General features: G+C 46.5%; 2 protein-coding genes and 2 long non-coding RNA genes across 9 annotated transcripts in view; 2 read left to right on the top strand and 2 right to left on the bottom strand.

Moving 5' to 3' along the window:
• Nucleotides 1-88,346, top strand: part of LOC119172490 (cytoplasmic aconitate hydratase) — a 609,523-nt gene extending 521,177 nt beyond the window's left edge. For both annotated transcript variants that reach the window (XM_037423609.2, XM_037423610.2), the window contains 3 exons: nt 38,606-38,731; nt 71,202-71,387; nt 88,195-88,346. In XM_037423609.2, the coding sequence (XP_037279506.2) occupies nt 38,606-38,731; nt 71,202-71,387; nt 88,195-88,305 (423 nt within the window). In that variant the 3' untranslated portion in view covers nt 88,306-88,346. The remainder of the gene's footprint in view (nt 1-38,605; nt 38,732-71,201; nt 71,388-88,194) is intronic.
• A 30,712-nt stretch (nt 88,347-119,058) lies between these two features.
• LOC119172492 (uncharacterized) lies at nt 119,059-128,048 on the bottom strand. Its single transcript, XR_012895060.1, has 2 exons — nt 126,860-128,048; nt 119,059-119,157 (listed from the first exon to the last, which is right to left on the bottom strand). It is a non-coding gene; the product is annotated as an uncharacterized LOC119172492 (long non-coding RNA).
• A 114,892-nt stretch (nt 128,049-242,940) lies between these two features.
• Nucleotides 242,941-493,420, bottom strand: LOC119172496 (transmembrane protein 50A). 5 transcript variants are annotated; one of them, XM_037423622.2, is made up of 7 exons: nt 493,222-493,418; nt 461,839-461,951; nt 461,702-461,769; nt 375,186-375,278; nt 330,444-330,503; nt 283,588-283,648; nt 242,941-243,431 (listed from the first exon to the last, which is right to left on the bottom strand). In XM_037423622.2, exons 1-7 carry the CDS (start codon nt 493,318-493,320, stop codon nt 243,386-243,388), a joined length of 540 nt encoding a protein of 179 aa, XP_037279519.1. In that variant the 5' UTR covers nt 493,321-493,418; the 3' UTR covers nt 242,941-243,385. The 5 variants fall into 5 exon arrangements, with proteins under 5 accessions (XP_037279519.1, XP_037279522.1, XP_075750094.1 ...); XM_037423623.2 differs by lacking the exon at nt 242,941-243,431 and adding an exon at nt 281,952-282,153 and having other exon boundaries at nt 493,222-493,420; XM_037423625.2 differs by lacking the exon at nt 330,444-330,503 and having other exon boundaries at nt 493,222-493,413.
• LOC142814739 (uncharacterized) lies at nt 476,059-485,989 on the top strand. Its single transcript, XR_012895059.1, has 3 exons — nt 476,059-476,429; nt 476,526-476,694; nt 485,761-485,989. It is a non-coding gene; the product is annotated as an uncharacterized LOC142814739 (long non-coding RNA).
• Nucleotides 493,421-576,716: the final 83,296 nt, after the last annotated feature.

Below are 576,716 nucleotides of genomic sequence, written 5' to 3'. Positions count from 1 at the left end.
CGGTGGTAAGTCTTCGATACCCCGGAGTGCGCACATTGCGGATCAGAATGAAAGAATTCGCATATGTCAGAGTGCAGGCTGCGAATTATGACTAGTAGCCACTGGCGGCCGTCACTGCTGTAATTGCGCCTGTGGAGGAGGTCGTCACGAACGGCGATGGTGGGCTTGACAACGCAACGCGCGATTGGATGGAGTGGATGGATCAGTCAGCAAGTCTATCAGTGAGGCAATCCATTGATCCTTGCGCTGTTCAGTAGCAATGGTATGAATGCTAATCGAAGAAATGGCAAGGTGAGACGCTGAGTTGTTGGCATTGTCGTCAGGCAAGAGAGAGCGCGACAGGGCGTCTGCGTCAGCATGTTGCCTTCCATTGCGGTACAGCACGCGGATGTCGTAGTCTTGCAGGCGAAGTGCCCACCGGGCGAGATGGCCTGAGGGATCTTTCAATGACGACAACCAGCATAGTGCGTGATGGTCGGTGACGACATCAAATGGGCGACCATATAAATAAGGTCGGAACTTTGCAAGGGCCCAGACGATTGCCAAACATTCTTTCTCGGTGACTGTGTAATTTGTCTCGGCTTTAGTAAGCGTACGGCTTGCATACGCCACGACATATTTCGGAAACCCTAGTTTGCGCTGCGCAAAAACAGCGCCAAGGCCGACACCACTGGCATTCATGTGTACCTCTGTAGGGGCCGTAGTGTCGGAGTATGGGATGCGACGTCAACAAATAACGAAGTGTTGTGAAAGCGTCGTTGCACTGTGATGACCACGAATGGAGAGGCCCGTTACTTCCAAGGAGCTTTGTCAGCGGCGATATTATAGTCGCGAAGTTTCAAATGAAACGCCGAAAGTAAGAACACAGTCCTACGAAATTGCGCAGTTCCTTGACGGCTGTCGGCTTGGGGAACTCTGTTACGGCTCGAAGCTTGGCTAAATCAGGGAGAATTCCATCCTTGGACACGACGTAGCCTTTATACTTTTATACTTATACCTACAGCGCCCTCTGGGGGCATTGTTGTAGGGGGGTTTACAAATTCAAAGTACATTTAAATCAGTGGGGTAAAGTTTAATTGCACAGCACTCAAAAAATAAAAACAAATCAAAAATACCTAAATCACAGCATACAATATCATTGTGTGACCACATACTCCTTTAAAAGGGAAGGAAAGGCTGTGCAAGGGGCGGTCACAATGTTTTTTGGAAGACTGTTTCATTCGTGAATAGTTTTAGAAAAAAAAAGTATTTGCATACGTTGATGTTCGGCACATATATTCACACACTTACAAAGGATTATCCCGTCGTGATGAGATGTATGTTGGTGGTCTGATGTATTTGTTTTTATTGATCGCAGTTTTGTCAGTTATTAGGTTGTAGAAAAGACATAGCCTGATATATTTATGCCTTGAGGCGAGTAACGGCCAACCAAGTGAACTAGCAATTTCGCTAGACCTTCTGGTGAAGATGCCTAGACCTTTGTTGAAAATGCATGAGAAGTCCGGAGCGAAAACGACGACGTCATCGAGGTAGCACAGGCACGTGTGCCATTTCAGGTCACGCAGAACAGTATCCATCATGCGCTCAAAGGTGGCGGGCGCATTACACAGCACAAACGGCATGACGTTGAATTTGTACAAGCCGTCGGGGGTAACAAAAGCGGTCTTGGTCGAGCGTCCTCAGCCATAGGTACTTGCCAGTACCCTGAGCGCAAATCGAGGGATGAAAAGAATTCTGCTCCTTGTAGGCTGTCAATCGTATCATCTACCCGCAGTAGTAGGTACATGTCCTTACGAGTGATCTTGTTGAGGCGTCGGTAGTCCACACAGAACCGCACAGAACCATCCTTCTTCGTGACGAGAACGACAGGAGATGCCCAGGGGCTGCTAGAGGGTCGAATAACATCACGGCGAAACATGTCGTCGACTTGCTCGTTGATTACAGGCGTTCTGTGGGAGATACGCGATATGGACGTTGCTGCAACGGTGGCTGCGCGCCTGTGTCGATGCGATGCGTATTGGTGGATGTGCGGCCAAGAGAAGGTTGAGCGACATCGAAAGAGCGGAATTCTTCCAACAGGCCTGAAAGCTGGGAACGCTGGCCTGGCGTAAGATTGTCCGGAATGGAGAGACCGAATACATCATTGGATGATGAAGCAGATGTCGAAACAGCACTAAGCGTACAGGAACTTGAGCAGTGCATGTCATCGGGTTGATCCATAACTTGCGCGTCTTCGATGGGTTCCACGCTGCCGAGACATTCCCCTCGCACCAACCTATTGCTGTACGCGGATGAGTTCACAACAAAAATAGTGGTTCTGCCGTGAGTGAGTTGCACGGTCGCAAAAGGAACCAGCAAGCCTTTTCTTATGAAAACATGATGAGATTGATTTGTGGGGTTTAACGTCCCAAAACCAGTATTTGATTATGAGAGACGCCGTAGTGGAGGGCTCCGGAAATTTTGACCACCTGGGGTTCTTTAACGTGCACCCAAATCTGAGCACATGGGCCTACAACATTTCCGCCTCCATCGGAAATGCAGCCGCCGCACCCGGGATTCGATCCCGCAACCTGCGGGTCAGCAGCCGAATACCTTAGCCACTAGACCACCGCGGCGGGGCAACTTGATGAGATGGCGAGAGGAGTGCAGCAATGTCAGAAAGCCTTGCGCAGTAGAGCGACACCACCGCGGACGAGTTTGCAGGCACTTGAGTGTCGTCTCTGACTAGTAACTTGCTTGCAGCAGATGGACTGTCGGCCGGCGTCAAAGAGAATTGTGTTAGTTCTATTTCTGCTGGTAGGCAAGTAATGACGGCGTCATGGTGGGAGAGAAAATCCCATCCTAGAATGACGTCATGAAAGCATGAAGGAATTGTAATGAATTCGATTGCTTACATCACGTCCTGAATCATAAGGCGGACTGTGCACATCGCTGTAGGGTGAATGCTTTTGGCACTGGCTGTACGGAGGGAGAGCCCAGAAAGGGGCGTGGTCACTTTGTGCAGTAATCAGCTAAGTTTTGCGTCCATGACAGATACGGCGACTACAAGGGCAGATGCACGAATGCCATCCACAAGCACGTCTATCACGTTCGACGAGCTTTCCTGAGGGCTTCCGCAGTTCGACAGTGTCGAAGCCCTTGCCTCGTGGACTGCGACGACTAGTTTTCCTGGTCGCCCTCGAGTGGACGTGGCCGCATCGGCAACAGTGAGCGACGTCGTGGAGATGGTGAGTGGTGGGTAGACGGAACGGGGTGGGACGACGGTGACATAGGCGGCGGTTGGTCATAAGAGCGGCTTGATTGACTAGGAAAGTTGGAGGCGACCTGCGGTTGCGGCGGTTGGTCATAAGAGCGGCTTGATTGACTAGGAAAGTTGGAGGCGACCTGCGGTTGCTGCACACGATTGCAATAGCGTGCTACATGACTGACGCACCCAGAAGCAAAGCAGATGGGCGATTGTCAGCAGTGTGCCATCGGTTCGTGGGTCCCATTCATGTTGCAGAACACGATGGGCGAGCCAGCTGCTGATGTGAGTGCATGGTAGGCAGCACTCGGGGCACGTGGGTGACGCCGGCGTATGTAGGCGAGACAGTTTCTCTGAACGCCTGGGGCCTCGCGACGGTTTCGGTATAACTTAGGGGAACAGTGACAGAAATCCGTGGGGCCGGCCTGGCGACAACTTGGGCGTAGCTGAGTGGTGCAGATACAGGAGGCGGCTGGTGGTATTCAGGAACGACCTCCACGATTTCCTGCTCAATGGCTAGGTAGAGCAGAGGAAGAAGTGTACTTGATGGCTGTTGAGCATGTTGTGGGGAAGCAAAAGCCAGTAAAGAGACCTGGCTGGTGTGGTGTTTGCTAAAGACGTAAGAAGCACCAGCAGCACCACCGTACAAAAAGACGTTTATTGTGCGCAACACATCGAATATATACATAAAGGACAGACGCGCCCCCTGAGGGTGAAAGAACACAAAGTAAAAACCGAAACTGAATATAACATACTCCCTCCCTTATATGTAGTGATTAGTTGTTAGCAAGTGTTAGTAAGAAACCCCGATGTATGCACTGTACATTTTACACGCTGTATACACATACATATTTACACCACATACACACTGTGCTATCATCATCATCATCAGCCTGACTACATCCACTGCAGGACAAAGGCCTCTCCCATGTTCCGCCAGTTAACCCGGTCCTATGCTTGCTGCTGCCAATTTATACCCGCAAACTTCTTAATCTCATCTGCCCACCTAACCTTCTGTCTCCCCCTAAGCCGTGCTATACACTGTGCTATACACACAGGCAACTAGTGGGTCTGATAGTCCTTGAGCCAGACCGGTGGCCGGCGCTCTCGGGACGGCCGATGGGGTTGCTGCACGGCCGGAGATGGTAATGAGCTTGTAGAGCTCTGTAGTACGCCAGGAGACCGCGATTGCGGCCCAGGAGAAGGCGGCTGCAGCATGGCAGGCTCCGGTACAGGCAGCTGCGGATCAGGAGCAGGCGACTGCGGTACGGCAGACTGCAGTACGCCAGGAGGCGGCGGCTACGACCCGGCAGAAGGCGGCGGCGGCAGGGCAGGCTGCGGCACTTGAACCGGAAGCTGTGGCGCAGGTAGCTCCGAACGTTGGTATGGTGGACTCGTGCCCCTCTCAGGAACCCGGGAAAGCTTGGAGGCGTTCTATGTGCGGCCGTCTGCAAATCGGAAAATAGGCAGGTCCCCTCCTCCCCAACATCTCAGTTGGCGACAAAAAGGAGCGATCCCCCTTGAAGTGAACGAACGGCTTCTTGATATGAACGAAATCACCCACAGCTATCTTTGGCTGCTTAGCAGCTCTCCTGCGGTCCGTGTACTCCTTACTGCTTTGCTGTTGATGCCGGACCCTTTGGCGCAGTCGCGCCAGTTTCTTTGCTGAGTCTATTGCAAACGCTAGTGCCGAAAACCCCACAACATCCAATCTGGTTCGGGGCATTCGCCCATGCAGCAGAACTGCTGGGGCAACTCCAGTGGTAGCCTGTGGAGTACAGCGGTAAATAGAGAAGTAGTCCGTAACTGCTTGTCGGATAGGTCTCTTTTCGAGAAGTGAAACCTGGATGAAGTTCTTCAGAGTTCGATTGAACCTCTCGACTTGCCCATTCGCCTGGGGGTAATATACAGACGAATGAGACAGCTTGATGGCTCGGTTTTGAAGAACGGTTACAAATTCACGTGAAGTGAACTGCGGCCCATTGTCGCAAACAATCTCTTACGGGTATCCTTCACGGGCAAAAACACTGGTTAAGAAGTCTTTCACGGTGCTTGTGGCCACTTCGCTGCAGAAATATATCTCTGGCCATTTGGAATGGTAATCGACCAGTGTTATAGCAAATTGGCTATTGTGAGGTGCATGTTCCAATGGGCCAACAATGTCTAGACCCAGTTTCTGCCATGGCCTTTCAGGCCAGTCAATAGGCTGCAACGGCGCTGGCGATGTTTTGACAGACTTATCTGCCTCCAGGCAGATGTGACAGTTTTTCACGGCAGATTCAGCTTGCTTGTCCATCCGTGGCCACCAGAATAGCTCACGAAGTCGCGCCTTTGTGCGCGTGATGCCCGGATGTGCCTCGTGGGCAACGGCGATGAGCTGAGCCGTGAGTGAGGACGGAACAACGAGGCGTTCTGCGTGCAGTAGAAAGTCATCAACAACAGAAAGTTCTTCGCGCACAGAGTAGAAAGGTTTTGCCTCCTCTGGTATGGACTTTTGTGGTGGCCAAGAACCGAGCACGAACGACTTGACCGTTTGCAGACAACCATCGTTGAGGACGGTTTGCTTGGATTCTTCCTTCGTCACGCAAGCCGACTCGACCAACGACACAATTTTTTCATCCTTGGCCAGCTGTGCCTGCGGGGCAGGAGCTGGCAGCTGAGAAAGAGCATCTGCCACCGTGTTGGTGGACCCCTTGCGGTACTCGACAGTGAAATTGTAGCATAGGAGTCGCGCATTCCAGCGTTCAATTCGAAGTGGCCTTTTGCCACGTCCTTGCGAAGACAGCAACGATACCAACGCCTGATGGTCCGTTTGAATCTTGAAATGGCGATTCCAAAGGTAAGTGTGCCATCGTTCGCACACCCAAATGCATGCCAACACTTCGCGTTCGCCGACCGAGTACTTTCTTTCCGCTGGTGACAAGGTACGAGACGTGAAAACCACTGTGCGGAGCTCATGGCCATTTTGCCGCTGCAGAACGGCTCCCAGCCCACAGTCAGAAGCGTCGGTCGACGCAATGACTGGAAGTGATGGATCGAACATGTGGAGAACTGTACTTGAAGAAAGCATTTCCTTGAACCTTCGGAAATTGCTGTCTGCTTCGGCTGACCAGATGAATGGCTCATTCTTGCGAAGCAGAACGCGCATAGGCTCGACCACCTGGGCCAAGTGGGGAACAAACTTGGAATAGTATTCTACAAGACCCAGGAATGAACGGAGGGCAGCAACATCTGTTGGCATTGGAGTGTTAAATACCGAGTCTACTTTCTCTGGAAGCGGCGAGATACCTTGTGCAGTGACCTTATGCCCTAGGAAAGAAAGTTATAGAACGTCGAAGAGGCATTTGTCGTTCAATTTCAGGCCTGCGTACTTGACTTTCTGCAAGACCTTTGTTAGGTGCAAAAGATGTTCTTCTGCACTTTTCCCAAAGACTATCACGTCATCAATGTAGAACAACACACCGGGGCAGCCATTCAGAATTGTGGCCATCTTTTTCTGAAATGCCGCTGGGGCAGAAGCTAACCCAAAGCAAACTCTCTTGAACCGAAAGAGTCCTTCATGCGTGATGAAGGCTGTCAGGGTGCAAAAGAACCTGATGGTAGGCAGAAGCCAAGTCAAGTTTTGAGAAGTGTGTCGCGCCTACCAAGGCATGAAGAAGTTCCTCTGTATGAGGCAACGGGAAGCTGTCTGGTACAATAGCCTTGTTAGGCTCCCGGAGGTCAACACAAATTCTGATGGTGCCGTCTTTCTTGTCAACGACGACAATGGGCGAAACCCATTCAGAAGCATTGATGCGTTCGATGATGTCAAGGCGCAGCAACCTGTGAAGTTCATTTGACACTGGTTTCCGAAGTGAATATGGAAGACGGCGCAGCTACGAAGATAACGGCTGCACGCCTTGCTGAATCTTGACATGATGCGTGAACCGCTTAGCAAGACCCAACTCGGGAATGAAAAGTGAACCGAAGTCGTGTTCCAAGGCTGGCGGAAGGTTTGCTTGCCTGGATTGCTCTATTGACTGCATTGGAATGTGACAAAGTGTCGGGTCTTTAACACGCGGCGGCGGGGCAACGGACGTGTGTAGGCACGCAAGAGTGGAGCCCTGTATACGAAGATTTAGGGCCTTAATGCAGTCAAGGCCAATCAGACAAGTTCCTTGGCCAACGATGTAGAAAAGAAGTGGTGCAGAGCGCCCTTTAAACTGAACGTCTGCCTGGAAACAGCCTAGCACGGAAATCGGGCGCTTCGAATAGTCAAACAAAGTGACATGCGGAGCTGGGAGGAGTAAACCGCTTTGAAAATATTGGTGAAATTTTTGCTCTGATAGAATTGAAACAGACGACCCTGAGTCAACAAGGAATGACAACTTGACATCCGCTACGCGTACTTGTATGTAAATTGCGCTGCGAGCGGGATGTTGCACAGTCAAAACTTGCTCAGAACTTCCCCCTGACAAAGCATCGTCATCGATGCCAACATCACGAATCCTGCCTTGCATTTGATGCTTGCGGTTACATACTTTCTGAAAGTGTCCCTTGATACCGCAAAACAAACACTTCTTTCCCTGCGCAGGGCACTGTGACGCTGATGCGCGGTGATTCCACGAGCCTCATCGGAAACAGTGTGGTGAAACGGACCGGCTATCTCTGTCTCGCCGAGGGGGGCGGGGCCCCTGCGGCGCACGCGAACCGCTAGCGCTTGGAGAGTTTTGCTGAAAATGCGCTTTTGGCTGGAAATTGAATTTTCGCGAAGAATGCGAATACTGGGAACGACGCCGTACAGAAACAGGCTCGACCGAAGCAGAAAATTCCTTCAGCTCTTCAGCTGCTTGCTCAAACTGAAGAGCGATCCGCACTGCGCTCTCGAACGAAAGGGAGGAACCCTCGAGCAGCAACCGTTCATGTACGGGGTTGGAAACAACGCCGGCAACAAATCAGTCCCGCAGAGCATCATCTTGTGAAGCGAACGAACAATGCGAAACGAGCTCCTGTAAAGCAGCAACAAAGTCATGAACGCACTCGCCTGCGTGTTGGCTGCGGCGGTGGAAACGATGACGCTCGACGACGATGTTACACGACTTGGAAAACTGCTGCCGTAAGGCGATGAGTGCAGCCTCGTACTCGCCAGTAGCGGCCGCGGGAGGCTTCTCTTGTACTTCCGGTGCTGCGGCGCTTGCTGGTGCTGCGGCATTTAACCCTGCAGGTAAAGTCCGGTAAACACGCTGCCCTTCCGCCCCCAAACAATGCAGAAGAATGGCCTTGCGTCGCGCTGGTGGGGACTCAGCTGCTCCGGACGCTAGAAGGTAGACTGTTAAAGTCTGCGCCCACTCCTCCCATGGAAGTGACGGCTGGCCGGGCGTCGGGAGGAACGGCGGCAGCGGAGCAAGGCCAGAGAAACTCATGGCGGGGCGGACCCGGACGACACTCCATGCTGAAGGTAGCTTGACGTGTTTATCCCATCCTTGTCGCCAATGTGGTGTTTGCGAAAGACGTAAGAAGCACCGGCAGCACCACCGTACAAAAAGACGTTTATTGTACGCAACACATCGAATATATACATAAAGGACGGACGCGCCCCCTGGGGGTGAAAGAACACAAAGTAGAAACCGAAACTGAATATAACAGCGGGCAACTTCCTCACGCACAAACGACTTGATTTCGGCGAGCAAGGTTGCGTGGTCAGGAACTGCTGACAAGGCCGTGAGAGCAGCATCACGTGGTGGCGGTCGACGGGTCATCAAGCGCTGCCGCCGCAGCTCGTCGTAACTTCGGCATAACGTAATGACTTCTGCCACAGTGCGGGAGTTCTTTGCCAGGAGCATGGTGAAGACATCGTCGGCGATGCCTTTTAGAACATGCGTGATTTTGTCAGTCTCTGACATGTTCAGGTCGACTTGCACAAGTCAAGGATGTTCTCGATATAACTTGTGAAGGACTCGCCAATCTGCTGGGCTTGTTCACGTAAACGCTGTTCGGCTTGCAGCTTACGAACGGCCGGACGGCCGATTACGTCGATGACAGCGGTTTTAAAAGCGGACCAAGTCGGGAAATCAGATGCGTGATTGTTGTTCTATATGCCGGCCACACCCGCGAGGTAGAAAAACAGGTTGCCGAGTTTACCTGCCTCGTCCCAATGGTTGGGGATGGTCACGCATTCGTACATGGCCAGCCAGTCCTCGACGTCGGTGCCATCCGCGCCGGTGAAGACAGGATTGTCGCGGATGCGGGGGACACCGTGACATGGCGTCGGCATAGAAGGAAGCGTTTGCTGGGCGGCGTCTTGGTGCATGGTTAAAGGCACGATACGGAATCGAAGCTCCAAGGGTATCGAATGCGGACCGAAGGTGTTTGAAGGGCACAGCGCTCTCAGCACTCTCCACCAAATTGTTAAGAGGTTTATTGGCGAACACTCCGCGATGATTCACGACAGCATCAGTCAATGCGGGGACCGACTCTCTGCACGAGTTGCTCTTTTGCTTATGAAAAGGGCGACCCACTAGAAGGCGCTAGAGAGGACGACCCACTGTTCAAAGGCTTTATCACATAATATATATATCCGAATGTCTATTGTAAGCGGATCCGTTGTAACGAGCTTATACTGTATTACCGTATTTTTCGGTGTATAAGACGCGGTTTTTTTCCAAAATTTTCGGAGGTGCGTCTTATACAACGGTGCGTCTTATACGCACTTTTTTTGGTAGTTTTTTGGGAGAAACTCGTGTTGATGCTCATCAGTCTTTTTTTTTTTTTTAAACCACTAGAGCAGTCCAATGCGAATTATGCATCATAATTATAATAACGAACACTCAACGTGCCGGTACTACAGTTTTAAAACAAAACCAAAGTACATAAAACGGAAAAATTTAAAAAAGTATGTCGTCGTGCAAGTTCTCAGCTCACTGAAGCTGCGCAAGTTTCGGAGGCTGTACCATAGAGAGCTGTACTCAGTGAGTGAAATCGGCGTAAGATGGCGATAGGTGCGCGACGGGTTCGGCGGTTTGGTTCGGATTCGGCCGCTACTGCGGCTACCACCGCTACGCTGTCGTTCAGCGAGTTGGACTAGTCGCCATTTGCAACTTCATTCGTTCGGTTGGTCCGCGCCTTTGTTACCTTCACCTGCAGTATGCCGGCTAAACGGAAAAGTTACACGGCGAAGTTTAAGCTTGCTGCTGTGAAGTATGCAGAGGACTACGGAAACCGGGCAGCGGGCCGTCATTTCGACGTCACGGAGAAGATGGTCCGCACAAGGCGACAGTCGACTGATAAGCTTCAGGCCATGAAGAGTGACAAGAAAGCTGACCGCGGCAAGAAAGCACGATGGCCAGACCTTGAGGGACGTCTGCACTCATAGATACTGGAGCAGCGTACCCAAGGTAGGGTGATGTCAACGGTGCAGCTGCGTCTCAAAGCGCAGGCGCTAGCTAAGGAGGTGGGCGCCGTTGATTTTGTTGGCGGGCCGTCCTGGTGCTCCAGATTTATGCGCCGCAAAGCGCTGGCGATGAGGGCCCGCACAAGCATGTGCCAGAATCTGCCAGCAGATTTCAAGGACAAGCTTGAAAGATTCCAGGCTTTCGTTAAGAAAGCCATTGAAGACGATGGCATCGGCAACAGCCATATAATAAACATGGACGAGGTGCCACTTACGTTTGACATTCCAATGGAAAGGAGTGTGGCACCGAAAGGTGACAAGTCTGTCATCATCAAAACTACCGGCCACGAAAAAGCGCACTTCACGGTTGTGCTGGCATGTTGCGCCGACGGGCAAACACTTCCGCCAATGATTATATTCAAACGGAAGATGATGCCGAAAGAGTCTTTCCCGCCTGGTGTCGTCATAGAAACGAACGTGAAAGGCTGGATGAACGAAGAGATGATGGGCAAGTGGCTTGAAAAATGCTTTTCTAAGCGACTGGACGGTTTCTTTCATGCGAAGAAGGGCCTCCTGGTATTGGATAGCATGCGGGCGCATATAACGGAGCTCACTTTGAAGCGCATCAAGGCAAAAAACTGCACCGCTGCGGTTATCCCAGGCGGGATGACAAAACTGCTTCAGCCGTTGGACATCTCGGTGAACCGCAGTTTCAAGGCTATTCTGCGGCGCCTGTGGGAGTCATGGATGTCCGACGGCGAGCATAGCTATACCGCAACTGGACGCATGAGGCGTGCGAGGTCGCAAAGTGGGTGCGCGAAGCCTGGTGTGCGGTGTCACAGGCCACCGTAACTGCGGGGTTCCGCAAGGCAGGCCTGCTAGCATCCTCAGCCCCTGGCCTCGACGACGACGACAGCAGCAGCAGCAGCGATTCCGAAGAGGAAACAGAGGAAGTCCCAGCGTCACTGCCGCCAGAGCTCGCTGAACTATTCCAAAGCGCGTCGGAGGACGAGGACTTTGAGGGCTTTGAGGAATAAAATGTTTTCCTGCAGTCGTGCGGAACGTTTCAGTGGGTGCGCATTATTTTTTCTCACAAATTCGGTGTAGTATAAGTTTTCTTACGGACTGGCGCTCAGAAACGTAAGTACGGCATTTTACAATGCTCGCTCAACTGCACGTTATGAAGTTTCTTTGCGGAAAGTGAGTGAATGTAGGTGCGTCTTATACACCGGTGCGTCTTATATATTAATTTTTGCATGAAAACTTGCGAAAACTGGGGGGTGCGTCTTATACAAAGGTGCGCCTTATACACCGGAAAATACGGTACCCGTTTACATCGAAATATTCTACAGTCGATCTGGGATATATTGAACTCGAAGGGGATTGCAAAATAGTTCGATATATCGATAATTCGAAATACAAAATATGTCTATTTAAGAGTTGCTTTGTACCACTGCGAGTTTTGGAGTGGTTTCCACAGTCTGTGCCAGGCAGGAAATTGCCGATTCGCGCATAAATATAAAAAAAATGAGAACAACCGCACTTTATTTGTCATGAAAAAAGTCCATGAACTTATATTGCCTCTTATTTTTAGCCATGAAATTCATGAGGCCATCCTCAATATAGTTCAGCCTCTCCACATAATCCATTCCTGCGCCTCCGATAGTGCCACAACAGTGGTGAATGAGGCTGAATGCCGACGAAAGTTCTGCAGCAGTGCACAGTTGCTTCGACGCGCCGTCAGCATCATCATCGCTGCTCAGGTCTGCCCCATCGACCCTGGCGACGTCGGCCACAATTTCCGCATCGGTCCGGTCTGAAACGGCTTGCACGCCGTCATCAGCGTTGATGAAATTGGTTGCTGTGGCCCCATCAGCGATGGCACCCGGAAACGTCGAGAGCTGGCGGAAGTCGTTGTTGAGGCATTCTAGGTCGTTGTCTGCTGTCATATCACTCCCAAGGTCGTCGTGTGACTCTAGTTGGCTAGCTTTACAAAAGCACTTTACAACTGTGATTTTCTTCACATTGTTCCATGTCCCAGTCATCGTTTGAGTCGCTCTGAGAACGATTTTGAGTTCGACCTGCAACCAAAGGTTGATCAGGAGCCGTTGCACTAGACGTCGCCTGCATCCTACCTTAACTGCTTTGATAATGCCTTGGTCAAGAGGCTGTAACCTTGCCTTGGTGTTGGGTGGCAAAAACTTCATCAATATTCTTTTCAAGTGGCTAACGACAAGGTGCGCTGTACAATTGTCTACGAGAAGACAAATGTTGTGATCCGCCTTCTCCAATTCAGCATCCCAAGCGCGGATCCACTCGGAGAAAAAGTCTCGCGTCATCCATGCTTTTTTATTGAATGTGTATCGGACAGGGAGACTCTTCGCATTCTTGAAGCAGCGCGGCGACTTGACTTGCTCTTGCTAATAACAAATGACCACAGCTTACAAGACCATCCAAGTTCGCCGCAAGCAGAATTGAAACGCGCACTTTGCTCATCTTATCCCCATGACAGAAAAACCACTTCGTCTAATGTCTTGTTCAGCAACATCTGCCAGAACAGTGCCGTTTCTTTGGCATTGAATATATCCAACAATGAAAAGCTGTCGTAAATTTCAGGCCAGTCTTCCGACAGCCACTTCGCTGTATCCTGGCTGTTTGTTGCTCCACTTTTGCCAGACAAGGTTTTTCCAGCGATGCTGTAGCGATTTTCAAAGCATTGCTGCCAGCTGGTGCCACCAATGAAATCATTCATTTTCAAGACCACAGCAAACCACATCGCTTTCTTCGTTAACATCGGTCTGTCAATAGGGATGTTTTTAGCCCGAGTTACTAAAAACCAGACGCACAGTTCCTTCTCAACTTTGTTGTACGCAGCAGTACGCATGCGACAAGCTTGAGAACGGCACGACTGGGCAGCCTTCACCTTTGCATCGACTTTGTTCTTCAAAACGGTGCTTAACGTGCTCCGAGGAATGCCGACTGCTCCTGTGACCGATGACTTCTTTTCCCTGGGCTCCACATGCCAAATGATGTCGGTTTTAGTATCCAAATCCAACCTGTTCCGTTTTTTTGCGTCTATGGCGACCAGCATCAACAGATACCGTGCACACCGTGATCACAAGTTAGAAAAGTGGAAGCGGCTAAAGCTACACACAAACTAGGCAACAAGGGCAACTGGAAATGATGGCTGAATCTGTCAAAACCGGTCAAAACATGCTCTCAGTGATGGGGATGGCACTTTAGCTTTCGCAGTAGGCAGCCGCAACATTGGTAAATACATAAAACAAGGAAAACACCTCCAAAGGTATACGATTCGCAGAGACATTGCCTTTGAGATCGAAAGTAGCGACTGGGTGCCAATTAAAATAGGTCTCAAAGGCTGTGCTTTTGGTGATAGTGTGTTCGAGTGTGTGGACGTGGACATATTTTCGACGTGGGCGCACAAGAAAGATCTTTAATTTTTTCAGGGCGTGGCCAAATCGTGATCTTTATCACGGCTCCAGTGCGGCAAAGCATTCGATATATCGAATGTACCAGTGTACGATAGTTTGATATACGTGCACACGCTCCCTATATTTTTACATAGGATTTTCAAGGAAATTTTTCGTGTGTTCGATATAGCGAATAATTTGATACATTCGAGTTCGATATGCCCAGAATCGACTGTATATATCGAATAACTTCTGCAAACGGTATAGGTACAGTCAGAATAGTGTATTCACTTGCGTAATGAACGCACTCACATAATACACGCACCCCTGACTTCAGTCGTCAAAATTTTGATTTGTTCTTTCCCCATGTAATAAACATACCCCCACATTGATCGCTGCAGTCCCTCTAACCGACAACTGACTCTGCCTTACTTGTTAGATTCTTCCGTTTATTATTGTGCCAACTCTCCTCGGCCACTTCGGCTCGCCCCCCTTCACCTGCTGTTGCGTGCCATATTGTTTTTTTTTTCTATCTGTGTGCAGCACATCTCGTCTTTTTTTAATTATCTATGCGCCACTGCGGGGTTCACGAACGGTGCAAGTATACAGAGATTGCAGCTGACAAGCACACAGCGGGCGAAAGTCATAAAACTGCCTGCGGCAGCCGACGGTCACTTTCTGCAAATACCAACCACATGGATGCAATTTTCGGGCTATGACGACAGGATTTGCTAGGGTCATTCATCACCTTCGCGTCGCACGTTTCTGGAAAACCAGAAAAAAATCTCTTGTCACCTAGAAAACATTTTGACTATTTCCGCAACTTGGTAGCAGCCCAGACTCTCGCTACCTACTTCCTTTGCCACAGTAACTTCGCAAGTGGGCAGCGAGACGATGACCGTATTTTGTCGTTAATGTTATTATCGACTGTTTGTTTTGATGCTGCGATGGCAGCTTGCTGCAATTTTGGTTACGTAATAACTATAATGTTAACGGCATCGTCGTGCCAGGTTGCCGCGAAGTTGGCCAAGTGCTTCGTAGCACACGCTTCTTGGCGCCCTTTGAGATCACAGCAGATACTAATGTTGCGGTATACAATTTCAAGATAAGATAGCCGCAAAACATTTTTATGACATGCACAGGCGGCATAGAGACAGCTTGCAAAAGATAGCTCAATCAACTACTGAAGATGAGTGAAGTGTCTTAAAGAAGCTGTTTCCAACCAGTGTACGCATATGTGGATTGCGGAAGGCTAAGCGATTAACTTTTTTTGCATTACCGCATTTTTTGCTCATCTCAAAAAAGTTTAATAAAATTTACCCAGCATAATAACCGCACTTTCAACTCTACCCCATTTTTTCGTGAAGAAAAGTGCATTTATTATGTGAGAAAATACGGTATGTCAAGAAAATTATGGTTGCATCGAACAAGTGTAGCAGCGACTCCTGATATATCCAACATAAAATGGGGCAAAAGTGCCCCGGAGATTGGCTTTCCCTCATAGTAGTGGGGAAACTGGCGCTTTTCTCCACCGCTCACTCTAAAAGTGGTTTAACCCAGTGGCACATGGCTCATTCTCCCTACCATGACTGCACTGCATCAGTCGAGCCGCCGTCACCCTCCTGCAAAAAATTATTCTGAACCACTCGCAGCACTTTCTGAGACAGCCAATAAGGGCCTCTTGTACCCTTGTCATGCGAGCGCCCAGGTCATGAGGGTTACTGTATTTATTCTAATGTAGGCTAATAGTTTTATTTTTTTCAAATTTCTTTGCATCAAACTTCAGGATCAGCCTAGATTCGAAGATTTAAAAAAAACGGCTCATTTTTAATGGGAAAAGTATTGCGCAGCTAGTGCCACCTACACAATATAATAGCCGTTAATTGGGCTATTATATTGCCAAGCCAACGCCATGCTTAAGTACACATGTGAGGCCGCCATTTTTATCTTTGTGGCGAGTGTTGAACTGAGCTGTTGGTCATTTCGAGTTGCGCTTCAAGTGGTTAATATGTGGTGTAGCTTAATAGGGCCATACAGGCGGTGTCAATATAGTGCCGGTTATAAAAAGAAAGTTGTCCCAGCCGCAGAGTCGTCATTCAACGTTCAAACTAGGTGCGACATTAGAGTGGACAAAAAAAAATCTGTCGCTGGAGAGGCTGCAGCATGGGACAACAAGCCGGGAACTTTAATTGTGTGCTCGTTCAAGTAGTGCAGCATATTCACTGTGCTTGATGGCTCAGAGGATTGCACACTGATTGAAAACAGCTATAAAGAAGTCAGCGACGAGGGACTCGGAAAGTGCGCGGCATCGGCAAGTGAGGTATCTTTAGGACGCAAACAACTAGAAGCAGCGCAAAAAAAACACACACAACAGGAATAGCGGCTGTATGTTTTTCGAGTTATTTGCATCATGAACCAACTGCTTTGTTTTATTTTCATGTTCAATGAATGCTTTATCTTTGTTAACACTGTTTCGTATGGCCTACATTCGAAGTAATTTTTTTTCTTTTTCGAACTTCGGACTTTTGAGGGTCAGCTTAGAATCGGTGTGATAAGTTAAGGAGAAGCACGAGGCGCATGCAGATTGTGGAAGCTCGGCGACATTGCACGAGGAGAAAAAATTCACCCAAGGGCACCGCACCAGCCATGTGTACACAGGAATATTGGTCAGAAAAAGGGGCGTGGCAGGCGCCCCGAGTCGTGATGTAAAATCCCAGAGGATGAGCTTGCACTGTGCGTTGGGGCTTTGAGCTGCGAAGACGTGGGAAACTAGTATCGCTACAGCGAAGAAAGCAGCATATCTGCCCGGTTCTAAAGAATGTCAGCGTGAGAGGCCTGGAAAGTGGCCGTTGATCTCAGAGGTCCCGAGGGAGGCTGCCCGGACTTGGCGCACCCTTGCCCAGCAGTTCAGAGTCCCTCTTTGCCCCGGCACAATCTGCACCAATCAGCAGGGAAGTCCATGATGAGCTAAGCCTAGCCCTGTAAAGACCGACGAAAACCGGAACACTGGTGATGAGGACGAGCATGTTCGTTCTGCAGGATCAACTGACAGCGACTGTAAGAAGTGGATCAGCCCGGCAAGGACAGAGGACTCAACTAAGCGTTGACACAGCAAAGAGCAACAAGTCGCAACGCAACGAACAGCAAGGACATTCCATTGTTTAGACGCCACATTGGCTTAGGCTAGGGCTAGTAACTGATTAAAAATGAGCTACAGTCAGTTTGGGTTTGCTCATGTACACAGGTTCTCAGTGAGTTATTGAGTGTTATTGATTTATTGAGTGCTCTAACGCAAATTGTGTGTGTTGATTTTGTCCGTTCTGGGTATAAATTGGGTTTGTCTTGCCACACCCGTCTCCCATTTCTCTCAAATTTATCCTTCGCAAGCGCTCCCGAGATAAACTCTTGACGATCTGGGTCGACCCAGATACGAGTAAATACAATATATCTCTGCATTTCTTGCTGATTGTGCTTCGCACCATGTGCCTGTGCCGTGATGGCTAGCTGAAGCGGCAGAAATCACCTTTTGCGGTGAAGCTTCAAATTATAAATCGAGTTGAGCATGATGAGAACAGTCAGACGTCGCGGCATTGTACAAGATTCTGGGGAGCACTCTCAGCATGATCTTGGAAAATGAGGCGGAGATTAGGGATAAAGCAAAATACTCGTGGCTTCTGACGCTTACGCATGGCCATGTATGAAGACGTCGAGGCAGCCCTGTACTAATGGTTCAGTCGCACAACCTTCCCCGTGTCTATGATCAAACAAAAAGCAAAGGACACTCTTGGCGGGGAGGATTTTTAAGGTGGTTTTGGTTGACTTCAGCTGTTCAAAGAAAGGCACAAGATTGCGGGCAAAGCAGATATTGGCGAAAGCCAAGCTGTGGACTTCAACAGTGTCATCGAATGGATGCAAGAAAACTGGCTCGACATTACAGCTAGATATGAACCCCGGGATATCTGCAGCGCCGACGAAACTGCTCTGTTTCAGCAAATGCTTCCCAATAGGAAGCATTCGCGTGTCGGGGTGACTAATCTCCCAGCAACAAAGTGAACAAGGCCTTTGTATGAGGGCTGTTGGCAGCCAATTTAGACGGATCGAAAAAGCTTCGGTTCCTAGTTATAGGCAAAAGCAAGACACCGCAGTGCCTTCGGAATGCACTGTCATTTCCAGTGACATGCTGGTCAAACACAATGGTGTGGATGGCTGAGGAGCTTTTGAGCAAGTGGCTTTTATAGTGGAACGATGATCTGACAAGTGAAGGTCACAAAAATCTGCTTGCTTGTAGATGATTGTTCGTTGCACCGCTGTAGTGCGAGTTTCAGCAACATTTAGCTGCGCTTTTTGTGTCCAATTATCACTTCAGTTCAGTAACCCCTAGATCAAAGCGTAATATGCTCGCTGAAAGCTGGCTCAGAGAAGCGCCTGGTAGACAGACTGCTGCTAAACCTTCGTGTCGGCAGGGAACTCAAGATTGACTTGCTCGTTGCCTTTTCTATGCTAATTGGATCCTGGACAGGCATTACAAACCAAACCATTCGAAAATGCTTCAGATATGCCGGCTTCCATGTGCCTGGTGATCACTCTTAAAAATTCTGACGAGTGCAACGAGGCCATTGCCGGCGTTGCCAAAGTTCAGAGCAAGCGGTCGAAATTTCCGGAAGTTGTTGACGAATCAACAGTTGACAAGTTTGTGAGTGCAGGCGATGATGTCGTGAGCATGGGTGAACTCGAAAACGAAGACTACATTGCCACCATCCTACTGAGCACTAGTAAGAGCGAGCACAATGACCAAAGCAAGGAATATCCTTTGCCCACATCCTCAGAGGTGATTGGTCTGTCACAACTAGTCTTGCACTTCTCCACAAATGTGGAAGGTTGTGGCCTTACCTACTCTGACTCTTTGAATCACGTTTAGAAATGCGTGCTGTCGCAGGCAGCAAGGTTGCTCAAACAGGAAAAAATAGAAGACTTTTTAAAGTGAAACTAAGCTAGCTTTTTAATAATGTGCTTTTATGAAAGGTATGTGAATTTAGGACACCCACGTCTTTAGCAGGCTCATATCAAATTACGCCCTGTACTGAAGTGACAGGTGTTTTTTGCGAGTTCGATGTATCCGGGTTTGACTGTATCATCGTTATCAGAACTGTATAATCGATGACTGTATCATCGTATACAAATGGGCAATAGCTCTATCGCCATCATCATCGCCTGTAGCTTTGTTTTTCGCATTGGGCTTCACCCCGTTGTCGTTGTTGGTTTCGTCGGGCAGATTTACCTGCGTGCTTGTTGATTTGATGATCGATATGTGGGGTTTAATATTCCAAAACCACCATAGTATTATGAGAGACGCCATCGTGGAGGGCTCCGGAAGTTTCGACTACTTGGGGTTCTTTAACGTGCACCCAAATCTGAGCACACGGGCCTACAGCGTTCTCGTCTCCATCGGAAATGCAGCCGCCGCACCCGGGATTCGATCCCGCGACCTGCGGGTCAGCAGCCGAGTACTTTAGCCACTAGACCACTGCAGCGGGGCACCTGCATGCTTTTTACACAGCTGTTTTCTAGCATTATCATAATTTATTAATTCTTAAGGGCCCTGAACAGGGCATTACATAAGGGGGGGGGTTACAGAGTTCGTGGAATGTATGATTGGACAAACTCTACATACAACACCCTTCAGCAATGCAGCAAATACAGAGCACATCAGTACTAAGATCGCTGAAAAAAAGGCGTAGACGCAATAATGGGAAGGAGCTAGAATTTAAAGCATAGGGCTATCACACAGCTATTTCAACATAAAGATATTACATAGAGCAATTACAAAAAATTTAAACAGCCACTTACAAACCATTGTAGCAGTTATAAAAATGCATAAAATTCAAAGCAAATATAAAAGTGCATAGCTGAAGTTATCTAAGAAAAAATTGTGCCAATAGATTGAATGAATGAATGAATAGACTTTATTTAAAGTCTGGCAGTTTTACCGGGTGAGGTGGGGGAAGAGGGGATTAACTCCCGTCCCTTCCCACTCTCCGTTGACTATGACGACGGTGCCTCAGGTGACCGCTCGAAGTCCTTGCACCCGGGCAGCATCTTCAGCTTGCCGGACAGTCCAAAGCTGGTTGGCCAGCTGGTCGCTTGTGAGTGCCGCCTCCCAGCGGCAGCGCACAGCTGATTCCGCCGATCGGCAACAGTGACTGCAGCCGCGGTAAAGGCCGGCCCCTGCCCTCGCGCGGTGGTGGTAGCAGCAATTGGCCTCAGATTTCGTCCCTGCCTAACATGCGTCGCGAAGGGAGCGGCAGCAGTGTCGTTAACTTTTGCAGCACACTCCCAAAGCATGTGCTGCAGTGTGACTCTTTCCCCGCACGCTTTACATGCGTTCGTCTAGTATAAGTGAGGATAAAAACGTAGGATCACCAGGCTGAGGTGCATATTTGTTTGTAATAACCTCAGAGTTACGGCCTGTTTTTTGTCTAATTTGTTGTGTGGTGGTGGGTATTTGCGTCTGTAATGTTGTGCAATGTCGTTGAATGTGGTCAGGCAATCACCCCATGACCATTCCAGTTGTTGTTGTTATGTGGATAGTGCCATCACCCCGCTCTCGGTGGTGAAGGCGGCCACCAAATCGGCCGTGGCTCGGTGAGTGAGATCTCGAGCCGCGATGTGGGCCGCCTGGTTACCTGCAGGATGCTGGTGTGAGCCGGGGTCCAAAGAAGGAAGACATTCTCATTTTCAGTTTTGAGATACGAGGACGCCGCCGCCAAAACCATCGCTCCTCAAAGCTCGCCGCCGTCCTTGTTGCCATTACTCGATTGTAGTGTCCGGGCCGCCAGACACGAGATGCGACCCCGCGCTAAGCCACGGACGGCAGCTTGCGAGTCGCTGATCACGACCGCAGCCTCCGGTGCTGCGACCAGAGCAAGAGCAATCACTGCCTCTTCGGCCGCCTCTGTGTGTTCCGTACGCATCATGGCGCTCACGAGGCATTTGCCTGTGAGATTCACAACGGCAATAACGTGAGCACGCTTTCCCTCTGGGTATCGCGCGGCGTCCACGTACACCGCTTCGTCGCTGTTGCCATACACTTTTTGGAGGTCACTCGCTCTTTTGTTGCGGCACCCGACGTGGTGTGTCGGGTCCATGTTCCAGGGGAGCGGTGGGACGATGAGACGGTCGCGGACTGCAATAGGAACCATAGTCTTCTCCCCGCATTACGTGTGGTATGTTATAGAGATTCGAGGATGCGCCTGCCTGTCTGGGACTTTGACAATCGCTCGTGTTGTGCAATGCTGTGCGCCTCAATCAGTTTCTCCAGGGTGTTGTGCAGACCCAGCTCGAAGAACATGTCGGTGCTCGTGTTGACAGGTATGCCAACCGCCCTCTTGAACGCCTTGCGAATCATGCAGTTGACCTTGTTCTGTTCAGACGCCAGCCATTTTAGTTAAGGGGCGACGAACGTTATGCGTCTGATTACGTACGCCTGTACGAGGCGGATCGCACAGCTTTCTGCATACTGCTATGTCTGTTCATTATGCGGCGTAAGAGTTGCATCGTGTCATCTACCGAACGTTTAAGTCTTCGAACTGTCTCACTGTTGTGGCCGTTGGCCTGAAGATGTAGTCCCAATATCGTTATGTTCTCTACGCTCGGTATGGGAACGCCGTCTGCCGTTATTACTCTGATTTCCGCTCTCCCTCCACCGGGAAGGAGGGTTTTGCGGCCCCTTCTCGTGGGTCTTTATATTGCTCGGACTTAGCCGCCGAACATTTGGGGCCCGTACCTCTCAAGAATTCCTGCATCGCGCCCACGCCCATCTGCAGCGTTCGCTCCACGTGGCCGTTACATCCTCCTCCGGCGACCCGGAGGGTGCTTTCGTCTGCGCAAAGGCTGTGATGCAGACCCTCTATTGCCGCTAGTTTTTCGGGTAGGCCAAGGAGGACGGTGTTAAATAACATGGGCGACACGACAGAGCTCTGTGGCCTACCCGTAGGACCCGTTTTGAATTCTGGTGATTCCGTGTTGCCGACGACGACGCTCGAACGCCTGCCTGTGAGGAAGTGGCATATATAGTTATAATTTTTTTTTTTTTTGCCTAATCTCAGCGATCGGACACGTTCAAGAATCGCCGCATGCTCAACGCTGTCAAAAGCTTTTTTCAGATCAAGGCTGAAAATTGCCTTGGTGGAACTAGAAGTGCTCCCTACAATCTCATGTTGCAACTGCCGCATCACATCCTGTGCGGAGAGGAGAGGTTGTGGCGAAATCCGACCATCGTGGGGGGGGAGATGTCAGCGTCTTCGAGGTAATCAGTAACGTGAGTCAGGACAGCATGTTCCATGACTTTGCCTACGCAGGACGTGAGCGAAATCGGCCTTAGGTTATCGATTGTCACCTGCTTGCTCCGTTTAGGAATCATGACCACGCGGGCCGTTTTCCACGCATCGGGGAGGGAGCCCTCTCGCCAGCATTCGTTAACGTATTCTGTCAGTCACGTAATTGACTCATCGTCCAGGTTGCGTAGTCTTGTTGGTTACTTCGGGCCCGGAGCAGACCTGGTGTTGTGGTTGCTTAAGACTGCCCTAATTTCGGCTTCACTAAACTCCGCGTCTAGCTTTTCATTGTTTTCTCCCTCATACATTTCGTGCTGTGTTGTTTCTCCTGCTCTAAAATAGTGCTCACGAACAGCCTCAAGAAGTTCATCTGGCGTGCCACCAAAGTCATGTACGAGCCTGCTAATCTTTTGTTCCTGAGCGCTCTTGGTCTCCTCCGGATCCACAAGGTGCCGGAAGAGGCGTCAAGCGCTTGCACCAGGCATCTGTCTCTCGAGGCCATTGCACGTCTCTTCCCATTGTGTGCGGCATACCTGAAAAGCGTGTTCTTCTCTCTCCCTGTCCAGTTTGGCTATGCGCCTACGTAACGTCCTATTATGTCTTTGACGTTTCCATCTCTTTAGCAAACACTGCTTGGCCTCCCACATATGCAGGAGCTGGCTATCTATCACGTGAAGGCTTGCCTCAGAACGGATCTCGTGCGCTGCTGCCTCCATGTCTGCCCTGAGCGTCTCGGTCCATTCTTCAGTGTTCGTTATTGGTTGGTCACCTCGCTCACGTTTCTTACGTGTCTTACGGAATGCATCCCATTCCACGAGACGGAGCCTGCGTCCTCTGGCCTTCTCTTCGCTCTCGAAGTTACACCCGCTAGCACACAATCCCGTGTCTAATTTAATCTCTATTAAGGAATGATCACTTCCGAGATCCTTCGGCATGTTGTGAAACTGCGCGTTGGTTATGTTCGCCAAGAACGCAAGGTCTGCTAATGTGTCAGCGCAGGCGCTGTTGCCCCTGCGCGTGGGATTGGCAGGGTTCGCGATGAGCTCTAGTCGCTGGTCTGCCAAGTCCCCCACAGGAGCCTGCTTTTGGGTATTTCTCGTGGATATTCCCAGGCCGCGTAAGGCGCGTTGAAGTCTCCCGCAACGAGTAGTGGCCGATTGCCGGCGACTGCGCGTACCTTGCGGAACAGCTCCCCAAATCTGTGCTGCAGTGAGGGCTTGCTGTATACATTCAATACAAATAGTCCTTGACCCTGCTCGGAATCATCTCTACGAGCACGTGCGGTATCTGCACCCCTTCAAGCTCACGCTCTGCCACTGTGAGATTGCGACGAACGAGCACCGCAGCGCCCCGCAGCGTCACCCCAACACCAGTCGAGGCAACTCGGCGTCTTCGTTTTCTTTGCTCTTCGTTAGAAGCGGCCGCATCTATGGCTTTGTAGCCAGCTAGTTTGACCTGGTCATTTGTCTCCTGTAACAGTATAACGTCCGGCTTCCTCTCACAGTTGCAAACAAACTGCTGGAGATTGCCCCTCTTTCTTATCTAATCCTGGCAGTTCCACTGCCATGTCGGGTACTGTTGTGGGTGTTGTCTAGTGTGTGTGTAGTTTGTCATGCTTAGCCATCGTGATGCGTAAATGTTAATGCAGCCCATCTCCCGATATACTCGGTTGTTGGTGCTGCGTTTCTGTGTCTGTCAGCGTTGATTGTTGGTGCTGCTGTTCAGTCTCGCGTATGGTTTACCGGTTGTGCCCGCATTGGCCTGCCCGCAAGAGCTGGGGGCCTAGCTTCGATTTGGTCTATTCGCACCGTAAGCCTCGCAATCGCCCGACTCATTTGTTCCGCGAGCTTAGCTACCGAGTTGTCGACCATTGTGAACATTTTGTTAATTTGTTCCATCTGGCTCATGAAGCGTTCATCTAAGCTTGTCTCAATATTCTCTATGCGCTCTTTTAGCTTTTCAGGAGGTGCTACAGGATTCGATCGTGGGTCTTTCGAGGTCTAACACTACTCTCTTGGAAGATACCTGGTGGTCTCCGCATTCATTCGCTGTCTGCACCGAGCTTTCGTCAAAAGTGTCTACCTCGACCGGCACGGGATGAGGTGGAAGAGGTTGTTTCTATAATATCACCTGGTGTTTTTGCTGCTGAGCCACCCCGCCTTTCGACTTGGCTATTTCGTCGCTAAGAAGCGCATTCTTACGTCTTAACTCATTAATTGTATATTCTAGAGGCCTTAAGCGCTGCCGTATGGCTCGTTCGAGCTCGCCACCACTCATGTGACTGGCACTGGGACCGCCCCCTCCACTGACCGGGACACCATCACGGCGCCCGGCAACGCTACCAGTGCCGGGGGAGACAGCAACGTCCGCCCAGCTTACCTTCTGTATGTTTCTATTGTTGCGTTGTTGCTGCTTTTGCCACTGCCAGTGACTTTCAGTACCACATTGGCTGCTGTCGCCATAGTCCACGAAGCTGGCGATGCCTGGGCCGGCTGCACTCTGCGTTTTCGACTCGCTTCTCGGCTTCGATGTACAGGAACCAGTTAGAAATCGAGAACGTGAGCCGGGGCTAGATCTCGAGTGAGACTTTCCTGCACCACAGCTCGTCCCACGGCTCGCCGAGCATCCTTCCCTGCTCAAGTCTTGGTTTTGCCAGGCGTGGCAGTAGCTTGCGTTATCGCTGCTGTCATAGAGGTTGCCGTAGGCTTCGAATGCGGCGGCGTCTTCATCACATGTTCTTCGTTCCCATTGTCGCCGTTTAACCAGATAAGGGATCTTGTACAGTCGACTCTCGATAATTCGGAGTCGCTTAATCGGAATTAACGGTTAATTGGAAGTGGAGTTGGGGTCCCGTCAGTTTTGCATACAGTTCAACAGGAAGAAATTCTCGGTAATTGGAAGCTGGAGGTCTGAAATTTTGGTCAATTCGAATTTATTTTCAATCGAATTCCCAGAGGAAATCGTAATGTTTGTTAAATTTCCTATTTTCGAAGTGCTAAACAACAATGCGTGTGCGACCGGCACCCAAGGGCATTGCAGTTGGCCACAGCGCTGCAGCTCAAAACGTCAGCTGTTGGCATCGCAGTTGCATGCAGCGCCTCAGATCACGATGTGGCTGCTCCGGCGGTTCCGGTTCTGGGCCTCATTGTTGATCTCGTTACGGTCGTGTGCGGACTCAGCGTTTCCACATGCGACGAAGCTCCACATGCATTTACTATGGCACCAAGTGGTGCAGATGATGATGCGTCTTGTACAGTGGGGGAAAAAAACACAAGTGAGCTTAAAGTTGATGGTCTCCTGCCAGCTCTCGGCGACGTCCCTTTCGAGGAGTACATTGCCACTGACAGTTCGGTAGAAACGTGTGGTGCACTGTCGGACGCTGAGATCGTGGAGATGGTTCGGCCCAGCAAGCCTGGTCACGAAACTGAGGTTGACGACGACGACGCCGCAAGTGAGCCACTACCGGGGGCTGCTGATGTAGCCGCAGGCATTGCCCTCGCGCAGCGGTTTTTCACTGCTGAGAGCAACGCCGAGGAAGAATTCGGGCACATATACAGCCTGCAGGACTTGCTTTCTGCTGCAAGATTCAGCGAACGGAAGCAAACGGCAATTGCAGATTTTTTCTCATAAACTGCTTTTAAACAAATCTATTTTTCGTTCATTGTGGTTAATTGGAATTCCGCTTAATTCGAAGTTTTTCGCGGTCCCCGTGAACTTCGTATTAACGAGAGTCGACTGTATTTGGCTTTGCATTGGCGGTCTTCCGTGAGGTGACCCTTGCCACGTAATTGACACTGCGGATCGCATCCATGTTCCTCTGATGGGATGCTGTTGTTGTTTGAATTGGGGCACACGTCGGCTCTATGTCCCAGCCTGCCGCACTCATAACAAGCGTCGATATGCTATCTGTATAGGCTGAACCTGAAGAGCATAGCTCCGTAGTACTCTTATCTTGGCACGTAGAAACCGTCGAAGAGGACTATCACGTTTTCCATGTTTTCCATGCGTTTGGCGTGCAGCATGCCGGGATTGCGCTGCGTGACCAAGCTCTTGACGATGTCCTCGGGGCTCTCCTCATTGGAAATGCCTCTGATGAGCCCTTTAGAAGTGTTTTCAGGGGCGGCTCTGTAGGCGCTCGTCTCGAACTCTCGCTCTCCAATGCGGAGTTCGCTGATGCTTCGTACTTCTTGGCTCGGTCTTCTGACGGTGTGCTGAGCACCACAATGTTCTGTTTGTAGTTGAGGCAGATGCTATCCTCTTCGACTGCTTCGCGGCCTATTTCCCCTGCATGCGCAGGCAGCAGTAGATTCGGTCCTATAGATTGTCTAAATTTTTTGGAGTTCGTCTTAAGGATTCAGTGACTTCAGGAAGGCAATTCCAGTCTTCGATGGCTGCCAGCAGAAATGATTTATTGAATGAAAGGGTCAAAATGTGAAGACGTTAAACGTTGTTGTAGTTGAACAGGGGGCCAGAAGTTTGAGTAAGTGGAAGTAACAGTGTTCTATGCTAGTGGGAGAAGCTGCAGTCGAATCTCGATAATTCAACCTGGAAGGGGCCCGAAAATTTGTTCAATATAAAAGAAGTTCGAATAAATGAACGCTATAAAAACGGAGGGCTCTCCATGCAGTGTTGCATGTGAATTGAGCTAACAAATGAGGGGGAAATTTAAAAAGAGTTACATTTATTCACAAATCACAGGATATTCATTATTAATTGAAGTAATTGGTGATAGGCGCATGTACACGTTTGCCTTGCAGCGAGTCAATCAGTTTCACACGCAGCTTGCAAAGCATTTCTACTACTACTTCAGCATTCTTCTGGCAAGAGAAGTTGCGCGCGTAAATGTCCAGCGCCGACACTTTCTAAAGAGGACGACAACAACGACTGCTGCGTAGGAGAGCCTCCCGCTCTCCACTTTGCAGCCGCAGCATGGCCAGCACGTGACGAGAAAGGAGGAGTATCTCCACGCGGAGAGAAGACCGGTATTTCAGGGAAAACTAACATTCCACGGCAGCTTTTTTTTTTGCTCTCTTCGCGCGCGTCGTTAAAAGGAGACGGGTCACGTGGCAGGGAAGGAAAAGGGGGAAGCGTGGCACCAGCGCGTGAGAGACCCCCCCCCTTCCTCAAGATGCAGAGCTGTGCTCCTGCAAGGGGCAAAGGCTGAAGAAGATAGTGCCTTTTTCCTTTCCTTCAACTACACAATCATTCAATCCAGCGACGGCTTTCTTTTTTTTCTCTCTCTCTCTCTGTCTCTCTTCGTGTGCGGCATTGGAAGGAGGAGGGTCTTTTTGTGGCAGGGACGGAAAAAGAAACGTGACACGAGAGCGTCGCAGATCAGAATTTGAGAGAGCAAACATCCCGCCGCAGCCTTTTCTTTCTTTTTCATTTCCTTCGCGGGCAGCGTTGAGGTGTCGCAGATGCCGCGGCGGGATTCGGCATGGTGCTGAGAGCATTTTCGGAGTGCGGTATGTTTGAATTAACCGTCGGAAGTGCATGGGCATTCGAATGACTGGGCATTTTCGCCCATTGGAATACACCTAGCTTTGACGGGACCTCATCGTCAGTTCGAACTAACTGGAAGTTTGAATTAAGTGTGTTCTAAATAATGAGATTCGACTGTATGATATAATTATAGAATAGGACAAGTGGGGAGATTCTACGTCTTGTTACTAAAGGGGGAAGTTTAAGAGGTGATTTAATTAGCGTTACGCTAGCATGCTAATCACAATTCAATGAAATAAATCGGGCAGCATGACTTTTACCGTCTCGAGAGAGGTGATCAAGTATTCTTGGTAGGGGCTCCAAATGGGGAAGCATCTTCTAATTTACTTCTAACAAAGGTTTCATAAGCCATTTTCCTGATTTCCGGAAGGGACAGGCATAGGGTTCTTTTCAAGGAAACTAAGGACCTGGACAAATCGGTTACAATATTTGAGATATGCTCAGACCATGACAGTTTGCTGGTAATGAGGATGCCAAGGTATCGGTAAGAGGTTGTAAGAGATAGAATTGAAGAATGAGGTGTGTATTGATGTATCAAGTTACTCTTTTTGCGTGAATCAATCATGCATTCTCACTTCGAGACATTAGTTTTCATGAGCCAACGTGAGCATCATGATTCTATTAGGTTTAAATCTTGTAATAAAGACTGGTCATTACGGATGTATCAAGTTACTCTTTTTGCGTGAAACAACCATGCATTTGCACTTTGAGACATTAGTTTTCATGAGCCAACCTGAGCACCATGATTCTATTAGGTTTAAGGGGAGAGGCTACCTTCGAAGGGCAACTTTTTTGTTTGTTGAGATATCTTAATGAAATTTTCAGGGTACACTAATAGCAAAGCCATTTGAATAACCACAAAGTTTCATGCAGTTATGTTCACTGGTTCCCAAGTTACAGCCATTTATCAGGGTAGTCCACATGGGTCCCTTAGTCAGGGTCTGGAGAATTTGAAAAATGTGCTAGCACTGTGAAATTCACTATGATGATTCCTGGATAGGTGCTTTAGGGCAAGACAGAGCCCTTTTTTAAAATTTCTTCGCCAAAAAATGTTAGCAGAGCACTGAATTTAGTGTTCACAATTTGACTCTCATCAATGAAGTTTTAGTTAATTATTACAAATTACAGACACAATAAATTGAAAAAGCGGGCTTGTCTTGCCCTGGGCAATTTATTAAGGTGCATAATAAAAATAAACCTGATAGAAATCAGACCAGCAGTTCCAGAGAGATCACCTGACTAAGCAGCCTCACTGGCCGAAAAAGTCATTCTGAGAAAATTGACTTCGAAAGTTTCAAACATTTATTATGGTCTAAAATGACCCTGCAGAGTAGCTAGATGTGTCCTTAGGCTCTCTTTTTCTTTGCCGCTTTTCCTGCTTCTCATTCATCCGTTTCTGAGCCTTTCTCAGACGCAGAGAGTCTTTCTCCGCAGCTCGTTGAATGGTTAGGTGGCCAGGTGTGAGTCCCACTGATGACGACAACTCTTGGGTGGCCCTGTAGCAGCCGGCATTATACCGCAAAACTGCGTCATGCAGTGCTGTCTCGACAGCAATCAATGATGCATGTTGCTCCTTGGGCATCAAGGACCATAGGACAGAATGGAATGACTCCGATGCATTTTGCATCTTTGCTCCCAGGCAGCGTTGCAGTAGAGAAGCCTGCGAAAGGCGCTGGTAGACTGGCAGCAGCGCTTTCGCAACGTAGCCCGGAAGATTGTATTTGTGCTTTGGAGGTGGCACGCCATTCCCCTTGCAGGCATTATGACGGCACCACGAGTCTGCACCTTCCGGGCACAAGTCATGGTGAGGATCCTCGTCAGTTGAGGTGTCGTGATAATATGACGCCATCACTGCACGCTGCATTGCAGCCACATTGTTTGAATTGTTCCTCAGTGCCCAGCCATAATAGTCTGTGAGTTTATCAATAAGGGCTTTTGTCAATCTGCCCTTCCCTCCCAGAGCCTGTTCGCTTTTCTGCACAAGATTACGTAGGGCTGTGCCCATCCTCTTCCGGACATGGTTCAAGCATTCTTCTTTCACAATAGGGACTAGCCCATAAACATTGTCTTGTTGAAGGGCAGAGAATGTAGCGCTGTCCCCATCAGATACAATGGTTGTATACCGGAGGTTATGCTTGGACAGTGAACGTGAGAACAGAGTTACAGCTGCTTCAACCTCCATCCTCCCAGACTTGGCATCAGTGTTTTTTTGGCACACATGGTGCTTCAACCAGCTTGCATAGCCCTCGTCTTCAGGCTTCGGTCCTACCTGGCAGCCGAGACACTGATTCGATAAAACTACAGCATCCAAGATGAGGCCTGTGTGATACTCGATGATTGCACCAACTCCAATGTGAGATGTATGTCCGCGCTTATGCCACGTGCCATCATAGTTCACTGTAATGTCCTTGCAGAAAGATGGGTTCATCTCCTTGTACACCTTTTTCACAGCAGAAGCCGATTCTTCATAGAATTTATCCAGGGTCTGTTGCTGTGGTTCTCTGAATTGCTTCAGGTGCCTCTAGAAAGTTCTGTGGTGCAGGCCACGGTGGGAAACATTCATAGTTGCCCAAAAGTCGTTGAGGGCTGTCTGTCCCTTCCCTATTTGTTTCATGGCCGTAATGGCTCTTATATTCACGTCGAAGGCCCTTGACTCGTTCTGACGAGCAGAGCTCCACGAACTTAAAACTATTCCACAATGTGGACATACCAGCTCAAGCTTCGTGGCAAGTCCAAGCTGGGTGCCTCCTTGAACTTTCATCCCGGTCGCGAGGCAGCGCGGGCACGGGGTCTTGGACAGCATGTCGCTAAGGGCATCCCCTTGCACGAGGAAATATCTCTCGCCTTCGGTCGTAGCGGTGGCAGCTTCGGGTTCAGGCATCATCGCTTGAAACTTCCTCTCGGTCGCTGGCAACGCGCCAAGCTTTCGTTGCACAGCAGCACGTTCTCTCTCCGCCGTCCCCAACTCCTCGCACGTCCGAAAACGTGTTTGGAAGTGCACAGTCGACGATGCGGTCTCACTGTTCGGGGCCGGAATCAATGCGGTTGGCGAGCGCGACACACCAGGCGCACTTGAGCACGAAACACCAGCCTCACTCGTCACGACGGATCCTTGTGCCGATGGTGTAGAAGTCTTGTCGCTAGAAGCGTCGACGCAATCGTCTTGAAAAGATGAAGCGGAAGCATCGGTGCAACTGTCGCCGCGTGTGGGCGTGCAGGTGAGCTTCGCCATGCGTACGAGCTTCAGCTGACGCTTTCTTGAACCGAACGCGTGCCGAGTCTTGAACTTCGAAATGCCCATCGTGACCGTCAGCGCAACAATCCGCGTCCCGTGAACACGGCGGAAGATCGTCTCGTGAGGATGGTAGTGATCGTCTCGTAAAGACTGTAGAAGATCGTCTCGTGAAGACGGTGAAAGATAGAGGAGCACGTGTGACGACCGATCGGAATGATGGCAAACGGGGCACACAAAGGACACCGGCATTGCAAGCGCCGGTGCAGACGACGAGCCGGCGCATGCCGGAGAAGCAGCTACGTCATCGCGTGCAGCAGCCAATAGGAGCCGCGCGTTCCCCCATTCCCTCGAGAGGTGCGCTTTGTCCTATCGCGGCTTCGCATCCAGGCAGCGGGACATTCGAAAGCTTCCGCAAGCCCCCCAATCGTGAGCGACTCCCGCCTCGGAGCGCCACCGCCACTGCCGCGGGTGGCGAAAAAAAAAAAAGCGCAAGAATTCACGAGCAAAACAACATCAAGATGGCGGCGATCGGCCGAGCGGTTGGGAAATGGCGAGCGCGCGAAGTTGGGGTATTTTAGGCGCTCGCTCGCCGCTTGCCAGCTGCCGCGGCATGTTATAAAATTTATTTGACGTACTTTCGCGATGAATTAGACATTGATATTTACAGTAGAGGCAGTTTATGAGTCATACTGCCCGAGTACGTGGTTTTCAAAAAATCGACTTTTTCGCGATTTTTCGGTTTTCAAAGGGCGCGTCCCCCCTTAAATCATGTTGTAATAAAGACTGGTCATTACTCTTCGAGATTTGACAGTAGACAACAGAATCGTCCTCAAAAAGGCAAATAGATGACATTATTCCAAATGGCAAGTCGTTAATAAAAGATGAAAATAATAAAGAGAAACGAGCCAAGGACTGAACCTTGAGCAATGCCCGAGATAACTTGAGCGGGTGTTGAAAGCTTGTCGCTAATGGCTGTGAACTGGAAACATGCTGTTAGAAAACGTTTTATCCATGATAAAATAAACTGATCAAGATTTAGACAACTGAGTTTAGCCATGAAACGCCGATGAGCCACACGATCAAGTGCCTTTGAAATATCAATGTAAATGACGTCAGTCTGAAAAGAGGAATTCAAGTTCAAGTGAAGGTCTGTGGTAAATTCGAACAGTTATGTTTGACATCATAGCCCAGGACAAAAGCCATCTTGCTTGTGGAAAAAGAAAGCATTGCAATCGAGGTGACTGGTGATATGGGAATTGATTATGTGCTCCATAAGTTTGGATGAAACGCAGGTCAGTGTTATAGGCCAGTAATTTGTCAGGTCAGAGCGATTACCTTTCTTGAAAACCGGGGTTACAGTCGCAGTTTTTCTATCCTCAGGAATTTCACCTTCTGAAAGGGACTTCGAAAATATCATCTGCAAGATTCGACTCGACATGTCTCTGTTACTTTTACGAAATTTCGTAGGAATATTGTCAGGACCTGGAGCACTAGACGTTTTTAGTTTCCTGATTAAACACAAGATCCTCTCAGCCACGATAACAACTGGTGGCATTACACTGAAGTTTCAAAAAACACCGGTACATTATCAACAGGTTCGGAAGTGAAAACAGATGAAAAGTAAGAATTCTTGACATTTTGCTCATTGATCAAGTGGAATGTCAGAGCTATCTGGATATACAGGCGTAATGTTGTGGGACCGGCTTATTGGTTTTAATATGTTAACTTTCTGGAATTAGTACTAATGATTTTTTAGATCCTCATGTTGAAATTTGCATTTTGAGCACGTCAAATGACTGACATATTCCCACAAACAATCAGAATATTTCTTCTTTTTAGAAGTAGATGATTTCTCACGAGTTGCACCACATTTTACAAAATGAGTACATGAAATCGAGTTTGTTCAACCGTGAAAGGTTGACCAAGAGCATCTTTGTAGTATATCTTAGAGCACACAAAATGGTAATTTATAGCAGCTGCCCTCAGTCTTTTAGCGCATTCCCAAGACAAGAAGAACTGAATATAAGCTGCTTAGTGGTGAAACATTCAGTGATGAAAGGTGGGCCAATGTTATGAATGCACACTTCGTAGATGTGGGCTCCTACTTTTCAACAGATGTAAATAAAGATATTGCTCCAACCACTGATAAGTCTAATATAGATGGCTTGCTCCTTACATCATGGACGAAACGGGGATTCTACGATGGTGGCTTTAGTGACAAGCAAGTTGTGTCTGTGTGGAAATGACGGGACAGGAATGTCTCTGTGCATAAATAATGAAACTCCATGTGATGTTTTGATAACATCAATCTGCCCCTAGATGGTGCTCCAACATTGTGCTTTCAGTGACATCAGTGCAAGCCATCTTTACCTCATTCTATTTTTCTCGTATCCACAAATTGAGGTAACATAGAAAGCTTAATCGGTAAGCTTGAAAATGATGTTGCGTAAGGAATTGACAAATTAGGTTCTGTAGAGTTGAAATGGTTTTGATGTATTGGCTTATACCGTATTTACTCGCATAATAGGCACACCCCAGTTTGGTTGTAAGAAATCAGATTTTTTTTTATTTCGCACATAATAGGCACACCCTCAACTTGGTCATGATCAGCGATTTCGTGCCGTTTTGCATGGCCTTTTCACGTTAACTAAAGCGAGGAAAAAGAAAACAAAGGCTTGTTGGCTTCACGGGCTTGCCGAGTGAGGAAGAAGGGCACTTTCTTGGGTGTCCGAGTAACTTCTGCAATGGTTGGCCATTGTGTCTTGCAATGGTGGCCATTTTGTTTTTATAGGTTTTGATTTTTACTTTTGTAAAAAATGCAGTGATGGAAGTGCTGTTCCGATTGCTTCAAAAGAGAATTGCTGCTCCAAACAGCAAATTTGTGAGTAATTGCTCAAACCGGCTCCGAAATGGCATCGAGAAATTGAGAATGACAAACTTTTACTCTTTGACTGGCTCATATAAGTCATAAAAAAAAACTGAAAATAATTTCTGTACTATCATCCCAGTGTGCAGCATTATCAGCTCTGATCTCATTTGTGCAAAAACTGGCATATTTAAGAGACTTTAAAGGTAAATATTAAGTTGATGTTGATTGCTGAAATAGCGGTCCGGAAACCCCATAGCGCTAGTTTTGCACCAAGGAAAAGATTATTTTGAAATAAAATCACATTTTGATGGTCCACATTGCATTAGCGCACGTAAAATCACTTGCACTTGAAAGTAGCCTTTAGATGTCACTATTTAATGGTCCACATTGCATTAGCACACGTAAAATCACTTGGACTTAAAAGTAGTCTTTTAGATATCACTGTTATCATGCCAAACGTTGCCTTTACTACATGGCCACCAACACTAGTAGCAGCAAAGCAAAAGTAGCCGGAGCCACAGTAAGAACTGCGGCCATTGAACTATATTCGGAATTCTTGGAGGCCATAATTCTGATTGCTAGATTCAACTGGGCTCCACTAGATGGCACTACCTCTCCAGCCTAACCAGCCAAAAACTGAACTGCTGGGAAATGCAGTGAAAGTAACTTTCATGCTTTACCAGCACATGCATCCTGTATACATGCTTCACAATGCAACATGCAATATTTCCGTAATAATGCGTCGTACAAGCTTATATTGTCATCGGGCATCAGAAGATAGGAATATCATAATGACTTCATAGCTTAAAGTCAGTCACCCAGAACAAAAGGGACACACTATACTGCACCCTTAAGGCCACGCAGTGGTTTCAAAGTAATTTCAAAAGGATTTCATTCACTAAGGGTTTAAAGTATGCACTAGGAATAGAATATTGCTATCACATTCAGCTCTCAAGGGGAAAGCTTAAGGGTCCCCCAATTTTTTTAATCACTCGTGTCATTTCTCATAGTAATGTTAGGGGTTCTTTTTGCTATAAATCAAACAGAAACAAACAAGCAGCATTTTATTACATCTCTTGATGCTCTGAAGGTTCTTTATTATTGCAGCTAGTTACTAGTGATTAATTGTAGGCGCAGCAGAGACTCACGGCATTGGCATCATTTCGCGAATATCCCACTCATGGCACACATTGTATCATACATTTAGCCTAAAAATAGTTTTTGGGTAATTAAGGCACTGCTGTTGATATTATTGCTTTTTTTAGGCATTCTGACACATTGAGCTTTCAGAAACTTTGACATAAATGGTATCCACCCTTAGTGTCCTTTTAAGCGTATGGCATCATTTGACCGGTTTTTTCTTCAGCTAGACATGCATGCTAGTGTGGTGAAACGTGAAAATGAGCAGGATTGCTTTTATGTCACACTGATTACAGTTACTGCTTGTTTGGCAACAGTTAGGTTACACGGTGGTTACTTCTAAAATGTGGCGCTAGCTCTTCCGGTCTCAATTGATTTCTGCCACAATCGCAGGTACAGTTAAACCTCGTTATAACAAGACGGGCTATAACGAAATAATGGATATAACGAGCAAATCCTAATTTCCCTTGAAAGTCCCCATACAAACCAAATTATTCGAAACCTCGTTGAACGAGGCAAAATTTGCCTGTTATGGGATATAACGAACAAATTTTGTTAGGAAGTAAAATTTTGAGCCAATCTCACGACAGTGCACAACGTGAGTTTGAGATGGCGCGCAACGCGAGAACTGTATTTAGCAGTTCAAAACTCCCGCCACGCACCCTCCAGCAACGCGCGCAAAGCAGACGGCACGCGTTGTTTCCGGAGGAGAGGTCGCTGCACGTGCGCCGTTTGGCTACCACCGACAGCGGAGCGCTCCGCAGCTCCGCGAACGTCTTGCCCTTTTCTTTTCTTCTGCGTCTTCTTTATATTCTCCCTCTCCCCTTTCTCATGGCGCTGAGGCGCGCTTCCTAATCTTACATACCGTTGTCCCTTGAGTAACCGGTTCCTACACGGCAGCGCAAAAGAGCGCCCCCTTCTGCCCCTTCCTCTTCACAGTCACTTTCTCTGCAAGTGTTGTCGCTCGCCTACGTGAGCCGCGTTGCTTTTGCATGCGTGTTTCTTCTCTTTTTCGACCGGTTCCACCTTATCTTTTATCGTGCTGCGCTCATGATTCCAGCAACATAAATGCGCCAGGCGGGAAGCGAAAGCGCATAACGCTAGATCAGAAGGCGGCTATGATAAGAGCCGTTGAATCGGGGACCAAGAAAGGCAATGGGGCAAGAGACTTTGGCGTATCGACGAGCACACTGTCAACCATCTTGAGCAAGCAGGAGTCCATCATCGACGCTGTTGCACGTGGCGTGCAAAAGGAAGCCCTAAGAGGATGAGGGCACCTGCCTTTGAAGCAGTCGAAAGGGCAGTTTTTAAATGGTTCTTGGACACGCGGGCCGTGAATCTGCCGGTGAGCGGTGCCTTGCTGCAAAGAAAAGCGAGAGACTTTGCCTGCATCATGGGCTATGACAACTTCGTAGCAAGTTTGGGTTAGCTCCAATGCTTCAAGGTGCGCCACGACATTGTCGGTAGAGCGGTCTGTGGCGAATCGCAATCTGTCGACGAAGCAGAGACTACCAAGTGGGCGAAAGAAAACATTGTGCGACTGCTAGAAAAATACAGCGCGGTGGATATTTTTAACGCGGACGAAACCACTGTCTTTTTCAAGATGTTGCCGCACAAGACGTTAGCCCTCAAAGGCGAGCCGTGCCATGGCGGCAAACAAAGTAAGCTGCGGATCACTGCGCTACTTTGTGCAAACATGACCGGCTCTGAAAAGCTGCCAATTTTCGTAATTGGCAAAAGGGCATCCCCTCGCTGCTTTAAGGGGAAGAGGCAGCTCCGAGTCAAGACCAGGGAGATTTTTTCAAAATGGCTTTGCGAATGGGACGAGAAGCTGGCAAAGGCGAACCGCAAGGTGTGCCTTGTTTTAGATAACTGCACCGCCCACCATACCGCTGCCGTGCTTCAAAACATCGAGCTGCTGTTCCTTCCTGCCAACTGCACAGCAAAAATACAGCCGCTTGACCAAGGCGTGATTATGTCGCTGAAGGCAGGTTACCGCAAGCGTGTGATAGACAAGCTCCTGCTCAACATGAGGATGAAGTGAGACACCGATGTTGACTTGTACGCTGCGCTCGAAATGCTTCAGGCGGCGTGGATGAGTGTGACGGCGACCACGATCGCAAACTGCTTTCGACACGCCTCATTTGCCACCGCACCAGACGTCAGCGATGAGCCATCAGACGAGCCCACTGTGCCAGATGGTTTTGCCACATCAGACGAAGTCGCTGCATCATGGACGGCACTTCGTGACGCCGGTGTTGTGCCTGACAGCGAGTCAATTTGCGACTATGTGAGTGCGGACTCGGAAGTGGTGGGAAGTGGTGGCAACGGAGCAGCTCCTGAATGACAATATTGTGCGCCCTGTCAGTGATCGTAACCAAACCAGTGACGATGACTCTGTCGACGAACAGGAGACAAACTTGCCGACGGCGTCGGAGGCATTAGACGCGGTGGACGTACTGCGCCGCTACTTCCGCGCTCACGAGGGCGGCGAGGATGGCTTGAACATTGCGGCCGCAGCTGAGCGAGCCATCGTTTGCATCAGGAAGATGCATCAACGTCCAATTACGGACTTCTTTGCAGCTAAGTCTGCCTGTGTATTTTGAGGTGCATTAGAACAGGTGCATGACTTTTTCCTTTTTATTTGGGAATGCGGTTATTTTGTTGCATACCACCATGCAGCGGGATGCTATTTCGCCCGCTATTTTCTTTGGGTAAGTACAGTCCACAATGTTTGTAGTAAATGCCCGCTACGGCTATAACGAAATATTGGTTATAACGAGCAAATAGCGGTGGCCCTCCAATTTCGTTATAACGAAGTTTAACTGTATTTTAATTTGTACCTTATTTTGCCGCACATTTTTGGCTACATGCCAATATTTGCTACATTACATTTACATTGATTGGTGTGTGTTAAATATATTTCATAAGAAATACAAGAGATGGTTCGACAATGCTCTGAACTCCAATTAATGTATTGCAAATCTAATATTTGCTTCTAAAACACCTTTAGTTGCTCTAAATAAGCATTTTTTTCTGCTCCAATAGCACTTATGGCTGCTTGAAAGCAGCACTTTTTTTGCTCCAAAGTGTCCTCAAAAAAGTAAAAAGTCACTTCCATCACTGAAAATTAAATCATTCTTTTAAATCTAATGAAAAAGTGCACATGGGTTTCCAGCTTGTGTAATGACATTGTTTAATAGTCTTCTCTGAAACTGCCAAAGCAGTGGTTCTGATTTCAATAGTTTCACTCAGCTGTTAATCTGCAGGAGAGATCTGCAGGAGACAAAATAAGCAGGAGAGATGAATACACTATACGTAACTGTCCAGCAATTCATATGTAATGCCTGAAAGATACATGTCGAAGACACTTGAAATGGTTTTCCAACCCAGCCTGAACACAAGGAGGGTCAGCCCTCGTGATTTACACTGCTACTTGTGAGGATATGCTTTGTAACAAGTGGCTTGTATTGTCTGTGCAGATGGACATTTTTGATGCGGCTGAGCGTTACAAGAAGGAAGGGGCCCCTCCACTCATGGTGCTGGCAGGCAAGGAATATGGCTCGGGCTCTTCCCGGGATTGGGCAGCCAAGGGGCCCTTCCTGCTGGTGAGACTTGGGAGGGTCTGGCTAGAACTGGTCTCTTGGCCAAGCAACTATACTTCACTAATGTATCCATTCCGCAATGTCGAGTTGAACGTATTTCAAGCGTGTGCACTAAGAGTTATGTCGGCAAAGGTCAAAGCCAGGTCTCCAGGCACATCTGGTTTACCCTAAGTTGGAATAAGACGAAGCACACCACCTTCTATGTTGGCAGGAGTTCTTCTTTGTAGGGGCTTCCTAATGCCAGTTTGCTGATAACCTTGCGGAACACACCACACGAACTGCATTGCAAACTCTGTAGGCGAGTGAGAGTTTCGCAACTCGGGGATTGGGTAACCATCAAAATCAGCCTCATTAGTTCTTTATTTGTAGGTCAGGGAGTGTGGCATAACACCGCGGCAGACTGGCCAAGAGGCCCGGTCGCCGGAGGGCGCTCAGTGAGGTGACACGGAGACCCATTTTTGGCGATACTGTCGGGAGACTGATTTCCTTTCTTTACTGCAGGAAGTTTTATGGAGGGCGAGAAGGGCTATCAGCCAGCGAGACACTGCTTACGTGACCATCATAGTCATGCCAGGTTGACTGCGGAAAACAGGCTAGCAGAGGCCTAGCTACACACAGTTGCATGTACAGGAGTCCTTACCACACCGGTGTTTCTACATGCCATCACAGGTCGTGCGACACAACTTCATCTACCGCTGGGAAAAATTGCCTCCTCATACATCCGTAAACAAGCCCTTAGGGAACGATGCACAACAACATGTGAGAGATAATGAAGCCTGCAATCAATATGGAAATTCAGTCTTGGGAACACATAAATGCAAACTTAGGTTACAGAAAAGAAAATTCAGTTCATCCACACCTACACCAAAAAAAAATCTACTATTTAAAGAGTGTTTCTGCTACACAACAATAGTCGTCATCATCTACTTCGAGTACTTTCACCATGGTTCTGGTAGTTCGCGTTCACAAATGGCACGCGTGTTGTCAGTGTGACTTAGCATCCTCAATAGAAAAGGGGCGAGCGCGGGGCTTTCAAGGAAGGAAGCGTGACAATGACGATTATTGTTGTGTAGCAGAAACACTTCCCGAATACTCTTTTTTTTAGAGTGTAACACTTGCTGTCCAGCTTGCACTGTTCGCAGCAAGCCCACATGCACACACACCAATTGTTAAAGGAGCCCTGCAACACTTCTTGAGCATGGTCAGAAAATGCTGCTGATTGGTAATTGGGGCTCCCAAGAACACGCGAGCCAAGTATTATAGCACAGCGTGCGGCCTCGAATTCACAATAAATGATCAAAGTCAGCTAAAAATTGCTTTCTCTTCTCTCGACAAATAATGGAAAATGTTTTAAACTAAATCGTAGAAGGCCATCTATCAGCCATTGGCTGATTTTAACATGGCACGCTCAATCGTTACAGAGATCACTGCGGGAGGCCGTGACTTGTCCACACATGCACGTGCGATCACACTGAAAAAGTGGCATATTCAAAGAAAAAAATTGAAAACTGCTCAAGGTCACGAGGCACACTTGATGTGTTTTCTTTGGCCCTGCCATTCCTTTCTGCTTAGCTTTCAGCGCTTTTGTCGGGACGAGAGAAGAGACAATGAGTTTGCAGCGAGCTGGGAATCCTTGTAACTCCGCTCGTATGGGACGGATTTTAAAATTTTTTGCGACATTGAATCAGTGAGGCAATAAGCTCTTTTAGTGAATTCATTTCATGGTTACTTGAAAAAGTGTTAGGGCCCCTTTAAGTTACCTGAGGCTACACTGCAGACCTCTACAGCATTACAGTACCAGAAGACACATGGACCTCTTCAGTCTGGGACATTACTTAAAATGACACAGAATTTTTCACCTACTGTTTATTTTTTTTGTGTGCCAAATGGTAGGCCAAGTCCCATAGAGCATACCTGCCACACTCCCAGTTGTACGGGTCATAGAAAAATTTCCCGAAAATCGAGTTTTGCCCCGCTTGTCCAGTGTGCAGTCTTGCCGCTTGAGCAAAGTTGTCTGGCCACATAGTAAAAAGGATTCTTCTTTTCTTTTTAAACGATGATAGCAAGGTTCAACTCAATTCAATGCACGTTTTCGAGATGCGAAAATAGCGCCAGAACATGTGGGCTGCCGAGTAGAAGCAGGGAAATTGCTCATGGCTGTACAGTTTTTAAAGGTCACGCACATTAACGATAAAAAAAAAAACTCCATTAGTAGAGGGAGGGCAGTGACCAAGTGGTACGGTTGATGCTTTTGCTGGCTGTTGAATATGCCAGCATTCTAGGAAGTGATGGTGGCCCCGCTGCGGTGGTCTAGTGGCTAAGGTACTAGGCTGCTGACCCGCAGATCGCGGGTTCGAATTCTGGCTGGGACGGCTGCATTTCGCATGGAGGCAGAAATGTTGTAGGCCCATGTGCTGAGATTTGGGTGCACATGAAAGAACCCCAGGTAATCAAAATTTCCGGAGTCCTCCACTGCGGCGTCTCTCATAATCATATGGTGGTTTTGGGACGCTAAACCCCGCAAATCAATCAAGGAAGGGATGGTGGTCAGACTGCTCGCAATGCTCTGCCACTGCACTCAGTTCGTTTGGTGTTCAATCGATGGAGGTCGTTCCTGTGCTGCCGCATCTTTTCGGCGATATTTTTATATTTTTGGTTTCCCGATGTATAAAATGGGCAGCCGGCCATTCTCCCAGCCGTCAAACGCCCCATCCCACCACGGCACTGGTTTTCGTGCTAGACAGACAACTGCTGAATGTTTACGTTTCATATTACAGGCCAGAGGAGATTGCGGTGTACAAGAAAGACTTCGCCTCGTCCTCATTTCGCACTGGTGTTTTCCAAGAATGCCAACTAGGAGGTAGTTCGCATTTATCACGCAGGCTGCATCTTTTAAATTGCTGGTGCAACAGCGCACGCGAGAGAGAAAAAAAAGGGAGAGTAATTAGGGAGCTAGCACCTATGACAGGAGTACTCGCTTGACATGATGTGGCTAGGCGAGCGCGCGTTTGCAAACGAACACACGCACGGAGGTATGCGCGGCCCTCTTTGTGGCTGTGTATCTTAAGGACACACCCACGCCCTTAGGCATGCAAAGGAGGGAGGGTGTGGCTGTTAACCTTTGGTGTGGGGGGGAAAGCGCACAGTCAACCCTTTACCTTGACATAATAGGGAGGGGCGCGGCGACTCAGGCGGACAGGGAGAAAGGGGGCGACACAGCGACGCACCTTCACTCTCCCCCTCCTGCACACTGAAGGGGAACTGCGCATACTTATGCCCATACCTCTTCACACACTTTCTGTACCTTTTCTCTATGCATTCTCTTTCCCCTCTTACTCAAGGAACTAAGCTGAACCATGCTTTCGCAAGGGTTCATCGAAGCTAAAGGCAGGGCTTTTTTAATCTGCTCGCCACGAATAACCAGCGCTTTTCCTTTTTGCAAGTCGGAACTTTTTTTACTTTTTTTATAATCCGACTGTTTTCTTCTCTCACTCTTTCTCTTGACCCCATCTTCCTTATCAAGCACTCCTCCCCCTTATCGCTTACCTTTTCCTTCCTACATTTTGGGTTTTTTTCTGTGTTGTTTTTTTACTCATCCGCAAGGGTTGCCAAAAGGAGTGCCTGTTTTCTTTTTTTACGCGTTCAAGCTATGAGCGGAGAATGCCAAGCTGGGGGAAAGCGAGTGGTCTGCAGAACTGTACTTCATTTCTTTTGTTTCTCTCGTGTCTTTACACCTGTGAGCTTACAAAGAAGCTTGGAATCGGTGCAGTATGTTCTGAAAATCTCTTATGGTGCTCGCCCTCTTTCGCTAAAATGTGGTGGGCTGAACAAGTTTTAAAAGGAAGGCTGTGGAGTTTTCCAGGGGACAAGAGGACTAGCAACACTAAACTCGGTAGTTCTCACCGGCCACTCGACGTAGAGGCCTTGGCTGTGGTCTTGTTGTGCAGGCCTACCGTCAGTCATGGCTATAAATAAGGAGCACGAGCTCAAGAAGTATCTGCAAGTATTCCTGAAACAGTATAGAACGGATTTCGGTTGCATTGTAGAATCACGAATGGGGAAGGCACCACGCACGCTGCATCGTTTGTGGTTGTGACTTCGGGGTTTCACATGAAGGCAGGTCGGACATTGTCGCTTACATCCGGTCGCAAAAGCACGTCAGCACTCTTCACAGCCAAGAAAAGCAACAGCAGCTGGGACACTTTCTCAAAAAGAAGGTGGTGACAGTGACGTTCGTGCTGAGTGCTTGTTCACGTGATTTTTACTAGAGCACAACATTCCGCTGACTGCTGCCGACCTTGTGGGTTTCTTGTTCCGCAAGGTGTTTCTTACATCAGACATTGCAAAAAGGTATGCCTGTGCTCGAGCGAAGACAACTGCAATCATTGCAGAAAATGGCTAACCATTTTCAAGAAGGGATTTCGAGTGCACTTAAGCAAACTGTTTTCGCTATTGCAACGGACGGCAGTAATGACAGCGAGTCCCAACCCTGTCCAATTCGAGTGACGTACTATGCGCAAGATACGCGACTTGTTGAGAGCAGGCTGCTTTGCTTAAGTACCCTACAAGGACAAGCAACTGCGCATAATATTGGAAAGCTAATTATCGATGCGCTGGCGTATTTTGATATTTCAGTTTCTAACAGTGTAGCCTCTTGCTCGGATAATGCCAACTTCATGCTGGGCTAGAAAAATTGAGTGGCTGCAGTGTTAACAGAACCTAACTAGAATATAAAATGTCACAGATTTGCCACAAAAGCAAAGCAATGAACGCGATAGCAACAAGTTGGAAAGTCACATGCAGAATGGCCAGCAGATCGAAACGTTCCCCGCTTTTCTCATGCACAAGTGACAGGCGACACGTACTCACAGGTACAGATGACCGCAAATAAGCGTCTCAGTTGTTACTTCACTGTGTCTGAAAAGCGCCCCCTTTTCGCAAATGGAGACCATGCAACGATTGCAGTGACCTTCGGGCACCCGGTAGCTATAACAGAATCGTTCCAGTGAAAGCTGAAGGCCAGCCAAGATGTACAATCCTCCTCATCAGGAGATAAGGGCGCACAAATGAGCGTCGATTCCCTCCTCTCCGCGCGGCAAAGTACACGTGGGAGATGAGAGCGCACACAGCCATGTTGTGGCGACGGGCCCTCATTGCATCATCTTTCTGGTCATGCAGAAAACACTATAGTTCCCCCTCAAGATGCCCGTCAACAGTGGTAAGTAGTAGATATAAATAGCTTGTCGTTTGAATGTTGAAGAAGGTGCTTCTCCGTGGCTCAGTAGTTAACACCTCGCATTCACAACTTGGAGCTCCCACGTTGAATTCCACGCGCCGGAGTCTTTTTCTCGATTATTATATATATATACGTATACATATACGGTGAGTGACGGCGACCCCAGCGGCAAATTCCAGTAGAGAGTGCGTCCATATAATTGATATCGCAATAATAAGATCGTATGTCCGTACCATCTTTTCAATCTTGCTGCTAAGAAGGCAGCATTGGGCCTACCTTCAAAGGCAGATGAAATTTCTGGAGAAGCACGTGCACCCAGCCACCCTTTCTACGGCCGGGCAACAGCCTAGTCACGAGGACATGTCTGTCTATTTAGGTACGCATCAATAAAGCCTCTTGCGAAGGGATGGAACGCCCCCGCGGCCAGCGCTCGCGGTTCCTCTTTTCCCGGCGCACAGAACGGGTTTCATTCTCTCAGCGAAGGAACAAACCTTTGTCAGGGAGAGGGAAACTGGGTCAGTGAACAAAACTAGCGAGCGGACGGCCGCACGCTCTCTGACACCGGCCTTAAAAGAAGGTGGTCGAACCCGCAACCCCCTGCGAGCCGAGGACGTCAACGGCCAATGAGTAAGCATGTACTCTTGTTTCTATACTATCTCCTCGCAACATTTGAGCGCTATTGCTAACGCCTAGCAATATAGTGTCGTTTTGTTGATCTAGCCTGTTACTTTATTCGCCCGAACCCGTGTAGCTGCAATAAAACTAGCTAAGGATAGAGGGCGTTAACGTACACGGTATGACTGTGTGCAACTGAAACATTAGCTAGGCTTCTGCGTCAGTCATACACAGGATGAACCCCCTACATCTAGCGCCCTATGTAACGAATTCAGCAACGCGGCTAGTTTTCCAGATGCGAACAACTACTGACGCTCCCCCACACGTAGAATAACAGGAATGTCGGAATTCCAAGATTTGTCAATGTTGTCTGATGTCGCGTCCCAGATTGGCGATCCTTTGGCTAATGGGGAGGCACTCTTAAGACTTTCCGACAGCGTAGATTTTGTTCGTTTGACGCGGGATAATTAGGACGGTGCAGAGACCACGTTAGAAGAGATTAGGCCTACGTTGAAAAGCGTCAAGCATGGCGCTCCGGCATCTCACAAGGCGAACAAGAAGGCACCGCCACAACTTGCCCCGACAGGCGCCCCAACTATAGGCGAGTCTATGGACAACAGTTTGCCCTCGAGCAAGGTACTCTTACGGAATGCGCCGTCAGTTTATGCAAAGCCTCGCGAGTGCCCTGTAGAACACAGCATAGACCTCCATGCAGACTGTGCGACCTTATGTCAAGGTAGACGTACCTACCTACACGGGTTACCACGACTGCAAGAGCGCCGAGTATTTTGACCAGTTGCTCTATGATCAGCTGCTGACGGGGCTTTCTGACGCCGAACTTCTCGAGCACGTGGTCCCGGTGTTGCTCACGGAGCAAGCGGCCTGATGGTTCCGACTTATCGGACATCGCGCCTGCACGATAGAAGAGTTCAGCGACAGCTTCCGTGGTGACTACCTGACAGATAATTATGAGTGGCATTTGTGGAGGGAATCTGAGCTACCCACCCAGCATCCGAACGAATCCTTGTTGGAGTATGTACGGTCAATGGACAAACTGTATCGTCTCGCTAACCCTCACGCCACCAACACGAAAAAAGTTGAGCGCGTTACGCGTCATGCACACCCGACTTTTGCGGCGCACTTTGTGGGGTCTCGAATTGGTGAGCGAGCGCCACGCTACGCTCTTGGAGGGAACGGACACAGAAGACGCGGTCGTTACAAACCAACAAACACATACAAACATTTATTTAACTAATTTCAGAAGGACGATATCGTCCGCCGAATTGATACATCAATTGTAATTAACATGCTATCATACCAAAAAACATAACACAGTAACACACCAAACACACAATAACATACCCAAGGCGGCGTCGCCAACGCTTGACTTACCACGTGGGCCGCCCCCCCCCCCCCCGGCGCGCAGGCCCGCGGTGCCCCGCGCCGAGGACCCACGCTAGAGACAACCGTTCGCGGCAACCGCCACGCCCAGAAGAGACTCGCTCAACTCTCGCCCGCCACCAAGGCTCGCTTCCGCCAGGAGTCACTGCCGGCACTACCCCATGATGATGATGACGATAGTGGTGCTCAACGCGAATACAATGCCACCTATCGCCTGGCGGTCGTCACCCGAAATGCGGCTTTGGGTCGAGACACGTGCGCCACAAGGCGCAAACAACTTTACAGTGGTATTAGCACCCGCACATTCCCCCAACCTTAAATCAAACCATATCTCAAAAACAAAAAGATAAACTACACAAGCTTTAACAAAAAAATGACACCACATGTCCATAATGTCCTTGCACCATGACACCGCCGCTGGTCGACACTGCTGCACTGTCCGGCTCGACTTCATCTTAGTACCGGCCCCGCAACATCAACATTGCCGTCGGCGCGATGAACCGTCACTAGCATCGACACGTCTTCTAGTTCCGACCAGCACTCACGAGGGCGCCGGACTGCAGGCAGTTGCGCAGGTCTCGGGCGTCTTCATCACCCGACGTCACGACCGCATTCCTGGCCAGCGGCGCTGACGATGTACACAAGACAGCCGGCCATGGATCACATCACTCCCGCTGCGTATATGTAAACACTCGAAACAAGGGAGCAGGGCCTACGAAAGGGAGCTTTGGGCTTTTTTCCCATTTGGTACGATGGTCAGTACGGATAGCCCCGACCTCCAGCTCCCATGTAACCAAATTGGCCGACATGGTCGAAACCACCACCACTGCGCATCACACTTGTTTGGTCCAGCTGGAAAATTCAATTGTCCGGATTCTTACGACCCTCGAAACCCAATCTAAGCAACTGGAATCTTTCACCTATATGCTTAACTCTCTGCAAGAGTCGCTTCCCCCGGCAAAAAAGAAGGAACGCGCACGTGTAGGCGCTTCCTCTACTTCGAAGACCTAGATGGCGCGTGAAAAGGACCACGATATTTTGCAGTGGAACTGCCGCAACTTTCGTCATAATAGGACCCCTCTCCACCAATATCTTCTCACCCGCTAAACATTACCCCATTTTCTCCTTATACAGGAGACTCGGGCGGCCCTTGCCGTCCCGGGCTACCGTGCATATCACGCTACGACGGGAAAGCCACTTGCATCCATTTATGTACGCAATGACGTTCTCGTTGAACCACTAGGCGTACCCTCCCCCCTCCTGAAGCATTTAGTTGGTGTGGTCTATTACCAACCATCCGCCTGTATTTCTCTCGCTCTGATGTCCTTTTACAACCCCCCTGTCACGTCCTCTTTGTTTGGTGTTCTTGGCAAATTCCTGCACTCCCTTCCATCGACCACCGATATCCTCCTTGGGGGTGACATTAATGCTCCTCATGGGCTCTGGAGTTACCCCCAAACACTCAAACCATGTCGCTTTCTACACTGCCTGGCCCAAAAACGCCATCTCACCCTTCTTAATACTCCTGACAGCCCTACTCAAGCAGGCACTGTTTCACAGCGTTCCACTACACCCGATCTCACGTTTTCTCGGAGTTCCCTTCCTTTTTACTGGCAAGTTTCCACTGAAAATTTTTTCAGTGATCACCTTCTCATACACATCACCACCCCTTTTTCCCACAATAGGCGGAAACAACGAGTCGCTCACACTGACTGGGAAGCATTCTGTAATGGCCTTTTGTCTGACTCATTTAAAACTTACGACTGGACGTCGCGGATCTCCGCAGCAATGACATCCTGTAGTCGCCGCGCTCGTTTTCAACTCCCCATTCCTGACCCTGATCCTCACTTCCTCCGCTTATGGCGATGTCATCAACGTTTGAAACGCGCTCTCCGCTCCCAGCCACACAACATCCAACTTTCCTTCCGAATTGATGCTCTGCGGGCTGAAATTATCGCTTACGGCACTTCTCTCGAGCACTCTCGTTGGAACACGCTGTGTGATGGCCTTGACTCCGCACTGCACTCGCGCTTCACATGGTCTCTTTTTAGGTCTCTCTTAGGTACCAAGCCTGCCGTCGCTCCCACCCTAGCTAAAGTTCCCGCTCAAGGAACTCCATCTGATGTGTTTGAAAATTTAAAAATCTCTGTATCTCCCACCCCCCCCCCTCACACCTTCCTACCCAGATTACTGTGGCGAAGCTAACCCAGACCTGGACTGCCCAATCACCCTCAGGGAGGTGGAAGCTGCCTTAACCACTCAATCTACCCGCTCGGCACCCGGTGAGGATGAGATAACATATACCACATTACGTAATCTCCCCGACAATGCGAAGGAATTTCTCTTACACACTTTCAACGAAGCATGGAACAGCAGCTGTCTTTCAAGCCCTTGGACATCATCTCTAATTTGCATGATTCCGAAGCCGGGCAAACCTCCATCTCACTCTGACCTTCGCCCTATCTCTTTGACGTCATGCGTTGGCAAAACTCGAGAGCGAATGGCCTTGACTCGACTGTCTGATTTTATTGAGGCGAAAGAGTTTTTCTCTCCTGCTCTTATTGGCTTCTGATGCCACGTTTGTGCGCAGGACTTGTTCCTTGTTCTTCAGCATACTTTTCTTTCACCTTCTCGTAGTCAGATCCAGGCGCTTGTAACCGTCAATGTAGGAAAGGCATTCGATGGCGTGAGTCATGACCACATACTCGCTCAGCTCTCATCCCTGTCATGTGGCTCCCGCATGTATTCTTACATCTGATCATTTCTTTCCAACCGAGTTGCTCGCTTTAGAGTTGATACTCATTTGTCTAACTTATACTCCCTCACCCGCGGCACTCCTCAAGGTGCCGCGGGTGAGGGAGTATGAGTTAGTATATGAGTAGTTAGTAGTATCTCCTACTCTATTTAATATGGCTATGGCTTCCCCTTGCTTCCCAACTGTCCCAAATACCTGACCTCCACCATATTTTTTATGCAGACGACATCACTCTCTGGTGTACGTCTGGATGTCCCGGCCACGTGCAGGATACTTTGCAACGTGGCCTGGACCTTATCGCTTCCTTTCTCGCTACTGCTGGCCTGTCCCCTGCACCGGAGAAATGTGAACTACTTTTGCTAAGCCGGTCTGCGTACCATTGCTCCCACAATACCCTCATCTCCCTACATCTTTCTAGCTCTCTCATCTCCACTGTTCAGCAATGCAAAGTTCTTGGCTTCTTTTTGCACGCGACAAAGAACACGCAGGCCCTACATCACGCTGTGAGGACTTGCCACTCGGTGACCCACCTCCTGCGACGCGTTGTCACTCGGCAGTCGGGGCTCCACAAGGCTCATGCGCGTCGGGTTGCACATGCGCTTGCCCTTAACAAGTTCTTGTACTTTGTACCATATGTTCATTTCACCCATACGCAACTCAACACACTCAAAAGAGCTCTATTAGGCCTCTGCAAGGCAGCTCTAAACCTCCCTGTCACTACCTCTACCACTAAGCTCTTTGCCACAGGCCTCTTCCATCCATTACGTTCTCTTATTTCTCTGCACCATGACTCTCAGATTGCCCGTCTTTCTCTCACTCATCAATGTGAGTGATACCGGCTTGGGCTATTAGCCCAAGCCGGTATCCCTCACATTCCCGTTTCCGTTCCCACCTTGCCTTCTGCCGCTAGCACCGCTGCTTCTAACCTTCGCATCCTTCCCCTCCCATCCAATATGTCTCCTGTCCATCACGCCGGCCGGCGTCATGCGGCAGCACAGCATCATTTTCCTTCTCTATCTACACAGGGAGTTGCCTACACGGATGCCTCATACATGGCTCCTCGGAGCTCGTGTGGCTACGTTATCTACCATCCACACCTTTCGGCACCTGACAGGCACACCAGCGGGCCATACACACACCCGCCAAATGCACTTTCGCTCGAGGTCCCTTCCATGGTCCTTGCCATGCAGTCATTTTCCTCCTTCCCTTCTCTCCCCGAGTACACGATTTACTCCGACTCTCACGCCGCCATCCGTCACATACGGAACAACACGTTGCCCCCTGCTCTTCAAGAGGAGGTCGAGCGAGCGGCCTCTGCTCTTCAACCCTCCACTGTCTTCCTCCGCTGGGTTCCTGGGCATTCGGGTATTAACGGCAAATGAGCTAGCTCACCAGCTTGCCCGTGATATATTGCACCGGGCACCGTTCATTCCCTGGCCCAGACCTTCGGAAGACAGTGAGAGCTCCGCGAATAACGATGGGCAGATCTCCTTGCGTCACACTATCAAGGAGGTATATCTCCAGCTCCGGCTCGACAAGTGTCTTTACCCTCCCCCTCATCCATCACTCACTGCGCTCGAGGCTCGAACTCTACAACACATCCAAATGAACTGCCTGATAACCCCCTCTCGCCTTTTCCTTTATAAATATAGGTCTAACCCCTGCTGTCCTAATTGTTCCTCCCCATACGCTGACCTGTCACGCTGCCTGTTTTACTGCCCAACTGCTCAGCAATCCAGCTATTACCCTCCCCCATCCCTTTCCATCACCTCCTGGCTCGACTGGATCGGTGCCGAAGAGGAAGAAGAACAGCGTCGACTGATCGCACAGGCGGTCGAAATGCTCGGCCTGTAAATTTGGCTGAATAAAAGTCTATTACTACTACTACGGCTAGCTAATACATCGGCGGCGGCCGAGAGGCCCATCAAAAATAAAACAAAAATCACTTTTCCTAACTTCTGCATCGCAAGATAAAAAAAAAAGTGAGGGAAGCAGAGCGCAACACCTCAACGCCACGATCCACCTAGTTGTGCCACATGCGACAGGTGGCTGCGCAGAGCCTTGCGCCTAATGAGTCGCTCGGCAACCACCAGCATCCACCCAGCACCCAGCCTAGGCGCAGAAGAGGCAGCCGCGAGGAGACATCCACTCTGTGAGATGGCCCTACCGCTCGCCGCACACAGCAGCTTACCGAGCGATCGGTGTCCACCGCCCCTGGCGGTGTCACGACGACCCGGCGTCGAGCCACAATACAAGTCAGCAACGACGCCCGGCTCCCTGAGTCCAAAGAGATAAAAGAAGCTATGTACAGAAAATCGGACCACCAACGAGGCTTCCGTACTCACTCGCTTCGGGCCTGGCCTACAAACCACGTGCTCTAGACCTTGCTCACCCCAGGATGCAGACCGCATGGCTCCCGTCTCAATTCAACAACGGTTTTGAAAACTAAGACCAAGAAAAAACAACACTTGTGATGGTGAAAAGGATGAAAAGTCAACCTGACGACAAATTCAAATGCGTCACAAATACCAATCTTCTCACTCTCAATAAAGCACACCACCGACGGTAGCAAAGAAGTCCCCCTAGGCCTACTCTACCCCGGCTCTAACAAAAGCTTGTACTGAACCGCAAAAACTGTCGTCCGATACTCCAAGAGACCCACGTTGGGCGCCAGTGTTGGGTCTCGAATTGGTGAGCGAGCGCCATGCTACGCTTTTGGAGGGAACGGACACAGAAGACGCGGTCGGTACAAACCAACAAACACATACACACATTTATTTGACTAATTTCAGAATGACGATATTGTCTGCCAAATCAATACATCAATTGTAATTAACACGCTACCATACCAAAAAAACATAACACAGTAACACACCAAACACACAACATACCCAAGGCATCATCGCCGACGCTTGACTAAACACGTGGGCCCCCCCCCGGCACGCAGGCCCGTGGGTACGTGGCGCGGTGCCTCGCGCCAAGGACCCACGCTAGAGACAACCGTTCGCGGCAACCGCCACATGAGAAGAGACTCGCTCAACTCTCCCCTGCCACCTAGGCTCGCTTTCGCCAGGAGTCACTGCCGGCACTACCCCATGATGATGATGACGATAGGGGTACTCAACGCGAATACAACACCACGTATCGCCTGGCGGTCGTCACCCGAAATGCGGCTTTGGGTCGAGACATGTGCGCCACACAGTGCAAACAACTTTACAGAGAGTGTCAGCACCCACACAATTGCAGCGGATGTAAGTTTGCAGACCTAGAAGAGCTTGTTACTGAGGCGAAGCGCATACAAGAGGACATCCTCGCTGCGCGATCGTATTGCCCACCTCTGCCCGCAGCACAGTCCATCAAGCCTGGCTGTGGGTCGAATGATGGCGAGGTAGCCTCGGAAGCGTTTAGGGGTAACACGTCAGCACCGTTCGCTGATGAGCACGCACCATGGGGAGCTGTCAGACCGCGCTTTGGACCCCTACGCGCACGGGCACTGTACGGCCCACGCTGCCCCTGCACATGATATGCCAAGAAAGGAGCACGCGGTCGACACAAGGCTTAATGAGCGGCGCAAGCCAGAGCGAGGACGACCTGATCGAGGCGACTTACGGTCGAGCCAACGTGATTTTCGCGGTCCTTGCTATCGGTGCGGCGTGCCGTGGCACATCGCCCGCGAATGCAACCGCACACCGAGTCAGGAGCAAACGCGCGGTTCGAGAAACAGACGGCAATGCCGGTGATCCACAATGGACCGCTGCGGCGATCAGCTATTCCACCGGTGCATTCAGATCACTTGCACCATCAGTCAGTCGCGCAGGTGAGGTTGTAAACTCGCCCACACCACTAATCGAGTCAAGATAGCTAGAAAGAAGTTCGTAGCTCTTTTGGATACTGGGGCAAGCGCTTCTTTGTTCGACAACGAAGTGTTGCACCATCTCTGGGAGAACAATATCCGCTTGAGACAAAGAAACACCATCTTCCGCCTGGCTACGAGCACAGCACAATCGAGCGGCGCGGCTAGGCTAGTGATACGCTGAGATAGACGCGCAAGGTGACGTTTCGTGCATCTTCCTGGGTTGTCAATGTCTCTAATACTGGGTCGAGACTTTCTCGATTTATTTAATTATTCATGTGTGGGGTTTAACGTCCCAAAACCACCATATGATTATGAGAGATGCCGTAGTGAAGGGCCCCGAAAATTTCGACCACATGGGGTTCTTTGACGTGCACCCAAATCTGAGCACACGAGCCTACAACATTTGTGCCTCCATCGGAAATACAGCCGCCGCAGCCAGGATTTGGTCCTGCGACCTACAGGTCAGCAGCCGAGTACCTTAGCCACTAGACCACCGCGGCGGGGCGGTCGAGGCTTTCTTGCCAAGTCAGGTATTGTCATTGACATTGCGAACGGCAGTTACCGAGAGCGCGAAGGAGACGCGCTAAAGCTTTTTTCGAAGGTTCCCGCATTGACATAAGCATGCCAATCGCAGGGAGAGGCACGAGTACACGGGGAGAAAAGCTCGCCGAGAAAGCGAGTAACCATCCCGCCAGAACAATGTGCTGTGCTGCAGGGAAGGGCAATGCTCCCACTTTTGGTAGAGGTACAGAGCCTACTAGAAGGGGAACGAGCACAGCTGTCGTCGTTGTTGTACCTGTATGATGCGATGTTTACTGACTGTCCCGGCCGCTCTACGCTGGTCAAACTTGGAATTGACACTGGTGATGCAAGACCTTGAAAATACAATCCCCGACTGATCAGCTTCGCTAAGCGGAAAACACTTGATGCCGCCTTGGATGAACTCATCGACACAGTCGTAGTTAAGAGGTCAAACAGCGCATGGGGTTTCCCGGTAGTGCTAGTTCCAAAAAAAGATGACACGTATTGCCGTTGTGTAGACTACCGCAGGCTAAATGAGGTTACGAAGAAGGTCGCTTACCCTTTTCCCTCCATTTCATTGTTGGTGTCCAACCTAGGCGAAACGAAGTACTTCACTACGCTCGATGCTAGCTGTGGATATTTTCAGGTTGAGATGGACGAGCGGGATAAAGAGAAGTCAGCTTTCACGGGCCACAGAGGACTTTTTCAATTTAGGAGAATGTCTTTCGGCTTGGTGGGAGCTCCCGCTACGTATCAGAGGCTAATGGACCGTGTTTTGGGAGACGCAAAGTGTCAGTACGCACTCGCCTATAAAGACGACATAGTGGTTTACTCGAAAACGTTCGAAAAGCACTTGCGTTACTTGAGAGACGTTCTAGAAAGGCTGAGGTCTGTGGGCATCACTCTGAACCGAAAGAAAGCTCAGATAGCGGCGACCTGAATAACATTATAGGGATTTACGCTTGACGAGTGTCACATTTTGCCGGATAAGGGTAAGCTTGAAGCGATAGTCAGCTATTCATCGCCGAATAATATCGGTGAGCTGAGGAGCATTTTGAGGATGGTGAGCTTTTATTGTCAATTCATTCCAAACTGCGCGGCAGTGCAGGCGCCTTTGATCAAGCTCTTGAGTTATGGCAAGCATTAGGCTTGGAGCCAAGAGCAGGAGGCCGCACTGCGTCGCCTCATAAAGTTGCTGGCCATTACGGCTCAGCTGCAGCTACGCTATTTGAACAAGGAGTTTGTGATTCACACTGATGCAAGCAACCTGGGCTTAGGAGCAGTTCTGCTTCAGGAGCATGGAGGTTCCTTCTGACCAATTGCGTTCGTGAGCCGTACGTTGACGCCAGCGGAGAGGAACTACTCGGTAAGCGAGAAAAAGTGTCTTGCGATAGTTTTCGCTCTCCGCAAGTTTGACTTTTACATCGACGTAGTTGCGTTTGTGATTGAGACTTACCACATGGCGCTCACGGTGTTGAGGCGCTTGAACGAATCAAGTGGCCACCTGGCGCGTTGGGCATTGCTGCTGCAGTGTTACGACTTCACCGTTCGCTACCGTAAGGGTACGAACAATGCCGCGGCCGATGCACTTTCGCATGCTCTAGTCCGACACGAGGCAAGTCACGCGACAACCCAGGAACGAACTGAGAGCGAGCCACTCACGCTGACGAAAAGAGCGGAGCAAACGTTAGTTCAAGGTAAGAGCGTAAACCACGTAAAGGCTATCGTTAGGGCAGAGATTGTTTGCAGCTGAACGGAACTGTTATAAGCTCAGCAGAAAGATCCATTCTGTCGAAAGGTCTTCGACGGGCTGCGGGAGCCAGATAGTAGTGAGACCACCGCACACAAGGAAGCAGCTGGTATTGCTGTCGATGCAGAGCGCTCGGCAACAGCTGGTAGTGCTGTGAGCATGCTGGATTCATATCTGCTGTATTCTGACAACGTCCTGCTGAGGTACATATCACCTCTCACCTGAGGATGGCACAAATGAGTCATTCAAAGTCGTAATACCGCGCACGTTGAGAGGAGCACTTCTTCGCTACTTTCATGACTCATGCATTGCTGGGCATGCGAGCAGCCCTAAGACTTACGCTAAGTTGTGTCGCCTTGCTACCTGGCCAGGCATGAAGCGGGATGTAATTCACTACCCTCGTTCATGCCGTGTGTGCCAAAGCGTCAAGCCACGAGGCGGGCGTCCGCCCGGCATCATGCAACCGATTAACAGTCAGACTCCCTGGCGAATAGCGGCCTGTGACGTAATGGGCCTGTACCACACAACTCTTAGCAGAAACAAATTCTTGCTGGGATCCCGAATCACTTCCCTAAATGGGTGGAACTTTTCCCCCTTAGGAAGAGGAAGTTGATGGCTCAAGTGATCTTAGCGAAATTGATGGAGGTTTTCACCAGGTTAGTGTTCTTTGAGTAGTTAAATACAGACAATGCGTCTTATTTCACGGCGCCGCATTGGGCATCAAGCACAAGAAAGCAACCACCTACCATGCTCAGTCAAACCCCACAGAGCGAGTCAATCGCAACATCAAGCACAAGCTTGTTTCATTCTTTAAGAAACATAAGGACTGGGATACCTACCTTCCAGAGATTGGTTTTGCATTGCGATCGACCGTGAACCGATAGACTGAGTATACTCCTTCGTCTCTGAACCTGGGGAGAGAACTGCCGAATCCGATGGAGACTGTACTTGCAGATCACAGGGGAGTGCCAGTGGCGACATCAGCACATGCTGAATACGCAACGCAGCTGCGGGAGAAGCTAGCGGAAGCTTTACATAAAGCTCAGTATAATCTTAGCACTGCTAGGGCACAGCAGAAGGCGCAGTACGACCACACGCATTGGAACGTATACTGCCAAGTGGGCAATCTGGTGCTGCGGCCCCATCATGTTCTGAGGAATGCTAGCAAACAGTTTGCTGCCTCCCCAGCACCGAAATGGTCTGGGCCATAACGAGTGCGACGGAAAATTTCCTCGCTCGTTTATCGGCTTGCGAACATGAAAGGCAAACCGAGCAACGGACCAGTGCAGGTATGTGACTTGGAACACTACGTGGCACAGGAGGGGCATGAGGACTATGGCCAGTCCCCCTCCAAGCCGCCCACGGTGGGTGAGATCGCTCGACACCGAGTGAGGAACCGAGAGCGCCTTTATTTCCTGCGTAACAGGCGAAGACAACTCTCCACGGCAGGCCGTGTTCGATATGTTCGACGCGAGCGGCAAGGGTTCGCGCGCTACACATGTGCGATTGTTAACCTGTTCTTTTTTCTGTGTGGACTTTCACCGAGCAGATGGAGAGTCGAAAGGGAAAGAGGTGCCGCCGGAACAGCTCGGAGAGGAAACCACTCCTCTCATGGGATCACCGCTAAGACCATGCATGTCGTCATCATGGCCCCACCCAACCAAGCAACGCCACTTCCAACCTACCCCATCGCCCTCATCACTGGGCCTGTACGCAAGAGGCACCAGGTTGACCAACCGCCAGCCCAGCCGGGAGAGCCAGCCGCCTCGAAGCCGCTATGACAAGCACAAGCCTACCTAGTGGACCCACAGTTTTCCGGCACCCTTGGCCTCTGCTATCTCAAGGCCATGGCGTAGCACACCCAAGATGAGACTCCCAAGCCCGCCAGACCAGTGAAGCTGTGACTTGATGCGGCAGCCCAGACCATGCTGTAGAGGGCGGCCTGAGCCAGTGCTGAACGGTACTGTCATCTACTGGTAACTCTCAGTCGTCATCAACGACCTAAGTGGCAGGGGTCAACGGGGCATGGTGTGGACAGGAGTGATACCGGCACCGAATCCAGGGCGGCAGTAATGGCGGCGAAAGCGACAGCAGTGGCAGTAACGGTGGAGGAGGTGACAGCGGTGGTGGTGACTGGCCATTATGCAAGTGAGCACGGCAACAGTGGTGGTGGCTACTTTGGATACAGCGGCGACAAGTAGGGGCACTGGCAGCACCCATAGCAGAGGGCCAACCGAAGGAGTGCATGGATTTGGACCCTCCGTCCTAGCCTTCCTCGATGATGAATAACAAAATATTCTCATGTTGCAGTTTCTGTCATTTGGGGGTCTTCTTAAGGTAGGGAGGATGTAGGGAAGCATGTGCGCCCAGCAACCATTTCTATTTTACAGCCGCGCGATAGCGTAGTCACGAGGACATGTCTGAACCTTTAAGTAAGAGTCAATAAAGCCTCTTGCAAAGGGATGAAACACCCCCTGCCGCCAGCGCTTGCGATTCCCCCTTTTCTGGCGCACAGAACGTGTTTCACTCCCTCAGCAAAGGAACAAACCTTCGTCAGGGAGAGGGAAACCGGGCCTGTGAACGAAACTAGCGAGCGGACGGCCGCATGCTCTCTGACACCGGTCTTGGGAGAAGGAGGTCGAACTCGCAGCTCGCACCTGCTTGGTATCTCCAGAGATATTATCGCAAAGTTTGTAATATCTCCTGTAATGAAGCAGCAAAGGAAATTGCTAAGTGTTAATTACAAAAGCAACGCAAATCAAAATATTGATAAAAATTTGGTCATTGGCTAAGTAACCAATTCTTTGATTTCAAACTTCAAGCCGCAGGAGCAGCACGAGTTTTACACTTCTGTGCAAAATTAATTGCAGCTTGCCAGTACATTCATCTCAAGTTTCCTCTAGAAGATGCGGCTCTGATAAACGTTGAAGTTGTTAGTCTTAAGATCATATATTGCATGTCTTTCAGAAATGTTCAATTTTTTGTAAAGAAGTTTCTAGCCATGCTGCTGCAACGGGTGCAGGAAAGTTGTACCGAAACTCTTGACGCTCTAGAAATGAAGTTCGCAAAGCTTCAGGCTTGGCGTCTAGTAGACGCCCAGTAGACAACTATCATCATCATCAGCCTTACTACTTCCACTGCAGGACAGGGGCCTCTCCCATGTTCCGCCAGTCAACTCGGTCCTGTGCTTGCTGCTGCCATTTTATACCCACAAACTTCTTAATCTCATCTGCCCATCTAACTTTCTGTCTCCCCCTAACTCGTTTACCTTCTCTGGGAATTCAGTTAGTTACCCTTAATTACCGGTGGTTATCCTTTCTGTTTGCTACATGCCCGGCTTATGTCCATTTCCTCTTCTTGATTTCAACTATGATACAACTATATAGAAAACTGAAAGGCCGAGACAAGTTCTTTAAGTTCAGCCGAATCGCAGAAGTGATGCTGGCTATACTGTCGATACTACACAGCAACGCAGAGTGCGAGCAGCAGTTCAGTGTCGTGAAAAGCACAAGGACACAATTTGGCTCGTCCATGTCTGATAAGACACTCGTAAATGTCCTTCTCGGATAATGTCAGAACAATGGGTTTTGTTATGGTCAAACATATACTGATGATATTTTTCAAAAAGGCAAAATCGACTGCAACAAAAGCCTTGCAGAAGTGAGGCCTTGATTTTCATGTTATTGTGATCATTTTGAAATCTCGTCATAAAATTCTTGTTTGCTTGAAAAACAAAAACAGTGTCACTTTAGGGCGAAGCGATTAATGCAATAGCAACAAATTAGATTGCTATACGAGGTAACATTAGCAGCCGACTTTTATATATTCACAAAGGGTTGGCTTAAGCGATTACGTTTGCACCGGTGAGCGAAGCTGTTTTTGTGCTGTCTGTTTCAACGCAAATTAAAGGAGCACTCACTAAAATTTTACATCCCGTTTTTTCTGCTGCAATAATTCAGTAGCTTATAGTAAACCGTGGTCGCAATCATTTTCAACGAAGACGCCCAGGGCACCGTCATAATTCTTTCTAGGCTGTTCTTGACTTGTGCCACCCCCGAAAATATACTGCCGAGGCTTTGACTTCAGCTTTTGTACCCACGATCAGCTGACACCAAAGGAGGCAATCCTTCCCTCTGTTGAAAAGAGCCCGTATGGAATCTTGCTAATAGTCGTGACATCCCCTCCCTCCTCCAAAACTTGTATGCCGACACAAGGAAACCAGTCGTTGCACTATGGTGTTGTACTTCTGTGCAAGTACATAAAAAAAGTGTGATCTGTTTACTCTAGGAGAGAGTGCTCGCAACAAATTCGGCTCCAACATTCGTGATGCAGGTGGTTGTTTGATGTCGTGACGTGAGGTGGGACATTTCCTCTGCAGATGCGCTACACGCAATCGAAAAACTGATCCTAATTGTGTTTTAGGTTATATCAACTGATAATATTTCAATGTTTGTGTACACACAAATCTATCCCACAACTTTTCTTGCCTTCAAAATTTTGTCACGACTGCTTTAAATGAAGAGCCCAGCACTTAAAAGGGTAGCCATTACGAATGTCTGTCAAGATAGCGCATTCAGCAGCACTTGCGACCATCCCCGTCACAACAGCACAGCGCCCCTCATGGTATCATGACCGACAAAAATAACTCGTAAGCAAGCGACAAAAGGCCTCACATGTGGAGATATATTATCGCATGTGCCCCTCCCATGACGGTGACGGCCGGGTCGCGTGTTTGACAACCGTATGCTGCAGAACGCGAAAGAGAAAGGGGAGACGCCCATGACGTCTGCTACGGCGCTCATTTGCAGCGGCTACCACGAACGTCATTTCTGCATTCAGTTAAAATTTTTGCTGTTTTTTGTGGTTGCCGCGCCAGCAGCCAAGGCCGCTGAAGACTCACCGGTAGCGCCTGTACAGAGAGCAGCTGTGTGTGTGGTGTATTTTGTGAATAAGATTGCTTTTGAGTTGTTTTGAAACTACTGAAACCTTGAGTAAGCAGTCTCGGGCAAACTGCGTCGGGGTGGTACTGAGAGCAGCTGTGTGACTTGTTTTGTGAATCGGATTGCTTTTAGGTTGTTTCCAAACTACTGATACCGTAAGTAAACAGTCTCGGGCAAATTGTGTAGACAGACTGCATGTATATAAGACGTACTTTACGGCCGTACGTCACCATTCATGTATTGACCGATTTCGAGGCTACCGACGGTATTGCCTACACGATCGATGCACATCGTTAGTAATTGCGAATTTAAACTATCAAGTGGTCATAATGCGCCCCAATCGGTTTTTTTTACTTGAAGCGAGAGAGGTGCAAAAACGTGAAACAGTTGTTTAATTACTGCCCTGTTTTAAAATAAGATTGCCTAGTTACTTGACATTGCAGTGTGGGTTCATGATACCTGCCGCAGATTGGCGGACTTTGTGCAGCAGTCATTCTCTAAAATACTGCACGTGTATAACTTGCAGATCACCGTGGGTAATATTTTTAAGCAAAATCAGGGAGATATGGGGTAGTTGCAGTGCTAAACAAAAACATGATATGACAACATGTGCTTGGCTCCCACTGTGATCACTGTGATCGTACTGAGCAGCTTACTACAATGATGAATAAAAAGAAAACGTACATCGCAGGCAGATGGTGCAAAAAAAAAAACTGAATGACGGCTAAGGGTGGCTTTAGTTTCCAATAAATTTCTGCAAGTGTATGTTTATGCCAGATGTTTTATTTGTATTACTTCCAAGACCTGAGGGCACCGCAGCAGGGAGTAGACAATCCAATGCACATAAATAAAGTGAGCATTAGTAATTTCTAACTTTACAGTGTTACCTATATGGTTGCGTGGTTCAGAGAGGATCAGGTGTTTTATTATAAGTAAGCAAGAACTAATGGATAGAGAAAGTAAACATCCTGTGAATAATGTCATCAGGTTCCTCCCGTCTCAGCACTTTTTTTTATTTTTCATTGCAACCAACTCACTTTATTATTTCTATGCTTCTACATTGAGCCTTCGCTGGGAGTCACTCTTGCTGCCTTCATGTGGATGGCTTCAGACAGGCAACGTGCATATTCACAATAGACTCGCAGCAGTTTTTCTTAACTCTGGGACCTGCTAATGTGATATTTTTGCAATATAGCTCTTCCATAACTGTTTTAATAAACTTGTCATATATTGACTTGAACATGCTGCGCTCAAGTGTAAACAGTGTTTTCAGAAACAGAATGAAGAAAGTTCAGCTTCATTTGCGAAGTGAACTGGGCCGGTTGGTATGTACATTACAAATGTTGGATTTAGACAAGTTGTACCGATCTGTTTAAAACTCTCAAGTACAAGTACACTGCAGAAACTGCTCAAAACATGAACAGTGAAGTACGGCTGTTACATGCGGCCGTTAGAATGGGGATTGAATCTAAAACTATGTGTTGTTAAAACTTAGGCATGAGCTAAACAAGCGTGGCGAAAAACGAGCTCCCCACGCTATGGAACCCCGCGGCTATTGCCGCACGTCTCGCTCCAACGCGTAAATCTTGTCCGTCTACTACTCGTCGTAATGCCATGAGTGTGCAGATGCCGCCTGTCCACGCAGTCAGCCCCGACACTGTTTACTTACGGCTTCAGTAGTTCGGAAACAACCCCAAAGGCAGTCAGATCACTGGCATATTGACACAACGCAGCACCGTGATCACCTGCTCCTCACCCGCGATCGCGGCAGTGACGGCGGCGAGGACAGACGAGAGTGTCAGGCATTGTGCTGAAATGACGTTTGCAGTGGTGGTAGCCAATGAGCGCCGTAGCAGACGACATGGGCGTCTCCCCTCTCTCTCGCTCGTTCTCCAGCATACGGTTGTCAAACACGCGGCCTGGTCGTTTCATTTCTGCTTCAGCCGCATTTGTCCCGAGCACTAGTGCGCTTTTACTAGCACGTGAAATAGACGATGCGTAAGCGATGTTATCGGTTTGAACTCTGTACAGATCAGCGGGGACCATGAAGTTCCGCTGAGAGTGTTGGTATCATTTCTATCGCAATAACCCCCCCCCCCCCTCCTGCGTTCAACATGCCTTTCAGTGATATATGCTTAGTGATATATATCACTAAGCGTGACCTAATGCTGTGCTTGCAAACATGAAGGGTAGTCTTAAGCAACTACTTGTTATAATCTGTGGATTATTCGGGTTGTAGATGACAGCTACATGTTCGAAATCAGTTCGAAATGAAGATGTGTGAAACAATAAGAGACCAATTATTCCTCCTGAATACTGTAAGCTCTCTCTCCCTCGAACACCAACATCAGCTGCAATTTCACGGAACGACAGCCATATAGTCTATTTAGGCGAAAGCATCAGATGCCTTATCAAAAGGGAAAATTGATCACCAATGCCATTAACATGAGGAATGCAAGAAATCATCTTTACATGAAGACATCACCATATGACATCAGAGATCAGAAAATTTTGTGACATATTGGTAGGCCACATAACTTGACACCATCATATTACATCTTCGCATGGTTGAGATGGGCCGATCACAAGGGCAGTGCTGGAAGTAGGAAACATTCCAGCTGGAAGTAGCTGGAAGTAGGAAACATTCATTGAACTCAACAAGAAGAAAAAAATAGGTTTTTCTTCAATGAGAAATAAAAAAAGACAATCTCAACAGTATTATATTGCCGCAGAGATCGCTTCTACTAATCTTTTTACGAAGAGAACCAACGAGACGCTGTGTGGGCGTCTACATGGCCTCACGCGTGCTCGTCCATCTTGGCGCAGGGCAGCGCATGCCTCTCATGCACGGGCACAAGCCTAGAGACTGACCTGGTTTTTGTTCAGAAAGGGACACGTGTGCAGAATGCTTTATCGGACTCTTTGTCGTATCACAGCTATTTTTCTGTGTTCGTTCTTAATAAATCATTGTGTGTGTGTTCCTCCTCTTGTATTACGTGACAATATACTGAGGCATGGAAATAATAAGATTGCAATAGCTTGCAAGAGAAAATGAAACGTGAATGCTGTAAAAGAATGCCAGGCCTGCGCGGAAGGCGCAGCACAGTCATAGCGAAAGCTAAAAGAGCGGCCTCTCAGAGTCTTTTTTAAACACTCATTCGGTAACTGCTGCAAAAACACTTGCTTGATACCCACTCCGGCATTAATAATAAAGCTTTTTGGGTAGTTGGCTGGCATTGCTATGCTATTTTTGTCATTCTTCGGAGAAGCGTAGTGTCTGATAAACACTTGCAAAACATTTTGTGCCAATTGTTCATGTAGTGGCTGACGACGAAGAGGAATTATGCCTGTAGTGGGTATGGGCCATATATAATCGGTGAACAAAAACAAGCTTTTGTAATGGGTTGCAGCATTGGACGACCTATTCGTTACGCTATATGCATTGTGTGATGACTGGTTGTTCTTTGGTTTTAAGGGGGGAGGCTACCCTGGAGACCGAACTTTTTTATTTTTTAAGATATCTGGATGAAACTTTCAGGGGTTGTTCACTACAATAAAACTAGCACAACTGCTAAGTTTCACGAAGCTGTGTTTCTTAGTTCCAGAGTTATCGAGGTTTAATTGGGTGCTTCACATGGGTGCCTGAGGAAGAGTCGTGAGAAATCCCAGGACATAGTAGAAAGCTGAAATTCATTGTGGTCATTCCTTGATAGCTATCCCAGGGCGCTACAAAGCCGTTTTTTTTTTTAATTTCCCCCCCCCCCCCCAAAAAAAATTTTCACGCAACTTTGAATTTGATGTAACCAGTAATGACCAGATTCATCAAAAATTAATTGTTTATTATAAATTAACAGCACCAATTTTCAAAAAAAGGAGCTTGTTACGCCCTTGCAAGGTCATTCAGGAACAGAATAAAAAAAACGACACACAAATCTGATGAACGGTTTTCGAGTTTTTGCTTTCCTCAGCACCACAACTAGCAAAAAAATCCGTTCTGAGAAAACAGGCCGAGAAAGTTCAAAACACGTGTTTTCTTCAAAAAGCTCCAGCACAGTAGCTAGAAGTGTCCTGGCGCACTCTTTTCTTCTTTTGCCTGGCCTCCATCTTCTCTTGGTGTCTTTTAGAATTCTTTTTTAGGCGTAAAGCGTCTTTTTCAAGAGCTCGCAGGATGGCCAGATGACCTGGTTGAAGTCCAATGGAGTCCGATATCACTTGGGTTGCTTTGCAGCAGCCGGCATTGTAGCGCAGCACTGCTTCATGCAGTGCTGTTTCTACCGCGATCAAGAATGAGTGTTTTTCCTTCGGCATCAGAGACCACAGAATGAAGTGGAATGATTCCGATGCATTTTGCGTCTTCGCTCCCAGGCAGCGCTGAAGAAGCGACTTTTGTGACAGTCTTTTGTAGATGGGCAGCATAGCTGCAGCGACATAGTCCGGTAGGCTGTGTTTATGTTTTGGCTGTGGCTCACACTTTGCCTCTGCAGCTCTATGGCGGCACCACGATTGAGCCCCCTCTGGGCAAAGTTCATGGTCAGGGTCCTGGTCAGACGATGTGACGTGGTTGTATGTTGCCATCACTGCACGCTGCATGGCTGTTAGGTCAGTTGAATTGTTTCTCAGGGCCCAACCATAATATCCTGTCAGCTTTTCAATGAGGGCTTTAGTCAGCTTCCCCTTCCCACTCAGTGGCTTATCACTTTTCTGCACAATGTTTCGAAGAGCACTTCCAATCCTTTTCTGAACATGGTTCAGACATTCTTCTTTTACAATTGGCACTAGCCCGTACACATTCTCTTCTGTGAGGGCAGCGAAGGTACGGCTGTCTCCGTCGGACACAAGAGTGGTGTACCGCAGGCCATGCTTGGATACAGACCGCCCAAAGAGAGTCAAGCCTGCCTCCACTTCCATGCTTCCCGATTTTGCGTCTGTGTTTTTCTGGCAAATGTGGTGCTTCTGCCAGCTTTCGTATGCTGCATCTCCAGGTTTGGGCCCTGTTTTGCATCCAAGGCAGTGGTTTGAAAGAACTACAGCATCCAAGATGAGACCTGTAAAGAAGTCAATTACCGATCCCACTCCAATGTGTGATGTGTGACCCCGCTTATGCCATGTCCCATCGTACACTACGGTGATGTTCTTGCAGAAGCTGGGGTCCATTTCTTTATATGTTTTGATCACTGCTGTAGCAGAATCAGCATAAAACTTCTCCAAAGCGGTGGCCTCTGGCTTCCTGAACGTCTCTTTCAAGTGCTTTTGAAACTTCTTGTGGTGAAGACCTCTGTAAGAGACGTTCATGGCAGCCCATTCATGGCAGCCCAAAAGTTCATGGCAGCCCATTTCGGGATTTGCGCCTGTTTTGGACGCCGCGGCGGCCTCGAAAATAGTATTTTTTTTTGCACTTTGCGGTTGAATTAGGTGCTGATAATTACAGAATAGGTAGTTTATGAGACATACAACCCAAAAATGTGGTTTTTCAAAAACCGACTTTTTCGCGATTTTTCGGTTTTCAAGGGCCGCGTCCCCCCTTAAAACACATTATAAGTCATATTAACGCAATGTAAGTACTCGGTAACATAGACAAGGCGGGGATAAGGCGAAAACGACTTTAATAAACAGGAACTACGGCATCAATGCAGTCATGGAGCACCCGTGCGCCTAGGAATAACTACGAAACGGTGTCACGGCTCGACCAACATTTAGCACAGGGCTGTCAGATTACTTGCTTTCTCACATCCGACCCTCCTTTTTTTGTAAAATGCTCGACTGGCTTTTTACATTGCATCCCACCGCATTTTTTTTTTGGTCTCATAGTTTTGCAGTCACCAAAACATCTAAATGGTCCGTGAATCCTGAAACAATGTGGTTTTCGTTCTTGAGGCTTTTCATCTTAGTCTAAAGGTTGGCCTGTTGACGTGCCTTGATGTTATCCCGACGTTTCTGGTGACACTCTATCTGACGTTGCTTGACGTTCTCGGTGCTTGAATCCCACTTCTTGCGCCTCTTCTGCTGCCGCTTCTCACACAACTTCAGCGGTGCCTTCCTCAAAGTATAGTCACCTCTGACCTTGATCTGTTCTTTGTACAGAGTCCAGTGGCACTTGCGCGTTTCTGGAGCTCCTTTTGCACGGCACATTTCGCATTTCTTAAGGTGCTTCACCCCTTCTAGCTTCATCTCCGGTTTTCAGATAACCTCCTCCTCCTTTTCGACGTTAGGCTGTGCTGCTGTACTAGTTGACGGGTCAGTCAATTCAGGCTTACAGCAGACGGCGTAGCTGCCACGGTAGAAGGCAGCTGCCTCCTGTGATGTCTTTTCCTCTTTATTGTAGTGCACAGCAGCTAGGCCTCCTTGACTCGGCTTGGGTCAATTATTCTGGGTTGGCTTAGCAGCTGGCTTGGTGGCTTGTTTCTTGGCCTTGCGCTCACCACCTGCTGGTCCCTTATCTCTGAGAGCCTCAATGTTGCAGCTGAGATGCTGTCGGGGGCTCATCCAGAAAACTGACACGTTTTAGTACGGTTGAGTGCATGCTTCTATTGGCTTCTTTCTATGTCTCTGTTTTCAATTCCTTGGCTTGCAGTGACTGGCTTGCTGTCTGGTACAGTCCTCGTCCTAGCTGTGCTGTCTTGGTGACCGGGCCTTGAGCATGAAACGCTTAACATTGGCGCTCCATGAAATTGCGCTTCTTTTTGTCGCATCTACACGGTTGATGTGCATAAGGCAATGCATCTAGCAAAAGGGTCGGTGGAATGCTCAGCCCCTTTGCAGAGCCTTAAATTATCATTTGTGGCGAACAGGTCAATAGGCAGATGCGAGGCGTCGCTAACTGCAATCCAACATAGCATCCCTCATGCAAAGTGCTGCGTTCTTCGGTTCATGTGGCTTCTGCTCAGGTAACTCTTCATTCTGATCGACAGGTAAGCATGAGGTTTGGGTGTTGTCCGACGGTGGCGAAAACGGCGAACAGGCTATAGAAGACGTTGCTTGTGTAGAAAAAAGTGTGAAGCTAGTGAACTTGTCCCCAAACTGGTCCTCGAATGCAGCTTTGAAATTCTTCCACGTGTCCAACTGGTTTTCTTCTACGCTTTTCCAATCTGCAGCAAAGCCATAAAGCTTACCAAGTGCTACGGCGAAGAGAGTAGATGCTGTCCATGACGCCAAGCCCTTAGTATGGTCGAGTTCTTCAAGCCACTGGTGAGCTGACATGCTACCGTTACCACTAAAGGTTGGCAGCAAGGCCGAAAAGTCGGGCAGCGTAGTGACTTGAACTGGAAACGTCAGCTGTTGTGACAATGTCAAAAACTGCTATATTAGGTCCCTAAGCATTTTCGTACTTAAAATCCAACTGCTCAGCTATTGAGTCGGGCCCACCAGATGGTTGACGGTTTCGGGCGATGTCATGAAGCAACCGTTCAATCATGTCTTCCTTCGAGCCAGTCGTCTCCCTCCAGGTTACGGCGCGAAAGTTCATGGCGTATAAAGTACGCTGTGAACTTATGGAGGTCTTCCACAGTGGCCTCATTCCAGATTATTAGCGGCATTGTGGTCAATGTACGGGCGGGCAAGATCAAAGAAGGTTTACGACAGGCGAAGGCAGGGAGGCGGGAAGCTAGCACAAAACACCAACTCGCATGAAATGGACATGTGGCTTCGGTTTCCTCGTCATGGTTCGTCGACGACTGCGCCAAACGTGAGGACTCGGCAACGTAGACAAGGCGGCGATAAGGCGAAAACGACTTTAATAAGCAGGAGCTACGGCATCGATGCAGTCATGGAGCACATGCACGCTTAAGAACAACTACGAAACAGTCTTCTGGCTAGATCAACGTGTAGCACAGGGCTGCCAGATTACTTGCTGTTTCACAGCAACCGCTTTCCCGACATCAAGGATGCCTAAGGTAAGTTTGCCAACATGTCCCAAGCACCAGCGTGGCTTAGTGGTGAAATACTGGGCTGGCACCCAGCAGATCCAACCTGGGTTCGAGCCTGACTGTGTCATTCGTACTAACTAATTTCATGCGATGTGGTTACGGACAGTGACGGCGGAAGCGGACAACTACGGCGCCGCGCGTGACCCAAGTTTCGATCTCATAACAGCTTTCCCTGTAAAACTTGAATTCAAATATCAAACCAGTAGCATGTCCTGGCTTGCGAACACGTTTAGGGGGAATTCATAGTAATAAGGGCTGCAGCGCGAGCACGAATGTGCTAGAAGAAACAGACAAAGTCGAGGTACGGAAGGCAAAAGAGGACAACACGAGCGCTGTGTTGTCCTCTTTTGCCTTCCGTACCTCGACTTTGTCTGTTTCTTCTAGCACATTCGTGCTCGCGCTGCAGCCCTTATTACTATGAATTCAAACCAACTAGCCCAAATCGCCATTCTTCTTCAACGTTTAGGGGGCATGAAAAAAAACGCGGGCATGCTGTATCTACCTCCTTTCCTCTGTTGCATTTATTTTTAAGCAGTTCTAGCCTGCATGATTGATAAAATGACAGAGTTTTACATGTTACAAATACCATATAAAATCTTTTTGTTGCCACCACGGTCAGAGCACGGTGAAAACAGCGCGCCACTATGTTCATGTTACTTTTCGTTCCCCCTGTATCCGTGAAAGCCAGCGAGAAGCACGAATGCAAATTAGCTCTCGTAAAAACACGAATTTGCGAGCTTCCTAGTACTCGTGGCCATTCAGTGCCAGCTTCTCATAGTCTACTCAGGCAGCGCCACCATGCAACAGCACCAAGAAGAGTTGGAGCGCGTTTGACGGCCTGAAAAGAGCGTTCGCCCGGGCACTGAAAAAAAAAATAAATAGAGGAAGCACTAACCCCACGTATCAATCAATCAATCACCATAACAATACCATTACGTCGTGGACACACAGCTAGGATGAACTACAGTGTCTGCTATGGTGAGGTCGGCTTTTGGGCTGGAGATCGGCCATTCTCAGAACGAGACAACTGCGAGGAGGGCAAAGAAGCCCGCGTCCTGGAAGCACTCGTATCGAGACCGCGTGGCAGAGCCTCCACTTGGGGAAGCCCCGGCCATGACCCTCCACTGGTGTACCCATACCATTGGGGCCATCGCAGTTGATAGCTCGAAGCCTCACTGTTATACGCTGTGGCTCGCTGGGCAGCTTGTGAAAGCGAAGGTTGTTTGCATGTTGATAAGTTGTGCTGCATGGTCGGACGATGCACATGGTTGGCATAGTGAGCACTGAGCAACCCAGAACACGCAGTAGAACACAACCTGACTTTAAGGCCAACTAGCGATTTTTCGAGGCTAATGGATCTCAATAAAATTCACTGGGTATGTTCATTTGCGTGTTTGAACCATTCATGCTGAATTTGCAAGCTTGATAGTTTCACAGATTTTTTGGCAAACTAATTTTATAGCTTGCCTTGAAACGCTCACCTCGCTTGCCAGAATTAATGGCAACATTGTGCATGTGACGTTAAGTTTTGCCTGGCGGAAGTGACTGAACTGGTGTGCGACTGCAGCGTCTACTTGTCTACTATGGATTGTGTGTGTTTGGCAGGAGCTTCCTTGGTTGAGCATGCGATTTCTTTTTTTGTGTTGGTGGATGTGCGACAAGTGGCAAGTGGCGTTGCGTTTTGCCATATACAATTCGCCATATATTCACTATAACAGCGTAAGCATTTTAGGTGATCTTGGTGGACAATGTGAACATGTAGTGTCATCAAGTGGGTATGATGCACAACCAGGCAGGTTTGGGCAAATTATTACATGACATGTAGAAGTGCACTCGAGTGTTTTTAGTATTACGGTTTTTTGGTAATTAAAAATTGTTTTCAAGTTTGTTGAGCATTTCAGCTATCGGGCGTGTGACAAGAGTGTCTCGGGAACATAAAAGCATCATTATCCTGACGTGGTCAAAAAATCAATGGTCTTGGCCTTTAAATTAGTGGTGCCACCATTCTTGTAGCTTGCGATTTCTTTGCTGCAAGCATTTCTTATGACTCCAGCAAGCATGATACAGACACCAAGATTCATTTATTCTGGTGAAATAAATTAACATCCCCTTTTTTATGTGAACTGTTTTCGGTTTTAGTTTCTGGGCGCAGAATTGGGCTGTGACGTTGTAGTGTAGCTTGGCTCGTAGCCACACAAGGCTGTGACACACATCGGGCGGATTATCATCTGCTCTCGCTGGCTTTCTCGTACACACGTGCCGCACAAGCACCTGCAAAATAAAAGTGTAGCAGCCGCAACGATTTGTCTGTACGTACGTGACAGAGGTCTCCTAAGGTCACTCCCCTCACTACAATAAGGTGTGTGCACGGGACGGGGACTAGGGGGCGGCCACTCCCATGGTCACCTACGAGGTGGGTTGTGCAAACACAACCCCACACATTGGCATAATAGGAAGGGGGCGCAAAATCAAATCCATACATTGACATAATAGGCTGAGGGTGCACTGCAATGAACCTTTGTTCCCCCTGGAGGGGAAACCTGCGCACGCCTACTCTCACTACAGATCTGGTGTGACGTCACTGTAACTTCCGTTGATCTTCCTAGAGAGCTACAAAAGTTTTGTATGCACTTGAGATGGGCTTCAATAGGGAGAATGAGCATTTAGATACACTTTGGAGGTTCATTAAAATATATACTTAACGTTTTCTGTGTCCGGCCATTCATGTAGATTGTCGCAGCATACAGAGGAATCCCACAAGATGCTTGTTTTAGCCTCAAATTTTGATGGCACCACCCCTGTCCAGTTTCCATGATTGTACACCTGTGGCTTTTTTTTTCTCTTCTTACTCTTCTTTGTGTATTCTCGTGGCCTTTAACAATTAAAAAAGAAACTTGGATGCTGTACTAGCTACACAGATCGAGCCAAGGCGGGAAGGCAAGTTGCCATGCAACTCTTATTCTGACCTTTCACTAACGTCACATGTTAGTGCCTATAGCTATGGTGCCGCATTGTCACTAGCAAGCCCAACAAAAAAGCGCAATTTCAAACGAGCGTCAATAATTACAGACAGGATATTGTGCTGAAACATATTGGAATCGGTATGTCTAACCCTTATTGAAGCAGGGAAAATCGCTACCCGGAAGTTCTATTTTTATTTCACGACCCCTTTAGGATGTGGCCTGTGTTGGAGACATTAACTAGGCACTGTTCTATTGTGGCAGTTGCTGCTTGTGTAACGCGATTCTGTAAAGGATTGCACAAAAACTGCATGTAACATAGCCATCTCACCAATGGCACCTGCAGAACATCCTTTATTGCCTCAGTCCTCCTAACTACCCCGTCAAAGTTTTATGTTGAAATCAAAGGCGAACAAGCTTTATTATAGCGCTCAAAAAAAAGCATTTATTTTCTTTCATATAAAGTGTACTAGCATTGTTGCGTGGAGGAATCCCAGAGTTATGTTGTGTGTCCAGGGCATCCGCATTGTGCTGGCCGAGAGCTACGAGCGCATCCATCGCAGCAACCTTGTGGGCATGGGCATTGTGCCTCTCCAGTACCTGCCGGGGCAGAACGCCCAGAGCCTGAACCTGACAGGCCGTGAACGATTTACTCTCCACTTGGGCAAGGATCTGGTGCCAGGCCAGAGAGTGACTTTGCAGGTCAGACCACCTGTAAAACTCCTTTTTTGAGTGTCGTGAAATTAATGCAGTCTGTAACTCGCTCAACAATGTGAGAAAATCAATTATATAGTCGATCCAGCATTCAAACTTCCTTGTAGTGAAAGTTGACCTTGCCATGCAATACTTTGGTATTGTCACCAATTGGTTGCATGGAGGGAGCCACGCCCTGCCGCGGTGGTCTAGTGGCTAAGGTACTCGTCTGCTGACCCGCAGGGCGCGGGTTCGAATCCCGGCTGCGGCGGCTGCATTTCCGATGGAGGCGGAAATGTTGTAGGCCCGTGTGCTCAGATTTGGGTGCACGTTAAAGAACCCCAGGTGGTCTAAATTTCCGGAGCCCTCCACTACGGCGTCTCTCATAATCATATAGTGGTTTTGGGACGTTAAACCCCACATATCAATCAATGGAGGGAGCCACAATGTATAGACATCTAATCTTTCTTTCAGTTTTCTTGTGACTTGGTTTCACTACCACTTGGTGCTGAGTGGGGCTGAATCTATTGAAACAATTGGCAGGCTGTGTCTGGCTCAAAGTTGCCAAAGTTCGCTAAGAAATGCTTCTCATTTGAAATTATTTTCTCTGAAAAGATACGTGTACTCATTGTTCAACCAGTTAACAGATGGGGCACTTACACGCTAAGTTATTGCCTTGCGAATAAAAAATGCGTCATATATTTCACATGCCTTCTTGTCCCTATATCTTGCCATTACTCGGCATTTCTTGTGTCTAATGCGTCTACCTTCTCTGATTGTTTTCGAAAGATGTGTCGTGGTATAACCAGATGCACATCAAATTTGTTACTCTGCAGTAGGGCAAGATGTGAGAGGAATAAAAGAGAAGAAAGAGAGGAGAGGTGAAGGGCACCGTGTCTGTACATGTGGCCATGTTCATAGCACGTTTATAGGCGGTCACTTAGTCCGATCAATTTTAGTAAACCTAGCAATGGTCCATGGCGCTTTGCTGGCCTGCGAAGCATAGAGTCATGAACTGAGAATCTTCACTTCAGAAAAAGGTCTATTATGTAGTTTTTGTAAATTCTATTGCGACTTTTCTACTTCGCTTTGGTGGTGAAGCACAGAGTGCCGAAAACTGTAGCAGACAACGTCAGGTATACGTATGAAAATTTTTGTAATTTTGTTGTGCCGAACCAGTTGAGGATTCTCTTCAAGCCATAATTTTTTATTGTAACTCGGAAAAGTTTAATGTTGTTGTTTCCTCATGTTATTTGTCGCTAAGATTTTCTGGTGAAGTTCTTTGATGAGTGTGTTGAAAGTGACAACGCGCAGGAGCTGCCCACACGCAGAGGAAGGGGGTCGTCTTTGTGAGAACCGGTTCTCCGAAAGCGCCGACGCCATTTTCTTGCTTTCCACTCGCGTCAACTCTCCCGCAGAAAGCAGCTTTCGTTACTCTGTCTCGGAGCAGAATGCCTGGTTGTTGTGTTCTGTAATGCACTGTCAAAGTTGATACCTGTGTCACAGGGGCATGCGAAAAGTATTTTATGTAAGCGGTCTTTTACGAAGTTGAAAGACTTCGAGGAAGCCTTGGGGCACAGACAGGCGGAACCAATGAGCTCCCTTTTGTGTTTTCTTTTGAAGACACTACCGAAAGCATGGCACTAGCAGTTAAAGAAAAGAAATAGAAATAAAATTATGCGTTTCGATGTACCAGTTTGACTTGTTGCATGACTCATTTCTTCAAATAAATGTAAGAATAGCAGGTAAAGAAACTGTGGGGCCAGGGTTTTGGTTACGGTTATGGTTTCGGAAAGGATTCTTTGGCCCAATAGAGGGCGTTCTTCGAATGTATATATTAGCCATGCTTGTGTACATAAAGAGAGTTTCCGCCCAGGTCTTGTGTGTGCCACTTTCTATGCCTTCTTCCAGTTAACTCTAGACCCCCCCCACCCCTGTATTCCTTGAACACTTTTAAGCATGGTTGCAGAAGCAGCTCATCTCGCCAATAACAAAAGAGCCTACCTAATACTTTGTCCCTGTCGTGAGATGGCACATTGTGATAGCTAATTGTACCATTCATTTGGTTCTCTCGCTGCTCTGGATGAGCGTCCAGAGGAAGTTTGGATTGATGCGAGCGGTCCAGTGCATGGGCGCTGCCATGTTGGAAGTCGCCGACTGGTTTCGAGGTTACTCTTTTGTCGTCATACAAGAGTTCGTCGAACCCTGTTTCCAGAAAATACCGCTTCTGGAAAGGAGATCGCTTTCTGCCGTGTGTCTACGCCTGAAACTCCTTTTCAGAGAAAGTCTTCTTGCTTTAAAGAATTTATAGTACCTGTTTGACATGGGCATAAAAGAGCTTTAAAATGTTTTCATTTCCTGAAGAACGAAGAGGACAGCTTCTGTGGACTGCAAAAATTAAGGGGAGATGCTATTTGGAAAAAAAGTTGTATTATTCTGTAGCCTAGGGCAATGAAATTTTACATGTATATATAAACTTTTATGCTGATTTCAAATACGTAATTAGTTTTGTAGTTAGTTTTATAGTTACCATTTTGTGTCATGACAATGTGTAAAGTACAGTTCATTTTGGAGAATCGTTATGCCACTAAACTCTTATGGTTCGGAGCTATTAATTGCACATATTGCTTATTCGCATTAACTGTAGAATGTAAATAGCTATCACGAAAGTGCATATAATTTCCTTTAAGGGACAAGAAAAATTGTAACATGACAATTAGAATGCTCAGCATATAGTAATGCTTACTTTAGGTTCGTAATATTTGTACAGGTGATATCAAGATGTGAAGGACATACTTGCAGCGTGCACCTGTCAAGAAATATGTGGGCCAAATTTAGTATCAAGTTATCTGAAGTACTATTAGTCTAAATTTATGAAGTTGTCCGGAAATGGGTTCTAAGAAAAAGGCATTTTAAAGGTGTAAGTGAATAATTTATGTAGCAAAGATATGTTTTCCCATAGGAAAGATAAGATGATTTCTTCCATCATGAGAGCTTGGCAATGATGGTTATTTGAGCATGTGGATTTAATGAACTCCTCATGTGAAATCCAATGGCAAGCAGTCAGGTGACAATTGCTAGTAAACTTTACAGAATAAGCTCTTTTTAGTTTTTGTAGTCACCTTGTACCCTTTCAAAGTGATTTTAAGCTACCTTGAGTTTAATTACTTTTTCAATTTTTAGTGATTCCATTCGCACCACAAATCTAGTGACATGGCATATCACTAGCCTAAACGCTGACAAAACTTCTAAAAACCGTTTCAGCGTCTCTTCAAGTCGATGATGATGATTGCTGAAATCGCCGTCCAGAAATCTTGAAGTGCTACAGTGAACCTCGTTAAACCGTACCCGCGTAAACGGTAGTTTCGTTTTAAAAGTAGTGAAGTGTAATGGATTTTTCTGCAACAAGAAGCACTCGGCCGGCTAGGCTTCTGGTGTTGTCCACGCGATGGCGCCTTGCACAAACCCGCAAGCACGGTGTGCGCTTGCTTTGTTTTCTTTGTTCCTTTGGCGCCGTGCATAGGTGTTCTCTGGTTGATCCGTGCCGTACAGCTCTCGTGTCGTTTTTCACGTGTTGTGTATGTGTGCTTGTGCTGCTTCGTACTTGCGTCATGCTGAAGCTGGGACAAAAGCATCGAGTGCTGAAAATAGAGGAGAAAGCGGACATAATTCGTGCTATTGAAAGTGGCACGAAAAAATCGGCGCTGGCACGCGAAAAGGACCTGTCGTTAACCACGGTGTGTGGAATTTGTAATTCCAGAGTGAAGTTGCTCGGCAGTGCTGCTGCAACTGCGGAAAGGTGCCGGCTTCGCGGTTCGGGGTTTTCAGATGTAGAGGAGGCGCTGGTGAAGTGACTAAAAGCGACACGGTCTAAAAAATCTGCCTATCAGCAGACCCCTGCTCGTGGAGAAGGCCCTGGTTTTCGCCTCGCCGCTCAGCCATGACAACTTCGTGTGCAGCAATAGCTGGATGGCCAGATTTAAGGCGAGGCACCGCATTACCACGAGGACTGTTTCGTGAGAAGGTGCTGCTGCTGACGTGGATGGTGCGGAGCAGTGGCAAAATGGTCAACTGAAGAACATCTTGGAAGACTACGCACCTGATGACATCTTTAATATGAATGAATTGGCACTATTCTTTAAGCTGCTACCAGACAAAACGCTCGCGTTCAAAGGCAGCAGTAATGATGGGCTTTGAACAACTTGCTGCTTACTTGGTTCAACAGGAGACATTCTAGATGTCACCACTTATTCAGCCTAACCAATCGAAAACGGAACTTTCCAACCACTCGTGCCATTGCACATAGTAACGCCAGGTGGTTCTTTTTTCATGAATCAAACACAGACAAATAAAGAGCCCGAAAAGTTTGATGCACAAGAAGTTTTTTATTGCAGCTAGTTAGATCACTATTGAATAATTATAGTCAGAGGCTCTCACGTAATCGGGATCATTTTTAAAATGTCCCACTCGCACATCCTGTCATACATTCAGCTTAATTTCTCGCTAAGTAGGGCACTGCCATAAGTAATCTTGCCGTTTGAGACGTTGTCGTACATTGAGCTATCACCGAGACACTCAGGCAAGACACTGAGAAGAACCAAACTATGCTGAAGCATCTACTAGAATCTATTCGTGGCATCCTCAACGAGCTACAGACGCCAGGCGCGATAACAGCAGTGCAGATCCTCAACATGCTGGAACTGCTACTGCTGGCCCTTCCATAAACAATACAGCGAATTCCTTCGATGAATGGGTGCGCACCTCTGCTATAATGCAGTGGAATGCAAGCGGCTTGCAAAGCCGATTGTCTGACTTTTGACAACGAATGTTTAAATACAAATTCCCGTGGTTGTTATATGTAAGCCAAATATGATGTCGTTTCGGATTTCCGGATACGTCACTTTGTGGTCACGCTATGATCGAAATGCGAGCGAAGTAATTATATGCGTACGTCAAGATTTAACGTACGTGAGGCATGCCATGGCTTTTCATGCTTCTAATGACTATATTTGCCTATCTATAAAGCACAAGTGACCTTTATTATCAATCGTAGGTGGATATATTCCTTCTGGAAGCCATGTGGACTGTTCCCATCTCTTGTCTGTGCTCCAAGCTCCAAGCTTGCCCTGGACCACATGTATTAGTTGGGGATTTTAGCGCACATCATCCCATGTGGAGTTCTCGGCAGGGACATTGTCGATTTGGCGCTCAATCAGAGCCTGATGTCCATTAACAATGGCTCACCTACTTACCTCTGTGGTGCATCATACAGCAGCTGTCTGGACATATGTTTTGTGAGCATAAGTCTCTTGCCTACCTCCTGTTGGTTCGTAGACATTGAAACACATGGAAGTGACCATCTCCCTACATATATAAAGCTAAAATGATTTCGTCGTTCTACTCCCCTGCCTGTGAAATACGTAGACTGGCCAGGATTCCAAGCTTCTGTAAACGCTCGGTGCGGGAACATTCAATCTATATCTGCAATAGAAAGCCTCATTGCATCAGCCTTATCAACGCATACGAAGCTTGTGAATGTATCCCTACCAAGATCACGACTTGACGCACAATATGAATACCTTCGTGCGATCCATCGCGGGGCAGAGAGGAAATACAGGAGGACGAAATCACCAGCTGACCTATCTACAGCACGCCAAGCACAACGACACGTATTGCGACACCTCGGTAAGCTCTTTAGGCAACAGTGGAGGGTATTTTGTGGCTCTCTCGATCCCAGAAAACCCCTATCTTGAATATGGTAAATTGTCTGGAGCCTTCAAACGCCCACGCAACAGTTGTTCCCTTTCCGAGCTTTGGCTCTAAAGCAAGGTCGACCTGAAGTTGAGGTTACAGAAGATTACTATCACTTACTCGTAGGTATGTCCTCCTCACCGATATCACCTTCGTGTTTAGCCTCAATGCCATCCAGCGACGATCGCCTCGACTTACCATTCACAATGCATGAACTCGACACTGCGATTTCTGCGTCCCGACGCTCGTCCGTACCAGAACCTGACGGAATTACTTATTCGTCTCTATATCACTTCAGCCAGGAAGCAAGGCAGGCTCTCTTGTCTTTCTACAACTCTACGTGGGAAACGGCGATAGTCCCAGAGAGTTGGAAGTGCAGCCGCATAGTGGCCTTACTAAAACCAGGCAAGTGTTCACACGAGTTGTCTTCTTATAGGCCTATTGCCCTAGCCAGTTGCATCGGTAAGGTAATAGAACGCATGGTGCTGGCAAGATTGGAATGGCTACTGGAGAATAATGTCGGCTTACCAGATTTTTGTCAATGGCTTCCGTAGGGGTTGATCATCTATAGACGGTGTTGTAGACCTAGTGTCTTCTGTTGAAAAGGAAAGACAACGTCAGAGATTGGTAGGGGCCATTTTCTTGGATATAAAGGGCACGTGCGATAGCATCCGTCATGAGGCCATTCTTGATGCACTTGAAGACATCAGCGTAGGTGCCCGAGTACACGCATGGATAGTGAGCTATCTCAGAGGACGTACTATTTTTATGTTGACATCTGACGGCGACACGACCAGGCACCTAGTAAGCCGTGGAGTTCCGCAAGGCACCGTCCCGAGCCCTATGCTTTATTATAGCACTCATTGCCCTTGAAGCTGAGCTTCCCAACATTGTCAGAATCAGTGTGTATGCGGACGACATATGCATATGGCCATCTGGAGCAATGCGACCATAACTGCGAGCAAGGCTACAACAAGGCACATCAGCAACATCTAAGTACTTGCGTCGTCAGGGCCTGGAACTTTGAATAGCGAAATGTGCTGCATTGGCATTAACAAAGAAATTAATGTCGCGGTATCCTATCTTTGCAGACGGAGCAGTGATTCCCGCGGTCAAGCACCACCGCTATTTAGGGGTCGTCATTGATCGCAACCTGTCCTGGCCGAAGCATGTGACTGCGCTGCGGAACAAACTAGTCAGTTTTCTGTATGTTCTTCGTGTTATAGCGGGACTGAGATGGTGCCCTTCAAAAAAAAGTCTTCTGCAGTTATACAAGGCATTGTTTGTGGGCTATATACAGTACAGCTCAGCTGTACTTTCCGGAATGCGTGCAACGTGCCTTCGTACTTTGGTGAGCCTTCTGGCACGAGCACTTCGAACATGCCTAGGCCTGCCACGGTGCACGTCAACCTCTGGCATTATAGAAGAGTCCCGCACCTACTCTACACAGGTGTACACGTGCTGTGAGCCTCTTCAAGTGCACCTTCGTCTGCTGACCCGACATGCACAGCACCCGATGTCTTTGCTGCCAGTGGACCTACCAGGCTGTACCTATTCACGATGCTTGGATACGCATGGACACATGATCCCTTCGGGTTTCTCACCCGCCATAATTCTCAGAGTGCCTCCATGGACATGAGCTAAACCACTGGTGTGCTTTCACATACGTCGAATTTTGTATAAGTCGCATGTTTCTTACATTGCCCTCAAGCAACTCACCTTGGCACATTTGGATGACCGATACAGCGACTCTGTGCACATCTACACCAATGGATCAGTAACTTCGTCCACCTCAGCTCCAGCCTTCGTGATTCCTCAAGTCGGTATTTCCCGACAGTACAAATTAGATCACAGGTCATCTTGGACAGCTGCAGAACTTGTTACTATGCAGGAAGCCATAAAATTTGTGAACGGCCAAGCACCGCGTAAATGGACGATTCTGTCCGATGCATAATCAGCGTTTCAAGCTATCCATTCTTGCTCAAGAAGAGGCCAATTTCACGAGTTAGCGTTAGGAATCGTCCAAGCATTTGACCTAACACACAGGAGTGGTCACTTGATTACACTCCAATGGATTCCGGGACAGTACGGCCTAATTGGCAACAAAATAGCCGATAGCGAAGCAAGAGCAGCAGTATACAACGCTCCTATCTACATCAAAGTACTGTATTCGCGAAGCGACGTTAACGCATTGTTGAGATCGCCCATGCGCGAATGCGCTGCCACTTACTGGTCGCTACCAGATCATCGGAACAAGCGTCTGCGGAAAATAGACCTCGGTATGACTTTTCATCTTCCATATAAAATCAGCCGAAGACATGCTAATATACTGCACCGGATTCACCTGGACGTCGCCTTCACTCGCCACTATACCCACCTAATCGGCCGTATGGACAGCCCGAATTGTGAGCGCTGCCAAGTGCACGAAACTTTAGCTCACACATTTTGTGATCATGCATTATACGTGGCGCAAAGAAAAATGCTAACTGCAACGTTGGCAAGCATCGGACAAACGTCATTGAGTGAAAGCCACATATTGTCAGCAATGAACGACCAAACGGTGTCAAAAACTGCTACAAAGGCTGTTTTAGACTTTATCAAAAGCACTGGACTAGATACTAGACTGTAGACTAGATACTAGACTTATCCCCTGTGTAGAGTAGCAGGCTAGAGTGAACTAGCTCAGGCTGACCTCTCTGCTTTTTTATGAATTCTCTCTCTCTCTCTCTTTCTTTCTGACATAAGTTGTTATCCACTTTTAGTGTCCCTTTAACTGGGACTAGTGGTAGCCGTCAAACTATTCTTCTATGTGCAATGTGAGAAGGCGTGGCTTGGCAGCCGTACAAAATGTACTCGTGGGCATATGCCAGCCTGCCCACACCACTGTTTCTATGACATAGACGTGCGATTTTATGTATCAGACTGAAGGCACTGTCATGCTTCTGAAAAACATGTGGCTTTCTGATAGCCGTTGCTGCAAGCAAACGTCGCCTCTTAAAGCACTGATCAACACCGAACATCCGGTGCTTGTACAGCTCCCCCCTCCCCCCCCTTTTTTTTACTTGATATTGGGGTGTACGAGTAGTGCACTTTCATCTCGAATTGAATTGCAATCGAACAGTGGCCGACTACATGAACTGGAATACAACACATTTTATTTAAATATAATAGAAAGAACAAAGAACTAAAATGTGGTCACCACCTCGAAGATATAAAGAGGTGAGTGACTGCTACCGTAAGGCTGCAATATAGTGAATATGCTCATCTTGGTGGTCTCTTTGTCCCGTGTCTTCCCTTGAAGCGGAATACCAACTAGCCTGTACCCCACGCTTCAGTAATGCTGTGCCTGATAGCCATGAGTGCTCTGGGCTTAAAACTTTGGGAGCCCATTCACAGCAGCGTTCTAATTGCTCGCTGGAACAATGGGTGTTCTTGAAAGAGTACATCGAAGTATGCACAGCATGACTCTAATTATTTCAAAGTTGGAATTGTGGCTATTCTAAAATTGAATCAATTTATTCAAATAGATATTTTTCCTATTTGAATTTGAAACTTGAATATTCACACGCCCCTACTTGATATCATGGGCCTTTTTCAGGGCAGAGCATGGTCTTCAGTGGATATCTCAAAAATCGAAACTGTGGTTTAGTAGCCTCTGAAGTCGTCAGAAAATCTCGAGAGCCAAGTGTTTGTCTTCATAATTTGCAAATGGCGCCACCCAGTGATGCCCAAAAAACATGGCGTGTGTGACCTCACCACCGCTGCGCATGCGTAGGCTAGTCTGCTTAAAAAGGCCCATTGAAGTAAGGCACAGGCTTAGAAATATTGTCATGGGGTCGTGAGGTGGCCAAAGACAGGAGACTATATGTTGAGAACTGTTTATTTGGGCGTACCTGTGCCCAGTAAACGGAAAGTCTGACTACAGTGGCAGACTCGCACTGATCGCAGCAAACGGAGTGTGGGCCGTCGATCAACTGACAAGCAGTGAAGTGCGTAGCATTATTGCTGACAGCCGCGTAGGCTCCAGAACAATCTTCAATGTCCGCGAAGTGGGCGTAATCTTAATAAAATGATCCACTCTAATCGTGAACCTTATAGAACAGTGAGGCGCAGTTTCGGCCGAGCATTCCAGACAGGCTTTGTGGACGAAAACCGAATGGAACATAAGCGTAGATAAGAAATGCGCTTAGCATTGCCCCCCTTTCATAAAGCATTGTCCCGGTGCTTTAAACTGAACACCGGGGCGAGTTGTCGGGCTTTTTTGGCGCGCTGAAGGTAGACAGTCACGTCGAGGTTTTCTTAATCAGCAACATTTGGTAGCATGGCGTCAAGTGTTGTAGCCAAGTTTCTTTCATAAACTAACTTGTATGGTGACATCCGCGCCGTCTCCTGCATTGCCGTGTTGTATGCAAAGGTCACGTACGAAAGGACGGCGTCCCACATCTTGTGTTCGACATTGACATACATGGCCAGCATGTCGGCGATCGTCTTGTTTAGCCCCTCGGTGAGGCCGTTGGTCTGTGGATGGTACACTGTCGTCCAGCGGAGGCTTGTGTGGCTGTATGCCAAGATCGCCTGAGTTAACTCAGCAGTGAAGGCGGTACCTCTGTCAGTGATGAGGACCTTTGGTGCTCCATGCCACAGGACGATGTCTTCAACGAAGAACTTCGCTGCCTCGGCGGCACTGCCTCTAGGTAGGGCCCTCACTTCGGCGTAGTGGGTGAGGTCGTCAGTGGCAATGACGATCTATTTATTCTCGCAAGTTGACGTATGAAACGGCCCCAGTAGGTCCATACCGATTTGCGGGAATGGTTGGTAAGGTGGTGCGATTGGCGGAAAGAAGCCTACTGGTTTTGTCAGCAGTGCTTTTCCCTGTTGACAGTCTCGGCATGTCTTGACGTAACAAGTGACATCGGTGGCAAGTCATGGCCAGTAGTTTTTCTGTATTCTTGTGAGGTATGGGGAATACTAAGGTGTCTAGCTGTCAGGTCATCGTGTAGGGCCTGGAGGACTTCTTGTCTTACTGCTGAAGGGACTACGAGAAGGTGTTTAGCTTGAAGGCATGAGAAGTTTTTCTTTTGGAGAACTCTGTTTTGCAAAAGCAATGACCCCAGTCCTCTCTTGGATACCTTCGGAACAGTGGCACTATTACTCTCGAGGAAGTCTACAGAACTCTTGATTTCCGAGTCACCTGGTTGACGCTCGGCGAAGTCATTGGCACTTATATTTCCCAATAAGCAGTTATGATTGAGGCCATCCGGCAGAGGTGGTTCGATGGAGGCACGAGACAGGAAGTTGGCGTCATAGTGTTTTCTCCCACACTTGCGAGTGACGATAACGTCGAATTCCTGAAGTCTCAGGCTCCACAGTGCTAAGGGACCCGAAGGTTCTTTCAAGTTAGCTAGCCAACACAAGACATGGTGGTCGCTCACAACTTTGAAGGGCCTGCCATAAAGGTACGGGCAGAACTTTAATGTAGCCCATATGATGGCAAGGCACTCCATTTCTGTTGTAGAATAGCTGGCCCCGCCTTTGAGAGTGACCGGCTAGCATAACTGACGACTCATTCTAGTCCACCAGATCTCTGCACAAGAGCAGCGCCGAGTCCTACACTGCTTGCGTCGGTGTGTATTTTTGTCTCTGTAGACTCGTCGAAATGTGCGAGTGATGGAGGCGTCTGCAGGCGTCATTTTTGTTCCTGAAATGCTTGCTTCTGTGGTTTTTCCCACATGAGCTTCAAGTCGATCCTGGTAAAATTAGGGAGCGGCCCGGCAATGCGGGCAAAGTTTTTGATGAACCGCTTGTAATATGTGCACAGGCCGAAAAATCGACGCACAGCTTTTTTGTCGGCGGGTGGCACGAAGTCGGCGACGGCGGCTGTTTTCCATGAATGAGGACGGACACTAGACTTGCTAATCACATATCCCAGGAATAAGAGCTCTTCGTACCCGAATCTACACTTTTCTGGCTTCAGAGTGAGTCTTGACGTCTTGATGGCTTGAAATACAGCTTCAAGGCCCCGAAGATGCTCGTCGAAGCTCAAGGAAAACATGACAGCATCGTCCAAGTAAACCAAGCAAGTCTGCCACTTCAATCCTGCTAGCGCTGTCTCCATAACGGGTTGAAAAGTTGCAGGTGCCGAGCAAAGACCGAAGGGCATGATCTTGAACTCGGAAGAGGCCATCTGGCGTTACAAGTGCAATCTTTTTATAGGTCTTTCTCATCGACTTCGATTTGCCTATAGCCAGTCTTGAGGCCCATCGACGAAAAGTACCTACTTAGCATTGTGGAGTTCGATCCAAGGTGTCGTCTATCCATAGGAGAGGATACACGTCCTTTTTCATCACTTTGTTTAGGCAATGATAGTCGACCCAGAAACGCAGGGTTCTGTCCTTCTTCACCAGCACCACGGGGGACGGCCGGGGTATGTCGTCGCATAGCATTTCGTTGACTTGTCTTTTTACGGCCTCGCGTTCTCGCGTCAAAACTCTGTAGGGCCTCTGTCGTAGTGGTCTGGCACTTCAATCTGTTATGATGCGATGTTTCGCGATTAAAGTATGTCGAATTTTCGATGACGACAAAAAGCAGTCCTTGTATTTCAAGAGCAGGGCCTTGAGCTGTTCTTGCTTATGCATCGGAAAGCTCGGATTGACGTCAAACTCGGGTTGGGAACGTCGACACATCGAGGCAGGTTCGGAAGCGTCAGAGAGGGCAAAAGAATTGCTGGCGCCGACAACTTCTTTTATGTAAAGGATCGCCGTACCAATGTTGAGGTGCCTGTATTCTTGGCTGAAGTTCGTCACCATCATCTTCGCTTTCCCATTACTCAGCTCGACGATGCCTCTTGCTACACAAATGTGACGGCTAAGGAACAAGTGCTTGTTGCTCTCGATGACGCCTTCAAAGTCTGTGAGTCCTTCGGTGCCGACTGAAATGATGATGCTTGAGCCAGGCAGAATGGTGACTTCGTCTTCCAGCACATTCAATGCGGGATTCCTTGGTGCTGTGGGGGTAGGCAGCGCGTTTTCGGACGTTAGTGTATTGACCCCGACCTCAGGTTGATGACAGCGCCGTATTGATTATGAAGTCCATCCCCAGTATCACATTCCTGGAGCAATGTTGTATTACAAAGCTCGCTGAATAAGTGCGGTTGTTGATGGTGACTTTTGCTGTGCAGACTCCAGCCAGCGTTATTAAATTACCTCTAGCTGTCTTCACTTTCTTCAGCTTGGTCGTGAAAGGCCCACTGACGATGGAATAGGCGGCGCCAGTGTCAACGAGAACAGTGACGTGGTGACTGTCGAATAGTACATCGTGGTCGCTGGTTTGTCGCTGTGCGTTGCAGTTTGGTCGCGCCGTCCGATTACAACTACAATGGTTTGTACTGCTGTTTCGACGTTGCATCATCAAGTCTTCTTCTCAGCGCGAAGTTTCTACGTCGGGACTACGCTGAGATGACGACAGGTTCTTGAAGTTTCGTCGCACCATTGGTGGCGGCAGAAGGATATTCTGTAGTTCGTCATAAAGCAACCGCACCTCCATCAGTTGCTGTCCTTAGTTTTTTGAGTATGGGCTTGGGGAACGGCCCCGAGTAGGGCCGGTGTACTGTCGGCATTGCAGTGACATGTAGCTGCCTGGCAATGGGTAACGGTAAGGTCGTCGGGGTGTCGACTGCGCTCCTTCGAAGTCGTCGGCGTTGTCACGCGGTCGTTCACCTCGTTGTGGACACGACGCATCGATGGCGAAATCATGCAGTCCTGTTTGGCGGTACTGGCAGCGGCGGTAGGTGTGCCCGGATTCTTCGCAGTGATCGCAGACCGGGCGGCTGTCAGATGCATGCCAGACATTTTTCCTCGGCGCGCTGCACTGTCCAGCAGGTCAACGGTAGAGCGTTGGTGGTGATGTGGCGTCTGGCGAAGGAAGTGCGACGGGACGTGGTCTTGGCATGACTGTAGAGGAGGAACGTAACGGCAGGCTGCAGCACCATAGCTCATAACTTGCAGCTGCGGCTGAGGAGGTTGAAGAACGCCCAGCTGTTGCTGTATCACCTGGCGTACGACATTCGTGATGAAGTCTACATGACGCTGCGCTGAAAGAAGCAATTTTCGCAGCTCTTCTTGCACGATCGCTCGGATCTTCTCACGCAAGTTGGCTTTTCCTAGTGCTTGGATGTCGGCGTAGCTTGTAGATGAAAAGCTACGGTTGTATTGTCGTGTCCGCATCTCGAGCGTCTTCTTGGTAGTAGATGCTTTCGAAATTAATTCGGTGACCATCTTTGACGGGTTCCTGATCAGCCCGGCGAACAGTTCTTGCTTGACTCCTCGCATGAGCAGGCCGACCTTCTTCTCGGTCATGTCAGGGTCAGCGTGGCGGAAGAGTTTAATGATATCTTCCGTGAATAGCGCCATGTTTTCATTTGGCATCTGCAGATGGGTTTGGAGGCGAGCTGCAGCCTTCTCGTTGCGGACCATACTCGCAAAAGTGGTGAGAAACCTGGTGTGAAAGACGTCCCATGTAGTGAGGCTTCGCTCTTGATTCTCAAACCAGGTCCGAGCGGCACTTCGAAGGCAAAATAGCCATGCCAGAGCTTGTCATCGTCAGTCCATTCATTGAAGATGGCGACACGGTCAAACCTTTCAAGCCAACATTCCGGGTCTTCCAGTGGTGAACCCCGGAAAGTTGGTGGCGTTTTGGATTGCCGGAGCAGGAGTAGTGCAAGTGGCACTACTCCTGCTCCGGCAATTGTCATCACAGTTGACGTCAACGTTTTGGTTGCCGGAGTGTTGTCGGTTAAAAGCCCATACTCTGGTGACAGGCCTTGTTGCATACGGCTAACTCCCTGCTCCTGGCTGGCGTCGGTGTGTTCCTCGCAATGTGGGCTTGGTGTATGGCTCGACGAGGGCGTCCGGTACATGAAAGAAGCGGAACCTCCACCAGATGTCACGGGTTCGTAAGGTGTCCGAAAACAGGACTCTATGTTGAGCTCAAACTGTTTATTTGGTAAAAAAGTCGGACTACAGTGGCAGATTTGCACTGATAGCAGCGAACGGAGCCTCGGCCGTCGATCTACTGACAAGCAGTGAAGCACGTTGGTATTTATACATGTGGTGTCGAACATTCCAGCGTTATCGCTGTCGGCCACTTAGGCTCCAGAATAATCTGTGATGTCTGCAAATAGGGCGTAGTCTTGACGAAACGATCTACTCTAATCGTGAACCTTCCAGAACAATGAGGCACAGTTTGCGTTGAGCATTCCAGACAGGCTTTGTGGCCGAAAACCGAAGGAAACGTAAGTGTAGATAAGAAATGCACGTGGCAATATTATCAGTGTTTCTCAACTACGAAGTGGCATATGAAGTGCATCGCGCACACAGGAGAGAGCATGCTCTGTGGAGGCACCACTGATCGAAACGCTAGAGGCGATGACCTTGAGAGAGTGCCCAATGCAAGGCCTTCGCACCATCTGGGGACTGATTACAAAAATGCTGTAGTTAGAATACACTACCGGGGTAATATGTGGGAGTTGTAGGCCACTGAATTTGATTACATATAATATATTATGATAACACGCTGAAGTTGCAAAGCTCTTAGACTGCCAATGGGTATATTATGCAGGAAGGAATGAACTGAGAAAAGACTGTTGTGTCACATTTTGTGAAGCCGGAAGTAAGGAATAGCAGAAGACTTCTCCTCTCAATTGTGGACACGCTACGGCGGCTCACACATGTGCATCGGGCGCCAGCGAGAGGAAGGCGAGCCGATTTCGGTCGCATCAGGCTGCACCTGTGCCGCTATGTGATAGACGAGCTGGAAAAGCGAAACCTTTGTGCTGATTCTGAGCAAACGTGCTGCAATACTCGCTTTTAGAGTGCCTGTGTACCATTCGCAGTCTCATTATAGCTAATACTTTGAATCTACAACAAACGCTGAATGCAAAAGAGCAACGCAGCAAGCTTGCCAGATAATTGTCTCAACAGGTTGTCTTTTTCCGCAGATAAGGTAAGTTTGGGGTACAAAACATAATGTAACAGTGAAATATAATTTAATTTGTCTTGCTATTTAGCCAGATGAAACACCTCCGAACCATTCTTCGCCATGTGTGTCACGATATACGTGCACAGGGGTATTGTTCACAGCAGCGTTCGGGTCGGCCGTCTGCGACCACATCTGAAAAAACTTGGCCAAAGATGATGTAACCGCTTGCAAAATGTTAACATGAAGCGATAATTTAAACAATAAATCACCTTCTGTGTCAGGCACGTTTAATTCTTGATTCTGCAAGCTCCGGTGAGAACAGTGGGCCACCAGCTGCTTTCCAATAGTTGTAACCGTCGTACATCAGATTTATTCACCGCCGCCTCTCGCATTAAGAATCTTTCACACTGCCTTTTCCATCTTGAATTATAAGTTTTCTTCGCTGAGGCACGCAAGCATAGCACCGAGAGAAAACAGCAGAGCTACGGCGCCAATCATTTTCAGAGAAGTGGTCATGAGCTTCGAAAACGACTGTTCTTGACCTCAAGCAATATAAAATAAACTCGCAACCGTGCAGACCAACTGTTACTGCAGGCTTCTGATACATTGCATTATCCGTGAAGTGCAACAGCTGCATAAAAATGCACATTCAGGACTACAGCCAGCTATCAACAACGCGGTCATAGGAGTGGTGATGCAGACGACATGAGATGCTGGTGTGTCCTCCTAGTGCCGCAATCCCACTGCGAAAGCACATGACTTCCACCACACTGTTTGCTCTGCAGCTCCCTATGCGAGGGCCTTCCTTCAACATTTCTTCATTCATGCCATATATGGTGTATATAAATGGCTTGCCGTTAGCATCCTTGACAGCGTACGCTTTGGCCGTGGTGTAGTGGTTAGCGCCGCATGCTTTGGTTAAATAGTGGCTGGTTCGGTGCCACGGGACAGATCCTTTCCCTCTCATTTTTTGTTTTGTGCAATTTGTTAAACTACATTTTACAACGTCATATTTGTGACGGAACTACGTCAGTGGTGGACCCCGGCAAAACACTTTGGTGTTAAATAAAAAATATTTTGTTTCCTGCAGCTGAGTGATGGCCGCTCTGTGGAGGCCCTGCTACGCTTTGACACGGAGGTGGAGCTGGCCTACTTCCATCACGGAGGCATCCTGCCCTATGTGCTACGCCAGATGCTTTGAGACATCTGAACAAAGAATAAAGCATATATTTTCATCCAGGAGGATTGTCATTTGGAGGCACTGACTTGAGCCAAGTTCTCGATTGCTTAAAATGAAGCTGAGTATGTGTTGAAAAGTGATTTTTACATTGTTTATGTAATTAATGAGACTACTCATTTTAATATTTCTGCTGCCACATCAAAAGCAACATTCATGGTAGCGAGCAAATGCCACATTTTTTTTAGTAGTCACTATATTTGGACAAACACCCTGTTTACATACAGTTGTCACAGGCATCAAAGCGCACGAAGCTGCAATAACTTGATAGGAAGAAAATAACGTGTAATAAATGTTAAAGGACCGCTGACTCTAATTTCGGAAGCTCAAGATGCTTGTGTTGTATAAAAGTCCTTCTTGTGGAGTGCACTCCTGACCGATTTTTAAGGACGAGCATTGACTATAAGATAATTTAATTTGGTTTTAAAAAAATGATGCGTGTGAGTACTCAGGGGCAGTTGATGTCTTCTGTGGTTTGACGTGGCAGAGGCCCCCACATGACGTTGTAGAGGTCAAGCAAGTATTGTTGATATCAGGGAACATTTACGAGTCACGCACAATACGCCGCACCCAGCAAGAAGTAGTATTGTTAACACCCCTCTCGATCAGTTGTCAGGCTGCTCCCAAGGTGGGTTTGCCTGCGTACGCCATGAATGCTTTTCTTTTAAAGATGATAGACTTGGGATACTTCAATGCAAAAGTTTTGGTCTTTCTGTCGCGCCACGACCCCTTCGTCAAAACTCCATCCCAGGAAACCACCAATATTTAGAGGATGTCCACAAATGGTCTGAATATCCAATGTTATTTTTGAATATTCAGTGTATATTGCGTGGACACTTCTTTTTAAATATTAAAAGTGGATATTAATAAAATATTCGTGAACATCGTTTTACTAACATATATGCCTAAGCGAGTTCAACTCGAAGGTCGCGGAAGCGAATCCCGGCCGCGGCGGCTGCATTTTTGATCGAGACGGAAATGCATTAGGCTTGTAGACTTCAATTTAGATGCATTTTAAAAGACCCCAGGTGCTCAAAATTTCCGGAGCCCTTCACTACAGCATTGTTTTGGGACGTTAAACCTCAACAATTATTAGCATCCAGACGCCAGATATATTTTATTATAATGATAACAGTAATGTGTAGCTTTTTCTGTTTATGTACATAGAGCAATCAGATGCTTTTTTAAATAGGTTACATTTTTGTGAAAACAACCTGATTTTTGCACAGACTAGTTTGCATGTGCATGCATGCTTTTGTATTCACCCACACTTCAGCCACTGCAATATTGTATGATTGCATGCAAGTTGTGTAATCAAATTTCAGATTATCAGCTTAATGAACATTGTGATTGTATGTATGCATCCCTAAAAACAATTTCAAAAAGAGACTGATTTCAACAACAATTTTTACGTGTTACACCACAACCAGAATATACTTTAAAACTTGATCGTTGTAGGAAGTCACTCGTAAAACGCAGCCTCCACCAGGTCGCTGATATCTCGAGTAGAAAGTCAGAAAAAACAATTCTGCTGCACTGAGCTGAACTCGCTTGGGCCACTCGCAGAACGTGATGGCTCGTTCGGGGCTCGATTAATACCAAAGTAAATCCCACGCCCTCTTTCAAATAAGTACGAAGGATTACTTCACATTATCGCACTCACAACTCTATGGCCTCGCGGACCGTGCCACCCGCACATTATCCATATTGTTAATTGCATCGTCTAAGCTTCTAGCCGCCTCTAGCCACATCCGCCTAATACGCTTCTTTGGGTGATGGCTAAATCATACAAATTGCTACACAGTTCAATTTAAAATAACTAACTTGCGAAAACGTAACTGTTTTTTCAACACGGAATACGCTGTGAAAGCACTGTTCAAAGTGTAAAGGTTTTCTTGTAAACCACGTGTAAACAGCTTTTTTTTTTTTTTTTTTGCGCTGCCACAACGACTCGCCGTTGGCTCGTTGCAAGCTGAACGCAGCCGAGACAAGCTCCAGTCAACATTGTCCGCTAGTGGGTTGCGCAACGTGAGGTACTACATTGTGCGTGGCGTGCTTAAATATCGTCATTAGGTTTACCCTGCTGCTGAAGCTGTAAAAGGTTGGTACTCTTCCCTTTCAACTTCGAGATTTTCACCCGGAAAAACGAATCCACCATAGGGCACGCAGTCTCGGGTTGTCACTGTAATGTGTTCGTGATTCATCCCAGCGCATGTCTACAAAGGGCCCTCCTGCTTTTATCGTTCCTTTATTTGATCATAATAACCTCATGGTCTCGCCCTTTGATCTAGGTGATTATGGGTGAAAAAAGCACGCTTGTGTCAACTAATCAAAAAAACAATTTGGTTGTATCGCAGGCTGGTTTTCCCTGCGCACTTTCCACTTGCGAGGGTTAGGCGTGACCTCTTCCATTGAAAGTATAAAAGAATGTGGTTTTAATCAGAGAATAATTACTATGCGCAAATATAGACTAATCAGTAAAGCATTGTATCACTGACTCGTAAAATTGTTTGACCACTATGTTTATTTGTAGACGTCATTTGCGGTCGTCGACTTCTTTGACGCGATGAAAGCTGAAGTTGTACAGGCTTCGTGGTTTAACAACAGTATAGGCTGCTGGCCTTGCGCCAAACGTAATAGAAATGTCCAGCTGGCGAAAGCTTTGACCAAGCCTTTGGCAGATATATATCCGGCCAAAGTGAAAGCAAGAGGCGGGAGCGGGCTTGTTGGTATTCTTGTCTAAAACAGCTGAAGCCCAAAAGAGTAACAATGGTTTAAGGAAACAACTAGGACAAGCGCTAACTTCCAACTAAAATTTGATTGCAAAGCAGCAAGAATATATGCCTGTCGCATTACAGCACAATGAAATCAATCAATGCACAAAGATATAGAAAAAAACTAAGCAGCAGTGAATTTACAAAGAAAAATCTTGTGCCGTTGAGTTCAAGTAACATAGTTCTTTTTTTGTTCGCAGGACGAATGGCTTGCTAATGCAGCCTCGACTTGCTATCGCCGCCGCCTCAATGATGAGTCCTAATTACACTATCGTTAGAGTAATTAGCCAGCACAGTTGTTTTATGAAACACAGGCTTGCACTTGCATTCTGTGCAATGAGTCGCCAGGAAACCATCAGATTCCTTTTTTACTTGCTGGTTATGTTCAGGTAATTGCACATTGAGGTATCTGCCTGACTGTCCTGCGTAGCTTAAGACTGCAGGTGCAGGGTACTTCATATACTGCCGCCTTCTTCACACATTGAACAAACTTATTCGGGTGCTTAATTTTACTCTCTTTAAAAGGGTCTTCTTACAGGATTAGTTCTTGCACATAACTGCGACAACCTATTTGGCACAGAAAATACCACCGAGATCCCCGCCCTCTGACCAATATTCTTTAAATTGTGTGATATTTCATGCAAGTATGAGATCACAGCCACCTTCTTACTCACGGCTGCCTGAGAAACAGTGCACCTGGCACTGACTTTCGAGTGTTTTCGCAGTTTTTCTGATACGAATACCAGCAAGTGGCTAGAATACCCAGCGGCCCTCATATGGGCTATCTGCCCTCTGAAACTTTCCTTAATTGAATGATGCATGACATCGTGAGTGCATTGTGCAAACAAGCACGGACAACGCTGTGCTTGACTAGCTTGCTATATGCCGAGGCGAAAGGCAACAAAGGTTTTTTAGAACGAGGCTCCTGGCTCCAACATATATGGCTACTTATATAGCCTCCCTATACAATGCTATCTGGCTTTCTGGCACCGTCCCTGCTTCCTGGAAAGAGGCTATTGTTATCCCTATATTGAAACAGGGCAAGGACCCTTCCTCAGTTTCAAGTTATAGGCCCATCGCACTAACAAGCTGCCTTTGTAAACTTTTTGAAAAAATTATAAACCGCCAACTTTTACATTTCCTTGAAACACACAATCTGCTCGACCAATTCCAGTGTAGGTTTCGAGAGGGTAGATTTACCACCGACCATCTGGTGCGTATCGAGGCACAAATCCGAGACGCTTTCGTCCACAAACAATATTTCCTCTCAGTGTTTCTCGATATCGAGAAGGCTTACGACACAACATGGCGTTTTGGCATATTAAGAGACTTGTCTCACCTTGGTGTGCGCGGTAGAATGCTTTCCATAATCGAGAGTTACTTGTACAATCGGAAATTTCGTGTCCGTGTGGGCAGTATTCTCTCCCAAACATTTGTGCAAGAAACGGGAGTACCGCAAGGTCGTGTACTTAGTTGTACGCTTTTTATTATCAAAATGAATTCCTTGCACCTGTCCATCCCCCCCAACATGTTCTATTCCACATATGTCCATGACGTCCAGCTTGGCTTTAAGTCATGCAACCTAGCAATGTGTGAGTGGCAGGTTCAGTTAGGTTTGAACAAAGTCTCTAAATGGGCAGAGGAAAACGAAATCCGGCTGAACCCAGAAAAAAGCATGTGTGTCTTGTTCTCTCGAAAGAGAGGCATGCACTCAGAACCTGACATTGAACTGAATGGTCAACGTCTGTCTGTCAATGCGGAGCATAAATTTTTAGGCTTAATCTTGGACAACAAGTTTACCTTCGTACCACACATCAAGTATTTAAAAACGAAATGTTTAAAAGCCATGAATGTTATAAAAGTGTTGTCATGTACTACTTGGGGTAGTGACAGGCAATGTCTCATGAACCTGTATAGAAGCCTCATTCACACCCGCTTAGATTATGGGGCCGTTGTTTATCAGTCTGCGACTCAAAGTGCTTTGAAGATGCTGGATACCGTGCACCATTTGGGCATTCGCCTTTCTACGGGTGCTTTTCGCACCAGCCCTGTAGAAAGCCTTTATGTTGAGTCAAATGAATGGTCGGTTCATCTAAAAAGAACTTACATGTCCTTTGTATGTTTTCTTAAGGTGAAAGCAGACAAGAAGCACCCCTCATACACTATAATGATTTGTCGAGCTCCATTCTGTTTCAAAACAGCCCTTCGATGAGGCAGCCTTTTTCAGTTCGCCTGAAGGGTCTAGCTGAGAAAACTGGAGTGTCACTTGAACACAGTTTAATGGCTCCTATAGTATACCCGCCACCGTGGCAGATTATAAACTGCGATGTGTCTTTCCTACAAGTTCCAAAACATGCACCTATTGCCCATATCCGAAACTACTTCCTGGAACTTCAACACAAATACACACGTCCTGAGTTCTTTACAGATGCCTCCAAGTCCAACTCCTCTGTGTCCTTCGCTGCTGTCGGCCCATCCTTTTCGGATGCTGGCCCTCTACATCCAGGCACAAGTATCTTCACAGCGGAAGCTTACGCGATGATTGTGGCGGCTAAACACATCAAACAATTACTAATACAAAAAGCAGTAATTTATACGGACTCCTTCAGCGTGGTAACGGCTTTGCCAACTCTTAAAAATGAAAAAAAACCTGTCCTCTCGTCTCTCTTTACTCCATTTTATGCACACTCTACACACTCAAACATGTTGTGGTGTGCTGGGTGCCAGGGCACCGTGAGATCCAGGGCAACGTGATGTCGGATCAGCTTGCTGCATCTGTCCACGAAAGCACTGCCACTACATCCATATCGATCCGAGCCCCTGATCTTAAGCCGTCTCTCAAACGAAATCTCAGGGACTACTGGCAGAACATGTGGGATAGACAAACACAAAACAAACTACACATTATTAAGCCATACCTTAGCCATTGGCCTCCAGTATCGAAATCATGTCATACAGAGGTAATACTAACAAGGCTCAGGATAGGACACATATACGCGACACACACATCTTTTGTCCGGTGGCGATCCACCATTGTGTGGCAGATGTGGTGAAGCACTAACAGTTCTTCACATTTTAATCCAGTGCAAACAGTTAGAAACTAGAAAAGTTAGAAACAGTTAGAAAGAAAACAACACTTTCCATTACCCTACCGACAACATATACCTTTACACCCTGCAATGTTCGTTGGTAGAGAACCACTTTTAGTCATGAATCATTGTTAGCGTTTTCAAAAGAAATTCGTAGTTTTCATATCATATACCCGGGCATTCCGTAGCACGACCTCTCCAGACAGGTTTTCGCTGCGATGGCCACACAACAAAGCACTTGCCTCATGGCCCTTGGACGCAAGGGTATGAACGAGTGAGGCACTTGTGCTAATGCCATACATGTTCACCATCGTTCTTTATTATCACCAACTTTTGTCATCTATTCACACCACACACACCTTTCACGGCATGGTCATGATTTTATTGCTTGTATGTTTTTACCCGCCTTACCGCGAAGAATTTTATGGCCCTTATACAACCGCTTATCACAATCATTGTCCATATCCCAATAAAATGAACTGGTGCTCTTTGGCCGTGAAATGGCCCTTGGGCCACATAACATCATCATGAAAACGGGAGCCTCAGGTCCAAGAACCTCAGGGATCCATTTTCAGGTATCTCGTGCATCAGAGTGGATGGCATTGGGCAATCTTTGAACAGCAATAAGGGACTGTTTTTCAGGCAGCCTTGAGTAAGAAGGTCGCTGTGATCCCATACATGCATGGAATTTCACACGACTAAACAAAATTGGTCAGAGGGCGGGGGTCTCGGTGGTACTTTCTGTGCAGAATAAGTTGTTGCAGTTATGTGCAAGGAGCAATGCTGTAAGAAGTACTTCTAACGAGTGTAAAATTAAGCACCAGAGTAAGTTTGTTCAATGTGTGAAGAAGGCAGTATATGAAGTACCCTGCACCTGCGGTCTCAGTTGCATCGGACAGTCAGGCTGATGCCTCAATGTGCGATTACCTGAACATAACCAGCAAGTAAAAAAGGGATCTGATGGTTTCCTGGCAACTCATTGCGCAGAATACAAGGGCAAGCCGTTGTTTGCTAAAGCAACTGTGCTGGCTAATCACTCTAACGATAGTGTAATTAAGGCTCATCGTTGAAGTGGCTGCGTTAGCAAATCGAAGCTGCATCAGCAAGCCATTTGTCCCACCAACAGAAAAAAGAAGCAAAACCGCAATTCGGCCTAGTTGGAATACATCCATCTTGAAATTTTTTTGCAAGCACACAGGAAAACAGAAAGACAAATGGGCACAATCTAACAACTGGTTTATTTTTTGAAAAACATTCCCTTTATATTCCTCGGATCTGCGCTCTCTGGTCACAAAAAAAATCAATAAATGCGCTGCACACATATTGCAAATAACGATAACAAGTTCAATGATTAACAGACATGAGCGAAATTTTTTTCTCTAGTAAGGCTACTGAAGGGTGGCTAACACACTTGTCTTTCAGCTTGTCTATTTAAAATAAGCCTCCATTATCCCTCTTGTCGTCTTGTTTCGATTCCTATATACCAACGTAGAGTCGTAAAAACAAGGAGAGCATGCTAAGTTATTGCAATCCATTGCCAAATGGGTGTTTGGGCGACCTTTTAGATTTGACATATGCTCCCTTAGCTTCATGTTGCACCTGCCAGTCTGCCCTATATATACACAAGCACACGACGAAGGTATGCAATACACCACATTGTGTGCACATTCAACAAACATGAGTTTATGTTGTATGCTGCATTCCTTATGTACGCTGGTCACTCTGTTACATTTCTGGGTGAACAACGCGCACACTCCTCCTATTTTGTTTTTGGCCGAAAACACCACCTCTACATCATACTTTCTGGCCACATTTTTTATGCTATGCGAAAGTGTGTTAGCCACCCTTCGGTAGCCTTACTAGAGAAATAAACTTGTTCATGTCTCTTAATCAAAGAACTTGTTATCGTTATTTGTGATACGTGCGCAGTGCGTTTGTTGTATTTTTTTTCGTGACTGAAGAGGGCAGATCTGAGGGGTATAAAGTAAATGTTCTTCGGAAAATCAACCAGTTGTTAGATTAAGCCCATTTGTTGTCCTTTCTGTGTCCCTGCGTGCTTGTGCAAAAATGTCAAGAAAAAAACTAGATCACTTGAACTCACCGATACATGACTTTTTTTGTAAATTCACTGCTGTTCTTTATCTATGTATTGATCGATTTTATCTTTGTGCATTGATTGATTTGATTGTGATGTATGTGTCAGGTATATATTCTTACTGCTTTGCAATGAAATTTTTGTTGGAAGTTAACGCTTCTCCTCATTGTTTCCTTAAACCATTGTTACCTTTTAGCACTTCAGGTTTTTAAGGCATGAAAGTGAGAGGCCTTTTCTGTAAGTTAAATTTTGTCTACATTGACGGTGCATAAACACATATGTGTTTGTCACACACGTGTGTTTGTGACCACTTTTGAGCAGTGATGTGTCTTTTTTTTTTCACTTTAATCTCTCCAGTATAATGTTTACTCGCATACACTGTTTGTAGTACACATGTCGAAACGGCAGAGCATCGCGCTCAGGGCTGCAGCTGAGCATATAGGCCACATCTAACAATGCCCGTAGTCCCAATGACGCGCATTCCTTGCATTTTCTTTGTTTGTCACTGGAGCTGCATCAAGTGTTTTGGACGTCAAAAGCGGTCAGAAGCGCTCTTGGTAGTACGTAGAACAAAAAAAAAAAGAATATTGTGCAAGATATGTCTGCGACAGGCTGTGGGAATGATAACACTGCTGACAGAAAAGTTTTTCCACATAGCTCAAACTATTCGGAAACTAACCCGGCCGATTCGCTGCTGTTTGATTTTCTGTGCTACTTCAGACAGCGCTTCTCACAGGCAAAGGAGTTGCATCCGCATCCCATAAAAGGCTCTTCAATGGGGGTTGCCCAAGCTTGCATGTGGTCTATATCAATTTTCATGTTGTCTCTATATGTGAACCAGGCAGTGCAGAGCCGGACACTCTGGCGTTCTAGACCAACATGTTGCCCTCTGTACGAGCTGCAGGCGGTGCTGCAGATGTGGCTGAAAGCTGAAGTGCAGTTTAAGCTGCTGTTACTCTCGGCCAGTTGTGCACTGCTCTTGCATATAGAAAGGCCAGCAGTTTCAGCCACTGAAATTCTACAAGGGTAGCTTCTGCTTGGTTATTCCTAATTAATCCTCAAACAGCATGAAGGACACGGACAAGAGAGGCACATCACTGTGTTTGTAGACTCTCTTGTCTCTGTCCTGCGTGCAGTGTCTGGATTAATTACGAAAGTTTACTCTATAACTTATTGTTAAGCACTGAAGTGGCCTTGATGCTCAAATTGCACATTAATAAGAAGAAAAGAAAGACAGGGAAGTTAGCCACTTCACTCTATAACTTATTGTCAAGCACTGAAGTGGCCTTGATGTTCAAATTGCACATTAATAGGAAGAAAAGGACAGGGAAGTTAGCCACTTCTCAGACAGGCTGGCTACCCTGTAATAATAAAAACTATGGAAAAAGAGACTAGTAATTCGTGCATAATCTTGCATTGGGAACGTATAATTTAATCAAACAGGCCTATATTCATGCACACAAAAGTGTGTACACATCAAACAATATGCGTGCTTTTCACCCTTTAAAATATGCATTTATATATATGTCTGGTAACTATTACAACCATAGAACCTAATTTCTTCATCATTATGTTCTGCTGGTGCAATTCATTGGTATCTAAACAGCATGTTTAGAATGTTTAGACTAAATACCTCATATGTGGTGACACTCATTATTGGAATTGTTGTCATTGCATTTGTAATGCTGTTGAGGTAATTTTTCAAAGTCCAGATTACACTCTGAAACATGCTTCATACACTGCTCGTTGAGGATCAAGTTTACGTTAGCTGTATCAACAGTGGTGTTTATACACATGCATATATTTACAGGCTACCAGTGCCCCGACTGACTGATCACTGCCATCACTATGACAGATCCTTCAAGACCTTTGCTGAATTTGACGCAATAAATTTGACTAAAGGCAACCACATCGAGTTAACAGTCTCATTATTTTGTAGCATATGGTGCAATTGCTTGTGCGTCTGGCCGCCTCAGTCGAACAGTAGCTAAGGTGCTCAACTCCAAACCCAAAGGTCACGAGTTTGATGCCGGCTGCAGCGGTCACATTTTGATGGAGGCTTAATTGTAGAGGTACCTGTACTGTGCAGTGTCAGTGCACGTTAAAGAATACCACATGGTTAAAATTTCCAGAGCCCTCCACTACATTGTTTCTCATACGAATTATACGATTGTAGTTGTGGCATGTAAAACCCCAGATAGTATGCATATATGCGTCGCTGCACCTAAAAATGTGTTATTTGATATATATTAATGTTATTGTAGAACTGCTGTGGACAATCTATGGATGTTGACTCTCGTCAAAATGGACATCCTCTAAATATTGTCACATCAGAAACAGCAGCAGTCGAATCCAGGGAACTCACTTTAATTGACCAGCACACTGGCAAACTGATCGGAAGAGAACCTCGTCTTCTTTTCTCGCTGCGCGTGTTCTTCGTGTTCTCTTCGTGCTGCATATTCAATGTGGCATTTGCCCCCCCCCCCTCCAGAGAGCAGCGTCCTGATGCTCTTCTACAAAAGACGGTGTAGTAGATGTATGGTGTAAATCAGTCCGAAAAGTAGGGCTTCATTCGCACAACGTGCACGATTTCTGGTTTTCGCTGGCGAGTTGTCGAGGAGCTGTCGGGAACGACCACGTAATTAACGTCACTCAGGCGTTGTAAAACTGTGTAGGGGCCAAAATACTTCTTCAGCAATTTTTCAGACAGTCCCCGGTGGCAGATAGGACTCCATACCCAGACTTTGTCGCCGGCCCGATAGACGACATGTTGGTGTCGCAGATTATAACGTTGGGCGTCATAATTTTGCTGCTGCGTGATTCGGACGCGCGCAAGCTGCCTCGCTTCTTCTGCTCGTTGGATAAAAGATGCAGCGTCCAAGTCGATGTCATTGCAGTCGTGCAGTAACATGGTGTCAAGCATCGTCGTCACTTCACGGCCATGAAGGAGACTGAACGGCGTTCTTCGTGTAGTTTCTTGCTGCGCTGTATTATAGGCGAACGTGATGTACGGTAGAATGTCGTCCCAGTTCTTGTGATCCACGTCAACGTACATACTCAACATGTCGGCAATAGTCTTGTTGAGGCGTTCTGTTCAACCGTTGGTTTGTGGATGATAGGAAGTGGTTTTCCGATGGGCTGTTCCACTGAGCTCAAGCACTGTCTTCAGGAGCGCGGCCGTGAAAGCGGCACCTCGATCCGTTATTATGATTGTTGGAGCACCGTGCCTCAGGACGATATTTTCTACGAAGAATGCGGTTTCAACGGCGGTGCCACTTGACAAAGCCTTTGTTTCGGCATAGCGCGTAAGATAATCAGTGGCAACTATTACCCACTTGTTGCCAGCATGGGAAGTCGGATATGGTCCAAGGAGATCCATTCCAATTTGGGCAAAAGGTACTGTGGGCACTTGAATTGGTTGTAATAGCCCAGCTGGTTTTAACGGTGGCGATTTTCGTCGTTGGCAATCGAGGCACGTGCGCACGTAATGCTTCACAATAGCTGGAAGTCTTGGCCAGTAGTAATTCTGTTGGATTCTGGCCAATGTGCGTGTGTATCCGAGATGACCAGACGTTGGCTCATCGTGGCAAGCACAAAGTATCTCCTCACGAAGTGACGTCGGAATGACAAGTAGGTGGGTGCTTCCTCTGGGAGAAAAGTTCTTCTTATAGAGAACACCACTATACGTAAGCAGAATGACGGCAGGCTCCTTGCAAATCTTCTTGGGACGGTTGTTGTCCGGCCATTCAAAAATTCAATAAGAGGAAGCAACTCACTGTCTTCTTTCTGCTTGCACGAAATCGTACCGGTGTCAACGACTCCTACAAACGCCATGCTGTCATCTGTGTCATCGTCGCGCTTTATCGGTGACCTTGATAAGCAATCGGCGTGGGCGTGCTGCCGTCCAGACTTATACACGACCGTCATATCAAACTCTTGGAGGCGTAAGCTCCACCGTGCGAGCCGACCAGACGGGTCTTTCAAGTTGGTCAGCCAGCAGAGGGAATGATGGTCGCTGACTACGTGGAAGGAACGACCATAGAGGTACGGACGAAACTTCATAACCGCCCATACGACAGCAAGACACTCTTTTTCCGTTGCGGAGTAGTTGGACTCGGCGCGGGAAAGCGTCCTACTAGCATATGCGATCACACGCTCGGCTGAGTCTTGCCACTGGACGAGTACAGCGCCTAAACCCACGTTGCTGGCATCTGTATGGACCATGGTAGGAGCATCCTCATCAAAGTGAGCAAGCACAGGCGGAGTCTGCAGGCGTTGTCGGAGATCGTCAAATGCCACCTGTTGATCGTCACCCCATGTGAACAAAACCTCCTCTCTTGTGAGTCGTGTTAACGGCGAGGCTATGTGGGAGAAATTGGCAATAAACCTTCGGTAATATGCGCATAGGCCAAGGAAACGCCTGACTGCTTTCTTGTCTTTTGGTACCGGAAATTTTCTGACGGCCGCAATCTTATCGGCATCAGGTCGAACACCTTCATGGCTCACCACATGGCCTAAAAATTGAAGCTCCTTGAAACCGAAATGACACTTCTCGGGTTTCAGTGTCAGGCCGGCAGACCTTATTGCCCTGAATACCGATAGCAGCCTGCTCAGGTGTTCTTCAAATGTTTTTGAAAAAACAATGACGTCGTCCAGATAGACCAGACATGTCTGCCCTTAAGGCCTGACAGAATGGCATCCGTCAGTCTCTGAAATGTTGCGGGGGCTGAGCACAATCCGAATGGCAAGACTTTAAATTCATAAAGCCCGTCAGGCGTTACAAAAGCCGTTTTTTCTCTATCTCGCTCGTCGACCTCGATTTGCCAATACCCACTTTTGAGGTCCATTGACGAAAAGTAGCGTGCATACCTCAGCCAGTCGAGTGAATCATCGATGCGCGGTAATGGGTATACGTGTTTCTTTGTCACACGGTTCAGCTTGCGGTAGTCGACACAAAATCGCAAGCTTCCGTCTTTCTTTTTAACCAGCACTGCCGGCGTTGCCCAAGGACTTCTTGACGGCTGAATGACGTCATCATCGAGCATTTTCTTCACTTGTTCCTGGATTGCTTCACGCTCTTTCGGTGCTACGTGGTATGGGTTCTCTCGTATTGGCCTTGCCGTCTACTCCGTTATTATCCGATGCTTCGTCAGTGGCGTTTGACTGACCCTCGAGGTCGATGAAAAACAGTCTTTGAACTGGTGAAGATCTACTAGACGCTGTCTCTGCGCTGGTGACAAATCCGAGCTTACGTCAATAAGTGGTGGGGCTGACGTGGCTTGCGGCTCGTCCTGTTGTACTACACAGCACTCGCGGATTTCGGTGATCTCGTCGAAGTAGGCAACTGTAGTGCCTTGTGTAATGTGTCGTCGCTCGTTGGCAAAATTCGTCAACAGAACCTCTGCTTCACCGCACACAACGTTGACGATACTTCTGGCAATTGCAAAACCGCGAGATAGTAGGAGCGTCAATACTTGTTCAGCGATTCCTTCTCCAGTATTCGGCTCGCTGCACGTGACTGAAACAAGGCGGCACGATAACGGAGGTACGGTCACATCGTCAATGACTCGTAGGGATTTTCGGTGTAGCGCTGCGCTTTCATCCGCTGAAAAGGTCAGTACACCGTCCGGAATATTGATGATGGCACCATATTCACGCAACAAATCCATCCCCAAGATTGCCTGTTTGCAACACTCAGAAAGGATAACAAAAGTTGCGACGAAGGATGCATCCCCTATCTTCATTCTTGCGGTGCACTTTCCGGTAGGTGTGAGTAGTTGCCCTCCAGCTCCTCTAATCTGCGGTACTGTCCATTCCATTCTAACCTTCCTGAGCGTGTCTGCCAGACTCTCCCTCATTATCGAGAAGTCCGCGCCAGTGTCAACCAATGCCATGACGTCATGTCCGTCAATCGTAATTGCAACTTCGGCAGTGACAACCCAATCTTCCGTCGATTCATTGAAAATGTGTCTCTCTTCGCTCGTCAGTAATGGGGGATTTTCAGCACTTCGACGATTCGCAACCTTCCCCGTGAGGTCGCTTCTTTTAGTTTCCCCGGCGTGGACTAGGAGATCTCCCTCTTGGCATGTCAGTGGTGCTCCGTCTAGAGGATGGAGAATAACGCCCAGGAGAGGGTGAGCGTGACCGAAACCCAGGAGTAACATCCCGCGGGGTCATGACACTCGTGTTGACATCAGGTGCTCCGTTGAAATGGCGCCGAGGAACCGTAGAAGGAAACCCTTGGTACCCTGCGGCGCGATACGGGCAATACCGAACGATGTGGCCTGCTTCCCCACAGTGAAAGCACAGGGGCCTATGATCAGGGGTACGCCAGATGTCAGTTTTGCGAAGTGGTGGCCGCCTCGGCATCGAAGTTTCTCTGTAGTACCAAGGCGCTGTCGGCGGATGTTGCTGGTGGTACTGATGTGGTGTCGGCACGTTCGCTGGCTGTCGGCGAACTACGTCTGCATAGCTTGCCCTGGGAGTGCTTGTGTTCGGCTCAGGAAGCGAGAGCGCTTGCCTGATCTCCTGGAGTACAACTTCCGTTACTGAGGCGATCGCGCAGTCATTCGGTTTGGCGACGAGTTTCTTGACCTCTTCTTGTACGATTTCTCGTATTAGTTGGCGCAAAGAACCTTCGTCGGGTGTTGTTGCTGTGGTAGAGGCTGCCACGCTGATCGGTGCACTGTGGGTTGGGCGGTCATACTGGCGATAACGTAGATGCAAAGCGCGTTCGATAGAAGTCGCCTCCTTGGAGAATTCATCCACACGTGTAGGCGGGTTTCGTACGAGGCCAGCGTACAGCTGCTCCTTAACGCCCCGCATGAGGTGGCTAACCTTTTTGGCTTCGGGCATATTAGGATCTGCTCGACGAAATAACCGCGCCATGTCCTCAACAAACATCGTAACGGATTCATTTGGTTTCTGAATCCGTGACTCGAGGAGACGCTGTGCGATTTCTCGTCTTTCAGTGCTCGCGAACGTGTCGAGAAACTTCTGTCGGAACTCGTCCCAAGATGACCACACGCGATTCGTGAACCACGTTCGGGCTCCGTCTTGAAGCGGAAAATAAACGTAGCCCAATTTCTGTGTGGTGTTCCAACCGTTAACATTCGCTGTGTGCTCGAATTCCTCGAGCCAGTGATGTGCATCCTCATATGCGTTTCCGTGGAAGTCAACCGGAAGTCGAGGGTTCAAAACAGTCACCCGTGTCGTGCATGGGCTGGACATGTTGTGGCCAGTGCTTCCAGGCGCCGTCATGCTTTCTGGCACAGTCACGCTTTCCGGCAATGGACCAAACTCCGGGCTGAGGCCTAACAGGCGACGGCTGCTGCGGTGAACGGGGGTGTCTATGCGCGGAAGTCTTTCTTGACCAGATGCGGGGCTGTTGTCAGGCGTCCCGAACATATACCCAGCATCTCCACTAGTGTCACAATGCAGAAAGAGCAGCAGTCGAATCCAGGGAACTCACTTTAATTGACCAGAACACTGGCAAACTGATCGGAAGAGAACCTCGTCTTCTTCTCTCGCTGCGCGTGTTCTTTGTTGTTCTCTTCGTGCTGCATATTCAATGTGGCAATATTATATTATTATTGACAAATATTATATCAATATTGTGTGTGGAACCGATGTGGACACTATATGAAGGTCCACTCTGTTAAAAATGGACATCCTCCAGATATTGTATAAATAATAAATTAACTTTTGTGGACATCCATTGAAGATAGAAATACCATATGGTTGATATTTATTTTATGTCTACTGGACATTACATGGTTGGCTGGGACGAGGCTCTGCAAAGCCCCGCTCTTTACGTCCAAACCTGGGCGATCCAGCACGCCCGTGAGGCGGCGTCGAAGCAAGCCCTTGACGTCCCTCATGAGAGGCCTAGGCCCAGCCAACTAAACCTGCTGGTTTTTTATAATAAAGTTTATTCCTCCTTCTCCTCCTCTGTCTGTGAACAGAAACGTCTAAAATCCAACCACATCCGCAATGCCCACCAATCTTGATCTGGTTTCTGCGTTCATACTTGTGCGATTGTCGATTAAAAAACAAATATAATGCATATCTGAGACACAATATCAACACATCAATATTCTCTGGTGTGTTTCTTTATACTCTAAAAGGCATACATAAGTAATTCGGAGGACCGTAGCATTTAGTACGCTGCAGTCTTGACAATGCGACGCTAAGCACGAAAAGGCAGCTGTTTCCTACGCTTTGCTACGACGATATGGTGCCGCCACCTATCTTGCATTCTACAATTGATGGCCTCCTATACTGCGCGTGCACGCCGCACGCTCGCTGTAGGCATTTTTCACGGAGAGGAGGATGTCCAGCTTTCTGGGCTGTTGCACCCGAGTACAAAAGCTGACGTCACAGCTTCGGTCCTGCATTTGGGGGGGAGGAGAGTGACCCATGTTCACAACAGCCCAGAGAGGCTTAGGGCAGCGCCCAGGAAGCCTTCGTTGACAAGGCGTATATCGGAGGTCATCTTTTCCTTTTCCAACATTACTGCCAGATGGCGCTCATGTCTCGGGCAGATCCTCCAGAACCCCGTTCACTGATTTTCCTGTGCAGATCAAATAAATATTTGATTCACTCCCTCCACATGGCAGACTATCATCTTTCGACGACATTTGCAGTCAAATATGCAGATAGGGGGCCAATTTTTCTCTAGAGGGACAGGCTTGAAGCACCCATATCATTTCATTCTTCAGTGCCCGCGGGTCTCCCTATTTGAAAACAGCGCGTTCAGGGTCACCGAAGTAGGATAGAGCTACCTAAAATGTGTACACTACAGGAAACTCTGCCACTAGTGTCTATGGGAGCTGCAATGCGAGGAGCTCAAGCGAGCATGGGAATGATTGATAGTACACGTATTTGTCTAATCTTCGTATTTCTGGCGTCATGTGTGTTTGTGCGGTTCGAAGCTGTTTTTTTATTAAACAAAAAAATGGCAGCATATCGACGGAGTGAATGATGGAGAGTGGGGCAAAGCATCCGTCCGTCCATGCGTGCGTCTGTGTGGCCGCCCGTGCGTCCATCCGCTCGTCCGTGCGTGCGTCTGTTTGTTCGTCCGCACACCCATCTGTGCGTCCGTCCCTGTATTCGTCCATGCGTCCATCCGTCTATGCAGCCATTCGTGCGTCCGTCTATGCATCTGTCTGTGTGTCCGTTCATTCACCCATTAAACACTCCAAGTACCACCATCTCGTATCTTTTCAGCATATATTCCTCATATAGAAACACCGCCATCCAGCGGACATTCCAAGGACTGAATGAGAGGAGGCACATGCACACTTTATTACGGCTTGCGCTTCGTGCCTACTTCCCACCTTTAACCACCTCGAGTTCATGGTATATACTAGTTCACTGTATTCATGTCACTGCGGCCCAACGCTCGCTAAACCTTTCAAAAACCAAGGAGGTTACGCCCAGCGAGTATAACGTAGCAACCCGTTTTTGTCAGATAGTGCTCAATGTACATGCCAATGGCTGCTAAGGGAGCATGAGAGACAGGACGAATCGGCTTTTAGTTAACGCGCACGCTGCGAATTTTTTGTTGTTCAACAACGCACAGAAGAAATCTTCTTTGAATCTTCTTCAAAATCTTCTTCAAAGAAATCTTCTTCAAAGAAAACGCTTCCAAGAAATAAATTGGCATGTAATGGTCAGGCGTACGTAATATGCATGGACTTACATGTGTGACCGTGAAATTAGCATGCGTGGCGTTAGTGCTGCTGTACATGATGGCGCGAAATAATGCCCGCCGAAGGTGCTTTTAGGTGCGAAGCACTCTAGGTGCCTGTGCGCTCGTCGCTTGGCGTACAATTAGAAAAGAGGTAGCAAGCGAGAATTAAAAAGAGATGGAAAAAGAAAAAAAATAGAAAGGGCAAGGGATATAGATAATTAGAGGAGCAATAAAGACAGAAAAAAATCTAAAAAAGAAAGAGAGGAGGCAAGAGATAGCTCAAGAGAAGCAAGGCAGACTTCCCCTCTTTCTTCGGGCTTCTTAGCACCACTAGTGCAAAGCTGCCTTAATTTATGTTTTTCACCCCGTACTGCCCCGTTTGAGCAAACATATAAGGGCGACCACATTCACAATTCAAGTCAGTAAATCCAGAATGTTTATTCAACCTCACGAAGAAAACATATATGTCCTCTGATCAAAGTAACAATAAGAACACTAAATTTTTTTAAATTATGTATGCAACACCAGCTTCTTCATTCAAGGGCTTCCATACAAGCTAGAGTGAGGTGTTCACCTTGGATATAGACGAGCGTGTAAGGCATGGCTGTGGCTGCCCTTTGATGCGAAAAAATGTTAGAGAAAGTCCAAAGGTATGTTCTTGCTCGAAACACTATGCATAATTTCAACATAACTCTACTATATACAGTTTACACATTATACTCTAAATGAAAACACGGGTGTTGAGAGCACTAAGAACAATGCCGGGGTGCCTGAGAATACATTGAATATAATTTTAATAACACCACATTAAAACTTATTTTGGTTTCGGTATCGAAAGGTAGGCGTTTTTGTGGCGTGTCAAGTCTTCCCGTGACGTCACGCGCAAACTGCAACTCGTGAGAGATGCACCTGCTGTCTTTTGCTGTCAGTCGCACGTGGTTCATGTTGAGTTAACAGTTGTCCAGCACCCGCAAAAAGTGATTTCTGCAATTCAGGTTGCATGCTGGACGCATATTTCGCAAACCTACTGAGCTGTTTTGAAACGGCATAACACTACGATGGTGGTGGAGCTGCTCTGCACATGCTGGGAGACATGGGCATAGCCAGGGGGTGGCATACCTAGACTCTCCATCATTCACTCCGTCGATATGCTGCCATTTTTTTGTTTAATAAAAAAAACAGCTTCGAACCGCACAAACACACATGACGCCAGAAATACGAAGATTAGACAAATACGTGTACTATCAATCATTCCCATGCTCGCTTGAGCCCCTCGCATTGCAGCTCCCATAGACACTAGTGGCAGAGTTTCCTGTAGTGTACACATTTTAGGTAGCTCTATCCTACTTCGATGACCCTGAACGCGCTGTTTTCAAATAGGGGGACCCGCGGGCACTGAAGAATGAAATGATATGGGTGCTTCAAGCCTGTCCCTATAGAGAAAAATTGGCCCCCTATCTGCATATTTGACTGCAAATGTCGTCGAAAGATGATAGTCTGCCATGTGGAGGGAGTGAATCAAATATTTATTTGATCTGCACAGGAAAATCAGTGAACGGGGTTCTGGAGGATCTGCCCGAGACATGAGCGCCATCTGGCAGTAATGTTGGAAAAGGAAAAGATGACCTCCGATATGTGCCTTGTCAACGAAGGCTTCCTGGGCGCTGCCCTAAGCCTCTCTGGGCTGTTGTGAACATGGGTCACTCTCCTCCCACCCAAATGCAGGACCGAAGCTGTGACGTCAGCTTTTGTACTCGGGTGCAACAGCCCAGAAAGCTGGACATCCTCCTCTCCGTGAAAAATGCCTACAGCGAGCGTGCGGCGTGCACGCGCAGTACAGGAGGCCATCAATTGTAGAATGCAAGATAGGTGGCGGCACCATATCGTCGTAGCAAAGCGTAGGAAACAGCTGCCTTTTCGTGCTTAGCGTCGCATTGTCAGCACTGCAGCGTACTAGATGCTATGGTCCTCCGAATTACTTATGTATGCCTTTTAGAGTATAAAGAAACACACCAGAGAATATTGATATGCATTATGCTCAGATATGCATTATATTTGTTTTTTAATCGACAATCGCACAAGTATGAACGCAGAAACCAGATCAAGATTGGTGGGCATTGCGGATGTGGTTGGATTTTAGACGTTTCTGTTCACAGACAGAGGAGGAGAAGGAGGAATAAACTTTATTATAAAAAACCAGCAGGTTTAGTTGGCTGGGCCTAGGCCTCTCATGAGGGACGTCAAGGGCTTGCTTCGACGCCGCCTCACGGGCGTGCTGGATCGTCCAGGTTTGGACGTAAAGAGCGGGGCTTTGCAGAGCCTCATCCCAGCCAACCATGTAAATGTCCAGTAGACATAAAATAAATATCAACCATATGGTATTTCTATCTTCAATGGATGTCCACAAAAGCTAATTTATTATTTATACAATATCTAGAGGATGTCCATTTTGGATAGAGTGGACCTTCATATAATGTCCACATCAGTTCCACACACAATATAGATATAATATTTGTCAATAATAATATAATATTGCCACATTGAGTATGCAGCACGAAGAGAACAACAAAGAACACGCGCAGCGAGAGAAGAAGACGAAGTTCTCTTCCGATCAGTTTGAGAAGGAGAAGAAGTGGTGATCCTGAGGTTCGGTCTGTCCAAGATTTCATTCCGGTGCTTCCTGACTGCTTCAAGGGCACTGTCGTGCTTCCTCCTGTGGGGGAGCGGCCAGATCGGGCGGTGCTGTTAAGCCTATTAACCTGATGTCTCTTTCCTCTCCCGGCCAGGCATATTCTGCCTGGTCGGCGTCCCTTCCTAACAGTGATTTGCCAATCGATCTATTTTTGCGCAGTGGTCTGAAGAGCGTTCCTGTGGCCCTGGTTCCAACCAACGGCGAGTCTATTCGCATGAAAAACCCGAAACTAATTCAGGAAGAACTCAGGAAGATTTCCGATCATTACCAAATGATTACTGAGGTGCGTCAATTTGGGCGTGGAGGCATCCTGAGCTGCTCGCCGGACCAGGCCTGCCTCACAGATCTTCTAAAATGCACAACGTTTGCCTCAAATCCGGTGAGATGTTTCGTACCTGCCCATTCGGCCTGTGTGAAGGGACTAGTTCGAGGAGTGGACTTGAGCCTTACACCACCCGAAATACTTGAAATGTTTGCGGCCGCAGGAGCAGTCTCTGTATTTCGATGCTCGCGTAACGTTGAGAACAAAAAGGTCCCCACAGAATCAGTGATTGTGACTTTCGTCGGCACGGCTCGACGAACCGAAATTAAGGCATGGCCACTAATTTATCGTGTTGATGCACTATCCCCTCGTCCACTGCAGTGCAAAAAATGCTGGAGGTATGGGCATACCATCAAGGGATGTAGATCGGATGTGAGGTGTCGCACATGTTCCGACCAACATAAACCCGACGAATGTTCAACCCAAGAGGTGAGATGCTGTCTATGCAGAGGAAATCACGCGGCTGACGATGAAAGTTGCCCCGTGAGGACATGTGAGTTGCAACTTCTAGAGATCATCGAACAACAACGATGCTCCCGGCGTGAGGCCCGATCTATTCTTTCTGAGCACTCACCTGGCTATGCCTCCGTTGCGAACCGGGCAAATCAGATGCTTGAGTCATCGTTGCCTGATTTAATAACATCAACGGTAGAAAAGGCCATGACGAAACTTATGGAATCTCTATTCGTGAGCCTAACGGAGTCATTGGCACAAATAGTGAGCACTCAGTTGAATCAAATATTGCAGGGAGGTAACCAACCTACCGTGCCCCCTTCACCAGTTAAGGTTACTGATATTCCATCGGAACAAGGCCCTTTGAAGTCAAAGCCAGACACGCCGAACACTGGCCGTAGAATAATTAAGCCTCTTGTACAAGACCTAGATTGGAGCTCGGACTCCGATTCTCATGTCTCACAACCGGAACAAATGGACTCTAACTCAAGAAATGTGAAACGACGTGCTTCTCCTGAGGCACAACGGTCCTCAATTAGTCCTAAATCAAGAAATAAGAGATATCAGAAGGAAAACCTATCAAAAAAAGATTTTTTAAAGGATAGCATCTTAGAGAAAGCAGTGAGTGCTGCTGGTATCTCTTCAAAATAGGGAATTTAAAAGTACTACAGTGGAATTGCCACTCCATTTTTTCAGCAGCCACAGACTTACTTCAACTTTGCGATAATTACTCCCCTGATATTGTTGCTTTACAAGAAACTTGGCTTGCAGAAAATAAGTATTTTAGGATTAAAAATTACCGCACATTTCGTCTAGACCGCCCAACTCGGGGTGGAGGCTTGGCAATATTTATCTCATCTAAAATCGCCCATAGAGCTAAAATTATTTATCAGTCATTGGCTTCAGAAAGCGAGATTTTAGCAATAAACATTACTATTCCTGGGTCCCTCCCATTCTCATTTATTAATGCTTATTTTCCTGCGGGTGTTCTAAATTCTTCCGTCCTAGATACTGCAGTTCAATATTGCCAAAAAGATATTGTATTAGTAGGTGACTTCAATTCTCATCATATATCTTGGGGTTTTAAAACTGATCTGAATGGCAAATGTTTATGGGATTGGGTGAACAATAATAACTTTATATGCATAAACACAAAAACTCCTACTTTTATGTGTAATCAGTCCTCCTCGGTACTCGATCTAACTTTTTCTAACGCTAACCTCTCCATCTTATCATGGTCTGCGATTAACTCGGGAACAAGTAGTGACCATATGCCAATATTGTTTGAGGTGGTATGTCCAACAACCTCCAAGAATAGATCTGCCGTAACACATGTAAACTTAAATGCTTTCGAGAAATCCTTACGAGGCGCTTTACCTAATAAAACGAATGATGCAAAACTAGACGCCATCAGAATTAGCGACATTTGAAAAGAGTCGTTAAATAAATCAATATTCACCATCGAAAGCGCTAAACCGTCTACCAACCCTTGGTGGAATGCGGACTGTTCGCGGGCTTATAGACTAAGAAAGGCTGCATGGAAAAAAATAATCTTCAACCAGTGTCCCAGGAACTGGAGTGATTATAAGTATGCAGCCGCTATTTTTAAGAGAACCATCGCTAATGCGAAGGACAAATTTAACAACGACCGATGTGAGTTCCTGTCAAAGCCGGTCAATAGAAAAGCACTTTTTCGCTTTCTGAGAACTAAGAAAGTTCTTCCGGTACAAAGAAATATAGAATCTGTAGTATCGTCACCAGTTGAACTGAAGGCCCTTCTAGAAGATATAGCTCAGGGCCTAGAAAGTCGCTTTACGACACTTCTCTCATACCAAGTCCAGTCCCCCCAAAGGGCTGAGGATTTTGAAGAGGTTACGCCTGCAGAATTAGCAAACGTAGTCAGAACACTACCCCATTCGGCTCCTGGTCCTGATGGCATGACGACATCAGTGATAAAATCTGTGCATAAAATATTCCCACTTGGCCTACTCGAAATTATTAATCACTCACTTAGCTCTTGGATGCCACCTGATTGGAGAATGACAAAAGTGATTCCATTATTAAAAAAGCAAGGCGCTGGGTTTACCTTGGATAATATCAGGCCCATTTCACTTACATCGAACCTAGTAAAACTAGTTGAAAGAATTTTATATAGACGTATAGATCGATGGATGTCAGAAAAACTGACACTGAGCCCATGTCAGATTGGATTCAGGCGTGGTTGCTCCATTTGGTGTGCGCACGTGGATCTCGAAAGCAGAATTCAACTTGCTCGATATCAGAAACAATACTCCGCTTTGGTAACCTTAGATATCACAAAAGCCTATGATAGCGTGGAGCATGTTAAACTGCTAGATTCACTTCGGAATTTAGGACTGCCTCAATACTTTGTGGCCTGGATCCATGCTTTCTTAGGTGATAGAGAATTTTACTGCTCGCAATCTGGTGTCAACTCTTCAGTATACAGGCAAACGAGAGGTATACCGCAAGGGTCAGTACTATCGCCCTTATTATTTAATGCTCTACTATGTTCCATTCCCATACAGCAAGACGTACAGGTCTATGTGTATGCCGATGATATTGCATTTTTTTGCTGCGTCGGCGGATATGCACACACTGTACCTGATTCTGCAGACATACTTGAATAGTCTGGAAACGTGGCTGGAGGATATCAACCTATGCCTCAATACAAACAAAAGTACAATCATAGTTTTCGCACAAAATGCCCCAGTGCGAATTTCACTAACGTACCGGCAGGACACCATACCTCAGGTCGAGTCAGTTAGGTATTTGGGGGTAACCTACACCGAAACACTAAACTGGAGTCCCCACATAGAAAACATGGCCGCTAAAGGAGCAAGTGCCGTAGGGATGCTGCGCAGGCTCAGTAATTATCGTGCCGGTTTGCGTAGAGACGTGCTCATTATGATATATTGCCTGTACATTCGACCGATACTAGAATTCGGCTGTGTTTTGTTTTCTGGCGCTCCGGCCTACAGAGTTCGACCACTGATTCTGCTAGAACGCGAATCTTTACGCTTATGCCTAGGGCTACCCAAATATGTTGCCAACAATATCATATACGAAGAATCCCGCCTGCCTTCTCTTATCAAAAGATTTCATATTCTAACAGTACGTACATTCCTTAAAATCTATGCATCACCTCAGCGGAGGGCACAGTATGTGTTCATTAGCCAGCAGACCTCATTCTTCAAACAACAATGGCCTAAATTAAGGTGTCCTCAAGTAATATTTACTCAGAAACTTTTGGAGCCCTTAAGAGTTAACCTTTGGGAAACACTTGTGCTCAACACTGTAGATGCAATTAGGATAGAATTTGACGATATATATCCCAAGAATGCAAAAACTTTACCATATCAGTATATAAATGGCATTTTGGAAGATTATTTGGCCAATCTAGAAACATCCATTGTGATAGCGACTGACGCTTCGGTTTATGGGGAGAAGGCTGGTGTAGGAATCGTATCATCCTCTCTAGATTGGGCTTTTGCAATTCGATTACCCGACTTTACACCTATTTACCAAGCTGAACTACTGGCAATAGTCCTTGCATTGCGTAAAGTGCCGCAAGATCTATCAGCGGTGATTGTTATAACAGACTGTCTCTCGGTCTGTACTGCCTTAAGCTCACCAACTTTTTCGCGTACCTTAGAAACTTTCTACTCGCTCATTCCTACACATGTGCGACTCGTCCGACTAGTTTGGGTACCAGGCCATAGAGGTTTAGCTCTGAATGAGCATGCAGATGCACTAGCTGTATCTTCCCTTGATTGTCCTGTTTTACCTATTTTGCCTACTTCGGAATATATCACAGCAGCACGCTTTGAAAAACGCACAACGGCCAATAACTTTGAAAAATACCCTTTGTTTGTATCAGACTTCACACAGCTAAAGTTCCCTTGGAAGAACAAGTGGTGTTCATCAAGGAAGGAAGAAATAGTAATTACAAGGCTGCGTTGTCGAGTCCCCTCATTGAACTTTTACCTTCACAGGTCGGGTCTGGCACACTCGCCTCTGTGCCTTTATTGTAATAAGAGGGAATCTTTGGAGCACTTCTTTTTGTCATGCCGAAAATTGAAAACTCAAAGGGAAATTCTACTAGAAGAACCCCTACGAAAGTTGGGCTTAAACTTGACACTTCCGGTGATTCTTTCATTTAGAGCAGTCGCATTTGGATTCAGCCACAGGAGCGTTTTTACCGCTGTTACAAATTTCTTACGAGAATCTAAAAGAATGGAATTCTAAAAATAGGTAACTTCAGTTGATTTATGTATATTTTTTTTTCTCTTTTTTAGTATGTTTATATGTTTTCTTTTCAAGGTTCTTTTTTTTGAAATGTAACACCTTTTTATTATTACCTATATTACCTAATTAATCCAACCCTCTCTTTCATGAAGTGAATTAATTTAAAAAGCAAGGCACCATCCCATTCATGACCTATCCCCCTAGGTGGGTTGCGCCAAGGTGTTGAGGAACCAACCAACCAACCAACCAGTTTGCCAGTGTTCTGGTACAATTAAAGTGAGTTCCCTGGATTCGACTGCTGCTCTTTCTGCATTGTGACACTGGTGGAGATGCTGGGTATATGTTCGGGACGCCTGACAACAGCCCCGCATCTGGTCAAGAAAGACTTCCGCGCATCGACACCCCCGTTCACCGCAGCAGCCGTCGCCTGTTAGGCCTCAGCCCGGAGTTTGGTCCATTGCCGGAAAGCGTGACTGTGCCAGAAAGCATGACGGCGCCTGGAAGCACTGGCCACAACATGTCCAGCCCAAGCACGACACGGGTGACTGTTTTGAACCCTCGACTTCCGGTTGACTTCCACGGAAACGCATATGAGGATGCACATGACTGGCTCGAGGAATTCGAGCACACAGCGAATGTTAACGGTTGGAACACCACACAGAAATTGGGCTACGTTTATTTTCCGCTTCAAGACGGAGCCCGAACGTGGTTCACGAATCGCGTGTCGTCGTCTTGGGACGAGTTCCGGCAGAAGTTTCTCGAAACGTTCGCGAGCACTGAAAGACGAGAAATCGCACAGCGTCTCCTGGAGTCACGGATTCAGAAACCAAATGAATCCGTTACCATGTTTGTTGAGGACATGGCGCGGCTATTTCGTCGAGCAGATCCTAATATGCCCGAAGCCAAAAAGGTTAGCCACCTCATGCGGGGCGTTAAGGAGCAGCTGTTCGCTGGCCTCGTACGAAACCCGCCTACACGTGTGGATGAATTCTCCAAGGAGGCGACTTCTATCGAACGCGCTTTGCATCTACGTTATCGCCAGTATGACCGCCCAACCCACAGTGCACCGATCAGCGTGGCAGCCTCTACCACAGCAACAACACCCGACGAAGGTTCTTTGCGCCAACTAATACGAGAAATCGTACAAGAAGAGGTCAAGAAACTCGTCGCCAAACCGAATGACTGCGCGATCGCCTCAGTAACGGAAGTTGTACTCCAGGAGATCAGGCAAGCGCTCTCGCTTCCTGAGCCGAACACGAGCACTCCCAAAACAAGCTATGCAGACGTAGTCCACTGACAGCCAGCGAACGTGCCGACACCACATCAGTACCACCAGCAACATCCGCCGACAGCGCCTTGGTACTACAGAGAAACTTCGATGCCGAGGCGGCCACCACTTCGCAAAACTGACATCTGGCGTACCCCTGATCATAGGCCCCTGTGCTATCACTGTGGGCAAGCAGGCCACATCGTTCGGTATTGCCCTTATCGCGCCGCAGGGTACCAAGGGTTTCCTTCTACGCTTCCTCGGCGCCATTTCAACGGAACACCTGACGTCAACACGAGTGTCATGACCCCGCGGGATGTTACTCCTGGGTTTCGGTCACGCTCACCCTCTCCTGGGCGTTATTCTCCATCCTCTAGACGGAGCACCACTGACATGCCAAGAGGGAGATCTCCTAGACCACGCCGGGGAAACTAAAAGCAGCGACCTCACGGGGAAGGTTGCGAATCGTCGAAGTGCTGAAAATCCCCCATTACTGACGAGCGAAGAGAGACACATTTTCAATGAATCGACGAAAGATGGGGTTGTCACTGCCGAAGTTGCAATTACGATTGACGGACATGACGTCATGGCATTGGTCGACACTGGCGCGGACTTCTCGATAATGAGGGAGAGTCTGGCAGACACGCTCAAGAAGGTTAGAATGGAATGGACAGGACCGCAGATTAGAGGAGCTGGAGGGCAACTACTCACACCTACCGGAAAGTGCACCGCAAGAATGAAGATAGGGGATGCATCCTTCGTCGCAACTTTTGTTATCCTTTCTGAGTGTTGCAAACAGGCAATCTTGGGGATGGATTTGTTGCGTGAATATGGTGCCATCATCAATATTCCGGACGGTGTACTGACCTTTTCAGCGGATCAAAGCGCAGCGCTACACCGAAAATCCCTACGAGTCATTGACGATGTGACCGTACCTCCGTTATCGTGCCGCCTTGTTTCAGTCACGTGCAGCGAGCCGAATACTGGAGAAGGAATCGCTGAACAAGTATTGACGCTCCTACTATCTCGCGGTTTTGCAATTGCCAGAAGTATCGTCAACGTTGTGTGCGGTGAAGCAGAGGTTCTGTTGACGAATTTTACCAACGAGCGACGACACATTACACAAGGCACTACAGTTGCCTACTTTGACGAGATCACCGAAATCCGCGAGTGCTGTGTAGTACAACAGGACGAGCCGCAAGCCACGTCAGACCCACCACTTATTGACGTAAGCTCGGATTTGTCACCAGCGCAGAGACAGCGTCTAGTAGATCTTCTTCACCAGTTCAAAGACTGTTTTTCATCGACCTCGAGGGTCAGTCAAACGCCACTGACGAAGCATCGGATAATAACGGAGTAGACTGCAAGGCCAATACGACAGAACCCATACCGCGTAGCACCGAAAGAGCGTGAAGCAATCCAGGAACAAGTGAAGAAAATGCTCGATGATGACGTCATTCAGCCGTCAAGAAGTCCTTGGGCATCGCCGGTAGTGCTGGTTAAAAAGAAAGACGGAAGCTTGCGATTTTGTGTCGACTACCGCAAGCTGAACCGTGTGACAAAGAAACACGTATACCCATTACCGCGCATCGATGATTCACTCGACTGGCTGAGGTATGCACGCTACTTTTCGTCAATGGACCTCAAAAGTGGGTATTGGCAAATCGAGGTCGACGAGCGAGATAGAGAAAAAACGGCTTTTGTAACGCCTGACGGGCTTTATGAATTTAAAGTCTTGCCATTCGGATTGTGCTCAGCCCCTGCAACATTTCAGAGACTGACGGATGCCATTCTGTCAGGCCTTAAGTGGCAGACATGTCTGGTCTATCTGGACGACGTCATTGTTTTTTCAAAAACATTTGAGGAACACCTGAGCAGGCTGCTATCGGTATTCAGGGCAATAAGGTCTGCCGGCCTGACACTGAAACCCGAGAAGTGTCATTTCGGTTTCAAGGAGCTTCAATTTTTAGGCCATGTGGTGAGCCATGAAGGTGTTCGACCTGATCCCGATAAGATTGCGGCCGTCAGAAAATTTCCGGTACCAAAAGACAAGAAAGCAGTCAGGCGTTTCCTTGGCCTATGGGCATACTACCGAAGGTTTATTGCCAATTTCTCCCACATAGCCTCGCCGTTAACACGACTCACAAGAGAGGAGGTTTTGTTCACATGGGGTGACGATCAACAGGTGGCATTTGACGATCTCCGACAACGCCTGCAGACTCCGCCTGTGCTTGCTCACTTTGATGAGGATGCTCCTACCATGGTCCATACAGATGCCAGCAACGTGGGTTTAGGTGCTGTACTCGTCCAGTGGCAAGACTCAGCCGAGCGTGTGATCGCATATGCTAGTAGGACGCTTTCCCGCGCTGAGTCCAACTACTCCGCAACGGAAAAAGAGTATCTTGTTGTCGTATGGGCGGTTATGAAGTTTCGTCCGTACCTCTATGGTCGTTCCTTCCACGTAGTCAGCGACCATCATTCCCTCTGCTGGCTGACCAACTTGAAAGACCCGTCGGGTCGGCTCGCTCAGTGGAGCTTACGCCTCCAAGAGTGATATGACGGTCGTGTATAAGTCTGGACGGCAGCACGCCGACGCGATTGCTTATCAAGGTCACCGATAAAGCGCGACGATGACACAGATGACAGCATGGCGTTTGTAGGAGTCGTTGACACCGGTACGATTTCGTGCAAGCAGAAAGAAGACAGTGAGTTTCTTCCTCCTGTTGAATTTTTGAATGGCCGGACAACAACCGTCCCTAGAAGATTTGCAAGGAGCCTGCCGTCATTCTGCTTACGTATAGTGGTGTTCTCTATAAGAACTTTTCTCCCAGAGGAAGCACCCACCTACTTCTCGTTCCGACGTCACTTCGTGAGGAGATACTTTGTGCTTGCCACGATGAGCCAACGTCTGGTCATCTCGGATACACACGCACATTGGCCAGAAGCCAACAGAATTACTACTGGCCAAGACTTACAGCTATTGTGAAGCTTTACGTGCGCACGTGCCTCGATTGCCAACGACGAAAATCGCCACCGTTAAAACCAGCTGGGCTATTACAACCAATTCAAGTGCCTACGGTACCTTTTGCCCAAATTGGAATGGATCTCCTTGGACCATATCCGACTTCCCATGCTGGACAAGTGGGTAATAGTCGCCACTGATTATATAACGTTGGGCGTCGTAATCTGCGACACCAACATGTCGTCTATCGGGCCGGCGAAAAAGTCAGGGTATGGAGTCCTATCCGCCGCCGGGGACTGTCTGAAAAATTGCTGAAGAAGTATTTTGGCCCCTACACAGTTTTACGCCTGAGCGACGTTAATTACGTGGTCGTTCCTGACAGCTCCTCGACAACTCGCCAGCGAAAACCAGAAATCGTGCACGTTGTGCGAATGAAGCCCTACTTTTCAGACTGATTTACACCATACATCTACTACACCGTCTTTTGTAGAAGAGCATCAGGACGCTGCTCTCTGGAGGGGGGGGGGGGGGGGCAAATGCCACATTGAATATGCAGCACGAAGAGAACAACGAAGAACACGCGCAGCGAGAGAAGAAGACGAGGTTCTCTTCCGATCAGTTTGCCAGTGTTCTGGTCAATTAAAGTGAGTTCCCTGGATTCGACTGCTGCTGTTTCTGCATTGTGACAATATTTAGAGGATGTCTATTTTGACGAGAGTCAACATCCATAGATTGTCCACAGCAGTTCTACAATAACATTAAAAATATGTCAAATAACACATTTTTAGGTGCAGCGACGCATATATGCATACTATCTGGGGTTTTACATGCCACAACTACAATCGTATAATTCGTATGAGAAACAATGTAGTGGAGGGCTCTGGAAATTTTAACCATGTGGTATTCTTTAACGTGCACTGACACTGCACAGTACAGGTACCTCTACAATTAAGCCTCCATCAAAATGTGACCGCCGCAGCCGGCATCAAACTCGTGACCTTTGGGTTTGGAGTTGAGCACATTAGCTACTGTTCCACTGAGGCGGCCAGACGCACAAGCAATTGCACCATATGCTACAAAATAATGAGACTGTTAACTCGATGTGGTTGCCTTTAGTCAAATTTATTGCGTCAAATTCAGCAAAGGTCTTGGGGGATCTGTCATAGTGATGGCAGTGATCAGTCAGTCAGGGCACTGGTAGCCTGTAAATATATGCATGTGTATAAACACCACTGTTGACACAGCTAACGTAAACTTGATCCTCAACGAGCAGTGTATGAAGCATGTTTCAGAGTGTAATCTGGACTTAGAAAAATTACCTCAACAGCATTACAAATGCAATGACAACAATTCCAATAATGAGTGTCACCACATATGAGGTATTTAGTCTAAACATTCTAAGCATGCTGTTTAGATACCAATGAATTGCACCAGCAGAACATAATGATGAAGAAATTAGGTTCTATGGTTGTAATAGTTACCAGACATATCTATAAATGCATATTCTAAAGGGTGAAAAGCACGCATATTGTTTGATGTGTACACATTTATGTGTGCATGAATATAGGCCTGTTTGATTACATTATACGTTCCCAATGCAAGATTATGCACGAATTACTAGTCTCTTTTTCCATAGTTTTTATTATTACAGGGTAGCCAGCCTGTCTGAGAAGTGGCTAACTTCCCTGTCCTTTTCTTCCTATTAATGTGCAATTTGAACATCAAGACCACTACAGTGCTTGACAATAAGTGATAGAGTGAAGTGGCTAACTTCCCTGTCCTTCTTTTCTTCCTATTAATGTGCAATTTGAACATCAAGGCCACTTCAGTGCTTAACAATAAGTTATAGAGTAAACTTTCGTAATTAATCCAGACACTGCACGCAGGACAGAGACAAGAGAGTCTACAAACACAGTGATGTGCCTCTCTTGTCCGTGTCCTTCATGCTGTTTGAGGATTAATTAGAAATAACCAAGCCCAAGCTACCCTTGTACAATTTCAGTGGCTGAAACTGCTGGCCTTTCTATATGCAAGAGCAGTGCACAACTGGCCGAGAGTAACAGCAGCTTAAATTGCACTTCAGCTTTCAGCCACATCTGCAGCACCGCCTGCAGCTCGTACAGAGGGCAACATGTTGGTCTAGAACGCCAGAGTGTCCGGCTCTGCACTGCCTGGTTCACATATACAGACAACACGAAAATTGATATAGACCACATGCAAGCTTGGGCAACCCCCAATGAAGAGCCTTTTATGGGATGCGGATGCAACTCTTTTGCCTGTGAGAAACGCTGTCTGAAGTAGCACAGAAAATCAAACAGCAGCGAATCGGCCGGGTTAGTTTCCGAATCGTTTGAGCTATGTGGAGAAACTTTTCTGTTAGCAGTGTTATCATTCCCACAGCCTGTCGCAGACATATCTTGCACAATATTTTTTTTTTTTGTTCTACGTACTACCAAGAGCGCTTCTGACCGCTTTTGACGTCCAAAACACTTGATGCAGCTCCAGTGACAAACAAAGAAAATGCAAGGAATGCGCGTCATTGGGACTACGGGCATTGTTAGATGTGGCCTATATGCTCAGCTGCAGCCCTGAGCGCGACGCTCTGCCGTTTCGACATGTGTACTACAAACAGTGTATGCGAGTAAACATAATATAGGAGAGATTAAGGTGAAAAAAAAAATGACACATCACTGCTCAAAAGTGGTCACAAACACACGTGTGTGACAAACACACATAGGTTTATGCACCGTCAATATAGACAAAATTTAACTTACAGAAAAGGCCTCTCACTTTCATGCCTTAAAGACCTGAAGTGCTAAAAGGTAACAATGGTTTAAGGAAACAATGAGGAGAAGCGTTAACTTCCAACAAAAATTTTATTGCAAAGCAGTAAGAATATATACCTGACACACACATCACAATCAAATCAATCAATGCACAAAGATAAAATTGATCAATACATAGATAAAGAACAGCAGTGAATTTACAAAAAAAGTCATGTATCGGTGAGTTCAAGTGATCTAGTTTTTTTCTTGACATTTTTGCACACGCACGTAGGGACACAGAAAGTACAACAAATGGGCTTAATCTAACAACTGGTTTATTTTCCGAAGAACATTTACTTTATACCCCTCAGATCTGCCCTCTCCAGTCACAAAAAAAAATACAACAAACGCACTGCGCACGTATCACAAATAACGATAACAAGTTCTTTGATTAAGAGACATGAACAAGTTTATTTCTCTAGTAAGGCTACCGAAGGGTGGCTAACACACTTTCGCATAGCATAAAAAATGTGGCCAGAAAGTATGATGTAGAAGGTGGTGTTTTCGGCCAAAAACAAAATAGGAGGAGTGTGCGCGTTGTTCACCCAGAAATGTAACAGAGTGACCAGCGTACATAAGGAATGCAGCATACAACATAAACTCATGTTTGTTGAATGTGCACACAATGTGGTGTATTGCATACCTTCGTCGTGTGCTTGTGTATATATAGGGCAGACTGGCAGGTGCAACATGAAGCTAAGGGAGCATATGTCAAATCTAAAAGGTCGCCCAAACACCCATTTGGCAATGGATTGCAATAACTTAGCATGCTCTCCTTGTTTTCACGACTCTACGTTGGTATATAGGAATCGAAACAAGACGACAAGAGGGATAATGGAGGCTTATTTTAAATAGACAAGCTGAAAGACAAGTGTGTTAGCCACCCTTCAGTAGCCTTACTAGAGAAAAATATTTCGCTCATGTCTGTTAATCATTGAAGTTGTTATCGTTATTTCCAATATGTGTGCAGCGCATTTATTGATTTTTTTTGTGACCAGAGAGCGCAGATCCGAGGAATATAAAGGGAATGTTTTTCAAAAAATAAACCAGTTGTTAGATTGTGCCCATTTGTCTTTCTGTTTTCCTGTGTGCTTGCAAAAAAATTTCAAGATGGATGTATTCCAACTAGGCCGAATTGCGGTTTTGCTTCTTTTTTCTGTTGGTGGGACAAATGGCTTGCTGATGCAGCTTCGATTTGCTAACGCAGCCACTTCAACGATGAGCCCTAATTACACTATCGTTAGAGTGATTAGCCAGCACAGTTGTTTTAGCAAACAACGGCTTGCCCTTGTATTCTGCGCAATGAGTTGCCAGGAAACCATCAGATCCCTTTTTTACTTGCTGGTTATGTTCAGGTAATCGCACATTGAGGCATCAGCCTGACTGTCCGATGCAACTGAGACCGCAGGTGCAGGGTACTTCATATACTGCCTTCTTCACACATTGAACAAACTTACTCTGGTGCTTAATTTTACACTCGTTAGAAGTACTTCTTACAGCATTGCTCCTTGCACATAACTGCAACAACTTATTCTGCACAGAAAATACCACCGAGACCCCCGCCCTCTGACCAATTTTGTTTAAGTCGTGTGAAATTCCATGCATGTATGGGATCACAGCGACCTTCTTACTCAAGGCTGCCTGAAAAACAGTCCCTTCAAGAGGCATTTATTGCTGTTCAAAGATTGCCCAATGCCATCCACTCTGATGCATGAGATACCTGAAAATGGATCCCTGAGGTTCTTGGACCTGAGGCTCCCGTTTTCATGATGATGTTTTGTGGCGCAAGGGCCATTTCACGGCCAAAGAGCACCAGTTCATTTTATTGAGATATGGACAATGATTGTGATAAGCGGTTGTATAAGGGCCATAAATTTCTTCGCGGTAAGGCGGGTAAAAACATACAAGCAATAAAGTCATGACCATGCCGTGAAAGGTGTGTGTGGTGTGAATAGATGACAAAAGTTGGTGATAATAAAGAACGATGGTGAACATGTATGGCATTAGCACAAGTGCTTCACTCGTTCATACCCTTGCGTCCAAGGGCCATGAGGCAAGTGCTTTGTTGTGTGGCCATCGCAGCGAAAACCTGTCTGGAGAGGTCGTGCTACGGAATGCCCGGGTATATGATATGAAAACTACGAATTTCTTTTGAAAACGCTAACAATGATTCATGACTAAAAGTGGTTCTCTACCAACGAACATTCCAGGGTGTAAAGGTATATGTTGTCGGTAAGGTAATGGAAAGTGTTGTTTTCTTTCTAACTGTTTCTAACTTTTCTAGTTTCTAACTAGTTTCTAACTGTTTGCACTGGAGTAAAATGTGAAGAACTGTTAGTGCTTCACCACATCTGTCACACAATGATGGATCGCCACCGGACAAAAGATATGTGTGTGTCGTGTATGTGTGTCCTATACTGAGCCTCGTTAGTATTACCTCTGTATGACGTGATTTCGATACTGGAGGCCAATGGCTAAGGTATGGCTTAATAATGTGTAGTTTGTTTTGTGTTTGTCTATCCCACATGCTCTGCCAGTAGTCCCTGAGATTTCGTTTGAGAGACGGCTTAAGATCAGGGGCCCGGATTGATATGGATGTAGTGGCAGTGCTTTCGTGGACAGATGCAGCAAGCTGATCCGACATCACGTTGCCCTGGAACTCACGGTGCCCTGGCACCCAGCACACCACAACATGTTGTTTGAGTGTGTAGAGTGTGCATAAAATGGAGTAAAGAGAGACGAGAGGACAGGTTTTTTTTTCATTTTTAAGAGTTTGCAAAGCCGTTACCACGCTGAAGGAGTCCGTATAAATTACTGCTTTTTGTATTAGTAATTGTTTGATGTGTTTAGCCGCCACAATCATCGCGTAAGCTTCTGCTGTGAAGATACTTGTGCCTGGATGTAGAGGGCCAGCATCCGAAAAGGATGGGCCGACAGCAGCGAAGGACACAGAGGAGTTGGACTTGGAGGCATCTGTAAAGAACTCAGGACGTGTGTATTTGTGTTGAAGTTCCAGGAAGTAGTTTCGGATATGGGCAATAGGCGCATGTTTTGGAACTTGTAGGAAAGACACATCGCAGTTTATAATCTGCGACGGTGGCGAGTATACTATAGGAGCCATTAAACTGTGTTCAAGTGACACTCCAGTTTTCTCAGCTAGACCCTTCAGGCGAACTGAGAAGGGCTGCCTCATCGAAGGCCTGTTTTGAAACAGAATGGAGCTCGACAAATCATTATAGTGTATGAGGGGTGCTTCTTGTCTGCTTTCACCTTAAGAAAATACACAAAGGACATGTAAGTTCTTTTTAGATGAAACGACCATTCATTTGACTCAACATAAAGGCTTTCTACAGGGCTGGTGCGAAAAGCACCCGTAGAAAGGCGAATGCCCAAATGGTGCACGGTATCCAGCATCTTCAAAGCACTTTGAGTCGCAGACTGATAAACAACGGCCCCATAATCTAAGCGGGTGCGAATGAGGCTTCTATACAGGTTCATGAGACATTCCCTGTCACTACCCCAAGTAGTACATGACAACACTTTTATAACATTCATGGCTTTTAAACATTTCGTTTTTAAATACTTGATGTGTGGTACGAAGGTAAACTTGTTGTCCAAGATTAAGCCTAAGAATTTATGCTCCGCATTGACAGACAGACGTTGACCGTTCAGTTTAATGTCAGGTTCTGAGTGCATGCCTCTCTTTCGAGAGAACAAGACACAAATGCTTTTTTCTGGGTTCAGCCGGATTTCGTTTTCCTCTGCCCATTTAGAAACTTTGTTCAAACCTAACTGAACCTGCCACTCACACATTGCTAGGTAGCATGACTTAAAGCCAAGCTGGACGTCATGGACATATGTGGAATAGAACATGTTGGGGGGGATGGACAGGTGCAAGGAATTCATTTTGATAATAAAAAGCGTACAACTAAGTACACGACCTTGCGGTACTCTTGTTTCTTGCACAAATGTTTGGGAGAGAATACTGCCCACACGGACACGAAATTTCCGATTGTACAAGTAACTCTCGATTATGGAAAGCATTCTACCGCGCACACCAAGGTGAGACAAGTCTCTTAATATGCCACAATGCCATGTTGTGTCGTAAGCCTTCTCGATATCGAGAAACACTGAGAGGAAATATTGTTTGTGGACGAAAGCGTCTCGGATTTGTGCCTCGATACGCACCAGATGGTCGGTGGTAAATCTACCCTCTCGAAACCTACACTGGAATTGGTCGAGCAGATTGTGTGTTTCAAGGAAATGTAAAAGTTGGCGGTTTATAATTTTTTCAAAAAGTTTACAAAGGCAGCTGGTTAGTGCGATGGGCCTATAACTTGAAACTGAGGAAGGGTCCTTGCCCTGTTTCAATATAGGGATAACAATAGCCTCTTTCCAGGAAGCAGGGACGGTGCCAGAAAGCCAGATAGCATTGTATAGGGAGGCTCTCGTTTTCAAGAAGCCATATATGTTGGAGGTACGAGCCTCGTTCTAAAAAACCTTTGTTGCCTTTCGCCTCGGCATATAGCAAGCTGGTCAAGCACAGCGTTGTCCGTGCTTGTTTGCACAATGCACTCACGATGTCATGCATCATTCAATTAAGGAAAGTTTCAGAGGGCAGATAGCCCATATGAGGGCCGCTGGGTATCCTAGCCACTTGCTGGTATTCGTATCAGAAAAACTGCGAAAAGACTCGAAAGTCAGTGCCAGGTGCACTGTTTCTCAGGCAGCCGTGAGTAAGAAGGTGGCTGTGATCTCATACTTGCATGAAATATCACACAATTTAAAGAATATTGGTCAGAGGGCGGGGATCTCGGTGGTATTTTCTGTGCCAAATAAGTTGTCGCAGTTATGTGCAAGAACTAATCCTGTAAGAAGACCCTTTTAAAGAGAGTAAAATTAAGCACCCGAATAAGTTTGTTCAATGTGTGAAGAAGGCGGCAGTATATGAAGTACCCTGCACCTGCAGTCTTAAGCTACGCCGGACAGTCAGGCAGATACCTCAATGTGCAATTACCTGAACATAACCAGCAAGTAAAAAAGGAATCTGATGGTTTCCTGGCGACTCATTGCACAGAATGCAAGTGCAAGCCTGTGTTTCATAAAACAACTGTGCTGGCTAATTACTCTAACGATAGTGTAATTAGGACTCATCATTGAGGCGGCGGCGATAGCAAGTCGAAGCTGCATTAGCAAGCCATTTGTCCTACGAACAAAAAAAGAACTATGTTACTTGAACTCAACGGCACAAGATTTTTCTTTGTAAATTCACTGCTGCTTAGTTTTTTTCTACATCTTTGTGCATTGATTGATTTCATTATGCTGTAATGCGACAGGCATATATTCTTGCTGCTTTGTAATCAAATTTTAGTTGGAAGTTAGCGCTTGTCCTAGTTGTTTCCTTAGACCATTGTTACTCTTTTGGGCTTCAGCTGTTTTAGACAAGAATACCAACAAGCCCGCTCCCGCCTCTTGCTTTCACTTTGGCCGGATATATATCTGCCAAAGGCTTGGTCAAAGCTTTCGCCAGCTGGACATTTCTATTAGGTTTGGCGCAAGGCCAGCAGCCTGTACTGTTGTTAAACCACGACGCCTGTACAACTTCAGCTTTCATCGCGTCAAAGAAGTCGACGACCGCAAATGACGTCTACGAATAAACATAGTGGTCAAACAATTTTACGAGTCACTGATACAATGCTTTACTGATTAGTCTATATTTGCGCATAGTAATTATTCTCTGATTAAAACCACATTCTTGTATACTTTCATGGAAGACGTCACGCCTAACCCTCGCAAGTGGAAAGTGCGCAGGGAAAACCGGCCTGCGATACAACCAAATTGTTTGTTTGATTAGTTGACACAAGCGTGCTTTTTTCACCCATAATCACCTAGATCAAAGGGCGAGACCATAAGGTTATTATGATCAAATAAAGGAACGATAAAAGCAGGAGGGCCCTTTGTAGACATGCGCTGGGATGAATCACGAACACATTACAGTGACAACCCGAGACTGCGTGCCCTATGGTGGATTCGTTTTTCCGGGTGAAAATCTCGAAGTTGAAAAGGGAAGAGTACCAACCTTTTACAGCATCAGCAGCAGGGTAAACCTAATGACGATATTTAAGCACGCCACGCACAATGTAGTACCTCACGTTGCGCAACCCACTAGCGGACAATGTTGACTGGAGCTTGTCTCGGCTGCGTTCAGCTTGCAACGAGCCAACGGCGAGTCGTTGTGGCAGCGCAAAAAAAAAAAAAAAAAAAGCTGTTTACACGTGGTTTACAAGAAAACCTTTACACTTTGAACAGTGCTTTCACAGCGTATTCCGTGTTGAAAAAACAGTTACGTTTTCGCAAGTTAGTTATTTTAAATTGAACTGTGTAGCAATTTGTATGATTTAGCCATCACCCAAAGAAGCGTATTAGGCGGATGTGGCTAGAGGCGGCTAGAAGCTTAGACGATGCAATTAACAATATGGATAATGTGCGGGTGGCACGGTCCGCGAGGCCATAGAGTTGTGAGTGCGATAATGTGAAGTAATCCTTCGTACTTATTTGAAAGAGGGCGTGGGATTTACTTTGGTATTAATCGAGCCCCGAACGAGCCATCACGTTCTGCGAGTGGCCCAAGCGAGTTCAGCTCAGTGCAGCAGAATTGTTTTTTCTGACTTTCTACTCGAGATATCAGCGACCTGGTGGAGGCTGCGTTTTACGAGTGACTTCCTACAACGATCAAGTTTTAAAGCATATTCTGGTTGTGGTGTAACACGTAAAAATTGTTGTTGAAATCAGTCTCTTTTTGAAATTGTTTTTAGGAATGCATACATACAATCACAATGTTCATTAAGCTGATAATCTGTAATTTGATTACACAACTTGCATGCAATCCTACAATGTTGCAGTAGCTGAAGTGTGGGTGAATACAAAAGCATGCATGCACATGCAAACTAGTCTGTGCAAAAATCAGGTTGTTTTCACAAAAATGTAACCACAGTCCCTTAATACCGTTCTGGTCACGAAACTTCTCCGTCACTCTATGGGAGAGCTTGATATGGTGCCAAGAGCGGCCGCTACGCGGCGCAAGCCGTCCAAGGGGGGCCATCGCCCTGCTGCGCCCGGCGTAACGCACTGGCCGCGGCGGCATCCCGAAGGCAGCATGTGTGGTGGCGGCTCGCGGTTTCTGCATCAGCGAAACGCGAACTTCATGTGCCAGTGCACCGTGCTCAAGGTGGACGGCATGAAAAGTCGAATGAACAATGCCTAAGACGTGCTGTGTGACGGGTTGCAGCTCCGGATACCGAAGCAACAAAGAAAAGGCGTCGCTCTTCTGTTTCCCAAGTAGCGCCGAACTGCGAGAGAAATGGAAGCGAGCTATACCGCGGTTGGAAGCTGGCGGTTTCAGCTTCGAAAGTACCTAGCAGCCGTCTTTGAAAATACCTAGCAGCCGTCTTCTTGCTCTCCTGAAGATTGAAGAACATGTAGAGACGTACACTGTGCAAAACATTGCATGCGGTGACGTGTACGCGAGGATTGTTGAGGGCATTTTGCTCGACAGCCGCACAGCGTCAGCAAGTGTAGGTTGTCTGTTGCACTTTTTAGGGACAGCAGCTGAAGTTGTACACTTTTTTTTTTGAGATGTAGATTACATTTTTTTCACTCGAGAAAAAAACAAACCCTCGCGGGCAACTGTGCGCAGTTCATGCCCTGCAAGTGGTGGGCGGAAGCCACAGTTTTAAGCATAATGGCTGTGTATGTGAGCACGCCTTCCCATTTGTATATAGTGTTGTATATCTTGTATACATTACACTGTAATATTTTCGTACTATTCATATTTTATGCATATAGTGTAAATAGTGTATATTCAAATACAGTTTATTTTAGGCAGTGAGCTAAGGCAGAGTGCAGCTGTTAATGAAACCAAATACACATTGTACAGTAGAGTCACAGATTGTGTAACATTGCTCAGAACAGCTGCAATAGTTTCTAGTGCTTTTCTTCTCCAAAGTGTTGTTCTCAGTGTATATTGTGTAAATAAATGTTTTCCAACTTTCTCCCCATTACATGCACCATATGTGAATCTCCCATTCATAAGTACACACCTGACTACTAGGCGGCATATCATTAGCACCAAATTTAAGATTTATTGCATGCCTTAAATCATACCCACCCTTCCCCCCTCCCACCCAAAAAATAAAAACAAATGTGTGATGAGGTACCTCGGTAGTGGCAGAGGCGGCCAAGCGGCTAGCACTGGCATCAAAAGGAACTTCCAGATTAGGCTGCTGTACTTCCGTTCCCGGAGAAATCATGGGTTGTCGGCTGGTAAATAATAATGCCCTAAACAGTAAAGACAAGGAAACGTCAAGCGGCGGGTGTCCCGTGTAAACTGCGTGGAAAGAAGTGATCGATCAAACATTGGGCACGTTTAGAGCTGTCGCGAGAGCCCTCGGCATCGAAAGTACCCGCGTCAAAAAAGCGATCGGCGCTCACAAACGTGTGTCCAAAACAACTGCGCATTTGGGTATAAACTCAATTGAAAGGTCTGGAATAAAACTTCTGGCTCAACCATTCAGTTCATTTGAATACTTGGGTAGTAGCGCGCGAGAGGCGAGCCGGATATGAACCAATGTGATTGCTCCTGTACTACCCAGTCGTGTTTCATTTCGTTCACCTTCCTCCCCCTATTAGCGGCCCTACCAGAATATAAAGCTCACCTACCGCATAAACATAATCGCCCTTTGGCCAGGCGCAAATACAAACATGTTGTCGAGCAGATCAAGCAGTAGCTGCTCGCATCAAGAGCATGGAGCATAAGCATCGTCTTTCAACACTTGCGAGCTATAGCTTGCAAGTACTGCTTCGAGGCGTCGTAAGTATGCATGTAATTGGGCTATGAGACAATTATTGACACAATGCGTTATCGCGCGGTGTGAGAACACTTTCAATGCGCTGCTGTTTATAAGGTGGGCCCGCACTTCCAAGTAAACTACGCGTGCGTTTCAAAGTAAACAGCTCTCATTCGTCGTCGACACTGGATCCCGTTTCAACTTATTTATCTGGTGGCATTGATGCGTTCAGAGACGTTTAAAAAAGGTAACAGGAAGAACAGCACGCACACAGTCGCGTGAAAACGTCGGCCGCAGTGCGCATACAAGCCCAGCAGTGGCGGCGGCTTGTGGCCCCCATACGACGGGTGGCGCCTCTAGCGACAGATTTTGTCCCTATATCAACCTTCGGGCGCAGTTTCGTGACCAGAAAAGCATTGAAGAACTCTGATGTAACCTATTTAAAAAAGCATCTGATTGCTCTATGTACATGAACAGAAAAAGCTACACATTACTGTTATCATTATAATAAAATATATCTGGCGTCTGGATGCTAATAATTGTTGAGGTTTAACGTCCCAAAACAATGCTGTAGTGAAGGGCTCCGGAAATTTTGAGCACCTGGGGTCTTTTAAAATGCATCTAAATTGAAGTCTACAAGCCTAATGCATTTCCGTCTCGATCAAAAATGCAGCCGCCGCGGCCGGGATTCGCTTCCGCGACCTTCGAGTTGAACTCGCTTAGGGATATATGTTAGTAAAACGATGTTCACGAATATTTTATTAATATCCACTTTTAATATTTAAAAAGAAGTGTCCACGCAATATACACTGAATATTCAAAAATAACATTGGATATTCAGACCATTTGTGGACATCCTCTATATATTGGTGGTTTCCTGGGATGGAGTTTTGACGAAGGGGTCGTGGCGCGACAGAAAGACCAAAACTTTTGCATTGAAGTATCCCAAGTCTATCATCTTTAAAAGAAAAGCATTCATGGCGTACGCAGGCAAACCCACCTTGGGAGCAGCCTGACAACGGATCGAGAGGGGTGTTAACAATACTACTTCTTGCTGGGTGCGGCGTATTGTGCGTGACTCGTAAATGTTCCCTGATATCAACAATACTTGCTTGACCTCTACAACGTCATGTGGGGGCCTCTGCCACGTCAAACCACAGAAGATATCAACTGCCCCTGAGTACTCACACGCATCATTTTTTTAAAACCAAATTAAATTATCTTATAGTCAATGCTCGTCCTTAAAAATCGGTCAGGAGTGCACTCCACAAGAAGGACTTTTATACAACACAAGCATCTTGAGCTTCCGAAATTAGAGTCAGCGGTCCTTTAACATTTATTACACGTTATTTTCTTCCTATCAAGTTATTGCAGCTTCGTGCGCTTTGATGCCTGTGACAACTGTATGTAAACAGGGTGTTTGTCCAAATATAGTGACTACTAAAAAAAATGTGGCATTTGCTCGCTACCACGAATGTTGCTTTTGATGTGGCAGCAGAAATATTAAAATGAGTAGTCCCATTAATTACATAAACAATGTAAAAATCACTTTTCAACACATACTCAGCTTCATTTTAAGCAATCGAGAACTTGGCTCAAGCCAGTGCCTCCAAATGACAATCCTCCTGGATGAAAATATATGCTTTATTCTTTGTTCAGATGTCTCAAAGCATCTGGCGTAGCACATAGGGCAGGATGCCTCCGTGATGGAAGTAGGCCAGCTCCACCTCCGTGTCAAAGCGTAGCAGGGCCTCCACAGAGTGGCCATCACTCAGCTGCGGGAAACAAAATATTTTTTTTAACACCAAAGTGCTTTGCCGGGGTCCACCACTGACGTATTTCCGTCACAAATATGACGTTGTAAAATATAGTTTAACAAATTGCACAACACAAAAAGTGAGAGGGAAAGGATCTGTCCCGTGGCATCGAACCAGCCACTATTTAACCAAAGCATGCGGCGCTAACCACTACACCACGGCCAAAGCGTACGCTGTCAAGGATGCTAACGGCAAGCCATTTATATACACCATATATGGCATGAATGAAGAAATGTTGAAGGAAGGCCCTCGCATAGGGAGCTGCAGAGCAAACAGTGTGGTGGAAGTAATGTGCTTTCGCAGTGGGATTGCGGCACTAGGAGGACACACCAGCGTCTCATGTCGTCTGCATCACCACTCGTATGACCGCATTGTTGATAGCTGGCTGTAGTTCTGAATGTACATTTTTATGCAGCTGTTGCACTTCACGGATAATGCAATGTATCAGAAGCCTACAGTAAGAGTTGGTCTGCATGGTTGCGAGTTTATTTTATATTGCTTGAGGTCAAGAGCAGTCGTTTTCGAAGCTCATGACCACTTCTCTGAAAATGATTGGCGTCGTAGCTCTGCTGTTTTCTCTCGGTGCTATGCTTGCGTGCCTCAGCGAAGAAAACTTATAATTCAAGATGAAAAAGGCAGTGTGTAAGACTCTTAAAGCGAGAGGTGGCGGTGAATAAATCTGATGTACGACGGTTACAACTATTGGAAAGCAGCTGGTGGCCCACTGTTCTCACCGGAGCTTGCAGAATCAAGAATTAAACGTGCCTGACACAGAAGGTGATTTATTGTTTAAATTATTGCTTCATGTTAACATTTTGCAAGCGGTTACATCATCTTTGGCCAAGTTTTTTCAGATGTGGTCGCAGACGGCCGACCCGAACGCTGCTGTGAACAATACCCCTGTGCACGTATATCGTGACACACATGGCGAAGAATGGTTCGGAGGTGTTTCATCTGGCTAAATAGCAAAACAAATTAAATTATATTTCACTGTTACATTATGTTTTGTACCCCAAACTTCCCTTATCTGCGGAAAAAGACAACCTGTTGAGACAATTATCTGGCAAGCTTGCTGCGTTGCTCTTTTGCATTCAGCGTTTGTTGTAGATTCAAAGTATTAGCTATAATGAGACACCCGTGGCAGAAGTTCCACCATGGCTCAAGGCACAGGCCAGTGACAACCGACCACTGACCCGCCTGCGACAATCCACCCGACAAGCGGCGCAGGAGGGCATCGTCACTACCACCGAGAACTCACTAGCGGTATACGTAGACGCAGCTACCGATAATTGCGTTCTGCACACCAGTCTCGTATGCCCCGCGCAACCTGAAATCCAACATATCTGCTCTTACGTAACAGAGGCACCGTTCCCATCCGTATTAGCGGAGCTCACTGCTATACGGGACGGGTTAACAGTTATGATATCCAAAATGGATTCTATGTCACACGATAAATTGCTTGTATATACGGACTCCACGCAGGCAGTTCGAGAGCTGCGAAAAGTGACCAGCTCCATCGATATAGCCTCCGATATACACCGACTGATCCACTCATGTGCCTGTCCTGTCCGCGTTCTGTGGACCCGCCGGTCTGCACCGGCTCAAGTGGAAGCAGATGCCGCTTGCCATCCAGCGACTGTTCAACACCCGCTGCCTCTACTTCGTTTGTCCCCGAAGGACAGCTTGCTTGTGCACAAAGAAACCCTCCGGCGCTCCACGCGTGCTCTCATTCCTCCGCGTGGATCTGACCTTCCCGGCGGCTTAACTCGCCGAGAGGAGGTTGCGCTCAGGAGGATTCGTGTGGGCGCCGCCTTGACTCCTGCAATCCGGGCTACATGGACATCTGGTGCACAGCCTCCCCCAACGACGTGCCCATTCTGCGTTGCCCCAGCCACAGAGGCAACGCTTGATCACCTATTGGGAACCTGCCCGGGCCTTCACCAGGCTCGCACTCGCCACCTACGCGGCCTTCACCACCACCCCGGCCGACCACCTGACTTGACGCGCTGGACGCACGGTCCACTGCATCGACAACTCCTGGCCTTCATACAGGAAACAAAACTTTTCCTTTTTATTTAACTGATGCCGTAGGGCATACTAGCGCCAATAAAAAAAAAAAAAAAAGCTATAATGAGACTGCGAATGGTACACAGGCAGTCTAAAAGCGAGTATTGCAGCACGTTTGCTCAGAATCAGCACAAAGGTTTCGCTTTTCCAGCTCGTCTATCACATAGCGGCACAGGTGCAGCCTGATGCGACCGAAATCGGCTCGCCTTCCTCTCGCTGGCGCCCGATGCACATGTGTGAGCCGCCGTAGCGTGTCCACAATTGAGAGAAGTCTTCTGCTATTCCTTACTTCCGGCTTCACAAAATGTGACACAACAGTCTTTTCTCAGTTCATTCTTTCCTGCATAATATACCCATTGGCAGTCTAAGAGCTTTGCAACTTCAGCGCGTTATCATAATATATTATATGTAATCAAATTCAGTGGCCTACAACTCCCGCATATTACCCCGGTAGTGTATTCTAACTACAGCATTTTTGTAATCAGTCCCCAGATGGTGCGAAGGCCTTGCATTGGGCACTCTCTCAAGGTCATCGCCTCTAGCGTTTCGATCAGTGGTGCCTCCACAGAGCATGCTCTCTCCTGTGTGCGCGATGCACTTCATATGCCACTTCGTAGTTGAGAAACACTGATAATATTGCCACGTGCATTTCATATCTACACTTACGTTTCCTTCGGTTTTCGGCCACAAAGCCTGTCTGGAATGCTCAACGCAAACTGTGCCTCATTGTTCTGGAAGGTTCACGATTAGAGTAGATCGTTTCGTCAAGACTACGCCCTATTTGCAGACATCACAGATTATTCTGGAGCCTAAGTGGCCGACAGCGATAACGCTGGAATGTTCGACACCACATGTATAATTACCAACGTGCTTCACTGCTTGTCAGTAGATCGACGGCCGAGGCTCCGTTCGCTGCTATCAGTGCAAATCTGCCACTGTAGTCCGACTTTTTTACCAAATAAACAGTTTGAGCTCAACATAGAGTCCTGTTTTCGGACACCTTACGAACCCGTGACATCTGGTGGAGGTTCCGCTTCTTTCATGTACCGGACGCCCTCGTCGAGCCATACACCAAGCCCACATTGCGAGGAACACACCGACGCCAGCCAGGAGCAGGGAGTTAGCCGTATGCAACAAGGCCTGTCACCAGAGTATGGGCTTTTAACCGACAACACTCCGGCAACCAAAACGTTGACGTCAACTGTGATGACAATTGCCGGAGCAGGAGTAGTGCCACTTGCACTACTCCTGCTCCGGCAATCCAAAACGCCACCAACTTTCCGTGGTTCACCACTGGAAGACCCGGAATGTTGGCTTGAAAGGTTTGACCGTGTCGCCATCTTCAATGAATGGACCGACGATGACAAGCTCTGGCATGGCTATTCTGCCTTCGAAGTGCCGCTTGGACCTGGTTTGAGAATCAAGAGCGAAGCCTCACTACATGGGACGTCTTTCACACCAGGTTTCTCACCACTTTTGCGAGTATGGTCCGCAACGAGAAGGCTGCAGCTCGCCTCCAAACCCATCTGCAGATGCCAAATGAAAACATGGCGCTATTCACGGAAGATATCATTAAACTCTTCCGCCACGCTGACCCTGACATGACCGAGAAGAAGGTCGGCCTGCTCATGCGAGGAGTCAAGCAAGAACTGTTCGCCGGGCTGATCAGGAACCCGTCAAAGATGGTCACCGAAATAATTTCGAAAGCATCTACTATCAAGAAGACGCTCGAGATGCGGACACGACAATACAACCGTAGCTTTTCATCTACAAGCTACGCCGACATCCAAGCACTAGGAAAAGCCAACCTGCGTGAGAAGATCCGAGCGATCGTGCAAGAAGAGCTGCGAAAATTGCTTCTTTCAGCGCAGCGTCATGTAGACTTCATCACGAATGTCGTACGCCAGGCGATACAGCAACAGCTGGGCGTTCTTCAACCTCCTCAGCCGCAGCTGCAAGTTATGAGCTATGGTGCTGCAGCCTGCCGTTACGCTCCTCCTCTACAGTCATGCCAAGACCACGTCCCATCGCACTTCCTTCGCCAGACGCCACATCACCACCAACGCTCTACCGTTGACCTGCTGGACAGTGCAGCGCGCTGAGGAAAAATGTCTGGCATGCATCTGACAGCCGCCCGGTCTGCGATCACTGCGAAGAATCCGGGCACACCTACCGCCGCTGCCAGTACCGCCAAACAGGACTGCATGATTTCACCATCGATGCGTCGTGTCCACAACGAGGTGAACGACCGCGTGACAACGCCGACGACTTCGAAGGAGCGCAGTCGACACCCCGACGACCTTACCGTTACCCATTGCCAGGCAGCTACATGTCACTGCAATGCCGACAGTACACCGGCCCTACTCGGGGCCGTTCCCCAAGCCCATACTCAAAAAACTAAGGACAGCAACTGATGGAGGTGCGGTTGCTTTATGACGAACCACAGAATATCCTTCTGCCGCCGCCAACGGTGCGACGAAACTTCAAGAACCTGTCGTCATCTCAGCGTAGTCCCGACGTAGAAACTTCGCGCTGAGAAGAAGACTTGATGATGCAACGTCGAAACAGCAGTACAAACCATTGTAGTTGTAATCGGACGGCACGACCAAACTGCAACGCACAACGACAAACCAGCGACCTCGATGTACTATTCGACAGTCACCACGTCACTGTTCTCGTCGACACTGGCGCCGCCTATTCCATCGTCAGTGGGCCTTTCACGACGAAGCTGAAGAAAGTGAAGACAGCTAGAGGTCATTTAGTAACGCTGGCTGGAGTCTGCACAGCAAAAGTCACCATCAACCACCGCACTTATTCAGCGAGCTTTGTAATACAACATTGCTCCAGGAATGTGATACTGGGGATGGACTTCATATTCAATACGGCGCTGTCATCAACCTGAGGTCGGGGTCAATACACTAACGTCCGAAAACACGCTGCCTACCCCCACAGCACCAAGGAATCCCGCATTGAATGTGCTGGAAGACGAAGTCACCATTCTGCCTGGCTCAAGCATCATCATTTCAGTCGGCACCGAAGGACTCAGAGACTTTGAAGAAGAACCACAGTGGTTGAGCATGACATCGAGTTGTCAAGTGATCAACCAATTCGAAGCAAGCCTTACCGCGTGTCCCCAACGCAAAGGGAATTATGAATGCAGAGGTCAGGCGCATGCGCGAGCGGGGAGTGGCTATTCCCTGCGAGAGTAACTACACCTCACCACTAATCCTCGTAGAGGCGCCGGGCAAAGACCCAAGGCCCTGCGTGGATTATCGGAGGTTAATTGCAATAACAGCAGACCAGACATACCCCATGCCGAATTTGGAAGAAAGGGTGAAGACTGTATCTAAACGATGTACATTTCTACCTTAGACCTTGTTAGAGGTTACTGAAGAGTCCCTTTAAACGAGCGCGCGAGCGGCTACACTGCTTTCATTTCCCCCACGGGATTTCATCCGGTAATGTTAAGCTTTGGCTTGAAGAACGCTCCATATTGTTTTTCTGCCCAAAGGCTAAAGTTTTACATTTTTTTCAAATCAAATCAAATCAAATCAAAGTTTATTTACATCCTGAAGATGTGGGCAAGCTTGGGCGAAAAGCGAAACAATTCGCTTGAGGAAAGCCCAAGCCCCCATATACGAGGCAAAGCAGTAGAGACGCACAAAGATGTGAAAACGCTATCAGAAAACAAAACTAGCGCGTTACATATATGAAAAAAAAATACTAACACAGATACTCTCACGGAATCATACCAGCGCGTTACAACAATGATACAGGGTATGTGTAAATGTTCATGCCGATAGTCAATCGATAGAGATAATGATTTGACCCAACAATTTATTGAAGAACAACAGGCAAACATAAAACAAACAAAAGCAATGTAAATATATCTCTCTTCATACAGTACAGCAAATATTTTTTTTTACGGTGATTGGTTACAGGAAGTATTTTTTAATATGACTTATACTGCGTTTCTCTACTTCTGTTTCGCTTCTGAGGAGAGTATTTAGCAAGTGAGGCAAACAATACTGTAACATTTGTCGTCCGTATTCAGTTCGGCAGAAGGGGATGTTCCAGAAGTCTTGTTTGCGGAGAGAATAGAAGGGAACATTTCCTCTTAGATTAGGAAGATTTAGAAGGTCATGCTGATTTTTATAAACAGCCTTTTTATATCTGATAGCTAGTTTCCAATCATAAAATTTTTCTATGGGTACAACGTTAAAACGATGAAACAAATCCTTTGTGTGCGCATGATATTCAACGTTAGCTATGGACCGAAGAGCCCTTTTTTGTAACATTAATATTCTATGGTTATTTCTCTGTGTGGAACTTCCCCACACCAAAAAACAATAATTTATGTGAGATAAAAAAAGCGTGTTGTACAGCATGAGTTTTATCGATACAGGAAGAATGTGTCGAAACTTTGCAATAGCACCCACACTTTTAGCCACGTGAGATTGAACGTGGTCGAAATGATCGTCCCAGGACATATTTTTTTGAAACAGCACACCTAAAATTTTTATTCAGTTCACTAATTCTATAGGCGCCGTGCCTAAAAATAAGGAACTATCAATGGTGACTGAAAGCTGACGCGGATGAAAAAGAACGGCCTTTGTTTTTTTATCATTGATCAACAGCGAGTTTTCTTTACTCCACTTTTGTATGTCTTCAAGGGCGTTATTTATTTCAGGTGCTAAAATTTGCAAATTTTTTCCAGTGAAAAATAGGCTAGTGTCATCAGCGTAAATTACATAAGTTGGTGTTTTGTTGATAGTGTTTATATCGTTTATGTAAAGGATGAACAATAAAGGACCCAATATGCTTCCTTGCGGAACGCCAGTGACTACCTGCTGTGACGATGAAACGGCCGTTCCTATGCTGACACATTGAAACCTATTCTTCAAGTAGGATTTTATCAAAAACAGTGGCACGCCGCGAATAACATATAGTTGCAGTTTTTCTAACAAGGTTGCATGCTGAATCCGGTCAAAGGCCTTAGAAAAATCTATGTAAATGCCTACACATATCTGTTTTAATTCAAAAGCCTTAAGAATGATTTCCTTCTGGGTTAGTAGTGCAGATTCAGTTGATTTGCCGTGGAGAAAGCCATGCTGAGACTCATTAATTAAATTGAAAGCGTGACTAAGTTTTGTTATTCGTTTATGAATAATCTTCTCAAGGCCCTTTGAAAATATAGGCAATACAGAAATCGGCCTGTAATTCGACAACTCATTCCTATCGCCCTTTTTGAGCAGGACACTAACTTTAGAGATCTGCATCATTTTCAGAAAACAGCCTGTTGCTATTGCAAGGTTGTATATGTGGGCAAGCAAAGGAGCAATGACGTCAAGCGCAAACTTTACCGGCTCGATCTGTATATCGTCAATATCCCTAGCTCTGCTGTTTTTTGAAAGACGCATAAATATCTCGCACCTCGTGTTCATCCGTTGGCTCTAAATAAATACTGTGCTTATTTTCCTTAATACCATAGGTTGCAGGAGGGATGCACTGTCCGATACTAACCGCATCCCGAAAGAACTTATTGAACGCTTCAGCAAGTTCTTTTCCGCATATGCGCTTACCGTTTATAACGAGATCATCGACAGTCGATGGCGGTTGCGTACGGTTTAACAGTTTATTTAGTTTTTTCCATACATCTCCTGTTTGATTACAGTATTCCCTGCGGAACTGGTCATGCAGATATTTGTTCTTTTCACTTCTAAGGAAAGAGGTTAGCTTATTTCTATATTGCCTAAAGATATCAAAGTCAGTATCCAGTCTACTCTTAAGAAACTTTTTGAACAATCTCGTTTTTTGTTTAATTCTTTTTATGCATTCACGGTTTATCCATGGTTTACGACCTTTACCCTTTTTTATATTCTGCGTTATTAGGATAAAATGCTCATGGTAGATACGTTTAAAAATGGAAATAAATGCCTCGTAAGCTGCATCTGCAGTTTCACTACGTCTGACGTCTTCCCAGTCTTCTTTTCGAAGCTTTGAAATGAAAGCATGCAATGTTTCAGCGGTGATTTTCTGAGTTATTTTTGCTTCTGCATCCTGCAGCTTATGTTTTACTGATGTTCTTGCGAGCATGTAAATGGGAAAGTGGTCGCTGATACCGGAGCACAAGGCTCCTGATATCACGTTTTCTGTGCTCATATTTGTGATAAACACGTCAAGCAATGATTCTGTGCAAGGAGTGACGCGCGTCGCAGTGTTTCCTAAAAACGTATAGCCATTTGACTCGACAGTGCTGAGAAGGGCCGCTCGATTATGGGAAGGTTGCAATAGGTCTATGTTAATGTCACCCCCAAGTATTAATTTATATCTATTGTCATTTACATAGCCTAGCGTCTTATCTAAATGACTGATGAAACAAGCCGAGTTTCCGTCTGGTGGTCTATATGCAACACAGAAAACTTAATTGTGGGATAATATACATAAACACTCAATATCACTCATAATGGTACAGATTTCCGCAATAATTTCAGATTTTTGTTCGTTTTTTACTAAGATAGCCACGCCACCACCCTGACGTGCAGCTCTATTTATAAAAAAACTGCAATACCCGTTACGTTCGTATATGTTGCTGTTTGTGTCATACCAGGTCTCGGTTAACATGATTATGTCAAACTGAAAATCCATAGCGTCTAAAAGGACCGATAATTCGTCCTCTTTATGCCTTGCCGAGCGAATGTTTAAATGAAAACATGTGAGCATGATACCTGCATGAGATTTGAATAACTGATTGACGTCATGGGGTGATTGAGCCATCTTGAAGACGAGATGAACACATAGAAATGGGTGGTGTGGATCACACTATCTTTTCAACATCCTGCGCAGTGCGATTGCGCACTACCGGAGCGGATTCTTCATTTCTGGCGAGAATCTTCCCGTTGCTCGTCCACACGAAACGCCAGTTCTGAGCCTTCTTTTTCGCAATTGCAATGCCAAGCAGGTGCTTCGTGGCTGGGCTTAGGTGTTCGTTTATGAACACAGGCGTCCCTTGCGAGTGACCGAAATCTTCACTTGTTATGCGCATTTACTTTGCCTTTTGAAGAACCATGTCCCGCTTAGAGCGGCTTTTAAATTGTGCAACAATGTTTGGAGTGTCCTTTACATTCTTCGAGACAACACGGTGGCAAACTTCGACGTCGCTTCCATCAATGGGGACATTCAAAAGTTCTCAAACACGATGAAGAGTCTCGAGAAGCTTTTCATCACTCGATTGACATTGGCTGTCAGACTTCGCGCTTCCCTACTTCGATGATGTAGCTGTGTTCTGCAATACCTGGGAAGAACACATCAAACATCTTCAGATCGTGGTAGAAAAATTGCAGAACGCAGGGCTCACAGTACGGGCGAAAAATTGCCCTTCTTGTCTCTGTGTCGTTGTTTTGTTCTCGCGCTATAACTATCGTCCAGCCGGGACCATGCTACCCAAGGTCGCCACAGTCACGGACGTGGCGACATGTCCCAACACCTCCTTCCTAACAGCATATACCCACTTTACGCGTCCATGTATCCATTCATTCGTCTGTCCTTGGATCCATCTGTGCGTCCATTTTATGAAAACTCCAAGTACAGCCATCTCGCATCTCCCGTACCCTGTGGCACATACACGCTTTACGCGACCGTCTCTATCCGTCCGTCCGTCTGCTAGTCTGTCTGTCCGCCCGTCCATGCATGCGTTCGTGCGTTTATCTAGTGAACACTCCATGTGCCGCCATCTTGCATACCCTGCGGCACATACTGGCTCTCCGAGTCCGTCTATCCGTCTGTCCATGCGTCAATCAAGTGAACACTCCAAGTACCGCCATCTCACATCTCGCATACCCTGTGGCACATACCAGCTTTACGCGTCCGTCTATCCATCTGTCCGTCTTCTAGTTTGTCTGTGCGTCCATCCATGCATCCGTCCTTGCGCCCATCTAGTGAACACCTCAAGTAATGCCATCTCGCCTCTTGCATCCCCTGTGGCACATACCCGTTTTCCCGCGTCCGTCCGTCTGCTAGTCTGTCTGTACGTCCATTCATGCTTCCGTCTCTGCGTGCACCTAGCAAACACTCCCAGTACCACCTTCTTGCAACTCACATATCCTTTGGCACATACCCGCTTTACGCGTCCATCTAACCATCCGTCCGTCTGCTAGTCTGTCTGTCCGTCCATCCAAGCATCCGTCCGTGCGTCCATGTAGTGAACACTCGAAATACCGCCATATCGTATCTCGCATCCCCTGTGGCACATAACCACTTTACACGTCTGTCTATCCGTCCGTCCATCGGCTAGTCTGTCTGTCCGTCCGTGTATGCGTACGTCCGTGCGTCCATCTAGTGAACACTCGAAGTACCACCATCTCTCATTCCCTGTGGCAAATACCCACTTTACGCGTCTGTCTATATGTTCGTCAGTCTGCTTGCCTGTCTGTCTATCCGTTTGTGCGTCCATCCGTGCGTCCATCTAGTGAATACTCCAAGTACCGCGATCTCACATCTCACTTACACTGTGGCACATATCCGCTTTACGCGGCCGTCTATCCGTCCGTCTGTCTGCTAGTCTGTCTGTGCGTCCGTCAATGCGTCCATCTAGTCGAAACTCCAAGTACCGCCAACTCGCATCTCGCCTCCTTTGTGGCACATACCCGCTTCACACGTTCGTCTATCCATCCGTCCGCCTGCTAGTCTGTCTGTCCATCCATCCATGCGTCCATCTAGTGATCACTCCAAGTACCGGCAACTCGAATCTCGCATACCCTGTGGCACATTCCTGCTTTACGCGTCCATCTATACGTCCGTCCATCTGCTAGTCTGTCTGTGCAACCGTCAATGCGTCCGTCCGTGCGTCCACCTAGTGAACACAAGAAGTACCGCCATATCGCATCCCCTGTGGCACATACCCGCTTTACGCGTCCATCTATTAATCCGTCCGCCTGCTATTCTGTCTGTCCCTTCGTCCATGTGTCTGTCCGTGCGTTTATCTACTCAACACTCCAAGTACCGATATCCCGCATCTCGCATCCCCTGTGGCATATACCCGCTTTACGTGTCCGTCTATCAATCCGTCCGTCTGCTAGTCTACCTGTCCCTCTGTCCATGCGTCCGTCCGTGCGTCCATCTAAAGAACACTCCAAGTATCGTCTTCTCGCTTGTGCTGTACCTGTGCAACATACCCGCATTACGCGTCCGTCTGCTAGTCTGTCCATCCGTCCGTCCATGCTTACGTCCGTGCTTCCATCTAGTGGGCACTACAAGTACCACCATCACGCATCTCACATACTCTGTGCCACATGCCCGCTTTACGTGTCCGTCTATCTGTCTGTATGTCTGCTAGTCTGCCTGTCCCTCCGTCAATGCATCTGTTCATGTGTCCATCTAGTGAATACTCCAAGTACCGCCAACTCGCATCTCGTATCCCCTGTGGCACATAATCCCTTTACGCGTCCGTCTATCTATCCGTCCGTCTGCTAGTCTGTCTGTCCATCCGTCCATGCGTCCATCTAGTGAACACTCCAATACCGCCAACTCGCATCTCATATCCCCTGTGGCACATACCTACTTTACGCGTCCATCTATCCATCCATCCGTCTCTTACTATATCTGTGTGCCCGCCCATGCGTCCGTCCGTGCGTCCATCTAGTGAACACTTGAGGTACCGCCATCTCGCATCCCCTCTGACAAATACCGTATCACTTTACGCGTCAGTGTATCCATCCATCCGTCCATCCTTGCATCCGTCCGTGCGTTCATATTGCAAACACTCCAAGTACCGCCATCTAACATCTCGCATTTTCTGTGGTACATATCCGCTTTAGGCGTGCATCCATCCGTCCATCCGTCTGCTAGTCTGTCTGTTCGTTCGTTCATGTGTCCGTCCGTGCGTCCATCTAAAGAACGCTCCAAGTAAGCCATCTCGCATACCCAGTTGTGCATACCAGCTTTACGCGTCTGCCTATACGTCCGTCCGTCTGCAAGTCTCTCTGTCCGTCCATCCGTGCATCCATCAGTGCCTCCATCTGGTGAACACTCCAAGTAACACCATCTCGCATCCCCTTAACACATACCCGCTTCACACGTCCGTCTATCCGTCCGTCAATCTGCTAGTCTGCCTGTTCGTTCGTCCGTGAGTTCTTCTAGTGAACACTCCAAGTACTGCCATCACGCATCTCACATACCCTGTAGCAAATGCCCGCTTTACGCATCCGTCTATCCATCTGTCTGTCTGCTAGTCTGTCTGTTCATCTGTCTATGCATCCATCCAATGAACACTGCAAGTAACGGTATCTCGATCCTCGCACACCCTTAGGCACATACCTGCTCTAAGCGTCCGTCTGTACCTCCGTCTGTCTGCGAGTCTGTCTGTGCGTCCGTGTATGCGTCCGTTCATGCGTCCATCTAGCGAACACTTGAAGTACCGCAATCTCGCATCCCCTGTGCCACATCCCTGATTTACCCGTCCGTCCTTGCAACCGTACGTACGTCTATTTTATGAACACACCAATTAGAGCTATCTGGAATCTCGCATACCCTGTGGCACATATCCGCTTTACGCGTCCGTCTATTCCTACTCCCGTCTGCTCGTCTGACCATCCGTCCGCCCATGCGTCGGTCCGTGCATTTACCTAGTGAATACTCCAAGTACTGCCATCTCGCATACCTGTGGCACATATCTGGTTTACACGTCCATCTAGCCGTCCGTCCCTCTGCTACTCTGCCTGTCCGTTCGTCCGTCCGTGCGTCCTTCTAGCGAAAGCTCCAAGTACTGCCATCTCGTATCCCCTCCGGCACATACCCGTTTACGCATCCGTCTATCCATCCGTATGTCTGCTAGTTTGTCTCCGCATGCGTCCAAAGTCCGTCGATGCGTTTATCTACTGAACACTCCAAGTACCACCATCTCGCACACCCTGTGGCCCATAAATGGTTTACACGTCCGTCTATCCACACGTTTGTCTGGTAGTGTGTCCGTCCATCCATGCAGCCATCCGTGCGTCAATCTAGCGAACGATCCAGGTACTGCCATCTCGCATCTCCTCTGGCACATACCCGCTTTATGCGTCCGTGTATCCATCCGTCCGTCCTTGCATCCGTTCGTGCGTCCATTTTAACAACACTCTGAGAACAGCAATCTGGAAGCTCGCATATCCTGTGGCACATACGCGTTTTACGCGTCCGTGAATCCGTCCTACCGTCTGCTTGTCTATCTTTCTGTCCGTCAATGCGTCCGTCCGTGCGTTTATCTACTGAACACTCAAAGTACCACCATCTCGTATCCCCTGTGGCACATACCTGCTTTACACGTCCGTCTTTCCATCCGTCCGTCTGCTAGTGCGTCTGTCCGTCCGCCAATGCGTCTATCTAGTGAACACTCCAAGTACCGCCATCTCGCACCTCGCATACCCTGTGGCTAATACCCCCTTTACGCGTCCGTCTATCCATCCGTCCGTCTGCTAGTTTGTCTGTGCGTCCATCCATGCCTCCGTCCTTGCGTCCATCTAGTGAACAGTTCAGGTAACGCCATCTCGCCTCTTGCATTCCCTGTGGCATATACCCGCTTTCCCGCGTCCGTCGATCCGTTCGTACGTCTGATAGCCTGTCTGTTCCTCCGTCCATGCTTCTGTCCGTGCGTCCGCCTAGCGAAAACTCAAAGTACCGCCTTTTCGCATCTCGCATACCCTTTGGCACATACCCGCTTTACGCGTCCATCTAACCGTCCGTCTGTCTGCTAATCTGTCTGTACGTCCATCCATGCGTCCATCCGTGCGTCCATGTAGTGAAAACTCGAAGTACCGCCATATCGCATCTCGAATACTCTGTGGTGCATAACCACTTTACACGTCTGTCTATCCGTCCGTCCATCGGCTAGTCTGTCTGTTCGTCCGTCTATTCGTCCGTCCGTGCGTACATCTAGAGAATACTCCTAGTACCACCATCTCGCATCTCATATAACCTGTGGCACATATCCGCTTTACGCGTCCATCTATCCATCGGTCTGTCTGCTAGTCTGTCTGTGCGTCTGTCCATGCATCCATCTAGTGAACACTCCAAGTATCATCAACTCGCATCTCACATCCCCAGTGGCACATACCGACTTTATGCGTCCGTCTATCCATCCGTCCGTCTGCTAGTCTGTCTGTCCATCCGTCCATGCGTCCATCTAGTGAACACTCGAAGTACCGCCAACTCGCATCTCATATCCCCTGCGGCACATACTCACTTTAGGCGTCCATCTATCCCTCCATTCACCTGCTAGTCTGTCTGTGCGCCCGCCCATGCGTCCGTCCGTGCGTTCATCTAGTGAACACTTTAAGTACCACCATCTCGCATCCCCTGTGACACATACCCGTTTTACGCGTCGGTGTATCTATCCATCCGTCCGTTCTTGCATCTGTTCATGCGTTTATTTTGTGAACACTCCGAGTGCGATGATGTTTATTCGAACAGAGGAGTCGCAACGTGGTTGCGACGGAAAAAATGGGCGAACGGGATTGAAGTAACTAGAAGGAACCACGAGATTGAAGTAACTAGAAGAATAAGAATGAGGTGGAGCACATTTGGCAAGCACTCTCAAACTATGACAGGTAGATTGCCACTATCCCTCAAGAGGAAGGTATATAACAGCTGTATCTTGCTGGTACTTAGCTACGGAGCAAAAACCTGGAGACTTACAAAGAGGGTTCAGCTTAAATTGAGTACGACGCAGCGAGCAATGGAAAGAAAAATGGTAGGTGTAACCTTAAGAGACAAGAAGAGAGCAGAGTGGATTAGAGGACAAACGGGGATTAAGGATATCATAGTTGAAATAAAGAAGAGGAAATGGACATGGGCCGGGCATGTAGCGCGTAGACAGGATAACCGCTGGTCATTAAGGGTAACTAACTTGATTCCCAGAGAAGGGAAGCGGGTTAGGGGGAGACAGAAGGTTAGATGGGCAGATGAGATTAAGAAGTTTGCGGGTATAAATTGGCAGCAGCAAGTACAGGACCGGGTTAATTGGCGGAACATGGGAGAGGCCTTTGTCCTGCAGTGGACGTAGTCAGGCTGATGATGATGATGATGACGTGTAGAGTCTCTGGGCGTGCTAACCTGCGCTGGGATGATGGTGAGCCTCCGTCTGGAACTACTTCATAGTTCACGTCGCTCATACGTCTGAGTACTTTGTAAGATCCAAAATACTTCCTCAAGAGTTTCTCCCTGAAACCTCGCCGCCTAATGGGTGTCCAAACCCAAACTTGGTCACCAGGTTCATAATTAACTTCTCGATGGTGGATGTTGTACCGCCGTGCATTTGCGCACTGTTGAGTTCGGATGTGCACACGGGCCAGTTGACGTGCTTCCTCAGCGTGCTGAATGTATTCATTGATGTCGGGGGCTAATTGTTGAGCTTGTCGATGTCCTCATATGGAATCATGGCATCCAGCATAGTTCTAACATCTTGACCATAAACGAGTCGGAATGGCGTGAAGCGTGTAGTTTCCTGCGTTGCAGTGTTATACGCAAATGTTACGTACGGCAGGATGTCGTCCCACGTTTTGTGCTGCACATCCACGTACATAGAGATCATGTCGGCTAGCATGTTGTTTAGCCTTTGTGTTAAACCATTACTTTGAGGGTGATACGCAGTGGTCTTTCGATGGGTTGTGTAACTCAACCTGAAGATATCATCTAAGAGTTTCGCTGTGAATGATGTCCCTCGATCAGTGATGACATATGACGGGGCGCCATGCCGTAGCGCAATTTGATGCATAAAAAACTGGCAACTTCAGATGCGGTCCCTCGTGGCAACGCCCTCGTCTCAGCGTAACGCGTCAAATAATCGGTTGTGACAATTATCCATTTGTTGCCAGAAGAAGGCAAAGGAAACGAGCCTAGGAGGTCCATCCTCACTTGTTCAAACGGTGTACGTGGTGGATCGATTGGTTGTAGATGACCTGCAGTCCTTAAATGTGGTGTCGTGCGACGCTGGCATTCACGGCATCCCTTCACGTAGCGTTTGACACAGGCAGACATTTTAGGCCAGTAGAAGAGTTGTCGCACCCGATCCATAGTTCTCGAGTAGCCCAGATGGCCAGATGTGGGCTCGTCGTGGCAAGCTAATAAGATGTCATCGCGGAGCGCTTAAGGCACGACGAGAAGATGAGATCTGTCACCAGTACCGGCGTTTCTTTTGTATAAGACGCCATTTTGTAGGCAAAATGATGGCAACGTTCGCGACATTGGACGAGGAATGGGCGCGGTGCCACCATCTAAATGATCTATAATCATTCTTAGATCGGCGTCATTTCGTTGATAAGACATCAGATCTGGTCCGCTGACAGTTGCCACGAAGGCTCCGTTCTCTTCTGCGCTAGTACTGGCGGATTGAAGGGGTGCTCGTGATAGCGTGTCGGCGTCTTCGTGCTTTTTGCCTGACTTGTACACGATGGTGACATCAAATTCCTGTAGGCGCAGACTCCTTCGTGCTAATCGTCCTGAAGGGTCTCGTAGATTGATCAACCAGCACAAAGCATGATGGTCGGTCACCACTTTAAATGGTCTTCCATAGAGATATGGCCTAAACTTTGTAATTGCCCAAATGACCGCGAGACATTCTTTTTCTGATGTGGAATAGTTAGATTCCGCGCGAGACAGTGTGCGACTTGCGTAGGCTATTACCCGTTCAATGCCATCTTGTCTTTGTACCAAAATAGCTCCAAGATCAATATTGCTCGCATCAGTGCGTACTTCAGTGTCAGCATCTTCATCGAAGTGGCCAAGCACGGGAGGGGAAGAGAGCCGGTGCTGTAGTTCTGCAAAGGCAGTCTGCTGGTCGTCAGCCCAGACGAATGGTGTGTCATCACGCGTGAGGCGTAATAGTGGCTCCGCAATGTTAGAGAAATTTTCAATAAAGCGCCAGTAATACGTGCACAGACCCAGAAACCGTCGAAGACGTTTCTTGTCAGTTGGAGGTGGAAAAGCGGTGACGGCAGCAGTTTTGTCAAGATCAGGCCAAACACCAACGGCGCTCACGACGCGACCAAGAAACTTTAATTCTTCGTAGCCGAAATGACATTTCTCAGGCTTGAGTGTGAGATTGGCTAATCTAATGGCTTCAAGCACATTCCGAAGGCGACGAAGATGCTCGTCAAAGGTTTCTGAAAACACATCGACATCATCGAGGTAGACGAGACAGCTTTTCCACTTGAGGTCTGCCAGGACGGTGTCCATCATTCATCATTTTCGCTGGTATAGCGCACCACGACAAGGACACACACAAAGGAGAGATTCACACACACACAGCGCTACATCAATTTTCAGAGATTCAGAGATTCACACACAGCGCTACACAGCGCTGTGTGTGAATCTCTCCTTTGTGTGTGTCCTTGTCGTGGTGCGCTATACCAGCGAAAATGATGAATCCCAACCAACTAGCCCGGCAACGTGCCTTAGCAAAGTCCATCATTCGCTGGAATGTGGCTGGAGCAAAACAGAGACCGAAAGGTAGCACTTTGAATTCATAAAGTCCATCCGGCGTTACAAAAACGGTCTTTTCCCGGTCACGTTCATCGACCTCTATTTGCCAATAACCGCTCTTCAAGTCGGCGGACGAAAAATATTTCGCGCGTCGCAGCTTGTCCAGAGAATCATCGACTCTGGGCAACGGGCACATGTCTTTCTTTGTAACATTGTTCAACTCTCTGTAGTCGACACAAAAGCGAAGCGTGCGATCTTTCTTTTTCACAAGAACGACTGCTGATGACCAAGGGCTGCTTGAAGGCTGTATCACGCCATCCTGAAGCATTTCCTTAACCTGCGTTTGAATCGCGTGCCGTTCGGTTGGCGAAACTCGATAAGGCTGCTGCCGTTTGGGATGCGCGTCGCCGTAGGTGATAATACGGTGTTTCGTTATCGGTGTTTGACGTATTTTCGAGGAACGTGCAAAGCATGTGTGGAACTCCAGCAACAGCTCGCTCAAACGCTGCTTGTTCGCTTCAGAAAGCGTTGAATTGATGTCGACGCTGCGGAAAGGCGTTTTCGCAGTGCCGATGGCCTCGCAAGCAAAACACTCGGTGACATTGGCGAATGGGTCGGCGTAGGCGATGACAGTTCCAAGAAAAAGGTGCCGGTGCTCGTAGCTGAAGTCTGTGACAAAAACGTTGTAGTGATCATCACGAAGGTCAACAAGGCTTTTCGCTACGCGGACACCCTGAGACAGCAAAAGCAAGTGATTGCTTTCTACGACTGCTTCACCGTGCATCACTCCGTCTCACGCCACCTGAACCACAACAGTTGCACGCGGTGGCAACGTGACAGCGTCGTCGACGACGCGAAGAGACACTCGGGAGTGGCTGGGGTCGGCGTAAGCTGTTGTGGCGTTTGTGGTCGCGAAAGTGACTAGACGTCGTCGATTGTCAATTATAGCACCATGCTCCCTGAGAAAATCCATGCCAATGATCAGGTCTCGAGAACACTGCCGAAAAACGTTCAAACTAGCAACAAATGTACAACCGCGGATTTGCAGTCTTGCCATGCACATACCGAGTGGCGCGACGATATGCCCGCCAGCTGTACGAATTGGCGTTCGGTTCCAAGGCGTCGTTAATTTTTTGAGAAGGGCGGCCAGCTTTTCGCTAATTATGGAATAGTCCGCACCAGTGTCCAATAAAGCGCTGACTTCGCGACCATCTAGCAGAACAGGAATATCTAAGGAAACTCTTCCGCAATCAGCTAGTGGTGTCGTTGTCGATGTATCGTCGGTATCTTCAGTACGCGTCGATAGGAAGCCTTGAGCATGACCAGTCTGAGCGGCCTTGCCCCTGAAGGTCGTTGAGGCTAGTTTTCCCGACGCGGGCTAGGTGACCGGCCCTTCGCCACGCCCGAATAGGTGCGATGATTTGGCGAGAACCACCGTGGTGATGGAGAGCGTGAGTAGTGCCGAGCTATCGATCCGCGCTGCTGAGCAACGTAGTCAGCGATTTCCGCAGGCCGCTGGCCGAACCTAGGGGGTGGGGAGCTGGCTGAAAAACCGCGAAGTCCCAGCTGTCGATAAGTGCACTGTCGGTAAATGTGCCCAGGTTCACCACAGTGATAGAAAAGGGGTCGTCGATCGGGTACCCGCCACACGTCAGATTTTCGCGGAATCGGTCAGCGGTCCCTGAGGTACGGGCCCGCTTGGACTGCCTGAAGAATGGCTTGGGCTGTGGTATAAGGCGGAGTGAAATGTGGTGCAGGTTGGCGCAGAGTTTTTTCTGCCGGAAGCATGGCAGGGGCCTCGGTGGGAAGCGGAGCCAAGGGTTGTGCTGGCTGGAGCAGAGTTTGCGCATACGACATGCGAGGGAAGTCATTTAGGGGCCGCGGCTCTGTCTGACAGGATGGTTCTCGTAGTGCCTGCTGAACTTCATCTCGGACGGTGCTGGACAAAGAACTGACTGTGGGCGCTGAGGGTACAGATAACTTCTGCAGTACTTCGCGAATTACAGAGCGTATGAGCTCTCGGAAGAAGTCGACGTGGGCCCCAAGACCACCCATGTAGTCCATAGCAGAAGCAAAGTTCACTTGTCGCTCGTACGTCTGGGTTCGTTGCCGAAGCGTGCTTTCAATCAGGACGGCTTCAGCAAAAAACTCTGACGTAGTCTTGGGGGGGAGGGGGGCTGCGTACAAGACCACCGAACAACTGCTCTTTCACTCCACGCATCAGGTATCGCACCTTCTTCTCTTCCGGCATGTGAGGGTCGGCTCGTCTAAAAGGCGCGTCATGTCCTTAACATACATTGCTGCGCCTTCATTTGGCATTTGCATACGGCACTGCAGTTCACGTTCAGCTCACTCTCGGCGATCGCTTGCATACGTTTCAAGAAGCCGGCGTTTGAAGTCCACGCATGACGTGAACACACCTGCCCGGTTTTCGTACCAAACACGTGCCCCGTAATTCAAACTGAAGTAGACATGTCGGAGCTTGTCTGTGTCATGCCACATGTTATGAGCGGTAACCAAGTCACAGTGGACTAGCCAATCTTCAACGTCCTCATGGAAAGCACCATGAAAGGGATTCGGCGTTTTTGGTTTGAACAGTGTATATTGCATGGCGTTGCGCCTTCCATACCGGCTGGGTTGGAGCCACTTGGGACGGTGCTGCCTGGAATAGTTGGAGTCGTCATCTCCTCTGAGAGAAGTCCGAACTCAGGGTCCAGTCCACGGATCCTGCGGCTAGCACGGTGAACAGGCGTAACCACCGGTATAGGGCTGGAGCTTTTCGTACTAGGAGGGGTTCGGTGCATAGGGTACCCAGCATCTCCACCAGTTGTCACGCGCTAAGAGCTCGAAGGAACGTATAAAGGGACGCGACTGTCAAAAATCTCAGAGACATAGAAGGACGTCTCCGCTGGCACTGGCTACTCGTCTTCGTCTTCCTCGTTCACCGGCACAGAACTGACCCACTGTTCACTGGCACAGAACACCAGGTGGCAAGATCGTTGGCACAGCTTTTCGTAGGTTTTCAGGACACCTACGTGAGCACTTTGGGGATCTGCATGAAAATTCATGCAGATCCCCACGTATGACTCCACGTACACAGCAAGGAGCCACTTCCAACCACCAGGAATGTAGTTGCGGCGGTACAGAATGTTGTCTCCCACGGAGAAGTGGGCTGCTTGCCGGCGTAGCGCTCTCGTGGAAGGGACAGCAGACGGATCGGTAAGGTAGTCGAGTAACAATGCAAAGTATGGGTCTTTGCTGCTTCGAAAGCATGTCTGTGGTGTCGATTGGAGGCAAGGCGGCAAAAAGGGTTGACAGAGAAGCCACATCTGGTGTTAATGGTGATCGCGAAAGTGCATCGGCATCCGCATGCTTGCGACCGGAACGACATACGACACGGATGTCGTATTCTTGCAATCGAAGTGCCCAACGCCCCAGGCGTCTGGACGGGTCTTTAAAAGTGGACAGCCAACATAGAGCGTGGTGGTCTGTGACCACGTCGAAAGGACAGCCATAAAGGTACGAGAAAAAGTTCGTCAACGCCCAGGTTATGGCCAAACACTCCTTCTCTGTCCCGGAGTAATTCAATTCAGCCTTCTGGAGAGCGCGACTTGCATAGGCGACTACGTATTCGGCTTGGGTGTCTTTCCTTTGTGCCAAAACTGCACCAAGACCGATGCCACTTGCATCGGTGTGAATTTCTGTGGCAGCAGCGTGGTCGTAGTGACGAAGAATAGGTGGTGAGGTCAGTAGGCAGCGGAGCAGGCCAAATGCGTAGTCACATGCAGGTGACCATGCAGATATATCTTTGCTGCTGGAAAGCAGACTCGTGAGAGGTGCGATGATGGACGCGAAGTTGCGCACGAAGCGACGAAAGTAGAAGCAGAGACCGATGAAACTTTTTAGGGCTTTCAGTGATGTGGGCAACGGGAAGTCGGCGACAGCTCGAAGCTTATCGGGATCCGGAAGAACACCGTCTCTTGTGATGACATGTCCCAAGATGGTTAGTTTTCGTGCTGCGAAGTGACACTTCTTGGTGTTAAGTTGTAGGCTTGCAGAAGTTAGACACGTCAGAATCTCGTGGAGGCGAACAAGATGTGCCGGGAAATCAGAAGAAAATACTGCGATGTCGTCCAGGTAACACAAGCAAGTTTTCCACTTGTGGGCACGCAAGATGGTGTCAATCATGCGTTAAAATGTGGCAGGCGCGTTGCAGAGCCCAAATGGCATGACTTTCCACTCATATAGGCCATCCGGCGTTAAAAAGGCTGTTTTAGGGCGATCACATTCAGCCATTAGCACCTGCCAATACCCAGAACGCAGATCTAAGGATGTAAAGCACTCGGCGCCTTGTAAAGAGTCAAGAGCATCGTCTATTCGTGGTAGCGGGTAGATATCTTTCTTTGTAATCTTGTTTAAGCGGCGATAGTTCACACAAAATCGTACGGTGCCATCTTTTTTTCTTTACCAGAACCACAGGTGATGACCAAGCGCTTTGAGCATGACTCCACGTTTAAGCATGTCATCTACTTGCTCCTTAATGACGCGGCGCTCTTCGGCAGAAACGCGGTAAGGACGCTGTCGCAGAGGCGAATGTGAGCCGGTGTCAGTAGTATGAGTGATAGTCGTGGTGTGGCCCAAAGCAGGTTCTTGAAAGTCGAAAGAAGAACGAAACTTGTTAAGGAAAGCAACAAGTCGGCGGCGATGCGAGAGGGGAAGGTCTGCGTCAATATCATTGTCGAAGGCTGACGAACTTGATGGCTCAGACGCATGAGTGATTGCAGCAATGTGACATGGTGTTTCGTCGGGAAGAATATTATCATCGATATGGTCGACAGGTTGCACATATCCTAATGGTTCACCACGAAGTAAGCCAATGGGGTAGTTGCATTGGTTGGTAACCAGCATTAGGTTTAAACCAGGCGCAATTGTAAGAACGGCAAATGGGAGAACGATGCCCTTACGTTCAGTAAAAACCGGAGATGGCGTAAACACCGCCATGCCGTCAGGTTGCGCCACACATAAAAGGCTGTTAGGGACCGAAGCTTCCGGAGGCAAGGTGATGTCGTCGTCAGCGATGAGTTTGCAGAGCAGAGGAGAGCGGTCGGGTAATGAAATTCACATGTTGGCACAAGGGACACTTCGGCACGAGAACAATCTATGATAGCTTCATGACGTGATAAGAAATCCCAACCCAGGATAAAGTCATGAGAGCAAGATGGTTGAACAAAAAGTGCCGCCATATCCACGAAGTGAGTGATGATGAGTGGGCGAAGCTCTGGAGGAAAACCTGGTAAACCATGGATCTTCCGTACATTTTGCCTATTCGATTTTATTACAATGCTCCCCCTAGCGTACGTCGCCGCACTAAATCGAACGATTGCCTTCCACCAATGACACGTGCCATATGTGACATCATTCCTATTTTATAACATCTCGCATCTTTCATCATCAACTACAAGTACCGCCGTCTAATTTATAACATCTTGCATCTTTTCATCGGATGGATGGATGGATGGATGGATGGATGGATGGATGGATGGATGGATGGATGTGGCTGTACCCTTTAGATCGGGCGGTGGCTAGCGCCACCAAGCCGTAATACTTAATGAACTTAAAACTATATTTATTTTTTTCCTTAAAAACTGAGTTTGAGGATTCGTACTTTGCAGTGAAGAGTTCAATTTTCACTCGTGCCTTGACTTTAGCCACCAATCAGATAACCTCCTTCTAGTTAAGTCTACTTGCTTAAAGTCTATCTTGCCCTCCCGGTCCCTAAACCCCAGTGCTTTGAAAAACTCTGCGCCATCATCCTGAACTATAGGGTGAGGCCCTTTACAGAACATTATCAAGTGTTCGGCAGTTTCTTCTTCCTCTCCACACGCACTGCATACTGTGTCTACCCCTTCGTATTTGGCCCGATATGTCTTGGTTCGCAGTACTCCCGTCCTAGCCTCAAACGGTAGAGAACTACCCCGAGTATTATCATAGATCCTTTCCTTGGCAATTTCCTCCTTAAATGTTCGATAGATCTCTAGTGCGGACTTCTTAATCATGCCCAATCTCCACATGTCAGTCTCCGTTTCCTTCACTTTCTTCTTCACCGATAGTTCTTTTTGGTTTGGCCACCTGCTGTTTTCTAAGTATTTACCAGTCAACTTCCTGGTTCGCTTCCTCCATTTTGTATCGACATTCTTCATGTACAAGTAGCTGAAAACCTTCCTAGCCCAACGCTCTTCCCCCATTTCTCTCAATCGCTTCTCAAATTTTATCTTTCTGCTAGCTTCCCTGCCCATATTCATAGGATGTCCATCCCATATCACCTTGTACTCCCTGATTTGGTGTATTCCCGTGAGCTCCTAAAGCAAGCCTACCTATTCCACGTTGCTTAATTTCTAATCTTGCTTGAACTTCTGGTCTCATGCACAAGACCGCATTGCCGAACGTCAGCCCAGGAACCATGACCCCTTTCCATATTCCTCTCACAACATCATACCTATTGTAATTCCACAGTGCCCTATTTTTCATGACTGCTGCATTCCTGTTACCTTTAGTCGTCACGTATGTTTCGTGTTCCCTCAGATACTCGGTCCCATTGCTTATCTATACGCCCAGATATTTGTATTTATCTGTTATCTTTAGCGTGACCTCCTGTATTCTAAGCTCACTACATTCGTTGTCATTGAAAATCATGACTGCTGATTTTTCCTTACTGAATCTAAAATCTAACCTATCTCCTTCATTACCGCAGATGTCCATCAATCTCTGCAAATATTCCTTGTTGTTGGCCATTAGCACTATATCATCTGCGTACATTAATGCTGGTAGTGCCTGGTCAATAAGTTTTCCTTGTTTGACTAAAGAGAGGTTGAAGCCCAGTTCACTTCCCTCCAATTTTGCCTCTAATCCTTGTAGGTACATCATGAATAATAAGGGTGACAGGGGGCACCCCTGCCTAAGCCCCCGTTTTACCTCTGCAGGCTTGGATACCTGTTTTTCCCACTTTATAACTACCTTGTTACCTTTATAGATACTCTTTAAAAGGTTAGTGACTATATGTTCCACGCCTAGTGTGTCCAGTATTCCCCACAATTCCTCTTGAACCACGCTATCGTACGCTCCCTTGATATCCAAAAATGCTAGCCACAGGGGCCTGTGTTCCTTTTCTGCTATTTCGATGCACTGCGTCAGTGAGAACAGATTGTCTTCCAACCTCCTGTGTTTCCGAAACCCATTCTGCAGTTCCCCCAGCACCCCCTCATCCTCTATCCACGCCTGCAGTCTTTCCTTTATAATCTGCATCGCCAGCCTGTAGACCACTGATGTCACTGTTATAGGACGGTAGTTGTTTATGTCAGCTTTGTCCCCTTTTCATTTATAGATCATGCTCATCCTGCTAAGTTCCCATCCATCGGGAACTTCACCATCTATTATTATTGTGCTCACTGCCTCTCTCAATGCCTGCTTAGACTTCGGACCTATTGTCTTTATCAGCCTAATTGGAATGCCATCTGGGCCTGTTGATGTACTACTAGGAACCCTTTTCTCACCCCTTTCCCACTCTTGTTGTGAAAATGGAGCCATTGCACCACTTGATTCGTCCTTGTCTATTGTGGTGCATAAAGTACTTTTTTGTTGAAATTTTTTGTCACCCTTGTTCTTATATATTCAATAGCTTCGTCCCCTTCTAGCCTAGCACCTCGGCTGTAGTTATAAAACTCTGCTCTAGGCTCGTCTCAGTTCTTAGGGAGTTTAGATGGTTCCAAAATTTCGCAGCTGCCTTTCTATCTTTTTTATGTACTTCTGCCAGCCACTGAGCTCCCTTCCTTCTAATCTTTTCATTGATCAGAAGGGATGCATCCCTTCTACAGCTTAGAAAGGTTGCCCATTTTCTTTCAACATCAGCTGTCGGTTGACCCCGCTGCTTAGCATGTCTGTGTTCCCTAGAGGCTTCCTGATGTTTTGCTATGGCTCTCTTAACTTCCTGATCCCATCATCAGCTACAAGTCCCGCCATCTAGTGAGCACTGAAAGAACTAAACGAGAGGTGGCTACATGCAGGAGACGGAGCCGCCATCTAGTGAACACTGCAAGAACTAAACGAGAAGAGGCGACATACAGGAGACGGTACCGCCATCTAGTGGACACTGCAAGAACTAAACGAGAGGTGGCTACATACAGGCTACAGGGGACGCACAGCCCACGCCCTAAGGAGCTTCGCCCCTAAAAACTGTACGACGTACAAAACGTCTTGCATGACGACGCGCGCCGTACACACAACCAAGGGATGAATGCGTTGCGCGCAAGCCGCGGACAGCACCATGCCACTGAGAGATGTGCTCACTTTCTTCAGTTTCCTACAAAATTTTGCGTTCGTCACAGAAACGGCGGCCCCGGTATATATTAACGCTAATGTGGCGACTCCCTCAACATCGACATCAACAACATTTTGCGGTGAATATGGAGGCATTGGCAATTGCGCACAAGTTGCAGTTCTTGCCTCCAGAACTGCACTGATTAGTTTCCCTCCTCAGGAGGAGATCGTCGACGACGCATAGGCGATGGCGATCGGTGACGAGGTGATGGGAAACGAGCAGTCGATGGGCGGCGATCCGAGTCGGAGTGCCTCTGTTCATATGCAGACGTGGTGGTCTGCTGCGGTGCGTAGATAGGAGTTCCGAAGTATGCGTGCGCAGGTGTGGGACGGTGGTGACAGAAGCGTGCAATGTGGCCAGCGATGCCACACGCGAAGCAGATAGGGCGATTGTCTCAGGTGTGCCACTCAATAGATGGACGGAAAAACTGAGGTGGGGGCCTGCAAACTAGAGGCGAGGCCGGAGGAGGTGGAGCCGATAAGGCGACTGGATGCGGCGGGGGCCGCACGACCACAGCTGCGTAGCAGAGAGGTGAAGGCGGTGCAGTTGGTGCGTAGCTGGCAGTTGAGAGATCAGATGGCACCGAAGTGCATGGGTAAGGGGCCGGAACTGTAGGGAGGGCATCGCAAATTTCAGTGCGTATGTCCTGCTGCAGTGTCGAAGGGAGACTTGTGGTGGGCGCGTCGCTATGGGGCAGCAAGGAGAGCTGTCGGGTGACTTCCTCCCTGATGAAGTCTTTAATCTGGTTCAACAGAGTTCCTTGGCGAACGTTGCCATTTGCGAGTGCGACGGCCGAGATCGAATCTGGTGATGGGACACTCTGTCGGGTGATGAAACGCTGACGACGAAATTCATCGAAGCTCTGGCACAGGCTTACGAGGACGGCCACCGTTGTCAGGCTTTTCGCCAGCAACATCTGAAATGCGTCAACCTCGATGCCCTTGAGAATCTGTCGAATTTTCTCTTCTTCAGGAATGGATGAGTTAACATGCCTGCAGAGGTCGAGCACATCCTCGATATAACTAGTAAACGTCTCGCCAGGCTGCTGGGCTCGGTGGCGCAGACGCTGGTCAGCGCGGAGCTTGCGGACCTGTGGTCGGCCGAACGCTTCGGTCACGAGGGTCTTAAAGGTGGACCAGTTGGGGATGGCGGTTTCGCGGTTGGTAAACCATAGCTTAGCGACATCAGCCAAGTAAAAGATAACATAGGCAAGCTTAGAGTCGTTGTCCCATTTGTTGCTGGCACTTACGCCTTCGTACAAGGAGAGGCAGTCTTCGATGTCTTGTTCACCACTGCCACTGAAGATTGGTGGGTCCCGCTGACGGGTAGCGCCGGGGCAGGTCGACGGGGCAGCCGATTGTGCTGGCTGTGCTGGGATGGGCTGGTTGGCGACGCCGTCAGTCATGTCGTACGGTGGTCTTTCGGCCAAATTGCGAGAGCAGAGCTCCAGGTCTGCTTAGGAATCTCCGCAGCCTCCACCAAATGCGATCATGTTTATTCGAACAGAGGAGTCGCAACGAGGTCGCGACGGAAAAGTAGGCGAACGGTAAGTCTGGCAAAGGCGGCACAGGTTCTCGCGCAATCAGAGCACGGGGTTTTTCGTTCTCTTTGGAAGGAGCATACGCATTAGTGCGTATGCTCCACTACACAAGTCCCGATTTCTGGCATCTCGCATGCTCTGTGGTACATATCCGCTTTACGCGTCCATCTATCCGTCGGTCCGTCTGCTAATATGTCTGTCCATCCGTTCATGCGTCCGTCAGTATGTCCATCTAGTGATTACTCCAAGTTCCGCCGTCTCGCATCTCACATAACCTGTGGCAGATATCCGCTTTACGCGTCCGTCTATCCGTTCGTCCATCTGCTAGTCTGTCTGTGCGTCCGTCCAGGCGTCCATCTTGTGTACACTCCAAGTACCACCAACACGCATCTCGCATCCCCTGTAGCACATACCCACTTTACGCGTCCATCTATCAATCCATCTATCAATCTACCATCCTCACTTCTCTCGCAGCAATGGGCATTGGTGGACGAATGTTTCATTGGATAAAAGATTATATAACTGGCAGGTGTTTCTTTGTGCAAACATGAGGGTACAACTACTGAACATTATACCTACTGCGGAGTACCTCAGAGAGGTGTTTTAAGCCCCTCATTGTTCAATGTTGCCCTCATTGGTCTGGTGAAGGTTCTGCCAAAGTCGGTGTGCCTATCCATATACGCCGATGATATTTGCCTCTGGAGTGCTGCAGTTACTCGCCCTCAGGTGCGTGCACAAATACAGCGGGCAGCAACCCTCACAAAAGCCTACCTTCAGAAACAAGGCCTAACTATATCAACTGTGAAGTGCGCGTTGACGGCGTTTACACGCAAACCAATGACGCCATCCCCTGTTTACATCAATGGACAGAGTGTCAAATATGCACGAACGCATCGTTCCCTGAGCATAATAATCGACAGAAGTCTTTCGTGGAGCCCGAATTGTGCGTACTTGAAGAAGACACTGCTATCTATTGTGCATATAATGAAATTCATGTGCGGAAAAGCATGAGAACTTCTGTGGCCTCCATGCTACAGCTGTACAGAACCCTATTTCTGGCTCATTGCGCCACAGCTTGCCGGTACTGACTAACACTTGCAAATCCAATACTCAGTCATTGGAGAGTTTTCAGGGTCAGGCACTGCGTATCTGCCTAGGACTGCCCCGATGCGCTTCTACTTATGCCACAATCATGCTTGCCAAAGACCATCCGGTCAGGACATATAGAGTTGTGGATTGCCTCAGAGCGCACATTCGACATGCTAGCCGTGTCTCCGACCACCACTTGGCCCTTCTACCCTCCAGAAGACCACGTGCTACGTTTTCAGACGTCATAGCCAAGCACATAAACAGCATTCCATCTGGATATACGCCAGCTGCGAGAATGGCATGTCCTTTGTGGTACCTCGACCAGCCGCAAGTACGTCTAGAAATTCCGGGAATCAAAAAGAAAAGCAATCACTCCAGAGTAGCATAATAATTATGTAATAATAGCAACACTGCTATTATTACATGAGTTGTACTTAGACCGAACGCAGATATACACTGATGGGTCCGTCTCGTCCAACAGCTCATCAGGTGCCGCTGTAATTCCGGCTGCAGGAATGACAATCAAGTTTAAGTTGTCGCATATGACTACATCTACTGCATCAGAGCTTGCTGCTATAAGGGCTGCTTTACAATTTCTCGTTCAAGAACGTCCAGGAAAATAGGTCATATTCTGTGATTCGAAGGCAGCGCTTCAGAGTTTGCAGTCTGCCATACGTAGGAGGAGTCATGACCAATTGGTACAAGAAATAAGACATTGCCATCTTGAAGCTCTAGCACGAGGGCATGATATCAATGGCTGCCTGGACATATCGGTATTACCGGAAATCAATTAGCCGATGATGCAGACCGCTCAGCCCATGAAGGAACCCGTGTAGTCCCGATTCCTCTATCAAGGAATGATGCAGTGTTACGCTTCATTTTACGCGAACCCCTTTGGGCCCAAATGCAAGACCACGGACAGCGTGCGAACGCTCCCGGGCCTGTAAACGTATCGAGGGTAGAGGCGCAGAAGTGTATGCCCAGACGCCGAGGAACCTGAGACGCTGCTGCCGCGAAGGTCGTCATGTGCTGTGCGCGAGAACGCGGTGAGCTCGTGGCTCATTCGCACCTGGCTCTTGAGTGTGGGAACGCCGGTGGTGTGATCCGTGGCGCGATCAGTCGCGTGATCGGTGGCGTGACCAGTGGCATGGTAGGTGGTGCGAACACAAGGTGTTCCATATTTGGTCATGTCTGGAGGCGCCTGACGTCACACAAGCGTCTGGAACCCTTTAAAAACGCGCAGGGAGAGACTGGGTGAAGCAGTCAGGATTGAGACTCTGCCGGAACTCTGCTCCTCGGCTTCTTACCTTTGTTTGTAAACTTGAATGTCCACTTTGGTCTAACTATGTAGTATTAAACTCTTTTGATTTGCTGTTCTGCGCCGTCTCGCCGGTACTTCCCTTCTCGTCGGTCCTGATGCAAGTTACGAGCACAACCTGCTGACGGCGGCGGTCAAGAGACGCCCGTAACAGCAGCAAGACAACTTTACCTGCTGGCTCGAGATCTCACACGCACGTTCTGGTCGTCTACCAGCTTCCAAAGGTGTCAATTTTATGAACTGGATCCTTCGCTCAAGCTAAAACTACCATCACAACTTTCCCGCTCCGATGCGACAGAGTTATGCCGCCTTTGGTTGGGTGTTGCATTTACAAAGGTGTAGTCCTTCCGCATTGGTATGGCAGACACTCCTACATGCGACCACTGTGGAGCTGAAGAGACCATCGAACACGTCCTGTGCAGCTGCGCTAGCTACGACACACAGCGATGCCAGCTCCGGATGGTTTTGAATCAACTTGACCCGGACCATTTTGTGTGCAGAAGATACTAGGACCTTGGGCATCTGCCTCAGTTGCGCAAAAAGCAACTAAAGCACTGCTAATTTACCTAAAGTCAACAAACCTGAGCGACCGCCTGTAGACTGTGTGTGCTCCCCGAGTGTGCTCGTGATTGTGTGTACCTTCTCATCTCTCTGCAACCTCTTTTCTCCCCTTTATCTCTTCCCCAGTGCAGGGTAGCAAACCGGATGTGCGTCTGGTTAACCTCCTTGCCTTTCCTTGCATCTTTATCTCTCTCTCTCTCTATCAATCCGTCCGTGTGCTAGTCTGTCTGTCTATTCATCCATGCGTCCATCCATGCGTCCACCTAGTGAACACTCCAAGTACCGCCATCTCGCATACCCTATCGCACATACGTGGTTTACACGTCCGTCTATCTTTCCGTCCGTCTGCTAGTCTGTCTGTCCATCCGTCAGTAAGCCCATCTAGTGAACACTCGAAGTAGCGCCATCTCGCAACCCCTGTGGCATATACCCGCTTTACGCGTCAGTCTGTCTGTCAGTCCGTCGCCTAGTCTGTCTGTCCTTCTGTCCATGCATCTATCCATGCTTCCATCTAGCGAAAACTCCAAGTACCGCCAACTCGCATCTCGCATACCCTGTGGCAATACTCGCTTTACGCTTCCGTCTATCCATCCGTCCGTCAGCGTGTTTGTCTGTGCCTCCATCCAAGCATGTGTTCGCTCGTCCATCCATTGAACACAAGTAACGCCATATCGCCTCTCACATCCCCTGTGGCATATACCTGCTTTACGCGTCTGTCTATCCATCCGTCCGTCTGCTAGTCTGTCGTTCCATCCTTCTTTGCGTCTGTCCATGCGTCCACCTAGCGAAAACTCCAAGTACCGCCTTCTCGCATACCCTGTGGCATATGCCCGCTTTATGCGTTCGTCGGCTAGTCTGTCTGTCTTTCCGTCCATGCGTCCGTGTTTTTGTCCATCTAGTGAACACTCCTAGCACCGGCATCTCGCATCTCGCATACCCTGTGGCACATACTCACTTTAAGCGTCCATCTATCCGCCCGTCCATCTGCTAGTCTGTCTGTGCGTCCATCCATGCGTCCGTCCGTGCGTCCATCTAGTGAACACTTGAAATACCGCTGTCGGAGCTAACACGGGAAAGATCCAGCCCTGACAGCGTTCGGTTTTCGAACTGATTTTTTTATTATCGCGCTGCACGCGCCGCGCGGCCCAAATGCCAATTTCTTCCTCCTTGACGCGCAGCGCATTGAGGCGCTACAGGGCTCCTCCCCCCCCCCCCCGTAGAGCGAGAGCAGTAGGAATCACCAGAGGAGTCGCCTAGTGGACATGCTTGGATGTTGGTATCCAGACTTTATATTGAAACCCCGCGGCCGCGAGAGCGGCGATATATGCAGGTTTCAGTCGATCAGCAGCCACGACGTCTTCACTGCCATTTATGTCCAGCATGAACGTCTTAGGTGTACGATGGAGCACGCGGAATGGTCCATCATAGGCTGGTGTTAGGGGTGGCCGTATTTGGTCACGCCGAACGAAGACGTCACTGCAGTCATGCAGATCCTGACTGATGAAGACAGACTGGGGGTGTCGGTCGGCAGGAATCACAGGAGCAAGGTCCCGAAACGTGGTGCGCAGCTCTCGAATGTACGTGGAGGCATCGTTAGTGGAAGGTGGCGATGATGGCTCGAAGAATTCTCCTGGAAGACACAAGGAAATGCCATAGACTAGTTTGGCTGATGAGCAGCCGAGATCCACTTTCAATGCTGATTGGATGCCCAGTAGTACGAAGGGGAGGTCGTCGAGCCAACGTTCTCTTGGCTAGTGAGCAGTGAGGGCAGCTTTCAGTTGTCGATGAAGCCGTTCGAAAATGTCATTGGCGGAAGGATGGTAGGCAGTTGTGTGGATGTGTCGAATGCCCAGGATATTGGCAAGTGCAATGAAAAGGGCCGATTGAAACTGACCACCGCGATCAGTGGTGACGACAAAAGGGCATCCAAAGCGCGACAACCAGCCGTTTGTGAAAGCCTTGGCAACTGTTGGTGCTGTAATGTCGGAAATGGGAAACGCTTCCGGCCATCTGGTGAAGCGATCCACACATGTCAGCAGGTAACAGGCTCCTTGCGATGACGGAAGAGGACCGAGGATGTCGAGATGGACGTGAGAAAACCTTGCGCCTGGAGGCCGAAACGGTGATGTTGCCGTGACAGTGTGACGGTGAACTTTAACGCGCTGGCACTCAAGGCAGGTTCGCGCCCAGCGTCGGACATCAGCATTGATGCTTGGCCAAAGGAAACGAGATGTGACTAGCTTCTGGGTCGCACGAATACCAGGATGGCTCATGTTGTGCAATTGATCAAAAATTGCACGACGAAAAGCTGAAGGCACGGAGGGCCGAGGGACACCAGTAGACGTTTCGCACGTTATTAATGAGGTAGAAAATGGAAGCGGGCACTCCGTGAACGACAGAGACGTGGATAAAGAGCGAAGACGATGCAGCTCAGGATCGTTGCTTTGGGCAGCTGCTAGCTCTTCCATGTCTAGTGGTGGCTGGGTCGACAAGGCATCGATGCGGGATAGTGCATCAGCAGCAGCATTTTCCGGCCCATGTACGTGTCTGAAATCCACAGTGAACTCGGAAATAAAGCGTAGTTGACGGATCTTCCGTGCAGTATAATCGCTGTGATTGCGATGGAAGGCAAACGTCAGGGGCTTGTGGTCTGTAACGACGTAAAAGTCCCGGCCCTCCAATAAATGACGAAAATGTTTGATGGCGAGGTATACCACGAGGAGTTCTCGGGCAAATGTACTGTATTTTGTCTCTGGTGGCTTCAGTTTTTGCGAGAAAAACCCAAGGGGCTGCCAACCGGATACGTGCTGCTCGAGAACAGCGCCAACTGCCACGCTTGATGCATCGGCGATGAGACGAATTGGGGCATCAGGCACGGGATGTATGAGCATGGTAACACACATCCCCGATCATTCCGCATGGATCCCGTCGGCTCTGCCACCAATCCTTCTGGTTCTGACGCCCAAGAAGACGCCAGACCTAGCGGTGCTGCAGTCGCTGCGATTCAACATGTCAACCTGCCACCATTTTGGCCCAACAGCCCCAGCACATAGTTTCTGCAGGTCGAGGCGCTACAGGGCTCCCCCCCCCCCCCCCCCCCGTAGAGAGAGAGCCGTAGGAATCACGTCCGGGTCACCATTAACTGTCGGAGCTAACACGGGAAGCGCTCGGTTTTCGAACTGATTTTTTTTATTATCGCGCTGCACGCCCCACGCGGCCCAAATGCCAACTTCTTCCTCCTTGACGCGCAGCGCATTGAGGCGCTACACCGCCATCTCGCATCCCCTGTGACACATACCCGCTTTACGCGTCAGTGTATCCATCCATCCGTCCGTCCTTGCATCCGTCCGTGCGTCCATATTGCGAACACTCCAAGCACCGCCATCTCACATCTCGCATACTCTGTGGTACATACGAGCTCAACGCGTTCATCTATCCGTCCGTCCGTCTGCTAATCTGTCTGTTGGTCCGTCCATGCGTCCGTCCGTGCGTCCAATTAAAGAAAACTCCAAGTAAGCACTCTCGCGTACCCTGTTGCACATACCCGCTTGACACGTCCGTCCATGCGTCTGCTAGTCTGTATGTACTTCCGTCCATGCGTCCATTCACGCGTCCGTCTAGCGAACACTCCAAGTACCGCCGACTCGCATCTCGTATCCCCTGTGGCACATACCTGCTTTACACGTCCGTCTATCCATCCATCCGTCTGCTAGTGTGTCTATTCGTCCGTCAATGCATCCATCTATTGAACACTCGAAGTACCACCGTGTCACATTCCCTGTGGCACATACCCGCTTTACGCGTTTGTCTTTACGTTTGTCCGTTTGCTTGCCTGTTTGTCCATCCGTGCGTGCCTCCGTCCATGCGTCCATCTAGTGAATACTCCAAGTGGCGCCATCTCGCATCTGACATACCCTGTGGCACATATCCGCTTTATGCGTCCGTCTATCCGTCCGTCTGTCTGCTAGTCTGTGCGTCCATCCATGCGTCCATCTAGGGAACACTCCAAGTACCGCCAACTCGCTTCCCCATTTGCACATACCTCGTTTACGCGTCCGTCTATCTGTCCGTCCGTCTGCTAGTCTGTCTGTCCGTCCGTCCGTGAGTCCATCTAGTGAATACTCGAAGTAGCGCCATCTCGCACCCCCTGTGGCACATACCCGCTTTACGCGTCAGTCTGTCTGTCAGTCCGTCGCCTAGTCTGTCTGTCCTTCTGTCCATGCATCCGTCCATGCTTCCGTCTAGCGAAAACTCCTCGTACCGTCAACTCGCATCTCGCATACCCTTTGGCACATACCCGCTTTACGCTTCCGTCTATCCAACCGTCCGTCTGCTAGTTTGTGTGTGCCTCCGTCCATGCAAGTGTCCGTGCGTCCATCCATTGAACACCTCAAGTAACGCCATATTGCCTTTCACATCCTCTGTGGCACATACCCGCTTTACGCGCATGTCTATCCATCCATACGTCTGCTAGTCTGTCGTTCCGTCCGTCCTTGCGTCTGTCCGCGCGTCCCCCTAGCGAAAACTCCAAGTACCGCATTCTCACATCTGGCATACCCTGTGGCATATTCCTGCTTTATGCGTCCGTCGGCGTCTGTCTGTCTTTCCGTCCATGCGTCCGTTCATGCGTCCAGTGAACACTCCATGTACCACCGACTCGGATCTCGCATCCCATGTGGCACATACCTGCTTTACGCGTCCATCTATCCGTCCGTCCATCTCTACTCTGCCTGGACGTTCCTTTATGCGTCCGTCTATCCGTCCATCCCTGCGCCCATCTAGTAAACACTTGAAGTACCGCCATCTCGCATCCCCTGTGGCACATGGCCGCTTTACGCGTCCATGTATCCATCCATCCCTCCGTCCTTTCCACTGTCTGTGCCTCCATCTAGTGGACATTCTGTAAAGGAAAACTGTCGATCGGTGAAGAAACCAGACGGAACGTCGTTTGCTGTTTCCAACTTCTTTTTTTGCAGTACTAGCTTGCACACGTTTATTCCTTTTCTTTTCCAACATACTATTGCCCCCCCCCCCCCCAGTAGCGTCGCTCAATTCCAGTCTGTACAATTTCTGTACTGCTTTTCTGAAAAACTTCCCGTCTTGAGTTTTCACTCGACAAGCTCGTATTATTCCATCTTGTCCAGGGTAAACGTCTGATTCGCCCAAGGAGCCAAGCTCCTCTGGAAATGCCAGGCTCTTCAATCATCACCACGTCATTTACTCAGAGGCAGTTGCTGGGATGAGCTCGGTATAGGTAAAGTGCCCGTAGTTCTAATAAATACTTTTTTCCATCACATCCACATATGATCCATCATCTTCTGTTGGTATCTCAACTTTTTGCTGTCTCTTCGACTAGCGTGAGCACTGATGGCGTCATAGCCAATGTTGCTCTGATCCGGAGGCGCCAACAATGAACGTCCAACAAGAAAATGCGCTGGACATATCTGAGAGGGCTATTTGGCGTCCGTATACGTGTAGGTCAGCGGTCTTGAATTAACAACCGCTTCTACCTCTAGTAGAATTGTTTCAGCTTGTTCGCTGCTGAGCTTGCTTTTTCCCATCACTTTACGCAGCGATGACTTGCCAGTCCGAACAATCCTCTCCCACCAACCACCCCACCAAGGTGCAAATGTCACAATAAACTTCCACTCTATGCAGTAGTTCAGCAGAAAAGATGCAAATGGAGAGCTGTTCATGACATTCCAGATGTTTCCGAGGTCCCGTGATGCTCTCTTCAAAGCGAGAGCGTTATCCGAGTACATTGCTGCGGGTACTCCTCTGCGAGCAAGAAACCTCCAGAACGCTAGCAAGAAGGCACTGGTCGAGATCGCACTCTTCAGTTCAAGGTGTACTGCTCTAGTCGTTGCACAGGTGAACAGAAAGATATAAGCTTTTGGTGTGTCACCATGTAGCTTATATTGCTTTATATATAATGGACCTGCAAAGTCCAATCCTACTACATCAAATGGCCGTGACGATAGAAGACAGTCTTGAGATATCGGCGCATATTGCACGATCCCAGGTTTCACATTTTATGTTCGGCAGAGAAAGCATTTACTGATGATTCGCTTGATTTCTTGTCGAGTGCAGATGATCCAATACCGCTGTCGTATTTGCATCAAAGTGCTTGCCACACCACCGTGCAAAGCTCTGTAGTGAGCCTCGATCACTACCAGAGAGTTGAAAGGATGTCTCTGTGGCAGTATGACAATATGTTTTTCGTCATATCTGGCGTCTATTCTCTCTAGTCGTCCGCCAAGCCGCAGCTCTCTGTTTTGGTCCAAGAAAGGGTGAAGATCGATCAGCCTAGACTATATGGGTAGTGGGTGTTCAAGCTGCAGTTGTTCGACGTCGTTCGCGAATACTTCCAGCTGAACATATCGGACCCAAAACATTTCAGACTTGCTTAGCTCCCGTGCCAAAATTGCTTCGCTGAGTGAAGTTTGAAGTCCACGGCATCGATCCACAAAGCGAAAGACCCAGGCGGTGACGCGCAAGAGCTTCTGCAGGTCACTATGCTTCCTTATATTGATCACCGGGTGTAAGTTCCTGGATGACGCTTGAAGAAATACATGTTGCGTCTCAATCTCTGCCTCTTCGTTTATCAGTTTGTAATGGTTAGGTTCTGAAGGTCAGCTTGATTTTGGCTGGGACAACCACTCAGGTCCATACCACCAATAGCGACATGCACGTAGAGTCCTTCTTGGTATGCCTCTACTCAGTACATCCGCCGGGTTATCTTCGCCCGGGCAGTAGCGCCATAACGCTGTTTCAGTAATTTGCGTTATTTCAAACACTCTGTGCTTTACAAATTGGCTCCACTTGCTATAGTTTACGCAAATCCAGCTCAGTGTGATCTGAGTCAGTCCACATGAAGCAATGGAAATGCTTAAAATCCCACGAGGAGCAAATGTATTTTAGCAATCTGGCTCCTAATACCACAGCCATAAGCTCCACCTTTGGAAGCGTTAATGTCTCAATACGTGCCACTCTTGGCTTTGCTACTATGAGAGAGGTAGCGGAATTTCCACCTTCATCAAATGCTCTCAAATAGGCACATGCTCCATAAGCCTTCTGGCTGGCGTCGACGAACATATGCAGTTTAGCCTCTTTAAATGCTCCATGCAGTCCGTCTCTCACGCAACGCGGAATCTTTATGTGGCCCAGCTGTATTACATCTGCACACCAGGCTGTCCACTGCGTCTTGATCTCTGCGGGCAATTCTTTATCTTAGGAATGACCTCAAACACAAAGGCGTTGAAACAAAAGCTTCGCAGTGATGGTAAATGGCGATAGAATGCCAAGTGGGTCATAAATTCAAGAAGCAACCTTCAGTAGGGTACGTTTCGTGTCGAGCTGGCCAGCCACTAAATACTGGGCCACAGACTTGGAAGAAAATTTGAAGTAATCATGTTCTATATCCCATTGCATTCCCAAGACTGCAGCTGCTTCTCCGGATGCTCCTTCTACTTGCTCCTCCTGGTTGTCAAAGATGTTCTGCAGCAGATGGTCATTCGTCTTCCACTTTCATAATATCATGCCAGCATCTTTCATAATTGCTTTCGACTGCTCATAGATACGCCGACCTTCATGGAATGTCTCCGCACCCACCAATAAATCTTCGACATAAAATGCCTTCTATTAAGTAGAAGCGAGCTCGTTGTCATCACATGCGTAATCAAAGTGGAAGTGAATAGTTGCCATGAGCGAGAAAGGGCTTGAAGTTGATCCAAACGGTACCCGTGTCATGCGCCATTCGACGAGATTACGGTGTTGGCTTACGGAAATAGATTCAAACAAGAAAAACCGGAATGCATCTCGGTCAGTCTCCTGTATCTCAATTTGTAAGAATGCCTTTTCGATGTCGGAATCGATGGCAACAGGGTACTACCGAAAGCGAAGAAGGACATGCAGCAATTCTGAATTGAGGTTCACTCCTTTATCCAAGCAGTCGTTAATTGATGTACACCTTGGGTGTGTGATGATGCGCCGAACACTACACGCAGTTTGGTAGTTAACGATTCCTCTCTTATTACTTCCCGATGTGGCATATAATATATAGGGTGAGCTCAATCCCGAGTAGTATCCTTCGGCACCACTTCCGCTTGACTCTACTCCACGCATTGCCGGATTACTGTGTCATATCGCTGCAACATTCTTTTCATCGTTGATAGCCTCCGTGTTAATCCTTGTAGAAGTGATAGCGCAATTTCCCGGTTGTTCCCTAGAAGCGGTTTCTTATCTTTTTTCGAAGTCAACGCCACAGTGTATCTGTCGCTGTTCTTGTTAATGGTTTCATGTAATCGTGCAAAGGACTCATGGGAGGAAGGATCCGTTGAATGTACGATGCCCATTGCTTCTAGTTGCCAAAATATTGCAAGATCTGCGAGGTTGATTCGTCATCAACAATTGCTTGCACTTTCAGAATGCAGACCATTAGGCTAGAGCTGCAGTCAAGAAATGCTTTTTGGTGACTGGGTCCTTGTAGCGTCCATCCAAAAGCTATATCGATTGCTACCAGTCCTGGAACTTCTGCACTTTTGACGATACGTCCTGACATGATTTGCCAGAGGTGGTCAGCACCAATCAACAAGCTGAGGCTATTTTCCGTTTCCGCATCAAACTTCTTTTCGTCCGCAATGACCTTGTCTTCAAGACGCAGGCGCTGAACGAAATGGTTGTCAGATTTCGGGGAAGCAATATCATGGCAGATAACTGGAACAACAATGGCGTGCAACGTGCAGGTGTCAGAACCGTGTTGGCTACGCAGAGGAACTTCTACCACTTGCCGTCTTTCCACCGTACTTGGTGATGAACAGCCAAACGTATTCAGCGCAATTTCTGTTTCTCCCAGCACCTGTAGGCGTAATGTCTTGGCGAGATCTTCCGTGACGAATTATCGCTATTTCCCTCCGTCGAGAATCTCTCGGACATGCCTTGTTTTGCCGTTTTTGATGACAAAGGCGCGAAACGTTTGTAGATATACATTGCTGTGATTTGTTGTGCCCCCGCTCAGTGAATCCTTGTCACACAACATAACTGATTGTGACGACACCATTCCTACTGTACTGCCGAAGGAGTCAACTGGACGAGAAGGTGTCGCTGTTTGGTTCGATGTATAGTGCGGGTCACACATACTTGATGCGTGCTTCCCGTGGACACTCGAGCAGGTGAGTTCGACGCCGCACGAACGTGCCTGATGTCCTCGGGACGTGCATCGATAGCAGCAGTTGTCTTTTGCAAGTATTCTTTTCTTTGAATCGATGGCAAGGTTCGCGTCACAAGCGCGGTTGCCATGTTTCTTCGACTTGCAGAAAAAACACTCACCCCTGCTGTTCGATGTGCTGTGTAGTACAGAAGCCGTGCTGGTGCTGCCGCTTCGAGTCCTCTGTGCACTGCTCATCCAGCAGTCAGTCATTAAAGGGCTTGCACTGCTCCCGACTTTCTAGCTCTATACGTGTATGGGTGAGCAGATCCTTTAACTCCGCATCAGATGTAGCAGCTGCCACGCTTGCCTTAAAGACATTGGCAGCAGACCCGTTTTCTCTTAGTGCCTGACTGCGCTTTGCACGTGTGTAGGCCAAAATGATGTCGTACGGTAAGGCTTTCTGTAAATTGTTAGTCAGCATAGCGGAAAAGCTAAGCGTAGGAACATTTAGTGCAGTTAGACAACGGATATTCAGCTGCACAGCATCCTAAAGTCGCCTAAAGCCACGGACATCGCTTCCTGACTTGATGTGAGGTAGATTGGGAAGCGCTGATAGGTGGTGTTGCTCGATCCGTTTTCTATCTCCGAAGCGTTCCTTCAATAACTCGACGGCGTCTGCATAACAGGCTTCGGAAGTCAGAAAACCACATATCGCAGCTGCGGCTTCACCCGCAAGATAATGACGTAGATAGAAGAACTTCGTCGTTGTTGACAAAGTGGTTCAGGTGGACAGTTTGCTCAAACTGCACCCAGAAAGCCGACCATTCATGTATATCACTTCTAAAGGTTGGCATGCCAAGGTTCGGCAGCCTTGGGCCAATTGCGCTTGGCACGTCAGAAGGTGATGGGTTTGCGTTTTGAGGAGCAGCCGCTGCTGTAGTGTCTCTATGTCGCAAATTGTCTATCTTGCAGATATTCTCAGCGAGCATGCTTATAGCTTAGTCATTATACTCTGCTGCCGCGACATACTCAGCTTCGAGCTCCTCGTCCACTACGTGCTCCTCGAGCGCATCATAGAACTTCGAGAGCTCGTTGTTGCTCGCTGACAAACGGTCATATATACCTGTGAGCTTGGGCTTGTCCATGGTAGGGTCACTTAGCAGTGACCTTGCTTCTTGCAGGAGCTTGGTGTTCTGGGCTCGTCGAGCGCAGCGCTTGGTCTTGAGGCGATCCATCGGATCCGGTGTTGGAGTCTGGTCCCATCTACGCCGATCAGGAACGATTTGTTGCAGTCCTCGCCGCCCGCAAAACGACGCGGTCGAGTAGAAGGTCCCCTCGAGTCGTGCGATGAAGGAGACGTGACCACAAGAGGGGTTTCGGCACCACGATGTAAAGGAAAACTGTCGATCGGTGAAGAAACCAGACCGAACGCCTTTTCCTGTTTCCAACTTTTTCTTTTGCAGTACTAGACTGCACACGTTTATTCCTTTTCTTTTCCAAGAACTCCAAGTACCGGCATTTCGCATCTCACATACCCTGTGGCACATTCCTGATTTACGACTCCATCTATCCGTCCGTCCATCTGCTAGTCTGTCTGTGCGACCACCAATGCGTCCGTCCATGCGTCCATCTAGTGAGCACTTGAAGTACCGCCATCTCGCATCTCCTGTGACACATACCCGCTTTACGCGTCAGTGTATCCATCCATTCGTCCGTCCTTGCATTTGTCCGTGCGCCCATCTAGTCCACACTCCAAGTACCGCCATCTCGCATCTCGCGTACCCTGTGGCACCTACCCGCTTCACGCGTCTCTGTATCCATCTCTCCGTCTGCTAGTTTGTCTGTGCGTCCGTCCATGCATCTATCTGTGCGTCCATCTAGGGAACACTCCAAATACCACCATCACGCATCTCGCATTTCCTTGGCACATACCCACTTTACGCGTCCGCCTATCCGTCCGTCCGTCTGCTAGTCAATCTGTCCGTTCATCCATGCGTCCATCTAATGAACACTCCAAGTACCGTCTTCTCGCATCTTGGATACCCTGTGGCACATACGCACTTTACGCGTCCGTCTATCCATCCGTCCGTCTGCGCGTCTGACTGTCCGTCCCTCTACTCGTCCATCTAGCAAACACAGCAAGTACCGCCATCTCGCATTTCGCATATCTGTAACACATACCTGCTTTTTGCGCCCGTCTATCCATCCGTCCCTGCGCCCATCTAGTAAACACTTGAAGCACCGCCATCTCGCATCCCCTGTGGCACATACCCGCTTTAGGAATCTATGTATCCATCCCTCCCTCCGACCTTGCAACCGTCTGTGCCTCTATCTAGTGAACACTACAAGTACCGCCATCTCGCATCTCGCATACCCTGTGGCACATACTCGATTTACGCGTCCATCTATCCGTCTGTGCGTCCGCTAGTCTGTCTGTGCATCCCTCCATGCGTCCGTCCATGCTTTCTTCTAGTGAACACTCCAAGTACCGCCAACTCGCATATCGCATCCCCTGTAGCACATACCCGCTTTACGCGTCAGTCTATCCATCCGTCCAGATCAACCTGTCCATCCATCCATGCGTCGATGTAGTGAACACTCCAAGTACTGGCATCTGGCATCTCGCACACCCTGTGGCACATGCCTAATTTACGCGTCCATCTATCCGTCCGTCCATCTGCTAGTCTGTCTGTTCGTCCGTCCGTACGTCCATCTAGTGAACACTTGAAGTACCGCCATCTCGCATCCCCTGTAACACATACCCACTTTACGCGTCAGTGTATCCATCCATCCGTCCGTCCTTGCATCCGACGGTGCTTCCATATTGCGAACACTCCAAGTACCGCCATCTCACATCTCGCATACTCTGTGGTACATACCCGCATTATGCATCTATCTATCCATCCGTACGTCTGCTAGCTTGTCTCTGCGTGTGTCCATACGTCCGTCAGTGCGTTAACTAGTGAACACTCCAAGCACCGCCATCTCGCATACCCTTTGGCCCATACATGGTTTACACGTCCGTCTATCCGTCCATCAATCTGGTTGTCTGTCCGTCCATCCATGCGTCCATCCATTCGTCCATCTAGTAAACACTTGAAGTACCGCCATTTCGCATCTCGCATACTCTGTGGCACATACCCGCTTTCGGCGACCATCTATCCGTCTGTCCGTCTGCTAGTCTGTCTGTCCGTCCGTGCGTTTATCTGGTGAGCACTCTATGTACCGCCATCTGGGATACCCTGCGGCCCGTACTTGCTTTACGAGTCCGTCTGTACGTCAGTCCGTCGGCTAGTCTGTCTGTCCATCTGTCCTTGCGTTCATCTAGTGAACCCTTCAAGTAACGCCATCTCGCTTCTCGCATCCCCTGTGGCACATACTCGCTTTCCCGCGTCCATCTACCCGTCCGTCCGTTCTAGTCTGTCTGTCCGTCCATCCATGCTTCCGTCCGTGCGTACGCCTAGGGAACACTCCAAGTACCGCTTTCTCGCATTTCACATACCCTTTGGCACATACCCGCTTTACGCGTCCATCTATCCGTCCGTCTGTCTGCTAGTCTGTCTGTTCGTCCATCCATGCGTCCGTCCGTGCGTACATTTAGTGAACACTCGAAGTACCACCATCTCACATCCCCTATGGCACATACGCGCTTCACGCATCTGTCTATCCGTTCGTCCATCTACTTGCCTGTCTGTCCATCCGTTCGTGCGTCCCTCCGTGCGTCCATTTAGGTAACAATCCAAGTAACGCCATCTCACATCTCGCATACTGCGTGGCACATACCCGCTTTACGCATGCATCTATCCGTCTATTTGTCTGCTTGTCTGTCTTTCCTTCCGTCCATGCGTCCGTCCATGCGTCCATCTAGCGAACACTCCAAGTACCGCCAACTCGCATATCGTATCCCCTGTGGCACATAACTGCTTTACACGTCTGTCTGTCCATCAGTCCGTCTGCTAGTGTGTCGGTCCGTCCGTCAATGCATCCATCTAGTGAACATTCCTAGTACCGGCATCTCGCATATCGCATCCCATTCGCACATACCCGCTTTACGCGTCCGTCAATCCATCCATCCGTCTGCTAGTCTGTCTGTCCAGCCGTCCTTGCGTCCGTCCATGCGTCCACCTAGTGAACACTCCAAGTACCGCCTTCTCGCATCTCTCATACCATGTGGCGCATACCCGCTTTACGCGTCCATCTATCCATCCGTCCGTCTGCCAGCCTGTCTGTGCATCCGTCCGTGCGTCCACTTGTGCCTCCATCTAGTGAACACTCGAAGTACCGCCATCTCGCATCTTCGCATCTCGGATGCCATGTGGCCCATGCCCTCTTTACGCGTCTGTGTATCCCTTCGTCCGCCTGCTAGTCTGTCTGTCTATCCGTCCACGTTTCCGTCCGTGCGTCAACCTAGCGAATACTCCAAGCACCGCCAACTCGAATCACACAAACCTTGTGGCACATATCTGTTTCACGCGTCCGTCTATCCATCCGTCCGTCTGCTAGTCTGTCTGTCCATCCATTCATGCATTCATTGTGACGACGAAGACCGAAACTGGTACTCTGGCACAGACGCGCTTGCAAGGCGAGCGAGGAAGAAGAAGACAGAATAAAAACAGCTGGCCCAGGATCGGGTGTTGTCTCTTGTTCTATGTCTCGCTCATTACAATGGCACAGTCCGGCAAGTGAACCCTCAGCGGGAAGCCACCGGTACGTGTCTTCGTGGTTCGTCGGCAGTGCGGGCTTCTCCATCGAGGAACGCCGTTCACGCTTCCTTGGCAATGGGGTCCCACCCCCCGCTTCAGCTACCCTTCAAACCACCAGTGTACGGCGTCCAGGCCTCCCCTGGGGTTGTAGGGCTTGACCTTATTGACACCCTGCCACCGAATCGCGGCAGGGATCCGCACAAGCACCTGTCCTTTGGGAATGCCGCTCACGCTTCCCATGGTCTACATTCCCGTTGCCGCAATCTTTCAACATACGAGCTGCCAGGGAACGCCGTCCAGGCTTCCCCACTCATTAACCTCACCGGCGTGAGTGCTGCAACCGCTACTCATCCGAAGACCGCGATCACCGACTCTTCGGACTTCACACGCGACAGCGCCGCGAACTTGCGGCGTACCGTCGCACTACTCCGCGTCAAGACCAACGAACTGACAGCGTCAATCTCCGAGCGAGCTCCTACAATGTTGCCAGAATTGCGTGCCACTAACGCCGTGTTGGATGAAGCTGCGTCGCACGACTTTGAAGCAAGCCCATTGGAGCAACGCAGGCAGCTTTGAGGCACCCTCCTGCAGCTCTCAGACCAACTCGACGGCGTTGCCTCAGTGATATCCGCATTTTTATGTGACGCCCCACCATCGCCGTCCACCTACGAACTGCCGGAATTCGACGGGTTCCGGAACGACGCCGACAGTTGGGTGGCAACCGTCAACCCACTAGCAATGCGCGCGGCCTGGACAGAGAATTATAAATGGTATGTGGCCATAGACCGTCTTCGGGAAGGTGCAGCGGCGTGGCACCGGTATGAAGGTTGGAAGCAGCAATCATGGGCAGAGTGGAGCTTCAAGCTCATAGCTGCTTTCGGTCCGATTTTGTGCCACCTGCCCATGTAACTCGACCTTCCCTCAGGACGGAACTCGGGAAAAGCCCGACCTAGAGAATGCGATTCGAGCCCCTACCATCCTGTCATCTCTCGGTGACCAAGATGTAGGAAACAATCACGATTGTGTAACTCTGCCTTGCACAGGCATTTCTGCTGTCGTATTTAGAGCTCCCGAGGAGCACCGGCCTGACGGTGCAGCTGTGTCCGGCGGATCCCTGATGGCAAGCTTTGCGCAACGCTCCGCAAGAGGCCCCAACGCAGGTCGTCCGGTCGACTTAGAGGCACCGGCCCCAATTCTACCGAACATTCTACCACCTTATGAGACAGGTCTTTCCGCTGAGTCTATTAACATCCCATCTGACCAGACGGAAGAGGATATGCGTGCGACGCATGCACTGTCTGAATCGGTAGAGTCTCCGATTTTCGGAACGGCTTCCGTCGAGGATCTCCCACCAGTACGCAGCGTGGCGTCAAGAATCGCTAATTTTATAGCGTCCGGGAGCCCTATAACGACAACGCTGCGCAAGTCACGGACTACGCATGTCACGGCGCAGGAGCCACGCCACAGGTCAGCACGAGGGTTTCACCCCAAGTTCGTGCAGATGTCTAATCGCACCAAAAATATCTCTCGATCCGCAGAAAATTGCGCAGACTGCTGCATAAGATGCTACTCGTTTCGTTGCCGGATCCATCATTTCCTGCCCTGTTTTCTAAAATGTGGTGGGACAAAGGAAACCATTCTGTGATCAACCTGCGACCATGTCGATCCAGTTAGGGCCGCCCGCCAAAACCATCTCCAAGAAAACCACACCACCGCAGGAAACTTGTACCACGAGAATGCCTGCTCGGTCCACCAAAGGAAAACCAGAGTCGAACTACTTTCTCTGAAGTCGAAGCGTGGCTGAGGCTGTAGACTGCTATGCGACAGTCAATGTCGTCCCACGGAGTCATCATCAACCTAGGGACCAACCAGGACCCAGTCCCACGACATGGCGAACGCCCAAGCGACATAGCCAGTGTCGGCCGCCGGAGCCAATTTCGACAAACTCTCAGCATGGTCGGGGCCGACCACGACGATGCAGCCAACCCCGCCCACCTGAAGCAATGTCAACTGCTGCAGCTAGCCTCACCCACATGAAAATTGCCGTTTGGCCCATCGACAATGCTTGCAGTCATGGCTAAGTGTGACGACGAAGACCGAAACTGGCACTCTGGCACAGAAGCGCATGCTAGGCGAGCGACGAAGAAGAAGACAGAATAAGAACAGCTGGCCCAGGATCGGGTGTTGTCTCTTGTTCTCTGTCTCGCTCATTACACCATCTAGTCAACCCTCCAAATACTGGCATCTCGCATCTCGCACACCCTAACATACCTGCGTAAGCGTACGTATATCCGTCCGTTCGTCTGCTAGTCTGTCTGTGCGCCCATTCTTGCGTCCATCCGTGCGTCCATCTAGTGAACACTTGAAGTACCGCTATCTCGCATCTCGCATCCCCTGTGGCACATGCCCGATTTACGCTTCCGTCTATCCATCCGTCCGTCTGCTGGTCTGTCTGTCCATCCATCCATGCGTCCGTCCATGCGTTTATCTGGAGAACACTCCAAGTACCACAATCTCGCATGCAGTGCGGCAGATACGTAGTTTACACGTCCGTCTATCCGTCCATTCGTCTGATAGTATGTCTGTTCGTCCATCCATGCGTCCGACTGGGCGTCAATCTAGTGAACACTCCAAGTACCGCCACCTCGCATCCCCTATGGCACATATCCACTTTACGCGTCCGCCTACCCATACTTTCGTCTGCTAGTCTGACTGTCCGCCCGTCCATGCGTCCGTCCATGCGTCCATTCATACGTCCTTCTTGTGAGCACTCTAAGTACCGCCAACTAGCATCTCGCATCCCCTGTGGCATATACCAGCTTTACGCGTCCATCTATCCATTCGTCCGTCTTCTAGTCTGCCTGTCCATCTATCCATGCGTCCATCTAGTGAAACTCTGAGTACCGGCATCACGCATCTCGCATACCCTGTGGCACATACCTGATTTACGCGTCCATCTATCCATCCGTCCATCTATCCATCCGTCCATCTGCTAGTCTGTCTGTGCGTCCGTCCATGCGTCCATCTAGTGAACACTTGATGTACCTCAATCTCGCATCCCCTGTAACCATACCCGTTTAACACGTCACTGTATCCATCCATCCGTCCATCCTTGCATTCGTCCGTGCGTCAATTTTGTGAACACTCCAAGTACCGCCACCTCCCATCTTGAATACTCTAAGGCATATACCCCCTTTACGCGTCCACCTATCCGTCCGTCCATCTGCTAGTCTGTCTGTCCGTCCTTCCCTGCGTCCGTCCGTGCGTCCATCTAAAGAACACTCCAAGTACTGCCATTTCGCATACCCTATGGCACATACCCGCTTTACGCATCCGTCTATCCATCTGCTAGTCTGCCTGTCCATCCATCCATGCGCCCATCTAGTGAACACTCCAAGTACCGGCATCTCGCATCTCGCAGAGTATAAAACAGGGTAAGGGTCGTAAACCATGGATAAATCGTGAATGTTTAAAACGAATTAAACAAAAAAAAAAAGAGATTGTTCAATAAGTTTCTTAAGAGCAGACTTGATACTGACTGAAATCTTTAAGCAATATATAAATAAGCTAACCTCTATTAGTAGAAGTGAAAAGAACAAATATCTGCATGACCAGTTCCACAAGGAATACTGTAATCAAGAAGGAGATGTATGAAAAAAAACTAAATAAACTGTTAAACCGTGCGCAACTGCCATCGACTGTCGATGATTTCGTTATAAACGGTAAGCGCATATGCGAAAAAGAACTTGCTGAAGCATTTAATGAGTTTTTCGGGATGCAGTTAGTATCGGACAGTGCAATCCTTTTGCAACCTATGATATTAAGGAAAATAAGCACAGTATTTATTTAGAGCCAATGGATGAACACGAAGTGCGAGATATATATGCGTCTTTAAAAAACAGCAGAGCTGGGGATATTGACGATAAAAAGATCAAGCCGGTAAAGTTTGTGCTTGACATCATTGCTCCTTTTCTTGCCCTCATATACAACCTTGCAATAGTAACGGGCTGTTTTCCGAAAATGATGCAGATCTCTAGACTAAAGACCAAAGTAAAATATTTTTATACAAAGTACAGTACACAAGTAAAGTATATACAAGTAGAGGCAGGGTTGGCAAAATGGCAAATTAATGCCCGAGAAGGCGCCGTAACCACTCCCAGACCATGAAGCGCAAAAAAGCAGTAATGTACACATAATTAAAATGTTTTAACAAAGAAACAGCCGCATTTACAAATGTTTCATAAGAACTTATAAAAAACGTTTGATGAACATTTTATTAAGTACAGACCTGCCTGCAAGACTGAGTTTATAGCAAAAAAGCATGAAATATGTGAATAAACCCAAATTTATCGAATAAAAAACCATATTAGTAGAACTCAATAATGAGTTCTAATTAATTCGCCGCATCGCATCGAAAGCAGCTGGAGCTCGTACACATGTAGCTCGACTGCTCGTCCACACAGTTTTGCAGCCAAGAATTTTATACCAGGCGCAATTTCAACCGTTAACTTTGGCCCAGTTGGCTTAGATGGAGACTATTAACCGTGATGCTATACGCACAATAACAGCGTTACCTCGCATCACTACCATACCAACTTTTCAGGAGCACGCCAAGCTTAACACAATTGCAGAGCTGGTTACGCGAAGAGAAAAAGCTCGTGAAATCAAAAGGCAACTTGTACCGTTTGTTGCTGTGTTGCATGCTCACTTTCAACGTGGCTCTCGTGTTGACAACCAGTTCGAGTCGATGCCTTCCTGGGAATTCACCACCATCACATCTAATAAAACAACAAAGTAACGGCACTCCGATCCATCATCTACAGTTGGCGAATGCTCCATCATCGAGGTACCATGCCCTAAAACCTGCAAACTATATGCAGATGCTGTTATCCTACAAGACGGCGGAAGGACATCATTCCTGAAAACTACGCATACTTTTGTCAGAGGCCACCAGCGTTATCTATCTACAGAAGCCACTCCTCTTGTGATAGAGCTTCAAGCCATCCACGACGCAATCCAGAATGCTACCACTAAGCTGCCCACAACTAAGTAGATTGACGTATACACTGATTTCTTAGGAGCTATTAAGGAGCTCAAAAAAGTACGCAAGGTGACGGTGATCTGTGAGGCGATTCATAAGCTGAACCATAATACGGCTACTTTCTTAAAAGTACATTGCATTCAAGGCCATGCTGCGAATCCACACAACATTGCTGCTCTCTCCCCCCTCACCATACTAGGGCGCAGGAAGTTGTGCTTAGGAGGCTTCAGGCAGGGGTGGCCCTTACACTGGCCGTTATATCGTCATGAAACTGGTCATATATACGAGTTGTTGATACGTGTCCGTATTGTACCACTCCTGCGATGCAAACAAACTTTTATGGACATGTAAAGGGTTGCAGCCAGAACGCTTCCGTCACCTCGCTCAAGCCGGCCTTCGCTACAGCGACACAGCCAGATACAACCGCTGGATACATGAAAACAGATTCCAGAAGACACTACTTCATTTCGTACACAACACCGGCCTAACAGCACACATTTAACACAAAAATATAATGACGTAAAGGCAAGACTTTGTTGCAATAAAAAAAAGAATCGCAGTTGTAATTTCTGTGTTGAATTTTACACTGGCAGCCTCGAGCCGTAGTGAGTGCGAACATTTAGTGCTGGCAGCCTAGCAAGAGTATTGTAAACGTCGCTGGCACATTGTTACTGTTGTAAAGAGGTTTATTTGGCGAACCAAATGGGCAAATGGAAGATTAGAGATAGCGACAGGACGAGGAAGTTGGAGGAGCTCGAGCGCCGATCTCGTTGTGCCTTACTCTGCGATGACGCTTGTTGTTCTCTTTTGTTGTCATCATTCTTTCATTATAATTGCCCCCGCCAAGAAAGATCAAGCCATCTTGGCGATATAACAGGTGGGAACGAGCGGGTCGAAGTACGGATTCAAGCGGTCCACGTGAACAATATCGTGTCCACGCCGACTATGGCCACCGAGTGGCGTAAGCTGTTCAATGGCGTAATTGACAGGCGATGTGCGCTCTACCACGCGGTATGGACCATGGTAATTTGAAAGTAGCTTGGTAGACAAACCAGATGCACAGGGTGGTGCATACAGCCATACAAGGGTTCCAGGGGCGAACTTTGCAGCAGGAGGGTGGTCGTCATCGCGGGCCTTTTTCTGGCGTTGCTGGTCAGCCGTAGTAAACTGCTTCGCTAGTTGGCGGCATTCTTCGGCGTGACGGGCGGCTTCAGACACGGTCGTGCACTCAGATACATCTGGTGCGTATGGCAGCAAAGTGCCAATTGTGTGCGATGGTTGACGTCCATATAGAAGGTAGAATGGGAAAAAGCCGGTGGTGACTTGAGTAGCGGTGTTGTACGCGTAGGTCGCAAACGGAAGAACCAGGTCCCAGTTCGTTTGGTCAGATGCCACATGCGCCGCGAGCATGTCACCCAGGGTCCGATTAAACCGCTCAGTCAGGCCATTCGTCTGAGGGTGGTAAGCAGTACTCATCCGGTGTACAATATAGCACTGACGGAGAAGTGCTTGGATTACGTCGGATAGAAATACACGGCCCCGGCCACTGAGGAGCTCCCGAGGAGGGCCGTGACGCAACACAAACCGATGGAGGATGAAAGATGCGGCGTCCTGAGCGGTCGCCGTAGGAAGAGCAGCGGTTTCAGCGTACTGTGTCAGGTGATCTACAGCAACGATAGCCCACCGGTTACCTGCTGTCTTGAATGGCAGTGGTCCATAAAGGTCAATGCCGACACGATCGAATGGGCGGTCAGGGCACGCAAGCCGCTGTAGTGGAGCTGCTCCTGCATTAGGTGGCTGTTTTCGTCACTGACACTCGTGGCAGCCGCGAATAAACTGTCAAACAAAAGTAAACATCTTACGCCAGTAGGACCGCTTCCTTAGACGTTCATAGGTCTTGAAGACACCGGCGTGAGCGCATTGCGGGTCGGAGTGAAATGATGCACAGATTGTAGAGCGCAGCTTTCGGGGAATAACGAGCAGCCACTTCCTGCCATCTGGTGAGTAATTGCGCTGGTACAAGAGGCCACCTAAAATGGTGAAGTGCGAAGCCTGGCGTCGCATTGCTCGAGTGGCGGGAAGTGTCGGTACCCCAGATAAGACGTCCAGAAGCGAAGTTATCCATGGATCGTCGCGCTGTGCAGAGGTCATTGTGTCGATGTCAAGAGCGCACAGCGCGTGTTCTATAGAAGATATAGAGACAGCATCAGTGGACAGTGTTGATCGCGAGAGCGCATCAGCATCGGCATGTTGGCGGCCAGAACGGTACACGACGCGGATGTAGTACTCTTGAAGTCGCAGAGCCCAACGAGCAAGGCGACCTGATGGATCCTTCAGCGACGAAAACCAACATAAGGTATGATGGTCTGTAACTACAGCAAAGATGCAGCCAAATAAGTATGGGCGAAATTTCACAATCACCCAAAGTATGGCTAAGCACTCTTTTTCGGTAACACTGTAGTTTACCTCAGCCTTTTTGAGCGTTCTGCTGGCGTAGGCGGCAACATGCTCAAGGGATCCAGGCTTGCGTTGAGCGAGAACTGCACCGAGACCGACACCGCTGGCGTCTGTATGGATTTCAGTTGCAGCCGTGGGATCATAGTGGCGCAATATAGGCGGAGATGTCAGGAGACGGCGAAGAGTGGTAAACGCGTGATCACATTCGGAAGACCATGGTGAGATGGCGTTGGCACTGCTTAAAAGTTGGGTCAAAGGGGCAATTATGGAGGCAAAGTTGCGCACAAACAGACGAAAGTAGGAGCACAATCCTACGAAGCTGCGTAACTGTTTTACAGTCGCCGGTTTGGGGAATTCAGCGACTGCGCGTAATTTAGCCGGGTCGGGAAGAACGCCATCTTTTGATACGACGTGACCGAGAATGGTGAGCGTCCGAGCAGCGAAGTGGCATTTCTTGAGATTCAGTTGGAGCTGCACATTCTTCAGACACGTGAGGACATGTTTCAGGCATACAAGATGTGTTGCGAAATCGGGTGCAAAGACGACAATATCGTAGAGGTAGCAGAGGCATATGTTTCATTTCAAACCCCGCAGAACTGAGTCCATCATGCGCTCGAATGTGGCCGGCGCATTGCAGAGGCCGAAGGGCATGACATTGAACTCATATAGCCCGTCCGGTGTCACGAAGGCTCTTTTTGGACGATCACCATCTGCTAAGGGCACCTGCCAATATCCCGAACGCAAGTCTAACGACGAAAACACTCGGCACCTTGTAAGCAATTAAGGGCGTCATCAATCCTGGGCAAAGGGTATACGTCTTTGCGAGTAATCTTATTTAAGCGCCTGTAATCAACGCAGAAGCGAATTGTGCCATCCTTCCTCTTAACAAGAACGACAGGTGATGCCTATGGACTTTGGGAAGGTTGGATAACGTCGCGCTTGAGCATATCGTCAACCTGTTCGGTGATAACCTGACGTTCCGTGGCGGAAACACGGTATGGTCGCTGTCGTACTGGCGCGTTGGAACCTGTGTCGATGCAGGGAAAAAAACTGGGAGTTCGGCCAATGGTAGGCTGAGCAACGTCAAAGGATTCACGAAACTGGTAGAGCAGCTGAAGGAGCTCAGAGCTTTCAGATGGCGATAGTCCGTCGGCAATCGATGAATCGAAAAGCTCGGAAGGTGGTATATTGGAAAGATTGAGGGCACTTGTGGCGTCGTAATCACCGGGACAATCTGGCGGCATAATAAAAATTTGTTCTTTATCAATGGCATGCACGTGTCCAAGAGATTCACCTTGAAACAGTTCGACGGGATACGGAAGGGGATTCATGAGGCAAAGAGCACTGTTTCCTTCAGAAATAGAGAGGGTTGAATAAGGCAGAAGAAGTGATCTTCGGCTAAGGAAGAGGCTTGATGGTTCAAAGAATGCAGCTTCGTTCCTAATGCCGTCAAAGAACACGGGGAGCGACACAGCTGCTGTCGGAGCAATTTCAGTGCCTTCTTTGACGACGAGTTTGTGTACGGCGGGCTGAATGCGGCTGGTTGGTTGGTTGTAAAACGGGAAAAGTTCAAGCTCCGATCTTGCACAATCAATAACGGCATAGTTACGCGATAAAAAATCCCATCCAAGTATGATGTCGTGTGAGCATGACGAAAGGACAATAAACTCAACAGTGTAGTGGTCCTTCACGATCATCAGTCGGACAGTACAGGCGGCTACAGGCTGAACCGATCCCCATTCGCTGTTTGCAAGGACATCATATTAAGAGGCGTCGTCACTTTTTGGAGCTTGCGGCAAAGTTTAGCGTCTATCACGGAAACGGCAGTACGGGGTATGCCCACTAGGACATATGCTCGAGTACCTTCTACAAAAACTTCGACAATATTTGACGGCAATGTGCGAGGACTTGAGCATTTCGACAGCGCAGTTCTTGCCTCCTCAACTGCGGCGGTTAGTTTCCCTCGTGTTCAGGAGCTGGCCGACGACGCATGGGTGACAGGGAGCGACGACGGGGTGAAGGTGAGCGATCAGACATAGTACGCGGACGTTCCCATGAAGACGAGCTTGACTGAGGGTCAGAATTTTTCAGACGGGATGGAGTAAGGTCCATGAAGCTGTTCTGTGTCCGGGCGTCTATGTATCCCGGCACGCGACGACGGCAGTAACGGGCTATATGGCCAGGGCCGCCGCACGCAAAACAGATGGGCCGGTTATCGCGCGTTCTCCAAGTATCGGCGACGAGGGGAGCAGCCCATGCGGCAGACGGGTGAGTTGAGGCTGCGGTGGCAATGAGAGGAAGTCAGGCGGTGGACGGCTGAGTTGGGGCTGAGGTATACCACAGTCCCTGGAACGGCGGGGGGTGGTGTGGCTGCTGCCGCTTTAGTGCCTCAGCGTAAGTAAGAGGCGCGGTGAGGGGGCTGCTGCAAGGGCACCGGCATAGCCTCGGAAATCCGCTCCTGGACCACATGTTGGAGCATGGGAGCCAATGGTGGTGGGTGTCACAGTGGCTGTTGGTGCGAGAGCTCCTGGAGTTGAGCAAAAGGCAGCAGAGAAAGCTGCCGAGCCACTTCATCTCGCACGAAGTCTTTTATTTGTGCGAGAAGGTTTGTCTGGTCAGTCATAACGTCCAGTGCGGTCACTGGTTGGATTGTCTGGAATGAGCATCGCATCTGAGCTCGTTGCCTCCGCAGTTCATCTTAGCTTTGGCACAAAGTCACTACTTCTACCACAGTGCTAGGAGACTTCGCGTCAAGCATCTGAAAAACGTCATCGTCGACGCCCTTCATAATGTGCTGTATCTTCGCACTCTCGCTCATGGAAGCATCGACGCGCCGGCAGAGATCGATCACACTTTCTATATATGATGTGAAAGTTTCACCTGGATCCTGTGCCCGTGTGCGTAGACGTTGTTCGGCGCGTAGCTTCCGTAAGGCAGGACGACCAAAAACGGCACATATCGCCTCCTTGAAGGTGGACCAATTCGCGAACTCGGTTTCGTGGTTCGTATACCACAGCTTGGCCACGTCGGTGAGATAAAAATTAACAGTGCCTAACATAGCAGCGTCATCCCACCTGTTGGGTCCACTGAGTTTCTCGTATGAGGACAGCGAGTCCTCGACGTCCTGGTCTTCAGTGCCGGCAAAGATCGGCGCGTCTCGCTGATGAACCGGGCCGGGGCAAGTAGCGGCCGCGAGAGGTATTGTTTGTTGGGCAGCGTCAACTTTCATGGTCGACGGCAGGGTGCGGGATCGGAGTTCCAGGTTGTAGGTGATGTGGTTACCCAGCACTATCCACCAAATGCAAAGAGGTTTATTGGGCGAACCAAACGGGCAGGTGGAAGACTCGAGAGAGCGACAGGACGAGGAAGAAGGAGGAGCTCTAGCGCCGATCTCGTGGTGCCTTACTCTGCGATGCTGCTTGTTGTTCCCTTTTGTAGTCATCATTGATTCATTATACTGTGTTTGACAGTATACCAAATTAGTCAGCTAGAGCACAAAAAGTCAAAAAGAGCACCCACTAGGGCATCCAAATTTTTCATCGTATTTTTACATTACTTCAGTGGGATGAGTGGCGGTGCCATAAAGGAGTTTGTAGGAAAAGTCAGCAACTACGTATACCTTGAGTTTGAGAGCGCATGCTTAGGCGACTTTTCAAATAGGAAGACCGGACCCATATTCCCAACTTGTATAACAATTATGAAGTTTATTCTGTGATGAGTAGCAGCTTTCTTGTTCTAAGGCAAGGCCTCTAGCTGGAGGTTCGTAACTTCATTTTCAAATATGAGTGCGGCTTTCGCAAGTATTTTCATGTGACACTAGACTTGCTGGCCTTTTCGAATGTATAAGTTTGTTACTTCACATGGGCGCTCAGGCTGACGCTTTGTTTTCATATTTTTCTACAGCTCTTGACAGAGTTTCTCGCAACATATTTTACTAACACAGCAAAACATTCCTCTGAATGTGCTCACTTGGGTTAAAGACTATCTTTTGTGCAGACCTCCGTTTACATCTGTTAATAATGACAGTTTATCTTCTGCTTATTTGACATGTGCTGTATTCCAAGGAAGTGTGCTCAGTGGAGGCCTGTAGTAAGAGGCCTGTAGTCAGAGGGGTGTCCCAGACGTTTGCTCCCCCCCCCCCCCCGAATTGCATGTTCTGGGTTGTCCTACTGAGCATAAGTAATGAAGAAAGTTCTTTTGCATGGCCATCAACATGTGCCCCCCCCCCCCCTCTTCGAAAAACATTCCTGGCTACGGGGCTGTCGCCTTATGAGCTCGTTATTTCTTTTTGCTCGTTCTTCATCGTTTGTTTTTGCCTCGCATTGTCTGCATGTGTCTGAAATACATGATGTTTCAAGAAATGTGTGCAATCTTCATTGAAAATTAGAGAAATAAGGTACTTGCATGCTAACTGCGGCATTGTCTTTCCTGTGAGGAAAAGAATCTTCAGATAGGCACAAACATTATTGCAGCAGTAATAAAGCAATTAAGACAATTACGTTTTTACCAGTTGTAGTAGCTGGTGGAGTCAAATGGGCAAATTTAAGTCCTTTCTACGAAAAGTCTATACTCACTTTGAAATTTTGGAAGAGCAGCCAGTGATAATCGCCGTGGGGTGATGCAATCTGCCTAATTTAGCTGTCGAAAAAAACCGACGCACGAGACAGCACATCTACCATTCATTTTCACAACGCCCTCAATGACAACACTGTTTCTCTAGCCGTTATGAACCGTCAATTAAGAAACTTTGCTTTGTGCCCGCTTATCGACGTTCACTTAACCATCCCCCCCTATGCAAGAGAAACAGTGTCGCCATAGAAGGCACTGTCAAAGTAATTGGTAGATGCACTGTTTGGTGTATCGGTTTCGGTTTCGCCAGCTAAATTGAGCTGAATGCATCGCTTCGCGGTGATTACCAATGGCTGCTTTTCCTAAATTTTAAACTGGCTATGAACCATTTGTAGGAAGGTGTTCAATTCACCCTCTCGACTGGACTGGCTATTACCACTGGCTAAATAGATAATTGAGTTAATTTTTATAATTACTGCAATATTATTGTTTGTACCTATCCAAAGATGCCTTCTGTCACATGAAGGCAATGCCACATGTAGCACGCAAATGCCTGTTTTCTGTAATTTTTAAATATATTTACCACATTTCTTGAATAATCTGTTGATGTTATTTCTAATGAGTCATTCCATGCCAAATCATCTAACGCTTTTCCGACCATCACGAATATGGCTGATAAAACTTCCACACATTTCTTGAAATGGGAAACTCGTCCTGATAATTTATTTTTGTAGCCAAAAATTTGCCTTTCTATTATTGAGAGCCTATTTTTTGGCACCAAGTAAGGTAAAAGGTGTCAAACAACAATTTTTTCAAAAGCAGTTTTTGAAATGCACTTGATAAAAGACATTCCTGGCAAGGTAATGATGTTATACAACATTAAAATAATGATCTAATTGTGTAAATTGATTCTTTGAGGGCTTTTCACACGAGCAATATTGAATAAAGTTGCCACATTTGGTTTTTTTGCAGGAGCATGGTAAGTACCAAGGACACAAATAAAATATGGGCTGGTGGCCTGTCAACATGCTACAAATGAAAAATAATTTAGGCACTGATATTGTAGCAAATACTCTGAAAAAAATTGTGAGTGTCACTTAGATTGGGAAAACCTCGGTATTCAGCATCAAAAACTTGCCTTAGTGGTCGGACGATAAATATGCACAATATTTCATTTTAAAGCTTTATGGACAAGCTAATTATAGGTGGAATTACTAGATGGTAATCTTTTTAAATTCAAAAAATATTGTTTGATATATGTAGCTGCACCAGCTTTTCACCTACGTAATTTAAGCGACATGGCACACCCGCAAGGGCAATCTTCAGTAGAATCCCACTGACCTGAAATACAGAGAGCGAATTCGGTGCTCTCTTCAGAGAAATTGAAGTGAGAATAGGGTTATCATCTGCATTATATTGCCGCGGAGGGGTGCTACAAGGACTGCGTTCAGTGTAACGACTTCCAGGTGAGCCATGCAGCTTTATAGATAAAAATTCAGACATCCTGCTTGCCTGGGGAGTTCTGCAAATGCTGTAGGTGTGTTTTGTACACTTAATGAAAATATTTAGTCATATTCAGTACAAATGTCTTATAGCATGCTAGTAGCATTGATGCAGTACACTGATAAAAGCTATTGTAAAAAAACCGTTTCTTATTTTTCTGGCTTTCAGGAGAGCACCCTGCTCCCTGAGACCCAAAGCCTGTGTTGTGAATACAGAAGCGAAAGAAACCTTTAAATTAGGAACTGGTAACCAAAGCGATAGTCTCATTTATGTTGTATGTAAGGGATAATTATGTATTGTATACTTTTCAATGGCTTGATGGCTGGCTCATCTGCGAGTCATCACCAGTCCGTAGCCAAGAAGGCAGGAGGAGCTGCTCAACCCCGCCCCCACCCCCACCCCCGCACAGCCCAGGTATTTTTTTATTCTAAAGCCGTGGATTGTCCTTCTACTGTGACCGATTGGTGACCGCCTAGTTTATCGATGACTCAGCAGAAGGCGCTAGTGTGAGTGACAGACAGACAGACAGACAGACAGACAGACAGACAGACAGACAGACAGACAGACGAATTAACGGTTACCGATAAAACCCTCTGAAGCTTCGCCCCACGCATTATCATTCACTTCGTAGATATGCAGTGATTTTCTAGGTTCTGCATGTGCATACCTACATGCACACATACAAACATACAAGAATTTACTCAAAGTATGACCAAAGTTGCCTTCCCCTCACACACCACCCCCACGCGAAAAATATCTTTTCGCTACGCTACTGGCCTCCACACTCTAGCGACATGATTGTAGCGCGCCTCTGTTGGCAATGGAATGCAGGTGAAGGCCCCATTCCAAGTTCAATTGCTCCGCATTAAGCTTGCTGTGTGTACCTCAGGTCTGTGGGAGTCTGTTGAAGATTGCCGTAGAATTAGCAAAATAGCAATATTAGTCACGTTCTTTCAATATAAACAAACGAACAAAAAGATTTGGCAGACCCCACGTACATCGGAATTCTTGTTATGCGAAGCATGTGGAGGGAATGTGACCGTGTTGCATATTTTTTGTTCAGCGACATGTCAATTAATAATTTTGAATATGTGTACGCTTGTTGCACGCACAGACATGTTGAAGATATGCAGATGTTTATATAAACAGTTGTTTACACTTGTGCAATGATGCCAACTGGAACATGCGTATAGTCCCCTTGCAAAATCGACGGCAACGCTGGGTCTGCTGTGCGCTGCCGGCCACACTGGTCGGCGGCGTTCATGGTGAAGAAATAAACAACTAAAATCGTGCGTCCTCCGGGCTCCGTTGTTGTCTGTTTTCGTTATGGCAGTGGCGTCCCACGCGGTTGGTTTTCCCACGACCGGGTGGGAAAATGATCTTCCTTGCCTTCCGCATCTAAACGAAGACAGGCTAGTTGAGTTCTATCGAAGTAAATTGACGACAGAGCACTCCTACGACCGCAGCTACAACTTCAGCGTATGAATGAATGCAAAACTTTATTAATAGCTTTTCTTCCGGTGAATGTGGAGCCCTCAGTCCAGGGCCCCTGTGGCCTTTGCCATCTTGCAAGCTCTGTCGATCAGCTTGAGCTGTTCTTCAGGCTTAGAGCAGGACAGCGCAGCCTCTCACTGCTCCGGTGTTGGTGTACAGTTTCTTGGCACTACCTGTGTGTGTTGGCAGGCCCATGTCACGTGGTAAAGTATGGGGTGTTCTCTGCATAGCGGGCATTTGTTGGTGTATATTCCCGGATAGATTTTTCTCAGAAGGCTGAGATTGGGGTACGTATTAGTCTGCAGCTGTCTTCAGGCAACCGACTGCTCTCTGTTGTGGTCTTTGTGGGGAGGGGGGTATATCCTCCCCAGGGCTCTCTGGTGTTCTAAAATTGCTCCATAGCGTCTAGTAACTGTGGCTGGTTCCTCGTCATTGTGCGCCCCCCGGTCGGCGTATTCTCTGGCAATGGCCTCGGCACGCTGGTTCCCTGTCACAGTTTCATGGCCTGGTGTCCACGTAATGGAGCAGCTCGAGAAGTTGATTTTTCTTCCCTTGAGCATGCGGATGGCAGCACTGGATATGCATCCACTGCCGTACCGTCGACACGCTTCTTGCGAGTCAGTAACTATTTCTGTAGTAGACTCTTCGCTCTGGTGTGTGATGGCGAGCACGATCGCTACTTCCTCAGCCTCGAGGATGTTGTTGCTTCTGATCGAAGCGCTGTTGACTTCCCTAAGTTGGTGATCAACAACGCTTACAACTGTCCCGGAGTGCTCTCTGTATGTGGTCGCGTCAACGTACAATACATCGGTTCTCGCCTTGAAAATTTTTTTTCTTGTGCTTCTGATCCGGCTTTTCTTCGAGCCTTGTGGATTTCAAGATGCATTTTTTGAGTTATTGGGCTGACTTCAATGATCTGGCGAATGCCCTTTGGTATGCTCGCCGTGTTATTGATTTCTCCGCAAGCATCCCTCATGCCCAATGTCTGCAACGTTTGTCTGCCCGCAGCAGTCAACAGTAATATCATTTTCTGGGCAACAAGATGCGCCTCGATGTGTTCTTGCACTGTGTTGTTTATCCCGAGTTTAAGGAATTTCTCTGACAAGGTGCTGACAGGTACAACAAGGGTGCACTTGTAGGTTTTTCTGAGGATTGCCTCTAATTGTTCTTTTTTCTGTGGGAGTGGTGTTTGGTAGGGGACACTGTATACAATCCTACTGACCACGAGGGCCTGTACAAGCCTACAAGTGTCCTTCTCCTTCATACCCCGTCTTTTGTTGGAAATTCTGGTGATCATCCTCGTGATTTGCGCTGTAGTGTTTGACAGCTGTCTGATGGTGTGGTCTACAAGACAGTTGCCTTGTATCCACATGCCGAGAATCTTGATTCGGGGCACTTCTGGAATCTTCTTCCCCCCTATATAGACGTCTATGGAGTTTTGCAGATTGCATCTTCGTCTGTAGACTCTCAGAACTTCTGATTTCTCCGGAGAGCAGACGAGGCCACATTGACGCACGTAGTCGTGAACTGTATCAGCTGCGCGTTGCAGAAGATCTTGTTTTTGGCCTAGAGATCCTCTTGTCACCCAGATTGTAACATCGTCTGCGTAGATGGCATGTCTGTGTCATTCAATGTTTTCGAGGTTCCGAGCTAAGCCGATCATAACGATGTTGAACAGCATCGGCGATATCACAGAACCTTGGGGTGTTCCTTTTGTGGGCGTATCAAACGTATCAGTGCGGATGCCTCCTATACCAATTGTGGCAGTTCTATTACTGAGAAATGCTTTGATGTAGTTGTGTATTCGCTTTCCACAGCCTAATTTGCTAAGCCCCTCTAGCACAGCCTTGTGACTGACATTGTCGAAAGCAGCCTTAAGATCCAGTGCAAGTAGTACGTTTTCGCCATATTTTGGGACATTGGTAAGCACCTCCTCGATTTGTAGGAGGACGTCCTGTGTTGAGAGGCATTTTCGGAAGCCAAACATGGTGTGCGGCAAGAGTTCGTTGTCTTCCAGGTAGGTCTCCAGCCTCTGAAGCACGATTCTCTCGTATACTTTTCCCAAACACGAAGTCAACGAAATGGGTCTGAAATTTTCCAAGCTTGGAGCCTTTCCAGACTTTGGAATCATTATTATTTTCGCATGTTTCCAGTCGTTTGGAACGGTACCCTTATCCCAATGTTTTTTGATGAATTCTGTAAACCTTGTGATAGATTTGTCATCGAGGTTTCGTATCATAGCGTTGCTGATGCCATCCTTTCCTGGCGTAGTGTTCTTTGTAGCCGACAGCATAGCATGTCGAACTTCTTCTGTGGTAATGGGTTCGTTCAGAGCGGGATTAGCTGCACCAGTGTATGCCAGGTTGCAGTCAGTATTCGTTGTATCACCAATATAGCGCACCTTTATGTATTCTAGCATTCCTGGTCTGTGCTTTTGAATTGGTGTGCAATCTTTTGAGTCGTCTTACAGGTTTCAGTCTTGGTCGTGGTTGGGTCTATGAGGGCCCTCAGCAAGGCCCATGGCCTTTTCCAACCTAGTGTACCTTGTATCTCGTTTTATTTTCGGTCCCAGTTGCGCCTTGATAGCTCCGTCGCATACTCTTCGGCTTCCCTGGTGACTGCAGCAATCCTAAGTCTCAGTTTGCGGTTGTGCTTCTGCCGCTTCCATCTTCTTAATAGGCCCCGGCGGGCGTCCCAGAGGTGTAGGAGATGCTTGTCCACCTCGGACGTGTTTGTAGATAGGGTAACTTCGCGTGTTAATCATTTCCAGTCTGCCTTGATTCCCAAGACCCAACTCTCAATGTCCACAATTTCTTTATCCTCGAATTCCGCCCTAGTTTTTCTAAAAGCTTCCCAGTCTGTAAGTCGAGCCAGGCCATGTCGTTTTTTAACCGGGAGGGTTTCTATCTGGATACGCAAAATGCAGTGGTCACTGCCAAGCGTTTCTCCGCCATTTTCCCATCGGGCCTCCCTGACACCTTTAACGAACGCCAAGTCCGGGCACGTATCTCGGTTGATACTATTCCCCACTCGCGTTGGTTGAGTGTGGTCTGTAATGAGGCTTAGCCTTCTGCGATCAGCTTCTCTGGCGAAATCCCTGCCTTTCTGAGTTTCCTTGACACATTCCCAGCTCTTGTGCCACGCATTAAAGTCTCCAAGGATGACAAGACCCTTTTTTGCCTGCTGCTTGTTCTGCCTTGCGCAGAAAAGAGCTGAAGTTGGTTTTCCGCTGGCTTGGTGGGCTGTAGATATTGAGGAGAAATATGCTTTCGTCGGTTCTTTGTTTCGTTATGATTTCAATGAAAACGTGGTCAATGTCTGTTGCATCGATGTCATGTCTAATTGTGGTGACCGCTTTGGCAAGCAAATGGCGACCTTACTTTGGCCCAGACCCTCATAAACCGAAAAGCCTGTGAGTTTCGGTGAGCAGCCAGTTTCCTGGAGGGCGATGTTGTCTGGTGGAGTTGTGCATTTATTGATGTTTTGATTCAAAAGACCTCGCTTTCGACGGATTCCACGACAGTTCCACTGCCATATTTTGAGAGTTTCCAACTTGACCGAGCATTTACGGCTGCTCGCCATACTCAGGTGATCGCCGAGCATAGGGTTTGCCCTGGATTTCATGGCCGTGAGTTGCACCAGACGTTCTCTATCCTTGCGCGCCTCATCTTGGATGTTGGAGACGAGGTTGCCAAGATTTGCTAGGGCATTTTTTATGGCAGCCATGGTAGTTGTGAATTCCTGGCGCCCTGCGGTGGCTGTCAGCGTTAAGTCTGATTGGAGGTTAGCATTAGTCTGTCCTGTTCTCAGGGCCTTCAGTTCATCTATGAGGTCGTTTAGTTTCTGCCGGAGTTCGGCGTTTTCTGCCCTGAGTGTCCGAATAGTCTGCCTTAAATCTTTTACTTCGTCGTTAGGTGGCGCACTGCCATTCTTACCGATTATTACTCTCTGTGCATTCGTGTTGTTTGGAGCAGTGGGAGAGGCAGAGAAAAAAGGCGCTTTCCTGCTCACCATACCGTCGTCTTCCTTCCTGGCGAAGGGTTTCTTCTGCTGATTTTTCTTGTTTTCTGGAGCCTGGCAGGTCCTGGACGCCGATCTCGACCATGACCGTGGTTTCGATACTGACCGGGACCTGGATGGTGAGCTTCCATCCCTGCTGAACCAGCGTTTCCGGGCCCAGCCGCGTCCATCAGCGCCTTGTGCTCCGGCGGCCGTCCACTCTTTTGTTCTTGGTCATGGACTTCTCGGTCTCCTGAGGCGTTCCGTGCACTCCTTTGCCCGCGTAGGGTGCGCTTCCTTGCATAGTGCGCATCGGGGCTCACAAGTGTGTCCGTCCTCTATGACTGGCTCGGTGCGATTCGAGCAGACAACAGCGTCTGGTGTTGGGCATACGTCTGCCCTATGCCCAGGCTTGAAGCATATATAGCAAACTTGCTGCGATAATCGATAGAAGTAGCATCGTGTTCCACCACCGTAGTAGTAAACATAGCGCGGGACGATCTTGCCTTCGAAGGTAATGACGGCACTTTGGGATTTTTCAAGCATTCTTGCATAAAGTATTTTCACTCCTTGAGTACGCACCCGAAGATGGGCTGGTAATATTGTTGGCGTGGTCCCGGCGTCCAGTCCGTGAATCACACACTTGCACGAGTTGTCCGGCGCGGCTACGTAAGCCATCACTGCATAGTCTTTTGCACCAAAACGTAGACTTCGAAGGTTCTGCGCAATGTTGGCGGTCTCCATGCTTGGCGTGCTGATTATGGCGATGTTAGATCCATTGCGCAGCCGTATAAGCTGGTTACCTTCGTTGCAAATATCTGGGTTACCACATGCCATTATAGCGCGCGCCATCTGATGCGTGCTTAATTGACTGATGTTGAGCCCATCCCTCGGTCTAATGATGACCTTGAAGTCGGTTTTCGGCCATGGAGGCAGTTTCTCTTTTCGAAGAGGATTCCCTTTCTGTTTAGGTTGGCTCGACGCTGCTTTGTCTACCGCTTCGGGCCCCGGTCTCCGGAACGGCGATCAGCCTTGAGTTGTGGTACGTTGCAGTGAACCATCCCCCGTTGTCAAAAGGCTTCTTTTGCGAGACGCTGGTAGCATCTTCTCCGCCTTGAGTTTTTCCTTCGATCGATGTCATGGCTCCGGTTGACGCAGCCGCGTCGTCGACAGCCATTCTCGCGCGTTGCGTGGAAACGCGAGTAGCGTTTCGTCGGGCCAACGGCCCGACGCCATTTAGGCTTAGAGCAGCGTTCTTCGCCTTGGATCTTCAAACAATCAGACTTTCAGGAAATATGGACTTACAGTTAAAAACCGGTTATTCACCGACTGCGCTCGATTAGTAGAAAACGGTCCAGTACTTCATAGGTGGCGGATATGAGGTTTTCCGGGTGAGATGAGGCGTCAAGGCGGGAGCTCATGCGAAGCACGTTTGCTTCGACTGGTCCCCTAGCGTCGTCTACCAACTTCAGCGTAGAATCGTACTTGGTTGCGTCTACGGTGAAGACGAACAGCTCCATGCAAGGGTAATGCATTTTCTTTTGCCTCAAGGGTGCACGCTTGAGCTGCAGCAATGCTTTCACCTGAATAACCTAGTACCAGTTGGTTGTTTAACATCGTTGTGAGCAACCGGCATTGCAGAGTGAAACGCAGCTGATCACACGGCACTGTGACCGTTGTGGTTTGCGTGCCCAGTATTTTAATTTTGTTGCACGTTGTATGAGGTCATAGACCCTGAGCAGCAGATTGATAAAGGTTGAAATACTGTTGTTTTGCGAGCGATCTGATCAAGTGTTCGGCGTCACAGTAGGCAATGCAGTTGTTCAGCAAAACGTGCAAACCGCGTACGCCTTACGCAAAAAGAAAACCGGGAAGCTACACAGCATCCTCAAACATTTTGCGTGTTATGTGTGGTTATGTTCACGGGATGGTTGACCTGTTCCCTTGGTCACCGTGTCTTGAATGGTTGCGGTCCTAGTAGAGAGCTAGCTCTTGCCAAGGGCTATGCTCTCAACTCCTAATGTTGCAGCGGCAAATACTTGAGGGGAGCGTGTGTTGATATGCCAAGTTAGTTAGGGGCAAGGCATGAACACGAATAAATTAATAGGGTGAAATCTGAAAAGGCGACTTTATAAACACGCCCTCATTTAAAACATTGTGAGAGAGTGCAGGGAATGTTATGACAGACTTAGTCTTCCGTACAGTCAGTGAAAATGCCTAGCTGTCCTTTTTATAGCATTTGTAGGTTGCTAGAAATCATCAGTAAAAGCGAATGTACCTATGCATAGTCATGTTCATGTGTACTACCTTTAAAAGCAGATGACATTCTAATTCTTGAACACTTGGTTTCAGTGATGGGCTTGTCTTCATAAAGGCACAATGCTACCGAAGCAAGAAGAAGAATGCATCACCCTACATAGTTCATGCATCCATTGGACGGGATGGGCAAGTTGTTGGTGGCAACTGTGAATGTCCTGCTGACCAGAAGGCATGCAATCATTTGAAAAGTATGCTCCGCACGGTTGTTTTGCTCCAATCTAAGGGCTTTTCAGAAGCACCTCGAGAATTGGCATGTACTGATTTGCCACAGAAATGGAGAGTACCACGTGGAAATGCAATCAAGAGAAGCTCTGTTCAAGGTATTGATTGGAGGAGCGTCAGAGGTGGGCGTAGTGTACCTAAACTAGCAAGGCCAGCAGAGCGCCAACTGAATCCGCAGATGAAAGCCGAGCAAGCAGCTGCACAAGAAACTTTGCCGCAGGATGCTCACCAGAGATGTTAAGAATGCATTTGCCCGAGCGCTTTCACTGACACCTAGGCAACCATATAAGGAAACAAAATATGGCTTGGCCCCAGCCTCATCACCACTGTCTTACCAGCAGGCGCTGCTTCCTCATGGGCATAGTGCCCAGTTGTCCGGCATCGAACCGGTGTCACTTGCCCTCACCCAGCAAGTGCCGACTCCAGACCTTTTCAAGGACGTTGAGCCTTGGCTTCTAGCGGCTCACCCAACAAAATATGAAATTCTTGAGGTATGCCTACGTAATCTTGTGCAGACAATACCGAGACCCGTTAAGCTACAATTTCTCACATTGGTGTTTGTTTGTCATACTGTGCCCAAACTCGTGTATGTGGCATGCACGTTTGGACAGCAAGGTGTGGAATTGAGCTAGTTGGCATACCATACTTACAACTACTCAGTGCAAAGGTAGACAGTGCTAGTGTTCACCCCAGCGGTGTTTCTGTGTCTACTCTTTCACACTGAACAGTTTCCCGCTAGTAAATAGACAATATATTTAAAGGGACACTAAAGGGAAACAATGAATTGGTTTAGATTGATAAATTGTGCTCTGACAACTGTAGTGTTGTTTAATTCACCATCATAGGTTCATTACTTGAAGAGAAAATCAAGTTAAAAAATTCATTTTTTAATTTCGTGCCAAATCTGCTGCATGACATCTATGATTTCAGTGCATTTATTATATTTTGGTGTCATTGGCTCAACGAAATTTCTTCGAACATGCTATCTTAAATCTCTGGCTCCCTCGGAGGACACTGTACTGCTTTTTCACTGTAAGCCCTAGTAAGCATCGTCAAAATTTGTCACGTCAAGGCAAATGATGCAGGAATGTCAAGGTGGCGTCGCCACCCGCATTTTGTTTTTTTTTGTATATTTTCTCGCTCATTTCTCACTGCATGTCTACCTGCTTCACACATCTTGTTGTTTTTGGTATCGTGGAAAACTACTTTACTAACGCAAAAAAATTGTTTTTGCTGTTTAGTGTCCCTTTGTAGCTATAGCTGCAGAAGAGACAAGCTAAACGACATACAATCAGGAATGCGACAATTCAAGGAGCAGTTTCCTGCATTAAGTTTCTCACAAGCATGCTCATTGCCACTTTTGTTTTCTTTGACTTTCTCAGAAGGTGAGAACAATCCTAGAGTCATCGTTGGCACTGGGTCGTGACACACGGCAGCAGTCACACAGCACAACGTGGCAACAGGAGCGGGCCCTGAGGCTGACGGCATCAAACTTTGGTGTAGCTCTTGCGAGGCAGCAGTGGTTCATAAAAAGCCTGCAAGCCATCACAGCTAGCAGAGACCTCTCAAGGTCGGCTCCTATCAGGTGCACAAGCTGCTTGGAATATCTTTTTCACTGAAAGAGCATGAACATAGTTCTTTCAGAGACACCAAACAGAAAGATGCTTTTTCAAGCCAGGCCCGTAGCTGAGACCCTCCTTGCAGGGAAATTTGGATGAAAAGTAATGTTTTTTTAATATAAATAATGAAATTAGGTGCTTTCTTTCGAATAAATAAAGAGGCCCTGCAGCTCTTTTTCGTCTGCGTTCTGCAGCGTTTGAGTGCGTGTAGTGCTAAATGCTGAGATGGGTGCAAAAATAATGATTGAAATCGACGCACAGTAACGGAAGTTATTCACCTGCTAACTTCGAAATCCCAGCAGATGACGAGAACATTCTTTTTTGAGTTTCGCTTTTTCACTCATGTTAGCGACCAGTTTCAATCACTACGCGCCTCTTGCAGAGACTTACTGGAAGAGTTGCTAGGTGGTGGACATCTTGCTACCACCTAGCAACTTTTAGTGTTATCTTCTAATTGTTTTCAAATTTTCATATTGAAAAATAGAAATTCTTTTGTAATTGAGAAAGCATAAATAGTGCTTTTATCATTTTTGGTGCACAAGTGCGTGGTCTATCTGGGACCAATAAAATATTAGGTGCGACTTGTCGTGTCGAAGCAGTCAAAACGCGTGTTTGGTGTCATCACTCCCACGTGATGAAGTGTGACTTCAAATCGCAAAAAAGCCACTGTGTATCACTCTCTTTCCAAAAAAGTGTTTCTTAGTTCAAATAAAATGATAGTGGCTTTGTTTTTGGTGTTGCCACTCGTGTACAATGTCCGTGCGTTCCACTGTTCGAGAAGAAGCGGTAAAACTATATGCATAATTTGTGTCGCCCCTTTAGGGCCCCCCCCCCCCCCCCAAAGAAAATCCTGGCTACAGATCTCTATGTGCCTTTCAGAGTATCATTTTAGTACCAGACATTCACTAAAGCCCATAATTCCAGGAAAAAAAAACAGAGTACTGTCAAGCTTAGCAACACTGATACAGTTTGGAAACGTAGATATTGGTATTGGTGCAATGGGTGCCACACTTGGCTGCTGTCTCAGTATAACAGCAGGGTCCATGTGTGGTGCCAGGGCAGTTAACCACAAATGTGCATATTTCCATACATACATTTACGGCTGCCAAAGGTGTACAATCTGTTCAAGTTAGGCATTCGCTTGATTTTCATACGTTGTTACCAATTTGTATTCAGGTACGGCACCTCCAATGAGCCCATGGCTGCCAAGCGTTATGAGGAAGTTCTTCATAACATGGGCCACGACGTGATTGTTTCACACTGCGGCCTATTGGTCAACCCTTCCTTTCCTTGGCTTAGAGTATCACCCGACAGACTCGTCTACGACCCCACAGAAGGCTCGTATAAGGTGCTAGAAATTGGGGTGCTCGTATGGGGTGCTCGAAAAAAGCGACACCAGAAGCTGATATGAAGGGCTGGTACTCGAGAGAATGCTGGCCTTGGACACTGCTACATAAATCAACTTCAGCGCATGACAACTAACCTCAATTTACGTTAACGTGACATGACGACTGCATCAAAGGAGTACATATGTAATGTTTTATCACCCCCAAGTTGAGAGGGTGATTACGAGAGCACCCAAACGTAAGTGGCTAGATAGATAGATAGATAGATAGATAGATAGATAGATAGATAGATAGATAGATAGATAGATAGATAGACAGACAGACAGACAGACAGACAGACAGACAGACAGACAGACAGACAGACAGACAGACAGACAGACAGACAGACAGACAGACAGACAGATAGATAGATAGATAGATAGATAGATAGATAGATAGATAGATATACAGATAGATAGATAGATAGACGGATGGATGGATGGATGGATGGATGCATGAATGGACGGACGGACGAACGGACGGACGGATGAATGGACGGATGGATGGATGGATGGATGGATGGATGGATGGATGGATGGATGGATGGATGGATGGATGGATGGATGGATGGATGGATGGATGGATGCGCTCAAAGTCGCCGAAGTTCGCTAAAAAATGCTTCGCATTTAAAACACGAAAGGCGTATACGTACCCGTAAACGATCAACAACGACTGAAACAACAGTCGTTCACCTGAACCATTCTTATCCGTCAGCTAGAAGATACTGCCGGATCGACACACCAGTTTGCGCAGATCAAAGTGATTTTTCGGAAGAGACAAAACTGGCAACGCGACCGGAAACATTGCCACCTACCGAGTACGCATAAAATCCTCGGCGGCGCGACGCGGCTGCCTCTACACTCTTAAAAAATGGAGTGAAGTTCTCTCCATTTAGGGAGGAACGGCGATTTCCCCAATGTTCGTCTTTAAATAGAGAAACGTTGCTCCCTCATCCACGGAGAAACGTGTTCCTCCCTTTGAAAATCAACATGGCTGACCACAGGTTAGCGAAGCGAAAAGGCTTAGCAAATGCATTGATTCTCGACTGATAAGGAATACACGGCACTGAAAGTTACAAACAACGGTCCCGCTGAGCTCGATATCTAACCAAATGATTTTAAAAACAAGCAGACGAACCTGTAGTGATGAAAACATGGCGAAAGAGAACGACGGAGCGAGTAGGTTTCGTTCGGCCAGTCAGGCGACGTTCACTCTGAAAGACAAGGATACTGCAGAGTCCTCACCCAAAGAGTGCATATGCTAGGCGTGCTGTATTTATTTCTTGCCGATTCACATAGTGTATGACGTTGTCCATGCGTTTACGGGGCCGCAGATCACGAGATGTGCTTCCAAGCCGTAGACTCGATCACAGCGAAACCAATCCGACTCAGTAGTGCAGCTTTGGTAGATAGATCAACGTTATATAAGTAGATGTAGGTGTGAGAAGCGTCATAGTCGCGAAGTAGATGGTTGCTGGCACCATCTGGAGGGACTGAACGATACTAAAGAAAGGTTGCCTGCGGCGACGTTCGCTTTAACTCCCACCATCATGGCTCCCTTGCGTATAATTTACGACTCAACCCATTCAGGATTACTCACTTGCACCAGACGCCCAATATATGCTGATGTAATGCATATAGCTAGCTACACATGCACACAAGGACACACATGCACACAAGGGCACATAGTACGCATATAAGGTGAAATGAATGAACAAAAGCACAATGAACTATCATCTACAGCGGCACACACTTGGACGTGTTTACTCACACCCTACTATGAGAACGCCCAAGCTTATATAGCAATGAATTTCGACTGACCTTAGTGGCACAGGTTACAAGTAAGTTTTTGTGCACTCTTTTTTAGGTTTTCTGGCATTACTAAACATGCGCCTACGTAAATATGTTGTATGTGATGCTTAGACACACGGAACTTTATAGGCGGTTGAACAATAATGAACGGAATAATTACTAGAGCTTATCTGGTTTTCGCGAAAACGATTACCTCAAGGCATGCGTGGAATGCCCATGGTATTCCGAACGCTGCGCCATCTCTCGACCACTGCCACAGTGATTTTTTTTTCTTGAAGCCTCCGAGAAAGCAAACGCTTGCCGCGCGCTAGCAATTTCGGAGGTCACGTCTTTTTTTTTTATTCTTCCACTTGTTACTCGAACAGGGCGCATAATGCAGACCAGACTTAATCTCCGTCGTGGTAGGTGTCCTGTGGTCGCGTCGACCTCGTTTAGTTGTTTCAAGTTAACGTACGTTTGCTTATATTCTTTTTACGTGCTTACCACAAGTGTGACCGTCAGCCATAGATACAGTATACCACTGGCCCTTCAATGGAAATGTTTTTGATGCGGTAACGGCCATCCTAGCAGTGTATACGTACGTTACAACGTGGGTCTTGCGAGAGAAATGACCGATGACCTCGCATCCGACGGTATTTTTTCGTGAGCGATAGCAGTGGCTGTTGGCGTCGCGGCAGCTCTATTACTTGAGTGGAGGAACTAGCGCTGCAGTGCGCAAATTTACTATAACGTTATAACATGCTGTGCCTAGATACTTTTCTGCTTCAGATGCCTCTCGCCATTTGCCTCGCGTGTTAACCTGTAATCATAGTGCGTGCCACAATTTTGTTGTTAGCGCTGTGGTTACTATTACTCTGGATTAGGAATACTCTTTTCACAAAGGTGAGTCAGTGTTAGTACTTATCTGCTGTGCACAGCTGTTACTAGAAGGGCATTTTGTGCTGATTTTCTCACGACAAAGGAGAATCATGGACGAAAAAGGCATACTGCACGCGTGCATAATTCCGTCTTAACTCTTAGTGCTGGCATGGGCAGTTCAAAACGCACGCGATTAAGAATTGGGTTTAACTGACAGAATTCATTAGTTTACTTTTCACAAAAGCACAGCTATGATGAAGTTTAAAACGTTTCTGATGGTTGTAACTTATTCTGGTTAATAAACGCTCGGTGAAACTTCGCAGCCTGTTTCCCTTCGTGCTTTCACCTGCTGTGGTAGCATAGCCTTATTGGGTGTCGTGTGACTATGCTGGAGGACGGACGTTCGACTTCCGGCCACGGCGGCCATATTCGAATGGGGTAAACTGCAAAGAACATCCATATGGCAGTAGTGGCACGTATAACTCTATCAATTGTATATGATCGTGCTTTCGCGCGTAGACTGTACAGTGGTATCAGGTTTCCTAGAATGTTGCAAAAATTAGGTGTGATGCTTTTTTATGCGCCTCGTTGCATTCATGAGTGCTTTGGTGCCGTGCGAAACTAAAAATGTGTGGGCTTACCAAGTATGTCAACACCGAAAAAATCTCTTATTTGCGTACAGTATAAGGTCATCGATAAAGCAAGACTGCTTGAGAAGCGGAGCTCCTTCTATTCGTGACAAATAGGTAGTATGACACAATACGAGACACACACAGAAGTGTGCGGAACATCGTGCGAGTGCCTGGCGATAAAAAAGAGAGGCTTTTACTCTACAGCAATAAAAGAAAACAAAAAAAAACGTCACTCGCACATTGCTTGCATCAATCTTAAGTAAAAGCAATCGCTCACAACTGGCCGCGGCCGGCTAGGCTCAAGTGCACATGCGCACGCGCAAGACCCCCGTGATTGAGGAGAAACTTGAACACTGAAAGAGGAACGTTGCTATTTTGGTCCTTGCCGCGAAAGGGCGCTATGGGTAAAGCGCCCGAAAGGGAGGAAGTCGCTGCGACGAAGGAGGAACGGAGCCTGTTTCTCCATTCTCGCTTCCCTTTTCTTTTTAGAGTGTAGGAACAAGGCAAAAGTAAATGCTTCTCAATGCATGCGTGCCTTACGACTTTGCATGGTAGTTCTTCAGAAAGTCCTCGGCGCTCCGAGTGTTGTATCCTTCCTGACGCCACGACCGATTGATTTGTGGAGTTTAACGTCCCAAAACCACGATATGATTATGAGAGGTGCCGTAGTGGAGGGCTCCGGAAATTTCGACCACCTGGGGTTGTTTAACGTGCACCCAAATTTGAGCACACGGGCCTAGAACATTTCCGCTTCCATCGCAAAAGCAGCCGCCGCAGCCGGAATTCGATCCCGCGACCTGCGGGTCAGCATCCGAGTATCTTAGCCACTAGACCACTGCTAAAGTGAGCTAGAATAGGGTAGTGGGTTCACTCGCCGGCCGGCGCCATGCATTGCGGTGACGCCGCCAATGTCACACAAACGTGCTTCGGCACACCTCCGCGGCATGGCGCCACCACCGCATTAAATATAGCGAGCGTTGGCACTGGGGCAGTTGCTGCCTGTTTGGAGTGGCGGTCGGTGTGTGCGAGTTTTGTTACTTTGAGAACTCGTCGCGCTTTGCATCCTCAATCCCCTAGGTTCTTCGGCGAAAAGTGATGTGGCCTGACAAGCAGTGACCCTCAAACGAGGTTAAAATGCTTCCGCGGCGGCAAAACCACTGTTTTGCGCCAGGCTGTCATACAGGTTACGTCCACGTGAAGGCCAGCAAGAAGCCGTCTTTGTTCGGCGTTCCGAAGGATGCAGCCCTGAAGAAGAAATGGGAAAGAAATTCGCATCGAGCGGACAAAACCCTAAACGAAGCATCTGCCCCCCGCAGGGGCGCCTGCGTAAGTAGGCGTTTGGTGTGTAGCGACACCACGGACCCGAGATAAGGGGGGAGTTTCTACTCCCTCCCACGCCTAGCCGTGCGTGGCTTTGCCGTGTCCGGGGAAAAGGGGATCCTGGGGGTTGAGCTGACGCTGGGTGATTGGACCTTTAAGGCCCCCCGGCAGAGGCAACACACCCCTTTGGCCCCGGCTTCACGTAAACGGCACCCCTGGGCTGACCCACCCAGGGGAAATCGGCAGTCGCCTTTTTCTATCTCTCTCTGCCTACATCTTCGTCTTTATCTCTCACTATCTATCTGTCCTGTCTTCTACTCTCTTCTGTTTACTTCCAATTTTCCTGGCGGCAAGGGTTAACCCTGTGCAAATAGCCTACCTTGGTCTAGGCGCATTGGGTTATGGCAGTGTTGTACGGCTGACGTCTGCAAGCTTTCAGCACCTGTAAACTTGCAGTGTCCCCTTGTTGCGCTCCGTGGTGGGTGGCTGCCAACGCTGCTGAACAAAAATAAGACCGGCATGCATGGCACATTCCCTCTACTATCTGATCGTACCGGCCTAAAGCGGGTACGCACCGACGACATAAATCTCTTCAACCAGCCAACAGAAACTTTTCCCTATTTCCACGTCATTCACTGTGAAAAAACTGAAAAGCAAGCCAGGACCGTCTCTCCTTTCTTAGTTTCTAAATGTCTTACTGAAACTCTTGGCACAGGATACAAGGTAACTAAAATGGCTAGTGGAGACCTTCTCCTCGAAATCCGTGACAAAGAACAATTTAAAAAGCTAGACCGTCTATCAGATTTCGGTGGCATACCAATAACCGTAACACCACATAGATCAATGAACACAACTCGCGGAGTGGTATCTGACATGGACTTACTTGACTTGACTGAGACTGAACTTTTGGAGGGGTGGAAGAGCCAAAATGTCACTAATGTACAGAGAATCATCATCAGAAGAGATAATAAGGAAGCACCGACAAAACACTTAATACTTACATTTGCATCCAGTAAACTACCGGAATATATTCAAACAGGGTACACAAAGACATCTATCAGGCCGTACATCCCAAACCCTCGCCGTTGCTTCCAATGCCAGAGGTATGGCCATGGCTCTAAAACCTGTCGTGGTCGCCAGACTTGTGCACAATGTGGAGTCTTAGGCCACGTGTCTGAAAACTGCAAACAGCCGCCACACTGTGTAAACTGCGAAGGAAACCATGCCGCATATTCACGCTCCTGCACATACTGGAAAAAAGAAAAAGAAATAATTACGTTGAAGGTGAAAGAGAACATTACATTTAAGGAAGCACGGCGAAGAGTCGCTCCATTCTATGGACCTACATACGCTGATGCGGCGCGTCAGGGGGCACCGCCACACCAGCCCTCGCCACCCCTCTGGCCCGCGCATACCGAGCCGGCGGTTGCGGCACCGGCCCCCAAGGCGGCTGTAGCCCAGGCTACACCGCCTACTCCCAAACAGAGACCGGAGACTCCAGAGTCTTCGGGTCTCAAGGCCTCCCCTCACCAGGCGAGGCCCAAAATCCGAACTAACAGCCCGCATGTGCGGGCATCCAGTGCCTCCGAGGAGGCAATGGATACGTCGGCACCCTTGGTGCCGAAAGAGCGACGTGGCTCTTTGGAGCGCGCCAAAAAAACAAAAAAGCAAATAACAGGGCCTGGTGATGGCCCTGTTAAGTAAACTCAAACTCCCCGTCTAAACAGCCACTCGCTTTTCGTACACACAGCACTATTTCACATTCACCATGAACACTCAAATTATACAATGGAACGTCAGGGGCCTTCTCAGAAACCTTGACGACATCCAAGAACTCTTACATGAACACTCGCCAAAAGTGCTGTGTGTACAAGAAACACACCTCAATTTAAAACACACAAATTTTCTTCGCAAATACGTTATTTTCCGAAAAGACCGTATTGATGCTATGACATCATCCGGAGGTGTTGCCATCATAGTGAATCAAGGAATAGCATGCACACACTTACAACTCCAAACACCCCTTGAGGCAGTGGCTGTTCGAGCGGTTCTTTTTGATAAACTGATCACAATCTGCACTATTTACATTCCTCCTAGCTATCACCTTCAAAAACGCCATTTACACTCTCTAATTGATGAACTTCCGGAGCCTTATGTTCTCCTTGGAGACTTTAATGCGCATAGCAGGCTATGGGGTGACTCTCGGTATGACGCGCGAGGTCGACTGATCGAACAGTTCCTTATCTCGTCGAGCGCGTGTCTCCTAAATCGAAAAGAACCAACCTATTATAACCTCGCTAATAACACCTACTCCTCCATAGACCTGAGCATAGTATCTCCATCTCTTGTGCCTCTACTCCAGTGGAAAGTCGTCAGTAATCTGTACGGAAGTGACCACTTCCCCATAGTTGAGCACAACGACAGTAACTGAGTGTCCACCACGTGTTCTCAAGCGGCTCATAAACAGAGCCGACTGGGAACAGTTTCATACTATCGCTTGTCTAGGTTGGAATGACATCTGTACTTTGAACATTGATGTTGCTGTGAACTACTTCACAGCGTTTTTGATTGATGCTGCAACAAAATGCATCTCACAAACAAATGGACACCCTGGAAAACGATGTGTGCCATGGTGGAACTCTGAATGCCGAAACGCGCGCAAACAGCAAAACAGAGCTTGGAGGCTGCTTCGGAACTCATTGACAGCCGAAAATCTTGAAACCTTCAAGAAAATAAAGTCTCAAGGCAGGAGAACGCGTCGGCAGGCCAGAAGAGAAAGCTGGCAGAAGTTTTTATCAGGGGTTATTTCATACACACAGGAGGCTAAAGTCTGGAACATGGTCGGTAGGATAGCAGGAAAACAAGTACACACACTTCCACTCGTAAACACTCAGGGTGATACCTTAGAAGATCAGGCAAACTTCCTCGGTGCACACTTCGAACAGGTATCCAGCTCGTCCCACTATACTGACACTTTCCAAAAATACAGAACAAGAATAGAAAAGCAGAAACTCGAACACAAATCCACTAGATACGAGGCATATAACCAAGCTTTCAATCTAGCTGAGCTCCAAACATCTCTACACTCATGCAGTACTTCTGCCCCAGGTTCTGACCGTGTGATGTATGAAATGTTAAAAAACCTACCAAACGAAACCCGAAAAACCTTACTTTGTTTGTACAATGCTATTTGGTCTTCTGGCACTATTCCTACCTCCTGGAAAGAGGCTATTGTTATTCCCATTTTGAAAGAGGGCAAAGACCCTTCTTTACCCTCAAGTTATAGGCCTATAGCACTTACAAGCTGCTTGTGCAAAGTCTTCGAAAAAATGATAAACTGCCGACTTGTACATTTTCTTGAAACAAATAATTTGCTCGACCCATTTCAGTGCGGGTTTCGAGAAAGTAGATCCACCACAGACCACCTTGTTCGTATCGAGGCACTGATCAGAGACGCGTTCGTCCATAAACAATGTTTTCTCTCTGTGTTCCTCGATATCGAAAAGGCTTATGATACTACATGGCGTTACGGAATTCTAAGAGACCTGTCCCACCTTGGTGTGCGCGGAAGAATGTTTCATATAATCGAAAGTTACCTGTCAAACCGGACATCCCGTGTCCGTCTGGGCAGTGTGCTCTCTCAAACATTTGTCCAGGAAACAGGCGTGCCACAAGGTGGCGTGCTTAGTTGCACACTTTTTATTATCAAAATGAATTCCTTGCACCTTTCCATCCCCCGCAACATGTTCTATTCCACATATGTCGATGACGTCCAGCTTGGCTTTAAGTCATGCAACCTAGCAATGTGTGAGCGACAGGTTCAGTTAGGTTTAAACAAGGTCTCCAATTGGGTAGAGGAAAACGGAATCCGGCTGAACCCAGGAAAAAGCACGTGTGTCTTGTTCTCCCGAAAGAGAGGCATGCACTCAGAAACCGACATTGAACTGAACGGCCAACGTCTTTCGGTGAATGCGGAGCATAAATTCCTAGGCTTAATCTTGGACAACAAGTTGACCTTCGTACCACACATAAAGTATTTAAAAACAAAATGTTTAAAAGCCATGAATGCTATAAAAGTGTTGTCACGTACTACGTGGGGTAGTGATAGGCAATGCCCCATGAACCTCTATAGAAGCCTTATTCGTACCCGCTTAGATTATGGGGCCGTTGTCTATCAGTCTGCCACTCAAAGTGCCTTAAAAATGCTGGACCCCGTGCACCATTTGGGCATCCGCCTTTCTACGGGTGCTTTTCGCACCAGCCCTGTAGAAAGCCTTTACGTTGAGTCAAATGAGTGGTCGCTTCATCTGCAAAGAACCTACATGTCCTTTGTATATTTTCTTAAGGTGAAAGCACACAAGAAGCACCCCTCATACTCTACTATTAATGATCTGTCGAGCTATATTCTGTTTCAAAACAGGCCTTCGATGAGGCAGCCCTTCTCAGTTCGCCTTAAGGGTCTAGCTGAAGAAACTGGAGTGTCACTCGAACACAGTTTAATGGCTCCTGTAGCATACCCGCCACCGTGGCAGTGGCAGACTATAGACTGCGATATGTCTTTCCTAGAGGTTACAAAACATGCACCTATTGCCCATATCCGAACATACTTTCTGGAACTTCAACACAAATACACACGTCCTGAGTTCTTCACAGATGCCTCCAAGACTAACTCCTCTGTGTCCTACGCTGCTGTCGGCCCATCCTTTTCGGATGCTGGCCCTCTACATCCACGCACAAGTATCTTCACAGCGGAAGCTTACGCGATACTGGTGGCAGCTAAACACATCAAACAATTACAAATACAAAAAGCAGTAATTTATACAGACTCCCTCAGTGTGGTAACGGCTCTGCACAGTCTTAAAAAACAAAAAAACCCAGTCCTTGTCTCACTTTACTCCATTTTGTGCACACTCTACACACACAAACAACATGTTGTAGTGTGCTGGGTGCCAGGGCACCGTGAGATCCAAGGCAACGTGAGGGCGGATCAGCTCGCTGCATCCGTTCATGAGAGCACCGCCATTACATCTATATCAATCCCGGCCCTCGATCTTAAGCCGTCTCTCAAACGAAACCTCAGGGACTACTGGCAGAGCAAGTGGAATACACATACACAAAACAAACTACACGTTATCAAGCCACACCTTGGCCATTGGCCACCAGTATCAAAATCACGTCTAACAGAGGTAACACTAACAAGACTCAGGATAGGACACACATACACGACACACACACATCTTTTGTCGGGTGGTGATCCACCATTGTGTGATAAATGTGGTGAGGCATTAACAGTTCTTCACGTTTTAATTCAATGTGAACATTTAGACACTCTAAGAAGACAACACTTCCCACTATCCTACCGACAACATATACCTTTACACCCTGCAATGTTCGTCGGTAGGGAACCGCTTTTTAGTCACAAATCATTATTAGCGTTTTTAAAGGAAATTCATAATTTTCGTATCATATACCCGGGCATACCGTAGCACGACCTCTCTAGAGAGGTTTTTGCTGCGGTGGCTACACAGGAAAGCACTTGCCTAACGGCCCTTGGACGCAAGGGCATGAACGAGTGAGGCACTTGTGCTAATGCCATACATATCCACCATCGTCTTATTATCACCAACTTTTGTCATCATTCACACCACACACATCTTTCACGGCATGGTCATCATTTTATTACTTGTATGTTCTTACCCGCCTTATCGCGAGGAATTTTATGGCCCTTATACAGCCGCTTATCACAATCATTGTCCATATTTTTAGTAAGATGAAATGGCGCTCTTTGGCCAACAAATGGCCCTTGCGCCAAAAACACAATATATCAAAATCAAAGCATCTGCCGTGTGTGACCTTCATTTTCAGCCGAAGTATGTGCTACGGGACTACGTGCATATAATCTACGTTACTGTACTACGTGTGACTATAACCAGTGTGCTAGAATTGATTTATTATTTGATAGGGAAAGTAGCATTTAAATACGTAATGACATCAAAGACCAGCCAAGACCCATTAGAACATTTATTTGGTATTATACGTCAGTCATCCGGCAGCAACGACCACCCCACGCCAACTCAGTTTTCGCTAACCATTACTTGTCTGTCATTCTATGGTCTCGTGAAAACAGTTAGCTAGGGGAATCGTGACCAAGGCGAGCTAGCTTCATTGCTGAAGATCAATGCTGCTACTGACACACTGCCACAAGACGATTCACTTGGCAGTGCCATCGCTGTGAATGAGTCTATAGTGCCAGCACCTATTGACCACAACCAGCATATTGCTAGAAGTGTTTCGAGGCTGATCTTTTATGTTGCTGTCTATATTGCGCGAAAGTGTCATTAAAACAAACTGCGAAGTTTGCATAACACTACTCACGATGCCAGCTGAAGGAGAAGATTTTCAGCTCACTTGTCTAATTACCTTTCGTAACAAAGGTGGACTGTTGTATCCATCTAGCCACCTGTACAGTTTTGTGAGCAAGCTAGAAAACATGTTTACAGAGTGCTTTTCTTGCTACAAGTTGCATTCTGACAGCATTTTGGATGTATATACAATCGTGAAAGAAAAGTTTTCCCAAGAAGTTGGGTGCGCACAACATGCCCCTGGCCTCTCAAAAGACGTAATCAGCTTTTATATTGTTACGCGGTTTTGTGAAAGGCATTCATTCTGATAGAACCGAGAAGCGGAAAAAGGCAAAGCATCTTAAGTTGAGCCGCTGCTTCTGAAGAAGAAATATCCAGTAAGCAACTGTGCCCAATATATATCTGATGAATGAATTTTCATGTACTTGTGCCCAGTACTTGGGGAGAGTGGCTCCCTGCTTTTCTTATCTGTGGAATTTCACAGTCTTTACATAGGAATATTCAGTGCAGAAATAGCCAAATTACAGAGCCAAGATAATGGAGATTTGCAGAAAGAATGAGCAGCTGAAAATTTTTCAATGCTGTGAAATGTATAACATTAAGAGCTCGTGGTAAACTTCCGAGTGTGTGCCAAGGTCAGCATCACTAATAATTTCACATGCTCGTAAAAAGCGTGCGTGACGAATGTAGGGCCCGATAAATGCAAAGAATCCAGTTTACAATTGATAGCCGCGCAACGTAAGCTTTGAAAAGTTCGCCATCACTGCTTATCACTTGTAAAAGAATTTATATGCATCTCATGTTTGCACAGCATCCCTTGCATGCATCGAGTTCTGCATGCAGTTCAATCGCGCGAGTTACGCCGACAGAGTTAATGAAAAGAATGTTTTCTACAGCTTTATTCGCACGAGTACTGACGGTATTCGGTGTGTTTCATTTAACATCAAATAACGAGCTAACAGTTTAGCTGCATACACCATGCTACAGTGTTCTAAATGGTTACCTACGCGCACATGTACGCCAACGGCCTACGCACCTAGCTCCACACTGGTTTTCTTTCTTTATTTTTATTGTCTTAGCGACATCAGCATCACCGTTTACACTGCCGATATTCGCGCGCATTTCCGTTCAGTGCATGGGATACCAGCGCACAAAAAGCATGATTTCAATTGCGCACCAACGCCTCCGTTAAGCAGTGCCCTACATTGAAGTCGCTGGTGGCGCCACCACACGGGTGACATACCCGGCGTCAAGCAGGGGACCCCAGCAAGCCCACTACCTTATTCTAGCCCACTTTACCACCGCGGCGGTAACTGCCACTGCCAGATGGCGCTTGTGTCTAACGTGCCTCGATGCGCTCGTTCGCCTCCGCTACACGCTCGAGGCACTCTAACGCAGCGCCTCCAGAATATGCTCCATCGATTTTCTTGCGCAGAACACCAAATAAACGTTTTGTTCACTCTCTTCAGATGCAAGACTATCGCCTTTCGACTACATTTGCGGTGTAACATGCACATTTGGAACCATTTTTTTCATTCTGCCTGTCCCCTTTCGGTGTTTCTCTGCACGCGATTTCCGAGTTGAACTTGCCTTGCAAGTGCTGCGCCGTGCTTCCAACCGGGGTGCAGAAAATTGTTCGTTTCCTTAGATAATTGGCTCCTACCCACTTTGGGGGAATGGTTAGGCGACTTCTTCCAACTACTACCACCACCACCTTGGCATACCTGTACTTTTCCCATGCTTTTAGCCTATAAATAGCATAAATGCATTCTTTGAGTGAAATTAACTTATGGTAGCGATCTAATATTTATATAATCTACGAATAACAAATCTTAAAGTTAATCAAATATTTGAGGCACAAATGCACCGTTTCTTCAGTCACATTTCTTAAATGAATCACACACATTATATATATATATATATATATATATATATATATATATATATATATATATATATATATATATATATATATATATATATATATATATATATATATATATATATATATATATATATATATATATATATATATGACGCAGGAGGCGTGATGGCTGTACGATGAACCATTTATTTGTCTTCGTCTATCTCCTTCTCTACCATTCCACCACACCGTTTTCGTGTGGTTCGTCACACGCTTCCCCCCGAGAGAGACGTAGATGCAGGGGCGGATGATATCGTTTAAGTCTCCCGATATGAACGATGTCAGTCTGGCGACCGAGTGGAGCCACGCTGCGGTCGATCTCGTAGTTAACTGCCGAAATCTTGCGTATGATCGTATAGGGTCCTTCCATGATTGCGCTGAGTTTGCCGCGGTTCGGGTGCCAGGGTGTTTCATATAGAACAAAGTCTCCCACTTGAAGCTCTAATGGAAGGAACTTCTTGTCATATATGATCTTGTTTTTCTCGTAATATGCTACTGAATTGCGGACTGCGTTTGTACGAGCTTCCTGCAGATTTTCGGTAACACCTGGAAGAAGATAGAGGTATGATGGTGTGCCATACATAAGAAAGCAGGGTGGGTAGCCGGTGACTTCGTGAGGCGTTCTGTTGTACTCATCGACAACGTCCGAGAGGAGACGCGGCCACGGTTTTCGGGGTTCACCGTTGATCTTGCATCGGAGGCGAGTAACGATCGTCTGATTAGTGCGCTCGTTTAGGCCATTACATTGCGGACGTTGTGAGCTTGTTAAAAGCTGATGAATATTGTTGTGCTTGAGGAACTGCTTAAATTTGCCGGCAGTGAATCCTGTGCTGCGGTCGGAAAGGAACTTCCGCGGCTTTCCAGCAGCGAAGAAACTCTTCAGGCAAGACATGTACGCGTCGCAAGTCTCATTCTTGTGTGCGAAAGCCCAGACATAACGGGTGGCATGATCAACGGCTAAGTGAATGAATCTTTTGGATGAGCCGTAGTTGCCAAAACCTCCGATAGTGTCCATGGCCAGAAGATCAAACGGTTGTTCCGCTGGTGGCAAAGACTCCAAGGTACCAAATCGTTTGTTCTTCGGTTTCTTGCAGCGCTGGCAGGTATCGCAGTGGCGTATGTACTCGCTCACGTCGGTGATGATGTCGGGCCAATAGTACTGTGGAGAAAGAAGCCGCAGCGTCTTCTTTACCCCGACATGACCAAAAGCGTCATGAGCCTTTTGGAGAAGAGAAAACCGGAGGGCAAAAGGCACATAGACTTTTCGTATTCCCCTGCGTGTCACTATACTCAGTCCGTTCTCAATGGTATGCTTTCCGGGTGGTTTGTCGTTGTCATGCTCTCGCAGTTGCTCAGCAGATAGGAGTTGAACTACCGGGCTTCGAAATAGTGCATCAGCGTCAATGTTGTCAATGCCTTTTTGGTGATGTTCACGTCGTACAGGGAGAGTTTCAAGGACCACCGGAAAAGTCGGCCTCGGGGATTCTTGATGCTTTTAAGCCATAGCAACGCTGCGTGATCTGTGATCACAGTGAAAGGTTTCCCGTGTAGATAGCAGTGCTGTTCATCGATGGCGTCAATAATTGCTCAACATTTGAGTTCTGTGATGGCGTAATTAATTTCGTGTTTTAGTAACTTTCGTGAATGGTATGCGATTGGGTGCTCTCTACCTTCATCATCAGCCTGCTTCAAGACGGCGCCGATACCTCTGTTGGATGCATCGCAGTATAGCAGACAAGGCTTAGTGGCATCGTAGATGTTAGGGATTGGCTCTTCTGTCACGCATTTCTTGAGCTGAGTGAAAGCCAGTTCACACTCCGCATCCAAGTTTCAGGTGGCGTCTTTGCTGAGCAGGCGCGTCAGTGGGTGAGCGATTTGACTGAAGTGGTCGATGTATCGCCGGTAAACATTGACAGTGCCGAGAAAACACTGCAACTCTTTAGGGCGTGATGGTGTCGGAAACCGTAGGCTTGCGTCCACGTTGCTTTGCTTAGGAGTGACGGTGCCATGCGAAACATTGTGTCCCAGGTACTCAATGGAGGTTCGAGCGAATTGATATTTTTTTAAATTTCAGCTTGACGCCTTTGCTTTTGAAAGCTTTCAAAACGCTCTCCAGATGCCTCAGATGGTCTGGAAACGTGTCAGAGTAGACGACAATGTCATCGAATCAATTCGTGACGTTCTGCAAACGGTGTTTTGCCAATACGAATTTGACAGCCCGTTATAAGGTGACCGGAGCATTCCGAAGGCCAAAACGCATGACGAGCCACTCGTAGTGACCGGTACGAGTGACAAACACCGCTTTTGGAATGTCATCAGGGTGAATCTTCACGTGCCAGTAACCTGACGTTATGTCTAATGTCGAGAAGTACGTAGATTTCCCCAGAGAATCGAGAACGTCATCGATGCGAGGGATGGGCTGATAATCAGGCACCGTCAATTCGTTCAGCTTGCGGTAGTCGATGCAGAAGCGCGTGCGTCCTTCCCCTTTTTTCTCTGCCAGAAGTGCTGGCGCAGCATATGGGAAGGTAGATAGTCGTATGGCACCTTGCTTGAGAAGCTCATTGATCTGTCTGTCCATTTCAACGCTGTCAGTTTCTGAGCATCGATAGGGAGCTCTACGAATGGGAACATTGTTGTTGAGATGAATGCGATGCATTTCGCCGTTGATGCACCCAATGTCTGTCTGTGACTTGGAAAAAATGTCATCGTACTTGTGGATAAGCTGCTTCAATGCCAACTGTTGAGTTTTATTTAGATGTAGTACATCACAAACTTCAACACCTTGCAAAGACGCGCCGTTGTTAACTGTGGTTTGGTTCTGTGTACGAGAATGGAGGATGTATTCCCTTGGCGTAGAGTCATAGTGTCAAGGTCCAGCGACAAGTTCAAGAGGCAAGTACTATCCAAGCCAAGAAGCAAGTTGCTCTTCATGCCTTGTAGAACATGTGCCTGAATTTCTCTTGTCACTTTTCCTATCTGTACCTTTAGATTAACGTGACCCAAAATTTTGGTAGATGATGTGACCTGTTGAACTGAGATGCATGAATTCCTGATTATTTGCAGGTGAAGTGCCTTCAGCATTGCGTCGCTGATACAGACTTGGGTTTTTAGCAGCGCGAAAAATGCACAAAAGACAAGAAAGGGACGAGACAAGCACTGACTTCCAACTGAAATTTTTATTGACGGGAAGACCGTTAATATGCAATGGAGCACAAAGAGTGAAACAATGACGTATTTTAAGATACAAATTATCAACTAACGCCATGCCTGCTGCGCCTACCCTCACATCTCAAGAAACATATCTCTTTATCTGAAAGGGCAACTGAAGGCTTGCTTACACATGCGCTGCTTTCAAGCTCCATTTGAGCAGCCTCATAAATTATACGCACGTTTTCCTCTTTAATCTTGCATAGAACTGTTGTTTTTTCAAACAGCGGAGTGCACCCACACGTGCTCACGTGTTGCGCTAAGAAGCCATCTTTTCCGCCACGAACATTATTGGCATGTTCCCGTAAGCGATCGTTAAGGCATCTGCCCGTCTGGCCCACATAACATGCACCGCAAGAAAAAGGGGTCCTGTAAACGACGCCTAACGCGCAGTCCACAATAATAATAATATTATTATTATATAATAATATATAAGCTGGTGGGCACACGTACTCAGCACAGCAAATTGCACAAAATGAAGAAGACCAGCTATGAAAACACGAGCGGTGCACATAGCAGCAGGTCTAATGGCGTCCCCTTGAGCAGCGTGCAGTGTAGGCTCATCATAAGGGGTGGTGACTTTTCGCAGACGTGAGCACAAAGAACGATAAATCACAGATTAACAAGCACCAGTGTCTATTAAAGCGTCGACGTACACACCTTCTATTAAAACAGATGTCGTATTATATGGACGCACTGGAATAATTTCTGTCTTTTCGTTCGATGCAGCTTTTCCTCCAAAAGCTGCAGAGGTTAGTTTTCCGGGGGTTGGTTCGTGAATTGCGAGACAGGTCGCAATGGAGACGTGGAGCGGCGAAAGGGTGAGGGTGAGCGGCGTCTAGTAGAGCGGTAAGAACTGGTTGGCTCAGATGTCGCAGTTGGAGACGGTGAGCTACGTAGGGGTGGATCATAAGGACGACGTTGGAAAGCGTACCAGCTTGTCCCATCATCCCGTCCGTAGGTGTCGAATCCACGACGTTCGTTCTGCTGACGCTTCCGACAGACGTGTGCAATGTGGCCCCGATAGCCGCAATAATAACAGATCGGACGAGGCGGCCGCCACGGTGGGTGAAAGGGTTGGCTAGGCGCACTCGGAGTCAACGAAGCCAGCGGGACAGGCGTCGAGTGTGCGGGTATCGGTTGTACGACGAGTGGTGATCCCGCGAGGACTTGTGCGTACGTCGGCTGGGGTCGAGGTACTGGAGAGCCTACATACGCTGGCCCAGTCATGGACGCCAACTCCTCTTTGATAACGTCGCGCAAAACAGTGTCGGAGGGGGGAGGTGGACTCGGTGTCATTGAGAGGCCGAAAGATTGCAGCTCTTCCCGTATAATCACCCGGATGATGGCACGCAACGAGGCATCAGTCGGGGTGGTGTTTTCAGCGCTGTCCGGCGGTAACCGTTGGGATTCAAGTTTCTCTGGGCGTTGGCACGTGGCAAAAACGTCAGCGACTGTAGTCGGGTTTTGAATGACCAAGGCTTTGAACGCGACCGTGCCGATCCCTTTCAATAGATGACGAACTCTCTCTGATTGAGACATGGACGTGTTGAAACGGTGACAGAGAGCAAGCACATCCTCTGTGTAGGATGTGTAAGACTCACCACATTGTTGCTTGCGAGCATACAGTGTCTTCTTAGCGAGAGCTGAACGAACCCCCAGGGTGCCGAAAATTTGGCGAAGCTGTTGCTTGAAACGTGTCCAGTCCGTAATGTCTGTTTCATGATTGAAAAACCATGTTTTCGCTACGCCTGTCAGAGAGAAAGAAACACGGCGAAGCTTGGTAGGATCATCCCAGTTGTTAGTGGAACTTGCTCGATTGAACTGGTCCAACCAATCCTCCACATCTTCACCTCGAAGTCCGGCGAATGTGGGCGGCTCACGCTGGTGCGCGGTGATAATCCACGATGGATAGGCCGCGCTAGCCGGGGCCGTGGAGGTAGACGCAGAAGCGCCGGCTGGCTCGTCCTGAGGCATGTTACCGGACACCTTGCACAAACGACGGCCTGAGCGGAGCTCCAGGAGGCAGATCAGGCTAGGAGAGGACGGAAGATCGTAGAGCACACTCCACCACTTGTGATGTAACGGTGAAGGCAACCTTCATTAGGCCCAGAAGACACGATGAAGCGACCGCGCCCAAGGCACAGAACTCAGACAAGCCAAGTCCCCACAGCAGATAAAGATGACGACCACTCATGATGATATGTGTAAAGAAAGTAGATGTGCCTAATGAATGCCTACAAAATATATATATATATATATATATATATATATATATATATATATATATATATATATATATATATATATATATATATATATATGATGATATGTGTAAAGAAAGTAGATGTGCCTAATGAATGCCTACAATATATACATATATATATATATATATATATATATATATATATATATATATATATATATATATATATATATATATATATATATATATATATATATATATATGACGAACCACACGAGAACGGTGTGGTGGAATGGTAGAGAAGGAGAAAGACGAAGACAAATAAATGGTTCATCGTATAGCCATTGCGCCTCCTGCGTCACACTAGTCGACAGGATCTACCGTGCCCTTCATCATGGCCACATCCAAGAAAGTCATCAACGTCCCGAAGTACTCGGGAGCATCTACGGACGTCCCCTTTGACAAGTGGCTCCGGCTCTTTGAAGAGAGGACTGCGGCCGCAGCATGGACGGAGTGAGCCAAGCTGTGCTACTTCTCCGATTACCTTGAAGGTGAGGCTTTCCGATGGTTTCTCACCGAGGTTTTCGACACAGACGCGTCTTGGGAGAGCTTATGTGAACGCATGAAGGGACGCTTTACGAGCGGCGTCGCGGATCCTTTTCGCCAATTCAATCATTGCCGGTTGCGAACAGGCCAGAGCTTGAAGGAATACTAAAATGAAAAAATGTCTCTCGGACGCCTCGCCGACCTAACGAACACGAACCTTATATCAGGGCTCATCGACGGCCTTCCTGCGCATATGGAGATATGGAGATGGCGCTTGCAGAGCTTACCTCGGCTACACCAGAGGCATGGCTTACAGCTGCACATCGTGTAGAGTCAACCATGCAGAGAATGAAGTTACATCGTTTTCCACCAGCTCGGAATACACAGATTAACGTGACAAGCGACAACACTTGTCAGCGTCCACGTAATACCCCGGTACGAACACCCGTGCACGCGTGCAAACACTGCGCGATGGATGGCTTACCCCGACAGATGCACTGGCATAATGAATGCCCACGATTATTGGCAAACATTTCCGCGCAAGCATTTTCGCCCTCTCCACCAACCAGGAAAACGAGGAAGGCGACCCAGAGTTCATGTAATTCAGTTTCATGCCCTCAATAACGGGTACCCTGTCAGCGCTACTCCTGATACCGGAACTACGATATTCTGTATCAGCGACGCAATGCTGAAGGCACTTCACCTGCAAATAATGAGGAATTCATGCATCTCAGTTAAACAAGTCACATCATCTACCAAAACTTTGGGTAGTGTTAATCTAAAGGTAAAGATAAAAAAAGTGACAAGATAAATTCAGACAGGCACTTGGATAGTGCCTGCCTCTTTAACTTGTCGTTGGACCTTCACACCGAGACTTTATGCCAAGAGAATGGCATCCTCCGTTCTCGTAAACAAAGCCATACCACGGCTAACATGGGCACGTCTTTGCAAGGTGTTGAAGTGTGCGATGTATTATATCTAAGTAAAACTCAACAGTTGGCATTGAAGCAGCTGATCCACAAGTATACTACGGCATATTTTCCAAGTCACAGACAGCCATTGGGTACATTAATGGCGAAATGCATCGCATTCATCTCAACAACAATGTTCCCATTCGTAGAGCTCCCTATACATGCTCAGAAACTGACAGCGTTGAAATGGACAGACAGATCAGTGAGCTTCTCAAGCAAGGTGTCATACGACTATCTACCTCCCCATACGCTGCGCCGGCACTTTTGGCATAGAAAAAAGGGGAAGGTCGCACGCGCTTCTACATTGACTACCGCAAGCTAAACGAATTGACAGTGCCTGATTATCAGTCTATCCCTCGCATCGACAATGTTCTCGATTCTCTGGGGAAATCTACGTACTTCTCGACGTTACACATAACATCAGGTTACTAACCCGTGAAGATTCACTCTGATGACATTCCGAAAACGGTGTTTGTTACACGTACCGGTCACTACAAGTGGCTCATCACGCCTTTTGGTATTCTGAACGCTCCGGCCACCTTCGAACGCGCAGTCGGCAAAACACCGTTCGCAGCACATCACGAATTCCTTCGATGACGTTGCCTACTCTGACACGTTTCCGGACCATCTGAGGCATCTAGAGGGCGTTTTAAAAGCTTTCAAAATCCAATGCATTAAGCTAAAATTAAAGAAATGTCAATCCGCCCAAACCTCCATTGAGTACCCGGAACACAAGGTTTAGAATGGCACCGTTACTGCTAAAACAAAGCAACGTGGACGCAATCCTATGGTTTCCGACACCATCACGCCCTAAAAGTTGCAGCCTTTTCTTGGCACTGTCAATGTTTACCGTCAACACATCGACCACTTTTGTCCCATTGCTAACCCACTCACACGCCTGCTCAGCAAAGACGCCACCTGAAACTGGGATTTAGAGCGTAGCTGACTTTCACTCGACTCAAGAAATGCGTGACAGAAGACCCCGTCCTTACCATCTACGATGCCTCTAAGCCTTTTGTGCTATACTGCGATGCATCCAACAGAGGTATCAGCACCGTCTTGAAGCAGGCTGATGATGAAGGTTAAGAACAACCAATTGCATATCATTCACGTAAGCTACTAAAACACGAACTTAATTACGCCATCAAAGAACTCAAATGTTGAGCAATTATTGACGCCATCGATGAACAGCACTGCTATCTACACGGGAAAATTTTTACTGTGATCACGGACCATGCAGCGTTGCAATGGCTTTAAAGCATCAAGAATCCCCGAGGCTGACTTTTCCGGTGGTCCTCGAAACTCTCCATGCACGACGTGAACATAGAGCATCAATAGGGCATTGACAACATTGAAGCTGATGCACTATCTCGAAGCCCGATAGTTCAACTCCTATCTGCTGAGCAACTGTGAGAGCATCACCGCGACAAACCACCCGGAAAGCATGTTATTGAGAGCGGACTGAGTATATAGTGACGCGCAGAGGAATACGAAAAGTCTATGTGCCTTTCGCCTTCTCATATTCTCTTCTCCAAAAAGCTCATGACGGTTTCGGTCATGTCGGTGTAAAGAAGACATTGTGGCTTTTCTCTTCACAGTACTATTGACCCGACATATTCACCGACACGAGCGAGTACATACGGCACTGCAATACTTGCCAGCTCTGCAAGTAGCCGAAGACCAAACGCTTGGTTCCTTGGAGTCTTTGCCACCAGCGGAACAACCATTCTGGCCATGGTCACTATCAGAGGTTTTGTCAACTACGGCTAATCCAAAAGATTCATTCACTTAGTCGTTGATCATGCCACCCGTTATGTGTGTCCATTCCCACACAAGAATGCGACTTGTGACGCCTACATCTCTTGCCTAAAGAGTATCTTCGTTGCTGGGAAGCCTCGGAAGTTCTTTCTGACCGCGGAAATGGATTCACTGCCGGCAAATTTAAGCAGTTCCTCAAGCACAACAATATTCATCAGCTTTTAACAAGTTCGCAACGGCCGAAGTGTAATGGCCCAAACGAGCGCACTAATCAGTCGATCGTTACTCACATCCGATGCAAAATCAACGACGAACCCCGGAAACCATGGCCGTGTCTCCTCTCTGACATTGTTGACGAGTACAATAGAACACCTCACGAAGTCACAGGCTACCCACCCAGCGTTATTATGTATGGCACACCATCGTATTCCTATCTGGTTACAGGCGTTGCCAAAAATCTGCAGGAAGCTCGTACAATCACAGTCCGCAATTCAGTGGCATATCACGAAAAAAAAAAAACAAGATCATATACGACAAGAAGTTCGTTCCATCAGATCTTCAAGTGGGATACTTTGTTCTATATGAAACACCTTGGCACCCGAACCGCGGCAAACTCAGCGCTATCATGGAAGGACCCTATAAGATCACGCAATATCTCGGCAGTTGACTACGAGATCGACCACAGCGTGGATCCACTCGGTTGCCAGACTTAGAGTTACTGTCTATGCTACCTTTAGCTTGAGGGAGGCAAGTGCCCCTTTTCCACTTCTCTGCTGACGCCCATGTGCTTGGCTTTTTTTTTAATCTGTCCACGACACTGCAAAACTTGCTTCATTTGTAGTAACCACAGATGCAGTAGTGAAAACATTACACATGCAGAGTTGGCCAGCGTGCGTCTGCTGCATACGTCCGAATTGGCCTGGCGGTTAAAACGCTAAAAATAAAGAAAGAATTTAAACTAAAACTATTTGAATCGCCAAGGTGTTGCTGCTAGTGCGTGAATTGAATGCAGCTTTAAAACCATAGGCGAAAAGAATGTTAAACACGGCAGGGTTGTTGAACAACAATTCACATCAATCGTTGTTAGCCGCGATTGCAATACGAGCGTAATACGAGAGCTGCGCAAAACGTGGACCTCACACGGCCAATCTCGATCGCTATCCAGCTCGATTCAGTTGAAAACTACAAAGCTTCAGGTGGTTAACTCACACAGCTAACGAATGAGCCCAGCGCAATGAAAATATTCCATTCGTAACACCTCGATAGCGATCAAGGGTGAAAAATAATTTATACATGTAAATGGGAAAAACACCGCAAAAGAAGCACAAACTAATGTGTGACCTACTTTAAATATACATATGTATCACTGGTTGAACGAGCTGACGCACTTTTTTTTTCATGATTACATACCAAAAACGTCAACACAAAATCAAGGCTTCGAGGCTTGACCAGATCAACTGAGTTTTCTTGTACTTTCGTAAAAAATAGAGAGAAAAGAAAGCGAAATGAATAAATTAAGCAACGCTAGTACTCGGAAACGCGAGCACTGCTCCTACGCGGGTGGTGAGTGGCTTTCCCGCACGACATTTCAAACCAAGATGGCGTACCTTGGCGCAACTCTGCTACCTAAACGTAGCATATACAGTAACTCTAGCCAGAATGACATCGTTCATGTCGGGAGACTTAAACGATATCATCCACCCCTGCATCTACGTCCTTCTTGGGGGAAGCGTGTGACGAACCACACGGGAACGGTGTGGTGGTGGAGTAGTAGAGAAGGAGGAAAATGGTTCATCGTACAGCCATAACGTCTCCTGCGTTACACACACACACACACACACACACACACACACACACACACACACACACACACACACACACACACACACACACACACACACACACACACACACACACACACACACACATTATAAATATATAAGGGAAACAAGCATATACATAGAGGCTCGTTTTTCGTGTTTTACACATTATTAATGAGATCTAACAGGCAATAATGCCAAGGAAGCTATAGGGGAAGTTATTAGGCCAATTGTAATGTCTATGAGAAGAAAGAAAAAAAGAAAAGTGGGTGACAAGTAAACTTATTTGCCGTGGGCATGATATATATATATATATATATATATATTGACAAGTGTGTTCTGGTGGACAGAAACGACGATAAGGGGATTTGGCGAACACCAGGTAGTGGAGCTCTGGCTGAATGAAGATAAAGAAGACGATCTTGCAGTTCGGCTGCTGAGAGTCGCTGTGTCAACGTTTATCTGCCTTTGGTTCGCACTGTACCGCGACACTGGTGGAAGTGCTGGGACCCAACCCTACCTAATGCTCCATACTCCCACTGGGAGCCGTACATCTAGCTCGGACGCATTGTCACCCATTGCAACTCCCGTGCACCGGTTCAGTCGGCGGCTGATAGGCCTCGCTCAAGAGTTCACGCCTTCCACGGAACCTCGCAAGTGCCGATTACCTCTCCAAATGGCCAACGCCAATCCGCAACTGGCGCCCCAAGGCCCCCCGCCAACACAGCCTTCACAGGTAACCATCTTTCAACCGCTGGTTTCCTATCACTTTAGTGGCGGCAACCACGAAGACGTGGACGACTGGCTTGAGCACTACGAGCGTGTCGCCATGATTAATCTGTGGCCTGAACAAGAAAAGCTCACATGCGCCTATTTGTACCTTGACGGCGGTGCGAAAATTTGGTATGAGAACAGAGAAGCCAGTCTGTTAACTTGGGGCGACTTCCGACAACAGCTTGTCGATACGTTCACCAATGTCGATCGACGCGACCGTGCGCAGTAGCTGTTGGAGCTACGCGTTCAAAAACCCAACGAAAGCGTTACTATGTTTGCTGAAGATATGACTCGTATTTCTCGTCGAGCTGTCCCGAACATGAGTGAAGATAGGAAGTTGAGCTACCTCATGCGCGGCGTTAAGGAGCAACTTTTCGCCGGGCTACTGCGCCACCCTCCAAGTACCGTAGTTGACTTCATCAAGAAAGGCTACGGCTATCGAGCGGGCGCTCCATCAACGATGCAGGCAGTATCATCGAATGTCTAGCAGCGCCGCAATCAATGCTGCCGCCATACCTGAGGATCAAAGCTCGCTGCGAGACCTCATTAGGGAGATAGTTCGCGAAGAACTGCAAAAGTTCCGGAATCCAGTTGCTCAAACCCCCGTTGCGTCCGTCGCTGAACTCGTACGCGACGAAATCCGCCACGCATTTTCTACCGCTGGTCCTGGTGACGAGTACCGTCCCATGAGCTATGCCGATGCTCTGCGACGTTCACCATCTGGTCCATCGCCGCCATATCACCCAGTGCCGACGGCCCCTTGGTCACCACGGCAAGAGCAGACCCTGAGCCGACCACCAAGCCAACCGACGTACCACCAGGCGTCCACAGCAGCAACATGGACATCGTCGCAAGAAGGGAGGCTCAGACGTCCACCACTCCGAAGAACAGACGCATGGCGCACAATCCATCGACGTCCACTATGCTTTAACTGCGGAGGTGCAGGTCATATTGCCCGTCATTGCTGGCACCGCAGTGATTCGTTCCGCCCTCTTCGAACATGGTCTGACGATCGACGTGCGAACGAAGAATACATACCACGCCGGGAGGACGCCTCTTTCCATGGAGCCCGTTCTCACTTTTACGAATACCGTACTTCTGACGAGGAGGGCAATACCTACCCGCCAGCCAGGTTTGGGACGTCAATCCCGCTCTCCTTCTCCCACTCATTCACTTTCGTCACACCGACGTACCTCCGCGGAACTTAACGCAAGAAGGTCACACAGCCCGCGACGGCGAAACTGAGGGCGGCGACCTCCGGGGGTAAGGTTGCAGGCCATGAAGATGACGACGAAAAGCCCCCATTACACGACTCTGTAAATCCGACAAGACGTGAGAGCGACGACATTGTGACCGCTGACCTGAGTGTTTTTCTTGACGGCCAGAAAGTAACAGCCTTAGTCGACACCGGTGCCGACTTTTCTATCATCAGTCAGGACCTCGGCATCCGCCTCAAGAAAGTGAAGACACCGTGGACAGGCCCTCAAATAAGGACGGCAGGTGGTCAGTTATTGATGCCCTCTGGAAGATGCACAGCGAGAATTGACATAGGAGGTTCTTCTTTCGTTGCGTCGTTCGTCGTTCTCGCCGCATGCTGCAAGGATCTAATTATTGGTATGGACTTCTTACGAGAGTACGGCGCCGTCATCAATAACCCAGACAGTTTGATTACATTCCGCAACAGTTCGGGCGCACCTGATTGTACACAGGCGCGACCAAACCAATTGCGTCTAACTGATGACGATGTTGTTCTCCCTCCTCGGTCATGTACGCTTGTTTCTGTGGCAGCCGCTGTCCAGTTTGACGGGGAAGGAGTAGCAGACCGAATAACCTCGCTCCTCTTCACACACGGCATTTCACCGCTGGACGCACGTGTCACCGCTGGACGCACGGACTTGCTTCGGACAAATTTTAGTGATGAGCGCCGGCACCTTCCAAAAGGCATGGCCGTCGCTTACTTCGACGATATCACAGACGCAGAAGGCTGCTTGGCAGTAGTCGACGAGGCGCCAAAACTTGATTCGACACCAGTTCTTGACGTTAGCACTACTTTGCATAAGAACGAGCGAAAGAGGCTTCTTGAGCTACTGGCCGAATTCAAAGATTGCTTTTCGACAACATCAAGAGTTGGCCGCACGCCTCTAACCAAGCATCGAATAATTACCGAGGACAAGGTGAGACCAATTCACCAAAACCCCTATCGCGTGGCTGCAAAGGAACGCGAAGTGATACAAGAGCAAGTCGACAAAATGCTAGAAGATGACGTCATTCAGCCCTCAAAAAGCCCCTGGGCGTCACCTGTAGTCCTCGTTAAAAAAAAAGATGGTAGCCTGCGCTTCTGTGTAGATTACCGAAAACTCAATCAGGTGACAAAGAGAGATGTGTATCCACTTCCTCGTATAGATGACTCTCTCGACAGACTTCGACATGCTCGTTACTTTTCATCGATGGACTTAAGGAGTGGGTATTGGCAAATCGAGGTAGACCCAAGAGACCGCGAGAAGACTGCTTTTGTGACACCAGATGTTCCCATCAAAATTCATTAGGGCGCGAGTTTTATCAGTTCAGCGAACCGTCTTAATTTCCTTAACAGGTGCATTTTACACCACACGTACGTCATCCCTACAGATTCTCGTTAACGCGCCTCCGTTACCACTAGAGTTGGACAGACAATCTGCAGAATTTTCCTTATTCATACTCCGGAACGTAACTTATTATGGTGTAAAAACATTCAAACCGGCTGACATACTATATCCATGCAGTCCGTGGGCTGATCACCCCGGTAAAAAATATAAATTTACTTTAACTAAACTCTGACCATCACAAGAAGAGGTTATTTTCAAAACAAAAGCCATTCACGTATACACTGACGGCTCATACACGTCCTACGCGGCGGGTGCGGCATATATTGCTTTGACGAAGGATGGGAAAATTATAACTGTTAGAAAATTTCAGACCCGCAACGCTTCAAGCGTATACGACACGGAATTATTAGCATTCCAAGAAGCCCTTCATTTCGTTTTTACAAACAACTTTAACACGCCACTTCACATTTACACAGATTGTCTATCGCTTCTAATGAAACTTTCAAGTCTCACTGATAACGATGAAAGAATTCGGAACATTAAGCTGCTTCTTAACCATATAATCTCGTCAGGCAAAATTATAAAATTTATCATGTACCTGGCCATATAGGAATTTTGAGAAATGAGCTAGCTGACGCTGCAGCTGCATTAGGAGGGAAATCAGGCTTCGTGCGTTACGCCAAAATATCAATTCGGTAAGTACGAACTCAGTTTCATAAAATCTTGAATGCATATTGGCACACCCATTGGCAGACTGAGGGACCTGAAACAACGCTATTTCATTGGATCACAAGTCCGTAAAAAATTCCTCAATGGTTCCCCCCTCCTAAAAACCTAACACACTTATTATCTGGTCACTGACATTTTCAGTATTATCTTCATCGATTCAATATAACTGCATCGGACAGGTGTATGTGTGGTGCACCTTGCTTGAGCGAACAACACTACTTTAATGAATGCCCAAACACGCAGCACATTGTGACCCATTTACGTGTGCCCAAAAGTGATATAACACTACCTGCGCATTATTATGGGCTACTGACCAGTAGAAAATCTCGCGCGTATCTACTTCAGTTAGTGACTGTCATGCGCAACTCTGTTTCTATGACATCCACATGACACGCATTAGCTACCAACACTTTATCAGGAAGTCGCTTCATACTCCGAACCACCTCCCTATCACAACTTTTGCGTGAATGCTCTCGATTACAGTCGCAGTTAGGCCAACAAAGGTGGGGAAAAACCTCGGCGACTGATAACGATAGCATCACTGCTCCTTTTTCCCATAAGTACTCGAACCATAGCATTCGCAACGCTTGCGCAAGTACCTAATCCTGCCCCCCCCCCCCCCCCACCTTTTTTTTAAAGCTTGTTACTATTGCGAATAGCGCCTTAATTGTCTAAGTTCGCAGCGGCAAACAGGCTGCCCAAGGTTCCCTGCTGCATTGCTGGTTGGAACGACAGCCCGACGTGCCTGGCTACATGACTCCTGGTGAAGAAATGGGCTTCGACATCACAGAGGCCACTGCTACCGTCCTTGTCAACGTTTACCCATCCTCAAGACCACTGGCTCGCATCCCACTTCGTTGTTTGTTTTTGGACTTTCTGCATTCAAGGACAATGCATTTAAAATAAGCACACACACACACACACAAACACACACGCAACACACACGCGCACACGCACACACGCACGCACACACACACACACACACACACACACACACACACACACACACACACACACACACACACACACACACACACACACACACACACACACACACACACACACACACACGAGCTCCAAAAACTCAAGCGGGGAAATACACTGCTGCATATCGACCTGCTCATTCCTGAGAAGCTAACTAGTTTATTTATTACAGTTTCATGCCGCACTCACTAGGTTTTACCCATGTTATTTTTTAACTAATTGGCTTTTTCAAAAAAAAGTAAAATTTGGGAAGTTTCCCCTCTTCATTTATGTTAGATTGGCTTGAGCCCGGTATACCTCCTGGTGGTACGGGCTACCCCCTTTTTCCTTTTAGTTATTTTCACATGTAGGGGGCGGAAAACACACACACACACACACACACACACACACACACACACACACACACACACACACACACACACACACACACACACACACACACACACACACACACACACACACACACACACACACACACACACACACACACACACCAGATGGCTTATATGAATTTAAAGTCTTGCCCTTTGGTTTATGTTCAGCGCCTGCTACCTTTCAAAGACTTATGGATACCGTACTTTCTGGGTTGAAGTGGAAAACTTGCTTGGTCTACCTTGATGATGTCGTAGTTTTCGCCGCAACATTTGACCAGCACCTTAAAAGACTTGAGGCAGTTTTACAAGTCATATCGGCGGGCTTGACGCTGAAGCCTGAAAAGTGCCACTTTTGCTATGAAGAGCTGCAATTTCTTGGCCACGTTGTCAGTCACGCAGGCGTTCGTCCTGATCCTGAAAAGATTGCAGCTGTTGCACAGTTCCCGGTGCCGACTGATAAGAAGGCTGACCGACGATTCCTCGGACTATGTGCGTATTATAGGCGATTCATCGCGGACTTCGCACGCATCGCATCACCGTTGACCCGCCTCACGAGAGAAGACGTTGCTTTCCAATGGAGCAACGAAGAGGAAGCTGCTTTTAAGAACCTCCGCCAGCGACTACAGACGCCTCCAGTGCTTGCCCACTTTGATGAGAAAGCCCCAACGATGCTACACACTGATGCCAGCAATATTGGTTTGAGAGCTGTGCTTGTGCAGCTGCAAGAGGGCACAGAAAGAGTAATCGCCTATGCAAGCCAAACACTAACACGCGCCGAGACTAATTACTCCACGACTGAGAAGGAATGCCTCGCCGTGGTATGGGCGGTCACAAAATTTCGCCCGTATTTATACGGCCGCTCTTTCAAGGTCATCAGCGACCACCACTCACTGTGTTGGTTGACAAATCTCAAAGATCCTACCGAGAGATTACCGCGTTGGAGTCTCAGGCTGCAGGAGTACGACATGACTGTCGTACAAAAGTCGGGAAAGCGCCACATGGACACCGACTGTCTATCCCGCTCACCCATTGAATCGGCAACTCTATCCGATGAGGAGGAAACAGCATTTCTCGGTGTGCTTGACTCAACCGCTATTGCACAGCAACAACGTGGCGACCCTGAGTTACTTGCCCTAATTAATTACCTGGAGGAAAGATCTCAGAAGACACCAACTGTTTTCGTAAGAGCGCTGTCATCATTTTGCTTACGGAGCGGAGTACTATACAAAAGAAACTTCTCTTCGACAGGATCTGCGTATTAGCTCGTCATCCCAGCAGCCCTTCGCTCCGAAGTACTCGAAACATGCCACAACGAGGTGACTTCAGGCCACTTAGGTTACCCAAGAACGTTGGCCAGAGTACGGCAGCGCTACTTCTGGCCAAGACTGACCATAGCCGTAAAACACCATGTTCGTACTTGCCTCGACTGCCAGCGACGGAAGTCACCGCCGACTGAACCAGCTGGCCTCCTGCAGCCCGTGCAGGTCCCAAGAACACCATTCGACCAGATTGGCATGGATATTTTGGGCCCACTTCCTACTTCCACTGCTGGGTTATTGTCGCGACTGATTACTTGCCCGTTATGCTGAAACAAAGGCTATCCAGAGAGCTACAGCAGCGGAGGTGGCACAGTTTTTCATCGAGAACGTTGTCCTGCGGCATGGTGCACCAAGCGTCGTAATCACAGACAGAGGAACCGCATTTACGGCAGCTCTTTTGGAACAAGTCCTCATGCTGAGTGGAACAACCCATCGTAAGACCACCGCCTACCACCCGCAAACGAACGGGCTTACAGAGCGTCTGAACAAAACAATTGAAGACATGCTTTCAATGTACGTAGACGTCAAACAAAAAAAATCGGCACGAAATCTTGCCATATATCACGTTTGCATACAACACTGCCAAGCAAGAAACAACCCAGATGACCCCGTTCAGCCTAATTCACGGAAGGGAAGTACGAACCATGTTAGATGCGATGCTAGCGCACAAATGCGACGACATCGAACCGAACGCCGAGATGTTTACAGAACGAGCGGAAGAAGCAAGGCAACTAGCACGCCTGCGAATCCAGCAACAACAAGAGTACGATGCGAGCCGCTACAATTCTCGCCGCAGAACAGTCGTTTACCAGACCGGCTACAAAGTATGGGTTTGGACGCCCAAACGGAAACGAGGACTCTCTGAAAAGCTCTTAAGGAGATACTTTGGGCCATATCTAGTACTGCGACGACTGAGTGATGTTACTTATGAGGTCGTCCCCGACAGTTCATATAGTACGAGGCTTCGCCAGCACCGTCCTGAACTAGTTAACGTTGTGCGCAAGAAGCCTTATGAAAGGTAGTGACTGCGCAAGACACTTCTTAAAGAACAGACAAAAAAAAACTGCACTACTGGTTTAGCATCGGGGCAATGCTCATTAAGAGGGGGGGGGGAGCAAATGACGCGTGTGTACTGGTGGACCAAAACGACGATAAGGGGATTTGGCAAACACCAGGTAGTGGAGCTCTGGCTGATTGAAGATAAAGAAGGCGATCTTGCTGTTCGGCTGCTGGGAGTCGCTGTGTCAACGTTTATCTACCCTTGGTTCGCACTGTACCGCGACAATATATATATATATATATATATATATATATATATATATATATATATATATATATATATATATATATATATGCTACCATAAGTCCTCACCTCACTGCTTAGCAAAAGAGAGACCTCTTAGACCTTCTCCAAAAGCACAGCTTTTCGTTCTACGTACATTCCATAGTTTTGGGCCGCACATCTGTTGCAGAGCACAGCATCGAAACCGAAGGCAGCTCCATTGTGCGCCGCCGCCCATACCGTCTGTCTTCGGCGGAACGGCAAATGATTGAGCAAAACGTCGCCGTAATGCTCAAACGGGATATTATTCGACCTTCGTCCACCTCTTGGTCGTCTGGAAAAAGGATGGCTCTGTCCGCTTTTGTGTTGATTACAGAGCACTAAATAAGATAACGAAAAAAGATGTACATCCGTTGCCACGCATAGATGATTCCCTGGACTCCTTACAAGGCGCAGAATATTTCTCCAGCCTTGACCTTCGATCCTGGTATTGGCAAATACCTATGCGCGAAGAAGACAAAGAGAAAACAGCGTTTGCAAGGCCTGGTGGTCTTTACGAGTTCAACGTCATGCCTTTTGGCTTATGCAACGCTCTAGCAACATTCGAGCGCATGATAGATACTGTCTTACGTGGTCTAAAGTGGAAAACCTGCTTACGCTATTTGGACGACATCGTAATTTATTCCAATACACTTCCTCAGCACCTTAAGCGTTTGGACGAAGTTCTTACGTGCATTTCGAACGCTGGGCTTCAGCTCAATACAAAGAAGTGCCACTTCGCCAGCAGGAGCATCAAAGTATTGGGTCACCTTGTCAGCAAAGACGGCGTTCAACCCGACCCCGACGAGGTTGCTGCCGTAATTAATTTTCCACGTCCGGGCAATCAAAAACAATTGCGAAGTTTCGTGGGCCTGGCGTCTTACTTCCGCCGCTTTATCAGTCACTTTGCTGCCACTGCGGGGCCGTTACACAAGCTTCTGACGTCAGGAACGGCCTTCACTTGGACTGACGAGTGCGAGTGTGCTTTCCAAGCCCTTAAACGTGCTTTGACATCAGACACCGTCCTCCGTCACTTCGATGAGAGCGCACCTACTTTCCTTTACACAGATGCCAGCGGCCACGGAATCGGTGCCGTCCTCCTCCAGCGCGACGACACTTCACGTGAGCGAGTAGTTGCGTATGCCAGCCGCGCACTAACACCCGCGGAACCGAACTACTCGATAACAGAGCAGGAATGCCTTCCTGTCGTTTGGGCCATCCAGAAGTTTCGACCTTATCTGTATGGACGCCACTTCACTGTCATTACCGACCACCATGCCCTATGATGGTTGTCCTCGCTCAAGAATTTGTCTGGGCGACTCGGTCGCTGGATACTCCGTTTGCAAGAGTACACTTTTGAGGCTGTGTACAGGTCTGGCAAACAGCATCAGGATGCCGACGCTCTCTCTCGCTGCCCTTTGCCGTTTTCATCTCCAACCACGCATCCTCGATGCCCCTCAGGTGATCAAGCGGCTTCCTCTGCACTCACGTTATCACCCCTGGCAGTTGCTGGGCCACTATCTTTAAACAGCAGCGCTCAGTTTGCCGCATGCCAACGTGATGACCCATACTGTAACCGCATCATCGGGTGACTCGCCTTCTCCACCTAATGCCAGACTACGTCGTCAGCTACGGCAGTTCAAGCTAGACAACAATGTCCTGCAGCGCTATACGTACAATGCGGATGGACATCGGTGGGTGCCAGTACTTCCCCGTTCACTGCGAAAACAAGTTCTCGAAGCACTCCACGACGATCCATCAGCTGGACACTTGGGATTTCAGAAGACCTACAACCGCGTTAGGAGTCATTTCTTCTGGCCTGATCTTTCATCTTTGTGGCTAATTACGTCGCTTCTTGTGCACTGTGTCAACGCCGGAAACGACCAACTTCTGCTCCTGCTGGATTATTACAACCCATTCCATGTCCCGATACACCTTTTGTCGTTGTCGGAATAGACTTCGTCGGACCACTTCCCGTAACGCCAGCGGGCCACCGCTGGATCGTCACAGCCGTCGACCACCTCCCACGATACGCGGAGACCGCTCCTCTACGCACTAGCTCCGCATCAGACGTTGCCGCCTTCTTTTTAGAAGCCATTGTGTTGCGTCATGGTGCACCTCGCACGTTGTTGAGTGACCAGGGCAAGGCCTTCATGTCGACAATTCTTGACGAAATTCTAAAAACTTGTGGCACAGTTCATAAGACCACATCCGCTTACCACCCGCAGACAAATGGCCTGACAGAGCGATTCCATCGGACTCTAATCGACATGATATTCATGTACATCGGACCAAACCACGATAACTGGGACAAAATCTTGCCGTTCGTAATGTTTGCACACAACACCGCTGTTCAACGAACCACCGGGTATTCACCTTTCTTCCTCGTCTATGGTCGTGCGCCGACATTCACTATTGACGCCTCTTTCTTCAATGTAACGACAAAAACGTCCATGACTACGCCAGAAAATTTCGTCTCTAGGCTCGCTGACGCACGGCAACGTGCTCAACTCAACACGGAGGCCAGTCAACTAGACCGCAAGCAACGATATCACAGCTTTCGTCGAGATGTCACCTTCCGTCCTGGAGATGAAGTACTACTTTGGACGCCTGTTCGTACACCCGGATTGTGTGAAAAGTTTCAGTCACGCTTTCTCGGACCTTACGTTGTTAGTGAACGAACATCTCCAGTCAATTACCTTGTCACTCCCGTCGAGGGTTCCTCGGACCGTCGTTACCGTGCATCCGAGATAGTTCACGTTTCACGCCTTAAACCTTTTGTTCGCCATACCTTTCCCGCCTAAGTCATGGTCGGGTCGGCCGATCAAGTGCGCGGGGAAAATAAGTGTGAGCATCATTACTCGTTTCATATTTTCATCTGTACATGCTCATCATCACCACTCCAGTTTAGGTTGTGGGGCACATACTCGAGACAATAAAGAAGCGTCTCGAGGGTACTGGACGCCATCTTACAAGATATATATATATATATATATATATATATATATATATATATGGGATATGGCACAACGAGAGCGTTGTCAACAAGGATAAATATATTTATTTCCCAACAGTTTCGGGAGGGGTCCCCTCTTCATCAGGGGATATATATATATATATATATATATATATATATATATATATATATATATATATATATATATATATTGTGACACGTGTTTTATATGAAAAAAATGATGATAGGAATGTTTTGTAGATTCCAGCTAGTGGGTCAGGTGGTTTTTCGGGACGACAACGAAGCAGGCATCTTGCTGTAAAGCTGATCCTGAATACGCTCTTGCTGCCGTAAGCTGCTGTCATCTTTCGTTCACGTTGCACTGCCACATTGGTGGAGGTGCTGGGCCGCGACGCTACCCGATGCTTTACACTCCTCGAGGGAGCCGTTCATCCAGCCCAGACGTGCCTACTGCAACCCCTGTCCATAGATTCCGTCGTCGGCTACGAGGTATTCCTCCAGACTGTAACCTCTACCTCTACCAGACATCTAGAAATGGCTAACACCAGCCCCCAGCCTGTACTTCTCGGCACCAGTCCTCCCGCTCCATCCCAGGTAACGTTTTTTCAATCGCTGGAGCCTAAACGCATTGGTGGTGGCGCACACGAAGATGTAGAAGACTGGTTAGACCACTATGACCGTGTTGCGAAGACCAACCAGTGGTCTGCTCAGGAAAAGCTCGGCCGGGCCTACTTCTATCTCGATGATAGCGCTCGTACTTGGTACGAGAACAGAGAAGGCAACTACTAGAGCCAAGGGTCCAAAAACCCAATGAAACGGTCGCCATGTTCGCCGAAGACATGACACGTTTATTTCGGAGAGCTGACCCACAGATGACTGAAGATAGGAAGTTGCGCTACCTCATGCGTGGCGTGAAAGAGCAGCTATTCGCCGGACTTTTGCGCAACCCGCCAAGCACTGTAGAGAACTTCATCAAAGAAGCGTCGGCTATCGAGCGGGCCCTTCACCAACGCTGCCGACAATATGACCACTTGTGCAGCAGCCCCCAAATTCAGGCCGCCGCTATGACGTTTGACAGTCATAGCTCCTTACGTGACATGATTAGACAGATTCTTCGTGAAGAACTGCAAGGCTTCGGACTCCGGTAGTGGATACACCCATGGCATCTGTCGCTCAAGTCGTCCGTGACGAAATCCGCCAAGCATTCTCGACAGCTGATCCTGCCCCCGAACAACGTCCCATGACGTACGCCGCCGCCCTTCGAAGCTCCCCACCCGCTCCACTTTCATACTACCGGCCACCTGCAACTGTTCCTCGGTCACCACCACAGGGGGAGACATCGTGGCGCCTACCCATCCAGCCCCCATACGAACAGTCATCTTCCGGCCTGCCATCGCCTTCGTCACGTGAGGAGTCATCACGGCAACCACAGCTTCGCCGAACAGACACGTGGCTCACTGCCGACAGGCGTCCACTGTGTTTCAACTGCGGAGGTGTAGGCCACATAGCCCGCTATTGCTGGCACCGCGCCGATCCGTCTCGCCCTCTCAGGCCACGGTTTGACATTCGACATGCCAACGAGTACGTATCCCGCCGTGGCGATGTCGGTTCTCAAGGACCTCCGGTACCTCGATCCCCATTCGACGGCCGCCGTAACAATGATGACGAGACTATAACTGATTACGAGCCGGTCTTCCGACATCAACCACGCTCTCCTCCTGCCCAGTCACCTTCGTTGCAGCGCCGCACTTTTGCCGACACCAGAGGAGCGAGGTCACCTAGCCCACACCGGGGAAGCTGCAGGCGGCGACCTCAGGGGGTAAGGTTGCAGGCTGTCAAGACGAAGAAAAAAAGCCCCCATTACTCCCACTTCAGGACGCTGTAAAGCCGACAAGACGTAATACCGACGAAACTGTGACCCCAGGCCTTACCGTTCTTGTGGATGGACAGCAAGTCAAAGCTTTAGTCGACACCGGGGCTGACTTCTCTATTATCAGTGATGACCTTGCCGTACGCCTCAAGAAAGTAAAGACAGCGTGGACGGGACCTCACTTAAGGACGGCAGGCGGCCAATTACTGATGCCTGTCGGAATGTGCACAGCAAGGCTCGACATCTGTGACTATACTTTCGTGACGACATTCGTCGTTCTCGCTTGATGCTGTAAAGACCTGATTATCGGAATGGATTTCTTGAGAGAACATGGCACCGTCATCAACATCCCTGACAGTGTCATTACACTCGCAACAACAGCCCTACTTTAGTCGATTGTTCAGAGCCGAGACATACGTCTTGTTCAGGGCCTTTGCGTCTGACGATGTGGTCGTCCCGCCACGATCGTGTACGCTTGTTTCGGTGGCAGGGGATGAGCCGTCTGACGGCGACGGTATTGCTGACCAAATAAGCTCACTGATATTTAGCCACGGTATTTCAGTTGCTCGAGGTCTTGTCACTGTCACTGCTGGACGCACAAACTTGCTGCTCACTAACTTCAGTACTGAGCGCCGACATCTCCCGAAGGGTACAGCCGTCACTTACTTTGACACTACTGCAGAAATCCAAGGCAGTTAATCGGCCCTAGACGAAGCACCTCAAGAAGAATCAGTACCTAATCTTGACGTTGGTACTAGGTTGTCAAGGGACGAACGAACGAGACTTCTTGAGCTGCTAGCTGAATTCCAGGACTGCTTTTCATCGACATCACGGGTCGGTCGAACGCCGCTAACAAAGCATCGAATAATTACCCACGACGCAGCGAGGCCTATACACCAGAATCCTTATCGTGTGGCTCCAAAGGAACGGGAAGTGATACAGCAACAAGTCGCTAAAAAGCTTGAAGATGATGTGATTCAGCCATCACAGAGCCCGTGGGCATCGCCTGTAGTATTAGTTAAGAAAAAGGACGGTACCCTGCGTTTTTGCGTGGATTACAGGAAGCTGAATCAAGTGACTGAGAAAGATGTGTATCCGCTTCCACATATTGATGACTCATTCGATAGGGTTCGAAACGCTCGCTACTTTTCTTTAATGGACCTCAGAAGTGGATATTGGCAGATCGAGGTAGACCCAAGAGATCGGGAAAAAAAACCGCTTTTGTGACGCCGGATGGTTTATATGAATTTAAAGTTCTACCCTTCGGTCTGTGCTCAGCGCCCGCTACTTTTCAAAGGCTCATGGACACTGTACTTTCAGGGTTAAAATGGACGACCTGTTTAGTTTATCTAGACGACGTCATAGTGTTTTCCCCAACTTTTGACGATCATCTCAAGAGGCTAGAAGTTGTTTTACGAGCCATACGCTCCGCAGGCCTCACATTGAAACCAGAGAAATGCTACTTTTGTTTTGAAGAACTGCTGTTTCTTGGTCATGTCGTCAGCTGTACCGGCGTTCAGCCTGTTCCCGAAAAACTTGCGGCCGTGGCACAGTTCCCAGTACCGTCCGATAAGAAAGCTATCAGGCGCTTTCTGGGCCTATGCGCCTACTATCGCCGGTTCATCGCCGACTTTGCACGGATTGCGTCGCCGTTAACTCACCTCACTAGAGACGACGCCACCTTTGAGTGGAACCACGAACAGCAAGCAGCGTTTAATGACCTCCGCCAACGTCTTCAAACACCTCCAGTGCTTGCTCACTTCGACGAACAAGCGCCAACAATGCTTCCCACTGACGCAAGCAATGTAGGCCTCGGAGCTGTGCTTGTGCAGTGGCAAGAAGACATGGCACGAGTGATCGCCTACGCAAGCAGGATGCTAACACGCGCTGAGGCCAATTATTCAACAACTGAGAAAGAATGCCTCGCCGTGGTCTGGGCAGTTATGAAATTTCGCCGGTATTTGTATGGCCGCCCTTTCAAAGTTATAAGTGACCATCATTCCCTCTGTTGGTTGACTAATTTAAGAGACCCAACCGGCCGATTAGCACGGTGGAGTCTGAAGTTACAAGAGTTTGATATGACGGTCATACACAAGTCTGGGAAGCGCTATACGGACGCCGACTGCCTGTCTTGATCACCAGTACAGTCAGCTTCTCTTTTTGACGACGACGATATGGCCTTCCTTGGTGTTCTCGACGCGTCCACGATTGCCCAACAACAACGAAGTGACCCTGAATTGCTTGATTTGATTATTTACGTGGACGGACGTTCTTCGAGGTCACCTAGAGTCTTTGCAAGGACATTATCGTCGTTTTGCTTACGCAATGGCGTCCTCTACAAAACAAACTTTTCATCCATCGGAGCTCCCTATTTGCTCGTTATTCGTGCACCCCTTTGAACTGAAGTGCTCCAAGCATGTCACAATGAGCCGACGTCTGGCCATTTAGGCTACACTCGCACATTGGCAAGAGTACAGCAGGGATACTACTGGCCACGACTCACAACAGCCGTCAAGCACCACATTCACACTTGCATCGATTGCCAGCGACGCAAGTCACTTCCAAAGAGACCCGCCGGTCAGCTGCAACCTGTTCAGGTTCCACGTACACCGTTCGAACAGATAAGAATGGATATTTTGGGACCCCTTCCTACTTCTACTGCAGAGAATCGCTGGGTTATAGTCGCAACAGACTACCTAACCAGGTATGCTGAAACAAAAGCTATCCAAAAGAGCACCGCAGTGGAAGTGGCGAGATTTTTCATAGAAAATATTGTGCTACGCCACGGTGCCCCGACTATCGTGATCACAGACCGCGGAACAGCATTTACGGTAGCTCTTTTAGACCACGTCCTGATGCTTAGTGGAACGACTCACCGTAAGACCACTGCGTACCACCCGCAAACGAATGGACTAACGAAGCGCCTCAACAAGACGATTGAGGACATGCTGTCGATGTACGTGGATGTCCAACATAAGAATTGGGACGAAATTTTACCCTGTATCACGTTCGCATACAATACGGCTAAACAAGAGACGACTCGCATGACTCCATTCAGCTTGGTTCACGGACGGGAGGTACGGACTATGCTGGATGCGATGTTGCCACATGAATGGGACGCTACCGACACAGGCGCTGACTTGTTCACTGAACGCGCGGAAGAAGCTAGGCAGCTCGCCCGCTTATGGATCCACCAGCGACAAGACTACGACGCAGGCCGCTACAATGCTCGCCATAGAACTGTAACGTACAAAATCGGTGACAGCGTGTGGGTTTGGACACCCGTACGAAAACGTGGACTGTCCGAGAAGCTGCTAAGGCGATATTTCGGGCCATACCCAGTATCGCGCCAGCTAAGTGATCTCACCTACGAGGTTGTCTCAGACAGTCCCCAATGCCCCAGGCGCCGCCAGCACCAGCCTGAACTTGTTCATGTAGTGCGTATGAAGCCGTATGTGAGTGACTGACTGCACGTTAAAAAATACTGTGGGTCTGAATCAGCATCGGGGCGATGCTCTTATAAGGACGAGCAAGTGACACGTGTTTATAGGAAAAAGAATGATGATAGGAATGTTTTGTAGATCCCAGCTAGTGGGTCAGGTGGTTTTTCGGGACAACGAAGCAGGCATCTTGCTGTACAGCTGATCCTGAATACACTCCTCTTTTCGCTGCCGTAAGCTGCTGTCATCTTTTGTTCGCGTTGCACTGCGACAATATATATATATATATATATATATATATATATATATATATATATATATATATAGAGGCAGGCATGGTGGTTGAGTGGCCGTAGCATTGCATATAGTCAAGCAGATCCTCCGTGAGCGGTCACAACATGGTTTATTTCGTTTCGGCCTAGTGTCTGGCCTTCGTCAGGATCGAAGGCATCCTGATGAAGGCCAGACTCTAGGCCGAAACGTCGAAATAAACCACGTTGTGACCGCTTACGGAGAATCTACTTGATTATATATATATATATATATATATATATATATATATATAGTGCTGTCAATGAGAAGCGGCACGGGTTCGCATTTACCTTATCATTGTAAGGAGTGCTCGTGTTAGCCGCTACTGAACTGCACGAGAATCTTGCGAAGAAGCAAAGACAAAGTGGCACGTGAATTAGCAAAGGCGATGTATATTAGACAATTTGGTGGTCAATGTACTAGTGTTTCGTCCCTGTCATTGTATACAATGATAATGAATTTGCTTTTTTATCTGATAGATTCTGATTATACTTTAAATTTTTCGTGTAGTTGTACGCATGCATGAGGGTATCAGAATATGAGCTTCGATTTAATAAAAGTTAATTGCGAGTGTGCGCTTTTCCGTGTCTCTTCTATCGTCTTCAAGTTTGCACCAACGACGTTTTACACAGCTACACGCGAACTAGCTCGACAGCATACATTACTGAGCCCTTCGGACGGCACGCACAGAAAGTGATTGTGTGCAATGCAACACCACCTCGAAATAATTATTCCGGATACCACAAGCCATTTTGCATTTCTATGTATTGCAACCCACGTTCATGAAGAATGAGAACGAAGTATGCAGCTGCTTACGCTCGCAAGCCACTTGCCACGGAACTAAAACTCTAATGCAAGTCAGTTCTGCGCTATCCTTCGAGTTCGTGGAAAAACATGTTCAGAAATAGAAACTGACAACTTTTCGGCAAGTAAGCAGCTTTTTTTCTAATACAATTGTATGAATTATTTTGCGGCTTAGCGCTACAAGCACGTTGTTGTCAATTTTCTTTTATCTCTAGTGTGGATTGCTTTATTCTGGGATTTACCCACCTCGCCTGCATTTCATTCGGTGCTTCGTCATTATCAGTCTACAATGATTTCTCGAGTCGAGAAGGCAGTCGCGCAACCTTTAGTACGCGCATTACCCATATGGATATATATTAGCTGTGTGAAGGGGTATTGCTCAGCCGAAATGTCCCCGGTCTTGTTTACCCCATAGGCGCCCACGATTGTGAGAACCTGTAGAACAGTGAAAACGGTGATTTTAAAAAGAACATGATGTCAGGAAACGACGCATGGCATCGAATGGCCTTGGTGAAGATGTAGAATCTACAAGCCATCAAACTGACTGGTAAAGTGCACATGTATTGGAAAAAAAAAAAGCTAGCATCATGCCTCCACGTGGAATCCCTGCACATACATATGCTGAACATGAGTAATGGGACGCTTTCGACAATGTAGTTCTGGGGCTTATGTCACGCATTTAGGCGTACTTAAACGGACACTAAAAAGAAATAGTGACTAGGTTTAGATTAACAAACTGTATTCTGAGAACTCTAGTACCTTATTTTTCTCTATCATAAGAAGAAAATGAAGGTTGAAGACTCCTTCTTAAGTTTTACGCTGAAATCTCCACACATGAAGAGATGTTTCAAAATGCATTCTTTGTAGTTACGCGACATTGACCTGAAAAAATCTTCTGAAACTTCGTATGCTAGATCTATGGCCCCCACAGATGACAATGTACTTTATTTTTATCAAGTATAAGTTATGTAGGTCCTATTGGACACCTTCAAAATTTATGACTCACGGCGTTTGGTACAGGAATTAGAAGATGTCTCTACCCGCATCTTCTTTTTGCACGCTTTCTTACGAACATTGTGTCGTGGTCGGAGTGGTGTTACGGTGACACGACATGAAAAATGGTTTCACACTTTAGTGTGCCTTTAAATATGGCGTACCTTTCTTATAGCCTTTATTGTGAACAAGGCTCCCGCATGAGGTGCCAAAATGTAGTGAACTTTGTGTTCTTCTGGTTTATGTATCCTTTAGCGTTTGCACTAAGAAGTAACAATTACGCACTACCTTTCCCACCTTTTCTAGCTGTTCACCGTAGTCAACTGAAGGAGTGCTCTGATCAATGGTAATGCTTATTTTTGTGACACATGCACAGACTGTCATCACTTTCCATGAAACTGAGCAGGTTTTTCAGAAATTCCCCGACTTTTCCAGAAAGCTATAAATTCCCTGACTTTTCTAGCTTGGTGGATACCCTGTGAGATAACCAAACAAACCACCCTTTGACAACATTCATGGCATAAGCACACATAGAAACTCGACGTGGCTAGCAGACAATGCGCGGAGCAATCCACACTTGGCGCTTCAGCCAGTTGTCACCAGGCGGCGACTCTGCTTGATCTCGAGGCCGGACGTACTACAACGGAAGTCAAGCAGAAGCTTGTCTTTGCACAAATAAAAGAAAGGTGAGAAGACAAAGAATCACACATTAAAGTCACAAATCTATACCACAATATCGTAACTTAGTCATGATAATTTATTACATTTCTTGGTTACCATGCAATATCTCAAAAGCATGATTATATATTGACTGCAAAACACAATACCAACACAATCTGGCCTTTCCTTGAAAACACATTGCTGTAAGGCTTGTAAAGTTACATTACAGGAAGGTGGCCTAATTTAATGAGCACACAGTCGAAATATACAGTTTCAAAAAAAAAAAAACAAGAAGAAAACTCAAAATCGTAGCAAGAATATGTGGTAAACAATAGGAGTTGATGAGTACATACATTTTTTAATACACGAGATTATATTAAAGATATCCCTAGAAGAATGAAGCTACTTAAAAATAGCAACAAAATGGTGACAGATGCTAAGACTTAATTAAGTACAACCTCTTATTAGCAATTTTGTGACTGAGATTATTACACCCGTGGCAATCAGGCGCTGATACGATCTCAACCCCACAGGTCTTCGGTTCGCCCGAACTTGAACACTAAGGCCCTGCAAAAAGAAAAAAAAAAATACACAGCCCTATTAGGGTTACTGTGGTCGTATGCGAGTGGCACTCCAGACATGCATTTGAATTCTTTGTAACTTCGAGTGGACACTTGCTGTGTATGATAAAGCTAATATGCAGTCGACATGGAAGAGGACACACAGCAATTTTCCTGTGTGCTCTTCCTTGTTCTGATTGAGCATCATGAAACAACAAGCCAATGTCTTCAGACCAAATTTATGAAGGGTGAAATCATATGGTTGCAACTGAATGCTAAAACGCCCAAATTTATAACATACTGAATCGGGCAACACAATAGTCCATAGCTCCACTTCTGAACGGCAAAGACAGTTGTGCAACCCAATAATCTTGTTTTCAATTTTCTTGACGCGCTGCTTTTCTATACCTCTATAGGCACAGGGGAGCCATTTTCTGACATAGACTGACAACAATCAGCCGCAATGTGTGAGGAAGTGTTAAAAAGATCCTAACTTACAATAACAGAACACAGCATACTGTTCAAGGAGCTGTGCAAGTGCTAATCGCCATCATATGATTCTTACCTTTACTGGCATCCCCTCTAAAATTGGGCAGCAACATTGAGTCACACTTGACTATTATCATAATGAAACAACACATAGAAATTTTTAATGAAATCTGCATACAGCTCAATTTGACAACTTCATTCTTTATGACTGTCTTGCAACTGAATACAACAAAATAAATTATTCTACAAAACCATGAAACCGCCAAAGTTTCATACCAATAGCAGTATGGGTATCACTCTGCAAACAGTTCTAGTCAAGCACTACAGGGTATCCTTTATTCCGAATCATTTATTTCATGTGAGTCAGAAATATGCAAACAAGAGAATAATTCCATGACCTTAAGGACAGTGTAAGGATCAATATAATTATTATGTTCATAGCAACTTAGCACCACCTTCACAAATTGTGACAGTAGGCAGTGGCACACTTGAGGTCACAGTTTTATGCTGAGTAAACAGAAATCTTAAATGAAACTGGGAGCGTCCAGATTGGAACCAACACGAGCTCCCAGTCACCACTACTTATTTTGAAGAAATTGGGAGCACTTTTAGATAGGCTTGCAAAAAATAACATATAATAAGATATGCTTGAGAAAAAAATACAAATACTTTGGCCTCAAAAACCATTTTTCTATCAATTTCACAACTTGTACACTTTGAGCATACTTCTCACAATATTTATTCACTTAAACGAACTAATTAAAGTCAAGCATAGTGCGATGAGATTGACTAATACGATGGAGTCTAAATGAAGTGACCGCACAATAGAGCATCGAGTCCGCAAATACAGCACAGGCATAATCACAGCCTTGATATTTCGTCGTCTTTCACATTGAATTGAATTGAATTCTTACTTCTCCGGCAACAAAAGAGGTGGTCCTGGGGCTATGGCAACAGGCAACATTGAAGTCCCCTGACTAGGCCACTAGCCTCAGGCAGCACAATCACACAAGCAGCAGTTTAATACAAAATGCAAATAGCTTAGAAACTGTAATTCAAAATCTTATTCAATTCTATGTTCAACTATCCAACAATATCACACAAACCATACACAGTTTGTATTCATTTCTGGAACCTGTAGTCAAACTTTGTAAGCATAAATATGTGTAATAAAATAATGGTTGATATACACACAAGAAAAAGTTTTTTTTACAAAAATTCAACACGAAAGCATTTTTACAAAAACACCAAAACACACTCGCACACAATAACAGAGCAACAAAAGAGGAGACAGAAGAACATGACATTATTGCTCGAGTAGAAGCTGTAACTTTTTTCTGGAAGGCTAGCAAAGAAGAGCAGCTCTGCATCACATCAAGTAGAGAAGGGTACATATTTGAAAGAGTTGGTATCTGCCGTTGGAGCAGTTGTATGCCGTATTCTGTCCTAGTCTAAATTTTTTTAAATGCAGTGTGTCTGAGACTATAATGCGAATCAGCATTAGTGTATAATAATAAAAATATTTCTGGGTCTGATTTCAAGTTCAGGAAGGCTGTTTTGGCTAGGCGTTTATTATATATGTCCTTAATAGTCAATATGTAGCTATATTTAAAATAGGAATGAACATGTTGTCGACTTGATAAAATAGGAAGAAACATGTTGTCGACTTGATAAGTTGTGAATGAATCGATAAAGAACATAAATCTTTGTTTTTGACGTAGCGCCCCAAACTAGTATATAATACTGTAGCCTTGTGTGAACAGCACAATGGTAAAGTTGTTTTACGTTCTCGGATAACAACATACGAAGTTTGTTTACGGCGCCGATTGTTTGGGCTACACTATGTTTTACACAATTGACATGATACTTCCATCGAAGGGATTCGTAAAAAAAGACACCAAGAAACTTGCATTCTGAAACTTGTTGTAACACTTCCGATTCGAACGATATGGCATTTTGACATTGGACCAGTTTATTTATAGCACAAAAGATAACATACTTAGTTTTTTGTGCATTCAAAAGTAGCTGATTTGCACTTAACCACTGCAATAAATTTGGGAGTAAATATTAGCATCATGTACGATGACTGTTACATCTTTTGAAAAGAAAAACAAATTAGTGTCGTCAGCGTATAGCACAATTTCAGTTGGCGAATCTGTTCCCCCTTGGTGCCTGGGAGTCATCTGGCAAATCAGGGCATTGGTAGAATGAGAGTCATAGTATGGCTCTGAGCAGTATGAGAGTCATAGTATGCACAGCCGGGTCTAAACCACTTTTTCTACGGTGGCGCCCGCAATTTTCCTCGCACCACGAGGGAAAGCCAACTTGGTGGGCCATTTTCGAGGCACATAAAGTTTCATATATCTGTTTTCGTTGCTATTTTCATTCGATTTAACAGTCATGCTGTAAATTCTCAACGTAATTTTACTGTGTCTAAAAATTGTTCGATATACAGGATAATTTGATATAAACCAGTTCGATATAGTCGGGCTCACCTGTAATGTAGTGGTTTGCGGTTTGTTCGGATAGTGTAGCGGAAGCTTGCCACTGTTTTGTTTCACTGCACATGTTTCGTGGAACTTTGGAATAACCATTTTGAAGTCATTGCTGAAGCTCGCACATGATAAACACCCTTTTCCAGCACAAATGTATTGTTTCTGTTTGTTAGTGTTGGCTTTCATCCCATGTCACACGAATATGAAATTGTAAATTTTCCATCTCTGCTTCCGACACAAACAGTGTTTTCTCGAATGGTGTGGCTTCGTTTTCACACAAACTAAGCCACCATGTTAAAAATCGTGCCAATACATTTATAATGCTTCGCCTCAGGACCATACGTCGGCAAACACACTCATGAGTCGACTCACCCGGACTCGCTCAGACTTGGATTGAGCCGTGAGTCTGAGTGAGTCCGGGTGAGTAATTTTTTGGCAAGTTAGTCCAAAGGAGTCCTCTTCAAAAAACATTTTGTGAGCGTGAGTCTGAGTGAGTACAGCTCGGAAAAATGTTGGCGAGTCTGAGTGAGTCGAAAGCGCTACATATGTTTCTTGAGTGAGCCTGAGTGAGTTCCAACATTTTTTGTTTTTGATGACCTATGCTCCTGCATACAGGGTGGCAAGTATAATAATTAAGTTTCACGAAAGGTACAAGATGAAGCTGGTACAGGCCTACACGCCTACATCAAGCCATGATGATCATTTGGTTGAACGCTTTTGTGAAGACGTAGAGTCAGCCATTAATAAAGTAAAGTCACAGTGCACTATTCTGATGGGCAACGTTAATACTAAAGTACGCAAGAAGCAGGGAGGGCAGAGACCATGGAGTGGGGAATATGGCATCGGTTCTAGAAATTCCAGAAGAAATTTATTAGTAGAGTTTGCAGAACATAATAATTTATGGGTCTTGAATACCTTCTTCAGAAAACTGGCGAACCGTAAGTGGACGTGGCAAAGTCCTAATGACGAAACTAAATATGAAGTAGACTTCATTATGTGTAGACAAGCAGGTATTGTACAGGATCTAAAAATAGTTGGCAAGATCCAATGCAGTGACCATAAAATGGTAAGAGCTTGTACGCACCTAGATTTAAAAATGCAAAGGCAAATTATGCAAGAAGCCAATTATTGAGCTAGCATTGATAGGGAAAGTACAGGAATTCAGAGTTTCACTTCAGAAACGCACAAGACGAGGTAACCGACGCTAGCATTGACAAAATGAACAATAGCTAATTTTACTAGTATCAAGTAGTGTGCAATGGAAGTCGGAGGTACAGTATCTGGCAAACTATCTGAGATGAAAAATGTCATTAAACGATGACAAACCACGAAATTGAATGCAACCGAAAAAATAGAGCTAGTGGAGCTTTCAAAATTAATTGATAGGCGTAAGGTAGCCAGCATCAGAAGCTATAACAGTTTGGCAGCGGTGCGCGCCTGAGCAGCACCTAAATATTGAGCTTGCTTTTACAGTGCTGTCGGACCCACAAGAGGAACTGCTGCTGCCCAGCCCAGTTGAGACGGATTTACGCCACGAGCCCAGGGTATTGCCTGCATCAGCTGTGTTGGCGCGTGGAAGGCGAGGCAACACCCACATTTGCGAGGACTGCCTGAAGTGCCGACGGCTTAAAAGGGCCAGCGCAATGAGAATTCGACACAGTTCGGCAGCACTGCGCGCCTGAGCAGCACCTAAATATTGCGCTTAGTTATACAGTGCTGTCGGACCCACAAGAGAAACTGCTGCTGCCCAACCCAGTTAAGACGGATTTACGCCACGAGCCCAGGGTATTGCCTGCATCAGCTGTGTTGGCGCGTGGAAGGCGAGGCAACACCCACATTTGCGAGGACTGCCTGAAGTGCCGACGGCTTAAAAGGGCCAGCGCAATGAGAATTCGACACAGTTCGGCAGCACTGCACGCCTGAGCAGCACCTAAATATTGCGCTTAGTTATACAGTGCTGTCGGACCCACAAGAGAAACTGCTGCTGCCCAACCCAGTTAAGACGGATTTACGCCACGAGCCCAGGGTATTGCCTGCATCAGCTGTGTTGGCGCGTGGAAGGCGAGGCAACACCCACATTTGCGAGGACTGCCTGAAGTGCCGACGGCTTAAAAGGGCCAGCGCAATGAGAATTCGACACAGTTCGGCAGCACTGCGCGCCTGAGCAGCACCTAAATATTGCGCTTAGTTATACAGTGCTGTCGGACCCACAAGAGAAACTGCTGCTGCCCAACCCAGTTAAGACGGATTTACGCCACGAGCCCAGGGTATTGCCTGCATCAGCTGTGTTGGCGCGTGGAAGGCGAGGCAACACCCACATTTGCGAGGACTGCCTGAAGTGCCGACGGCTTAAAAGGGCCAGCGCAATGAGAATTCGACACAGTTCGGCAGCACTGCGCGCCTGAGCAGCACCTAAATATTGCGCTTAGTTATACAGTGCTGTCGGACCCACAAGAGAAACTGCTGCTGCCCAACCCAGTTAAGACGGATTTACGCCACGAGCCCAGGGTATTGCCTGCATCAGCTGTGTTGGCGCGTGGAAGGCGAGGCAACACCCACATTTGCGAGGACTGCCTGAAGTGCCGACGGCTTAAAAGGGCCAGCGCAATGAGAATTCGACACAGTTCGGCCGCACTGCGCGCCTGAGCAGCACCTAAATATTGCGCTTAGTTATACAGTGCTGTCGGACCCACAAGAGAAACTGCTGCTGCCCAACCCAGTTAAGACGGATTTACGCCACGAGCCCAGGGTATTGCCTGCATAAGCTGTGTTGGCGCGTGGAAGGCGAGGCAACACCCACATTTGCGAGGACTGCCTGAAGTGCCGACGGCTTAAAAGGGCCAGCGCAATGAGAATTCGACACAGTTCGGCAGCACTGCGCGCCTGAGCAGCACCTAAATATTGCGCTTAATACAGTGCTGTCGGACCCACAAGAGAAACTGCTGCTGCCCAACCCAGTTAAGACGGATTTACGCCACGAGCCCAGGGTATTGCCTGCATCAGCTGTGTTGGCGCGTGGAAGGCGAGGCAACACCCACATTTGCGAGGACTGCCTGAAGTGCCGACGGCTTAAAAGGGCCAGCGCAATGAGAATTCGACACAGTTCGGCAGCACTGCGCGCCTGAGCAGCACCTAAATATTGCGCTTAGTTATACAGTGCTGTCGGACCCACAAGAGAAACTGCTGCTGCCCAACCCAGTTAAGACGGATTTACGCCACGAGCCCAGGGTATTGCCTGCATCAGCTGTGTTGACGTGTGGAAGGCGAGGCAACACCCACATTTGCGAGGACTGCCTGAAGTGCCGACGGCTTAAAAGGGCCAGCGCAATGAGAATTCGACACAGTTCGGCAGCACTGCGCGCCTGAGCAGCACCTAAATATTGCGCTTAGTTATACAGTGCTGTCGGACCCACAAGAGAAACTGCTGCTGCCCAACCCAGTTAAGACGGATTTACGCCACGAGCCCAGGGTATTGCCTGCATCAGCTGTGTTGGCGCGTGGAAGGCGAGGCAACACCCACATTTGCGAGGACTGCCTGAAGTGCCGACGGCTTAAAAGGGCCAGCGCAATGAGAATTCGACACAGTTCGGCAGCACTGCGCGCCTGAGCAGCACCTAAATATTGCGCTTAGTTATACAGTGCTGTCGGACCCACAAGAGAAACTGCTGCTGCCCAACCCAGTTAAGACGGATTTACGCCACGAGCCCAGGGTATTGCCTGCATCAGCTGTGTTGGCGCGTGGAAGGCGAGGCAACACCCACATTTGCGAGGACTGCCTGAAGTGCCGACGGCTTAAAAGGGCCAGCGCAATGAGAATTCGACACAGTTCGGCAGCACTGCGCGCCTGAGCAGCACCTAAATATTGCGCTTAGTTATACAGTGCTGTCGGACCCACAAGAGAAACTGCTGCTGCCCAACCCAGTTAAGACGGATTTACGCCACGAGCCCAGGGTATTGCCTGCATCAGCTGTGTTGGCGCGTGGAAGGCGAGGCAACACCCACATTTGCGAGGACTGCCTGAAGTGCCGACGGCTTAAAAGGGCCAGCGCAATGAGAATTCGACACAGTTCGGCAGCACTGCGCGCCTGAGCAGCACCTAAATATTGCGCTTAGTTATACAGTGCTGTCGGACCCACAAGAGAAACTGCTGCTGCCCAACCCAGTTAAGACGGATTTACGCCACGAGCCCAGGGTATTGCCTGCATCAGCTGTGTTGGCGCGTGGAAGGCGAGGCAACACCCACATTTGCGAGGACTGCCTGAAGTGCCGACGGCTTAAAAGGGCCAGCGCAATGAGAATTCGACACAGTTCGGCAGCACTGCGCGCCTGAGCAGCACCTAAATATTGCGCTTAGTTATACAGTGCTGTCGGACCCACAAGAGAAACTGCTGCTGCCCAACCCAGTTAAGACGGATTTACGCCACGAGCCCAGGGTATTGCCTGCATCAGCTGTGTTGGCGCGTGGAAGGCGAGGCAACACCCACATTTGCGAGGACTGCCTGAAGTGCCGACGGCTTAAAAGGGCCAGCGCAATGAGAATTCGACACAGTTCGGCAGCACTGCGCGCCTGAGCAGCACCTAAATATTGCGCTTAGTTATACAGTGCTGTCGGACCCACAAGAGAAACTGCTGCTGCCCAACCCAGTTAAGACGGATTTACGCCACGAGCCCAGGGTATTGCCTGCATCAGCTGTGTTGGCACGTGGAAGGCGAGGCAACACCCACATTTGCGAGGACTGCCTGAAGTGCCGACGGCTTAAAAGGGCCAGCGCAATGAGAATTCGACACAGTTCGGCAGCACTGCGCGCCTGAGCAGCACCTAAATATTGCGCTTAGTTATACAGTGCTGTCGGACCCACAAGAGAAACTGCTGCTGCCCAACCCAGTTAAGACGGACTTACGCCACGAGCCCAGTGTATTGCCTGCATCAGCTGTGTTGGCGCGTGGAAGACGAGGCAATGCCCATATTTGCGAGGACTGCCCAAAGTGCTGACGGCTTAAAAGGGCCAGCGCAATGAGAATTCGACACAGTTCGGCAGCACTGCGCGCCTGAGCAGCACCTAAATATTGCGCTTAGTTATACAGTGCTGTCGGACCCACAAGAGAAACTGCTGCTGCCCAACCCAGTTAAGACGGATTTACGCCACGAGCCCAGGGTATTGCCTGCATCAGCTGTGTTGGCGCGTGGAAGGCGAGGCAACACCCACATTTGCGAGGACTGCCTGAAGTGCCGACGGCTTAAAAGGGCCAGCGCAATGAGAATTCGACACAGTTCGGCAGCACTGCGCGCCTGAGCAGCACCTAAATATTGCGCTTAGTTATACAGTGCTGTCGGACCCACAAGAGAAACTGCTGCTGCCCAACCCAGTTAAGACGGATTTACGCCACGAGCCCAGGGTATTGCCTGCATCAGCTGTGTTGGCGCGTGGAAGGCGAGGCAACACCCACATTTGCGAGGACTGCCTGAAGTGCCGACGGCTTAAAAGGGCCAGCGCAATGAGAATTCGACACAGTTCGGCAGCACTGCGCGCCTGAGCAGCACCTAAATATTGCGCTTAGTTATACAGTGCTGTCGGACCCACAAGAGAAACTGCTGCTGCCCAACCCAGTTAAGACGGATTTACGCCACGAGCCCAGGGTATTGCCTGCATCAGCTGTGTTGGCACGTGGAAGGCGAGGCAACACCCACATTTGCGAGGACTGCCTGAAGTGCCGACGGCTTAAAAGGGCCAGCGCAATGAGAATTCGACACAGTTCGGCAGCACTGCGCGCCTGAGCAGCACCTAAATATTGCGCTTAGTTATACAGTGCTGTCGGACCCACAAGAGAAACTGCTGCTGCCCAACCCAGTTAAGACGGACTTACGCCACGAGCCCAGTGTATTGCCTGCATCAGCTGTGTTGGCGCGTGGAAGACGAGGCAATGCCCATATTTGCGAGGACTGCCCAAAGTGCTGACGGCTTAAAAGGGCCAGCGCAACGAGAATTCGACCCAGTTCGGCAGCGGTGCGCACCTCAGCAGCACCTAAATATTGCGCTTGCTTTTACAGGTAGGCGGCATTCTTGAAAAATCCTGTTATGCTTTAGAAGTGTGCACTACTGCCGAACAATTTGTCACTTGTTTTGTTTGCATAGTTGTTGGTGTTGGCTTGCTGTTTGTTTTACTGTTGGTTTGCTGTTGCAATGGCTAAAAAAATGACAAAGGCCTTCAAAGATTTCAAGCGTGAGCTTAGGCTAAAAATGAGAGGCTTAAAAGAAAAATTTGAGGGCATTGGAGAAATCAAGAAGCAGTTACAGGAAGCATTGAAAGAAAACAGAGAACTTCGTGCCCAAAATATGAAACTGACAAACTAGAAGAGCTGGAACAATATCAGCGTTCCAAAAATGTTGAGATTAAGGGCATTCCGCTTGAAGGTGAACCAGTCGCTATTGTCACGGGGTCGTGACGAGGCCAAAGACAGAAAACTTAGTGTTGGGATTTAACTGTTTATTTGGGCGAACCTGTGCCCGGTAAAGGGAAAGTCTAATTACAGCAGCAGTCTTGCACAGATAGCAGTCTCGGACTGATAGCGGCGAACGCAGCGTCGGCCTTCGATCAACAACTGACAAGCGGCGAAGCGCGTCGGCATTTATACCCTTGCCGTCGAATGTTCTAGCGTTATCGCTGGCGGTGGCGTGGGTTCCAGAACAATCTGTACCGTTCGCACAGTGGGCGTGATCTTATCGAAATAATCTACTACAGTCCGGAACCCTCTAGAAACCTGCAGGCGCGGCTTGCGCCGAGAATCGTGCGGTGCTTCGGAACGATAACAAAAACTTGTGAAATGGAACGTGGCATTGCCCCCCTCTGAAAAAAAGGCATCGTCCCGATGCTTTAACTAAAGATGAAGGTACAATAATAATGCAAGAAAGTACAACGAATAAATTACAATACAACAATAATACAAAAAAAACACTGTTTCAGTTTGTTAACGTCCATGAAACGGCTTGAGGCGCGCGACATGCACGACTTCAGGTCGCGATCGGCGTCGTTGAGAGTTCGTGATGCCGTCGGGGACAACCTCGTAATCAAGTGGGCCGAGACGTCGAACCACCTTGTACGGTCCGAAGTACCGTCGCAGAAGCTTTTCACTTAGTCCGCGTCGGCGTATCGGCGTCCACACCCAAACACGTTCACCGGGCTGGTATTCCACGAAGCGTCGTCGAAGGTTGTAACGGTGGCTGTCGGTCGTCTGTTGATTCTTGATACGAAGACGCGCAAGTTGTCGGGCTTCTTCGGCGCGTTGAAGGTACTCGCTCACATCGAGGTTTTCTTCGTCGGTGACGTTGGGTAACATGGCATCGAGCGTCGTTGCCGGGCTCCTTCCGTAGACCAATTTGTATGGAGATATCTGCGTCGTCTCCTGCACCGCCGTGTTGTATGCGAAGGTCACATACGGAAGAATGGTGTCCCACGTCTTGTGTTCGACATCGACGTACATTGACAGCATGTCCGCGATCGTCTTGTTAAGCCGCTCGGTGAGGCCGTTGGTCTGTGGGTGGTACGCTGTCGTCCGGCGGTGGTTTGTTTGGCTGTATGCCAAGATCGCTTGAGTTAAGTCGGCTGTGAATGCCGTTCCTCTGTCGGTGATAAGGACCTCCGGGGCGCCGTGACGTAGCACGATATTTTCGACGAAAAACTTAGCTACCTCGGATGCACTGCCTTTTGGCAGGGCTTTTGTCTCGGCGTAGCGGGTGAGGTAGTCGGTAGCTACCACGATCCACTTGTTTCCGAAAGCCGACGTCGGGAACGGCCCCAGTAGGTCCATACCAATCTGCTGGAAAGGTCGGCAAGGTGGATCAATTGGCTGCAGAAGTCCCGCTGGCCTTGTCGGCGGTGTCTTGCGTCGCTGACAGTCCCGGCATGTCCTCACATAACGAGTGACGTCGGTGGTAAGACGTGGCCAGTAGTACCTTTCTTGTATCCTCGCGAGCGTGCGGGAAACACCGAGGTGCCCTGCCGTCGGATCGTCGTGCAGGGCCTGTAGGAGTTCTGGTCGCAGAGCTGAAGGCACCACAAGGAGGTACTTAGCTCGAAGCGGTGAAAAGTTTTTCTTTTGTAGAAGGCCGTTTCGTAGAAAGAACGACGCAAGTGCGCGCTTGAATACCTTCGGGAATTCGGTGGTCCTGCCTTCGAGGTATTCTATTAGGGCTTTAAGTTCCGGGTCGGCCCGCTGTCGTTCAGCGAAGTCGTCGGTAGTTATCGTTCCCAAGAAGTAGTCGTCATCCGAGTCGTCGGGTAGCGGTTGGTCGACAGGCGCACGAGAGAGACAGTCAGCGTCGGAGTGTTTTTTGCCGGACTTGTAAATGACAGTAATGTCATATTCTTGAAGTCTCAGGCTCCATCGTGCGAGGCGACCTGAAGGGTCCTTCAAGGTGGCTAGCCAACACAAGGCGTGGTGATCGCTCACAACTTTGAAGGGCCTGCCGTAGAGGTAGGGGCGAAATTTCGACGTAGCCCAGATGATGGCGAGGCACTCCTTTTCTGTTGTGGAATAATTTGCTTCTGCTTTGGATAGCGATCGGCTGGCGTAACTAATAACCCTTTCAAGTCCGTCAGCCTTCTGCACAAGAACGGCGCCAAGACCTACGCTGCTTGCGTCAGTATGTATTTCTGTCTCGGCGAATTCGTCGAAATGGGCAAGTAACGGAGGCGTCTGGAGGCGATGTTTAAGCTCCTGGAAAGCGTGTTCCTGTGGCGTTTCCCACTTGAACTCCGAGTCGGCCTTGGTAAGGTTAGTGAGAGGATCGGCGATGCGGGCGAAGTTTTTCACGAACCGCCTATAATAGGCGCACAGGCCCAGAAATCGGCGCACGGCCTTCTTGTCAGTGGGCGGCGGGAAATCGGCGATGGCGGCTGTTTTCCGTGGATCGGGACGAACTCCACACTTGCTGATAACGTGCCCCAGAAACAAGAGCTCCTCATACGCAAATCTGCACTTTTCTGGCTTCAGTGTGAGTCCGGACAGCTTGATGGCTTGAAGTACAGCTTCAAGGCGCCGAAGATGCTCGTCGTAACTCGAGGAAAACACGACGACGTCGTCCAAGTACACAAGGCAAGTCTGCCACTTCAATCCTGCCAGCACTGTATCCATAACTCGTTGAAAAGTTGCAGGCGCTGAGCAAAGGCCGAAGGGCATTACCTTAAACTCGAAGAGGCCGTCCGGTGTTATAAACGCCGTCTTCTCTCGGTCTCGTTCGTCGACTTCGATTTGCCAATAGCCAGTCTTGAGGTCCATTGACGAGAAGTACTTTGCGTTGTGGAGCCGATCAAGGGCGTCGTCTATTCGTGGGAGAGGATACACGTCCTTTCTTGTGATTTTGTTCAGGCGGCGATAATCGACGCAGAAACGTAGGGTCCCATCCTTTTTCTTCACTAACACCACGGGGGATGCCCACGGACTCTTGGACGGCTGGATAATGTCATCTCGCAGCATTTCATCAACTTGTCTCTTCATTGCCTCACGTTCTCGCGTCGAAACCTTGTACGGACTCTGGCGGAGTGGTCTGGCATTTTCTTCGGTTATGATTCGATGTTTCGTGATTGGGGTCTGCCGAATTTTCGATAACGACGAAAAGCAATCTTCGTATTGCAGGAGCAGGGCCTTGAGCTGTTCTTGCGTATTGTTTGGAAGTCTGGGATTGACGTCGAAAGCTATGTGAGGGGCTTGGTTCCTCTGAGCAGCTTCCACAGAATCGGAGAAGGCGAAAGCACTGGTGGCTTCGACAATTTCTTCGATGTGTGCGACCGTTGTTCCTTTGTTCACATGTTTGTACTCATTGCTGAAATTCGTGAGCATAACCGTTGCTTTGCCGCCCCGCAGCTCTGCAATTCCTCTTGCGACGCAAATATTTCGGGTGACCAACAGATGCTGACTGCCTTCAACGACGCCTTCCAAGTCAGGTGATTTAGGAGCACCGACTGAAATGACGCTTGAGCGAGGCGGAATGGTGACTTGTTCTTCCAGCACATTCAAGGCATGGTGTCCTGACGGCGTGCGCGGCGGTAGTGCTTCTTCTGTGGATAATGTTATCGACCTTGTTTTTAGGTTGATGACAGCACCATGGAGGCATAAGAAGTCCATGCCAAGGATGACATCTCTCGAGCAACGCTGTAGGACTACGAAGTCTGTAGGATAAATACGGCCGTTAATGGTGACTCTCGCTGTGCAGATTCCTGCAGGCGTTACGAGATGACCTCCGGCTGTGCGGATTTCAGGGCCTTTCCAAGCTGTCCTAACTTTCTTTAACTTCGCGGCGAACGACCCACTGATGACAGAATAGTCGGCTCCAGTATCGACGAGAGCGGTCACACTGTGGCCGTCGATAAGAACGTCGAGGTCGCTAGTTCGCTGTCTCGCATTACAGTTAGGGCGTGGCGTCGGGTCACGGCTGCGTCGGCTTGTTCCGCTGCTTTCATGTTGCGTCGTCCGGCCACCTTCGGTAAGTGAGCTTTTGCCTTCAGGGCTTTTCCTGGTTGGAGTTGTGTTCAAAAAGCTCCGTCGCGTCGGCGTCGTCGTCGGAGGATCTTCGGTAGTTCGTCGCACAGCAACCGCACCTCCATCGGTTGCTGCCCTTAGTTTCCCGGATACGGGCTAGGAGACCGGCCCCGCGTTGGGCCAGAGTACTGCCGGGGGTGTGGTGACATGCGGCGGCTGGGCGACGGCGAACGGGAAGGACTTCGTGGTGTCCATTGAGTTCCTGCCAGGTAGTCGGCGATGTCACGTGGCCGATCTCCTGGCTGCGGACGCGGTGCATTGACGGCGAAGCCACGCAGTCCCATCTGTCGGTACTGGCAACGGCGGTATGTGTGCCCGGCCTCGCCGCAGTGGTAGCAGAGCGGGCGGTTGTCAGGTGCACGCCAAACGTCCGTTTTTCTCGGTGCACTGCGCTGGCCCGCTGGGGAACGGTAGGACGTCGGTTGGGGTGGTGGCGGCGGTGGCGTCTGGCGACGGAAGTGTGACGGGGCGGCGTTTTGGCGTGGACGGGGAGGAGCGCTGTGGCGCACTGCAGCGGCGTAGCTCATAGTTTCTGGCTCGGGCAGCGGTGTTTCGGGAATTCGAAGCGATTGCCGGACTTCTTCTCGCACAATGTCGGCGATTGAATCCACTTGAGGCTGCGCCGAAGGCAACAGTTTGCGCAGCTCTTCCCGCACGATCGCTCGGATCGTTTCACGCAGGTCGTCGGAGTCACTGGCTTGAGCAGCAGCGCATTCTGGAGTCAGGCGACGATTATACTGTCTGGTGCGCATGTCCAGCGTTTTTTCGATGGTGGTCGCCTCGGATACAAATTCTTGGACGGTGTTCGGTGGGTTCCTCATTAGTCCAGCGAAGAGCTCCTGTTTGACACCTCGCATGAGGAAACGGACTTTCTTTTCCTCAGGCATGTCTGGGTCAGCGTGACGGAATAGGCGGGTCATCTCCTCTGTGAAAATTCCAACCTTTTCGTTTGGTAGCTGAACCCGGGTCTCGAGTAGAGCAGCGGCCCTCTCTTTGCGAGCGACGCTTGCGAACGTTTGAAGAAATGTGCCGCAGAAGACATCCCACGTTCGGAGCGTGGACTCCCGATTCTCTATCCAGGTCCTTGCGGTGTCTTCCAGGTAGAAGTACACACGACGGAGCTTTTCTTCGTTGTCCCAGTGGTTGAGGGCGGCCACACGGTCGTATGTTTCTAGCCAGGTTTCCGGGTCTTCAAACGATGAGCCATGGAACGTTGGTGGTTCCCTGGGTTGATGAATGACGATCGCGGGCTGGGACGCTCCGGTTGTCATTGTCGCTGCCGTCGAGGTCATGGTCTTGGTCTTCCGCGGCTTGTCTTGTAGCAGGCCGTACTCCGGTGGGAGACCTTGCTGTCGGCGGCTCGTTCGCTGCTCTTGGTTGGCGTCGGTGTCTTCTCCGCGAAGGGGGCTGGGTTCACGGCTTGACGGGGGCGTCCGGTACATGAACGAAGCAGCACCTCCACCAGATGTCACGGGGTCGTGACGAGGCCAAAGACAGAAAACTTAGTGTTGGGATTTAACTGTTTATTTGGGCGAACCTGTGCCCGGTAAAGGGAAAGTCTAATTACAGCAGCAGTCTTGCACAGATAGCAGTCTCGGACTGATAGCGGCGAACGCAGCGTCGGCCTTCGATCAACAACTGACAAGCGGCGAAGCGCGTCGGCATTTATACCCTTGCCGTCGAATGTTCTAGCGTTATCGCTGGCGGTGGCGTGGGTTCCAGAACAATCTGTACCGTTCGCACAGTGGGCGTGATCTTATCGAAATAATCTACTACAGTCCGGAACCCTCTAGAAACCTGCAGGCGCGGCTTGCGCCGAGAATCGTGCGGTGCTTCGGAACGATAACAAAAACTTGTGAAATGGAACGTGGCACTATAATGAAACAAATTTGTGTAGTCATACAGGAGGAAGTAACGGAAGCTGACATTGATGTTTGTCACCGTGTGCCTACTGCTCGGCACGACGAATCAAACATAATAGTCCGGTTCATCCGTAGAACAAAAAGAAATGCTTTCCTCAGCAAAGCGAAGAAATCAAAATTAGATGCGAAGCAACTTGCATTACAATCCCCTTCCAGAGTTTATGTGAATGAACACCTAACCCGCTATGGAAAGCAACTTCTCAGTGCCACAGTACAAAGAAAGAAGGAACTACGATGGAAATTCGTGTGGACTGCAGGAGGCAAAGTGTTTTCAAGGAAAGATGAAAGCTCACCAATGTTGAGGATTGCATGCATTGGCGACAATGAAAAAATGAACGAAGGAACGTAGTGCGCGGTCTTCTGGGTGTACTTGTAGAATGCCGCATATGTAATGGACAGTTCTGAAGCGTGTAGCAATTACGATGTTGCCACTTTTAACGAAACTTTTTCTTGTGAATCTAAACCATTTAAATCCTGCACCTAAACACGCGTAGTATTATAAATAAAGAACAACAACTTAGTGACTTGTATGCCTCGATCACCCACAGCTTTGATATTCTGATGTACACGGAAATCTGGCTAACAGAAACGGAAAAACCGCCACATTTCCACGGTTACTCATATAATGGTTTCGTGCGGTCAAGCGGTAGAGGTGGTGGCATAGCAATTTATGTTAAAACGTCATTAAGGGCATGCAATTATTTCTGAGTGTTCAGTAATAAACAGCAGCGTTGAATGTATGTCGGTTCGTTTACCGAAATTAATAGTTGTAGTAATATACTGACCACCAATGGACAACAAAATAGACTTTTTTGAGTATTTGGAGCGCATGTTTTCTTTTCTATGTCAATTTTCGATGCCTTTTGTAATAATGGGGGAAGTCAACATAGATATGTTATCGAGTAACACTGCAGCTAAAAGTTTGTTGAAATCATACACTCCTTTGCATGCACCAACCTTATTACGGAAGCCACAATTCACAGAAAAAAGTGCAACTTCACTCGACATATGTGTAACAAACATTCATTCCCGAGACTGTTTTTCTGGACTACTAACGGCTGACATAAGCGACAATTTACCAATTTTTTGCTTACTGCCAAATATGCAAGTCAAACGCGAAACCACAGTGGAAGCCTTATCTCGCAGAATTAGTGCTGCAGGCTTTGAAGTGTTTCGCTCACATATTCAATCAGTCGATTGGACATGCGTGTTTGAGAAAAGAAAGCCAAACGGAGCATACGAGGCATTTTTTGAAAAACTTAGGCTATGTTATAATCAAGCATTTCCAATGACCTTGCGAAAACCAAAACACAAATGCGCAAGAAAACCATGGATTGATGAAAAGCTATTGAAAATGATTAAAACAAAAAATAAATGTACCACACATTTGTTCGGTCACGGAACCTGGAGGCGTCAGAGTTTAAAAAATACCGAAATATTGACTTAAAGCGTGCGAGGGAAACATATTATGAAAAGTTATTTACGAAAATAAAAAATGAATCTAGAAAGATGTGGGACCAGGTTAAGAATCTAATGTCAGAGAAAAAAAGAGCCACCATTGCTGTGTTTTCATACCATTGCAGGTACCTAATCTGACAGTGACGCAGCGAATAAGATGAATGATTACTTTGTCACCAGTGCAGAATACAAAACGATAGCAATATAGCTCCCTGTGTCACATTGAACGAGTGTGGGCTTATAAACTCCGCGCCACTATCCCCAGTGACACCACAGGAAGTAATACAATTAATAAACCAGATTAAAAATAACGTAGCCACTGGCTTTGACGAGATCAAGGCAACTCCGCTAAAATGTGTAGCTGATATTATAGCTCCAGTGATTGTTTATATAACAAATAAGATGTTCGAAACTGGCATTTTCCCAGACAGCCTAAAAATAGCGAGAGTATGCCCAGTCTTCAAGGGTGGTGATAAACGGCTATTCACAAACTACAGGCCAATATCCGTTCTTCCTGTTTTATCTAAGGTATTTGAGAACGCAATAAACGTATGCTTGTACAAATTTTTTGACAAGTATAATGTGATCAGTGAGGCTCAGTATGGTTTTCAAAAAAATAAATCTTGTGAAGCAGCTTTGGTCGATATTAAACATGAACTGATCACAAACATCAAACATAGACTGTACCCACTAGGTTTGTTTATAGACTTTAGAAAGGCGATTGATTCGGTATGTCATGAAGTACTAACGGCTAAACTTAGCAAGTATGGTGTACGTGGTGTGGTTCTTGAGTTAATGAAAGCCTATCTAACAAACCGCCATCAATATGTTTGCATAAACAAAAGAGCATCCACTTACTTAAACATTAAAAGAGGAGTACCACAAGGGTCAATTCTTGGTCCTCTATTGTTCATAATTTATATAAACGACCTGTGTGATATCCCATGTTCTCCCAAGTTAATAATGTATGCAGATGGCACTACCATATTCTTTAGCGGCACATCCATTCCAGAGCTTGAACACCAGGTTAATAACTACCTACGAAAGTTGTCCGCGTATCTTAGTTTGAATAAACTGCAACTAAATGTTAGCAAAACGAAATACATTGACTTTGCCCCACCTAATAATTTGCGAAACTATAGTTCAACTGTTTTATTTGAGGGCAAAGAGATAGAGCAAGTCACCAGCCAAAAGTTCCTAGGTGTATGGTTTTCTGAAGGCTTGACATGGAACACACATATAGAAAAGCTAACGGTAGAACTCAGTAAAACCGTTGGATGCTTATATAAGCTCAGCCCAGTCTTACCAAAATGGTTACAAATAGAATTATATTATGCCCTTTTCTACTCTAAAATGACATACGGTATCTTAGTATGGGGTACTACTAAACAAAGAAACTATCAAAAATTACTAGTTCTTCAAAAAAGTTTTGCGAGCATTTGAGCAATACCATGGTATTATCAGGAACTTGAAAACCAAACCATTCTTTGAAAAATATGCGTTACTAATGGTAACAAAACTGTATCATTTCGAACTTCTGCAGTGGATTAAACAAAACAAGCCACAGTGTTTTCAGAACCCGGCTGACAACACTCATTATACCATGCATCAGCAACACCGGAAAATCCAAGCAATAAGGACAAGTTATGGCAAGCAACACGTTCAGTATCAAATACCCACAATGTTAAATCGTTTACACGGTCTCATAGATTTCAATTCCGTACTTTCGAACACCATTATCAAGTCCATCCTAATGAACCATGATATTGAGTATGCCTATTAAAGTTTCTGTACTTGATTTGTTACATCCTATCTATCAATTTGAGTTATGTGTTGTGGTTTCTTTTCTTATACTTTATTTGACATTCTGTATTGATGAAGTTTCTTTTCAGATGACGCTTTTGTGATGAAGTGCTCTTCTATTGTTTTCCTGAAATTGTGTAACAAGACCATGCTAAGTTTTGTTGTGTTATGATTTATCTGTAGTGTTATTTATTTATTTCTGTGTGTTATTTGTTGTGTTATTTATTTATTTCTGAAAACATATGCAACAGATTGAGCGGCCTGCGTTCCAAACTGTATTTAGGAGCAGAGGCCCCATGTCAGGCTATATATATATAGTCTTTAGCCTCTGCTCCCGATCCTCTAAGAATTTCAGGACAAATAAACTTCAATTCAAATTCAATTCATAACATGGAGAGAATTAAGCAGGTTGTAAGAAGCGGCCAAAGCTTAAAAGCTGCAAAGGCAAACTTGTGCATAGGAACAAATCGGATGTATGCATTGAAGAACAAGGAAGACAATGTCATAACCAATATGAATCGCATAGTCGAGATGGCAGAGGAGTTCCACAGAGAGCTATACAAAAGCCAAAACAACCAGGATGATATCATGAGGAACAATAATATTAAAGAGAAATTTGACATTTCATCACCAGTAAGGGGAAGTAAGGAAAGCTTTAGAAGGAATGCAAAGAGGCAAAGCTGCTGGTGAGAATAAGATAACAATGGACCTCCTGAAAGATGGCAAAGAAATTGTTTTAGAAAACTGGCCACCTTATATACCAAGTGTCTCTTGACATGAAGGGTACCGGAATCTTGGAAAAACGCCAACATCATCTCAATCCATAGGAAAGGAAACAACAAAAACTTGAAAAATTACAGGCCGATCAGCTTACTGTCCATTCTCTACAAAATATTTACAAAAATAATAGCTAATAGAATTAAGGTGATATTAGAGTTCAGTCAACAAAAGGACCAAGCAGGATTTCGTACTTGCTATTCCTCAATAGGCTATATTCATACTATCAATCAGATAATAGAGAAATGCACTGAATACAACCAACCCCTACACATAGCCTTCATAATTACGAGGAGGTGTTTGACTCAGTCGAGACATCAGCAGTAATGCAGGCACTAGGGAATCAGGGCATTGAAGAAACCTACATAAACATACTGGAAGAAATATACAGAGGATCCACAGCCAGCATAGTTCTCCATAAAGAAAGCAACAGAATCCCAATAAAGAAGGGTGTAAGGCAGGGAGACACGATCTCTCCAATGCTTTTCACTGTGTGTTTACAGGAGGTTTTCAGGACGCTAGACTGGGAAGAAATAGAGATTAGACTGGGAAGAAATAGAGATAACGGTTAATAGAGAGTATCTTAGTAACCTGTTATTCGTTGATGACATTGCCTTGATGAGTAACTCAGGGGATGAATTACAGCTCATGATTACTGATCCACTGAAAGCAGCAAAGTAGGTCTCAAAATTAATATGCACAAAACTAAAGTAATGTGCAACAGTCTCGGCAGAAAACAGATTTGCGATAGATGGAGAGATGCTGGAAGTTGTAAAGGAATATGTCTACTTAAGACAACTAGTAACTGCGGAGCCGAACCATGCAAGTGAAATAACTAGAAGAATAAGGATGGGGTGGGTCACATTTGGCAATCATTCTTAAATCAAGAATGGTAATCTGTCACTAACCCTCAAGAAGAAGGCACATAAAAGCTGCATATTGCCGGTGGTTACCTATGGAACAGAAGCCTGGAAGCTTAAAAGGAGGATTCAGCTTAAATTGAGGACAACCCAGCGAGAGATGGAACAGGAAAATGATAGGTGTAACCTTAAAGGACAGGAAGAGAGCAGAGTGAGTCAGGGAACAAACCGGGGTAGAAGATATCATAGTTGAAATCAAGAAGAAGAAATGGACATGAGCCAAACACGTAACACGTAGGCAGGATAACCACTGGTCATTAAAGACAACTGACTGGATTCCCAGAGAAGGCAAATGCATGAAGGGGAGACAGAAAGTTAGGTGGGCACACGAGATTAAAAAGTTTGCAGGTATAACGAGGCAGCGGAAAGCACAAGACATGGTTCCTTCGCAAATCATGGGAGAGGCCTTTGCCCGGCACTGGGTGTATTCAGGCTGATGATGATGAATATCACAAACGCATGAAAATACCTACATGTGAAAAGATGAAGTCAGTGTCGATCTTGCTGAGTGCGTGTACATGGGATGTAGCAGTTAGGCGGCATGCCAATACATCCATGCAATTGAAACATGGTATTGTGTGGACTACAACAACTAATTCATAAGTATTCAATGGCTGTGTCTTCACAAGCTCAACAAATAATGTGTGATTGGTCTTAAGCAAACTGGAGAAAGGTGTTACAGGAGAGAGGTGAAACAAACTGTAGAAAGATGATTATTTGATTGTAATCAACAAGCTACATGCTGTGCAGAGAAGTGAGCCTATTCTAAACATGCTCAAAGAAAAAGGTATGAGACTATAATTTATTTGCAATGTGCCTTCCTCTGATAATTTGAACTTTTTTAGTATACATGCTTAAAAGTGTTACTGTGAGCCTGTTTGCCGGAAATATAGTCCGGCGTCAGCAAAGCATCAGCGAAACTGCGATGTTTAATGTCGTTCTTCGCATTCGAATATTGTCAAACAAGAAATTGTGTTGTCATGCTGATGCACAATGTTGTAAACAAACTTACACACAAACCATGAGCAGCAGTCTTCAGCTGCAAACTGATCTCCTCAAAGAGGCGGGGTATCCTGCATATTACTGCATTGGTATGCTAAAATCGGTTCGCATGGCAAAGAAAGATTGTCCTCTACACGTGAATATTGTAGATACTAGAAACATTGCACTTATTGAACATATGTATAAGTCACACGGCTTGAAAAATGTAGGGAAGAGCCATGGGCTGAGGTTTGTGTTTGTGGGCCCAAATAAGCTTAGTCACATTTATTCTACAGCGCACACAAGATAGCGAAGATGTGCAGTGTGCAAAGAAAAATGTGGTCAGATCCAGGGAAATTGCTTTGTTAGACTTAGTGCAGATGCTAAAAGCAAATTTGTCTTCCCTCTGTGCATGTGCACATTTGCACCGGCCAGGTTGATGTATTGCCCTCAAGAGCACCAACATTCATTGCATGGAGCCTCTCATATCGCCTCTCTATGTCAGTCATGCAAATGTAACTCCATCTTCAGAACCACAGTATTTTAGTACCATAGGCCTAATCAGAGAACATGAGAAATTTTGGTGGCATATCATGTCACACCTAACACCACACTTTTCTGTAAGTCTACTTTCTCAGTCGTTGCAAGACAAGAAATTCGACTTTATTATTCGATTTCAAACATGCACCTCCTTGATTGTTTGACATTTTGTGCCCCATGATGACATGCGCGCTTCACCCCCTTTTTGTATACAGTTGATCCCACATATATCAATCTCGGATATATTGAATTATTGACTATATCAAACAGTTGAAAACTCCCTTTGAATTTTTCGTGCAATAGTATGGGACTGGTGCACACGTATATCGAACTTCTGCATAGCAGAACATCTGCTATATCGAACCTTCGCCACATCAATGTCCAGAAATTGAATTTTTCTTAACGAAAACAGTCGCCGACCAATTTTCCGGACCTGGCGGGGGCCCCGAAATAGTGCGAAAAATCGAACAGTCTGACAAAATGCACGAGCCGCAGCGGCCTTCTGCACCCAGCAATCCTTGTTGTCCATGGTCCAACAAGCATGATTCGGCAAGCGCACTCCTCCACATATGATGACGATCCAGGAGAATGAAAGATAACAGGCTCGTCAGCAAAGCCCCGATCAGCCCGCACAGCAACCCATCGGAAAGCAGCGGCATCTTAAACCCCATCTAGTGTCCATTCACTCACCTGGCATATTGCACACATCTCTATAGGACAGCCCCATCTAGAAAACTAGACGAGAAATGGCAATGACGACACAGAATGTGTACAGCACCATCTAGTATACCATCACCCAACTGTAGTTTGCATGCATCTCTATGGGACAGCACTATCTATTGTATGACAAGGGAGACGCTACTGGGTACGCTGAAGGGAGGGTTTGTCCTAGACCAAAAGAAACTTCGCCTCTAAAAACAGTGAAGGATATAGAGGAGACCCATGCCGTGGAGAGTGCTGCTGTGCCGGGCGCTGTCGGTGAATGTGAGGAGTAAACTCATTACATGAGTGTTCACCTCTCCGCTGTCCCCTATCAACTGCATTGAAAACACGTTGCTTTGCTTGCACGCATACTGCATGTGTTTTTGATGGTTTTCCGTGATGCGCGGCTGAGATGTACCCGTTTATGGTCGCCACAATTCAAAATTTTTTTCCTGGCAGCAATTTGGTGAAAGGTCAGTGTCTGCTCAGCCACACAGCAGATGCAGAGCAAGTGACAGCAGATGATGCCGTAATCAAATTATGAAAATACATGTGATGGCAAAATGCCCCATTTGAAAAAGCTAGCAATTGTGACCATGTAGTGTGCACAGAAATATTTCATACAAGATTTTTATGGAGATATCTATGCATAAAAATTATTTATTGAACATATTGCGAGCTCATATGATTGAATCGTTATTACTTTCAATGAAAAGTATCCAAAGAGTAATGCACTTGTACTCGCTGTTCGGCAAGTTGGTGCTTGTCTCAATTCAATAGTTAATTTTGTGCCAAAGTCATGACCTCACCACAAACGGAAAAAAAACAAATAGACAGGAGAGACACTTGTTTCATGGACAAATATGCTTGTTACTAACGATGTTTCAATCTTACCCTTAAACGTGATGGATGGTTGCTTGCAGTGCTAGTTGGTTCATTTCAATATATGTCACAGCGCATCTTTCTAGTTCTAGAGGCGAAGCTCCTCTTTGTCTAACGTTGTCCTGCATTAGGCATAACCAGCGGCGTCGCACAAATAGTATAATAGATGACACTGTCTCAGCACCATTTCTCGTAGCATTTCCTAGATGTCGTTGGTCCAATAGAAGTGTGTGCAATAGGATGGACAAACGAATGCATGGACGGACGCTTCCTTCCACTCATCATCTACACCGAGAATGTACTGTGATTTGTGTATTTTTTTTGTAGCGCATCTTCTGACCTTGCTAGTTTTATGCGTTGTTAAATATCTTTAAATGTGGTGGTGTAAAAGTGTCACGTTTCATTAATACCCTTCATTTCTTGATTTATTGATAATTATGAATGCGTTGAACAAAATTTTTGCTGAGCGTGAATTCACGAATCAATAGGATGGGTGCTCACTAGAATCATATTTGTAGTTCCTTACAGAACATCTGCTACAAATCCTTGTCGAAGTTTTGGCAACCACACAGTTCCATCAGTGCTGGATATAAAAATATACAACCACGCATTACAAATACTACACGTGTGTAAAACTTCAGCTACTATGCCCCCAATATCGAATAATAGCAGCATCATAAACGTACATCTTGTCACGTATTCAACAGTGCTTGACAGACGGAATTTATATCTACTTTGGTAATTTGTGTTTTTAAGTTGCAGACGCGTATCTTGCTGTACATCGATAGATTCGAGGAGTAGCGACATAGAAATTAACTCCCGTTGTGTTCAATGCATCATGAACATGCTGATTTTTTATTAACTATTTTACTCTTTTTTGCACACTGCTATTATTCATTGCCGTGATGTGCTTTTTTTCGTACCATCTGTTCTGGAATCGCTAAAATTTCACTGGTGGGGTCAACTCCTTCGCATATGCATGGTCAGTGTGGCAGCGGACGACGCAGCAATAATTCCCTCCTCCTTGTAGGGATGCAATCCCGCAACGAGGGGTGTTTTACGTGCAGTGCGAGCTTCACAAACTCATGCGAACCAAAGGGAGTAGAGGCGTCGTAACGCTTTAGAGTTGTACACTTTTTCCAGCAGGGAAAGGGCAGGCACTGGCGTCGGAGTGCAAATTTGAGTGGGTCTTCCCTATTGCACCAACAAGCTTGCTTCAGCATGAAGTTCTAGCAGTGCACGTGCACACTCACTCACATAGATGCGTGTAAGGAAATGCGGGGGGACGACTAAGCTAGCCTTATATATTAAAATGATATAGAGAGGGGTGCTGCGACAAACCTTTGCCCCCCTACCTTAAAGAGAAACCTTGTGCATGTCTATGTACCCCCTAAGCATGCCTACAAATTTATAAGTAGCAACATTCGCCAGCAATTTTGCATTTGTGAAGGTGATTCCAGCACAAAGTGCCTTTACTCGAGAGAAAAAGGCTGCAAAGCCGGGCGCTTGCAGTGCACACTCTGAGAAGTGGGCCAAGTAATTGTGACCACTGTAGCAGATGAAGTACCTGTCTCCACTCAAGCCATGGAGGCACTCTATCTTTACCCCCCCCCCCCCTCTTGAAGGGGAACTTGGCGCATGCCTATGCACCCCCTCCCCTACAGACATTCAAAGCTTTTTACAGTAAATGTTTCTTAATACATATATACGCGCGGAGAATGTGGCTAACTGTGCACTAAATGTAGCATGCATTAATCACCACATTCCAATTTTTTATGTGCACTATCGCCGCTAAAAAAAGGCATAAATACAGTGACACAGTAAATACTGCCTTAAGTGCCCACTACAAAGCCATTTCTTTTTGTTTTACAGTTTTCAGAAATGATTGGCCCTTTCGTATGGCCATTCGATGGCAGGCGGTGGCGACATCAAAAGCATTTCGAAACTACTGCGGAGTCCGGGATACGCAGCCGACGCAGCGAATGGTATAGCGACGAAATGGACATAAGTGGCTGTTTATGATAAATGTGTACCTCTGTAGTGAAAACATGGTTCTAAAGAGTGTGCTTCATGCTTTGACGCAGATGAACGGTGTGCGGGGCCGATTAAGCATTTCAAGTGCGCGGGAATTCCCATGGTGGTGATAGCAGTGAAAAAATTAAGCTCCCCTATGCGCGTGCTCGTACCTCATGGCAAGCGTCCAAGCGACGTGGACAGCCCGGCTAACCACAGAAAAAAGAGCGGAAGAACAAGTTTGGGCCACGCCCCGACTGCTCGTTTTGACCCTCCGTGTCCGGGCCTCATCTCCGTATTGAAGCCCTCGGGTGCGTTTCGGACTGTGCATCGCCCCACCTCACTCCGGGTTGGTCCGGAGCGACGTTCTTCACAGCCAGCTGCTGTTCTGGTATTGGAGCAAGACTCTGTTCCAGGTCTGTTTGCGGCAGCCATCGATACGCTGTCCTTGGTGTGAGTACAGGCAAGTCCAGGCGTTGAACATTGATTGATTGATTTGTGGGGTTTAACGTCCCAAAACCACCATATGATTATGAGAGACGCCGTAATGAAGGGCTCTGGAAATTTTGACCACCTGGGGTTCTTTAACGTGCACCCAATTCTGAGCACACGGGCCTCGACATTTCCGCCTCCATCGGAAATGCAGCCGCCGCAGCCGGGATTTGAACCCGCGACCTGCGGGTCAGCAGCCGAGTACCTTAGCCACTAGACCACCGCGGCGGGGCCCAGGCGTTGAACACCGTACTGGAATGCCGCTGGTCGTTATTTTCTAGGCCGGGCCATGCCTCGGTATGGTCTCCGCAAGCACGAGGCACACCGCCTTCTGACGACGAGAGAGCTCCATGTCGATCACAACGATCACACTCCAAAAGTACAATGTGAGTTGACGAACTAAAACAGTAACTCCCCTTCCGTGTAAGACCATGAACGCGTGTACATATGTGTGAGTTTATGTAGTGTGCAATCCAGTGTTCGTTTTTGTGTACATAAATGTCTCTCCTTGTCCTTAAGCGTCCTCTGTCCCTATCTGGCTAACCTGTGCCCAATGTTCGCCACAAATTTTTGGCGCGCCTTGCCAGGATAGATCGACTTTACCTTCTTGCCGAGGGTTAGGCGGGCGTACAAACCGATGTATTTAGAGAGATTGCACGTGATCGGAACGGACATGGGTCTAACGGGATCAGCACTACAGGAATGGGTTGACGTGGAGCCCGTTGTCGAAAAAGACCTTCGCGTGCAATTTAGCAACGAGCAGCGAGAAAGCATAGCACTGGAGAAAAGACGGCTGCAAGCTGAGGTGCGCGTTTTCACTTCCTCGCGTTTTCACACTATCGCACTTCCTTCGAGTGAAAGCAAGGTCATGGCAGAGGGACTAATACAAATGCTGTCGCGAGTTGGTTTAACGCGCGAAATTGTAAATGACCGGGGGACAAGCTTCATATCGTCGGTTATGAAGGAGTTTAGCTGGCTACTATATATCAGGCAATTACCGACAACCCTGTACCATCCGATGGCAAACGGGTTAGAGGAACGATTCAACGGCCCGTTGAAGCGAATGCTCTGCCGAATGTGTCAGGAAAGGCCGAAAAATTGGGACCACTACTTTGGCCCCCTCCTTTTCGCGCATCAGGAGATGCCACAAAAGAGTACCGGGTACTCGCCATTCGTGTTACTCTATAGCCGATACGTTCGCGACCCAATGACGATGTTGAGACGCTTGTGGACTAGCCCAAAGTTGGATGACGTGACCAAGTCGGCCTACAAGTATATCGTAGAATTGCAGGAACGACTGCAACGAACCTGCGAAACAGCATCTCAGCACCTTGCGAAGGCACATGTTCGCCAAAAGACTCATTATGATCGCAAGGCGAAAAAGCAGGACTTAAGCGTGGGTGACAAAGTTTTTGTGCTGCTACGCGCCAATCACAACAAACTGATACTAGCATGGAAGGATCCCTTTACTGTGATAGACAAGAAAAGCCTATTGGACTATGCTGTGGACCTCAGTCACAGAACTACTGTCTTCCACATGCTCAAAACGTACTCAACATGCTCAAAAAGTACGAGCTGCGGAAGGCCCTGGACCCATCAACAACGACAGCTGCTGCTGTAACGTCAATTCATCAAAGGAAAATCGAAGGCACTGAGAATTTATTTCATGCCCCACTTGCACAAACGCAGAATTGGAGGGATGTGACTGTAGCATCTAGCTTTACTAGAGAACAAAGAAACCAAGTCAATGAGCTTCCTTCCACATACCACAACATACTTTCTGATATACCGGGAAAGACTAATGTTGTGGAGCGCCAGCTGAAATCGACCCCTGCTACGCCCATACATGTCTGACTATACCCCACGCCTTTTGCTGTTAAGGAAACCATTGAGAAAGAAAGCCAGGAAATGTTATGACTGGGCATAACAGAAAAGTCTACATCCGCTTATCAAGTGCCGTTTGTGGTTGACAAGAAGAACAATGGCACGATGCGCTTCGGCATTGATTTTCGTCAACTTAACAATGTGGTCGTTCCGGATGCAGAACCAATCCCTCGCACTGTCATGATGTTTTCACAACTTACTGGGCATCAATACTTTTCGAAGTTTGACTTCAAAAAAAGATATTGGCAGGTACCCATGGCCAGTACGTCCAACGAAGTTACAGCATTTTCTTGCGACTCAAGCCTATACCAATTTCGGTTTACGCCTTTTGGCATAAAGACTGCACCTGCCGTATTCAACCGATTGATGCGAGAAGTCGTCGGCGACATTCCCAATGTCTATTACTACTTTGATGTTCTTGTTGCGAATACAACATGGGATGAACACATAATCACATTACGCCATGTATTTCAACGTGTGCGCGAGGCACGTTCAACTATCAAGCCGAAGAAGAGTGAAATAGGTCCACCGACGACTAGATTACTTGGTCAGATTGTGGGACAAAGGCTTCTACAACCCCAGAAGGACACATCAGACAAAATCGTGTCAGTGAAACAGCCGGAAAGTAAGAAAGAGCTTCGAGCTTTTTTCGGACTTACCGGCTACTACCGAGAATTTGTGCCCAACTATGCCGAGCTTTCACATTCACTTACCGAGCTCATGAAGAAAGGAAGTCCTAATGAGCTGGACTGGCGCGACAAGCATCAGGATGCATTTCAGGAACTCAAGGCAATGATGTCAAACCAGCCAATTCTGAAAGCACTCAACCTTGAAAGGCCTTTCATGTTGCGTACTGATGCGCCATCATAGAGTTTGGGAGCTGTCCTCCAACAAGAACACAATGGTCCCTTGGACCTAGTGTCCTACGCCAGTAGAAAGTTGCTACCCCGTGTAGCGGCCTATTGCACAATTGAGAGAGAATTCCTCGTCATCGTGTGGGGTGTCCAAAAATTTCATGTGTACCTCTATGACAGGCCCTTCATTTTGCAATCGGACCACCAGCCACTGAAATACATGAACTCCGCCTAACAAATCAATACATGAGTGCTACACTGGAGCCTACTTTCGATGGACTACGACTTCCACATAGAATACAGTCGGGACTCAGATAATGTCGGTGCCGACAATCTTAGCCGCACATTTCTCACCACTGACTAGACTGTCCTATTACCCGTATAGACACACCAAGAACTCTTGACGCGAGCATCCTGTTATCTACTCTTTGAACGTGCTTACCCTTCTTTTCCCACCATTTCACTGTTTTTGATCTGGAGGGAAGATGAGGTGAAAACATTGTCTTGGAGAGTGCGCGTCGTGCTTTGACGTAGAAGATCGGTCTACGGGGCCGATTTATTTGTGGCCGATTTAGCATTTCAAGTGCACGGGAATCACCATTAAGGTGATAGCAGTAAAAAGATTAAGCTCCCCTATGTGCGTGCTCATGCGCGGACCTCGTGGCAAGCTCCCGAACGAAGGGGACAACTCGGCTAACCGCAGAGAGAAGAGCGGAAGCACAAGTTCGGCCCATGCCTTGACTGCTCATTCTGACCCTCCGTGTCCGGACCTCATCTCGGCGTCAAAGTCCTCGGGCGGGTTTTGGACTGGGCATTGCCCCACCTCACCCCGGGTTGGTCTAGAGCGACGTTCTTCACGGCCAGCTGCTGTTCTGCTCGGAGCGAGACGCTGTCCAGGATCTGTTCGCGGCAGCCGTCGATACGCTGTTCTCGGTGTGAGTATAGGTAAGTCCAGGCGTTGAAGACCATACTGAAATGCCCCTGGTGGTTATTTTCTAGGCCGGGCCACGCCTTGGTATGGACTCCGCAAGCACGAGGCACACCGCCTTCTGACGACGAGAGAGCTCCATGCTGACCACAGCGTTCAAGCTCCAAGAGTGCAACGTGAGTGGACGAACTGAAACATTAACTCCCCTTTCGCGTAAGACCGTGAACGCATGTACCGCGTAAGACCGTGAACGCATGTACATATGTGTGAGTTTATGTATTGTGTATTCCAATGTCCATCTTCGTGTATATAAAAGTCTCTCGTTGTCCTCGAGCGTCCTCTGTCCTCATCTGGCCAACGTGTGCCCACAGTTGCCCTTAAATTTTTAGTGAGTCTTGCCACGATAGATAGGCTTTACCTTCTTGCTGAGGGTTAGACGGGCGGGACGAACCGATGAACTTATAGAGAGATTGCGCGCGATCAGAACAGACATGCGTCTAACGGGATCAGCACTGCAGGAATAGGTTGACTCAGAGCACGCTATCGAAAGGGGCCTTCACGTGCGATTTTGCAACGAGCAGCGAGAAAGAATAGCACTGGAGGAAAGATGCCTGGAAGCCGAGAAGGGCGTTTTGCAGTTGAAGCTAAAGTTGCAAGAGCAGACAACTGGTGCGAATGTGGGAAAGAGTGGGTGACCGATGAGCGGCGATGCTTCGTCCCCTGCTGTAATGAATAGCTGCGTCCCTCTTCGTGTATATAAAAGTCGTCCTCAAGTGTCCTCTGTCCTCATCTGGCTAACCTGCGCCCACAGTTGCCCACAACCTCAATCAGCTATTTAGCGATAACAGACACTGTTTTTTTAGACACTGTACGGTCACAGGTAGTCGACTGTCTACTGGCTAGTTGCATGCAGCGCTTCGCCTACTTGGCGTACAGACCGTGCCAAGCAGCTTGCGCCCACTCCACTTAAGATTGTGCATGAGAGGCAGAAGCAGTATATGAGAGGCAGAAACTGCTCCTGTAAGCGGTGCACTAGGGTGCTGGACGGTTGTGGCAAAATTGCCCGCTTGCTCATTTCCGACAAGTCCAATGTGTGCCGGCATCTAATGAAACAATATGGGAACAACCCCAGCAGCCAATGCCGAGGACTTGGAGCTCAGCGAGGATGCCATAATCTCAGATTATCAGTGGCTCACACGGCTATGAAGCGCTGGCTTGGAATCGCTTGATTGATTGATTTGTGGGGTTTAACGTCCCAAAACCACCATTTGATTATGAGAGACGCCGTAGTGGAGGGCTCCGGAAATTTTGACCACCTGGAGTTCTTTAAAGTGCACCCAAATCTGAGTACACGGGCCTACAACATTTCCGCCTCCATCGGAAATGCAGCCGCCGCAGCCGGGAATCGAACCCGCGACCTGCGGGTCAGCGGCTTGGAAACGCAAGGAAATGCCAAGGGTTGCTCAGGAGGGTCCTCAGAGTGGACTTCAACGGCTAGGTGAAGACCTGCTAGCTCTGCCGTGGTTGAGCTTGCCAAGAACGGCAGCTGGCATTATCAGTTCTCCACCCTAGCCGGGATGGTGCAGGCCGCAGCGGTGAAGCTGTCAGTCCGGGCTGACCCATCATTCAATACCAGTAGCCTTCTTTCCAACTGTCTGTGTAGCTTACAGGCAGCAACCTGTAGCAGTGCAGCAGCCGGTGTCCACTGTCTGGTCAAACTGTCCACTGTCTGGTCAAACTGTCCACTGTCTGACAAGCAACAGCTGCATGCCCACTGAATGGTGGTGTGGTGGAGGTATGGCGACTCCCACAGGCAGGTCTGTCATTATCTGCTCATACAGCTGAGAAAGGCTTCCAATCCGAGAGGACAGCAGGCTGCGGAGTCTGGCAAGCAGGGCTCTTCTTTTCGGAGCACGGTGATGGCGGTCGATGCGCCCCAGTTCTTGTTCAAGCATCCCTAAAGAAAACGGCCATTTTACAGCCTCTGCCAGCGTGGCAGCGATCGATGAGTGCTTAGGAAGCCCGAGGATACTTCGAATATCGCCTTTATGCTGAGTCTCCAGCTGCTCCCTCCTAGCCTGTGTGAGAGTGACCAATGATGGGGCATACCCCAGTACTGACGTAGCTGCAGCTCGGTTGAGTCGAAGCGGCCACTTTGTAGAGCAGCCACGATCACGCTGATGTAGCTTGACGACAACCCCCTGCACTCTGCGTACCTTCGAAGTGGCTGCCTTGACCACAGGAATCCACGTGAGCCGGTGGTCAATAGCGAGTCCTAGGTACCATTTACCAAGGTAGCACACGTCCCGCGAGCTTCAGCTGCTCAGTGTAGCGCCGAGCAGAGGTGAGTCAATCGACTGGCATAAAATCGATCTTGGCAGCAGACACAGTGAGACCAATGTTGCCAGGAAAATCTACCACTGCGTCAAGCCCCTGTTGCAGCGAGCTTTGAATGGGAGGCATAGACTTTCTCGGTCCACTGGATCCAGAGTGCCAAGTCATCGGCATAAATAGAACAGCGAACAGGTAACTGGAAGCAGAGCACTGCCCAGGCCGATTTTTCCGGCCGGCCCGAAAAATTCCTGCTCCGGCCCGCTTGAGCCTGGCCCGGGGTTTTGAAATATGGCCCAAACCCGACCCGGGCTCGGGAGGTCTTTCCCGGCCCGACCCGGCTCGGCTCGTTTCAGCGAAATATTCCTTCAGCATAAATGAAGCACTATCCAATCTTTGGTTATTATGTAGATACCTGCAGCACACAACATAACTTCTAAAGAGTGTTTGGAGAGCCTCTTTCAGGGCCACAACTTTAACCGTTTCTGTGAATATTTCCGATTAATTATACCTGTAACACTTTCAGAAAATAATTTTAAAGCAATGTCAACTAAAATTTGAGTCATAGCTGGCTCTGTCATCTACACAATGCTAACAGTGCTACCTTATTTTTGAATTTCAAAGAAAGACTGCAAAGTATAATACCCTCACAAAATCGCAAAAATGCCAGACATCTATAGTCCAACTCTATATAAAGTGCATATGAGCTGTGGCTATTGAGTTAATGTAGAAAGTCTCCTGCGAATTTCATTTATTGCATATTGGAATGAAACAAAACTCTTCCCGCATCTTCCCATGGGGAGAACCCAAGTAAATGCATCGCAGAGTGGGAGGGTATCGCGTGAATGTTTTGTAATTAGGAATAGTGCAAATGCTTAAATGTTCATCATCATCATCACTTTGACTACTACTACTTCTGGGCAAAAGCCCTTCCCATGATCCCCAATCAACCCAGTCTTTTGCTTTCCGCTGCCACGTTGTACTTGCGAACATTTTACTAACTTTCTGTCTCCCCTTCATGGGTTTGCCTTATCTGGGAATCCACTCAGTTACCCTTATGGCGTATTCAGTCAGCCGCTCTGGTCCCCTGGCTCAGAGTCGCCAGATGCAGAGGCTGATCGCAATCAGAGTGCGAGAGGCAGCGTCTGCGAGGTACTGTAACGACATCATTTATGTTTCCTCCGCCTTCGCTAGCCGCCTCCTTATTGACATAGTGCATTTAAAGCTTCGTAGATGTGCATTGGCTCCACACATGTGCAAGAACCCCCTTCCGAAATGCATGCTCACGCTCCTCACCTCGTTCACCTGCCGGTAGCCACTTGATTGGCTGACTTGTGTCACGTGATCCATTCTCCCGGTAAGATCGCGCCAAACTAGAACTTTGAAGTCAGAGTGGTCGGGAGCGCTCTAAGTCAGGGCGCTGGCACTTTGAAAGAACCAACCCAAGGTAGTCCGAGCGCACGAACTATCCCAACGGAAAGCGCAGCCACTTTTCAGAGTGCTCGAAAATGCCCAACCGAATACACCATTAGACCAGCGCTTATTCTGCCTACATGCTGCATGCCCGGCCTATGTCCATTTCTTCTTATTTCGTATTTATTATTCTTATTCATTGAATGAAGGAGAAGCGTTGCATTCAACGTCAAGCGAAAGCCAAGTAAAGACACCCTTGACTGAATTCCGAACGTGCGATCCTGAGCGCAAGCAGCTGTTTCTTTACTAGCAGACGCTGCCAGCGTCGGCCTTGCGAGGCAAGAGAGGGCGAAGGCAACGACAGTTTCGCGGGTGTATTCCTGGGCCAGCACGAGACGCGAACAAGCGCGACATCCTGAGACTATAGAACATTTCACATTCAAAACAAGCTTTAGCTACTTATGATAGGAAAGCACGGACTGGGTAGCATTACATAAAGCTATCGTGTCGACTCCTCAGTAAGCAACTGTACCTAACGTACACTATGTTTTCTCTCTCAAAACAAGAAGGTTTCTCACCCCACTCATCTCCTTCGAATCACTACCATCGCCTTGCCATAGATCTGTGAAAGCGAGCCACCATACTCAATGTTCCTTGACGATTCCTATCTTGTCTTCGTGTGACCACCTTCGATCTTTCAAAGTGTTATGTCTTAAAGCAAGACCAGATAAAGAGTTTTTTAAATAACTGTCTGTTAGGGCAGCTATGTCGATCAGTCTGCGGTATCATTAGCGCTGCCCTCCCCACATTGTGTCGAGTGTCCGGAGTGCGATCCCCCGCAGGGACCGGGCGCTGGAAAGCGGGTCGCCGATGGCCCTCTTCACTCAGGAAAGTGAAGTCTGGCTTTCTGTGGCTCACCGTATAGTGGTTACAGATTTGCAACTCGTGGTAGCGACGATAGAGAAGAAAGGGACGCATGACAAAAAGAAAAAGCGGCGAATATGGTGGGGAAGAAAAAGTAAAAGGTAAAGAAACAAAGATCGGCAGATCCCACATACATGGAAATCGATGTTATGCAAAGCATGTGGATGGAATGTGGTTGTGTTGTATCTTCTTTAGTGGGATGCTTTAAAATCATGATAAATAGGTGTTCAAAAGTTGTATGCACAGATTTATGTTGAATACTGGCATAAGTTTATATGAACAGTTTTTTACAGCTGCGTTAGGATATCAACAGCAACATAGTAGTAGTAAGCTGATATGTCACGCTTGCGCTCGCGAGGATGGAGGCACCGAACACTGCTGCATTAATCAACTTCAGCGTATGGTACCCAAATACAATTGACATTAACCCCACGCGACAACAGTATCGTAGGAGTACATATGTAATATTTATAACATTGGACATAGCCAGCACTACAACTACATTAGATTTTTCACGAACATTGGAGTCTATTTGAAAAGTAGTTGAGAAACCAGGCGTGGCGCTGTGGTATAATACTTGATTAGCAACCAGAATGCAAGAGTTCGATTCTTGCTGGGGCGCTGACATTTATTCTTTGCATTTGTCGGATCAAAGCTGTCGATGTCAGCTCTTTCTTACTGCTCTCGCGTTAAGATTGCTTACACCTATTATCATCGTTCCTAGGTAGATATAAACTGTCAATCACCTGTGGCATATACCCGCATATCTGTTCATCTTTTTGCATTGTGCAAGTTTTTGCACGAACACACGGTGACAAAGATAAGGAACATTAACGAGTGCAAACACTTCAAGATGAATATATTCCAACAAAGCCAAGTCGCAATTTCGCCGCATACCTGTGGCACATACCGACCTATCGTATATGGGTATGAGCCACACGTGTGTGGCGGAAGAGGTTTCATCAGGTGCATGACAGGACTGTCTCATTTTGTGAACAGCTAGTCATAATTATCCCACCATCTTACTGTACTGTACTAATTTTGGTTTACCCTAAGTTAACTGGGTTATCATGCAAGCACGCAGACGCAAGGAAGAGACAGACAGACAGACAGACCGACAGAGAGATGATAGGGTAATGCCTTCAGCACGCAAAGGAATGCTTCACAAATTACCTAGTATTATAACTTTAACTAATCTACGGTATGCACTGCACGCGGCCCCCTAAAGTCCCGATAATGCAGCAACTATGCAGCTTGCGAAACAAAGTGAGACAAGGAAGTTGGACCTTTATAAACACCAAGCAGAGATCAGCTAAGCACATACAACCTGTATACATTGAAATTTTACAAGAGATAGCGATCATGTCACAGCTTTTGATGCATTTTACTTTTTCGTTGATATCCAAAAATAGCAGGAACTATGAGAAGGTGTTTCAAAGAAGAAAAAAATCTTCAGTATGGGGTGTCACTGGAGCCTTTAGAAATTCATGCAATAAAATGTGTCGATACAACCGTGACAGAACACTTCCATGTTACAAAGGGTACAGCTCAAATCATTATCACAATCATGACCTTCTTTGGAGCTTTTACTCACTTTAACCGCGAGAACATTTTCAAGTTCTTTAGCGCCATACGCTTGCACTTCGACAAATTAGTGCACTTATGAATAACCGACAAAATATGGCAAAGACGAACGAGAACATCAAAAGAACCCAAAAATATGCTCTATTTGATGCAAATTCAAATTAGGTATTTTTGGACAATTACCAGCTGCTACATATATGAAGTTACCTCGCTAACACAACAAATCGGCAACATTGGCAACGATAGGCACGTCTGGGATAAGTCACTCCGCATCATGCACTTCCAAGTGCACGAAAAATCGGTCCGGATATATTAATGACTCACTAGTTATGTCTAGCAGTCTACGGAGTCACGCAGCTAGAAAAAGGAGCAGTGAGCGTGAGAGTGTAGCTGCATACTCGAAATGCTTCCCAAGATATGCGTACATATCATATACGCTACTCTAGGCATTGTATCGTTGCTCTTGCAGCAATGCCATGCACCTGGTAAACCTTTCCTTACAAGGTAACCAAGAGCCTCTTTCACACAATGGTGTAAAGTCATATTAAGAATTTTTTTTAAAACTACGTGTAGCATTTCGATAGAGCAAAATGCTAGATGTCTTGTACTGTGCCATTCCCAAGCAGGCTAATGAACTCAAACTGTTCTCATATGCAGCGTTTTATGATACATGTCACATTGCTACCCTAAACCCCACAAAACAAAGTAAAACAGTATACCCACGACAATATACCGATGCGTATGAGACCCGGGCTTTATCTGGGCCTGACTCAGGCCCGGGCCCGACCCAGGCCCGAAGCTCCGAGGCTCGAGCCCGGCCTGGGCCCGTGCTGTGCTCTAACTGGGAGTCCACAGGGAGCGATGTGGGAAGGCCCACGGCAGCCAGATTAAACAGGAATGGGCTTAGCACCCATCCCTGTAGGATACCAATCATGACATTCCTCACAGTACTTAGCTCTTGTCTAACATGCACCCGAAAAGTAGGTTCTCTTGGCCAGGAAGGCTCAAATGAATCCTATGAGACAACCGTTCAGGCCGAGCTCGTCCAAACAGGCTTCAATGACAGCATAGGAAGGTCCGTCAAAGGCACTCCAGACGTCCAAGGGCACCAGCATGGCCACATCTCTCTTGGCCTTCGCATCCTCAAGGGTAGCATCCACATCGGATATGGAGTAAGCTGTGCAGTGATGAGGCCTGAAGCCAGTTTGCTGCTCAAAAAAGTATTGCAGTTCGGCCGCTATCCACTCTATTCGAGCTAGTGCCAACCGCTTGCCTTGCAGGTGGCAGAGGCAAGACACACCAGTCTGTATGAATATAGGAATATGGCAGGCTTCTGTGGTTTCAACACAGGAGTCACCACAGCAACGAGCCAGTTCTGCGGTAGGGCACTGGTGTCCTAGATGCTGTTCGCACAGGCAGCGACAGCGGTGGTGGAAGCATAAAACCCTTACATCTTTATTCTATCTTTTGCAGCTTAGCTCAACATGGAAGTGCTATGCCAGCTTCAAGGATTCTTGATCACACTGAAGTCACGAACCTTCATTCATTCATCTTGGCCGTGCTGGCTGCGCTCATGACGATCAAGTTGATCTAGCTCAAACGGGCGGCGACGACGGTGAGGTGGCAGGTGCAAGAATAAGTTAGGTGCTGACACTCGCCGCTCCGTGATATGAGAGGGCACGGGCACAGTGTGTTCACTGACGACTTTGAGCCACGAGTAGCTTTTGTTGCGCAAGTTCAAACGCCGCTACAGTATGGCGGGTCAGAAATTCACGCAGCACTCATTCTGAAATTAGCACGCAAAGCAAGACCTTCCTGGAAGCTTTGTGTGCATGAGATTCTTCGATTCAGAAATGTGTTGCCCTGCTTTGATTGATTAATTGATATGTGGGGTTTAACATCCCAAAACCACCATTTGATTATGAGAGACGCCGTAGTAAAGGGCTCGGGAAATTTCGACCACCTAGTGTTCTTTAATGTGCACCCAAATCTGGGCACACAGGCCTACAGCATTTCCGCCTTTATTGAAAATGCAGCCGCCGCAGTGTTACCCTGCACCTGTAAGCCCTGCTAGTGCATTTTCTATGCTGATTCATACTTTGTGATTCAGTGCACATATACATCGACGCTGCATATGACTACAAGTACATTTGGCAGCTTTGTCGCTGGCTACATCTCGAAATCGGCAAGTAGTGTTTTGTCCCGAACTGAAGGTCGAGGCATAGGACTTGTAAGGAGTGTGTGTCGCTTTTCAAGGCTCCGGGTGAATCAGAGTGCTTGAATAAATGGCGATGGGCAATTCCGAGAGCTGACAGAGCCTTGCAGCTTGCTTACCATATGCGCACGAAGCATTTCCCAAAAAAGGCTGTCTCTGGCACATATCATGCAGAATACAAGGAAAACGTCCTGTTGCACACACCAAAAAAATTTATGCTCACTTCAGATGTTGTGCCTGCCATTTTACCAAGCTGCAAAGATATCCGACCGTGCAGTGAAAGAACCAGAAAAACTCTGCAAAAACAGCTGTCTATTGGCGACTTTTCGCAAGCGACGAGGCCCAAAAGGTTCAACTGCATCCGACGTGCCTGACACGACCGCTGAAAGTACGCCAAATTTATTGAGTGTGAAGGCAGTGACTCTTCAGCATGGCGATGATCAATCAACAGCATGCACAAGGCAGAGCTTCGACTTCAGCAGCGACAGGCTCCTCCACGTAGAGAGGAGGATGCTTCTCAACACGACACTGATAGCGTAGTCCCATGCGCTACCGACTCAGTTCTTCATGACTCAGTTCTTCATGCTGGAAAAGTAATTTCATGCTTTAAATTCACATGAAACTTTTTTTTGAGCTGCCTCATCTATGCCCCCCCCCCCCCCATTTGGAACATGAAAAATTAAATTTTGTAGAATAACCAGTGAATTAAAATGATTCTACATACTCTTTCTGTGATGCAGCCATGTTCTTTTTACGCTCACTATATTCATGTAGTTATAATTTGCCATGCTTGATGTGGTCAAGCCAGAATTTTTTTGTTTTTCGGATGTCTCTAGCACTTCGTCAATATCTTGCAACATTGCAGGCACACTTCCAACCACGGTTCTTACGACACTATATCATTTATTAACATTAATGGTGTTAACATTTATAACCACTTCATCAAGTTGATGTTTGCATGTTTTATTAAAATGGTGCAAAGTATGACTGATGGAATTGGCCCGACAGTTCCCGACATGGGTGCAGTCCGTGTTAACCCAAATTAGAACTTCACAGCCCAATGAAGTTTTTCACACCATACCAAGCAGCTCACGTTGTCAGAGGCCGTATTAGAGGCATCTGCAAGAAGCTATCAGCAAGACTGGCACGGGTCGCGTGCCGACTGATGTTCTTAATAGTATGCATGTTTTTAATACAACTGTTGAAAGTTTTCTCAAATACGTTTTCTTTCATCCAATTTGTTAAGGAACCAAAAGGTGACAGCAATATGCACACACATGTGAACACACGCACCAGCATGTACACATGCATGCACACATGCACTCACGTGTACGCAGACAAATGCCTTCTTAATAGCTAGCCAGCCTTCGTTCAAGAGCTGCTATCCTTATAACAAACACCTGAAATTTTCTCTCACACACAGTGCTGCCTATTTGTTCTGAACTGGAGATGCTGATGCCAACACTGCCGGCACCACCAACACCAGATTTTCAACAAAACAAGCTCTTTAGTGTTGTCACGTCAAAATGTGACCGCTGTTTAGGCCAACGTTTGCTACTGTAGGAGCATTTATATGACAAAAACACTGTTGGGAAAATAGCTGCAAATACAATTTGGAAATCAGTTTAATTACAGCAGAACCACGGCATACTAATTTACTGACATTCATGTACATATGTATATCGAGAGGCTCCACAGCAACAACTTTTTACACGCAAATCGGAGTCTAAACGTCTACGGTGATGACTAAAGAGCACCTCTTTATAAGTCGACCTACGTCTGCTTTGCACACTACTCAGAGTTCCCTTTACAGGAAGATGATTTCTTTTATTTTGCTTGCTTCCTATTTCAATTTTTCATACATGGTTGTGTCCCTAGCCAGCACAGTAATGTCTGCTTTTAGTATCAAGAGCACGCAAATCAGTATCGGGCGAGTTGGTCATCCAAGAACTTAGCTTGAATTCAATAATATTGCTACATGTGATTATGCCAAGAGGGCGACAAAGTGTTCATGCTTACCCAAGAAAGATGAAGGAGTTTTGGAGGAAAATAGCAATGCCAGGCCATTGCACCTTTCTCCCTGCATTCAGAAAAACTGACATGTACCATGTGGAAAGCCATGATAACCTACAGCAGGCAAAGCAACGTCCATCAAATATTTTCTACTCCTACGCAGAAATAAGACAAAGAAAATAGACACAAGCGGATGTGCAAAATTTGTCGAATGCTTGAGCAGCACACACATGAAAACTTTTTCAGGGCACCTTAGAGATTCTGTATTGGAAGAAAAAAAGAAATTGAACTTCTGCTGAAAAGAACTCATACACATTGCTCAAGCATTGCAGAAGACTCTGAATGCTTTGTTTCATTCCACAACCAAAGTTTCCAACAATATCAGACAGCAGGCGTCATCTTAAAAAAAAAAAAGTAAAGCTAGTACTATATACATATTTATTTATTTTTTACTCAAAACACCTTACAGGTCTTAAAAAGGCAACTCAGTAAAATGGTTTCACAAAATGTATGAAGGTTCAAATATGCAGAGGAATAATTATATAAAGATGAAATTGTTGACAATGAAGAAACAAGTGCTTGGGAGATGAAACACACATGATAGTCAAATGCTATGTAACAAAATGATTAAAGAAAGGCGAGTTCAAATTCTAAACAACATGCAGTTACAAATAGTAAAACATAATAAACATTGGTAAATATCATCATCATAAGTCTGAATACGTCTCCTGCAGCGCGAATGCCTCTCCCATGATCCACCAATGAAACCAGTATGGTGCTTTCTGCTGCCACTTTTTCTTCTCATTGGCCCACCTATCTTTCTGTCTCCCATTTGCCTTCTCTGGGAATCCGGTCAGTTACCCATAATGACCAGTGATTATCCTGCTTACATGCTACATGCCTGGCCATTTCTTCTTGGTTTCATCTATGATATCCTTAACCTTGCTGTGTTCCCTCCCTGATCCACTCTGCTCTCTCCTTGTCTCTTAAGGTTAAACCTATCATTTTCTTTTCCATTGCTCGCTGCGTCGTCCTCAATCTCAGCTGAACCCTCGTTGTAAGCCTCCAGATTTCTGTTCTGTAGGTAACTACCGGCAAGATGCAGCTTTTATATGCCTTCCTCTTGAGGGTTAGTGACAGATTACCATTCATGATTTGAGAATGATTGTCAAATGTGATTTTTCTAGTTATTTCACTCGCATGGTTCAGCTCCGAAGTTACCAACTATCCTAAGTAGACATATTCGTTTACAACTTCTAACGTCTCTCCACCTATCGCAAGGTGCTGTTTGCTGCTGAGACCGTTGCACATTACTTTAGTTTATTCATTTATTTGAAATATCGCAAGCCAACATTTCGCTCAAGCAGGCTGGGCTTCACGTACAATGCAAAAACTAAATATACAAACAATGAGTGAACACAAGAAACAAAACAAACTGTAAAACTAGTACGACAATCATTGAAAGATAGGGCCATCAAAACATGCGGTACGTACAAGTACAAACGGTAACAATGAAGAGTGCTAACCCTTTATTTAGAGCATGGCATTGCATATCGCTAGTGAAGTCATTTGAGCTGAATATACTATTTGGCAACGAATGCTTATCCGCGACCGTACCAGGGAAGTAACTGTATTGAAATGCTTCTCTGTGAGCGAAGATAGGTGCAAACGAATGTTTGTGGTCGTGCTGTGTTGTTCTTTTACTTAACAGCATCTGTTAAGCATTTTACTTAATGCTTAACAGATGCTGGGAGAGTTAAATTGGTTTTACCTGCAATGCAGTTGTGAAGGAATGAAAGGCGGTTAACTTTTTTCCGGGCTTCCAGCATTAGTATGTTATCAAGCTTTATCAACTGTGTAAAGAAATCTATATATTTGTATTTTCCAAATATAAATCTCAATGCTTTACACTGAACATTTTCTAGTTGCAAAATATCTTTTTCAGAATGCAGAACCCACACAATCGATCCGTACTCCAATTTAGACCTTATGCAGGCATTATAAGCTAGAAGCTTTATGCTACTGGGCGCATTCCTAAATTTCTTTTAGGAAGCCACAGTTTCCAGAGACAGGCTGCACAAATATCAGATATATGTTCTGACCATGTGAACTTACTAGTTAGTGTAACGCCACCTTATCAACTTCCAAGACCTAACTGTTATTAATTGAATATACGAAAGAATTGACTAGTTTTTCATAGTTACATGGAGTAGCGCTGTTATGTGCGAGTCTAAAACCATTACCAACACTTACATCAATCTCCAATCGCAGATACACTGTTTTGTATTATGATGTGGTCATTTGCAAGTCAGATTTTCTTGAAAACAACACAATCATCAGCAAACAAAGGTATTGATACAGTACCGGGAACCACTTAAACCAGATCATTTACATAAATAAGAAATAATAAAGGGCCTAAAACACTACCTTGAGGCACTCCTGAGGTAACAGGAAGCACACGGGATGAGGAATCATTTCTACAAATTGTTTTCTATTGTAGAGATATGCACTGAACCATTTAACAATGAAGGACGGCCGGCCAATGCGTTCTAACTTATACAATAGCTTACCATGTGGTATTTTCTCAAAGGCCTTCTAAAAATCTAAAAATAGAATTTAACTTGCCCAGATAGATCAAATACAGCCAAGATCTCGTGTACACTAGAAACAAACCTAGTAACTGTAGACATTGATTTTCTGAATCCGTGTTGATGTGATGACAATAGATCTCGATCAGTTAGAAATTTTTGAATGTAATATGCAACAGCGTACTGCAACAATTTGCAACACGTGCTTATGATTGAGACAGGGCGGTAACTATTCACTGAAAGCTGGTGACCTTTCTTGTGAATGGGTGTAACACGTGCAATGCGCCAATCACTTGGGATGATACTTGTGGTTATTGATAGGTTAAACATGTTAAAAATCCAGAAATTCGCTGAGCATCGGGTCTAAGAAATGTGTTAGGAATACCGTTTGAGCCAGCAGACTTATTAATACTCAATGACGGTGATGCCATCTTGAGTTATTACTAGTGTTTTCTCTGGTTCTGTCTTGGCACCCTGATAATCGTATTCATCATCAATTTTGGGGCAAGGGGCCTAGTCAAGCGACTTTAAATGTTGCCTTTTGCTATAGCCCCAGGGCAACCTCTTTTGTTGCAAAAAAAAAAAAAAAATAAACAATACAATACAACAATATCTAACTCAGAAAATACTGTCTGAAATATCGATTGAAAATGCCTGCCTTTTCCATTGGTTTTGTACAATTCAATCATGCACTTTCAGTTTCTGTGTCTCCTCATTAGCTTCAGTTATGTGGCGCCAAAATTTAGGAGGGTCAGTCTTAATAAACTCAGCCAAGGTATTGTTGAAAAAATTATTTCTTGCCTGTCTAACCTCTTTCAGCAGTTATTCTTTTAGTTCATTAATTTGCGGCATAGAAGTCTTAAGCTGTCTTCTGAGCCGCTTTACTGTTCATTAGGAATTTTCCGAAAATGCCTTTCACATAATGCTCACGAGTCCGGTCATCATACAACAACTCAAGGCCGTCCAGAAGGCCCACGATGAGGCGGTGAGGCCAGGTCTCCCCGTGGTAGCGGCCTGTGATCCTACTCCTAATAAAAGGAGTGGAATTCTTCAGGACTCTATAAAGTTTTCCATCCATCTATCATCCATCCATTTTCTACATTATGGACCTAGTGATCCAAGAATTTGAGCACCACTTATCAATTTGCTGAAATGAGAAATGAAGTTGAGCGAAACATTTGCCACAAATGCTGAACATCATGACTGTCACAGGCAAGATGTGTGTCCAAATAAAAAATATTGGCTGTACTATTAGCCTTATTACAATATCTAATAACAGTCAAAGAATAAGTTTGCATATACCCAGGAGCCTCTTTAGTCCAGTTAAACAATATTAAATTATAATCAGAAATTCCAGACTCCACAACAATTGCTCTACTACTGAATTTCTCATTGGTAAATAGCAGGTGGGTGATTCCACGAGAGATCAACATGGGTCCAAAAGTTGATATTTCAGATTTCATTGAGTATTTTTCATTGAGGTAGCCCGAAAGTCAACTTCATTTAATTATTAACCGCATAATTTACGAGAAAAAAATATCAAACTTCACCAACACGCAGGCACCAACTTCGTCACCTGTCATTTTCGAAAATTGCAGATGCTATAAAAAGACAAATATTTTTGTTTCAAAGAAGATATTTTTTACCTGAAATGCATGTCTAATGAAGAATGAATTCATACGTTTTCAAGTTTATAGACCTCAAGAAAATAGCTTTTAAAAATGTCTAATTTTGCGACAGTTTAAAATAAGTTACGTATTCCCCTTTTTTTTCCCTCCGAAAGTAATGCAAGCAGCAGCATTTTCAAACTTGACACATTTTAAGGATATAGTGTGTTCATTAGGTACATAAATTATTGTTGCCATAGGGCAAATGTAATTTTTTATATATTGCCTCAAAGTTCTCATATTGGCAAAAGTGTACTCCAGTGAAATTTGAATAATAAAAAAACACCATCTTCGATTTTTCTTAAAATCTCGTAAATAGACTACCGAAGGCCATCATACAGAAATATAGAAAAACATGTTGCATTATTTTGTTTTTAGGGACAATATTCGTGGTACAAATCAGAGCTTTTCGAGAATGCGCTGATGAGTTGAGAAATCTAGAAATCAGAGCGGAAAAGCGGCAATGAGCTTCAAACGCGAGTAAACGTGACCGCATTTGGCAAAGAAAGGCTATTTTAGCACTGTGACAAATACGCACCCATGAAGGCGCATTTATGCTCCTGATAACACAGCTCTAATGGAGGAAATCTTCGACACTGTAACTCAGTTGCAAAACATCTGTCTATATTTGCAGATAAACTCAAACATGAAAATGTTCCAACGCAAGTGTTGGGTCTCGCAAAAAAAAAAAAAAAAAAAACATATGCGCTTGTTGTAGCCTCACTGGTATTTTGGTGGTGACTGCGTGAAACAAGAGATGCGCTCAAAATGGCTGCATCATTTGCAGATCACATTTAGCAGTACGTGACGCTAACAAAACACGACCACGATCAGTGCCCTCAGATGTGCTTAGCCAAACAGGCCAAGAACGTATGCCTGGAACACGTGGCAACAATTTCTACTGGCTCTTCTTAAACTGACGGAATGTTTCTAGCTCGTCTGCATTTTCACACAGCAGCTTGACATTCTTGAGCTTTGCGCTCATTTGCGCCGCGCCACCATTTGGGTTGCTGACATAATCACAACTGAGCTTGCCGCTCTGAGGTTGTAGAGCATAGCCTGATGCTTTAGTAGGCCACCAACGCCGTCACAAGAGTTCTTGCCATGTCCTGTGGCCGAAAAAATTCACTTTGTTGATATATGATCTTTCTGACATAACTAGAACAACTGGTACTTGTTTTTGAAGTGACTGCATGCACCATCAGAAACATAAGTAACATGCGTGTCAGGCTTAAGTTGTTCCTTCATTTAGTTGTGTATTATTTGTAGAACAAAACAGGCATGTACAGCATCATGGCATGTGTCATCACTGATGACAGCAAAACTTTGAATTGATTGCTTCCTTGTGACGACACACGTGAATATAGACACCTGTCTTTTGTGACAGTGATGCGACTGTACTTCATTCGTTAAATGGCAGTCCAATTTTCGGTGAAAACAAAGTGAAAAATGCAAGATTCTTTTTCTTGGTTCTCTTTCGCCTGGCGTATTGCTGATTCTTAAATGTATCTTATGTAATCATGTGTAATCCACTTCACGAACCATAGATTTAGCTCTCGCAGAAAAGCACTTGCCTGGGCTGTTTTTTTTACTAGATCGCCATTTTCCCGTACTGCATAGGCCAACTCAATCTCTTCAGGGATTCCTAAACATGTGGCTGTCAGAGCATGCTCCTTAGCACAATAGTCACAATGGCATAAAGAACAATCACTTGTAGGGGAGCTGCAAAGACATAGTTCTTTCAAGAAGTTCGTCGTGTAGGCACCATCGGTGACGTCTTGTAGAGCAGAAACACACTCCGTGGCATTAGCACAGTATATACAAAGGCACACTTCTTGGCGTGGTGCAAGAAGAACCCACTTCGGCCTCAGTGAATAAAACTTTGAGAGCCCAATAGACGTGTTCGGATTAGCTTCTCTAAAGAGATGCACCGAACGGGTCATAAACCTTTTCGAAACAAGCTCCTTTTTTCGGTCAACGATAACAGATAGTACATCTTTTTTGTTGGGACTCTGCCGAGAGCAGCTATACTCATCTTTGGAGTAGTAAGCCATAGCTGCCTGGACGTCCGTTGGGTTCAGCCGTGTCCTTTTTACCGCATTTGGTGCTAACCATACCCCGTGTTTTACGTGCCAGCGTCGGGATCTGTATATCATGTAAGCTGACAAGTTTGGTATAAGCGCTTGGAGTTTTCGGCGCTCTATATCGCTCGGCAACAGTGTCAACAAACGCATGCACTCTTGATACGAAGAACACGCTTTATAGGCTTGCTTGAAGTTGTTGAAGCACTGGGCACACACACTGCATTTTAGATCTGATGGTTGAAAGTGGCGCTTACATACGTTACGGTGGCATTTCACGGTTACTGTAGAATTGCTGTTAAGTTGTCTTGGCTCTGCATGAACTTTGCTATTTTGCGCATGCAGCTTCTCCAGTCGCATATGTGACAATGCATCAGGCGTGTTTACGCACCGCTCTTGACTTTTGCCTTTTTCTTCTTCCAGCAAAAACTCATCAGGAATTTCAGCTGAGAAGCCATTAGACGAAGACAGCATATCTCTGAGGCGTCTGAAGCAGTTCTGGCAGACACGGTCCTTGTTATCTGCATGGCGGGCAGCTTTCGGCAAAAGCTTTTGGAGGGCAAACAGGCCGATGTCTTCGACCTTGCGGAAGTTTCTTTGATAAAGTATTTTCTTTTTATGCAACATGAGGTAATTTGAACAAGAAACTATCCCGGCTGAAGTGGTCAGCCATCGCCACGCTCCTTGAGGCTCAAATTACTGGCAATGCAACTATGCGTGAAACCAGCAGCACAAAAGTGATCTATCTGTCGTCTGTTCCTATGTCTCTCACTTTAATGAGAGCAGACGTAAAACAGCGTGTGCAAGTATCCGCAGTGTGAATGCTAAACTGAAGTATAGTACGTTAAAATGTAAAATGGGTATAGTACGCTGACGAGATGTTACGTGACCAGCTCGTCTTGAAGAATACGAATCATCAATTACGTGAGCGTTTACTTTTTGAAGGCTCCTCACTGATGCTCTCATGAGCTATTGCACTCGTTAACCAGTACAAACAAGCTGTGAACCAAGCTAAAGAATTTTGTGACAACGCTTCAGTTCGCCACATTAAAAAGGCACAAAGCTCTTCTCTGCCTTCAGGATGAAGAAATGAATGTACATGTTGTGCTAAGGGCAAAGACAAAGCAATGGGGTATCCTGTACAAGGCCCCGCAAACTTTCAAGCTTGTTATCGTTGTGGGGTGGCCAATCACCTTGCAAATAATCCTGCATGTAAGGCTCGCCGGGGCAGGTGTTGTCGCTGCGAGAAGATTGGGCACTTAAGACGTTATGTGCAGATTGTCTGGATATTCTGCGAAAGTTTGACACGTTGATGACACGACGACACTAGCTCTCAGTGTAGCGGCAAAACAGTGTGTTGTCAAGGGACACAAGCACGGCATTTACATATTCATCGCAGTGGGAGGTTACACTATCTTGTTTCTAGTTGATACGGGATCTTCTGTCACTATTTTGGCTGATGAACTCTTATCGTCAGTTTTTTGCAAGCACTTGCCCTTTGAAGTTGACCTCAGAGCAGCTTTTCGACTACTCCAAGTCAAAGACAAGAGTTTGAGGATGTTTTGTCACTTCAGCTGCATTTCAAGACAGAACTGCTTGCATTATTATGTATGTTGTATCTGAAGGCACCACTGCGTTGGGCTTAGATGCCATTGTGGCATTACAGATGAACATTGAAGATAAATCACTTCAGCGTCTTGCATTGCCCTCTAGTACTCCTACATTGCAAACTTAGTTACGTTCAGAGTATGAACATCTCTTTGAACAACAGCTTGGGCTTGCCAAAGGAATAAAATACAAAGTTAATGTTCGCGAATCCATTCTACCCGTTGCCAGCAAATTACAACAGGCGACGTTTACCCTACATGAGCAGGTGTCGGCTAAGCTGCAGAAACTTGAAGCTCAAGACATAATCGAGCGCGCTGATGCCTCTCAGCGGGTTCCTCTTATAGTGCTTGTTCGGAAAAAGGGTGGCTGAATACGAATGTGTGTTAATCTGCGAGAGCCTAATAAAGCTAGAATTGTTGATAGCTTTCCATTACCACAGAGAGATGAGCTGTTGCACAGCTTAGCTGGTGCCAAGTGATTCTTGAAGCTGGATTTGGTGTCTGCTTACCATCAACTTGAACTCGATCCTGAAAGTTGTGATCTGACTACTTTAATTATGCACGACGGGCTTTTTTGCTTAAACGGAGTATGCTTCGGCTTGGCTTCAGCGCCGTCGGCATTTCAGAAAATGATGCATCTCATACTCAAAGGGTGCAAAGGTGTACTTTTTTGCATAGAGGACATTATCGACTATGGCCGTTTTTGAGAAGACCATCTTGCAAACCTTCGCAATGTTTTGCAGCAACTTTCTAAAGCAGGCCAGAAATTAAATCAGAAGTGCGTTCTCAACGTCACGGAACTCACGTTCCTGGGACACGTTGTGAATGGCAAAGGACTCTTTCCGCTAGCGTCATCTATCCAAGCGATGAAAGAAGCTTCAGCGCTTTCAAACATAAATGAACTTCGTTCCTTGGCTGGGTGGAATTTTACGCCAAGTTTGTTTCCCACTTTTAGGATGCTCTGGAACCTCTATGGGCATTGCTTCGAGGCAACGAACCATTTGCTTGGATGTCAGCTGCCAAAAAGAGTTTCATCCATTTGAAATCGCTGCTGACAACTTGCTGCTGACAACCTGACAACTTGCAAGGTTCTAAATTTCTTTGACCCGAACCTTCCCGTCGTCATGACCGTTGCCTCTGGATGTGAGCTAGGTGCTGTGCTGCAGCAAGACAGCAAGGGAAATCTACAGACGATTGTCTTTGCTTTCCGGACCTTGAGCCCGAAAGGACAGAAATATTCTGCAGCTGAACGCGAAGCCTTAGTGTGCGTTTGGCCTTCTGAGCATTAGCATGTGTACCTTTGGTGTCGTTTTTTCGTTCTGCGAACTGACCATAGTGCCCTTGTTACTTTGTTGTCTACTAAGGGTGTTGGACATCAGCCATTGCACATTTCACGTTGGTCAGCGCGACTGCTGTGCTACAACTACACTGTAGAGTACCGCAAAGGAAGTGATAATGTGGTGGCTGATGCCCTCTCGACTGCCTTTACCTGGAGAAACAGGTCAAGTCACTGACGATCATTTTGTTTGCCTTCTTTCTCCGATGTTAACCATGGCAGAATTACAAGCAACTGCATCTGACAAGACAATTACAAAAGTCATGGACTTTGTTTTGTCATCTTGGCTTGAGAAAAAATCTCTGGAAGCGGTGCTAAAGCCATATTTCCATGTGCGTGCAGAACTATCCATTGCAAATGACTTGCTTTACCGTGGTGAAAGGATTGTAGTTCACAGTAGCCTTACTCGTCGTTTGATCAAAGTCGCACATGAATCACATCGGGGGACCAGTCGTATGACAAGTAGACTGCGAGAGTTGTACTGGTAGCCTCGAATGGATGACCATGTAAAGAACTGGTTAAAACGTGTCTTGTTTGCAAGTCATGTGACAAATCTGCACCGTCTACTGTAGCCCCTATGCAGCTAGTAACTTTCTCTGACATGCCTTGGGAGAAAATTGCCATTGATATTATGGCCCCTTTCAGCAGGCTCCCATCAATTGCCGTTATGCGGTGACGCCTATTGATTATCACAACAAACGGCCAGTTTTTATTTCAAGACAGGTTTCTTCGGCGACGGTCAAGAACTTCCTGTCACAAGTGTTTGCTCGTTGAGCTACCCAAATGAAATAGTTTCGGATCACGGACCACAATTCAGTTCAGCTGAATTTGAGGAGTTCATTCAGAAATGTGGCATACTCCATTGCTTTACCTCCCGCAAGCAAACGGTCTTGTAGAAAGGTTTAACGGAGTCCTCAAGTCCGTTGTCCAAATGGCAGTATACAAGCGGCATGATATCCGTGTCGTCGTGACGGACTATTTGTGCGTCTACCGCTGCACACCTCATGCCACAACGGGAGTTACATTCACCTGCACGGACAACTGCCACGAACTCACTCAAGCATTGTTGAATAACCCAATTCTTCATTTCACGAAAATCCAGCAGAGTGTATGAAACGGCTGTGTCAGCGTGTCCAACAAAGACAAGCTTTTTCGAAACTTTACATTGACTGCTGTCGTGGAGCTCGGACCAGAAACTTTGCTGCCGGCAACTAGGTCCATGTGAGAAAGCCATGTGTTCACAGAAAAATATCCTCGCACTTTCCGAAACCAAAGAAAATCATTAGGCAACGAGGACCAGCCTCATTTCTTTTGGAAGACGGTAGCGTATGAAACTCTTCTAAATTTCAAGCAGTACACCCAGAAGCCGCAGAGAAGCTGACAAGTAGTCGGCCAGGAATTCTAATTTGGAATCTGCCCTCATTGGACGAATCTTTTTTAAGTAGCGCACCTGCGAGTGAACTACACGACGACTGTCCCCCTACGCCACGGCAAGGAACCCAAACCAACGAATCAACAATAATTCTTGATGCGAACCGTGCGGAAGTGCGTCACAGTTCTGAGTGGTGATGCGGTCAAAACTGCACATGCTAGTTGGCAACAGTTGAACCCAGTTTTTGGAACTCTCTCAAACTGGAACCAATTGGTAATGAGGGGCCTGCAATTAGTTATCTGTCGTGTGTGCTCTCTCAAACAAAAATTGAAACTGATTGGTAATGAAGGCCTGTAATTAATTATCTGTGGCATGTTGCAGCAAACAATGTGTTGTGTCATGACTAACAGGCCCCAGCAACGCATTGAAACAGGAAAACGCGAGGCCACAGTTCTTGTGTCAGTACCCCTTTAATTCTATTAGGTATTATGTTTGTAAATAGCTTGTAGAGAGAAACAGTAAGATGAATTAAGGGGGCACATGGTGCGTGGAGATATTTTCTGTATTTGCGGACCAAACATGATGAAAATATACATGCTTATGTAGTTTCTCCTGCTGATTTCAAATATGTAAAAATTTTCATTGTAGGTCAATTAATTGAGAAGATACACAATGCTGCCACTCTATTGTTTTTGGAGACAATAGAAAAGAAAGTGCTTATCAAAAAGTAAATATTATTGCATAGGTAGACAGTGTAATTAGCAATAAGTGCAATGCTGCAAGCAGAGTTCAAATCAAAGGACTAGTGATTCTGCAGATGATGAAAGTTGAGGAGTCTTGTCATGGCTATCACATACAAATAAATTTAATACCTTCGAAATTTATATGGGTAACAAATGAAAATTCTGTTCTCAGCACTTTGTAATACACAGACTGGGCTTTACGTTAATGAAAAAGTTATTGCTCTAGCTGTTCTAGATTGCAAGATATCAACCTGACAAACTAGCGGAGTCACCAAAAAGCATGCTTTCAGAAAACTGAGAAAAATAAATAAAACTCATTAATTTACATAACTGCACTTGAAAATGCTCAGTATGCACAGGGCATGTAGTCCTTTTGACTATGAGTTTCTGTAAGGCGCTTTATCAGGAACTGGTGCATGTTCTCCGTTGCTTGCGCTTCTTGACTGACGCTGCCATGCGCCGTCGATCCTTTTCAGCCATGCAGCTGCGGCTCTGCCAGCTGAGGTTTAGGCTCAGCTCTTTCATAATGTCTTCTGATGCCTTTTTATTTCCTGCATTGAACTTGAGCACTGCTTCTGCCACAGCTGCCTCCACCGTGAATAGCGAAGCATGTCGCTCCTTTGGTGCCGGCGCCCATATCATTGAATGCAGGCATTCGTTGTTATTTTGAATTTTCCCTCGCTGGCATTGTTCTAACAGCTTTCTGTCTGACAAGCGCTCATAAGTGGGAAGTAAGGCTTGGCAGACATGTGGAGGCAGCTTTCGACGATGTTTGAGAATGTGCTCCCCCTTGGCCTTTGCAGCATTTTGTTTGCACCAGGAATTAGGACCAGGTGGGCAAAGAGCGTGGTTTGCCAAATCATCATTAGGTGTGATGTGATGATAAGTGGCCATCACTGCTGTGTGTATTGCATCAACATCACCACTGTGTGTCTTCAAAGCCCTCCCATAATAATTGGTGAGCTTGGAGATCAGGTCTCCTGTCAAGCGGCCCTTTTCCCCAAGACTCTCAAGGCCAGGGCCTTTGTGTCTTGCAATCAAGTTGCACAAAGCAGTGCCCATACGCTTTTGGACATGATTAATGCAGTCCTCTTTTTCAACTGGTATATACCCATAAACCTTATCATCTTGTAGCGCAAGATAACTGCGGCTGTCCCCGTCGCAAAGCACCATGGTGTAGCGCAAGTTGTGCTGCTCAAGTGACTTCCTGAAGAGGATGAGGGCAGCCTCAACCTCCATTTCCCCAGCCTTCCTGTCACTGTTTTTCTGACACTGGTGATGTTCCTGACACTGGTGATGCAACGAATGACCTCGAGTCATCCATGACCCATCAAACGACACCGTGATGTTTCCCATGTGGCCTATATTGAGTTTGGCGTAAATCGCAAACCGACCGCACGCAGTCGCTCGTCAAATTGCGTGCAGCATGATCGGCCGCGGGTGCCAACTTCGTCTTCACATAGTGTTGCCACGTTTTTGTGTGAAGACCATGACGGCTGATGCCCATCAACGAGAGCACATTATTCAGCGCGGTCTGTCTGTTCCCCGTTGCCTACATGGCATGCGCGGCCAAAACGTTCACAGCAAAAGGTTTCATGCGAATCATTGCTACGTACGCGCGACGAGCTCCACAACGACGCAGTCTCCCCATAAATCAAACACACAAAATGCAACTTCGCGACGAGTCAGAATTCCCGGTCGTCGCGGACAATCTGCAGTTCTCCGTCGCATGCCTTTCACTTTGCAAATGCCAACAAAGCACTCTTCACTGTGTCCAAATCTATAATTGTGAACGTGGTTCCATCACGCGGCCGAGCTGCTTCGTCGGCACCGTCAACCACAAATGCGCGTTTACGCTCCGTCGCTGCAGCGAATGACAACTCCGATAACTTATCTTCGGCTTTAGCTTGCTCCTCTTCCAAGTGAAATTGCTGCTGATAGATAGTATCTAGACGCACGCGACCACTGCTCGAAGGCTCCGTGACTGACGGACTTTGCATGGGCTCCGTGACAATTGATGCAGTAGCTTGGCCTTCCGTTGTAGCGTCGACGACTTCGCCATAGGACTTGGAGAGTGTAGCGTCTCGGGGGTTTTCCTGTATCACGGAGCACTTCTTGAAATTCGCTACTAGCGACCTTCGCACCTTTTTCGCACCAAACTTGTGCCGCGTGCGGAATTTGCGCTCAGAATTTGACATCGTGAAACTTCTCCACTGACATTAAGGCAAAATGGCGCGCATAGAGGCGCGCCTCAATACCCGGAGCAGACGAAGCCAGGAGCCTCCACCAATAGGGAGGCAAGCTTAAGTAACGTGCACGAAGTAGCGAATGGGAAGGCGCTCTGCTACTTCTTTTTGCCGCTAATTTTACAAGCTGCCAATGGTTGAATTGGACCTATTCTGGCGGGAATTGGAAGGCAAAAGACGGCTCTCTCAAATGAGACCAAGCGGGCCGCGCTGGCACACATGAAAGGGCAGGGGCGGGTCACAGAAAATGTGCGATTTCAACGTCGATTTCAGCTCACAATTAACTAAAAAGCGCCGTATAAAGGGTCTTAGAGGCTAAAATAATGATATTATAGGCATGAAATTCACGATGTAAGTGCACCAGTAGCTGTAGATTTCAAAAACGCAATAAAAGAAAACTAGTTTTTTCACGATTTTTCGGTCTCCACAACCCGTGTCCCCCATTAAGATGATGTTGCCGTTCTTCCAAGATTCTGGTACCCCAACCATCAAGAGACACTTCATATATAGTAGGCCAGTATTTCGAACACAATTTCTCCGCCATCTTTCAAGATGGTCCATTTTACTTTATCCTCACCAGCGGCTTTGCCTCTTTGCATTCCTTCTATTTATTTGTTTATTTATTTATTCATTTATTTATTCGCAAAACCCCCACAGGCTCCAACAGGAGTATTGTGTGAGGGGGGTATACACAGTGCATATTCACATTAATTGAAACATCAAAACATGATTATACTCGTTATATAACATAGAAAAACGTTATATAATTGTTAGCGAGAGCAGGCATGACATGCAGCTACTAAACAAAATGCAGAGAAACTCATTTGTAAGCGTGCAACCCATAACTTTAACAAATAATACAATGTACAGTGAAGACCAATATACATGGTTTAGTGGAAGGTTGATGCCGCTGGCGATGAAAAAATGGCTGTTACTTCGTGGAAAACAATACGGGATCATGAATGTTGACAACATTATCGGGAAGACCATTCCATATTTCAAGAGCTACTGGTAATGCTGATGAGTTGAATGCGTTCGTGTGCCCGAAGATGCGTTTGAAAGAACGGCTATTGTGCAAACGGCGAGAAGTGCGTGTTGGCTGGGTGAGAGGGAGGGTGGTTTCGTGCTTGCCGGATGCTATTTTGTGAAACAGGCAAATCAAGGCGATCTTTCTACGAGAATCTAAGAGAGGCAATGATAGTGATGATTTAATGTGAGTGATACTGGAATGTCGGCTGTAATCTTTCGCAATGAAGCGTGCGGCGCGGTTTTGAACACGTTTGAGGGCATTAATTTGGTAGGCCTGATAAGGTGACTAAAACTGATGAGGCGAATTCAAGTTGAGGATGAATGAAGGTTAGATATGCAAGTGCTTTGGTCGAAGTTGGGGCATCATGAAGGTTACGTTTGAGGTAACCGAGAGTGTGGGATGCTTGTGCTGAAATTTTCTCTATATGCATGGACTATGATAGTGAGAGTGAAAGATGCACGCCAAGGTATTTATATGATGATGTGCACTTCACGTGACAGTTGTTAAGAGTGTAAGTAAAAAGAGAAAATGATTTCTTGCGGGTAAAGGTCATGAGCTTGCATTTGTCAGTGTTAAGCGACATTTGCCAGCGAGAGCACCAATTAGTTATGAGGTCTAGGACTTCCTGAAGAGCGAGGTGATCTGATGTTGAAGTTATCTTACGGTAGATGATACAATCGTCTGCGAAGAGTCGTATATTAGAAGAGATATGCGATGGTAGGTCATTGATGTAGATTAAAAATAACAAGGGACCGAGAACACTACCTTGCGGCACACCGGAGGTGGCATCGGTTAGAGGAGATGAAGATGAATTAGCAACGGTATACTGTTTACGGAATGAAAGAAAGTTTCTTATTCAGGATAATGTCAAGGAGTCCAGATTTAATGATGATAGTTTAGATATTAGGTGACAATGTGGAACACAATCAAAAGCTTTAGAAAAATCGATGAGTATGCAGTCAATGTCAAGGTATTTATCCATGAGCGTGAACATATCATTCGTGAATTCCATTAGTTGAGTGTCACATGAAAAACCTTTTCTAAACACATGTTGGTTCCGGTAAAAAAATTGTTAGCTTCGAGGTGCTGAGCGATGTTGGAGGCGATGACATGACATGTTCTAGCAGTTTGCACGGAACACTAGCTAGAGATATGGGGCGATAATTACTGACATCAGATTTCTTCCGAGATTTGAATACAGGTATAATTTTACCAATTTTCCATTAATGAGGTATCTCACCTGTTGATAATGATTGATTGAAGATTGATTACTAGATTGATTGAAGATTGATTACTAGAAAACGTAATGGTCTGTTTAAGAATTTTAGTATTGATAGAATCGACTCCTGCAGATGTTGATATTTTCAGATCTTTAATGAGTGTCAAAATTCCAGCTGTGCTGATGACTATGGTATCCATGTATCTGTAATCAACTTCTTTTGCTAATGGAATGCTGGAATGGTCTTCCTTAGTTAAAACACTCGTGAAATAATTATTGAGCAGGATGGCACAATCATTGGAGTCGACGTTTATCCCGTCATCATTCACCAATGAAATGTCGTCAATGGCGTTTGTAAGGGAGATGCATTTCCAGAACATTCTAGGGTTGTTTTTAATGAGCGATTGAAGGTCACAGGACATAAATTTGCATTTAGCATTTCGAAGAGGGCGACAGTAGGCTTTTTCTGCAGTTTCGTGTTTAGCGCGAGACTGTGGTGTTCCCCTGAGCTTTGCCGCCTTGAAGAGCTGTTTTTTCTTATTTCTCATTGTGTGAAGTGATCTGTGGAACCATGGCTTAGATAAGGTTACTCTAAGCGAGATACGTGGTATGTGCGCATGAACTAACTCTAGGGCTTTTCTTATTACCTCTGTCGTTACTGGTGGGATGACGAATTCCTCTGGACTATTACTGTTTCTCACGATATCATCCTGGTTGTTTTCGCTTCTGTACAGCTCTCTGTAGAACTCCTCCGTCACCTCGACTATCCAATCCATATTGGTTACGACACTGCTTTTTTTGTTCCTCAATGCATACATCTGATTTTTGCCTATGCACAAGTTTGCCTTCGCTGCTTTTAGGCTTCTGCCGCTTTTTACAGCCTGCTCTATTCTCTTCATGTTATACCTTCTGACATGGGCTACCTTACGCCTATTGATTAACTTCGAAAGCTCCACTAGCTCTATTCTGTCCATTGCTTTTGAGGCTTTCAAGGTTTGTCGTCTCTTAATAAAACTTTTCGTCTGCTGAGATAGTTTGCCAGTGTCCTGTCTAGTGATTGTACATCCGACTTTCTAAAGTTTCTTAAAATTATTTAGGGGGAACTCGGGCACTGCGAATGTTCAGCCACCATGGGATAGATTACACAAATTTGCCCAATCTTTGTTACTTGCCAGCTTAAAACACACTAGTGGATTCACTTATTGTTATAGAACGACTGTTGAGAACTTTGTGAGCCGATTTGGATTGGTGAGTCCAAAGAAGTCAAAGCGGTGAACCGTAACTGCGTAACTAGCGGCAAAGTGGATTCAGGCCACGTGGAGCTGAAAGACTGAAGGTAGGACAAATCGGTGTGCATTCCCATGCTGGCTTGTTTTTCTTGTTAGACACAATATTAATGAGATGTAACAGACAATAATGCAAGAAAAGTATAGGGGAAGTTATTAGACCTGATTGTAATGTAAATGTAAAGGAAGAAAAGTGGGTGAAAAGATCGTCTGCGTGGGCAGGAACCGAACCTGCGACCTGCCAGCTCGCAATGAGTTCACGTGCTGCGCGACATCAAACAGGCTGATGAAGAGTGTTCCACACTCCCCGCTATGGCTGCTAATGACGCTGACTGACACTTCCATGTGTAATTCACGTATATACCCAATAAAGTGGATGGGGGGATAACTACCGTGGAAGCTCAGTTGGTAGAACATCGAATGTGTTATTAGAAAATTGCAGGTTCGGTTCTTGCCCACAGCTAGTTATCTTGTCATCCGCTTTTCTTTCATCACACTTACATTAGAATTAGGTTTAATAACTTCCCTTATACTGCCACGTTCTTCCCTCAAGTTTTGTTACCGTCCTGTTACACTACATAATTCTATGAACAAACCGTGCCTGCAGTGTTCAAAAAGCTTTGGGACTGCAGTAGATCATTTCGTTAAGATCACGCCAACTTCGCGAACATTACAGATTATTCTGGAACCTACAAAGCTGCTAGCCAATACACTAGAATATTCGACCACATGTGTATAAAAGCTGACGCTTCACCCCTTGTCAGTTGATCGACGGTTGCACTCTGCTCCCCGCTATCAACGCCAGTGTCTTGCTGTAACCGGACTTTCCTTTCACATGGCGAAGTTCAGCCCAAATAAACAGTTATTATACAACTTGCAGTCTGCTCCCTTGATCCACGTCGCGACCCTGTGACTATTTTTTTTTGCATTATTGTCTGTTGGATCTAATAGATATATATACAGGGGTGGAAGTGCTGCGCCATTTGCTTCATTTTGCGCCAATTTGACCTGCTGTGCCAAGCTGTGCCTAAACGGCAATTTACGTGTGCAACGCCAAATTTAGCCGAGCTTTATTATCGACCAAACAACACGAGTGTGCTACACTAAGGAAGCAACCGCGTACATATCAAATTAGTTCGGTCACGTCTATTGGTTCTGTTTCAATAGTGATGTTGTATTGCGGTTCATGCATGAATATTGTTAAGGTGACGTTTGTGGGCATACCTCATTATGTGACTTTATATATGTTTTGACAGCAAAGCTGTTACCCAAATCATATAAACTGAAAAAAAAAAACTAAAAATCAGTATCATCGACGAAACGATGACTGCAATAGCAAGAATTTGTAATGTTGTAATGCTAATGCTGTACGCTCTTCTTTCTGTTTTTGCTACCACACCATTACGCGTGTAATGCTGCCTTGTGCAAACCGCGCCCGAATGACTGGGAACAATTTAGATAATCTTAGAACCTTCCGATGAGACTACGTGCACAACACATACATTAAAGTTTTGGAACTAACCCAGCCACTACCAATAATGCTGGAATCTTTGATCGTACATGTATAACTGCTGACACACTTTGCTGCTTGGCAGATTATCGACGGTCAACGCTCTGGTTTGCTGTTATCAGTCTATAGCGTGCATTGCTCGTAGAGTGCTGTTTCGTTTTCGGGCACAGGTTCGCCCGAATAAAAAGTTCACTCGTGAAAACAACGGCTGCTGCCTTCGTCAGCATCACCATCGAGTAACAATATGAAGGCTCAAAGCTAATTCTTTTGGATCCCACATCGCGACCCTCTACAACACGCTGGTGTAAGAGAATAAGGACGGCCGCTCCAGGGAGAAATGCTCTACTCGCACAATCTCTTCAGATTGAGAGCTCACAACGTAGAAGGGTTTATGCCGTGTGCTGATGCTTGCCGAAAGCGTGCGCGTCAGCTTATCCCAACCACGCTTTAGTATCAAAGTTCACCGCTACTGCTCGAGCACCCCCCCTCCTTTCTCCCAGGTCTTTTTTTCACGCTCGTTCAAGATGGGCGGCGTGTTTCATCTCTGCTTGAGCATTCCACGGCAGGTGTAACACGTGGCGCACGCCGCCCTCCCAGCGAGCGACGGAGATTGGCTGCCTCGTTTAATCTCTGCTTGAGCAGCGTTCACCACCACAGCTTGCGCAATCTTAGGCGCGGGTAGAACGTACGATGCGTGGGGAATGTTACCAATTTGTAGTTTACGCGAAACACGGCGGCGATGGCGAAAATTCGTCAAGTGCCCGCACGCAGAAAATACGAAATAGCGGCCAGCGTTTGAAGCCCACAAACGCTGGTTTCGAGGCTACGGTGCCGCTGCGATGGTGCGTTGCGGTTTGCAGGAGGGCAAACGCTATACTGAAGCTCACATGGTGCCAGCTATGCCCGCAACGCCCGCGGAACCTGCAAACGTTATTCTAAAACTCCCTAATGGCGCGGCGAGCCCATCTAAATTTTTCTGCGGTTCCATGTCGGCTGTAGCACTTCTATGACCGGAACGTAAATTCTCTACACTCACTTTTATAAAGCCCTGTTGGTTTAGTATGAAAATAGCTTTTATTAGTTCTTCTCCAGTCTAATTGACTTGGTGTTCATGTTGGATGCGATGTTCTATTCACATCTTGAACATCGCCACATTTTACCATCAATTTTTTTTTTTCACTCATCTGAGGTCTGGTAGCTGTCCAGAGTACCGCTTATGTTTTTTTCTCTGAGTTGCTGTGCTTTCAGCTTTGATGTAAGATTTATTATATTTATCAATGTGGGGTAAGTCTGGTCGCTTTATCAGCATTGAATGCTTAGTAAAAACCACTGAAATTTTTTGGCTTTATGAGAAGGCAAAAATTCTAATCAACAGTGATGTGTGACCCGAAAAATCTGCTCCAAAACTAAATTTTGATTCTCTTATATATATCTTTTGGTGCTCCAGAGCTTCTCCAAAACTCCCCCTTTACTGTTCTAAATCTGCTTTAAAATCGTAATAATCCTGCTCCCAAAGCTGCTTCAAAGAACTGAAGCGCGCTTCCACCCCTGATATATTATAATAAAGAACTGAGACGGCCAGAACTGTTATTTGAGACCAGATAGGAGCGTAGGCCTAGCCAGCGAAAGCAGCGACAACGTCCGGGCCGCACGCCTCGTGCTGCGCTGACTATGTGTTTGCCGAGCTTTGCATGACCCACTACTTCTTCGTTACATATTCCCCCCTCGCTGAAGACAGAACCACGCAGGTGTTCTAAGGTGTCGTGAGGACAAATGGTTCGTGATACGGTTTAAACGATTCACGTGTACAATTTCGCGGGCTCGGCGATGTAAGTTCTCAGTGGGCGTGAGGGGTTATATTAGGTAGTTGACGGCAGAAGTTTGCTCTATAACGCGATATGGTCTATGGTACCTGCTGACAGACTCTATAAAAGTACCAGGAGCAGCAGTGCGAAGAATCCAGTGCAAACAAGAGAGCTGGGTGGAATCGTCCATCGTCGTGACGAAATTTATGTAGACCTTGTTCTTGTGTTGTAAGGGTGCGAGCTGATTGCCGAGATTCTTCCACATACCGGGCGGCTTCTGAAGCTGGTGTGCCTTTGGATAAGTCGGGTCGGTAGGGGAGAATGGTGTCGATTGGAGATGATGGCTCTCGACCATAGAGTAAAAAGAAGAGAGAAAAGCCTGTGGTCGCTTGAGGTGCCGTGTTGTAAGTGTACGTTACGTAGGAAAGAAAAAGATTGTGGAGATAGGTTTGCACAAGGCTTACCTACTAAGCACAACCGTGTAGGGATGCGACGTCCTCCACTGCCGCTGCGTGCGAAGACGCTGCGGCCGGGTTCGTCGATTTCTCCGGCACGGCGCAAAAACCACGCACGAGGCAGGATAACAACAACGGGTTTATTAACCCAAGATGCAGCACAGTGCGACACTCACGGGCTTACAGGGCGTATAGGGAAATCCGCAAAACCAAGCAAGTACGCTTGCCTAGGGCGCGACGACTCCCGCACAAGGGCCGAAGTCGAACGCACGAACGAAAAGCCACCTGCTAAGCAGCGCGTCAATCTCTCGTGGAGGCCTGAGAGCATCTGCCGCGACGAGCGAATCGTCGGGCGCAACACAGCTCGTAGGGGAGGAGGATGTCACGCGCGCCCAAAGGGAAATGGCGCTGCGTTGTGACGTAGGCCCGCGCAGCGTGCCCGGACATGCCAGCGCGGGAAGGAGGCGACGACTGACTGGCCCAGACCAAGAGGTGCCCTGGCAGCCATCTTGGCGGATGCCGGTGCTTATGCGCGCTCGGGCTATGCTGTCGGCGCGCGTGCGGCAGCTAAGGAACGAGGCGCCAGATAAGAGGGCGCACTCGATTCCCACAAGATCCCAGTTGGTGTGGTCCGAGGCGACATACTTAGAAAGCATGCGGTTTAAATGTTCGGTCAGGCCATTTAATTAAGGGCGATATGCAATAATACAGCAGTGGTCAGCAGGAAGCTTTTAAATAACATCCGTGAGAAAGAAGTGGCCTCGGTCGCTCAAAAATTCACTAGGAGCACAGTGACACAGAACAAAACGTTGCATCAGCAAAGACGCAGCGTCACGTGGTATCGCAGCTGGTAGAGTGGCCGTTTTTGCATATCTCATGAGATGGTCGATCGCTACAATAATCCAGCGATTCCCAGCTGATTTGTAGTGGTCTATTGGGCGTGAGGCCTACCACTGGAGGCGCGAGCGCTGCTATCGCTGTGACATGTGGCAGGAGGCTACCGCCAGCCTATTAGAGCAAATGAGCGGGAGGAGGCTACCGCCAGCCTATCAGAGCAAATGAAGGGCGACCTTCGAAAAGAACGGGAAGGGCGGACCGAGCTCGAGCAGCGAGTGAAGGAGCTAATGGTGCTTTGCCCCAGCACCAAGCGGTGTGAGACAGAAGGCATGGGTAGTGGAGAAGGCGACAGGCGGGAAAGAACAGGCGAGAAGAGAGGTCAGGGGGGTGCCGCAGTATCTGGCCACGGCACAGAGGCTCCGAGAACATACAGCTCGGTGGCGCGGCAGTCTTCGAGCAGGGCAGGAACACAGGACAAACGGCAGAGAGAGAAACAGGTGAAGCATACAGGGGCGCCATCACAAACAGGAAGCCAGCGATTGGAGTGTAGGAGGGTCCTAGTGGTGGGGGACTCTAACGTAGCCAGGGTTAGGGATGGCGTCTTCACGACAGTGAAGGAAGATGGAAGAGAGAGGGTGGAGGAACAGTTAGGGACAAGTATGGTGGATGCACTGGCCAAAGCTCAGGAGGTTGTGGAGGACAGCATAGAGGGCTAAAATCTCGTCATTATTCATGCTGGGCTCAATGATGTGTTTAAGGGCAAGGATCGGAACCTTCCGAGACAATTAGAGGATGGGATGCGTAAGCTTCGAGACCCCTCTGGGAGTGTGCATATGACCATATGCACAGTCCAAGAGGTCTGGGGGCACCCTCGTGGGATTGAAAAAAGGGTAGTGGAGGCCAACTGTGAGATCAAGAATATGAGCCGGAAACTCGGATACAGCGTAATGGAGGTGAACCAAAACGTGTACGAGCCCGGCGCTCGCCACTTTGTACAGGATGGCATTCACTGCAGTGGTGCGACTGGCAGGAGTGTTGGTAATAGGATGGGTCGTCAAGCCACAGCTTTTTTAGAAGGACCCAGAGCCCTGAGGCCAACAGTGTAGCCGAAGACGGTTCTAAAGACCAAAAATATTCAAGTCACACGGAGTTCGTGGTAGAAGCAATCGACGTAAGCACAAGGGCTGAGCTAAGTCACACATGGGCTATATTAACATTCAGTGTGGCAGGAATAGGTTAAAGTGGGAAAAGATAAAAGAGCAGTTGAGGCAGGATGAGTTGATGGTATAAGTCAGACATGGGCTATATTAACATGCAGGGTGGCAGGAATAGGTTAAAGTGGGAAGAGATAAAAGAGCAGTTGAGGCAGGATGAGTTGATGGTATATGGGGTTGTGGAAACAGATCTTCGGGACATGGAGCAACCACCTTGCAATCCGAACTACGCATGGGAATATTGCATTGGAAAATAAAGCAGCAAAAAGAGGGTGGAATTGGTGCATTCATATATGAAAGTATGGGTGGGCAAAGAGTCAAGCAGGAATGCATGGAACATTTATGATTAAGAGGGAAATTAGCTGGGCAGATGACACCCCTTGGTTTGGTGTACTTGTGGACGGGAGCAAAGGCCAGAGAGGAAAACCACGCAATGGTGGAGTGTATATCAAAGGACACTGAGGAATTAGGAGGAGAGTGCGAGATAATTATACTAGGAGATATGAATGCGCACATAGAAGATATAGATGAATATACCGACCCAACAGGCAAAATTATCATGAATATGTGTGAAAGGCATGATTTGATCATTTGCAACAGTACCGAGAAGTGTGAAGGGCAAATAACATGGGAGGTAGGAAGGCTTCAGTCAACGATAGATTATGCACTGATGTCACATAGGATGTATGATAGCCTCAGGGGAATGCACATAGATGAATGTGGCTCCAGAAGTTTGGGTAGTGATCACAAACAAATCAAGCTAAGTTTTGGAAGATCAGTGAAAGTGGGAAGGAGACAGGATAAGCAACTACAGGAAAATTTTTATTCGGAAAGGCAAATAGAAATAGCTACTAAACAAATTGAGAAAGTAATCACTGAGGATAATAAAACAGTTTGGACATACACAAATATAGTTACTGTTTGGGCTAGAGCTTGCTAAGGCACGTGACACAAGTCACCCCGGAAAAGAAGACACAAGCCCAAGAGTTGGTGGGATGAGGAAGTTAAGAGAGCCGTAGCAAAACGTCAAGAAGCCTCTAGGGAACACAGATATGCTAAGCAACGGGTTGAACTGACAGATGATGTTGAAAGAAAATGAGACATCTTTCTAAGCTGTAGAAGGGAAGCAAACGTTCTGATCAATGAAAAGATTAGAAGGGGGCTCAGTGGCTGGCAGAAGTACATAAAAAGGACAGAAAGGCAGCTGCGAAATTTCGGAACCATCTAAACTCTCTAAGAAATGAGACAAACCTAGAACAGAGGTTTATAACTACAGCTCAAGGTGCTAGACTAGAAGATGACGAAGCTATTTATTATATAAGAACGAGTGTGACAAAAAATTTCAACAAAAAAGTGCCTTGTGCACCACAATAGACAAGGATTGATCAAGTGGTGCAATGGCTTCATTTTCACGAGAGTGGGAATGGGCTGAGAAGAAGGTTCCTAGTAGTACATCCACAGGCCCAGATAGCATCTCAATTATGCTGATAAAGACATTGGGTCCGAAGTCTAAGCGAACTTTGAGAGAGGCAGTGAGCACAATAATAATCGATGGTGAAGTTCCCGATGGATGGAAACTTAGCAGGATCAGCATGATCTATAAAGGAAAGGGGACAAAGCTGACATAAACAACTACCGTCCTGTAACAGTGATATCAGTGGTCTACAGGCTGGCGATGCAGATTATAAAGGAAAGACTGCAGGCATGGATAGAGGATTAGGGGGTGCTGGAGAACTGCAGAATGGATTTCGAAAACACAGGAGGTTGGAAGAAAATCTGTTCTCACTGACGCAGTGCATCGAAATAGCAGAAAAGGAACTCAGGCCTTTGTGGCTAGCATTTTCGGATATCAAGGGAGCGTACGATAGCGTGGTTCAAGAGGACTTGTGGGGAATACTAGACACACGGGGTGTGAAAGATGGAGTCACTAATCTTTTAAAGGATATTTTTAAAGGCAACAAAGTAGTTATAAAGTGGGAAAAACAGGTATCCAAGCCTGCAGAGGTAAAACGGGGGCTTAAGCAAAGGTATCCCCTGTCACCCTTATTATTCATGATGTACGTACAATGATTAGAGGCCAAATTTGAGGGAATAGGACTGGGCTTACAGATCTCCTTCGTCAAACAAGGAAAACTCATTGAACAGGCACTACCAACATTGATGTATGCAGATGATATAGTGCTAATGACCGACAGCAAGGAAGTATTGCAGAGATTAATGGACATCTGCGGCAATGAGAAAGATAGATTAGATTTCAGATTGAGTAATGAAAGATCAGCAGTCATGATTTTCAATGATAATGAAGGTAGTGAGCTTAAGATACAGGAGGTCGCGCTAGAGATAACAGATAAATACAAATATCTGGGCGTATGAATAAGCAATGGGAACAAGTACCTAAGGGAAGACGAAATATACGTGACGACTGAAGGTAACAAGAATGCAGCAGTCATGAAAAATAGGGCAGTGTGTAATTGCAATAGATATCATGTTGTGAAAGGAATATGAAAAGAGGTCATGGTTCTTGGTCTGACGTTCGGCAATGCCGTCTTGTGCATGAGATCAAAAGTTCAAGCAAGATTAGAAATTAAGCAACCTGGAATAGGTAGTCTTGCTTTAGGAGCTCACGGGAATACACCAAATCAGGGAGCACAAGGTAATATGGGACGGACATCATTTGTGGCAGGGAAGCTAGCAGCAAGATAAAATTTGAGAAGTGATTGAGAAAAATGGGGGAGGAGCGTTGGGCTAGGAAGGTATTCAGCTACTTGTACATGAAGAATGTCGATACAAAATGAAGAAAGCGAACCAGAAAATTGACTGGCAAATACTTAGAAAACAGCAAGAAGCCAAACCAAAAAGAATTATCATTTAGAAAAAGGTGAAGGGAAGCTAAGACCGATATGTGGAGAATTGGCATGATAAAGAAGTCAGCACTAGAGACCTACCGAACTTTTAAGGAGGAAATTGCCAAGGAAAGGATCTATGATAACACTTGGGGTAGTTCTCTACTGTTTGAGGCCAGGACGGGAGTATTGCGAACAAAGACATATCGGGCCAAATATGAATAGGTAGACAGGGTACGCAGTGCATGTGGAGAGGAAGAAGAAACTGCGGAACACTTGATAATGTTCTGTAAAGGGATTCATCCTATGGTTCAGGATGATGGCGCAGAGTTTTTCAAAGCACTGGGGTTTAGGGACAGAAAGGGCAAATTAGACATTAAGCTGGTAGAATTAACTAGACGGTGGTTATCTGATTGGTGGCTAAAGTCAAGGCACGAGTGAAAATTAAACCCTTCACTACAAAGTACCAGTCCGCAACTTCACTATTTAAGGGAAAAAAAGATAACTCTAGTTTTTGGTTCACTAAGTATTACGGCTAGGAGGCATTTGCCGCCGCCCGATCTAAAGGGTACAACCATATCAATCCATCCATCTATTCGAGCAGGGTTGGATTACGTGATCTCGCTTCGCTCGGTCGAAGGAAATCTGGCAGTTAGGTGTGTTGCTTCTAACGGCGACTTCGCGGTGTTTTAATTTTTGAACAGCCTTGTATTGCTCTGACTTCATCTATGCGGACTTTTCCAGACTACACAATACAGAAAGTTGCAGTAAATGTTAAAGGCGGCGTGCCACAGTGCGCTACATACGTGATGCCACGATCGCGGCCGCTGGCAGTGTTACCTCTCTCTTTCTTTGTTGCTGTGGTTGTTTCTTCGAGCCCATGAGGTTAAAATGAGCACAGACCATGAATGTTCACATAAAAGCAGAACGTTTCTGTTTCAACACGGTAGGCTCGTTAACAATGAAAAATGAATGTGCAAACAGTTCGATTATGCATATTTTAAAATGGGACTCTTAATTGTCAGAGTCAAGATTTAGCCTGAAAGTCCAACTCTTTTCCCTTTGTTTTCGTTATTTTTACCCAGGGGCGTACCGACTCTTTCGGGAGTCTGGGGAAAAACCTAGCAAACCAGCCTTTCCAATAGTGTATATTCGTATCATTCAATGAATCTTTTTAATAACTGAAAGCAGCCCAAAAAGAATTGTGCATTTAAACGCGAAGTGATTTTTGGATAACTAAAGGTGCTTTGAGCATTTCTATCTTTTATCTACCTATCTGATCAACTACCTCTTGGTGCTCTTGTATTGCCTTATCACTTTATTAGAAACAAAAATCGGCTTAAGGGGGTACAAGGGTATGAAAAAATGTCTCTGGTTGTGACATAAACAACGTTAAAACCATGTCGTGTACGTCATGAAACTCTTTCTTTCAGTCATGCGTGTCACCAACCGTATACCACAGGCTGCGGTATGCTTGTATGTGCCTCAAAGTTTGTACCTACGCAGGAGCAGCGACAACAGACGTTCGGAATTCAATACGAGAAGCTTTAAAAAATCCGGCATCGGCAGCCTTGACCCGATGACTGCAAATAATAACAATCAAGGTCCCAGCAGGAATATAACCCAAGAATTCCGCGTGGCAGTCACGTAATTTACCACGAAACCCCATAAAGTCTTGAATCTTCCTTGAAAAAGGTACTGTGCAGACATCAAGTCAGTGAAAAATGATTATGGTTACAGTGCAAGCTATCTCGATTTACAACATGAAGATAAATATTGCATATGTACTCCCACTATACAGACGCACGCCATGTCTGGTTAATATAAATGTGGCTTCAGCGTCGGCTCCGCTCTTATTACAGTCTCAGAAACAATACACACTCACTCATATCGCTCAGCAAGCTATATTCAAGCGTTGTTAGAAAACGGTGGAATGTGCTGACGAATAATATAAAAAGCTGCGGCGACAGCTTTTTGTCCAGAGTCCCTCCACATTATTTTTTCGGTGAATGAAAATTGAATTGAATTGAATGGCATCATCGCACTTCGTTTTCGTAATATTTATGGCAGTGCCCTAACGCCAGTGCTGAGGTTGTGTCTGGTAATAAATATCTCTTTAAACGAAAGTGTAGTCGACCACTACTACCACATTGACAAGAACACGTTGCTGCACGACGTAAAGCCTGTGGGAAATAAAATGAGAAATGTGGCATAGACGAATACTAACTGACAGATTCACATGAAATTGATTCGCACAACTCATAGAATTTCAACGCAAAACACTTATTGGTGCAGGGATTTACTAAGACTTCAGTGATCTATGTCGGTGATTATAACGATAAACTATACCTCGTTGCATCCTTTAGAAACGGCCCTTAGCTCTACAAGATTGCTCAAAATATTCCGAGTCATGCACATAGCAACAGCCTGTTACGCGAGGCAACAAATGACGCCAAAATGATCCATTGCATAGTGACCATTTGTGCAAGACCCCGTAAAAAATACTATTTTCAATGCAGCATATTGTTCGCCATTAGTTCTTCAGCATTTACAACTTTGTGTGCCATGAAATCGCTTGCTTTTTACATGACATCACGGATCTGTAATTCTGTGGTGTTTATAGCGGTCCATACAGAATAAACACTGAATTCATGTTCTGAACAATACCTAACACTTTTAGGAATAACCAGAGGGCATCTTCTTCTAAATGTAATTCAAGTAGGTCAGCCGCCGTTCACATTAGCAGCGGCTGTATTTATAGTTGTTGGCTAGATTGATTGATATGAGCATAGTAAACTACGTTCACTCGCAGCATTGAGGTGTATAGGAGTTTGTGCGCGTATGCATTTCTGTGAGCTCATCCTTGCAGAGAGAGACAGGAAGAGAGAGAACTAAGCAGCACTACACTTGTGTGCTTTCTTGCTGTCAAAATTATAATTTGATCTGCAAAGGGCAATTCAAGTTGAATGAAACCAACTAGGCCGACTCTAAATAAAGGGACACTTAAAGGAACTATTAAGTCAACTTTGTTGAAATAGTGGTCCAGAAACCTCGTAGTGTAACTTTTCTGCTAAGGAAGGGCCTATTTTAAAATAAAATCACATTTTAGTGGTCCAGATCGGGTTTGCGCACTCGCAAACAATCACACAAGCACTCACACATCCACCCGAGTAACACATAGCACTCAGCGCCGAGTGTCATGCGTGTTACTCGGATGGATGTGTGAGTGTTTGCGAGAGTCGAGGTTGTGCTACATATCTTACAATTTGAAGAAAAGTTGCTGACTCTCGTATAACCGCCCGATAGCACGCGGTGACGACGCCGATGAGCATTTTGAAACTATTGTGGGGTCCAGAATGCGCAGCTTGGTACAGCGACAGAACAGACACAGTCAGCCGTCCGTGATACAGTTGTTCAACGGTATGCTTCTAAGCGAAATCTGATGCAGTTCCCATTGTTTAAATGCGGTACGATCGTAGGGAGCTAAACTGTTTAAGCCTGAAACATAGGCAGCGTTCTTCCCAGCCTTTTGCCGATTTCGCCTCCCTCGGCGCCATCGCGTCAACGCCGCCACACAGGGCAGCAAACCATATGAAGACCGCCAAGGCCATCGTCATTACAGCGTCGCACAGTGTGACCAGACAGATTCATTGTGAAATCTCCTTAAGTGGCAAAAAGTTTTCATCTGTGAACCAGTAATAAAAACTAACTTGTATTTCTGGCTTACTTGTAGCGTTCTTTATATAAAGAAAATATTCGGGGCACTGAAATAGAAATATACAGCCCACCTTGGGTGCACAATGCATTTGCACAAATAAAAGTTTATTCTCTCTCTCTGGTATCAAAACGTTACAGTGTCCGGTTGCGACAGGGGTTTGCAGCACCGTAGATCCGTGATCAAGATGTCAAGGCAGGAGGAGGTTGCACTTGGTAGAGAGGGTTTATTTACTTTATTTACATGGCACGGGCTCTCTGGCCCGAAGCTCTACATTGGAAAAGGCTGTCTAATGAGCAAGCTCCGTGATCCATACTAAGCAGCCCGCGAGGGCTGATTAAATACAGTCTCATCTCCCCAGATCCCTAGATCGGGGAATAGGTCTATAAGGCACAGTCCAATAACATGTCCCGCCGCACACATGAGTGAGGCTTTTCGATTTTCCACTTTTGGCTACCTGCGGGCTGCCAGAGCCAGCCACAGCGCGCTCGTTTTTCTCGGGTTGCTCCGTGCCCCCTGTGGCGCACGGGGCAACGTGCGGCTCTGGTGACCCACGGCGAGCCCGAGGGTCGCCAGACGCTTCCAGGACAATTTAGTAGTGGAAGCTTTCTGGAAGACTTTGGGCAGGTTTCGAGCTAGCAGACGCCGAAAAGGTAGGATGCGCACTCGGAGCCATCTTTGTGAGGACTCGACGGATTGCAATGGGGTGCTCGAGCACTGCGCCTTCGCTTGTCATTACGCGTAGTGTTATCTTCTAAAGCCTGTCCCGCCTTGCGAGATGAGACGATTACGAGAGGCGGCGAGTGTTTGAAGTTACTGTACATCGCTTTCTTTATGTTTCCCGTCAAGCTTCCTCCTCTGAACAGTGCGGCAAACTGTTGCCTGCTAACTGTGTCATGCACATACCTCAAATGTTATGCACTACACGCTCGTACGCACACATGGACACAACTTTAAATTTTTTTTTTTTCGTAGTAGTCGTTTCTGAAGCCGTGCCTGCTTTCTGTGCCCTTAGCGAAGACAATTGTGATCGAACTAGCTTGCTCCGTCGTATGTTTGCGCACGTGAACCTCTTGGAGCCTCTGTTTTGACTACTCGATTGATCTTCGATGGTTATAGAAGGCCCTATATCGCGACTGTTGGTGATGCTCACTGGTCGCAAACGGCGTGCGAACCACTTCGATCTATAGGCCAGCATATTTGGTAAGATAATATACAATACGACGCGAGAAAAAAAAACTAAGACTGGATTCAGAAATGAATACATCTTTTTGTTGCCCATTTCATTGTTGGCTTTGCCTTTTTTTCACCTTTTCGTAGCAATGCCGCGCAGTATGTACTATGACCCAGCAGGTCAAATCAAAGCTGATATACATGACATTTCTTAAGTGCCACTTAAGATTAAAAACAGGCCAAGGCAAGTTCTAAAATGGGTCGAAAACGTGTCATACAAATGTTTATTTCATACACGACGCGCAATCATGGTATTAATACCTGCGTATGTAAAAACTTTAGACAAAAACGTAAGTTGGTCAACGTGTGTTTGCGACTAGTAATATGCGATAGCTGAGCAGGTATATGTCCTCAAGCTCTTTGGGGGACACGATCACTTTCGCATGATTTCCCCTCGTGTTGTGCAGTGACTGTTACATGTATTAAAAAGACGTGAGCTTGTTAAGCCGTCAGCGTCGCGGCAGCTCACTTTGCATCGTTCCCGAGGCAGGGTGCGCCAGCTGGCTGTTTCGTTTGCGTACGCGGCGAGTGATCATGCGACCGTGCGAAATCGTACGGCGAATTCGTACGCTCGAGGATATTATTTCAGCTTTTGGCCAAGCTTAGCTAGGCCTTTTCAAGCGAACAATGTAGAAGAAAACCAACACGCAGGCGGCGCATCGTTTCGTTTGCTGCCACAACTGTAGAGTTTGTTCACGTTTACGCTGGCTGTCCCAGCGTTCGATTTTAGGATCTTCGGGCAGCTTCGGGTTGTCTTGGGTTCCCCACACACGTGACCACGATGCTGTTTCCTGTCCACACCGAAACTAGCTCACTGACCCTTGGGCCAGCTCTGGCTGCCAGAGAGCTGCCAGAGGCCTCAAAATTGAAGAGCCTCAGTGCCATTATGCCGGCAATGCCCCCAACAAACACACATACACAAACCAAACACGTGTATGGTCCCTGCGGTGCTGCCTCCTTCGGCAAATCTTGCTTGGGCGAGGTGAAACGAGTCTGTCATCTCGCCGCTCGGGCCGACCACCCATGCTTTTTTGAACGGCAGTCGCAGTCTAGGCGCCTCCAAGGGGCCATGCCTGGACATCTGGTGCTGATTTGAGCGTCGGCGGCTTATCAGTCAGAGACGCACAGCGAGGTAGTCCGGCGTCCGTAATCGGCGGAAGTTCGGCATTGTGGCTTTTACCAGGACACGAAGACTCCACACGAAGCATGTCGCACCTCTGCACGGACTCGGAGGACAGCGGTGCTCCGTAGAGTAATTTCAGCCACGCAGCGCCCACCACATTGAAACAGCAGGGCATCTTGGCGCTGTTCCTTTTCTCCACAAAATGAGGTGGCTGCCTTTCTTCCGCTTTGGCGGCCGGGACAAAAGGGTGGCCCGCCAAACGCAACAGTCCAGATTGGCAGCAAGATCGTTGTGATCATCAAGGGCAGTACGGGCAGTAAGCTGAGTGCCGGCTGGGTACTCTTGCCGTTTTATCACAAATCACCTATACACTACCATTTAGAGAAGGGAAACAGTACTTTTGACAGTGAAACAAAAATAAGGGTAGCGGTGGTGTTGTGAACTAACTTTTCCGACCTGAAGATGGCGCTGGTAGGCCTATCACCATCAAAAAAACTATCAGTTAAGGAAGGTGAAAGAAACGGAGACCGATAAGTGAAAATTGGCATGATTAAGAAGTCCGCACTAGAGATCTATCAAACTTTTATTAAACAGGAAATTGCCAAGGAAAGGATCTATGATATTCCTCAGAGTAGTTCTTTACTGTTTGAGGCCAGGACAGGAGTATTGCGAGCCAAGACATATTGGGCCGAATACGAAGGGGTAGACACTGTATGCAGTTCATGTGGAGAGGAGGAGAAAACTGCCAAACACATGATAGTGTTCTGTAAAGGGCTTCACCCTATAGTTCAGGATGATGGCGCAGATTTTTTCAAAGCACTGTGGTTCAGGGAAAGGGTGGGCAAAATAGACTTTGAGCGGGTAGAATTAACTAGAAGGAGGTTATCTGATTGGTAGCTAAAGTCAAGGCACGAGTGAAAATTAGACCCTTCACTGAGTACCAGTCCTCAACTTCACTATTTAAAGGGAAAAATAGGTAAATCTAGTTTTTGGTTCACTGATCATTACGGCTAGGTGGCGTTAGCCACCATCCAATTTAAAGGGTACAGCCATATCAATCCATCCATTTACCATAATTGCACTAGGGCAATATGGTGGCTATTTTGGTAGCAGGTGCGGGGGGGTCGGAGTGCGCGCCTGCAGGTTTATGGGCGTTTATTCGCTGCTATTGCAGGGTGGTATTCGCGAGCACGGCACCCTAACGTTACTATAAATATTTCCGCTATGCCGCCAGAGGACTGAGAGACCTCAACTGGCAAAAAACACGCCGAACAAGTAAGCTTACATTGTTTATTAACAATCGTGAATGCAGTAGTATACATGCAAATAAGGAACACTGTCTCTCACAGAGTTGAACTATACGTGAAAAAAAAACAGTGATTTACACTGGACACCCCTTGCACAGTACTTGGTACTGTGCCGCCCATTGTCTTTCTCACCACACATGCTCTCAAAAAGTGCAGTGTCAGTACGATTAGCCTGAGCCGCAATGTGATGTTTGACAACAGATTGGTTAAAAGCACATCGCGTTGAATAAAAAGAAATGACCCCATGCTGTAGTGCTAGGTATCCCTGCATATAACATTTTTCTCGATATTGTGTTTAGAATGTGTGCTCATACCTGCACGTCTGATCTTTTTATGACTAACTAGATCAACTTCCAATTGTCGTAAGCAGGTGAATCCTGAGAAAACACCATTTACAGGATAATGCTGAAAATGGAACTTGGTTTACGTTTCAAAAGATGTAAAAGGGTTGACGTGACAGGCACTTTATTGAGTAACAGTTGGCGAATAATGAAAGCCTGAGTCAAAAAATTTCAGCAAGCCAACATTCTTGTCAAAGTTGTCACGGATGACAAGTTAAGAGAATTAGCTACCCTTGCTCTTGCGCGCCTATTGTTGATCAGCTAACACACGAGATGCAGAATGCCTGTTGGTGCTCCCAAAAGCACTCATTCGTAAAAAAAATTATGCACCAGTGGATAGCACTGCACATGACGTATACGCGTACAATAGGGACATATGGAACACTAGTAACACTAGACAGTCGAAAAGTGCTGGAAGTCACGGTAGCAATGTTATAAAAATAGGCAGTGAATAATCATTGCAGTCAAATCTGCATAATGAAATTTTCTACGATGTTTATTCACAAAGTAAAGGCCATTTCCCAATCTTCAAGTATTTGCACGTCAGACTGAAGAGTTATATGCACAGCACAATCTGATACTTCTCGGCGAAAGTACTGAAATGATTGTTCCGACTCGGTAGTCATCTGCTTGATGGGAAACGCAGACAATAATGTTGGCGAATATTGTTGCTCCCGCCTGTCGTGGGGTGCACACTGTATTTACATTTTTGCATGAAAAGAATCACTAGCTTTTCCAATTTACGAGGAGTTGTGCACAATTCATGGACCAACTGTGAGGAGTGAAACAAGTGTTGGAACACGGCGTTGAACCTTCAGAAGTGACTGCACAAATGCATACAAAAATAGTGGAGCACTACGCCAAGCATCCAGACCAACCAAACTGTTCAAGTGCACTAGGGATATTGCAATAGATTAAGGACTAACAGTTACTGGTCTGTAAGACAAAGTTCCCCTTGTTGGCCTTGCTACAATTTGCACAATTGTTGCCGATATGCCCAGATATCACAAAGCTAGGTTTCAAAAATGCTTATCGACCAACTCAAACACTAAAGGACATCAAGTGGATGAGCCTTTTTGGACTGCTGCCGATAAAATAGAAAGATTTGTTCTTGCACACTGCTGCACAGGTGACGACGCTTCATAGTGTACGCAATTGCAGAAACAACACAGTAGTGCCACCACACCTTTTCACAAAAACCGAAAAATATTCAAGCAATCAGCTTACTTCAGTTAGAAAATGATGGCTACCATTTTCCCGAGTCAAGAAGGGAATTTTTATTGTTTAATTTCATAAAATGTGGGCCACACTAACAGCTGACATATACTGTGAAACACTCACCACAGTAATAAGTACGATAAGCATTGATGACATCATCCGGAATCGGCCTCCTACATTACAACATGCATCCTTTTACCACAATCAGAACCAATGGGAAGATCAAATATTTTGGTAGGGAACAATATTTGCTCGCCCTACTGTCCTTCAAAGTGTTTATGCTTTGCATTGACGCATGAAGAAATGAGTTTTTTTGTGTGTGCCAATGGTCCTTAGCCATCAAAGACACTGCTAAAACGATGGACAACGGCAGAAGCTGAATTCCCATTTTTATTCTTCACTACCTCTTAGCTGTCTGCCTCACTCTTAACGCGTGTATCATACAGAACTAGTCCTTCTGGCTGCATATTTCACAGCAATATCAAGGAAATAGCTGTTAGTACACATTCCGATTATCAATATGTACAAAAACTGGCCAACTTTCATTGTACCTACTGAGTGCACTCAGTCATTGTTCTGTTAAAAATTCACATACCTTTAAAAATGCCTTGTCATGTGTCAGGTATTTCACATAGAACAGATATTATTACAGTAAAAGGTCGTTATTTGAACTCGGTTAAGTAAAAGCGCACAGCCGTGTGTATTTCTATAAGGGGAAATTTCTCGACAATTTGGGGGAAATCTCTCGACAACAGCTAATTCGAACTGAGAGCTCCTTGTTTTCGTTGCTACTTGCACAAGTCTATCCAGAGTGATCACAACACTTTGCAAAAACAAATTAAACTAAATTAACTAGCGGAGGAAAACAAACGAAAAGCAGCACTTCACAGCAGGTGAGATTTTGGATGCTGAACTGGAGCCCTTGGACAAGCTAAAAATGATGGTCATGGAGTCACAGTGGAATAAATGCAAGCGAATGTAAAACTGATTACTTCTCATTTTGATTGCCTTAACTCTGTTATGAAAACAAACGTTTCAAAGCACAAATATTTACATACATTTAAACACTAGAGCTCACTGCTTGCGTGGATGTCGGTACTTGTTTTTGGCGTATCATCAGCCTGATTACACCACTGCAGGACAAAGGCCTATTCCATGATTGGCCAATCAACTTGATCCTGTGCTTTCTGCTGCCACGTTATACGTACAAACTTTTTAATATCATAGCCCTCCTAACCTTCTGTCTTCAATTCATGCGCTTTCCTTCTCTGTGTATCAAGTCAGTTACCCTTAATGACCAGCGGTTATTCTGCCTGCGTACTACGTGCCCAGCCCATGTCCATTTTTTCTTCTTGATTTCAACTACGATATCCTCAACACCGATTTGTTCTCTGACCTACTCTGCTCTCTTCTTCTGTCTTAAGGTTACACTTATCATTTTCCTATCCATCGCTCGCTGCATCGTCCTCAATTTAAGCTGAACCCTGTTTGTAAGCCTCCAGGTTTCTGCTCCGTAGGTAAGTACGGACAAGATGGAGCTGTTATATACCTTTCTCTTGAGGGTTAGTGACAGATTATCATTCATGATTTAAAAATGCTTGCCAATTGTGATCCACCCATTCTTATTCTTCCTATTCTTCTAGGTATTTTACTGTCATGGTGCGGCTCCACGATTGCTACCTCTGCAAGACATTTCTTGCTTAATGAAGGCACGAGTTCTTGCACAGTTTTTCTTTACTTTGATAGTGTCACTTTCAACATGCACGCAGTATCAGTAACTGTTTCAACAGTACTATAGCTGTACCTACCACTGCTTTGCAGCAGTCTTTACATTCCCAGCAATCTATACACAATGTGAAAAAGAAGTGCTGCTAAATGTGCACTACTACAAGCCCATTTGTTACCTAGTTATATGTGATACTCTATGCAAAGTTTGACACGTAGAGTGAAGTACAGTATGTGCACCCCATGACATGCACTGTGCAAGAATTTTGAAGCCTGCACATCTCCTGTAAACTGATTAATTCATAAAGCAAGAAACAACAATCTGTGCACCCAATTTTGTACAGCTTGAACATACCATACGCTATCACTGCTTTTCAGTATAATGCTTCCATTTGTCCATCTGGCATATTGGTGGCACATGGGGTTGTCACTATGGCAGCTGTTGAGCTTCTTACGACTGGATGTGGGTGGCTTGGAAATCAATGGTCTCCCTTTAGTGCAGTTTTCTGAGAAGAAAGAAAAAAAGGAGACTCATAAGCAGGGTAAAACAGAAATGATTGAACAAATTATGTTCAATAAATCAAGTGTCTTCAACCATACCTTGGAAGGATTTTGGCCTATGAGCTTGCTTTCAGTGATGACACATTCCCCTCTGACTTGAGGTAGGTTCAGAGGGATAAGGCATCCAAGCGTACACTGGTATGAGCAATTCCTTGGAGGCTGCGGTTGGTTTGTAAGAAGAAAAAAAAAAAAGAAACAGTCCTGGTTACTCTGGTAGAAGCGTGAACGAATTGGTGATGCATGGCTAAGAAGAATGTATATGGGAACACTGCATATAAGAAAGGTAGTGTGGACATAACATTGCTGTTTTTGCGAATTTGTCTTGTGGATGTCATTATAATGAACTTGTTTTAGTGACGTTCTTCAGAGGACAAAGCTAAGCAATTCCCCAACAGGATGGACTATATGGTTCATGCAAATGTAGTATGCTTCACTGCAAACTTACGAAAAATGTACAAATGCGTATATGTCAAAGGTTCACTTGGCTCACTACTATGTATTGAATTTAGGAGCATATATTGCAGCAGACTCATTTCAAGCAGAAACAGGTAGAAATTATGCTGTAATTTGTGCTACAAATTTTAGCAGTAAAGATACTTTCAGCGAATGTGACAACGAAATAACCAATCTCAAACATTCACAAGGCGTGTCTCATTAGCTGTACAAGTAGAAAAGCCTTATAAAATGACAAAAACTGTAGAGAACAAAAGAAAAGGGCCATGATCAGAGGCAAAGCAGCGCATTTTCACTCACCGGCAAACACCCCCACATTGTGCAAGATTATTCCGTCTTCGTAGGCAGTCTGCGTGCGATTTGCCGGCGTTGAGTTTTCACGCTGAAGGCTGCGCAGCTGGACGTCGGTGAAGCACAGCAGCTGACATGGTTCACAGCCTCTAGATACGTTCGCTTCGTCGTAGCAGCCCGTAAAGTCTGACACACAAGCTCGCATTGATATATCAAAGCTGAATTGAAACGGAGCTTCGCAACGCCGATTGACAAAAAGCACCGCGGCTAACCGCGGACAATTTGAACAAATTAACCGACAGAAACGCAATCGATGCCAATGGGCTGTTGCTTTTCAAGCATCAGGATAATCTCGATACTTAAACTTAAACAATCACCGCTCTTGTATTATTACTAAAAGGAGGCAAAAATATTTTATTCAAGTTTTTATGAAAAACTTCGTAGTAACTACTCTTTTAGCGGTTTTTTGATGCATCCTGAAATAAAAATTTGAGCCGCGTTGAGCGCCCCTAAGAGGGAAAGTGCACACTAGGTTATCCGACCACTAAAAGAGGAGTTAGTAGTTCCACTATACGCGCAATTGACGTGATTCGCCGCAGTCAGTTTTTTTGCCCTCTACGGCCACCGCGGGAAAACTTGAGAGTTTCCGGGGCCTGGTTTTATCTTCAGCCACATGGAAAGCGCTGAGGCCAGCACTGGCACAGCGTCATACCTTGTGTCGAAGAGAATGAACCCGAGACCTCGCAAAGCAGTGTGCAGCGTCTGTCAAGACAGCAACGAAAAGTATTCCTGATTATCAGTTTCATTTCTTACTTGCAGTTCTGGGGTGAGGAAAACAAATCACAGTACCACCAAAAAGTTCTTTTATTTTTACTTTTAGCGCCAGCTGTTGAGAATAAGAACCAGAAACTCGCAATATATGGCCCCTGAGCTTGTAAGCTGTTGTAGATCTTTGAGTCCACGAATTCAGCCAATATTCTCAGGCCTGCTAATTTTACCGACTGACTTGAGTGTGGCGCTTCAAAAAAGCTGGACGAAATCCCGTGCGCTTCCTGTCGAAGCTTCTGAGGAACAAGCTAAGTGAGGAACAAGCTAAGTCAAATGCAAGCATCAGTTGAGAATCTTCGGGTCTCACAGAGCACGGCAACGACATAATAGTTCCGAGGCAAGCGGCAACCATTTTGGCAGCAGCGACAATGCTGTTACGTATCGGAAGTCGCTGGTAGTCGTGCGTTGATTGGTTCTCCCTTCATTGACTTGCTACTGGCGTGGACCCCAATGCTGCAGATATCTGAATCGAGCAGAAGTGGACATTTCAGCCACCGTCACCAGCAGCATCAACGCTGAGTGACGCCGGCGTAAAGAACGCTGGGAAAACGCCAGCGAAACCCTGTATACAGCTTGGCCTCTATTGCATGGCTCATTGCGCGCAGCGCTTTGCTCTCTCGGTGCAGACCGTGACTGCCGATCCGCTTGCTGTAGAGTACGCCCTTTTAGCTTCAGGCCATGCACAAATTCGGCGAGTAGAACGCCGGGTTAACGCGATGACTAAAAACTTTCCGCAAGCAATGCACTCTTCGCGGTGTTCTAGCGGTCCTGGCAATGGACGGAGGCATGTTTGGGCTGTCGCAGTATAAAAGCTTACAGCATGGTTACAACAGCACTACACTTGCTGTACGTGTTGCTGTATGTGTTGGCATAATACAGCAAGGTTTCTTGGTGCCTGCGACTCACAACACGTCAACAAGCTGCTTGAATTTCTGTGAAGCAGTGCACGCTTGAGCACAGTCCCGCACAACGAAGCCGCTCGGTGCAGCTTCATTGTGCATGGCAGCCCAGCGCGTTTAGGTAGTTTCCTACTAAAAGCTTGCAGCAGGCCTAAAGTGATGCTACACCACACGCCTGCCCGAGTAAATAACCGGGGATGCTTACAGTGATACGGGTTTTAGTCGGCCATAAGTCACACCAGTGCATTTGTCAGTCGCTGCAAATATCTGAATCTTCCAGAAGTGGACTATTCGGCCCGTTACTAGCAACACTGACGTGGAGTGACGCTGGCGTACGAAATGACAGGAAAATGCTGACGAAATATTTAGTCGCCGCTTCGCCTTTGTTATTTCCCCAATTATTACTCGCAATGTCATCGCCACAATTGCACGGAAGTCGGAATATCTTCTCAGTTGATCTCCGCACTTATCAACATGACGGAAAACCATTCACAGCACATTGTGGCATCTTGAAGTTCAGTGGTGCAGTAGGATTTTGTGGCACAAAATGTTATTGCGGTCCGAGGTTCGTACACACTGATCGGTAGGCATAACCTGAAGACTACGCCTAAAGCGGTCCGAATATAGATTAGTCTCCTGTGAGACTCAGTCAGGGATTCGTTGCAACTACGTTTCAACCATTATTATGCTTAAAGCAAGTACAACCTAACAAGGTTGGTCTGTTTGTATTTATATATATATGAAAACGCAAGAAAGAAAAATAATGCAGAAAAAGACTGGCGTGCGAAATCGAACATCCGACCTTTCGTTTGTGAGCGCGCAGCATTAGCCACTGAGCCATGAAGGAGCACCTCATTCAACACTGAAACGGCGAGCTATTTATATCTACCATGAGGGAAATAGCGTCTCTTTAGCTTTAACAAAGATGGCGCAATGAGCGCACCTAGCGCAAACGTCGGCGCCCACTCTAGTACAGTGTAGCCCAGCTCGCCGCAATGTGTGCTCATCTCTCACGAGTGCTCTGCTCTGCCTTATCCGCACACTTATCCTGTGGTGGTGGAGAACAGTGCGCCTTCGGCGTTGATAGAAGCGAGTGAGTTTAGTTACCGGTCGCACAAAGATCATTTCGCTTGCTGCACAGGCAACATTTGCGAAAAGAGTGCACTTTTCAAACACAGCGAAGTAACAACTGGGACACTTGTTCGAACTCGTAACCCTATATGTGGTTACCTGTTGTGCATCGTTTTTGTTTAAACATTGCGTTAAGTGTCAAGCTGTAAACATTGTTAGTTGGCTCTCGCGCTATGTGTGTTGTTTTTGTGTGCCATTTGTGCGTCAGCAGGGCGCCGCACGTATTGATCCTGCTTGCCGTTCTTAGCGTTACATTCTAAGTTGTTGCTATCGCATTCATTGCTTCGCCCTTGCGGCGAAACTGACTTTTTGAAGAACCGATGCCACCTAACAGTAGTTTACCAAGGAAGGGCTTCAGGCTTATACAAAGCTTAGTTGTGCAGTTTTTTTTTTTCTCTGCATGGTAACAATAGCATCTGTTAACCCTTTTTGTCGTCTTTGCTGGTTCTATACCTATAACTTTGGTTTTGCCGCACACAGTGGGGCCTATCTTAGAAGCTTCAGCCCCTTGTTTCCGGTGGTAGCATGTCCAGGGGTGCAACAACCAAAATAGAATCTAAAAATTAAGTTTGTCACCGGTGGCCAGCTCACGACTGTGTGACTAAAACTATAAACACTTTCAACGCGCTAGAACAAGGGCCCAAGTTTACTCATGAGCTGCCCACTGGTGAAAAACTTCAATTTTTAGATATTTTTATGATTAATGAAGACCATGTCTATTGAATGTATCACGCTCGCGTGCAGAAATAATTTTTGCCGTTTCATCCCACCTATTCGAAGAATGTGAAGAGAGCTACAGCAACTGCTAGCTTGCAGATGGGTCTAAACAAGAAAGCTTTGAATTGCAAGTTTTTAGCAGGGGTTACACGGGGAAATTCAATTCGAAGGAAATCTCGGAGCAGCAATATATTTTCTTTGGAGCACTGAATTCCAAATTTGGAGCAGGTTAATGGAAAAAACATGTATTTTTTATTATGAAATACCTAATTCAGAGAAGTATAAAAAAAGAAAGCTTACATTTAGAAAAAAGATATGTATAAACCAATAAACATCCCCGAAATCGTGCAGTGTGAACATGAGCACTGCTGTTTCAATGAAAGTAGTATTTTGAACCACTCCACTGAGCAAACAAAAGTATACAGTCGAGCCCACATATAACGGCCCCACTTAAAACAAACAATATCCGCATGACCGTAAAAATATACATTGGTTCAATGGCACAAAATCGCACTTACAACGAACGTCTCCGAGCGCCGCTGATCGGTTACAGGGAACAGAGTCAGCGGTCTGCCGACTTCCCTGGAAACGAATTTCGACCACCGATCAGGCATCAGCAAGGTGCCCCCTACATTCTTATTGTTAAACGCCGACCCTGCCTCAGCGACCCTCTAGTTGCCGCTCTCCCCAACCCACGGAGGAAGGAAAGCTGCTTCCTTCCTCGATGCCCTGACTGCTTTTTGCTACGCACCGCTCCATCCTTTGTCGTCCCCCCCCGCCACTCTGAGCACCCTGCATCACAAGACGAGGCCCATGTTTTCACACTGCCACCGATCTTTCGAAGACCGGTCGGCCATCTACCCTGTTTTTGATCGCTGTTACTGTCAGTGACGTCGCCGGCCTGGAGTGACCAGAACATTTGCCAGCATCGTTAGTCACCGACTGTATCCGATAGTCTGCGTCTAGTGCACGCGCGTACTTTACTCCACCGACTCTGATAATTTGCGATTCTTTTCGTGTTTACGACTTGTCCTCACTCATTTCGCACTCATCGCAGCATGCCTTCCGCGCGCGTGCGGAAGCGCAAAAATGACTGTTAATTTGGGCGGGACGAATCGCGAAATATCGAAGGTGTAACAAAACGATTTTTTAACCAAGGCCGCCAATTCTTCAAACACTGCCGCGAGCACCGATCCAGGCGGCCATGCTTTGACTTCTGGGCGCGCAGGCACTCTTTCCAAGTTTTTCAACGTGCGAGTTTCGCGGACCTTTCAAGCAAGCTACCCAACCAGCCTCTTTCCCTTGTGTCTTGGTTTTCAAGGTCACTTTCCCGCCGCATCCTCCCTTCTCTTTATCGCAACTCCTTGTCCTTCTCTCGCAAGCCTGCTATGTTCTCTTAATCACAACCCCTTCGCCCATCTCCACCGCTCCGCGACGCCCGCCACGCTGGCTCGAATTAGTTTCGTTTTCTGACTGAAAACAGGCCCAGAGCTGTTTCACGCGTTCTGGCATGTGTGTCGCGTTTGCGCGTCTTGCTCACTCTTGGTGTGTGTGTGCGTGGACATGATGGCCGACGGGAGGACTAGCACGCTTTTACCTGCCGCTGAACAAAACGTCCAAAGTGTGACCGCTTGGCTTGAGCGTAATCCGCGTGTTAGGTGTCGCATTGCGGAGCACTTGCTCATAGCTGTTGACCACCTGGCAGCCAACTTGCCGCTTCGGGCGTCCCGGTATTCCGCTGTGGAGATGGTGAATATTTCGTGGGCGGCGGTGACAGCTACATGCGCGCGAAACTGTTTTCGCGAGGCCGACTTCGTTAACGTCGGGCCTGATGCCGAGCCTGAAGCTTCTAAACTACGGCGGCGATTCGTGGCACCATGTCGTCGACTCCTACCTGAGAGAGCGGGTGGGACATCTGTTGTGACGGTTTAATTACGGCCGATGACGATGCCAACACTGCGGAACTGTGCACGGATTGTTGGAGCATTGTGAATGAAGTACGTGGCAAGAGTGATTCGGAGGAATCGGATTGTGAGAACGACATAACTTTGGAGCCAGTGCCTCATGCAGCTTATGCTACGGGCCTCGGCGAACGAGCACCCTGTCGTTTTAAATGAGCTCGAGACAGCGGTTATCGCTTCTGCTCTTCGAAACACATGCATCACAGACTTTTGTGGGCCAAAAAAAGTTTGTGTTTTCACTCGCAACTTTTTTAAAAGCTGTATTTCATTTACTACGAACTTCGGGATACAGTGAACGGATGCCGAGTCACCCTGAGATTCGTTATAAGCGGGCTCGGCTCGACTGTAGTCCATATTAGCATTTGCTGCACCTGTCAAATCATTTGACAGACTTTCCGAATCATGTCAATCTGCCAAGCTCGCGACCTTGAAATTTGGTAAATTCGTAAAACCGAGAAGTAGGGGTGGCGAAAAAAACTTGCACACAATTTAGTTCGTTTTTTAGGGAACCTGAAATGGCATACACTGCTTGAAATGACTGCCAGTAGCGTACTTAGACATCAGTGATTGTACTCATACTTAGAATTGTGCGTCGTACAAATGCATGAGTAACTGACCAAAATGTGCAGTGTCCCACTAGCGTGAATGCCCGTGCATGCAGGGTTGAGTGGCAATGAGGCGGCTCATACCTGTGCTGGTGCCTTAAACCATGCAGCCGATCTCGCGCACTGAAAAATCAGTGCGAGAGATCGTCTTTTAACCTTGCACGATATAACAAATCACTACCGCCTAGACCACACCATGTACCCTCGCTTACATCATGGAGCTTCTCGCTACCATGAAATACTATGGCGGCATTACAGACTCGTACATTTCCTACCCAATCTTTTCGCAGTCTTATACACCCTACAGTAAACCCCTCCCCACTGTGCATTTTTTTGCCCGCAAAGAGCTAACCTAGACCATATCATGTGAGGGGGTACTCAGAACCCACCACCCAATTCTCTACACATGAATAGTAAGATGCAGTGGGAGGCTCCTATGTGCAGCTCGGTGGCAGAGGTCCAGAACCAGATCCTAGATTGGGTCAAGAGGATAGCGGAGACCTACGCTGGGTAGGCTTCTCTGACACTCCACCACCGCACCTTTCTCTGTCGAGATAAATTCAGTTTTTCTATTTTTCCTCCCACTAGCACTAACAGCCCCTTCTAAATCTCAATATGACGGTGTATTGCGGCAAAGGTGGCTCAAGTAGCATTAGAACCAAAGCCAAGAAATGTTCTAACCGCTACACCACCACCCCACTTTCTACCCTTTGTTTTTTCACAGTGGGGTTGTGTGCCGCATCGGCTCCCTTGCAAGGCACGTTCCACCAGGTAAAGTAACAAAGGTGCGCGCACCCGTCGGTCTGGCGACGGTACCGCGTATCTATCATCAGGACCGTGACAGGGACGATGCAACTTCACGACAAACATAAATGTTTCATGTGCTACTGCTAAGGCAACCAATGTGGTCACTGGTAACGCCGGCGTATGCGGCACGTCAAGCTTGTTCATGCAAGAAAAACGCGGCATTAGCTTCCAGCTTTAGTTCTTAACAAGCAAAAGCTGCGTTTTCAGGCTAAGAAATTTACCTTTCCCGCAAAGCGTTGGTGGCTACAGCAACGCATTCTCGTTTTGAAGTTCCGTCATCCTGCCGCCAAGTATCTGCTGTAGTCAGCGGATCGATGGGCGCGCAGTGTTGTTACTTTATCTGGTGAATCATGTCTCCCAAGCGAAGGGTGGCTGCCTAGAATATTTGAAGTATGTTCTAGGCACTATAGTTCGAGTCTGCACTTTGAGTGATGGTGCAAGCTGCAGGTGGCCGATGCAGCCTGCATTTCTCGCCGAAATTAGCGCAACTGAAAAAAATTTTGAGGCTGGCTGGGCATTTTGGTGCAGCATGGTGCAGTTTCAGCATATTTCATGGGTTTAGTGCAGCTCGGCGCAACAAATAGGAATTGTATCAAATTTACGCAGCTGTTTAACCCCTGTTTTAGGCTTCTTTCCGCTGGCTTCCCTAAATTCCTTTTATGATTTGTTTGCGCAGCTTTAATGAAGAAAGTTCAGCGTGATGTCAGTGGCACTGTTCCAGTGAATAAAAAGAATGAGATTCCTGTCGTCATTCCCTACAATGACAAGGTCGTATTTTATTCTTTGAAGAATGTGGCTTCTAGGTATAACGTACTTGTAATGTTTCGGGCTCCCAACAAACTCTGGTATTTGTGCTTGAGTGTCATCTGCTAATAGTCCCGATTGTGGGAAAGAACGCATGAAGAAAACTCGTTCTATGAAATGCTCAACTGGCGTTGTTTATAAGGTTCCGCTGAGCTGCCGTAAAATGTACATCGACCTGACTAGCTGGTGTAATAATGATCGACTAGCAGAGCCTGCCCTGTCTATAAGGAATGAGACCGGATCTTATCTGCCACATCACTAAAAGACTTGGACGAGCAATCCAACCATGGGCAATGCATGCCTTTTGCGCAAGAGCAAAGTGGCATGACAATTGGCTGAGGCTATTTACATTAGATAGCTGGCAATTTTTGTATCAGTGTTCCTTCTGTAACTCTTTATCAAAGCGAGTATAGTTTTTTAGATGATAAGTTTTCATCAAGCGGTGTTCTCAGAGATTGTTATTTTGCTTTTTGCGGTGCAGTGCGCATGCTTAAGGGTTTTTAAGCTAAGCTTTCGAAAGAATAAAATTTAGTTACGAGTCTGCACTTTTTTGTGTCTTAAGCGTTTTCTTCACTCCTGTCTAGACACTTGAACCATCAGTTCAAGTTCAGCTATGCACCAAGTATGCCGACAGCAAACGTTATTAAGCTATCCTGTATGGCGGTCGAAACGTCTTGCTTTTATCCTCTTTACATTAAAGACATACTCAGTATACTACGTACATTAAAACCACCACAAAACTTATTTCTGCAAATCGAGCTAGGCCCAGATGACTTGGGGAAGTCCATGCAAGTTATTTGGCCTAATAGCACCAAATCACGAGGCAGGCGATATGTTGTCCGTTACGGTGTTTTTATGCTCATGTGGTAGCAAGCAGCCCGAACCCGTCTAGGTGACTAAGTATGTGACTAGCTGTTGTCATGGGGAGATGACCCTTGTTCAGAGAGTACAGAGAGAGCTGCTAAGCACACAAAGCTGCCTACTGATATGTTTTGACTAAGCACTCAACATATTGAAGCTCATCATGAAGAGTATCCGTAGTCCCTTAGAAGTCAACATTAAAGAAAAATATTCACAATAAGACAAAGGATCTCCACCAGAAACTGCACCAATCATGTCTGAACTTGTTGTGGCGTCAGGATTCGAACAACGTACACATTTACAGCATGTTCAAGAGTTCACTGTCACTCGAGTTTTCATGGAATAAAAACTAGTAAATCATGCTCAGGCCTGCCATGAAATCACGGCAAGTGTAGAACACTCAAAGGACAATAAACCGGTAACATTGGCCGAGAAATACTTACTTACTGGCACCACATGGGCCAGCTTTGGGTCATCGAAAAAGCTTTCATCTCTCAGACGACCTGAAAAGGGGGCCGTCAAGCAGCACGGTCAAGTTAGTCACAGCACATAAGAGGTTCGCACGACTCCCAATGCGTTACCAACATTGCCACAGTAATAACCATATAGTAGTCGACAAACATTTATTGAGACAATGATCTGAATGAGGAAATCAAAGACAGAAATATGCTGGATGTGCCGCTGCTGCAAGCAGTTTGAGTTAACTCTTCACAGGGCAATATTGTTAGTACTCATATACAGCCACGTCAGCGAGAACTGCATGACATCAGCTCCTATGTTACATTAAATATATATTCTATATTAGTTGCACTACATTTTTGAACAACCTGCGATCCTGATGAACAAGCATCACCCTGATACTACAACATCATTTAAATCTTTAAGAGTAGATTTTTTTATTGCCAGTTTCAGTTTTTCAGATGAATCTACTTCTGAAAAAAGTTGTGAAACTTTTTCTTGTGACCGTAAAATAACAAAAATGCGCTGTTGATACATGTATAAAGTTTATTTCTATGTATCAGGCAGATAAGTTACAATAAAAACCTATACGACTGTTAAAAAATTATGCACTGAAATCAACGCCCAAGTAGTTCACGCATGTGTGGTGTCAAGTGAAAACTCAAATGAGAAGGAAGAAGTGAAAAACGTAATTTTCGATTCTGCCACTCGCTCATTAACACCTGGGTCTTATGACAGGCTGACATTTCCTGTATCAGATTCTGATTTTAGCAGAGCAGACTCAGTGATGGTAGAGAAACAGCACAAGTAAACTGCGGTGGTGAATAATACTGCGCATTTGTGAGCTACACAACTGCACATGAACAGCACAACTGCGAATAAACGAGAGAGCAACAAATTAGTCACGCTTTGAAACATTCTAAAGAATTGTTTTGTGAGTGCAACTGCAACAAGTGGGGACAGGCTGAAGGGCAAAAGTAAAACTAGCCAGTGCACCAGCGTAGTAAAGCATACAAAAAAACAGCAATGGAGATACATCAGTGCAAGAAAAAAATTCCCCATATTACTGCAGTGTGGCAGCACGTGGTAAGAAAAAAGGCCTGTGTTTCCAACATAAAGCCGATGTATGTCTTTGACCCTGACTTTGGTGTACATATTTGGAGGGTTAAACGGTTTGTGAACTACCCCTCCAGTTTGGCATGAAAACACATCTGTAGAAAGTAGAGCACTGCCTGGCCCGGTATTTTTACCCTGTAAGTGACCTTGGCCCGTGAGGCAGGGGCGTAGCCAGAAATGTTTTTCGGGGAAGGTTCACACTGATCCGACGGGGGGGGGGGGGGGGGGGGTTGCAGGCACAGCTTTTCTCTGTAACGTCTCTATCTACGGTAGTTTGAACAGATTGTGTACATGCATATCAAGTCATGAGATTCCCCTCCCCATGCGTATGGTTGTGAAGAAAGTAAGTAAAAGCACTGCGATGGCAATCGCAGTAGGATACAGTAAATGACAGGTACAGTGACCGTTTGGAGCAACGGCCTCTTGTCCCACCACTGAAGGCACTAGTCTTCAAAAAGGCATTATTTCAATGACCCACCCAGTTCGATAAGACATTGTTAATCGTTAATCTCTGTTCAGCGTAAATGGCATAGTCTTCATCAGGACCAAGTGTGTTTCACAAGTCAAGGGCAGTTCCGCTTACAACGAGGAATAGGAGGTGTACGCATGTTTTTGTACATTCAAAATTACATTTCGGTTTTGCTTACTTTGCTGAGCGAATTTCTTACTGTCGATGTTCGTGACTGCATGCCTATGGGAATGATTTTTACGTTAACCTCTTTATGTCAAGCAGCCCTGACACAGTAGTAGCTTTTAGTAAATATTTTTTACCTCACTATGCACACCCAAACATGCTTGCGATATGCAATAAGTAATTTTCTTTGTAAGTTATACTGCACGTACAATGGCAACACTATTTTGCACACGTTATTTTTCGGGCAGACTTTCAGTTGCACTGTGACTTTCGATAGAAATCAAGTACTCCAATTGTAGAGGTTTTATCGTTCAATCTCCGACGGAAAGGTAATCAGTGTTGAGAAATGTTCAATCGGTCTAAATCGAAAATGCACCTGGAACCAGAATATACCTGCTCACACTGAAATAGCTTGTTGGCTGCACATATGCGCTAAAAACCTCAAATATGCGCAAAAAATGCATATTGTTCTCTCTTTTTTTGTAGCTTTCATCACTCAGCTCCCTGAAACGATAGTCTTATGGCAAGGTATCTTTTGTTGTTTGCAAGCATGCAGCCGATATTTCCCGTTACGTCAAAAGATTCAGAAATGTACAAGATATTGCACCATGCAGTGTAGATATGTCATGTATAACCTGTTCTAACTAGTACGTGCATTCATATTTGCAGCACTTACGCCGATGCAAACAGGAGCAGCCTCGAACCACACAAAATTTTGAGTGATCGGTTAACTGAGTGATGAAATGAACTCCTGTCTTGTTCAGAGCATAGTACACCATAATACATTTATCAGAACATGTGAACTCCGACGAGCATTGTTAGCGCATGCAACATGAGTTTTCTTACGCTCTACTGTGCACCATCCATGCCTGTCGGTTGTCTGTTTCGGGCATTCTGATGAGAGTCACTGGAATTTTACTGCTGCCGTCAACTCCTTTGTGTTCATTCACTTTTGTGATACGGGCTCGCAACGTAACAGGAAGTGCCAGCCTTCCGTATGGGCACAATCAGAAACTTGAGACATCTCGCGCACAGAGTAAAATACTGGGCTTTGAAATAAGCTGCTTACATGTATTGCTGGGTAGTTCGTGTCTTGGGTCCTTTAGCACCCTTCTATGAGACTCGATGGTTGCTCCAAAATGCCGTACGGTAACGTTCGATGATCATTTTCCAAAAGGTGACGCTGCTCTTAGTACACACTTGACCACTGGCCAAAATGAGAATGCCGCTTGTCACAAGTAGGCAGCTTTATCGAAGCAACGTGCCTGTGGCTAGCGTTAAAGTGTACTATAGGCTTTCAGTATTTGTGGCCTTTTCAGGATTATTTAATAGACCAGTTCCATGAGTGCTTTAAAAGGCGTCGGCACACTTTGAAGATGTTTTCTTCCCTTCTGCCGCAGAATTTTCCCGAATCTGCCACTCTTCCCACTGCCGAGGAGATTGCTGACGTGTACTCGAACATTATCTATACTTCGGTATCGCAAGGGGAGTTAGCAGTATGGGCTGCAATATGGAAGCGTGAGGAGCGAGAAACACTAAGCATGTGTGCGATGCAAGCGGTTACTAATTACTCAAAGGTATTCTTCCCAAACATGAACCGTATTCTAAAGATTCTGGCGACTCTGCTTGTGAGCATAGCTGAAGCAGAACGCTCTTTTTCATCGCTGAGACGCCTAAAGATGTACCTGAGAGCTACAAAAACAAATGAAAAATTATTTGGCATCGCTCTCTGAACATTCACAGTGAAATGAAAGCCCGCCCAGAAGACAATTTCTCTGTCCTTTACCGGGAACGTAGACGGCTTTAGCTGATTGTGTGTATTGTATCATCCATAGGCCCCAGCTGAAAATCAAGGAGGAAAGTTAACTGAAGTTATTCTTGGGTTCAGGTTTTCCAAACAGCAGTAAGGACACAGATGTTAATGATCAATTGATGGGACTTAACATCTCAGAACTAGAATATGATTATCAGAGACGCCGTAGTGGGGCGCTCCGGAAATCATACGGCTTTTGGTCTTTACTGTGCACCTAAATCAAAGTTCACGAGCCTCCAACACTTTCGTCTACATCGAAAATACGGCAGGAGTTCGATCTCTCTACCTGTGGGTCAACAATGGAACACTATAACCACTGGACCACCCTGGTGGGTAGTAAAAATGACGGTTTAGTAAAATCACCATACACTATTTTTTGTCCAGCTGTAAGGAGCAAGTTCAACTGTACGAGACATATTGCTTAAAATCACTTTTACAGCATGGCAGAGTGTTTTTGTTCTCTCTCATAGCCTAGTCCTTGCTTTTCGGTGACACCTTTCACTTGCAGACATGGTTTGTTGAAACGAAAGGTGTGAACGGCTATGTAACAACCCAAATTTGCATGTGGCAATTCTCGCAAATTTCGGGTAACAGACTGGGCATATACTAGGACATGTAATGTGCAGGATAATCTTCGTGTCAATTGAAAAAGATAATCAACAGTTTTCCACTATTTAATGTGTCTGTTTGCTGCGTGAAACATTGCTTGCACAGGGTTTCTTTCATTTCTCGTGAAAAATTATAGTTACTATGTATATTGTTAGTAATTTTACACGACAACATGCCCACCCATGTCTTTCCATTCTGTGCATTTCTAGTTATGTGCCCTTCTAGTCATGTCAATGTAAAGGAACGAACAGATGTATATATACATATGTAGATTATAAAAAGTCTGGCTTTGGTTGCCGTAGAAATAGAAAAAATAAATATACACTTCTAAAAACTGTTTATTTGTGACGTTTTGATAAGAGACCAATCTTCATAAGACAAAATTTACTAGGCTTCGATGCGCTTTTATGTCATCGCCGAGTTGAGAGAGAAAGAGAGAGAAACGGAAAAAAAGAACAAAAAAAATGAGAAGGGATGAAGGCTTCATACTGATAGCTGGTAAAACAACTACATGCGCGTGTGCGAAATTCCACCTAAGCATAGCATGTGTATTATGTGCAAAAAAAAGTGTGCACATGAACGAGTGGCCAAACAGCCCAAGCATATACATTGGCAGTGATGGAAGTGGCGTTTTACTTTTGGAGCATACTTTGGAGCAGGAAAAGTACTACTTTGGACCAGCCATAAGAGCTTTTGGAGCAGAAAAAAAAAATGCTAGTTTAGAGCTACTACTAGTGTTTCAGGAGCAGATAATAAATTTGCCATGCATTAAATCGAGTTCAGAGTATTGTCCAAGCATCTCCTTAATAATTTTTGTTATGTATTTACCAGACAAAAAAAGTAAATTTCATGAAGCAAACAATGGCAGGTTGATTGATTGATTGATATGTGGGGTTTAACGTCCCAAAACCACTATATGATTATGAGAGACGCCGTAGTGGAGGGCTCCGGAAATTTAGACCACCTGGGGTTCTTTAACGTGCACCCAAATCTCAAACAATGGCAAGTTGTCAAAAATGTGCTGCGAAATGAGCTACAATTTGAAATATTAGTATTTGGGGCCGAAATTAAATTAAACCGCAAAAGCTAAGTGCCACATTTTAGAAGTAACCACAGTCCCATATAAGTGTTGCCAAACGAGCAGTAGATAATAGGTATGAGATAAAAGCAATCCGGCTCATTTTCACATTTCACCACATTAGCCTGCATATCCAGCTGAGAGAAAAAAGAAACAGCCTATATGGTCAATATGACAGTTCTGTCACATAAATGGAATCAGAGTCAATATTGCTGCCCACTGGGATGAAAGTACACTGATGTTTTTTTTGAGTTTCTTAAGGACTTACGAGTTGATCAAAGAGTAATAGTTTGTTACTCCCATTCTCTCAGTGTCATTTCGAAGTATCTTCAGAGCAATTACTAACAAAAATAACTATTTGGAGCAGAATGAAGCAACTTTTCTCTTTCGGAGCAGTTTGGAGCAATTAGAGCAGCACTTTCATCACTGCATTGACAAAGTTTGGGGGAAAAAATAGAAGAATAAATAAAGAGAACAGAGCAAAAATACCAAGTGGACCTATTAGTACGTCGCTGTGGTGCCCCCGGCACATACTCAGGTGCATATGTTTCCGAGAAGAAACCTGAACAAACAACAAATATGTATTATATATACATCTATAGTGCAGGTGGGTAAATCAAGCACATTCCAGAGGTACATTGTGAAGTTTCACTTCTCAGGCTCACCGCTCATCATCTCCTCCCGTAGCTTGAAAAAACACCAAATTACATTCCTTCCGATCATTGTCATATCCCACCGATTCTCCCAACCCCCTCCTTAGTTGCTCTCGAAGTTCGGGGAGGAGGTCCATGTCCGAGCGATGTGGTAAATGATATATATAAAAAATAGCCCACAACTCACGCGAGTCAAAGCTCAGCACAAGACAGAAAAAAGTGGAGGATAGGCAGATGCCAAGCAGCTACGATATCCGGTCTGTGGCTCAAAATTGTTTGAAAAATGATGGGGAACGTTTTTCACACTTTTGATGCGAAGGTCACATATGTCGTTCACTTGGTTGTCTGAAGAGTGATTTCATAGGGGGTGGGGGGGGGGGGGGGGCTTGAGGATTCTTCGCTAGTTGTTGCCCACTTTTCTCGAAATGCGCCCACACATGTTGGATGTCTGAACACATACTCCAAGCGATATCAGAAAAAAAGAACAAGTTTGGCTAGGATCGTTATTATCCTGAATCTTCAGGAACGCGAATTAAAGACAGTACGCCTGGAGTGATATTTAGACCAGCTTTTAATGTAATAAGTTTATAAATCATATATGATTCACGCTGTTCATGTTGCCTTGTACTGGAGAAACGGCTTTATAAGAGTGCAATCATGATGGAATCAAATGGGTGGTTTCCGGAGCTAACATGCCAAGACAGAGGCAGATCCGGAAGCTTTGCTCCGCATATGCCTCTGTTGCTTTGCAAGAACCTTGCGCAAGTTATCTGCATTGGCCTCAATGTCTTCGGGACGGAAGCAAATTCTTTTGAATTGGTGGGCCTGAGAGCACGGGATGGACGTCTTGCAGCAACGAGGATGACAACTATATATATATATATATATATATATATATATATATATATATATATATATATATATATATATATATATATATATATATATATATATATATATATATGAAAAAGAAGGTGTTCTTGGATCGAGTGGAAATATACCAAGAAGTGGAGGACGAGCAAAACGAAAACTTTTTATTTTTCCTACGTTTCAGCCGGGGACTGGCCTTCATCAGCTCAAGATGAAGGCCAGTCCCCGGCTGAAACGTACAAAAAATAAAAAGTTTTTGTTTTGTCCGTCCTCCACTTCTTGGTGTATGTGTGTGCGTGTGTGTGTGTATATATATATATATATATATATATATATTGTAGTGAGGAATTCGCAAGGCAATGACTAGTGGGACCATCGCCGAGTGCGAAGCGCAAGCGAGTGCACGAGCTGTAGACGCTGGACTGCCCGAGCATTTGTTTCTGTACCGGCTGTCTGCCTTTTACCTGGCGTCGCTATTAAACCCCCTTGCAAAGTGGTGGAAGTGTGCTGGGTACGCAAACCTGGAACTTCGAAGCCGGAAGCTGCCCACTGCATCAGCAATGCCTGATCAGACGACCGAGCAAGGCACCACCCAGCAAAGCACGGCCCAATCTCAACTGGTCATCGTGCCTACCACCCTGCGCCAACGAGATCCGCCCTTCTTCAGCGGCACCGAGGACCAAGATGTGGAGGACTGGTTGCAGCTGTTTGAAAAGGTGAGCGCCGCCAACAAGTGGGACGACCCCTTGAAATTGGAGTATGTCCCATTTTATCTCAAAGACGTCGCCAGCCTGTGGTTCACAAACCACCGTACTGAATTTATCACTTGGGCCGGTTTCAAGACCACCCTCGCAGCTGTGTTCGATCGGCACGCAGTGCACAAGCTGCGTGCTGAGCAGCGCCTACGCGGACGTGCACAAAGACAGGGCGAAAGCTTCACTAGTTATATTGAAGATGTAATCGATTTATGCCGGCGCTTCAACCCTGAGATAAACGAAAATGACAAGATCAGGCATATCTTGAAAGGCATAGACGATGATGCCTATCAAATGTTACTGGCAAAAAGCCCAAGTACCGTATCCAAACTTGTGACCTTGTGCCAGAGCTTGGAAGAGATTCGGAAACAACGTGCAGCAGTTCGGAGGTCGACGACTGCAGACGACTCTCTCGCTGCCCTGGCCGTCGGTGGTGAAAGCTCCCTGCTGGAGCAGATAAAAGAATATGTACGCGAAGAGGTCGCTCGACAGCTTTCGTGTCTCTCGTATCTGCCGACCACCGAAGCACCAACGAAACACCTAACGCCGACAATCAGACAGGCTATTCAGGAGCAGGTCTTCGAGGCGTTGCCATTACCTACGCCTGCCTCCCCACCAACGCCTGTTGCCGCGCCACTGACTTATGCGGCCGTCGCGGCAATGCCGCCATCTCGTCTGCCAATGTATACGCCACAACCTGTGCGATCGTCCCCCGCGCCGTTTCCCGCTACACAGCAACACGCCGGAAATCCTTGGCGCACTGCTGACAACCGGCCCATATGTTACTTTTGCGGAATTCCAGGTCACGTTGCACGTCTATGACGTCGGCGCTTCACAGTTAACGCACCAAGATATCCTGACGATTGATTGATATGTGGGGTTTAACGTCCCAAAACCACTTCATGATTATGAGAGACGCCGTAGTGGAGGGCTCCGGAAATTTCGACCACCTGGGGTTCTTTAACGTGCACCCAAATCTGAGCACACGGGCCTACAACATTTCCGCCTCCATCGGTAATGCAGCCGCCGCAGCCGGGATTCGAACCCGCGCCATGCGGGTCAGCAGCCGAGTACCTTAGCCACTAGACCACCGCGGCGGGGCATCCTGACTATTCGTTTCGGCCTCCATACCCAGCACCTCCACCACTTTGCAAGGGGGTTTAATAGCGACGCCAGGTAAAAGGCAGACAGCCGGTACGGAAACAAATGCTCATGCAGTCCAGCGTCTACAGCTCGTGCACTTGCTCGCGCTTCGCACTCAGCGAAAGTCCCACTAGACATTGCCTTGCGAATTGCCTTGCGAATATATATATATTGTAAGGCAACGTTTTTGCTGCAAGACACTTCTTTTACATGCCGAGCCTCTGCCCCACAACACAGGTCAGACTGATGATAATGAGTATGTACATATGACAAGATGACGTGCATGAATAATGCTCACACTTATCCCCCCCCCCCCCCCCCCGCTTGAGTGGCCAGCCCGGACGCGTCTTAGACGGAAGCGGAACGTCGAACGAATATGGCTTCACACGCAATACGTGGACAATCTCCTAACCATGACAGCGACGATCCAAAGAAAGGTCGCTGGGAGTGACACGGTAGTTCACTGGTGACGTTTGTTCGTTGATTGCATAGGGTCCAATGAAGCGTGACTGAAATTTATCGCAAAATCCTGGAGTACGAATCGGCGTCCAAAGCAACACTTCAACCCCCGGACGAACACGTCACGATGAGAGCTGTCATAGCGTTGCTTGCAATCTTGCTGATTGACTTCTGTATTAAGACGAGCCCGTTGCCGACATTCCTCGACCTTGTGATCACCTGCTCTGATACAGTTGCCGAGGAGTCAGTTGGAACATTTAGAAAAGAGACGTCGATGATGAATGTGGGTGTACGGCCGTACATTAGGGAGAAAGGCGAGTAGCCAGTAGTTCTTTGAACAGCGGTGTTATGGGCAAACGTCACAAAAGGAAAAATCGTATCCCAGTTGTCGTGGTTTGGTGCGATGTACATCGATAGCACGTCTACTAGTGTCTGATGAAATCTCTCTGTCAGCCCATTAGTTTGGGAGTGGTAGGCTGACGTCGTCTTATGTACTGTACCACAGGTTGTGAGCAGGGTTTAGAATATGGTGGACCGGAACGTCTTGCCCCGATCACTCAGGAAGACGCAAAGTGCACTGTGACACAATACAGTGGCGTTGAGAAAGAAGTCTGCGACGCCTGAAGCAGAACTTGTGCGTAGTGCAGCCGTCTCTGCGTACCGTGTCAGGTGATCGACAGCAGTCACAATCCAACGATTACCTGCTGGCGTGATGGGTAGAGGTCCTAGTAGGTCTATGCCAACGGTGGCGAAAGGTGTCTCAAGACACGGGACGGGTTGCAGAAGGCCAGCAAGAGACGAAGTTGGTCGCTTCCGCCGTTGACACAGATGGCAAGATGCAACGCACTTGGCCACAAAAGTAGAGATGGCAGGCCAGAAGAAACGTTTCCTGATGCGGCTTTGTGTTTGGTGAAATCCCAAGTGGCCTGCACATGGGTCGTCGTGAAAGGCTTCGAGGACTTGGTGACGTAAAGAACGCGGAAGTACTGGAACCCAGCGGTGTCCATTAGTAGTGTAAACGTAACGATGGAGCACATTGTTATCGAGCTTAAATTGCTGTAGTTGTCGGCGCAATCTAGCAGTAGGAGTAGGTGATATACCATTTAGGCGTTGAATAATGCTATTGCAAATGGATGATCACGCTGGCGTGTGGCGAACTCGGTATAGCGATTTGAAGCTGGCGTGTTGATAACCGCAAGTTGTGATAATGTGAGGGGTGACGGGGTGTTTTGCCCACCAGACGAGCAATCACCTGACGTACTCGATGGTGACAGTGGAAGGGGGCAGCGAGAGAGAGCATCTGCATCTTGATGTCTTTTGCCAGACTTATAGATGACGTCAAAATCGTACTCTTGTAGGCAAAGCACCCAACGACTGTGGCGACCAGACAAGTGTTTCAGTGACGATAGCCAGCACAAGGCGTGATGGTCTGTAATAACTGTGAAGTGGCATCTGTAAAGATATGGTCGAAATTTTTGTATGGCCCAGACGACAGCAAGGCACTCCTGCTCAGTTATGAAGTAGTTTTGTTCAGCAGCCGTAAGAGCATGACTAGCATATGCAATAACTCTTTCCCGTGAAGTGGCATCCCGCTGTAGAAGAACTGCACTAATGCCTTGGCCGCTCGCGTCGGTGTGGAGACATGTAGGTGCGTTCTCGTCGAAATGACACAGAACAGGGTCGGATGTTAAAGCATACTTGAGGGCTTGAAAGACACGCTCATAGCCGTCGTTCCAAGCGAAAGTTGATCCGGATGTCAGCAGCTTACGCAGTGGTGACGCGATGGCAGCAAAATGGCTAATGAAGCAGCGGAAGCAGGACGCCAGGCCCAGGAAACTTCGTAGGTGTTTCTGATTTTCTGGCCGAGGGAAGCGTATCACGGCAGCAAGCTTGTCAGGATCCGAGCGAACGCCATCTTTGCTGACAAGGTGGCCCAACACCTTGATGTTCTTGTTGGCGAAGTGGCATTTCTTTGTATTTAGCTAAAGTCCAGCATTAGAAATACACGTCAAAACTTCGTTTAAACGATCAAGATGCTGACGAAAAGAAGAGGAGAAAATGACAATGCCATCTAGATAACAGAAACATGTTTTCCATTTTAGGCTCCATAGAACTGTGTGAATCATGCGTTCAAACGTGGCAGGAACATTACATAAACCGAATAGAATCACGTTGAATTCATACAGCCCATCTGGTGTTGAAAAGGCAGTTTTTTCTTTGTTCGCTTCGTGCGTAGGTATTTGCCAATAACCAGACCGTAGATCGAGGCTGGAGAAAAATTTAGCGCCTTGCAGAGAGTCAAGTGCGTCGTCGACTCGAGGGATCGGGTACACGTCTTTGCGCGTGATCTTATTAAGTGCTCAATAATCGACGCAGAATGGCACCGAACCATCCTTCTTTCGGACTAGCACTACAGGTGATGACCACGAGCTGGACGAAGGCGGGATAACATCTCGTTTGAGCATATCAGCAACGTTGTTCTCGATTATTTTCCGCTCTGCGGATAACCCTCGATATGGGCGGCGGCGTACAATTGTATTGCCTTGCGTTTCAATTCGATGTACGGCGACGGAAGTGCGACCCAAAAGCTTGGAATTGACGTCAAATGAAGCACTGTGTTTTTGAAGAATACCCAAAAGTTCGTGCTTTTGCGCTGACGTGAGATCGGGATTTATTGTGGCTGTTAAAAGCCGTTGTAGCATCGTCATCATTACTCAGAGAAAGATGGCGTGTCTGCATGAAGGGGCACCAAAGAAAGTGGTTCGGTATCTGTGAACCACACTGGTGCCCTGGGGCAGTGCAATAGGCCAAGAAGTAGGGTTAACTGCCGTAACTAATGCTCTGCCATCATGAAAGCACACTAGGCTAGGAGCGATGGTAAGCCCACCAGAGATGTAGCGTCCACACGGTGCCAGGAACACATCACCAGTACTGATCTTATCTGATGTCCGGGTCAGAATATGCTCATTTCTTGGAGGAATAAAACAGTCATCAGCGGTGACGAAGCGCTGGCTATGAGCATCTTTATCGGACGAAAGCACAGTATCTGACATGCGAATGAACCTCTGACGGCAAGATATCACAGCTGAAGCTGAGGAGAGAAAGTCCCACCTGAAAATGAGCGCGTTAGTACACGATGACAGAACGAGGAACTGTATATGGTGAAGGATGCCCTCAATAAAAACTCGTGCTGTGCGAACACCAGAAGGCTGAACGAAAACGGCATTAGCACAGCAAAGGGGAGGGCCATCATACGGTGTCTTCACTTTGCGCAAACGGGAATGGGAACAAAAGTCCACACCAACACCTGAGAGCGATGCACCTGTGTCCACCAAGGCCTCAGTCCATATACCCTCAACACACACTGAAAGTACATTTGAAGGGCGTTCCGGAGGAGTTCGATGCAGTCCGCCAAATGCAGCTTTCCCTCCTGAAGCTGCACTGTTTAGTTTTCCTGGCGATGATCAGACGCCGTGGTAGCCGGACGAAGTGGCGACGAGGAACGGTGCATACGTGACGGGGAACGACGGCGCGAGGAGCGGAAGGTACCGGCTGCATCGAAGTGCTGTGTAGATGGTGAGCGGCGTTGGTACAGTTGGTGTGGGTGGCGATGTTGTGGAGCAGGGGCAAACTCATCCTTCTCGTAGTCATCATAGCCCTGCCTTTCGTCTTGTTGACGTCGACGACAGAACCATGAGATGTGGCCACGTATTGCGCAATAATAGCAAATCGGTGGAGATGGACGCCAGGCATGGAAAGAAGGAGGCGGTGCCCTTGGGGGGAGGACATTTAGGGAGGGCTGCGTAGTTGACACATACTGCGGTGATTGCTGAGAAAGTGACGCTGCAACCACCTGAGCGTATGTCGGCTTTGGAGAGGTATGCGAGCTCGGGACTTGTTCACATGTCATGGATGCCAGTTCCTCCCCGACGATGTTGCGGAGGCTGCCTGCAGAAGGTGTTATGCGGAGCTCAGAAAACGACGAGGTGGCCTGGAGTTGCAGCTCCTCGCGTATCATGGACCGTATCAACGCACGGAGCTCATTGTCATGCGTTGGCCCGAGACCTCCTGTGTCAGGTTGTAAACGTATAGGCTGAAAGTCGTCGAGTCGCTGACACGTACTGATGATATCCGCGACCGTGGTGGGGTTCTTTGCCGCCAAAGCGTTAAATGTGACGGCGCCTATGCCCTTGAGCAGGTGGCGAATGCGGTCATGTTCCGCCAGCGAGCTGTCGACCCGACGATAAAGGGCGAGGACATCTTCAATGTACGAAGTATAGGACTCGCCGGAGTGCTGGACACATTCAGCAAGCTTCCGTTTGGTGATATCTGCACGTACAGAAGGGTTGGAAAATATCTGACGGAGCTGCTGCTTAAAGGTAGGCCAGTCTGGGAAATCCAGCTGATGGTTGAGAAACCATGTCTTAGCGACCCCCATCAGATAGAACGGCACGCGGGACAGCTTCACAAAATCATGCCACTAGTTAAGCACACTCACACGGTCGTACTCATCCAATCAGTCTTTAACGTCTTCACCGCGAAGGCCAGCGAACATCGGGGGATCTTTTTGAGGGGCGGTGACAGTCCATGAAGGCATGCCCAGGGATGTAGGCGGGGTAGATGGAGCCGTGTTGTTGTTGTGCTCGTCTTGCTACATGACCGTGGGCTGACTGTGCAAACGGCGACCCAACCAGAGCTCCGGGGATGGTTAGTAGTCGAAGATAACGAAAAAGCGCTGCAGGGAGAGGACCAGGGGACCGGAAAGCACTCTCCACCACTTGTAAGGCAACGTTTTTGTTGCAAGACACTTCTTTTACTTGCCGAGCCTCTGCCCCACAACACAGGTCAGACTGATGATGATGAGTATGTACATACGACAAGATGATGCGCATGAATAATGCTCACAATATATATATATATTTATATATATATATATACATATATATGTCGCATTAACAAGGTGATTCTAGGAGAAGCCGACGAAGAGGAAGTGCACGTGCATTAGAATAAACGCATGACATCTGGACCACGACGTGTCTCCATTTTGTAGCGTCACACAAGTCGACAGGATTGACCTCATCAATGTGCCATGGCTAGGCCGAAGCCTCCGCTCAACATACAGAAGTTCAAGGGAACACCAGAAGACGTCCCCATCGACAAGTGGCTTCTTCTTTTTGACATGAAGGCAGCCGAGGCGTCATGGACTCACCGCGATCGGGTCAGTCCCTTCAGCGAATACATTGAAGGGGAAGTGTTCAAGTGGTACCTGACAAAGATTTTCGGCAACGGCGAGACAACTTAGAACGATATCAAGCGCGATATGCAAGCCCGCTTTGCTACGACTGATGGAGATGCTTTCCGTCTCTTCATTCACTAACGACTGAAAGGAGGGCAGACCATCGGCAACGGCGAGACAACTTAGAACGATATCAAGCGCGATATGCAAGCCCGCTTTGCTACGACTGATGGAGATGCTTTCCGTCTCTTCATTCACTAACGACTGAAAGGAGGGCAGACCATCAAGGACTACTACAACGAGAAAAAGCGACTGGGTTCCTTGGCTGACCCGAAAGAGTGCCACACCGTTTCTGGACTGACTGATGGTGCTCCTCCTGATGTGGAACAGGCGCTCGCCGGACTGTCTCAATAACTCCTCAACCGTGAGCCCCGCAAAACGAATGTAGATACTGCTCAGCTGCTGGTTTCCCACGACAGTTTCACTGGCACAACGAATGTCCGCACCGCGGCAATGTGTCCGCTATTGATACTGAACAGGGAAACGAGGAGGGCAACCCAGAGTTTCATTATTACACTTCAGTGCTCTCATCAAGGGAAAGCCAGTAAATGCAATTCCCGATACAGGAGCAACAATTACTTGTATCAGCGAGGATGTGTACAAACAGCTAAAACTTCAGTTGATGAGAGACTCCAGCATCATGGTCTGGCAAGTTGCATCAAGCATTCGAACTTTGGTTCGCATAAACATTCAGTACGAATTGGGAACCTCATAAAGAAAGTTTATGCACATGTGCTGCAAGACATGAGAACGCAATTAATTCTTGGCCTAGACAGTGCTTCGTACTTCAATCTTTCTGTAAATCTGGAAAGCAAGTCAGTGACACAAGCACGTGAGAATATGAACCTTCCGCATCACAACGAAAAGAAAACCATTCAAGCCCCGCTGATCCGAACCCTGACTTCAGAAACGAGTCTGCGGCGCTCGACTCTTTTTTAAGCAAGTATGACGAGATATTTTCGAAATCTCAGACAGATGCATCGCTACTGAGAAACATAGGATCGCACTTACCAATGCTGTCCCTATTCGTCGAGCACCACACCGATGTTCACAGGCAGACAAAGTGGAGATCAACAAACAAGTTGACGCTCTCCTCAAGCAAGGTGTTGTGAAGCCTTCATTATCGCCTTACACCGTACCTGTCATTTTAGCAGAAAAGAAAGGTCAAGGACGCACTCGTCTATGTACTGACTATCGAAAACTCAATGTCATAACGGTACCCGACTTTCAATGTCATAACGGTACCCGACTTTCAACCAATTCCACGTATAAATGATATTCTTGACTCCTTGGGAAAGGTGGAGTTTTTCACTACGTTGGACGTAACGTCGGGATACTGGCATGTCCAAATGCGTCCTGACGATGTTCAGAAAACTGCATTTGTCACGCCTGATGGTCATCATTTTGAGTGGTTGGTAATGCCATTTGGGTTGAAGAACGCTCCAGCTACATTTGAAAGAGCCATGAAATCAATAATAGCGAAACATCGGCTCACCAATGTTAGTAATTACTTTGACAATGTGGTTGTATATTTCGAGACATTTAATGGTCATATACGACACCTTGAGGCACTATTGAAAGCTCTCAAAACCGAGAACGTAAAACTCAAACGAAAAAAGTGCCAATTTGCACGCTGCAGCATTGAATACCTGGGCCACAAAATTTCACAAGGAACCATGACACCTAAGCAAAGTAATGTGGCTGCCATACTGAATGAAAAGATCTTTTTTTAGATCCTTTTTCTGTACCTCTTCAGAAATAAAATCTGTTCATTCACTTCATTTCAAATTTCCGACAACAAAACAAGAAAAAGATCTCCAGCGTTTTCTGGACACTGTAAATACCTACCGTCAGTACATCCCCCACTTCAGCGATATCGCTCTTCCACTCACAAAACTACTCCACAAAGGCAGCAAGTGGGTGTGGACAGAAGCATGCGAGCAAGCCTTTCGTGAACTAAAGGAGCGGATAACTGAAGAACCGGTGCTTCGCATATACGACCCTTCGAGACCATGTACTGTGTACTGTGAGGCATCTGGCGAAGGCATCAGTGCAGTGCTGAAACCACCTAATGACAAAGGCAAAGAACATCCTGTTGCCTACTATTCCCGCAAACTACTTAGGCACGAGGTGAACTGTGCTATTACAGAAAGAGAATGTCTAGCCATTGTAGATCCCATTGATATTAAATGGCATCGCTACCTTCATGGAAAAGCATTCACTGTTGTAACAGATCACTCTGCACTCCAGTGGCTGAAGAATGTTAAAAATCCTCAAGGTCGTCTTTTCCAGTGGTGTCTGAAACTGTCAATGTATGATGTGAACATCAAACATCAAAAGGGCGCAAGTAATGTCGAAGCAGATGCGCTCTCCAGAGCCCCAATAGTTTATTTATTTATTTATTTATTTATTTATTTATTTATTTATTTATTTATGTATTTATTCATACTGCAATCCCTATTACAGAGATTTTAGCAGGGTGGTTACAGATATAATTTTCACAATGTTGGCACACAAGAATGCATAAACCAAACAAACAAACAAAAAATAGAACGGCATGATGTGAACAATCAGGTCAAATTTGCTGCAAACAATTTTAAGGACGGCTCCATCACTTGGCTATTAGTTAGTCCATTCCACTTAGTTACTGTACGAGGGAAAAAGGTATATTTGAAGCAGTTATTCGGGACCGGAAAGGGGTTATTGTAAGTTGATGCCTTTGGCGGGTGGCGTACCCAGAAGAAAAGGGAATGATATTGGAAACATCAAGCTTGTAATGCCCTTTAATTATTTGGTAAAGAAATTGTAGTCGTATTAAACGATTTTTTTCGGTAACTGAAGGCTCATTGGCACGATGTAGGAGTTCAGTTATAGAGGTGCGTCTAAAGCTATTAAAGATAAAGCGGACTGCCTTTTTTTGCACGTTTTCCAATTTAGTTATGTTAGCTTTAGTGAAGGGGTCCCAAATAATCACTCCATATTCTAACACTGGGCAAATGATAGTCCTGTACGCTAGAGTACGCACCGTGGAATTAGAAAGTTTTAGAGCTCTTTGAAGGAAGAATAGTTTTCGGTTAGCGTTTGTAATTACGGAGTCAATATATTTAGTCCAGCTAAGGTTATTGGTAATCCAAAGGCCAAGATACTTAATGTTAGTTACCTCAGAAAGGGTGAAATTTGCGGTCGAATAATTAAATAGTAGGGGTTTTTTCTTGTGGGTTATTCGTATGAATACTGTTTTATCAAAGTTAATTGACATCTGCCATAAATCACACCACTTCACAATGTTATAAAAGGCACTATTCAGAATGATTTGATCGGTTACATTGAATATTTCAGAATATATGACACAATAATCTGCATACAACTTGATTTTTACAGGAATTTCATTCACAATATCATTGATAAATATTAAAAACAAAAGGGGTCCAAGAACCGTACCCTGTGGGACGCCAGAGTCGCCGGTTGCCTCTTCTGAACAGATTTCATTAAAAACAACAAATTGTTTACGGTTTATAAGGTAGTCTGCTATCCATTTTATTAGGCGCGGATTTTTAAGTGTTTTCTCTAATTTTAAAAGTAATTTCTTGTGCGAGATGGTCAAACGCTTTTGAAAAGTCCATAAAGATGGCGTCAGTTTGTGTCCCATTGTTAATTGTTTCGACAAGTTGAGTACAGGTTGAATAGCCTTTTCTGAATCCGTGCTGGTGTTTTGTTAAGATATTATGCTTACTAGAAAACTCAGAGATATGTGTATGTATTATGTGTTCTATAAGCTTAGAGGTAGTTGACGTTAATGAAATAGGTCGATAATTCGAGATAAGTTACTTTTTACCCGACTTATAAAGAGGCTTGACTCTGGCGGCCCTCCAATCATCTGGTACTCGACCTTCGTGTAGCGATTTTGAAAATAAAACATACAGATATTTGGCGATCCACTCGGCATAACGCTTTAAAAATGCGTTTGGAATGCTATCCGGTCCGGGTGTCTTTTTAACGTTGAGTTTAAGTAGCATATTTAGAATGCCGTGCTCACTGATAACAACGTCAGGTATAGGTGGATAATCTGCATCAAATGAGGGAAGAACATTATTGTCAATAGTGAAAACCGATTGGAATTGTTGATTAAAGGCATTCGAAATAACCTTGCTATCATGCACATCAACTCCATCAACTAGAAAAACATTACATTCAGTAGATGTAGGCTTAATACTCCGCCAAAATCTCTCGGGACACGTTTTAATGAGGTTTGGTAATAATTCACCATAATACAAATGTTTGTCAGTATGGATTTGGTGTTTTAGTTTAGTTGCAATTTCTGAAATCTCTTCGTTTCTACCAGCGATATTGCCAAGACTACAACGCTTTTTTAATCGTTTTAACTTCCTTTTGAGATGCAACGTGTCCAGAGAAATGCAGGGGTTCCTTTCTTTCTTCTTTTTAACAACACATGGAACGAAGCGATCAATACATTCATTCACCAAATCTTTAAATGAGTCCCAGTGGCCTTGCACATCAGCAGTACTGTTTAAAAACGAGTCGAAGTTGAGGGAAAGGAGATCTATAATTGATGTATCGTCAACTCGCAAAAAATTTCGAAAACATGACGTTTTTTTTTTTCCGTGCCATAGAGCCATTTGCCAGGGTCAACAGTACAGCACTGTGGTCAGAAATACCAGGAACCACTTCACAGGTGGCCGAAGACTTAATACATCCACCAACAAAAAAGAGATCAAGTACTGACTTCGAACTTCCCTGCACCCTATTGAAATCGTGAACAACTTGTAACAAACCAAAAGTAAAAGCAACGTCGAGCATTGCTTCTCCTATGATATCGTTATGCTTAGTAGTTGAAAGAGAGGTCCAGTCCATATCTGGTAGGTTGAAATCTCCTGATAAAATTATCCGAGCTCCTGACTTTGCATGAGTGCACAGATATTTTTTTCCTCCGACTTTGTATGAGTGCACAGATATTTTTTTAATTCATTGATGACTTCAATGGACGAGGTCGGGGGTCTGTATATGGAAGTTACAATATATTGAATATTATTATGGTACGTTTTGCAGAATAAGCCTTCCACTTGAGGAATATCTGGCATCCTAATTACTTTGAAACATTTCTTAAATACAACTGCAACGCCTCCTCCCTTACTTTCGCGATCTTTTCTAAGCACACTATAACCAGGTGGAATTATTTCACTATCAAATATTAGAAGTTAATCTTCTGTCACACGATGACCTTCAGAGATGCAACAATGAGCGTCCAAAAGGAACACATTCATTGGAAAATAACCTCACCATCGTCAAAAGAAAAGGACTACGGAAAATATATGTGCCCCATGAACTACGCCCAACCATTCTGAAGAATGCACATCAACATTTTGGGCATGTCGGAGTGAAGAAGACGCTATCACTCCTGTCTCCGCAATATTATTGGCCGCATATGGTAACAGATGTTTCCACTTACATACGGCATTGTGATGCACACCAGAGATACAAGACGACGAAAACAAAAAAAGTTTAGGACGCTTGAATCACTGCCTCCAGCTGAAGAGCCCTTCGACCTCTTTGCAATAGACACCATTGGAGTATTTTCTGGATATGGCTCGTCAAAAAGGTTTATACACTTGGTTATTGATCATGCGGCTCACTACGTATGGGCGTTCGCTCATAAAAGTGAGAACAGCGACGCCTACATTTCATGCTTAAAAACAATTTTTTCTTCTGGAAAACCACAGAAGCTCCTTTCAGATCGTGGAACAGAACTTATTTCAGGAAAATTCAAGCAGTTTTTAAAACATAATCGTATACACCAACATTTCACCTTATCTCATCATCCACAATGCAACGGCATGAACAAGCGTTCAAACCAGACTATCGTAATGAGACTTAAATGTAAGATCAATGCTTCCGGAAGTAATTGACGAATACAACAGAACACCCCACGAAGTGACCGGCTACGCACCTTCCTTCCTGATGTATGGAATTCCACCTTACCCTACTGTACTGGAACAACGAGAAGAAACTGTGGAAGAAGCGCAAAAAACTGCAGTTACCAATTCTATCGCCTACCACAATAAGAAAAAAGTCATTCATGATAGACAATTTCTTCCAATTGTAGAAACTCTGACATTGTGCATGTTAGCAAACTGCAGCGTTATTTTGTACCTTCTGAACTGAGACTTTCTCGAGGGGGGGGGGGGGGGGGGGGGAGTGTGACGCATTAACAAGGTGATTCTAGGAGAAGCCGACGAAGAGGAAGTGCGCGTTCATTAGAATAAACGCATGGCATCTGGACCATGACGTGTCTCCATTTTGTAGCGTCACACACACACACGCACACACACACACACGCACACATACATATATATATATATATATATATATATATATATTAAGCTTTATGTTCTTTTTTTTCTTGCGCTGTTTGCTATACAGCTGAACAACAGAGCTTGTGCTCCCTACAGCTGTCCACACTGCATTTCTCATTACGCTGCTTTAGATTTATGACCACGATCTTTTTATTCATCAGCCTAAGTTAAATATTCATTTTTTAGTAAGCCTTTCTAAGGTTGCGATTGACCTGTACGTTTCCCTGCGATGCACCTTCGTCAGTAGACAACAATTGTCCAGAGTGCCTTTAGCTGTTAGGGCATAGTAAAGATATGTATAAATATATTGTTATTTTGTCCAGTGTGTGGTGTGTGCGTACGTGCGTGCATGTGCGTGTGTGTGCAAGCATGTTGAGATGTTAGCAGAACGTGCGAAGATTCAATGTAAATGTTATTATGGCACTTCAGTATATCTTAGCACAGGTTCGAAGAGTCACACAGTAATATGCTTGAATGTCGCCTATCAGACCTTGGAACTTGGATTGGATTGGATAAACTTTTATTTAGACCTTGCAACTGTGTCTGGCTTTTCCATTAAAACGAACCTCTGCCTAATGAAAATTATCGTAGTGATCGACTCCAGCAAGATCTGCTCCGGCAGGTACAACTATGACCACCGCCGAAGTGCGACACGTTTTTCTGTATGCAGGCATTATTCACTCTAAAAGCGCCTAGGAATGATATTGTAATAGTAGCAGCGCTTAGTTTTTAAATCATGTTAGTTCTTCAGCGGCTTCTCCAGCACTCTCCCTCGAACGGGGAGTGTCGGGTGTCCAGAGCACAAATCTTAGCAGTGACCGAAAGTGCAAAAGCGGGTTGCCCAGTCGCTGATGGCCGAAGGCCTCGATGCAAAGATGGGAGCAAAGTCTGGCTGTGTGTGACTTACACTTGTGGTTGCAGGCTCCCAGCACGCGGTAGCCATAATGGAGGAGAGTGAGAAGTGTGGCAGAAAAGAAAAAGCGACGACTATGGTGGGCAAGAAAAGGTGGAAGGTAAATAAGAAGCCTAAGTAAACGGTAAAGAAGAAGGCAACCCATGTTGAAGGTTGAGACGCAGCGCTCGGCAGAGCTACGCAAGTGAACAACTCGCATCCAAACAACTGAACTTTTTATTATCACCCTTCGTCTCGAAGATAACTTTCTCTTGCGGGCGCATGTGCTCTCTGCCCCGCACACAGAAGCCCCGTCTAGTGTCGCCACAGGACTCCCCCCCCCAAGTGAGTGCGCGCACAACGGCCACATTCGGACGACCCACTGCGGTTCATAAGTTCATGCGTACCGAGGGTCTCGCACACCGTCCACTCCGCATGAACCGTTCGAGGAATTGTTGCGGCTGCGCTACGTGGTCTGCCAAGAGTGTCTGCGAAGATGGAGCTCAAGGTGGTGCAGGTGCTTCGCTGTCGAAGTCCACGTGTGCTGATTTTACGTGGTCTAGAGAAACCACGTTCTGACGACCACCTCAGTCAATTGTAATGTGCTTGTCTGCTCGTCGCAGCACCTTGAAAGGCCCGTCGTACGGGGCCGAAGTGGACGCTGTACGGCGTCGTGCCTCACAAACAGGTGAGAGCAGGGTGAGAGTTCCCGGTCCACGTAGACTGGCCGGGCTGCGGGTGGATGTGGAGGAACATGCTTGCTCATGATGTCTTGCAGTCGCACGGCGTAGTCCGCGTTTGCGTACACGTTCTCGTCCTTACTGGCGGCGAAAAACTCACCTGGGAGACAAAGCGTTGTTCCGTACACCAGTTCAGCAGAGCAGCATCCAATATCTGCTTTCAGAGCCGTCCTAACACCCAAGAGAACAAACAGCAGTGTTTCTACCAAGCTGTGAGTCGCAGTAGCCGTCAGGCTCATCATCAGATGACGATGGAACCTTTCCACTACACCATTGCTTATCGGATGGTAGGCCGTTGTTCTGATGCAGGAAGTACCCAAGAGGTGGGTGACGCTTGCGAATGGAGCGGACTCAAACTGTGTTCCGCGATCCGTAGTCACGGTTGCCAGCACTCCGAAGCGGGCCACCCAGTGGAAGATAAATGCGCGGGCGACGGTATCAGCAGTCATGTTTGGAATGGGCACGACCTCCTGCTATCGTGTGAAGCGATCGATGCAGGTTAGCAAGTAGCTTTGTCTTTGACACAACGGCAGTGGTCCCACAACGTGCACATGAACAAATTAACAGTCGGGCAGAGGGAAGGGTCCCAAGGTAGTCACAGTATGCCGCTGAACTTTGGAGTGCTGGCATGCGAGGCTTTCTCGTGTCCAGTGTCGGACATCCTAGTATATTCCTGGCCACACGAACCTTGCTGTGCATAGCTGTTGCGCGGCTCGAATCCCGGGGTGCGCCAGGCTGTGCAGCAAGTAAAAAATGCTGCGACAAAGGTTCGAGGGGATGAACGGTTAAGCCCTGCCTGTAGACGTGTCGGAGCATATGGATCCTGTGGGTTGTGCCAACCATTGCAGCTTCAAGGCGCTGGTTGAACACGTCAGTAGACGCTTCAATTCTCCATCACTGCGTTGAGCAGCGGTAAGTGTGGTGAAGTCCACGCCGCTCGACAGGCTGATGGCATTCACTGGATCGCGCGAAACAGCGTCAGCAGCAGCATTGTCCGTGCCACTAACATGGCGTATATCTGTCGTGAATTCTGCGATGTACGACATTTGGCGGAGCTCCCGTCCCAAGTGCGCACAAGAATCGAAGTTCGCCCGCAATGCGTAGGTGAGTGGCTTGTGATCCATGAGCACGAAAAACTCTTGTCCTTCCACATAATGTCGGAAATGCTGGATAGCAGCGTATATGGGCAGGAGTTCCCTACCAAAAGTGCTGTACCTTCGTTCGGAGGACGAGCTGAGTGTTCTGGAGAAGAAGGAAATTGGTCGCCACACTCCGTTCACCCTCTGCTGTAACACCGCTCCAATCGCTGCATCGTAGGTGTCCGCCATGACTCATTGAGCAATACCCAGCTGCGGGTACGTGAGTATGGTAGCACTTGCGAGAGCTTCCTCACATCCGGAATGCTTGTGTGGATTGGTCGTTCCACTGAATGGCAGTTGCCTTAGATCCAGATGCCGCAAGTAGACTGTGGAGAGGGTGAAGGATGTTGGCGCATCTCGGGACAAACCTAAGGTAGAAATTCACAAGTCCCATGAACTCTCGAAGGTGGCGGATGTTTTTTGGCTGTGGAAACTGCCGTACTGCTTCCACCTTCTCCTTCTAGGGCTGTACTCCGGCACTTGAAATGCTGTGGCTCAAAAATGATAGTTTCCGTACCCTAAGCGCGCACTTTGCCATATTGATAACGATGCCATTCTCTGTGAGTCGCTGAAGTACGTAGTGCAGATGCCGCTCGTGCTCTTCAGGAGTGCTGCTAGCAATGAGAAGATCATTGAGGTACACCTTGCAAAAGTCGAGGTCACGGACAACGCCATCCATAAACTGTTGAAAAGTTTGGCCGGCGTTGCGTAAGCCGAAAGGCATGCGTAGGAACTCGAACATCCCGAACGGCGTCGTTATTGCAGTCTTGGGAATATCTTTTGGTGTTACGGGTATCTGATGACATGCTCACACTAGATCTATTTTAGAGAAAATGGTAGCACCATGCAGGAAGCAGATCATGTAATGAATGTGCGGGACTGGGTAACAGTCTGGCACAGTTACCCGGTTCACCGCTCGATAGTCCCCACAAGGGCGCCATCATCTTCTGTTGATTTTGGGACCATGTGAAAAGATGACGCATATGGGCTGCATGAAGGGCGTACTATCCTGAGTTTCATCATGTGAGCAAACGCCTGTCGAGCCAACCGCAGACCGGTGGGCCTGTGGTTTCGATGTGATGCAGGATTCCGTGCTTTGCTTCTGTAAATGCCTGTGGCTGTTGCGTCAGCTCTGGGAACTCTTGTAGCATTGCGGTGAAGTACGCTTCTCCAGCCGGACCAAGCAAGGCCAGGCTGATAGGGGGGTGCCAACACGGCGTGCCTTGTACCGCTCCCCAAGAAACAGGATCTTGAAGCCGTTTGTTGCGGATGTCGACCAACAGACCGAAGAACTGGAGAAATCCTGCGCCTAGTATGGCGAATTTGACATTAGCAGCTATGAACACCCAGCTAAGCGTTCTGCCGAAACCGAAGTTTAGCAACAGTGAACGATGGCCATATGTTATCATTGTGTTATTGACAGCTAGCAAGGGCGATGCACTAAGTTTCTTTCTTCCAGCTTGTGACGCCGGTATAACGTTCACCTCGGTGCCTGTGTCAACTAAGAAACAGACTCCGTTGTTGCAGTCGGTAATAAAGAACACCGAGGAACGACTTGGAGGCAACGTAGTAGCACTGGTCGCCCTCAGTGCCTGCCGCGGCTGTGTCCCGAGTGGGACACATTTACACGCACTACTTCCGAACCTACGATGATTCCAGCAGATATGCTCGTGCTGCTTTTGCGATAGCGGCGTGTTAGGCTCGGTTATCGTTTGCGCCCTCCTGCTTGCGTGCAAAGCTGATACTGTTTAGGCAAGTCAAGAAAGCTCCTCACGCATCTCTTGAAGTTCATTTAGAGGCTGTTGCGCTTGCACAGCAGCCATGGGTGTGGGCAGGGTCATTGTTACCAGTTCGTCAGTAAGCTCGGCGGCTGCGGTTAAATTCTTGTGTTCTGAGGCCCCGACGACCATGCGGACGCCTGAAGGCAACTTTTGCAAAAAACGTTCTCACAGCAATGCTCCATCTATCATGGTTGATGTCTCCTCGAGCAACTGTTGCATGTGTCGCAAAAGCTAACTAGAAGTACGGTCGCCGAGCTCCGTGCCGTGAAGCAATTGCTGTAGTCGTTGTGGTTCGGAGGGCGTAACTCGGCGAACAAGGGTTTCTTTTAGCATTGCATATGCCTTTTGACAGGTGGTGCGAGCAACAGATCCCTGATTTCACTGGCTATGGCGGGCGGCAGACTGCCGACTTTGTAGCGGTATTTCGTAAGGTCTGCGGTGATTAGTATGGCTGCGAACTGAGATTCCACTTGTATGAACCAAAGTGCGGGGTCCGCAGTCCGAAAAGAGGCCAGCTTACTGTCGACCGAAGAGACTGTCGGAAGGGCGTCAGTCGTAGACGTTGAATCAATATTGCGGCTGGTTCGACACTCCGGTCCCTGTGTCTGTATTCCGGGTCATCAATGTAGAGATGCGGCGCTCGGCAGAGCTGCGCAAGTGAACAACTCTCGTCCAAAACAACTAAACTTTTATTATCACCCTTCGTCTCGAAGATAACTTTTCCGTGCAGGCGTATGCGATCTCTGCCCCGCACACAGAAGCGCCACTTTGCGTTGCCACAATCACTTTACATGGATTATGCATACGTTATTCGCAACTAAAAAAAATGCTTTGTGTGCTGGCAACACTCGTCGAAAAATCAGAGTTCGCTTAACAAGGTCAGGGCGGCCTTTTCGCTTGGTGCTGTGCTGAGGTCTGGCGGTTTTTTTTTCGCAACAACATAAAGCACGTCACTTGCGAAACAGCGAAATAGTTGCGTTCTGTAAGCAAACATCAAGCCTCTTCGGCGAACTGCATCAGATTTACTGACCAGGAAGCCCTAGGTTGAAGGACGCAACGGCTCAAGTATAGCAGACCTATCCGAAATATGCAAGCTCTTCTGCGCTGCATTGCTCTACTGCTACAGGCAAAATCCTAAAATTTTTAAATATATAACTGCGCTGCGACTTGTGTGATGGTAGCGTAGCTCAAACAGTAGTGTGACGGTCTGGACAAGAAAAGAATCAGAGACAAGAACTAGGTCAAGCATGCTGCCGCCTGGAGTGGGTAAGTGAACAGATCGAGTCAAGTTTACCAAAGGATAAGAGGGAGGAACTCAATAGAAAGTCTCGACGATGCTGTCAATTTTAACGAGCCAATATTGAAAAAGTGGGAATCCCCGCAAAGTGGGAATCCCCGCAAAGTGGGTATTCGGCGTCTGGAAACCATAAGGCGAGATCGCTAAGTACCAAGTGAATGTCGTCGGTGAAATAGAGGTCACTGTTTGGCCCCACATGGGTTTTGGCACCAAATGTTACAAAATGACTGGCTCCCAAACCGTAAGAGAAAACGCGACTTTATTCTGCATTCATAGCGAACTATCTGTCTTGCCATCCCTCGCGAGCTCTGTGTCCTCCGCCTTCTCTTCTTCCCTCCCGGTGTCGCGCGTTCTAGTTGCTCCGTTCCATTTCTTTTTTTCAACATCATCCAGGGCGAGCCAAGGTGAATCAAAAGCTTCGAGCAAGCTAATCTTTTGCACAGGGTGATTCACAGCAGAACCGTTGGCGAGACGGATGGAGAAAGCGCGCACAATGTTAGCTCTCCCTGGCAGTAGCTCAAGCACTCTGCCCATTTTCAATAACATCGCTGGTGCCGCGTCTTCTTGCAAGAGCGCTACATCACCAACTCGGAGCTTTGTTGTTGAGCATGTCGAGCAATTGTGTGCTGACCGCAGCAATAGCAGATACCTCGTTTCCATCTCTTCCAAAGTTCCACTGTTAGACGCTGGCGATGACGAACCTTTCGTTGCAGATCAACGAACACATGAGGCTCTGGTGGGCACTGTTGTGGCAATGATGTGCTGCGTTTACCCAGCCAGAAATACGATGAAGGGCTGTAGCTTGTTAGGTTCACTTCAGAGATAGGTGAGGGGTCTGCTGTTAATCGCAGCTTCAATCTCACACAGCAACCCTGTGAGGCCTTCCACGTTAAGACTACTGCGTCCGAGTGACTTCTTGAGCACAGTTTTTGTCGTACGAATGGGACACTCCCACCATCCACCTCACCCTGGAGCGCGTTCTGCGATAAACTTCCATTGTATCCTGATCTCCGCGGCATACTGGCGAAGAGCCTTTAGCGCAGATGCAAACCATCTAGCACAACTCCGAAACGTCTGGGCATTGTCAGAGTACACAAATGAGGGTACACCGCAGCGTGTGACAAAATGATCAAAGGCGAGCAATGTTGTGGCGGTCGACATGTCTGATGTTAGCTCAAGATGAATGGCACGTGTGACGGCGCACAAAAACAAAAGTATGTAATTCCTTCTTGGACCGCTTGCTGACTTCGCGTACAGCGGCCCGCAGTAATCAAACCCAACGACCGTGAAGGGGCTGGTTTCCGCAATTCTTTCGCGAGAAAGTTGGGCCATGGGCGCTGTCTCCACTGTATTTTTCCAGCGTTTGCACAATCTACATTGAAAAATGATCCTCTTCTCGGTTTGACGCCCTCTCAATTACCAGAAACACTCTCAAAACTCAGTGAGGGTTGCTTTAGCACCACTGTGAATCGAACGCATACGTGCTGCCGAAACAAGCAAGCTGGTGAGCTTATGGTCACTTGATAGTAAGATGGAGTGACAAATGTCCTGTTCAGCGTGCAGCTCTTACAGTCGCCCACCGACGCCAAGTAGGCCGTCCTCATCCATAAACGGGCACAAACGAAGTACAGGGGATGTTGAAGGTAATGGCAGACCTTCCTGCAGCGCTTGAACCTCAATTGGGAACAAGTCTTCCTGCATTATATATGACCAATAATGCTCAGCTTGAAATAATTCTTCTGCTGTCAGAGGACCAGACGCTGATGGGAAAGACCTTGCGCGGTGGCTGAAACGATCCATGCAGTTACTCTTAGCAGTCTTGCTAAAGAGCTGTAGTTTTCCAGGGGCACGACACCGTGATGAACATCACTGGCGGATGAACAAACAGATGTAATTTCTAAGGAAAATCCTCGATCGTTCTTCGGTTGCTGCGGTTCGGTGAACAGTATTTTTTCGTTATATCCGCTGACATCTATACCTTCGAAAGACCTTGTTTTGTCACACAGCTAGCTTGGGCCATGCCACCACTTGGATGATTTAGTAAGATCCGAAAGTGACAGCCCTCGAGTGATGACATCGGCGAGGTTTTCTTTGCTGCTACAGTGAAACCATTGGGAAGGTCTGGTATGCTGCTGGATTTTAGTGACACGGTGTGCTACAAATGGTTCCAACTTGGTCACTGAACTCTTTATCCAGTTTAGTGCCACAAGCGAGTCCGTACAAAAGGTAACAGAGGCCTGTTGGAAAAAAGGGACCTTTTGCACGTAGCGTATAAGCCGCATGGCGATGTGCATGCCAGGAGCTCCAGGCGTAGAAGCGATACCATTTTCAAAGGAGCAAGTCGGTCCTTGCCGATCAAAAGTCGCGTGAAGCACGTTTCGGGTGGCGAGTTCACTCGTACGTAAATGCAAGCACTGTATGCTCTAGGACTGGCATCTGCGAAGATGTGCAGCTCAAATAAAAAAGGGCTTATTTTTGTCTCGTAAGAATATATATCATGAAATAGTGACAGACGAGTCGGACAGCTCAGAACACCAACTATTCCATTAGGCCTGTTCCCTTTCAGGCATACTGGCATGCCATGCAAGATTTTTCTTCCATAGATACTGGAATACCCTTTTAGCCTTTATGGTGAATGGAGTGAGGTAATCCAGTGGGTCGTATACTCTAGCCAAGGTTATCAAGTGCTGTACGTTTGATAGCCGGCTTTCCGGCGGCAAACATAGCTGCGTGCTAAGTGCCCAGGATAAGGTGATCGCTTAACGTTCCCAGGGAACGCCTAAAACCTTCATCATTAGATTGTCTCCAGTTTCATTTTCGATGGCACAGCTGTCACGCAAGATTCTTTCTTTCAACTCGTCGCAATTTGAGGCCCACTTGCGAATTTCCATGCTTGCTACGTGGAATATTTCTTTCATTTCTTCATAAACCTTCATTGCCGCCTGGGTGCTGGGTAGCATGATGACAAGATCATCTACGTATACCGCGTTCTCCAATAAGGCTACGGTTTCTGGATAGTTCTGCTGACAAGATAACAGGTGATGACGAATTGTGGTCACCAAAGAAACGGGCTCGATGCAGCTTCCAATGATACTCTGGTCATCCTCCAAGTTGTAATCAGTGGCATAGGCTTTTCCTTAGTTGGCCGTCGTTCCAGCCACAAAAACCTCAGAAGGTCGCGATCTTTGGGCCGAATCAACAGCTGGAGGTATGACTTCTTTATGTTGGCTGCAAGAGCGACAGGGTGGCAGCAAAAGTTCAGCAGTAGCAGGACAATGTCCATGCTGAGTTCCATGTCCTTCGATAGGACATCGTTCGGGCTGGGATGACCAGCTTCATGTGATCACACATCAAACACCGATCGAAGCTTCGTTGTGATGAGGTACCGGCGAACTACTGCGTGATCAGGCATATAGTATACATTATCTCCGACTGGCTGCTCTTCTTGCACCTTCTCAGCATGTCAGTCATCAAAATATGTGGTAATAGCCAGGTCATATTTCTCTAGTAATGTTGGCTGCTCTCGGAAACGGTTTATTTGACATTGAAGTCGCTGTTCTACCAGTCGGCGATTACTGTTTTTGACTGGTAATCCTGCCTTTTCCACCATGAGCGGCACCTAATAACGTCTACGTTGCTTCGTTATGTAGCGCCCAAATGCGGAGAGGTGCGCGCCGATCTCTAACGGTTGTGAATAGCTTCCATCGATTCCGATGGCATCAAGATGCCACATCGACGATATGTTTATGTCTGGTAGAGAAGAATTGCGGCTCGATATGAACAGTGCGCTAGATGAGTACTGGATGTCCGACAATAAGGAACCTTGTACCATCCATCCAAACTTGTTTCAATTGCTGATAGCGTCTCATTGATGCGGTCAATCTTGCCGGTGGTCACCTTCTAATAGGCGTCAGATCCTATCAGCATGGTGATGTCGCTTTCTTGCCACGTATTCGATTGACATGCATCAGCCACATGGTACTCTTTTTCGAGGAGCGTCTGCGAGATATGGCGCACTAGTGATGGACTCGTTATGGAGCAGATCTCTGGAATCGACAAGGCTTCTAACTCCACTTCAGCATAGCTAGATCGACTGCGCAGCCGTAAAAAACACGGTCGGCGCATAGTCGTTTCTGAGCCTTGGAGCTTCCAAATGTCATTATTGAAAGTTCTTCCCTTCCAATGACAGAACACTGAAGGATTCTGGCTGCGTCTTTGCGAATATAGCTGCGCTGGCTACCGCTGTCCAACAGAACCCGAACAAGAAGGCGTCGATTTCCGCATCTTGCCCATATGCACCTCGCCTGCAACAGTACAGCCGTGCATCCGACGTGCGTGCTTTGGGCAGTTTTAATGGTTCGAAGCCTTGGCAAAGGGAGTCTTCCCAATGCAACGGATTCTGTAGCAGGCACTAGGTCCTGGACGACGTGTCTGGACAAGTCGCCCAAAATGGTCAGGAGATGGCGACGGCAGGAGCCACACGTGAGACTGATGGCCTTTTTGCATGCCCTTGCAATGTGGTTGCGAGCGAAAACAGCAGTTGTTATTCCATAGCCTTGCTCGCTTTTCATCCGCTGACAGATTCGCAGTGCCGGACATAATGCTGTGCTCTTGGCTGTTGCAAAGTGGGCAGACATGATTGATCGATGCAGTGGAACCAGTAAGAGCTGCAGCCGACGGAATGAATTCCGTGCTGTCTGGGCTTTCTCTCGCCATGCTGTCTTCACCTTCGTAGGAGCGGCGACGTGGTTGCAGGTGACCTTCCTCCCGCACTTCTACTTGGATGCGAAGAAATGTCAACAGGTCCTTCACTCAGCACAGTCTGTGTTCGAAAGTCTCCGTACCACTATTGACGCAATCATCCTCCTTCATCCTTTGTCGGTACATGATAACCAGATCGTCTGGCAAGCAGCGCATCATGACCCGATTTAGTACCACGATGTATTGATCCGGGGGCACGTCGAGGCCTTCTAAAGTGCTCACTTGGAACAGCGCATTGTCGTGAAGTATACGAAGTTTAGCAAGTTATGGTGAGCTCTTCACAGGAGTCAACGCCAAAAGAATATCCACGTGCTCATTGATGAGAAGATATCGCCGTTCGAACCGATTCATGAGTGTTTTAATAGCGATGTTGTAATTCTGCTCGGCTAAACCGATTCCTCCGATTGACCGTTTAGCGCAGCCAGTTAAGTACGTAAGCAAATACTTGAATTTTTCTATGCATGGTATGTCAGGGTTTTGGTAGATTGCGGCGTCGTAATGATCCTAAAAGGCCTGCCAGTCACGCAGGTTGCCGTAGAAGATAGGTATCTGTAGCCTTGGCAGAACAACCGATCTGTGACATAGCTCTCTCGCATTGTCCGGAGCATCCACGGATCTCGGGAGGTCTGCTTTGCTCGATCCTGATCCGGAACCTTCGACATGCGTCGTGATAGCTTAGCTTGCTTACGACCTTGCAACCAGTACTTCACGCGCGCGATGGCGTAACTGATCTTGTCGCTATAATCCTGCGCCATTTCGACTTCGCGGTCAACATCATCTTCACCTGTTAGTGGAAGAATTGCGTCATCAAGTCTCAACAATGTAGGCTCTTTGTCCTTGAGGTAGTCAAGGTGAACATAAACTTCCGAGAGGTCAGGATCCGTTTGCTGCAGAAGATCCGTGAGCTGGATTAGGGCTCTCGTGACGCCAGCCCTGAGTGCACTTCACTTCCTCCGCAGCTGGTCCGAGTTCGCCATGGCCGTGACATGAAGGCATTTCTTGAGGGGCAGTCCCGGGTTTCGCGGCAATGAAGTGTGTTTGAGCTTAACTGCCCGTCATAACAGTCGATTTATCTTTGAAATGTGAGAATTTCACAATAATAAGGCGGTTTTTATTAAGCGGCCTAGTCTGTGAGCCAGGTATTTCAGAGCAAAAGGAAAGAATCTTAGACTCTGACTGCCCCCAAGTTTCACTGTCGGGAAGATTAAAGAAAATCTAATTAAAATGGCACAGCTGGTTCTCAGAATCATCGCATTTTTCCATAAGGACTTTTACTTTGGAATAAAGATTTAGTATTGCAGATTCTGTCACGGGGTTCTCGCCGGCCCTATGAATCTGATGCGCGTCGACAGCTTTCTCTAACTTCTCTCTACAACAGGGCTAGCCAAGTTGCCAATGCTCGACTGAGCTGCACGAACTAAGGCAAGTTAGGTGAGGAGAGAATTTATGCTTACTCAAAATGAGATGTCGCGTCGTGAACAGTATAGAGAGTTGGACTGGAGGCCGGGATGATAGGGCCGGTGTTGAGTTCAATGTGCCCTGACAGCATAATCAACATGCAGAGAACATGAGCTCTTAAACACACTGAACAAAGTAACAGGCTAAATTCTTCGCTCCAACAGGCCGTAGGGGCACAACACCACGAGTGGGTACCGGTAACTTGTACCGCTGGAATAAGCAAGTTACGAACTTGTGTCAGAAAAGGCATTAGCATAACTTGGTTTTCGACGTTGTCGTGCCTGCCCCTCCAGACACTCTCGTGTGCGCTGCCATGAAAAATAGTTGTGCAACGACTGTTAAATGGTTTACAGCCACACTCGTAGCAACGATCGGCCATGTTTTGTCTATTGTGTAAAAAATTTTGCACCAGAAGTAGGTTATCAAGGCAGTGTAAAGGCTATGGAAACAAACAGCATTAAAGAGGCCCTGCCACACTTTTTCAGCAAGGTCAGGAAATGCTGCCAATCCAAGCTCCTAGGATTACGCAAACCAATTATAATGATGCAGTACACAGCCTAGAAATTAAAATTTTCAAGGAAGGCTAGAAGTTTTTCTCACTTCTTTCTACAAATAATGTCATATTCCAAAATTCATGAACATAAGCTGGCTTGAGCATTGCAAGCTGAAAAGTTACCGTGCCTACTACAGGTGACCATGCACATTCGCTGAATGTAAGCCGCTTATTTGAAGAAAGGAAGAAAGTGCCCATGAAGGTCATGTTGCACACGTGACAAAACTTCTTTTCCCCATGACACACCTCCAGGCTTAGCATCCGCAGACTTGTCACGACCCCAATACAGGGTGTGACTAATCTCCATTTATGCTTGATGAATTTCAAAAATATTTGTCACGGCCGATTTGTCAAGCAATAAGTTTCATTACTAAAGCTATTCAATAGTTACTTAGAAGTGTTTCCGGGTGCCTTTAAGCGAAATTACAAGGAGGCGAGTAGGATTTATTAGATGAAAATAAATAAATAAGAACTTGGAGGCCGCTTGAGCTTTGCCTTGAAGAGTTAACCGCGACAGCATAGTTGAGCCTCGTACGCAACACCTTCTGAACTGCTAGCCTGCTTCGGTTCTTGGTATTTGCCTCCACTGACCGTTCCAAAGTATCATCCAATGCCTAGTGAAAGCGGAGTTTTCAAGCACTGACTATGCCATAATTATTCCTTTTGCAAAGGGCCCACTATGCATCTGTAGAGCGACACGTGAGCGTATGCAGCTGTTCACATTGTTGATCACGAGGATCATTAAATTTTTGAGCACTTTGTAATGAGCGGGCCTTCCAAACAAGCACTCGTGGCTTGATTCACATCTTTTGACGCCTGGTGCAATTCTATACTTCTACTGCACAATATACAGTACATCTTATTAATTTGAACTCGGTTATTTAGAAATTATGCTTAATTCCAAGTATTTCAGCGGTCTCATATTCTGCAGTGTAAGTCTGAGCAGATCATTTGAAGCGGCGGTCAACACCAGTCCGATTATTTAGAAAACATTAAATGCCGTGTACCCATTCCCAATCCTTGTTCCGCCGCAAAACCGTGAAAACGACAGCCCTTAAAAGCCACAAGGCAATTTACTGTATTGATACTACTGAGTGGCAACTGAAGTACCTCAGCCTCAATACTTCCAGTACAAAAATAAAACTGTAAAAAAAGTGTCGTGATCAACTGTGATGTGTGCCTGCGGAAAATAACACATGCTTCACTGCAGCATAGCAGTGACACGCGAGCAGCATGTAACAAGTTTCTCGCAAAGTCAGCACGTCATGATTTGCCTATTCTTTCTGGGAATATAAAAAAATTAATGAAAGACAGTCCGGTGGAATTCGCAATTTATGCGAACGTCCGACAGCTGGTTGCTCCAGCAATTTGCGCACTTGCGCTGCTGGCAAGTTTTTGCCTGCTACGCCTACTTCTGAAACTCAGTTTGAAACCTTCATTCATCATGTTCTACAGTCAAAATATCGCAAATTTCGACACGCTGTCTACTATTAAATTATTTGTTTTACTAGAAATAATGGGTGAATTGTTGCATCATGATGTACTAATGTAGCAAGGTGCAGCTGACATGCCGCCAGCACATCACTACTGTATTGCAGTGAAGACCTCTTATCATTAGCTGGCACCTGTTTTAGTTGATCACAATGTTTCTTTTCTTTCCTTTTTGCGATTGCAGCAGCAAGTTTCAGTGTTCCTCCTTGTTTGCAGCAAAACTGTAACCTTGTATTGCTAGAAAAACTCTTGGAGCCGCTAACTAGCCAGCACAGCAAACGACCAGCTCTGATCGTACTTTGAATAATTTCAGGTTCCTTGCATCCCCCTTTTTGTAGTAATTCAAAAACCCGCTTGATTCTCATGGTCCCAGTGACTTAGAATTGACAAGGTTTTACTGTATGATGCGCTAAGAAGGCTCCTCCTTCCACAACATGACAGTCACAAAGTGTTTTTTTTTTTTTTTTTTTTTTCAAAGCAGTTTCAACAAATATTGTGGCTTTGTGGTAGAACGCGTGCTCGCCACACAAATGCCCTGGGTGTGCTCTTCACTTAGACCCGTGCATTTTTATTATTTATTTTATTTGCATCTTTCTCAATTTTTCCATCATGAACAAAATGATTTTTGCGCACAGTGACTCATGCCCATGCTGATGCCCATGCTGATGCCAACATTGATGTCAATGCCTGAATTCATGCGAAACGAGCTCTTTTAACACATTAGAAAGACAGCTCTGAGTAGCTACCGAAAGGGCAAAAACAAAATAAGGAGGATGGCATTTTGATACTTCAAGGGAAAACAGCTAGATCAGGCTGCCTTAGAACGCATAGTGGTAAAGCTAGATTTGGTAAAGAAGAATACAATGCATACACATTCTGTGGGAAGACCAAGAAAATGACAGAGCATGTACTGACTGAATGTGGAGATGTCCACTGAGGTGCACATTTAAGAATGAGCCTGGTGGCGCACAAGTCACCACACTGATAAAAAAAGGGGACACGTCCATTCAACATCCCACAAACAACAGTGAGTCACTGCACACTTTTCACCCGTGTTGTAGGTAGTTAGTTGTTGTTGTTGATGTCTTTATTTCAGACATATGTATGTCTCGGATACAAGGGCAAAAGGCAGATGTCCTCTGCCTGACGGGACCCAAGTACCCGAAAGCACCACTCAGAGCATGGTCAAAGAAATACAATATAACACACTAATAATGCATGCGCAACATTGTTTTTGTACAGAGTAAATGGAATACATACTTGTACAGTAATAAAGAAAGAGTCATAACACTACAAATAATGAAACCACAGAAACATATGACTGGTATATACAGAACTTATCAATCTTGAGGACAGGATAGAAGGTAAGCTTTGATATATGTTTTGAAAGATTTCAGAGACAAAGATTTCTGCGAGATTTCTATAACCTGAGTATGTTTGTTGAGAAGACTGGGAATTAAGTATGTAAGCGCTTGTGTTCCATAGGTGGTTCGGATAAGTGGCATTCTATAATGGACGTATCTTAATTCATAAGGCACATTGCTACTAGATTGCAGTTCAATATGTCTAGAAGGATTAAGCTTAATTTTGTTAAAAACATAACAGAGTAAATGAAACTCATATAGTTGATTCACCTTTAAAACACAGTGTTCTAAAAAGTATGAACCTCTGTGATCGGTGTATGGTAGGTTTTCTACATATCGTATTGCTTTCTTCTGCAATCTTATTAGCCTAACAAGATTAGTTTTAGATGTAGACCCTCCAATCATTATACAGTAGTGAAGGTGTGAATGAATCAGAGTGTAATATAGCTGCCAGTTTAAAGATTTTGGAACAAGGTCTCTAAGCTTGTGGAGTACAGCGAGGGACCTTGATATGTTGGCATGAATTTTATTAATGTGATGGGACCAATCTAAGTCTTCTTCAAAAAAGACACCTAAAAACTTGTAGGAAGAAACACGTTCAATTACACTACTTTCAAATGCAAGCTCAAGTTCGAAATTATTTGGTTTGTTACGTGCTTTAAATACAATACCTTTTGTTTTACTAACATTCAGGTTAAGTTTTATATATGTCACCATAATACCAATTCTTTTAACCATACAATAGCTTGAACGCCTATTTTATCGAGTTGCATGCCAGAGAAAAACACACTAGTATCATCTGCGTACAGACAATTGCAGGAGTTCTTGGGATGGCTATAATATCATTGATACAGATAATAAAGAATATTGGACCTAAAATTGATTCTTGCGGTAAGGCTTATAATTCTTTTAACTGTGATGGGTAGCCATTATAACACATGTACTGCAGTCTATGCAAAAAATAACTCCAAAGTAATTTTAAGGCTACTCCTCGAATGCCATAAAACGGTAGCCTACAAAACAAAATATCGCGTTTAATAGAATCAAATGCTTTTTTGAAATCTAAGAAAAGTCCAACAGTGAATCGCTTTTCATCTATATTAGAAAGTATTTTTTCTTTTACGCTGAGTAGTGCCATCTCCATTAACTTCCCTTGACGATACCCGAACTGCTCTTTCACAAGGACTTGTCTACTGTCAAAACATTTACATAGTATAACGTTTATCAAGTATTCTAACAGTTTAGAAAACAAAGGTAGGACAGATATAGGTTTGTAATTACAGATGTTGTCATAAGGCCCACCTTTGTGCAAAACAACCACTCTTGCAATTTTCATACTGTCTGGAAGAACACCCTGATCTAAAGCATCATTACGTATGTGCTGTTGTGGGGCACTGATTAAATCGGCAACAGCGATAATTGGTTAAGCCTTGATTTCATCTGCTCCTGCGGCAGTACCTTTATTTAAATTACCCAGGAAAGTGAACAGTTCATGCTCACTGCACGGTTTCAAAAATATGGTACTGACGACTGGAGCAGCCATGCACCCATTAATTTAATGCTTTCTATCTTCATTGTGTGACGATTCTCCAGAAGATAGGAAGTGTTCATTAAATTTGTCTGCCAGAGCACCGCCACTGTATTCGACATTACCGAGTGTTAGTTCACTAGGGACATGACAGGTAACCTTGCCCATTTTTTCTTGGAGACAATTACAGGTTTTTTTGGGCAGTTTGAGACTGCGGCAAATTTATTCTTGTAATATTCTTTCCGGGCTTTTTGATGTCAGAGTTTTAGTTGTTTCTAATTTTTTATATTCGTTAAGTAAAACTGGGTCTTTTATTTAATAAATTTGTGAAATGGTTTATCACATGCCTGAATTCGTTTGTATAACTCCCTTGTTACCCATGGATTTCGAGACTTTTTGTTAGTTTTTTTCAGCAATAAAGGAAAAGCTCTATTATATTTGTCTTTTACTAACTCAACGAAGATATCGTATGCAATACTAGGATTTTTTTCATTGTAATTGTTGCTCCACGAGATGCTTTCGGCCATTGATCGAAACGCAGTGAGATTATATTGGTTATAGCTACGGTATAATATTTCTTGTGTTGGTGGTTTTTTTCGTTTGCTCATTAATCTGGGAAAGAAACAAAATATAGGTAGGTGATCGCTTAAATCAAATGTGAGCACTCCTGCTAAAATACTAGACAACTCATGATTTGTGACACAAAGATCTAGTAATGTATCACTCTCCATAGTTATTCTCTATGGTGACTAGATTACATTAAAGCAGTCAAATGTATCAATGACCTCAAGAAATGAACGTCGTGGCAAGCTGTTTTTCAAAAGATCAATATTAAAATCTCCAACTAAGATAACAGGCATATTGAGGGTACATGCATATTCAAGGAGGTCACGCACGAACTGAACAAACTCGGCAGTTTCACTTGATGGGGGGCGGTAAGCACAAGCAACCAGAGTTGCAGAACACTTCACAGCAATAGATTCATAATGAGTACAGACAAGAGAAAAGCCTGACAATACCTCGTACTGAAGATTTTCTTTGAAGTACACAGCAACGCCACCACCTTTACGACTTTTTCTGTATACCCCCTCAGATTTGTGTCCAAAAAACGGCACATCAGTTTCACTTGTGAACCAAGTTTCCGTGTAAGCGAGTATATCAAATCTGTGATTCAAGAAATGCAAAGCTGTCTGTATTTCAAACTCCTTATTTTTCGTGCTTCTAATATTAATGTGAAAAAGCGATATCCTGTCAGTTTCACAAACCAGGGAACTGCGCACCGCTAAATTAAAAGATGAAGCATCGTAGTAAGGCTGCGTGTCTTGTGTTGCTATGAAAGAAAAAAAGTAAAACAGATAAGAATGACAAAGAAACAGCTGCGATCCTCTAGAATATCTTTTCTAGGTCGGCATCACATGAAATTCGTATTGCTGGTTCACCGCTGTGCTTGCGCACAAACAGCTTCCTATGGCTGTGCCAGGCAAAGTCATATTGCTTTTCTGCGGCCTCTGCCCTCATCATCCACATAAGCTTTTTGTTCTGCGCTGTCACATTATCAAGAAAGTACATTGTTAACCTGGATTGCCACATACCCTCTCTTTTTGCCATCCACTGATCTTTTATTACACGCGAGGAAAAACGGACCAGTATTGCTGGGGTTTTGCCACGTTTAGTTGGCAGTCTATGAAGGACTTCCACGTCATGTTTAGTTAACTGAGGCCGCTCTAAGTCCTGTGCAATTGCATTGATCATTTGTAACAGATTTTCATTTTCAACCTGCACAAGCCCATGCACTTCCAAATTATTCCTTCGACTATATTGTTCGAGGCTGTTTATTTGTTGTCGCGATTCAACGACTTCCCGGTAGGCGTTCGTGGAATTGCGTTGTGCCTGGAGGCTGGAAAGAATGCTGCGTACCTGCCGTATACAGAAGTGTCAATCAGGATGCAACGGAAATGAATCTGAAAATGTCCCCTGCTCTGGCTGCGTCGAGACAGCGAACAGTGGGAAAAATAAAAGCATGCCATACCATCAGGTGCCTTCACATTTGACTCCTTGCATGTGCTTAACTGCAAAAAGCCCTTTGATGTAAGCAATATTGTCTTCACAGACCAGTGGCTCGTCGGAGCTATTGTGATGCGATGTTCAGGAACCTTTTCTGAATGCTCTGACAAGAGCTTTCGATGGCCTTCTAGTATATTTGTCAAACGCAAGGTCAGAGTTTCAAAGGCTTGTCTCATTTGGTTCGAATACTGTGAAGCCAGTGCATAACAAGCCTGGTTCCGACATGATAATTGTAGATGTAATCTACACCTGACGAAGCCGACGATGCTTACAAATGCAAGAAACAAAGAAGAACAATTTAGTTGCAAAAGAGGGGAATAACTTTCAGAGACTCGAGGCAAAGGCTACCTTCTTCTCCTTCAGTTGATGTTTGACACTAAAGACCTGCCTCCAGGATTATAGGTGACCTTTCTGCACCTACCCTGCCTCCCTGACTGGCCCGACGAGGCAATGCAAGGCAACAATGTCGTGTGACATCCCCTGTGACGGCATGACGATGTCGCAAATTGTGGTAATCTCCAACATCTTGATGACGTCATATGGTGACACCATCACGTGATGATGAGCATCACCTGTGTGAACACCGCTGATGTTGACAGTCAATTTTCACATCAGATGGGATAATTGGGCGATTTCGTGGCCAACTTGTGGCCAAGGCTGAATACAAAATCAACTTGGTATCTAATACCCCCATTTTTTATCCCATGCGACAACCTATGTACATAAGGAATCACACCTAAATTTTTTCTAGTTATAATGTCCTTATCTTCCATTTCCTTCTGCCCAGCCTTTACTTTCTTTGCCAGTTTCTTGCAGGCTCTAATGTTAACTCATCAGGGTACCCTACAGGATAGCCTGAATGCTTTTTTCTTTTGTATCCTGCAGAATACCCTGAATGGTTCTCTTTTTTGGATCCTGCAGGATACCCTGAATGGTTGTTTCTTCTCTTTTCTTTTTCAAATGTTACTTAGGTATTCTACTTCTTTTTAGAATAAATTTCAGTTGCGAACACGGTGTAAGAATAAGCTAGGTGCTGACACTCTCCTCTTTGTGCGAGTAAAGGGCACAAGCAGATTGTGTTCCCCAATGACCTTGAGCTACGAATAGTTCCGGTTGCTAGTTGAGATAGCACTGCTGTGTGGGGCGCCTGGCATTCCCGTGGCGCTCATTCCGATATTTGCGCGCAAAAGAACATTTTCGCGTAAGCTTTGTGAGCATGGGGTTTTGTGATTTAGAAACGCGTTGCCCTGTGCCTCTGAGCCTTGCCAGTGCATTCTCTTAGCTGATTTGCGCTTTGTGATTCAGTGCACGTATACCTAGATGCTGCATATGACTACGAGAGCGCACCAGCAGCCTTGTCACACGCTTAAAATGGGCAAGTGGTGTTTTGCCCCAAATTTCAAGTCGGGGTATCGGACTTGTATGAAGTGTGTGTCGCTTTTCAAGGCTCCGCGCGAATGGGAGTTCTTGGATAAATGGCTATGGGCAATTACGAGAGCTGACGGAGTCTTGCAGCTTACTGACCATATGTGCGCAAAGCATTTCCAGTAAGAAGCTATCTCCGACACATATAATGCGAAACGCCATACAAATGCAGCGTCCTGTTGCACACAATAAAGAAATTTATGCTCACTTCAAATGTTGTGCCTGCCATTTTACCAAGCTGCCCAAAATACTCGATCGTGCAGTAAAAAAAACAGGAAAACTATTGCCGACTTTTCGAAAGCGACGATATTGCAAACCATCTATTGCTGACTTTTCGGAAGCGACGAGAACCAAAAGGTTCAACTGCATCCGAAGTGCCTGACACGACCGCTGAAAGTAGCCAAATTTGTTACGTGTGAAGGCAGCGAGTCTTCAGCATGGCGATGATGAATCAGCACGGCAATGACGAATTAACAGGCACGCATGCAAAAGGCAGCGCTTCAACTTGAGCAGTGACAGGCTCCTCCACATGAAAAGGAGGATGCTTTTCAACAAGACAATGATAGCATGGGCCTATGCGCTATCGCCTCAGTTTCTCATCACGCTGGAAAAGTAATTTCTTGTTTTAAATTCAGATGAAACTTTTTTTAAGTTGCCTCATCTATGCATATTTGGACCATAACAAATTAAATGTAAAAAAAACAGGGAACAGAAATTATTCTACGTACTATGTCAGTGACGCAGCTGTGTTTTTTTTAAATGTTCACCATATTCACATGATTATAATTACTTTGCCATACTTGATGTAGTCAGGCCAGTTTTTTTTTTTTTTTTTTTTTTTTTTTGTTCTTTGGATGTCCCTAGCACTTCATCGTCACCGTCTTGCAACATTACAGGCGCACTTCCAAACATGGTACTTACAACACAACATCGTTTATTAACACAAAGGCCTTAGATAGCCTTAGATGCCTCATCAAATGCCAAATATTGTTGGCATCCCGCTTCGGTGGCATAAGGGACGAGCTGCACAAAATCTACTCCTTCAGGTAGTGCGGTCATTTTCACTGTCTGATAAGCCCTTGATCAAGCTGAAGTCTACACGGTTCAATAAAATAGCGTGAGGATGACTAATGGCACTGGCCCGACAGTCCCCACATGGGTGTGGTATGTTAACCCAGGTTAGGACTTCGGGACCCAATGAAGTTCTTCCCAAGATATCATGCAGCTTACACTGCTGGAATGCAAAATGGAGTCATCTGCGTGATGCTAACAGCAAGATTGGCAAGGGTAACGTGTCGATTTGAGTTCTTAATTACGTATCTGCTGTGATATATTGGTTGAAAGTTTTCTGATGAAGTTTTTCGTTCATTTTGCTAAGAAAACAGAATGCGACAACAACATCTGCACGCGCGTGCACACATGCGCGCACACACACACACATGCAGGCACGCACCCACCCACATACACGCACAAAATGTGGCTTTGCCCTTGGGCTGGTATCCATATTGCAAACACCTAAAATTTTCTCTCACGGACAATGCGGCTTTTTGTTCTGAACTGAAAATGTCACCAACATTGGCGATGCTGCCGATGCTACCGACACCATAATTTCAATGCAACAAGCTCCTTATTGCTGTTGGGTCAAAATGCGACTGCTTTCCAGGCCAATGTAGCTGCTGTTGGAGCATTTATATCATAAAAACACCATTACAAAATAAACTGCATACAAAATTAGGGAATCAATTTCGTTACAGCTGAGTTATTGATTTATTGACATCCATGTACATGTGTATATCGAGCATAATAAAAAGCGAGGCTCCGGAGAACGCACATCGCAGATCGGAGATCTATACGCAGATCGGATCGCTCCCCAGTGAGCACCTTGACCCACCCTCCATGAGCACCATCTATCGCATCAAAGGGAAACAGCGCAGGCAGCGGCAGACATAATCTCGATGCAGCAACAGCGCAGTGTCATTACCTAACATTGTGGTTGTGAGTCAGCGCTGTAGTTTGTCTTTTCTTTCCCGTCCCCATTTTTGTCGCACTAATATACATTCAGAATAGAGTCAGTTTTCAGTTTGATGAGGCATATAAAGCTCTCACTATAAAACCAATAATGCAGGGCCCAGTATTGCATGATTGACTGAACTTTAAACATGGCACGATGCCACCATGATAAATCAATGCAAAATAAGGTACAAAATCTAGGGAGAAGCCCTATGAAGTATCCCTTGTTCCTCATAAACTGCAAAATTCAAAAACTGATCTATTTGAACTGAAGGCTTGTCGGATAAGTACAAGGCTATTTTAAGATATCGTATAAAATTACAAGATGTACAGATTGAAAGACCTGACATGCACGGTCAGAAGTTGCAAACACTGCAATTGCTCGATGCATTAAAAGATCCACCAGAGTCTTTGAAGAAGTCTGAATCATCCACAGATTGCCACTAGATGCTTCAGGAACACAAGAGAAACATGCTTTTACAGCATGCACAACCAAACCAGCATGCATTTCTTTCCATAAAATTTCTAGATCCAAGGCCTCGTTCAATGCTAAATTACATTGTATTACAGCTTGCCTAAATTTTCTTGAAGGCAATACCACTATGTACATAGGATAAACATCCACGAGTACATTTATACATGTTTTTTCAGTTATGACACCTGCTATACAATTGCAGCACCACCATTTCTCCATTTCTCTTACATGGGCAAGGGCGCTCCTAGTCACAGCTCCTGTCCCAATATCAAACTTTCGGAGGAAGTAAAAGTATTGATGTTTAGGTGTTGACGAGCACTACAAAGATGGAAGACTGCATAAAAACAGTGTTATAGGGATGACCACACTTGCGCCTACTTTGAAAAGAGCCCGTGCGTGGATATTTTTTTTTTCCCTTCACTACATTTCCTACAGGCTGTGATAAGTAAGAAAGCATGTGCCTGAATCTCTCCCAGATACCCAATAGACTGACTCACCAAGCTGTTTTTCGGGCCAACACCGAATCACAGATTACATGGAAGGTTGACACTCATAGTACACACACACGACTTTTTTTTTTCCCGACCCAACATCTCTTTTGCAGCTTGATTACAACCACTGGTACAAATGCTGAACCACTATCAATTTCCGAATGTCCCACAATAGTAAGCATAACATACGAGGTTTTAGGTTTCGAAACCACCATATGAGAGATGCCCTAGTGGAGGGCTCTAGAAATTTCAAGCATCTGACAACGCACAGTACTGGAGCCTCTTTCGATTCCACCGAAATGCAACCACTACAGTCGCAATCGAACCCACGGCCTTCAGGACGGCAGTTGAGCACTTTAACCACTGCTGCACCACAGTGAACACACAGCAACCAGCGTAACAGTAACGAGTGCACATGATATCGATTGTTACATGCTCAGCAAAATGTCTGACGACTCACCTTGTGTCACGTAATCGCCAAACAAGATCCAGCACGATGCAATGAGCGAGCCGAAGCCAAGGGCGAATCCAAGGAAAAGCCACACTCGAGCACCTGCACACACAGGCGGCCACTAGTGCACTTTTTCTTTTCACCTCTATAGAACAGGTCTGCATCTTAAAGATTCCTGAACAGCGAAAGACTTTTTTACAGTAATTTGTAACTTTATACTTGGTAATGCCGAGATTGATTAGAAAAATAATTTAACGCATCGTAAAAGTAAAGCTAGAGTGCTAGAGTAATGCTAGAGTGATCAGGCCGGTGCAATATGAATTTGGTGGTAGCGGAAGGAGTGTGCGTGGTTGCTCTGGTGGACACAAGCGCAGCATTTTCTGTTATGTGCGTTGATTTGTGTTGGTGATGTGTGTTGAGAAAGTGATGACCCCTCACGATGGACCCATGTTGGTTGCTGCCCAGGAGTGTACCATTCGCCCTTCCGCTTTCTGTACAGCATGTGTTTTTATTGATGGTATCCAACATCACATTCAGTTTGCCCTCCTGACCGACTGCTCTCACTAATTAATTTTAGGATGGGATTTTCCTTCTGCCTCCGCAGCTATTGGCTGAGGCCAACACGCCATCCACCTTACTGACACAAACTTCACGCTCAACAACGACACATAGAGGCCACTTCATTTGACAGCTGCGGAAAATACCGAATTACCACCACGTCAAGAGCGAATTTTAACTATTACCTCCAAAGACATTGACCATGGTGACGTCTCGGTCTCACCATCAGTTAGTTGCGTCGGTAAAGACATCGTTCTCGCCTTCGGTGTGGTTAGTTTTCTCAATGGTTCCGCGATTGTCACCGCCCTGAATACAACATCCGGAAAAATTCTACTTCCTCAGAACACCGCGATGGCCTACATGACCGATCCCGAACCTGCCTGTGTCATGCCACTTTATGCTGTCTCCCCCAGCAACCTCCCTAGTGGTGAGCCAGCTTTTTCTTTCGCCTTTACTGCCGCCATAAGCGCCGACTTGAAACCTTCACAGACGCAACAGCTGCTTGCTTTGTTAAAGAAACATGCAAGTTTTTTCAATGTTTACTCTTCAACGTTGGGCCAGACTACCACTACATAGCATCGAATCCACACATTCGAAACATGTGCTGTACGTCGCCGGCCCTGCCACGTGTCTCTTGCTGAAAAAAAAATTATGAAAAAAACGTAGCTGGTATGCTCAAACAGGAGGTAATTCACCCACCATCTAGCCCTTGGTCGTCACACGTGATTCTGGTTCGAAAGAAGGATGCCTCCGTGCACTTTTGCGCAGATTACAGAGCGTTAAACAAGATCACTCACAAGGATCGGTACCCAATGCCACGCATTGACGACGCCCTTAATTCTCTACAAAGAGCGAAATACTTTTCAAGTCTCGACCTGCGTTCCGGATATTGGCCAATTCCTATACACAAAGAGGACGCACGAAGAGAGTGGGCATGGCTGCAGCACAACGGGCAACATGCTGAGCAATCCTTTTTGCTTTGTGCTTCAGGTTTTTCTGGGTATCCATCTGGCACCAGACTATCTCCAAAGGGCATGCGCACAACACGGACCGGGGCCTGCTCTGCAATGGACGGCGGATGTCAAGAACAACACGTGTGACACAGCTGAACTTCACTTCATCGTGCCAGCGTGGCTATCTACGACTGTGACATCACATCACGTGCCGTATTCAAGGGCTATAAAAGCTCCCCCGGTTCCGTCGTTCGCCAGTGGCCATGGCTGCAGCACAACAGGCAACATGCTGAGCAATCCTTTTTGCTTTGTGCTTCAGGTTAGTCATCACCATCTTGCTTATTGTATACGTAGTGATGACCGATTTTTAGTGCTGCTGCCCTGCCCACTGTGTATTCTTTGCTTTCTTAACAGTGTTGTTCTGTTATCAAGGGATATTTTGGCATGTGGGGATATTGAATCAAACCCAGGGCCTCCTAACGAAGATATGTTGAAGGAACTGTTGGAAGGACAAAAGAAGCTTAGTTGTGTCGTTGAACGCGTTCAGGGATCGCAAGTAAAGATTGAAAAAAGAATTTCAGGTTTAGCACATCGTATAGACAGCCTCGAAAAGAAATTGAATGAACTTAGCAGTTTGTCTACCGACGTTAAGAATATGAAGGTGTCAACATCAAAGCTTGAAGAGCAGGTATCAACACTTATTGACAAAGTAGATGACCTTGAGAATAGAAGCCGCAGAAATAACTTAATCATTTACGGGTTAAAGGAGCCCCCTGACGAGAAGTATGAGGACCTGAAAGCGAAAATAGAGCAAGATATTTTTAAGCAGAAGTTGGAAATAATGGTAACAGGCATTGAAACATGTCACAGGTTTGGCAAAAAAACAAAGGCCGGGCCACGACCTGTGATCATAAAATTTTTTGATTACCAGGAAAAAACTAACGTTTTGTCGAGTGCATTTAAATTAAAGAGAAGCACATTGTTCCTGTCTGAAGACTTTTCCGAACGAGTTCGAGAAATACAGAAGCAATTGTGGAAAAGTTCAGAGGAAGAAAGGCTGCGTTCTGTAAGACAAAGCTAGTTTATGATAAGCTTAAGGTCGATGACTACTTGTTTGCATGGGACGAAGGAAAGGGGTCACGCTAGCGGCTGAAGAAAAAATCTAATTGACACAAAAACAAGCACTATGGCACACTAAAAATACTAAATGTAAATTGTAGGAGCGTTCTCAATAAGGCCACTGAATTAGAGGCATTATTACTTTCTCATGATCCTGCTATTGCTGTCTTGACGGACACGTGGCTAAGCGACTGTTTTTGATAGTGAATTTGTTCCGTCTGGCTACAGCGCATACAGAAATGACCGGGCTAGTAAAGGCGGCGGCGTTTGTGTACTTTTCAAGGATAACCTTAAAATATGTAGAATGGCTGATAAGCCAGGAGTAGAAGGTATTTTTTGTAAGGCTTAACACAACGATGTCCGTTACATTATAGGAGGTGTTTATAGGCCCCAAAACGCTCCTGTTGACGTACTGAATGAATTGAAAAACTATTTGAAACTGAATATTAAGCATGATGACCGGATTATAATGACAGGTGATTATAATTTACCTAATGTAGATTGGAAAAAATTTGCCTTGAGGCAGTGCGACCCTTCGGGTAAAGCTATGCTTGATATTTGCTACATTTTTGACCTCCTTCAGCTAGTTGAAGGCTACACAAGAATTTAAGGGACCACTCAGTCAACCCTAGACCTTTTCTTCGTTAACAAGGCAATTACACCTAAAGCAACGACTGAGATATATGCGGGAATTTTCGATCATCATGCAGTGCTATTTACTCTAAGTGACACAGTGTTCGATAATACATTGCCCTGTTTATCTTTCCCTAATTTCGGTCGTGCAGATGATACTGCTATTATAGATCTCCTTTCATTCAACTTTGATAACTTTGCAAATAATGAAACTGATATACATAATTTATGGAACTGGTTTAAGAACATTGTCAAAGAATGCATTGAGTCATTTGTGCCTCTGGGAATTAAAAAATCGAAGCGAAAAAATCCGTGGATTTCTCGGATAACACTGAGGTTAAGAAGGCAAATAAAGCGTCTAAAGAAAAAACGAAGTCTGAACGTAGCATATTCAGAACAAATAGCTAAGCTTTCAGTAAAACTGAAAAATCAAATTCAAACAGATAAGCAGCGTTATTTTGGGGAATCCTTGCCGCATTACTTGACCTCGTGTCCCGAGAAATTTTGGAGGAGCATTTCGCCCGCTTCGAAAGAGTGTGACGTTTTTAATGTCGATGGTATTCTTACGCACGATATTGCTCGAATTGCAAATGCTTTCAACGATCACTTCAAATTGGTTTTTTCTTGTAACAACTCTGTATTACCGATCTTTGAAACTGTTTCGCCGCGAATGCCCGATATTGTTAGTGAACAGGGCATATTGAACCTGCTTGTGAACCTTAATATCATAAAGTCCTCTGGACCGGACAATACCCCTAGTGCGTTCTTAAAGAGATACACTAAATGGATGTCGAAATACCTCCATGTTCTTTTTACAAAATCGCTGCGTGAGGGCCAGGTTCCAAACGACTGGAAAACAGCTAGAGTCAAGCCTATCCACAAATCGGGCAACAGAGTGTCAAAAACTATCGCCCCATCTCGCTAACTTCAACCGTTTGTAAACTTTTGGAACACATTATACACAATAGTATTTCATGTTTTCTGGACGAACATAATATATTAACCAACATCAGCATGGATTCCGGAAGGGATTTTCAACATTGACACAATTGGTATCAACAATACACGCCTTCGCTACTTCAATTAATAATGGAAAACAAGCAGATGCAATTTTTATAGATTTTTCAAAAGCTTTTGACAAGGTTTCGCATAATAAATTAGTATACAAATTAGAAAAATTCTCGGGAATGATCAACTTATTAAATGGATATGGGCCTACTTAAAAAACAGAGAACGGTTTGTAGATTTTAACAATCATTCCTCTCACAGGGTTTCCGTTGACTCTGGCGTCCCCCAAGGGTCGGTTCTGGGTCCCCTTCTATTTATTTTATATATTAACGACATAGTAAACAGTATACCTGTAAATATAAGGCTTACGCGAACGATTGTGTTATTTATTCTGAAATAGAATCCTCAAAGGACCAAGTTTTGTTAAATGAGTCGTTTAACAAGGTTGTTCCCTGGTGCGAGGCTTGGCAAATGTCTGTCAATTTTGAAAGAACAGTGTACATGTCCATTTCTCATAAGAAAAACAAATTAAATTTTCAATACTTTACAAACAATGCCATTCTTTCCGAGGTTCAATCCTAAAAGTATCTTGGGTTATGGATAACAAATGATCTTAACTGGACAAAACACATTAACATAGTAACTTCCAAGGCTAATCAGAAACTGTTCTTTTTACGAAAGACTTTGAAACTCTCCCCTCCATCTGTCCGTGTTCTTGCTTACAAATCGATAGTCCTCCCCATACTTGATTATGCTGCAGTGACCCGGGATCCATTTACTCAAACTAACATTCATAAAGTCGAAAAAGTACAAAGAAGAGCCATTCGCTTCATATATAACAGTTATGGACGAACCTCGGTAAATGAACAATCAGTAAGAGCTAACTTACTTTCACTTTCAGAAAGAAACTGCATATCCCGATTAAAATATTTATATCAAATAATTAATGGGCATTACAAGATAGATATTGGAAAAATTATTTCATTTTCTTCAGGTTACGCCACCGGACAACGCTATGATCGTACAATAACTCCCTTTCGTACCCGCAATAACTGCTTCAAATATTCTTTTTTCCCTAGAACTGTGCAGGTTTGGAATAGTTTAAATAACCATCAGATCACAACACAGTCTTTAACATCCTTTGCCGCTGGTCTGGAACAACAGAGAAAATAATTTTACTTGTGTGCTAGTTCTGTTTTCTTTTCTTCAAATGAGAGTGATGTGTCATCGGTAAAATTTTGTTACGTTTGTTTACGTTGTAAAACGCAAGTGATATTTATTTATTTGCTTTGTGTTATATAGCTGCCTACTAAGTGAAATGTGATAGGCTGTTCTATCTGTTTGTCTGGTGTTATATGCTGATGTTTACGTCTTTTGTACCCACCTGCTAAAATCCCTCCAGGGGATTGCAGTACCAATAAATAAATAAAATAAATAAATAAATAAAGAGAAACAGCCTTCGCAATCCCCAATGGGACATACGAATTCAACGCCATGCCTTTCGGGCTGTGCAACGCACCCGCTACTTTTGAGCGCATGATTGATACCGAGCTACGCGGCCTCAAATGGAAGATCTGCCTGTGCTACTTAGATGACATCGTTAATTTTTCGTCAACATTTTCTCAGCACATGCCACATTCGGATGAGGTTTTGACTTGCCTTGCCGCCACTGGTCTCCAACTCAACACCAAAAAAATGCCGTTTCGCCCCAAAAGCTATCAAGGTCTTGGGTCACGTCGTGACCGAAGACGAAATTCAGCCGAATTCGGACAAAATTGCTGCGGTGCTTCGCTTTTCGCACTCCGAAAGACTGAAGGAGTTACGAAGTTTTCTTGGTCTTGCCTCCTATTTTCGCCATTCTATACGGAACTTTGCATCAATAGCGGCTCCACTGCACCAGCTTTTCCCTTCTGACGTGCCCTTCGTGTGGTCGGAAGAATGTCAAACAGCATTCAACCTGTTAAAGTGTGCCCTCACGTCCGAACCTGTACTCTGCCGCTATGATGAGGCCGCACCAGCCATCCTAAACATAGATGTTAGCAGCCGCGGTATAGGTACCCTTCTGCTCCAACGCGACACCTGTTCACAAGAGAGAGTAGTTGCATATGCCAGTCAAGTACTAACAGTGACCGAGAAGAACTATACCATAACTGAGCAGAAGTGTTCGGCTGTGGTCCGGTCAGTGCAAAGGTTCCGTCCTTATCTCCACAATCGTCATTTCACGATCGCTACTGACCACCACCGCCTTCTGCTGGCTGTTCCAGCTGAACTTGTTTGAACGCTAGGGTCAGTGGATTCTACGTCTATAAACGTTTTTTTCCTGGGCTCCGCCATCTTGATAGCGGGCGGCCCTTTTCTGGTCTAACAACCCATCTGGCATGCGGGAAGCTCGCTGTTTGCAATGAAAGTAAGCGTACGGCTACAGTCTTACCGTTCGTTTTTAGTTTTTACGTGGTGAATTTCGACTGAAATGATGCAGGTTCTTCAAAAAATTAGTCTATAAGACGTTCTGACAATGTTCAAGTCATTGAGGGTCAATTGTTTTATTATACAGTGCGGCGAACGAGTCTGCCTTTGTTGATACTGTATATTCACAGCACCGACTTTCAGCTAAAAAAAAGCGCAGTATTTTCAGGTCTTTCTTTTCCAGAATGAGCAACAGCACTTCTAGAGCCCAGTGAATACCTTTTTTGAGCTGTAGTCATCCGCTTTTGTAATAAGATTTTTTTTACGCTACGCCATCACATTGGCTACTGCTCTTGAATGAAGCCGTGCGTTGGAGAGTTTAGTGGTCAGTCTTTACTTCGTAGCACTGGTGGTTTTTGTTAACTGCTCATCAACTATTGTCTCAATTCTTTCTCAACTCTAAAGGAGTGACCATATTTTGCTCGCTCGTTTGTTTTTACAGGTGTGCACTTAAATACAGCTTATATATCGTACGATGCTGATGTGCCTGCACGTCGTTTTTTTTATTCTTTTTTGAACGCGATATTTGAGTGACTCTCGGTGCCACGGTACTTTGACCTGTAAGAGAGAAATATGTTACGCAGAGCTGTTTATCGGGGAAATATAGTCATCGTTGGAACAGCTGTAGGCTGCATACCTTCCATTCAAAGCCGAGGTTGAACATCAGTGTCGAAGTCACTGCAATTCGTTCGCCCCAGAAAAAGTGCTCTGAACATACCCAAGTACCCGCAGAAAGTACAACGCTTTTCCTGTTTAAGTTCGCAAGCCATAGAAGCTGTTGCTCCTCGTCAACAGGAAAACAATGCAACTTGAGGAGTCCACCGCCACAAAAACTCTGAATCTGGTCATGCACATGGCATATTTCTTCCGACAGCAGTTTCCTTTTTCTGTAGTTGTTTATGCACCCAAAAACCGCATAGTGGTTCCCTGATGACTAATTATTGGCCGTCGTAGCAACGAAGAAAAACAAAACCCGTATGTTGGCTTAATACACAGCAAATTGCTCGATAACACCACACATACCAGCATCAACACACACACTCCAAGTTGCCGCCCGCATGCCAGAGAGGAGTAATGCTTTGGTTGCCAGACCGGACCTCCTCGCCCAATGCAAAGGTCTAAAGGAGTATGACTTCGACATCATTTACAAGTCTGGTAGAAAACACTCATGCTGCTCGCTACCACATACCCAGCTTAATATCGCTCAAAGTCCGGCCCTAACTTCTACCGCAGCGCCCTCGCTCGCCTTAATAAACCAGCTATTCTTTGATGACAAGCCCACATTTCTATTTCGCCAGTTGTCTGATCTGTCCTGTAGGCATATTATGGACCAGCTCTCACGAGCTTCTCATCCCCCTATCATGCAGCGTCATCGTCAACTTTCAAGATTTAAGCTGGAGAATGGTGTTGAGTAGACATGCATGGTATGTTTCTAAGGAGATTGTGAATATCTCTCAGATACATATAAAAATCCAAATTACGAAGATTAGATGTACCTTCAACAATGAAAAGCTCGGCCGAGTAAGATTGCAGGTGCACTGAACTTGGTCACTGAATGGACGTTCAATAGATATACACAGACATAGTTATTTAGTAAATAAAAGGCTTTTTCATGCACTTCGTACACTTACCGCATATAGCTGGTGTGTTATATTTGCAGTCCCATGGCAGTCTTGCTCATTACCACTCATCTGTACTTTAAAGAAAGCATCAAAGGCATGAGGCTGGCTGTATTGATTGATATGCGGGGTTTAACATCCCAAAACTATCACATGATTAGGAGAGACGCCACAGTGGAGGGCTCTGGAAATTTAGACCACATGTGGTTCTTTAACGTGCACCCAAATCTGAGCACAGGGGCCTACAGCATTTTTGCCTTCATCGAAAATGCAGCCACCGCAGCCAGAATTCAAAACCCGCGATCGGGTCAGTAGCCGAGTACCTTGACCACTAGGCCACCACGGTGGGTTGAGGCTTCCCAGATTGTTGTCAGATCACAAATTTAGGGCCAGTCTCACGGTGTTGATGATTTCTTTAAGTATGGCACACCAGCTAAGAGCCAGACTGCAGTGGGAGCACAGGTCTCTAGCACTTGCACCAAGCCTGAAGAAAGTGCGAAGCTGAGAAGTCTTCTTTGTTTCTTTTGAGCTTCCTTTCCTCCTTTCTGTATTTAGTTCTCCTCTATTTATTTCATCTATTTCCCTTGCCCTTTCTATTTGTCTTTCTATTTCTTGCTTTCTTCATGTTTTTCTATTTTTTATATGGTTTTGCTAGCATTACGCCAAGCGACGACAGCCCAGGCCCCTAAAGTGCTTCACACTTAAAAGCACCTTCAGGCTGCGTGATTTTGCGCTATTATGCACAGCAGCACTAAGGCCATGCGTGTTAATTTTACGGTCGTTTGCGTGCATAATCTCCTCGATTATGTAGGTGTATGCTTTACGCATGCTCTAACGTTACATGTCCATTCATGTTCGAGCACTTCCCAGATTTCATGTGGCAGTATATTTATCATTCTAAACGTAAACTAAAGTGGTTTTGGAAGACAGGAATCTGCGATGCATTTGATTTTGTGAGCACGTATATACAACATCACTTGCGACCTTTAGTATTTGTCTAAGAGAGAAGTGCAAACGATGTTAATAATACATAGGCTTTTTAGACTAAGAAAGGCATCTTATGGGAATGTCGATTAGATGTTAATGATAAAAAGACGTATGAATCTCATTTCTACGTTGACAGGATATCAGTGGTTCACCAGGATGGACCAGCTCTCAGGAGCTTCCCATCCACCTAAAGCGTGACTTCGTCGTTAACTCTTGCGATTGAAGCAGGAGAATGGTATTCTGTACCGTCACATCTACCACCCTGATGGTCAACGCTGAGTCCACGACTTGACGTGCTTAAAGCCTTCCACAACACTTGACTGCCGGCCATCTTGTTTTTCAAAAAGCTCACGACCGCATTCGAAGTCCCTTCTACTGGCCTGGTATTTCTACTAGCATCTCGCGCTACGTCGATTCCTGCGTCCCATGCAACCGTCGTAAAATCCAGACACCTGCACCAGGCGGGACTCTCCAGCTAATTCCATGCCCTACAACGCCATTTGAGGTTGTAGGTATCGACCTTTACGGCCCTCTTCCCCTCACATCTACTGGCAAACGATGGATAGTGACCGCCCTAGACCACTATGCAGACACACTGCGCAGAGACGTCTTTATCAACTGCCTCTGATTCGGAAGTTGCCGACTTCGTCCTTCATGCCATCATTCTGCGCCATGGCGCCCCTGATATATTGCTGAGTGACCGTAGAAGGTTGTTCCTGTCACAAGTGCTAAATGAAGCGCCTCTGTAATAACACACAACAGCTTCAAGCTACCACCCTCTGACCAACGGTCCCACCGAGAGATTTCACCATACTCTTGCTGATATGATAGCTGTCTACATCAGTTGAAACTACAAAGAGTGGAATAATCTTTTCTTATTCCTCATCTTTGCCTACAACACAGCCGTTTTCACTGGATATTTGCCGTTCTACCTTGTTTATGGACCTTCTTCCTCAACAATTTTTTTTTTCAACACTGACGTCAACTTGTCTCCGTCTCCCAGCGAAGAATACATTTCAAGACTAGCCAGGTGTTGCGATTCTGCTTGCATCAACGCGAAAGCACGACAGCAAGATCGGAAAATCATCTATGACGCATCCCATCGCCTTGTATTCTACTGACCTTGTGATGAGGTGCTCCTGTTTACACCTATTCGTATACCTGGTCTGTGACATGTTTCAGTCACACTTCATTGGCCCTTACATAGTTATCGAACATACTTCACCCATTAATTATCGTGTGACCCGACTTGTCGTCCTAACAGACCCCCGTCACCGCACCACAGAAATCGTTCACGTTTCTCACATGAAGCCTTTCAGGCGTTGTTTCTGTCACATTGACTTGCTACGGCCAGGTTGGCCCCTTCCATGAGGGAGGAATTAGTGTAAGCATTCATTATGCGCTTCTCATACATGCATTATCATCATCATCCATGTGGGTCTCTTGTCCTTATCTTCACTGGGTGTCACCACCCATCATCATCGTGTGTGTGCGCACTCTGTCTCAGACTGCCCGCGGAGCTCTTGGGCTGAGTAAACGCAGTCTCAACCCAGATGCATAATTAGAGACCGAATTATAGGCAAGTGCCTATTTTGTTTCTTGCGTTCCTATCATTCCATTTTGACATATGAGCATGAATTAGAGGGTAAGAAGAGCTTTAATAGTGTTTTTATGCTGCCTAGAAATGGCTATTTTGGACATCGGTAGCTAAATTCCTATAGGTGCCTATAAATGCCTGTTTTCAAAATCGGTGCCTATATAAACCCTATTTAACCTCAAATTTTGCTTTCAAGTACCACTGAAGTCCAGTATTCATGTTGCCTAGCAAAACTCAGCTTTCGGAACACTGTGGGGCACAACCTATACTTTATCTCATAAGTCACAGTACTATCAAGCCTACAAGGCCTCTTAGCCAGTAGGAAGGTTGATTAGCCTATACATATGCATTCATCCACGTCACCTCGTCAGCGCAGCATCTTTCCAGCGTCTGCTCGCTTGCGTAGGGAGCACGAAGTGCTTCTCTGCAGTGGCAGGATGGTGAAGAACCAATGTAAAACCATGGAGTGTCATAGAGAAAAGTAAAGTGCAGATACAAAACGATAGCCAAAGATATCGATAAAAACAATACAAATGATACAAACGATAAAAGATACAAACGACAGCCAAAGATAGCCAAAAATAGATACAAACGATGCGGATTTTTTTTTTTTTTTTTTGTCATTTACCTCTTAAATGGCGCTTCACTAGGGCACATTAAAAATTTTACTTAGACCGTGAAAGTTGTTGCGTGTGTAGTGTTGTTGTATTTTGTTACATTGATCCTAGGTGGCATCACTTACCCTAACACACTAACAGACGGCGCCACTAAGGAGTTACAGGTGTATATATATATTGTATCAATAAACATGATGGGGCAGTTAGTCACCGGCCCATCCCAACGTCGCATCGTCATATCGATACTCTCGACATGGTGTCAGAAGTAAGATCTGCATCATAGTAAAAATGCCTCTGGGCAAGAACAAGGACAGCGAGCTACCTGTGGCGACAGACGGGAAAGCCATAATGGCCATGGTCGCTGGGCCTAACTTGCAACCGCCACCCCATTTCGACTTCGAGAACTCAGCGGCTTGCCAAAGGTGGCGTCAGCCGTTCGACGACTACAGTTTTGCAACGGGTCTTCATGCGGCGGACGATGAAGTTCGCGTCAGAACGCTGCTATACTGCATGGGCACCAGGTCCCAGGACATCTTGTGTTCATTGTAAATTCGGGACGAAGACTATTCAAAGTACAGCGTCATCGTTGGCATGCTGGACGGTTACTTCTTACACCCCGTCAACGAGCAGTACGAGAGCGCACGGTTCCACCAACGTGTTGAACAGGCAGGCGAGACAGCTGACGCATTCTTCACGGCACTGGGAAACATGGTGAAACGAGGCAATTACTCTTCACGGGACATCGAGGAGCGACTGGTCCCAACCGTTATATCATTGGCCTCCGTGACACGAAGCTATCCGACAAGCTCTGCCGCAATCCTAAGCTTGCGTTAGAAGAAGCGCGCATTTGTGTCCGTCAAGCGGAAGACGCAGAGAGGGAAAGGCAAATTTTTCAGCAGCATGTTCACCACCAGTGATAACGCATCACGAGTCGATAAACGTAAGCGCGGCGGCGAAATTCATGCAGAACCGCCCACAGCAGCGAGAGACGCGCAACGCAGCTGCCCCATGGATTGATTGATTTGTGGGGTTTAACGTCCCAAAACCACTATTTGATTATGAGAGACACCGTAGTGGAGGGCTCCGGAAATTTCGCCCACCTGGGGTTCTTTAACATGCACCCAAATCTGAGTACACGGGCCTACAACATGTCCGCCTCCATTGGAAATTCAGCCGCCACAGCCGGTATGTGATCCCGCGACCTGCGGGTCAGCAGCCGAGTACCTTAGCCACTAGACCATTATGGCGGGGCAGCTTCCCATGGATGCATGTTTCTTCGCCTTGTGAATTTTGTGGCCAATCCTTACATTTGCGATCAGAATGTCCCGCACGCTGAGCAACCTGCAACAAATGCGGATGGAAGGGCCATTTTGCAGTGGTTTGCCGGGCTAGCAAGCAACTTTCCATAGTGGAATTGGGTGCTGTCGGTTCGAACAGCAAAGAGCGGGCCAAGTTCGTGGATGTAAAAGTGGACGGAATGCCTCTACGCTTCAAAGTTGACAGCGGTGCCGAGGTCACAGTCGTCCCCAGTACTTTTTCTGGAATTCCGCCATATCCTGAGCCGCCGAAAGATGAGCTTTCAGAACCGGCGGGACAACCGCTGGATGTGCTGGAAACGTTTACCGCCACTCTGCAATAGAAGAACAAGTCCGCAACGCAACGACTTTACTTCGGTCACAGGCCATGCCACTTCTGGGATTTCCTGCTATCCAAGAGCTGGATGTGGTCAAGCTCGTGGACCCGGTGGTCGAGGCGCAAGGCAACCAGGCGGCATCAGAAAAGCTGTTCTGTGGCTTGGGTGAGCTGTAAGAAGCGTACACTATACACCTAAAACCAGATGCTGTCCCCTATTCGCTGATGGTCCCAAGGCGTGTGCCCATCCCTTTACACGGTGTCGTGAAGCCGGAGCTAGACAGACTTGAACCGAAGGGCGTGATCAGAAGCGTGACAAAGCCTACATCGTGGTGCGCCGGTATGGTCGTCGTACCAAAGGCATCCGGTTCATACCGCATCTGCGTTGACCTCACCAAGTTGAACCAGGTAGTGTTGCGTGAGCGCCATATCTTGCCCACCGTAGACCAAGTTTTGGGACTACTGGGTAATGCTCGGGTGTTCTCGAAGCTTGACGCTACATCAAGTTTTCATCAAGTAAAACTGGCAGAAAAATCTGAAGAATTAACAACATTTATAACGCCATTCGGACGTTATTGCTACCGTCGACTGCCATGGTTGACGGTAGTTGTCGGCGGTAGCAGTTGACGGAAGTCGACTACCGTCAACTGCTACCGCTGACGTCCGCCCCCGAATACTTTCAGTGCCAAGTGAGTTGCATTCTCGAGGGTCAAGACGGCGTCGTGAACATGACTGACGACGTTTTAGTTTTTGGCCGCGACGGTGCAGAACATAACAGCCGGCTCCAATCGGTGCTGGCTCAACTGAGAAACGCCGGGCTGACACTGAAAAAGTTGAAATATCAATTCGGCGTCACAAGTGTCAAATTCCTCGGCGTAGTTATCTGCGGCTGCGGTATTTCGCCGGACCCAGACAAGCTTGCCGCTGTCAAGAGCACGGAACCTCCTGTTGACGTCGGTGGCGTTTGCAGACTATTGGGCATGATAAACCACGTGGGACGGTTCTTACCCCATCTGTCAGAGGTGACGGCACCCATTCGAGGAATGCTCAAACAAAAGAAGTGACTGGGCGTGGGGACTGGCACAGCAGGTCGCCTTCCAAAAGTTGAAAGACATGATGTTGTCCAACATCTGCATGACTAACTACCACCCACTGTACCCGACCATCGTATTCGCAGATTCCAGTTCGTTTGGCTTAGGTTCTGTTTTGCTACAAGACCAACTGAGCGGAGAGCGCAGAGCCGTAGCCTACGCATTGCGCTCCCTCACACCAACAGAGCAAAGGTACAGCCAAACGGAAAAGGAGGGCTTGGCAGTTGCATGGGCTGTCAAGCGGTTTGACCAGTATGTCCGGGGCCTATACTTTACCATCGAGACCAATCACTTACCGCTCACGTCTTTGCTTGGTTCCATGGATGTCGATGCTTTACCACCAAGGATCCAAAGGATTTGACTAAAACTCATGAGGTACCAGTACATAATATTGTTGTTCCAGGGAAGCTGCTGGCAACGGCTGATACTTTTTCAAGAGCCCCCGTCACATCAGCGTCTCCAGCAGAAGAAAACCAAGTGGAGTTGTACGTCAGTGAGGTCGTCGGCAACATCGCGGATGGCGGGCCAGTTAGCCTTTAATTAAAGCGGTTCGTCAGCACCAGATAAGGGATGGCGTGTGGGTTACCTCCGTGAGGTACTGCAGGCGAGGTTGGCCTCAAGAAAACAAAGTGCCATCAAACCTCTCGAAGTATTGGATGTACCAAGGGGAGCTGACCGTGTGCAATGGACTGCTACTTAAAGGAGGGCGTCTGATGATTCCGGAGGCTCTGCAGAGGGACGTCTTGGATTCACTTCACGAGGGTCATCACGGTGTGAACCGATGCAAGGCCCGTGCACCTGATGCTGTTTGGTGGCCTCATATAGGCAAACATATCGTATCTATGGTGGAATCATGTGAACATTGTGCAACTACCAGAGTCCAGCGTGCCAAGCCTCTTCTGCCAACACCTTCAATGGAGTACCCATGGCAACAAGTGGGTGCAGATTTGTTCCACTTGGAGGGACAAAATTTTCTGCTGCTCGTGGACTACTATTCACGCTATCCAGAGGTTATCAAGCTACGCAACACTTCCAGCCAAGCGGTGATATCGGCTATCAAGAGTGTCATGGCTCAATTCGGCATACCGGAAGTGCTTCGAAGTGATAATGGCCCCCAGTTCTCGTCACACGAGTTCTCAAGTTTTGCCCAGAGCTATGTGTTTAGACACATCACTAGCAGTCCTGGTTATGCTCAATCGAATGGTGCAGTGGAAAAGGCTGTTAAGACTGTGAAGGATCTTTTCTGCAAGAGCAACGACCGGTTCCAGGCACTGCTGGCGTATCGGGACACACCAGGGGTCACAGGGTACAGCCCGTCCCAACTTCTCATGGGGCGACGGTTACGAACACGCATTCCCGGGGACCCCCGGCCAAGCTGTCACCAGACCTACCACGACCAGACGTCGTCTTCAAAAGGACGCCGCGGCTAAGAAAAGGCAAACTCAAGACTTAAACTGTCGGCGTGAGGCGAGAAAGCTCGGGGACCTCTCCTCAAGAGACAGTGTGGGTAACTGATGTGGAGTGCCGGGCCCAAGTTCTTAGCCGGGGCCAGATCCTACATCGTGGAAACTCCCAGCGGAGTTATACAACGAAACCGACGGCATCTCGTGCATTATTCCCCAGATCTCAGTGTGTCAACCCCGGTCTCTCTTCCAAGCCCAGGCCCAAACAAGGAGCAAAGACTCGACCAGGAGGAACCATCACATGGCCAGCAGCACGATACGAGTACAGGCGCAGACCCTGACAGCATACCCCACCAGGTTACCAGATCGAAGAGGCGTGTGGTCCCACCCAAAAGACTGAATTTGTAGATGTTAGAAAGGGAGATGTAGTGTTGTTATATTTTGTTATATTGATGCTAGGTGGCGTCACTTACCCTAACACACTAACAGACGGCACCACTAAGGGGTTACAGGTGTGTGTATATATATATGGTATCAATAAACATGGTGGGGCAGTTAGCCACCGGCCAAGCCAAACGTCGCGTCGTCATATCTATACTCCCGACAGCGGACACATGTCTACCACTGTTGTCTTGCGCATTGGTGCTACCAGCACCAATATCTAGTGCTGTTGGTGCCATATAGCAAGAGTGCAATAAATGCTTCCCATTAAAGCTAAAATTCTACTGTATAATTCTTTGGTAGCTACTCATTTTGAATATTTCAGTGTTGTGTGGTGTACCACTGGTATCACAAATCTAAAAAAGTTCATATGCTCCAAAAGAGCAATCCGTTACATAGCTAATGTACCTCATTTTTATTTTGCGGTTGAACTTTTCCTAAATACAACTTAATACCAGTATTTACTTTATTTGGTTTAATTACAGATTAACATTTAGGTGCCAGTGTTTTCTGCAAAATAAAAAAAACTACATTCTCACTTTAGCGAAGATGAGAAAAAATAGGTCTATCAAGGATACCAGATTCAAAAAATTGTGGGCTGTACCCACCCCTAGGGCATACATTTGTACGCAGCCACTGAATTACACAGTGCCTAAATGATTCTATCTACATTTCAATGATGACTTCAATCATTTTGTCGCATCTAACAAAGATATTAGGTGTTACTGTATGGGCAAGATTCGCACAGAATGACACAGCACGCAGAATTGTATTTACGCCCTACTTTCGTCTGTTTTTGATGAGTTAGGCAATGTGTTTTTTTTTGTGCACACGTATATTTTTTGCTAAAGTGTAGCTACTACTTATTTGAAATATTGTATAATTTTCAGCTTTGATTATCTATAGTATCTTAAGTCTTCGAATGCATTTATATCTATGAATGTTCACTGCACTGCCACGTACCAGTGAGTTGGGACCCTTGTCAAGCCGCTTGAGTGGCTTTTAGTCCTGTTCCCTCTTTTTTGACAACGGAAATAGAGACGAACTTCAACTTCACCTTCAATAAAAAGTTTTGTATTACTAAAACATTTTAATTGGTTTATTACAAGCTACGAAAGCATGATGTGAAGAGGTGAGCTTGAAACCTTCGCCACTCACTTCGCAAGCCAAATTCCTTCCCTGTCCTATTTGGTATCGAGCAACTCAATGCTGGAGGATCACATGATGCGGACACATCAGTACGTCATGCGGGCGTAAAGTTACATTTGCATAACATACCCATGCCAGACCTTGCACGCAGGCGGTCTTCTGTAGTTTCGACGTTTTCTGTATTGTGCTGCCTGCTTCTGTAGGATGGAACCCTCTGTGCGCGCACATTTGGAGAGGCTGGTATGGTTCACCTATCCTTACCATGATACACAGCATCACACCGCTGGAATTCCTCTAAGGGACGATGCACCAAACTCACGTCAAGTGTTGTGAATGCTGGCACAGGCACAATGCAAGAAAATCAACGCCAACGAAATTAAGGCAGCTTAGTCTCGCATCTCGCTCGATACGAAGTAAAAAAAAAAAGTATTGCGCATAGATTCCGTCTATATATTGTTTTGTAAAATGAGACGGGACGTGACTGTTTGGCAGTGTATTCACACCGATAAAATCGGAGCACAGCACACAGAGCGAGCTAACCAGTCCTCTTCGTTGTCTTCTGATCACAGAATGGTTCACCCTTCACACTATAGCTACGTAGCATTACCCCCCGGTAGTAAAAGCACCAACTCGGTGCACTTTATACGTGTTCTTCAGAAGGAGGACAGCATGGTTTCCACCTTCTGGCGTGGACTACATCACTGGGGGTGTTTGCAGACAGGTTAATCCCAGAGACTGGAATGGCCTCATAGGTAGCGTCCGTTACCCGTCATATGATACGGTAAGGTCGCTTGTACGGAGATCGCAACTTTTCTCACAATCCAACACGACGAACTGGGCACCAGACAAGAAGTAGAGAACAAAATGAGAAGTCAACGTCGACATGCTTGCTGTCGTAGAGAGCCTTCTGGTTTGCTTGTGAAGCCAACTGCCTAGAGCGGGCACTCTGACGTACGTGTTCGCTTGGCGGAGGTGCATTGGTCGGTAATAGGGTGTCTAGTGATAAGGTCAGATTACGGCCATAAAGCATATAAAAAGGTGAATAACCTGCTGTATCATGACGAGATGAATCACAAGCGAACGTCACGTGAGGTAGCACTAGATACCAGTCTAGGCGGTCAGATGAGACATACATCGAGAGCATGTTCGTGAGGGTGTGATTAAGGCGTTCGCTAAGGCCATTTGTTTGAGAATGGTAGAAAGTGGTCATTTTGTGTTGCGTTGAGGAAGAGCGCAAAAGGTCGTCGAGTACGCGTGACAAAAATGTGCGTCCACAATCGGTGAACAATTGCCAAGGAGCACCAAGATGTAGATTTACATCGTGGAGCATAAAGTCTGCAACGCAGTAGCAGTGCTGGTGAGAAGCGCTCTAGTGATGGCAAACCTGGTCGCATGGTCTATAGCAACGGTAACCTACTTGTTCCCAGAGTTTCCTTCAGGGAACGGTCCGAGGAGGTCTACACCAACACAGAAAAAAGGTTTGGTAGAGATGGAGATCAGGTGAAGGAGTCCAGCAGGGGGTGCGGCAGGTCATTTTCGACGTTGGCATTTATCGCAGGAGACCACGTAGTGTCGAACAGACCGCGCGAGACCACGCCAAAAGAAGCGGCACCGGTCGCAGTCGTACGTGCGAGATACGCCCAAGTGGCCGGCAGTTGGTTCGTCGTGAAGCTCATGCAGGACCGCTGAACGGAGATGATTAGAGACGACTAGAAGTAGCTCAGGGCCATCTGGCTGGACGCTACGACGGTACAGCGTGCCATTTAGGAGAACAAAGATGCGGAGTAACACGTCGTTAGGGTCAGATTCCAGACGGGCAATGAGTGACCGCAAGGAAGGATCGCGGCGCTGTTCATCACCAATCTGACGAAACCTAGACATGGACATGACGCTGGGGCCAGGCTCGCCAACCGATTCATCTGGTTGGTCAACAGGGTAGCGGGACAAGCAATCCGCGTCCAGATGGAGGCATCCAGACTTGTAGGCAACTGAGTAGGAGTACTACTGAAGATGCAACGCCCAACAACTAAGTCGTCCAGAAAGGTCCTTCAGTGAAGAAAGCCAACAGAGGGCGTGATGATCTGTGACGACAAGGAACGGGCGGCCATACAAGGGCGAAATTTCTAAACCGCCCAGACAAGGGCAAGGCATTCTCATTCTCTTATAGAGTAGTTACGCTTCGACATTGAAAGGAGATGACTTTTAATTGTGGGAATATGAGACGCGCCCGCGACCATTTCGCGGGCATTCCGCAACACGGCCACACCCTCTTGTGTTTTCTGCTCTGGTTACAGCGTGTGGCGATAGATGGCGCCACATGCGGGCACGGCACGTGTTACGTGTGCGCCGAGGGCGCTCTTTTCTCTGTGGTCGGCGCCGGGTAAGCACGTGTTTTCCTTCATCCGCGTCCCCTTTGGGAATCACCGGACTGTAGCCAGCCTGGGGTGGCCTTTGGCACCTGGGCAGGTGTGTTTACTTGAGTGCTAGCTTCGGTACCATACGCTAAGCCCACAGCGGTGCCTAGTGCTTGAAGTGGTCATACTACACTGAGCCGCACTTGCCGGAGGCCTACGCGTACGCGGTTTGCCCTAACACTCGCGACCAGGCCCAGTGGCCATCGTGAGAGTGCGCAGCATAGCCGCGAGAGACCTTTTCCCGACGAGCGTGTCAAAGCTCGCCATTGCCAGCTGAAACGTGCTCGCGGTTTCCCCTTATTGTGAACGTCCGGTGCGGGTGCTTTTGCTCCCCGCGTCCCGGGAGCGGAAGTTGTACTGTTGTCCGGGGTGCCGCCAAAGGCGATAAAGTGTTGTGTATTTTTGTATTGGAACACTATTATGCCACGCCACACTAAACGCCGTTTTAGTTGAGCGCGCAGGGAGTGGTGCGCTACACGCGAGTAGGTGACGGAGTCGCGGCCCAGTGGCTCGCTAAGCGTGAACCCGCGGTGATCATACGCTACAGTGAGTAGCGGGGTCACCATACTGGTGCCCAACACGGTATCAAAGGCTCATTAAGCCTTTGATTAGTCTTAGCCGAGTTAGGCTCGTCGTAACTACCCGCGTTATGTCTGCTCCGCGTAAGTTTTGTTCGCCGACGCTTTTAGCAGATACCGCATTGCTTGAGAACAGGGCTAATGCCCCCCTTGAGCATCACAATCGCGCACCTTCACTGGTCATAAACCCCAGTCGGGATGACATGAGGCGCTACGTAACAGCTCCCATGGGAGAGGTAGCGTGTTTTGGGTCCAGGGCCATAGCCCAACCCGAACAGTGCACCCGGGCGAATTGTACTACTACTGCTCCCTTTGGAATGCATGGCAGTTCCATGTCACAGCGCTCCGAAATGTCTCTCAGTGGAGTTTCCGGGGCGCAGATGGGCACCGCGGCCTCAGCCGTTGCCGAATTTTGCCGCTGGCTGCTACGCAACCAAGCAGCCAAGCTCGCTTCGAGCACGTGCCTGTACAGCTAGTCGCAAGCGGCCTAGCAATTTCACGTGAAGCTGCCCCAAGAGTCAGCTGTGAACAAAAGGCGCTCACCAATGTCACGATGGCCGGTATCCATTTTGAAACCGCGCCGCTTATCGAGCTCGGAGACAGTTCCCCATCGCTCGCCCGCGCCGCTAATGCACCGACAGCTTCCTTTGAAGCGGGCGCACAGACGCTGCTGCAAAATGTCGCCCAAATGATTAAGGCACTCACGGGGGCAGTCCAAACACTTTCGGCCGCTGCGAAACGCCCTCATCCCACTGTCATGTTGGCCGTTCCGACCTACAGCGGGTATGGTGATCTGCAAAGTGCAAGAGATTACCTAGACTCCCTCACACGTTATCAGAGAGCCATGGGTCTAGACGACCAGGAAGTGCTCGGACCCGTCGTCCTGGCTGCACTGACTGACACGGCGGCCAGGTGGCATCGGCTTTCCGGCCACCGAGCAGCAACCCTCGATGAGTTCCGCGCGGCCTTCCTGCGCGAATTCTTACCCGCTGGCTACGAGAGTAGGATGCGGCGCGAGCTCGAGGTCCGCACACAAGCTGATGACAAGCACACAAGCTGATGAGTCGCTGCAGGAGTACGCGCGATGGAAGACATTTTTTTCTACTGCTGAGCCCAGAGCCTTAAACGAGGAGCGCGTCGAACGGGTGATTAGGCAGGCACACCCGACCTTTTCAGCATACCTGCGCGGCAGTCGCTTCTGTGATTTGGAGGAATTGACCGTCGAGGCAAAGCGCATTCAAGGCGACATTCTCGCCGTGCATGCCTATCGCCTGCCACCACCAGCCAGCGAGGCCATTGAACCGCGCTGCGCGTGGGGAGGGGCCATGACCCTTCCTCAGCGGCAACAGCCCGCCGGAGCTGCCTTTGCAGCTATCGCTGCAGGTGGGCGCACGTGGGAGATAAGCGGTCGAGCTTTAGATCTCTACACGTACGGCAGGCGTGCAGCCCGTGCTGTATCGCAACTCGACGTGCGCGAGCAGGGACGAAATCCGACCCAGCGCATCACCGGTGGTGACGGTCGTCAGAGCGGTTCCTTTGATCACGCGGCGAACCGACCCCTGCAGCTCGAAGCTGCTTCGTCTCGAGAAAGGGACCGCAATGGAGTGCGCTGTTTCCGCTGCCGTTAACGAGGGCACATAGCGAGGGAGTGCTCCGCATTTGTGCCTCCTGTGAGGCAGGGAAACGGGAGCGCGGGCCTTTCGTGAAAGCACGAGCGGCCGAACCCTCGCTTCTCCCCTCTGCGTACCGGGCAAGCAGTCTTGCTGGTGTGTACGCACCGTTTATTTCGGTCACCATTGTCCGTAGCAAATTTTCGCGTTGCTGGACACGGGCGCAAGCGCTTCGTTGTTTGGCGAACAGGTGTTGTCCCACTTGCAGAAGCGCTCGGTGCGCTTGCGGGACGGCCGAACGACATTCACCCTCGCGAAAGGCGTGGCCCAGTCGGCGGGCGCCGCGAGGTTGACTGTCAGATGGGGAGGCCGAATGAGACGCGCGCGTTTCGTTCATCTTGCAGGGCTCAGTGTTCCTGTGATTGTTGGTCAGGACTTTCTCCTAAAAACCGGTATCCTTGTGGACATTGCGAATTGCGAATGGAGGCTATCGCGACGGACCTTTTTCCAAGCTAAAACCGTTCATCAGCCAACCGGCAATTTCTGTGCCTGTGCAGTAGAAGCGTCGAAACCGTGTCATGTGCAAACTTCGGGGGCAGGCCCGTGCGCTATGCACTCTTCGGCTCAAAATCCCTATTGGGATCGAGCGGCACGACACGAAGAAGCTCCGCATTCTTCGATCGCCTGTGCGACTCAATTGGATGATACACAGAAGGCTCGTTCGTCGGTACTGTTACGCGAATACGATGAGCTCCTCACCAATCAACCAGGCTGTACTGATTTGGTGAGCCATTCGATCGAAACTGGCGACGCGCTTCCTTTGAAGTATAACCCCAGGCCCGTCAGCCAGGCCAAGAGGCAGGTAATTGTTGGCTTGCTGGACGAGATGCTCTCAGCTGGCATTGTTCGCCGTTCGTCTAGCGCCTGGGCATCTCCAATTGTGTTGGTTCCTAAGAAAGATGGCAGTCATCGCCTGTGCGTAGACTACCGCCGTCTGAACGGAGTGACTCGTAAGGATGCCTATCCGCTCCCCACGAATAGCTCCATAGTAGGAAACCTCGGCAGTGCACAGTACCTTACAACATTAGATGCCTCAAATGGTTACCTACAGATCCAAATGGTTACCTACAGGTCCGAATGGATGAGCGTGACCGGTGCAAGACTGCGTTCACGCCCCACAGAGGGTTATTTGAGTTCACTCGTATGCCCTTTGGTCTTTGCAATGCTCCTGCGACTTTCCAGAGACTCATGGACCGCATCCTCAGGGAAGCAAAGTGGTCTTACTGCATGTGCTACCTCGACGACATCGTGATTTATACAGGAATCTTCGAAGAGCACTTGGCCCACATTGCCGATGTGCTCGAGAGGGTGAGAGCCGCCGGGATGACGTTAAATCTTGCAAAGGCCCAACTAGCGCAAACCCGAGTTCAGTTACTTGGCTTCACGCTGGGCGAAGGCTCCGTCGAGCCAGATCGAGAGAAACTTCGAGCAATCCTCGATTTCCTCGCGCCCAAGGACGTACGCGGCCTGCGCCGTTTTCTCGGAATGGCCAATATTTACCGGTCGTTCATTTCGTCCTGTGCCCGAGTGCAGGTGCCCTTGACCAAGCTCTTAGGTAAGTCAGCTGAGTGGCTATGGGGACCTAAGCAGCAAGGGGCGTTTTGCCGTCTGTCTAGCGCCATTGCGGAAACGGCGCAGCTCAAGCTCCTTGACCTGACCAGACCGTTTGTTGTCCAGACTGACGCAAGCGATCTGGGATTAGGAGCAGTTCTCCTACAGGAATACGATAGCGTATTGCAGCCGTTAGCATTTGCCAGCCGCTCGTTGATACCCGCGGAAAAGAATTATTCCGTGACCGAGAGGGAGTGTCTCGCCATCGTGTTTGCACTGCGGAAGTTTGATGTCTACCTTTATGGGACAAAATTTGTGGTGCAAACAGATCACAGCGTGCTTAGCTGGCTGATACGGCTCCTAAGCCTGCAGGCAGGCTAGCGCGCTGGGCTCTCCTAATACAGCATTATGACTTTTCAGTGCAGTTTTGGAAGGGGAGTACTAACGTGGTAGCTGACGCGCTATCTCGTGCCCCAGTGTCTACCAGTAGCTTGGATCCCGGTGCAACGATCGTTGGCGGTGCCTTTGCGCAAGCGAGCGGCACGGGCGAAACAGCGGCAGAGCCTCCGAGTGGAGGAAAGGATGAGTGTGCCGACAAGCAAACCCTTTCCACGGGCCAGGCAAGCAGGGCGCTGCGAAGCGGGCGAGAGGGGGGCGAAAGGGAAGCGAACCCATGACGCCAATGCGAGCGGAGGCAATGGCTGCAGTCCTGAGTGGGAACGATACCAGGCTCCCCTTTGGGAGGATGGGAATCGCTTTCTGCAGACAAGAGTTACTGAAGGCCCAGCAAGATGATCCGTTTTGTTGCGAGTTGAGCGACGGTCTCAGGGAGACGGAGCACCGAGACACTGCTAGTAGCGCAGCGGGCGCAGGGGGACAGGAACCGGCGTGTGTTGCTAGATCCCCCGCGGATACATACTTGCTGGACTATGATGGACTCCTGCTGAAATACATAGCCACCATTGAGGAGTCAGTGGACCCATTTAAGATGATTGTGCCCAAAAGTCTGAAAGGCGCACTGTTGCGAGCCTCTCACGACGAGCCCATGGCCCTTCACCTGAGTGGCTCTAAAGCTTTTGCGAAACTGAGCAAGGTTGTGACTTGGCTTGGCATGAAGCGTGATATTTTTCCCTATTGCCGTTCCTGCCACGTCTGTCAAGCGGTGAAATCAAGGGGTGGCAAGCCGCCCGGCTTGATGAAACCGATTGTCAGTGAGCGTCCGTGGCAAGTAGCCACCTGCGATCTAATGGGGCCGTTCCCCAGGAGTAAGCAGGGGTTCATACATCTGATGGTAGTCGTAGATCATTTTTCCAAATGGGTGGAGTTGTTTCCGCTGTGAAAAGTGACAGTGCGAGTGGTGCTAGAGAGGCTACAGGAAGTGTTTTGTCGGTTAGGCTTTCCGAAAAGATTGATCACGGACAACGCGTCGTATTTCACCGCTCGAGTGTTTGGTGATACGTGCCGTTCCCTAGGAATAGTTCACTGCACCACTTCGCCCTACCATCCCCAGTCCAATTTGACGGAGCGAACCAATCGTACGCTAAACTGATGTTGGCGGCCTTTGCCAAAAGTCAAAAGGACTGGGCAGACCATTTGAGTGAACTCGCGCTTGCAATCCGAACCTCCGAGAGTAGCTTTACTGGTTGCTCTCCCGCCTTCCTTAATTTCGGAAGGGAGTTGACAAATCCCATGACCAGTGTCATGCAATGCCAGCTCGGGGACGAGAAAGAACCAGCAGACTGTTCTGCTTATGCTTCAACACTTCGGGACAGGCTTTGTCGAGCTCTCAGTAGAGCGAGGCAGAGTTTGGCATCGGCCAGGGCCAAGCAAAAGGCCCAGTACAACCGAAAACGTTGTCACCTTTCATTTAAGGTAGGTGACCTTGTCCTGAAGCGCAACCACGCTCTTAGCGACGTGAGCAAGGGTTTCTCAGCTTCGCTCACTCCAAAGTGGCTTGGTCCGTACCGAGTGGAGAAAGCTTGAACTCCACTCACGTACTTGCTGAAAGACCCGCTTTCGGAAAAACTCAGCTGTGCCCGCATTGCAGACCTGAAAGCCTTTGTGTCGAGGTCTGACGAGCATGCGCCAGCGCCCAGTGGCTCTCCGCGCAAGCAACGGCGCACACCCGGTGAGGCGGACCGCATTCGGACCACGCACCGGTATAATCTGAGGAAGCGGTCACCTGAGTGATTTCGCGCCGGACGGCGGGCTTATTTTCGCAACCGAAGGCCCTCATTTTTACTGCCTAGTCTCAGTTAGCTAACTTCGTTGCAGCCAGTGCTCGCAAAGAAGTCGGTTTCGCACAGTTACTGCTGCTGATTGTCATTTGAATGTTCTTGTTTACATGATGTTTTTTTTTTCGAGTTTTCTTTTTTTTTCTCTTCGCTGGAGGAGGGGATCATGAATTGGTGCTTTTGCGTTGGGAGAGGGACAAAGGACACTCTGCGCCTTCCTTTGCAGGGCGCGTTTGGAGACCCGACAGTCGGATGTGTGTGTGCGTGTGTACGTGCGTGTGGCGACAACTTAGTAAGTCACCGACCCCTACAGCACCTTGGACTCTGGAGGTGTTCGGAGACCTGCGGTCGTTAGGCAGCCTGGTTGTGCCTTGCTCCCGACCGTCCCTGATAAGCTCTGCTGGCCTTTCTATCACGGCTCGTGCACGAGGTCGCAGACGCTGTGCACGGCTCGATCGACGCCACAGGATGCCTCGCAGCCAGTGGATTTGGCGACCATGACTCCAGCGGAAGGGCCAGCTGTCGCAGTGAGGTCCATCCGAACCTCCACCGAGGTGGCGTTCGTTTGACTCGTAGGGCTGTCGTCAACATCGACGAGACGAAGGTGAGCCCATTCCTCGCACACCGAGGCGGCGTTCGTTGGACTCGTAGGGCTGTCGTCAACATCGACGAGACGAAGGTGAGCCCATTCCTCGCACGAGGGCCTCAACCAGAACTCTCGCCTTGCACTCTCGCGTCCACGCAGTGACCCAAGCCAAACATTACGTGACGCTTCCCCTCCGAGCCGTGGACGCGCTCTTGCGTGAGCATCATGAACTCCCGTTACCCCTCTTACGCGGCGCCATTGTATTTCTCAAGTGTATTCTTGTGTTCTCTTTTTTTTAAGCAGCACTTGCAGAGCGAGACTGAGGCTAGCTGTTGCCCATTGCATGACGTCTTTGCATGCATGGACGACGACTGGCTACATTTGCACACCGGTATATAAGGTGAATTAAGAAGAGGGGAATGTGGGGATCTGAAACGCACCCGCGACCATTTCACGGGCATTCCGCCGCACGGCCACACTTTTTTCTTTTTCTGCTCTGGTAACGGCGTGTGGCGATAGATGGCGCTACGTGCAGGCACGGCACGTGTTACGTGCGTGCAGAGGGCGCTCCCTCCTCCGTGGTCGATGCCCGGTAAGCAGGTGTTTTTTTTTTTCGTCCCCATCCCCTTTGGGAATCGCCGGACTGTAGACTGCCTGGGGTGGCCTTTAGCACCTCGGCAGGCGTGTTTACTTGAGTGCTAGCTTCGGTACCATACGCTAAGCCCACAGTGGTACCTAGTGCTTGATGTGGTCGTACCACACCGAGCCGCACTTGCCATAAGCCTATGCGTACGAGGTTTGCCCTAACACTCACGACCAGGCCCAGTGGCCATCGTGAGAGTGCGCAGCATAGCCACGAGGGACCATTTCCCGACCGGCATGTCAAAGCTTGCCATTGCCAGCTGCGACGTGCTTGCGGTTTCCCCTTATTGTGAACGTCCGCGTGCGGGTGCCTTTGCTCCCCGCGTCCCGGGAGTGGACGTTGTACTGTTGTTTAGGGTGCCGCCAAAGGCAATAAAGTGTTCTGTATTTTTGTATTGGAACACTCTGTTTTGCCGCGCCGCGCTAAACACCGTATTAGTTGAGCGGAGCGGTGCGCTACACGCTAGTAGGTGACGGAGTCGCAGCCCTGTAGCTCACTAAGCGTGAACCCACGGTGATCCTACGCTACGATGAGTAGCGGGGTCACCATAGTATGCAATTACGCGATCAGTGGCCCGCTGAGTTTGGGCCAAAACTGCGCCGATGTCGTGAATGCTAGCGTCTGTTCACACTTCTGTAGAAGAATCTGGGTCAAAATAAACAAGTATGGACGGTGTTGTTAGAGCGGTGATTAGTCGAGAGAAAGCGTTAGCTTGAAGAGGACCCCAACAAAACAGGACGTCGTGTTTGAAAAGGTCTATGAGTAGGTGTGCGAGTGCCGCAAAGTTTTTTACGAACCGGCGAAAATGAGAGCATAGGCCCACAAAACTGCGAACATCATGGATAAAGCGTGGAACAGGAAAGTTCGTTATTACGCGTACTTTTGCCGGGTCTGGTCGTACACCGGAAGCGTCAACAAGGTGGCCCAACACAGTAATTTGACGAAGACCTAAGTGGCACTTCAAGGAATTCAGCTGGAGGCCGGCATGTCGGAATGTTGATAGAATGATCGAAAGGAGTTCAAGGTGTGTGGCGAACAAGGGTGAGATTATCACGTCATCTAAGTAACACAAGCATGTCGCCCATTTAAATCCTTGAAGCAGCGTGTCCACCATTTCCTCGAAGGTTGCTGTGGTGTTGCAGAGACCAAAAGACATGACCTTGAATTGATAAAGGCCAACGGGGGTAACGAATGCAGTTTTCTCACGATCCATTTCGTCTACAGCAATTTGCCAGTAGCCAGATCGGAGGTGGAGAGATGAAAAAAAGGTGGCGCCATGAGGACATTCAAGTGCGTCATCAATACGTGGAAGAGGATACACGTTTTTCTTGGTTATGTTGTTGATGTGCCAATAATCAATACAGAAACGCCAGGAAACCACTGGGGAGGCCCAAGGGCTTGACGATGGTTGGATGATGTCTTTCGGTTGCATGTTAACTTCCTTCTGAATCACTGCTCGTTCTGATGTGGACACGTGCTAGGGCCGACGGTGGATGGGTGCAGAGTAACCAGTGTTGATTCGGTGCTTGACAACATTATTCCGGCCCAATATCGATCACAGATATAAGAAATGTCACCGTAGGAGGCCAAAACGCGGCAGAGAGCGTCGGCCTGATCAGGTGAAAGGTCGGGTCCAATCATATTTCGAAAGATGGCCTCAGCAGAACCGGGGTGAGACTTCGGCTTGGTGCGGAACAGTTACAGCGACAACGTTTATGTCATCATTTCTTATGGCAGTGAGTTGAACAAGTGACATCTGGTAGGGCAACACTTGAGGAATGAGGCTAAAATTCAGAAGCGGAAGAAACACCCAGTTGTCCACTATGGTGGCGATGGTATGCGGCACTGTAACACTGCGCGTCAGTCGTGCGTCCGTTATCGGTGTAACAATGTAGTCTTTGTCGGGAACTGGAGGGGTTGATGACAGGCAGACGTATGTCACAGCTCTAGGTGGCAAACGAACAAAAGTGATTGGACCCAAGCAGCTGATGGGCTTTTCACAGGCATCAGAGAGCAGAAGGTCGAGGCTGAGCATGCCAGAAGAACAAACAATTAAAGCCGAGTGTGCCGAGAGAAAATCAAGGCCTAGATTGAGGTCATGGGGGCAACAATCTAGAATGGCAAAAAGGACTACGGCGTGAGGACTAGCAGTGTTGACACGAGCAGTGCTCATTCCGACGACTTCTACAGCACCGCCATCGGCAACACGTATGTATGGTTTGAGTCGTAGAGGGCGTCATGATCTTCTGCAAACGGTGGCGTAGATGTGCGCTCATAATAGATAGGTGGGCGCCTGCATCAACAAGGGCAGTAACAGGAACATTGTCGACTTTTACTTCAATGAGACTGTTGTGAGTGGGCAGCGTCAGTAGAGGGTTTTTGGGCATCGTTGGTATTGCAGCTTCACCTCCATAAGCTGCAATATCTAGTTTTCCTGCTGCAATCATTCAGAGAAGCTCAGTGAGGAAAAGCGCCGAGGCGGCGGAGAGCGGGATTGGCAGCGTAGCGGCGACGGGGAGCGGGAGTAGCGGCAACTGGAAAAAGGGGTGTCAGTGGAGAGGATCGTGAGTAGGCGGCAAGTAAAAGTTGGACGGTGTAGCGGCTGGACGTCCAGGAATGGTAGGGTGCATAAAAGTAGGGTACCTCTGACGCGGTGGGTTGGACAAGTAGCGACGGCAATAACGAGAAATATGTCCAGATTGATGACAGGAAAAGCAGATTGGCTGGTCGTCAGGGGTTCGCCATTGCTAAGGGTTCCGGAAGGGCAATGATGGAGAAGATCTGCGAGCGTTACCTGAGGGGTATGGGCGTGCTTCAGGGTGAGTCACGGGACACGCTGATGGAAGACCGAGATTAGTCAGCTTGAATTAATGCTACCGATGGGTGTGATAGGTCAGTGGCTTGAGTTGTACAAACAGACTGTTGAATGGGAGCTGGACAGGCAGCTTCAAGTTCCCGACGAACCATTCGGGTGACGTGGTCATAGGTGGGTAGTTGGCGAGCGGTCACTGAATGAAGTTGTGGCCGTGTTCGGCAGTCATGTGAATCTCTGCGTGATACGGCGGCTCTTGGCGTGTTCAAACCGCCGGCACTCTTTGATGATTTCGTCGATGGTGATGACGTTAGTGTATACAAGCAGGTTGAAAGCATCGTCGGCGATACCTTTAAGCACATTCGATACCTTCTCAGGTTCGGGCATGTGTTCGTCAACCTGGCGGCAAAGGGCGATAACGTCGTGAATATATGCGACGTAGGATTCGGTAGACGTCTGTGCTCGAGTAGCCAAGTGATTTCGCGCAGTTATCTGTCGTGCAGTGGTGTTCCCAAAAAGGTCACAAATCTTCTCCTTAAAAGTGTCCCAGTTGGTAATGTCGGCTTCGTTCGTCTCGAACCACACCCGCGGAGGGCCATCAAGGTAAAAAAGCACGTTGGCAAGCATGAGTGTTGGGTCCCACCTAAAGCTGGCGCTGATCCGTTCATACACATTGAGCCACTTGTCAACGTCAAGGCCATCCTGTCCGGAAAATACGCCAGGATCACGAGCAGGAGCTAGGACAACATAGGTAGGAGTCACAGAAGAGACGTGTGGTGAAGACGATGTACCTTGAACCTGTGACATGGTAGGACCCGTGATGATGCGGGCACTGCGGAGCTTCGTGATGGGTACAGGGAAGGACCAGTACGTCCACCACAGATGGTATGTAAAATGAGACGGGACGGGACTATTTGGCAGTGTATTTACGCCGATAAAATCGGAGCGCAGCACACAGAGCGAGCAAACCAGTCCTTTTCGTCGTCTTCTGATCACAGAATGGTTCACCCTTCATGCGGTAGCTACGTAGCAATATTTTAATACAGTAAAACCTCGTTAATTTGAACTCACTGGGGCCACAAGAAAGCTTCGAATTAAGCATACTTTCGAATTAACAGAACATACAGAACATACAAGAAATGTGATTCAAGGAACTTAGAACGATTCAAAGTAATCAGCGCTCATCGTTTGCTGTGCCGGCTAGCTTGCGGCTCCAAAGGTCAAGTTTTCCAGCAATACCTGGTCTTAATTTTGCGGCAAACAGGAAGGAACAGTGGGGTTCACCTGCCACCGAAGAAAAAAAAAAAAGAAAAACGCGGTCGTGATTGACTAAAATGTGCGCAGACAGACGACAAGACATCTTCACTGAAACACAGTAGTGACATGCAGGCAGCATATCGCTTAATCCTCATTCCAGCAGCATGCCATGATGCGACCATTCGGACATTCTTTCGATTATAATTATAAACTTATTAATGGCCAGTATGGCGAAGCTAATGATGTGTTCTGGCTAGAAAAAATCATCTTTGAAACTTTCAAATTTAGTTTTTGAAGTAGGTGTTGCTGGCAAGAACTCTGCCAGCAGTGCATGGCAAGAGCTTTGCCAGCATTGCAAAGACCCAAATTTTCGCTAAACTGTCCTTTATTAATTTCTTTACAATCCCAGAGAGAATGGGTAAACCATGACCCACTGACGTTGCGAGAAACATGCGATAAGCTGCCTGCGTGTCCTCCTTGTGTTGCAGTGAAGCATGGCTCGTTTTCGCAGGCACACGTTTTGACTACGAGACCGTTTTTCTTCTTTCTTTTTTTTTCTTTTTTGCACTGGAAGTAGCGAGGACTGGCACATGGCACTCAAAGTTTTCAAATTACCCGGACTGGTGCCGGCCGCCGCTTCAACTTATCCACTCATACTTATATTGCAAAATACAGGACCACGAAAATCTTTCGAATTAAGCAGGATTTCGAAATAACCGAGTTTAAATTTATGAGGTTTTACTGTATTTCTGTCAACCTTCATTGACGCAACAGGTTGCACATATTATACACACCTCGAACAGTTCTCACAGTGTCACATACTACTTTGACGTATGCAGGATCATTCCTTGTTGTATACATCACCTCCGTCATGTTGGGGCGCATGCTCGTAGCATTTCACCTCTTTCTGACATTCCACCTCTTTATGGCACGTGTAGCACTGCAAGTCTTGGCAGATGAGATCATGAGCGCCCAGTGCATGCATTCCTCTTGGCTTATCGAAATTCGTAAACTTGGGTAAGAGCCCTTTAAGGTGTTCACAGACAGAAGAAAAATTGAGCCTGTGGGGTTAGACCAAGTTAATACAAGACAAAAAGACCCTTCTGGCCTACTGCTCTCTGGCCGTTTGCACCTGCGTAGCCCTTTTCGGACATGCCGAAAAGAGAGAGACCCAAGGAGCATGTTTATTCGAAGGTGAACACTTAACTCGGCATGCTAGACTAGAAATAGAGAAACCGTACTCGGGGAATCCTGCGGGAAAAAATGCATGGCTATGCTCAACCATTAGCACCTTTGTACCATGCGTAACTAAAGCATTTCTGTTTGCGTTCCTGTAATAAGCACATATCCCACACGAATCTCTTAGAGAATTTTAATTTCATCAAAGTTTGTTGTGCCTATTTTTATGATTTTGGGAGCCTAAAACAGTGTTTTGCCCACCTAGTTCTGGCACCTAAAAACCGGTTTTTTAGTGCCTGTAAATCTGGCCTCTGGTCATGATGAGATGATGATTAATGGAGTTTTGTGGTGCAAGGGCCATGGGGGGCCAAAGAGGGCCATGTCTGATATGATGTAAGCAATGACCAATGATTGCGGTGGCAGGGTGTAACACGGCTGTATGAAAGCCTAAAATCCCGTGCCGTATAAAAGCGTAAAATGTGGTATAAAGTAAAAAATTATCACCGTGGTACGTGATTTGATGCATGGGTGTGGAATGAATTGCAAGTTACCATGGTATCTACAAGTGAGCAATTGTAAAGTGTCATGAATGCCTCCTCAACCGTTTGAAACCAAAGGGTGGGAGACAGGTATTTCTCAGAGTAGCTACTGCAGCAGGAACTTCTTTGGAGATGTTATGCAACGGATTTCCCTTGTATATGATGCTGAAGCTTTGCATTTCATATAAAAATGCAAATAATGACTGATATTTAAAGAGTGGTTCTTTGCCAATGAACATTCCAGGATTTAATGGAATGTATTCACGGTAAGCTAATGAAAAATGCTTGTTTTTAATAGAGTCTAACTCACTGCATTAGATGATGATGTGGTTGACGGCGAGTGATTCACCACATCTATCACATAAAGGTGGATCGCCACCGCACAAAAGGTATGAGTGTGTGCTGTGTGTATGTCCTGTTCGTAGCCTTGTAAGTATAACTTTGTGTGGCGTGATTTTGATACCGGCGGCCAATGACCAAGGAATGGCTTGATGACGTGTAATTTATTTTTTGCAGGGATATCCCATGTGCTCTGCTGATAAGCTCTGAGCTTTCTTTTAAGATATGGGTTTAGGTCAGGAGCAGGGACAGCTACGAATGTATGTATTAATAGCACTGTCGCGGACAGATGCAGCTACCTGGTCCGCCATCACGTTACCTTCGATTTCGCAATGTCCTAGTACCCAGCACACTACAACATGCTGTTTAGACTTGTACACTGTGTATAGTAGTGAATAAAACGAGACAAGGACAAGGTTTTTGTGTTTTTTAAGAGTTTTAAAAGCCTTTACGACTGCTCTTTCATGAAGCCGTGCGTTAGAGTGTAATGGCTCATCTTTATATCTTCGCACTGACGGTTTTTGTTAACTGCGCACTAACCGTTGCCTCAATTGTTTCTCAACTCTGAAGGAGTGGCTGTATCTTACTCGCTTGTTTGTTTTTTACAGGTGTCCACTTGAATACAGCTCTTATATCAAACAACGCTGACGTGCCTGCGCATCCCCTTTTTTATCTTTTTATTTTAATCGCTATATCTGAGTGACTGACAGCGCAGTGGTACATTACTCTGCGATAAAGAGGAATGTTACGTGGGTCTGTTCATTGGGGAAATATTGTCATTGTAGGAATAGCTGATGGCTGCATACCTTCCATTCATAGCCGAGGTTGAGCATAAATGTCCAAGTCATTGCGCTTTGTTCACCTGAGCAAAAGTGCTCTGAACATACCCGTACCCGCGGAAGGTTATAATTTTTTTCCTCTTTAATTTTGAAACAAGCCGCTGCTCCTCGTTAACAGGAAAATGATGCAACTTGAAAAGTCCAGAGTTACAAAAATTCCGCCAAACTGGTGATGCAAATGGTATATTTCTTTCAACAGCAGTTTCCTTTTTTCAGTAGTTGTTACTGCGCCCTAAAACAGCGCAGTGGTTCCTTAATAACCAATTCTCGGCTGTCATAGTAATGAAGAAAAACATAATCCGCAGGTTGGCCTAATACACGGCGAATTGCTCGATAACGTTCCACATACCATCATCAACACACACACACACCAAGCCGTCGCACGCATGCAAGAGAGGAGGAATGCGTTGGCTGCCAGACCGGACCTTCTCACCCGATACAAAAGCCTATATATATATATATATATATATATATATATATATATATATATATATATATATATATATATATTACAGTCGAATCTCATCAATTCGAACTCACGATGAGGTCCCGTCAAAGCTATGTGTATTCCAATGCGCGAAAAGTCCCAATAATTCGGACACGCAAGCACTTGCGATGATTTTTGAACATACCGTGCTCCGAAAATGCTCTCAGCACCCCGCCCAATGCCGCGGCGCCACCTGCCACACCTCATCGCTGCGCGCGAAGGAAGTCAAAAGAAGAAAAAAGGCTGTGGTAGAATGTTTGCTCTCTCTTAAATGCCGATCTGTGACGCGCCCGTGTCATGCTTCTCCTTTTTCTGTCTCTGCCACCTAAACACCCTTCTCCTTCCAATGCCACACGCAAACAGAGAGAGGAAAAAAAAGAAAGCTGTTGCTGGGTTGAATGAATGTGTGCTAGGAGGAAAGGGAAAAGGCACTATCTTTTGCAGCCCTCTCCCCTTGCGGGAGCACAGCTCTGCGCCTTGGGGGGGGGGGGTCTCTCACGTTTCAGTAACCCTTTTCCTTTCAACGTGCGCGAAGAGAGCAAAAAAAAAAGGCTGCCGTGGAGTGTTGGTTTTCTCTCAAATGCCGATCTGCTTCTCCCCGCATGGAGACACTCCTCCTTTCTCGACACGTGCTGGCGATGCTGCGGCTGCGTAGCGGAGAGGCTCCGCTGCGCAGTCGTTTTTGTCGTCGTCTTTAGAAAGTGTCGGCGTTGGACATCTACGCGCGCAACTTCTCTTGCCAGGAGAATGCCGAAGCCGAAGTAGAAATGCTTTGCAAGCTACGTGCAAAATTGATTGACTCAATGCAAAGCAAACGGTTCAAACGTGCATTACTGATTACTTCAATTAATAACGAATGTGCTGCAATTTGTAAATAAATGTAAGTCTTCTGAACTTCCTCCTCGTGTGTTAGCTCAATGCGCATGCGCCACTGCATGGAGAGCTCTCCATTTGTTTACCTTTCATTAAATAACTTCTTTTAATTCGAACAAATTTTCGGGCCCCTTAGAGTTCGAATTATCAAGGTTCACCTGTATTTTCGAGATTGTATTGCTAGCATTGCTGCGATAGATTTAGCTCAATTCATACCAATTAGTCACTTTCGCAACCGTGTTCAAGCTCAGTTTGCTAGCGCTACGACGTTGAAAATGTAGAATCAGCCACTCTCTTGAAATGTATCATAGATTAACCCCAGTGCGTGCACATTGTCTCCAGATAAAGCACAACATGTTCCACCATTAGTTGAGCCAATATTCAGCATAAGAACACATATAGCGAAATACTATGTGTTCTAATGCCTGACCGTGGAGCCCAAACACTCGCAGTTTGAGCTCCAAGGTGTTCTATAGTGGTTGTGGTGCTCTACAATTGACCTGAAGGCTGTGGGATCGAATCCTGGCCACAGCAGCCACTTTTTCCGTGGTATCGAAAATGCCTTGGGCTCCCGTATTTAAATTTAAGTGCACCTTAAAGAATCCCTGGTGGTCAAAGCCCTCCACTATGGCATTTCTCTCAACCATTTCATGGCTTTGGGATGTAAAACATCAAATTATTATTATTATTATTATTGTAGAATGAATAGCGCACAGACAGCATTGCTGGCTAAAGATGAAGACCATTGTTAGGGCTCGTGATTGCTCTGTTTCAGGTCTACAGATCACGCCACCTGTGCTAGTTCTTTGATAAACGCATCACCTACTCAGCGCTAAATGTGTACTATCAAGTGGTGGAGAATGTTGGTTCCCTTCTGCGTCTTGGAACATTGCAACTGAACTTTACCTTGACCGTCAACAATGCCCGAGAATGTTGCCCAGCAGAATGCTACTACCTTTCAAGGTAGTACTACTCATGAGCAAGACATTGAGGACTTACTTGCCCGCTTCGTATGAACGAGTGAGTCTCAACAGGCGGGACGAAAACGATAAACTCAGCTGTGTTCGCTTCTACCTGAAGGGCTTTGGTTTAACAGCCATGAGGCTGAGAAACGACCTTCGCGAACATATTCGGCTGACTGGCAGTGCAGAGCAGCGCTTGCGTGATCATGCCTAGCTATCAGGAGAAAGTTTCACTTCATATACCGAGGGACGTGGTAGGCCTCTGTCACCACTTCAATCTTCCCATGTTCGAAGCCGACAAAGCCAAGCATATCATGAAGGGCATTCAAAACGATGCATTTCACATCCTTGTTGTAAAAACTTCTCAACAGTCACAGACCTCATTCAACACTGCCAGAGCTACGACGAGTTGCGAAAGCAGCGCATTTCCACGTGACGTCATCGACACGACCAGCATGTCAGCACTGACTGTTGGCGCCATCTCTTCGAACCCGGTGGTATTGTCGCACCAAACTCAACAGTTCATCCACAAAAAGGTTGCGCGCCAATAATTTTTTGCACCCTTTCTCTCCAGCAACAGTCATGAGCTTCCCTTGTCACTGCAACAAACTATTGAGGAGCAAGTATCCGAAACTCTTGCCTAAATACGAAGGCCCCTACATCAAACATCCCCGTGCAACTATCGCTGAGCCCGTTCAATCATCCACAAAGCACTGCCACCGTGGATTAGAGACGGCTCACGTCAACCCACTGAAGCCGCACTATGACCCACCAATCGTGCCTTAGCATGCAAAGATGGCTCTTCATCCGGGAGGAGTGATTTCTAGAATGGATAGCGCACTGACAGCAATACCAGCAACAGACCATTGTTAGTGCTCATGATTGCTACATTTCGGGTCCGCTGATCGCTTCACCTGTGCTAACTCTTTAATAAATGCACCACTGACTCAGCACTAAATGTGTTTTTATTATTATTATTACTGCTATTATTATTATAAGCATTATTACAGTTCTGGCTGTATGCTTAATTTAAGATGTGTGCGTAGCGCCGAGTAAAAGCAATGACGAGGTACACTTGCGCAACTGCCATTCAATTTAATAGGGGGGGGGGGGGGGGAAACTCGTGTCGCTTTACTTCCCGCTAATACCCGTGTATCGGTGGTCTGTTTGAGACCAGTATGTTGATACGAAATAACGTGGGTGACCTCAAAGAGGAGATCACGTCAGTCCGCCATCATAATGCTTTTAAGGGTTTCACAGACAAGCTGAGGAAAAATGCCGTCCCAAAGTACAGGCGTCTTGTTCACTTTCCCCTCCTAATCTCTCCTTTTCATTTCGTAAAATTTCCTAACCCTCGACCACACTGCACGTTTCCAGTGCACCTTTTCAACCAGTGCGGTACTAAAAATGTTTCCGGTTTTGATGCACGCGAGTAGGCAGGCTTCAAGAATAAACGATCTGCTGCCGAATCGCCTATGGACTGGGCAAAAATGCGAATTTTCATGAAGGCACAAAAGTCCACATGTGATCTCCAGCTCTCCTGATAGACTTCGGTACAGATGGAAGACCAACAATGCTTCATTCAAAGCACCCATCAAAAAAATTGATTAATCGATTATATCGTGATAAGAGCAGTTATTTATAAAATGCTAGATCAATTAATTATTAACAATTAATCAATTGAAAATTTAAATCGGCCATCCCTATGGAGGCAGTGAGAGCCTCGCCCCCTAAGGTGCAGAAACACAAGAAACCGAGTCGCTGTTCTGTCGCCCGCACTTATCGTCAATCCCAGCAACTGCTTGAGAGCCGGGCTTCGTATTTAATCGCTGTCACAGAAGTGCTTGGAGCAGAGCACACTTTGTCTCATATGCTAAAAGTATTGTCTTGTTTAGACTGCAGTGACCCATTTCGCAGCTATCTTCTGATCCCAAGAAAACTTTACTGAAAGTGCTGCAGCATACTGGCGTCAAGAGTCCACTTCAACACCACATGAACACAACTAGTGGAGTACAGACACACCTGCCAAGTTCAAGGATTCTGAATCCGGGAGATTTCCACAGCGGGAGGAGGGGCTGAATTATGTGCTATCTTTTTGCACCAAAAAAAAACCCAATGACAAACAAGCAAACAAAAACAAACATCCCGAAAAATAGGAGAGGGTGGGGATCGGGGGGGGGGGGGGGGCTCAAGCACAAGCGCAAACATCAGCGTTGCGGTCGGCTTGGAGTGGCCGAACACACGGAGGTAGGGTTTCCCACTAAAGTGAGAGTCTCGAAGGATCAACACAACTAGCAGAATTTATTTCCTTCCAAACAGATCGTGTATGTCTTACTGGGACACACGTGAACAGACGAGACGGTGCAGCTGGCTGCCGCAAAAGCGCGGGTCGAAGCTTTGCTCCCTACTAGATTCTTTTGACAGGAACGCCAAAACGTCTCTGGCCCCTTTGTTGTGAACAGTCTAGGCTGGTTTTTTGCCATTTCTGCCACTACTGCCATTCGCCGTACATGTATACTTATCTAATATATTGACACACTAGAAAGGAAAAAAAGCCGCCCGCGCACGGTGCCCAGCTCGTCGCAATGCACCAACGCACGCTCATCTCCGACACGTACTTTGCCCCGCGGATGGGAAAGGGGTTGATGCTTGTGCGCGCGCGCTCAATTTTCGGTGGGGAGAATCATATGCCTTCGACTTTCACTGGAACGATTGCGTTAGTTGCCGGAGCCCAGAAAGGCGTCTTCAGTCGATGCACAGGCCCCGTTTGCGAAAAGAGCGCGCTTTTCATGCACAGCAAGGTATAACTGGAGCACTTGTTTGTACTCATTCGCACCTGTGATTATGTAGCGAGCATCGCTTTTTTTTTTTGTTTACGGGCATCGCTTTTTTTTTTGTTTAAACAGCGTGTTACGTGTAGAGTGGTAAACCTTGTTAGTTCGCTTTCATCTTGTGTGTATTGTTTTCGTGTGTCATTTGTGCATGATCAGCACACTACGCGTTTCGATCTGCTTGTCATTCTCAGTGTTACATTCCAAGTTGTTGCTGTCGCATTTATTGCTTCGCCCTTGCGGCAAAACTGTGCTTTTTTTGCGTATTTACTGCCTTTAGTCTACCGCTGCGTGCCTTCGGAGCTCGTAGATTGCTATCGCGCCACCGCACTAGCGATGTTGCGCGCGGCAGTTGCGCAAACGGTAGTCCCTTTTTGCATCCCCGTGCGCTTGACTGCGCACATGCCTTCAAAACAAAGTCGTTGTTTTATGCCGTTTACAATCGGATCTGTCGTGGTTTCCTCCGCAGGGTTTACGGAAAGCAGCGTTTCTTTGAATCGTTGAGTGTTGGACATACGCACACTTTTGGGACTCTGTCAGTTACGTCATCGCCATACATGATCTTGTCGAAAGCAACCGCTGTTTCGTCAACAGCGGTTGTGGAAACGACAATCACGCACACTGTAGAAGACAGTGTGTGCGCCGGTCGCATGCGTACTTTCTAAGCTTCGAGTATGCTGCTCTCGTTCTTCGTTCAACGGTTTCCGTACTAAAGTTCGTATCACCCGACGCAATTAGGAAATGTGTTCGGAACATTCGAATTTCGGCCCAATAGACATAGTAGAATTTCGCTGAAGAAATTCATGAATTCGTATCTACCGCGGCTTCGCATCACTGACATTCCACTGTACGTTTATATGAACGCTTTTTAAACTAAATCATGATAAAATGGGGTAGGTTCGAAAAGCCTGGAGTGGATTGAGCTGCTTTTTTGTTGATGCGGCCGGATCACACACAAAAATTTCGATTTCCCGGAGATTTTCATGACAACCGTACAAACAGAAGAAACGGTCCAAATCCGGGAGTCTCCCGGCCAATCCGGGAGACTTGGCAGGTATGTACGCATGACAAAATTCTCTAATCAGAAAATGAAAATGGAGCAAGAGCAAGAAACCCCTTCAAACTGGCAGAACTGATGCTTTTCTAAGTAGGAGATCGCAGCAGAAACAAGGCACAATCCCGAAGAAAACAGGCCGAGCGGCGCAGGTCAATCCTGAAATTAACGTCACCTCCCTGTGTGTCTTTCTCTCCCGCGCTCCTCCCCTGCACTCTGCACGCACCGGGGGGCATTCCCTTGGTCAAAGTTTGTTCGCTCATAGTGCCGTTGTTTAACCGAACATCTCGAAAACAAAAACTTGTAGGCATGCTGTAAGAGGTCACAAATATTAAATTTGCAATAAATTTGCAAATGCAAAATCATTTCAGTGTCCCTTTAAAGGGACAGTACAGTCAAATAACAATTTAGGTCAGAGTCAAAGCTCAATCAGTGACACAACTGTGCCCTACTTACCAGAAATTAAAGTAAATGCACCAGAACACATGAGCTACGCATAGGATATTCACAAAATGATCTTGATGTTGTGAGAGGTACCGCCTACAATTAATCATTAGTAATCGAACTAGCTGCACTAAATAAAATGCTGCTGGCTCATTTGTTTGAATCATGGTAAAAATAACCGCCAGAAGTCAATATGAAAAATGATGCGAGTGGTTATGAAGTTCGATTTTCGCCTAGTTAAACTGGACAGGTCGTGCCATCTAGCCAGGCCCAGTTGAACGAAGCACATCTGCAATCTCAAAGGCCACGGCAGAAAATTGTTCAATGGCCGTTGTTGCTGCTGTGACTCCTGCTACTTTCATTCTGCTGCTACTAGCATCGGCGGCTACGCAGTAAAGCCAGGCAACGTTGTGCACAGCAACAGCGACGTGAGACATCCACTTGAGGCAGATAATTTGAAGTGGTCTAACCCAGTAGACCAGGAAAGGCGATTTTATTTAGAAATAAGCACTTCCTTGGCACAAATATAACACTACGAGGTTTCTGGACCGCTATTTCAACAATCAACGTCGACTCAACAGTTGCCTTTAGTCTCCCTTTAAAGAGACAGACAACTGCTCAGAACATAAAATGAGGTGACTGCACGAATACAAAGATTGTCATCAGAGACAATCTTTGTATTCGTGCAGTGACTCAAACCAACCCTGTTTTTCTCGTGAGAAGTAAAGTTATATTTTTATTGCGCCATTAAAAATTACAAAAAATATCCTGTGGCACAATGTGGTGACAGCAACTTTAATTATTCATTGCACCCCGTCACGTGACAGTAGATTAGTGTTGTGCCCAGTCAACAACCTTCTTGTCAGTAGTGAAATATTGTTTGCTTCGTTAAAGTAAAAGATATTACTCCATAAAAATATACATATAGGCCTGCTTTGGTAGTTTTTCTAATACTCACCCTTGAGCATGAAACTTGAGCTGTTTATAGAACATTGTACGCCGATTTCAAATATACGATTGGTTTTCTTGTAAGTTGCATGCTTTTAGTTCTGCGCCATGACAAAGTGAAAAACTTAGGCTTTTTGCCCCCCAACTTTTTCCATCAGTAAACTCCCATAATTTTTTACCACTGATAGTACTCGTTGTTTCGAAGAAAGCGTGCAGAAAACTAATTAGGAAGTGCACAAAAGATATGTAATAGTTGTGAAAAATTCTACCAGAGGAAGTCCATCTTTCTCCTACCATAGTAAAGGTTTACATAATATTTTCATTAAAAAATATTAAAATTTGAACAATATGACTGCATTTCTTATACTTTGGAAAAAATTTCGCCAAATTTCATGTAGATCGAAGCACAGGAAACACCTAGCAGATTCGAGAACCTTGCATTAAAAAAAAAAGAAAACTTGTATTTTGGGAAAAAGTTTTGAAGTTAAAATTGAATGTTTACTAAATGTGGTGAAATTCCCACACAAGAAAGAACAATCTTTCTTGTAGTGGTCACTGCCACTAAAATGAGCCAGCACCATAAGCTTGCCTTTCACGACTTTTTTGAGCCGACTCCTCACAGACAAGGACATGAAACGCATGCCAAACATCCTCCGCTCTCTATGACCGAGCCTCGTGCCGACTGCAAGCTAGGCAGAAGTTCAACAGGAATTCGTAATCTAAACAAAGTCCAGTGTCGAGGGACACAACAGTGCCAATGCCATTGTGGCTCTTGTGACCGCGTTTGTGCCACGTACCGTCATACATAATGTTAATGTCATCCCCGCCAACTTCCATCACTATGAGCTTCCTCGACCTCGCAAGATTTGTGCAGATGGCATTTATTGCCATCATGACTGTGAATGAGTTACAATTCATTGGCTTTTGCAAGCCGAGAATCGCCGCAAAGCTGCTTGTAGGCCATTCCTACAGAGCACGCAGCCACAACAGCTTTCACGTTGACAGTGTAGCTATCCTGTGAGCTACACCTTTTTTTATCCACAGTGAAGATAAACAAACAAGAAAAGCATTGTTCAGCTGCACTGCTCGACGGGACACAGACCCTGCAAGTAGGCTTCACAGCACACACAGGCCCGCCGTGGCCAATGGCTGTCCTCGATGAGTCCCACGTGATTTAACCGCCAGCCGTAGCACAAAAAAAAGGCAGTGAAAACGTGCTTTTTAAATTATTTCTTGAGCAGCATCAGCATGGGAAACTATTGTCCTTTGAAGAGCGAGACTCGGCTCTTCGACTCCTGTGATCGACAATGGCAAGCGGCGGCACGTTATCAGCAGTAAGGTGCTAAAATACTGCATACTTTTAGCCATTCAACAACCATCTTCTACTCTCTGGACGCAATTTTAAAGCATTTACAGTTGAGTCTCGAAATAATTTTTTTTTCTTTCAGTATAGTAGATCTTAACGAATCAGCTCAAAACAAAAAATTTTTAATTTTTCAGAAAACATGCATTTTTTCCACCCTCCTCTCCGGTTAAGGTGGCGCTGCCTTTGCATGACCTAATGATACCATGCTTGTCAGTTCGTCTTGAGCAGCTTTTCTGTGTGCTCATGAAACCGCGCTTGCAGTTTTCAGGTTGCCAAGATTTTGGAGCGATGGCATTTTTTTACCAACACTTTGTCTCAGAAATGGCATGTACTGCTACTTGGCACGACCACCCATTTGTGTGGCGACGTTTTTAGTGACTTGGCTTAGCTCGTGTGTCGAGAGAGTAACAATCATGGGACAAGCCATCTACGACACAGGCCCATCAACCTTGGGTGCAAAGTGGTACAAATACAGGGAAGGTGTATACAGCAACATTATCTTATTGCAACGCCGTGTTTATTTCAAAAATAGTGGAAAAACTCAGAAAAAACGTGATTAAGCATAGTTACAGCAACTCCTGTGAAAGCAGAACGACAGCATGCACAAGTCGCTAGAAGGGCTACCAGCATCGCTATCATTTTTCAGCGTTGCTGGACAAAAAGGGACATATGCGTTCAGAACCTTTGGGATCGAAAAATATTGCTTATAAAATGGCAACAGTAACACCTCGTAAACTGGAAGTCTAAAAAACCAGGAAAACTTTTGAGATAAACGGTTTTTCGAAATAAGCAAAGTTGTAATCGCCGAGAAAAGTGGGCGCTTTTCAGTAAAATGACTACTACTTACCGGCTCTTCAGTGGAAGTTCTCATTCTTTTTGCTCGTGTAGGGTTAAAAGAGAAATATATAACATACAAGAGACTTTAACCAAATGAGCTTAGCCACACTGCCATTTCAATTAGCAAAGAAAAACTGCCTAATGCTAGTCTGCTTTGCGGTCGTACTCAAGCCTAGGAAGGCATCCTCCAGCTGTTTGAGTAATCACTTCAGTCGATCTTTCCTGCCGCTGGACTCAGCCTTATTTTGAAACAAGCGCAGCGAATTTCTCGCCACAGAAGATGTCGGCTGCGTCTAGGAACTTTGACCCTCGAACACACTTCCGCTGGCTGGAGAAGTTCTGTTGAAATCCATCCAGCACTTTCTGTTTGTTTTTCAGCTCCGTCGAAAGCGCAGAAAAAAAAAAAGCCGAATTCTAGTGCGATGCTCGATTACGTTTGGCCTCCTTACTACTCCACTTCCTTAATTAGGGCAATTTTTTTTTTCTTGTGTTAGCGACTTGCACTGCTTTGACGCCCTGCTTTTCACACTCACGCTTCTCACAGTCACAGTGCCTTCTTACTTTTTGGAGCATACTTTGGAGCAGGAAATGTACTGCTTTGGAGCAGCCATAAGTGTTTTCAGAGCAGGAAAGAAATGCTAGTTCAGAGCACCTTCTGGTGTTTTAGGAGCAGGCATTAAATTTGTCATACATTGTTTGGAGCTCACAGCATTGTCGAAGCATCTTGTAAATATCAATATTTCTTATAAAATATTTTTAACAGGAAATGAATGTAAATTTCATGCAGCAAACAACGGCATTTTATCAAAAATGTGCTGTGAAATGAGTTACAACTTAAAATACCAGCATTTGTGGCAGAAATAAAATGAAGCCCGACAAGCTGAGCATCATATTTTAGAAGTAACCATAGTTCATATAACTGTTGCCAAATGAGCAGTAGATAACTGGTATGAAATAAAAGAAAGACTGCTCATTTTCACATTTCACCACATCAGCCTGTATGTCTAGCTGAGAAAAAAAAAATACACACAAATGAGGTATATGCCTAATATGCCAAATCCTGTCACACAAATCAGATCAATACCAATAATGGTGCACACTAGTCCCACACTGGAATGACAGTACCAAGATTCCTTTCAGTTATGAGTCAGACACTGCCCCATCCGGATATACCTAGGTAAGGTCCGTGACACGTCTAAAAACCTTGTACAGTGCAAATAAAGGACTTGGAAGTTTTTTGGATAAGCCTGGTCACTGGACAGGGTCGTCAGGCTGGTAGACAGCGTTTCAACGGTGGAGGTTGTAACGTCGCGCATCTGCATCTTCCTGGTGACAGGTGTTTATGTGAGGTAACCGACGAACTTCTTCCGTGTACCGAGTGTAATGCTCAGCGTCTGGAGCAAGTCCATCGCTTTGGTTGCACGAAAGCATTGCATCGCACATGGTTTGCACGCTGCGTTCGTAAAAAAGGCGAAAATTGGTTGTTTCTTGCATTGCCGTATTGTACGCAATTGTGATGTATGGAAGATTCTCTTCCCAAGTTTTGTGTTGTACGTCCACGTACATTGACAGCATGTCTGCTATGGTCTTGTTAAGCCTCTCTGTCAGTCCGTTGGATTGTAGGTGATAAGCAGTCATTTTCCGATGACTTGTGCAGCTCAGTTTGAAAATGTCCTCCATCATTTGCGCTGTCCCTCTGTCCGTGATCCCGCATGACGGGGCACCATGCCGTAGGATGATTCAGTGAATAAAGAACTTAACGACTTCATAGGACGTGCCACAGGGTAACGCTTTTGTTTTGGCATAACGAGTAAGATTATCTGTTGCAACTATAATCTATTTGTTCCCGGAGGATGACAAAGGGAAGGGTTCTTGGAAGTCAAACGGTATCCGCAGTGGTGCGATCGGTTGGTGCAGACTCGCGGGTCTCACAGGCGAAGTCTTGCGACACTGGCACTCACGGCAGTGTTTCACATAGCGATGTACACTAGTTGATAGCCGCAGCAAGTAATACTGCTGGCACACTTTGGCGAGAGTTCGTGAATAGCCCAGAAGTCCTGACCTCGGTTCATCATGGCACACAAGGAGGACGCCATCGCGCATGTCGATAGGGACGAGTAAGAAGGCTTTGTCACTACCACGATATAGTTTCCTAAATATACACTAGAGGGAACTCTGGCACTAGTGTCTATGAGAGCTGCAACGCACGACGCTTCAGCGAGCATGGGAATGATAGGTAGTACCCGAATTCACCTGATCTTCGTACTTCTGGCTTCGTGTGTGCTCGTGTAGCTTAGAACTGTTCTGTCACGAAACAAAAATAAGCAAATTTTCAGCAGTTATGCTTCACCATATTATTCTTTTAGGCTTACCATTTCAGATCAAGTCGCGAAGTTCAAAAGGGTTCCTTCTTTCCTTCGAAGAAAAACCAAAACACAGCAATAAACGAAGCCACAAGTATGATTCGCTGCCCACAAGTACAAAGACTGGGCAAATCCGTGTACTACCCATCACTGCCATGCTCACTGAACGATCGCAGCGCCAGAGTACTCTTTAGTTCATTTTAGAAAACTCTATGGCTACCACGAGCGTTTTTCTTACACCTGTACACAATCCTAATGTTGAACTCCTGCAAGTGCAAACTCGACCAATTAAGACACCCAGATGGATCTCTGGGGTTGGCCAGCCAGCACACAGAATGGTGGTCGGTCACCACATTGAAAGGACGATCGTAGCGGTAAGGCCAAAATTTGGTCGTCGCCCCCACAACTGTGCAGCATTCCTTCTCTGATGTAGAATAGTTGATCTTGGCTTTAGAAAGAGTACGACTGGCATAAGCTATCACATGCTCAACGCCGCCATGTCGTCGTACAACGACAGCGCCAAGTCCGACGTTGCTGGCATCTGTGTGAATTTCTGTAGCAGTGTCTTCGTCGTAATGGGCAAGAACAAGAGTTGTTTGCATTCGCTGCCGTAGCTCTGTGAATGCTGTATCTTGCTCTGCAGTCAAAGCAAAGGGCACATCATTTCGGGTAAGATCGCATAAGAGATTGAGCTATCTTGAAGAAGTTAGCGATAAATCGGCAATAATACGTGCACAAGCCGAGAAAACGGCGTGCTGCTCTTTTGTCTGATAGAACAAGGAAGGCCGCATTGGCCGCAGCTTTGTCTGGGTCCGGTCGCACTCCATCCGCATTCGTGACATGTCTCAGAGATTTCAGTTCTTCATAACGGAAATAGCATTTTTTGGCTCTTCAGTGCGAGTTCAGTTGAGCGAATGGCTTCTAGAACCTTTCTCGGGCACCTCAGATGTTTTTCGAACCTCTCGGAGAAGACAACCACATCATCGAGGTAAACAAGGCAGCTTTTCCATTTTGCCAGCAAGAACGGTATCTATCATCCATCAGAAAATGGCTAGGGCAAAACAGAGGCCAAAGAAACGAACTCTGAATTGGTAATCTGGAGTTACAAGCGCAGTTTGTTCCTAATCTCGCTCATTCCTTAGATCGATGGACAAAAAACACTTCGCGCGGCGTAATCAGTCTAGAAAGTCATCGACCCACGGAAGCAGGAAGACTTCTTTTTTTTTTATGATGCTATTTAGCTTTCAGTAGTCAATACTGAATCGTAGTGTTTAGTGTTTCTTTCTCACCAGGGCTGCTGGATGGTTGAATAAACCCCGTCATCGAGCATCTCCTTTACTTGTGTCTGAATAGCTTCCCATTCTTTAGCAGAAATGCGGTAAGGCTAGGACGGACGTCATCATCCGTAATAATTGCTGCTTCATGAGATGTGTTTGACGGACTTTAGAAGAAGAGGCCAAACAAAATTGAAACTCCCTTAAAAGGTCATAGAGTGCAGCTTTCCTCTCATCTAACAGCATCGAATTAACGTCAATGGGGTCTAGAAATTTTTCGTCATTCGTTCTCTGGGACACAAAGCACTCCGTGACGTCGGCGAATGGGTCTCCATAGGCTACGGCAGTTCCACAAAAAAGATGCCACTGTTCGTACTTGAAATTCATAACTGTTCGTACTTGAAATTCATAACTAGTATTGGTGACTGTCAGTCACGGACATGCACAACACTTCGATAACTTGCTTTCGGCCACCACGTCACCGTCTTACAGGTCTCCGCAAGCGACTTCCATGAGAACAGTCGCTCTAGGCGGCAGCACCACACTGTCGTCAGCAACAAGCAACACAGGTCTACGACAGTTATCAGCATCTCGATCTGCTGCACGCTGAGTCGAGAAGGTCACGATGCACTCATCGAGATTTATGATTTCGCCGTATTTTCCAAGGAAGTCCATGCTGAGAATCAGTTGATAAGTCGAACAAGGCAGGCGACTAAGAACGTTGACGCGAAAATTTTCACTCTTGCCGTGTCCTCCAGCTATTTAAAAATGCGTTGCATTCTAGGCATATTCACTTTCCGAAGATCTTTTGCTAGCCTCCCGCTGATAATCGAATAGTCTGCACCAGTGTCCACTAAGGCACTGACCTGAAAACCCTGCATCAGCACAGGTATGTTGAGTGACACTCAGTGTTCAGCTGTTGATTGATTGATTGATATGTGGGGTTTAACGTCCCGAAACCACCATATGATTATGAGAGACGCCGTAGTGGAGGGCTCCGGAAATTTCGACCACCTGGGTTCTTTAACGTGCACCCAAATCTGAGCACACGGGCCTACAACATTCCCGCCTCCATCGGAAATGCAGCCGCCGCAGCCGGGATTCGAATCCGCGACCTGCGGGTCAGCAGCCGAGTACCTTAGCCACTGTGGCAGGGCAGTGTTCAGCTGTTGATTAGACTGATTTGTGGTGTTTAACGTCCCAAAAACAATATATGATTATTCGCAATGTTCACAGACTACCGCGCCCCCTAGCGGAATACAGGAGCGTCCTCTCAAGGTTGATCAGTAGGTAGGCGCTCCCAATCCTTCCTTGCTGTCCCTTCTTCAGCGATGCTAGCCGCAGTGTTAACACGTTAGCAAGAAACAAACACAAATCGCTTTGTACCGTATTTATGCACATAATTTGCACCCTCGCATAATTTGCACATCCCTAAAGATCTGCCAAACTTTCGGGAAAAAATATTTACTTGCATATTTCGCGCTCCCCGACCTGCTCAAGCCAGCTTGCTGGCGCGCTCACCTTTGGACCTTTCAATGCTTCGCCTAGGTGCGCACCTCGCCGAGCAGACAAGCGCAAACAGGCTGCGAGTGCGAAGTCCCTTCTTTCGAAGACTCCCCCGAACTAGGGTCCCTAGAATACCGCACCCGAACATAAATCTGTTGACGAGTCACTGGAACTGCTCAAACCTTTTCCTCTTCCCATCTCCCAATCTCTACCACCACAATAATGGCGCGATTGCACGCTCGTTTCACGGCACGGACGATTTTTTGCATCGGAGGTGTGCAATGGCCTGTCGCACAAACTGTTCCCCTCGTTCTCTGCATCCGCGCTGGATTGCACGCTTGGTCAATTTCGGAAGTTTACAATTCGCCATCCCGCCGACGCGTTTTGACGGCTTCCTTACGATGTGCTACAGTAATTTTATATACCACGAAATTGAAGCTTGCTGTTGTAAATTTTGCCTAAGAAAATGGGAAGCGTATCACCTCAAAGCACTTCAAGGGGACGTACAGTACTTAAACGTGACGACCGGCGTGATCGGTACACGAGAAACAGAAGAGTGCGTGCTTGCTAATACAAGTTTCCTGCCATTGCAGTAGGCCTTTTCAATTAGACGCGTGTGCTTAGTTCTTCCAGTATCGCTGTGTCATGGGACCTCGTTTTTCTCAGCAGTGTTGAAAGAGCTTCAAAAAAATGGGGCGTTTGAACGCGCTCAATAGAACCGAGGACGATGCGCCTCAGAAGAGCTGTGGCAGTGGCTGCGACGACCAGTCTCAATTGGACTACGCGATCAGTAGTTCCCGCTAGACCACCCGTGACCAGATCTCACTGGTTAAAGCACGCGCTAAGTCTTTGAAAATTAACAAGTATACTTTGTTTGTGCTCCACTTTATATCTTCTTTTTCTTTTAAATGTATATACTGCACACCTTAGGACTGCGACACAATATTTCGTATGCGCTCGCGAAACTGCCTCATAATTTGCGCACCCCCTTCTCGAGGCCCCAAAACCGCGAAAAAAGTGCGCAAATTATGCGAGTACATACCGTATGCTTCGTGGATCAGTGAATATACCAGATCGTCAGTGACTCCATAAATTTGATTCGTTCTTGTGAGATGCAGAGTTATCGTGAAAATAGATGGCAATTCGCGCTTTCGATTAGAGCCCGCAGAGTACACATATCAGCTTCACGAGATTTTCTGCAGCCAGTTTGGATAGTTAAATGTTATCGCCCGACTATTCCACTTAAAACTCGCCTTCCTTTACGTCCGTATAGCATTCGTCTGTGCTTTTGTAGTGCATGAATCCCATAACTTTCATTGTTTATTTATTTATTTTGAATACCTCAAAGGCCCCTGCTGGGGTATTACATGAAAGATGGGTATTAATTACAGAATAAGAAAAGTGATACGAGGGCAATCTTGAATTGATGCGAGTCGGAGTGGTGCAGGGTAGTTGCAGGCAGACGGTTCCAGTCCCGTGCGGTTGTCACAAAAAAGGAACGAAGATGTGCAGTGCCTTGGGCTGGTGGAGGATACACTGCGCTTGAATGGTTTGTGCGGCTTGATGAGCGATGGATTGGCAGGATAGCTGGAACTTCGATGGGGCCATGATAAAATTTTTGAAAAAGGCATAGTCGAGATATGCGACGTCGTAATTCTAGATTAGAAAGGTGAGCGCGAGTTTAAGTTTGGAAACACTGGAATTGTAGGTATATTCAGAGTAGATAAAATGCGCAGCACGGTTTTGAATCAATTCGAAAATGTTGGATAAGTGAGATTGGTGGGGATTTGAGACAGAACATGCATACTCTAATTTTGGATGAATAAGTGTGACATACGATATTAGTTTAACTGATGGGGACACAAGTCTCAAGTGTCTACGTAGAAAACCCACAGTGCGATTATTCGCGGAGTTGGCTGTGTTAGCCACGTGGGCTGACCAGGAAATGTTACTTGAAAATCTGACACCAAGATATTTGTAAGATTCAGCGGGTGAGACCGCAGAGCCGGAAGTGATATATTCTGCTGACTGGTGATAGGGCCTGCGATGAAAAGATATCAATCAAGTTTTCTTTATGTTAAAAGACATTAACCACTTATCAAACCAGGATACAATTAGATTGAGGTCGTTTTGAAATGTAGTAGTGTCTGCGCTGTTTGCTATGGGACGGTATACGATGCAGTCGTCTGCAAAGAGGCGAATGCTTGAAGAAATGTTTGATGGAAGGTCATTGATGTAAATGAGAAAAAGTAATGGTCTGAGCACCTTGCGGCACATCAGAGATTACAGAGGAACGGCTAGATGAGATGAAGTTAGCATGCACAAATTGTTGGCGATTGGTAAGGAATATGCGAATCCAATTAAATACATTTGTATTAATCTTTAGATGAAAAAGCTTTAGTAGTAGCCGTTGATGTGGGACTTTGTCGAATGCTTTTTCAAGGTCTAAGAAGAGGGCGTCAACAGGTATGTTTATGTCGAGGCTGGAACTGATATCATGATAAAATAAAGCTAGTTGTGTGTCACATGAAAATCCTGAGCGAAAGCCATGCTAACTGGAATGAAAAGTTATTGCTGACAAAGAACTTGACGATCTTAGAGTAAATCACATGCTCCATTAGTTTGGAGCAAACGCTAGTAAGGGAAATGGGGCGATAACTGTTGCTAAGAGATGAAGGACCTTTTTTGGGCACTGGAACAATCTTGCCTACTCTCCTGTCTTCCGGCACCACTCCTGATGATAGTGACTGCTGAAAAACATGACAGAGTAATGTACTAGCAATTGATTTCGTGTCTTTGAGCATTTACGCGTTGATACCATCGATGCCGCATGAAGATGTGAGTTTCAGTGAGCCGATTAGTTTTGCGATGCCGTTTCAGCGAAATGTGATGTTCGGCATCTCGCTATGGTTGAGATTAGGAAATGAGGGCAAGTTATCGACAGGTTCAACGGTAAACACGAAAGAAAAAAAGCTGTTAAGTTGTTCGGCGGCCTCGTGATCGGGAATTGGATGGTTTTGATCGTTGTGCAGTACTAAAGGTTGGAAGGTACTGGGGTTAATTGCGTGCCAGAATTTTTTGGGGTTGTTGCTTAACATAGCGAGCAATGTTTGTGAAAAAAATAAAAGTTGTTAGCAAGTTTATCGAATTCTTTTTCTGCAGCGTAGAACCTGTTCCAAGCACATGCGCTATTGAACCACTTTGCCGATCAAAAGAGTCGTTTATTTTTGTTATTTAGGCGTTTCAATGTGATGTTAAACCACGGGGACGACTTTTTCTCGGTTACGATAATCGTGGGCACATGCTTGGTGAATAGATCTAACATTTCGTTTTTGAATAGCAGCCAATTAGCTTCAACCGAACGCTTTGAAAGGTCAATAAAAAAGAAAGCAGCGAATCGCTTGAGGTCCGAGTTTATAGCGGAATAATTGCCTTCATCATACAATGTTATACTGTACGCGGAAAGTAGCGCAAGCTCGTGATTTGCGTTTCCGAACCTTGGCCTACATAGAGCCGCTTGTTTTTTACTTTCACTGATGATTGATAGCATACTGCAAGCGATTCCTTTGTTGACGGGTACTGGAGCACAATGATCTCTGCAGTGTCCGCACCGCACCCTCAGGTAGGTGAGCGACGTCGTGTGGGTCTTGCGCGTGGTGAATGATGCCTTGATGGCGCTATCGAAGTCGTTTGGCAGAGAGAATTCCTCAGATTACTTTCAGCAGTTACGTTCAAAGAACGTAGATGATTATGTTCTGGACGTAGATGATTGTCAACGCCCTGACAGTAACAGCCATCGTGAACGATCACCTGCTAGCTCACGAGCAGAGAGTTGCACTTCACATCCCTTCGTGCGTTGTTTTTTCAAGCTTGTAAGTCACTTTGATTGTATTTATTGTATAGTATCCTTCAGCACGCTCAAAATAAAAGCATACTTTTTTTTGTGCATTGAATGTATCCCAATTACAGTGTATATTACAAAGCACTGCATGCTGCCAACACGCTCGAGCTCAACCAGCGAAACGAAATGGTTAGAGCAATGAAATATGTTCACGCTAACTTCCCCAACACTTCCCCAGTGCCATCCGAATGGCGTTGTTGTTCGACAAATTTTCCAATTTTTACGCAGCAAAAAGCATACACATATCGATATCCTTTTCTCTATCGCGCTAATGAAACCTGCAACATCTGATTGCAAGGAATTGCACACTGTTAGAGTCTAATCATGGCTGTGACACAAGCACTACTTAATGGGAAGTTAAATGCTTGCATTCTGCTGAAGAAGCAGTTGTGTGATGCTTACAGAGCAAGTAATGACGACAGCTTAATATGTTTGAAAACCATCGCTACGTTAAACATTCCGTGCTGTGTAGCCCCGACTACGCCCTACTCGCTAGTGGCCTACTACTGCGGCAAATCTGCCAGACAGGCTCGGCACAAATGATCTTGGAGTGCCGTTCAGTTCATACGTGAATTCTAGTTCGCGGAGTTTTCTGTAGCATTCACAGGATTACGCAAAGCATCGTTGATAAACGATCGATCAGCTGACACTGCCACCCTTTGCACTGTCGCAAGAAATGAGCTTGCAAACATTCAGCAGTTCCTATCGATTGGCAAAGTACTTTCATTCAATATACATTCATTTGACGATAAATAGTTAGTCCCGTGAAAGCGGCATGCCTGTACGTCCATGCATTCTATTTTTTCTCATACGAGTTCACGGGTTGATCATCCTTCCACAACCATCTTGGATTGCTTGTTGTGCCACCAATAGGCCATGGGCATTGCGAATTGAGACGCCCGTAGTGGAGGGCTCCAGAAATTTTGACCATTTGGGGTTCCTTAATGTGCACCCAAATCTGAGCACACGGGCCAACAGCATTTTCGCCTCCATACAACATGTAGAAACCGCAGCTGGAATTTGATCCTGCAACCTGCGGGTCAGCAGCCAAGTACCTTGGCCACTAGACCACCAGAGCAAGGCCTGTGTTCAGATGTTGGAGTCGGCGTTTCTTCATTACCGCGCTCAGACTGAAACGAAATGTCCTGATGGGAGGTCTTCCGCACTTTGAGTTCCAGCGACTTTGCCCCCATAGGCTGCTGTCTTCGGTTTTCCTGACAAGGGCTCGGGGAGCCTTCCCGTGCTGTCACCTTGAAGCGTGGCCCAGTGGCTGTGGGTCTCCTCAAAGATGGTGTCCGTGATTGCCATCTTGCAAAGGCTTCACGCTGTTGGAGATACTCTTCAATATTCCTTGGCCTTTGAACAATTTAGGCACGAGGTGAATTAATAGAAAACCAACGCAGTCCAACTTACCGGTATGGACATTCGCGATAAATGTGACCAGCCTCCTCGCAATAGTAGCAGAGGGGTTGTCTCTCCAACAAACACCAGAGGTCAAACTTGCGCGAGGGTGCTCGGCAACCATCGAAGTCCAAACCAACATGCGCCAACTGAATCGCGACTGATGGCATCATTGTCTGAATAGGGATGTATGGCATTGCTTGGATCGAGACGGGCGGCATAGTCTGGGTCAGGACTCCAGGGCTAGAAAGAGGCGTGGCAGATTGCAAGGCTTCCCCGTACATATGGCGGCGACTATCAGTAGACACAGGAGCGGTTCTCGGATCAACTGACATCGGTGGAAATAGATGGGCGTGCAGCACCTACTGGACCTTGTCCCGAATGACACTGGTGTTAGAACCAACCTCGGTTTGTCTTGTCTCATGCAACGTGTCCGTTTTTTCGCATTGAAAGATCGGATAATTTCGTGAATTCATTCGGTGTTCTTGTTCCCAGGAATGGCGAAAAATTCGGGAGTTGATGCAGCATTCACTTAACGGTCGAACAGGGTAGACTGTTGGTGCATTACTTGCTCTATTGTTCCTGCTTCAGTAAGAAACTCAGCTACACTCTTGAGAAGACTACGCCTCAAACCAGCAAAAGGTTGTTCTTTTACACAGCCCATGAGGTGGTGCAAATTTTTTTTTGTGTGCCAAAGCAGGATTCGCTCGCTTGAAAAGCAGTGTCATGTCCTTAACATGCATCGAGACAGTCTCGTCTGGCATCTGGATGCGTGACTGCAGTGCACGCTCTGCCCGTTCGCGGCAGTCGGGACTCCTGTAGGTCTCCAGAAGGCGATGCTGGAACTCGCGCCAAGATGTCAAAACATCATCCCTGTTCAAAAACCACATCTGGGCACCGTCCTTTGAGCAAGTGCACACGTTCCAGAGCTTCGCGTGTTTTATCCCAGTAATTGATCGCTGTGACGCGTTCAAGCTCGCCCAACCAGTCATCAACATCTTCATGCTGCTCTCCGTGAAAGAGGCTGGGCATGAGCGGATTCTGGACAGTGCACTAGATCGGCGTCGAAGGGGTTGAAGCTTGCACTGAAGCTCGTGTCGAAGTCATAGTCACTGTGTCAGTAGTCTATGTCGGTGTCCCAGGTGGTAGGCCTCATTGGCAGGGGCTTGCTCAGTGAGCAGGGGCACAGGGCTTGTACTCCAGCTGCTGGGCGGGGTCTAGTGCATCGTGCATTCACCAATCTTGTCATGCTTCTTATGACAACCTTGCTTTATCACGCTCGTTGAGTAGTCTTGCCAAACAGCAGCTCAGGCAGACCGTCTTTGTCCTCTTCTACTCGTGGTTTTCATACACCTACTGTGTTTACGACCGATTGATTTGATATGTGGGGTTTAACATCCCAAAACCACCATATGATTATGAGAGATGCCGTAGTGGAGGGCTCCGAAAGTTTTGACCACCTGGGGTTCTCTAATGTGCACCCAAATCTGAGCACACAGGTCTACAACATTTCCGCCTCCATCGGAAATGTAGCCGCCGCAGCCGTGATTCGATCCCGCGACCTTCGGGTTAGCAGCCAAGTACCTTAGCCACTAGACCACTGCGGCGGGGCTGTGTTTGGGACCTTGATGATGCCCTCATCGCCAGTTGGACCCCTGAAGAGCATGAGCATCTCCGTTAGGGTGGCTAGAATGAAGAGGTATGAAAAGTGGCCACTGAAACCGGTCCCCAAAACACGCCGATGCCGTTTCGGGCACTGCATGCACCTGCACGCACCACGCTCCTACTGAAAGAAATGAAGTCTCTGACGAAAACAACTAGCTAATTTAGGTGAACTACTTATGTACCTAGGAAACTCAGCAATGAGCTGAAAGTAGCGTCAATGCTGCCTCAGAGTCAGTTTTATCCCCCCCCCCCCCCAACACTGAAATTGCCAAGTTTACTGCTAAAGTAAAAGCCTTAGCCGAGATGTGCGATGACTCGGAAAACTGTCTACTCCGATCAAACCTATTATTTTTTGGTATTCCGGATGTGAATGGGGAAAGCTGAACGCAATCTGAGGGGCAAGTTGTCTCATTCTGTGCTACTAAGCTTGGCATTACAATTAACAGCAGTGATGTCAAAAGAGCGCACAGACTGGGACGCTTTCAGGTTGGAAAGAACCTTCCCATCATCGCCAAGTTTTCTAGGTTCAAAGACGAAAGTGCTGGTCTTTCTGCAACACCAAAGTTCAGGGACACACTCTTTTCAGTTCGCGAAGATTACTCGGCACGTGTCAGAGTTGCCTGCCAGAAACTTTTTGCTCATGCGCAAGAGGCTCGCTTCACCTCCTCTAAGATTTGCTTTGACAAGCTATCAATGAACAAGTCATTTATTTACAATTGCGTGACAGACACAGCGAAAGAACTAAAGTTGTAGCACAAGTCATTTATTTACAATTGCGTGACAGACACAGCGAAAGAACTAAAGTTGTAGCGTTCACTGCAAACGTGTTCGCCATTATCCAGCGATAATACACAGCCACAATCTTCGCGGATCAAAGGCCCCGTGTACGATAGTATTTCCCTCCTTCTGGGAAATGTACGGAGCTACGTTTCTAAAAAAGACTTAATAGAAGCCGTTTTAGATGACACCTCTGTCTATATTGCAATATTCACAGAGTCATGGCTTACTGCAGATATAGACACACGCGAACTTTTGTTTGGAACGTTTAACGCATACAGATTTGACAGGGTTGGACGCCGGGAGGGGGGGGGGGGGAGGGGTACTGATTAAATCCAATATAACGTCCTCCGCCATACCTACCCACAATGAGCAAGAAATACTATGCGTTAAGGTGTCTTTTCGTTTTTTTTTCTCATACCTTATTATCGCATGCTATCGTGCGCCCGGCTGTGATAGTTCTTTTGTCGAGGACCTGCACAATTTGCTCTTGCACTTATTTGCTAAATTTCTCAAGAGTAATTTCATCCTCTGTGGTGATTTCAACTTTGCTGACATGAACTGGGATAGAATGACAGCATGGTTTTGCTTATCTAGGGAATTCCTCGGCCTTGTTCTAACTTTTAACTCCACACAAATGGTATCAGCACCGACTCGTGGTTCTAACATTCTTTATTTAGCTTTGGTTTGCAACCCCGACGCTGTTCAGTCGGATATGTGTGCTGATGGCCCGAGCGACCACAAGATGGTGTTATTTGACCTAACCTTTCAGGTACCCACTAGTCGGCCTTCAACCAAATATATTCGTAATTACAATAAAGCAGACTTCACAAAAATCAATCGGGAATTGCAGTCTTTTCTTGTGTATTTTGAGGAATTCGCTCCCACGCAAAGTATCGAGAGCAATTGGTTATTTCATAAACGAAAATTGCTGTATCTTGTTGACAAATATGTGCCACTAGTTCGCATTCGGGGCAACGCCGACGAATTATGGTTCACGAACTCCCTCAGAAAGGTTTATAACAAAAAAAAGCGCCTTTTTCGGGCTGCAAAACTCTCAAACTGCAATTCCAAGAGGGAAAAGTATTTCACATGTCTCCGAGAGTACAATCACTTGTTGCGGCAATCAAACAAAAAATGTTTTTTATACTGATCTTCTTGGCATCCTTCATGATAACCCACAAGAATTTTGAAAACTCCTACTAACCAACAACAGCGGTTCTCACAAATAACTCTGTCATACCCCGACGGATCACCTGTCCTCACTGAACATCGATCTGATGTCATGAATTCTTGTTTTTCCTCTGTTTTCACCCAAGAACCCAACTTAAGCAGTGATACGCTTCCTGACTGCAACTTTCACCCCCATGCCTTCAATTGATGTCATATCTGTGGGCATATCGGCCTTGATTGACAAAATCAAAGTATCCAGTGCTCCCGGTTCAGATAACATCCCTGCTAAGGTAATAAAAAGCATTAAAGTGGTCACTAGTATATTTTTACGAATAATTTTCTCGCAGTCTATATCAACCAGTACAATTTCGAACGACTGAAAGTCAAATAAGGTTTACCCGGTATTTAAAAGCGGTGTCCAGAACGGATCCTTTAAATCATCACCTGATATCGCTCACTTGTATTGCCTGCAAACTTCTCGAACCCATTATCTACTCTCATGTTGCCTCTCATCTTGAAGCTAACTCCTATTTTTTTCAGCAACCAGCATGGCTTCCGCCCAAGACGCTCATGTGAAACCCAACTATTTGAATTCACCACCGACCTTCATTTAAACCTTGATTCTCTCCTCCAAACATAAGTCATTTACCTAGATTTTTCTAAAGCTTTCGACCGCTAATAAGTGATTAATGGTCAAGGTAAACAGCTTATGCATCCATTCATTAATCACGTCATGAATCCGTTGTTTCCTAATTAGTAGATCCCAGTTCACAGTGATCGGGCACCATCAGTCTACAGGCAGTGAAGTATTATCAGGAGTACTGCAAGGTTCAGTCCTCGGACCCCTTTTGTTCTTAATATTCATGAATGATCTGCCCACCGGTATTACATCATCCAGCTCTTTGCAGATAATTGCGTCCTGTACCACCGCGTTACCTCACATAACGATCAGATGCTTTTACAACATGACCTCACAACAACTGAAAAATAGTACACTCGGTGGCTCATGCAACTAAGCGTCAAAAAATGTAAATTCATGCACGTGTCGCAGAAACACTTTTTCATACCCTACTCCTACTCTTTGCAGTCTCTTCCTACTGAGATGGTTGATTCACACAGGTACCTCAGGGTTACCATTACAAGCAAGCTCACATGGTCTGAATATATTCATAGTCTGGTAGCCGCCACTAACAAAACCCAGGGATTTATTAGACAGTCACTATTAGCATCATCACGTGAGATCCGAAAACTGGCATACGATGCGTTTATCCGCACTAAACTGGAATTCGCATCGGCAATATAGAACCCAGATCAAGCGCACCTTGTTAACTTACTTGAAGCTGTCCGAAACCGCGCAGCCCGTTTTATTACATCTCAATACGACCATTGGCTAAGTGTCACAAATATCCATTCATCCCTGGAGACTGAATCGTTAGCACACGTTTCTTCTCCCGCCAAACCGCACATCACGCCACCTGTCCAACTCCCTCAGTCTTCAAAGAATTCATGGCTCTACCAATTCGTTCAACAACTCCTTCCTACCAATAACCATTGCAGAATGGAATAGTTTATTTTATCGTGTTGTCATTGTATGTGACCCCTTCAAATTTAGAAATGTACTAACAAATTTATTGAGTGCTGATTCGTGCAGATTGAGATTTTTGTGTATTTGTGTTTTATTCTTAAGCGCATTTTTCTTTACTTGAATTTTGATTATTTCTTTGTCAATTTTATTTTTTTTATTTCTTTATTAATGAGTGTTTGAACGTTCCTTTTCTTTTCTGTATGCTCCCCCCATACGTAATACTCCAACAGGGGCCTTTGATGGTAAATAAATTATGATGATGATGATGATTATGATGACAACGACATAACACAGTGATAACACAAGTAACATGCTAAACCAATAATGGTCTTGCTTATAACACATTACTGCCAATACTAGAAACAAGACTGGCATTCTTGCACTCATCTTGATTATTACGAAGTACTAGATTTCTCAGAGCACAGCTTGCTACATAATATACAGGGCAACCATCCGCCGCTCACGCAGAGTACGATTCATCAGCGACAGACACTGCTAGTGCATCAGATGGCAGTCTATTGTAGCCTTCCTCATCATATTCCAACTCATGCAGCTTTGTTTCTAGAGACAGAAGAGATTCCACCACTAAGTCATCCATGTTGGCACCCTTGGGACTCTTTAAGAGGCTGAGTTGAGGCATCAAGTTTTGCGGCCAGACACAATGCAGCGACACTGGTCCTTTTTTTTTGTCGTTGACCTATCCAGCTTTTTCAAAAAAACCTAACGCAAGCACCGATTGATGAATTACTTGTAAAGCAGCTACCGCCTGTGAATAAAAAAAGAGAAAAGAGCAGCGCACCAGAGAAAAACCATGCGAAGTCTGCCACTCACTACACGAGCCGCTGCCATCAGCGCCCCTAGAGCATCAGTGCGCCAAAGGACCTTCTCCGGCAAGCAAAAGCGCCTTGCTAATTACACCTCCCCATTCTAGCCACCCCATCTCTGTGCTCCGTTCTAATGCCTGCAGTAGTATGGCCTTGTGTGAACGCCTCGAAGTGCATTTTGGCGCATCCAAGCTCTAGTTTTCGGGCCATCACATATCATCCAAAGGTATTAGCCACGAGAAGTTGGAGTGTTGCTACCTGGAAGATGACGTCACGGCACGGACTCTTCGATGGGAGCCCCGGCGCGCCTACAGATAATAATGCGCTCACTTCGTGCACTGTTCGAATGTTCGCATTCTCTTTTTGCTTGTGCTATGCTGCAGATGAATGAACATAGATTCAGCAATGCTTCAGGTAAAACAATAAAAAGTTTACTTTTGCTTCTGCACAATCTCGCGCTGGGTCGTATGGCAATGTGAGATGAGCGAAAAGGTCTGTGTCGTGCTGCTAACCCCGATGATGGATTTCATTCGTGGCAACGACAGCCAAATTTAGACGAGTGTGAAAATCAAGAACACCTTTCTCTTTGGATACAACAAACTCAATGCCGCATAGTCATGTGATTTTGAGATTAAATTAAGACACTATATTTACCATATAAGGTTGATATGTGAATGGCTGATTCTTTTCGTGGATATCAGGGCTTCTCCTCCCCTAGAATTATTTGTACCAGAGAAATCCACGTATTTACGGACAGCCCATCCCCACATGTGTATCAAGCCCCGCGCTCGCGTACAGCCACGGCCGGACTGGAGTACGCGATGTGCGCTCTGTTTACGGCCTGTGCACGAAGGGCTATGGCTGCCTGCCGCCGCAACTCTGCGGAGGCGCTGCGAGCCTGGCTTTCGCCTTTCTGCTCGCGGGGAGCCGCTGAGCCGTTCGCTCGAGAGAGCATTGGCGGGCTCGTTGGTACGCGAATTTTGCTGAATGGCTACTCCTCTTACAAGGATTTAACAACCGTGTTTTTTGCAGTGACTGCTAAAGGCACACAAAGGGATTAATCTTACTGTTTTCTCTCACTTCAGGAAACCAGTATAGAAGGCTTAAACCATTGCATTTAGCACGCAGAAGGAATGGCGTGTACCATTAGCGGTGCACAGCTGTATTATTTGTTACCGACGGGTGCAAAAACGAAACAAGGCACAAGACATTTTAGTAAAAAGTAGGTTTAGGAAGCATTTATTTTCATCCTATAGACGAGAGAATTCTGTAGTACTTGAAAATGTAAAAAAAAATCGCGTTTTTCTTTTTGCAACAAAATAAAACCTGACACTAGTAAACATTTGACTGCATCCATTCAATCTGTTCTCATTGCACTAACCAGACTACACGAGGCAAAAAGCAGGACATTTCAGAACTCCTATAACATCGCACATACTCTAAATAACTAAAAGCCATAATAGGTGCACTACAATAAACTCTAAAACACTTTCGTGAGACTCAGTTCATAGGACTGTCGTTTACAGCCTGAAATGCTTCCACGTTGGCTTGTGGATGAAACCAGATGGCTTGTCATTTTGGTCTGTTATTTTCCTTGTATAATTGATGAGCAGAATTCGAAGAAACTTCACAGATATCATGCGCGCTGACCTCTTGGTGTGACTCTTGTCAACACCCTGCTTAGAGCTTGTCGTCACGATGGGAGCTGATCACCTTCCTCTCTGCGTCTAGCTGCAGCTGGGCTTTCAAGAACTTGGAACGATGGTACGCCACTTATGATCGAAGCCTTGCTACCAGTGAAAGGTATCGACTTGCCCGCTGCGCATCCTTGTGCGTCGTTTGTGTGCATGTACTTGATTTCTGCTTGGCTTCACCTTCCGGTGTCTCCAAAACAGCATACTCTTCTGGCTAGGCCTTCCATTTTGCTGGCTCCCTAGGAGGAATAGGGTCTCAAGCTTTCGGATACCTACGTGATTTCTTTGCATTAGGTGCATTGAGTTGCGAGCACGGCACGAATACAAGCATGGTGTCCAACGTGTTCGTATTTGCTTGTTTGCAGGTTCCGCTTCTTGTCACCGTTGCGAATTCAAGTGCAACTACCGCATTCACCAAGACGGAGCACGAGCCACTGTTCTCAAGCTATCTGGATCTGTGGCCAATGCCGCTTCTATCCACGTACAGCAAAGACGCCTGTATCGGAAGCATCTACCAATCAACGACAACCACGCCATGGACTGCTGCCGACTCAACTAGCCCACCGGACGCTCACCTACTCAGTTGCGGGCACGGCACGAATACAAGCATAGTGTACAACGTGTTCGTATTTGCTTGTTTGCAGGCTCTGCTTCTTGTCAGCGCTGCGAACTCAAGTGCAACCACTGCATTCACCAAGACGGAGCACGAGCCGCCGTTCTCAAGCTATCGGGATCTGTCGTCGATGTATGTAACCCCAACTTCTGTCTTGGCCCTTGGGCTGACAGTATGAATAGATAAATAAAAATAAAAAGATTAGGTGCAAGGTAAGACGAATATCTCTCAAATACAGTCGGCACCGCGCCAGGAACCAGCCTTTTGATTTTGCACTCGCTGACATGGTTGCTCAGTATGAAATGCTTACTGCATACTACCGTCGAGGCAGACTTTTCATTATTAACAAGATTTTCCTGGGAAATGTGTGTTCGCCATTTCGCGCACAGTTCCTTGCATAAACGCAACAACGGTGAGGTCGCGCTCCAAACTACCGGTCTATAGATTGAGGGGGAGAAGAGGCGCCCAGCCTCCTTTTCCTTTTTACGGCAGCACGAAAGCCTAGTTGCAGGAACACCCGCACAGCCGGCGCTCGCGATTCCCCCTTTCCCGGCGCGCGTAACGGGTTTCCCCCCCTCAGCGAGAAAAGGTATTATTCTCATCACGGAGAGGGAAACCGGGTCAGTCGACAAAACTAGCATGCGGGTGGCCGCATGCTCGCTCTCTGACACCGGCCTTGGAAAAAGGAGGTCGAACCCGCAACCCCCCCTGCGAGCCGAGGAAGATAATGACCAAGGAGTAAGCATCTACCTTTGTTTTCTGTACTATCTCCTCGCGACATTTGGGGGCTATTGCTAATGCCTAGCAATAAAGTGTTCTTGTTGACCTAGCCTGTTACCTTATTCGCCCGAACCCATGTAGCTGCAATGAGATGACCTACAGATAGGGGACATTAATCGTGCACAGTACGACTGTGTGGGGTTGGACCATTGGTTAGGCTTCTACGACAGCCCTACATAGGATGGACCCCCTACATCTGGCTCCCAACGTTACGAATTTGGCAACGCCGCTAGATTTGTGGATGCGAGCAACTACCGACGCTCCCCCACACGCAGGTTAACAGGCATGTCGGAATTCTAAGCTTTGTCAATGTTGTCTGATGTCGCATCGAAGAGTGGCGATCCTTTGGCTAACGTGGGTTCCAACAGCGTAGATTTTGGTCGTTTTACGCGGTATGACAAGGAAGGTGTAGAGACCGCATTAGCAGAGATTAGGCTTTCGACGAAAAGCGTCACGCATAACGCTCCAGCATCTCGTGACGCGAACAGAGAGGCGCCGCCACATGTTGCTCTGACACGGGCCGCAACTGTAAACGAGTCTGCGGGCAAGAGTTTGCCCTCGAGCAAGGTACTCTTACAGAATGTGCTGTCAGATATGCAAAGCCTCGCGAGTGCCCTGCAGAACAAAGCCCCGTGCAAACTGTGCGACCACGTGCCAAGGTAGACATACCCACTTACACGGTTTATCAAGACTGCAAGAGCGCCAACGTGTATCTTGACCGGCTGCTCCATTATCAGAAGGCAACAGGGCTTTCTGACGCAGAACTTCTCGAGCGCATGGTCCCCGTGTCGCTCACGGAGCAAGCGGCCTGATGGTTCGGACTAATCGGACATCGCGCCCGCACAGTAGAAAAGTTCCACGACAGATTCCGGGGCAAATTCCTAACAGCTAATTATGAGTGGCGTTTGCGGAGGAAACTGGAGCTACGCACCCAGCATCCGGGCGAATCCTTGCTGGAGTATGTACGGGCGATAGACGAACTGTGTCGGATAAATGTATGGATGAATTGATGTGGCTGTACCCTTTAAATCGGGCGGCGGCTAACGCCACCTATTCGTAATACTTTGTGAACCAAACACTAGATTTATTTTTTTTTTCTTTAAAAAGTGAGTTTGAGGATTCGTACTTTACAGTGAAGGGTTTTAATTTTCACTCGTGCCTTGACTTTAACCACCAATCAGATAACCTCCTTCTAGTTAAGTCTCCTCGCTTAAAGTCTATTTTGCCCTCCCGGTCCCTAAACCCCACTGCTTTGAAAAAATCTGCGCCATCATCCTGAACTATAGGGTAAAGCCCTTTACAGAGCATTGTCAAGTGTTCGACAGTTTCCTCCTCCTCTCCACACGTACTGCATACCGTCTCTAGCCTTTCGTATTCGGCCCAATAGGTCTTGGTTCGCAATACTCCCGTCCTGGCCTCAAACAGTAGATAACTACCCCGAGTATTATCGTAGATCCTTTCTTTGGCGATTTCCTGCTTAAAATTTCGAGAGATCTCTAGTGGGGACTTCTTAATCACGCCACTTCTCCACATATGGGTCTCCGTTTCCTTCACCTTCTTAACCGATAGTTCTGTATAGTTTGGCCCCCTGCTCTTTTCCAAGTATTTACCAGTCAATTTTCTGGTTCGCTTCCTCCATTTTGTATCGACATTCTTCATGTACAAGTAGCTGAATACCTTCCTAGCCCAACGCTCCTCCCCCATTTCTCTCAATCGGTTCTCAAATTTTATCTTGCTGCTAGCTTCCCTGCCCTCAAATGATGTCCATCCCATATCACATTGTACTCCCATATTTGGTGTATTCCCGGGAGCTCCTAAAGCAAGCCTACCTATTTCACGTTGCTCAATTTATAATTTTGCTTGAACTTGTAATCTATAAAAGACACAAGACTGCATTGCCGAACGTCAGCCCAGGAATCATGACCCCTTTCCATATTCCTCTTGCAACATCATACCTATTGTAATTCCACAGTGCCCTATTTTTCACCACTGCTGCAGTCCTGTTACCTTTAGTCGTCACGTATATTTCGTGTTTCCTTAGGTACTCGGTCTCATTGCTTGTCCATACGCCCAGATATTTGTATTTATCTTTTATTTCTAGCGTGACTAACTTCATCCTAAGCTCACTACCTAAAATCATGGCTGCAGATTTTTTTTTAATAAATCTAAAATCTAACCTATCTTCCTTATTACCGCAGATGTCCATCAATCTCTGCAAATCTTTCTTGTTATTGGCCATTAGCACTATATCATCTGCCTACATTAATGCTGGTAGTGCCTGATCAATAGGTTTTCCTTGTTTGACTAAAGAGAGGTTGAAGCCCGGTCCACTTCCCTCTAACTTTGCCTCTAATCCTTGTAGGTACATCATGAATAATAAGGGTGACACGGGGCACCCCTGCCTAAGCCCCCGTTTTACCTCTGCAGGCTTGGATACCCGTTTTTCCCACTTTATAACTACCTTGTTACCTTTATAGATACCCTGCCCCGCCGCGGTGGTCTAGTGGCTAAGGTACTCGGCTGCTGACCCGCAGGTCGCGGGTTCAAATCCCGGCTGCGGCGGTTGCATTTCCAATGGAGGCGGAAATGTTGTAGGCCCGTGTGCTCAGATTTGGGTGCACGTTAAAGAACCCCAGGTGGTCGAAATTTCCGGAGCCCTCCACTACGGCGTCTCTCATAATCATATGGTGGTTTTGGGACGTTAAACCCCACAAATCAATCATTTATAATACCCTTTAAAAGATTAGTGACTACATGTTCCACGCCTAGTGTGTCCAGTATTCCCCACAAGTCCTCTTGAACCACGTTATCGTACGCTTCCTTGATATCCAAAATATGCTAGCCACAGGGGCCTGTGTTCCTTTTCTGCAATTTCGATGCACTGCGTCTGTGAGAACAGATTGTCTTCCAACCTCCTGTGTTTCCGAAACCCATTCTGCAGTTACCCCAGCACCCCATCATCCTCTATCCATGCCTGCAGTCTTTCCTTTATAATTTGCATCGCCAGCCTGTAGACCACTGATGTCACTGTTTTAGGACGGTAGTTGTTTATGCCAGCTTTCTCCCCTTTCCTTTATACATCATGCTCATCCTGCTAAGTTTCCATCCATCGGGAACTTCTCCATCGATTATTATTTTGCTCACTGCCTCTCTCAATGCCTGCTTAGACTTCGAACCTAACGTCTTTATCAGCCTAATTGGAATGCCATCTGGGCCTGTTGATGTACTACTAGGAACCCTTTTCTCAGCCCTTTCCCACTCTCGTTGTGAAAATGGAGCCATTGCACCACTTGATTCATCCTTGTCTATTGTGGTGCATAAAATACTGCTTTGTTGAAATTTCTCTGTCACCCTCTTTCTTATGTATTCAATAGCTTCGTCCCTCTCTAGCCTAGCACCTTGAGCTGTAGTTATAAGCCTCTGTTCTAGGCTTGTCTCGTTTTTTAGGGAGTTTATATAGTTCCGAAATCTCGCAGCTGCCTTGCTATCCTTTTCATGTACTTCTGCCAGCAACTGAACACCACTCTTTCTTCTAATCTTTTCATTGATCACAAGAGATGCTTCTCTTCTATAGTTTAGAAAGATGTCCCATTTCCTTGCAACATCATCTGTCGGTTCACCCCGCTGCTTAGCATGTCTGTGTTCCCTAGAGGCTTCCCGACGTTTTGCTATGGCTCTCTTGACTTCCTCATCCCACCAACTTTTGGGTTTGTGTCTTCTTTTACGGGGTGACTTGTCAAGTGCCTTAACAAGCTCTAGCTGAAACAGTCGAATTCGATTCGTGTATGTCCACAATGTTTTGTTATCCTCAGAGATTAATTCCTCCATTTCTTTAGTAGCTATTTCTACTTGCCTTTCTGAATAAAAATTTTCTTGTAGTTGCTCATCTTGTCTCCTTCCTACTTTCACCGCTCTTCCAAAACTTAGCCTGATACGTTTGTGATCACTACCCAGACTTCTGGAACCACATTAATCTATGTGCATTCACCTGAGCCTATCATAAATCCTATGTGACATCAGTGCATAATCTATCGTCGACTGCAGCTTTCCTACCTCCCATGTTATTTGCCCTTCACACTTTTCAGTACTGTTCCAAATGATAAAATCATGCCTTTCTCACATATCCATGATCATTTCGCCTGTTGGATTGGTATACCCATCTATATCTGCTATGTGCGCATTCATATCTCCTAGTATAATTATCTCGCACTCTCCTCCTAATTCCTCAATGTCCTTTGATATACATCCACCACTGCCAGGTTTTCCTCTCTAGCCTTTGCTCCCGTCCACAAGAACACCAAACCAAGGAGTGTCATCCACCCAGCTGCTTTCCCTCTTAACCATAAATGTTCCATACACCCCTGCTTCACTCTTTGCCAACCCATACTTTTATGTATAAATGCACCAATTCGAACGCCCTTTTTGCTGCATTCTATTTGTCTTGCTAACCCTCATGCCACCAACGCAGAAAAAGTCGAGCGCATTACGCGACAAGCGCACCCGACTTTTGCGGCGCTCTTCAGGGGATGCAAGTTCCCAGACCTAGAAGAGCTCACCACCGAGGCGAAGCGCATACAAGAGGACATCCTTGCTGTGCGATTGTATCAGCTGTCTCTCGCTTTACCCCCTCCACCACTTGCAACGCTCGAGCCCACTCCTCACGTGCGCATCATCTTACCTGCGCCACCTCTCTTCATCTGTCGGTGAGAAGAAACCACGAGCCGGCAGGAGCGCGCCCTGCGCGCGCCTCGAGAATCTCGGGCGCCGACAATGTAATGCGTGTGACAATGTGAACAGTGCCGCGCGATCGCGCCGATGCTTCCTGCTAGTGTGTGTGTACCTATCGTGGCTGTCGCCGGCGTTGTGAGCCAGGGAAGCCGAACGCAAGCGTTGGCAGTGGAAGACCAGCGACACCGACAAGGTGCGAGTCAAGAACACAGAGGGGGCATGGGTAATACCGATGAGACTCGAACCAAGAAAGCCGAGCGCAGGCGTATTCAACGCATCCCGCCTCCCGTGTCTTTGCGTATTAAACAATTGTTTACTAGAGTATACGCTATATCGAGTTTCGCTTTAAACCGTTCTTCTAGCACCCGCGTCGACACCTGCTTCAACAGGGTCAACGCAGTGCGCACCGCTGCTGCTTTGCATCCCATCAGGGTTTTTTTCGGAGAGATGCTCCACAGTTTTTACTCTCAAAAGCTACTTCCTGCTGAGACCCGCTACAGCGTCTTCCGCCAAGGGTTACTAGCCATCTACTCTGAAATACAGCAGATTCATCATTTTCTCAAAGGATGCTCGTTTTATGTGCTGACCAATCATAAGCCATTGGCGTATGTTTTCCACACAAACTCATCCAAGTATGTGCCCCGTAAACTCCATCATCTCGTTTATATATGGAATTCAGGACTGATATCCGCCACATGAAAAGCGTCAACAACACCGCGGCTGATGCTCTTTCTCATATAGTCGTGGTAGACTGTCCATCTCCTACCGTCAACTGGACAACATTCTCCACAGCACAGTGAAATGATAAAGAGCTCAGCGCTTTTCGGAAGAACCCTTGTTCCTTTTGACTATGTCTGGTGTGACATCCATTATCATCTGAACCGTTATGGTGTAATGACTCAGCTGAAATTCCTCACCCTTTCGTTCCCGCTTCATTACGTCACACAGTTTTCTGCTCTTTGCACGACGTCTGTCACCCAGGCATTCCGGCTACTCAGCATTTTTTCAATCAGCGCTATGTCTGGCCTGAAATCAATGGTGATGTGTGTGCCTGGGCGCACATGTGCCTGCCCTGTCAGAAGATAAAAGCCTCTTGTGATGCCACCCAAAGCTTTCCTTCCAACCAGTCGTCGTTTCGTACATGTTCGTAAAGACATCACGAGCCCTCTACCAGAGTCTGAAGAATGCCGTTATCTACTCACAACGGTCGACTGTTTCCCACCCCGGCCAGAGGCTCTTCCGATTCAAGATATAACCGCTGAGACAGTTGCCAATGGTTTCATTTCTTTTGTGGGTAACTCGTTTTCACTGCCCTGGCACCGTAGCGACAGACCCTGGACGGCGATTCGAGTCCATGCCTAGCCCTAATGACATTTTCGGAGCCAGACGCTGCTGTACTACTGCGTATCATACGTGTGCCAACGACATAGTGGAACGCCTTCACCTGCAACTAAAGACCGCCTTGACCACCCACCTTACTAGAGCCACCCGAGTTGATGCCTTGCCACTGGTGCTCCTAGGTTTGTGGGCTGTCATCCGGGCGGTTCTACAGTGCTCAGCAGTAGAGCTCGTGTATGGAAGTTCTCTGCGGCTTCCCTGAGACTTCTCTATATCAACGCAGCTACCAGCCCTTCAGTAAGAATTCCTACAATGCCTTCTGAACTGTGGTCAGAACCTCCTGCCCACGCCATTCATTTGTCCTCCCTGATCTGGACACTTCAATAGACGTTTTCATGCACCATAACACGATCAGACCTATGTAGGCAGGTCAGACCTACATAGACAGGCTAGATCTGCCTATGACAGACCCTTCGGCGTCCTTAACCACACCCAAAAAAAAACTACCACTCTTTGAAAAACGCCCGCGAATAGACAGCTTGGCCTACCTCAAGCCAGCATACCTAAAGACCGCCATAGAAAGCCTCTGATCTATGTCTTATTGGACTACCAAAAACACGTCTAATTTCGACTTCCTGTCTACACGAAGGGCCCTGTAGCACCCTCATTCGGATGGCACGCAAAACAAAGACCACGCGACCGCAGAAGAAAAAAAAAATGGCACTTGGCAGTGGCACGTGAAGCCATGGGTTGCATTCTCTGCTGTTGTCGATGTCAATCATGCGCCTGTTTCTTTTACTCCTGTGGCGTAAGAATAGAACAAACCTAGAACTCTTATAAAATCAATATTAAAGTGTGTGTTGTGGCACCACGCACAAGGTGCACTTTTGGTTTCCGTATAAACAATCGAACCCCACCTGCGTCACGATTTTGAGTTGATGGCTGTGGTCCTTGCCAGCACTCTTTACTAACACATTTTTTCAACGAAAAGAGGGGACAAGCTTGCACAGGAGTAGAAAGGCTAATGTGCTTTCCTTGACAGTGCATGTTTGAGAGGTGACGCATATTTACGTCTTGTAGGGAGCCTTCATTGAAAGATGTTGTGAAGGCACGTCATGTGCACGCCGTCTTTTCTGCCCACGTAGCCAGCTATATTTACCTGCAAACTACTCTACGTTTCGTCGCACTCGGCACTCCCCGAAACCGAAACTGTAACCGGGCGATTATAACCATTTCCAAACAATTAATTGTGGCGCTCCCAAGCAAATGAGCTTTCCAGCCGTGATAGTCAGTAGTTAGCTTCATCTTGCCGCAGAAACAAACAAGATGCGAAATTTTCGTGTCAGTGCTCTTTTAACCAAGCCTATTTCAATCAAATTTTTTTTTCAATCATTATGTGACATGTGTATTAATCCATGAGCTCTTATGAATAGGCTGGGGAAATTTTAATGCATTAGGTCGAGCATTTAATTTATTATTGCATATTTTTACAAACACGTGAGCAGCCTGAGAGCTCGAAGTCACGGATCTCGAGGGCGAGTGCTATTAGCGATGAATTGAGGGGATGCTGGTAAGCACAGCAAACGTGATATAATAACGCATGAAAACCAAAACTGAACACTCAGTCATGAACAAACATCAGGGAAAATTTACATGGAAGACTACCAGCAAAATGCCCCGCTGCGGTGGTCTAGTGGCTAAGGTACTCGGCTGCTGGCCCGCAGGTCGCGGGATCGAATCTCGGCTGCGGCGGCTGCATTTCCGATGGAGGCGAGAACGCTGTAGGCCCGTGTGCTCAGATTTGGGTGCACGTTAAAGAACCCCAAGTAGTCGAAACTTCCGGAGCCCTCCACTATGGCGTCTCTCATAACCATATGGTGGTTTTGGGATTTTCAACCCAACATATCAATATCTATCTACCAACCAAACCCCCAAAAGTAAACTGGCTTGAAAAAAAATCTGTTCCTTTTGCTACACCTACTGCAGTCTGGTCACCTTGCCATCCTGTCATAGCTCAAATGTAACTCTTAGTTAGTTCCATCCATCGCCATAAGTCCAACCTCCATTGTGTTGGGTTCACCGCCGATGTAGCGGACAATCCCATCGCAATCATTGTTCAGCAAGCGACCGCCAACCATGCTGCCATAAGCCTTCTCCCGGTCACATGGCAAGCATTCTCAGCCACTAAGTCTGGCACCATCTCTACGTCCAGCTTGACATGATGATGTGGCTTTGCGGAGATTGCTGCTGGCCGAAGATCAGAAGGAGACTGCTACTGGTGCTTCCGGGACAGCTGAAAGATGCTGCGGCACCTACCTTCGACGAGCATCGCCAGAGCGTCGTCGAGGTCAGCGGCCACGCCACGAAGTGCCAGGGTTACCGCCTCCCCAACCAAACGCCCGCTGCTTCTTGACAACACAATGTAGCTGCCAATGCGACCTCCTTCTCCCGTAGCCAAACGATAAATGTCAGCTCATTGTACTGCTACCTTCATTAACAGTTCGTGTCGAGCACATCGAGTTGTGTTGCTGTGTGCATGCACTCATGCCTTTTCCGCGCCTTCTCCTCCTATTTCGTCGTCTTCTTCCATAAATGTGAACTTATCGGACAGAATTCATACAGTATAATCTCAACGATATGATTACGGTTGATGCGAATTTGAAGGTTATCTTGAATTGACTACATTATATGAAATACACCGTAATTCGGTGTTATACAAACGGTTTTCTCAGCCACTGCGGATGATACAAATGTATGACTGACCACTGTAAACAAGCAGCGCAATGCGACTTGTCTGTGGGAGGAGTGAATACGGCAATACTCACCGGAATTTTCCTCGCTTTAGTTGCCAGAATAACACGCCTCGAGGCCGACGTGAAAGAAAAAACGGTCCGAGACCCATTTTCCTGTTATGCGATATCAGATCGGCTTTGGCTGCACAGCTGCTCTAGCTTTCAAAGCACGTGATGCAAACAACCAGCCACTAATTTAACATGGCGGTAAAGGAGTCGGCGGTGGATCACGCCAGCGCTATCGCGAACAACTGTCAAAGCTCACGGCCTTGACATGAACGCATTCAACGAGAGCTTCGTTTGGATTACGATTGCAGCAGCAGTGAGCTAGCATGTCCTTGTGTCTCGCTTTTGCACTGCCGGCTGAATTTGTTGCCGCCGCTGCCAGTGCGTCCACTCGTGTCATTTCTGCTGGCATATCTTCCGGAACAACGTTTGGAAAGATGTAAACAGTTTCTTTTCAGTGCCTTGCGTGTATAAATAGATCTCAGTACGAACTTTATAGCTCAGGAAATGGGCTAAATGCAATGAATTCTTAAGCGGTAATGGGTGTGGTGGCATGCAAGTACATACGTGGGGCAGCACAAATGTGAACGTTTTCGACAGATGCCGATGTGATTTACCGGCCACTCTGGCATTTTCACTTGAATTCTCCAGTGTGAATAATCCAAGATTGTCTTTTTTTGACGCAGATTTCGTGGCGTAGTTATTTGGCTGCTTAACTCTTTGGTTAACGTGCGAAAATTGTTATTTTCCATATGTACAGGGAATAGAGTTTTTGCCAGTTTGAATGGTAGTACCATTTTGCCAGTTTGAATGGTGCATGCATTGCAACATACAAAATTTTGTGCCATAAAATGCTCTTTCATAAAAATATATGTTGCAGAGCAAGAAAAATTTTTTGGAATGAATAACAATGTAAAAAGTGTAATTTTTGGTTGCCAGCTGGTAAACAGTACAATAATATTTTAAACAAATAAAATCGAGATTACACAATTCGAGGACAAATGACCAGCAACTGCACGAAAAATAATAAACGCTGTAGAAAATGTTTCTATTCACATAGACAAAGAAAATCAGACCTGAGGTGCTGTTGCATCGCTCGTGCCATGCGGTGAATGATTGCTTGGTTTTTCGTGACACAAGTGAACTTAAACGCTTTTCTCAGCAAATTTTAGTTTTTTTTTTTTTTGCTATATGAGTTTGCAGGGTTTTCAATGTAGATGGATGCCAATAATGTGACTATCTCTCTATAAATCTGATGGTTAATGAACTTGGCTCTTTCGTCTAGTGTGCGCTCTTTCTTTCAGCCACCTCCCTTCGCATTGGTTGGCGTTCCAATATATCCTTCCAAGCATACTTCTTTGCATTTTAGGGGCGAAGCTCCTTATAGCGTGGCTTGTGCGTCCCTCGTAGTACGTAACCACCAGTGGCACATACCCGAAGTAGGTATAACATTTGACCTCCGAGGTGGTGCCGGTGAGAGATTTCTTCTGTGCGTTGTTTAACAATAAAAATAGTGCTCAATGTACATGCCAATGGCTGCTAATGGGGAATGAGAGACAGGAGCATTCGGCTTTTAGTCAACGCGCACGCTGCGATCCCCATGAGCAGCCATTGGCATGTACATTGAGCACTATCGGACAAGAAAGGGTTGCTACATTATACTCGCTGGGTGTAACCTCCTTAGTTTTAGAAAGGTTTAGCGAGCGTTGAGCCGCAGGGCCATGATTACAATGAACTAGTATATACCATGAATGAATTCGAGGTGGTTAAACGGGGGAAGCAGATATGAAGCGCAAGCCGTAAGAAATTAAAAGCTGAATCCTCCTGTCTCTCATTTTACATTAGCAGCCACTGGCATGTACATTGAGCACTATCTGACAGGAAAGGTTGCTACGTTATACTCGCTGGGCGCAACCTCCTTGGTTTTAGAAAGGTTTAGCGAGCATTGGGCCGCAGTGCCATGAATACAGTGAACTAGTATATACCATGAACTCAAGGTGGTTGAAGGTGGGAAGTAGACCCGAAGCGCAAGCAGTAAGAAAGTGTGCGTGTGCCACCTCTCGTTTAGTCCTTAAAATGTCTACTGAGTGGCGGTGCTTCTATATGGGGAATATATGATAAAAAGACGCGAGATGGTGGGACTTGGAGTGTTGAATAGATGGACGAACGGACACATAGACAGATGCATGGATGGACGCATGAACGGACGCAGGGGCGGGCACACGAACAGACGCATGGACGGTCACACAGACGGACGCATGGACGGACGAATGCTTCGCCCCACTCTCCATCATTCACTCCATGGATATGCTGCCATTTTTTTTTTTCACACCGTATTAAACAAAGGAAAAGAATAATATCACGCACAGTTCTAAAACATTATGCGCTGCCCCATAGTCAGGGCCAAGATGTGTTCCGGTGGTCTTCTTGTCCTAAGGAGCTCTGCATCTGCCGACAGCACACCACGCCTCAGCGATGTGTGCACCTGGCACATAACCAGAGTAACTATAAGAATGTGCCCAAAGGTCAGCAGCTACGCACTTGTAGTGGAGGAGACAACTTCAGGCCGTCAACAAAATTGACCCCTGAATGACTGCGGATATTTCAGGTGGACGCAAGACGTTGTCCCCACAAAACTTGAAGCTAAGATGCTGTCATCCTCGGAGTGTAAGCTCATCCCTACTCAATTCAGGTGCGGTTACTAGATAGTTTCGAGCGACGCCTGTTTTTTGCAGCGCAGGTGTGCACCCATGCAAGCGAGACGACGACACCATAGGAGCGACTTGTGGCACTAGGTTCAGCCGTGTCTTATACAACAATACAAGCGAAACCAAAGCTTCTGAAAACTGGCTGAGAAGGCTTCCTCCACACTTTATACATGCGGCGGATCTTCCCAAATACTTTTTTGTAGTACAAATCTTCCTGGACTCCTAGCAAGAGCTCTCTATTGAATAGCTGGCATAAATTTCTGGCAATTATTACTGCTCAACACTTTCAGACTGCGAAGCTGACACCTTTAACTGATATTTGACTTGCAAAGGTTCTTTTGATTACAGAACTTTGATGTTAGTGTAGCATAACCATGAGGGGCCCACACTTCTGTCAAGTTCGCCAGCCAGTCACATTTACCCAACAACACATGTACATTGATTTGCACGAAGGTCTGCCGAAAATCGCTATGGGCAAACACAACTTGATTATGAAAGCCGAGCGGCTGCACTTGCTAGAACGTGCTGGTGGCACGAGAAACAAATTCAATACGCGAAATTGATGATGTAAAGCGTCGATCACTGGTGATCGATTAGAATAGGCGTGGTAAAGAAAGAGTTGAGGGGCAAAGCGAGAGAATTTTCAATGAGTTCTGCTTAGTACTAAAATGATCAATTTACAGCGTCTGGTAAAGGACGACGACTTTGCTTCTTGCTGCACGTGACGTCACAGGTGATATGAAAAAATGGCGGTTGCTGGTGGTGGGCGGAATTTACAGTGGGCGACTTCTAGGGCCTGTTTTGCACTAGAATATTTTTTTCACACCCCACTTTTCCTATCTGCATAGGCATAGACCCTCTACTTTTAGAAGAGCACCAAGTTGGGCTAACTGGTTGACTTTCCTCCTCAAATTTGGTGGGAATCATTCCCATCGTGCGGCTGACATAGCACGTGCTGTGCACCAGCGATGCGCGTGACCCACTCACGTATTCTAAACGCGGCAGTGGTGATGTTGCCCGTACAGTCAGCATCGGAATGCTATTTGTATAGGAGGGGTGTGCCCCGCTGGGGCTAAGGTTCGGGGCAAGTGCTAGCCCCCAAGAGTATCATGCAGTTTCGTTAGTATTAACATTTACTTCCGAGTTTCAACCAGCCAGCATCATTTTCTTGGCAGCAGGACGGCGCAAACCCTTCATCTGGCACCCAACGTAGATTTAGCCTCCCGCTGCCAGCAAGATGGAGACGGCGATGGAAAGTTTTGCGAGGCGCTCCTACCGCTCGACAAGATGACTACTGTTTACTTTGAGGGAAAAGAAGTTCGGGTCCCGACAGTATCCGAGGGACAATGAGTGACACTCGTCTCCCCGGCACGAGTTCAAGGAGAACACGATCAAAGAGGTTTTTTGGCGAAAGCAGGGATAAAGGTGCCAACGGTCCAACTAAGGAGGGCCTGGTCATGGAGCCCTCCGAGAGCATGAATGCCACGGTCCTTTTGGCAGTCCTTATCCCGGTAGGTAAGCTGACGGAAGCTGATGACCAAAAACGCACAACCACCCCAAAGATCTTTGGTGCGGTTGGTTTCCGAGATTATGCCGGAAAGTGTCAGTGAAATGCAAGGCGACCAGGACGAGTGTGATGATTATGCACCACAGGAGCACAAAAATATGCAGCTCAAGCCCTGCTCAGTGCCCGTGGAAGCAAATCAGGAGGGCGCTGCGGTGCCTAAGGCCACCAAGCTTGCACCTAATGCCCCATTGCAGATCTTTTGATGGGAAATGCGTGCACGATAGCTTGAGATCCAGGCACATCTGGCTCTGCAGAGAGAAAAAACGAGTGTCAATGAATCTGGCACTGGGAGCCCTTCCAGGTCAGCCGCAAGGATGACTAGGTGCGGCATCCTAGTGGAGACTCGAGTTCACGGTGACCACGACATTGCTCAAGTTTGGCAGTGATTGCTACGACGATGGAGGGTGGCAAACCCTGTCGCGGCAGAACAGCAACTACAGTGATCGGCATCCGTAAAGTAGCGCGCACTGTTCCAAGGCTGGCTATGATATGCCTCCTTAAGGTAGACTGGGTGACTCTGCAAGGCAACCATCGGCTGACCGCACTGGATGACCAGACACTGAGGTGAAGGCACTGAGCATAAGCACTACAATTTATTGACACGGCCCCCCAAGTCCTACCTAAGCGAACGACACCTGGGTACGACACGTGCCACGGAACGAAGCCTGCCACGAACGCTTCATTCCCAAGGGGTGGAATCTGTGGCAGTCACGCCCATCACGCGGCTGTTGTGACACGTGCTGCGCATCAACAATGTGCGCGGCCCACTCACGGGTTTTACAAGCGACAGCTGTGACGCTGTGCAGACAGTTGGCGACGAACCACTGCGTGCAGAAGTTGTGCCCCACCGTACCCATGGTTAGTGGAGAGTGCTAGTGCCCACAAGAATCATGCAGTTTTTTAGTTTTCTAAGTTCATGTTATTGAACGTTTATTTTGGAGTTGCAAGCAACCAGCATTATTTCCTTTCCAGCAGGATGACATGAACCCTTCAAAGTTCAATTGCACATAATATAAACAAGGACATGGAGTGGACAAGAATAGACAGCATGCGCATAGACTCGCAGCTAAAATTTATTGAGTAACATGAATACAGTGAGCATGAAAAGATAGCACGAGCTCATTAGTAAAAGATGGTCAGGTTATCGTTTCTAACATTGTGTCATCAATCTAGCTTCTAGATGCTGCACTTCACACTCGGCAACAAGCAGCACTGTGGGATCGCTGACACACCCACTTGTTTTTTAATCGCGTACAGCTTTCGTGTGTTGTAATCCTTACTTTCCTGAAGTGAGTGGCATGTCTTCTTTTTTCAAAATCTTTACAGTGCCACATGGGAATAAATGTCAGATGAATAATCTTCTAACATGATATTGATGCAGCAGCCTACACCACTGCATAAGCGCAGGGGATGATATGTGGGGTTTAACGTCCCAAAACCACCATATGATTATGAGAGACGCCGTAGTGGAGGGCTCCGGAAATTTAGACCACCTGGGGTTCTTTAACGTGCGCCCAAATCTGAGCACACGGGCCTACAACATTTCCGCCTCCATCGGAAATGCAGCCACCACAGCCGGGATTCGAACCCGCGACCTGCGGGTCAGCAGCCGAGTACCTTAGCCACTAGACCACCACGGCGGGGCCATAAGCGCAGGGGACATACCTTGTTTGATGGTTAACACAGCAAACAAAAGGTGCCTGATCAATCTTGCTCATTGCACGTGCACATAAACAAGCCGTTTTTTGGGTAGCAGAAACATAAGTACACGATAGCGAACGTTATTATGAACAGATGTTTCTGTCACGTTTTTTAGATAGTGTGAAGCTTTCCGCTGGTAAATAATCACAGCATTTTTTTGTGCTGAGCCAGTACTACCAGTCTTAATTTCCTTATGTGTTTATTTCACAGGCCCCTGCTACCACTTAGCTCAGACACCCAGTAGTAGAGAATCTTTCACCACATGACCACGAGATTTTCAAGGGCAGCACGGATGCTAGACATAAAAGTTCCGCTTCTTATAGCCCTTGAGTGTGCTGGATACCTTTTAGGGGCGAAGCTCCTTAGGGCGTGGGCTGTGCGTCCCCTGTAGCCTGTATGTAGCCACCTCTAGTTTAGTTCTTGCAGTGTTCACTAGATGGCGGTACCGTCCCCTGTATGTAGCCACCTCTGGTTTAGTTCTTGCAGTGTTCACTAGATGGCGGTACCGTCTCCTGTATGTAGCCACCTCTCGTTTAGTTCTTGTAGTGTTTACTAGATGGTGGTACTTGTAGCTGATGATGAAAAGATGCAAGATGTTATAAACTAGAAAGCGGTACTTGTAGTTGATGAAAGACGCGAGATCTTATAAAATAGGAATGATGTCACATATGGCGCGTGTCATTGGTTGAAGGCAATCGTTCGATTTAGTGCGGCGACGTACGCTAGGGGGAGCGTTGTAATAAAATCCGTTCGCTGTTGGCGCGCGCTCGGAGTCGCCGGATGGATAAGGCTGCACAGCGGAGAGAGCGCAAGGCACAGACCATAAAGCCGTCATAATGAAGGGACATCGCAAGCCATCCATCGTCTAAGAACAAATAAAAGTTGATTTGTGTATATACACACACAGCGTTTCTCACGTCTTTACATGATGATCGACTGGGCGAATTACACGGGAGATTCACAGTTTACCGATGAATCCCTCCGGAGCTTCGCCCATTCATCATCATTCACCCCGTGAATATGCCGTAATTTTTTTGTAATATCTGCCTGCGTTTCAAGGAGAGTTATACCTGCTGGCTTTTTCATGCCTGGTCATTAAAACAGTCTAAGTTTTCTTTTGGCCCACTCAACGACTGTAGAAAATGGAATCTTTTTGTCTAGCATGCCTTTCGGAAATCTTGCGGGGTGAAAAATAGTGTATAATACCAGGTCTCCTGATTGTCTACTGCTGGGTATCTGAGCTGTGTGATAGCAGGGGCCTGTGAAAAAAGAATCAAAAGGACTAAGAGTGGTGATGCTGGCTCGGTGTGTTGCCATATTTACTCGCTTAATAGACGCACCCACAGTTTAGACACGAGAAATCAGTTTCTTTTTATTTTCACCCATAATAGGAGCAACCCGAACTTGACCATGATAAGCAGTTCTGTACTGTATTTGCATGGGTAGAAGTGAACGCCCTCTTACTAAACTGGAGCGAGGAAAAAATAACAGAAAAATATGTGGCTGATGCCCCTATATATGATCAGTATAATGCGAAAGTGAAACGTCTTTACAGAGGTAGTTGAGCGTTTATTGTGTGTTGTTTCAGCAACAACAATGAATTCCAAAGTCACGTTAGGAACGGCTAGCAGCTTGAAATTCACAGTGCACATCTCAAGCGGAAAGCACGCACGAAATTAGCATACACAGAATGAGCGCGGACTAACAACTTTTGCGATTCCTCCTGAGTCGTGTATCAGTAGCGCACTCCTTTCGTAAATGGCCGCTTGCGAAGAGACCATGCTCAGCCCTGTCCAAATTTTGGCTTGTTGGTGCATTGAATACCTGCCAAGTTCAAGGATTCTAAATCCGAGAGATTTCCGGAACTGGGGGGAGCGGGGTGCACTGAATTATTTTCCCTTAATTTTTTTGGCACCAAAAAAAAACCATAGACAACCAAACAAAAAAAAACATAGCGAAAAACAAGGGAGGGGGGTCTCAATCACAAGTGCCAACATCAGCGTTGGCCAAACATACGAGGGTAGGGTTTCCCATTAAGGTGAGAGTCTCAAAATACCAACACAACTAGCAGAATCTATTTTAATCAAAATAACGCACGTATGTCTTCTTGGGACACACGTGAACAGACAGGACGGCACAGCTGGCTGCAGCAAAAGCGCGGGTCAAAACATTGCTCACTACTAGATTCTTTTGACAGGAACACCAAAACTCGTCTAGACCCTTTTTAATGCGATAGCAATTATATAGACCATCTAGCCTGTTTTTTTCTGCGATCACCGCAGTCATTCACCATATATGAATACGTGTATGAGCACTCAAGAAAGAAAGAAAAGCCACACACGCTGTTAAGTTTGGCCTGAAAATTCGTCTGGGCAGACGCATTTGTGCGTAAGCCGATCCACTGGAGAGGTTCTCAATCCCTTCGGCGCCCAGTCTGACCGACGCTGCCGAAGATTTGAGCAATTATACAGACCAAGCAGCAAGCAAAGGCGAGTTCCCATCCTTCAAATGCGGACCCTTTTGTCGTCCTTTCAAGCAGCAGCATGCCCGATGACCTCGGTGATTCATCTGGCGATGGAAGAGCTGTTGTGGCCGGAGCCAGAGCTGACAGGAGAGCGGCGCTCCTTTTTTATCCCCAATCACCAAGCCGACCGGCCTACTGCCTATGCTCGTCAGGCATTGTACGTGCTAGCCGGAGGACAAGACGTCGTGTCGCCAAGACGCCGTTAAGCGTTCGAGAGAGGCCAACAAAGACAGCAACTTCCTGGAAGAGACCGCGGCGGCTACCGCAAATCACCCCGCTAATGAAGCGAACAAATCGGCGGACCCTTTGAAGTATGCTGCCAGGATCGTGGGAACTCTCGACTAGCGGCACACACACGACGAGGAAGAGCCCTGCTGGCGCCACCTTGCAGTGCAGTGTTCACAACTCAAACTTGGACGTTCACGTGGACCGTGCATGTTCGTCCCCCTCACCTGTTGTGTGTGTGTGATTGGTGTTCCACTCGGAGAGGAGGAGCCCGACAGGGCATAAAACGACGCCGCAGAGGAGTGCAGGACGTCGCTCTGAACTTTGTAACGTTCAACCACCACGCTCGTGGTTTGTGAAACCACTAACCCTTCTTTTCTGTAAATATGTGTAAATTGTGCTATAAGCCTGTTTTTCTTGTATCCTTCAGTGACCTTCCTTCCGACCTTTAACAACGCTCGGTGTCCAGCTTGTTGCCGCCACCACGCACTTATCTCTCACGCGTACTTTGTCCCGCGGATTGGGGAGGGGTCAGATGCTTGTGCGCGCGCACTTATCGTTTGGCGAGAACAATCGCTTGCCTTCAGCTTTCACTGGAATGACTGCGCTAGTTGCCGGGCCCACAAAGGTCACTTCAGTCTCTGCACAGGCCCCGTTTGCGAAAAGCGCGTTTTTCATACACAGCGAGGGATAACAACTAGGACACTAGTTTATACTCATCTGTACCAGCGATTACGTATCGTGCATCTAATTTGTTTAAACAGCGCGTTACAAGTCGAGCGGTAAATGTTTTTAGTTCGCTCTCATCCTGTGTGTATCGTTTTCGTGCGTCATTTGTGCATGAGCAGCGCGCTGCAAGTTTCAATCTGCTTGCCGTCCTCTGCATGGCATTCCAAGTTGTTGCTTTCACATTCATTGCTTCGCCCTTGCGGCAAAACTGGCTTTTTTGTTTTACGTTTTACTGCCTTTATTCTACGGCTGCGCGCCCTCGGAGCTCGTAGTTCACTATCGCGCCGCCACGGCCGCAGTTTCATGCACTGTAAAAGACAGTGCATGCGCCGGTCGCACGCGTGCTTATGAAGCTTCCAGTGCGCTGCTCTCGGCCTACGTTCGATAGTTTCCGTACTAAGGTTCGTATCACCCGCCGCGGTTAGGAAATGTGTTCGGAACAATCGAATTTAGGTCCAACGGACATCGTGGAATTCTGCTGGGGAATTACCGAGAATTCGGTCCACCGCAGCGCCCTTGGCATGAACAAAGTGGATTAAACATGGTTTCATTCATTCATTCACAAATTCGTATCTGCCGTGCTTTTGCATTACTGAGATTCTACTCTACGTTTAGATTAACGCCTCTTAAACTCATTTATAATAAAATGGGACAGGCTGGAAAAGACTGGAGCGGATTGAGCTGCTTTTTTGTCAATTCAGCCAGATCACGCACAGAAATTTCGATTTCCGGGAGGTTTTCATGAAAACTGTACAAACGGAAGAAACGATCAAAATCCGGGAGTCTACCGGCCAATCCGGAAAACTTGGCAGGTATGGCATTGTGACAACTAAAAAATAGCACGAAGAGATAGGGACACAAGAAGAGGACACACGACACAGACGCTAACTTCCAATATAATGTTTATTACCACCGCACGCTCGTCTATATCACCAGAAGAACAACATCACATGAGGTGTATGATGAGCACTGCGAGCTCCAGTTCCAGAGATAGCGGTTTCAAGAAGGTTTGATTGATTTGATTTGTGGGGTTTAACGTCCCAAAACCACCATTTGATTATGAGAGACGCCGTAGTGGAGTGGTTTCAAGAAGGTCAAGCAACCCTTGGGTTCGCCCCGTTGTTCCCGGCAAAGAACAGAGAGCATAGAATGTACTGTTTTTATTGAGTCTTCTTTCTAATGATTAAAACCTTTTCCTCCCATTCACCCCGTCTAGTTCGCTCGCATATGGCGCTGTCGACGTCCGAAACCTGCTATAGCCACTTTGCCGCCAAGTAAATCGCTGTGCCTTCGAACAAACGTTGTTGAACGCCAAACGAGCCCTAAGCCTGACCAGCCCAGTGTATCAACGACGATGTCGTTCATCAACTGGCGTGTTGCCACCGTCCAAGACCTCACCTCCGTGAGTGTACAGTTAATTCACACTGAATTGCAACGCCGCAGCCTCTCCACCACCGGCAACAAGGAGGAACTCATTGACCAACTTTTAGTTGATATCGCAAAAGATCCACCGCCAGCTCAAGAACCCGCGCCAAGTGCACCCAACATTTCAACATTGCTAGCGTGCATGCCAGCGCCTACAGTGTCATTCCCAGCTATTGCCACTTTCACGTCAGACCCAGCAGAGAACATGCAACATATGGCGGCATGTTCTCTGCTGGGTCTGACGTGAAGGTGGGCATGGCTGGAACCATCGTGTTCATCATCACGGCCATATTCTTCGCCAGAATATGGCCGTGATGATGAACACGATGGTAACTCTAACGAACCAAGTGCATGTGACAATGCTGCCAGATCTATCAGCTTCGCTGCCTACCTTCAACGGAAGAGGCACACCACTTTTGAAGCACTGCATAGAAGAGCTCAAGCGCATTCAACGACTTGCACGATGGGAAGACACGACTCTCCTCACCATCGCCCAAGGGAAGCTTCGTGCAGTCGCAGCAGACTGGCATGCCTCAACAGTGCGCCAGCTTAACCTGAAAACCTGGACCGCCTGGAAAGCAGAACTCCAAGTAAAATGAGGCGAGCAACTTTCAATAATAAAGTGGCAACAGAAGGTCACAGCCCTCACACAGAAAGCCGGAGAGAGCCTGCAGCAGTATGCTTTTGCAAAACTCAAGATCATGTCTCGCTGTCCAACGACCCAAGCTTAATCTCTATTCGGACCCAAAAGTTTTTATGATTCATTTCATTTGCATACCTGCCAACTTGGCAACAGAGAAATTCGTAAAACCCCCTTGTGGTGAAGGGGGTGGGGGGTTTACAGACTTTTGTTTCATTTGTAAATGTGATGAATTTGCCTTTATCGACAAGCAGTCCCCCTCCATGTTTCGCCACCACAAGTCAAAATGATGCGCTAAATTATTTTTACCCATTTTTTTACACCAAAAGAAAAAAAAACAGAAAAAACAAGAGGAAGGGGGTCCCAAACGCAAGCGCAAACATCGGCATCGCGATCTCATAATGGCTTGAAGTGGCCAACCACACGAGGACAGAATTTCCCATTAAGGTGAGAGTCTCAAAGCGAGGTACAAATGCTCCCGAAATTTGGCGTCATCAAGAAAAAGTAGCAAAAAAACCGATTTTCGTCAAAACAACTCGCTCGCGTATGTCTTCACACGTGAACGGACAGGACGGTGCAGCTAGCTGCTGCAAAAGTGCGGGTCAAAGCTTTGGCTTTGCTCGCTACTAGATTATTTGGACAGGAATGCCAAAACACTTTTTTACGTCTTTACAGCCTTTCATCTACAGCTGTGTCAGCCGCATGCCCTTGAAGCTCATAGATCGATCACTATCGCATCGCCGCGACTGCGATTTTGTGCGCTATGATCACAACTGGCGCAGTTTTGTCCACAAAGTTTGGAAAAATCAGCGTTGCTTTGACTGGTCGAGCATTGGACGCGCGCACACTTTTGGAGTTCTGTCAGTAATGTCGTCGCCATACACAATTGTGTCAAACGACCCCTTTTTCGTCCACAGCAGAGGTGGCAACGAACACCACACGCACTGTAGAAAGACCGTGCATATGCTGGTCGCACACACACATTCGAAGCTTCCAGCACGCTGCTGCTCTTAATCGGTATTCGTTCGACAGTTTCGGTACTAAAGTTCACATCACACGTTGCAATTAGGAAAAGTGTAGTGCTCAGAACACTCTAATTTTGGCCCAATTAACACATGAATTCGGCTAGCGAATCTCACAATTTCGTATCTGCCGTGGTTTCATATCACCGAGACTCTACTGTACATTTATATCAATGCTTCTCAAATTCGTTTATTATAGAATGCGGTGGGCTTGCAAAAAGCCTGGAAAAGACTGACCTGAATTTTTGTCAATGTGGCCAGATCTCACACACATTTGATTTCCGGGAGATCTTCATGGCAACCATACAAACGGAATAAACGGTCAAAAGCCGGGAGTCTCCCAGACAATGCGGCAGACTTGGTAGGTATGTGATGATGATAACACCAATACATATTATTGTCTCCTGGTGACGGAATATAGAACAACGCTGTTTTTGTGGGGTCTGCGACTAGCTACAGCAATGCCCCGTAGCCAATCGCAGGGACCACACTGTTCAACTAATTTTTTTTTATCGGAAATGAAATATTTTCCATAAAATTTCAAGCAAGATTCGTAAAATCATAAGCGCAGTCGAAACTCGTACATTTTAGGAAAAAATCAGATGATATGGCAGGTGTGTAATTGCATTTTTCTCGATTTTTCGGTCGCAACCAACGACACTGATGCCAATGCTAGAATTTCTGCGAAGCAAGCTTTTTAATGCTATCTGGTTAAAATTTATGCTACTGATTACTTACCAGCATAAATAAATAAGTGTAAATTTAAGAGCCAATTTCATTTTTTGTTTCAGACAATATTAATGAGAACTAGCTGACAATGATGCCAAGGAAAGTATGAGGGATGTCATTAGATTTAATTGTAACGTATGTGTAAAGAAAGAGGTTGATTGTAACATATGTGTGAAGAAAGATAAGTGGACAAAAAAGACTTGCCCTCAGCAAGATCTTCGAATAACGCATCAGATACCGCTGAGCTATGATGGCGGTCATCCTTTGCATCCACTTTATAGCATATATATTCGCACTTAAATGTGGGGGCATCAGACAGTGCCACTTGGTGCCATTACTGTTTGTGTGGAACCGTCATTTTTGCCTTATCGCGAGCTAGCAGATGACCAATAATCCCGCGCATACTACCTGAAAGCATAAAGTTTGCCAGAAGGAATTGTGTGACACCAGCATAAGTTATCACACAATCTAAAAAAAGTGGCAGAACATTAGGATGCACATATATTTCTGCCCCCCAAAAAATGGCGCAGTTATGTGCGCATGCAATGAGCAAGATTGATGAAGCACCTAGCAATAGTCCTCTTATTTGCTGTGTTGACCACCGGATAAGGTATGTCCCATGCGCTTGTCCAGTGGTGTATGTATAATGGTCAAACAGGCTGTTGCATAAATATCATGTTAGAAGAACATATTATTCATCTGACATTTATTCCCACGTGGCCCTGCAAAGATTGGGAAAAAATAAGACTTACCACTCTCTTCAGGAATATAAGGATCACCGCACACGAGAGCTGTACACGATTAAGAAAAGTGGCTTTGTCAGCGATCCCTAAATGCTGCTTGTTACCGATTGAGGAGTGCAGTATCTAGAAGCTAGATTGTGACACAGTGTTTGAAGCACTCAAGTGAGCTTGTGCTGTCTTTTTATGCTCACTGTATATTCAATAAAGTTTAGCTGTGAGTCTGCGCACATGCTGTACATTCCTGTCCCCTCCAAGTCCTTGTGCAGTTGAACCTCTACTTATAGTTTTTGATAAGAACTACACGGCCGTCTCATGGCCCCTTTAAACCTTAGCTGTCTTTTAGGCAGCTTAAGTAAGATAACGAGTACACACTCACCCCTCTGGCCAATGCAGCCAGTTGTGTAAGAGTCACCTCTGATTTGGCCGTTTGACACAGCGTTGATCCTGCAACAGCAAATTGTGCCTAGTTTCAACAGAGCATCCCCAAAAAAATATAAAGCACCATAGACTTACATGAACAGAGAGAGTGTGCTCATGACGCCACAGACGTGGAAAGCATGATTGAAATCAGCATTGGAGGGGTAGTGTGCAGCGACATCAATGATAATCCACCAGCCAATGAAGAACTTGATCCACATGGAAAATAAGAATGTGTAAGATGGACGGACAAAAACAACACATATACAAGTCTAGCTCACTGGTGACTTCGAATAGAATGCACAGACAGACAACAACAACACTTGTCAAACGTGCTGACTCAGCTACATTGAGTCCTAAGGCATAAAAGATTTACAAAGAGTGCACTGAATGGATAAACGACACAATCGAGAACAAATGATGCAGCTCAGATTGCATGTTTGAGCACAGACGTTCTAAGTGTTGTCCTCTTTATCAGAAATTGTCATTTTTCAGTGTACACTAGCGTGGAGCCTCTGATAGTGTGGCTGCTTACAAACAAAAAGAAAAAAGACCATGAACATGGCATTTATGATGCCACTAAACACTTTTATCATTAGGCTTGCTACCCTTTCATTGATACTTGAACGTTTCCTGCAAGGTCTTTGAGAACCAGAAATGCTACATCAGATTCTTTCTTGTCAGGGAGTCCTCTATAGCAGAGGACATGACTGTTTGCACCATAAGTGGTTGCCCGGCTCTTCTAATCTTACTAAGGGTAATCTGAACAACTGGTGTAGCTTCGATTTTCACTAGTGGCCTGTTGAGAGTCCACAAATTACTAGCATCCTCTGCTGCCTTACATGTGACTGTTGCCATATTCTAGTGTTTGGCAGCTGTTGGAGTCTGAGGGCCAGGCTGTTCATTTAGGAGGTGTTGGCTAGATACAGCACAAGGCAGCCCAATCAGAGAGTGAGTTGTAGCCAGATAACATAGGGAGTATATTCCAGTCAGGTGCATTGCCAGTGACCAAAGACAGAAGAGGGAGGCATTAACAATCTTTCGCACCATTGCTCAATTCGGTCGTCGAAGTTCAAACAAACAAATAAAAAAATGGCAGCATATCCGCAAAGTGAATGATGGAGAGTGGGGCGAAGCATCCGTCCGTCCATTTGTTCTTGCTTCCGTCCGTCCATGCGTCCGTTTGTGTGACCGTCCGTGCGTCCATTAGCCCGTCCGTGCGTCCATTAGCCCATCCGTGCGTGTGTCTGTTGGTGTGTCCGCACATCCATCTGTGCGTCCGTCCCTGCGTTTGTCCATGCATCCGCCCCTGCGTCCGTTCATGCGTTCATCCGTCAGTGCAGCCATCCGTGAGTCCGTCCATGCATCTGTCTGTGTGTCCGTTCGTTCATCTATTCAAGACTCCAAGTATCACCATCTCGCATCTTTTCATCATATATTCCGCATATGCACCGCCATCCACCGGATATTGACTAAACGAGAGGTGGCACACACACACTTTCTTACAGCTTGCGCTTCATGTCTATTTCCCACCTTTAACCACGGTGAGTTCATGGTATATACTAGTTCACTGTATTCATAGCAGTGGGGCCCAACGCTCGCTAAACCTTTCTAAAAACAAAGGAGGTTCTGCACAGCGAGTACAACGTAGCAACCCTTTCTTGTCAGATAGTGCTCAATGTACATGCCAATGGCTGATAAGGGGAAATGAGAGACAAGAGAATTCGGCTTTTAGTTAACGCGCACGTTGCGAATTTTTTATTGTTCAAAAACACACAGAAGAAATCTCTCACAGCACCACCTTGGAGGTCAAACTCTAAGACTGGTTACATACTACGACTACTACTACGACTACGAGGGAGGACAACGGGTGCCGCTATAAGGAGCTTCGCCCCTAAAAAGGTGGGGGAATTCAAAATCATTACCCTCTTAACTTCAGTCTAATTAATGTCATGTTACTTTGTTTTTAATATTTTTACAAAGGATTTCTTTGCTATATTGCATGTACTGCTATTTCTAGTGGTTCGTTTTATTGCACTAATGTATTACGTTCTTGTTCTGTTATTTACTACCCAAGTTAATATAACTTTCCATTCACCACTCCCCTCTGTAATGCCCTCAGGCCTTGAGGGTACAATAAAAAAATAAATAAATAAATAAAAACGTGTTTGGATGACCTCCTATCGCTGAGTTTCATGCTACGACAATCCAGACTGCTGAAGTGAAGGGAGCACTCTCTAAGTGTCACCATATTGTGCTGGGCAGAAAGCTCAGAGGCTGCTGCCTACAGTGACGGTGCTACGCGGCTCCTTTCTTCGCAAATCTGTCTCTGCAGTGCATTGGTGTGCGTGGGGATCACCTGAAGCGAGCATGGCCCAATTCAGAGTAGCGTATGGGTGCACAAATGCCGTGTACACGTTTCACAGGTGCATGCTGGAAGCACTCAAGTGTCTGATAACTTGCATTTTTTTAATTTTTGGAAATAACTGGCAGCTAGCTGAGATAACGAGCAAGCTGTGCGTCATGAATGCTGGAAACGGACAGATAAAATATCATCTTTGCTCAGTGCACTTTAGTTCGCAAGATATTGTCTCTTATATTCTGGATGCCTCTGCCATTGCAGTTTGTGCAACCACTGAGATCACATTGCACGGGTCTGACATCCTACAACCAGAGGTCCACAATTACACAGACCGAATTGACCATCTGGAAAGCATCTCCACAGTTGTTTGCTCTGTCGTGCCTTACATTGCAGGCTTTGCCGCTCGCAAAATCCCTACTACAAGCAACTGTGAGGTGTGCGTAGAAGCTCTTCACAGAGTGAATACATCTCTATTGGTGCGACAAAAAACAGGAGGCGGACTCTTATATTGTTCCCAATATGTTGTGTCACATACAGTGCAAAACAGCGGAGAAAGAGCTGCATAAAATAGATATACCTTAACAACATATTTGCAATGCCCACGGACTATAGGTGGCACGCCGTACAATCAAAGATGGCTGCGAAAGGAGGGTCAACCTGTGAACTCGCAAAGGAAAAGATAGGACGCACGGACGTACACACCGTGCTGCTCTCACTGGATAAACTCTTGATTGTCTAATGAATGTATATCGAACAGAAGTACTTTCAAAATCTAGGAATGGCTAAATGTTGGCTACTTAACTTTTTGCCGCCACAGTGCGAAGGGTGGTGGTGTCAGCTGATCGATCGTGCATTAATGATGCCCTGCGTAATCCTGTGCATGCTACAGAAAACTGCATGAACTAGAATTAATGCACGACCTGAACGGCATTTCAAGGTAATTAGTACGGAACCCGTCAGACAGATTTGCCACAGCAGTAGGCCACTAGCAAGTACCACGCCATCGCGGCTGCACAGGAATGAATGTTTAGCGTGGCGATGGTTTGCGAAAATAATACGCGGTCATCATTACTTGCGCTGTCAGCAACATGGAGTAGTTTGTTCAACAGTACACAAGAACTTAACTTTCCATCAAGTATCACTTGTGTCACAGCCATGCAGACTAACTGTGCGCAATTCACTGCACTTGGATGTTGCAGTTTCCATCAGCGCGATCAAAACAAGAATATCAAAATGAATAAACACCTATGCTTTTCGCAACGACGAAATTACGAAAATGCAACGAACAACAACGCCATTCGAAAGGTACCTATGAAGTGCAGAAGTTAGCAGAGAGGCGTGGATTGTAGACGTAACTGCATGTTTCATCGCTAGAACCATTTCACTTCGCTGGGTTAGATCGAGCATGTTGGCGGCATGCGGCGCTTCATAAGATCCACTGTAATAGGACGACATGCAATGCAGAAGGAAAACTATGCCAGTCAAGTTCCAGTTTCGTTCTTATACTCTCCTTGCTGGTTGCGAGACATTTGCTGCTGCTGTCAAGGAAGCCAAAGACGAGATTTTTTATCTGCTCGCACTTTAAGGAAAGGACCGCTCAGACATCAATTCGAGAAGAGACGAAAAATCTCGTCTTCGGCTTCCTTGGAAGCAGCAGCAAATGTCGCGCAACCAGCAAGGCGAGTAGAAGAACAAAAACACAACTTTACTGGCGCAGTCAAGCAGGACCTTCATGGCTGAACTGAGGAGGACAGTGAGGAGCGACATCGGCCGCGAGTGACGACAACCACCTTCAACTGACTACCGCGCTGCGGGATCAATGAAGCAAGGCTTGTCCACTAGATTCCGAGGAGGAAGAGCACACCGCAAGGCTACTTTAGGTGGGTACCTCTTGATTTTCTTTGGGTACAGGCTATGACAAAGCGTTACAACTTCCAAAACAGTGAAAGGGACAACTCGAAAATGAACGGGGACGGGGCAGGAAACTTGCAAGCGTTGGGAGTCGCCAACAGCGGCACGTGGGGCCATAGTTGTGCGTCAGATGCGGCGTTGAAATAGCAGCTAGCAATTGAAAATTGCTGAGGTGGAAACGGAGAAGCAGCGCTTGATGCGAGAGAGCCAGCAGCTTTGAGCCCATGATGGGGCAGAGTCCAACGAGGGCGGTGACAACATATCGCTTGGCGGAAAGTTACAGGAAGACAAGCGACTGAAGTTTGAAAGCTTGTTAAAGGGTGTATTGGCACCAATGCCGAACCAAAAGGCACTTGTGCCAATGTGGTTCGAGGATGTTGAGGCAACACTTGAGTCGTATGGAGTTTTGAGCGAATGATGGGCCGGTCTAGTTTTATTACAGTTGAGCGAAAGGGCACTTGGGCTGCTGTGCAGGCTGACTGCAGACGAGCGAAAAGCTTAAGTTAAGCTTAAGTAGGGCATTTTGGAGGGTCTCAGGCTTTCGGTGGCGGAGTACAAGAGGCTATTTGCAGGATCAAAAAAGAGAGAAAAGGAGTCCTGGGATGAGTTTGCCGTGCACATACGGCAACACCTTCAATGAAAACAGTTTTTTCTTAAGTGGGCAAAAGACGAGTCCTTGTAGAGTTTGATTGGTAATTATTTTGACTATTATGTCCAGAGTCCAAAAGTAGGCACGTTCGAGGAACTCAAGCAGCTAGTTGTCGTAGATCGCTTGAGCCCGGAAGCAAGAGTGCACGGTGTTTGTAGTGAACAGGAGGCCTTTTTGATACACAGTGGTGTGGCTAGGCTCGCAGAGTGCTTTAAAGAGAGTGAAAAGTGTAAGGCAGCACAAAAGAAGGGGAACGTCGAGGAGTGGCAAAAAAAAAGATAAAGCACCCGTAGAAACACCCGTGGACCGAAAATGGAAAAAGCGATGTTTTGAGTGCAAGGGAACTGACCACATTGCCAGGAATTGCCCCAATAAGGACTTAGCAGGGGAAGCCACTCGGCCAGCAGTACGGCCACAAAATGGCCCAGTGGTCACGAGAGAGATGGCTTCAGCATTCGAATCGGGAATAATAACAACAGGCAGGTTGTGTCAGTGCAAAAAGCAGAAACAACCTGCACTTGAAACAGTAATACTTAAGAGCTCAGATCGGTTGTTAAGTGCCGTGGTAGACTCAGTAGCAGAAACTCGTGTAATTAGAAAGGCAGTGGTACCTCAGTAAAATGGTACAAGGTCGCAGATAAAGTTGATGGGAGCGTTCGGCCAACAACCGCAGAGTTGGCTTACGTGCCACTCACAGCTACTGAAGGAAGTTCTTACATGATGTCCGAGGCGGCACAGTCGGCCATGCTTTGTGTAATCACAGATAAGCTGCTAGATGGCACAGGCACGCTGATCATGCCTAACGATTACACACAGCTTCTCGAGGAAAGGGTTAAACGGGACATAGTGTCAGAGGAGTGTTCAGCATTTGAGGAGACCGAAGCCATGGTAGAGCTTTCGGATGAGGCATGCGAGGAGCAACAGGTGATTGCATGCGTCATAACCGCGGAGAGCAACAGTGAACGTTCTGAGCCGGTCAAAAGGAATTGACAAGAGTTTTGCGAGGCTCAGGAAGCAGTCCCAACTTTACGAGATGCTTCGGCGCAGGCAAAAGCCGGAACGCATGGTATGCTCGTTAAAGACGAACTATTATATCATTAGAAACACCTCGCGGGTCGCACCTGCATACAGCTAGTGCTACCATCGCACAAGCACAAAGAAGTGCTGAAAATGGCTCATGATTTTCCATGGGCAGCTCATTTAGAAAAACGGAAAACACTACAACGGGTGAAAAATCTCTTTTTACTGGCCGCAGATGTCGCAAGACGTAAAAAAGTACTGTACATTGTGCCATAGATGCCAGGTGAAATCTTCGACGAGGCAGATAGATCGGGTTCCATTAATGCCCCTGGCCAGGCCCCGCATGCCGTTTCTGATAATAAACATGGACTGCATTGGTCTTATGTTAACCCCTTTGGCTAGACGTCACCGCTACGCTCTTCGTGTCGTAGACTTACACAACAGATGGCCAGAAGTATGTCTCCGTTCACTGACGGCAAAGGCTGCAAGTGACACGCTACTTCAGATATTTTCTCAACATGGGGTGCCAGAGACAGTTTGCTCAGATCAGGGCAGCAATTCTACGTCAAAATTGACACAGGAGATGTTGCAAAAACTGGGGCCAACACCGAGGTTTTCAACACCTGATCCCCCACCAAGCAATGCCTTAGTGAAGTGCTGGAATGGCATGTTAAAAAGAACGCTTTCTCACATAGTCAGTGAACATGGACGCGAGTGGGATAGAATGATTCCGTTTTTGTTATGGGGCACATGGGGAGGTTCCACATGCGACTACAGGGCCGTCACCGTTTGAGCTCATGTACGGGCAGGTGCCAAACGGGCCTCTATCTATTCTCAAAAAGACTTGAACACGAGACTGGGAAATTCCGGAATCACTGGCTATGCCAGCAGCGAATATCTTGCGAAGCTCCGAAGTATGTTGGAAGAAGCTAGTGGAGGAGTGGCCCGACAGAGTGAAGTCAGTCTGAAAGAGATTCCAGCTTCCAAAACAAAGGGACAACTTTGTAGTTTCCTAGGGCTAGCCAACTATTATAGGGACTACGTGCCCGAGTACTCCAACGACGTTACGCCTCTAAACAACCTAACTGGCTGACGTATTCTGCAGAAATTACCGAGGAATACAGAGGCGCAAGAAGCTTTTGACAAAGTGACAAACTGTCTAGTGCAGGCATCGGCATTGCAGCCCCAGATCAGAGGAAGGGATTTATTCTCGCCACAGATGCATCTGATTACGCCGTTGGTGCGTGCCTGGCACAGCAGAATCTGGAGGGCAAGGAGCACCCTATCATTTTTCTAAGCAAGAAGCTTAGCCCGGCTCAGACCCGATAAACCACAATAGAAAAGGAAGCTTATGCAATCATTTGGGCACTGGGGAAGTTGGACGCTTGGCTGTTTGGTGCTAAAGTCAAGGTGATTACCGATCATAACCGGCTCAAATTTCTTACTCTAACCACTCCGCAGAGCGCGAGGCTGACACGCTGGGCATTGGCATTGCAGAAGTATAACCTGGAAATTGAACACAAAAAAGAAGTCTTTAAGTCCTAATGCAGACGCTGTCGCAATTGGCGACTACAAAAGATTACACTTAAAAGGGACAGCGAGGTAAAGGGGGTGTATGCTTTGTCAATGCATGCGCACGACAAAGTCAAAGGGGTACGAGTGACAATTGGTGTCACACGTATCGAGTCGGTGAACATATCTGGTTGTGTTTGTGTGGCATGTCATAGATACAGTGCCACACAGTTGGAGGGGAGGTGTTGGGTTTGAACTTGGTGCGTTCACCGAATACCTTAATATTGTTACCCGCCCCGCTGACAGTGAGCCCACGCCTTGACGGAAGCGGTGTCACTGAATTGGCGGAACGGCGCCTGTCTATCAGTCATAAAGGACGCGAAGACCCATGTCGCCCAGGGGCTTAGTGGTGGAGCCTACTGCAGACAAGAGCTGAGTCTGGCTGCAAAGATGGAAAGTGCACTTGCACTTTGCTGTAGCAACCATAACCAGCGGCGGCGGCATCAATGCGCGAGCCAAATATACTCAAGGCCTGTCAACCCAGCGTTGCAGGCACGTGCCCGGAAGGTGCGTTCCCACGGCTCGGTGACACAGGACGTCGAACATTCCAGGAATTGGAGGGAGCGAAGTTGAGCGGCGACGAGAGGCGGTGGTTTTTCGAGGAATATGCAAAAAGGGGAGACTCCGTGCCTGCCACTTTCAACGGCAGTCAACCGGGAGTCGAGGAGAGAGACATTCATGTGCTCCGATTGTATTGTGAGTGTTTGAATGAGGAGTTAGGGTGTGAAACCAGGGTTGCAGGGACAGAAGAAGGGAGAAGAGAAACGAATAAACGTCCCTATCAAAATGATGTCCGAGCGGTCCATTCCCCGAGGTGCCAGCAAATGAAAAATCTTGTCTTAATTCGGCTTCCTTGGCGGCAGCAGCAAATGTCGTGCAACCAGCGAGGCGAGTGAAAGAATTAAAATAGAACTTATTTATGCCTTTATTTTGACCTCGCTGAAAAATATTATACATTGAATACAATCAAAGTGAATTACGAGCATGAAAAAACATTAACGCCTGAGCGTACATGAAGTGCCACTCCTTCCTCATGAATTAGCAAGAGATCATTCATCCTGGCTGTCACTGAGCTTCATTGATTTACCAAGTCCCGGACCACTCCGCGGCGGTCCGCGGACGCTTCGGCTCATAGGCGGCTACATCACATGCACGTGATCTAAAAGTTCCGAGCAAGCCCGAGCGGCCTCGGGCCATCTGCGCTCTTGATGCTGGCTGCATCCGCTGTGGCGTCTGCTATGCCAGGCCAGCCAGGCTATGCCGCCTGCTTTCCATAGCTGTGACACAGGCCACAATGCTGACCCAATTCCAACCTAAACAGCAATTAGGCAGTGAATTATACCTATTTCTGTTGTGATGCAACATACTATAAGTGAACTACTTGAGCATGTGCGTATCGTAGACCGTCGCGGTCGTTCCACCTCTGTTTCTTCTAGCGAGTATAAACGCGTGTTTGCCCCACGATCGGGAATACGAACATCCTCGACGTGGCTCAGAACACCAGTGACAACTGGGTGCGCAAATGATGCGAAATCCAGAAACACGCGAGAAGCGGACAGCAAAACAAAGAGGGAGCAAGAGCACGTCAAAAATTTTCATGTCTAACTTAATTTAGACATGGAAATGTCTTCCAAGTTTTCGGGCACTGTCGGCTGCCAGATTTCTTTCGGGCTGGGCAGCCCGAAAGAAATCGTTTAGACGGCCCCGGGCCGCCCGCAGGCTGCCAGGCACGCGAAAAACGAACATACGTCCGAGCGATCCCGGACCAGTAAGCGGAGCTTCCAGTCGGTCCCCGAGAAAAACGAATGCGGCGCCTGCATCCGGGACCGTACAGAGCCGTCCGGGACGTGTAAATCGTCGAAGCTTACTCTCGGTGCGTTGACAACCTCCTACGTCCAGTAAAAAATTCTTGTCATCACGATGGTTTCTTTCGACATCACTGCTGAACGTAACCTGAGGAATTCCCTCCGCCGAACAACTTCGACAACACGTATAGCGCGTCACTCACCATGTTTATCTGGGCACGGAGAACATTTGCTCTGAAACGCGTTCAACGGCGAATTGCTTGCAGTGTGCTTCCATTTATCAACAAATGCACAAAAAACAAGCGGCGCAGCGTACGACTTTCCGCATTCAATGAATATTGTGGAATCCATGCAACACCAGCTTTTTATGGGGACTCGTAATCGTCGACTACGTAGCCCAATCCACATCCACATGTAGGTCCACTGGCTTTCTTGGCTTTGCACACTCATTGCTATCGCACATGTGTGAAGCGGTAGCAGTTGTGGTGTGTGCTTTGTGTGATGTGAATTGCGTGTAGCAATTAGTCCCAAAGACCACACACAAAAGACCTTCCACAAAAGAGCGCAGGTTTGCGACACTCAAAAATAAGGCTGCCATTACCACTGATGTAGAAAAGGGCAGGAAAAAAATTTACATTGCCGATGAATTCGGCGTTGTGTGCAGCTCACTGTTCACAATTGTAATCGACATTTCCAGAGTGTCTTCAATACTTCCAAAGGAACTCTTATATGTAACGCAAGAGCCAAGGCACTTTTTATGCGAAAGCACTTTTCTTATGCCAAAGAACTTTTTATTTCATATCCTGATGTGGAATCTGTGCACGGGCTCCAGGCAGCCCAAGAGCTCCGTGTAGCCCGAAAGCCCGAGTCCAACATCTTCTCATTTTGGGCCCGGGCTATGCTCAGAAATCCTTGTTTATTTATCGGTTCGGGCTGGAGTTTGGTGAAAAGCCCGAATCAAGCCAAAAATAAACATGATCTGCTGGAATTTTCCTTGCTCATTTCTGCACTTTCTTTTGGGGGTAGAAGTAAACTTTTCATGAAAAAAAATGCGAGAATTCTGCGCATGGAACCATTTAGTGAGTGTTTTGACATTGATAATTTTAAGCGGGTTCATTTTGGACCATGATGAAATTCTCGAAAGTATACCACTAGCTTTGCTTACAATGTCATCTAGGTTAACGCCATCAAGGATAATTGTTGAATCGTTCGCATATATGACGAATTTAACTGTTGTGTCCAGCTGAACAATATCATTAATGTAAGCATTGAACATCAGCAGACTAAGTATACTGCCTTGCGGCACACTACAAGCGAGGAGCAAAATGAAGAGATATTTGCGCAAATTCATGGTGCAAATTACCAAGTTAAGGCCTTCTAATGCACTAATTCTATACAAATGAGGTTCCAGTGAAACCTGAAGGGTAGCTTAACCCTTTCAGATGCCAACAATTAAGAACAGTCTGTAAATGCGTCGAATCGCCATGTTACTTCAAGGCACTCGATATTCTTTTGCAACAAGAATAATGAGATTATTATTGAATTTGTGTGTGATACAGCATGGCCGCTGGATGAAAAAACGCACAGTACGGCCCGCCGCGTCGAGTGGCTTTCAATGTGAAAGCGTGTGTCAGCCGTAGTAGCAGTTGCGGCCGCTGCAGCACGACAGGGCGAGGACAGGAGGGACAGGAAACAAGTGGGCGGCGGCTTCCTTGGGGCAGCAACCATAGCAAATTAGTTGGTCGTTGTCACAACAGTGGCCCACTCAGTTGTTGTAATCAGTGCTTTTTAATCTCATTTATCGCGGCGATGACATATCACGTATTTAGTAGAGTTCATAGGCACTATGTTGAATTGAATTTTCGTGTGCGTGCCGAGCATCTGACTTTTTTTTTCCAAAACCAGCTTCTTGCTCTGAAGCTGAAAGAAAAATCTACAATGTAATTAGCTGAATTATGTGGCCCTGAATGCGTGTCAAAGTTGTTGTTACGTTTATGAAGATGTGTTTAAATACAGTTTTTCAATTTTTGTGACGTTAATTCAGCACCTTCGCATTTTTTCAGCCAGAATGCTTGACAACTAATTTTTAGGACACTTGGCAATATACGTTCATAGTTTCTATATATGGATGGTTTTATTGTCAATAGAAACATAAGCCAAAAGTTGGGCACAGAAGATGGAGGCAGAACATAACAAAAATAAATTTCGTGAAAAGTAAACAGAGACGATAATAACAGATCGCTTATGCCATCTTTTTTTTTCCGACCGCAGCTCTTTCTAAAACTAGCCGCCTCACAATCTCCCGGCTAGAAGCTTTCAATGTGGGTGTCGGCTGCCAGTGTATATATGTATGTATGTATATATATATATATATTTCAAATATTAAATTTTGTCGCCCACCAGCTGCTTTTCAGCACCTTTTTGCCTTCGCATGTTTTGCAGATGTAAGTTTGAGTGTGTGTGCCGTTCCGCAAATGACCACAGACAGCCGAACTTCTTCGCTGGAAGGGGTGCTCAAGCTGTTTTACGAAAACGAACATCAGTTCCACATGGCCTTGCGGGAGGTGCACCATGCCCACAACGCGACAGCGTTCGGAAATAACCGGAACTAATGACAAAGGTGCCAAGGGCTTAAAGGCAGGCATTAAAAGAAAACAAGAGATAAGCCGGGAGTTAGAAAAAAGAACTAGAGATAAGAGAAAACGGGAAGGTGGTGTCAAAACTCCTGGATGCAACGTTTCTAGCCAGCGGTTGTGGGGGAGTGAACGCAAACATATGCTTGTCGTCCGCGGCACGGGGCACCTTTTGTGTGTGTGAGTGAGCGTCGCCAACTGATATGCACTCACTCGAATATTCTTACTGAAAAATATCGCCTGCCTAGCTGTGAAGCAATTTTCAACTGGTTTACTCTGCAAAGGTGTAAAGAAATAAAAAACTTTAAAAAATGCCAGGATCAGCCCTAAATTGAAAATAAATAAAATATTTTCGTGTAATTTGTTCCGATTATGTGTTCACTGTTGAATACAAGGTTGAATAAGTTGCATTATAATTAAGAACGTTGTAAAGGAAAAGTACCGATCAGCGAAGAAACCAGACCGAACGCCGTTTCTCATTTTTCAACGTCTTCAGATGCAGTACTAGCCTGCACACATTTATTCCTTTTCTTTTCCAACATAATCCCGCCCCCCAGTAGCATCGCTCAATTCCAGTCTGTAAAATTTCTGCACTGATTTTCTGAAAAACTTCCCGTCTTGAGCTTTAACTCAACAAGAATATACTGTTTGGGGAGAGTGTGTGCAAGCTGCAGTTGTTCGACGTCCTTCGCGAATACTTCCAGCTGAACATATCGGACGCAGAACATTTCAGACTTGCTTAGCTCCCGTGCCGAAATCGCTTCGCTGAGTGAAGTCTACGGCATCGATGCACAAAGCAAAAGACCCAGGAGGTGACGCGCAGGAGCTTCTGCAGGTCGCTATGCTTCCTTATATTGATCACCGGGTGTAAGTTCCTGGATGACGCTTGAAAAAATACATGTTGCGTCTCAATCTCTGCCTCTTCGTTTATCGGTTTGTACTGATTAGGTTCTGAAGGCCAGTTTGATTTTGGCTCGGACAACCATTCAGGTCCATACCACCAATAGCGACATGCACGTAGTCCTTATCGGTATGCCTCTAGTCAGTACATCCGCCGGGTTGTCTTTGCCCGGGCAGTAGCGCCATAACGCTGTTTCCGTAACTTGCGTTATTTCAGTCACTCTGTGCTTGACTCCACTTGCTATGGTTTCCGCGAATCCAGCTCAGTGTGATCATGGAGTCAATTCACATGACGCAATGGAAATGCTTGAACACCCACGAGGAGCAAATGTATTTTAGCAATCTGGCTCCCACTACCGCGGCCATAAGCTCGAGCTTTGCAAGCGTTAATGTCTTAATAGGTGCCACTCATGACTTTGCTACTATGAGAGAGGTAGCGGAGTTTCCACCTTCATCAAATGCTCTCATAGGCACATGCTCCGTAAGCCTTCTGGCTGGCGTCGACGAACATATGCAGTTTAGCCTCTTTAAATGCTCCATGCAGTCCGTCTCTCACGCAACGCGGAATCTTTATGTGGCCGAGCTGTATTACATCTGCACACCAGGCTGCCCACTGCGTCTTGATCTTCGCGGGCAATTCTTTATCCCAGGAATTGCCTAAAATTCAAAGGCGTTGAAACAAAAGCTTCGCAGTGATGGCGAATGGGGATAGAATGCCAAGCGGGTCATAAATTCGAGAAGCAACCTTCAGTAGGGTACGTCTCGTGTCAAGCTTCGCAGTGATGGCGAATGGGGATAGAATGCCAAGCGGGTCATAAATTCGAGAAGCAACCTTCAGTAGGGTACGTCTCGTGTCAAGCTGGCCAGCCACTAAATACTGGGCCACAGGCTTGGAAGAAATTTTGAAGTAATCATTTTCTATATCCCATTGCGTTCCCAAGACCGCAGCTGCTTCTCCGGATGCTCCTTCTACTTGCTCCTCCTGGTTGTCAAAATGTTCTGCAGCAGATGGTCATTGGTCTTCCACTTTCTGAGCTTCATGCCAGCATCTTTCATAATTGCTTTCGACTGCTCATAGATGCGCCGACCTTCATGGAATGTCTCCGCATCCACCAATAAATCGTCGACATAAAATGCATTCTTTAATATAGAAGCGAGCTCTTTGTCTTCACATGCGTTATCTAAGTGGTAGTGAATAGTTGCCATGAGCAAGAAAGGGCTTGATGTTGATCCAAACGGTACCCGTGTCATGCGCCATTCGACGAGCTTACGGTGTTGGCTTACGGAAATAGAGTCAAACCAGAAAAACCGGAATGCATCTCGGTCAGTCTCCTGTATCTCAATTTGTAAGAATGCCTTTTCGATGTCGGAATCGATGGCGACAGGGTACCACCGAAAGCGAACGACATGCAGCAATTCTGAATTGAGGTTCACTCCTTTATCCAAGCAGTCGTTAAGGGATGATACACCTTGGGTGTGTGACGATGCGTCGAACACTACACGCAGTTTGGTAGTTAACAATTCCTCTTCTATTACTTCTCTATGTGGCATATAATATAATATATGGTGTGATCTCGATTCCGAGGAGTAGCCTTGGGCACCACTTTTGCGTGAACCAACTCCAGATATTGCCGGATTACTCTGTCATATCGCTGCAACATTCCTTCCATCGTTGATAGCCTCCGTGTTAATCTTTGTAAACGCGATAGCGCGATTTCCCGGTTGTTCCCTAGAAGCGCTTTCTTATCTTCCTTCCACGGCAATGCCACAGTGTATCTGTCACTTTTCTTGCTAATGGTTTCATGGAATCGTGCAACAGACTCGTGGGAGAAAGGGTACGTTGAATCTGCGATGCCCATTGCTTCTGGTTGCCAAAAAGATTGCAAGATCTGCAAGGTTGATTCGTCATCAATGATATCTTGCACTTTCAGAATGCAGACCATTAGGCTAGAGCTGCAGTCAAGAAAGGCTTTTTGGTGACTGGGTGCTTGTAGCGTCCATCCAAAAGCTGTATCGGTTGCTACCAGTCCTGGAACTTCGGCACTTTTGACGATATGTCCCGACATGATTTGCCAGAAGTGGTCAGCGCCGATTGATAAGGTGAGGCGATTTTCCGTTTCCGCATCAAACTTCTTTTCGTCCGCAATGACCTTGCCTTCAAGACGCAGGTTTTGAACGAAATGGCTGTCAGCTTTCGGGGAAGCTATATTGGCAGATAACTGGAATAACGATTGCGTGCAACATGCAGGTGTCAGAACCGTGTGGGCTACGCAGAGGAACTTCTACCACTTGCCGTCTTTCCACGGTACTTGGTGATGAACAGCCAACGTGTTGGCTACGCAGAGGAACTTCTACCACTTGCCGTCTTTCCACGGTACTTGGTACAGCCAAACGTATTCAGCGCAATTTGTCTTTCTCCCAGCACCTGTAGGTGTAATATCTTGGCGAGATCTTCTGTGACGAAGCATCGCTGGCTCCCTCCGTCGAGAATCCCTCGGACATACCTTGTTTTGCCGTTTTTGATGACAAAGGCGTGAAACGTTTGTAGATATACTTCACTGTGATTTGTTGTGCCCCCGCTCAGTGAATCCTTGTCACACAGCATAACTGATTGTGACGACACCATTCCTACAGTGCTGCCGGAGGAGTCGACTGAACGAGAAGGTGTCGCTGTTTGGTTCGATGTATAGTGCGGGTTGCACATACTTGATGCGTGCCTCCCGTGGCAACTCGAACAGGCGAGTTTGACGCGGCACGAGCGTGTCTGATGTCCTCTGGACGTGTATCGATAGCAGCGGTTGTCTTTCCCAAGCATTCATTTCTTCGAATCGATGACAAGGTTCGCGTCACAAGCGCGGGTGCCACGTTTCTTCGACTTGCAGAAAAAACACTCCCCCCAGCTGCTCGATGTGCTGTGTAGTACGGAAGCCGTGCTGGTGCTGCCGCTGCGAGTCCTCTGTGCACTGCTCATCCAGCAGTCAGTCATTAAAGGGCTTGCACTGCTCCCGACTTTCTAGCTCTATACGTGTATGGGTGAGCAGATCCTTTAACTCCGCATCAGATGTAGCAGCTGCCACGCTTGCCTTAAAGACATTGGCAGCAGACCCGTTTTCTCTTAGTGCCTGACTGCGCTTTGCACGTGTGTAGGCCAAAATGATGTCGTACGGTAAGGCTTTCTGTAAATTGTTAGTCAGCATAGCGGAAAAGCTAAGCGTAGGAACATTTAGTGCAGTTAGACAACGGATATTCAGCTGCACAGCATCCTAAAGTCGCCTAAAGCCACGGACATCGCTTCCCGACTTGATGTGAGGTAGATTGCGAAACGCTGATAGGTGGTGTTGCTCGATCCGTTTTCGATCTCTGAAGTGTTCCTTCAATAACTCGATGGCGTCTGCATAACAGGCTTCGGAAGTCTGAAAACCACATATCGCAGCTGCGGCTTCACCCGCAAAATAATGACGTAGATAGAAGAACTTCGTCGTTGTTGACAAAGCGTTGTTCAGGTGGACAGTTTGCTCAAACTGCTCCCAGAAAGCCGACCATTCATGTATATCACGTGCTCCTCGAGCGCATCATTGATTTTTGAGAGCTCGTTGTTGCTCGCTGACAAACGGTCATAAATACCTGTGAGCTTGGGCTTGTCCGTGGTAGGGTCACTTAGCAGTGACCTCGCTTCTTGCAGGAGCTTGGCGTTCTGGGCTCGTCGAGCGGAGCGCTCGGTCTTGAGGCGATCCATCGGATCCGGTGTTGGAGTCTGGTCTGGTCTACGCTGATCAGGAATGATTCGTTGCAGTCCTCGCAGCCCGCAAAACGACGCGGTCGAGTAGAAGGTCCCCTCGAGTCGTGCAATGAAGGAGACGTGTCCGCACGAGGGGTTTCGGCACCACGATGTAAAGGAAAACTACCGATCGGCGAAGAAACCAGACCAAACGCTGTTTCTCGTTTTTCAACTTCTTCTTTTTTTGCAGTACTTGCTTGCACACGTTTATTCCTGTTCTTTTCCAACAACGTCGTGACAGAAATAGAGAAAAACATTAAAAGGAGCAGGAACGCTAACAGTTGTGTTCGCATTTTCCAGCCTTTCATCGCTTTTTTCGTCTCACAGTTTTCATATTATTCACTTCATAACAACTCACTCAATTGTCAGCACTGAAGTTACAATCACTGAAATTTAAAGAGGCTCGAGTCCACTGTTACGAGATCGCACACATGCTAAGTATATTTTGTGGTTGTTGCATCTGATACTGTATTGTATAAATACTATAGACATTTTTGGAAGAAGAAAGAAGTCTATCTTATTTTGTGTTAAATGAACAGTGGCAACTGCAATTGCTGAGGTTCCTTATTCTAAATGAAATGATGAAATATGAAGCAATGTTTTCTGAAGCGACATACTCGCAGTTATTATAATACATTTCGATGCAATCGGAAAGGTTTAGCTCTTACAGATCAGTTAGTTGTGATCTTGTAGGATCCGAGTAAAATGTGCTCACAATTCTTACTTTTGCGAAAACTGAGCGGTGTGCAAGGCTCCATGCATCTCCTGGCAAGACAATACGGAAAATTTGCAAAGACTGCAGCTATGTAAAAGCAAGATCGGTAATCGCCTTGTGGGCACACGCTAAACGGATATTAAAAAATTTCGCGGGTCGCACACAGATGCACGTGCCTGCAAGCGTACCGCGCATGCAATTCCGTAAGCGCTCGCGAATACTGCCCCCCCCCCCCCCCCCCGGTGGCGCCGCAGTGGCGGTTCGGAAACTAGACCTGTCACACCGGTTTCGGAGCATGCGGCGGGCTGTACCCGTGCGCTCTTTCATCCAGTGGTCAGGGTTATAGTAACTCATTTTGACTGAGTTGCAATTAAATATCTGTTTATCCTGAAATAATTGATTCTTACTTTTGGCATAAACAGTCTCATTGCAGGCTAGAAATATAGTGCAAATTCACTTTTGGTTATGCAAATATGAGCAAGGAGAATTTCTGCTTTTCAGATTGCTAGCATGAAGCTGCACGCCGAATGACTTGTCTAACGTGGTAGTGCCTTCAGAAAGGTGATCATACATACCAGTACTGTGCAAAATGAAGTTTAAAGAAGACAAGTTTATTATGCAGGAGGTTCAATTTATCTAATATACTGCCGGGACATATTGCCTGCATTCAAACAACGCGCCCATCATCGCGCGCACAGGGACATACATGCACGTCGTCTAGTGTTGCGCAGAGACGATGATGATAGCACGAGAGCCTAGCTGGCCCCGGCTGATGTGCGCCACGCGCTCGGGACTTCTCTTGAAGAAGTAGAAGAAGGCAGACATCTTTGGTGTTCGGCTGTAACGTTCTACAACCATAGTCCCTTTGAGTTGTGGGCACAGGTTCACCCTTAATAAGTACCTGTTATTACACCCCCGAGTCCTTCAACATCGTTACAATATAATATATCTTGCTCTTTCTTAGCCTCTACTTGATGCAAATAACAAAAACGAGTGGTGTACACAATCGTGTACATAGCGTCTCAAAGGGTTAACTTCACAAAGAATGCGCGCCCATTTCAGAGACTATCAGCACGACAGAAGCTTTAAAATTGAAAGTTAAGTGAAGCACTCTGCGTTAGAGTAAGCTCGTAATAAAGTAGTGTACAATGACTTATAACGATGTGAGTGTAACTATTTGATATGCATGCATGAAGTTAAGGCAACAAAAAAGCGGTTGACATAGAAGAATGAAGCTTAAGACATTATTTTGATTTTATGTGAACCGTTGTTTGCTTGTCTTTTATATTTGTTCGATAAATAACTTCAGAAAGTAAGTGACTCCACAATAACTGGGCATTGCACCACTGCAGATATTGAGCACCGTGTCGATGTTGTCCAGTACGTCAGGTAGTGGAGCCAGCTTGAAGAGTATATGATGTGTCATTGCAAAGAATATCAAAAATTTGACATTTCTTGCCCTGTGTCTTTCCCGGATTATTTTCTTGCTATATTCATATGTATAGATATATATACATTAATGGTGAGTGACACCGATGCCGGCGGCAAAATGCCGCTGAGAGTGTCCATGTAATTGCTATCACAATAATAGTGCCATACCTGGAAACACTCTGCCTTGTCCCAACATTTGACACATGTGATGCACTCAGAATCCCAGTTGGTAGTATCTTTTACAGACTGAAAGTGACATCCCTGGCGTCTAGGCAGTCTTTGCCCACTGACATTTTTTGCAGTGCGCTAAAAAGCAGCTCCGCTGAGTAACTTGAAAGGTTCCTTGTAAGAACGTAGAAAAAGATCTAGAAAATACTTCACACACAGTACGGTGGACTGGCTAGTAAGGAGCAGTGCTTCATATGTCTCGGTACTGAGAAACTTCTTCGCATCGTTTGCAGGCTCCGCTTATTGCTTGGAGGTATTGCCAGAATTTCTCTTCAAGCCACTGCGAGCTTTCATAAGTTTTGCAAAAGAACTACATTTGATCTAATTCTCTTGGCGACGATGTGAATGGCAAACCACTTTTGTATCATTCTCATGAAATTTAGTGTTGCACCAGCATTTTGGGACATTTCTGCTTTTTGGTGATAAAAGGGATAGTTCATCAGAAATTCTACTGCAGAAATTACTTTCTCTGAAAAAAGCTGCATTGCTTTTCCGACATGCATTTTCTGAAAATTTGTGGATTCAACATTCTTCTGAGTGAAGAACAACACAGGCTTTACAGCCTCGTTCTTTTGAAGTTCGTAAAGGTGTTTCACCAACTTTCCCACTATTGGTAGCATTCCGTCGGTCATATCACCGTATGTGGCGCTAATCCCACGATAACAGCTCACTTTTTGCATCGCATAGATGTGTTACACTGGTTAAAGAGAATGATTGCCGAGATGGTGCATCATAGTGACATTTATTTTCCAATTGTCCATGATGATGCACATAACCTGGAGTCCACATTTTCTCACTTTTGCTATCAAATGAGTTGTTAACTGACATGGATTTCTATCACTCAATCTATTTCTGAAAAAACAACAAAAAGATGCATAGGATATTGTAGGCTGTTGACAAACCTGTGGCCATCTTGTTTGCAAGTGATGTATTTCCTTGCGCAGTGGGGTCAACTCTGACGGTTTGTTGCCCAAAAAAGCAGTCCATTTTTTGGTCATATATGTATTTAAACGATATGGCCATTACATCTACAATCAATGAGCAGAGACGTGCTTTTTTTTTGAGCGGATTCACTTCTGCTTTGAGACGTTCTTTCATTAGCGGAGTCATGCCACCATCGCTGCATGACTTGCCAACATAGCCCAACAAAGTATTCTTCCTACCAAGTTTTATCAGACCTGTAGTGCGTATGTAGCAATATGCCTTCGGAGATAGATAATAAAGAACAACACATTCGCTAACAAATTCTGCGGTCCACACAGGACGTTGTCTTCTTGCATTCAGTATCTGCTCACTCAAGCAGTTTTCAAGGCAAAATGTGGAACTGCCCATATTCTGCAAACATTTTTTACCGCTGAATGCACTGTGTTATTTTCAAACTTTTGAAGCTTCTTATTGAGCTGTTCATTTTCTTCTCGTAGTTTTCGTAATTGTAACCTTATACGAAGTGAGGCTGGTAGCTAACTCTTTTGGATCCAATCTTGCTTTGAAAGCTTTGAAGCTGAATCAGCTTTGAAAGCCTACACGTCCCAAACGTAGTGTATAGCTCAGAGCATCAGCAGGCAGCTCGCATACACTTCGACGTTCTCCGCTCTCATCGCAAAGAGACTATGTGAAAAATGTTGCTCTTGCTGGTGTGGCCGTATTCTTTTCAGGAGTGTTTAGAGTTGCGTGATAGTAGATGTAAAAGCATTATTTGCCAGCCGCACTTCGTAAAACATTAAAACTTTTTGCTATCGCATTTGTTGCTGACCTCTTGCGGTGCAACTGTGATGTCTTTAGCCATCTACAGTCGCTCATTTCTTTAACCCGAACCCGCCAGCGTCAACCACCGAGTACATAAACGCCGTAAAATAGAGCACAGCGGCGAAATGAACGAGAACAAGCATGTGCGCTTGATAAGCAGTCCTGTGCATCTGTCTTTACTGGGATATTCCGGTAGTCGGACACCACCCCCGCTTCTTTTGAACATTGCTGCAGTCATCCTTTTTTTCTAAAAAACTTCCATCACAATAAAAAAAAATGTGTTTCACCGCATGAGTGAAGCAATGAATGTGATAGCAACAAGTTATGTTACACGAAGTAAGGCTGGCAGCTAACTGTTTTGGATCTCATATCAAGTTATAGCTCTACAAATACCTGGAGAAAGGCACTTACAGCACAGCCTCTTTCCATTGAGAGTACAGTTCGTAGATGAGCTCACAAGCTATTGGTGCTGATGCCTACCAAGATAGCGCATGAGCCAGCAATCGTGACCTTACAGTAGAGTTCACAGCTGCTGAACAGGCGATCACAAGCATAATGCAACTACAACAGTGTTTCGGGCAAAAGGCACCTTGCGGCTTAATTCGGGTGCTGCGACACGGTATGGCGCTGACCAACGAGATTAGTGCAGCAGAGGTGGTTCGGTGCAGAATGTCGCAGGTAAATAAAATTGGCGTATAAAGGCACTGAGATAACCAAAAGTGTAGAGGTAGCATGCCAACAGACAGAGCTACATGTAGCTCCACAAAGCTTCAAAAATGCAAAGCACACTTCCGTTGCTTAAAACAAAAACTTCAGCACTACTAATTGAAGCTTGCAAGGGTGATGGCACAAAAGAGGATGCACCAAAACATAGCACAAACCTTGTGCACGTTGTCATAATGTGCAAAGTTAATTTTCAATGAATGCATCATGAGCATGAAAAGATCATTCTTTGTGTAATGTGTTTATGTCGCTGCACAGAACTCAGCCGGTGAATTTTTGCATTTGATTAGTCATCTAAGGCTTTCGCCTTAACAGTAAATATTATAAAGGAAGGGTAAAACACAGCATAATTAAACTTGTGAGGGTGCTATCAATTCCTGTAAAGTCGTCTGTGCCTCGTGGTACACATGAGCCACGAGATAGGCCACATTTCGGTACAATAACCACCAAAGGTTGCTGGTGCAGTGCTTGCGCGAGTTCACTATCATCATCATTATGCTTAGCGCGCGGTAGCACTAGAAGTGCCGCAGCAGTGAGGCTTGGTGGGCATGAAAAAAACAAGTGCCTTTTTTTTTTTTTACATGGCGGAAGCCACGAACAGACATCTCCTGCGATGGGTCCATGGGAACGGCGTCGTGGATGGTCCCCCATGGACCCCTCGTGGTTAGTCAAACATCAGCGACGCTGACTTTGCATTACCTTGTTTTCGTTCTTATGCTGATTGAGTGTATTGAATTATTGTATAAGTAGTTTGTTTTAGTGTGTCACTTGTGAAATATTTCATGCACCTGGGGATACCATCGTTTGTAGAAGTAGTTTAATAAAAGTACATGATATTTTGTTAAGTTGAAGCACACCTGCTGTGTCTGTGTGTTTCAAGAGCGGCACTCTTCTTTAAAGAGCCCACAAACTACACAGAAGAGAAAAGAAGAGGGAAACTACATTGCATGAGCAACCGAACTTTAAACCCACTACGGTGCCATTGTGATAATTCAATGCAAAACAAAACTCAAAAACCAGATAAAAGCGGTATGGTGTATTCCTTGGTCCTCATAAATTACTGAACTAAAAGCACTAATTTGTTCGAACTGGCTGTCGGTTTGATAAATACAAGGGTTTATTGAGATAACTTCATATATAAACACCAAATGTACACACTGGTCACGAGATCAAGTGAAGTCTCCGCCTGGCAGCAACAGGCTAAAGCGCACAAGTGTGGATTGCTCTGTGCTTCCCCTGCTAGGCACGTAGTGTAATTATGTGCGCATATGTGTTGCACATTCTCAAAGGGTGGTTTGTCAAATCATGTAAGCGCGAGTGCAACTGCTTGTACATATACCTGAAATAACGTACGAAAGAATTTCGTCTTGCTAGGCTGCTGACGCATTGCAATGAGATCAGCGAGTGCAACTTCTCAGAGGGCTGTTTATTGTCGACTAGAATAATTTCAGCGTGGGTGCTGCTTCATGCTCTAGGCATCCTCCAAAACATGAGGTCTCTCAAATAGTGTGTGAATGCAGTGCCTTAGTGGCTCGATAGCAAACAAAAACGAGGTTCTAGGCCACGCACTTGCGCGCTGTTGGTAGGTGCATAACTACAGCACTCTAGTTAATCGATTATGTGAGGAGCCTTAGTTGTGTTTATAAGGTCATGGTACCACTACATAAAAATATTACTATCACATAAACTATGACAGTTCCATACTTAAACTGTACCTAAAACAGAGTTGCTCTGTGAAATCATGTGCTTAGATTTAGGAACACTTTAAAGAGCCCAGATGTTCGAAATTATTTCAGTTCGCATGTCTTACATTTATTTGGCATGTTTTCACTGAACATTTAATTTTTTTTAGATTGTCCCGAGCATTTGTGTGGCATTGTTAATGACCAACAAAAGGCAGCGGCAATTTTTTGTTTGAAAAAAAAAAAACATGCTTGTTCCATAAAATAACCAGACCTTTGTTATAGCACTGTCATACACGTAATCCATTGATGAAAGCTTTCTGCTGAACTCTTGCAAGGTTTTAATATCTACTGGTGTAAGAATATGAGCGTATACGTGGTAAACGCAACATAGCTCAAAACGCTGTCAGATACTAAGCTTTCCTGACTACACTTACCGACTGTACCAGATTTCATGGTGAACAAAATGGTAAAAAAAAAGCATATGCGTATAAGTGCGAATGGTCGTACTGAACTCATCGCACAGATATGCGGGCTCCTATGATGTTTCTGTCTTTTTTTTTGTCATGTGCAGACGACAAAGAAGTAAATAGTTCAGTCGTGCAGTGCTTAGCTTGTGCAGGTAGAGCACAAGCTAAGCACGTACAAACAAAAACAGCAAAAGCGTTATTTAGTGCGAATTGAGCGCGGACAGTCACTCAGGGGAATCCTCCCTTTGAAAGGCAGAATGCGCTTTACTCGCTGGTAATGGTAACATTGCATAGGCTTCGTGCATCGATTCCGTAGAGAGGAGAGCAGATATCACCAGTGAACTGTGGTCAACGCATTTTACTCGAGAAGTACTCTGCTTTGGGCTTTTCCAGCATTTTCCAGGACAAAGCAAGCAAGACCATGGGTGTGACCAAGCACCGTGATAAATTGGTCGAGTGAGGCAAAAAGGTAATATATGATACGCCATTATCTTGTGGAAAATGCTATGTCGGGTCTATGTGCTGCTGTTTGAACAATATATTAGCAGATCATAAGGCTCCATTGAGAGGGACACCTTGTGCTAAACCTTCTTTACATTGAAGGAAGTACAGCTGTGCAAGCTTGCTATTAGAAACTAAGGTGCTCTCAAGATTAAAAGGAAAGGTTGCATGAAAAATTGAGTAAACATACTTTATTGATAGATCGGGCAAGACATGCGTAGCGAGGCCCTCTATCAAGTTACATGTCCCTGAGTTGGATTATTTGAGAGCCTCGCATTAATAGAATTTTTATTTTTTGCTAATGTGACTCGTAACTGTGAGTTTGTTCATATATATATATATATATATATATATATATATATATATATTGCCACGTTCCATTTCCCAAGTTTTTGTTATCGTCCCAAAACACCACACGATTCTCAGCGCAAACCGCGCCTGCAGTTTTCTAGAGGGTTCCGGACTGTAGTAGATCATTTCGATAAGATCACGCCCACTGTGCGAATGGTACAGATTGTTCTGGAACGCACGCCGCCGCCAGCGATAGCACTAGAACATTCGACGGCGGGAGTATAAATGCCGACGCGCTTCGCCGCTTGTCAGTTGTTGATCGAAGGCCGACGCTCCGTTCGCCGCTATCAGTTTGAGACTGCTATCTGTGCGAGACTGCTGCTGTAATTGGACTTTCTGTTTACCGGGCACAGGTTCGCCCAAATAAACAGTTAAATTATAACAAGAAGTCTCCTGTCTTCGGCCACGTCACGACCCCGTGACATCTGGTGGAGGTGCTGCTTCGTTCATGTACCGGACGCCCCCGTCAAGCCGTGAACCCAGCCCACGTCGCGGAGAAGACACCAACGCCAACCAGGAGCAGCGAACAAGCCGCCGACAGCAAGGGCTACCACCGGAGTACGGGCTTCTACACGACAAGCCGCGGAAGACCAAAGCCATGACCGCGACTGCAGCGACAATGACAACCGCAGCTTCCCAGCCCACGATGGTCATGCATCAACCCAGGGAACCACCAATTTTCCATGGGTCATCGTTCGAAGACCCGGAAACCTGGCTTGAAACATACGACCGTGTGGCCGCCCTCAACCACTGGGACAATGAAGAAAAGCTCCGTCGTGTGTACTTCTACCTGGAAGACACCGCAAGGACCTGGCTAGAGAATCGGGAGTCCACGCTCCGAACGTGGGATGTCTTCTGCGGCGCATTTCTTCAAACGTTCGCAAGCGTCGCTCGCAAAGAGAGGGCCGCTGCTCTACTCGAGACCCGGGTTCAGCTACCAAACGAAAAGGTTGGAATTTTCACAGAGGAGATGACCCGCCTATTCCGTCACGCTGACCCAGACATGCCTGAGGAAAAGAAAGTTCGTTTCCTCATGCGAGGGGTCAAACAGGAGCTCTTCGCGGGGCTGATAAGAAACCCACCGAAAACCGTCCAAGAATTCGTAGCCGAAGCGACCACTATTGAAAAGACCCTGGACATGCGCACCAGACAGTATAATCGTCGCCTGACTGCAGACTGCGCTGCTGCTCAAGTCAGTAACTACGGAGACCTGCGTGAAACGATCCGAGCGATCGTGCGGGAAGAGCTGCGCAAGCTGTTGCCTTCGGCGCAGCCTCAAGTGGATTCGATCGCCGACATTGTGCGAGAAGAAGTTCGGCAATCGCTTCAAATTCCCCACGCACCGCTGCCCGAGCCGGAAGCTATGAGCTACGCCGCTGCACTGCGCCACAACGCTCCTCCCCGTCCACGCCAAAACGCCGCCCCATCGCACTTCCGTCGACAGACGCCACCGCCGCCACCACCCCCACCGACGTCATACCGTTCGCCAGCGGCCCAGCGCAGTGCACCGAGGAAGACTGACGTCTGGCGCACCCCTGACCATCGCCCGCTCTGCTACCACTGCGGTGAGGCCGGACACACATACCGCCGTTGCCAGTACCGACAGATGGGACTGCGTGGCTTCGCCGTCAACGCACCGCGTCCACAGCCAGGAGAACGACCACGTGACATCGCCGACTACCTGACAGGAACTCGGTGGACACCACGAAGCCCTTCGCGTTCGCCATCGCCCAGCCGCCGCACGTCACCGCACCACCGACAGTACTCTGGCCCAACGCGGGGCCGGTCTCCTAGCCCGTATCCGGGAAACTAAGGGCAGCAACCGGTGGAGGTGCGGTTGCTGTGCGACGAACTACCGAAGATTCTCCTCCGACGACGACGACGCCGCGACGGAGCTTTCCGAACACAACGCCAAACAGGCAAAGCCCTGACGGCGAAAGCTCACTTACCGAAGGTGGCCTGACGACGCAACAGGGAAGCAGCGGAACAAGCCGACGCAGCCGTGACCCGACGCCACGCCCTAACTGTAATGCGAGACGGCGAATTAGCGACCTCGACGTTCTTATCGACGGCCACAGTGTGACCGCTCTCGTCGATACTGGAGCCGACTATTCTGTCATCAGTGGGTCGTTCGCCGCGAAGTTAAAGAAAGTTAGGACAGCTTGGAAAGGCCCTGAAATCCGCACAGCCGGAGGTCATCTCGTAACGCCTTCAGGAATCTGCACAGCGAGAGTCACCATTAACGGCCGTATTTATCCTACAGACTTCGTAGTCCTACAGCGTTGCTCGAGAGATGTCATCCTTGGCATGGACTTCTTATGCCTCCATGGTGCTGTCATCAACCTAAAAACAAAGTCGATAACGTTATCCACAGAAGAAGCACTACCGCCGCGCACGCCGTCTGGACACCATGCCTTGAATGTGCTGGAAGAACAAGTCACCATTCCGCCTCGCTCAAGCGTCATTATTTCAGTCGGCGCTCCTGAATCACCTGACTTCGAAGGCGTCGTTGAAGGCAGTCAGCATCTGTTGGTCACCCGAAATATTTGCGTCGCAAGAGGAATTGCAGAGTTGCGGGGAGGCAAAGCAACGGTTTTGCTCACAAATTTCAGCAATGAGTACAAACATGTGAACAAAGGAACAACGGTCGCATACATCGAAGAAATTGTCGAAGCCACCAGCGCTTTCACCCTCGCCGATTCTGCGGAACCTGCTCAGAGGAACCAAGCCCCTCCCATAGCTTTCGACGTCAATCCCAGACTTCCGAACGATAAGCAAGAACAGCTCAAGGCCCTGCTCCTGCAATACGAAGATTGCTTTTCGTCGTCATCGAAAATTCGGCAGACCCCAATCACGAAACATCGCATCATAACCGAAGAAAATGCCAGACCACTCCGTCAGAGTCCGTACAGGGTTTCGACGCGAGAACGTGAGGCCATCAAGAGACAAGTTGATGAAATGCTGCGGGATGATATTATCCAGCCGTCCAAGAGCCCATGGGCATCCCCCGTGGTGTTAGTGAAAAAAAAGGATGGGACCCTACGTTTCTGCGTCGATTATCGCCGCCTGAACAAAATCACAAGAAAGGACGTGTATCCTCTCCCACGAATAGACGACGCACTTGATCGGCTCCATAACGCCAAGTACTTTTCGTCAATGGACCTCAAGACTGGCTATTGGCAAATCGAAGTCGACGAAAGAGACCGAGAGAAGACGGCGTTTATAACACCGGACGGCCTCTTCGAGTTTAAGGTGATGCCCTTCGGCCTTTGCTCAGCGCCTGCAACTTTTCAACGCGTTATGGATACAGTACTGGCAGGATTGAAGTGGCAGACTTGCCTTGTGTACTTGGACGACGTCGTCGTGTTTTCCTCGAGTTTCAACGAGCATCTTCGGCGCCTTGAAGCTGTACTTCAAGCCATCAAGACTTCCGGACTCACACTGAAGCCAGAAAAGTGCAGATTCGCGTATGAGGAGCTCTTGTTTCTGGGGCACGTTATCAGCAAGTCTGGAGTTCGTCCTGATCCACGGAAAACAGCCACCATCGCCGAATTCCCGCCGCCCACTGACAAGAAAGCCGTGCGCCGATTTCTGGGCCTGTGCGCCTATTATAGGCGGTTCGTGAAAAACTTCGCCCGCATCGCCGATCCTCTCACTAACCTTACCAAGGCCGACGTGGAGTTCAAGTGGGAAACGCCACAGGAACACGCTTTCCAGGAGCTTAAACATCGCCTCCAGACGCCTCCGTTACTTGCCCATTTCGACGAATTCGCCGAGACAGAAATACATACTGACGCAAGCAGCGTAGGTCTTGGCGCCGTTCTTGTGCAGAGGGCTGACGGACTTGAAAGGGTTATTAGTTACGCCAGCCGATCGCTATCCAAAGCAGAAGCAAATTATTCCACAACAGAAAAGGAGTGCCTCGCCATCATCTGGGCTACGTCGAAATTTCGCCCATACCTCTATGGCAGGCCCTTCAAAGTTGTGAGCGACCACCACGCCTTGTGTTGGCTAGCCACTTTGAAGGACCCTTCAGGTCGCCTCGCACGATGGAGCCTGAGACTTCAAGAATATGACATTACTGTCATTTACAAGTCCGGCAAAAAACACTCCGACGCCGACTGTCTCTCTCGTGCGCCTGTCGACCAACCACCACCCGACGACCCGGATGACGACTACTTCTTGGGAACGATAACTACCAACGACTTCGCTGAACAACAGCGGGCCGACCCGGAACTTAAGGCCCTAATAGAATACCTCGAAGGCAGGACCGCCGAAGTCCCGAAGGTATTCAAGCGCGCACTTGCGTCGTTTTTTCTACGAAACGGTCTTCTACAAAAGAAAAACTTTTCACCGCTTCGGGCTAAGTATCTCCTTGTGGTGCCTTCAGCTCTGCGACCAGAACTCCTGCAGGCCCTGCACGACGATCCGACGGCAGGGCACCTCGGTGTTTCTCGCACGCTCGCGAGGATACAAGAAAGGTACTACTGGCCGCGTCTTACAACCGACGTCACTCGTTATGTGAGGACATGCCGGGACTGTCAGCGACGCAAGACACCGCCGACAAGGCCAGCGGGACTTCTGCAGCCAATTGATCCACCTTGCCGACCTTTCCAGCAGATTGGTATGGACCTATTGGGGCCGTTCCCGACGTCGGCTTTCGGAAACAAGTGGATCGTGGTAGCCACCGACTACCTCACCCGCTACGCCGAGACAAAAGCCCTGCCAAAAGGCAGTGCATCCGAGGTAGCTAAGTTCTTCGTCGAAAATATCGTCCTACGTCACGGCGCCCCGGACGTCCTTATCACCGACAGAGGAACGGCATTCACTGCCGACTTAACTCAAGCGATCTTGGCATACAGCCAAACAAACCACCGCCGGACGACAGCGTACCACCCACAGACCAACGGCCTCACCGAGCGGCTTAACAAGACGATCGCCGACATGCTGTCAATGTACGTCGATGTCGAACACAAGACGTGGGATGCCATTCTTCCGTATGTGACCTTCGCATACAACACGGCGGTGCAGGAGACGACGCAGATATCTCCATACAAATTGGTCTACGGAAGGAGCCCGGCAACGACGCTCGATGCCATGTTACCCAACGTCACCGACGAAGAAAACCTCGATGTGAGCGAGTACCTTCATCGCGCCGAAGAAGCCCGACAACTTGCGCGGCTCCGTATCAAGAATCAACAGACGACCGACAGCCACCGTTACAACCTTCGACGACGCTTCGTGGAATACCAGCCCGGTGAACGTGTTTGGGTGTGGACGCCGATACGCCGACGTGGACTAAGTGAAAAGCTTCTGCGACGGTACTTCGGACCGTACAGGGTGGTTCGACGTCTCGGCCCACTTGATTACGAGGTTGTCCCCGACGGCATCACGAACTCTCAACGACGCCGATCGCGACCTGACGTCGTCCATGTCGCACGCCTCAAGCCGTTTCATGCGCGTTAACAAACTGAAACAGTGTTTTTTTTGTATCATTGTTGTATCGTAATTTATTCATTGTACTTTCTTGCATTATTATTGTACCTTCATCTTTAGTTAAAGCATCGAGACGATGCCTTTTTCAGAGGGGGGCAATGCCACGTTCCATTTCCCAAGTTTTTGTTATCGTCCCAAAACACCACACGATTCTCAGCGCAAACCGCGCCTGCAGTTTTCTAGAGGGTTCCGGACTGTAGTAGATCATTTCGATAAGATCACGCCCACTGTGCGAATGGTACAGATTGTTCTGGAACGCACGCCGCCGCCAGCGATAGCACTAGAACATTCGACGGCGGGAGTATAAATGCCGACGCGCTTCGCCGCTTGTCAGTTGTTGATCGAAGGCCGACGCTCCGTTCGCCGCTATCAGTTTGAGACTGCTATCTGTGCGAGACTGCTGCTGTAATTGGACTTTCTGTTTACCGGGCACAGGTTCGCCCAAATAAACAGTTAAATTATAACAAGAAGTCTCCTGTCTTCGGCCACGTCACGACCCCGTGACAATATATATAAGTGTATGCCTTTCAAATGAATTCAGTTTGTACTTGTCTGCCTCTAGTCTTTATTTCGCACTAATAGCTACCGTAAAAACTTTATATGCCTGTTTGTTGTCACATAGCACGTGAAGTCGCACAATATCGGAACAAGTTGTAGCGTTTTCATTGCAGCATTCCCCTGAGTTGTGGTCACCTAATCAACCCGCTAATGCTCGAATGAGAGAAAAATATTTGGACAAGCGCAACCAAACGGGAGGATTGCAAGCACTGTGGCTGTACCCCTGATTTCAGCACACAGAGTTCCTTAACAAAGGGAAAGTGGAGCGCCAAAATGTGGAAGGTCTTTTCATGCATGAAGCAGAAGAAACACGCTTTCCATTGACGCAGAATTTGAGTAACGGTTTTACTTAATGCATCGTTTTTCCCTCTCGTGGCTTTTACTTTTTACACCGCGTTTATTACGCAAGACACCCATCAGTTGTTACGTTTTCATTAATGCTTGCGCATTCCAGCATATATGCTCGTTGTCAATTACTCTGATTGCTAAACGAATTCTTAAATGAATGTTTTTACCGCCGTTAGTCAAGTGTCTCGGGACCGTGCCCTGGCCCCACTCGGACTATAAACAAAGAAAAAGCGCCCTTCATAAATTGTTCGCGCACCGGACTTGCATTGGGGCTTTGTCGTCACTGTCTCTCTAACATAGCACCCAAGACATCAGGCGACGAACCAACAGAGGACCTGTAATGCAATTTGTGGCAAAGAATGGTAATGAACGCGATCTTAAAAAAGCCCACTCGAGATCGTAAGATTTGACAGCTCGAGAACATACGCATCAACTCAAACGCAGTAACCACAGCTATTCACCGGCTCAAAATCATGTGCCTGCTACAATAAATCTACGACATATTTCACCCGAATGAAAGGCAGAAAACGAGGAGAACCCTCTCGGTGGTTCGGAATCAAGCAAGAAGTGCTTCACATATGACGCGTATAAAGGGCTTACCAAAGACCCGGCCACAATCGACGCTATCGCATTCCTCTTTTCGCCAAGTTCCATCCATTCCGGGCGATTGAACTGAATATTGTCAAAGCACCCAGCCATTTTCACGCGACTAATGACCGCCTAAGAGGCAGGACGCTCCTTCAACTACGGACAGTTGAACCTACCAGTTGTTGTACTTCTGGTTGTATCATAGCCTCCTAGATTTCTCTGCCTGCCGGATTATCGGCGGTTACTTGAGAAGCAGCCGTCGTCGGAACTATGGTGGTGGCGTTACTTAAGCAGGGGGTGTTTTCTAATAAGTTCTTACGTTTTTGAAGCTTATATGCAACAAAAATAACGTAAAAAGTTTTAAAAGGCGCAAACGTAATTTTAATTAACCCTACGTAAATACCGCTGCCATAAATGTCACGCGTTTTGCGTTCATTTACCAGGCAACCCTTTTATTACAAGACATAGCCTTCGAAATTCGCAAATGCCAAAATTGCCTATCTGAAAGTGAAGTACAAAGACCCTTATTCCTACGTAGGTAGCGCCGCCATAAAAGACGGGCATTTCGCGCTTGTTCGGCAGGCAAGAAAAAAAATCTAGGAGGCTATGATTGTTGCCTGCTGGATGAGCGCAAACGCCCATCATTTATGTTAGCGCTATCTACGAAAGATAAAGGTCTTAATACTTGGCCTTTGAGATTGGAAACTTTGTCGTTTGATAATTTTAGAAGATATGCTTTGTATTGAAGAAGTTGCCTGCTAAATGAGCTTGAAACGACTGTCATCTATGACAGCGTGCATTACGTTGGGTTTGGGTTTTTGTACTTGGCCTTTAAGATAAGCAACTGCGTTGCTTGTTATTCTCGGAGGCTATGCCTTGTATTAAAAAGAAGCGATAATCTTGCTTAAAATGTAGGCAAAAAGAGGCAGCGTCTCGTGCGCCGCGCGGCGCTCCAGCCATCCCCACACAGAACTGGCTGCTGCGCCGCACGGAAGTGACGTCACTTTAAAAAAATTAGGCAGCGTCTTGTGCGTCGCGCGGCGCAGCAGCCATCCCCACACAAAACTGGCTGCTGCGCCGCACGGAAGTGACGTCACTTTAAAAAAATTAACGTAAAGCTATTTAAATGTGCAAATAATTACTTTAAAATGCAATAAACTTACAAAAGTGTCATTAAACAAGTGTGTAACGTGTTTTTATAGTGCATAAATTAATTATTAATGCATTGTATAAAAATATTTGTTTTGTATATTGTTTTTGTAATATTAGTATATAATGCTCAATTTAACAACCTAATAAATTATTTTTTGGTTTATAGGTATTATTAAAAGGAAAATAAGTTGATTGTTTGTTCTGTGCTCGAGGGTGCAGCGGGTTTGCCCCTGGTTTCGGTTTGGAGCGTATTTTGATACTACGACTACCCTAATACAGTACATGTGTACAGTATTGTACACATACAGTACACATACGTACAGTATCGCACACAATGTTGTACAGTACATGTGTACATTCTACATCGCAATGTGCCATGTCAACAGCATTCGCCGAACACCGTGTGATAAATCTGCATCGCAACGTCAACAGAGTGTTTCTTTGATAGACCGAGAGGAAATCGGTGGTCTGGCGTCAAATTAATGTGCATCCTTGCCTGTCGACAGAGTGTTTCTTTTGTAGACAGAAAGGAAATCGGTGGTCTGGCGTCAAATTAATGGGCATCCTTGCCTTTCGTTCGCGAAATCTATGCGTCCAGTGACGCTGTTCTGGTACCACGTCTACTGCGGCGCGTTTTTCTGTCATCAGAGCTTCAATAAATAGCGTGAACAGCATTGCTTACCCAGTGGCGGAAGGAACAATGCAGTCAGTTGCATCGTTTTCGCTTACGGGCCTGGAGTTTTGTGTGTCCTTGTACGTCTCGGCAAGAAAGTGCATCGATTGTTGAACAAGCGTATAAATGTCCTATTCTGCGAGGATAATCAAACATTCGAAATCAAAGAAGGCGGCATTCAGGAAGATCAGTCCAATATGTGCTTAGGAGAAACTTGTTAACTTGTGTCGCAGACAGTACATTATTGTTATTGATTTCAGCAGTGCTCTGAGGGACGGGGATCTTTCAGTGCGCTGCTAAAATCAAGAATGCGATCCAACTTGCGTATGCAATTTTCAGTTTTCATGCAGCACATTATTGATCGCCTTATATGAAAAAGTTAACAAAAAGTCATTTATGTGCGTGCTATGCATGCCACGTTAAGCTTCTGTGCTAACTATACCCTTGAACTGGATATTAAAATGTTTACATGCTTACACTCTGAGGAAGAGATGGTCCGCTTATTTCTTTTAAACAAATCTGGAATGTTGGCCATGTTGTCGCTTGTGCCTCTAGACCAGGTAGTCGTGTCTGGATCACCAAGCAAACCAGCTTGACCTCCCTCATGCCCAGGGTCACACATCTTAATTCATGCGGCTACGATGTGCAGCTGCACTTCCACTAAGTATGAGTTGAATATGTTCGCAAATAGACTGCCATATAAACCACTTGCAGGTGCTCTTCGGTTTTCTTTTCTTCTTTAGCGTGTTATAGTGCAGCGATTGGTTCGCAGGTAGGACTTGCAAACCTTGTACAGCTATGGACAGGGCTGACTATTGTAGCTTCGTATGCATGTAGAAACCTTTTTCAAGTAGAAAGGTTATTATCATCAACATAAGAGAAAGGTATACAAGCTGTTTTCATCCAACCTTTCTTCACAAATGAGATAAAGATGACTAACCCATTACTACTTGAATTACTAGCCATACTGTACAGGTTGCCATCAATTTAATTAATGCAACACCCAACATTAAAACCACACTAATTCATTAATTTCACCTGTGACGACAATGTTAGTATAGTCAGCATTAGGCTGGCAATCCTGGCACTGCACGAGAGCCTCTTTTAATGTTTCCTATAGCAGCTAGATTACAAAAGCACTACAATTTTGTCGAAAAACTCACATGATCTACGAAGTCTTCACGTCTCGCTATTGAGGTGACCAGGGCATGGTTGGAAGTGCTGCGATCATATGTCTGACTAAGGAGCTGAAGTGCTTGGTTCATGTGTGATGCCTGTATTGCGTTGATTTGCTTGCATCGGATCCATGCATTCATTGTGCACGATGACCTAAACTGATACGACACATGCATTTTAATCTCTCATAACATAGACAGATTAAGAGATGCCCTTCTTGGCTACTTAGTTCATAACTGAAGCTCAACAGTGGCAGGACAAAAACATGTGGGTCTAAAGGACCGGGCAAAATCCTCCTGACCTTATATGATGGTCTACTGACAAATTTTGTCGCCTCCTCACCTACGCCAAATTTAGTGTTAGTTATAAACGTTCAGCGATTTTAAACTTCCAGGCTTCAGTTTTGTCACTTTATCTATCTCGGCTAGTGATAAGGTAGCCCATGCCTTACTATAAAAGCTTGTTAAGACTTTCGCCTAACTCGGTTTATCACGAAGCCTATACAAATTGTAGGTTCTGATTTTGATGAGATAAACCTTGAAACTTCTTTTTCTGAGAGCCTTTTAGCTCTATGTTCTCCTCATTTTTTTGAACAAAATTAGACGCCGCTCAAAACTACCCGAACTCATGATATGACACATACCTGTTACAAAAGTACGGTGTAGTAAATGTGCATTTTTGCCTCAAAGAGCCAATAAAAAGAAGAAACAAAAATGTCTGTGTAGGTCTACACTGTACCCTATTAATCCTTGGGAATTCAACAGCAAGTGATATGGATTACAGAAAAATGCTCAAAGCCTCAAGCCGTCAGTTGAGGTGCTGTGCACTATCATCATCAGCCTGACTACGTCCACTACAGGACAAAGGCCTCTCCCATGTTCCGCCAGTTAACTCGATCCTGTGCTTGCTGCGGCCACTTTACACCCACAAACTTCTTGATCTCATCTGCCCACCTAACCTTCTGTCTCCCCCTAACTCTCATGCCTTCTCTGAGAATCCAGTTAGTTACCCTTAACGACCAGCAATTGTCCTGTCTATGCACTACACGCCCAGCCCATGTCCATTTCCTCTTCTTGATTTCAACTATGATATGCTTAACCCCGTTTTGTTCCCTGATCCACTCTGCTCTCTTTCTGTCTCTTAAAGTTACACCTACCATTTTTCTTTCCATTGCTCGCTGCGTCATCCTCTATTCAAGCTGAACTCTCTTTGTAAGTCTTCAGGTTTCTGCTCCATAGCTAAGTACCAGCAAGATACAGCTGTTATATATCTTCTTCTTGAGGGATAGTGGCAATCTACCTGTCATAACATGAGAGTGCTTGCCAAATGTGCTCCACCCCATTCTTATTCTTCTAGTTACTTCAATCTCTTGGTTCGGCTCCGTGGTTATTAGCTGCACTAAGTAGACATAGTCTTTTACTAAAAACTCGCGCTCAGCTTGACGACTTAACTCATCGCCGCAGAACTGCCCGTCTTTCGCTTCTCCACAAGCTCTATTATCACCCATACCTTCACCGCATTTTCCAAGCACCATTAGTCATCTTTCCACGCACAGACCATATCTTCAAGATAAAATGTATAACTTGTTGCTCAGCTCATTACGCTAATTCCTTCATTCCCCGAACAATAGTTGCATGGAATAGCTTGCCATCCCACATTGCCACTCAAGCAGATTTCCCAACATTTAACGAACTTTTACTCAACATTTCCGACTAGATATCCACCGCGCGTACTCTCATTAAGCTTCTTTATATGTACATCAGTGTTTATTTTTCTTGTTATCATGTGTTAATGTTTTTCACGACCATTGTACACGCTTGATTTGTATTATTTATGTGTTAATTGCGAACTTTTGTATCTTAAGATCATACCATCATTTTAGTTTTTTTTCCTTGTATACTGTATTTGTTAGTGCCCTTAATTTATGTTTCCAGTATTCAATATTTCATCTCTGCTTAATTTTTCTTTTTTTCATAGTATCTGATTTTGGTTGTTGTTGTTGCTTTTTGTATTTAGCTCGCTTTCATTATTTTGTTTATTCTTGTTTTTAGACTGTATAAGCGTACAAAAATTTGTTTCATGTGTCCGTTCCCCTATGTAATACCCCTTCGGGGGCCTTTAGGGGTATTATGAAATAAAAATAAATAAACAACTTGAAGTGCACTATTAACTATCTTGAAGCACTGCTCTCTTCCGAGGTTGTTGTACATTACTTTCGTTTTCTGCAGATCAATTCTAAGACCCACCTTTCTGCTCTCCTTGTCTAATTCTTTAATCATGAGTTGGAATTAGTCCCCTGAGTTACTCAGCAATGAAATGTCATCGGCGAAGCGCAGGTTACTAAGGTATTCTCTATTAACTCTTATCCCTAACTGTTCCCATTCTAGGCCTCTGAAAACCTCCTGTAAGCACGTGGTAAATAGCATTGGGGAGATTTTATCCCCCTGCTTTACACCCTTCTTGATTGGTATTCTGTTGCTTTCTTTATGAAGCATTAGGACAGCAGTTGATCCCCTGTAGATGTACTCCAGGATCTTTGTATATGCTTCATCGACGCTCTGATTCCGCAGTGTCTGCATGACTGATGATATTTCTACTGAATAAAACGCCTTCTCGTAATCTATGAAGGGTATAAATACTGGTTGGTTATATTCTGAGCATTTCTCTATTATTTGATTGATAGTATGAATGTGGTCGATTGTTGAGTATCCTGTTCGAAATCCTGCTTGTTCCTTTGGTTGATCGAATTATAATGTTTTAATAACTCTGTTAGCAAGTACCTTTGTAAATAACTTGTATACTACGGACAGCAACCTGGTCGGCCTGTAATTCTTTTAGTCCTTGTCATCTCCTTTCTTATGTATTAAGATGATGTTAGCATTCTTCCAAGACTCTCGTACCCTTCCCGTCAGGAGACTCCTCGTAAATAGGGTGGCTAGTTTTTCTAACACAATTTGTTCTCCATCTTTCAGCAGATCTGATGTTACCTAATTCTCACCAGCAGCTTTGCCTCTTTGCATGCTCTCCAAAGCTTTTCTGACTCCTTCTATCATTACTAATGGGGTGTCATCTGGGTTACTACAAGTTCTTATAGTATTAAGGTCGTGGTTGTCCTGGCTACTGTACAGATCTCTGTAAAACTCCTCCGTTATTTTAACTATCCTATCCATATTGGTAGTTATTTTGCCTTCTTTGTCCCTTAGTGCATATATCCAATTTTTCCCTATTCCAAGTTTCCTCTTCAATGTTTTGACGCTTCCTCCATTTTTCAGAACATGTTCAATTCCCTCCATGTTATACCTTCTTACATCGAATACCTTACGCCTATTAATCAACTTCGAAAGTTCTGCCAGTTCTATTTTGTCTGTTGTACTTGAGACTTTCATGCTTTGACGCTCTTTAATGAGGTTATTCGTCTCCTGGGACAGCTTGGCAGTGTCCTGTCTAAGTACCGTACCTCCAACTTCCACTGCACACTCCATAATGATACTCTTCAGATTATTATTCATTGCGTCAACGCTAAGGCTGATTTCCTCGATAAGAGCCGAGCACCTGTTCTGAAGGGAGACTCTCAATTCCTCTACTTTCCCTCACAGTGCTAGCTAATTGATTGGCTTCTTGCGTATCAGTTTCTGTCGTTTCTTCTTCAAGTCTAGGTGAAATCGAGACCGTACCATTCTATGGTCACTGCATCACACCCTGCCAACCACTTCCACATCCTGCACGATGCCTGGGTGTGCACTCATTATAAAGTCTATTCCGTTCTTACTTTCCCCATTAGGGCTCCTCCATGTCCACTTACGGTTTCCTCGTTTTTGGTAGAAAGTATTCAAAATACGTAAATTATTGCGTTCTGCAAATTCTACTAGTAGCTCTCCTTCGGCATTTCTAGTACTGATGCCATAATCTCCTACTGCCTGGTCTCCAGCCTATCTTTGCATTAAAGTCTGCCATCAGTATAGTATAGTGTGTTTTTACCTTACTCATTGCTGATTCCACGTCCGTCTTCATAGAAGCTTTCAACTGATGCGTCATCGTGGCTGGATATAGGCGCGTAAGGTTGTATCCTTCATCTTGTATCTCTTATTGAGTTTAATTACCATACCTACCACCCTTTCATTAATGCTATAGTATTCCTATATTTTGCCAGCTATGTTTCTGTGAATTAGGAACGCCACTCCCAGTTCTCTTCTGTCAGCCAAGCCTCGATAGCAAAGGAGGTGCCCATTCTGTAGCACCGTATATGCCTCATCTGTCCTCCTAACCTCACTGAGTTTTATTATATCCCATTTAACACCCTCTAGCTCCTCGAGTAGTACAGCTAGGCTTCCCTCACTAGATAAGGTTCTAGTGTTGAATGTTGCCAAGTTCAGGTTCCAATGGTGGCCTGTCTGGATCCAGAGATTCTTAGCACCCTCTGCTGCATTGCAGATCTGACCGCTGCCAGGGTCAGTTGCTTCGCAGCTGCTGGGGACTGAGGGCCGTGAGGTATTTAACGTATGCATGTGGGAGGTAGTGGCCAGATACTGCACCCGGGTGGCCAATCCATCTCTGGTGAGAACCCCCCCCCCCCCCCCCTTAGCTCGGGTCCGTGGTGTCACTACACACTAAACGCCTGCTTATGCAGACACCCCTGCGTGTCCACTGTGCTATGTAATAAACCCTGGAGATTTTGGAATGTAATATAAGCCGCATTTATATCCTGATCCATCTGAACATTGACTAGCTGAATGGCGTCTATTCTGCTTATCTTATTATAAAAGCGTTCTCATCTGTGTTCACTCTTGAAATGGTTACTCCTTTTCGAATCTTTAGTTCATTTCATGATTTCTCTATTCTATGCAATAAATTTGTAGTCGTCAGTAAAGATGGTATTTTTTCTTTATTTAGAAACAATAAAAATGCTGCAAGTATAGATCTCCTTGTTTTTAGCCACGATATATTAAAATATATTTGGGAGCATTTTTGAAGCCTTTACTGCACTTTTTTTATTGATCATTATCCTTTTGCTGCATTCCTCATCACTGGTGTGAAGCCAAGTTATGCAATGTTCTAATCAGGCACCTGCCCTGATTCTCTAAACTACAGACTCATTCCTTTCACTTACACTTTTTCCAAGCTCCTCGAAGGCATCATTCAAACTCAAATAAATAATTATTTCAAAGATTACATCATGTTTAAATAGCACAGTTTCTGTAAGGAATTTCCTTGTGATCATCAGCTGACATAATTTACTCATGGCTTATTAATAGACACTGGCTTTCAAGTTGAAACCTTGTTTCCCAGTTTTTTCGGTGCACTGATTGGGTCTCCGACCATAGGCCTGTATTCACTAACCATCCTCGGTGTTACCTCAAGTTTTTGTTATCGGTTGTAAGCCTTTATTGCGCTTGATGTACAAAGTTGGCCAGTATTCGTGAACCAGTCTTGTTGTAGTTTTTTACCTTCTTACCATTTTTGTGCCTTTATAACACAAGTAGAGGGTACAAAAGCTTGAGGAGAACTCGAGGAAAGGCCAAGGTTGGTTTGTGAATACGGGCCATAGACTCTGTAGTTAACACAACTGAACATTCACACACACATCTTAGTATACAAGGGTTCCTCTGATATCGCAGTCAATTCACCTCTGTTAATGGCTCTTACTCTTCGACAGCTCAAGTAACATTCGGCACTCCGCAGGGAAGTTTCCTTGGTCCCCTGTTCTTTTCTAATATTTGTTAATGATTTGCCTGAATGTATTTTTTCTCAAACTAGACTTTTTCACTGATGACCTCATTTGTAGTGTACTGAGCCATGAAAAGTAACTCTGGCTATCAGTTATTATAAAGCAACCTCTGTTCAATTACAACTTGGGGCTCATCATGGCAACATTTCTAAATAAGTGTAAGGCTCAACTTGTCACGTTTACAAAAAGTTTTATGCTGCTTTCTGAACTTCACATACTCCAAATACATAAATGTTGATTCAGCTTGCACGGAGAACTATTTAAATGTTCATTCTATGTTTGACCTGACATGGAGCCGTCATACCTATTTCGCTTTGTAGTTGCCACTACCTCTCTGCCTCTCAAATTGTAATCTACAACATGCTCCTGCACAGGTGCTTAATCTCACCCACTTTACTTTAATTCATCCTAAAATATAGAGTATACTTCATAGATGTGGCACCTGAATTAGGCCTACATCATAGGTAACATCGATCTCTCCAAAAAAATGCAACAGATTTTTTTTTTTTCTGATTACTACCATTTCATTGGTGTGTCAGTCCTAAAGGCTTGTGCTGGTCTTGATAACCTTTACCATCATTGTACACTAGTTTCTTTACCTCTTTTTTATAAAATATACTGCCACTCATTACTTCATTTTTTTCCAATCATATTTCCACATCACCATCGTCCTTTCAAAATTAAACACATAGCTTGCTGTACTTCCATCTTTGCTAAATCATTCATCCCTAAAACCATTATCGAGTTGAACTGGCTGCCTCCTTATATTACAACTAAAATTAATACACTTAAATTTAATAAACTTATTAAACGTATTACCCATTTGTAGGCTGTCTCACTAGAGCTTTTCTATTTTCAGAATTGCATTTTTGTATATTTTGTTTGTTATGTCACACTTTTTTAGGTGTTTGTTTGATGAGTATTGTTGTTCTGCTGTTTATTGATGCTACAGTCTATCTGTTTTTCCCTCCTGTTTATGTAATATATCCCTACAAGTAAGGGCCTTGAGGCATTTCTTGCAAGAAAATCAGTAAATGACAATTCTAATGTACCAAAGTCTCCTTCCCGTTTAAATGAAACCGCTTTATGAATTTTTAGGCTAGTTAGTCATTATCAATAAAGTTTGTGAATGTCTTTTTTATGCCATTTCTAAGCCTGAAGAAAAAAATAGCAAGAAAATACTTTAGCCACAAAAAAATCATTTTTTATTCAAGAGAAGCATTTGCATGTATAGGCTGGTGCACATGTATGCACTTATATTTTCAGAGGTGGTGCCGCTTCAGTGGCTCATACAGTACTCGCCTACTCACCCAATAGATGCAGCTTTGATTAATCCAGGCACCATGGTTGCATTTCTGTAGAAGTGAAATTCTAAAGAACCACGTCAGGTGGAATACTAGGGCCCAATAAAGAACCCAATGGGGTTCAAATTGTCTGGAGCCTTCCAATACACTGTCTCGAAAAGGTCGTACTACTTTGTTAAAGTCTGTAACCTAAATTTAGAGGCAAAACTCTAAAGTAAATGATAACAGTACACTGATGAAGTCATGCAATAAAAGTTTGGACACAGCATGGTAGAGTTGACGTGTCAGAATTAATGGTGTGAAAGTATTTGAAAAGTGCAAGTAATATTGTGCAGTACCATTCAATTTGGTCTTTTGTTTGAATAACTCTAGGGGAATATTTTTTGATTGTTTAAAATTACAGCAAAATCTCAATAGTATCAAACAAACACGAGATAAAGGTATGATAAATATAATCCAAAAGGCCAGAATTTGTTAGATATAGACAGCAATCACTTATACTTTTTAAGGAGAGTCACCAGATATTTTAGGCCCATGGCAAAGTAGCTCCAGTGCGTTACATGCCACAAAAGTGCTACTGACATTCTTTTGGGCCCCAAATCTGAACGAAACATCGTAAATAGTGTAGTGCACATGTGTGAGTGTATGTGTTATGTGTTTATCACTGCATATATCATAGTTATCACCCAGTATCTGAAGTAACATGTCAGGCGAAAAGCCAGACAAACATCTACAACTCTCCACTAAAATGATACTCACTCTTCAACAGCTTTTTGCAAAATCTGGCTAAAAAATCACCAAATTTTTCTTTGTGTTTAAAACTTGCTCTGCTTGCTAATTTCTGTAGACGAAAATTTTCTTGCCTGTTCGTGCTAGTTTATAGCTTTTCGCCGACTCAGCTAGAGAGTATCAAACAACAATTTTCATTCAAAGGATGTCTATAGGATGCACTCGATAAAATGGTGTTTATGGCAAGCTAATGAGATAATGTAACTGTAAATAAATTACTTTTTTATGTATATAAACTTATTAAGGAATTTTGGCACGAGCCAAATTGAATAAATTTGTGAAATTCGATATTCACTGTAGAAGCATGTCAAAATAAAACGGCACAAATAATATGTCATACCAGCCTGTTCAACATGCTATGAAGTAAGAACGATTAAGGTGCTCAAGATATATCGACTGAAAAATAAATTCCAATTTCGCTTTTTTTTTAGAAGAAAGCTCAGTCTTCATTGAAAGCCAACTTTGCTGGTCACTTAGTGGACTAAAAGTATTCATAAAGTTATATATGTTACCTAAAGATATGTGAAGTTACAGGGAAGTATTGTTTTTTGAACTCGAGAAATACTTTATTTTTTTCAATTTTGTAACACTGTAAACTTTTTGACGATGTAATGCAAGTGGCAACACGCGTTCGCGACAGCAGCCTTCAGCCCAAGCCCACTGATCTGGGATGTAGGCAGTAAGCTTGGCACTGTCTATGAATGAAATGGGGTTATCATTGGCGTTTTATTGCCAACAGAGGCAATACAAGCAATGTGGTAAGAGAGTGACAACATCTCAATGAGCCATCCAGCCATTACAGATTTACGATCATAACATGCTACTTTCTTCAGAGGGTTCTGCAAATGAAATAGGTGTGTTTTTTATATTTATATAACAATAAATTAAATAATATGCATTTAATAAGCCAGATAGAGCACTGGTGCCATTCACGCAATATACTAATAAAAGCTGACCTTTTACAATTGTTTAACTTCAAGTGCAATGCATTTCTTAGTGAACTTCTGTGACTTTGAATCAATCAATCATACAATCAAACGATCTCTCTCTCTCTCAATATATATATATATATATATATATATATATATATATATATATATATATATATATATATATATATATATATATATATATATATATATATATATATATATATATATATACATATACCTATCTATCTAGCCACCTACGACCTTGTGCACTCCTTAGCATATCATTAAAGGGATGTACACACCAAAATTGGTATACATACCGTTATACATTGATTGGTACACTCGCAGCCGTTTCATTACATAGATATATGCCAAATATGATATGACGAGATATTTTTGTGCAAATAACATAAATTAATGGTGTGGTAATGGAAAAACCATGACATGCATGTCACGAATGGGCTCACATGCATGTCACGTTCATGGTGTGTTTGCGGTTATTTTGCTATAGCTTGGTTTATACCAAAATTAATATGACGTGACCATAGGTCAGCAAAACTTATGCAGCTCATTCAGACTGAGGCTCACAGCTTGATCTGAGTTTGATTGAGTCGACTCGTGGGTGAGTTCGTCAACCTATGGACGTGACTGCATGATGAACATAAAGAGCAAATGGTAACATGTAAATTATGACATACAATCATGCACCACGTGATTTACATGCCGGGCTCTTGGTGTGCTTGCGGCAATTTCGCTAACTTAATATACAGTGAAATTTGCATTGCATACCACTGTATGATGACCATAAATGACATTTCCTAACATGCAAATCATAATATCCACGTCTTAATTGTACAGCATGGTTTCCTCCTTCCTGGCTGCTTCGCATTATGCATCGATTCCTGTATACTGTGCATGGGATCTGCCTTTTCTTTTTCTTTTCAAGAAAAGCATCCTGCTCCTTGGGAGCCAAAGAATGTCATAAAACTAAAATATAGTCTAGCCTTATGACGCTGTTTATGTTACAGTAACATGATGCACTGCGAGTGTCAAGGAAAGCTACTGTGCATGCTCCTCACAGCAGCCAACCCATGATATATATATATATATATATATATATATATATATATATATATATATATATATGCACCTGCAGCAATGTTTTTCAGTGTTCTGCTGTAACAATGCTTCAGAAACAGGCGGGAACTCTGGATTAGTGTCCACCGTGTAAATTTACAGGTGATTTTGCGGGTACATTTATAAAGTACATGTAGCTATAGTTCGTAGTATGCTCCATGTAAATTAACTGATACTTTTAATGTGCTGAACCAAATGGCAGCCGGTAATGTGATCTAGAGTCTGCAGCCTACATTTCTTTGGCGGAAAATCTTCGACTGCAGATCCAGCAATTTTCTCTCGTACACTAAGGCCACTTTAGATGCCAAGCGTGTTATGGTCGAGTTCAATGCTGTGTGTGGCATGACCACCCGGCTGCGCATGCGCGTCCCCTCCCCGTCTCTCTTTTCTCCTACACTCCCCCTCTCTCGACTCGCACCACCGACGCAAGCAGCATCTGATAGCGAGTTCCTTGATAAAAAAAAAAAAAAAAATGACTGCTAGCACTGCCCAACCGTTCACTGGCCACCCCGTATTAGGCACTGGATATTGACCTCCAAGGTAGTGCTGGTGATAGATTTCTCTTGTGCGTTGTTGAACAATGAAAATGAGCAGAGTGCGCGTTATACTTAGTTAAAAATGTACTGAGGGTCTCTGCATTTATTAAGAGTCTTGTGTCTCTCACCCATTAGCAGTGATTGGCATGTTACAGAAAGAAACACTGGTCCATCACTGCGTGCTTAGCGCCTCGTCCCCAGGTTGATCTCCTGCGCAACGCCACGATGAGAGCCAGCGTCCACGGCGCCGCCTGTGTAAGCGTTAGCGCCCGCTGCTTCACACGTATGCATGGTTCCCTTTAGTGGGAGAGAGCAATTTTTCTTCCACCATCAGTTTGTCTATCGGCGCAGATCGCAGACTGCGCAGCTCGTAAGCAGGAGCCGTACATTAGGAATAAGCCCTGCATGCCTTACCAAATGCATCGCGTACTACGAGATTTTAAATATTTGTTCTCCATCTGCAGCAGTTAACCTAAACAGCACTGCGCGCGCAATCAAAACCACGCCACGTCAATCTATCTATATAACTCGGTGACAGCTAAGACATCATGTGCGAAGATGGCACGTGGCTAAGTTACTCAAGGACTCATGCAAATTCAACTTGCGATCAACCAGCTATAGTTCCCAAAGTGAGCAATTAAAGAAATGTAACAGCTATTATCACATCAGGTATTGCCTCTCACTCACATAATAGCCTGTCAAATGTGAGCAGCTTTAATACACCAACAGGTGCGTACGACGAATAAGGCATATATCCTTTGATTGCTGCACATCATTTACTTATAGGCTTTACCGCAATGCTTTCGCAATGCAGTGAAGCTTAATCATCTTTTGGTAATTGTCTTTTTGTTTGCCTGAAACGGACGTGCCAAGATGCATATTTGGCCTGAGCAGTCGCAAATGCTTATATTTGTTTGATGCACAAGTGGCCTGTGCGTGCGTTCATTTCGTATCATGCAATGCTCTTCTGCTCACGCTGGCTTTACCACAGTGCTTTTTCCATGCAGTGAAGCTTAATCATCTTTTGGTAATTGTCTTTTTGTCTGTTTGAAAAGGACTCGCCAAGATGCATACTTGGCCTGAGCAGTCGCAAATGCTTATATTTGTTTGATGCACAAGTGGCCTGTGCATGCGTTCATTTCGTATCATGTAATGCTCTTCTGCTCACCCTGGCTTTACCGCAGTGCTTTCACAAGGCAGTGAAGCTTGACCATACTTGCTTTTACGTGCATTGCGACTTATCAAAGTTTTGTAATAGCTCAACTGTTGACGCTAGAAGTGATGCAATCTATGTGAAAGTTTTATACTTAACTTCGGGGATTCATGTTTTCATAAAGTTTTCACAATATATCAGTAAGGTCGAGTTGGAAACTATGCATTTTTGGAAAACGCCCACGAAACGACGGAGACACGAGATTAGAAAGACTCAGTACTTCGCCTTTGTCTTGTCCCTCCGTCGTTTTCACGTTCATTTTCAAAGTATCTGTCAAAATGCTGACAACGCTGTTTCACTGCCAGCAACCCTTGGCGTGTAAGAAAGGGAGCTAAATTTTCTCTCAGCCTGTAAACCAAGCAATTGCGGCTACTCGATGTGCGATAAATAAAAGACCAAAATTAAGAATGACCAGCTGATGTTGATAACAGGTGCTCATAGCAGCACTTTTTTGCTGTGCACTTGAATTCCTGTCTTATGTAATGTTATGGTCCGTGAGTACACAATGACACTACTACAACCAAGAAAAATTTTACTAACATTTATTTGTAAAATAACTGCTACAAAATAGAATTCTGATCCCCTTCTTAGTAGTTGCATAATTTAGCTAGAAGAATACAGCATCATCCAACTTCCTGATGACTTGACAACAGGGTGAGTCCACAATGTACTGGACCTGTACAAGATGAAGAAAACAGACGAAAAAAACAACAGATAAATCAAAGAGTTTAAAAAATGGCACCTGAAACTTTCAACTTGCCCACCACAGCAGTGAAAAGACTCCTGTTGTCATATGTATTTTCTGCCTGTTGGTCCGCGGGCACAAGTGCCAGTCTTGTTTATTAATAGAAGCTGCTTAGCATAACTTCATTGCAAGACTTTTCTCTATCCGCCACCCGAGAACGCGCTCTGTAGCGGTCAGGCTCCGCCTAGAGACTTGTGGCAGTGTGACGTTAATGTGGGCAATATATACACAGACTTTGGTTGCTTAATTTGTAGCAAACCTATTGTGAGCAAATTTCATAGTTGAATTCATAAAATATTTGAATGTTATATTGTAATATAACACTAAAATGCTGAGGCTTTAGAACATTACAAACTCAGCCTGCCTACATTAACAATCCCAGTGCCACAGGCATGCAAGAACTGCTTGCATAATCATGAATCAACTAAATCATTTTGATATATTGACAGGTTTTCAAAAATGACTATTTTTGAAAATTTCATATTCATATTTTTCTTTTAAAGGGCAAGTTACTGTTGCTGAAAAGAAAAAAAAAGCAAATCATATACAATATCTGATACTTTTTGTTTGCAGTTTACAGCTGCACATGGTAAAAGGCTGCATGCATGAGTATTTGTTGTGTGCCATTCATGGTATTATTTCCGAAATCCTTATTCAATTGACATTTAGTGATCAGCCTATTAATTTTCTTGTTTTTTATTTTTCATTCCGTGCATTAGATATGAATATATTTTAGTTCAGGAAAATTTGCTCAACGAAGGGAAGTTTTTCTACTTTTGGCAAAAAAACAAAACAAAGCAAGAACTAGTTCTAGAACTTTTATGAAAGAGACAGGTTTGAGGTTTGACGTGATGAGAAGTCAATAAAGAAGGAATGCCACAGAAAGGATTGCCTCAACAAAGGAATTTGGTTCGTTGGGGTAACATACATTTGGCAATGTTTTTATGTACTTCTAGTTAACGCTCCACCACTAGCTTACAACAAGGAAAAAAAATAAGGTGGTGCATGCAGAAAGTTAACTCATCACATAATGTGAAAATTTGACCCAGAACAAGAGAAGGAACAAAGACGAGTGCTCACCTCCAACAAGATAATCTTGAAGAGCAAACATATATACTCTTGAAATGCAAAAAATAGACAAATCATTCAAAAAGCCCACAACTGCCATGCACGAAAACCTTACATCCTCAGGAAAGACAATTCGTTTTGACAAATCCCTAGAGACAGAGTGAGAGAAAGTACTGATGCAGTTCAGCTCTAGTCTACAAATCTTTTTCGCCACGACAATTTCTCTTGTAGTTTTTTTTTTCCCAATGATAATGGTGTCACACAAAAGTGGTTTGGAGCCACACCTGCTGCAGTGCAAGGCCAAGAAATGATTGCGACCATTCTTGAGGTTACAAGGGTGTTCATTGCAGCACGTGTGGCTGCAAAATGATTTTGCGGGACATCATTATTGCTGGAAGAAAAAACAACAAATAAAATGACAAGAGAAATTATCGAGGCAAAGAGGATTTGTAGACTAGAGCTGAACTGCATCAGCACTCTGTCTCGGGCTTTGTCAAATTGTCTTTTTTGAAAATGTAAGATATTTGCGCATGGCAGTTGTGGGCGTCTTGAATGATTTGCCTGATTTTCACATTTCAGGAGTATATATGTGTTTGCTCTTCAAGGTAAATCTTCTTGGAAGTGAGCACTCGTGTTTGTTCCTTCTCTTGTCCTGGGTCAAATTTTTGTGCTATGTGATCCGTTGTGCATTACCAACATGCCTAACTTCATACTTTCGATCCCTGAAGTCAGTCCTTAAAGGGCCACTCACCAGGTCCCATAACAAACTGTGGAAGTTGTGTATCTAACGGAGAGCATTATACCACAAAAAGTTTTTCAATCGGTTCATTACGAGCTGAGAAAACAGTTTCTTCTTTTTTTAACAGCAGGAAACAAGGATGAAAGGAGGCAAGCTCAAAACCCTTGCCACTCCCCCGTGTAGCCTTCACAAGCCAAATCTCTTTCCTACCCTCTCCAGCATTCAACCAAGAGGTCACACGTGCACATGACGTGCTCAAACAAGCCCAACCCTCGAGCGCGCGAGCGGTGTTTTTTTGTTGACCAGCATTGTATTGTGTCTACTGCCTGTTTTTGCGACATTGTTTGGAAACGCTGGCTTTGATGCGGTTGAAAAGATGAGCATAATGAGTGCTCGAATGTGCAGGACCATTAATTTCTTTTCCAGGACAGGAGTCTGCTTGATGCAGTAACCGCGGAGACACAAACGCATGCGAAACGCCAGCACATTAGCTCGGCATCTCGTTGCAATTCACGGGGAAAAAATGCAAAAGACAAACACATTCTTCTATTGCGTCTCAATATGTATCCCAAGTTTTATTAATCTCTTCAAGCAAGAAATTACATTAACTACGCATGTCACGTTAAATAATTTCCGTCATGTCACGTGCCACTGTTGGCAGCGTCAGAACACAGTCGTATACATATAGGACCAACGTCACTGCACTGCTGTGTATGTAGGGCGATTCATACTTGCACATCATAACCTCCTTCTCTGGGGGCGCGACCCAAAAAAAAAGGGGGAGAAGTGTGCGTTTTGAAATTTGACCCATTTCCGCGTCGCATAGAGTTGCAATGTTTGGCAGACGTGACCATAAACTCCCGATGTACGCATTGCACTTGTCAGCTCAAAATCACCAAACCCGGTGAGTGGCCCTTTAAAGAAAAGCAAAAATTAGAGGAGGAGACATGAATAATGCTTAGAAATTTTGCCATATGTCTACACCAAAATGGAATGCTATTATTAATTAGAAGAATGTATCTTTTCCTTGGCAACCAGCAAACATGACTGAGAACACACGAATACTTTTTTGTCCAAGTTAGCTGCTAAAGAGCCGAGACAAGCTCCGTGAAATCCTCTTGAACAACTTGCACAAGTAATGTCCAATACTACCCACTATATTGTGGTTGCCGACAGACACAATGTAACTTGTAAATACTATCTCTTGGCTGTACGCGGGCAGCCATCGAGTTTATGAGGGGAAAGTCTTCGATCATACCATTGTGTATGCATTGCAGCAAATGTTTGCGTAGCATAACTTGGTTAAGGTTCAAAGTTTCTGGTTTTCTGCCTGACGCTATATAATACATGTTGGCAATTGCAAACAAGCCACAGTCAAGTGTGTTGCACTGGTTTTGTGCCTTCATTGTTTGAATGGTTAATGTTGGCGATTGTAATTTTAGAATATGACAGATTTTCCTAACAGCATCAGGAGGGGTATCTTGATCAATTGAATCATATATGAAGACTGTGTTTTTGTCTGCACCAACATTTGTTACTGTAAGCCAATGATTGGGGTTCTGAACATGCAAGATTTGAACGAAAGGGCCTTTGATTTGAGTGAATTGTAAACATCGGCCCAGTAAGACATCTTGAAAGCCGACACAAGTAGGATACTTTTTCCGAATTAAATACTGTGCGACATTGATTACGCTATCTGATATGGAGGTGCCCTGTACCAGAACATTTAAATCTGCATCTGAAAGAGAATACCGTTTGTAGACATTTAGCATGTCTACTTTAACAGTTGCAAGGCCTACCTTTTTTACTTGATTTGGGAAAAATTTACGCTTGACAGCTCTCACTTTTTTTGGCCGCCCCCTTCTTGCTTTAACCAAAGGTACCACAAGTTTTGTACTGTTAGAATGCCCAAGATAACTTGTGGCAGTAGTTTGTGCTAACTGAGCTGGTGCAGCCTTTATGGCTGCTGAAGTTTGGTTACGAGGAAATGTGGTTAAATTTCTGAAGAAAGCCTCGCAGGACGAAAGTTTTTCTATTAACTCCTTCTCACCACAATTAGATAATACGTTAGCCACGGTTTTTGACATTTCGCAAAGACTCCTATAAGCATAAGTATACTTCTCTTGTGCAGTGTCAAGCTTCACACAGGGTGGTGACTGAATGCTGCTTGTTACCACTGGTGTGGCACTAGTGGTTGTGCAGCTGTCACTCAGGAAATGATCCTTGCACCACCTGTCTGGTATGCAAGCCTTGTCGAAAAGATCTTGCTTAGTAAAGTCACGCACTGCTAAAATATGTGCACAAGGCAGAGTGTACTGGTTATAAAAAGCACATGTGCAAGAAGCCAAGCACAATGAAACACGTACTGTACTGTGATCTTGGTGAAACTACAACATAAGAATTAGGAGTGGAAGTGACTTGATAACTTACATTTTTAAACTTCTCATACTGCTCTAGTACTTTACTTGTAGCCTCAGAAGTGCAATTATGGGACAATTCTAGCTGAAATGGGTCATTGAAATCATTTATGTTTAGGTTCAGCTTCATTTCTTTAAGCTTAGAGAACTGTAGAGATAAAGAATCATTATCAATGTAACCTACCAATGCTTCTATTGCTTGAACCAAATGCATGCTTGAAGAGAGATAATTTTTAATCTTTTGATTGTGGCACTTAATGCGATTATTAGTATTATTACCAAATGTAGGAAGGGCTTGCCGATATGCATGTACCCACATGTCCTTACACAAGTGCCAGTTATGCATATAGTAAGAAATGAAATCTGTGCAAGTCATAGCTTGGAGGTTAGCAAGCTTATCGAAGTAGTCTTGCTCAGTGGGGGAATAAACTAAGCTTTTTAAGAGAGGAAGCAACTGATCACGTTGCTGTCTAGCTTTTTCATTAACCTTTTGCTGGAAACAATGCAACACATGCCACGTACACAAAAGTATGTTAGAATTAGGAAGAATACTGGTTAAAATGCGCAGTTCATTGAGATTTTTATCAATCATCACTACTTTGCAAGCAGACACAACAAATGGGTTGAAATCTACAAACTTTGTGAACATGGGCTCAACAATTTCAGTTGTCTCATTTCGTAAGAAGGCATAACACACAGGTCTCCCACGACCACGACCGTCTTGAACTAATATAGAGTAAAGAATACAACCCTCAATATTCACTTTATACGTTCCATCAATAAATAGAATCTCTGGATACTTTTCCAAAATCTCACGCATATGCGTTGTTTGAAGAAGTATGAATTGCAGGTTATTATTTTGATTCATTTCATAGTGAATAACCCAGTTTGGATTATTTTTTAGCAAGGTCTCTACCTTCTCTAAAACCATTTCACCATGAGCCTGCTCATTGCGGATAGGAATAGAAAATCGTTGCTTGTAATTATTAATGTCCTTTGTAGTTAACTTCTTACCAGTTTTTTGCTCGACCAAGTTTTTAAAATCCTTTGAGCCAATATTACATTTAGCTAAGTCAAAGAATTCTTTTTCTCCATGATTCAGGAGCCTCTTCTGAGGATACAAATCATAATATTCTGTGGGATGGTTATGCTTAGCTTGTAGTTTAGTTATCTTGTAGTGCAGAGTAGGCGATTTACATAGGCTTACCTCATTTCACAGCCAGTACCATTGTAAGCTTGCTTTGGTCGCTTTCCTATCCCCCTGGGCTTTATTGTGCGACCGTGAATGCAGCTATATTTAATCCTAATATACTCGAAGTCCTTATCTTCTGATGTGAATGGACTTTTATTGCTCTTATTTATCATGACTACATGCCTGCCCTCCCTGCACCACTCATCAAAGCTTTTCTTAGAAAAAGGAAAGTTATCAAATGTTGCATTTAAATAAACTTTGCTACCGCCACCATATAGTGTATTTACTGGGTTATTGAGGACGGTTGGGTTGGCACCAGTGTTTACACAAATAGCCTGGGCACCAGGGCTGACAGGCCTGCTTCTGGATGTCAAAGCAGCCTCACAATACTTGTACTGCACAGCTGCAGTGCACCCAGCTTCCATAGGGTCACCAGCCTCTGTGCCAGGATCGCGCTCAATTCGCATGCAATCCCGAGTCAGTGCTGGTAGATGGCTTTTGCAGACAGAAACCTCGTTCACAGCGTCATTCGTGACAGATTCACAGTGAGTCGCGGAACTAACTGAGCAGTCTTTCAACTGCTTGCTAGGAACACGCTGCACCTTTTTAAAACTATCACGAATGACGTTGTGCGAGACACTGGCTCGTCCTTCAGGCTTTCTACCACAGACAGCGGAAGAAGCAGACTGAATCTGTTTCTGGCTCACAACTGCTGTCATAGGTGAAGTGGACCTGATGGACTTGGCAGCTGTCACAGCAAGAACTTTGCCTTCACTGTCTGCACACAGTTTAGAGCTCTGTTCTTGCTTGTGCAGTGCCGCAGCCTTCCGCCGGCTCTTCTTTGACTGCACCAGTTTCCACTCACTGTCGCCACACTGGCTGACAGCCTGTGGCACAGCTGCTTTTCCAGCACTGGCCTCCTCTTCCCCCACAGAAGAGCGCACAAGAGCACTCTCATGCTCCTGTGAGGCTCTCCTTATTTTCCTGTCACAAGTGGTGCTTGCACCTCGACTAGGGATCATTGGCTGAATAGGCCTCTCCCCAGTGTTTCCCTTGCATGGTACACTTGTGCCATGGAAAATGGGGGAAGGCAGGCTGTCCCAGGTCCACCAAGCCTTGCTTCCCTTGCAGCGAACGCGGACACCGCCAACGAGCGTAAAGCCAATACCATGAATGGTACTGGCCAGTTGGTCAGTGTCGTGTCTCTGCATGAGAGCACTGCTGGTTTTCCAGACAGGAGCTGGTGCAGCGGAAGGTCCACCTACTGCTGGAGAATATTGAACTGCATGCATACCAAGTGCTGAAAAATCGACTTCCAAGTTGATGGAAAAGTGCTCCTGCCGAGCCCACCCACTCCATGCAGATGCCTTGGACTCCTTGTAGGACTGTTGGATGTGTCTCCTCTCTAGTTGGGTGGACAAGGCACAGGCCTCACGGTGCAGGAAGTCTGCCAGCACCTTCTTGCCAAGCCGGCTGGGGTGGACACCATCCCTGCTCAGGAATCCAGGCCAGCTGTCCACAAGGCTATCCAGGATAGTGAAGCCCCTCTCCAGGCAAAGCTGTGCGAGTGCGGCATTCACATTCCTGTAGTGGTCATTCAAATGACAAACATCACACAACTGTTCTTCCTCTTGGCGGTACCGATTCTGCCCCCGAGGAAGAATGGCAGAAAAAGCTACATGCAACGTGGGATTGCTTTCGATGATTCCCTGAGCGAGCTGGCGATATTTGTCCATGCACATGTTGACACTGTCAACAGTGTTGTTCGTGCCAACATGTACAATGACAACATCAAAACTGGCCAGCTTGTCAGCAATCATTGAGAGCAAGTGCTCAATCCTTATTCCTCTGTGTGCGGCAACGCTAACAGACAAGCCACGGCGCGATGGGAAATACTGGTCGACGTATTTCACCATTGAATCGCCCGCTACTAACACACGCGTCATGTTGCGCACACTTTCAATTCAGAATTACACCATGAAAAAAAAAGAAACAAGAAAGTGAATATTTAATCTAAAACACGGCTGTCAACTACGCAAATGCACTACGACACAGATACGAAGCACGTTAACACGGATGACCAAAGAAAGGGCCACGCACAGATACTGCTAAATCAGCCTATACGCGAAAAATCACAAAAATACGTATTCGGTTGAATATAAACAACGTTAGTAAATATAAAATAGCAGTGAAAATAAGCGGTTGAGCTTAGATGAAGATGATGTTCGAGGCTTGCGAATATGTAGCAGAACAAGGCCTGTAGACAGCTCGCAGAAGCACCAACCAGCCGTACTCCAGCAGCAGCAGCAGCAAGTGAGCGTCTGCTGGCCAGCTGAGCCACGTTCCGATTCGGTAAATTCGGACAACGCGCTAAATCAAAAACGACGTATGTCATGACAATTTTTGTGACGTCACTTCCGTGCGGCGCAGCAGCCAGTTCTGTGTGGGGATGGCTACAGCGCCGCGCGGTGCAGCAGCCATTGCCTAAAATCTATTGATGGGCTAGTTGGTGAGCCAAAGTGTATTATGAAGCAGCGCACAAAAATACACAAAGACACACACGAAAGTAGACGCAAACACAATAATCACCACCAGGCGTGCCATGGTGTTCAGCCATAGAGTATATTGCCACGTTCCATTTCCCAAGTTTTTGTTATCGTCCCAAACACCACACGATTCTCAGCGCAAACCGCGCCTGCAGTTTTCTAGAAGGTTCCGGACTGTAGTAGATCATTTCGATAAGATCACGCCCACTTTGCGAACGGTACAGATTGTTCTGGAAGCTACGCCACCGCCAGCGATAACGCTAGAACATTCGACGGCAAGAGTATAAATGCCGACGCACTTCGCCGCTTGTGAGTTGTTGATCGAAGGCCGACGCTCCGTTCGCCGCTATCAGTCCGAGACTGCTATCTGTGCGAGACTGCTGCTGTAATTGGACTTTCCGGTTACCGGGCACAGGTTCGCCCAAATAAACAGTTCAATCCCAACACGAAGTCTCCTGTCTTCGGCCACGTCACGACCCCGTGACATCTGGTGGAGGAGCTGCTTCGTTCATGTACCGGACGCCCCCGTCAAGCCGTGAACCCAGCCCACGTCGCGGAGAAGACACCGACGCCAACCAGGAGCAGCCAACAAGCCGCCGACAGCAAGGGCTACCACCGGAGTTCGGGCTTCTGGAAGACAAGGCGCGGAAGACCAAGGCCATGACTGCGACTGCAGCGACAATGACAACCGCTGCATCCCAGCCCACGATGGTCCTGCATCAACCCAGGGAACCACCAATTTTCCATGGGTCATCGTTCGAAGACCCGGAGTCCTGGCTAGAAACATACGACCGTGTGGCCGCCCTCAACCACTGGGACAACGAAGAAAAGCTCCGTCGTGTGTACTTCTACCTGGAAGACACCGCAAGGACCTGGCTAGAGAATCATGAGTCCACGCCCCGAACGTGGGATGTCTTCTGCGGCGCATTTCTGCAAACGTTCGCGAGCGTCGCTCGCAAAGAAAGGGCCGCTGCTCAACTAGAGACCCGGGTTCAGCTACCAAATGAGAAGGTCGGAATTTTAACAGAGGAGATGACCCGCCTATTTCGTCACGCTGACCCAGACATGCCTGAGGAGAAGAAAGTTCGTTTCCTCATGCGAGGGGTCAAACAGGAGCTCTTCGCGGGACTAATGAGGAATCCACCGAACACCGTCCAAGAATTTGTATACGAGGCGACCACCATCGAAAAAACCCTTGACATGCGCACCAGACAGTATAATCGTCGCCTGACTCCAGAATGCGCTGCTGCTCAAACCAGTGACTCCGAAAACCTGCGTGAAACGATCCGAGCGATCGTGCGGGAAGAGCTGCGCAAGCTGTTGCCTTCCGCACAGCCTCAAGTGGATTCAATCGCCGACATTGTGCGGGAAGAAGTTCGGCAATCGCTTCAAATTCCCCACGCACCGCTGCCTGAGCCGGAAGCTATGAGCTACGCCGCTGCACTGCGCCACAACGCTCCTCCCCGTCCACGCCAAAACGCCGCCCCATCACACTTCCGTCGACAGACGCCACCACCGACGTCATACCGTTCGCCAGCGGCCCAGCGCAGTGCACCGAAGAAGACTGACGTCTGGCGCACCCCTGACCATCGCCCGCTCTGCTACCACTGCGGCGAGGCCGGACACACATACCGTCGTTGCCAGTACCGACAGATGGGACTGCGTGGCTTCGCCGTCAATGCACCGCGTCCACAGCCAGGAGAACGACCACGTGACATCGCCGACTACCTGACAGGAACTCGGTGGACACCACGAAGCCCTTCGCGTTCGCCGTCGCCCAGCCGCCGCACGTCACCGCACCTCCGGCAGTACTCTGGCCCAACGCGGGGCCGGTCTCCTAGCCCGTATCCGGGAAACTAAGGACAGCAACCGGTGGAGGTGCGGTTGCTGTGCGACGAACTACCGAAGATCCTCCGACGACGACGACGCCGCGACGGAGCTTTCCGAACACAACGCCAAACAGGCAAAGCCCTGACGGTGAAAGCTCACTTACCGAAGGTGGCCTGACGACGCAACATGGAAGCAGCGGAACAAGCCGACGCAGCCGTGACCCGACGCCACGCCCTAACTGTAATGCGAGACGGCGAACTAGCGACCTCGACGTTCTTATCGACGGCCACAGTGTGACCGCTCTCGTCGATACTGGAGCCGACTATTCTGTTATCAGTGGGTCGTTCGCCGCGAAGTTAAAGAAAGTCAGGACAGCTTGGAAAGGCCCTGAAATCCGCACAGCCGGAGGTCATCTCGTAACGCCTGCAGGAATCTGCACAGCGAGAGTCACCATTAACGGCCGTATTTATCCTACAGACTTCGTAGTCCTACAGCGTTGCTCAAGAGATGTCATCCTTGGCATGGACTTCTTATGCCTCCATGGTGCTGTCATCAACCTAAAAACAAAGTCGATAACGTTATCCACTGAAGAAGCACTACCGCCGCACACGCCGTCAGGACACCATACCTTGAATGTGCTGGAAGAACAAGTCACCATTCCGCCTCGCTCAAGCGTCATTATTTCAGTCGGCGCTCCTAAATCACCTGACTTGGAAGGCGTCGTTGAAGGCAGTCAGCATCTGTTGATCACCCGAAATATTTGCGTCGCAAGAGGAATTGCAAAGCTGCGGGGAGGCAAAGCAACGGTTATGCTCACGAATTTCAGCAATGAGTACAAACATGTGAACAAAGGAACAACGGTCGCATACATCGAAGAAATTGTCGAAGCCACCAGTGCTTTCGCCCTCGCCGATTCTGCGGAACCTGCTCAGAGGAACCAAGCCCCTCCCATAGCTTTCGACGTCAATCCCAGACTTCCGAACGATAAGCAAGAACAGCTCAAGGCCCTGCTCCTGCAATACGAAGATTGCTTTTCGTCGTCCTCGAAAATTCGGCAGACCCCAATCACGAAACATCGCATAATAACCGAAGAAAATGCCAGACCGCTCCGTCAGAGTCCGTACAGGGTTTCGACACGAGAACGTGAGGCCATGAAGAGACAAGTTGATGAAATGCTGCGTGATGACATTATCCAGCCATCCAAGAGTCCATGGGCATCCCCCGTGGTGTTAGTGAAGAAAAAGGATGGGACCCTACGTTTCTGCGTCGATTATCGCCGCCTGAACAAAATCACAAGAAAGGACGTGTATCCTCTCCCACGAATAGACGACGCACTTGATCGGCTCCATAATGCCAAGTACTTTTCGTCAATGGACCTCAAGACTGGCTATTGGCAAATCGAAGTCGACGAAAGAGACCGAGAGAAAACGGCGTTTATAACACCGGACGGCCTGTTCGAGTTTAAGGTGATGCCCTTCGGCCTTTGCTCAGCACCTGCAACTTTTCAACGCGTTATGGATACAGTACTGGCAGGATTGAAGTGGCAGACTTGCCTTGTGTACTTGGACGACGTCGTCGTGTTTTCCTCGAGTTTCGACGAGCATCTTCGGCGCGTTGAAGCTGTACTTCAAGCCATCAAGACTTCCGGACTCACACTGAAGCCAGAAAAGTGCAGGTTTGCGTATGAGGAGCTCTTGTTTCTGGGGCACGTTATCAGCAAGTCTGGAGTTCGTCCCGATCCACGGAAAACAGCCACCGTCGCCGACTTCCCGCCGCCCACTGACAAGAAAGCCGTGCGCCGATTTCTGGGCCTGTGCGCCTATTATAGGCGGTTCGTGAAAAACTTCGCCCGCATCGCCGATCCTCTCACTAACCTTACCAAGGCCGACGTGGAGTTTAAGTGGGAAACGCCGCAGGAACACGCTTTCCAGGAGCTTAAACATCGCCTCCAGACGCCTCCGTTACTTGCCCACTTCGACGAATTCGCCGAGACAGAAATACATACTGACGCAAGCAGCGTAGGTCTTGGCGCCGTTCTTGTGCAGAGGGCTGACGGACTTGAAAGGGTTATTAGTTACGCCAGCCGATCGCTATCCAAAGCAGAAGCAAATTATTCCACAACAGAAAAGGAGTGCCTCGCCATCATCTGGGCTACGTCAAAATTTCGCCCCTACCTCTACGGCAGGCCCTTCAAAGTTGTGAGCGATCACCACGCATTGTGTTGGCTAGCCACCTTGAAGGACCCTTCAGGTCGCCTCGCACGATGGAGTCTAAGACTTCAAGAATATGACATTACTGTCATTTACAAGTCCGGCAAAAAAAACATTCCGACGCCGACTGTCTGTCTCGTGCGCCTGTAGACCAACCGCTACCCGACGACCCGGATGACGACTACTTCTTAGGAACGATAACTATCGACGACTTCGCTGAACAACAGAGGGCCGACCCGGAACTTAAGGCCCTAATAGAATACCTCGAAGGCCGGACCGCCGAAGTCCCGAAGGTATTCAAGCGCGCACTTGCGTCGTTCTTTCTACGAAACGGTCTTCTACAAAAGAAAAACTTTTCACCACTTCGAGCTAAGTACCTCCTTGTGGTGCCTTCAGCTCTGCGACCAGAACTCCTGCAGGCCCTGCACGACGATCCGACGGCAGGGCACCTCGGTGTTTCTCGCACGCTCGCGAGGATACAAGAAAGGTACTACTGGCCACGTCTTACCACCGACGTCACTCGTTATGTGAGAACATGCCGGGACTGTCAGCGACGCAAGACACCGCCGACAAGGACAGCGGGACTTCTGCAGCCAATTGATCCACCTTGCCGACCTTTCCAGCAGATTGGTATGGACCTACTGGGGCCGTTCCCGACGTCGGCTTTCGGAAACAAGTGGATCGTGGTAGCTACCGACTACCTCACCCGCTACGTCGAAACAAAAGCCCTGCCAAAAGGCAGTGCATCCGAGGTAGCTAAGTTCTTCGTCGAAAATATCGTCCTACGTCACGGCGCCCCGGAGGTCCTTATCACCGACAGAGGAACGGCATTCACTGCCGACTTAACTCAAGCAATCTTGGCATACAGCCAAACAAACCACCGCCGGACGACAGCGTACCACCCACAGACCAACGGCCTCACCGAGCGGCTTAACAAAACGATCGCCGACATGCTGTCAATGTACGTCGATGTCGAACACAAGACGTGGGACGCGATTCTTCCGTATGTGACCTTCGCATACAACACGGCGGTGCAGGAGACGACGCAGATATCTCCATACAAATTGGTCTACGGAAGGAGCCCGGCAACGACGCTCGATGCCATGTTACCCAACGTCACCGACGAAGAAAACCTCGATGTGAGCGAGTACCTTCAACGCGCCGAAGAAGCCCGACAACTTGCGCGTCTCCGTATCAAGAATCAACAGACGACCGACAGCCACCGTTACAACCTTCGACGACGCTTCGTGGAATACCAGCCTGGTGAACGTGTTTGGGTGTGGACGCCGATACGCCGACGTGGACTAAGTGAAAAGCTTCTGCGACGGTACTTCGGACCGTACAGGGTGGTTCGACGTCTCGGCCCACTTGATTACGAGGTTGTCCCCGACGGCATCACGAATTCTCAACGACGCCGATCGCGACCTGAAGTCGTGCATGTCGCGCGCCTCAAGCCGTTTCATGGACGTTAACAAACTGAAACAGTGTTTTTTTTGTATTATTGTTGTATTGTAATTTATTCGTTGTACTTTCTTGCATTATTATTGTACTTTCATCTTTAGTTAAAGCATCGGGACGATGCCTTTTTTCAGAGGGGGGCAATGCCACGTTCCATTTCCCAAGTTTTTGTTATCGTCCCAAACACCACACGATTCTCAGCGCAAACCGCGCCTGCAGTTTTCTAGAAGGTTCCGGACTGTAGTAGATCATTTCGATAAGATCACACCCACTTTGCGAACGGTACAGATTGTTCTGGAAGCTACGCCACCGCCAGCGATAACGCTAGAACATTCGACGGCAAGAGTATAAATGCCGACGCACTTCGCCGCTTGTGAGTTGTTGATCGAAGGCCGACGCTCCGTTCGCCGCTATCAGTCCGAGACTGCTATCTGTGCGAGACTGCTGCTGTAATTGGACTTTCCGGTTACCGGGCACAGGTTCGCCCAAATAAACAGTTCAATCCCAACACGAAGTCTCCTGTCTTCGGCCACGTCACGACCCCGTGACAATATGGTGTTCAGCCGTACTGTGTAAACTACCTTTAGCTACTTAAAGGTGGCATCAGCCGCAGCAGATGACTGAAGTAGCAGACGATTTTTTTATTTCTCTGAAAACCGCAGAAGCGACGAAACGACGTTGTGAATGTTTTACTGTTTTTCCTGAATTTCTCCACAGCTGTGACACCGAGAAGGCAAAGTTTATGTTCAATAAATGAAGAGTTCACGCTGGAGCACTGAAATCAAATAAATATTTGCGATTGTAGAGAACTAAATATGATTTAATAGTGCAGTGAACTAGCTTTGCTACGACTGTGTCACCGTTGCGCTTACTTTTTATGTTGTAGAAAGTTTAATTCGTGAGTTGAAATAGTACTTCCTGCACGCAGTGCATTTAATTACGTTCGATAGAAGTTCGTGATTGCATATATGTCACTGTTAGAAGCATTATTATTAGAGCCAACGTTACTAGAATAAACTCAGTTTGAAAGATCTGACGGAGAAGCGGGTCGCGAGAACTAGTGGCACTGCAGTACGATCTTACTTTAAATAAAGGGACCTTAATCTTGCTCTAGCGACACGGGCCGCGCGTGTTGTGAACTTGTGATTAGCGGTGGCGACGTGCAAGGGGCTACTGCGAATGATGCACTGTATTCCCACCTAACTTCTCTGATTGTTTTGGCACTGCGTATAATTTTTGTACAAAAACCCGTTTGTCATGCTTGAGGCGTAGCGATGAGGAGCAGATTTATCTACATTGAAGTACGCGGACTGGTTTTGCGCCAAGCTCCGACAGCGGCGACCGCAATGACGGAACTTGTTCATTCGTGTTTGTTTATTCATTAATTTATTTTCTGTGTAAACACTGTTACACAGTGGTGTGGAGCAACACAAAAGCTCATATCAACAGCTTGAAAACATAATATATGTAACCTTCACTCTCTTTCGCCCAGCGGTGACTGGGTAGCAGACCACGGCTGCCTGGATCGGGCGCGCGGCGGCGTTTCTCCGGCCGTTCCAATCGACGCGCGCCCCATTGAAAAAATGTAATTGGAAAAGTTCCGCCGCGCGCCACTACGCCGCGCTCTTCTCCTACGCCCCTTCATCAGCAGTCATGATTTTCATGAAAATCAGCAGTCATGATTTTCAATGACAATCAAGGTAGTGAGCTTAGAATACAGGTGGTCACGCTAGATATAACAGATAAATACAAATATCTGGGCGTATGGACAAGCAATGGACCGAGTATCTGAGGGAACACGAAATATACGTGACGACTAAAGGTAACAGGAATGCAGCAGTCATGAAAAATATGGCACTGTGGAATTACAATAGGTATGATGTTGTGAGAGGAATATGGAAAGGGGTCATGGTTCCTGGGCTGACGTTCGGCAATGCTGTCTTGTGCATGAGATCAGAAGTTCAAGGAAGATTAGAAATTAAGCAACGTGGAATAGGTAGGCTTGCTTTAGGAGCTCACGGGAATACACCAAATCAGGGAGTACAAGGTGATATGGGGTGGACATCATTTGAGGGCAGGGAAGCTAGCAGCAAGATAAAATTTGAGAAGCGATTGAGAGAAATGGGGGAAGAGCGTTGGGCTAGGAAGGTTTTCAGCTACTTGTACATGAAGAATGTCGATACAAAATGGAGGAAGCGAACCAGGAAGTTGACTGGTTAATACTTAGAAAACAGTAGGTGGCCAAACCAAAAAGAACTATCGGTTAAGAAGAAAGTGAAAGAAACGGAGACTTACATGTGGAGAATGAGCATGATTAAGAAGTCCGCACGAGAGATCTGTCGAACTTTTAAGCAGGAAATTGTCAAGGAAAGGATCTATGATAATACTCCCGGTAGTTCTCTACTGTTTGAGGCCAGGACGGGAGTACTGCGAACCAAGACATATCGGGCCAAATACGAAGGGGTAGACACAGTATGCAGTGCGTGTGGAGAGGAAGAAGAAACTGCCGAACACTTGATAATGTTCTGTAAAGGGCTTCACCCTATAGTTCAGGATGATGGCGCAAGAGTTTTTCAAAGCACTGGGGTTTAGGGGCCGGGAGGGCAAAATAAACTTTAAGCGGGTAGGCTTAACTAGAAGGAGGTTATCTGATTGGTGGCTGAAGTCAAGGCGCGAGTGAAAATTAAACTCTTCACTGCAAAATACGAATCCTCAAACTCACTTTTTAAGGAAAAAAATGAATATAGTTTTTGGTTCATTAGGTATTACGGCTTGGTGGCGCTAGCCACCGCCCGACCTAAAGGGTACAGCCATATCCATCCATCCATCCATCCACCCATCCATCCATCCATCCAGCCATCCATCCATCCATCCATCCATCCATCCATCCATCCATCCATCCACCCATCCATCCATCCATTCATCCATCCATCCATCCATCCATCCATCCATCCATCCATCCATCCATCCATCCATCCATCCATCCATCCATCCATCCATCCATCCATCCATCCATCCATCCATCCATCCATCCATCCATCCTTTTCCTACTCTCCTACAACAATTCAGACATAGGGTATATATTAACATGCAGGGTTGTAGGAACAGGCTGAAGTCGGAAGAGATAGAAGAACAGCTAAGGGAATAGAAGCCAATGGTATACGGTTTTGTAGAAACACATCTCCGGGACATGGAACAACCTCCGAACAATCCGGACTACACGGGGGATTATTGTAATAGAACAGAAGGCAGCAGAAAGGGGGGTGGTATTGGGGCATTCATTCATAAAAGTAAAGACTGGCAAAGGGTCAACCAGGACTGCAAGGAACACTTATGGCTAAAAGGGAAAGTGGGAGGGCAAATTACACTCCTTGGTTGCCTGTACTTGTGGACGGGAGCAAAAGCCAGAGAGGAAAACCAGGCGTGTAGAGTGTATATCAAAGGACATTCAGGAGTTAGGAAGATAGAGCGAGATAATTATACCAGGAGCACGGCCGCTGGATCAAAGCCCTGTGCGCTTTGATTCAGCGGCCGTGCCAGGAGATATTATGCACACATAGAATATATAGACGGGTATACCGACCCGACAGGCAAAATGATGACGGATATGTGTGAAAGGCTTGATTTGATCATTTGCAACAGTACCGAGAAGTGTGAAGGGCAAATAACATGGGAGGTAGGAAGGCTGCAGTCGACGATAGATTACGCACTGATGTCACATAGGATGTATGATAAGCTCAGGGGAATGCACATAGATGAAGGTGGCTCCAGAACTCTGGGTAGTGATCACAAACGTATCAAGCTAAGTTTTGGAAGAGCAGTGAAAGTGGGATGGAGACAAGTTGAGCATTTACAGGAAAATTTTTATTCAGAAAGGCAAATTGAAATAGCCACTAAACAAAGTGAGAAAGTAATCACTGAGGATAAAAAACGGTGTGGACATACACGAATCGAATTAGACTGTTTGAGCTAGAGCTTGACAAGGTACGTGAAAAGCCACCCCGGAAAAGAAGACACAAACCCAAAAGTTGGTGGGATGAAGAAGTTAAGAGAGCCATAAAAAAACGCTAGGAGGTCTCTAGGGAACACAGGCATGCTAAGCAGTGGGGTGAACCGACAGATGATGTTGAAAGAAAATGGGAAACCTTTCTAAGCTGTAGAAGGGATGCATCCCTTCTGATAAATGAAAAGATTAGAAGAAAGGGAGCCCAGTGGCTGGCAGAAGTACATAAAAAAGATAGAAAGGCAGCTGCGAAATTTTGGAACCACCTAAACTCCCTAAGAAATGAGACGAGCCTAGAGCAGAGTTTTATAACTACAGCCCAAGGTGCTAGGCTAGAAGGGGACGAAGCTATTGAATATATACGATCAAAGGTGACAGAAAATCTTCAACAAAGAAGTGCTTTGTGCACCACAATAGACAAGAATGAATCAAGTGGCGTAATGGCTCCATTTTCACAACAAAAGTGGGAAAGGGCTGAGAAAAAGGTTCCTAGTAGTACATCAACAGGCCCAGATGGGATTTCAATTAGGCTGATAAAGACATTAGGTCCGAAGTGTAAGCAGGCTTTGAGAGAGGCAGTGAGCAAAATAATAATCAATGGAGAAGTTCCCGATGAATGGAAACTTAACAGGATGAGCATGATCTATAAAGGAAAGCGGGACAAAGCTGGCATAAACAACTACCGTCCTAAAACAGTGACATCAGTTGTCTACAGGCAGGCGATGCAGATTATAAAGGAAAGACTGCAGGCATGGATAGATGATGATGGGGTGCTGGGGGAACGGCAGAATGGGTTTCGGAAACACAGGAGGTTGGAAGACAACCTGTTATCACTGATGCAGTGCATCAAAATAGCAGAAAAGGAACACAGGCCCCTGTGGCTAGCATTTTTTGATGTCAAGGCAGCGTACCATACCGTGGTTCAAGAGGAATTGCGGGGAATGCTGGACACACTGCATGGAAGATGTAGTCACTAATCTTTTACAGGATATGTATAAAGGTAACAAGGTAGTTATAAAGTGGGAAAAACAGGTATCCAAGCCTGCAGAGGTAAAACGGGGGCTTAGGCAGGGGTGCCCCCTGTCACCCTTATTATTCATGATGTACCTACAAGGATTAGAGGTAAAATTAGGGGGAAGTGGATTGGGCTTCAACCTCTCTTTGGTCAAACAAGGAAAACTTATTGATCAGGCACTACCAGCATTAATGTACGCAGATGATATAGTGCTAATGGCCAACAACAAGGAAGATTTGCAGAGATTGATGGACATCTGCGGTAATCAGGGAGATAAGTTAGATTTTAGATTCAGTAAGAAAAATCAGCAGTCTTGATTTTCAATGACAATGAAGGTAGCGAGCTTAGAATACCGGAGGTCACGCTAGAGATAACAGGTAAATACAAATGTCTGGGCGCATGGATAAGCAATAGGGCCGAGTACCTAAGGGAACACGAAATATACGTGACGACTAAAGCTAACAGGAATGCAGAGGTAATGAAAAACAGGGCACTGTGGAATTACAATAGGTATGATGTTGTGAGAGGAATATGGAAAGGGGTCATGGTTCCTGGTCTGACGTTCGGCAATGCGGTCTTGTGCATGAGATCAGAAGTTCAAGCAAGGTTAGAAATTAAGCAACGTGGAATAGGTAGGCTTGCTTTAGAAGCTCACGGCAATACACCAAATCAGGGAGTACAAGGTGATATGGGATGGACATCATTTGAGGGCAGGGAAGCTAGCAGCAAGATAAAATTTGAGAAGCGATTGAGAGAAATGGGGGAGGAGCGTTGAGCTAGGAAGGTTTTCAGCTACTTGTACATGAAGAATGTCGATACAAAATGGAGGAAGCGAACCAGGAAATTGACTGGTAAATACTTAGAAAACAGCAGGTGGCCAAACCAAAAATAACTATTGGTTAAGAAGGAAGTGAAGGAAACGGAGACTCACATATGGAGAATTGGCATGATTAAGAAGTCCGCACTACAGATCTATCGAACGTTTAACCAGGAAATTGCCAAGGAAAGGATCTATGATAATACTCAGGGTAGTTCTCTACTGTTTGAGGCAAGGACGGGAGTACTGCGAACCAAGACATATCGGGCCAAATACGAAGGGGTAGACACAGTATGCAGTGCGTGTGGAGAGGAAGAAGAAACTGCCGAACACTTGATAATGTTCTGTAAAGGGCTTAACCCTATAGTTCAGGATGATGGCGCAGATTTTTTCAAAGCACTGGGGTTCAGGGACCGGGAGGGCAACATAAACTTTAAGCGGGTAGACTTAACTAGAAGGAGGTTATCTGATTGGTGGCTAAAGTCAAGGCACGAGTGAAAATTAAACTCTTCACTGCAAAGTACGAATCCTCAAACTCACTTTTTAAGAAAAAAAAATAAATATAGTTTTGGGTTCATTAAGTATTACGGCTTGGTGGCGCTAGCCACCGCTTGATCTAAAGGGTACAGCCATATCCATCCATCCATCCATCCATCCATCTATCCGAGGACACCATGCCGGCTGAAAGCGTTTGCATGCTTTACCACGTGGCGTTGCGACGGGTCAGTGTGTTTTTTGCAAGTCAATCCGTGACTCTCTCTGTGTTCGATGCTGTGCTAATGTCACTTCTAGGGTAATGAAAACGAAGGAGAAAAAAACGGATACGCATTGCTATGCACCCGGATGCAAGAGCGGGTATCCTGGTTTTCGAGAAGCAAACGGGCGCACGCTGTCTCTTTTTGGAGTGCCTAAGGACAATGAACGGCGGAAGCAATGGGACAGAAACCTTCACCGCAAGGTGAAGTCTCGGTAAGGCACTTACCGAGACTTCAGCTGTGTGTGAGAGGCACTTTGAGGAGCGTTTTATTTTGCGCGACTATGTGCACGTCGTCAATGGTCAGGAAGAAATGATTCCTCGAGGCAAGCCGGCGCTGACCGACGACGCGGTCCCTACTCTCCTGCCCGATTTGCCAGCCTACCTCTCAAAGGAGACGCGTCAGCGAAGACCAGAGAGAAAACGCGTTGCTGTGTGCCCAGCTACGTGCACAAAGAAGCTGCGTTTGTCTCAACGCGATGCTCTTGATACATTATCCCCAGATGTGGGTGCGGATGGCGACGACAGCCTGGATGGGATGGTGCCCCGGCATGATCTTCGTACGATTGTGAACACTGTGAGTGTCCCGAACGGGTGGGCGCGACTTGATGCTCTGGACTTTGATGGTGTTGTGTTTGCCACGACAAGTGTAAAAAAAGATCCATTTGCTCTTCTTCACGAAAGAGTGTTGATGTTTGCAACGGACTGCGCGGACATAGTTACCGCCCGCCTATACTTTCGCGGAAAAGAGAGGGACGTTCCAATCAGATCGGTAAAGGAAGCGGCGGAGACTTTTTGGTACTCCGATAGTGCTATTCTCTGCAAGGGTGCCATGGGCCAAGCAGAGTTTGACAACAACTACAGCAAGGATATCGCATGCCACCTCAAGCTCTCTGTAGACATTGTATACGGCATTGTTCTCAGCAGATCTTGCTCAGGAATAGTAAGGAAAGAAGGTAAGCACTCAGCTTGTTCTGCGACACTGTGCTATTAATTTTTTTTCATGTGGGAAAAAGCACCCTTTAAGACGTGAAAAAAAAAAGAACTTCGCTTGTACATTGCAGTGTAATATCATGTCGCTTCATGCGTCTTCGATGCTAATAAGTTTCAGCAAACCAGATGAATACCATATCTTGTCATCCTGCTTATCCAAGTGAAAACTAAACGTGCAATTGAAAAATGTTTCCACGCACTTGCAAGAAACTCTCCATTTGGATTCACCCTATGTCATGTGTTATTACAAATTAATAAAGCTGCCAGAAGGCAATAACAGGAAAGCACAAGTAAAATAGGGAATTGGCTGTGAGAATAATGTTGTACCACTACAAGAAAAAATCGAAAAATCCGCCTTGTGCTGTTCGCTGATTTGTTCAATAATTTCTTACATATTGTAACAAGTGTTGCGTAAATATGGCTCTGAATATGAAAATAAAAGCCAAACTTTTTTTGCTTTAGGTGCCGTCTGTGTAGCATGCCACTACCTAAGGAAGAGCCTACAATCAAGAAAGTCCTGGTTCAAGACAAGAAAGCCTGTGAAGAGGAACATTACTAAGCACCTGAATCTGGCTCGGCAAAGGACAAAGCGCTTGACCTCACGTGCTAGCGCACTGCAACAAATGGTTTCTGCAATGAAAAATGCAAATTCGAAAATCACTGAAGACGCCCTCAAGAGCAAACTTGAAACATTGCCATCAAAACAAAAAGAGGCCGCTATGCATATGTTTGCAGCAGCTAAACGTAAAGGCATGTGGGGAATGGCATACAGCAAGAGCTGGATCCTCGAGTGTGTCATTATGAAAATGAAAGGCCCGAAACTATATGAGCACATGCGCAAGCAAAATATTCTTACACTCCCTGCAAAATCAACGCTGAGCAATTACCTGAAGTCTTATAGGACCGGATTTGGCTTTAATCCCAAAATTTTTAAAGTCATTAAGAAAAAACAAGCACGATGGATAATTTCAAAAGACATGGAGGGCTGCTAGTAGACCAAATGAAACTGTCAGAAAACCTAGCTGTTACTTCCGGTGCACTCATTGAAGGATTCGTTGATCTTGGCTTCTTCACACCTAAGACTGACTAACACACTGTGTGACCATGGAATGGTCATTTGTTTCGTACCGTTTGTTGGGAAGTGGACGCAGATTCTAGCCGTATTCGCCACTCATGGTAACGTAAAAGGAGACCTGCTAGCAAAAATTATGACAGAAGCAGTTATCCTTGCAGAAAATGCGGTATTATTTGTTGACTTCATTACTGGTGACGGCGCATCTTGGAACAGGAAGATGTGGTCTCTGATGGGAATTGGGGTGACTACAACACTGACAAAATGCAAGGTGCAACACCCAGTTGATGCAAGCCGTTCACTTCACTTTGTGTGCGACTTTCCGCACTTAAGTGCCTCAGAAATGGCCTCCTGAAGAGCAGCTTCAACACACCAGCAGGTGAGGTAAGATAGTTCAGTAGCTTTTCCCTGAATTTCATCTATTGCAAGCAGGCCGTGTTTGTATGTCCAAGGCTGTATATTGGTTTAAAATGCAAACGGCTTGTCTTTTCTCTGTGTATATTTCGCAGGTCTCTCTTCGTCCACTACGGAAAGCACTGGAGCTTGACGGCTCTAATGTAACCCTTCAAGCCATGTCTGGAATAACAAGCAGTCCCACAAACCCGAACAACTTTGAGAAAATGAGGGTTCCCTTTGTATTTCAAGTGTTTGGTGACAAGGCGCTCAATGGTCTTCGACTGTATGAGACAGAGCTGGAACGCAACTGTGGAAGCATACAACCAGTGCTCATCTTCTTTGGGCAAGTTTACGCGCAACGCTTTTTCGAAGGTAAATTTATTCAGCTACGAAAAAAATCGCAGCACCATATATTTAACCATGAACTATATCTAAAAATGCAACTTCTTGTATTTTAGGGGCGAAGCTCCTTAGGGCGTGGGCTGTGTGTCCTTTGTAGCCTGTATGTAGCCACCTCTAGTTTAGTTCTTGCCGTGTTCACTAGATGGCAGTACCGTCCCCTGTATGTAGCCACCTCTAGTTTAGTTCTTGCAGTGTTCACTAGATGGCGGCACCGTCTCCTGTATGTAGCCACCTCTCGTTTAGTTCTTGTAGTGTTTACTAGATGGTGGTACTTGTAGCTGATGATGAACAGATGCAAGATGTTATAAACTAGAAAGCGGTACTTGTAGTTGATGAAAGACGCGAGATCTTATAAAATAGGAATGATGTCACATATGGCGCGTGTCATTGGTTGAAGGCAATCGTTCGATTTAGTGCGGTGACGTATGCTAGGGGGAGCGTTGTAATAAAATCCGTTCGCTGTTGGCGCGCGCTCGGAGTCGCCGGATGGATAAGGCTGCACAGCGGAGAGAGCGCAAGGCACAGACCATAAAGCCGTCATAATGAAGGGACATCGCAAGCCATCCGTCGTCTAAGAACAAATAAAAGTTGATTTGTGTATATACACACACAGCGTTTCTCACGTCTTTACATGATGATCGACTGGGCGAATTACACGGAAGATTCACAGTTTACCGATGAATCCCTCCGGAGCTTCGCCCATTCATCATCATTCACCCCGTGAATATGCCGTAATTTTTTTTTCAGAATGATACCAGACGTCATTGAAATAATGACATCCAGATTTCCAAGACAAGCCCTGCGGCCAGACTCTGCGTCGGAGGACAAGCTTCTTTCGTTCTTGACGTACCTGACCGAATGGGAGCTGCATGCAGGCGGTCGAGGTGGCTTTCTTTCGGCATTTACTGCGGCTGGCCTGAGATTCACAATTGCTAGCGTTCTGTCATTGCTGACATATCTGACAGAGAACGTTGGCTACAAGTACCTAATGACCGCCAAGCTTAGTGAGGACCCAGTGGAAAATCTGTTTGGCATAGTACGGCAATCAAGCGGTTGCAATTCTCATCCAACACCCCAACAGTTTCTAATTACCGTGTCTTGCCTAAGTTTTTACGGGCTTGCCAGGTCTGTATCTAACGGCAATGCTGAACCTGGTGTTCTTACCGCCCTGCTTGAGCCAGACATGATGGCAGACCAAACACATGGAAAAAGTGACGTCATCAAATGTCTCCTTAGCGACGATGACATTCCCTCTGCAGGACATCGAAATCAGGGCCCCGTCAAAGACCATGCTTCATGTGTTGAAGCAAAAAGTGATGACCGCCTCATTTTTTATATTTGTGGTTACGTTGCAAGGAAGTTTTTGTTGAAATCGCAGGGTGATGAATACCACAAATTGCTTCTCACAAAGAAGGATGATGTGGATTGTCTTGCTGCTGCTCAGTACACCCGGCTGCGAGACAATGGTGGCCTACTGTACCTAACTGGATGGTTTTTCAGGTTAATACGAAGATTAGAAAACCTGTTCACAGCCACATTCAGTACACAGGAGCTGCATCATGAGGGCGTGATGGATATCATTGCTCTTGTTAAGAGAAACCGCCAAGACCGCATTGGATGTGCCAGCCATGCGGAATCGTTGACAGTGAAGGTTATAGCTTTTTATGTCACCACTCGGCTGCACTTTTTTGTGAAGTCTTTAAATCGTTCCAAGAGTAACAGTCGGGAGACCTCAAGATACCCAAAGTTTAGCCGCTGTACATAAGTATGTATAACGGTATTTCGTGCTTTCTTCCGTGGAACTCTTCGCCTGCAGTATGTTTTGTGAATATGCCTCCCCCTGCCATTGATAATGGGACCTAAATAAAAGTGTCTGCAGGAGGCTCGTGCTTCTGAAATGATGTACGTTTATTGCATGCATTCATTCGGCAGAAAAATATTTGTTATGTTTCCAACAGGACTTTTGACTGGTGCAGCTAAATAAAGTTTATAAACACAAAGTGAAATTTCTATGCGTTCTGCTGCAGCAGCACGAAGTGCATGCATCCTGATCAGATATTGCTGCAGGTAAGCGCCATGTACTACCATCGCATGTTCGAGATTTTAGGGTTCCTTACATGACACCTTGCTGACCTATTTGGTTAAGAGTTCGTAGCAGCGCAAAGGACAAGAGTGGTCAGAAGAGAAGACACATCAGCACTCTGTGTCTTCTCTTCGGTCCCGTCTTGTCGTTTTGCGCTGCTACGCACTCTTAATCTTGTTGTACCAACACGTCCAATCCTACTGTCTTTTAAGTGACACATTTGGCACGAGGAAAAATTAACATGACATTCTAAAACGCTTCGACGATGCACTCGCTCGTGGCGGGCAGCCTGGAGGAGGAATGAACTATTAGATACTTTCAGCGGAGCGTCAGCCTCGCGCAGATGTAGCTCCCCAAAATGCTTCAAGGAACTGCATACATTTCGCATTTTTCAGGAGCGCATCTTGCCGAGACGGACTCAGCTTGGCTGCAAAACGACGGCAAACGCTCCGGTCAGTTACCTGAATTCAAGCGGAGCGAGAGATGCGTTCTGCGTTCTACCACTCGCACGATTGTCCTGCGCACGCGCTTTACACTTCATACAACGAGCTTGTGTGTAAACGAGTATTTAAAAAAAAATGCTGGAGTGGAAACTCGCAAGCGCTCGCAACGCATAGGCGGCAAAGGTGAAGCCACGGAACAGGGGAGCGACCTGCCGCTGCATGGATGGATGGATGGATATGGCTGTACCCTTTAGATCGGGCGGTGGCTAGCACCACCAAGCCGTATTACTTAATGAACGAAAAACTATATTTGTTTTTTTTTCTTTAAAAAGTGAGTTTGAGGATTCGTACTTTGCAGTGAAGAGTTTAATTTTCACTCGTGCCTTGACTTTAGCCACCGATCAGATAACCTCCTTCTAGTTTAGTCTACCCGCTTAAAGTCTATTTTGCCCTACCGGTCCCTAAACCCCAGTGCTTCGAAAAACTGCGCCATCATCCTGAACTATAGGGTGAAGCCCTTTACAGAACATTATCAAGTGTTCCGCAGTTTCTTCTTCCTCTCCACACGCACTGCATACCGTGTCTACCCCTTCGTATTTGGCCCGATATGTCTTGGTTCGCAATACTCCCGTCCTGGCCTCAAACAGTAGAGAACTACCCTGAGTATTATCATCGATCCTTTCCTTGGCAATTTCCTGGTTAAACGTTCGATAGATTTCTAGTGCAGACTTCTTAATCATGCCCATTTTCCACATGTCAGTCTCCGTTTCCTTCACTTTCTTCTTAACTAATAGTTATTTTTGGTTTGGCCACCTGCTGTTTTCTAAGTATTTACCAGTCAATTTCCTGGTTCGCTTCCTCCATTTTGTATCGACATTCTTCATGTACAAGTAGCTGAAAACCTTCCTAGCTCAACGCTCCTCCCCCATTTCTCTCAATCGCTTCTCAAATTTTATCTTGCTGCTAGCTTCCCTGCGCTCAAATGATGTCTATCCCATATCACCTTGTACTCCCTGATTTGGTGTATTGCCGTGAGCTTCTAAAGCAAGCCTACCTATTCCACGTTGCTTAATTTCTAATCTTGCTTGAACTTCTGATCTCATGCACAAGACCGTATTGCCGAACGTCAGACCAGGAACCATGACCCCTTTCCATATTCCTCTCACAACATCATACCTATTGTAATTCCACAGTGCCCTGTTTTTCATTACCTCTGCATTCCTGTTAGCTTTAGTCGTCACGTATATTTCGTGTTCCCTTAGGTACTCCGCCCTATTGTTTATCCATGCGCCCAGACATTTGTATTTACCTGTTATCTCTAGCGTGACCTCCGGTATTCTAAGCTCGCTACCTTCATTGTCATTGAAAATCATGACTGCTGATTTTTCTTACTGAATCTAAAATCTAACTTATCTCCCTGATTACCGCAGATGTCCATCAATCTCTGCAAATCTTCCTTGTTGTTGGCCATTAGCACTATATCATCTGCGTACATTAATGCTGGTAGTGCCTGATCAATAAGTTTTCCTTGTTTGACCAAAGAGAGGTTGAAGCCCAATCCACTTCCCCCTAATTTTACCTCTAATCCTTGTAGGTACATCATGAATAATAAGGGTGACAGGGGGCACCCCTGCCTAAGCCCCCGTTTTACCTCTGGTGGCTTGGATACCTGTTTTTCCCACTTTATAACTACCTTGTTACCTTTATAGATACCCTTTAAAAGATTAGTGACTACATGTTCCACGCCTAGTGTGTCCAGTATTCCCCACAATTCCTCTTGAACCTCGCTATCGTACGCTCCCTTGATATCCAAAAATGCTAGCCACAGGGGCCTGTGTTCCTTTTCTGCTATTTCGATGCACTGCGTCAGTGAGAACAGATTGTCTTCCAACCTCCTGTGGTTCCGAAACCCATTCTGCCGTTCCCCCAGCACCCCATCATCATCTATCCATGCCTGCAGTCTTTCCTTTATAATCTGCATCGCCTGCCTGTAGACAACTGATGTCACTGTTTTAGGACGGTAGTTGTTTATGCCAGCTTTGTCCCGCTTTCCTTTATAGATCATGCTCATCCTGCTAAGTTTCCATCCATCGGGAACTTCACCATCGATTATTATTTTGCTCACTGCTTCTCTCAAAGCCTGCTTAGACTTCGGACCTAATGTCTTTATCAGCCTAATTGGAATGCAATCTGGGCCTGTTGATGTACTACTATAGGAACCCTTTTCTGAGCCCTTTCCCACTCTCGTTGTGAAAATGGAGCCATTGCACCACTTGATTCATCCTTGTCTATTGTGGTGCATAAAGTACTGCTTTGTGTAAGTTTTTCTGTCACCCTTGTTCTTATATATTCAATAGCTTCGTCCCCTTCTAGCCTAGCACCTTGGGCTGTAGTTATAAAAATCTGCTCTGGCTCGTCTCATTTCTTGGGGAGTTTAGATGGTTCCAAAATTTCGCAGCTGCCTTTCTATCTTTTTTATGTACTTCTGCCAGCCACTGGGCTCCCTTTTTTCTAATCTTTTCATTTATCAGAAGGGATGCATCCCTTCTACAGCTTCAAAAGTTTATCCATTTTCTTTCAACACCATCTGTTGGTTCACCCCGCTGCTTAGCATGCCTGTGTTCCCTAGAGACCTCCTAGTGTTTTTTTATGGCCCTCTTAACTTCTTCATCCCACCAACTTTTGGGTTTGTGTCTTCTTCTCCGGGGTGACTTTTCACGCGTATTAGCAAGCTCTAGCTCAAAGAGTCTAATTAGATTCGTGTATGTCCACACTGTCTTATTATCCTCCGTGATTACTTTCTCAATTTGTTTAGTGGCTATTTAAATTTGCCTTTCTGGATAAAAATTTTCCTGTAGTTGCTCTTCTTGTCTCCTTCCCACTTTGACTGCTCTTCCAAAACTTAGCTTGATACGTTTGTGATACGTTTGTGATCATTACCCAGAGTTCTGGAGCCACCGTCATCTATGTGCATTCCTCTGAGCTTATCATACATCCTATGTGACATCAGTGCATAATCTATCGTCGACTGCAGCCTTCCTACCTCCCATGTTATTTGCCCTTCACACTTCTCGGTACTGTTGCAAATGATCAAATCAAGCCTTTCACACATATCCATGATCATTTTGCCTGTCGGGTCGGTATACCCATCTATATCTTCTATGTGCGCATTCATGTCTCCTAGTATAATTATCTCGCACTCTCTTCCTAACTCCTGAATGTCCTTTGATATACACTCTACCATTGCCTGGTTTTCCTCTCTGGCCTTTGCTCCCGTCCACAAGTACACGAAACCAAGGAGTGTCATTTGACCTGCCACATTCCTTTTTAGCTATAAATGTTCCTTGCACTCCTGCTTGACCCTTTGCCAGTCAGTAAATTTATGGATGAATGCCCCAATACCACCCCCCTTCTGCTACCTTCTGTTCTATTACAATATTCCCACGCGTAGTTTGGATTGTTCGAAGGTTGTTCCATGTCGCTGAGATGTGTTTCTACAAAACTGTATACCATCGGCCTCTCTTCTTTTTGCTGTTCTTCTATCTCTTCCCACTTCAGCCTGGTCCTACCACCCTGCATGTTAATATACCCTATGTCTGAATTGGCTCGGCGCTCGTGGCTACGTCTATTTATGCCCCGGACTCTACCTATCTTAGATATTGGTGCCACTTTGGAATCGTATCTGTCCATACCACCTGTCGAAGAGTCTTCCTGGTTGTTTTCCTCGTTACTTGCTATCCTGCACCCCGAAGGGGTCGCTTGCTCCCCAAAAAAGCTACTGCGCGTCCTGCAAGTCGCCAACCCACCTTATGACCTAGCCGCCCATCAAAGTGAATTCTGTCTCGTTGAAAACCACCCCACCTATGCACCTCTCTGTTTATTTCCACCACCTCAAAGCCTTTCTCTCGACTCATCCGCCATACCTCTTGGTTCGCGTTGACAACCGCTCTTTGCAGGTTGCTATCACGCACCGGTACCTCCGGTATCGTGCATATCACTACCTGTACCTTAGGAGAAGTGGCGCGCATGTCATCAACGCCTTTCGCCAGTGTGGCTGCTAGTCCTACTGTATCTTCATTTAAGACATCTGTAATGATGAATGTAGTGGGTCATGCAAATCTCGGCACACACACTGTCAGTGCTAAGCACGAGACGCTCGGCCCGGTCTGTCGCTGATTTTGCTAGCTAGGCCTACGCTCCTACCTGGTCTCGGATAACAGTTTTGACTGTCTCGGTTCTATATTATAATTGGTGGAGGTGCTGGGTCTCCTTGCAATCCTGGAATTGCGAAGCCGGACTCTACCTGCTGTCATGACCACTGCATCTGCCACAAGCCCTCCTCCTATGGCTTCCCAGGCCATCGTGTGCTCCGGCGCGGTCCGTCAGCGGGATCCTCCCATATTCAGCGGCACTGACGACCACGACGTCGACGACTGGCTGGCTACTTACGAACTCGTGAGTGTCTTGAACAAATGGGACGAAGCCACGAGACGGGCCACTGTCGGCATTTATCTCAGTGGCATTGCCCACTTACGGCTTCGGAACCATGAGACCGACGTTCCCACCTGGACAGCATTCAAAGCAAAGTTCAGCGAAGTCTTTGGTCGTCCTTCTGTCCGCAAACTTCGTGCGGAGCAGCGCCTTCAGTCGAGATCTCAACTGCCTGGTGAGAACTTTAGAAGTTACATAGAAGACGTCATTGACTTGTGCAAACGCGTCGATGTGAACATGACAGAGGTGGACCGCATCAAGCATATTTTTAAGGTTATTGACGAGGACGCTTTCCAGATGCTCATTTCAAAAAGCCCTGCTACTGTCGCCCAAGTTACCGAGCTCTGCCAAAGCTATGATGAGCTCCGCCGGCAACGTCTCGTCACCCGCCGTGCTGTCCCAAATCAGGAATCGATGTCCGGCTTAACTCCCTCGCAAGACCCCGTCCTCCTCTCGCAGATCAAAGATTTCGTGCGCGAAGAAGTTGCCCGCCAACTCTCGCTCATCTCCGGCCTACCGGAGCCCAGTGCACCGCTTAGCCCTCCCTACTCTACGGACTATTATACAAGATCAAGTGTCTGAGGTCCTTCCTCCGCAGCTGGTGCCATCAGTCAATGCAATATTGACGTACGCCGAAGCAGCAGCACGACCACGACCACAGACGTTCCAAGCGCCGCCTCCACAGCCTGCTCCTGTTTATGCCGCCCAGCCGCCACGACCTCCAGTTCGCCGAGTCCCTAATCCATGGCGCACTGCCGACAACCGACCGATCTGCTTTTCGTGTGGTCTACCTGGGCACGTCGCACGTCTGTGCCGCCGCCGCCCACTCCACTCACGTGAAAACCTACGTCCATATGAGAACGATTACACGTACACTCAATACACCCCAGACCCCGAATTGTACGCTCCTCGTCCAAGCCACCGACCAGCTCCTGATCGCCGATCTCCTTCTCCACGTCGACGCTCGCCCTCCCCGATGCGCCGACGCCCCCCTACAATCGACGCGGAAAACTAAATGACGCAGTTCCCGAGGCAAGAACTGCGTCCTCGTCGCAAAGCACAAGCCCTCTTCGTTCGCCGCCGAATGTAATTAATGCCGTTCTTGAAGGTGTACCCGTACTTGCCCTTATTGATACTGGTGCCGCAATTTCTGTCATCGCCGAAAACGTTTGCCGTTCAATTCGAAAAGTGACAACGCCTTACTTGTACTTGGGTTCATGTCTTCATACTGCCACAGCACAGCCTGTGCAGCCTGTGGCCGCGTGTACTGCCAGACTTGTAATTCAAGGAGTGCCCTACACAGTGCAGTTCGCAGTACTCCCGCACTGTTCTCATGACATCATTTTAGGTTGGGACTTTCTCTCCCATCACCAAGCCGTCATTGATTGCGCCCATGCCGAAGTCGCCTTTTGTCCCCTTGGTGATGCGCTACCAGTGCATGATCGCCCTTCCGACGCGAAGTTGGTCATTAGTGCCGACACCCAAATCCCTCCACGCGCTACTGTCTTCGCACCTGTGTCGTGTTCCACCGTCGTCGACGCTACCGCATTTTTCACGCCTTCCGCTGCTTTCGTTCATCGCCACCTATCACCGCTCCCAACCGCTCTCGTTACTCTTCAAGGTGGTGCGACCAACGTTCCTGTGGAGAATCCGTTTCCATTCACGATTACGCTACTTCGAGGCGAATGTATTGGTTCGATAGAATCATTCGAAACCATCGCTACACTTGACGTTCCTGATGAATCATCGGAAGTCAGCGCCCTCTCCTGTAGTTCCGTGAATGACCCTTCCACTACCGACATTTTCAACCGTGTCATCGACGAAGGCCTAAACCCACAACAGAGGTGTGAGCTTTTGAGCCTCCTTGACAAGTTTCGACCATCTTTTGACAGTCACAGTGCTACTTTAGGTCGCACATCTACCGTATGCCACCAGATCCACACAGGTAATCACCCACCACTACGGCAGCGACCATACCGTGTTTCGCCGACTGAACGCCGTATCATCGATGAACAAGTAGGTGGCATGCTAAAGCGAGGCGTCGTTCAACTGTCAAACAGTCCTTGGGCGTCGCCGGTTGTTTTAGTTAAAAAGAAGGATGGCAAGATACGCTTTTGCGTAGATTATCGTCGCCTAAACAAAATAACACGAAAGGATGTTTATCCTTTGCCTCGAATTGATGACGCCCTCGACTTTTTACAAGGCGCAGAGTTCTTTTCTTTCCTTGATTTACGCTCTGGGCAAGTGCCCATGAATCCGGATGATAGGCCAAAAACTGCATTTGTTACACGAGACGGCTTATACGAATTTAACGTGATGCTATTCGGGCTATGCAATGCGCCGGCAACATTTGAGCGCATGATGGACACTATCCTACGAGGCCTCAAATGGAACACGTGTTTGTGCTACTTAGACGATGTAGTGGTATTCTCGCCCGATTTTCCCACGCACCTTCGTCGCTTGGAACAGGTTCTACGCTGCCTCTCTGCAGCAGGCCTCCAACTCAACTTGAAGAAGTGTCACTTTGGAGCGCGCAAGCTGACCATTCTCGGACACGTCGTGTCGAAGAACGGCGTTCTTCCTGACCCCGCTAAGCTACGTGCTGTTCGCGAGTTCCCGAGGCCCGCGTCTCTCAAGCAGCTGCGTAGTTTAATTGGGCTTTGCTCATACTTCCGCCGCTTCATCCGAGATTTCGCCTCGATCATGGCGCCTCTGACAGACCTACTTCAGGGAGACCGCAATCTATCTGCGTGGTCTCCAGCTTGCGACAGTGCCTTTGCGAAGCTCCGTGAACTGCTTACAACACCACCCATACTGCGTCATTTCGATTCAAGTGCTCCCACAGAAATCCACACAGATGCTAGCGGTGTCGGTCTTGGCGCTGTACTCGCCCAACGAAAGCCTGGTTACCAAGAATATGTTGTTGCGTACGCGAGCTGCACTTTTACAAGAACAGAAGCAAATTATTCGGTAACTGAGAAAGAATGCCTAGCGATTATCTGGGCCATTACAAAATTTCGGCCTTATCTGTACGGCCGCCCTTTCGATGTTGTTACCGACCACTACGCGCTCTGCTGGTTATCCTCTCTCAAAGATCCCTCAGGACGCTTGGCACGATGGGCTTTACGGCTCCAAGAGTACGACATCCGCGTCATTTATCACTCAGGCCAGAAGCACGCCGATGCCGACGCTCTTTCGCGTTCGCCTGTTTCTACTGATATTGCGAGTGTCTCCATCCAAGACAACTTCCTTCCACTATCAGAACCCATCAACATGGCTGCGGAGCAGTGCAAAGATTCGTGGATTGCGCCTCTGATGGATTACCTATCTGAAACACTCGCCCACCCGCCATCTCGAGCGCTACACCGACAGGCCTCTCACTTCGCCATCCGTGATGGAATACTTTATTGCCGCAACTACCATCCGGACGGTCACAAATGGCTACTTGTCATACCCAGGCATCTCCGCGCCAGCATATGTGCTGCTTTCCATGCCGATCCGCAGTGTGCGCACGCCGGTTTGTTTAAAACCTACGCCAGGCTACGTTTTCGGTTTTATTGGCGCGGCATATACACATTCGTTCAAAAGTACATTCGATCTTGCACAGAGTGCCAACGCCGCAAGCACAATCCTAGCCGTCCTACTGCACCAATGCAGCCGTTACCGTGCCCAGTGCGACCATTCGAACGGGTTGGAATAGACCTTTATGGTCCTCTACCATATACATCAGCTGGGAATCGCTGGATTATTGTAGCGATCGACCATCTCACGAGATGGTCGATCGCTACAATAATCGCTACGCAGAACGTTTTGCTACGAACGATCGCTACGCAGAACGTTTTGTTCTGCGTCACGGCGCTCCACGTGAACTTTTGAGCGACCGAGGCCGCGTCTTTCTCGCGGATGTTATTCGAGAACTTCTTGCAGAATGCCATGTAATTCACCGCTGTACTACCGCATATCGCCCACAAACAAATGGCTTAACCGAGCGTTTCAACCGTACTCTTGGCGACATGCTTTCTATGTATTTCGCCTCCGACCACACCAACTGGGATCTTATCCTTCCTTACGTAACGTACGCTTACAACACGGCACCTCAAGCGACGACAGGCTTTTCTCCATTCTTTTTACTTTATGGTCGGGAACCATCGTCTCCAATTGACACCATTCTCCCCTACCGACCCGACTCATCTGAAGGCACACCAGTTTCCGAAGCCGCGCGGTATGCGGAAGAATGTCGGCAATTAGCTCGCACCCTTACAACACAAGAACAAGGGCTACAGAAATTTCGTCACGACAATGAACGGTCCAACTACCAATTTTCGCCCAACTCTCTTGTTTCGCTGTGGGTGCCCCCCAGTGCTGCTCCTGGTACCTCTACAAAGTTTGTCAGCAGGCACCATGGACCTTATCGCGTCATAGAACAAACTTCCGCTGTTAACTACCTCATCGAACCCCTCACGGCCACTGTGGACCTGCGTCGCCGAGGCCGCGAAATCGTACATGTGAATCACCTCAAACCATATCACGAACCACTTGTCCTCACGACACCTTAGAACACTTACTTGGCACCATCTTCAGCGAGGGGGAAATATGTAATGATGAATGTAGTGGGTCATGCAAATCTCGGCACACACACTGTCAGTGCTAAGCACGAGACGCTCGGCCCGGTCTGTCGCTGATTTTGCTAGCTAGGCCTACGCTCTTACCTGGTCTCGGATAACAGTTTTGACTGTCTCGGTTCTATATTATACATCGTTTAAACCACCTGAAATTATCACGAGGATTTGTCTATCAGCTGTAGTTTTGAGTTTTGCGCTCGCTTGCCTCATGACTGCTTCAAGCTTGCGTCCTGGGAACGCCCCTACTGCAACCTTATTGTCACCACTTACCCTCTCTTTGATGGCTTCTGTGCATCGATTTAAATTCGAGTCCCCGGCGATTATCACATGCTGTGATTTTCCAGCTGGAACGTCCTGCACCTGGGGGCTACTTGCACCTGTGACGCCGGCTGCTTTGTCCCCTCCCAGCCCCACCACTACCTCGCTGAAGCTGGGCCTTGCGACAGTTGAACCGGCTAAACCTGTTTTTTCCAAACTTGCTTGCTTTTCCTTTTTCACCGTTCTGGTTACCGGTTCCCTACTGTTCTCTCCGTAGGCCGCTTCTTTGTTCAGCTTCGCTAGTGCTTCCTCGGCGGACTTCAGTCTTTCTCCCATTGCCCTCGTTTTCTCTTGCTCTGTCGCCAACGCAGTCTCGAGCTCGGCGATTCTCATCTGCAGTTCACTCTGGGCAACCATCATTTTCTCCATTTTTTTATCGACCTCACATTGCATACACTTCGCGTCAGCCTCTTCTCCATCCGCTTCTACACTTGGGTCAACTTTCAAACCCACTCCACATCCTGAACACTTTACAGTCTTTTTAACCATGCCCCGCCGCGGTGGTCTAGTGGCTAAGGTACTCGGCTGCTGACCCGCAGGGCGCGGGTTCGAATCCCGGCTGCGGCGGCTGCATTTCCGATGGAGGCGGAAATGTTGTAGGCCCGTGTGCTCAGATTTGGGTGCACGTTAAAGAACCCCAGGTGGTCTAAATTTCCGGAGCCCTCCACTACGGCGTCTCTCGTAATCATATAGTGGTTTTGGGACGTTAAACCCCACATATCAATCAATCGATATCAATCAATCAGTCTTTTTAACCATGTCTTTCTGACACCAATTGTCCCTATACTCGATAATTACTAAACTCAAGCCCTTCACTACGAAAAAAAAACAAAGTCTAAGCTCTACTACAAAAATTTGCGTGTTCAATGTACGCGCACCTCCCCCACGGGGTGGCAAAAGAAAAAAAAACAACAAAAAATTCAAACACACACACACACCCGCACTAACTAATAAATACCTGGTGACTGGCCCCCGAAAAAGCCGTACCATAAAATAAGTGCTACGAAGATTTCAACCGCTGCCTTATAATTATAAAGACAAGCTCAACACATGCAAAAACACTTATCTGCGCAGTCGATCCGGAGCGCTCAAAAAACACGTCCATCCACCGTGACAGCCCGAACTGAACTGGGAAACGAGCTTGCGCGCCATCTCGCGACCTTCTATGCACGACGCATCACGCCTAGGCGGCCGCTCCGGTCACTACCCAATACTTCTAGTACACTGTAGTACAGCCATATGCATCCATCCATCCATCCATCCATCCATCCTGCAAACGACGCCGAGGGCACCGCACCGTAGACCATTGGACGTCGTTCACGTGGTGACTCGAACAAGGGAACGCTAATATGTATTCTTAATCGCGCTTGACACAGTGAGCGTTGTTTTCTGTATCATGCTATGATCGAGGCAGAGTCAAGCAGCGTGGGGCGACTGCGTGTGGCGCAGCTTGTTCGCAAATTTTGCCTCCATGACATATGAATTTAGCTGACTGACTACGTGATTGGTAGCGCTTTTCATTCTTTGTTTTTGTGATCGTTTTTTTCACTGCCGCCTGAATCGGTGCGTGACACTTTAGGAGGCCTTGTTCTGCAAGGAATGCATTTTGTCATTGTCGACCTTGTATAGATAGCTAGGTTACGCAGTCCAGCTTTTTCGTCCCAGCATCACATTGCTGGAAAACTAAACCGCAGTGCTAGTAATACTACAGTCGTTTTCACCTGCACGATGATCGGCGAAATTTCGTTGTGGGCACGACACTTCGAATTTCTAAGTTCCCATATTACGACAGTGTTGCGAATCTAACTTTATCATCTAATCACACGCCGCATGTATTCGAATATGAACGTGAAAATGATGGGAGGTGCCAGTCGCCTGCGAAACACAGGGCATTAGGAATCGGTCACCCCATCACCAAAGTACTTTCTTTCGCTTAGGTGAATCTTGTCTTTTTAAAGCGCGACATCAATAAAGAGCTTGTTTCGCAAAAATCGTGTCATCTGCGTCTGTGTGTGAGCGGAAAAGATGCTTTGGCCGTGAGAGAAATTTCGAGGTAGATGCAATGAAGATGGCATTTCCACTTCGACCTTCCTTACGGTAAAGTGTGGGTCTCCGCTTAGAAGTGAGGGCTTCGTGCTAGCGATAAGGGAGCCGACTGTGTCTTTGTTCTTCCGTGTGTGTGTGCGGGCACTTTTGGAAGTTGTCTAGTGCGCACGCGCCGTGTGTGTGTTTTTCCGTGCGTGAGCGTGTACGAATGTGTGTGTATGTGAGAGCGCGCGCTCGTTAGCCTTTGGTCGCACTTGTGTGTGTGGTTGAGCGCCCGTATGTGCGTGCGTTCTTTTGTGCGTGAGTGCGTGCGGATGTGTGTGTGTATGTGAGCGCGCTCGTCTGTCTGTGTGTGTGTGTGTGTGTTCGTTTGCGCGTGTTCATGTGTCACTGCGTTTTTTCATCGCGTGAAAAAAAAAACCGCCTTTACGTGTACCTCAAACGCTAAGCTTCGTCTGTGCCTGTATGCAAATTACGCTGGTTGCACTCAGCCATCACTTTGTACAGCGTTACGAGACGCGTGCCAAACCGGTCTGCTTCACGTAGGAGCACATTTGCAGGAAGCTCCACGCCCGTAGCTTTCCCTTCATTGCCGAAACAATGTTGCCGGCGAGTAAAGCGAAAGCTTGCGCATTGAAGGCCTCGGTACCTGAAGGTATCTCTTCCAACATCCACGATGCAGCTCAGCCATCCTTCGGATCGTTTCCTTTTCTGGAAGTGGTCAACAAAAAAAAAATTAATAGATCAGTCGGGTGACTTCACTCTCCTGTGTACTTTCTATTCATGTGCTGCACAGGAGGGCACCAATTTTTTTTTTTTCAAAACTGGCTCACGGGTGTGTTCGCTTTGGTCACTATTATCACAACAGCAGCTGGGGCACGAAGAAAAAGAAATAATATAGTGCCAGCCACCATCAATTCTTCTATTAGTTTTATTTGAGGCGGTTGGGGGGCGAGCAAAAGTAAGGTGTACAGCAAACCAGCGGTCTGTGGTTTCTTTAAAGCGACAACTTCAAGCGCCGAAAACCATGCCGCATAGACAGCAAAGTAAAGGAGGGTAGTAGGCGCGCGCTGCCTCCTCCGTCCGAATGAGACAGCCGGAGGAACACCGCTGCGCGCCCCCGATCCAGGCAGCCGTGAGCAGACGAATGATCGTCAGCAAATTTGCTGTCCAGCCTTGCTACGCGAGAGGATTCATATTGTAGTGCAAAACAAAGTTATATGTCCATTATTATTATTATTATTATTATTATTATTATTATTATTATTATTATTATTATTATTATTATTATTATTATTATTATTATTATTATTATTATTACATGCGGTAGCTATTGACGGATATGGCAGAGGTGACGCCATTGAGTAGTATGTATATTGTGTGACAACAGTCACAAACACAACAATTACAAAACTTGGAGGACGCTTGAGGTTCGCCTTCAAGAGTAGACCACAACAGCGTAACTGGGCCCTGTGCGAATCACCTTCTCGGTAACTAACCTGGCTTCAGTCTCGGTGTATGCCCCAACCGTGCCGGGAGGGAACGAACGACTGTGCGTGCAACACTGGCTGTTTCAAACTATCGTAGAATGCCTACTGCAATTACAGATGCTAGGTGCACACTGCGCCATAATTTTTCCTTTAGCGAATCAGCAAAAGGGCTTTTACGCCTGCGTAAAGCAACACGTGAAATACGTTTGAGCGCCCTGTAATGCCTGGGCCTTTCTAACACCCACTCGTTGCACTTTTCACATGTTTAGACGCATGGTGTGGTTCTACGTTTTTACCACTTATTATTGTGTGGATTGAAGAAATTTCTTCTACTACATGAGCAAAAAAAGTTTAAACATAAGGCGTCGCTTTTTTTTGGCTGTACACAATACTAATGAAAACTTCTACATGAAATTGATATTGTTTTTTTTTTCGAATCAGTTTCGACCATTGGCGTGCCTCTGTGGTTTAACACCTGAATTCCACGCAGAGAGCCTGGGTCCAATTCTCACTCGTACTGAAGTTTTTTTTTTAATTGATAGGTTTCCGGCTTTTTTTTTTGTCACGGACAAGATGATGTCTTTCGCTCACAACCGGAGACGCTGACAGTGACGGCAACACAGAAATTTCTGTGAAACGAGCTCATTAAAGCTACGGTCAAATAGTTTACATCACAGAAAACATATAAATATAAGTATAGGTGAAGAATAGGTGAAATAAATAAATAAACTAGCTCATTAAAGCTACGGTCAAATAGTTTACAACGCAGAAAACTTATAAATATAAGTATAGGTGAAGAGACAGTCGTTTATCCTTCAAATTCAATTGAATGCATGATCAAAGCACACACTGAAAGGTAGTTTTAACCTCCAACAGAAATAACAACCACCAGGAACTCCAACTCCAACAGGAAGGGTGACCAGACGAGCGAAACAATTTGAGACCATGTTACTATATTAGAACCTTTAAATCAGGTGTATTGAAGTTAATCAATTGCATACCAGCAATTAGTCTTGATTGGGTAATAAATCAATTAATGTTGACCGTGACAGAGCTCCGAAGAAATGTGGTGCAATTCAGAAGGAGGTACCAAGCTTTGCATCGCAAAGATAGAAAGCTCATTGCCAAACGCAAAGACTATGACGTCAGTGTGAGAATGACAGCATCGTAACGCACTACCGTCGTGTTTTGCTGAACAAGGTCTTGATCTGACGGGGAAAGTGGGAGCTCGCACCCGGTACCCATCTGCGCTTGATCCCAGCGATTCCACCCCATTATTGAAGCCGGAATGTTCATAACCAAGGCACCAATCCCCCCCCCCCCCCCCCCTTTTAACTCATGGCGCCCCTCGAATGCTTAGTGCCCATTTTGGAGGAGATGCCGGAAATAGAACAGCAAGACGAAGGGCACGCGACGAGCAACGCTTTCTATACTTACATTCAAACAGTTACCAACTACCTCGCCGTCTTAAAAGCAGTGGATATTTTGGCTTTATTATATATTTCCCTTATTATCCAACCCATGTAAGTGGAGGTACTTTGCCAGTGACCACGGTTTGTTACATTTCCTTCATATTACAGCAATAGGTATTTTTCTCAATCGCAGGATTCTCATTTTTCAACCTAAGATCATATAGGAAACGGTGGCATATATCGGTGTCACTTCTCGGTGCAGGGAAGTGCACCAAGAAGTAGCCCACCATGAGTAGGCTGCATTTGTGGGTACCTTCGTAAAAAAATTGAAAAAAGTCACAACGCGCAAAGAGGGCCTCAAGCATCTCGCGCAAGTACCTCTAGAGCAGGTGCACCGAAACCAAACCAAAGTGCACTCATTCATATGAGTTCTTTTTAAGAAGGCTACTTGCATCATTTCTTGCACAGCATTCTTTCTACGTTAAAACCAATTGAGAAAAGTATCGAGAGGCTTTTAACGAAAACCACGTAGTTGATGACCTCTTTTGGGTTGCGCTTGAAAGGTTGGACTGGCTGCCACTGCATATTTTGTTATACTGCTTATCATGAGAACGTCAGGGTTATGTTTTACATTGTTCATGAATATTCTTTCTCTTTTTTTGCAAGAAAATCAATCAGAAGCTTTCTGAATAGGAGGAAAGTGCGAGAAAGGAGGGGAAGTTGTTGCAACCTTTTGCACTCTGCTCTCGATTGATAGTCGTCACGAAGACTTGTCTGATGAACATTGTGAGGCACGGGTACTGTTTTCAAAGACGATAGTCTTTCTTGGGGACCTTCAACGCAAAAATTTTGGTTTGTGTGTATGTACATTTGTCTGTTTGTCCACTCCTAACGGCATCGGGTACTTGAAATGGCCGACGCCCTCCGCAGTGACCACCTATGTTGCTCAAGATTCAGCATTCATACTTGTGCAATTGTATATTAAAAAGCATTTATTGCGCATGTCTGGGGCACCATAACAACATGTATATATTCTGCATGTGCGTCTTTTACTAGAAAATAAAAAATAAAACCGTAGTGCTACGTAGAAAATAAAAAATAGGACCTTAGTGCTTATCACGCTGCGCTCACCATGCAACCCTTCCACGAAAAGGCGAGTGTTTCCAACGCTTTGCTAAGGTAGTGGCACCTACTCGTCGCCTTGCGTTCTACACCCTATCACCTCTGAGACGGGCGCGTACACCCGTCTCGCAGCCATGTGCTTTGTTTTCGAAAAAAAAAAAGAAACTGCCAGATGGCGCTCATGTCTCACGTGTGACGTGACTTGATGCGCTCGTTCGCTTCCGCTGCACGCTCGAGGCACTCTAACGCAGTGCCTCCAGAATACCATTAACCAATTTTCTTGAGCTAAATATCAAATAAATGTTTTGTTCACTCCCTCCACATGCAAGACTATCGTCCTTCGACGACATTTGCGGGTTACATGCCGATATGCGGCCATTTTTTTTTTTGAAAAAAAGCTTTTCTATTTTTTGTAACTAGTGAACTTGTTTGAGGCTTTTACAGACGTTTTGGGCCGTTTTTCGCCTAGGCAAGATGACAGTGGTTAGAACGATAGCAGTCGTCATTAAATTTTTACGCTGAAAATGCTCATTCACGTGGAATTTCCCGTACTTGGAGGTTAAACCGAATGCAGACTGCAACTGTAGGGGGACTTCGATTCTTAGCCAACTTGCAATGAACAACACATCCGGGCTAATCTATACAGGAGACCTTGTCCACTCCACAAATGCGACGCGAAACTGTCGACTGGAAGCGCATGGCGAATAGCTAAGTTCGTTAACAGTGCAACAGGGTAGCCGGAACGAGGAACAGCGCAGCGAACCGCCGCGGTACGTCGCTGTAGCAGACGGTGAGCCGAGAGCAGCGCAAGACTAAAGCCCCTCGATCTTGGGAAAGTACCGCCATCCACTGTACTCGCCGCCACGTGCTCGACTTCCTCTCTTCCTCCTCGGCCCCCTTCGCGTCCTCCGGGTCTCCGACACTTTTTCTGCCCGACGATTGGTCTCCTTCGTGGTGGCCCTTGGAGACGCGTGGATCTGGCGCTTTGCTTGTGTTTTTCTCTTTCACTCGTGCCATTTTTTGCCGATGCTGTACGTAATAAACGTAGCGCGCGCTTTGCTTGCTGTGCTTTGTGCGGGCACTAAGCCGTGTTGTTGCGCTTATGACTGCAACAACCGCAGTGAAAATGGTTACGCACTTTTTACGATACCCCAAGATAAACGCCATAGCCTGCACAAGCAGCAGTGGGTGCAACACATCGGCCGAAAAAACTTCATTCCGATGAAGAAAAGTGTACTTTGCGAAGTAAGGCGAATTCTTATTGCTCGTATCAAAGCATCGCCGAATGCTGCATACGAAATATTCTTTCGGCCTGCTCATTAACATACGGGCTTTTAGGGGCGAAGCTCGTTACGCCATGGGTCGTATATCTTGTGTCGTCGTATCCAGTTGCATTGCATTGGATGTCAATAAAACGGTGTCGCAGCATATCCACAGAGTGAATGATCATGACTGGGACAAAGCGTCCATCAGTCAGTCCATGCTTTCATGCGTCCTTGTGTGTTTCCACTCGTCCGTCCGTCTGTGCGTCCGTCCGTTCGCACGCTTCGCCCCACTCGTCATCAGTAACCCCGTGAATATGCTGTGATTCTTTTCTCAGATATTTGGGCATTGCTTCAAAAAGTAGTTATCATCAGTATGCTTAATTCTTTTGTGAGACACAAGAAGAAAGTTGAATCGCTTAACGTTAATATACGAAAATATGTCAAGAAAATTTGCCTTAAATGTACCTTGATGCCTTCAGCCAGCCACTGCTAGGAATACCCTTAGTAAACATGATCGATTCTTCGCACTCATATTTGCACGAACAAATAGAGTTATTTTCCCTGAACAGTTCAATGCAATTTACTACCTCGTGAGATTTTTTTGGCTGACAATTTTGCTATGTTGGTGGAACTTTATCTACTTGGTGATTAGAATGTTAAAATGTGTTATATATGTTGTTGCTGCTTCACAGACATGTGATCTCTGTTATCGTATGGATACATGTTTTGTTTTGCTGTTACGAATCATTTGATATTTTTTATGTCCGTCCTACCTGGACCAAAATGCTGGTCTGAAGTGTAAATAAAGAAATTCTGCTTTCGCTGCGAACAATGACCTGGAATGACACAAATTCGTGATCGCGTTTGTTTTGTGACTGTTAGGATTCGTTTACAAGAACGTTTGTTGGAGAAAAGAAATGATTGGTTGAATAGAGATGACACTAATTAGCACTCGTTTACATAAGGGTATTCATTTTGTTATTTCTTTTTTTAGGGGAAAATAACACACAAAAATATGAAAGAGATGTGGTCCATCGAAAAAAATAAATAACTATACAGAGGTGCAACGAAAAAAAAAGCCATAGCACGGTGATAGTTAGCCATTTCCTCGGAGACCATGGCCGCAGTCGTTTTAATCACTCCTGCATTGGCATGTCTTCCATTCCCCCAATAGAAAATTATATTATCTTTTATACCAGTGCCACATGGGTACTGTGATCAGTCAGTCCAGATAAAATTTTCTGGTCGCTCTGTACGTACAGATTATAGGGACAATCCTGATGCAGAGTTTCTTCTCTCACAAGTAACCCGATCGCTAGTTTCTTTGATAAAAACGTGAAAACGCAGTTCTTAAAAATCATTGTCTTATGTTTCTGATGTTGTAATAGATGAGTCACTGTTGGCGACCTGACCGTATTGACATTGCTTAAATGCCTTCTTCAGTTTGTAGACCACTTCGCAAAGCTACTTACTTCACCAAGTAAGTAGTAATAAGAACGCGCAAGCAGGTAAGAAACTAGAGACAGAGTTACACAAACGAGCACTCACTTCGAACAGAGTTTGAAGTGAGCCCTCGTCTGTGTAACCCTGTCTCTAATTTCTGGTCTGCTTACGCACTCGTATCACCGCTAGATAGATTACCTGGTATGTTTTTTGTGACGTCATTTAGGTCAGCATTTGGTTGCATCTGTCGTACAACTTATTTGATCTAAAACTGCAATCCAACACACCAGAACTTTCATCGCTTGCAGGGTGCAATTATCTTTGCTGAGGGGCTGCTGACTACGTCGAATGGACGGTACACTAACATCCAGTCTTTTAAGCCTCATTTACACGGAAGGTGGGGCGGCAAAGCGGGATTCCGAAGCGGCGAGTGCGTGAACCTGTTCAGACCGCATGCCTCCTTCGTCTGGCCACGCGGCAGAAGAGGTGGGCATCTCGCGATTTTGTGCACGTGCCGCTATGACGCGTCAGTGCTTTTCCCAAACGTACGCCCGCGTCACCATCGCGCCTCCACTGCGTGGCGTTCTGATTGGTTGCGGCAAAGCGGCGAGCCTCGACAGGCGGCAAAAAATTGCTCCGAGAGCGATCGGCCTTGCCGCCTGGTTTTTCTCCCGCTTTCGCCGCCTGGAGAGGAGGTTTCTTCCGCTTCCCGCGTTCGATGTCGCTGGTCCGATGTCGTTGGTGAAAATGTATGCTAACGAATCCGCAAACACACTATATAGCGTCAGCCAATGTGTTGGCGGAACCGCAAGCAATTCCGAAGACAATTTCGCAGCATACGTGCGTGCGTGTTCACTCGTGTTCACACACACGCATGTCGCGAATTACAAACCACATTTATCGCAGTTAAACATATATGCTCCGCAAGCTAACCAGTGTTCCTACTCGGGAAACGGCGGTCACTTTTTTTGTATTCGTTGCGTTTTAGCACTTGCATCATAAGTAGCTGAGCAGTGTCCCCTCATGAGAGACGAATTAGTGCCTTTCTCGTGTGTTTCATGAATCGCTACATGTCATTGTGACCTCCATACATAAATTGCCTACCTGTCTGTTACTCAAAAAGAACAAAAGCAGTACATTACGCACGAAGACTGCGAGCTCCACTTGCCCCTACTTGCCCGTTGAAAAGAGGCTCCTCCATTATTCACTTATTAGTTGCCTCAAAGCCAGAAGGCATTACAGAGGCAAGTGGTACATTTGACAATACATAAAAGATTAACAGTTACTTGGAAGTAAAAACAATACAGATCGTATAATAAGAAATAATATCTAGCAGATTTAACAGCATCGCTGTGAGAATAAAAAAGAAATGAAATTTCTTGTGATACAGTGTTAGCTACGTGAACAAATGGGGCGCGCTGAAAGAACTTATATTCAATATGTATACTGAAACACAAATCATTTACAGAGCGTTTGCTAGCCCTCTAACATCTGCATGCTGCTCTCTCAGACATTAGTGCCTGGGGAGGTTTAGGTAGTGAGAACGAAAGGTCTACCGTAAGGTTCCTCACTAACTTGTGCGGATGTTTACCGTGCGGTGTTTATTTCTCCGTGGCCTTTGTTAGACCAGGAGCTGTATGCATTCTCGAGAACTGCCTCTGCTCATGGGTACGTGGTCTCGTTCTGTAATACTGTCTATAAGCAGGTTGGTAACAACTTGCCCAAGCATTAACACCGTGTGTTACGCTATTTGTGGATGTATGCCGTACGTGTATGTCTAGTACGTGCATGTGTTGCGTGAGGATTGATCGCTGTCAGTGTCCCTTGGGTGAAGTGTATGATTATGCCAAAACTTTCATTGAAGCTTCGTCTTGTGTAACTGCATGAGACAGATACGAAGTACACAAGTTGGAAGCGATGGAACAATAGCAGGCGTTCACACGACGTTATTTTCCAAGTGTCCTAAATATGCTGTCGCCGATGACGATAATCGGTTTTATAAGCTATGTCTGTTCTCGTAGGTGTATACAAAGAAAAAAAGCAAATAAATTTTAAAATATTCTCGGAGCCCAATAAATCTCCGTTCAAAATTGCCACCTTAAGCGTCTTTTTAAAATTCAACTGTGCCTCAAGGCAGTCATGCTATGCGGCGAAGTGCATGCAATATATTGCATGCACTTCGGTGAAGCGTACATATTGCGCGTGCTCGTGTGTAAATTCGAAATGTAGCACTGGCATTGCGCCTCATGTGTGCACCTAAATTGTACACGCGCTATCCTCTTCTCATCAGTGACGATGCGGCAGTCAGTATCGTCATCATCTTCAGCTTGTGTAACAAGCCCAGAACAACTTATCTAGTAAAATAGATTTTGAGGCGGGCAATTCGCAAGGCATTAAGATTTTAGTTCTATGCAGGATTATTTCAAAATTGTTGCATGGCACCTTCAAATAAACGAAACATTCATATGAGAGGCTTCAGTCGTACTCCAAAATTTGTGCCATGCCTCAAATAGAACATGATTATAAAGGAAATATACACTAAGGCTGGGTGTAGGTTACCACTCACAATTCATTGACCATTCATATTTTAGAAACTTCGCAAATTCGTAGCTCATGGTTTTAATATCGAGTAATCACGAGAATAACTGTTGAAAAATGGTGAACAGTTATACGCACAGTTTGCAAAGAATGAATCTTTGAAACCTATGTCGTGCCAGAACTAAGAGCAACGTAGTTCGAGGAAATTGGTGATGACCCGACATGATAGCGCATGTTCGAACGTCTTACACGGGCAGCTTGTTGGCAAAATGTGGTGGTAATTTGGTAATAGCCTGCAGAGATGTGCACCAAGAGGTGAAACCTGCTACATCTTTTTCCAAATTTTCATTATTTGTGTCAAGCATGAGGGCCCTCATCGTTGTGTTCTCTCAGGGAGCAAGTATATGGCATGCGCTTGAAATCCATACATTACCCCTGCGATTTCGAGATGTCATCACAGTGGACATGAATGTGCAATGTATTTGAAAAAGTTGCTGGGCACAAACTTTCTTAACAATTTCAACCCGCTTATATACAAAAGTTACCACATGACTTCAGTCAAATAGTTTCTAACTGTTGTGGTTAATGCCAGATAAAAGTAATAATAAGCTAGTTGTGCTTCGAAAACAGTCTTGCTTGACTGACTGTATTGAAATACAGTAATTTAGTACCTGCATATAGAACTGACCATTTAGTTAATTTTTTTTAATTTGGGGTCATATTTGTTGCAGTTTACTTTCAAAATATTGCATGCAGGGTGGTTAAGTTTTAAGTCCATACAGTGGGCAAATTTCATCAGCAGTACCGCATGCTGTACAATCACTGTTACTTCGCTTAGAAGGCATGGTGTCCCACTATTCCGGTATGTCTCGGCTGGGCTTCTCGACCTGAACGACTGTACATGTCAAACAGTTTACCAAGTGTAACTACTTACTCCCCCGTAACTCTAAATTTTGTTGAGCCATAATAAATAATGGGTAGTAAGGACCAGATACAAAACCCCTTTTTTATGAACTGCTCACTAATCAGGAACCTAACAATTCTGTACATAAACGACAGAAAACACTTCTCCACACATTGAACGATTAGGTTGCACTAATAAAAGCATTGACATAATCAGACCTCTTTTTTTAAAGTAAATGGAATCCATAAAAAGTCTTACTAGTCCATGCTTCAATATTGTAGCTAAACTATCACTGAAAGTCAGGGTCATTTACAAATACCATGTGAATTCCCAGAAAGTGCTAGGTATAGCTTTATATGAATTGGGGATGTCTGCAGAAAAGCAAAAAGCCTACGTTTATGTTTAGCAGAAGTCCAAGTAAACATGCATGCGTATGTTCATGAACTGGTTCCCTGTGACATGTGGTGCAACAGCTCTAGCTTAAAAGCTTCAGGCGGCTTTTCTACCGCTCCAAAGAGATTTTAGTTGCTCCAGGAACGCCTTTCATGAGTCACGTCACTGTGCCTGTTGAGTCTTAAAAAAAACAGGTTTGAAGGGGATGCCAAAATTTTTTTGAGGGGTTGAGCAGCAGAGAGCATTACTTTATTAAAGTCTTGAATTTTATTAGGTTAGCACTGAGGCTTGCATGTATGTTAAATGGGCATGGTCACTTGAGTAACACCTCAGAGGTCAATAATTATTGGGTGGGCAGCAAGGTATGCATGAGACAGCATTATGCAAATTGCAGAAATAGAAGTAATAAAGTTGTCTAGAATACTTTTTTAACAGTACATTTACAGGCTTCATGCAGAATTTGCTTTCTAGCAGGGTGAATTTATTTTTGCTGATGCTTCCATTGGCATCATTGCAGTTCATAAACACTGCTTTTATGCACTGCACGTGGCGATCTTGTTTTTTCTAGGTTCATGTACTGATTAAAAAGTATAGGATCAAGAAACTTACATGCTTTCTTAAGGCTTAATCAGGGTCACCATTAAGGTAATTCGTGACATTTTAGTGAGTTATATAAGCGAGGTCTGTGTACGTAACATAATAGTAATCTTGCAATGCTCTAGCTTTATATGTGTAACGATTGAAGCTTCTTTTCCTGTTAAACCTTTCTGCGATGCAAACAAGTTCCAACAGCAGAATTGGCCCTTTGGTAAAGTAGGTGGTAAGAGTGAGCTTATTCACAAGCCCTTCAAGAGCACTCACTGAAGCAGCTAGTACCTATAGGGTAAAACTTCCAGTGCACTAAGAAGGGCAAGGGAGTGCGGTGCAAGTTAACATTTAAGGAGGGTATCTTGTGGACATCATCCTTCTCTAGCCACAAGCTTGTATGGCCAATGTTTAGCAGGTATAAATGTTGCTTCTCTATTGCAAGATGATGCACCATATACCTTTTGAGAGTCTCCTCACCACAAGCCCTTACATTAGCCTACAAACAATTTTTTCCACGGTGCCTTTTTTTTGTCCCAAACAGTTGTCTCAAGCAACCATATGCACATTGCGACAGTCTAGCTGGTGCCCACAGAGATGGCTCCAGCCATCACGATGTATACTCCACTCAAAATGTAAGACACAGTAAAATCATAGTCCGGTGTGTATGCATAGGACCTTGAACATGTAAGCAGTGACCACTGGGTGATTCCACGAGAGCTCAACACGGGTACAAAAGTAGATATTTTAGATTTCATTGAGTATTTTATATTTCGTGCATCTCTCACCAGGTAGCCCGAAAGTCAACTTCGTTTTATGATTAACGGCATAACTTACGAGAAAAAAAATATCAAACTTCACCAACACGCAGGCACCAATTTCGTCACCTGCCATTTTCGAAAATTGCAGATGCTATAAAAAGACAAATATTTTTGTTTCAAGGAAAATATTTTTTACCTGAAATGCATATCTAATGAAGAATGAATTCGTACGGTTTCAAGTGTGTAGAGCCTAAGAAAATAGCTTTTAAAAATGTCAAATTTTGTGACAGTTTAAAAGAAGTTACGTATTCCCCATTTTTTTCTCCGAAAGTAATGCAAGCAGCCTGTTCAAACTTGACACGTTTTAAGGATATAGTGTGTTCACTAGGTAGATAAATTATTGATGCCGTAGGGCAAATGTAAATTTTTATATATTGCCTCAAAGTTTTCATATTGGCAAAAGTGTACTCCAGTGAAATTTGAATAATAAAAAACACCATCTTCGATTTTTCTTAAAATCTCATAAATAGACAACCGAAGGCCAGCATACAGTAATATAGAAAAACATGTTGCATTATTTTGTTTTAGCGACAATATTCGTGGTACAAATCAGAGCTTTTCGAGAATGCGCTGATAAGTTGAGAAATCTAGAAATCGGAACGTAAAAGCGGCAATGAGCTTCAAACGCGAGTAAACGTGACCGCATTTGGTGAAGAAAGGCTGTTTTAGCAGATAGGAGTAACTTATTTGAACACGACATTCTACAGTATCTGAATTCACTCTTATACGTAGAGCACTGGCAACACCATGGGGATATAAGCACACTTGCATTATTTATTGCAATAATTTATTGAGGCAGACATTGCACCGTTAAGCCTAGCTGTGATCTTTTTTTCAATATTGTCAACATAGTTTTCCCGTTGGTCGCAGCACAGGAAGAAAAATTTCTCTGTGGGAGCACCATATTTTAAGCTTGCATGATTCCAATGAAGCACTGTGCGAACAGTGATATTAAAAATGTCAGTACTTCGTGTCCTACAAATGATGAACTGGTTGACACATTCAGCCGGTGATCCTGCAGGAGTTCTAGCATATACTCGAAGGTCATTTTGCATCAACAATGCCACATACAATAGTTTAACAATGGTTGTTAAGAGCAAGAGGGTGCATAGCATCAGGGAGGTAATTAAGCAACGGGGGAAAATTCTAGATGCCTAAGCACCACAGGAAAAATGAAAAAGCACAGGGAAAGAGCGTCACTCGCAGCTGAACTACAGAAAATATTTACACTGCACCACACATTCGCATCGCCTAGAATTTTCCCTAATAATGTTATACCAACCTGCCTAGCAGCAAGTACTTCTAAGGTAATAAAGTGCAGAATGACACTTGCATAAGACAGGGAACAGGACGCGAGTTAACTGCCATCTAACTTTGTTTGTGCAGGGTGTCTATCAACCTGGGAAAGTCGGGGGAATTGGGGCCTTGCTGGAAAAGTCGGGGGAATTGGGGCCTTGCTGGAAAAGTGGGGGAACTTTGGTAAAACCTGGCCGATTCATGAAAACTGACGGCAGTCTGTGCGACCATCACAAAAATAAGCATTACCCTTGATCAATACTCAAAAAGTCGCTCCCTCGACTGCAACTACAGTGAAATGCTAGAAGAGGCCTGAAAAAAAGGCAATGCATAACTGTTTCTTCTAGTGTACAAACAAAAGGATACACTGAGCACAATAACACAAAGTTTATTGACGTTTGGGCGCCTCATATGTTGAATAACAGCCATGAGAAAGGTACATCCTATTTAAGTATGACTAGGTGGGTGATGTAAGCACCAAAAGTATATGGTCAACGTTCCATAAATCTTATTGAGGATATGTGAAGCTGTGCGCATGTGCAGAGATTCCAGGTGCCGGCATGATGCAAGCTTGTTTTCTTCGACCAGAACACGGTTGCTTGACCAGTCAATTTGAAAGCCTGTATAATCCGCATGTTCAGCGAGGGCATCCAAGGCCACCCATGATTTGGTGACTTCATTTTGAACTGTTGTGTTGTTTAACTCTTTCATTGAAATCACAGGTCTCATAGACTGACATGTTGTCACACTCGTGGCCGACAACAGTGTAAAAAAGACTACAGAAAGTTCACTCGGCAGCTTATTCTTTCCATTGACTAAAGCATTCCTTAGCTTCCATGTTGGTACATGCACTATTTCGATGTATGTTCCTTCTACATATCACATATCATATCTGACTTCTCAAGCACAGCATTTCTCACATCGGTAAATTTGTGCATATTTTTCGTGGCCACAAATTCGGCTTGGCTTGAAGGCCTTTTAGTTTGGTGCTTAGGTTAGAACTGCCATCACAAGAGGTTTGCTCGGCTCTGTCTTGCCTTGTATAATATTATTGCTATTATTATTATTATTGGCGATGCAACTGCAAACGTCCTCCGCTATGCACTTATTGCAGATATTTCAAGAGTAGCACACTCTCTTCTCATTTCATTTTCTTGAGAGGGTGTTATTAAATCCATGTGTTTTATTTAGCAATATATTGATAGAAGAGTACGTAAACGAATGTAGCACGAAGGTAACCAAAACATGCAACTTAGCTTCACAAAAAAAAAAGTCCACTGGCTTTTTCAGCTAGCCTTTGTTGTGCACAGCATGGTCACTCCTCACAACGGTGTTCATGCTGTCTGAGACGCATCTGGAAGCTAAGTTGCGTCTTTTGGTTGCTGACAAGGAAGGCTTCTTTTTAACTCTAGATGGCTCTATTTATAATGATAAGGTAGCCAGCTAGTGGTTTGGAAAAAAGCTGAATAAATCATTTTCTGAGCAACTTCAGCCAATCAATTTATGTGAATGGACACGCATCTTCACTTTCACATGTAAAGTCTGGTGTTCCCCAGGGATAAATCCTGGGATCAGTTTTATTTCTCATTTACATCAACGACATTGGACATGGTTTATCATCTACTATCAGATTATTTACATACAACTACATCATTTATAGAAAAATTGACAGTACCCAAGCTAACAAGTCACTATAGTTGGACCTTAATAAGCTCGTATTTTGGTGTCACCTGTGGCAAATGCAAATTAACACTTTCAAAACAAAGACCATGACCTTTACAAGAGCACATAAAACAGAAATGAGTCAATGTGAAATTCAAGCTGTGTCATTGAAAAAGTATCCCTGTTTAAATATCTTGGAATTCATTTATCTTCTGACCTATCTTAGAATAAGTGCATCGATGTCATAACTAGTGAGGTGTGAAAAGCACTTGGATTTATTTAAAGAAACCTTTACTTGGTGAACTATACCACTAAAATGCTAGCGTACACTACACTTGTCGTTCAAAGACAGAATCTGCATCCGTCATCAAGAACCCGAATCAATCATATCTCATCGATTAACTAGAATCAATACAAAATGAAGCAGCAGGATTTTTCACCAAGTAGTTCTCTCGCAACTGCAGCACTACAGATATTACACACTCACTTTCATTACCCCTTCTTGAAAAACACAGATGGTCGTCACTGTTGTTGCATTTTCATACATTTTATCACAGTAAATCTGCCTTTGTGAAGCTTGCACAAACACACCTCATAATATTTTGAAACATATTGATCACCAATTCAAATTACAGCCTTTTTTGGCACGCACAATTATGTATCAACACTCACCATTACTTCGAAGCACACATCACTGGAACACACTACCGGGCGACATCGCTTGATTCATTGATCATGCCGCTTCTGTAAACCAATTCAATATTTTCTTGGACATATGACTTACCTATCTGTTCGAGTTTGTAAGTGCATGTATGGGTTTATTTTTACTCTTCTTTCATTGTAAATATATTTTCTCCTTAACGACGATAGTTTTTCTTGGGATACTTCAATGCAAAAATTTTGGTCTGTATGTCAGCAAAAAGGCTCAAGTACGACCACATCCACAGCATCCACCAGTATTGCTCAGGTTTCTGCGTTCATACTTGTACGATTGTCAATAAAAAGCAAGTATTGAGCATGTTTGAGGCACAATATCAACACGTCGATATTCTGCACTGTGTTTCTCTATACTAGAAAAGGCATAAATAAGAAATTCTAAGAACTGTAACTGACAATGCGACGCTTCGCACGAAAAGGCGAGTTTCCTGCGCTTTGCTAAGACGATACAGTGCTGCTACCTACCTTGAAATCTACAAAATATGGCCTGGTGAGAGCACTGTTGTAGCTTGGGCAAGTGCTGGTGTGCCTTGAGTAGGGTAAGTGCCCCTTTTTCACCCTCTGCCGAGGTCCATGTCAAGGCCCACGACCACCACTATCCCCACCACCCTTCTAACAATTGCTGCACATAATGAGGTTTCGCATTGCCTCCGTGACCCAAATCTGAGCACACAGGCCTACAACATTTCCGCCTTCATCGGAAATGCAGCCGCCGCAGCCAGGATTCAATCCCACGATCTGCGGGTCAGCAGCCGAATACCTTAGCCACAAGACCACCGCGGCGGGGCTGCCTGAAATTCTTACTTGTGATTCTATGCAACCGTGTCTTTGGTCGCAACCCGTTACACTTAACAGATGGCATCATGAAATGCTTTCGGTCAACACTAGACTTATTCTGGCATCAGAATGTGCAACAGGCACCGATGGCATCCGACAGGAACGTCCTTATAGGGTGAAAGGTATTTCACAGCTCAACGCGCACTTAAGGACAGGAGCATACCCTAAAAACAGATGCGTTGTGCACCACTTAATCCCTGCTTCTAAAGCAAAGTTGGTAATTGAGAGCAACTGTAAACAAACGAGTGCTGCGAGCGGTCCCAAATGACAGCATCTAGCCAAAACCAACTCGGCACCAGCCTCGGAGAGGTACGAGGAGAGAGAAAGAGGGGAAGTGTGCTTTTAACCACAAATATTGTGACTTGCCGAAGTTGCAGGGGTGGCACACCTCTCCTACTGTGCGCAAAGAAAAATGAGGATGACAACAAAAGTTAGGAAAGCCCAAAAGCAAGTTTGGGTGAATTTGATGCTTTTAACATCGTTCGCACATTCTTTAGCACCCATGTTTATGACGAAGCTGTGCGAATCGTACTAAGCGGTCAGCCATCAAACTCCTTCTAAGCAATGTCATTATATGAAACAAAACAAGGTCACCAACAACAATAAATAAATTTTGGTTGTGCTGTGTAACTGCAAGAATTGCATATTTTTCAGTTCTTGCTGCAAATAAATTGTTACAATGAACCGAGATAAAGGGGTTCGACTGTACACCAGTTGCAATAGTTAAAAAAAAGCTCAGAAATTTCTGTGCACAGACATGCGTGGTGTCTGACATATGTTATTAAATTCATGTTTCTGTAGAGCCTGTGTGGGTTCCGGCTCACTCACAGTAGCAGGCAACATCCTGGCTGACTACCATGCCTGAGAATTGGTAACACGGGCCGAGCAAGAATCGCAAGAGCTTCTGCACCCGGGTACCGGCCTTCGGGACATTACCCAGGTACACCAAGAGGAATGGTGCAAACTGCCAGAACCGCAGCCCAAACTGACCAGGCAACAGCAAACGATCCCGCTTTGAGCGCTGCCAGGATCGCTTAAGCATCACGTCCTATTTACTAATCTTGTTTCCTTCCTCATATCAACTTTATTTTACTTCATTTCGGCATTGGTTTTGCAAGAACTACTCCTGCGAAACAACCTTAACATTTTCACTACTTTAGACAAAGGCCATATTATTCACTGCGTGTATTTCAATTTTGCTAAAGCTTTTGACAAGGTGTCTCATCGCTTACTACTTAGTAACTTAGTATTCTTATCTTCCAACTTAGTATTCCAACTTAGTATTCTTATGATTGACCCTAGCATCTTGAACTGGATAAAATGTTCTCTAACTAACCATACTCAATTTGTAACTTGATGCTGCATCACCTTGTTGTGCTGTAAAGTCGGGCGTTCCTCAAGGCTCTGTCCTCGGCTCATAGTTACTTCTAATTTACATTAATGACTTACCTACAGTAGTTAATAGTCCCACTAAACTATCTTCTGATGACTGTGTTGTATGCCATGAAATGATAACTCTATTCATCAATCTGACTTAGATAACATATAAAGCAACTGCTCACAATGGCTTATGTTTTTAAATCCCACTATAAATGCTAAATCATGTATTTATTGCATCCCCCTGACTCGACAAAATCTTTCGGCTATGCCATCAAAACATCAACCTCGAGTAGGTAACATGATATAAATACTTCGGAATTCAGATTGCCAATAACCTTTCCTAGCATGCACACATTGAATACATCACTAACATATATATAACTAACATATATTATAAGAACCTGCAAGAAAAATCATCAAAGCAGCAATGTTGGCAAAATTACACTATCTTGTAACATATCCTCGTAACAACTTCATTCTCCTATAGAAACACTATTGAGTAGTTGCTCTTGTGATAAATAATTACACCTTACTTGTTTGTTTCCCCAGCGTGCAGCCTAGAGTGACCACTGTCAAAAGTAGGGGGGCTCAGCCCCCTAAGTTTTAGTTTTCTTAATAAGGGGCTCGCGCCCCCCTTGCTCCCCCCCCCCCGGCTGGTACGCCTACGTCTCACTGGTACATTTTCAGAAGTTCTTCCGAAGCTTCATGTCATTTAAAATTACTACTATACAAGACATTAATGAGACCATAGCTGGAATATGCTGCTTATTTTTGGGATCTGGTCAAAAAGTATTAACAACTATAATTGAATCAGTTCAGAAACATTCAGCGTGTTTAACACACTCAAACCATTCCCACTCAGCTAGCATTTCACTGGCGAAATCAGACCTTGGACTAACAAATTTGAAACTTCGAAGAAAAATTTCTCGTGTATTTCTTTTTCAAAAGATCAGCTACCCTAAATGTTCACTTAAACAGAAAATAATCTCGGCATCTTCATACTTTCATTGCATCTGCATTGCTTTTTCATTCAAGGCTTTCATTCCTTTTTACTCCACTCATTTGTTTTTCAGACTCCTTTTTAGCGAAATCGAGCACTGAGTGGAACCGCTTTCCGCCCTCTATCCCCTGCATGCAGGATGCGTCATCATTCGAGGCTGGACTAGCGAATGAGGTATTCAGCCTATTGTAACTTAGTTTGTTTGAGTATGTGTTTTCAATAATACGTTGTATTGCTATGTTGCATTTGTTGCCTTTTTTGTTTTTGTATAACCCTACCCCTTCTGTAAGGCCTTTATGCCCCCTGAGGTTAAATTAATGAAATGAAGCGCATGTGCCCTGCGAAACATGCCACGCTCTGTCCGTTTTGCAAAAGAGAAAAAGGCTTCCTGCCACCTATCTTGGCAAAGTTCTCAGAACTCAAGACCCCCCTTTCTTCCCTTTCCCCGAACACCCTCAATACCCAACCTCTTTGGCGTGGGAGGCTTTGATATCCAGCCCCCTCCTACCAGCTCGGCTTGCACTTACGAACAAGGGCCAGGATCTGCTGAGAACATATGGGTCCTGTAACCAGTGAACCACCTCGTCTGGTGCCCGTGTGCACCACCAACATAGTTGGGCTCAATGAAAGTTGATTCATCTCTATGATTCTCATCATCTAATTTAGGGGCTATGTGGACTCCCCGGTATTAGTTTCTTGTAATGTTTCACACAGCATCCCACAACAGGAGTTTTTTGTAACCGATTCTTACATGCTTTCTCCAAATAAATAGCAGTCCCTTCCCTGTTGTTGGGCTAGTTTGACTTTCTCTTCAGCACATCGGCATTATTACACCTTTTACCTCTTCGAGATGTTATATCTAGTGTCGAAACAATATGCATGCAGACAAAATCAAAGAATTGCAATTGGGTCATTCTATGCCAAACGTCCCAGTCATTTCGGCTACCATCTCAAATGTATCCGAAAAAAAAATCGTGCTCATTCCCTGCATTAAAAACAGTGAACTGCTAAACCTTTTCTGAGAGAAAAATGTTTTTGGTCATGTGGCTGCTTTTTGAGTTTCCTGGAATGCCATTTGGGTGTTGTTTGTGGAAAAGTTTATTTTAAAAGTACTGCTCCTTCTTTCTATGCCAACACTGGTCTACATGTTAAGCAAAGGTACTTGTGTAAGGTGTTTGAAGCTCAGTAATATTAGTGAAATTTTACTGGCGCGTACGCCTACGAGAATTCAGCCTAAATGTCTTACGTTTGCAGTTTTTTATTGCAATACTGCAGTTTGTATGAACACCTGAGTAGTGAATACTTTCTCGACAAAAGGCATATTTTTAGGAAAAATATTTTCAGACCTCTCAAGCAGCTTTACGATTTACGAAAAAAAAAACAAACAAATTTTGCAAGTTGTCCTTTTTGTCCATAGTGAAACTCTATTTGCACCTTCTGGTGTTATAATTAGGTCACTTTTATACCTAATCCAAAATCAAATAAGCAGTTATTTTTATATACAAATTTCATCATAACATTTTTTTTTGTTTTAAAGCAGAAAGTAATTATTGAACTTTCCCACTCGAGCCCATCTTCCCATCCGGTCATGCAACAGCTGGCGCTTTGAAATTCCACATTGCCATCAATAGGAAAGTTCCAAAATTATTTTGTTCCTTAAAACAAAAAAAATTAATGATGAGCTGTGCCATTTCAAAAGAAGTGCTTATTTGCTTTTGATTTAAATATAAAGATGACTTTCAATTCGACCACTGCAAGGTGCAAATTGCGTCTGAATATAGACAAAAATGACAATTTTGTGAAACTTACGTTTTTTTTCTTTTAAATTTTATCCGCATGAGAGATCCAACAATATTTTTTCCTCAAAATACACCTTTTGTGGAGTAAGTATTCACAACTCAGGTATTCATACAAACTGCAGTGTTGCAATAAAGAAATTGCAAACATAAAACATTTTGGCTGAATTCTCGTAGGCGTATGCGTTAGTAAAATTGCACTAATATTACTGAGCTTCAAACACCATGCACAAGCACCTTTGCTTAACATGTAGATCAAATTTGGTATAGAAAAAAGAAGCGGTACTTAAAAAAAATTCCACAATCAACATCTAAACGACATTTTCAGGAAACTCAGTAGGCAGCCACGTGACCAAAATTTTTTTCTCAGAAAAATTATACCAGTTCATTGCTTTCGAAGCAGTAAATCAGCAAGATTTTTTTTTTCGAATACATTTGAGATGGTCGCCAAAATGGCTTGGACGCTCGGTGCATAATGACCCAATTACATAGATGACTTGCAGAATTTTTACTTTATATATCAGAAATTACTGCCCTGTTTTGGAAGCAAGTAAGACATATCCGACATCTAATTTTCAGTATTCCAATTAAGAGAATAAAATGGGCTAAAATGATTTTGATGAAATATGATCTGTGTGCATAACAGTGATACTAGTATTATTCTTTCCTGTGACGCACAATAGGGAATTCACAGTTACACCAGACGCTTGTCAACTCATGGCAGAGATAATGCACATAAGGGAGATAATGCACATAACCTCACTGGCCTCCTTAGTAGTACTTGTCAGCCTGCTTATTCTGCACTTCTGAGTAAGGAAGCTGCTGTTGCATAAGGGTTGTGCACCAGAAACACTGGCTGCACCAGTAAGCTTACCTGTTGGCGCCTCTTACATATCCTGTAGTAATGAACACACAGTAAACACATCCTGTAGTAATGAACACACAGCATCTCTGGTGCGGGGCACGGCACCACACCAGAGATGCATGTGTTTCAACCGCTCAATTTGCAGGCCACGATTACCTGGGCTGTCTGCTCCTACCTTGCTGGCACGTGCGCACTGGTCCCCGATGGCACTTCACCGGCTTGGCCTGCGTCTGCATTTTTCATGCCGACGCTGAACAAGCAAATCTGGACGCACATCTGGCCGCTAGGGGCATCGACGACTACGCCTGACGGAACCGGCTCAGCATATTTAAGGGAATCACCGGCAGATCACCTCGGGCACGGCACCGCACCAGAGATGCATGTGTTTCAACCGCTCAATTTGCAGGTCAGTGACTACAAATACGCCGTCTGTGTTAGGAGTAGCAATTACTGTTTGATTGCGGTGTCGTGCCCAGCCGAATGGTGTGATGCTTTGAAACGATCTTTGTCACGAATATCTCGTTTCTGTCTGGTAATCTTTGATATGCTGCTCATGCTGTCGGGTGATATTGAATCGAACCCAGGGCCTATGAGCAAGATCGAGTCTGAGGCTTTCGCCGCAGCTATGTTAACCATACAGAAATTAGAGGAAGGGCATGCAGCCTTGTCAGCGCAATTAAGCGAGACCATTGAAAAACTGACGGCTTCTACGAACGAAGTGGCTCGTTTGACTGAACGCATTTTAGCGCTTGAATCATCTGTCGCGTCACGTTCGGCAACTGGTACCGGTACGCCTAATAACTCCCTGCACCAAATTTCGGATCATTTGACCGAGATTACGTCCAGGTGTAACGATACCGAAAACAGACAGAGGCGGTCTAACTTGCTTTTTTTTGGAATAGAAGATGACCCTAAGGAGGGATGGGCAGCATCTGAAAAAAGAATTATCGAATTCTGCTCCGAAAAATTCAACATTTCTTTGACTGGCGCACAATTCGAGCGTGTGCACAGGCTGGGGAAATTCAGAGACAGCAAACAGAGACCTATAATAGCCAAACTGACTTTCTTTAAAGATAAGCAGCAAATTCTTGCGTCAGCTCCAAAACTAAAAGGGTCAAAATATTCTATCGGAGAAGATTTTTCTCTAGCTACGCGACAGGCACGAAAAAGCCTAATTGAATTCGCTAAAACACAAAGAAAACCGTTTAAGCTCTCAGTTGACAGGCTACGCATGGATGGCAAAACCTACATACTTGATCATGCCAGCAAAACCGTTATTCTATCAGAAAGATAGCTCGCAACCAAAACATGTCCACCTAAACACCACCAGAAACCTAAATCACATTTGGCGACCCCTTCTTTTCTGATATCATTTACTAACATTAGAAGCATAATACCCAAGCGCGATACAATCTGCTCTTTTCTGGAAGACAACAATTCAGATATACTCGTGCTCACGGAAACTTGGCTATACCCTTCAATCACAAATAACGAAGTTCTTGCTGGCAGTGAAAGATATAACATATACCGCAAAGATCGCGTCGACAGGAGAGGTGGTGGTGTACTTCTTGGTGTAAAAAATACAATCTCTTCGTATGTACTGAATCTTGACTCACCCATTGAAATAATTTGGATAATGTGTGTGACTAAACACGCTAAAATTCTGGTTGGCAATTGTTACCGTCCGCCTGATTATAATAACACATTTGTACGTGATCTTCGTCATAGCATCAAAAATGCCAAAGATCTTTGCCCTACTGGTGTAGTTTACCTATTCGGTGACTTCAACCTCCCGCTGATTGATTGGACAAACTTCTCATCACCATGCTGCCTTTCCACAGAATTCATTAACTTAGTCTTGGACTTTAACCTCTCGCAAGTCATTGATCAACCAACCCGTGGTTTAAATACGTTAGACCTATTACTAACTAATGCTCCTGATTCAGTGAGGACAGTCTCTTGCCTAAAGGGCTTCAGTGATCACAATTTAATCGAGGTAACGTTGGACTTACCTGTACCATTTGCAGGAATATCCAAAAAGAAAATTCGGGACTACAGCAAAGCAGAGTTTGACAAAATAAGTGCACAGCTCGAAGAATTTTTTAGCAATGTCCTCTTTCCGTCATTCTACAACAGGTCTGTAAATGAAAACTGGGTGCTTTTTAGAGACAAGATGTCTTCATTGATAAACCAATATATCCCTGTTATCACTGTTTCTAATGATCTATCTAATCCCTGGTTCACTAAATCCCTCCGTAAGCAAAGAAACAAGAAAAAACGCCTGTACTGCAATGCCAAACGCAGTGCTACGCCCTCCGCTTGGGAAAAATACAAGCAGTACTTGACTGACTACTGTAAAGCAATATGCAACGCCAAAGAAAAATATTTTCACAACGACCTACCTTCTCTTCTGCAAAATAATCCAAAAAAATTCTGGCGCCTCATATCCCCTGACCACGGTTCCAACCAGTTGTCATTACTTAATGAAAACAACATTCCGCTTTCAGACTACGAGTGCTCCACTACTTTTAATACCTTTTTTTTTCATCTGTATTTAGCCAAGAAGATTCTTCTGACGTACCACATATCCCTGATTACAACTTCCAATACATGCAGCCTATTGAAATTACGGTGGAGGGTATCGCGTGTCGAATTAAACAGATTAAGGCATCCTCATCAGCTGGTATAGATGATATCAACTCTAAGGTAATTAAAAATACTGTTTCCATATCTAGCATTACATTATACCACATTTTTCGACAGTCGCTATCGTCTGGAAAACTTCCAGACGACTGGAAAATAGCCAAAGTAGTACCCATTTTTAAATCCGGAGATAAGAACTCACCTAAAAATTATCGCCCAATCTCGCTCACATGCATATGTTGCAAACTCCTCGAACACATAATCGCCTCCCACGTATACAGTCACCTCGAGACTAACAAATTCTTCTTTTCAAACCAGCACGGATTCAGAAAGGGCATGTCATGCGAAACACAGTTACTAGAATTCACTACAGACATTCATTACAACATAAATAATGGCCTACAGACTGATTGCATATTTCTTGATTTCGCCAAAGCATTCGATCGTGTCGCCCATTGTCGCCTTATTTCAAAATTATCTGCCCTCCGATTAGACTCCCTCACTTTATCTTGGTTACGCAATTTTCTGTCACTTCGCAAGCAGTTCACAATCGTTAATAATTCTTCCTCTCCCTCTTCGTATGTCTCTTCTGGCGTCCCACAGGGGAGCGTTCTTGGCCCATTACTTTTTCTTATCTACATCAACGACCTCCCAACTAACATATCATCGCATATCAGAATCTTCGCTGATGACTGCATGCTCTACAGACCTATAAACTGTCCTAACGATCACTCCATCCTTCAAGATGATCTGAACACTATTTCTAACTGGTGCAGCACTTGGCTTATGAGGTTGAATACTAATAAGTGTAAAGTTGTTTCTTTTGGACGTAAACAGGTCATATCTAACTTCACTTACCATATGCAATGTGACAGGCTCTCCACGGCGACTTCTTACAAGTATCTTGGCATCCACCTTACACCAGGGCTTTCCTGGTTTGATCACATCACTAACGTTTGTGCAAAAGCCTCCAAAACATTGGGGTATTTACGCCGAAAGCTTCGTCGTTGTCCCACTAACATTCGCAAAATGTCTTACCTAACTTTCGTCCGCCCGCAACTTGAATATGCCTCATCTGTTTGGTCCCCTTCCGCTCAGTATCAAATTAACATGCTGGAAACAATCCAGAACAGAGCCACCCGTTACATTTCTAGAAACTATGACATCAATTCCAGTGTGACTCAGCTTAAACTCCATCATTCCCTCCAAGCATTAAATGTTCGTCGTCACGTGTCCTTGTTATGCCTATTTCATAAGTACGTCTACAGTAACAAAACATCGTCGTTGCACCTTCAACGCCCGCTCTACACGTCACGCAGATTACATAACCATCTCAGCTTCACTCGCATTTTTGGAAACACGAACGCGTTCAACACATCCGCACTACCACAAGCCATCCGCATGTGGAATGATCTTCCCGACGATATCGCCTCTGATAGCAACCCCAACACGTTTCGGCAAAAAGTTCAGATGCATTTCCTTAATATTTCATCTTGACGTTCTTTTACTTCTTTTCCGAGGGTTTTCATGTCACGGAGTGTTCTTATATACTTCATCGCCATGTTTACGTATTGCTGACTTATTGCTTTGTTAATTTTTTTTGTTATTACTAACCGACATTGTACCGTTTTTATTTTGAAATTTACATGCGATTTTTCACTGTAACCCCCCTTACTCAATGCCTTCTGGCCTGTAAGGTATTTTCAATAAATAAATAAATAAATAAAACCCGCTTATATAATTGGTTGCAAAACTCGCAAATAGTCCCACTGTACGCGTCATTTCACTCTAATCAAATCATTTCGGAAGGCTCTACATGTGCAAAGCATGACCAACAGGCAACTCGCAGGTCGCGGGTTCAAATCCCGGCTGCGGCGGCTGCATTTCCGATGGAGGCGGAAATGTTGTAGGCCAGTGTGCTCAGATTTGGGTGCACGTTAAAGAACCCCAGGTCGTCTAAATTTCCGGAGCCCTTCACTACGGCGTCTCTCATAATCATATAGTGATTTTGGGACGGTAAACCCCACATATCAATCATGACGAACAGGCAGCCGCTCGATTTCGATGATCTAAGCGTGCAACTTATGTTCAAAGGTCCTCCGTGGACCTGCAGTGCCAACATAATGAATTAACTCGGGAAAAAATGAAAAAGGCTGTAGCGGAATGCCCCTAACCCAACGTCCACGTTCCAACGTCCACGTTCACGTGGCCTCCGCTGCGCGGTACCACACTGCACGGAAATTATACGTAGGACGGCTATCACCGCTACACACGCCTAATTTCGCCTAATTTTATATTCCGCGGGCACTTGCGATGAAGCGCGTGCACTGTAGCGCTGCAAGCACGCCTGTGTTTTCTCGGAGGATTGAATTTGCCCCTTTTAAATGCAACAATTGCTGTATGTGTCGTTGACTCGTCGCTAACCCGTAACTTTGATCGTGCGCAGCTGCTACCGCCTAGGCAGCTAGCGCCTATGTAACATCCACATTATTTGCTTACCTGGCTACCACGTTTCGTCGGGTGCACGCCGTCATGCTTCAGCATACCCATCAACTCGCGTGTGCCGTCCACGAAACCGTAGCCGTTCTTGTGGCACAGCGCCTGCAAAATGGCCTTCATCTCCCCGGCATCCGTGTTGAACGCCTCCAATTCTCTGACAGACAGCGTCCACTGGCACTTGCACAAACTCGCTTGTCTCTGCAGAATTGCAGACACTACCACACGGATTGACATCGAGAATCCTGGAGATCAGTGATCGGAGCCTGGCAATCAGCGCGAGGGGTTCTTTCCCGACATTGTTAGTGCCAACCTGAAGAACTACCATGTGCACATCTGCCAGAAAATGAGCAATTAAGGAGAACAATTTCTCAATCCACACACCGCTGAATGAGCGAACCTCGACATGTGTCCTGGAGCTCAATGCGAAAGACCCTGCGAGGTCCTTCAACATTGAGTCTCTGTCAACGAGTGCACGGGTCATGTTAGGGTTGGCTTTCCAGCAGCCGCACACGAACAGTTCAAGCACACTTAGACAGACAAATATATGCGAACAAACTACAATGCAAAAAGTGAAACAGAATTGACAGGCACAACTGGAAGATCACATGCAAACTCCAACACGATACGGTAGCAGAATCCGCCAGCTGTCAACGGTTCGAATGGTCCGCAGAGTCAACCGCACAACTGACCATCAATGAACCACGAGGGCACAGTGCTAGGCAGCAAAGTTCCACAATGAGAGCTTTAGTCGGTATGCTTTCTGCGCATGCGCCAAATGCGGGCGCAAGGCAGTATTGGAAGGCGAAGCGCAAGCCGCTGCGGGGCTGCGGCCACCGAAGTTTCGTCTGCTCTACTTGCACCCTTGCTTGCAGCGCTTGGGAGCGTATTGCGCTGTTGTAGCACGTGCATGCGAACGCGTTGTTGCAAGACTAACGCGGGTTTGTGAGCACGCAACGTACACATACCGATAGCTCCACCGACCATAGACAGGATGCAGTATATTTGGTTCCTAAATGAGTGTTCAAAAATTCATTAAACGGGAATGGCTGTGCAGCTGAGCTGAGTCATCCGGTGCTTCCTTGAAAATTTTTCATAGCAAATTGTGGTATCGATGTGGCATCAGCATTAAAGAAAAGGCAGCGTTGGGTGTCAGTGGAAATTCGAGGTAAGAGCTTGCCGGAGGACGTTTGCACCTTCATGTTTTCCTTGCGGCACACAGTCCTTGCAGGAGCGCAATAGGCTATCAATACAGAGTGTCAGTGCGGGGGCTCCAAGCGGCTTGCGTACGTGAGCCCTTGGGTTCTTTTTTATTTTCCACAGGTGCGGCGGTGAGTACGAAGGAACGCGATAACGTGCGCGTGCTACAGGCAGCTAGTGGTACCCCACATTAAAACGTGCGCCTGCGTGCATGCGAGCGCCCGTGTGGATGCGGATGTTGCTATGGAGTTTGAAATGCGAAGCATTTTTCAGCGAACTTCGGCGACTTTGAGCGTATCTATCTATCTATCTATCTATCTATCTATCTATCTATCTATCTATCTATCTATCTATCTATCTATCTATCTATCTATCTATCTATCTATCTATCTATCTATCTATCTATCTATCTATCTATCTATCTATCTATCTATCTATCTATCTATCTATCTATCTATCTATCTGTCTGTCTGTCTGTCTGTCTGTCTGTCTGTCTGTCTGTCTGTCTGTCTGTCTGTCTGTCTGTCTGTCTGTCTGTCTGTCTGTCTGTCTGTCTGTCTGTCTGTCTGTCTGTCTATCTATCTATCTATCTATCTATCTATCTATCTATCTATCTATCTATCTATCTATCTATCTATCTATCTATCTATCTATCTATCTATCTATCTATCTATCTATCTATCTATCTATCTATCTATCTATCTATCTATCTATCTATCTATCTATCTATCTATCTATCTATCTATCTATGTTTCTAGCCGCTTACGTTTGGACGCTCTTGTGGTCACCCCCTTAGCTTGTCGTGAACCAAAATTAGCATGGGAGGGAAAGATGGTTTGACGAATATGACGTGCTGGTAAAGACATGAATAATGTCACAATCCCGTCGTGTACGTCGTCAAACACTTCCCGCGAGACAGTGCCACTTACCCATTGGCGGGTATGTGCCACTCGTATGCGGGTACCACAGGTGATTGACACTTGGTATCTACCCAGGAACGACGAGAATGGAATGGGATAAAAAAACTTTATTTCAGTCATGCTAAGCATGACAACAAGGTTATGCTAAGCATGCCTCCGCATGCTTCGCATAGCGTCGATTCCTAAGCTACGTGGAATTCGCGGAATTTTTCAAAAATATTCGTGGACAAGACGTACTTTCCACACGAATCTTGACATAGGTATGCATCAGTTTTCTACAAGAAAATGTAACACTTAGGAATCGTGATTATATAGTCAGTGTACTTAACATTTCAAGCGGTACTCTCTTTCATATTCATACAAAACACAGCTGTAGTGTATAGCTCATAGTTGAAGAATATGCTGGCAAAGCACACCTTCCACTTCTGCAGTTAACATGACATAACTTAAGGGCCCACTGAATGCTTGTGTTATGCATGGCTTATTACTAAGTTATTACCATTGGTTCATGCGATCAGGCTGACATTATGATCTGTGCATGATCCAGCTCTTCACCCGCACGATGGCGATTTGCATCCCAAAGCTGTTTTCTGGCATGACAGGCATGAAAATTTCGGGACAAGATGTGACAACGAGCAATTAGGCTAAATCTGAGGGCACCATCAATTCAGTCGATCTGTGTATAGGAGCGAAAGTTTAGCCAGGTATAGTAAAAAAAGTGACGCATAGGAAAAAAACGAGGATCCCTCAAAAAGGGGGGTGAGAGAAGTTTGATGTGTGTGTGCCTCCTTCTTTCTCTCTTTTCTTCTCTGTTTCTTTTTGAGAGCTCGCCTTTTTTGTTATTTTCTATGTTTTATCCGTTCTCTTTTTTTTTCTGCCTTTCGGTGCACCACTTTCTACATTCTTTCCTTTCCAGGTGAAAATACTCCACGGTTTCAGTTCACTTTGACTGGAACCATGGCTGTATACAGCTGGGACCAAGTGGAAGCCAACAGGTTAGCAAGATTTTCCAGTAGGTCCCAGCAAGAACCACTCCAGACTGAAAATGAAACCAGCTGGAGTAATTTCTTATAATGAAAGTAGTTGGTGTGACTTATTATTATTATTATTATTATTATTATTATTATTATTATTATTATTATTATTATCGTCTTCTTTTTCTACTTCTTCTTTATGGCCATTCACTTCATCCCAGAATACCTGCAGTGCAAGGCAAATAAGTGACAAGTGCTCAATGCCTTCATGGTGTTTTTTTTTGTACATCTAATGCTAACAACATTGACAGTTCATTGTATGCAAGTACAAGTTTTATTTGAAAAAGGCACAGGGTATTTCAAGCAGTGCAAACAACCAAAAAACAGTTTGCGTAAAACAGGACATATGCACAACCAAATATTGCTGTGTGCTGCATCAAAGTTTAAAGGGGCTGGCACTCCCTTTCCTCATATTGCCCTGCACCTTTCTGCCAGAGGAGGACATTGCACTGTAATTTATAGAAAGACGTAAAGCTACTCTGAAAAGGTCCAACTGCTCTGCCTCATACGGCCATCTCCTGAACTTTTGGAGATAAAGTAAGGCTGCATGAAGAACAGGTAACCGTGCATCAGTCATTCCCTAATACGTACCTCCTTCAAAAATCCAAAACATCCTCAGGATGTCCTGAAATGGCAAAAATATTCTTGTCCTGTAGGGTGTGCTGAGGACAACCACAGGACTGGCTGATATATTCGAGTCCATTAAATACAGTTGAAATTCGGAGGTCCCTCTAAGGACATTATAAATACTGCTTTGAACAGTGTAAGAATGGAACACAGATCTAACGAGTAAAATGCAAAACAAGTGCAATGTTATCAGTGCAATAATAATAATAATAATAATAATAATAATAATAATAATAATAATAATAATAATAATAATAATAATAATAATAATAATAATAATAATAATAATAATAATAATAATAATAATAATAATAAATATATTACTAATACAACTATAGTAGTATTGTATGATTTCTGCATACAAAGTGCCTAATCGTGAGGATTAAAAGGGAGTGCACAGAAATGCAGTGAGGTTTATTTATAACAAATGCAATCTAACCAAGTCTCCTACTCAGTTGTAAACCAAAGCTGGTCTATTAACACTACAAGGTAAGGCAAAAATAGCAAGACTAAAGTTTTTGTTTCAATTAATTCATAGTGACATAAACATCGACACATCAAAACAAATTTCTTTCAGTCGTTTTAATTTAACACATTGCTGGCACTAGCAAACACTTAATAAATAAACTTTCACATCAAATTGTGATAAATATTCATACTTCCCATAAGAAAATGCAAACCAAATAAGTCCTTTTGGTACTAATGCCTCATCTTTCACTTTACCCGAGAGAAGAAGAGACGAGAAAGAAAAGAAGAGAGTATCT

This window comes from Rhipicephalus microplus, chromosome 4 (genome assembly GCF_043290135.1).
Source record: "Rhipicephalus microplus isolate Deutch F79 chromosome 4, USDA_Rmic, whole genome shotgun sequence".
In the NCBI taxonomy this organism is placed as follows: domain Eukaryota; kingdom Metazoa; phylum Arthropoda; class Arachnida; order Ixodida; family Ixodidae; genus Rhipicephalus; species Rhipicephalus microplus.
The sequence above is the reverse complement of the archived record's forward strand: the minus strand, read 5'-3'. Positions and strand labels throughout refer to the sequence as shown.

Excerpts from the sequence above, each read along its gene's own strand:
- LOC119172496 (XM_075893979.1), bottom strand. The coding sequence starts at position 258,387 with ATGTACCGGACGCCCCCGTCAAGCCGTGAACCCAGCCCCCTTCGCGGA.